Raw genomic sequence first — 441409 nt, forward strand, 5'->3', positions numbered from 1 at the left:
AGCAACAAAATTTGTCAATTTTGGTGATGTAGTGAGTTGTGTCAATCAAATTAGCTTCATGTCATGGCCTCTTCACTTCTTGTAAGTGATTCTGATTGACTACAGCTGTTGACTTCTCATGAGCCCATTTAAATAGGGCTCATTTGACCCAGTGATTAGACTCAGCTACAAAAGCTACAATGGGAAAGTCAAAGGAACTCAGTGTGGATCTGAAAAAGCGAATTATTGACTTGAACAAGTCAGGGAAGTCACTTGGAGCCATTTCAAAGCAGCTACAGGTCCCAAGAGCAACTGTGCAGACAATTATAAGCAAGTATAAAGTGCATGGAACAGTTGTGTCACTGCCACGATCAGGAAGAAAACGCAAGCTATCACATGCTGCCGAGAGGAGATTGGTCAGGATGGTCAAGAGTCAACCAAGAATCACCAAGAAGCAGGTCTGCAAGGATTTGGAAGCTGATGGAACACAGGTGTCAGTCTCCACAGTCAAGCGTGTTTTACATCGCCATGGACTGAGAGGCTGCCGTGCAAGAAAGAAGCCCTTGCTCCAGAAAAGGCACCTTAAGACTCGGCTGAAGTTTGCTGCTGATCACATGGACAAAGATAAAACCTTCTGGAGGAAAGTTCTCTGGTCAGACGAAACAAAAATTGAGCTGTTTGGCCACAACACCCAGCAATATGTTTGGAGGAGAAAAGGTGAGGCCTTTAATCCCAGGAACACCATGCCTACTGTCAAGCATGGTGGTGGTAGTATTATGCTCTGGGGATGTTTTGCTGCCAGTGGAACTGGTTCTTTGCAGAAAGTAAATGGGATAATGAAGAAGGAGGATTACCTCAAAATTCTGCAGGAAAACTTAAAACCATCAGCCCGAAGGTTGGGTCTTGGGCGCAGTTGGGTGTTCCAACAAGACAATGACCCAAAACACACATCAAAAGTGGTAAAGGAATGGCTAAACCAGGCTAGAATTAAGGTTTTAGAATGGCCTTCCCAAAGTCCTGACTTAAACCCCATTGAGAACATGTGGACAGTGCTAAAGAAACGGGTTCATGCAAGAAAACCATCACATTTAGCTGAACTGCACCAATTCTGTCAAGAAGAGTGGTCAAACATTCGACCTGAAGCTTGCCAGGAGCTTGTGGATGGCTACCAAAAGCGCCTAGTTGCCGTGAAAATGGCCAAGGGACATGTAATCAAATACTAATGTTGCTGTATGTATATTTTTGACCCAGCAGATTTGGTGACATTTTCAGCAGACCCATAATAAATTTATGAAAGAACCAAATTTTATGACTGTTTTTTGTGACAAACATGTATGTGTTCCGATCACTCTATCACAGAAAAATAAGAGTTGTAGAACTTATTGAAAACTCAAGACAGCCATAACATTATGTTTTTTTACAAGTGTATGTAAACTTTTGACCACAACTGTATATATATATATATATATATATATATATATATATATATATATATATATATATATATATATATATATATATATATATATATATTTTTTTTTTTTTTTTTTAATATTGACACTTTGGCCTCATATGGAGACAATGCCCACACATCTAGTATCACATGAAATCATTGCATTTAGTTTATTGAAAACAAGTTAGCAGGAATCCCTATGAAAAGTTTCTACAGCCAGTCCAGTAAGAAACATGGGCCAGGTAAAAATTCTCATTGAATTTTGTGTTTAAAACTAGTTTTTTTTATTTACTGTAGAAAGCTCATTTTTACATTTTTAAAAGGATCATTTTTAAATGTTAAAATAAACAGCTGTTACTGTATGAAAGCATTGTTTTTTGCAAATATGAATCTTATTCTTTTAGATTCGTTAGGTCTTACTAATCCCAAATAGCTAGGAGCAATCAAAAATGCAAACCAAGCATAAGTCAGGGTCTCAAGAGATTAAGCTTAGATTGATTGTGGTTTGAAGTGAAAAGTAATAAAAAAAAAAAAAGATGTCTTTTTGAAGTCATCAATCCAGCTGTTTTGAAAGAATATTTTGAAAAGGTTCCAGAAAGATTAGCTTTCAGGTTTGAATCACAATGTCATAAGAACATTTCTCACGTAATGTTACCAGCTATACAAATACTAATATTATAGACACATTATCATTCACGTAACATTCCAAAAACTGACAATTAAAATATTGGCAGTGATGTTGCAGAGGAATTGCCAGAACATTTAAAACATTAAAATAAATAACGTTCTAAGAACATCCAGAAAACTTGACAGATTAAATATTATAATAACATCAATTGTAGTGTTCAAATATTGTTCTATTAAACAAAAATTGTTAGCTGGAAAAGAGTTATAGACCTGTTTTCAACCACATTCACAAGACGTCTCTTCTACTTTGACTTTTTTATCCCAATCTATACATTGAAAAAATGTCCTTACATAAACATGCAGGTCTTGTGCTGGCAGTCACAGCAGTACTGCTGGGGTTTTTAAACACTCTGTTAGACACTTCTACCTAGCTTCTTTAACTTTTAGATGTATTGTTAGAGACAGAAGCTCTCCCTTCAGGCACGTAACAGTATTAGATGTTACCCTGACGTAAAAGTTTTGTCATTTGATGTCATGACTAATATTCCATTGGTGGCCAGCTGGGCTGAATCTGTTGCTGCACAGTTTGTGTTGGTCATCCCTTTTGTTCTGCAATAGTGCCCACATGATGCTGTTGTCTGGGTATTTAGGTTGGTAGACTATTCTCAGGAGAAACACTAAAGTGTTTAAAAACTCCAGCAGCACTGCTGTGCCTGATTTTCATATACCTATTTAACACAAATTAGCACACTACCACCATAGAATAACCCACCACCCAAATAATAAAAACTAATTGTCACACTTTTCAATCAACACATTCTACAGGACTGGATAAAAAATGTGTGTCCCTTTTAATATCTACTTTTGTGCATATTCTCACAAAACTGTTTTTAGGTAAATATCCAAGCTATAATATGACCATTATCCACTGAATATTTGGCAACCAAAATGTCTGATAATGGCAAAAAAACACATTTAAACAAGTATTTTTTTAAGCAGCAGCCAAATATTAAGACAACATGCAGCACTGAAGTACATTCGTGATAAAGTACATTCATGATTAACATGGCACTCCTGAAATATTAATAATTAGCTAAAATAGCACTGCTGACGTAAATGTATTGTGCTGTGTTGGTGTGTCAGCTGGGATATAAAAAATGTAAGCTATATAAATTATATAATGGTAAAAAAAAGTGGCAGCATGAATGTAAATCTTTGAAAAAACGTGTACAATATTTGTTTTTTGGCCAAAACATGTACTGGTCAATCTCAAACAGCTTTACTTAATTTTTTACAAGGTTTCTGAGCCAAAGATGGATTTTGTTTCAGTTGTGTTACCAAAACTCATGTGACATTTAAAAAGCATGTTTAAAAGCAAGTCCACTAATTCCTTTGATTTTCTCTCAATAAAGTCTTTATCTTAAAGGAATGGTTGAGTGCATGTTAATAATTTATATTTTTGACAAAAAGATGCAAAGGTATTTTTATCTTATTAATAAAACCCTAGCCTAAAATGTATCAAATTTATCATCATGCAATTCATTAAACAAATGGATAAATGATGAAACAAACAGAATTGTAAAAAAAAGTGGTTTACACAAACTAATATTGACATTAATAAAACAATAAACCAGGGGGACAATACTCATCCTTGTCACCCCTGGCTCTCAGTCCTTTTACTGGCCCTCAATCCCGTTAGTGGAACTCTCTCCTGTTACTGGCCCCCACTCCTGTTACTGGCATTCATTCCTGTTACTTTTTATGCATTGAGTAACATGAATGAAAGTAACAGTAATTAGTTTTTATCATAGAATTGGCAAAAAGAAATAGCTAAATGCTCATAGCATAAGGGCACTGAACACATTCTAGTGATTTTCTTAAAATTTGTATTTTAAAAATAAACAAACAATATCTAATAATTAATTTACATAATAGGAATGAGTGTTGAGATTGAGCTCCTCAGTCATAGTTACAATAAGATCAAATATCCGCAAAAAACAAATGAGGGAACATAGTTTTGCTCTTGCCATGTTCTTCAGAAGAACCAACTGATGTCACTTCCTGTTGTAGATTTGACTGTTGTAGAATGTTCCAGATTTTTTCAGATAAGGTAATGTTTTACAGTAACAGTAATGATTAAAACCCAGGGACACAACTAAAATGTGTATTTTAACTTAAATATTATGGATTTATTATAAAAAAAATAATAATTATTTTAATTTTAATAATTATATTTCATAGTAAAGTTTATAGTTAGAGAGTAGGGACAGGTAGTTTTTATTAATGTTTTTTAATTACATATCTTATTTTTGTCCAGTTCAGTTAGGTCAATGTAGAAGACACTACGCTTAATAATAAACTATATTTTAAAGTTATTTTGTGTGCTCATTTATACATGTAATTCTCTGGGGATGGAAATGGCACTGATTTTGTGGAATAAGCACTATGCATTCTACAGAACTGAAGAAAAAAAGTTAGTGTTCCTTTTCATTTCCACCGTTGTGTATGTTTCTCACAATAGTGTTTTTAGGTAATTAACCAAGATATAAGACCAGAAAGAACAGGAAGAAACATTTTCACAATTTTCAAACAGGGATCCACTGAATATTTGGCAACCAAAATGTCTGATAATGGCAAATGGTAAATTCATGATAAAGTACATTCATGATTAACATTGCACAGCTGAAATATTAATGAATAGCTAAAATAGCACTGCTGAAGTAAATGTATTGTGCTGTGTTGGTGTGTCAGCTGGGATATAAAAATGTAAGTGTTTGATAAATATTTTAATACGTAGTTTTGTAACTGCTTTTCTTAGAAATACATCTAAGCTACCCTTATATAAATTATATAATGGTAAAAAATTAAAAGTGGCAGCACAAATGAAAATCTTCACATTATTTGGTTTTTGGTTTGGTTTATTTTTTTTCCTATTTAACAATGAAACAGTGAGAATGATACTTAATACTCAAAAGCAAAATGTGCTGACCTTTTAAATTATGACACGCCCATTTGTGGCAGCTTTCACTTCACTATTCATTGTTTCACTTCCTTGCTATCTACATCTCTGGAAAAAATGAAAAGACCACTTCAGTTTCTGAATCAGTTTCTCTGATTTTGCTATTTATAGGTATATGTTTGAGTAAAATGAACATTGTTGTTTTATTCTATAAACTACAGACAACATTTTTTCCCAAATTCCAAATAAAAACGTTGTCATTTAGAGCATTTATTTGCAGAAAATGAGAAATGGCTAAAATAAAAAATAAAAAGATGCAGAGCTTTCAGTCCTCAAATAATGCAAAGAAAACAATTTCATATTCATAAAGTTTTAAGAGATCTGAAATCAATATTTGGTGGAATAATCCTGGTTTTAATCACAGTTTTCATGCATCTTGGCATGTTCTCCTCCACCAGTTTTACACACTGCTTTTAGATAATTTATGTCACTCCTGGTGCAAAAAAGTCAAGCAGTTCAGCTTGGTTTGATGACTTATGTCTATCCATATTCCTCTTAAATACATTCAGAGTTTTTTTAATTTGGTAAAATTAAAGAAACTCATTATTGTTAAGTGGTCTCTTGTTTTTTTACAGAGCTGTATACCACTGAAAATGGATGTGCTAATGGTGAATGTCCAGCAGATTTTTTTTTTATTTTTTTTACTGCAGAATTATGTGAAAACTGCTATTTCTCGATCCTACAGTCAAAATGTGGAATTTGTGCTTTGAGCCACCACTAAAGGACACACTTTACACATGCATTTCTGGATGAACTAAGATATTAGTCTATGTATTAAGGTAGTACAGCAGTTATGTTACTGCACAGGAGTATAAACCAAGTTACACAGCATAACAAAGTTCTTGCGAGTACCTCCTGTCTTTGTAACTTCACAAAAGTTACAGTGTGCAGTTAGCAGTATTCTAAAGCTGAAGTAGCAGAGATACAATGCTGTTCTCTTTATTACAGGTCCTTTGGTCTGGGACTTATGTTTGTTTCTTTTGAGTCCTTTAGGGATGTGTTTGCTCTTGTGCTTCTGCTGGTGTGATCCACTAATTGTGGACTCCTGTGTTAGCTTTGCAGCAGTTATAATAGGACCCTTGCCTTTGAAAATGTTCAATTTGTGACTCAGCAGTCCCTAGAACATTATTCCAAAAGGCTTGGGGGGGTCATTAAAGTATTTTGAGACAAGTGTGTGAGGTGTGAGATGTTCCTCTTGGTTTGCAGTGATTTTCACCTTGTAACTCTTCTTTGCAGACACCATTTTTTTTGCACTGTTATTTTTCTAATGGTGAAAATCTGAATGGAGACCTTATGTGACTTTTGTAGTTGAAGTTTGTAGCTCTTGCAAAAAGATGCATTTATTTTAAAACCTAACTTTCTAATTTCTTTCTCAATTTTTTTACATTTAGATTTTTGCATGTTTTTGTATTTTCATTTGGGTCTCAACTCCCCCTATAAACACTTTATCCAAAAATCTGTACATCTATTTTCTATAAATCATCTTAAAAAAACTGGTCTAAAGAATCATATCGTGCTTCTATGAGCCATTTGGATGTTTCCTTAGTGTGACATCACAATACGGATACCTGCATAGAACCACATTGGCCACACCCCTCACCCATCAACCCCCACCAGAGCTCCACCCACTATATTAGTTGAAGATCTGGCATTTTGATCAGGTGGTTTTAGGAGCAGCGTGCTTCGTCTGATGGAGGGATCTGTAGCCTACCTACTGTTCATGCAAGTACAATAAAATATTTTTTATCAAAGTATACCCTAGTAAAAAAGAAGATTAAAGTATACTAAGCATTGTTATGCTTTAGTGCACTAAAGTGTTCTTGTAGCCACATTATTAATCAGTATAAACAACTTTTTTTGTACTTATTATACGTTAATTGTATAAAAATAGATCAAAAGTCCTACTTAAATTGTGCTAAGTGTACTTATCTGTACTAAAACGCAACATTTTTAAATATACTTAAGTAAAATTTAAACATACTACTTTATGTAGGTAACCCCATATTTTAAATATGCTTACAGTAATTATAAAATTATAATACATTTAATGAGTATTACAACTGTATCACTAATATACACCCCGGGTATATTAGAAATGTACTAAGAATTGATGGTAAATATATTTACATTACAGTACAAATATGCTTCTTGTTCCTGTCTTTTGTAAGTAGCACACTTCTAGTATAAAACACAATTTTTAGCATGTTACAAATTTGCTGTATTTTTTTTTGTTATTAAACACTGTATCCTATAATATACTCAATATATATATTTATATATTTTTTTTCCTAATTATAATTACAGAGCATTGAAATACATTTTAACTGTTATATTATTGTAATACCTAAATATATATATTTTTTAACATTTTACCAATGTAGTAATATAATTATAATATCATTTGCTTTCTAAAAAGTAATGCATGGTGATGCACAAGTGATACATTTGTACTTTAAGTGAAATACTGTAACCGTTGTTTTTAACACACTTTGCTAAAATGTACAAAAGTATATTTGGAAATAAGTATTTTAGAAGTAGAATGAATTACATTGAACTAAAAGTGTACTTCATAGTAGTATATTTATTTAAAATACAATATATTGTACTTTTTAAAAATGAATGATTAAAGTTTACTTTCAAACATTTAATAAAAGCATAATATTAATATACTTTTATTATATTTTAGGTAAGTACATAAATCTGTTATTATATTTACGGCATACTAAGACATTTCTCAATTTGTTTTAAGTGCAATTAAGTACTTTTTTTTTCACCAGGTTAAACTATTTTTTTTTTTTTACAATTAGCACAAGCTAACACCACTGTGTGCTTAAAGCTCAGTGTGAACATGGAATGGGTGGAGTGTGGCCAGCAAATCGTTGCTGTCCAATGAAAAACACTTATCCCCAAAACAGCTACTTTACAGGAGAGAGTAAAACCTTGTAAACGTTCAATGGAAGTCAATGTAAAAAGAGTTAATTTCATGTCGTTTTGAAGAGCTTCTATTGGTCCATTTATCAAGAAATTTTGGCACAGTGTAAGGAACAGTTTGTCTGTTTAAATTATGTAATAAACTAAAAATTGACAAAAATGGAGATAAGTGTTTTTAATAGGACATGAGTCCAATGGCTCATTCTGAAAGAGACTGAAACGGGCAAGAATAGAGCGGGTGAGATCTCTTTATGTTAGAGTGACTTTGTGTAAAAAAAAAACTTAATGAGCATGTTTTGTATAACCCATTGACCTAGAACTAGATTCTAACTTATGTAAAAAGAGGTATAATATGTCCCAATGGGACCAATGCTTCTGAACACGAAGATAGTGAGCTATCTGAGTGAGGTGATAGGAATCTCTCCTCAGTACAGTAAAACACAGTCCAGAAGACCTTTTTCCATCCACTCGTTTCTTCTCTTTCAGCTTTAGGACATCTAAGGATTGTTTGATACACAAGCACTGTTTGCTGTGTTCATGAAGAACAACACCATGATAAGAACTTGCTGCCCAGACTTGCATAAAGGTTGCTGCTTGGATGAAGTCTTTGTTGGGTTAGGGGAGGAGACACCCAAGGCTACTTACTACTCATCCAGCTTCATGTCTCTCTCTCCCTTTCTTTCTTTTTCTCTTTATTTTCTTTTTCTTTGGGTTCTGAATGTGTTGACCTATCGATGAGATATAATTAAAATGATTTGTAGACCTGTTGATGTACTTTCACTCTTTTCTAATGTATCCCTTATTTGTTTTGTTTTTTTTTTGTATATACAGCTCTGGAAAAAAATAAGACACTTAAAAATAATGAGTTTCTTTGATTTTACCAAATTGAAAACCTCTGGAATATAATCAAGAGGAATGGATGATCACATCAAACCAAGACCTAAACTGCTTAAATTATTGCAGCATGAAGTGTCATAAAGTTATCCAAAAGCAGTGTGTAAGACTGGTGGAGGAGAACATGCCAAGATGCATGAAAACTGTGATTAAAAACCAGTGTTAAAACTTTATCAATATGAACTTGTATGATTATGAATTGGTCTGAAAGCTCTGCATCTTCTTTGTTATTTCAGTCATTTCTCATTTTCTGCGAATACATGCTCTAAATGAGAATATGTTTATTTGGAATTTGGGAGAACCGTTGTCCGTAGTTTATAGAATAAAACAACAATGTTCATTTTACTCAAACATTTACCTATAAATAGCAAAATCAGAGAAACTGATTCAGAAACTAAAGTGATTAGTTTTTTTTCCAGAGCTGTATATCTGTAATGCGGAAACTATTTTTCCAAGTAAACTTTAAACATTTTAAATTCTAAAGTTTTAGTCAGTGTTTTTTTTTTTTTTTTCATGTTCTAAGACGGACCAATTCTCTGTCCAACGTTTTTCTCCAAAACATCATGTGGTAAATTACCCTACAATATCAAAAAGACACACAGGGACTAAACACAGCAAAGAGAAAATTATGAGCCCACTCAAATAGAAAAAAAAAACAAAAACAAAACATCATGTCCTCAGCAACCTGAATTAAAGAGAGCACGAGGCTTTTGTGCATCAGTGCTTATTAATGTTCAAACTATTGCAGAAACGCTGCTTTTAGTAAGCCTTGCATTTTTCATGCAGGTTGGTAAATGGCCTCTACGCTGCTATTATTGTGTACGGAGAAGAAGCGCAGGTAGAAGCCATCATGCTCTTTAGATAAGCTTTATTTATTTATTTTCCTCTTTTTTTTTCCATTTCTGTTTGGACAGAGCAACACTCATGATGTGGTCTGTTAAATCATGCTTTTAGAGGACCATTGACAATGACCTGGGCAGATCTTCAAATGAAAAATAAATAAGCTGTGGGCAAGCCATCCCTAGGAGGCAGGCGGCGGGCTCGCGGCACTAAATCACGCTCCTGCAAACTCAGGATGAATGAATTAGCTGGAGATCATGGTGAGGTCACGCGGCACAGCCGTGAAAAGACAAAGCTGCTCTGACAAGTAAAAAGATCCTGCGCATAGATTCTCAGGGCAAAGTTGGGAACAGATGTGGAGCTGTAGACCTTTGCATAAATGTAGAACGGCAGCGCGGCGAAAACCGGGAGAACCAGATTATAGCTTACAGTCTCCCACAGCGGTGCGCGCAACTACAAAGCCGCCCCCCTGAGAGGTACAGACTTCTAAAATAGTAGACGGCACACTGTGGTCACTGCTGCTACTGAAAATGCAGCTCCTAATACAGCAGCGGCTCTCATTGAATTTTTAGCGAGACTGCAAACAGAGCTAATCAATTCAGCTATTGCACTGCAACCACTGGCTATTATGATGGAAATTGTAAGGAATCTCAAAGGAACACATTACAGTCTTAATTTCAAATGTGCGCAATGAGGCCAGAAAACCCAAATTCATTCCAGACGTTTACTCCAAATTTGGCTCATAAGCTGGAGTCTAATCATTGGCATTTCCCCCACTAAAAATAAAATACGTCCACAATGTTTTTCCAATTAATGCTGAGCTGAGAGTTGATGTTACATCACATTATGTAGTAACACTGAATCCAACCCGTTTTCACCCAGAGGATGCTCGCTTAGGCTGTGTTTAGGCTGCAGAGAATTGGTTTTGTTTCTCAAATCAGATCTGTTGAGATGAGATGACTGTCCACACTGTTATTTACTATATTTTAATTTAATTATTATTTACTCTGGTGTAAAATTGACTTTGGGTGTAGTAAACATGATAAAAAGTACTTACTTTTGTCGAATAGCACACCTCCGCTCTCCTACAGCTTTCTGAGATGCAGTAATTTTGTGCTTTTTGCCCAGCACTCAATGTACAACCCTTAGTAGAATCCGGAGAGCCCTGACATTTAAACTGAGGCATTAATAACTTAAAAAAAAAGCTTATTAAAAAACACTTTTTACATCCCATAATGCTAGCTTCAGCTCCGGGAGCCCCCATTACTGACTGATAATGACAGACATATGTACACAGATCCCGCATAGCCTGCCTTCTGCTGTACGGCTGCTACGGCAGGAGACAGGCTATGCTGAGTCTATGTATATATGTCTATGTCATTATCAGTACAATTATGGCGGGGCCCAGAGCTACACAGAAGCACTATGGGATGTAAACAGTGTTTTTTATTAAGCTTCTTGTGCACTTTTTAAGTTCTTAATGCCTTCATTTATATGTCAGAGGTGTGGAGCTACTTTGAACCTGGATAACGGTGTAAAAAGTGATTTATCGAGGCAAAATATGCCTCGATACGGCCGTTGTAAAGAGTGCTGGGCAAAAAGCACAAAATGACTGTATCTCAGAAAGCTGTAGGAGAGCAGAGGTGTGCTGTTCAACAAATGTAAGTACTTTTTATCATGTTTTACTACACCCAATGTCAGTTTTACACTGGAGTTCTTCTTTAAGTGATCAGATCAGACTTGCATGTCTGGACACTGCTCAAATGCACAATATGTGGATAGGTTGCTATGGCTAACCATCAGGTACTAACCTATGCTACGGCACACTTCTTCTTCTTCTTCTTCTTCTTTTTTTATACACATGCTTAAATCTGGTTCCTCTTACTGAGTTTTGGTTCCTACTAAAGTTTCTTTCTCTCAGTGTGAGGGACTTTTTCCTTGCCACTGTTGCCACTATGAGCGTGATGCTACCTTATTAAAAGGCTTGTTTGTTGCAACATACACCATATAAATAAAAATGTATTGAACTGAATTGAATTGAATATCAAACCACCTCCAATTGTGGTTTAGAACCAATTAGCAAAAATCTGATTTCTTGTGTGTTCTGGATATTTAGACCATAAAAAATCAATCTGGATTTTATCTAGCTATGCCCCAAATCAGATAAATACAAATAATACTTAAATAAATAAATAAATAAATACAAATAATACTTTTTTTAAATTCATTTCGCAAACCACAATTCACAGTTCCATCACCAACTTCCATTTATTAGTATCAAACCACTGCTACAAAATTACATCAAACATGATGAAAATGAACTTGCATACGTGCTATTCACAATGTAAGCTTTAAAGTAATTAAAGTATATGATTCTTTTTTTTGTTGTTGTTCTCGACAAATATCAATATATATCAATGCCACTTAAAGCCATATATGTCATTCCAGTGATCTAGAGCCTATAAATATACAACTATATCCCTGGTGGCTAAAGTACCTCCATACACATTTAAGTAAAGATGACCATTTCAGATTTCTCATCACAGAATTTTTCAGCATCATGATTTTGAGGAAAATTTGAAGCAAAAACAGAAACTGATATACTAATAATAATAATAAAAAAAACAACAAGAAAAAAAAATCATAAATAAAGTAATAATAATTAAAACACATAGTAGGCCCCCGGATATGTTTACGCTGTTCACTTCACATGGTCACCACCCTGAAAGAAAAAAAAATAATAATAATAATGATAATTTATTTAAATGGACATATTATCTACAGGAAGATATAAGAGGAAGAGCAAATAAGAGAAAGACCCTGCTCTTGGTTGGGGGTTTGAAAACAGAGAGGGGGGAGGCTTTTTTTTTTTTTTAAAGGTGAATCAATCAAATCAAACAATGGCACTGGCTGATTCATCCCTCTTTTAAAATATAATACCAGACAGTGGTGATTGGTTAAGATATGAATGTTAGATGCAGCTGTGCAAGTTTCCCCTGCCATTCCTACACCATAAGCTGATGGCAAAACAGACCAACTGACACTTGATGGGACTCAACAGACAGACAGAGAGAGAGAGAGAGAAAAGAAAAGAAAGAAAGAAATAACCTCTGTAGTCACTGCCAGTTCTATTGAGCGTTCACTATTCTTAAAATCTATGAAATGCCAACAGCCACACCTTCCACACATCACATAAAACGCTGGCGGTGATGAAACGACCTCATCTGTGTCACACAGCGCTCTGGATTAGATAGCTCAGTTAAGAACGTATAGCTTTAAAGCTTTATCAGGAACGCCGCATCGCTGCCTGACTAACTTATTTTCCAGTTCACTGACAGTAATGAGGGATGGGGTGACAAAACACACGGAAGAAAACACTGTTAGAAGCCACACGCTCTCATTTGGCAGCTACTTTATTATGTACACACGAATAGAATACCGCTGAAGTCGTCTCAAGACTTAAATACATTCACGCCATTGTTCCAGCCAGCCACCACAATGTTCTGTACTGTGAAAGTATAGAAGTTGTAAACCAGTTGAGTTGGGTTTTGGGATCTGAGATCCGGTGAAGGTTAACAGATTTTTGTTCTTCGTGTGGCTCCAAAAATGAACTTACACTGCAAAAAAAAAAAAAAAAAAAAGCATCTTGTAAAGTAAAATCATCCATTATCACTTATTTTAATACTCTTATTTTCTTTAGGGTCAATTTGACTAGATTAAGTGTTTCTTGTGTCTTAAAAATGGATTGACATTCATATATATATATTTGGTAACTTTTCCTAAATTTAATGAGGCTAAATATATATTATACATATACATATATATGTATATGTGTGTGTGTGTGTGTGTGTATTGTATGTGCTTTTTGAGCTGTTTCAGCTGTACAAATCATAATAAATATCAATATATTACACATGTCTGTGTTAGATAATATTATATATTACAGATATATTAAAAACTATGTAAACTAATAATATAATACTAATGCAACAATAATGCAAGTATGACTGATAAAAGCATAAAGAAACATAAATGATCTAATATGATTCATTTTTATCATTTTCCGGAGGTCAATTTTGCTGGGGTATTCTGCACTGACCCCAATGATATAGGTTGCTAGTAAATTAGAAAAGAACAAATAGAGTAACATCAATGTAAATGAGAATTTACAGTGAATTGTAAATGTTTTATCATCTGCTTTGATAGAATGTTACAGAATGTTTGCCAGTGGACAATATACTGATAACATTGGCCAATACTGGTGATTCATGATTTTTTTTTCTATTATTATCATCTTATATATAATTTTTATGTCTTGGTATTATAGAAATTAACACTTGTGATTTTACAGTGATAATCACAATTATCACAGTGACACCTTCTTCTTCTTAGTGTCAGACATTTCAGTATCTGTGCACTGTTTTTTATTGTCTTAACAAAACATGTGCTGCTAAATGACAATGTTAAACTATTAAAGTGACAAACTTCATGTTAAATCAAGGAGATAAATCTTTGACATTAGGATAATACTCTTTGAGCAATCTCTGTAATACTAGTCATCACAGCTAACACAGGTAGTGACTGATAAACGTATAGGCGCTTATTACAAATGACGAAACTTGATTTGATGATTTTTTAAATATTTTTAGGTCTATAAATTCACTGTTAAGAGACTAAATATTTATTTTCCCGCTCTGGCCAAATTCTGCAGCTTTTTTTTTTTTTACCAAATATAATTTGTAGAGTACTTGGGGAGCACAATTAGACGATAAGCCTTTCTGAAAAATAGATCATAGAGGTGTGCTTAGTCTTCATTGGAGAGAATCAGCAGTAGAATAAGAAAGTAAGATACTGATGAATCCTGACTAATACATTTACAATTATTTTAAATATTTATTTAAATCAGAATCTGTCAGGTCCTCTTGAAATAGGTCAAACAATCTTATAAAACTGTCTCTCGGCTGTTTTTAGTACGTTAATAAAAGTCGTTTTTAATATTTCGTCCAGATTTAAGATGATTTCACTCAAAGATTTTTTTGCTTTTCTTTTTTTTTTGTTACTTTTTTTGCAGTGTATTGGTGGATGGATTGTTGGGGGGGAAAAAAGGCCAGAAGTTTAACCTGCCAGACTGGCACGGTAATAACATTTTTTTTTTCTTCTTCTTCTTCTGATATGGTGGAATGTGTTGGAGTGCTGCTGGGAGAGCGAGGGGCTTGCGGCCGGTTAAGGCAGCACCCTCCGGCACTCCACAAAATCCTCCACCAAAAAAAAAACTTACAAAGGCACAGGAAGGACTTTATTAACCGCCGGGTCAGAAGAATCTCCCCTCCTGACCACACACAAAGCCCTCGCAGAAACTGACTCGCAGAAAGATGCCTGGCCCGGAGAGGCGAGACCCAGATGGAGCTGACAGCACTTTTTAATTCTGTCCTGCCAGCAACAGCTCAGCTCACTGTAAGACATGATGCATCTAAAAAGGTCTGCATTTCCTTTTTCCTTTTTTTTCTTCTTAAAAAGAGAGGCCAGCCAATAGTGTGCAGCGGCCAACAGCAGTCCAAACAGTCTTTATTACTGTGAGTCTTTATGTGTTTATGTACGATATGTAGAGGGTACTGTACACTTATATACAGGGGTTGAACAATGAAACTGACAATGAAACACCTGTCATTTTAGTGTGGGAGGTTTCATGGCTAAATTGGAGCAGCCTGGTGGCCAATCTTCATTAATTGCACATTATTACACCAGTAAGAGCAGAGTGTGAAGGTTCAATGAGCAGGGTAAGTTTTGCTCAGTTTTGCTCGAAATATTGCAATGCACACAACATTATAGGTGACGCACAGGAGAAATTGTTGGTGCACGTCTTGCTGGTGCATCCGTGACCAAGACAGCAAGTCTTTGTGATGTATCAAGAGCCACGGTATCCAGGGTAATGTCAGCATACCACCAAGAAGGACCAACCACATCCAACAGAATTAACTGTGGATGCTGTAAGAGGAAGCTGTCTGAAAGGGATGTTCGGGTGCTAACCCGGATTGTATCCAAAAAACATAAAACCACGGCTGCTCAAATCACAGCAGAATTCAATGTGCACCTCAACTTTCCTGTTTCCACCAGAACTGTCCGTCAGGACAATGAATTATTGTGGTCTAAAACCAGGTGTTTCAGTTTCATTGTCCAACCCCTGTATGTACACAGATCACACATCCATCCAAAGAGAAACAGCACTCATTCACTCATTCATCTATATGTAATGTACGCACAATATCATGAAGGATGAAGGCAGTGGGGGTGATGATGCATTAAACACAAATAAATAACAGTGTTTTTTTTGAGTTTTCCGTTTTTCAGTGCACTAAACTGCTTCAAAAATAGCAACAGCTCGTGAGGATTTTATGACTACTTTTTTATGAAATGATAAAGCAGAGGGAGGCCGCAGATCTTGTGTCTCGTGTCTCTGAAGCAGAGTGGATTCTGGGTTAACAAGAGAAAATTGTGAGCGCTTAGACAATGCAAGTAAATAAATAATAAAAAAAAAATAAATAAAGTCTTTGAATATTAATGCACGACCGAAATGTAATTATCAAGTCATTAGATGTTCTGAATGTAAATGCGCGGCACACGTTTACCTGTTATTTACATACTCTATTGTGGAGCCGCAACTTTGCGAGTAATTATGCATGCATGAGTACCTTCTGGCTGTTTCGCTGTCCTGTTTTTTTTTTTTAAACTTGATATCCACTTAGGCGATGTTAATGAAGCCTTCATTGATTTTTCTCACTCTGATTATACTTATCGAAAAAGAATTTGTTTGCTAAAATACTTTGTGAGATATTTATTACAGCAAAAAAAAAAAAAAAAAAAAGTCTCGGTTCATCACATACATACTGTGTGTGTGTATATATATATATATATATATATTTATATTTATACACATATATGTAATTATGTAGACTGCATACATTGTAGATGGAAAAGCAGGTACTAAAGCAAGTAGTCATCATTATGATCATCATTATCGTCGTTACTGCACAACACTGTTACTCTGTCTGTTCATGACCCTACTGTACCGATATAGTGTGTGTTAAAACATGAGGCTTTTCTGTGGTATTCAACAGATCGCGTAATACTACTTTAAAAGGCACATTTTATACAGTACTTATTCCCCGAAGTGACTCGTTCTCCAGTGTTAGTTAATGAACTGCAACCTATTCATTATTTTACCACTCTATTATGATTCCACACTATTAGTCTATAGGCCTGAACTGTTAAGGGTTTCATCACAGGCATCACAAGCCAAAACAATTCCTCAGCTTGAAAAACGTAGCAATAATAATAATGTGTGATAAAACGTAACATAATGCAACTTAACGCAGCACAATGTAATGTAAGCTGTTGTGACGTGTGGAGTCAGTGACGTATCAAGGTTATAGAACTACATACAGTACATACAGTGCGTACGCTTGCTACTATGCTAATGTGTGTTAATGCTTGTAAATGTTTGTAATGTCCTTGAACTCCTGAAGCCGCCTTCATGTGGGTCTACAGTTTAGTGCGTACTTTTTTGATGTCAACTAACTAATAATACTGCGATTGCAAAAAAAAAAAAAAAAAGCTCACGAGAAAGAGCCAGCCAGGTCGCGTCCGTACCGCAATCGCTTCCACTTTGAAGTGCTCTTTTATCTGATGTTTGAGGCTTTAATAAAGTCTGCAGTGGAAAAATAAAAAATAAATTTAAAAAAATAAGCGCACAAGCTAGTCACCTCACTGTACATGGGAAATAACTGCGAGATTGCGAGAGTGTTGAGGTTTCCTTGAACTGGCACAAAAAAAAAGTGTGACACCATTCCTTTTAAGAGTAGTTCAAGAGGAGGTCACTAGTAGATTTTTTTTTTATTTATTTTTTAGTAAAACTACAAAATTAAAAAGTCCTCAAGTCTCTGTTATTGTGCTGTAAGTAAAAAAAAAAATAATAATAATAATAACCTGATGTTTCAAATGTTTATTGTTATTTATGGTAACTAACGTTTTTTTTTTTCCTACCTGAATTAATAATACAACAATATCGCTACACATTGAATCCAAAATATGTGAAATTAAAGCGGAAATGTGTCGAAATGTGAAAAGTGTAGCATTTGAATGTGTGTAAAAATACATCGTAGTACATTTTTCTATCAGGTTTCAGTAGAAATCCCATGTACAGTATAGTAAGTAAATCCGTGTTGGGAGATTCGATGGTCATTTCAGACTGTTGTGCCAAAGGTGTTTCATCGTCAAAAGAAGCTTTTGAACATGGAGGATTCGTATGTTGACGCTGTACGACTTGTACTTGTTCATTCCAGTGAGAGAAAACGAGTCAAAACAGTCTTGAAACTGGTTTTGTACTCAAACAGTACTGATTTATGGTCATTGGCCACCTTTAAACGTACATATTCATTTGACATGCAGCACAATCATAATTTCTGCACATCATAATACACAACGTGTGTGAGAACTAGGGTAGAGGTTAAACTAAACCTAGACACAGGCTCTACCAATAATATAAAAAATTAATTCTACTTTCTCCAAATACACACACGACTTATCTTCTATATCGTATAACTGCTTCACACCCTCTGAGTTAAAAAGTAGATTATTTGATTATAAACGTGTACTTTTTTTCTTTCTTTCTTTTTTTTTTTTCTTAAATTGAATCTATTTGTTTTTGACAAGAACCAACGACAGATATGGCATCTAAACTCAAAGACAACATTGTAAACTATGCCATACTGCATACTTCTTTCAGATCATATTCATTGACATATTGAAACCCACACTTCATACTGTCCTCACGAGGGAAGCGAACATAAGCTTTTTTCTGCTTCCCTATTCGAACAAGTTTCACACGGACTAAAGCAAAGCAGGGGGTACATGTGATGCATTAATACATTAATACAAAAAATCCTGTACAAATTATAGCCATAATAAAACAGAACTTAATATCAAGAAAAAAAAAGGAAAAAAAAAAAGAAATGTTAGACCAAACACATGAAACCAATTAAACAAATCAAAAAAAAATAAAATAATAAGTGGTAGCTATAGTGAAACACAAAATTAGGCGATCAGACAAAAGTTCTGTTGGAAATACAGTAAGTAGTTTAGTTCATCCACTGCCCACAGGCACAGGCTAAGCTGCGTAGGACACGGTGTGAACTTGCTTTATTTTTACTAATGTGGACGTTAAAAATTAAACCCATAATTTCAATAAATGTAAGAGAAGGTTTAAAATCCATCATCGTAATTAGGATTAGTAATCAACTGGCGGTCATTTTTGCATACTGTCAATTTGTAAACATCAGGAAAATTGAACACAGTGCATAAAAACTCATCAGATTCTCTGTAATATCTTTATACATACATCATATTCACATTAATTAAATACATCTTATATTGAGTAGTTTCGTTCACAGCACACACTGTAGCATCCGTGGTTTGTGGCTCTTTTTTTTCCCGCACAGATGCAAAAACACGGCTGTTTTACGGCCAAATCTGGCGTATGGCATATATTCAGTGCTTGGAACTGGTTCGGGTTCATCTCCTAATCATATACTATGTGGTCTAGTATATATATATCGAGAAGTCTACAAAATATCAAATATTGTTATGTATTTGGGAAATACTCTCAATACTTCTCTCTTGAAATCTCTGCTGTCAAGATATTGTTGATATTGTTATGGCAGACAAGGCATGCTGATTATAGTGAATAAGCGACGAGACTGTGCTACTTCCTTCAGTGCGGTCTTCTCTCTTATTGTGTAGAGCGAATGAGCCTCCGTAGCATAATGCGCTAAATCATTGAATTATGGCTGTAATTTTGGTCCACAACACGTTGCAATTCTTACTCAGTGATGAAACGCTCTACCCCGCGAATCTGTGTCAGCACATTCGGCTCGTCATCCGCCGTACAATTATCATCGTTTCAGCATCTCAGAATGTTCCTTTTTCAAAGCTTTGTTTGGATTGTTTCCGTAACATAACTGGATTGAAATCCGCTAGTCGAACCCCCGAGACCTAAAACGCTGCGTTTCCATGCCTGACTATATGGAAGCGCGGCGCAGCGGCACTCTGACAGAGGCGGCACGCTAGGGCACCCTCTGAGCCGCTTCCAACAACAAAGCCTCTAATGTCGCCCCTTTCCCACCCCTCCCTCCCTCTAAATACGGCTAATTTTGAAGCTTTCCGAAAGAGGACAATGTGAGCTGATTCACAGAGTGGGCAATCAAGAAAATAAAATAAGAGAGAGGAAAAAAAAAAAAAAGCCTAAATTGTATGTATTTACATGATGAGAAATTTCACAGGACAAAAAAAGAGAAAAAAATAAAATAAAAAAAGGAAAAAAAAAATAAAAACACCATCCCAAACATAAGTACTGCTGATTAAAATCCCTCGCTGCTTCCCAAACAAACAGTACCAGATTGGATCCAGTCATCAGCGATGTCAAAGGATTTGCAAATGCTCGAAAGGGTTCTTTACAGTCATTGTGTATGGCTGTCCGCAGGGCTAGTAAATGTAGAGTAGGGAGGAGAGCGCCAGCAGCAGGAACGGGCAGGCCAGCAGGACCTCGGCTCCTCCTGTACTTCCATACGGAGCCGTGTTGGGGGCTGTGAACAAGACAGACAGAGAGAAAAAGAGAAAGAGAGAGAGAGAGAGAGAGAGAGAGAGAGAGAGAGAGAGAGAGAGAGAGAGAGAGAGAGAGAAGAGACACACATTGATTACTGAATTCTCCCACTCTTGGCAGCCACAGTAGTCATGCTCTCTCTCACACAGGACTTCTTTGCTTTTCATTGCTTCCAACTTTTTTTTTTCTTTCTTATTTGCTTATTTAATTATTTCACCTGAGCTCACATTGCTGGTTTTGTCACATGACTTTCAGATATACAAGATATACAGATATACAACATTTAACACCGTACTGGTAGGAGTGTATGGAAAATATTGATATATTAGTAGTAATATATTGAGATATTTCGTTTCGCAATACTGTATCGATTTTCAAAAACACAGTAATATATTTTTTTTATTACCAGTTTACAGGTAAAGATTGGTGGCAGACAGTGTTTCATGTTGTGTTTTGTTGTATTTAAACCCTGAACTCTGGATAGCAGTGGTGTCATTTGTCGTCAGATCCCACTTTTATTTTATTCATATTTTTTTTCTAAATATGATAGTGTTTTTGTACTATGACAGTTGTTCTAAAATTCGATTGAACTGCAATATTTCACCAATACAGAGAGTAGTTAGAGCAAGCAGGGTCAACACCAGTAAACAGCAGTAGCGGGGGTTAATACAGCAAAGGCAATATCAGAGGCAAGGCAAGAATCAGGGTCAAAAATGCAAAACAAGGTCGTTAAACGAGAGAGAGAGAGAGAACACAGGCAAAAGTAACACTTTTTTAACACGTAAAAACATCGATAAACCAGGCAATACTCGGGAAGGTGTGTGTGGATTTAAGGTGTATTTATACTAAGAGGAACAGTTGAAATCAATACTATGGTGATTGGCTTCCGAGTAGTGCCGTGTGCAGTGTCATGTGGTTGCATGAAGGGGTGAGGGGGGGGGGGGGGTCAGTGAGAGGTGCATTCTGGGTATAGTAGTCCGGAGGCTGGAGATCTCAGTTAGAGTGTGGGAGAGACAGTTGTGCTCTTGGCACCAGGCGTGACAACCATGTGTAAAATATTGCAATATACTGTGATACATTGACTCATATATTGACTGTATCGTAATAAGTATTGTATCAATATTCTTGCCAATACACAGCCTTTCAAATTGAGCAAACTAGGCAATTAGGTTTGAACCTATTCAATATTTGTGTATTAAAAGTGTCTAAAAATGGGTCAGTTTTTAGAGCATTCAAGATAAAATACACAATAAAACAGGATATGAGCAAAAATATTTTTTTCCTAATTTAATGCACCACTGTAACATGCTAGCTACAAGCTAACATGGTAAAAAAAAAAACAACAACATAGTAATAAACATAATACAGTGCAGCACTGGAGGGTTTCAACTGTTGACCAACCTGAGATGCAGAACAAAATAATTTTGAGTTAAGAAAACTAAAGAAAGAACATAGCTAAATTGAACTCAATGATGCAATGAAATAAGTTACCATATACAGCTCTGGAGTAAAAATAAGAGACCACTTAAAAAATGAAATGATGAGTTTCTTTGATTTTACCAAATTGGAAACCTCTGGAATAGGAAGATGGATGATCACAAGCCTTCAAACCAAGCTAATTTTTAAAAAACTTTTTGCTCCAGGAGTGGCATAAAGTTATCCAAAAGCAGTGTGTAAGACTGGTGGAGGAGAACATGCCAACATGCATAGTTAAAACTGTGATTAAAACCAGGATTATTCCACCAAATATTAATTTCTAAACTTTTAAAACTTGAATGAATATGAACTTGTTTTCTTTGCATCATTTGAGGTCTGAAAGCTCTGCATCTTTTTTGTTATTTCAGCCATTTCTCATTTTCTGCAAACAAATGCTCTACATGACAATTTTTTTTTTTTTGGAATTTGGGAGAAATGTCTGTAGTTCATATAATAAAACAACAATGTTCACTTTACTCAGACATTTACCTATAAATAGCAAAATCAGAGAAACTGAGTTTCAGAAACTGAAATGGTCTCTTAATTTTTTTCTAAAGCTGTTTATTATTTTTTTTTACGTTGCTCTGCCTTTTGCATGTCGGCAGTGCAGTGAACTAGCTTTATTCCAGATATACAGGGATATACATGTGTTGTCCAAAAGGCTACACTTCAAACTGCTCTTTCCAAAGAACACTCTCCCAGAAGGCTTAGGGGATGTCCAGGCGCTTTTCAGCGAATGTGAAAAGAGCATTGATGACGTTCCTCCTGGTTATCTGTGTTTCGTGGCTTGCTGCTCTCCCACGAGTGCCACTTTTGCCCCATTCTTTTCTTTTTGCAGAAAACGATCACTGACCTCGGCGACCTGCAGTTCCTTCAATACTCTCCTACAGCGTTTGGAACCAGAAGGGGTTAAATACTTTTTTATGGTGCTGCATCACACAATGCAGCATCCCTCAGATAAAGCACATACCATCCACATTTGTATTGGACTCCTTCACAGACACTCCAGATCACAGCGTACGAACAGCACTGCGCTGTGTCCAGTATATTCACATTTTCTCAGCGAGTTGACGCAGATCTCAGCTGAAGAACTCATCAGGTCCGTCCCCAGAGCAACACTACTTGAGTGTAGTGCTCAAGAGAGGTGCTTCAGAGCAGGTGTAAGAGTCTACAGGCATTCATCTTCACAAAGGTTTACACAGCTCTGTTAATAACACACACACACACACACACACTGCCCTACCTAAGGAGATTAGTGCTACACACACATACTGTATACACCCATTCACAAACACACACACAGGAGTACGCAACCTAGCCATACTGCATATACTGATGAAATGAAAATCTCAATAAACAAAAGTTTGTGTCTTTTTATGTTAATAGATATTACTGTGTTTGATGTAGGGCTGAGATATATTATAAAAACAAATTTATCTTAAAGCTCCACTAGGTAGGATTGAGATTTTGTGCTCATGGGCTCCCCCTACAGTTGTAGAGTGTAATAAATGTTTCAGGCGGATTAGTTTCTCTTTCTCGTTTTCTGGCTTTCACAGACATATTCGGTCACTTTCCAGCTTCTGCCAGAGTGTCTGTATGTTAGTTTGTAAAGAATGAACCAGTAGTCCTTGTAGAACTGTTAGAACTAAAGGTCGGAAAGCAGGTCGCAGTTCTCGCGGGCGTTGGTCGTGGCCGCCTCGGAAAACTTACAGAGTCTGGTTTGAGCTCAGAGGAGCCCGGCACAGACACGAGAGCACCACTATTCCTCCAAATACACCTCAATGCAGCGCTGCAGTGAGTTTCAAGCTGTAATTTTACTTCTTTAAAAAGATCAAAAATCAAGGAAATCCTACTTAGTGGGGCTTTAATATTGTTCTTAGTTCTTAAAGAATTGAAAAAGATGTCAAATTCAGGTTTGTTCATTTGTAGATATGCAAAAACAGTATAATTCTGAGCTATCCAATATGCAAACTTATGTTCCTTTTACATGTATTGTCAAGAGACCAAACCACACAAGCATAATAAAGCAAGTTTAAAGTGGCAGTTATATTATGTTTTATATTATTATTGTTCTACACTGAAAGCAGAAGCATTTCTAAGTGGAAAAGGGATCAAATATTGTGTTTAATGGTACCAGTGTGCTGAAACGACCATGCCTGATAAGCCTAATATACTCATTCTAATAACTGGGGTATCACGTCGCTTTTAGTAGGGGTTCTTCTGGCTACTACTATCTACTTAACCAGACTATCTACTTAATTTCCTTAAGCAAGTTCTTTAGGTAAAGATGTACAATCTCAATTCCACCAAACAGCAAATAATTTTAAACATTAATTCAAATTAATGACCTAATGTTAGCTTAAATTTACAGTAACTTTAAGACAATTTAAGACTTTAATTACCCAGATTTTTATTTAAGACATTTTAAGACTTTTTTTAAAGACCTGCGGGAACCCTGTACGAATACAAAGTAAGCACTGTTTTTTATATAATATATTTTATAAATATTTTTTTCAAACATTTATTATGAACGTGTATGCGTATTTGGCACACCCCTAATATATACACACACACACACACACACACACCTACCATCCAAAAGCATACCTGACCAGCTCTGAAAAGGCAAGGTTCTCATGCACTGGTTAAACTGGTTGAAAAAGAAAGTTTTGTATTGAATTACCTAAATTACACCATCCCAGCACTGAGATGAAAAGCACATCCGCTTTTCACCACTTCTGCTTCTGCTTTTTATGGCTCTTAAAAGATAAAGATCGGAGCAGATTACACCTGTTCTTTACTCCCTTAAAATACACAGCATTACACAGGGCTGAGCACACTACACTGCCCAGAATGGGGATATGGGGTTTGGTGGAGGTTGGGGCGGGGGACGGGGGGAATGGGGATGGGGTGAAATGAGCAGGGGGCTGGAAAAATGGAGCAAATTGGGATGATGTGTGTAAGATGCATGGGCAAGCTTGGAGAGAGCGCGAGCGAGAGAGCAGAGAGAGCGGGAGAGAGCAGAGAGAGCGGGAGAGAGCACAGAGAGAGCGAGAGAGGAAACGGCCCTGCAGACTCTGCGCCTCGTTCGGCCTCTATCCACAGCACCGGATAATGACACAGTTTTTGCTAGGCAGCGGGAGTAGGGCCTGTAACCATGGCAACAGAGCTCACATCCTGCACTGGCCCCTTTGCCAGAGTGGGAAAGTGTGCGCGGAGCTCGCAATGGAAGGAAATCATTCGGCCCATAAGCACCTGCTGCAACACTCAACTCAATAATCATTGTCCAGCATAAACAGTGCAAAAACCATCACAACAAAAGTGAAGCATATGGCTATTAAAAAAACATTAGTGTTTGTTTTTTTCATGTCTCATCATGTCTACTACGACGCAGAACTAAAATAACTCAGTTAGAAAAAATTGTGACTAAAACAAAGTTGATTTAACTCAAAAATGCTCTGCAATCAGCTATCACTTTTATTTTAAGTTGGTCTACCTTTACAGTATTTCTTTTTTTTTACAGTGCAGTGAACTAGCTTTGTACCAGATATACAGGAACATAGGAACATGTGTTGACCAAAAGGCCTCATGTTGACTGGTCTGTCCATATAGGACATTGTCATTTATAAAAAACAAACAAACAAACAAATAAATAAATAAATAATTGTCCAAACGAAAAATGGAAAAAGAAGTAGGTTAATCATATGACTAGTGAATGTAAAAAAATAAATAAATAAAAAATACTGTATCAGTGTTCCAACCCTCAAATTACTTTATTTATGGTGAAATTGGAAAATTATCTCATCCTCAAGTACACAGCATTTTATATGGTGATTTTTCATTTAAAGTAAAATATTGTCTAAGACTAGGTTTAATCCCCGTCTGGGAATCTGCCCTACTGAGTTTAACCAATAAAAAAAAACATTAGTAAATGTTTTTTAATAAATGAGTAAATGCAGCTAAAACTTCCTAATTATTTTGTAAGATCTTGCCATGATCTCTTTAGTCTGCTATGCTGTAAACACAACCACAATTTGTTTAAACCCAAATATATGTTTTATGTAAAATTTCGTGGATATTTTCATACAGTACTCAACAACTTTAAATGGAATGTTTTAATCAACTTATAATCATTGAGTTCAGTCTACTTCACATTACTTGGATAGTCTGTTATACTATGGATGCCTTATAGATGCTCATTTAATGTTAACAAATATTATACAAATTAATATCTATTCATTGTTTCTATTCATACTTTGTTACATGGACACTCATGTTGTCCAGGTCACAACATTCAGGTCAGTCTATCAACAATCCCCCTGCGACATCCAACCATCTGCTTCTCACTGCTATAAGAGGCACATGGCTACTGCTGCTGTAGCCCAGCCAATCAGCTCTTCCTCCTATCCTGCTTCTAAACCCATACATCACCCAATGCCTCACCCAAACCACTACTCACATTTTTTTTATTTGAGCTGGGAGTGGAGTCAGGGGGTTTAGTGCACCTTTAAACATTAAGGTTAGGATGTAGGCTTAGCTATTCAATACAGAATCATTTACATTCAACAGAAATCAGTTTAGATTAAATGTTAATTACGTTTTTGCAAGGCATCAATATAGGACCATTTAAATATAGTGTTACTGCCGCATATTTTCTATTGGCTTACTAAACTGCAATGCAGAACTGAAGAAAGTGAGTTAGGAGAACTAAGTTGCGCCTAAGTTGAGTTAACTCAAAAAATGCATTTGAATCAGATATTAGTTTTCATTTACAGTTTGCCTGCCTTTTTTTACTGCATTTACAGTGCAGTAAAATTTACTCCAGATTTATTACAGAAATATGTGTTGGCCAAATAGCTACATTTCAGACTGGTCTGTCTACAGGACATTTTCCCCAACAGGCTCATTGTCCAGAAAATAGTAAAAAAAAAAAAAAAAAAGAAAGGGAAGCATATGGCTAGTGAAAATAACAATAATAAAAAAACAACAGGGTTTCATCCTTTTCATCACTTAGTTTTAGGGTCCCATTGGAATAATCTCGTCCTCTCTAATGCGAGTGTTGATTCAGGGTGGTGCCAGCGAAGAAATTTTGATCCCGTACTTGAAGTAATTACGGAAAGAACCAACATTACCTGCTCGGCTGCAGTGAAGAAGTTGGGGGCTTGTTTAATATCCCACTGGGTCTAAATCATTCCCTGTTGTTGTGACGGTGCAGGATGTTAGTGCACTTGCTGTTTTAATTAACTTCACCCCTCCCTACACACACACACACACACACACACACACCAGAGAGAATGCCTAGCTTCTGATTACTCCCTTTTCTGTACAACCTAATATGGGAGAAAGAGGGATATTGCAGTAGCTGCTGCAACACTCCTGGGTTACGGCTTCTATAGATTTTCCTGCATCGACTGACTGGAGCTCTCTGCTTAGTATCACAGGTCCTCAGTCATCCTACGGTTACTTCAGAATAAAAAAAAAAAGAAAAGAAAAACATTTTGACGAACACTCTTGCTGGTCACAGTTGTTAGACCACACCATTGGCTCAAACTCAAACTCAAAAGGGGTGCAAGGGAGTGCAGGGGGGGGGCAACCACCCCCCGGTGCCTCCATGGCACCTCTATGGCTGAAAAACTGTCACAAAATTGCCCTGTAGTGAGTCAAATAAAAAAACGGAAAAAAGACCCAAGCCTTTCACCCCTTGCCCCTAACACTTACAGTAGCTCTACCCCTCTGTTTTGCGTGTTCACACTAACCTATGGTTAGTAGGGTGTCCTGAAGCTTGTTGAAATAGAGGTGTAGGGTAAAGTGTTAGGGCTGCCTGGCCTCCAAAAAGATTTTTTTAGTTTTTCAGAGGCAGATTTCAAACGAAGAGTTATGAAAAATCACAGGCAAGATGGCTGCACAACCTACAAATATAGAAAATAACTATTTTTGTTAAAAATGATGATGACCATTGCATGATCTTAGATTAGGATCGCAGTTTTTGCACTTATAATTGTCATTTTGTCTATAACAAATATAAAAAATATAAATTACTTGAAGTTTGCTTGTTACATAAGTTATCCTGAAATAAACTAATGAATGGGTATTTGTTACATAGTATTATGTAAGGGTACTTTGAGTGCTTGTGTGTTAATTTGTATGTAGGCGGATGTATGTGGATGTCTGAAATATATATTCTACGGGTATTTTATTTATTTATTTATTTTACTCTTGATGGAGGGGTGTGTGCTGTGTTGTGTTGTTTATAGTGTTGTACTTGTGTGCCTATATGTACCTGTTTCTTTGAAAAAAAAACAATAAAAATATATTTACAAAAAAAAAAAAAGAAGTTTGCTTGTAGCAGCTTCTGCACGATTTAAGGTGGAACAGAAATATTTAAACAAGAATCTGAAACTGGCAAAATAGCTAACTTCAGCTAACTTCCTTTCACAGAGCAATTAGGGGTGGGCGATCACAAATAACAGTCATGCATTCAATAATTATTTATTTCTTATTATATAAGACATAACGAGTTCTTCAAGGGTTGTCCCATTTTTTAGAGGGAGGATTTTAACCACTTCCCCTAGGAACTGAGTTACACTTGAAAAGAGTAGGGTTAGGGGTATAGATGAGAAATGGGATTGGGCCCAATTGGGCCAATTGGTTGCACCTCTAATGGAACCCTGTTATCAAGCACCTTCAATGCAACCTCTACTGGAGACTGTCCTACTGGAGGGTGGCCTTACCAGTACAGAGACTGGGAGAAGAAGGTTTCTTTACAGGTGAGAAACCAAGTGCCAAAATCCCAAAGTGGATTCATTTAGAAATTATTTATGTTCATTAACATATTTGCTCATTGTTTAATTTTTTTTACATTTTATTTATTCACCCTGTTCTTCAAACGGTTAACAATGGTTTATTAAGTAAAGCCACAGAAAAAGCATTTTTAGTTCAGTTAAAAAAGTATTCTTTTTTCTATACATCAATATATAAATCTTCACTGTCCTATAAAAAACACTTATTTCCATTTTTGACGATTTTTAGTTCGCTACATAATTTGAATAGACAAACTGTCTCTTACACTGTGACAAAATGTCTTGATGAACGGACCAATAGAAACTCTTCAAAATGACCTGAAATAAACTCTTTTTACATTGACTTCCATTAAAAGGTTTTTTTTCTCTCCTGTAAAGTTGTTGTTTTGGAGATAAGTGGTTTTTTTTTTCATTAGACAGCGAGGAAATACACGTTTAGGATGTAAAAAAAAAATTTACATAAAGATTATTTCAATATCCAGTTTAAAGGTTCTTCACCCTTTTTCAGCTCTTTATGGAGCCAAAATGCTTCCATAATCTATTGTATGGCATCATCATCGATTATTTTTAGGAGTGCAGGTTCAGGAAGCAGCAAATTCTTCTTTATTTCGTCCACTTCCAAGACAGAGCAGTGATGTGTGTCTGAATCAGGGTCACCCACTGACCTGTATGTACTATGCAAATGGCCTCATTTCACACAATAACGCATCAGTTGTAATTATGCCTGATGAGCACTGAAGAAGTCAAGAAGCGGAGTAGAAATTCCTGTGAAGTGCCTCCCCCACACACACACACACAACATATCACAATAAGCATGCATTACGTTCCAATAAGAGCATGTATATGTACGAGGGTACTGGGGGTGTCCTACCCTGGCAAAAATACAGAATTAGCTTCTTACCACCACTGTATATTTGGTTTGCTTGATTTAGTCAGATCCTTAAATCTTTTTAGGCATGGTGGTCTTTGTGGAGCAGAGCTGGAGGAGAAAGCAGCGCTGGATGAAAGGAAGGGCTGACAGCCCCTCAATCAGCAGGGCTGTTTTAATCCCACCAGTCCTGTTGACTGGCACAAGACTTCTCGTTAAGCTGCTTAATGAATTCCACTACTCCATTCAACCTTTTCCTTCTCCATGCTAGTCAACCGACTCCTACCGTACCCTGCGGATAAACCCGCCGAGATACCGAGCAACTGGGCAAATGGATTCCGTTAAGCGCAGATTACTTGCAGTGTCAATACGCAATGCAAGCGTTAAATATGGCTGTTAACACTGAATCTGTTCACGGTTCACAGTAAATAATCAGTAGTAAATGAACTAGAGCTCATTTTTTGAGGTCTGATGGATGCACTGATAGTAATAGTGAAAATATATGTAGCGCTGGTTTTAAAATACCATTGTACATTTCATGATTTAGAGCACGCGTATCCTTAATCGGACATCTTCAGGCCAGAATGTCAGTTTTTCTTAGACATCAGTAGGGCTGTGTATTGGCAAGATCTTGGTTTTACAATTCAATGTATTGCAAATATATTGAGATCCAGTCAAATTTCAGAATAATGTCATTATGTTAAAAACAAAAAACTGAATTTTACTTCTTATGCAATCAGAACAGTGGAATCTAACAACAGGTTATAGCACTGTTATCTAATGAACCAAAATGAACCAATGTCTGACACCAATCTTTTCAATCTAAACTAATAATTTATACATAAACAGTTTTTTTTTTATTAAATACTGATACAGTATTGCCTAAAATATATCATGATACTTCCACATATCAATATGTTTTTTTACACCACTAGAAACAAAAAACATTTCAGGTCTCGAGAAAACTGGAATTATATCACAACCCTTCTCTATTCACATACTTCAAGCCATTTTAAAATGCCAGTTTCAATCAACCTCTGGTGAAGTGGCTCCAAAAAAAACTAAGCTATTTGACCTCACATCATTTCAGTTTGCGATATATCATTGATATGTGACGTAATTTTTTTTTAAAGAATGTATTTTTGTTTTAATGCATTTGTTTCTGTAAAATTATGTGTAGCATAATTGTGTTTTACCCAGACATTGTAACAGCATCAGAACTAATTTATTATGTTCTAATTTATGGATTTTTTTTGGCTATTGTACAACCTTGGAATAATGCCACACTTGGAAGAGTTGCAGACAGTGAATGTGTGTTAAAGAGACGTGTGTGTGTATGTGTGTGTGTGTGTGTGTGTGCTGAACTTTGCATTTTGTTGTGTGTTGTTTAATACTGGTAGCCAATACACCAAAAATACATAATTTATATTATTTGCTTATTTAGGATTATTTTGTCACTGTCCAATGAAAATCACATATCTCCAAAACAGCCACTTTACTGGAGAGAGAAAAAACTTTGTAAATTTTCAATGGAAGTCAATGTAAAAAGAGTTTATTTCAAGAAATTTTGGCGCAGTGTAAGGGACAATTTGTCTGTTCAAATTATGTAGTCAACTAAAAATCGACAAAAATGGAGATAAGTGTTTTTCATAGGAGAGCGACTTTTGCTTATATTATTATTATGAATTGTTAAACTGGTTTATTTAGCATACCTTGTAAAGTTCAATTTAGTTCCTTTGTAGGTACTATGAACGTGATCTTTCACACTGATGAGAACTACAGTAATACAGTTATGAGAGTCAAAATCTGAAGTGTGGGCTTACAATACATACATGGCAACTTTTTAGAAATTGATGTTATAGTAAATGTCCACATATGCAACCTTAAGATTGACTTGATGGATATTTTTTTTATTTAGAATTATTTTAGTTCTGTTTTGTAACTCTGTTTAGTTACATAATGTTATTATTTTTGTACTTTATATTTTTTTGCGTAATATTTGTTATTTTATTCCTCCTGTGGCTCTCCTGTGTCTACATTGTAAATGAAGGTCCCTGTCAATATAAACCTGAGTTTAATAAAAATGTTAAAATATGATAATCACAACAAGGCAGTCCTGTGAATAGTGCAGCTCTACAACCTACTCTAATGTGTACCATGAGGCTAGTTCCTCTCACAGGCACAGTCAACTGCAGAACAGAAGCCATAATGTGACCCAATGACTGCCGCTCTCAACACAGTAGTTTAATGTTGTGCCTGTATTTGCAGGTAATCTGGCCAGTCGATAGCCGCCTGCATCCCTTCCCCCATGAGGCAGGTGCTTCTGTGGCCTTGAGAGAAGAGTTCAATGTCCTTGACCATCAATCAGTGGCCTATTGTTTCCTGTGCTGCCCCCAGAGAAAAGCAAAAACAAAAAATAAGAAGAAGAAGAAGAAAGAAAAAAAAAAAAGACTAAACCTCGATCCAGTCCGAGGCGAACTGGAGTAAAACCTGCATCCACAGTACTCCATTCCATTTGACAGATGTACACCTTTTAAATCTTCTCTCCGGCATTCTGTACTCTGAGGAAGTGCACCAAGCATCTCTGGAGATCCAATCCTGAGCCTCATAATGGAACAAACATGGAGGAAAGCTGTTATTTCTTGGCTTTACTTTAACCTGAGCCCCGAGAAGGCCTCCATTATTGCTAAGTGCACTTCATAAAGCAAAAACACGTCAAAGGCACCTGCAATTTTTAGTTTTTTCCTTTTCTGCCTCTGTATTGTCAGTGTTGAGAATAGGTTTTATCAATGCAGCATCAACACGGCTACATATACCATTTACAAATCAGCTGAGTAAATGGGAAGTAAGGAAACATTCACACAGCAGGTGAAAGTGACCCAAATTCGATATTTATTGTTTGTTTACTTTAGGATGTTCACAAAATCTTTTTAATTTGACCCTTATCTCACAGTCTGAGCAGTTTGCGCTGTGTAACTGATGCGCATGTGTAAAAGAACAGCACTTCACATGATGTTTCGGTTTCATCTTTTGCCAGAGTCATATAAAACATGAAGTTCAGGCTCACAGCTGGTTTATTATTACTAAGAATCTGCTCAAGTTTGCTGTAAAAGGGGAACATTATGGCATAATGTGCCATAACTGGCACTTCTTTAGTTTGTGTTCTTTCTAGGTGTATCAACATTAAAGCATTAACGCACGCAATTAATTCTGAATCAGTCACACATTATTATTTTTTTAACGTAAATTAAGTACGCCACCAAGTTTGACCCCAACTTCAGCCGCAATCTGCCCCGCCCTGCGTTTGGGACCAGACCGGACAGAGAAATCAAGAACTCTGGAGCAGTTCGTCTGTGGTGAGAACATGAAAGTTTTTTTTGTTTGTTTGTTTTTTTGAAACACTGAGTGATTCTGATATGAGTCTTCTAATATTATTGGTACAGAGAGACATTACCTTCTTATAAAAGCAGAAAAATATCTGCTTTTTCCTCCATTTCCTTGATGTAAACATTTCAGAACTGGAATTGGAGCATTGCCACAAATTGGATATATTTTAGATTTAAATACTAAACACTGAAGAATTGAAAATGTCAGTTTCTAAGTGTTTTGAGCCATTAACACAGACACACAACTGACATATCAGTTTTTTTTCAATGCGTTTCCTTTATTTTCATGATTATTTACATTGTAGGCATCAAAACTATGAATGAACACATGTGAAGTTATGTACTTAACAAAAAAGGTAAAATAACTAAAAAAAAAAAATAATAATAATAAAAAAAATAATATATATATATATATATACACACATATATATTCTAGTTTCTCCAAAATAGCCACCCTTTGCTCTGATTACTGCTTTGCACACTCTTGGCATCATTCTCTCAATGAGCTTCAAGAGGTGGTCACCTGAAATGGTTTTCCAACAGTCTTGAAGGAAGGAGTTCCCAGAGGTGTTTAGCACTTGTTGGCCACTTTGCCTTCTTCACTCTGTGGTCCAGCTCACCCCAAACCATCTGGATTGGGTTCAGGTCCGGTGACTGTGGAGGCCAGGTGTTTTTTTGTTAAGTACATAAAACTCATTGATAGTTTTGATGCCTTCAGTGAGAATCTACAATGTAAATAATCATGAAAAGTAAAAAAAAAACGCATTGAATGAGAAGGTGTGTCCAAACTTTCGGCCTGTACTATGAAATAAAAAAAATCAGATCAGATCAGAATTGGGCCACTTTAACCTGCTGTGTGAATGTAGCCTAATAGATGGAAGCACATTCCCAGCACCACTGAATTCCCAGAAACTGACACTTGCCAGTAATGTTTTTGTGTATAGATTTTTTTTCATTCAATAGCTTCAACCAGCCTGTCTGTTACACAGTGTGTGTGTGTGTGTTTATGTGTTTGTGTGTGTGTGTGAACGTTTCTGTGCTTCGTGGAATGTTTTCTTCGGGTTCACTCAGTGGGAGACAGCCCAAGGCCACGTGGATTCAGCTGGCCAAAAGAATCTGATGCTTCATACAGTTGGTTTCACTGTGGCAGGGTTTAATCTGGCACGCTGGTTGTGCAGTCGACTCATTGGTATTTCTGACTGGCCTTGTTGTTCACTTTGTAGCTATCACAGCAGGGCTGCCCGAAGACAATTACACCAGCCAATGGAAATGCTGGAGGAAAGCAGCAGACACCTTTCACTTCAGCAGATGTCAACAAGCTTTTCAGTGGCATCGAGTGTTTGTTTTCCAGCTCCTCGAAAAACACAGCTAAACACTGTCGCAAGATAATGCCGGGATAAACAGAGGCATTACTTTCTCGTGTTACTCCTAATTTAATCCTGAGGGAAGAAACTTAACTAACAAACAAACAAACAAACCAGGAGAAAACATTGTGTTTGTTGTTTTCTGTAATCAAATCGACCCAATCAGGCATTGATTGATCATTACAGCAGTGTAATTCAGTAGTAACAGTCTGATGTATCATTCAGTATCATTTAGCTTTAGAAAATATATACTGGGAATGGTAATACTTAGCCCATAAGAGCCCAGACCCACTACTGAATATTGTTACCAAGTTCTAAATTCAGTGAGCAGCTCATTTTGTGTTTTTTCTTATTGAAGGCACATGACTGTACATATATTAAGGCTAAAATCTTGATGTAACACAAATGACACAACAATTTCATAACCAGTATTTTTTATTTGGTTGTAGAAATCATGGCAGAACTAGTTATAGGAAATGTAAAACCTTTTAAATTAAAGCATTTGAATTATTAACCATGTAGAAGATACAACACACTTTTAAAAGGAGCTGGTTTTATCTCAAGCACTAACCCAGCACGCCCATATTCTGTAAATAAGACCAGATAACCAAACACACATTCACACACTGTCCTGTAATGATGCTCTCAGGATGTTTCGCGTATGTCACTTAGGGACTTGATGAGTTAAAATGGTGGATAGAATTCTGTAGTGAACTTTATACATCTTTTAAAGGGTCTTTGAGACATATGGGTTAGAACACTGCTTTAATGCCAGAACTGCACGGTAATGGCACTCTGGCTGAAGCTCTTGTATATGTATTACTCCACAACAATTAGAGCACATTTCTGTTACCGCTGATTAATGTTAAATTTTAAGATGAAAATGGCAAAACAATTCAATGTACAAACAAATATTTATGGGCGTGGTAGTGGGGGAAAAAAGTGGACCTGACTACCCAGGGCCTGAGTAGGGAGAGGGGCCCATTAAAATACTTTTTTTTTTTTTCTTCACTCATGTTACTTGTATACTGGCATGGATAGGGGCCCACTGACACTGAGAGTGTACAGGGCCCAGAATCTGCTGCTACACCCCTGCAAATACTTGTTCCATTCCAGTCAATCAGTCACCCCACTGCCAACACATGATTAATCAAAGACCTGTTCATAATTTCCTAAACATTAGGGTTACAAGCAATGGACAAAATACAAGGAAATGTTTTGTATTTAAAAAAATAAATAACTTCATGACTACACAAACTGCCAAAGGTGTTATTAATATAATATTGGAACTTATTTTTGTATAAAGCTATATTTCTTTTCATATTCTCTTGCTCTGTATGATTTAAATGATCTGTTCTCCCCTAAACGGTGCAGGAAATCATGCTTCCTCTTTTTGGCTGCAACTAATGACTATTTTAGTGGATCTGTCAGTTATTTTTTTTAATAAGTCGATTAATTATTCTCTTACTTCTGCAATGCCCTCTATTTCTGTTTTCTGCAGGTACAGCTTCTATTCCTAGCTTTCTCTATTGCATCAAAACCATCAAGCCGCCGGCACTCAGAGGGAGCAAAATTGGCCCTGCTCCCTCCGGGTGGGTAGATGGCGCTCTCTCCCCACATTACTAAAGGGTGATGTCCACAGCACGGGGCGTCTGTGAGCTGATGTATCAGAACAGAGCCACTGCGCTTTCCTCCAAGCTCGAAAAGAAGCGGTGGATGACTTCACATGTATCGCAGGAAGCATGTGTTAGTCTACACCCTCCTGGTGTGTTGGGGCATCACTAGTGATAGGGGGAGTCCTAATGAGTGGGTTGGCTAATTGGCTGTGTAAATTGGGGAGAAAATGGGAAAAATTTGAAATAAAATTATAAAAAAACAAAAAACAGAAATAGCTGGGATTTAATTTCCTTTTGAATAATTAAAAGATATGTTTTTTTATTTTGACAGTGTTTATTTTAAAAAGTACTAAGTCATACCTGGTTTATCTTACTGCAGACATCCATCCATCCATCCATCCATCAATCCTTCAATCCATCCATCCATCCATCCGAACCGTGTATAATGCATCGAATTGTTATAACAGTGAATTTTGTGTACCATTACACCCCTACTTTCAGAAGACGAAGATCAATACACCAGCGCAAATACCATGTTATATCATGTTATAACCTTAGATGTATTATTGTAAATATACCACAGTTCATTTCAGTTATGGCTGTGTATTATTAGATTGTAAGATGAAGAGGACAGAAAGAATTATTAGTTTGTTTGTCTGTAATCGAATCGACCCAAACGAGTATTGATTGATCATTACAGCAGTGCTCTCAGCATCCCCTTTCCCAAGACATACTGCCTGCAGCCAAGTGCCTTGATTAAGCTGTAAAGGCCTAAAAAACATGATTATGCTCTCAAAAAAAAAAAAAGAGCCCAAATGAAAGACACACGGGCTGGGCCAAACGCAGTGAAGACTGATATCAGAAGCAGATTTTGTTTAGCTGCCTTTGTACTTCCTCTCTACATCCCTGGAGGCAGGTCAGCCGTGGGTGCGATGGAAAGCATCTCTACAGCGTGGTTAAAGTGACCTGCATCAGCCATCGCTGCCACATTCTGACTGTTGCCATCTCCTGCCCTCACCCGTATCTAAGCCTCGGCAGCTCCGTGTTCAGCTCTTACAGGATTTACATAACCATTACACGGATAGTCAACGGACAGCATCTGCTAAAGCTGAAAAGAAGAGAAAAAAACAAAACAAAAAACACAAGACTCGTGACTGTCTAAATACACAGCCATGAGATTTATCCCACGCTTATGCTAAGATGATAAAAGACCAAATGTAAAAGCATAGGGAAAATACTGTTTACAATACAGTCCTTCTGTATTTGCATTTAGTTATATCTTGTATTTTTTGTAATTTGTACCAATTATTTTGGTTTTTATTATTGGCTGTTATGTTTTATGATCAAGTTTCGCTCTGCAACCCTGCACTGATCAACATCAACACACCCAGAATCTGTTTTTATATTAGCCATGGCTCTATAGTATGTGCCCATGACATTTTTATATTCATAAATAAGTACCTATTAAACTAGCTATAGCTCACATTAATTCTCTGTCCTGTTTTTTTTTTTTGTTATCTGTTATTTGTTTGTTGTTTGTTATTTGATTGTACTGAGCGGGTCAACCCGAGTAGGATGGGTTCCTCGGACTGAGTCTTGGTTCCTTCCAAGGTTTCTTCCTCTTAAAGGGAGTTTTTCCTTAACACCGTATCACCATAAAATTGGCATCTCTGTGGTGCTGCTCATAAGAGGCGTGGACCTGTTTTTCTCTGTAAAGCTGCTTTGTGACAACCTTTGTTGTAAAAAGCACTATATAAAAAAAAAAATTAATTGAATTAAATTTAGTCCAAAAATGTGAAAGGTTTGACATGAAGGGGGCAGTCATTTACTATGCCAGAATGTAATGCATATGAAACAGCTGGCCATTTGTTAATAGACTGTAAAAGAACAGAAGAAATTTGTGAAGCTTTTAAAAATTATGGACTCGAAACAGGTAATATACAGCACTTTTTAATAATAACAAATTGCTGATGCCTATAATACTATTTTTATAGTTCTACCCTATTTTGCACTAGTAGTTCATTCACTAGTTCATTAATCTACTGTTTATGTATCTTTTGCACTGCTAAATTTAAATTATTATATAACTGTGTATTTGCACTTTCTGTATGGCTGACATCAGTTATCCTCACTTTATGCACATCAACTGGTGTTCACTGTCTATTGTTCAACTGCACTACCTCCATTCTACATTACACACACACAAAAGACTGTATTTTTACATTGTACATTCTATTTTTATTTGATTGTATTTATATGTATCTTTATCTTTATATATTTTATTTTGTAACTTTGTGTATTATACCTGCTGCTGGTTGTCTAGAATTTCCCCTCGGGGATCAATAAAGTATATATCTATCTCTCTATCTCTATCTAAATTATGTGATAAAAGAACTCCTTTTTGGTTATGCATTTCTATAATTTGTAAGATGTAAGATGACATCAGAAGGTGTGTTTATATCTAGTGTAAAAAGGGATTAAGCAGTTTATAGTTAAACTGAAGCAAAAACAAAAAATATGAAAGGAAAAAAAATATAAGGAAGACTAACATATCATGGGACTTTTTTTAAATTGTCTATGATGTTTTATGTGTTACGAACATGTATCTTGGTAAGTATCTTTTATGTATAATGATGTGTGAAATGTATTGTACAGTATTTTGATGCTTGTATGTCATATGCAATGTGCTAAATATCTCATTTAAAACTTGTTTACTATAGGTAATTTATGTGTTACTGTGATTAGGGAACATTTTGTTTTTCATAAAGAGTATAGTTGTCCTACAGATTTGTGTTATAGTCATTTATTTACATTTTACTATAGCCAAGTAAATAGATATAGCATTTCAGTATAGATGTGTCATTCACAAAATGTCAGCATGTATTGTTTTTGCCTATATTAAAACAAAAAAACAATAATATTTTACGTAACTAATTGGTATGAGAGCTAGGTTAGGAAAACAAAGAACGGTGGTAATTTTGGATGAAATATACAACTCTATCATGATTTATTGGGAATATGGCTTAACATATCTAGATAAACTTTATAATATTAGTTAATAATGGTTCTATTCTGATGTGGGAGGATTTTTGTTAGGTGAACACACATTTCATGTTGATTAAAAAAAGTGTTTGCTCTGTGTGATCCCAGTTTTCATACATCTAGGCATTGTTTCCTCCACCAGTTTTACATAATGATTTTGGATAACTTTATGCCAACAATTCAAGCAGTTCAGCTTAGTTTGTGGTGGCTTGTGATTATCCATCTTCCTCTTGATTATATTCCAGAGGTTTTCAATTATTTTAAAGTGGTCTCTTTTTTTTCCAGAGCTGTATATGGATCCATGGATTTTGTTATACTGACATAAAATGAACTGGATTAATATAGACAGAAATATAAGTCGAACAATAGCTTGGTTCCCTTTTGGAGTGGTAATATAAGCAGTAAAGTCTATTTAAGGTAATATTCCCTCACCAATCACTACTATCTCACCCCCAGTGCCGGAGGTCAACACTACTAAGTTTTGAAATATCTGTCTATTATACAGAGACGTAACCCAGGGCTCTGAATTCTGTCTGGTTTTGCGGGAACTAAGCTGTTGTGTTGAGCAAAGCAAAGGCATATAGTATCTCAGTATCCTGCAGTAAAGCCATGTTTATTCAGCACTTGCTTATTCCACGCTTTGCTCCGAGGCTAATGTTCACCCGCAGAATACTAAAAATCTATTCAATATGTGTACAAGGGCTCTATAGTCGCCACCTTAGCCAGGAATGATTTTATAAACAATTCTTAACAGTGCAAGGCCAAGGAGTGGTGCTTTAGCACTGTGGTCACGAAGCCCCGGCTGTGAGTTATTAAAAGCTGTCCCCGCCATTGCTTTGAATTCCTCATCAGTTATTAGATCATTAAAGGCGCTGGATTGGCACTAAAGAGCTCGAATCTGTTGTAATATACCAAAGAGGATGCGATCGCACGCGTCTGAGGACAGACTGTTATTTTAATAGTGCTCTTTTTTAGACTTTTCTGCACGCCAGTGACACTATTTATCCTGCTGGTATTTTCACATCAAGCCAAATCTAGCCAAGTTCACAGACTGCGGTGGGCGGCGAGGCTGTTAAATGCAGACAGTCTTACGGAAATGGAATTCGCTTTCTGTGACCGCCCTCGACCAGAAGTTTCAGAGGAAAAACACACACTCACACACACACACTCACACCAAAAAAAAAGAAGAAGAAAAAAAAAAAACAGCCTTTCAAATGTTATCACCATCAAAATCCACTCTATCCTTTCTTCCCCTGCTCTATCCTTTCAGCCACTTTGACACTATCTGTGGGACTTACACAACTGCATAAATACCAAATCCCCGCCAGTGACACGTGCACTTTAGCATGATATGGATGCTGTCAAGCTCCCGCTGCTTGAGGCCAGGAAGTGTTTTATACCTTTGTGTTCCTGCTGTTCTACGTGAGGCTCAAAAAAATTATCGATCGGCCTTACTTGATGATTCCTGACAAATTAGGCCGGGATATTGACCCCTTATACGACCCCCCTCCGGCAGCCGTGACGCAAATTACACCGCCGCTCTGACTGAAATCCATCCAGCTCAAGGAAAAACATTAGGACCGAGCGCTGAGCCACTGGTCTGTGCAGCGGCTTATATATTGGGTTCGAGCTTTCCTCGCCCGGCCAGGCCGAAAGCGCCTCGTTCAAGCTGTCAACCTGCTGCTTCATAATGAATTGAGTTACAGGGGACGCTAGTTTTGCTGATTAGATTAAATTTTTTTGTTTAGAAATCAGCTCTCTGCCCTGCCGAAAGTGACATTTCCTTCTATTGCATTTCACTCATTGCTTTTACACCGCTGCCCTGCCGCTGCACAATGTGTTACTCAATAAGCAGCTTTCACCTGACTGATACCGCACACGTCTGCTATATACAAATCAGCCTCAGACCTGCCAGTGGAAGCTTTGCTGTGTGCGGCTGAGAACATCCGGATCAATCACAGACGCTCTGTGGGTCTGAACATGAGTGAAAGCTTTCATGTGATCCAACAAACAATTCATTCTGATAGATAAATAAATAAACTAAGTTTGATTACACGTTACTTTATTAGTAACATTCACTAGCTGCCGAGAAAATGAACATCCAGTTTTGACAAAACTCACTTTATTGTAAGCTTCATTTCGTTTCACTTGGAGAAACTTGCTCTGTAAGTTTGACTGGTCCCGTGTTGTGACTCTAAGCGTTTCTTCAAATTTGACGTAGTGTTCTTGAAGCACTTTGTCGGAGTGTGCAATGAATCTTAATACTGTCATTTTTAGCTAATAAAAACTAAATAATAGTGCCTGTATTTCTAGCTAGAAAATGCTAATCTCTCTCCTCCCTCCATTGTTTATGTTTGTGTCGCTGTGTGGTGTTACACATGAGTTGTCCTCATGCTGAAAATGTGACTTAATTGTTGCGTAGGCCAGATGTCAATACCCAGAAGAAATATATATATATATATATATATATATATATTACTAAGGAAAATGACAATAAGCAAATGTTTGCTAAGTCATGACTCATCAAATACGAGATTTCAACCTGTTAAACCTGAGTCCCTGCTAAAATTAGACTTATCTGCTCTGAAAGAGGATCACACCACAATGCATGTTTTAAAAGTACTTTTCTGCAGCCCAGCGCAAACACACATTCTCACCAGAGAGGTCTCTAAATCCCAAAACATTACAGACTGACACTGACAAGAAATGGTGTGAACATATTGTTAGAAATGTTTCTCCCTTGCTGCAATAAAGATATAGGAAAATAACTATATGTCCACTGTTGAAAATCTGCCTTTCAAGTAAAACAAAAGATTAAATGTCCAGAAGGGTTTATAAAAAATGGATTCTTTGTTTTATTGAAAATCAATTTTTAACAGCAATTAACAGACTTTTATGAATCCCATATTACACTATAGGCTGAATGCATTGAACGCATTGAAAAATGTTACTTTAATCCTTCCTTAATGTAAAAACAATACCAACACAAAGACTACAGCAGAAGATTGACATTTAGTGCAGCTTAGCTTTTAACACTGTTTAGCTGTCTGTTACTGTCTTGGATGATTTGGCCGCGTTTTAGGAGCCCAAGATAATTTCCTCTCATTTTATGGTCATGTAGAACCATGTTAATCATAAATTGAAATGTAATTACATTTCTTATGTTTTTTTTTCTTCTTTTTCTTCTTCTTCTTCTGGGGAGCAGCCTAATGTTTACTGGAAATTGCCAATACCCTTGTGGATTCAATTCATTTCGTATTCATGCTCAATTTATTCAATATATCAAATGTATTCTAGATATTAAAAAAAAAAAACACACAGAAAGCTATCAGCGATCAACAAACACTCAGTACCCTGTACTTCTTCCCTCTGCTTATTATAGTCCGATCATCCTCATTAGCGCAGTCCTCACTAGCATTTCCAGCATCTAGGTACATCAAATAGCAACTAATTAACATGTCAAAACACAATAAATCTTCCCTCTGATGCATCATTTAGGCTACGTCCTCTCAAGCTGCTCGCGCAAACAACTTCAAATACGCGAAGACAAGAGCAAACAAAACATGAAACATGAAAATAAGAAGTCAAATGGAATCTGGGTGAGCGGTACAAATGGGAACGCTCTAACATTCGCAAAAAACTGCTTCTTCCTCATTTCTGACATTAACCACTCGTACTCTCCATTTGGTGTGAGACTGGTGGCAAATATGCACATTTAGATATAATGAGATCATTAAGCCTGTAAGAGCACATTAACACACTTCCAGCAGATTACTTTGCTTTTACTATTAATACACTCATTTGATGTTTCAGTGCTGCCAATTCTCCGTTTCTTTGGATGCAAAGTTAATAAATCGACACAAACTCGTAGTTATTTTAAACCATGCAGTTTTTTTTTTTTACAGATTCTCTGTAACACATTAGACTGAATGTTAGATACAGTATGTGGGTGGGAAATGAAGCAGCTATAGAAATAAAAATATATATAGAGAGATATTTTGAAATGTACAGTACAGGCCAAAAGTTTGGACACACCATCTTATTCAATGCATTTTCTTTATTTTCATGACTATTTACAATGTAGATTCTCACTGAAGGCATTAAAACTATAATTGAATACATGTGGAGTTTTATTTACTTAACAAAAAATGACCTGGCCTCCACAGTCACTGGACCTGAACCCAATCCAGATGGTTTGGGGTGAGCTGGACCACAGAGTGAAGGCAAAGAGGCAGCAAGTGCTAAACAACTCTGGGAACTCCTTCCTTCAAGAATGTTGGAAAACCATTTCAGGTGGCCACCTCTTGAAGCTCATTGAGAGAATGATGCCAGAGTGTGCAAAGCAGTAATCAGAGTAAAGAGTGGCTATTTTAAAGAAACTAGAATATAAAACATGTTTTCAGCTATTTTACCTTTTTTTGATAAGTACATAACTCTGCATGTGTTCATTCATAGTTTTGATGCCTTCAGTGAGAATCTACAATATAAATTATCATGAAAAAAGGAGAAGGTGCATCCAAACTTTTGGCCTGTACTGTATATAGTAAATAAATTTAAATTTAAATTTAAATAAATAAATAAAGAAACACAAGATGAAACTAAAAAACTAAATGTTTTTTATTGATGAAATTTTAAGACTGCAGGTATACCAGTTTAACACCCAGACTCTTTTCCTGTGATGCCATGCTCTTGTGATGGATGCAGGAATTGGTTCAGCATTGTCTTGCTGAAATGAACGAGAATGAGATATACATTGGATGGAAGCATAAGTACTTTATTCTAAAATAATATTGTAATATACAGCCGACGTGAGGAATCTCATTCTCATACTGTCACCATGGGAGGCTACCATAGTTTTATTGGATCTTGTTGGAACAAACAAACAACGAGCTTGATTGTGGCGCTTCATTAAGAACAGAAAGTTAGTCTTGCACATAACAGTTTTGGGGTTTTGGCCCATTTAACTGCCTTCTTTTTATTTATGCAGCATTTTTCATTTTCATTTGACTAAAGAGACAACAGTGTTTGAGCTTCAAGGTTTGTCATTTTCATTTACGAAACTTTTCTTGATCAACTAAAGGAAAATACATTTTTTTAAATTTTTTATGATTCCTTAAAGCACAGATTATGGGCCCTATTATACACCCTGTGCAAGGCACATCATGATGCTCTTTGCTATCTTACACTCCATGAATAGTCAATTTTCCCACCTTGCACCCGTGCCATTAAAACAGCATCTAAGTTTAGGAAAAAATCCACACAGATGGGTGTGGTGGTCTGGAAGTGAGGTGTGTTTAAGTAAATTTCTGGTGTGTTGCTATTTTGGTGGCAGAAAACACAGGATATTGCGCCACTGACTGAAATGAACCTGGACAACAGTCAGTCAACAGAGTCCATTTCTATAGGTGCTCCATATGTGTTGGAGAGAGCAAACTCAACTTTTAACTCAACAATAAACAGAGTAAAGAATAAATTATATCATTGCTGTTCCCTTAAATGAGCTGCTGGCGTAGCTTCACAGTGTGAAGGCAACGCATAGACTGTGTATAGCTGGACAGAGCATCATCTCTCAAAAGTAAAGCCGCCACAGGTCGGGCGCCCCCTGCTGTTCGGTTGCAGAAAGCTGTGCAACCCCACCCATCCCCATAGGTTTCAATGGCAAAACAGACAACTTTCAATCACATTTTTTTTTTATATACTGTAATTTTACCTCCATTATTTAAATGTAACAGCTAGTGTAACCTCCTCTTATTTTGTCACATTTTTATATCCCCACAGAATTCATGTGGTTAAAAAGGTGTGGTTATTGTAAAAGAGCTGGGGTGGGACCAATGACTGTATGGGTGGGACCATAGACTGCGTGAGCTCTGTGGAGGCAGCCCTCAGGGGCGGGGTTATTTAAATGAGTAGGCTGTCTCTCAACAGTCTTTCTCCCTCCTCTGGTCTCTACTGCGCAGACTCGGGTTTCAGGATCGCCAACATGGCGAAAGATTTTGGCTTCATTTTCATTAAATGAATGGGAACGGCGACACGGCGTCCATCTTTTTTACAGTCTCTGAGGCAACGGCTCAGTATTCTCTGCTGAGACACACAAAGCACTGCACTGTTAAGATAACAATGCGACAAAGTCAGAGCGCAGCTGCCTCTCAAAGTTAATGGCACGTGACACACTGATTATTTCACGCATTTCGAGCTGCACAAGCCGTATTTTTCGGACTCACGATACAAAAAACACACCAACACGCCCTAAATCCAGCTGTGCAATCCGCAATTGACCGGTGCGCTATAGATCGCTAAAATAGGGACCTAAACGTTAAAAAGGCAAATGGTATGTAGACTTGAGACACACATACACTAGATTACCAATCAGCCTAAATGCCATGGCTCTTGTTTCATTGGATTGCGATTGCACTCGGCCTCCACTCCCCGAAACAGAAAGTCTCTGAGCTGAGCAGTTTCTCTTCTATTTTAGCCAGAGTCACGGAAATGACACTTTCATCTCAGTTCTCAGTGAGACCTGCTATTCATCTGCAGAATAAACCCACATCAATCACCCAAATGTCAACAAACAAAAGCAAAGGACAGACTATCAAAAACTAATCTCATGGAAGACATGTACAAGCGATAGAAATAAAGAACCCAGGGAGTAAATATATCTCTGTAAAGAAAGGTGGGGGAAAAAAAAAGAAAAAGAAAAAAAGAAAATAAATGCTTGGCAGCCGGCACTGCGAGCGCGCTCTGACAGGAGAAGTCAAGGTTTTAATATTCCTGCGTTTCACTCTGGGGGAAGCCGTGTGAACGTAGGGCGCCGAGGTAACGCGGTAACGCTCAGAAGGTTCCGCGACAGTACAACATTATAAAAATGAGAGCAAAGCAAACACACTAATCCTCTTTTCTCAAAGCAGCTCAGACAAAAGTGCCTGCCAGTCTTCCGCATACAAATTGGCATCCTCAGCGCGTTCGGGATGTAAGATGGGACTTATTAAACTGGATTGATTGTTTTATTGTCTTAATTCTAATGGGACTCTAAACTGTGTGTTTAGGAGTTTGCGGCAGGTTTGGCCTTGGGGTGCACGCCCTCAGATCACGAGCCACAGGCACTGCGCTGACCTCCTTAATCTTTCCCACACACAGAGAGAGAGAGAGAGAGAGAGAGAGAGAGAAAGCAAATGGAAGCTCAGAGAAGCTTTGTGAAGGTCTATACATCATCTACCCAACATCAGAGGCATTTACGCGTCGGAAAAATGTTCGGCCTCTGGGACGGTCCCCCCTGGGCATGCTTCTTAATTTGAAGTCAAAAATACATTTACAGCATGAGAGGAGGTAAGACCTGGGATGTGTGATTAAAGAGATGATTAGAGATTCTATCCATCCTAGGGAAAGAGGGAGAGAGAGAGAGAGAGAGAGAGAGAGAGAGGGAGAGGGAGGGAGAGATAGAGATAGATAGAAAGTGAAAAAGAGATGACTACTGGCTGCGTATCTGAGGGGTAAGAGGAAAAGATCAATAAATCTGATGGTAGAGCTGGAAAATCTGTAAATAACTGCAGGAAAGTACACCAAAACGGGGATCACTCGAAAATACTCCACACAGCACTCCAGCGTTCTGGGCCGCACAGGTCTGTAAGCTGTTAGCAGATACGTAATTTTTCTTGCGTAGCTTTGATGGGAAATTCCACTGATTGTTTGAGTATTGTTACCCCTTTTTTCTGTTGCCCAACTCAAACCATGCTGTGAACTTATTAAATCATGACTTTTCTGTAGCATTTCGTGCCTAATATTCACCCACTTAAATAGGGTGGTCTGGAGTAAAGAATACCAATTTTTGGCATAGCATCATGCTCGAATTGGCTTGAATTGGTAATCCACCTTTACATCGCTGCAGTTTTGACCCCTCCCCTTTTCATAGAATATATACACTTTCCAAGCAAAAAATTACATAACTGGCATAAGAAGCAGCATTGCCAAATAGCATCACAGTGTGCTCGGAGGAAAGTGCAGCGACTCAGGGCTCCAGCAGCTGATGGCAAGCTGCATGACCAGGATTCGAATCAGCAAATCTCTCAAATATAGTTGCAGTGCTTTAGACTGCTGGGCCACTCTGCAACCCTACGATACACATCTCTAAGTATGTGGTGGATTTTCATTACAGAACGTGCAGCACATTTGAAATAAAAACAATGTAGTATTTTTTTGTAATTTTTAAGAATCTGCCACTTCTAATGCATTTTGTCTATATGTGAAAATATGATGTTACATATTTGGAAAATAACATTTCTTTGAATATTGTGATACAATAAATTTACCATATTGCCCATCTCTATTTCCAGGTGGATCTTGAGCTTGTGAAGTCTTCATTCACCGTGTGAACACTTCATGCCCAGCTTATTGTGCATTCAATCATGTTGATGAGTGTTTTGATGGGAATCTCTGATAGACTTCTGCATTTGATAGAGACATAAAGCATTTCAAGCTTCTAAAAGCTACCTCACACAAAGCAGTTCCATGAAACAATGACAAACACGTTGCCTGATGACTGGCACACTGATTTATGATAGTCCTGTGATAAGTCTTTAGTCTAAAATAAGTTCATATCAGATTGGATTGTACTGATCCTGCAGGTTCATCATATTCACTGCCTTCTCTCCCCATTAATCACTATCTCTATATATATATATTTATTCCTCTCGATATATATATATATATATATATATATATATATATATATATATATATATATATATATATATATATATATATATATTATATATATATACAGCATTTATCCTTCAATAACTGTTCATTGTTCATGTCAGTGTGTTCAGTAACATTTGGTAAAATTGAATTTAATCCTTGTCCAATGAAAAACAAGTATTTACATTTTTGCTGATTTTCAGTTTATGACAAAATTAAAGTTTATGATTAAACAAGCTGTCCTTTAGACTGTGTCAAAATTTCTTGATAAATGGATCAAAAGAATTTCTCCAACATGACCTAAAATTAACTCCATTGATTACATTGACTTTCATTAAAAGTTAAGAACGTTTTTTTCCCTTTTTTCCTTCCAGGTTTTTTTTAAATACTTTAAAAAAAAAACATTTTGTTTCTCATTGGTTATCTTCAATTTATTGTTCTCTCCTAATATTCTTTAGATTCTGCATTATTTTAGTTATGTAGCTTATTTTTTCATACCTGCACTTATTATACATTCCTTAGTTATAGATGCACATATAGATGCTGGTTAAAGGACTCAGAGTGGTCCAGCCAACTAAGGCGCTGCCACTAAGATTGGGAGATCATTGGTTCGAATCCCGTTCATTTAGCTTGCCATCAGCTGCCGAAGCCCCGAGAGAGCACAATTGGCCTTGATCTCTCTGGGTGGGTTGATGGCGCTCTCTCCCCTTATCACTTCTATTGGTGATGTCGATCACTACAAGGCGTCTGTGAGCTGATGTATCAGAACTGAGTCGCTGCGCCTTCCTTCGAGTGCGCTGTGATGCTACTCGGCAATGCTGCATCAGCAGCAGTTCGGCTGACTTCACATACTATATCGAAGGAGGCATGTGCTAGTCTTCACCCTCCTGGTTTTGGGGCATCACCAGTGATAGGGAAAATCCTAATTAGTGGGTTGGGTAGTTGGCCGTGTAAATTGGGGAGAAAATGGGATATAAATTAAATAAATAAATAAATATAGCAGCATCAATTTATTGTTCTCTTCATATTTAAATTCTGCATTATTTTATTTGTGTAGCTTATTGTTCCATACCTGCACTTATTATATGTCCCATACTTTGCACATACAGATGCTGGTTAGATGCTAACTGCTTTTCATTGGCTTGTACTTCTAAATCCAATCTAAAGTCTATTTAAAAGTTTTTTTTTTTTTATGAGTGCACTGTAATGCTGTGCTGAATTTGACAGATCTAAGCACTATATTTCATGCATGAACAGTAGACACTGTATTAATCTTGTATTAGACACTTGTTGGTCCACTGGCGGTCTGGGTCGTAAATACAATGGCTACATTTGTGCCGTGTCACGACCCCTGATTTCCGTTCTGTACAATGAAGCCCTTTCACATATAATCACTGTCAATGGCCGCTAACATCTGAGTTATGCATGGATTTGGAGAAATAGGTGGGATTCCCCTTTAAGAACATGCTAAAAAGACCCCGGTGCTCCACTGGCCCCGAAAAACAGTGACATTTGTGAATGTCATGACCTTTAGTAACCACGTTTTAAAAATTCCAAAGCTTTCATTTGACAGTACAAACAGCAAAACCCCGTCCTGATTGAATAATATTAACAGATGCCTTAATACGGCCTATTATGGGCCGGAGAGAGCGAATGGGATTTGAGCCGCGAGACAGTGAGTGACTGCGAGAGAGAGTGAAGGCAACAGATGAGTGATGGAGGCTAGGACATGTCCAGAGGAGAGCACAGCTTCCCTCCATGGGCGTGAGGGATAATTGGGTGCCGGAATAAGAAACAGGCGAGCCATGCTCTATCGCTAGCGAGTTTATTCCACTCCACAGTTCAGGCTAATGACAGGAAGTCCACCAAACCTAAAGGTAGAGTGCAACAAAATATTTTATTAGCTGTGAGCCGAGAACAATTTGAAGCCTTTTTATACAGAAAAATGCAGCACATTTGACACGTAAATGGGGTACAGGCTCAGGTTGTATATCAGCAGGCAGTAGACTGAGGGCATAATGCCTGGATTTGCATTTGCAGTGGTTGTGAAGCTGAAGCAGTGTAAAACGGAACAGTACATTTGGAGATGTGGTGGATTCGTGTGCTTTATGAAAACAGCTGGGAATATATGGCACACATGCGTCAAAAATCAAGGATGTATGTGTGCTGTTTAAGTAGAATAGTATTATAAAGTAGATACAATAGAGATGCTCTTCTCTCCCTGTTATAAATCCATGCACAAGGTAAACATGCTACATAATAATGCTTTATATATGATTTTTTTTAAATACAGTTTTAGATTGTGATTCTTTAATTTGATCCTTTAAATTTAAAAGTTACTGAAACATCATGAATTTAAAGCAGTATGAAATGGAACAGTGAATCTAGATTATAATTCCAGATTATATTAATACTAAAAGGAAAAAAAAAAAAAAGCCTCGAACCTTTGGTGATTTGGTGTTTGCCTTCGGTGAACAGTCGGGAACATACGGCACACAAGCATTTTCCAAGCTAAAAGTTACAGAATTTATATTAAAAGTCAAAAAATCTTGAGCAATGTTTCAATAGAATAATACAACAGGGTTTTACCAAAGTTACACAGTGCAGTGAGCAGCATGCTGAGCCTCACGTAGCAGAAATAGAGATGCTTTTCTCTCTACTCTCTCTCTACAAATCAGTGTACTGATATAAAAATATACATAAAAATGTGGGAAAATGCTTTAAATGGTTAATATTAAGGATGTAATGCTACTGAAAATTAAAATAAAAATTCAGTTCACACCTTTACTGTAACAAATCTATTTGCACTTGTAGTGGTGTTTTAAAAGCAGTATAAAATGGAACAGTGAACAAAAACATACAAAAATGCCTTGGACTTTTAAATATTTAACATGTGATTTCTGAGAATTGTTGGGAACATGCATTTTCCAAACTAAAAGTAACAGAAATGGCATTAAACGTCATACATGCCTGTGTACAGGGTTTTGCCAAAGTTACAGAGGGCAGTAAACAGCATTCTGAGCCTGAAGTAGACATAAGAGAGATGATATTCTCTCTCCTTATTACAAATCAATGCACAAGGAGCACAATGCTACATGTGGTGCTACAGTAATTCACCCTTACCATAACACCTCTATTTGCATTTGTAGTGGTGGCTATGAAGCTAAAACAGTATGAAATAGATCAGTGAACCACCTAGAACAGGGGTCGGCAATAGGCGGCCCGTGGGCCAGATGTAGCCCGCAAGCATGAAACATCCTGCCGTGAGGTTGCTTTAATTATAATGAACAATAATAAAAAAATAATAATAAAATGCTTCTCTGGCGAGCTTTTGTTTACATCCCTACCCTGTCTCTCTGTTGCGCTCGGCGTGAGTTTAGTTTATTTATTTATTTTTTACTTTTTTTGGGTTTACCTGCTTTGAGATCAACTGTTCTGCAATTGGGTTCAACAACCCTCTGGGCTGGAGAGCTACTAGTCTCTAGCACTCCGTCCCATTACACTTCATTTTCCAAAATAGCTTTTTTTTTGTGGCTTGCCACGTAATGGCTTGAAAAATAAATAACCTAACTAGAATATAAATAACTTAACTGGAATATAAATAACTTAATTGCCGACCCCTGATCTAGAACCTCAATTTTAAAATATATGTATTGATGACAAATTCAATATTTGATACAAAAAAAGAACTTTTAGTGATTTGGCATTGTGCTTTCTTAGGCTGTAACATACAAAATTGACATTAAAAGTCAAGGATATATGTGTAAAGTTTTTCTAAAAAGTTTTTGTAGTACAAAATTACAGGGTTTTACCAAAGTTACACAGTGCAGTGAGCAGCATGTTCACCCTGAAGTGGCAACATTAGAGATGCTCTTCTCTCTCCTCATTACAGATCAATGCACAAGGTTGCAAAAAATGCTGCACAATACTGCCTTTAATGTAATGTTACCAAAAAAGTCATAATTCAGCTCACACATTTACAGTCATTATGCCTTTATTTGCATTTGCAGTCGTGGTTTTAAAGCAGTATGACACAGAACTGTGTGAAACACCTAGAATTTTACATTAGATTTACTAATAGAATTAATCATTTTTGACAAAAAAGAAAAAAGCCTTGAACCTTTGGTGAATTAACGTGTGCTTTCCGAGGACAGCCGGGAACAAAAGTAACAACAGGGTAATATACAACCATAAAAGTCCCTCGTACTGAAGCGCGGCGACTCCCGATCCTCTGAAGATGTAAATTGGTAGATAAAAGATTCTCTTGTAAGTAAAAGCCCTGAGGTTGGGAGGCCATTAGGGACACACAGAGACAACAAGGACCTTGTTGGCATGACAACCCAACCCCAAAGTCTGAATGTGAGTCTAATCTCTTAGCTGCCAGTTGTCTGTCTAAGAGAGCCTTATGAACACAAGGAGAGGCTTCATTCAAAAGGTTTAGAGGAGCAGCCAGTCACCCTTCTCGCAACCAAATCGTCCCAATTAAAACGTCAATTAATAGATCCACCATCGATCCACAAAGCTTCTATCAGTAAGTACGAGGCAGGCTTATACTCCCAGGCTAAAAGCCTCAGATAAGTGATTCTTGGAAAAGGCAGGAAAAACATAAAGGGGGGCTCGCCAGCTGCTGTTACTTGGCCGGCATGACAGCAGTATTCATGAATCTGCAGATGCCATTAAATAGCATATAAAGCATTATTACAGAGCACTCGATGTCCTCTGTCAGGTCATATCAACCACGCAATACGTTATCTCCCTATTCTCACCTACGTCTGAGCGGAGCAGGCTGGAAATTATGAATTCTACTTCGTAGCTCTTTGAAAGATAGCAACTGCCCTCCCAGCCATTAGTTTGCCTCTCCAGTTTGAGCTGAAAGTACATCATTTCCTCTTTTAACTCATCCATATGAAACAGCTCTGCAAACCAACTTACTAATGATATTCCCTCTTTTCACAAACCATTTAAAGACAATCTCATTTGCATTTGAAATTCGTTGGCTATCATTTCGCACATTTGCATTCTCGTACTGTATCGCCTTGTATCGTGTGGAGAGTGTGAAGAAGGAATAAAAAAAAAAAAAAAAAAAAAAAAAAAAAAGGAAAACCTCTGCCGCCACGCAACGGCACCGAGACCAGTCGCTTTGATCATGTAGTCAAGTAATATAAATAATTACGTATATTTATATAGACAGAGTGTGAGAGAGGTAATGCTGGAGATGGGATTTGAAATGGGACTGACAAGATAAAAGTGTTGCCGAGATCAAGAGCTGAGATGAGAGGAGGGAGGAGGGAATTAGCAGATAAGAGAAGCAAGAGACAGGATCCTGTCAAAACAAAGAGCGATCCGCGCAACTTCGCCGCAGCCGCCTGCAAGAGGCGCGCGCCGGTGTCGCTAACGTTCAGCTCTGTTGACATCAAGCTATGGCAGGTAACACGGGAGAGAAAGGACAATATTTGGACCACCTTCTATACCGAGATTTATGATGCAGGTGCAGCCAGAGCTGGGTATGAATCAAACGGATCTGTAGCGCAGAGTAAACAGCTCTGAACTCGCAGAGAATCAAAAAAACCTGTTCGATTCAATTATTTCATTCGCTGAACTGTCAGTGAACAAAAGAAACTGCTACAAAATCTACAAAACCTGATCTGATTTTTTGAATATAACATGTTATAAGTGCACACACCCTTATAAAAAAAATGTATTGGCAAAAAAACGAAACAATATATATGTAAATTGAGAGCTAAATGCATATATTATGCAAAAAAATAAATAAAAAGGGTCAATGGGTTAAGCAAATTTTTCTTAGTAAAATCATAGACTGTGTATAGCTGGACAGAGCATTGTCTCTCAAAAGTGAAGCCACCACAGGTCGGGCGCCCCCTGCTGTTCGGTTTCAGAGAGCTGTATAACCCCACCCATCCCCATAGGTTTCATTGGCAAAACAGACAACTTTCAATCACGTTTTTTTTCATATACTGTAATTCTACCTCCTTTATTTAAACGCTACAGCTACTGTAACCTCTGCTTATATTGTCAATGTTTTATATCCCCACAGAATCCATTTTTAAACGTTATTCAGCTCTATTCAAAACAGGTGTGGTTATTGTAAAAGGGCTGGTTCTGTGTGGGACCAATAACAGACCGTCAGCTCCGCTCCGCTCCGCAGCCTGTGACCTCGAGGCAGCCCTCAGGGGCGGGGTTATTCAAATGAGTAGCTGTTTCTCCACAGTCTTTCTCCCTCCTCTGGTCTCTACTGCGCAGACTCTGGTTTCAGGATTGCCAACATGGCGGAAGACTTTGGCTTCATTTTCATTGAATGAATCTTTTTTACAGTCTCTGAGTAAAACAAACAGTAAAAAAAAGATGTTTTGGATTAAATTTGACTGGGGACTTTCACGCTTATTTTGAGTTCCAATTTCTTAAGACAAGGTAGAGCTGGGCGATTAAACGATTTTATTGATTCATTTAAATTTACAGTTAAGGACGATGTGTTTTTATGAAAATTGTTTTTAATCGAGTTTTAATTTCCACCGCCGACGCTCCCCTGTGGGCTCCCATAGTTCAGAGTGAGCTTAGCCCCGCCCTTCTCTCCCGTGCGTTGTTTTCTCTTTTGTCACTTTTATCAAAAAGGGCACCATTTTATTCATTTCTATTTGTTTATTGTTTATTATTATTTTATTTTTTTTTATTTGAGGGTGAATTGTATGAGTAACTAAACTGTTAGAGAAAGCTTTCTAAAAGTTACTGGATGTTCTCACTGTTTACAATAGTTTGTTTGCTTGTTTCTGGTTGCACTTTAACCACAAAGGGTAAATTTAAGTAAAAACAAAAAAAAAATAAACTTGTTTTTATGCATTTCTTTGTCATCTGTAGTTTTAGTATGGAAAAAAATAAAATTAATTTATAAAATTAATTTATAAATTAATAAAATCGAAACTCTGATTTTTAACAAATTAATTGAAGATTTTTTTTTTTGGGCCATATCGCCCAGCTCTAAGACAAGGTGAAAATTCTAAGTACACCAGATTAAGATCATTATTTCTAAAATAGGCTAACTAATTTGCCTACAATGCTTAATAAGAAACAAATTTATTGTCTTGATTTTTCTTGAATTAGGTCATTTCACTTGCTGAGATTTAGTTTTTTATTCATTGCAATGTATCTCCATTCACTTCTTTTTCAATATTGCAATTTGTATACATAATATCCATAATCAGCATTCCAGTACGTATTTAAGTGTGTAGCTTTTCTCAAGTGTGCAAATTATGGCACGCAACAGCACACTAATTACATGCTTACACTAATTACACACTTACACATATACTATATGTGACTATATCACATCCAAGCTGCATTAGACCAAGCACTGTATACTGTACACCAATCAGTACGCCCATTTGCTCGTAGTTTTGGTTTCATATTGCAATATGGTGAGCACACTAAAGAACATCTATTTGTCATGAACTACGTGGGCTAAAGCTCATTATACTTGACACTGATTGGTTTGCAGAAGGCGTGCATCTGACACTGGTGTGTTGCTAATTTAGCTGAATGCTTTTCCTGGAAATATAAATGAGCAGATTAATTTTGTTTTTTTAATAAACTGCTAATGTTATGGCATTACTACCAACAGCACTAACTTCAAGCACAGTACTTCAGACGGTTAGCTCTTGTAGTGCCACAGAAATACCATTTATAAGAGTTACATATGTTGTGGAAACAAGCCCACGTGCTACAAGAGCTTACTTTTACTACTTTTCCTGTTTTTTTTTTTTTTAATCTTTTGTTGTTTAATGCGTGACAATAACCTGGCTCAATGCCCTGTAATAGGTTCGGAATTTTCACAATATATGCAGACCAAATTTTGTTCTAATGCACTGAAACAAACTAAAAAGATCTCTTAAGATCTGGACCAAACAAAGAAAGTGTGAAAGCACCCTTAATGAGCTTTTAATGATTTTGAGGTGCAATAGCAATGCTTCTGTTGTTGAATGCAACTGAATGCAGCCACGCCCTCCGGCGAAAAAGTTCAGCACAGCTCAACTTTATTTCAATTAATCTGGCTGCTGCACTGCGTCCAGCCAATCAGGGAACAGCAGGCTGCGACTTTACACACATACGAGCCTCAAACACACTAACCTCTGAAAATGGTGGAATAGGTTTTTTTTTAACTATTACTAGATTACAATGAGGTTGATTATAAATGAAAAATATTAAACTTATGACTGCCTGCTTCTGTTGCTTCGTTTGAATTCAAAAACGTCACAGACACGCCCACTCACAGCGAGCCAAGAAGCCGGCATGTGGAATGCGTTGAAGAAAAGTGCGAGTAGACATGTACAATAGAGCAATGCCACACCATTTCCTGCCAGCACAGACCTGATAGGTTGGATACAGATTTGTTTTTTTCCATTTGCTATGTTGCTTAATCAGGAGCAGTTAATGCAACGGGTCTCATCAGAAGCTGATTTGTTGGATGTGTTTGAATCGGTCTGATCCAACACCGCTAAAGTAGAGTTAGCATGCTGGCAATTAGGCTTATCCAGCGTCGCAGCGTTGCAGTGTTAGTGTATCAGCGACCGGGATTTATACTTCTGCATTAAATCAATGTGTTGTCTATGGCATAGTCTGTGTGATGATTCTACACTGTCATGCTTATATGTTTATACACTTGTGTCTGGGTCATTTTGCATGTTAAACTGAAAAGAAAGGAATGTGTGGGCGGGAACACAAGACTTTGTGGACCAATCATAGCTGCTGATGTCTGCATTGCACAACATGTACAGTAGTTACATTTATGTGAAAGTGCACATCAGGGGACACAGTGCTACACAAAGGATACACATAGGCTTCATACATTGATCTTTACATGACATTACCATGCTGGTTACAGGGCACACCCAATAGGCATATCCCTCAGTTTTAAAGCCCTTCCACTGAACAATTACATTACATTACATTACATTACATTCGGCAGACACTTTTGTCCAAAGCAACTTACAATATTGATGTACATAGAGTAATAGAAGTTTGACGTAAAAAAAAAAAACATCTTTAGATAGGGTCTAAAGAAGGTCAGAGGGAAATAATAGGATAGAGGAGTGAAGGAGGGGAAGAAGGAAATGAGGTTAGAAGTAGTTAGTGTGTTAGAGGTGTTAGGAGAGTAAGTACTCTTTGAAGAGCTCTGTCTTCAGGAGTTTCTTAAAGATAGCGAGAGATTCTCCTGATCTGGTAGTGGAAGGTAGTTTGTTCCACCATTGGGGAACTCTGTATGAGAACAGTCTGGATTGTTCTTTGTGTGAATGTTTGTTTGGTAAAGTGAGGCGACGTTCATTGGAGGAGCGCAGCGGCCGGGAGGTAGCGTCTACTCTTCAGGAGTGAATGCAGGTAGGAAGGAGCTGTTCTGTCATCACCTTTTAGGTGATTGTAAGAGATTTGAATCTGATACAAGCAGCAACTGGTAGCCAATGGAGCTCAATGACCAGTGGCGTGACATGTGTCCGTTTTGGCTTAATTATGTGGTGGGCACAAGTATGGTTAGCTAAATGTTTTGAGAAACTGCAACCAATCAATGAGCAGGTATCCCAATACTATTGTCCATATAGTGTATGTTTGATTGTATTAGCCTTTTAATGGACATTTAATAGAGTCCTGTAGTATCTATCTGACACCAGGACATCTGTAAGTTCTGAGTTAAATTCCTGCAGACCTCTCATATACACTCCTGTCCACATGATGTAAAAGAAAACAGGATTTGTTGGAGAAGACAAACTTCAGTTTTTAAATAATAATTTAATTTATTAAGGGGAAAAAACTATTCAAACTAACCTGGCCCTATGTGAACAAAAATCTCTGTGGAGATGTGTAATTTTGGCCCACTCTTCTTTGCAAAATTGTTTTTAATTCAGCCACATTGGAGGGTTTTCAAGCATAAACTGCCTCTTTAAGGTCATGCAACAGCATCTCATTTAGACTTTAACTAGGCCACTTTAAACCTGTATTATGTTTTTTATTTGTTTGTTTTTTATGAGCCTTTCAGAGGTGGAACTGCTGGTGTGCTTATGATCATTGTCCTGCTGCAGAACCCAAGTACACCTGAGCTTAAGGTCATGAACGGAAGGGCAGACGTTCTACTTTAGGATTTTCTGGTAGAGAGAAAAATGTATGGTTCCATCAATGACAACACTACCTCCATTAAACAGACAATAAAGATTCTACTTTAATACTTTATTGTATTTTTATCTGTATTATTATATCTTATCCTTTTTCTGTAACTTTTAAAGTAAAATCCATCCATCCATGCATCCATCGAGATGGCTATTTATACTTCTACGTCAATTCAATACACAGTCCATGGTGTAGCCTAAAGCAAGTGGCCTATGTCATTCTGAGTGTTTATACTTGTGCGCTGGTGTGTTCGTGTTGCTCTATTGTTACACCACAATGCTCAGACAACCAATCATAGTTGCTGCAGTCTGCCTCGATGTGAAGCTCAGTTATGTTTCTAGGGAGGTGAGAGTCAGGCTATGGTGTAGGCAATGGCATAAGGTACGTTTAGGCTACAGTGTAGAGTTAATTTCGCCTTGAGACTAAAAAAAAATTAAAAAGCTCCTTGTCTGAGCAGTAATCTTTTTTTTATCTAAAAAACACTATTAATATTAATATAAATACAAGTATGAGTAATATGAAATATAAAATACGAAAGCACATCTGTTTTTTTGCTGTCTTTTTATATATATTTTTGTGCTAAAATTCCAAATCTTTCCTCATGAAAGTCTTGTATTACATTTTACATTTACCCACATATTAACAACTGGCTTGGAAACCCAGTGCTTAATCATGTGATATCCTGCAAACTGGTGATGGAGAATTCTGGTGATGGGGCAGACACAAGACATCACAAGATATCAAATTCTTTCTTTAGGATTTTTCATTTTCCTCTATCTGTTCTAATGTGATCTGGAGTTTGTAGAAGCAAAACTTCTTATTTCTGAGGTAACATGGTTTTAAATAATGTGCTTGGGTGCCTAAATCCTTTAGACAATACTCTTTAGTATCTCCTAGACCTTGGAATGCATAATTTGTATGAGAAAACTAAATGTGATTCACTTCATTCATCCAGAGTGTTATTATATATATATATATATATATATATATATATATATATATATTTTTTTTTTTTTTGTTTTGTTTGTTTTATTGTTGTATCTGTTGTATTATTGAGTGTTACATTTGTGAAGATGGGTTTTCGTCAAGGATATGTTATAATCGCTCTCTTGGCTTGTACATAATATTTTGTATTATGTTGTACAGTTTTGTGCAAATGTTTTAGGCATCTGTGAGAATTTCAGTAAAGAAAAAGCTTCTTATCTGTGAAGTAAGTGTTTATTAGCTCAGTAAAACACTAGCATTACAATAAATAAATACAATAAAGCAATTTTACAAAAAAAAAACAGAGCTTTTACAGCCCTGTTTTCCATAAAACATCTCCTTATCTCTCCTCATCTGAGTTTAATAGAAGTATTTCTAGTTCTCATCATATCAACAACTGGTTTAGTAAAATGGTAAATTTGGTAAATCAGGTGTGCTGCTGACGGAACTAAACATAATATACACATGCTGGCTGAGGAGCATCCAGGAGAAATGTGGAACTACACTCTGTTCTTCAGCTTGACTCACAGGATATAATATACTTTAAAGTTAAACATGATGTATGCTTATTTGCATCTGTTCAAATCATATGTGGTGCTTTTTTTCAGGTAAAAAACACTCATTAAAAACAGAGGTTGGACAATGAAACTAAAACACCCGGTTTTAGACCACAATTATTTATTGTCCCGACGGACAGTTCTGGTGGAGAGTTAAGGTGCCGTGATTTGGGTAGCCATGGTTTTATGTGTTTCGGATACAATCTGGGTTAGTACCCGAACATCCCTTTCAGACAGCTTCCTCTTACAGCATCCACAGTTAATCCTGTTGGATGTTTTTCGTCCTTCTTGGTGGTATGCTGACATTACCCTGGATACCGCGGCTCTTGATACGTCACAAAGACTTGCTGTCTTGGTCATGAATGCGCCAGCAAGACGTTCACCAACAATTTGTCCTTTTTTGAACTCTGGTATGTCACCCATAATGTTGTGTGCATTGCGATATTTTGAGCAAAACTGTGCTCTTACCCTGGTAGTTGAACCTGTGCACTCTGCTCTTACTGGTGCAATGCGCAATTAATGAAGGTTGACCACCAGGCTGGTATAATTTAGCCATGAAACCTCCCACACTAAAATGACAGGTGTTTCAGTTTCATTGCTGAACCCATGTAAATTAGTGTCATTTCCTACAGTACTGTATATGTACAGTATACTATTTCTATTTTCTATAACAGTTATATACGAAAAACATTCAAAATTGGAAAGAACCAAAGGTGTCGATATTAAATTATCGCTTCTGGTAAGACTATAATTGCATCCAGTCCAAAGTGCAGCATCTGAGATGTTTCCATTTCTGCTCTAGCAGAGACACATCGTGAAATCCTCCACTGCCAAACAAAGCAGCGATGACTGCGATGCATGCCCTAGCCCTCCAGTGCCCGCTGTCTCAGTGGGCTGCTCTGAGCTCTGAGCTGAGGAGTGTGCTGGTGTGGGAGGGAGAGGGAAAGATGTGGATGGTGTTTAATGGACAGCCCAGAGAAGGAGCCCCAGAGTGGGAGAGATAATCAGAGCGAGAGTGCATGTAGGAGAAGCAACTGATAATAGAGCGTAGGAGAGGGGAAAAGAGCGAGAGAGGAAGGAGGGGGATAGCGAGAGAGAGAGAGAGAGAGAGAGACAAAAAGAGAGAGAGAGAGAGAGAGAGAGAGAGAGAGACAAAAAGAGAGAGAGAGAGAGAGAGAGAGAGCACTGGGAGAATGAACCAGGCCTGAATGATCCTTTGCTATTGCCCATTTGTAGCTGTACATGACATCTCAGAGAATGCCAAGAGCCCAAGGCTAAAGATTAATCTGCAGCCCAGGCAGAGGTCAGAGGATTTGAGGTGTGCTTTTGAGCCCATGAAAAATGCATGCAGGTTCTGTTTGCGTATTTGTAACAGGTATAAAAATGGCACAGCTAGAAGCATCAGAAATCTTTAGGAAGTTTTGGGAGGGAGCATTGTTCCGAACTGAATTAATGGGGCTGACACTCTGGGCAACAAAGCCGGTGGGCGGTTATGAAGTGGTAAACTATGACAAATAAATCAGAGGAACAGAAATAACATTAATGCTAATGGTTTGATAAAGCCACACTCGTTAGGACTGCATGATATTGGAAAACTGAAAGACATTGTGATAGTTCTGTTCTTCTGTAATATACAGCTCTGGAAAAAAAGAGACCACTTAAAAATTATTTTACCAAATTGAAATCTTCTGGAATGTAATCAAGAGGAAGATAGATGATCACAAGCCATCAAACCAAGCTAAAGTGCTTGAACTTTTGTACCAGGAGTGGAATAAAGTTATCCAAAAGCAGTGTGTAAGACTAGTGGAGGAGAACATGCCAAGATGCACGAAAATTGTGATTAAAAACCAGGATTATTCCACCAAATATTGATTGATTGATTGATTTCTGAACTCTTAAAAGTTTACGAATATGAACTTGTTTTCTTTGCATTATTTGAGGTCTGAAAGCTCTGCATCTTTTTTTATTATTCAGCCATTTCTCATTTTCTGCAAATAAATGTTCTATATGACAATATTTTATTTGGAATTAGGGAGAAATATTGTCTGTAGTTTATAGAATAAAAACACAATGTTCATTTTACTCAAACATATACCTATAAACAGCATATTCAGAGAAATTGATTCAGAAACTGAAGCGGTCTCTTCATTTTTTTCCAGAGCTGTATATACTGCATATAGGGACGAATTTTTTTAAATCACAGTTAGTGCTTTTAATGTGAAAGATTTTCCATTAATTATTTAACTTACATTTAAATATCTACTAATAAATGCTTAGGACTTGAAGGGGACATATAACACATAACATAAGTTAGGTCAAATAGGTTTATGGGCTATTCAAAACATGTTCTTAAAGTTCTTTGTACAAAATCATTCTCACATAAAGAGATATTTTCAGCTCTATTCCTGACAGTTTCAATCCCCTTTAGAGAAAGAGCCGTTTAAGGGCTCTGTCATTTTTATGCAAATGTGCTAAATGGCAAAACAAGCTAGTTCATGCTTAACTGTGATTGAAGCACAAAACTCACTATTTGAAAGTACTTACTTATTTGGTTCTTAACCAAAGTCTCCAAAAATGCTAGTGGGTGGGGCTCTGGTGGAGCTTGACAGGTGAGTGGTGGTGCCAGGCTGGTTCTAAGCTGGTTTCCTTTTTGTGATGGCACAAAACGGTATGGATGGATGGACAGATGGATGGATGGATGGATGGAGAACCCACCCAAGATGGCGGCGCGTTAACACGCAGCGGCCGCTCCGGGTCCGTTAAATGGTGCTTTTGTGTTACTATTTGTCGTTTTTTCCGTTTATTTCCTGCAAATATGTGCATCGGAACACCCGTGCACATGTTCTACCACCGCCAGACCCTGCTACAGTGGAGAAATCAGCCAGAAAACACGCTACCGGACGAGGTTCTGCAGACGCTACTTGAGCTTAGCCTGCTAAGAGACCCAGGCCGCAGCCCGCGGTGTTTCCTGACGCCGGAGCCCAGCGGAAGTGCCATCGCAAGCGGTGCGAGCGTAAGCGGAAGCACGGAAAGAGAGCCGGGATCCGCGCGAGGCTAAAGGCTAGTCCTAGCCGGCCGGCTATACCATCGCTCTTTCTGGCAAACGTCTGTTCCCTTGACAATAAACTGGACTACATCCGACTCCAGCGAACAACCCAGCGTGAGTTCAGAGACTGCTGTGCTTTGGTTTTTGTGGAATCTTGGCTGAACGACAACATTCCGGACAGCGCCATTCAGCTAGCCGGGCTTACCGCGTTCAGAGCGGATAGGAGCGCGGCTCTATCCGGGAAGACCCGCGGTGGAGGCGTGTGTGTTTACATCAACACAGAATGGTGTAACAATGGTTTGACTGTCGCCAAACACTGCTGTCCGCTGGTGGAGTTCCTGATAGTCAAGTGCAGACCTTTTTATTTAGTACGGGAGTTCTCCGCCGTGCTAATAGCTGCTGTCTACATCCCACCCAGCGCTAGCATTGGTGCTAATGCTAAAGAGGCGTGAGAGTGTGAGAGAGTGTGAACTCTATCGGTCTATCAGCGATCTGCAGAACAAACACCCAGACGGACTGTTTATTATCGCCGGAGATTTCAACCACGCAAATCTCAAGTCAGTGCTCCCTAAATTCCATCAACATGTGGACTTTAAAATGAGAGGAGCGAGCGCGCTGGATCTTGTTTACACAAACATCCCCAGCGCGTACCGGGCGGAGCCCCGCCCCACCTCGCTTTCTCGGACCACATGTGTGTTTGGCTGACTCCAACATACACACCACTCATCAGACGCTCCAGACCAGTTCAGAAGCAGGTGAAAACCTGTCCGGCAGGCTCCATCTCTGCCCTTCAGGACTGTTTTGAGTGCACTGCATGGGACATGTTTAGGGAGGCTGCTACTGAAGGCGATTCTGTTGATTTGGAGGAGTATGCAGCATCAGTCACTGGCTACATCAGCAAGTGTATTGATGATGTCACTGTCTCCAAGACCATCACTACACCTTGAAGCCTTGGATGACTGCTGAGGTACGTGCGCTGCTGAGGACCCGCGACTCCGCCTTCAGAGTGGGTGACAAGGTGGCCCTGAGGAAAGCGAGAGCTGACCTGTCAAGAGCCATCAGAGAGGCAAAGCGCGCACACGCCCAGAGAATCCACAGCCACTTCAAGGACACGGGTGATGCGCGGCGTATGTGGCAGGGCATCCAGGCAATCACCAACTACAGGACAATGCCACCGTCCTGTGAACGTGATGCCTCCCTCCCTGATGCCCCGAACAACTTTTATGCACGGTTTGAGGCACAAAACAACATGATGGTGAGAAAGACCATGCCCAAGCCGGACGAGCAGGTGCTGTGCCTGACTGCAGTGGATGTGAGGAACACTCTGCGCAGACTCAACCCACGAAAAGCTGCAGGACCAGACAACATCCCCGGCAGAGTGCTCAGGGAGTGCGCAGACCAGCTGACAGATGTTCTCACGGACATCTTCAACATCTCCCTGTGCAGCGCCACTGTCCCAACGTGCCTCAAGTCCACCACCATCGTTCCCGTGCCGAAGAAGTCCACAGTGTCCTGCCTCAATGACTACCGTCCCGTTGCACTTACACCCATCATCATGAAGTGCTTCGAGAGGCTAGTCATGAGGAACATCAAGACACGACTGCCCTCTTCACTGGACCCCCTGCAGTTTGCGTATCGTCCCAATCGCTCCACGGACGATGCCATCACCACCACCCTTCATCTCTCCCTCACCCACCTGGAGAAGAAGGACACGTCAGAATGCTGTTTATAGACTTCAGTTCAGCATTCAACACCATCATCCCACAGAACCTCATCAGGAAGCTAAGCTCGCTCGGCCTCAACACCCCCCTCTGCAACTGGATCCTGGACTTTCTGACGGGGAGACCCCAGTCAGTCCGGTTTGGGGGCAGCACCTCCAGCACCATCACACTGGGGCCCCCCAGGGCAGTGTCCTGAGTCCTCTGCTGTTCACCCTGCTGACTCATGACTGTGCTGCAAAACACAGTTCTAACCGCTTTATCAAGTTCGCCGATGATACAACCGTGCTGGGTCTCATCACCAAAGGCGACGAGTCAGCATACAGAGAGGAGGTGCAGCGGCTGACAGACTGGTGTACAGTCAACAACCTTCACCTGAATGTGGACAAGACAAAGGAAATGGTTGTTGACTTCAGGAGAGCACAACACACCCACTCTCCACTCAACATCGACGGGTCCTCTGTGGAGATTGTTAAGAGCACCAAGTTCCTTGGTGTCCACTTAGCAGATAACCTCACCTGGACCCTGAACACCAGCTCTACAGCCAAGAAAGCCCAGCAGCGTCTCTACTTCCTCCGGAAGCTGAGAAAGGCCCGTCTCCCTCCACCCATCCTCACACTCTTCTATAGAGGGACCATTGAGAGCATCCTGAGCAGCTGCATCACTGCCTGGTTTGGGACCTGCACCGTCTCTGACCGCAAGACCCTCCAGCGTATTGTGAGGACAGCTGAGAGGATCATCGGCGTCTCTCTCCCCTCCATCACGGACATTTACACCACTCGCAGCATCCGCAAAGCAACCAGCATTGTGAATGACCCCACTCATCCCTCACACGAACTGTTCTCCCTCCTGTCTTCGAGAAGAAGGTACCGCAGCATCCGGTCCAGCACGACCAGATTCTGCAACAGCTTCTACCCCCAAGCCATCAGACTCCTTAACTGCAGAGACTGAACTGATGGTTTTTCTGTACATGCACACACACTCTTACCCCACTTACCCCAGAAAATGGAAAGCACTAAAAACCCTACTACCTCACTGGACTCTATTGCACACTGTGTAATAGAGGTAATTACTACCTGACTGGTCTTTTTTGCACACTTTTTGCACACTGCAAAATTTGCACACTGTCTTGTTATTTATTATTCTTTGTCTGTATTGTGTTGTATTGTCTGTCTGCACTTTTGTACTGTTGCACTATTGTTCTGTTTACACTGTGTTTATGTGCACCATGGTCCCTGGAGGAACGGTGTTTCGTTTCACTGTGTACTCTGTATATAGCTGAAATGACAATAAAAACCACTTTGACTTTGACTTTGGATGGACAGATCTTTATTGACATACAAATGACTCATAGAAGCACAATATGATTCCTGACACTTTTTAAACTCTTTCAACTGACTGGATTTTTCACTCTTTGAGTGTTTATAGGGGCAGTTGAGACCCAAGCAGAACTACAAAAGCATGAATATGTCCCTTTTAGTAAGTAAAACAGATGAAATTAATCAGTATTGTATTGTTCTGATTAATCTGTTTTAATCTTTAATATGTTTCCAATCAATTGAACAACAAGAACGACAGGAAAAACTGCAATATTTGGAAAAACCCTACAATGAGGGTCAGTCATTTACAGAAGCCATAATAAGGTATACTAAAATATAGGAAAAAAAATAAGCTTTATTTATTGCAAAATACTGTTTATTAATAATAAATTATTGTCTAGCCCTAATTATGATATTTAAAAATACAGCAATTTTCACCACAAATCTATTCACTAGAAATCCATAATTCAGCATGCTAATAATAATTCCATCTGCATATTAAAGATCATAATTAATATCTTAAATATCTTAATACCTTAAATGAGAATATTCCACCTGCCTACACAATGTGATGACGATGCCGAAACAATATACTGTGCAGCCGTCCAGCAGTGACACTGAAATGTTTAAAAACTCCAGCAGCACTGCTGTTTTGGATCCACGAATACCAGTACAGGCTGAGAATGAGCCACCACTCAAATATTAGCTGCTCTGTGGTAATGTGGTGGTCTCTCCTGTGAGGTCCTGACCAATGAAAAACAGGCTGAAAGGAGGCTGATGATAAAGTATCTGCTGAATGCTCAGTAAAACTGAAAAAACAGATAAGTAGTGTAGAAACAAAGAGGTGGTCATAAAGTTATGCTTATGATCAGTGTGCTTGGACAGTTTCTTCTAATGGAAATATATGAAATCTAACTTGGTGAAAGAAGATGTAGTTTCACATAAGCACTAAGCATGTGCTTTAATAAGGTATATACTGTATATACCATAGACTGTATATAAAGATGGACGCCGTGTCGCCGTTCCCATTCATTCAATGAAAATGAAGCCAAAATCTTCCGCCACTTTGGCGATTCAGAGACCAGAGTCTGCGCAGTAGAGACCAGAGGAGGGAGAAAGGCTGTGGAGAGACCGCCTACTCATTTAAATAGCCCCGCCGGAGCGGAGCTGACGGTCTGTTATTGGTCCCGCCCATTTGAATAGAGCTGAATAACGTTTTAAAAACCGAATTCTGTGGGGATATAAAAATTTGACAATATAAGCAGAGGTTACACTAGCTGCTGCATTTAAATAATGGAGGTAGAATTACAGTATATTAGAAAAAAACGTGATTGAAAGTTGTCTGTTTTGCCATTGAAACCTGTGGGGATGGGTGGGGTTACACAGCTTTCTGCAGCCGAACAGCAGGGGGCGCCCGACCTGTGGTGGCTTCACTTTTAAGAAACGATGCTCTGTCCAGCAATATACAGTCTATGGTATATACCTTGGAGGAACGTGCTAAAACCAGGCAAACTGTTCATTAATGCACGACCCCGTGGAACAGTAGCGTGCTTTCGAACCTGGGATCTATAGCAAACAAATCAGTATGCAGAGCAGGGTGCGCTATTGATTTTTGAGCTATTCCGGGGCTCATGTAAACACAGGATCATTTAGATTGTGGATGTCTTCAACAAAAGCCCACAGCAGCCTCCAGTTGACCAGGATGAATGTAAGCACCAGAGCTCTACCCCATGCCTGTTCTGAATCTAGAGGTCAAGTATGATATACGACATACCATCTGCTTATCAACCAGGCGCAGAGGCTTCTTTTTTTTTTCTTTCTCTCCTGCCAGCGTGCGGCAGAATGAAGGTCGGCTAGTCCGTACAGGGGGATCTCTTCTCTTGATCCTACTCTCCCTGATATGTGATAAATCTGATAAGCGCACCTGAGAGAATTGCTAAACAGGATTACGGTCCGATAGGCCACCGTGCCCCATGTGGCCCACTCTGAGACAGAGAGAATTCTGAGGAGGTTCAGGAAAGGCCACGGAGCTGAGGTTATTCCAAAATGTAAAAAAAATAAAAAAATAAAAAAATAAATAAATAAATAAAAAAATGAGAACATGAATAAAGACGTAGGAAAGGTGCATGTTAGAGATGTTAAACTGTCACGGATCTGGAGCATTAAACAGCTTAAAGCAGCTATTAAATACAAAGAAACCTAAAATGATTCATTAGTCATCACTGTCATGGTTTAATGGTGCAGGTTACAACAAAAAAAGGTGTTCATTTTGCTGGTGAGAAAAAAAAAAAAAAAAGCTGTGAAAGGAACAGGCTGGTCCACCTGTCAGATGATTTGTATGTGTGGATGTTTTTACTTTTCATTATAGAGAAAAGCTTCCCACTGCTATACATATTCAGCTGTTATGTAACAGCAATGCTCCAGCACTACTAGCAGTAGCAGTGACAGCAATAGTAGTAACAGAAGTACTAGCAGTAATAGTAAGGGTACTTGTAGGGGTAGTAACTATAGTAAAAACAACAGAAATAGTAGCAGAATAATAATACAAATAGGAATAGTAGCAGTGGTAATAATAGCAATAGTAAAATAAGAGTTATACTAGACTTAACAGAAGTTTTGTTAGTAGTAGCAGTGGGAATTGTTGTAGTAATGGTAGTAATAGTAGTAAAAAGTAACAGTAGTGGAGTTAAAAGTAGTAAGAACAGTATTAGTAGCAGTAGTTGTTTTAATAGCAGAAGCAGTAGCATTGATAGAAGTAGTAGTAATAGTATTAATAGTAAAACAACAGTAATAGTAATCGTAAAAGTAGTAAGAACAGTTTTAATAGCAGCTGTTTTAAGAGTAGTAGCAGTAGCATTAATAGATGTAGTAGTAATAATATTAATAGTAAAATAATAGTAGTAGTAGTCGTAAAAGTAGTAAGAACAACTTTAATAGCAGTTGCTTAATAGTAGTAGCAACAGCATGCATAGAAGTATGCAGCAGCACGTCTGGTCTTCAACCAGCTAAAACGGGCTCATGTCACCGCGCTGCTCATTGAGCTCCATTGGCTACCAGTGATGGTAAAGTTACTTTGAAAAAGTAATCCGATTACTGATTACTGATTACTCCTTTAAAAAGTAACTTAGTTACTTTATGGATTACTTGATTTAAAAGTAACTAAGTTACTTTACAAGTTACTTTATTAGTTACTTTCAGCAGCTGCAGACACCACCTCCCGCCGCCTTAACATTATAAACATTATAACCAGTTTTGCCAATACTCCCTTTATTGGAAAATGCATTTTTAACAGCAACAATGTATCTCTATTAGGTTGAACTATTTCCTAAAAAAATAAGGTTTTTTTTATAAAAATAAAAAAATTAACTTAACATAAATATTTTTTTTTAATAAAAAATAAAATATGGTCTTTCATGATTTTACTAAACATAAATACTTGTTTTTATAAAAAAATATATAAAATAAAGAAAGTCTTTCTTGACCTGATATATGTAACACTGTAAAACTGAACATTGAACCTGTTGTTCTCTGCAGGGCAGCAAGGAGTGGTTTTATAAAACAGAACCGTGTATATGGTCTAGGCCAGGGATCACATATATGCGGACTGCGGTCCGGGTCCGGACCCAGACGTTGTCCAACTACTGAGAAGGATTTAATTCTGACAGTGTTCATTTAAAGCACCGGAACTTTTCTTGTCTTTACGGTATGTGCGCTCTGCGCCACAGTGAACTTCCAATCACGTGTGGTGTAAAATCTTTAAATGCTCTCCTCTGCCAATCAAATTAGTGGCAGACCGCTGCCCTGGCTACTGAATTGGGACGCGGCCGCAAAAAAAACGCCTTTATAAAGAGATAGGGAGCCCGAGAACTGGCGGAAAACGAAAACGGGCGGAAACTAAAGACACGCCGAGCGCGAGAGAGAGAGACAGGGGAGAAAGCGAGATGCGTGTGATTGGGGAAGAGCGGAGGGTGAATGGGTACTAAGTAACGCGTTACTGACATCACTGTTGGCTACCAGTTGATGCTCGCATCAAATTCAAGGCTCTTACAATCGCCTACAAGGTGATGACAGAACAGCTCCTTCCTACCTGCATTCACTCCTGAAGGCTTACGCAACCTCCCGGCCGCTGCACTCCTCCAATGAACGTCGCCTCGCTTTACCAAACAAACATTCACACAAAGAACAATCCAGACTGTTCTCATACAGAGTTCCCCAATGGTGGAACAAACTACCTTCCACTACCAGATCAGGAGAATCTCTCGCTATCTTTAAGAAACTCCTGAAGACAGAGCTCTTCAAAGAGCACTTACTCTCCTAACACCTCTAACACACTAACTACTTCTAACCCCATTTCCTTCTTCCCCTCCTTCACTCCTCTATCCCCTTACTTCCCTTCAACCTCCTTTAAGCCCTATCTAAACAATGTTTTACTTTTAACTTCTATTACTTTTGTACTTGACTATTGTAAGTCGCTTTGGACAAAAGCATCTGCCAAATGTAATGTAATGTAATGTAAAAAGTAGTAGTAATAATATTAAAATAGTAAAATAACAGTAGTAGTCGTAAAAGTAGTATGAACAGTTTTAATAACAGCTGTTTTAAGAGTAGTAGTAGTAGCATTGATAGAAGTAGTAGTTATAATTTTAATAGTAAAATCACAGTAGTAGTAGTAGTAAAAATAGTAAGAACAGTTTTAATAGCAGTTGCTTAATAGTAGTAGCAACAGCATAAAAAGAAGTAGTAAAAGTATTAATATTAAAATAACAGTAGTAGTGGTAAAAGTAAAACTTGCAGTATTAGCAGCCATAGTTTTAATAGTAGTAGAAGTAGCAGTAGTATTGTTGAAACTATGAACAGTAGCAATAGTACTAATAGTACAAGTAGTAGCAATAGTGCTAATAAAACACTGTAAATATTTTTTTTTTTGTAAAAATTACAGTATATTAGTAAATAATAGCTCTCACTGTGGTCTGCTGAAATTCCAAAGCCTTAGAAATGACTTTGTAACTTTTTTCAGACCGTCAGATGATCATTGCCTTTTTGTTTTTTACATCTGTTTTTGAATTTCTTCAGATCGTGGCATAGTTTGTTACTTTTTGAGATCTTTTAGCTGCTTTATGTTGTCAGACAGGTTCTATTTAAGTGATATTTTGATTATTCTACAGGTCTGGTAGTAATCAGGCCTGGTTGTGGTTAGTAGTGAAATTGAACTCCCAAAAAAAAGTGTGATTAAATCACTTTTATTTTTTTACAAAGGGCTAAACCAGGGATTGTCCAAACTTTTTTTGTTGGGGGCCAGAAGGAGAAATATATTTGAAGTCACGGGCCACAGACTCTTTAATAAAACAAATAATGAAATATACCTCTTTAAATAATACATTTTCAAAATTACATTTACACACTTTGACGTTGTTGTGTAAACTAAGATTTTTCAAATTGATGTTTAATTTCATGATGTCTCTTAATATTAAACTCCTTAATTACGGCAACTTTTAGACTCTTTGGCCCGTTTTCTGCGCTACAACTGAACACTCTCCGCTTTTAGACTCTTTGGCCCGTTTTTCTGCGCTAAAACTGCGCACCCTCTCCGCTTTTAGACTCTTTGGCCCGTTTTTCTGCTTCAACTTCACTCTCGCTGCTTTTAGACACTTTGGCCCGTTTCTGACACCTAGCGTTCAAACTTTGAATCTCACATTATAAAAACCTGCTTAACAGCGGGCCAATTTTCATTCTATTTCTAAAATACCTCGCGGGCCGCTCCAAAAAAGGAAACGGGCCGCAAATGGCACGCGGGCCGTAGTTTGGACACCCCTGGGCTAAACAGTAATTTATGTATGAATTTTTTTATTTTATTTTATCTTTAATCTACTTGTTGATACAAATGATTTTGGTTGCATTAAAACAGGTTAAACCAATGCAGCGTCAAAGCAATGATTCACTATTTCATGCTTTTGATTCAGCATATATAACAAAATGGTTTAATAATTGATTCCTCTCCTCATCTGTCTTCCAGGTCAGGCTCGGGGTGAGTCCAGAGCCAACCCAGAGTCAGAGAGTGCTGAGTGTAAGGCAGGAATAACAAATATATAACAACAATATTTTATATATTTTTTCATTGTCTGAGAGCTTTGAAAGAGAAACAGGGGGGGGTCAGGTGTGCACAGAGTAAAGTACTGAGATTTAAACATCAGTAGTTTCTCCACATGTTCAGATGAGTCTGGGAGGGCCACGGATGTGGGGCAGACGTGTTCAAAAGGCATCACAGATAGTAATAGTAGGGGTGGGAATCGTTTACTATCTCACGATTCGATTCGATTCCGATTTTGGGGGCCACGATTCGATTCAAAATCGATTTTTGATTCAAAACGATTTGAATTATAAAAATTTCTGCTTCTGGCTTATGAATCTTATTGAAAAAAAACCCTCCATAATATACACTGGTCCTGGAGCAGGTAATGTGTTACAAAAACAATAAAATGTGCAGGAATGTGGGTCCTCAGTGACAGAGGAATCACTGGGATATCACAATGACGTTAATGAACAATAAATAAATAATAAATAACACTGCTTTATTACCAGGCTACTAGCGGTGGTGTGTAGGTGACGCTGCTGGGCTGATGTGATGATAGCAGTGGAGCGCTAAAGTTCAGGAGCAGCTGCTGATTAACTAGTTAATTTAAGGTCGTTGTATTTCTTCAGAAAGGGGGCAGGAGGTGGAGAAATTAATTCATATGGTCCATTCCTTAATTCCTCTGTGATGAGGAGCTGAAATTAGCTCTGATTAGCTTATTGTATTTTTCCGTTCCGCCTTAAATGCTGCAGCCCGCTGCCACCTGTAGCGTTATTTAAGGTGGAACTGGAAAGTTAGCTAGTTAGCTAGCTAACAGTTACTGAAACTAACTACTAGCGATCTTTTTTATGCTTGTTATGAAGCATTCTGCCATAAAACATTGAAACTACACGTTAATCTAAGGTAATATAATGCTTGTTCTGCCATCTTACCGGTGATTCTCAAACACCTACGCTCTGTGTGTGTCTGGAAGATCTCCGTTTGAAAGGACAAGCGCTATCCCCAGGGTTGCCAGGTCCAACAAAAATACCCAGCCCAAAATCAGTCTAAAACCCGCCCCTCAGAATCGATTTTGGGACATTTTAAATCGATTCTGAATCGTAGTAAATGAGAATCAAGATTCTTATGTGAATCGATTTTTTGGCACACCTCTAAGTAATAGCACATCAGTTTCACTGCCTACAGTCTACTTTGATCCTCTGACATCCTTTGACAGATGAAAGATAATCATTATCCCCTCATAACCACTACTAAACACTTGCTTATTGCAATTCTAAAGCAAGTGTTTAAAAAAAGCACTGTGTTTAAGCTCCTGCTGATATCTGGGCTTGTGTGTTTTATTCTATGAACGTGAGTTATTTGTGCATCAGTATGTTAATGGCGAAGCTGATAACCATAGTTAGTTGAAGTGCTTAGCCTCCAACCCATGCCACGAGAGCCATCAAAGTCAAGGTTAAAAAGCAGATTAAACAAACTGTTATATACTACCTGTCCTCTTGTAGAGGGCGTAGTAGGTAAACAACATAATTATGATCGCATTTCCATTCCAAACAAGCACATGTCCGTGGGCAATAGCTCTCTTTTGCGACGGCACTCTGGTTTGGTTTAAAAGGCTCCAGTATTTGCAATAATAATCAGTATTCATGCACCACGCATGCTTGGCATATGCTCCACCATATGCTTGGAATCTACTGCTAGAGTTTTTTGTACGTGGTGTTCTGAGGCCCGTTCGCCCGGCCGTTTTGAACTCAGAAATACGAGGATTTCTTTCATTATGTTTATCGAAAATGGGATTTTATTTTATTTATTTATTTTTTTTGCAAGCTAATGCACTGGCATCCGTGTAATCATCTGCTTTGGTAGTCGGGACAACATAAGTGGCTTGTGTCTCTGAGGAAAACGCAATGTCAAGTTAATGACATCCAGCTAATAGCTCATAGAGATGGTGAATAAGACACAGTTGGATGGAATATCAAAGGCAAAGCGTTGCACTTAAACGTGATTAAGCCCTGTAACTAAGCTCATTTGGAAGTATGAAGAATAGGATGAAAAGGACACAATTGGATGTGGACAAAAATGCCATCCAGCTGTTTGCACAAAGCCCAATATGCAAAACAGAACGATTTCAGGACGTGTATTTATCAGCCTCATACATTTCGAACTAAGTGAAACACAAGCAAGCAAGCATGGTTCTGGAATGAAGAAGCACTGATTGCAACAAAGAAGGAAAATGAATTTCACACTGACACACATTCAGCTGTGAACAGGAATGTTAAATACTGGAACTGAAATACTGCACTTCTCCATCATTACTAGAGTTATTAGTATATATTAGTAGTAGCAATAGTAGTTGTAGTAGTAGTAAAAGGGGTAGCAAAAATAGTAGCAGAAGCAGCCAAAGGAATTGTAGGATTACAATACTGGGTGGCCCGCTGGCTTAGTGGTTAGCACAATTGCCTCCCAGCATGTTCCCTGAGGTCTTGGGTTCAAGTCCCTATCTGGGTGGAGTTTCCATGTTCTCCTTGTGTCTGTGTGGGTTCCTTTTGGGGACTCCGATTTCCTCCCACAGTCCAAAAACATGGAGATCAGGTGAATTGGATATTCTAAATTGCCCAGAAAATTGGATGCGTCTGTGACTCTATGCCCAAATATGGACTGGTACTCTGGGTGCTGGGTCAACTCCTCAGTGCCCGATGCAGTTATCCAGGTGGGCGGTCGTTCCAGTTGAGAGTATGCTGTGCGTGTGTGGAATGTAATTGTAATTGTAATTGTGTCTTGAGTGGCAGAAATGTGCTATAAGTATAACTGTAAATAAATACTGCTGATAATAATTGTAGTAATTGCAACAGTAGCAGTGGCAGTGGCGCTAGTTCTAGTAATGATATAATAATAGCATTAATTAAAGTAATATTATTGGAACTATAAATAGTAAGAGTACTTATATTAATATCACAGCTAAAAATTAGTAATAGCAGCAGTAATAGCGATAGTACCAGTAGTAATAGTAATATTAGTAGTACTACAAACAATAATATTAACAGCAGTAGTAATGGTATTAGTAGTACTAAAAGTAGTAATAGTGGTGTCAGTAGTAACAGTATTAGTAGTAGTACTAGAAAGAGTAATATTGATAGTTATAGTAGTAATAGTAATCTTAGTAGTACTAAAAGTAATAATAGTGGTATCCACAGTAACAGCATTAGAAGTAACAGTAATATTAGAAGCACTAGAAATAGTAATAGTAGCAGTATTAGTAGTAACAGTAATAGTAGTACTAAAAGCAGTGGCGTGCAGTTAATATAGTGGGTGCCCTTTCTGCAAGACCCCTCCCCAGTCCAACCTAACCTTTGATTGGTTAGAACTGCTGTCAGTCAGATAAGAGTCCTGTAACAGTAATATTAGTAGCACTAGAAATAGTAATAGTATCAGTATTAGAAGTAACAGTAATAGTAGTACTAAAAGTAGTAATAGTGGTATCAGTAGTAACAGTATTAGAAGTAACAGTACTATTAGTAGCACTAGAAATAGTAATAGTAGCAGTATTAGAAGTAACAGTAATAGTAGTACTAAAAGTAGTAATAGTGGGCTCAGCAGTAACAATATTAGAAGTAACAGTAATAGTAGTACTAAAAGTAGTAATAGTGGTATCAGTAGTAACAGTATTAGTAGTAACAGTAATATTAGTAGCACTAGAAATAGTAATAGTAGCAGTATTAGAAGTAACAGTAAAAGTAGTACTAAAAGTAGTAATAGTGGTATCAGTAGTAACAGTATTAGAAGTAACAGTAATAGTAGTACTAAAAGTAGTAATAGTGGTATCAGTAGTAACAGTATTAGAAGTAACAGTAATAGTAGTACTAAAAGTAGTAATAGTGGTATCCGTAGTAACAGAATTAGTAGTAACAGTGATATTATTAGCACTAGAAATAGTAATAGTAGCAGTATTAGAAGTAACAGTAAAATTAAAAGTAGTTATAACAGTCAAAAAAATATTCTCCCAAAGAAAATCAATGATTTAAGAATGCTTAAGTTTAACACAATCACACACGTTCTGGAGTAAATTAACCCCTGATCCCAACAAAGAAGACCAAAAAAAACCTCTGAAATATCAAATCAGTGCATAATTAATCGTACAGTAAATGCTACCTGATGAATATGTAGCCAACAACAACAACACAAAACCCTTCAGATGTTTAGATGTGTAGGCGGATGTGGCACACTGGTGATCTCGAGCAGATGTAGATCTAATCAGTAAATTATTAAATGAAAGACTCTGAAATAAGATGAAAAACAGCTGATGTGCTCTCTATAATTAAACCATCATAATTACTCACAAAGCGCTGATCACTCTAAAAAATTTACGCCAATGCACAGTTATTCCTCCGCTTGGACAGAGTGGAACATACAGTAGCGTCCACAGCAGCTGCAGTAAGACAGCGAGCGTCTGTTTCTGTTCAATCACACCACAGTCAGCTATTAAATAAACAACACAGAGAAAGAGCTCGACGCTACGCTGTGTGTCCTTCACACCTGCAGTTAGGCCGGTCTAAACTGTGTTCTACAAGCGTCTGTGCTCTTTATTAGGAGGGTTTTTTATATAAAGAGACTGGCAGGTCAGGTTTTTGAGGAATGCTGCAGAATGTGAATTTATCTGTCATCCCACTCAGCGTGTGGAGCGCTGTGGATGCCAGTGTTTTGGTGGGAATGTGGGGGGAAAGTCGTGGAGTGTGTGAGGCTCGCAGATTGATTTTCACAGTTATTAAACCAATTTCTTTGTGTGTAGTTTTTCAGAGGAATGCAGAGAAAGCCTAACCGTTTCTCCTATCCTGTCGATCAATGATTCAAAAATAGCTAATAGCTATATAGAGCTGACAGATATCTGTTCACAGCTCAAGAGTTCATAAAGCCTCTGTTTCTGCTTTTAGATCTAGACGCTTCGCATCGAGAAGCTGGTCAAACTGGTAATTTAATATAGTTTAGTAGAAAGTGTGAGAAGTGGGGATCTAGTCATATCTGAACAAATATTTGGGTACTGGCTTTTTTTTAAAGCTTAATTCAGGTCTGATCCTTTGTTTTTACTGCTGTTTAGAAGCAAAAAAAACAAAAAAAACAATTGGGAACCATTATGTATAGCCCCCACAGTGTGGTATATAAAAAGTGTACATTTCTATCTATTCAGTGTTGAGCCACAAGTACATGATTTTTTTCGCCTGCTGCCTCCAGACTGGCTATCTACACATCCATGTACACATTCTGACAGGGAATAAAGCCTTGTTTTCCAGTAGTGTAGCAGTAGGGAACAGTTGCCTGCACTGGACACTGTGTCAGAAATGGTCTCTCAAAGCAAGGTAGATCCACAGGATTGTTCAAAATCAGCTTCTCTACATGCCACAACAAAACAGTGGGCTGTGTTTGGTTGTTTTTGCCAGACAAAAGGCTTATTTCTGTCAAAACAAGAGGGTCTGGTCATGTATACTTAGGGGTAAAAGAAAATATTAATATACATATAAGTATTGTAATGCTATGCTTTGCAAAACTGTAGCAATTCTTATAAACACTGTGTCGATTTTTTATTGATAGCTTACTGTATTTGTTGCACTATAAGGCGCACATGATTATAAGGTGTATTATGTGACACTAGTAAGGAACAGGGGTGTCTCTCTCTATGTTTTCCTTTTAATTCAGCAGGTCTCACAGCTAGGGGGTGGTGGGAAGAGTAACTAAGTTAAGTAAAGCTAAGCTAAGTAAACAAAACTGGATGTTAATCTACACAGATTCTTCTCCTGAAAACTGTATATTTGGGTGAGTAAAGTGCTTCTCTTTATTAACATTTAATAATCTTAGGTTTGCAGATTTCCGCTAAGGCTGAGTACAGCAGAATTAGCATTAGCGTTTAAATGATCGGGTAAATGCCCTCCGACAGCGCTAAAATGAGGCACTCTGAGTGTTCTGGTAAGCCAGGATAATATTAGCCAGCAGTTCATCACAGGTAGCTTTTAATGTTTTAACACAGTAAACATGCAGGCTATAGTCCAGTATACTCACCTCTGAATGGAGAAAGAGCTAGCTAGCGCTTAGCGAGGTTAGCGGCTAATACTAAGGCTGCCCCACAGTGCTAGCCGGGGTTAGCAACAGGCTACAGGTCGATAAAACTCACCTCTGAATGGCAAAGCAGAGCTAGCACTTAGCACGGTTAGCGGCTAATGCTAATACTGCTCCAGCCTCGGTGCCTCGGGCTAAACTGAAGTTCCTGTATATAATGCTGTACCTCAGCAGAGTGGCTTTACTGCTCCTTGCAACCTAACCCCTGTATACTAATCACTGGCTTCTTTTCAATACACAGCCCTAGGTACCTGGTGAAAAAAAATAGAACGAATCATGTCTGACCACCTGAAAATATTTTTTTATATTGTATATTGTACAATTTGTATATTTCATATATTGTATATCAATACTGTGAGGCATCAAAAAGGTCCAGGGATCAGCAGACAATGAGCATATTAAATGAACGTGTGCATTTATAGGTATTTAGTAAGGTGGCTATTGATATATTTCACAATGTATTAAATCATAACCCATGTTGTTATTAAGAGGTGAAAAGAACTGGACTGGATATGGACGAGTTATATCAGACCAGTCCCTGTACTGTACTGTTTAGTCAGAGGACAGTACTGATATAGTACTGTATATATAGTACTGTATATCAGAAATATACACTTTGTTTCCTTTATAAATATATCTACTTGGAAATCTGACCAATACAAGCCCATTTCCCCTGCACTGCTCGCCCTTCTTCCCCCATAAATCCTCCCGGCCTGCGGTACAGTGATGTCAGAAGATAATCAAGCACCTTGTAATTGATTTCCATACTAGCAGTACCTGTTGCCAGAAATGTAAATCCTCCCCCCCTCTGCTCCCTCCCCACCTCTGGCAAGCCGCTCGTCTAAGACAGTGCAAAATTAACTATAAATACAATTTGGAACTTGGAACAAAACAAGAACAGTAGGACGTCGAGCCAGTTTATCTCGCCGATTGATACTGCCACCGCTGCACTGGACCATGAAATTGTCATTTGTTCTGCAAGCCTTACGTCAAATCAAAGTTAAGGGGCTGCGCGTTGGCAGAGGGACTGATTCCTGCTAGCAGGGACAGAATCCCATGGCTAATTATATCCATTTCAAACAAACAGATAAAGAAGTGGTGGAGAGTACCTGCTAATGCCTAGTAGCATATCTGTAAAATGGAGCATGAAAATGTGTACGGATCTGCCACGTCGAAACGATAACCTCGCAGCGGTCGCACCAGCAAACACACACGCACACACGCACATATATACACACATACAAGGATGTTGGTTTTGCTATCCTTGTAAGGACCTTCCATTTACATAATACTGTTATAACTGTAACTAATTTCTACTACACATACACTTTTCCCTAACCCACACCCTAACCTTAACCCTCCTGTTATGTTACGGGACAAATTAACCCGTCTTAAAGTGAAAAGTTTATTTTTTCCACTATGAAACTTCTGCTTGTCTTAATTAGTGTAAACAACATATAATATGAAAATGGTTCATCTCACATATTTGCAACCACTCCCTGCAAAAACTAAAACTAAAACAAAAATTGCAATGTTATATTTTAATGTTATGTAAAACTATTGTTTTATATGTTGGTCTTTCAAAAGTTATAAAGTAGTAAAACATTAAAAAAAAGTTTGAACATGAATTTTTCATGAAAAACGAGTGAATTATCCTAATTGAACCCTTATCTGTTATAGGTGAGGAACACCACTGCACTAAATATTGACTTTATTGATAATAATTAGTACTGGAGTTAGTAATTAAATATTTACACTGCTTGTTAGAATTTTTTCAGACATCTTTTGGATAATTAAACATGCACCAGGTCAAATTGACCCAGGAACATCATTGCTGTTCCTGACAAATGAACATAACTGGAGGGTTAAAGGAAAACTCTGATGTAAAATTGACTTTGGGTGTAATAAAACATAATAAAAAGTACTTCCCTTTGTTGAAAAGCACACCTCCACTCTCCTACAGCTTTCTGAGATCCAGTAATTTTGTGCTTTTTGCCCAGCACTCAATGTACAATGGCCGGCTAACGCCAGGAGGCAGGCTATGTGTAGTCTATGTACAATATCTATATGTCTGTCATTATCAGTACAGTGATGGCGGTGCCCGGAGCTACAAAGAAGCGCTATGGGATAAAAAAACAGTGTTTTTTAATAAGCTTCCTCTGACCTTTTTAAGTTATAAATGCCTCGATTTAAATGTCAGAGGTGTGGAACTACTTTGAGCCTGGTTAACAGTGTAAAAAGCGATTTATCTGGGCAAAATATGCCACGATACAGTCGTTGTACAGAGTGCTGGGCAAAAAGCACAAATTTACTCTATCTCAGAAAGCTGTAGGAGAGCGAAGGTGGGCTATTCAACAAAGGTACTTTTTATCATCTTTTACTACACCCAAAGTCAATTTTACACCAGAGTTCTCCTTTAAGCCCAGCGACCAAAATAAATCATTTAATTTTCTTCAGATTGCAGCCTAATCTAGATCTCAGTTATGACCTGCCCTCACTGCTGTCAAGTGAAGCCAGTGAAGACTGGGCAGGTGCTTCTGGTAGGAGAGGCAGACAAACTTTCAAATTCCTTCTTTGGTCACTGAGATTTTTAGAGACATGCCAAGGCTTTTTAGACTGTGTAGCTGCTAGGGTTTCAGCTTGAACCAGCCTGCTTACTAGCTTCCATGCTGCAGCACCGCTCGCTCGCTGTTGTGCCTTCCATTCACATAATAACAACTGTAACTGTAACTGTAATTTTTGTAAAAAAAAAAAAAAAAAAAAGTCTTAAGAGCATACAATAGGAAATGAGAGCAATTTCCAAACACCAAAGACAGTTTTCAGCCCCACCCACACCTTCCAAGGCACAAAGCTCACTCAGGTTGCCAAGTTGAGGAGGCTGAATCTACACAATCCAGTGCAAGACGAGTTCAGTAAAGACTGGGCAGGTGTCGCTGGCTGAAGAGGCAGTGAGAGTCACTGAGCTTTTTCGAGACATGCCGAGGCTTTTTAGACTGTGTAGCTGCTAGTGTTTCAGGTTAAACCAGCCTGCTTACTAGCTTCCATGCTGCAGCACCACTCGCTCCCTGTTGTGTATTGGCATCCTTGGGGGTGGAGTTAACGTTGGGGAATGAGCAGTAGGCGGAGTCAGAGGACAAGACCCCTTACCGTAGCCTCATCTACTAAAAGTAAAGCATTTCACTCTTTTAGATTTTCTAGTTAAAGCATCAATTCTGAAAAAAGCCTTCAATTTATGACATACCACTATGAATGAAGGCACCATAACCTTCATTCACACACATGCACATACACACACACACACAAGGCCCTGGCACCACCTACACACTCTTACACACTCAGCAGGGGGTCTGCGTGCACGTTTTTTTTTTTTTTTTCAGTGCGTGTGCTGATGCTGAATGAGCTGAAGAGGAAGCATTACAGTGCAGTAATGTAACCCATTTCAGAGATTACATTTTGTTGGTGTTCTTTCTTTTTTTGGGGGGAAAACAAGCTTTCAGAGAATATCCCACATCCTCATCCACACACACACACACATTCACACTGACACAAATATTCACACTCACACACACACCCCACCCACCCACACACTCACTCACTCCACCGCACCCCATCCTAAAAATAAGATCACAATGAGCTGTGATTTTCAAAGGAGCACAACACTGAAAACACAGCAACGCCATAAAGAACAAAGTGAGAGAGAAAGAGAGATAGAGAGAGAGAGAGAGAAAGAGATAGAGCGGGCTAGCGAGAGCGAGTGAGAGAGTAAGAGAAAGAGAGAGTGAAGAGAAGAGTTTGGAGGCAGTGCAAGTCAGCCTGCAGTCTGCTTAGTTGGAAATAAAATGGCTGTGCAGACAACAAATAAAAAGAGAGAGAGAGAAAGAGCAAGAGAACGAGATAAAGAGAGAGAGAGAGAAAGAGAGAGAGGTAGAAGAGGCGTATTATCAATATCCTGCCCTTCATGCAGACTGCACTGAAGCAGAGGATGGGGAGAAGCCAAGAGAAAGAAGCGGTCAGCCAGTCGGCCCCAGCGCCACACAAGACAGTAACCATTAGGCCACAGCGCTCAGCGCCAGAGGAGGGGTCAGTGCTCCACTGTGCAAATGGCCACAAGTCATAAGAAACAGACGCCAAAAAACAACCAACAACAACCAAAAACAACCAAAAAAAAAAAAAACAACAAATGAGAGGAAATCAAAGTTGCCATAAAAAAGACAGAACACAGAAAGCTGTACGCCAGCAGGCATCCCAGCCAATCGGAAAAGAAAAAAAAAGAAAAAAAAAGGAAAAAGAAAAAGGGAGAGATTTGCGATGAGGAAGAGGTTGTTATTATTAATATATATATATTTTTTGGTTAGTGTAGCGTTGGTGGAGGAGGAACCCTTTACTGAGCTGAGTACAGCACGGTGACATATACTGACCTGGACTTGAGACAGTCGAGCTAGTTGTGGTGGGTTCAATAATCACTACAGGGGGAAAAAGAAGGAGAGAAGGAAAAAAGAGGACATTCATATATTGTTAGGAAAAAAAAAGATCATCACAGGAAACAAAAAAGTGTAACAAAAGCCAAAAAAAGAGAAGGAGAAAGAGAAAGAGAGAGAGAAAAAAAAGGAAAAAGACAAACAACATGCACGGTGGACAGGAAGGAGGTATGGGATATGAATTTGCTGTAATGGCTGTGTGTTTTGTGTGCATTTTTATATATATTTTATATATATTTTATATATATATTTATATACAGGGGTTGGACAATGAAACTGAAACACACAGTAATTTATTGTCTTGACGGACAGTTCTGGTGGAAACAGGAGAGTTCAGGTGCACATTGAATTCTGCTGTGATTTGAGCAGCCGTGGTTTTAAGTTTTTTGGATACAATCCAGGATAGCACCCGAACATCCCTTTCAGACAGCTTCCTCTTACAGCGTCCACAGTTAATCCTGTTGGATGTGGTTCGCAATGCTCGATGATATGCTGACATTACCCTGGATACCGTGGCTCTTGATACATCACAAAGACTTGCTGTCTTGGTCACAGATGTGCTAGCAAGATGTGCACCAACAATTTGTCCTCTTTTGAACTCTGGTATGTCACTCATAATGCTGTGTGCATTGCAATATTTTAAACAAAACTGTGCTCTTACCCTGCTAATTGAACCTTCACACTCTGCTCTTACTGGTGCAATGTGCAATTAATGAAGATTGGCCACCAGGCTGCTCCAGTTGAGCCATGAAACCTCCCACACTAAAATGACAGGTGTTTCAGTTTCATTGTCCAACCCCTGTATATAAGTGTACTTGAATTTCTGTATTTAATATTGCCTATTTACTGTATATATAAGGAACAAACAACCTAAAACAGATCTCTCATACATGCTGCTAATGTAGCCAGAGCAGGGCTCTAACTAACACTGGGTAAAGATACTGCAACACCCCATTAAAATGTGTGCTTTTTTCCTATCACACATTTTTTTCGGAAATTCTCAGCAACATTTTTATTTGTATCAGTGTCTGTAATACAGTGAGTGTAAACTGACAAGGCTAAATCAAAGTTCCGTTTGGCAACTTTAATTTAATTTAATTGTTTTATTTAGGAGAGAGGGACAATAAACAGTGTCTCCACAAGCAGAGCTCTTATCCACCCTTCAACCCAACACCAGGAAAGTGAAAATTACGCTTCAGCAGTAAAACTGCCACAATTGAAAAACAAAAAACAAACAAAAAAAAACACATTTGAAGAGCCATAAACATCCCAACCTTACCAAAACAGCAACACTACCCAACTCATAGTGAGAGTCAGCCATGCTACAGTGCAGCCTCTGCATGGTGGGGTTGGTTTTAATACAGCATCTGCATTTTAATGACTACATGCTACAGCTCTGGTTTAGTAGTTCTAATAAACTACTAAATTAAGTCAAATGTATGCTAGCAGGATTAGCATTTGCTATGATAGATAATACAGTAAAAACCTTATGTACTACAACAAACTACTCACTGTACATGCAGATCTAGAAAAAAGTAAGAGACCATTTAAAAATCATAAGTTTCTTTGATTTTACCAAATTGCAAACCTCTAGAGTATAATCAGAAGGAAGATGGATGATCACAATCCATCAAACCAAGCTGAACTGCTTGAATTTCTGCACCAGGAGTGGCATAAAGATATAAAAAAAGCAGTGTGTAAGACTGGTGGATGCTTAAAACCTTTGCATTATTGGAGGTCTGAAAGCTCTGCATATTTTATGTTATTTCAGCCATTTTGCATTTTCTTAAAAAAAAAATGCTCAAAATGACAATATTTGTATTTGGAATTTGGGAGAAATGTTGGCCGTAGTTTACAGAATAAAACAACAATGTATTCAAACCACATTTTATTCAAATATATACCTATAAATAGCAAAATCAGAGAAACTGATTCAGAAACTGAAGTGGTCTCTTCATTTGTTCCAGAGCAGTATACTATATCTGATGGAGGCATAGATGAATGCTAAAAAATACCTTAAAAATAACAGTTTAACACACATTTTACAACTTTTCTATGGTAATAAAACATGATTTCAAGTATGTGAAAAACAAATTTTTAAAATGAATTTCACAATTTGCACATAGAATCGTGGGTAACCAAGGAACTAGTACGATACATTAATTACAGTATCGTGATCATTCTGATTTCTAGGTTGTGTATTAAAGAATCTTCACTTTGGAACAGCATTTTAAGACATAGTGGCTGAAAAATGCAGGCAACCTCAGCTGCAGACTGGAATGCAAAAGAAAATCTAAATAATTTAATATAAAATAAGAAAAAACAACTGTTTGGAGGGTTTTTATCCAAAGATTTTCAGAAATACACTATTTTAATTCTAATAAAATGTAATTTTCACCATCAAAGAGATTTGTCTTTGTTTCTTTTTAATTCTGTAAGTCTTCTTTAAGCGAATCTATTGATAATTCAATAATGAAAACCTGTTTCTTAAATTAAGCTGTGCCCTGCTTGTCCTAAAAATAGATTTTAGTTTTTTTTTCAGCTTCTGAAACTTGCCAGCAGTGGCCATACTCTCCTCTCCTCTGGTTATTCAGGGCTATCAGGCAATCCTTTCTCCCCAAAACCAGACGTACCCCCGCTGTGATCTAATACACTCTATCCCAGCTCCATATTAAAATGGCTTTGATGAGTTTTTTATATATATATATATATATATATTCAGAATTTGATTGATTGAGTCCATTTCAAATCACGTTATGATTGCTGATGTTTGATACTCTGACCATCACTTAATCCAGTCCAGAGTCTGGAATAAAGCTCAACCCAGTTAACACATAGAATTAAATTTGCACCAAGCAGAGACAACCATTTAATCATGACTATGTAATATCCCCCGCCCCCCCACCTCCCCCCTCTTCATTTTTATTAATAGATATCACACTCACTCAACTGACCCGGCCCCACTTTTGGGACACGCTGAAACCAGAGCTTAAATATCAATCTGGATTTTGATCGCTTGTGCTCTCTATAATCAATTTTGGCACTGATTAAATTTCATGTGTCTCAATCTAGAAAAGGCTATTGCATCCTATTCCCAGACCTACTGGGTTGAGAAGCTCTTAAAATGTTCTTCAGTTCACAGATTCCCAACCTTTTCCACCTCACGACCCACCTGTTAATAACCAGCAAGCATCACCGCCCACCAGAAAAAAAGATGATGTTTATTTTTTAAACGCTATTTGTCTGAATCAGGTGTCTGTTTCTGAGATATTTAAACTGATACTGTTTTTTTTAGACACACTGCATTTCCATTATGTCTATACAGTGTTTAAAATTTTAACATGATTTAACTTTTTTACTTAAACTATTTTTCCACTTATACTTTTATGCCTTTAACTGTTTTCACTTTGAATGCAACAAAAACTGAGGTTTTATCATTAAAATTAGCATATATTGGACAAAACATGGTAACACTTTACTTGGATGGTCCATTTTATGGCCTTGTTGATGCTCAACTGACATTCAACTAACACTGAATTGAATGTTCATTAAATTTAACTTTACCCTATGTTGAATGTAAATGACTCAAAATAGAACCTAAACCTACACCTGACCCTAACCTTAACCATGAATTAACTCTAAAATCAAACCCTACACCTAACCCTTACCCTAACCTTAACCTAAGCTTAAAATCTAACCCTAAACCCAATCCTAAAATATTAAGATAAGCGTTTGGATTAGAGCTGAATGTAGGGTTTTATTCAATAGAGAATCATTTACTTTCACCTTTTAGTTCATTTGCATTTAATAGACATGTACCCACCCGGAGGGAGCATGGCCAATTTTGCTCCCGCTGAGCGCCGGCAGCTTGATGGCAAAGCTGCATGAGCGGGGATTCGAACCTACTTGCACTATTTGAAATAAAAATTGAAATTGAAATAAAATTATATATATATATATAAAAAAAATGCTACCTTTGTTTAAAATACTGTACATAATAAAGTAAGAACCAATAAGACCTATTAACTGCAAAATGTGTTCTTTTTTAAATTGTTTGTGAACAGTCACGTGAAATATATTCTTGCCTCTTCCTATAGTTCTTCTCCTATTGGTTGTTGACACTGTTCGAGTCACTATTTGAGTATAAAGACTAGCGATAGTATAAAACACAGTTAAATTTATTGGAGCACCAGAAAATCGAACCCGACTGACTAAAACTTCAGTCGTAAACACCTTACACTGAATGATTCAAATGACGCGGCCACGACTCGACTGCAGCTCGACTCTAGTCAGACTGATTTTATCCCGACTCTGGAAATTTGTCTGCGACTGAGAAATCACTTGAAAATCGTTAGGTGTAAGGCCGGCATTAGTAGAGTCTTCTGTTTTGTGCATTACAGACAGAAACACACATTCTTACTTTTTTTTTTCAATCACTGGAGATAATTCAGGTCTGAAAGGGTTAAGTCTTAGTTGTTGTAGTTATTCTGATTAAATATTTGAATCGATTGACACTAATTGTTATACCACTAATTGCTGTACCTTCATAATGTTATACCACTGCAACCCTACTACTAACTGACTGCCAACTGACTGGTCTAAATCCCAGCAGTCATAACAAAATTCATACATTCTTTCCAACTGTCATTGTTATCTTATCACTTGAGAATGCTCCAGGCTTCACTGTTGGAGTTAAAAGACGGTGAATCTGTATGTGTGAGCCGACGTTAAATGTACTTCTTTTTGGGATGAGCTGTTCTCTTCAGTCTGAAGATCCTTCTCCTAAGTTCCGTAATCACTGCAACAGAAGATTTTCTCCAGTAAGCCCCTTTCATAAATTGTGATCACAGGATTTACTTTCAAATTGCAGCCGTGAGGAATAGCCTGAAGGCCTGAGAAGAAACACAAACCGTGTGTGTAGAGTTATGTAACACAGGCCTTAACCGCTTGTAAGAAAAAAAAAAGTACTGCACACGTTTAGCACACAAGCATGCAACTAGAATTTAGTCTGGAGTCTGAAAGAGAGAAACACTGCTGCAGTCAAAATCAGACATCAGGAAGTAGAAGAACACTGCAGAAAGTTCCAGAGATTGCCCCACATGTTCAACTTCCCTGAGTCATCATAAGAACCCATTTGAGATAAGAACAATTTTTCCCCTGTCTATCTACTGCACAGTGGGGACACCAGTCCAGGACAACCTGCAGTTCATTGCTTCCTTACTCTATGTAATACGAGCCACTTCATTGAGCCGTTCTATTTTTATGTGCATTACTCTACATCGCCTACAAGGTGATGACAGTACAGGCTCCTTCCTACCTGCACTCGCTCCTGAAGGCTTACGCTACCTCCCGGCCGCTGCGCTCCTCCAATGAACGTCGCCTCGCTTTGCCAAACACTCACACAAAGCAATCCAGACTGTTCTCATACAGAGTTCCCCAATGGTGGAACAAACTACCTTCCACTACCAGATCAGGAGAATCTCTTGCTATCTTTAATAAACTCCTGAAGACAGAGCTCTTCAAAGAGCACTTACTCTCCTAACACCTCTAACAAACTAACTAATTCTAACCTCATCTCCTTCTTCCTCTTCTCTACTCCTCTATCCCATTATTTCCCTCTGACCTCCTTAAGGCCCTATCTATAGATGCTTTATTTTTAACTTCTATTATTTTTGTACTTAACCTCTTCTATTATTTGCACTTCAATATTGTAAGTCGCTTTGGACAAAAGCGTCTGCCAAATGTAATGTAATGTAATGTACTCTGTTCAGTAATGCTGCTGAACTTAAAATATACAGCTCAGGAAAAAAATAAGAGACCACTTAAAAATGATGAGTTTCTTTGATTTTACCAAATTGAAAACCTCTGGAATATAATCAAGAGGAAGATGGATGATCACAATCCATCAAATCAAGCTGAACTGCTTAAACATTTGCACCAGGAGTGGCATAAAGCTATCCAAAAGCAGTGTGTAAGACTGGTGGAGGAGAACATGCCAAGATGCAGGAAAACTGTGATTAAAAACCACCAAATATTGATTTCTGGATTCTTAAAACTTTATTAATATATACTTGTTTTCTTTGCATTATTTGAGGTCTGAAAGCTCTGCATCTTTTTGTTATGAGTTATTTCTCATGTTCTGCAAATAAATGCTCTAAATGACTGTAGTTTATAGAATAAAAAAACAATATTCATTTACTCAAACATAAACCTATAAATAGCAAAATCAGAAAAACTGATTTAGAAACTGAAGTTGTCTCTTGTTTTTTTTTCCGATGTATTGGCTTACTGTCATATAAAAGTTAAGTTTAGTTGGTTATAAGATGCTGGTTATAGTTTATTGTTAATCATCGTTAGAACATTTAAACTCCACTCTGATGAGCTTAAGGAGTTCCAGTCACATACACAGTGTAGCATCACACTTATGGCGACCCACTAGGGTCTATTTCAGGAACCCTTTAGGGGTCGCGACCCTCAGATTAAGAACCCCTGTTTTTGTAGCTGATGTATTTTCATATTGTGGCTTGATGTGTTAAAAAAAAAATAAAAAAATAAAAAAATAAATAAATATAAAAAAACAGCACCGTCTGCCACTGAATAAGCTTTCAGGAAAGATATTTCTGTTGCTGTTTCTGTATTTAGGTTATGTTTACTCGTATCCTTTTTGAGCCATATGGTGTTTTAACAAGGCTAAAAATCCCAGGCTGTTTCCAGTGCAGATGCATGTATCTTGTTTATGTTTTTAGCTGAATGACATGCAGGCGGATATCTGTTAAAACTGGCTAAAAATTAATTCCTTTTACACTGTAGTGTTCTCTCTCTCTCTCTCTCTCTGCACTGAGGTTCAATCTTTTGACACGCAATCTTCTGGAGGCCTAGAAGCGGGGCAATGGAGCAGGCAATGCTGCATTCCATAACAGTGGATCGGCGTGGATGCTAGACGACCTCTGTTCTCCCTTGCAAGACAAAACACATTATGGAGCAAGGAATTGCATTTCATTCTGTAATAACATCACGTTTTTCCCTCGCCGAGCGCCGGCCGCAGAAAATGTGCAACTTCCACACTATTCATGGGCGGCATAAATTGCAGCAGATAGGAGAGGAGTGCTGCGTGCCGGCCGCTGTCAGATTCTCTTAGGAATATCGCATTAGCATGTGACAATGAGCAGTGGACATGTGGATTCATTCGTGCTACGCCTGCCGCTTCACGTTGGCTATGAAAACGTGAAGGTCATGTGACGCCTCATGTTAATGGGGTTAATTCGCTCTCGGCCTTGCCGTACATTCACACTACAGAGAAATGTAGAATTTCTGGGAGAAAAATAGTGGCGCAAACAAGGCGAAACAGGCAACCAAACTTGGGTCAGTGATTTTTCCAAAACTTTATGCAAATGAGTTGCGCATTTTACTTGGCAATAGCCAATCAGAGCCACGCAGAAAGAGCTTCGTCACCACACAAACCACACGTTGAACACGTGACGTTATTAACGACGAGACCAACCGAGTTCTTGTATCAATCAGCTCGGTGTCGATTCAAGAATAAAGTCCCGCCCTTAAACAAAAACAGCCAATCAGCTTAACTTCCTCGAAAAGGAGATCTGCGCAAGTGCAGCAGCCATACCAAGCTGAAAAATCGTGTTTTATTTTTGCATTATGGAGCCAAAAATTAAAAAATAATTGCGAAGTTTTTTTTCTGATTTTTATCAAAGATTTTAAATATGTTGTCGAATTACTAACTACGCCTTCAGTTTAAATTATTTTTTTCTCTTCTCCTTTAAAGACAGAGAAGTCTGTTCATGAATGTGTGTATATATCCGCCTGCTTGTATTGCAAAGATGGATATAAACTGACAACTTGACCTGCCTGCTAAAGCTTAGCTAATTTAGACTATGATAAACTACGAACAACATGTTATTAAATAAAAACAAGCTGGAGGTGTTCATATCATTTTAAAATGATAAAAAACATTGGCTGAAGGCAGCAGAAACCCTACACAGAGATAACAAAGCGTTCTTTTTTTAAGTGACACGCCCCCAAAGCATCAAGTGGATGGCAGAGGAGGCGGTTGGTTTTGCTGGTGCTTTGCTGTAGTGCAAATGTACCATTAGAAACACAGCATAAGGCAGTGCCTGCATGGATTATCACTCGTAATAGGGGTAGCCGAGCTGTAAGGAAGGGCTGCTTGTCTCGTTAAGGCAGATGCTTCTAAACCTTATTTAAAGTAATATTTAAAAAAATATATATATATATATATATATATATATATATATATATATATATATATATATATATATATATATATATATATATAACAAGAGATGAATGGCTATTGCGACAAACAAACCCTGGACATTCTCAAATTTTAGGGCGTTAGGCTCAGAGTGGTCCAGTGGGCTAAATGCTGCCACTATGATCATGAGATTGTCGGTTGGAATCCTGTTCATGTAGCTTGCCATCGGTTACCGGAGCCCTGAGAGAGCACAATTGGCCCTGCTCTCTCCAAAGGGTGATGTCTGCAGCACAAAGCATCTGTGAGCTGATGTATCGGAACAGAGTCGCCGCGCTTTCCTCCAAGCGTGCTGGTTACTAAGTAATGCTGCATCAGCAGTAGAGGCGGTGGCTGACTTTTCATGTATCGAAGGAGGCATGCGCTAGTCTTCTAATAAATGGGTTCAGTAATTTTTTCAGTAAATTAGGGAGAAAAAGGTGAAAAAATTTAAGAAAAAAAAAAATGTAAATCTTAGGGCATTTTTCCACCTGAAAGTCTGAACTAGAGTCTGAACTGAGGTTCATGTGTGTTAAATCTCTCTCAGTCTTTGAAAAACACAACATAAGGCAGTGAACGCGGATGAGGGGCGCATCCTGACTATACTGTCAACCCCCCTGGTTTATCCTGCTTGCAGCCATGGCTAGCGCTCGCTATAGGGCTAGACAATTCCTCCCAGCTGTTAGGGTTGCTTGCCTCGTTAATGATGTGATGGCAGGTGTTTTATATCCGAAGCAGGCTACAAACCATCTTTGCTTCACGTATTGCATTTTCTGGCGAGCCGGTCCCCTGCGAGCACTAGCGTCTCCGCCGTAGTTTCCGTCAGCTGAAAAGCAGCGGAAGCGTATCCTTTAAAGTGCCATCGCATCAAACCGATGTGCTGGAATATGAGACACGAATCAATGAGAAAGATGAATGCCACCCCTCCTGCTGTTCACTCATCTTTTTGTGTGCGGCTGTGGATTTTTATTAAGGCTCCAAACCCACAACAAATGAAGATACAAAGCACAACAAAACTCCTTCCCAGAAAAAACAGCGTGGAGATATTGAAGCAAGTGTTTGAAAACGGCAAACAATAATAAAAGGTATAATAATAGAAAAAAAGGAACGTAATGCCGTCGATGTCGCAAAGCACAAGGCGCAGCACACGCTCGAGAACGTGTACAGCTTTTTAAAAAAAAATGCAACCATCTCCAAACGTGAAAAGCTCTGAAAGCGACTGATAGAAGCAGTGTGTGATCAGCGTTTGGCAGTTCTCTGTGGAGAATCCCGGGATGCTTAGAGGGAAAAGGCAGCTGAGTGCAGCTGTAGTTCTGTCAGGCCCAATCTGATGGGGTGATTGATGTGGGGAACAGGAATAGAAGCAGGCGAGTGCAGCACACATGCAAAGATGGATGCAACATGCCAAGGACTTGTTCAGAGAACAAGCGAGTGGCCGTTCTCCAGCCTGGAGGAAAAAGAAAATGAAGAAGAAGAACAAGAACGCCCCATTCATACGAATGCATTCACATCATGCCTACTCCATTTCACTTTCCAATTCATCCCTTCTTTCACGTCCCTGGCCTGTGACTCAGGCGCGGTCACACTATGGTAACCACGACAACAATATCCCCACACGGCCGAGGCCGCGGGCAGCGGCGAGGTAACCAGGACGACAACAGACACGGGGACATGCAAAGATGACACTGAGGGTGTGATTGATTAGCGTGGTGAACCCAACGAGCGCCTCCATTAGCTGGAGTCTGCTGAGGGGACAGAGGAGGCTTCACCAGCGGAGCTGCCCGCCGTTCTCTATTTCGGGTTCAGCCTACTGGGAGGTGGGAGGAGGCTGGACGTGGCAGGAGAAAAAGTGGGTGGGGACTGACCTGAACTAAACAGAGCTCCTCATTAACTGAACCTGGCTCATTATTGCGGGAAGGTTAAAGCTTCATGGAATGGGGCCGTCTGATAGAACTACCAAATATACAGTAGAATACAGTAGTAATATTAGCAATAATAGAAATATCATTCACAAAAGAGATCTAAAATACAGCAGGAGAACACAGGTCAGGATGTCACCAGTTCACTCACAGATACGCTACTCTGTATCAGGTCAAAGTCAGATGCTTGACGTTAATGAAATGAGTGTATCTGAAATTCTAATTGTCTTTCAAATGAAGCAAAGCAAATCTGATACATAAAGAGAAATGATACACAAAACCGGTACCACTTTAAAATAAGACTACCTTTATAAAGGGTTTATAAATGGTTTACAATTAGTTTATTAATGGCTACTAATTAGGTTGTAAATGCCTTAAAAATCATTAATAATCAGTTATAAGACATACATAGAAAGGGCAACAATGACCTGTTGTTTGCCAAATAGTGAACCCACAGCCATCTATGCTGTTGCCCTTCTTACGTATGAGTTATAACTGATTATTAATGATTTTTAAGCCATTTACAACCTAATTAGTAACCATTAATAAACTAATTGTAAACCATTTATAAACCCTTCATAAAGGTAATCTTATTTTAAAGTGGAACCACAAAATCTAATACTTAGTTACAATACAGACAGAATCGGATACCTACACCTGATACCCATAAACAACATGTAGAATCTGATACCTAGATATAAACAATACACAAAAATCTGATACCGACATTAAAACTATGCAAAAATCTGATTCATACACTAAACAATGCAAAACAAAACTTAATAATAATAAGATAAAAACAATACTAAACATTTAAAATCTAAATATAAACAATACACAGAATTTGAAATAAATACATAAAAACAAAAAAAAAAAGGCAATATGTATATTTCCTCATTTTGGTTGACGTGATATAATTCTGATATTGATATAAACAGTAAAGACACCACCCTTAGTGTATGCTGATAGAGCTGGGCAATATGGTAAAGCAATATTATATCACTGTATTTGAAGATATTTTCGTTTATTTTTTAAATACAAACAGTGTTTATTGTGTTTTGACATGCAATGCATCAGTAGTAGATTCCTTTTTCTGCTATCCAAATACTCATAGCAGCAACATATGCATAGTGCAGTGATTTTCATTCAATTTCTGCTGCACATCATCTCATTAAACAGTTTTTTTACACTCTCTATAAATAATGTAAAAATCATAGTGGCTTAATGTTTAGCACGTTCACATCCCAGCTTTGGGGTCTTGGGTTCAAGTCCCTATCTGAGTGGAGTTATATGTTTTCCTTGTATCTGTGTGGGTTTCCTTTTTCCTTTCTCATGTCCTATTGAAAGCATGCTTTGCTTCTCACTGGTGTATGTGTGGATGAGTGCTGAGTGTAAATAGTTGTGTGTAAAACATGATTGTAAAGCACCCTGGGGTGTCTAGAAATGTGATATACAGTACAAGTATAACTTCATATATTCATATATAAACATTCAGTTAATTCATATCTTCGATACAATTAGAAAATGTATCACAATACAATAAAATATCGATATATTGCCCAGCTCTATAAACAACACACAGAATCTGTTACCTAGATAGAAACAATACACAGAATCTGATACTTTTCTCTCTTGAAGGAGGCAGGTTTCTATTTTTTCTGTTTAAAGATATCGAGGGACACCCAGGGGAACTACATCCCGCCCCAGGGAAGTTCACTGAAGGCTGGAGAGGGAGGGTCAAGCTGAGGCCGATGCCTGAAATGTGAAGGGCTCTAGGTATGAATGGCCACTGCTATCAGGTAGGAAGGGTTTGGTCCGTTTTTTGCTTTGTAACAAAGGAGTTCACCTATTCCATTGTTGGCGCTTTCTATGACAGCTCAGTAGCCATCTATTTTCTGAAAGTACTATATTCTAACATCTATACCAATATTTTTAAAAGATAGGATAGGTAGAAAGAAACTCAGTGCACCAGAATACTGCTTAGCAATACTTTCATTCAAGCGCCGTTAAGCATGGTCTTCTATTCGGATGGGATTACACGGGGAGGCGGTGGGATAATGTCATTTTACCACAGTAAGTCTGTAATATTTGTAAAATCTCAGTCTAAATTGCAGAGATGACTCAATTAGCTCAAACATATTCACTCTAAAAAGGTTCCACATGCAACACAAGACAAATATACTTCCAAACATATATTTGCATGCAGGGGCGTCGCTTAAGAATCCCTAAAATAAGTCCCTCTAAGCACCCATAAGAGTAAAAGCTAAAAGCACTGTTTTGTTGTTTTTTAACTAAAAGTTTTTCTCTCTGATAAGCTAAAAAAAAATAGTATGATCTTTTTGCACACACGCGTGGTCACCATCATACCGCACTGGTATGAGACCACTGTTCACTGTTTAAACTGGAGTCAGAGAGGCTTCCATTGGTAAAGTCTGTTTTGTTTATATTAAAGCAAGAGTGCTAGACTAGTACTGTCTGTATGCATATCAGATGTACAATCTCAAACTTTAACTTTTTAAAAATTAACTCGAACATTTTCAATCTAAACTATATGCAACACAAGACTAATATAATGTACCTCCAAACATATACTTGCATGCAGGGGCATCACTAGTTCTTTTATAGGAGGTTGAAGAACCCCTAAAATAAGTCCTTCTACCCACCCAAAACAGTTAAAAGCAAAACGTTATTAGTCATGAATTGTTTATATTAAAACCAGAGTGCTAGACTAGTACTGTCTGTATGTGTACCAGATAAAGCTCCTACAGCTAATGTGGGATAAAAATATGTAAAAATGTATCTTCTTATTCAATAAAAAAGATGTTTAAAATAAAAGTAACACACCGGTCTCCTTAAAAGTAATAGTTTCTGTGTCTGATTTGAATCTAAATAATTCCATTTTTTCTGATATTACCCATTCTTCCCTCTTCTGAATTCTCTTCGAATTTATTTACAGTTCATGGTTGGTTTTAAAGAGAGGGTGCTGTGGCTGAGTTTATTGGCTGCTCAGCACCTCTAAACCTCTGATCCTATATCCCTCCCTGCTTGCATTGTAACTGTATATTTAAAACATCTAATACCGTATTTTTCAGACTATAAGGCTCATTTAAAATCCTTTAATTTTCTTAAAAATCGTCAGTGCGCCTTTTGATCCAGTGCACCTTATGTATGTGTTTTACCAGTCAGGTTGTAAGGAGCAGTAACGCCACTCCACTGAAAAACAGCGTACAGAACAGTATTAGCCGCTACCTGAGTATATTGGACTGTAGTCTGTGTGTTTGGTGTGTTTAAACAAGCAACGTGCAACGAAACACTAGCTGATAGCGCCCTGGATACCAGAACACTCGGTGTTCCTCATTCCAGTGCTATCGGGCAGCATTTACATCCCACTTTCGCTGCAGTTAGCCTCTAATGCTAATGCTGCTGCACCCAGCCTTAGTGAAAACTCAGCCTCAGACAAAAAACTGGAAATTTAAGCTTACTATAAATAAACAGAAGTGCTTCACTTACTCAAATAAACAGCTTTTAGGAGAGAAATCTGTGTAGATTAACATTCAACACTTTTTGGACTTTTTTGAAAGAAGATACGAATTTGAGTTAGTAGCTCATTTCGAAGTAGGTATCCTTACTAGTGTCGCTTAATATGCATTATAAATGAAAATAGACCAGAAACACTCCAAAATTGTCTGAAAAATATGGTACACCCTCCAGCATTATCATTATATATTTCACAGTAATCAGACAACACTGCTTTGTTAATTTTTTCATTTTTCTAATTTTCTAGTTCTAGTTTAGACATAATGCTGCATTTGATGCAGGACAATAAATGTCGACTTGATCTGGCCCTCTTAAAGTGAAAGTGCCTCTTCTTTAAGTGTCTCCATGATTAAAAAACTAAGAACATAGCGGAATATTTACCAACAAGACTATCTGAAAAGATTAATATAACAGGGCTGTTTTTATGATGTGTTTTATAGTAGGTAAAAGCTGCTGGAATCTTTAGTGCTATTCAGCCTGGATTTGTTTATTATGGGAAGGTAGAGAAAAGCAATTTCACCACACATCTGCAGTGTTTATGACCGATTTGCAAGGGAACACAAATCTCAGTATAAATCGCTAAAAGATTTCTCAGAGCAGCTACCTGAATTAGGAGCTCCACGCAGAAACAATCCGCAATCCAGAGTTTTAGTAGCGTTTATTTCAGGAAGCTTAGGGGCTTGGATTTTGGCTTCAATTTTACACTCACTTGACTGTAATCCTACACACAATGCAAACTGATTATGGAACTGTTACTATAACCTGCTTGCAGGACTAATAACTCGAGGTTTAGAAATGAGTGGGATACATGTTCATAACACGCCACGCTGCACAAGAACTCGCCAGAAGCGCCGCTCCTCAGAGAGGTCCTTTACAGGTTATAACTATACTCACAGACACATTAGCTTACATTAAAGATGAGAAAATTACCCAGAAACACTGGTAATAATGACTGAAAATGTATAGTAACTCGTTCCATAATTAACACTTTGGACACTCTGCATCTTCACGATTACAAATGATAATTTACTGAAAAACAAACACATATAAAACTAATGGCATTATTTAAGCTAAAACTGAAAGATCGACTCCAGTTATGGAGAACGTTAGGATATCCCATTTCAAGACACTGAGTGATCAAATTAAAATATTAAAGTAAATTAATTGATTTTAAATAACTAATCATTTTAGCATAATCTTATAACATCCACATCCATCTCACCCCACCCACATCATCTCACTCCATATCACCCCCATCATCTCACCCCACCCACATCATCTCACCCCACATCACCCACATCCATCTCACTTCACTCCACCCCACATCATCTCACTCCACCCACATACATTTCACCCAACCCACATCATCTCACTCCACCCACATCATCTCACTCCACTCCACCCCACATCCATCTCACCCCACCCACATCATCTTACCCCACCCACATCATCTCACCCCACTCACATCATCTCACTCCATATCACCCACACCATCTCACCCCACCCACATCATCTCACTCCACATCACCCACATCCATCTCACTCCACATCACCCACATCCATCTCACTCCACATCACCCACATCCATCTCACCCCACCCACATACATCTCACCCTACCCCACCCACACCATCTCACCCAAACCACATCATCTCACCCAAACCAACCCACATCCATCTCACCCCACATCACCCACATACATCTCACCCTACCCACATCTGACTGACTGCATCTGGGCTACACAGTAAATCTTATTAGTTAAAATTAAAATTAAAATTTCACCAAACTAGTTCTTCAACCAAAGACAGAATGACCTGAAAATAAAAATAGCAATAATATAATAATAATATGGTCAAAAAAAGCTTATTAAGGATTCATTTGCCTGCCTGCTACAAATAAACCAGCAGGTAGTTTTGTGATGATTATTACTTTATGCTTAGAACATCTTAAACTTGACACCACTTAAGGGGTTTAAACTGTATCAGTTTTAAGCTGTTCTAGGTGTAAATATAAATAATCATGATATATTTACTGTAGTAATAATAATAATGCGGTATAACACATGTATGGTACCAGTTCTAAGCTGTTCTGTGTGTATAATAATCACTGAACAAATATATCCTTTATTATTAACCCTGATAACCCTGATACCATGCATGCATATAGTATATAACCTAACAGCTATGAACCAGCATTAATCAAGGTAGAAATACTGGAGCCCTCACAGACGTAACTCCTCCCACTGAGGAGAACATGCGTTCAGCACTAGCAGCACTGGCAGAACTACCACACAGCACTTTGATTCACACTCCAAACCTTGTGTCTAGGTCAAGGCTCTCCATTAAATATTAATGCGTCCCTGGGTCCACCTTTGCTTCATCAATACCTATTGACTGATATTGTAATGGCAATTTAGGCAGTGGTAATGATGGCTGCCTCTTGGATTCGTAATTTGCGGAAACGTGGATGTGTGTGTTGTGCAGGAATTGCTTGCCATTTCTCATTAGGAGGACAGTACAATGGGTTCCCTTTTCATTAACGTTCATGATAAAGAGCAGCAGAGGAGCTCGAGAAAGAGGAGAGAGAGAGAAAGAGAGAATGAGTGTAAAAAAGTGTGTGAGAGAGAGCGATAAGAGGAAGAAAGCAGACAGTGCAGATAGAAAAGAGAGGAGAGGAGAGAGAGAGAGAGAGAGAGAGAGAGAGGTGTGAAGAAGGAGAAGAAACCTGTTGGCCGGTTCTCGCTTTTTCCTGCATCACAGTCTCTGAGTCTTCAGCAGAACGTGAACGATTTCTCCGGCTCCCTCATTTCTTTGATGTGCTTCATTTAAAACTAGGGGGACTCAAGTGGCCCTTCCCATCTGCCAGCTTTAAGGCCACTTTCTCTCTCTCTCTCTCTGTCTTTTTTTTCTGTTTCTTTTTTTTGATTATTTTTCTTCCATTGGTCTGGGCTGATTTGTTTACCTTGTTAGCAGCCCTGCCTTCATTATTGACTCTGAAACCTTGGAAATCAAAGCGATGACTAAGGATGTCAAAAAAAAATGGGCGCACAAAGAAAGCGCTGCGCTGCGTTTCAAGAAAAGCCATTCATCTGAAACGCCTCGAAAATCAGACACGAGAGGCACATTTTACCATATACAAACGACACAAAAACAAACACCACATTATTTCCCTTCCCTAGCTGAAAAAAAAATGGCGGTTTAAACCACACAGGCAGTGGTGGAGGTGGAACAGCAGCCAAACCGTCTGCAAAAAAAACACAGAAGCAAGTCTGAGCTTAGCAAGAGCCGACCGGCAGGAAGTAATGCCTGTTACTTACGAGTCAGAGACACGCTGGCATTGGCTGTTCCCAACCTGTTGGTGGCCACACAGGTGTAGTTGCCGTAATGATCCTCCGTAATGTTGGAGACTGTGAGGACTGATCTGGAGCTGAGGTTCTTGATTTCGATGCCAGGTTTCCTGCTAAGCCTGGAAATACACCAAACAGAGACTCCACATTAGTACAATAGTATTGTAATACAGTATATTAATAGTAATACATATTACTAGGATAGTCTGATTTGTTGGTGGTATAATGCACAACCAGTTAAAATTATACACAGCGCATTATACACAACTTCTGAGGTGGACATTTTTGAGAAAATATGTGACAGATAAGTGTTAGATGATTTTAGACTTTACTCTATAAATTAGACTACAACTCAAAAACAGTGGTGTTGTACAGCTCTGGAAAAAGAAAAAGAGAGACCAATTCAGTTTCAGAATCAGTTTCTCAGATTTTGCTATTTATAGATATATGTTTGAGTGTAATGAACATTGTCGTTTTATTCTATAAACTACAGACACCATTTCTCCCAAATTCCAAATAAAAATATTGTTATTTAGAGCATTTATTTGCAGAAAATGAGCTTTCAGACCTCAAATAATGCAAATAAAACAAGTTCATATTCAGAAAGTTTTAAGAGTTCAGAAAGCAACAATTGGTGGAATAACCCTGTTTTTGTATTAGCATGTTCTCCTCCACCAGTCTTGCACACTGCTTTTGGATAACTTTATGCCACACCAGGTGCAAAAATTCGAACAGTTCAGTTTGGTTTGATGGCTTGTGATCATACACCTTCCTCTTGATTATATTCCAGAGGTTTCCAACTTTTCTCTCCAGAGCTGTATTTCAAAGTTTATTCACTAGGTGTTGAGGAACATAATTCAGCTCTTCTGGAATTGTTGATTCACCTTTACTGCTTTGTGGCAATTGAAGCAATACTATGCACTATGCTTAAGTAGAATTCACCCCATGTTATGAGTGAATATTACCTTAATTAAACAGTTTAGACACATTAAAATATAAGGTAATATCTACCTAACATTCTGTGTGGCCACAGTGCTGTAGGTCATAAGAGCAAGCAACCATTCACTGTACGTTTTATTACCAAACTAAAAAGAAAGTCTAAAGGTCTGGACCAAACAAAACCAATGTGAAAGCACTCTCAGGCGCAATCCTATTTCACCGCTTGGCCATACCATTAAGCCCTAGCGCTCTGTTATTTTGCGTGTGCACGACTAGGGGTAGGGTGTCCCGATTCTTGTTAGGAGTTCAAAGAATTTTTCAGAGGCACACTCAAAACTGAGGCCTATAAATATCACTGGCAAGATGGCGGCACAAGTGACCACAAATGTAAGTGCTTACCTTAATAAAAATTACGGTAACTACTATATTACTCTAGTTTTATGAGTAGTTTTTATATTTTATGGTCATTTTCTTCATCATAAGCATAAAAAGACCCTAGTTAATCCCAGTAGCTAGCTAGCTAACCTTCCACCTCAAATGGTGCAGCAGTCAGCTGAAGCTGCATGCAGCATTTAAGATGGCTCTTAAACATAAAATAAAACAAAAGCTGATTTTTATCTCCCCATCACAGAGGAATTAAGAAATAGGCAATAATGATTAACTGCTGCACCACCTGCCTTTTTTTCTGAAGACATTCGATGCCCTAAAGTTAACTAGTTAACCAGCAGATAGGTTGCTGAACTTTAGCGCTCCATTGTAATAATAAAGCAGCGTTATTTACTTACTGTTCATTGACAAATGGAAAACCATGGCAAAACCTTATATTAAAAGGTTGTCCCAATTCTTAGGGGGAGGATTTCACCCCTAACTCTGTTACACTAGAAACGAAGGGGGAGGGATACAAAAGAAATGGGACTGAGCCATAGTTTCAGTTTTACCAAGCTGTCTTTCATCAGATGGTGGGTTTCAATTTAACAATTCTGTTATAATTACATCCCTTGATCTTCTTCTCTCCTCAGTCCCTCTATTCTGTAGTAAGTGGTGTCACATTCTGACATTCTGCACTGTTTTTTTTTTTTTTTTGCTGTATCAAATCTTATTTTATGGTTATCCTCAAAAAAAAAAAAAAAAAAGTACACCCCGATCTGTTCAAATACACCAAAAACAGATGCTAAACATCATTAGAGCCATCTTCTCTATAGCCCGCATGCTAATGCTTACGATGATACTAATATGCAGCCGGGATGCTCGGCATGCAGACTCAATAATGAAGAACAACGAGGTCGTCTGTAGACAACGTACATGTCAGATGTTTTTATTGAATATTAGAATGTACCAATATCAGCAAGAAGCATTTGCATATTCCCATTTTCTTTTAAATATACTCCATTTAGTTAGAGGATCAAATTAGTCATCTGCAGCTGCCAGTCCTTTTTGGGGGTGGGCATAAGGCACACCTACTCAGAAGCAAGAGTAAAAAAAAACAACACGGATAAGAATGCCAATCACTCAGCTATTGGACACGGCTGTGAAAATGTCCTGATTGAAAGCGTACACTGCTCTGAACTAGACAACTAGTAATCCTTTCAGCAAGTCCAGCCAGTTCCCACCAGTGGAAATCAATCGAGTTTCCTAAAGTGTCACAGCCAATCAAGAATCACGGCATTTTGGCTCTTGGTACTTGAGCTGCGTGTTGGAAAGAACCAGTCGATACGATATGAGATGTGACACAGAGGATATGATTTGAAATATTAAAATATTTATATAACAATATTCTTTTAAATAATATATATATATATAATTCAATACGATAAGAATATATACGAATGTAAAAATTATGAGTTCCTCTGATTTTATACCAAATTGAAAACATCTAGAACATAATCAAGACGAAGATGGATGATCACAAGCCATTAAACCAAGCTGAACTGCTTGATTTTGTTTGCACCAGGAGTAAAGGCATAAAGTTATCCAAAAGCAGTGTGTAAGCCTGGTGGAGGAAAGCATGTCAAGATGCATGAAGACTGATTAAAAATCTGGTTATTACACCAAATATTGATTTCTGAGCTCTTAAAACTTTATTTGAGGTCTAAAAGAGTTTTGAGTCATTTCTCATTTTCTGCAAATAAATGCTCTAAATTAAATGCTCTAAATAACAATATTTTTATTTCAAATTTGGGAGAAATGTTGTCTGTAGTTTATAGAATAAAAGAACAAGGTTAATTGTACTCAAACATATACCTATAAATAGCAAAATCAGAGTAACTATTCAACTGTATATCCCCTATTACTAGGGATGCCACAACACAAAAAGGGTGAAGACTAGCACATGTTCATATTACAATTAATATGTAATATGAACAGCACTTCAATATAATTTTACTCTGTGACGGTAAGAACAGTCATTCAAAATCAGAAGGGGTGCACCAGCATTTTTATTTGGATTTTCATTACACTCATTTCAGATGATATTTATTTGATTTTTCTTCTCCAGGCTTCTCAAAGGTAATAACATTGCTGGAGCGTCTGCTTCTTTGCAGGCTAAATGAATGTCCTGATATGAAACACACAGGCTGAGGGGGGTGGGGTTAGCCCTGACGTGCACAGATGTGAACGCTCAGCATTCTAATGCTGTGCACGTGGCCTTCACCGCCTATAAAAAGCCATAAAATTGCTGTATAGATCAGGCAAAATGAAAATCAGTAGGTCGATTGCAGATCCCGGGTTACGAGGGAATCTCAGCTGACCTCAGTCCTGACTGATCCCATGCCTGCAACCCTGCTAACAGGTAAACAAGGAGCACAGATATGACCCAGTCTGTAATGATGTGAACATATACTCATATAGTATGCCACTGTATGCTGCAGTTGAAGAGTTCATCTATTTTTTTGTTTTCTTTTTTTGTTTTTATTTCTTTATTTAATGTATTTTCTGGAATTACGTAGTAACAACAAAAAAAAAAAGGCGTGTGTATGTCCTCCACAATGCCCTGATCTAAATCCAACTGTGATTTTAGGGTGACTTAGGATGAGCTGGAGCTTCACAGTGTCCAAGACAGCAAGTCATTGTGATGTATCAAGAGTATCCACGGTATCCAGGGTAATGTCAGCATACCACCAAGAAGGACCAACCACATACAACAGGATTAACTGTGGACGCTGTAAGAGGAAGCTGTCTGAAAGGGACGTTCGGGTGCTAACCCGGATTGTATTCAAAAAACATAAAACAACGGCTGCCCAAATCACGGCAGAATTCAATGTGCACCTCAGCTCTCCTGTTTCCACCATAACTGTCCATCGGGACAATAAATTACTGTGGCCTAAAACCAGGTGTTTCAGTTTCATTGTCCAACCCCTGTAGTCTTCAATATTACATTTACAATGTTAAAAATCATAAAAAAGAAGGAAAACACACAGAATGAGAAGATGAGAGATGTGCCCAAATGTTTGACTGATACTGTATATCATCCAAATTCGTAATCTCCAGTAACCAATCTCTTCAGGAGGTGGGGGCGAAAAGCACAACTACTCTATTGCACAAAAAGAACATGGATATATGAATGTCAATCACTCAGCTATTGGACATGGCTGTGAAAATGCTCTGATTGAAAGCGCACACTGCTCTGAACTAGACAGCGAGTAATCCTTCCAGACAGTCTTGCCTCAGTGGGAATCAACTGGGTTTCCCAGAGACTCTCAGCCAATAAAGAATCAGAGCTTTTTGACTGCTGTTACTCAGCCTGTGGATTTGTGCAAGGATCTGGTCATACTGTATTGTATTGTGGTAGACTAAGCTTCTGATAGTGGGTATTTAAATGTGAATAATCAAAAGAATCAGTGTTAGAAACACTTGGATTAGTTTTATTGGTGCCAATTCCAGTCCAATTTTTAAAGTGCTGGTGTTTAACTGTATTTTTAGGAAAGGGACAATAGTAATAATGGTGTAGTGTGATTTGGACCTGGCAGACTATGACAGATCTTTTTTTATTGTTGTTATAATATATCAGGGTAGTTTTGATGTTTTTTAAACTAGAATATTGTAATGTGCTAAATGACTGAGTTTAACTGAGAGTTTTAGTAGTGGAGGATACAAATGCTGTTTAGCTCCATATTCCACACTAAACAGCTTAAAAGGAGGCATCTACTTTCAGAACTCATCAGTAAGCGTTGTTTTGTTACATGATTAATTTGTGTTGTAAATGTTGACAGCACTATTAGAAACAGATGAAAAAGGCATTTGCCATATTTTACGAACCAAAAATTATTTAATTTATTTTCCCAAAAAATCGACAGGGCACCTTTTAATCCAGTGCGTTTTATGTATGAATTTTACCAGTCAGGTGTTAAGGAGCAGTAAAGCCACTCTTCTGAAGTACAGCTTTATACAGGAGTTTTAGTTTGGTTCTCCGGTAACCGCTATTTCCCCGTTCAGAGGGGAATATTGTCAGCCTGTAGGCTGCTCCTAACCCTGGTTAGCACTGCTGGAGCAGCATTAGCATTACTCACAAACTGCATTAGCTCTTTCGCCGTTTAGAGAGGAGTAGTCCCCGGCTGGTGGTGCGGTTAGCCGCTAATGCTAATGCTCAAGCCTAAGTGCTGGAGAAATTTGGTAATCTAAGCTTACTGTGAATAAATGGAAGCTCTTTAATCACCCAAATAAACAGTTTTCAGGAGAAAAATTTTGTGTAGATTAACATCAAGCGCTCGTTTGACTTTAAAATAAAGTTTTTTTTTATTACAGTTAACTTAGTTATCTACTCCACCACCATCACCCAGCGGCGAGACTTGCTGAATTAGAAGTTCCTTATAGTGTCTCTTAAAATGAGCCTTATAATCCAGTGCACTTTATGTATGAAAATAGACCAGAAAATAGACCAGAAAATAGACGTTCATTGATAGTGCGCCTTTTAATACAGTGCGCCTTATAGTGCTAAAAAATACAGTAAGTGGACAGTTTTCATGTCCATGTTTTTGTGCATGACTTTTTTTATATGTGTGTCATTCAGACATTTAAGACCTGGTATTAGTATGAAATATCCTTTGATGTTATATTGCTTATGCTTGTAGTGTGTGCCAGGCCTAAAACAGAATAGAAAAGGGTAGAAAGACCAGAATAAATAAGATATTTTGATACCTGTTCAAATTGATCGAAAATTAAGATTTTTTTCTATTTTTCTCCCCAATTTATAAGGCCACTGACCCAACCCAGTAATTAGGACTCCCCCTATCCTGACATAATGAAGCTAAAGGCCAACACAGCCTCCTCTGACACATGCAAACCAGCCTTGGGAGTGATGTGGGGAAAGAGCACTATCTACTCCATCAAACACCTACCCAACCACCCACCCAGTGAAAGCATTATCAATTGTACTCTCTCAGACTCCGGCTGCTGATGGCAAGCAGCATGACCGAGATTCGAACCGATGATCCTTGGCACAAACTGGCAGTGCCTTACTTCACTGGACCACTCAGATCCCCCCTTGTAATCATTTTTTCAGTGCACACACACACACACACATTTGAACGCTCAGCACTCTTAATGCAGTGCACGTGGCCTTGGCCGGCCGTAAAAAGCCGTAAAATTGCTGTATAGATCAGACAAAATGAAAATCAGTGGGTCGATTGCAGAGCCTGGGTTACGAGGGAATCTCAGCTGACCTCAGTCCTGACTGATCCCAGGCATGCATCCCTGCTAACAAGTTAAAATTCACGAGTACGCTTTAAATATGACCCAGTCTGCGGTGTCTGAAGTGTCTGAAGTCTGAATACATGGGTATATTATGCCGTGGTTGTGAGAACAGACCTCTCGAAAGCGCAGTTGTTGTGTTGTCATCGGCTTTGTACAAGGGTTACACGTCTGAAGCTAAGGTGAAACGTGCAGAGGGTGGAACTCCCCTGCCCTCGCAGCGCAGCAACTCCCTAAACACATTTGAATTGATGGACTATGTGTGTTCCTCTCCGAGCTGAGGAGATGCGCCTGACCTTATGTCCAGCAAATCTCTAAGCAGCTGTTGTTTGCTCTCCTACTGAGATTTGCTCAAATGTTAGCAAAAGGTTTTGCCGGGACGATCACGGCGAGAGGGAGTGGGATGCTTCTGGTCTTTAGCAACAAAACAACCACCCTAACACTAAAAAAAAGCACAGTGGCATTTGCAAAACAGAGGGTTATAACACAGAGCAGAACACTGCACTCCCATGTTAGTGCCTTTTAATTCCACACGACTTCAATATCACATTATTTTTTGTTGCTTAAATAAAAAAAAAATGGACTGAATGGCAAATATAGTGCCCATTTGGAACCAGTAAAAAAATGGAATTAAACAATCACAAATGGCAAATTTGTATATATTGAAAGTGCTTCAATTACATATAGCAATATCAGAAAAATTCACATTTTTATGCATATTGCATGGTTTAATCCTCAATACTATAATTTTGTCCATGTTCCCTGCATAATCTAAATCATAAGGCCATACATATCATAAAACAGAACATATTTTTGCAGGTTTAAATTTATTTTGCTATTTTTCCTCACCATTGTAAAAAATACCATAACATTTTTGAACTATAAGGCGCACTTAAAATCCTTTAATTTACCCAAAAATCATCAGTGCACCTTATGTATGAATTCTACCAGTCAGGTTGTAAAAAGCAGTAAAGCCACTCCTCTGAAGTACAGCGTTATACAGAAGTTTCAGTTTAGTTTCTCCAGCAGTATTAGCATTAGTCTCTAACCGTGCTAAGCCCGGCCTGTAGGCTGCTGCTAACCCTGGCTAGCACTACTGGATCAGTATAAGCATTAGCCATCAGAGGTGAGTATATTGGACTGTAGCCTGCACGTTTACCGTGTTAAAACAAGCTACGAGGGACGATAGCTTACCAGAATAAGTGTAGGGATCATAAGTGTAGCACTATCGGGCGACATTAGCTGCTAACTGCATCCAGACCTAGTGGTTGGCTGCTAATGCTGCTGCACCTATCCTTACTAGAAATTGAAAATCTAAGCTTACTCTAATAAGTGGAAGCGCTTTACTCACACAAATAAACTGTTTTCAGGAGATAAATCTGTGTAGATTAACATCTAGCGCTTGTTTGAGTTTAAAAGAATGAAAGAATTACAGTTTTGTTTATTGAAATTAGCTTAGCAAGACCTGCAAAATTAGAAGAAAAACATGGCGACAACCCTGGTAGCATAATGTGCCTTAGAATCTGGTGCACCTTATAGTGCGAAAAATACAGTAATTTAAGTATTTTTGTCAAAGAAAAAGCAATAACAAAACAATACTTTAAAATCCCAACAGACATACCAACAAAGCACAATATGACTTAAAGGACATTTAAACTTTAAATCTGCTGACATTCAGTGAATAAATGTGTAATGTGTTGTGTTCGGGCACTTTGAGACACAGAGACTGTGAGTACACTCTAAACAGGCTCTGAATCAACTTTGAACTGAATCTTCAGCCACTAAAACTAGTGGTTTGTTTGATTACAGTTTTTAATCAAATGACAACGTCAACTTTTATCAGAATTATTTCTGCAAGAATATATTGTCCAAAAAACGGATATAGTAAAAAACCTACTTTAAATCCTGTATGTTGTGTGTTGGGACCTCCATGAATCTCATATGTGCAAATAAGCGCCCATGGCATGGTCACCATTTCAACGTTTGGTACGACTGATTACTGAAAACCAGTCACCACCAACAAGATCTGCCAGATGTTTTGAAGATGCTCTTATCAAGTCACTCAGCCATGAAAATCTGGCTCCAGTTAAATCACTCCGATCCATATGCTTGCCCACTTTTAGCCTGTCCTGCCTTCAGCACATCAATTTTAAGAACTGACAGTCCACTTGCTGCCTAACACTGCATGTACAGTATATCCCATTTCTCCCGTTTCTGTAACAATCCTTTCTACTGTCAGTGTTTTTAATGTTATGACTGTCTGAACGGTGTGTTTTTTTTATACACTGCAGATTAAACACGACACTATTCATTACCATGCACATACTTAATGTGGTAGACTGCAAACTGAATGTGTGGGTAATCACGCAGAGGCTGTAATGATCCCATAGATATGGATTATATGTTCTGAAAGCAGGAAGGAGGGGGGGGAAAAATCCTGATGGTTTATGAAGAAAAACAAATGTAAAGTCTTAAATTAGGCAAACCCTAGAACCAATGCCAATGCCTCCTTAGCAATTTGAATGAATCGAGTGAAGCCTATAATTACAATTAGCACAGTGTGAACTGCTGATTCAGATCGTACTCAGAAAGAGTGGGTAAATGATGGGTAATGGGGTAATTTGGTTTTTAAATTCAAGAACCACCACTTGAGTCGACACTGATTGATGCAGGAACTGGAAATGCTCTTTACTGGTGGTGAGGTTATGCAAACATTTAATTAAAATGCAAGGTTAAGCCTTATAGTGTAAGATTTCTCAACAGCAGCTTTGTCCGATTCATAGCGTGACTCCTGCTTTCGGCTGAATGAAGGAAGCTATAAATAACGCTCGCTGAATTTCAGATGTGCGGGACGCAGAGAACATATAGAATGCACGTGCTCCCGACACTGAGAGCATGAAAACGGAATATGAATATTCATCCCAAAAGAAAAAAAAGTGCCTCGCTGCCATGCTCTCCCGCGGCAGTAAAGCAAGGCATGAAATGATCTGGATTCCCTGCTCACCCAGTCATGTGGCCTGAATATTTACAGGAATTTAGATTGTATCTCTGGCCCACTATCCTCAAAGGCGCACTTTACTCAACAGAGGAAGAGGCTGACATAAATCTTCATTGCAGCATGCAGCTCGAATCAAGGATGAGCAGACTTATAATGCATGATAATATACGATGAGTAAAAATATATCAAGTCCGTGCAGAAACAAAAAAAAAAAAAAAAGTGATAAAAGCCAGGCTTTTTATCATCCTGCCTTTGAGTCCTACCTCTTCTCTCCCTTGTACCACTCAAAGCTTGGATAGGGGATAGCAGACGCCTCGCACCTCAGCAGTGCTGGTAAACCAGGCCGGACCCCATGACTCTTCATCTCCTGAATGTGTGGAGGATCTGCAGAGAAACACAAACACAAAGCAGATTATCAGACTAACCAACAGATACAACAAGTGCTAAAATATCAGTATTATTTGTAAAAAAATGGTTGAAACTGAAATCGAACAAAACAAAACATTTAGATGAAAGCCAAATACTAAACCCTGAGCAGCTTTTATCTCAGTATTTTATTTAATTTTGCCACTTTTTACCCACATTTATTAAAAGAAAAGCATGTATTTGCCTTGTAGGCATACTGTATATTTACAGGGGTTGGACAATGGTGGAAACAGGAGAGTTGAGGTGCACACTGAATTCTGCCGTGATTTGGGCAGCTGTGGTTTTATGTTTTTTGGATACAATCCGGATTAGCACACGAACATCCCTTTCAGACAGCTTCCTCTTACAACGTCCACAGTTAATCCTGTTGGATGTGGTTCGTCCTTCTTGGTGGTATGCTGACATTACCCTGGATACCGTGGCTCTTGATACATCACGAAGACTTGCTGTCTTGGTCACAGATGCGCCAGCAAGACGTGCACTGACAATTTGTCCTCTTTTGAACTCTGGTATGTCACCCATAATGTTGTGTGCATTGCAATATTTTGAGCAAAACTGTGCTCTTACACTGCTTATTGAACCTTCACACTCTGCTCTTACTGGTGCAATGTGCAATTAATCAAGACTGGCCACCAGGCTGCTTTAATTTAGTCATGAAACATCCTACATTAAAATGACAGGTGTTTCAGTTAGATTGTCCAACCCCTGTATATACTCCTGTATATACTAGTGCATTTTAATAAAGATTAGGACAGAATATCATTGAAAAGTTACTTTATTTCAGTAATTCAGTTCAAAATGTGAAACTCATATATTATATAGATGTATCACACAGAGAGTGACCTATTTTAAGCATTTATTTATTTTATTGTTGATAATTATGGCTTACAGCCAATGAAAACTCAATGAAAGGCAGTTTCTCAGAAAATTAGAACATTAAAAAAGACCTTTTTAGCAGTGTGAGCAGTGTGCCAAGTCCTGCTGGAAAATGAAATCTGCATCTCCATAAAAGTTGTCAGCAGAGGGAAGCATGAAGTGCAGTAAGATTTTCTGGGAAAACACTGCACTGACTTTAGACTTGATAAATCACAGTGGATCAACACCAGCAGATGACATGTCTCTCCAAACCATCACTGATTGTGGAAACTTCACACTAGACCTCAAGCAGCTTGAACTGTGCGTCTCTCCACTCTTCCTCCAGACTCTGCTCCCTTGATTTACAAATAAAATGTAAAATTTACTGATGATCAGTGATGGTTTGGAGAGACATGTCATCTGCTGGTGTTGATCCACTGTGTCATATCAAGTCCAAAGTTCAAACTTCACGCTTCCCTTTGCTTTACAACTTTTATAGGGATGTGGATTTCATTTTCCAGCAGGACTTGGCACACTGCCCACACTGGCAAAAGTACCAAATATATACTGTCATATACTGTATAATATTCAAGTTTTCTGAGACACTGAATTTTGGGTTTTCATTGACTGTAAGCTCCATAATCATCAACAATAAAAGAAAAAAGGCTTAAAATAGATTTAACTTTGTGTGAAATACATCTATATAATTTCGGAGCTTCACATTTGGAACTGAATTACTGCAATAAAGTAACTTTTCAATGATACTTTAATTTTTAACAAAACCCCCCAAAAATTGTCGTGCATAAAGCCCATTATTGTTAAAAGCTCAAGAATCAGAATTTGTGGTTTACTAATTGAAGACATTTAAAAACGTTAATGTGTCGCTCTCATCTACTGAAAAAAAGAGTCGAAAAAGTTACAGGTTAAGAACAGTAACATTCAAAGTACTTGAGTGGTCAATGCACGGGGAAAAACTGTTACTAGCGCAGAGCTGAGAAATACTATTCATCCCGAGGGTTGGAGAAATGAAATGAATTGGAGAGTGATAAACTGCTTAATGGAAGTTCAAAGGCTGAATAGCAGAGGCAGGTTCTGTGAATATGAAATGAGGGTTCTTTCATGTTCTCAAACATTGTGCGAGTCTCTTTGCGAGTGTCAGAGAGCCAGCCGTAACTAGGGGCCATTTTATTCCAGGCTGCCATGAAAAAAAAGGGAAAAACAGAGGTTTTCAAGTACACATGAAATGATTCTTTAGTAAGTCAGTTTCGACTCATTCAACAGAACATAAACAGACCCATTTCAATGCATTAATTACACAAATCTTTTGTTGGGTATTAAACTTGTGCAGCATGAATGAACAGAAAACATCAACTTTAAACACCGCATTCTGTCCTCAGAATGGCGTTCGGCAGAGCGATAATGGTCCTCGGAGAAAAGGAAATTATTTGAGAGCAGCGCCGTATTTCCGAGGCGCACGAATACGGCGCACGACAGAACGATGAACAAAAAAAAATAGAAGAGCAAAAAAATAACTGGCACGATTCAACTTCCTTCAGGAGGGTGATCCACTTATGTCTTTCCGGCTAGCGTTAAATTGCTTGCTATGTCTGAATTTGAGCGAGGGTGCATTTATATTCCACACAACCCAGTGTTTGAAATCACCTGCAAGACATGGAGGTGCAAGGTTGTGTTCACAAGGGTTCTTTCCAATCTCAGCTTCTGAAATCTCTCTCTGTAACTTCACAGCTGAAAGTGGAGAAACCAAGTTAAACACCACTGCTGCGCCAACTTAACACCTGAGACTCGGAAAAAAGAGAACCTCCCAGGGCCTCCTCGCACATGCTGAACAAACATCTTGTTAAACCCGTGTTCCTGCTGGGCCTGTGTTTCTCTCACATAGCGAAACAAGTAGGAGTTTATGCAAAAAATAAATAAATAAATAAATAAAATAAAATAAAATGCGGCACATTTGTGTCGGCTTTTTCCATTCCACAAACCACATACTATATGTTTGGGGTCATTGTCCTGTTGGAAAACCCAACTGTGTCCAGGTCCAGGTCATCTAACTGAAGGTTTGAGGTTATGCTGAATATGGTGCTTCCACCACCATGCTTAACAGTTACAGTGTTCGTAGGGTTGAATGTCTTATTTGTTTGGGCACTCCTACAAACATACTTCCTCCTACTGTAATAAAACAACTCTTTGTCTTTGTTTGAACTTTGTTGGCATCTTTAGCAGTTTTTCTATGGCATTTCTATTGTTATATATATTTTTTTTCCTATTTGAGGATTTGCAATTTCTCTGCATACTTTTTTTTCAGCTATAAACTGGAGAGACCAAGCTAAACACCACTGCTGTGGCAACTTAACACTTGAGCCTCTAAAAAAAAAAAAGAACCTCCCGTAGCGAAACAAGTATGAATTTATGCAAAAAAAAAAAAAAAAAAAAGAAATGCGGCACATCCTCCATCTCAGAATTGTGTCGTTTTTTTTGTCCATGCCAAAAAAACATATATGATATGTTTGGGGTCATTGTCCTGTTGAAAAACCCAACTGTGTCCAGGTCCAGGCCATCTTACCGATGGTTTAAGTTATGCTGAGGGAAAATGTCCCAAGACCATGATGCTTTCACCACCATGTTTAACAGTTACAGTGTTCTTAGGGTAGAATTTCTTACTTGTTTATGTACTCCTACAAACAATACTTTGGTCACTGTGATCAAGTAACTTCTATAAATTAAATTTTTGGGTCTTCTAGCAATACAACTTCTATCTATAAGACTTTTTCTATGTGGACCATGCTCAACAGTTACAGTGTTCTTAGAGTTAAATGTCTTACTCGTTTTTAACTCCTCCTACTGTGACAAGCTAACCAAAAATGTTTGTTTTATCAAACTAAGAAACTTCTATATCTATCATATTTTCTATATACAACACATTTCCGATATTTCAATCTCAATTATTTACACAATCTACCACTGATTAACGTTGATTAATCATCTAGCTGATGGTTTAAGTATATGCTAAAAAAAAAAAAGAAACATTTCCAGGGCATGATACTTCCACCACCATGCTTAACAGCTACAATGTTCTTAAGGTTACATGGCTTCTCTATATATCTCCTGTATAAACAACTCTGGCTATTAAAAAATAAAAATAAAAAATCCACCATCTCTGAATTTCACAAAACACATTTAAAATGTTTGGTGTCATTGTGTCCTTTTGGAACAGCAAACTGTGTCCAGGTCCAGGTCATCTAACGAATGGTTTGAGGTTATTTGCTGAAGAAAACTCCCCCAGGGCATGATGCTTCCACCACCATGCTTAACAGTTACAATGTTGTTATAGTTGAATACCTTATTTGTTTGTGTACTCATACAAACATACCTCCACCTCTTGTAACAAAATAACTTTTTGTCTTTGTTTGTCTCCATTTTAAATTAATTTTTTAGACCTTTGTAGGCACACACATTCATTGTTGGCGTTCTTAGCAGTTTCTATGGCGTATATTTTAGATATATGTTTTTCCTATTTAAGGAATTGCAATTTCTCTCCATACTTTTACAGCTAAAACTGAATAAACCAAGCTAAAATCCACTGCTGTGCCAAAAAAACTGTCCAGGGTCTCCCCACACATGCTGGTCAAACATCTGGTTAGTCTCGTATTATAGAAGTTCCTACTGGTCCAGCTTTGCTCTCATATAGAGAAATGACTAAGATAAAAAAAAGCTCAGTTTACGGCACACCATCTATTTGCAGTGTTTTTTTTTTTTTTTTTTTGGGAGAATAAACATTCAACTCCACGACTCTGCTGTGCCACTCACCGTTCGCCACTTTAAGCACCATGCCATTTTTACATGGAAAGTGTTTAAATGTCTCCCTCGCTTCTCTCGCTCTGCTCAAGCCTTCATCTGAGACTGAAGGCCTGGTTTAAACTGATTATTTTTATTATTCCTCCACTGCAGCTCTCCAGGGAAAGCTTGGAAATAGCTGTACGACAGATGAACACAGCGTGAATGCAGAGTTTTGCCATATGTATACGGAGTTTCTGCGCTTTTGAAAAAGCGCCAATTGATGCTTGCGGCCTGTGAGACGTAAAGTACAGTCAGCAGCCCGTTTAAAAGCCCATGAAGCCTTACATAATCTCAACCGGGCTTAACAGGGCAGAGCGGGAGAAAACTGTTCATGTAGGAGAGATTTATGGATAAGATAACAGATTAAAGGGACATTTTAACATTTCTGTAATCGTTCATGTGACCATAACCTACATCCGAAAGTGAAGAACATCCTGCACATTTGGAGCATTCCGCTGATATCTCTGTGACAGGTGTTGCAGTTTGCACAGTACAAGTAAGGTGGGCAAGAGAAGAATGCAATCCAGTGCAAGAGTAATGCAATGTGAAGAAATCCTAAGTGCTACTTTTTGACATTTAAAAAGCTTTCCCAAAAGACAAAAAAAAAAAATATATATATATATATAAAAGTGTCGTTCTTTGTTGCTCGGCACTATAATCTACACAAAGAGCATAAAGAATTGTATAATGAGCCGTTCTCATAAAACAGGACAGTATTTAGTAGGTAAGTTCCCTAATTAATATAATTAGGATAATTAGAATATTTCCTGCCCATTAGCACATATTCAATAAACAATCTAATGTCCTAAATTACAGGTGCTTTTCTGTGGGCAATAGAAAAGAGACACTTTGGGTTTCAGAAAGAACCATGTTTGTTAATAGAAAAGAATATTAGGTCTAGGTCTGTCACAATAAATATTTTTCTGTTGACAATATATATTCTCGTGAAATAATTGCAATAAACGTTATTATTGTTGAAGTTTCAAACCTAAAATAATAAGTTAATGATATATGTTAATAAAAACATCAACAACAATAATAATAATAATAATAATAGTTATAATAATAATAATAATAATAATAATAATAATAATAATAATAATAATAATAATAATAATAATAATAATAATAATAATAATCTTTTTTTTATTATCCAAAAAAAAATCTAAAATAAATAAAATTAATTTGCTGCTTCTAAACAAAGTTAACATTTTGGTAATTCATCTTAAAGAGCCACTAAACCCTAAACCATATTTTTTCTATTAATAGCTGAATTGTACAGAGCCCCTAAGGTGACATAAAAAAAAAAATAATAATAATAATGCATGGCCACGCCTTATTAAGGCGTGGAAACAAGATCATTTAGGTGTGGGAACAAGATAAGTTAGGTGTGGGAACAAGATAATTAAGGTAATTAATTCCATTTTCTTACAAAAGATTATTCTTGGATTGGAGCTTTGATGTATAATTCAGTTTCTTAATGAGCATAAATTTACAGAAAAGCAAGATTAAATATTCTCCAGATAGATTTAAATAACTAATTCCCACATCTTAATAAGTTGTGGCTACACCTTAATAATCTCGTTCTCAAGATTTTATTTTCTTGTTCCCATGCATTAGGACCTTGTTCCAACACCTTAATAAGGGGTGGCCACACATTTTTTTATGACATCCACCGCTAACAGAGGCACACAGCTGCTGCTGCAGCTCAGCCAATCAGCTCTCACTCCTGCCCTGCCTCTAAACCCATACATCATCACCCAGTGCCCCTCCCAAACTATCCCACACATTATTTTTCAATTTTGAGTGTGGAGTGAGCAAAAATCAGGTGGTTCAGTGCCCCTTAATGTGAACATTATGGCCAATATTACAGACAGCAAAAATGATGTCAAGTCTGTATATTGCACAAACAGTCAACAATATAATTAGCATGATGGGCCTATATGGTATTCTATATAAATACAATAATCAAATAAAATAAAACCTACGTTTTCAAACACAGTCGATCGATCTAGTTATGCACATAAACATTAATGCAACCTTTTTTAACCTAATTAAATAAACTGTGCAACCTTGATGTGCAAATTTCACACCTCTCCCATTGCACCAGTAGATCCTTTAAAATTAACCTGGTGTATATGTCTATGTGGGTGTGTGAATATGTGTATGACTGTACATGCAAAGAGAACTGGATACATAGGGCTGTAAGGATACATTAGATATAATTCTGAGAAAAAAACAAACAAGAAAAAAACATTTGGCTGTATAGTAAGGGTGGTTCACTTTGGATCAGTCTTCTATATGTGTCATTTTTAATTGAATTAATCCAAGTAATTACAGCTCCCACTAATAACAACTATAATTTTGCAGTGAATAAAATAATTAGATCCTCCACTCAAATTGCAATGTTTGTTTTGATGGGTTGCCAAGTGATCATTTACCTTTGGTCAAACCATTTTGATGAGGTGATTAAAGCACATGATTGTCTTTGGGAACTAAAAGTTCAAGTGATATTTTTAGGGCTCTGTACTGGAAAAAGTTCTACCAGGAGACTTCAATGCACGTCACTCTTGTCTCGACCAATCACCAGCCTCTATGAGTCTCTACATCACCGTTCCTTTCTTACACACCTTTCTGCTGCTTTGAGACGATGTCTGGTTTGGAACTGCCCCCTGCCTTTCAGATTATTTTCAGATATATTATGCCTTTCAATGATATTGATATAGATTTACAAATGTCTCAAACTATACATGTTTTTAAAAGGAGATTAAGGAGACGACTACTGTTGAAATATGCTTAAACATGAATTAATATTGAATTTTTCTACATATTGTAATTTACTCTACTAGATTGTACTGTTGGAAAATGCTCAAATATGAATATGAATTAACACTGTATTTCTCTGTATTTGTATTAGACTGTATGACTGGAAAGTGAAAGACTATGGACTTTATTAGGAGGGTTGTTTTTGGGGTATTTCTTTTGTTGTTGTTGTAGTGTGCTGACATTGTTGTATTTTGTTGTTGCTGTCATTATTATTATTGTTATTATTACTATTATTATTATTATTATTATTATTATTATTATTATTATTATTATTATTGTTATTATTATTAATAGCCTATTGCTATTATAGGTCATTGTATTTTGTATTTGGATGTCGATTGAATAGTGGGGGGTAGTGGGGGGTGTGGGGATTGGGGGGGTTACATGTATCTCTGTGCTTGGGCCCCATTCAAAAGCTCCCGAGCTTCCTAGGGTGTCCCTTTTCACATGATATAAATGTTAAAAATTTATACATATATTGTTTTAAACATATATGTGTGAATAAAATGATGATGATTATACAGACCTGGGCCTATAACAGGGCCTTCACTAAAGGTAGATTTATTGTAATTGTTATCTATTCGTATTCTGATTGCTTTGCCTCTGGGCCTACCTAGTAAAATTTGCCAATACAACATGTATCCTGATACAGGGGTTACAATTCAGTACATCACAATATATTGTGCATTTATAATATAGTGCATTTGTTTACATAAAATGTAAGAAAACTGTAACAGAATAACAGGGTTCTTGCACAATTTAATGCCTTTAAAGAACACTTTACAGATTTAGTTTTTTACCCCAGGTAGCGGTGAGGCCCCAGTGCCACTTACAATGCACAAAGGGGGTCTCTCCAACTGAAACATTTGGAAATCGCATTTGTAAAATGCAGCCTAAAGTTATTTGTTATTTATTATATTCTTAGTCATATTCTTTTTTGGTCCTTCCAGTTAGCTAGTGTGACCCTAATGATAGCCGGCTTGCTTCTAACAACAGTATGTTAGCTGGCTCTCTGTTAATATTAGTTCTCCCCCACTAATGTTAGCTAACTCTCTGCTAACCTCTGCTAGTCCTCTCACCGGTAACATATTCTAGCTCTCCACTAACTGTAGTTCTCTCTCAGGTAACGTAGCTAACTCGCCACTAACGTTAGTATGTTAGCTAGCTCTCTGCTAACCTTAGTCCTCTCCCCAGTAACATTAGCTAGCTCTCCCCTAAACGTAGTTCTCTCCCCGGTAACGTAGCTAACTCGCCACTAACGTTAGTATGTTAGCTAGCTCTCTTCTAACCATAGTCCTCTCCCCAGTAACATTAGCTAGCTCTCCCCTAAACGTAGTTCTCTCCCCGGTAACGTAGCTAACTTGCCGCTAGCCTTAGTATGTTAGCTAGCTCGTAGCTAACCTTAGTTCTCTCCCCTAGATGTTTACGGTGGGCCACTGTGCTCTCCCACCGGCATTAAACGTAACACTGCTATGTTTTTTTTTTTTTACACTGTAAATTTAATATTAAAGACTATATTAAAGCTATACAGAAACTCATGCAGAATTCTTTTGTAAAAAAAGAAAAAAGTAAGCCTCTAAGTAGCCACATTAGCTTTAAAGACAGATCTGCTCACTCTTGGTATTTTGATCTCAGTGTCTTCATGAGGGAGAGTCACCTGGAATAGTTTTCTCTGCATCTTGAAAGAGTTCCTGGAGGTGCTGAACAATAGCTGCTGCTTTTCCTTCACACTGTGCTATGTAATTCCACGCCGTACTATGTAATTCCATACATGTCTCTTAATTGTTTTGATGTCTTTAATATTTATCTACGACGTAGGAAATACATTAAATATAGAAATATAGAAAAACATTGAACGAGAAGGTGTTTTTAAACTTTTTGACTGGTACTCTGAATCAGTACTGCGCAAACTCACCCAGCAGCAATCAAAAATCATACACATGCTTGTCAGGCCTTTCTCTGTGAAAAACTAAACGAGGCTTGCTGTCTGCTGTGCTTTAGGTAAAACAGGGTGAGTTAAATAGCACTGAGTGTGTGCTTATTTTTCAAGAGGCAGCAGCACTTTTTTTTTTTGCTGGCATTCAGTATTGGATGTGCCATGCCCCCTCTAGACATGCACACACACTTCTGTACACCTCTATATTCCTGCACAAGGGTGTCAAGTTTTTGGAATGGTGTGTTGCTGAAAGCCTCTCTCTTCAGTGGGGAAGTGGAAAAAAAGAGGAAAATGCCTTGTTTACATCAAACATTTGGAACATTAGATGACATTTTGGCTATGGGGGAGGCAAAATATTTAACATTTCTCCTGGCATACTAATAAGCGTACGTTTATTTTCCTTCGATTTGGACACATTTATTTATTTTTTTTTCCGGGAAGGGAATCGAAGGATTTTCCGCGAGAACGCCGAGCGAGTGCAGAAGCACAGCGACATGCGTGTGCATCTGCGCAGGCAGTAAATCGAAGTTTAAAACCCCTCTGAATGGCCTGAAATAGTCCTCCACGTTGCAGAAATGTATGCTAATCTCTCATCTGTTTGCGCACTCTGGGCTCGCGTGCGGCTCTGAGGCGGGGGTGAAATCCGTGAGGCGTGAGGGATGGCGATAGGCTTCTTTAGGTCATTCATCACCGAGATTGTTGGCTATTGGCAGGTCCTGGCAGAAGCCTTAAAAGCACAGCGCTAGCTGGCTGTGACAGATTTCCACACAGCTAACTCCCAATCTCGAATCAAACCAGTGTATCTGTCGGCGCTAAGGGATGATCCCCTTAATTACTAACCGCATTAGCAACAACAATGCGGGGAGAAAGCGAAAAAAAAAAAAAAAAGCTATTGTGACAACTGCCACAACAGCACTTCAAAGAAATAAAAAGCGGCGGAGGCGAGAGCCTGTAGTTTCGCCGGGCTTTGAGGGAATGGAAATGGGGGGATTTAAAACAGTCTGAGGCAAACACTTCCAATTAGGAGAAAACGGGACAAATGAGTCTATATTGGGACAAATCTGACAGCTTAAACCTGGCAACGTGTTCAGAAGCCAGCGACTATAGTGAGCTCTAATTTCAATGTGCGTCAGATTTTTTTTTTATTTAAAGCGCTAACAAGGTAAAAAAGAAAAAAACAATGCACTTTTAAAGAAAGTAGAATCTCCGTTCACACAGAACATTTGACTGCTGTAAACCCATACTTAGTGCTGGACAATATTTATCGATATATGCTATTTTCGCATCACGAAAATTTTCTTATCGCATCAACAATAAGCATATTGTGACAATAAGGATATCATCACGGTACATTTCATTACAGAGAGTGCAAAAAAATCCAGTTTACAGCAAAAATGTAGGAGAAACCTCGAACTAAATTTGTTCTTCAGCTTGGCTCACAGGATATAACATACTTAGTTAAACATGAGAATTCTTTGTTACGCTTTACTGTATGTTTATTTGCATCTATTTAAATCATATGTGGTCCTTTTTCAGGTAAAAACACTCATATTGCTGAGATAAATGGATTAGTGTCATTTGCTTTGGTGCCTAAAACTCTTTCATCAATAAAGGGAATTATTTCGTATTGACAGAAATATATTGTGAAACAGATATCCAGCACTACACATACTACAGTATCTCCTAATTACATACTTGGGCTGTGTATTGGCAAGAACATGCTGATGCAATATGTAGTATGATACAAAGGGTATTGCAAGCAAGGGAATATATTGCAATTGTTTAAAATCAAATATTTGGAAAAAAAAAGTGTCATAGTACATAAAAAAAAAAACATTCTAAAAGTATTTATTCGCCTAGCCTCACATGGGTTTGAAGTGATAAGTGTCAAGCTTAATTTTTAATCCATAGAACTTGATGTAATGTCAGCTCAAGATCTACAAATCGAACCACTTAAGCTTTTTTGGGGAAGCTTTCCACAAGGTTTAAGATTGTGTTTATGTTTTTTTTTTTTTTTTTTTTGATTTTTTGATTCTTTCAGGTTTGACATATACATTTTTGATACATTTTTTTTAGGTTTGACATACTGATGTTGGATGAAAAGGCCTGGCTCACAGTCTCCGCTCCACTAATTAATTGCAAAGGAGTTCTGTTGGATTAAGGTCAGGGTTCTGTGCAGGCCAGTCAAGTTCTTCCACTCCAACCTTGCTCATCCATCTTTACGTCTTTATGGACGTTGCTTTGTTTGTACAAAATTGTCTAAATTGAAATTGTCTTAAATCTCTTGGGATGCTGAAGCACTTTGGAAAAACGTACCCCACACCATAATCCCCCCTCTACCAGACTTTACACTTGGCACAATGCAGTCAGACATGTACCGTTCTACTGGCAACTTACAAACCCAGACTTATAGAGTCCAGTCAGTGACAGTCCAGTGACAATGTGTTTTACAGCACTTCTTTATGAACTACTTACAGCTCTTATATACGGGAAGACTTTTTAAAGTCCCAATCATTAAATATAATAATGAATTATTAAATGTCTTTCACAACCAATACAATCGCTAAAATCTAGAAATTTTCTTATACCCCCAATACACACTGAACGTGGGATGGGGTGGTCATTTGAAATAAATAAATAAATAAAGCGTGTAGAAGACACTGAGCTGTTGCACTGAGCAGAGACACACAGCATCATAAAGAGCATGGTTAACAGAGATTACGCAGCATCAAAAAAGGATTACATGTTTGTGTACAATTCAGCAGTCTCCTCAGAAGAGAATACAAGCCCCTTTCAACGAATCCCAGCTATGAACGAGAGGAGCAAGTCAGTGTTAAATGCAAATTCATTACACAAGTTCTCTGATTCAATTACATCGGGTCCTCCAAGGCGTCATCACTGCTGGCAGGCAGCGCGGTCCAGCATTGGCTAATGCAAAGTAGCAGTGTAAAAAATCATGAAAGCCCAATAATCCCAGCAATTTACAGGCTCCATAACAGAAGAGTGCAATTGTAAATCATCTGCGAGTTCCAAAGCCCCCCACCAGATGGGAGGATCTGGAAATAGCACAGTTGCTGTGAAAAATGTGTGCTGCAGGGCTTACTGTTTGACAAATTCGCCAGTTGCAGCTTGATCACAAATGCAAATTAAACTGACAAGCCCCCCTAAAAAAAGAAAAACGAACGCCGCCTGAAAAGACCTGAAAATACACACACACACACACACACACAGACTTCCAGAGTGTTGAACACAGGGGTTTCCGGTGCAGGGAAATTAGAAGCACGAGCATGAGCTTAAACATCCTCTGAAGTAGAGGGTGGGCAATATGGACCTAAAATAAATAATATCACAATATGTCAGTTTCTTTTTTATCTTAGAGATAATACAATGTACAATAGTAACTTTAAGAATATACTACTGCGACAAAAAATAAAATTAAAATTTACCAAAGTCAATCTAATCCTGACAGGATTAGTTTCCCAGGGGGAAGTCTGTGAAAAATAATTCACACTTCTATTTCTAGTGATAAAATCCAGACTGAAACTGAATAAAGAGGAGGACCAGCTAGGATTTTTTTAAAAAGGCTTTCTCAGTCTCATGACGTTCAGTTCGTTCAGTAGCTCCTTCATTTGCACTCGCTGTTGTGTTTTTACAGGGATCTCCGTGGAAACGTGTACCCAAAGTGTAATTACGGTGCGTGGCAGTGAACAAATAGCTATTTTATTTAATGTGAGGTGACGTGAGATGTGCATCTGGATGGGAATACAATTACCGTACACCCACGAAGTTCAGCGACGGGATAAAAATCACAGAAGACCACCTCAGGACCCCCTGAGAAACTAATCTTCTCTGGATAGGGCTTATAACTGAGAACATACTGAATCAGTAGTGTAGTCACATGGTAGAAAATGATTTGTTGTATTGGAAATCAACACTTTACGTAGCTAACTCGCCGCTAACGTTACTATGTTATCTAGCTCCACGCTAATCTAGCTCGCCGTTAACCTTAGTTCTCTCCCCGCTAACGTAGCTAACTCGCCAGTAATGTTATTATGTTAGCATGCTAGCTAGCTTACAGCTAATGTTACTATGTTAGCTAGCTCTCCACTAACCTTAGTTCTTTCCACAGTAATCTAGCTACACAACTCGCTGCTAATGTTACTATGTTAGCTAGCTCACCGCTAACCTTAGTTCTCTCCCGAGTGATTTGGCTAGATAACTCAATGCTAACGTTTCCCGCTAAAGTTAGCTAGGTCTCCGCTAAGCTTAGTTCCCTTTCTGGTAACGTTAGCAAACTCACCACTAAAGTTAGCATGTGCTTTCCCACCGGCACTGAACGCACAGTCTGAAAATGTAATACCTACAACGAATTTACAGTAAATTTAAGACCTTAATTAATTTAAGACATTTAAGACTTTTTAAAGACCTGCAGGAACCCTGTGAAACATGAAGCTTCACAAAAATAGCAAAACCAATGCAAAAAAATCTTGAAAAAACTTTCAAGTTCACACAATATAACCTGATGTCAATATAAACGATATAAGCCACCAGCAGTAATGTATGTAATCACACAGATCTCATCAGCCCTATTCCTGCCAGTTTCAGTCTTTTTCAGAATGAGCCATTTAAGGGCTCTGTCACTTTTAAGCAAATAAAAATAATAAATGTTGCTGGACACGCCCCATGAGCGTTTACCAGACGTTAGGCTAGATGTTAGATTGCGATAAATAGCTTGTGCTATTCTGACGTCACAATAAGGTCACAGCTCATAGAAGCTTATGATTTATGGCACCAAACTCTTTCTACTGATTCCCAAACAACAGATTAATGGATTTTTTTTTATTTGCATGGAGTGTTTATAGGGGCAGTCGAAAGTACGTAAAAAGTGAGATTTGCATAATATTTCCCCTTTTAATGCATCTTTATTTGGCTACAAAATTAGAAATCAATTGTAGTAAACAGTTAAACATGCCAGACATTATTTTCAAGAGATTCCAGGCTGCTTCTACATGTCTTCTACTTTTGATTGAAGGGGCCGTTTCTGTGGTTTGATTTGATATGTGTATCATGTCAGTAGGTGACTCAAGTCCTTAGTTATTGATCCTGGAGTATTGGCATGTGGATATAGGCTCAATGTTGGACTCAGACAGGTTTAACCTGTGATCCTGAGCGGCCGGTGGTCTTGTCTCGACAGTGTTGGGGCAGTTTAGCCAGGGGGCTGCAAAAATTGACAATTGGCTTTATAATCTGGTGTGCCTTATGTATGAATGTTACCAGTCAGGTTGGAAGAAGCAGTAAAGCCACTCCAGTAAAGTACAGCATTATACAGGAGTTTCAGTGAAGTTTCTCCAGCACCAAGGCTGGAGCAGTATTAGCATTACATTACACACGCAGCGCTAGCTTTTTTGGCATTTAGAGGTGAGTATATCAGACTGTAATCTGCGTGTTTACAGCGTTAAAACAAGCTATGTGGGAAGAACCACTAGCTGATAGCACCCTGGATTACCGAAACACTCAGGGTTCCACAGCGTAGCGCTGTTGGGCTACTTTTACTAGCGCTGCTGCTAACCGTGCTGTTAAAAATATTGGAAATCTAAGCTCACTGTAAATAAACGGAAGTGTTTTACTCACCCAAATAAACAGTTTACAGGAGAGAAGTCTGAGTAGATTAACATCTAATGCTCGTTTGACTGTTTTCTTTACTTAGATGCCCCCAGCGGCACCAGAGACCTGCTAAATTAGAAGGGAAACATGGCGATACCCCTGTTCCTTACTAGTGTAGCTTAAAATGCACCTTAAAATCCAGTGCTCCTAATGTATGAAAATAGATCAGAAAATAGACCCCATGTAATACAGCGCTCCTTATAGTCCGAAAAATATGGTAATTGATACTTCATTCCTATCTTTTGATCTTATTGTAACTTTGATTGTGGAGGTCAATCTCAATGCTCTGTCCTGTTACATAACTTAATTCTTAGATGTTTTTGTTCATTTTTTAAAATACAAATTTTGGGAAAATCAGTAAAATCAGAATGTGTTCAGTGTCCTCATGCTATTAGCATAGCCGCCATTTAGCTATTTTTCATGTTTTTTGCTAATTCATGCTAAATTAGAAGGGAAACATGGCGACACCCCTGTTCCTTACTAGTGTGGCTTAAAATGCGCCTTAAAATCCAGTGCACCTAATGTATAAAAACAGACCAGAAAACAGACGTTCATTAATAGTGTGCCTTGTAATACTGCGCGCCTTACAGTCCAAAAAATACGCTAATTCATACTTCATTCTGCATAAATGATATCTTGATCACTCGAGGACACACTTGAGGCACATGGCGCGATCCATTACTGCATAGCAAAGGTCACTGGTTAAATAGAATTCATCTACTAATCCGGTTCCCTTTGTTTGGGCCTTTAAATGTCAGTCTGATAGCTCTGGTACTTTGGAGCGCATTGACACCAACCATTCATTCGGCTTTGCATTCGTGCTGTGCATTCCCCGAGCTGACGTATTAAATGATTAATTGGTATAACTCATGGCCAAATATATATATATATATATATATATATATATATATATATATATATATATATATATATTACATTAAATAAATAATAAAGAATTATTTTGCCATTTCGCAGTATTATTTCACCAACGGAGTGCGGGATGCATTTTTTATTTTTTTTATTTAAAAGATCAATTAATAATCCACCTCTTCAGCCCCAGCCTAGAATGAGTTTTCTTCACAATTAAGAAATGGACTCATCAGTCCGTGACTTATCAGCTTACAAACAGAAAGACTGCTTCAACCGCCGTCTCCACCTCATTGTCCCGTTCTGTCCGCCAGCGCCGGGGTTTAGCAGCCAAGATTTATTAATTCATTAAGATTTCCATTTACATTTCAAGAATAACATCATGTTCTTTCTCTAATACAGCCAATCCTTATAAATAACAGTCATGCTAGGAGGAAACACAGGCTGTGCGCAGCCCATAGAGAATAGTGTGTAAGGGAGAAATGTATTCCGCTGAATGAAATCATTAACCGCAGAGTCACAAATCTTTGTAAATAGACAAATTAGCTCCTGGCGTATCAAATTGAAGAATAGATTCCATTTTGCACACTGCAGTAAAGATGGACAATCAAGACAATCTGTTACTTGTCTGTTGGGCCTCGTAATGTCAATATGCCATAATTAGGGAGGTCTTTATGAAAATGTATAAGCCCCTTTGTGGACGGTTACGTCAGAGGTTCATAGTAACCACGCCCCCCCAAACCCCCCACCCCCCCCGACTTGCTCTCTCATTTATTTGACACCAGGAAGTGATGCTGTTAAGCAGGTAATTAGTGGCTGCCGGGATTATTAACCAAGATAGCTGCACTGTAAAGCTGCATTTTATTTCTAGTATAAATAGAGATCCAAGAAGAGGTAGACAATATAATGTATGATGATATTTTATCTTATCATTATTAATTTTCTTATTGTATTAACCATATACTTTCTAAGCATACAGAGTGCTAAAAGAACACTGACCCATTTGCAAATTCCACACATTTATTACTAAGAGTGTAAAAAATCTAATTTAATTAGATGCTTGAGCTATACATGACTGAGATATTTTTTTGCATGTTGTTGTGTGACTCCAAATCCTGTCTATGCTCTAAAAAAATATATATTTTTTCATAATAAATGCATAGTATTTAAGTTAAAAAACACATTTTCGTTAGTTGTGTCCCTGGGTTTCACTCATTCCTGTTACCGTAACAAGTTTACCCCATCTGAAACATCTGAACATACTACACCAAGTCATATCTACAACAGGAAGTGACATCAGTTGGTTCTTGTGAAGATCATGGGATAACCAAAATGAAGTTCCCTTATTTGTTTTTCTGTATTTATCTGATCTTATTGTAACTATTTGAATAAAGAAGGTCAATATCAACAATCTGTCCTGTTACCAAAATTAATTCTTAGATATTATTAGTTTATTTTTTAAATAATTTTTTTTTGCAAAATCACTAAGATAAGAATGTGCTCAGTGTCCTCGTGCTATTAGCATAGCCTCCATTTAGCTATTTTTCATGTTTTTTACTAATTCTATGCTTAAAAAAAAAATCCTGTTACTTTCGTTCCAGTTACTCGAAACATAAAAAGTAACAGGAATGAGTTCCAGTAACAGGAGTGATTTTTTTCATCATAAATATCAATTATTTGAACATGCAGTCAAAAAATAAAGAGAAAATAAAAGGAATTAGTGGAATTTTTTGTAAACATGCTTTTTAAATTTCACATGAGTTTTGTTACCTCCTTCGAATTAGAAACCTTGTATAAAAGTAATTAAAGCTGCCTGAGTTTGACCAGTACATGTTTTGAATAGTTTCTGCTTTGTGAAAACACCAGTTGTAAAAAGCGCTATACAAATAAATTTGATTTGATTTGATAAATACATGTGTTATTATCAAGTTGAAAAAAGATAAAAATAAAAAAATAAATTCAGTGGAATGGCCCAAATATATATATTTTTTTTAATCAGGAAAATGTCTTATCTCTTGCATGCTTGATACATGATCATGATGCATGATCATACAAACTAGTGTTTAGAGTAGATATTAAACAATATTCAAGACAAATCACACTGCAACGTATTTTCTCCCACAATATATATTGCAGTATTAAAATGGCAGGGTTTGTCACCAGATCTCACCAGCATGTCAGGTACCAATATGTTATTAAAATATATTAATACTATGATCTGTATATTAAATGTTGTCATAATAACAAGAATGTCGGACAAATATAATCATTCTCAGTTAGATATGTCATGGAAAAAATAGATTCAGTCAATTTTAGCAACTACTGTTAAGGGTAATTACCTGTTTTATCTTATTTATGGTGGAATTTGTTATTGATTTGCTAGACTTATTTTGCATTGTTAAGCTTCTCCCCAGTAAAAGTTGTGTTCAGACTCTGTACAGTTGTGTGTGATAATGAATTATGAAACAAAGCACAAAGATCTTTGTTATGAAAATGTGCTACATGTTTGTAGAGGCTTCTCATTGCATCTGAAAGCTACCAGCTTCTTCACTGACTGTTTTATCTTGTTGTACGCTTGATATCAAACTTTGTCAAGCATTAACTTCCTTCTGCTAGGCTAGTGCAGTGTTTAGAGTCATGTTTGCTTCTTGGGTAGGCAAAGAGATTTTGAGAAATGCTGCAGGATACAGGAAACAAATCTACATGATTAAAAAATACAAGGTTCCATGTAAATCACAATATATTTCTTCATTTTGGCTGATATGATATAATTCCAATATCGCTATGAACAGTATGTCATCACACACTGACACTGCCAGGCTACTGCAGTCTATAGTGTTCTGCCCCTTTTTGTTTTGCCATTTTAATCTCAGCTTGAATGCAGTGAAATGACATAAGCTCCTTGTAATAAACATCTGTAAATACTGTTTATCTATTTTTTTGATAATTTGACATTTGCTTATTTGCCTAAAAATGAAAAAAATAATAATTAAAATTGTAAGATTGTAAGACATGAACTCATGCCAGATGTCATTTTCAGGAGATCCTATACATTTTGTTTGTTACATTAATAGCTGAAAATAATAATATCATAGGCAAATATTATCAGAATTTAGATATTTGACCATACGTTGGAAACCTAATGTCTACTAGTGCATTAAAAAAAAAAATTGAAAATCATTAAAAAAAATTGCTTTATTTCAGTAATTCAGTTCAAAATGTGAAACTCACTACACACAGAGTGACCTATTTTAAGCATTTATTTATTTTATTGTTGATGATTATGGCTTACAGCCAATGAAAACCCAAAAGTCAATGTCTCAGAAAACTAAAATATAGTATATTATATAAGACCAATTGGTATTTTTGGCAGTGTGCCAAGTCCTGCTGGAAAACGAAATCCGCATCTCCATTAAATTGTCAGCAGAGGGCTTTGAACTTGATATAACACAGCAGAAAGTGATACCAATTGGTCTTATATAGTATTCAAATTAAAACACTTAAAAAAGATCACTCTGTGTCTAATACATCTACGAAGGTTGGACAATGAAACTCAAACTGAAAACTATTGTGGTTTTAGACCACAATAATTTATTGTACCGACGGACAGTTCTGTTTTTTGTTCCTCTTACAGCGTCCACAGTTAATCCTGTTGGATGTGGTTGCTCCTTCTTGGTGGTATGCTGACATTACCCTGGATACCGTGGCTCTTGATACATCACAAACACTTGCTGTCTTGGTCACAGATGCACCAGCAAGAAGTGCACCAAAAATCCGTCCTCTTTTGAACTTTGGTACGTCACCCATAATGTTGTGTGCATTGCTATATTTTGAGCAAAACTGTGCTCTCACCCTGCTAATTGAACCTTCACACTCTGCTCTTACTGGTGCAATGTGCAATTAATGAAGTTTGGCCACCAGGCTGCTCCAATTTAGCCATGAAACCTCCCACACTAAAATGACAGGTGTTTCAGTTTCAGTTTCATTGTCCAACCCCTGTATGTAATATATGAGTTTTACATTTTGAACTAAATTGCTAAATAAAAAAAAAAACTTTTCAATGATATTTAAATAGTTTGAGATGCACTAGTATATGCCATAAGGCCAAGAGGTCTTTATGAAAATCTATAAGGGGCTTTGTGAGCAGTTACGTCAAAGCTAGCACATAGCATAGTGCACCATTCATTCCCCCACCCTCGCCTTGCCCTCAACTTTCTTCTTTGACACTGTGACACACTGGCATAAGCAGCCCAGTCAATAAAGGCCTTTCACGGCTTCCGGTGGTTTGATGTCATTTGAAGTCTATGACAGCCTATGATTGCCCGCTGGATGCTTCCCACACCAATTAAGCGGAAGCTATGAACAGCAATGTAATAGCACTGATGATAAGCAGTGATTTTCTCTGTGTTTAAGATCTTTAATAATGTGTTGAGTGAATTACAGTGGATTTGCTACATCTAAAAGCTCAGATTTACTGTTATTTCAAACAAGTGTGACGGACTTCTCGAAGAAGAACTTTCCAACAAAGCTTCCATATAAAGTTCCGCATAATTATCATCTAAAACTCAGTGAATTACTGCAGCTGCCTGTCAGTCTAATCACTCACATTCCATGTACAGCCTGAGAAGTTTTCTCCGAACCTACATTATTGCCCTCCATCTGGGAAAGCCGCCAAAATATCAGAGCTGCAGTTCAAGTCAAATGGAAATAAAGGGTCACCGGGTGACTGTGGCCAGAAACAGAGCACTTTTGTTTATATCTGATAAATTACAGTGACCCGTATGGATGGAGGCCAGTGCTCAACACGCATATCCAACATGAGTCAGAAGGGCAGCGTATGTAAGATAGAGCAGAAAATTGATCCAATAAAACAACTACCGCAGTATAAATTGTATATAAAACCAAACACACACACACACACTGCATAAATGGTAAAAATGTATTTGTTTTTACTGTCCTTATAAGACGTTCTGTGAATTAAAAAAAGCAAATAAAAAATAGCTTTAATGGGCAGCGCTCTATACAGACTACAGTATAGTCAAATGCACTGTGCACATTATTAGCATTAACCTCTTAAACTTAGACTTAGCCCAAAACATCTTTACTTTCATAACTGTACTACAGTCCTAATTGACCTCAATTTCATAGGTCCTAAAATAGAACTCAGTGGGACGCCAACAGATCCAACAGAACAGCAGAATCATCACAATAGTTATTGCATAATGGCATTTGCTCAAACTGCTTAGAAGTGGTTTAACAAGTATAGTTATAACCCTCTTATTTTGTCTCATTTTGAACAAGCAATTTTCTCTTTTTGGGATACTTAGCAAAAAAAAAAAGGCAAAGTAGAGAATGGCTCTTATTACTGGATATCAAGTGTTGCCGACCTTTCAATGTGTCCAATGTTTCAAGTGCATTGTAATGTGGTTCATAAAAGGGTTATGTAATGTGGTTCATAAAAATGTTATAACTTTACTGTAAAGCATATATATATATACAGCTCTAGAAAAACCAAGTTGAACTGCTTGATTTTTTGCACCAGGAGTGGCATAAGGTTATCCAAAAGCAGTGTGTAAGACTAGTGGAGGAGAACATGTCAAGATGCATGAGAACTGTGATTAAAAACCAGGGTTATTCCACCAAATATTGATTTCTGAACTCTTAAAACTTTATGAATATGAACTTGATTTTTTTGCATTATTTGAGGTCTGAAAGCTCTGTATCTTGATTCATTATTATTATTTCAGCCATTTTTTTATTTTCTGCAAATAAATGCTCTAAATGACAATATTTTTATTTGGAATGTGGGAGAAATGGTGTCTGTAGTTTATAGAATAAAACGACAATGTTCATTTTACTCAAACATATACATATAAATAGCAAAATCAGAGAAACTGATTCAGAAACTGAAGTGATCTAAATTTTTTCCAGAGCTGTATATACTTTTTATATACTTCGGCCAGTTATGGATATTGTGTCAATTAGGGCTGGGGCGACGCGTCGACATAATCGACGTCATCGATTACGAAAATACATCGATTTGCATAACGTGCGTCGGCGCGTCGTAAACATGGCGGCGCCTGTGGAGAGCATGGACTCCGGAGTCTCCAGCTATAAAAAAACGCCAGCGGGCATCTAAAGTTTGGCAGCATTTTACTCAAAAGGGCAACAATGTGGTCCTCTGCCATTTGTGCAAAATGGAGATGGCTTATCACAGCAGCACAACTGCTATGCAGGAGCACTTGAAGCGAAAACATCCAGGAGCCCTATGTCAACATGGGAGCAAGACAACACAGTAAGTACCGTTTACATCAGGGTCTCCGCGGGTGTCCTTAAAAAGACTTAAGGCTGTCGACCAAAGGTTTTAAACCTGCCACAGGCAGAAATTATACATTTTTGGTTTATATTTGTGCATGGCATTTCGCAATTTCCAGAAACAGTAGCATTATTCATAAGTTCAGGTGTTTAGCTAGGCTAGCTGCCTTAAGTTATTTTAGCTAGCGCCGTCGGCGCTGCGGTGTTACACCGTTTTCTGTCACCGTCGGAATTTAGTGACCAGTGCTCACGGTTATGAGCGTTCATTGGCTCACCTTACCCTCAGCCCCTAAGCTTAACTGTTTTGGCCAGTCGAAGTAAACATTAGAAACGAAGACGTTTCGAATCGGCCAGTGCACCGGTCTGCTGAGAACTATTGCCCGTGGTCACAAAATCTAGCGGTCACAGAAAACAGTGTAAAACACGTTTGTGGTGTTTGGGAGCTTATCCATTTTTAGATCTGAACAACGTGCTGTACATGTAGTGATTATAAGTGTGGGGTTTGGTTTAGTAGGCTTGTATTGTTGTTATTATTATTATTATTATTATTATTATTATTATTATAAATATAACAATTTATCGTTTTGTGTAGATAAGCCATATAGTGAAATGTGTAATTGCTGGCTAAAATTAGTCTAATCATCTGGCTGGTTTATGTGTATTTTATTATTGTGAAAGTTGTCTCTAATACCACTTAGAGACAAATTTAAGTCTTAAAAAATAGATTCCTTTTTAGGTTAAATGTTTTTCTCATAAGAAATCTCATTGTTATTCTAACATGCTTTATGTTTCTCTTTGTGATGATCAGGCAAAGCAGTGTGGAGCACTATTTCCACAAAATGAGCCAAAATTCTTGCACACCTAAGATGGCAGCTGAGCTTTCTGAAAGCATCCTACAGATGATTATCAAGGATATGAGACCCCTTGCTATTGTGGAGGGTCAAGGCTTTCGTGAAATGATCAACACTTTTCACTCAGGGTACACACTTCCCTCCAGACGCTACTTTACAGATTTAATGGAGAAGAAATATGAGGCAACTCTTGATAGTGTAAAAGACAAACTCAAAAATGTTGCATCAAAAATCACACTCACCACAGACGCCTGGACAAGTATTGCAAATGAAGCATACTTGGGAGTTACCTGCCACTTTATTAATAAAGATTGGGAGCTCACATCATACAATCTAACTACAATGCCGCTTGAGGAGCGTCACACAGCAGAAAATATCGCTGAGTGGGTTGAAAAAGCAGCAGAGAAGTTTGGATTCTCTCTCAGTGATGTACTGGCTGTTGTACATGATAATGCTGCAAATATTGTGGCAGCTCTTCGGATCTTGGAAGAGAAGTATGGAGTTGCTTCACAGAGATGTGCTGGCCATACTCTTCAGTTAGTAGTCAACCATGCCTTGAAAAAGGATCCCCAAGTAAATAAGACCCTTGGTGCTGCAAGGTCCCTTGTAGAGCATTTTAGGAGGAGTGAACTGGCCAGCAGCAAGCTTAAACAAAAACAAAAGCAATGGGGCACAGCTGAGCATAAACTAATCCAGGATGTTCCTGTAAGATGGAACAGTTCTTATTACATGGTGAGTCGGCTCTTGGAGCAGAGGTGGCCAGTGACTGCAACCCTTTCAGATCCAGAGGTCACACCACGAGGAAAGCACTACTTGGATCTAAAAGCTGAGCAGTGGACCCTTCTGGAGGAACTGGAACAGGTTCTCAAGCCCTTTGAGCAAGCCACTGTCTTCCTGAGTGGAGAGGCTTATGTCACATCCTCAGCTTTACCTCCACTCGTAAAAGGTCTCCAGAAATCCACACAAAAAATTTCCTTTGAGTCAGCTCCTGTCAACTCTTTTCAAACATCTGCAGGACACGAGATGGTTTCAAGGTGGGAGGGTGAGATCAAATTCAAAGAAGTTGGTAAAAATGTGTGTTTAATTGCTGCAGCCCTTGATCCAAGATTCCGCAATTATTTAAGGGCCGTATCAAAACCAGCAATGCCTGACAAAAAAAAAATAAGAAGACCATAATAAGGTTTCTTTAATTTAATTCAAGCCACATTGGTCCAGTAATGAATGTTCATGGACGTCTGTGGTCAGTATACTCTCCCAAAAGTCCACACAATGAGAACACACTAAAAATCTGGTATTTATTTCCCCTTATTTAAATCTGGACGCAAATAACTCAACGTTTTTTAAAGAAAAGAATTTTCCACTGAAGCTCATGTTCAGGTCACCCTCAGCTGGATATGATCTATTAATCAGAGGCTTTTGCACCGTCTTAGAGTCCCTGCAGCTTGAGTGCACATACACTGACATTAAAAGGGTCAAATACTAAAACTGACAAATTCTGAAAATCATGTTAAAATTTCAGGGAATCTACTTCACTGTTGAACTTGTTACACTGATGCTATATTTAGCCTGCCAAAAAAAGCGGCAGGTAAATGCGGCCAGATAGCGATAGACTGAGGAACCCTGAGTGTTGTGGTAACCCAGGGCGCTATCAGCTAGTGGTTCGTCCCATGTAAGTTGGTTTAACACAGCAAACACGCAGGCTACAGTCCGATATACTCACCTCTGAACAGCAAAAGAGCTAGCACTGTGCTTAGCAACTTATGCTAATGCTGCTGCACCTAGCCCTAGTGCTGGAGAAACTTCACTAAAAACTCACCCTTATAACGCTGTAGTTTAACGGATTAAAAGGCACACTGTCGATTTTTGGGAACATTAAAAGATTTTAAGTGTGCCTTATAGTCCGAAAAATAAGGCTTGAGAAATCAAGGCAAGATGGTGGTATGATCTTGGTATTGGTAGCTAGTAAGCTAACAAGCTAAAGTTCTCATTTCATCTCAAATGAGTGAGCAAAGCTAACTTCATCTCCCCGTGAGAAATGTGAACTGAGAAATTAGGAGTGGACGATAATACATAATTGTTGCATGACCCCTGTGTCCACAAGGGGAAGGGGACACTCAAAAACAAGCAATAAGGGTACAAGTGAGAAATGATATCGGACCTAATTGTTTGTAAAAGAACGAACAGTACACAGAGTGCAGTGGACAGAAACCCAAAGGGGAAGTGTTAGGAACTGCTCATTAACACAGTACACACAAATATATACATTTGATTAAGCTATTAAGCCTAAGTTTTATATTTAAGTTTCATTGTGCACTGTAAAAGGTGTTACGCACAAAGGATGCATTGACTGAAGAGTGGTCGATTAATCTGAAAAATAATCTTCAGATGAGTCTACTAACAAACCATCGCTTAGCTGCAGCCTGTAATCATCCCCTTTGCTGGTCAAGCGATAAGCTGCTCACCTAGCTACACCAGTTTAAGGTGGCCACAATTTTTCTTTCTTTCAGTAGTATGAACTAAAGCAAACATGAATAATTTTCTAAATTGAAAATTTAAATTTTCCTTGACTGCCTTGAGGCCTTGACTGAGCTACAGCAGTTTAGCTGTGATGCTAGCTAAATGTTTTGCTGAGCTGGATTACTCTCTGATAATTTATGGACAGACCAAACAAACACGCATACTGCTTTGTGGCTATATGGAGCCCTCCTGTTTGGGTTCAGCTAACATAGACATCCTATTGGCTCTATTTTGCCTCTTGGAAAAGAGTAAAGTGCCTTTAATGCTAGAAAACTAAATGTAAAATATTCTAAAGCAGCCTAAAATACAGGAGTCAAAGTTTGCTATAAATTACTCAGCTTTTTAAATATCAGTTGCCAAATACTCAGCACATCCCTACTCAATATATTTCGAAAGATAAAAATGTTCCCTTTTAAACCCTTTAAACGTTATTTTCAGCTATGGGATCTGTGGGAAAAGGTTACTTCCAAACACCTTGAGGTTCTCTAGTAATTATCCCAAAACAACAGAAATGCCAGATGCTGCCCTGCACTCCTGACAATTTGTTTTCAAGAACCAGGTTTGCTCTCGATGCCAACAACATACCATCATCCAGCAGTGAAGTGAAGAAGACCACATGCTTTATGCATTACTGCATTAAGGTCCATTAAAACCCAATCTCTATATAATGGGGGTTCTAATATACCATCCGTAAATCAGCCGTTCCCAAGGCCTCGCCAGCACACACAGACTGAGGAAGAGAGAAGATGTTTAGCACAGATGCAAAGTGTTCACGGCTCTCCCTAACTAAGCCAAGTTGGTTGTTACGGCGCGCATTAAGCCAGAATGCATTCTGACAGGATGACATATGAAGCCAAAAGCACTGTGTTGCCTCTAGAAAGCTGGAGCAGTTGTGTTTTGCATCAACATTCTAACCATCTGCAGAGCTACATGACATCACCTAATCCGTCATGTTTATATATTTATTTCTGCTGATGTGTGTGGAGGCAGCGCTCGAGTGGGGCAGGGATGAAACGAAGGAAGACAAAGCTAAACATCTGGTGCTACTTGCAACGGCAATGCGACAAAGCTTTTGTAAATACAAGCATCTCATGAGAGACAAACAGAGCTTCGCTGTGTTCCTCTGAAAAATCTAAACACTTATTAACGTACAGTATACAGCGGGAAAGAAATAACAAGACAAAAAACAAACAAACAAACAAAAAAAAACGAAATAAAAAGTTGTGGGAGAAGCTTAGGGCTTTGGGATTGATTTAAATGTTATTAAAACACTTTAGTAACTTTGTGAAATGAAATATATTATATAAAACATGCATAACAAAATAATCTGTTTTTCCAAGCTGGATTACTCGCTGATACATGTAGACAGACCAAGGTTATTGTGCTTGTTAGACAGGCTCAGTACTATCTACCAGGTTAAAACTGCAATGCTAACAGCCAGGCTTAGCTGGGTTAAAGACACTCCACTTGTTAGATAGGATAAATCTTGGTGTTTGCTAGGACATGTGTATTGTGTAAGAGTTATAAAACCTAGCTAGCTTTGCTGCTAACAGCTGGGCTCAACAAAGCCAGCCTTGGCAGTTTTGGAGTGGTTAGCTGTGATGTTGACATTTTTTCGGCACTGGACTACTCACTGGTAGATAGGGACAGGCCAAGGACACTGCACTTGTTAGATAGGGTGAAATCTTGCTGTTTGCAGGATTATCATGTCAAAGTTATAAAACCTAGATTGGATTTGGTGCTAACAGCTGGGCTCAGCCAGAACAGACACAACAGCCAGCCTCAGGAGGTTTGGAAGTGGGTTAGCTATGGTGCTGAGAGTTTTTCTGAGCTGGATTACTCAGTCAGAGTTGAGGACAGGCCAATGACACTGCAGTTGCTAGATAGGGCAAGTCTTGCCATTTGCTATGATGATATATGCATCACGTCATAGTTATAAAACAAAGACTACCTTGTTAGATGCGGTACTAATTGCCAGGCTCAGCCAGGCCAGACACACCAGCCAGCCTTGGCAGGTTTGGAGTGGTTAGCTGTGATGTTTTTGAGCTGCATTACTTACTGATAATTGACAACAGGTTTGGAGGGGTGCTGCTTGGATATGGTAGGTTAAGTATATATGTAGGGGCGGCGCAGTGGGTAGCACTTCCGTCTCACAGCAAGACGGTTCTATTCCCGGCTGGGGCCGACCCAGGTCTTTCTGTGTGGAGTTTGCACGTTCTCCCCGTGTCTGTGTGGGTTTCTGCCAGGTGCTCCAGTTTCCTCCCACAGTCCAAAGACGACACGTTCAGGCTAATTGGAACTTGATTGAAATTGCCTAGGTGTGAGTGTGTGAGTGAATGTGTCTGTGTGTCTGTCTGTATCTGTCTGCCCTGCGATTGAAATTGGCGGCCAGTCCAGGGTGTATCCTGCCTTCCGCCCGATGTTGGCTGGGATAGGCTCCAGCCACCTCCCACGCGTGACCCGGATAACGGATAAAGCGGTTGACGATGGGTGAGTGAGTGATATATGTAGATTTCTCTGATCCAGAGTGGGTACTGAGTTCCGTACTTATCTAATTTCATCAATATCCTAATATTGGATTGGTGCATCCCTAAAAAAAAAAAAAAAAAAGCAGCAAATGTACAGTATCTGGACCGGTCATGACAAGGTGACAAGGTTGGCGCATGATGCCTGTTCTATTTTGGTTCAGCTCAGGCTTTTTAACAGAAATTAAATGTTTAGAAAGAAGAATCACAAAGCTCTGGCTTTTCAGTAATTGGTTAGTTTACTGAATCTGCCTGAGCCAAGTATTGTTGGAACAGTGCGTTATCTTCACAACACAATCTGCAACTGCAGGCTGACAGTGGGCCGTTTGCGTAGGGTGAAGGTTATATTCATTTATATAAAGGCTGGGCTAAATATTACAGTTTATTTACTGTAGTTACATGAGGGGAGTGCAAATGTTGCCACAGTGCCACAGCGGCTCACAGCATGATCTACATGACATTCTAAATACGCTGACTGTAGGCATTCTGAGACCCCTCTTAGGATCACTACTGTAGAGTGCTGTCTGTAATCTCAAAGTGGAAGTGATTGGATGTTTGTCAAGTGTAAATCTAGGGTGCTTTTTATTGCAGACTGTTAGGCTGGCGTTTAATATGCTTATGGTTTCAGTCAGTCTCCTCTATTCATATACTGTATATATATATGTGCTCCCCACAAGGCTGCTGAGCAGTGGCTGATCTTTTTCAAGGGTACCATTCCGGCACTCCAGGAGAAATTTAATGCCAGCTATAAGATGTTGTTTTTTTAAATCCTGCCTCTTTTTTAACAACATATGATTTTTTTACAATATACTTTTTTTTTACACAATAATATATATTGAGTGGGAAAAAAACTGTTTTTCTCAGGAAAAATGACTCAAACAAGTGGGAAAATGCATGGACATGGTAAATTGGACCAAATTTTGCTCAGATATGCAACGAAATGCACTTTTCTATTTTTCACCAAAATCGCCAAGATACGTAAGTACCCATGTCATTTTGGTTTAAAATTTGACCATTCATGAAACCCCATTTTTTCCATGAAAAATGACTCAAACGAGTGGGAAAATGCATGGACATGGTAAATTGGACCACATTTTGATCAGATATGCCATAAAACGCACTTTTCATTTTTAAACAAAATCGCCAAAATACGTAAGGACGCGGTATGTCGTTTTGGTGAAAATTTTGACCGTTGATGAAACCCCGTTTTTTTCCATGAAAAATGACTCAAAGGAGTGGGAAAATGTACTGGGCAATGTAAATTGGACCAAATTTTGCTCAGTTTTCCATTTTACACAGAAATCAGAAAAATACAAAATACATACATAAAATAATAACAAATATGTTTTTAGTTTTTGGTTAATTTTCTTTCCTTATAGACCCTGGCACTGATTTCTGCAAAATTGTTTACACTGGATTTTGTACCATATTTGTTTTATAACTGGACCTGAAGAGCCTAAATGGCAAAAATAAAGGAAGAAATGAATATCATTTCCTAAATGAACAAACTCTGTAAATTGAAGCTGAAAGTCCATCTAATGATTCATTTATTTTCTTCCATCTTCTCATCCACAGAGATTCACAGATTATATCTGTCCAGTAGCATTTATTTTACTGATATTTTGAGTGCATTATTAGAATGAATTTTAATATGCTTATGGTTTCAGTCAGCTGCCTCTATTCATATATTGTATATATATATGTGCTCCCCACAAGACTGCTGAACAGTGGCTGATCTTTTTCAAGGGTACTATTCCGGCACCCCAGGAGAAATTTCCAGTGCAAGTGTCTTGCCCAAGGGCATAGCAGCAGCAGCGGCGGTTGGGGGGGGGGGGGAGGCTGAAACAGCAGAACTCCGAGCCCTCTGGTGCTCAACATCTACTGCTGTTCGTAAAATTTACGGCGATTCCTGTACATTTTACTGTTTTCATCACCGGCGAATTAATTAAGACAAAGGAGGAGGCCATGAAACTGCTGTGAAAGAAGAAGACTTTAATATATCGAACGTTATCGCAAAACTTTATTAAACACGTGGAAGCACACATGAACATAATTTGTTTTCAACTAATAAATTTGCTTATTTCAATTAGCACTCATAATCTGCAATTAGCCCAGAGGTCAGTGCGGCTCTTACCTAAAAGCTGCAATTATTTTCTAAGGGGAAATGAGATTATTTTGCTGTGTATTTAATTACACTGATTACCCTTGAAATGTCAGAGTCCAGTCACATTATCTGTAGTCATGTTAGGCTAATGTAATGTTAAGTGCGAAGCGACACGCTTTGCCCGTCCTGCTAAACACAATAAACCCCGTCGACGCATCCTGCAAATTACCTTCCAAGGTAGACCTGTTCCACGTAGACAGAGTTCCCAATCAGTTTTAACAACGCAATTAACTGAGAATCTATAACTCAATAATCCACGATGAGGAAGTATCACGCAGCTTCTGAGCGGCTCGTTTGCTGCGGCGTCAGCAGTGCTCCTGTGACAGTTACTGAAGGTTTTCATTTCACTTCATGGTGTGATTTAGAAAACACATTCTTTTTTTTTTTCTTTTTTCATTTCCCCCAAACACATTTTTAAAGCACATCTCAGCTTTTTCTCCTCCACAGCACTTCACTCACAGAGTGGCTGGAGAATAGCCTTCAGTGTACTGCCTCAGATCATTCCAATCACTTCCAATTGCTGGATTTACTCAAACTCAAATTTTCCTTTAATTTAAGCATTAATAAAATTTAATCAAGAAAATATGATCAAAATCACACAGCACCAAAATGGGTTACCAGAGAAAGAGTTCTTAAAGTGGGCTCTGGGGACCTTCAATGCTTTGTAATGTTTAGCCAAAAAAAACCCTTAGTGATTTAAAAATGCAGTTATTAAAATGAATTAAAATGTTATTAAAAAAGAGATTCACGAGTCTGCTTTTTAAATTGATATTTTATTTTTATTGTTTAAATCCATTTACAAAGTTTATTTACTGCAAAGTATATTTCTAGTGATATTTACAAGCTATAATATGTTATTTGCTAAAATGCCCCCTCTTTGTTCAACAATATATGATTTTTTTTTTCTTTTTTTTTTTTTTTTCGTTTTACACAATATATTTTTTTTTTTTTCAGATTTTGGTTCATTTGTTTTTCTTAAAGGCCCTGGCACTGATTACCGCAAAATAGTTTACAATGGATTTTGTACCATTTCCGCAAAAATAAAGGAAGAAATGGATATGACTTCCTAAATAAACAAATTCTTTACATAAAAACTGAAAGTCCATCTAATGATTTATTTATTGTCTTTCATCTTCTTATCCACAGAGACAGATTATATCTGTCAAGTATTACTTCCTGTATGACTTCTGTTACAAATCTGATAGGAAAAAAAAAAAAAAAAAACCCAAAATCTCAGTTAGGGGTGTGCCATATCATATCGTCTGCAGTAATAAAATTTAATTTTTATTTTATTTCTGTAGTGTATTCTTAAAATATATATTTTTTTATTCATTGTTTTGTCATATTGCCAAGAATATCGTTATCACAAAAATACCATGAAATATTGCCATATCGCCCACCCCTAATCTCGATGAATATCGATATCAAATCATTTTCCAGCCCTATTGTACTGTGAGATGCCCTGTTTTTCTCACCATTACAGCACACAGATGCATCCAGTACGTAATATGTGTACTAATCCTTATTCCCAATATTTTTATATCACATTTTGCACACCCAAAAAAAAAGTATAAAGATCTTATGATTGTGTGAACAATTTTAATCCTACTCAGTGAGGAAGTGGATGAGGATGTGGATGTGGATCGGCAGTCCTTCAGCTTCTCTCACTTTTTTTTTTTTCAAACATGGCGAGGTAACACCTCTTCTAATTCCAGCGTTGGCACCTGTTTTCCAGTCTATTTTTTTCTCACAGCCTGAAGCGAGCTGCACTGATGGACCGATGTTGCACCAATGATAGATTGTGATTACAACCAAGCTCCTCTCTATTTTCTCCTCACTACTTTCCACAGAAACGTTTCAAAGGCAGAAAGGACTGGGGGTACTGTTCGTGTCATCTGCGGCAGTAAATCATGTCCACGTTTCTGCACTCTTCACGCTGCTTTCTAAAGCTCTGCCAGTCTACCCACACACACTGGGGGAAAGAGAAAACAGGACTGCAGAAACCTACTGGAAAGCAAAGGTTCGGCGTAAAGGAATACCGAGAGCTGTGTTCACGTCACGGGGCCGACGTCGAGAGCTCGGCACCAGGCGGCTGATCTTTTCCGCTTTGTATCTCATTAGAACGTGTCAATAGAATCGACTGGGTGGAGCCGGGATGTGAGTTATGACTCGGGAGCCGTCACCGGCCTGCCCTCGGTGATGTGCTGACATTTCCATGTGGCTATCCGGCCATTAGTCTTTGTTGGGCTGATAGTAAAGGGAGGCGGCGGCGGGCGGAGCTTGACGGTCCTGAGCGGCACGTTTTTTCGGCTACAGGAAGCGGCGTATCTGATTTATGCGCTCCTGCTCTGCTGTGATTCAGCATATGGTATCAACTGAGACAAAGAGACTAATGATCCCTGTGACCGCAAATGAGACGAAACGTCTTAAAAGAGAAAAGAAGGGGAAGAAAAATCGTCAAGTGTCTTTCCCCTTCATTCTGGGGGAGCCAGATCCTCGCTATAAGCGCGATGAGTAAAGTCAGTATAATTCATTAATGCGTGGAGTGCTCATTACTGTCTTTTCACACTTTTTGAGAGACTCATTACCTGCATAATAGAAGAGTCCTTATAACATTGAGACCATTCCTCACTGGAAATTAATCATCGCAGCCCAGACAAAAAAGGGGATTCTCTTGTTAAATATTAAAAAACTTCCACACAATGAATTCTTTTCTAATTCCCAGCCCCAGTCAGCCCAGTTGTTGCTACTTGAAAGTAAGGCAGTATCTCCAGCAAGAGGAGGAGAAAAAAGGAGGAGGAGAAGAAAAGAAAAGAAGAAGACGTCATTGTGCATGTGCAGCATCAGCCCGCAGAAAGATGAGCACAAAAGGCAGAGAGAGATATACTCACAATTGACTACGACTTTCACAGTCCTGGTGTCAGGAGAGGCAATGTCGTTCCCGGCGCCGCATTCGTACTCCCCCGCTGCATCTCGAGTTATAGCCGTTATGTTCATGTTCTCTCCAGTCCAGGTATGCTTGGCTGCGAAAAGAAGAGAGAGAGAGAAATAAACACATGTAAAGACATTACTAAAAAAAAGGGGTGGGCGATATGGCCCTAAAATAACATCACGAAATTTCAGGGTATTTTTGTGATAACACACAATATAAAAAACTGAAGAAAAAATTAATATATATATATATATATATATATATATATATATATATATATATATATATATATATATATAATTTCAAGAATATTATACTGCAGCAATAATAAATGTTTTAAAAAGTTTTATTCATGTAGTATAAATACAACTAGAGATAGAGGGGTGAATCAGTGTGTTTGGGCTGATCACAGATCAGATCACCTTTCAACTCAGCTGCCAATACCTGCTGCGAGGGCGGAGCCGAATGTCTCTCACGATTAACCTCTCTGGGCAAATTTGGTCATTTTTGCCTAATTTTGGCCAACCTAAACAAACACTGGAAATTTAGGCTGTCTATAAATGAATGGAAGAGTTTTATCATTTACCTAATAAATGATTTTAGCAGATATATAAGAGTAGAGTAATGTTCAAGACTAGTTTGTTTTGTTTAAAGGAAATGTTTCTTTTTTAGAATCACGATTTTGTTTCCTTAGATCCCTTAGACTTTACTTTATTTTACTTTCTTTTTATAATCAACCACATTAAAAACACTGTGAAACTGAGGTGAGAGCTGAGAGAGTCTGTTAATCCCTGTAAATACAACACTGTGGGGTATAAAGTAGAAACACAAGCGAAAAGAGCTGCTTATCCACCACTAAAACCCCCTTATGCTAAACATTTGATGTATGTTAAAGCTAGCAGTGCTGGTTTTCAGCTCCTTTAACAGCTCCGTTCAGAGTGGTATTATCCGATTAGTGGGGTTAAGATTAGTGCTGGGTGATTATGGCCTAAAAAAATGATCTTTGATTCTTTCCACGAAAACAATCAGATTTTCGATTATAATCGATTATTTCCCGCCCTACTAAAAATCAAACTACAGATGACAAAGAAATGGTTAAAAACTAGGTTTTGGTGTTTGGTCGTTTTGAGTTGAGTCGACTCATTGAATCATTGAGTAAATCAATGATTCAAAACATTGTTTACAAACCCATGTGTTCCTTTCACGCACTAGCCTCATGTACACACACCGCGGATAAACTCACACACTGACAGACACTGGAGTTATACTTCAGAACGCGGGTTTGTGACTAAAAATTAAGAAATAACGCACTAAATCACAGAAGTCACAGAAGAAACTTTGAAGCAGCCATTATTTTTTTAATATAATTAATCACAGATCTACACTGGAGAGCGATGACGCTGCAGTTTTTAGATGAGGGGTTTATTTCTAGCTAAATATATGCATTATCCCACTGGGTGTTTGAGCTTATACCGAAAAAAAATTCCAGCACTGTTCCAGCACTTTCGACACAGTGCTCGAAGGAATGGTTAGAAAACATGCTCGCATTAGTCTGTGGGAGGCGCTGATAACCAGGGTAAGGCGGATAAACACTTCAGAAATGAGTAGCGTTTTTGGATATTTTTATGACTGTAAAATTAAAACTGTCATTCAAATTATTATTAAAATTAATCGTGAAAATCGCCCAGCATTAGTTAAAATTCTTCATTCTCTTTCCTCCATGAGTTTTACACATTGCACAAATACGAACGAAGGGAACTCCAGACTGACCGAGTCAGATACATCTAGCAGTTGAACAAGGAACTGTGGGCAGTGAGGCACACTCCCGAATATGAACTGATGAGTCTTAAGATCGGCTAATTTTAAAAATATCGGCTGATCGCTTATCACACGTATTTTGGCTGAAAATTGTCCGATACCGATATTGAAACACCGCTGATTGATCTTTACATCACTTGATACAATAGTTTCAAACATTCATACGTTAAAACCTTGTCTATTTTGTAAACATTTTGTATAAAAATAATAAAATGGAGCAAAAAGGAATCTACCAAAATATTTAGGGCTTGGACATGAACTGCAACCATAAACAACTGCACAAATAATACAGCTGTTATCATGATACAGATTCATATCATCACAATATTACTGTGTCACCATATATTGTGTACAATACAATATGACACATGCCCACTAGATTCTCTATCCATCTCAAAATATTGTGTGTTAATGTATGGCTCAGCCCTTCTAGGCCAGGATATTGTTCCATCACAGCAATCTGAGGAAGCAGCTCTCTTTAACTGTGTTATTTTCAGCCCCCCCCCCCCCGTACCCACGCAACAGAAATGAGCTCTCTGTGTTTTGACGTTTGGAATGTTGGGGAGCATTAATAAAAAGAGGCAATAATGACAAAACAGATGAGCACGCTAATTCTTTAAACTATGCATAATGCAATTTAGCCTTCTAAATGGCAAATAATCACTTTGTAGGCCAGAAATCCAGAGGGAAGTATTCCTTCCTTTGAGGCACAATTTGCACACAGAGAGATTACTGGCATCAAATACCATGAGCAAATCAGAGCAGTGCCAATATGGCAGATATGACTGGAGGTCCTGGAGTAATGAACGGCAATATAACACAACAACAGGAGGCTGCCACGCCGCTACCAGTCAACTGAACGAAAAAAAAGAAGAAGAAGAAAAAAAATCTCTCTGGAGTTTCCCTGGACTGGGAGGCATCTTTATGGTACTGCTGTTCAATGAAATCTATTTATACCCTACTTTACGCAGCAGAGAATCTGTCTTATAGCTAAGCGAGGTAAACTCTGACATACAGATGAGGAAGCTCTGAGTCAGCGAAAGCCCAGCTGAATGAAAAACAGGAGACAAAGCAAAAAAAGAAAAAAAAAAAAAGGGGAAAAAATAGAGGTTCTACTAGAGGGTGGGCCTCCGTTTGCTTTGGTCCTAACGGCGTCCCACCCAGCGCTGTGGGGAAAGGTGTCTCGCTAAGGTGTCAAACACCTAAATGAAAGAATAAGAAGGAAACAATTGCAGGCCTGTCAGAAAGTTTTATCTTTGTCGACGCTAAGCAGCACTGACAGTGAATTACAAACCCTCCCGAGAGGAAGAAAGTCCGCGGCGGTCCCGAATAGTAGCTATGACACTGTGATAAAATCACCACAGCTGAATTATTCCTCCAGCTCTGCAATTTGCATACATATTCGTACGTTCCTCAGAAACAATGGCCTCCGCATATACGAGGAAACAACACAACAATTTACGGCACTTCTGAGCTATTAAGGGACCGGCTTAGACGCTTATCTTGGCTGACAAGGTGCTATTTTACTTCCAGTGCTTTGCAAATGAATCAAACCAAATACTATTTCGCCGAGAATTATTCGTGCAATGTATTCATTTAAACGCATTCACGCAACACGGCCCAGGGTGGACTAGCTTATGAAGACAAAATTTAAGGGGACTGTTCCTACAGTATCATTTGCGACGGTTAGAGTTAACGTTAAAACGTGATCTACAGAAAAATTAGAACAAGAATCTTTTAAGCAAATCTGATACAGCAAATCTGATTAAGCATATAGGAGTAGTTCTTGCAGTTGTTTAATTACAGGCTGAATCAGACACAGCAGTGCTGCTGAAGTTTTTAAACACTTCAGTGTCTCACTGCTGGATTGAGAATATATCTACTAGGCAGCGTCCTGTGGGCACTGATGAAGGACTAGAGGATGACCAATACATATATAATATATATTTATACTTATACTTTTTCATATTTATTTACATAAACTAAATAATATATATATATATATATATATATATATATATATATATATATATATATATATATATATATATATATATATATATATGTATTAATGTACTATTTAGTTTATTTATAAGTATTGTTTAGTTTATATATATAAAGTATTTATATATCTATAAACTACCTAATACTATAAATATAAGCTAAATAATACTTCCAACTTCATTTCAAACGCCCTTTTTTGTTTTTGTTCAGTTCCACCTGTTCACATTTAAAATATTTAATTAACTGTACAGTTAATTAACCTGGACTTAATTAATTTGGTATTTTGTGGTCTGAAGCAAAACTAAAATCGAAATCTCTGGCTCATTTCTTAGCTCTGACTTTGGTTCTGGCGGGTAGAATCTCAAACAGGAAACAGGAAATACTCCGTAGGGTAGACTGTCCCATTTCAGTACTGCCATCGCAGCCTACGCATCCTTTGAAGGACAAATTTTCGTAGAACGCGTCCTTCGAAGGATGCAGCCCCTGAATTGGGACACATTGAGTGTTTAAAAACTCCAGCAGCATTGCTGTCTCTCATCAGCTCAGCAGTGCAGAGAATGAGCCACCACCCAAATAATACCTGCTCTGTGGTGACCCTGTGGGGTCCTGACCATTGAAAAACAGAGGTAAAGAAGGATAAGAATAAAGTATGCAGTATTTATGGAACTATAAAGTGCTCCAATATGGTCAGCTGAAAAAAAAAAGGTTGGACTGTTTTCTTTTTTTAGTTTGATGGGTGTATATAAGCACATAACCAAGCAATATCCTGATTAAAATGCATTCACACTTAGGACCTTTACAATCTTTTCTCTCGTGAGAAAACCATACTTAGAAATTTACAGTGGTATGAAAAAGTTTGAACACCCCTGATCATTTGCATGATTTATTAATTAATCATTGTTTTTTTCGGATCAGCAATTTCAGTTAAATATATTACATAGCAGAGGGGCACAGTGATATTTAGGTAGTGAAATTAAGTTTATAGGATTTGCAGAGAGTGTGCAATAATTATTTAATCATAATTAGGCAGGTGCATACATTTGGCCACCCTTGTCATTTTATTGATTTAAATACCTTTAACGCTAACTATTGGAACAAAAAAATTGTTTGTTAAGCTCACTGACAACCAGTGATTTAAAAAGGAAAATCATGAAAATTATAAAGGGGAGCCCAAACTTTTTCATACCAATTTAGACATTGGCTCAGTCTTGTACCTGTTTAGATGTGTGTCAGGAACAATGTGCTTTCTGGACTTATTACATCTTGAGTTTACTTCTTTTCTTTCTTGTCACTTTCTGTTAAAATGACATGTGTATGTGATTGATTATCTGTGGCAAGATCTACAATACCTTCTTTATACATCTTGTGCTCTGCTCTTGGGTTGAACTTGACAGAACGGCCAGTCCTATTCATTTGTTCAGTCATAATTCTTTGCAAAGAATGGCTGATTTCTGTTTTTTTTTTTAACATTTATAATATTAGAATCATTTGTACTCTTTTGGCCTCAGAGAGCTCTTTAAATCTGACCCTTTGGAAGACAACTCACTTTAACTAAATGAAGTTTAAAAAAGACAGGCTCCTCCAAAAACCTCTGTAACCATGTTTTTACACATCTGCACCTGATGTGCTGCATCTAATTCAAACTTTAAACTTTTAACGCTGTAAAAAATGTATGGGTTTAAAACTTTTTCCTCATTCCAAAACAGCATTGCTGTTCATTATATTTTACAATTGTTTAATGAAACACATTTCTTCAGCTTTATTGGTTTATATATAATTTAATCATTTTATCTCTGACAGTTCTACTTGGAAGAAGAGGTGGAGATGTTAATAATAAAATTTTAAAAAGGGAAGCTTTTTTGATTCATACTTTGGGTACTATGTCACTACTACTATGGGAGCAACTTAATCTTACTAGTTTTTAAAATTGATCATGTCTTGTAAATATTTGTACTTAATTTTCTTTGATGTTTTTGGTGTGATATTGTCAGACGGGGTTTGGAGGATCATGTGAGGGTCATGTGACGAGTCATGTAAGTATTTGAGATCATGGCCGTTTCTCAATACACAAGTGCACAAGTCTGTACTTCCGGACTTGGGAAGTTCAGATTGCGAGTGCGGACTGCCAAGAGCGGGAGGGAGTGGACGGTTGTTGTGTAATTGGAACAGCTGAGTACTTAATGACGTCACCCTCTTAGAGGAGCAGAAAGCGTTGTTCCGAAATCGTAGGAGCACATTTTCACCTAGCCGCTTTCTTAACAAATAACAAATAAACCACATATGCAAGTCTAAACCCCTACATTCTCGCCTACAAATAACTTAAAACATTATTTTACCACACAGCAGTACTGTTTTGAAAGCGTACAGGTGCTTACAGTTATGTACCTTCTTATCCTGCATTGCGCTGATACTGCTGCGAGGTGCATTCTGGGTTATCGGGCTGTAAGAAGTTCACACAAGTCACCTTCCATGCATCCTTGATAAAGTGGGAGGAGCAAGAACACATCCGGGTATTAGTTGTGTACTTGGCAAACTGCGATCTTCTGAATTGGAACAGTACTTGGGCTGCGACTGATGACGTTTCAAGAGTCCACAAGAACACAAGTACAGACAAGAACGCAGATTGAGAAACGGCCCATGTGATTGTACTGAATGTCCGCCTTAGAATAAAGAGATTTAAGCAGCAAAACTCTTGCTTCTCACTGAGTGCGGGCTTCCGTGTCCCATGAAGAGTTTTAAAATAAAGATATCCACATATTTATATGTTTCAACAATTTTTTTTCATAGCAGGTTTTTTTTTGTGTATTTTCTATGCACTTCAAAGGGCGCCTCCAATTTTGAAGGCTCATCAAGAGGACCTTCTCCTCGAAAGCAATCGGCGGCTATACTGATCTTTATGCAGGGCTGGAGGAACTCATTTTTATGTCTTAATTAGTATTGACTTGTAGCCTTTTCTTCTTAGGCCTCAACTAGTAGGATCTTTATCTGCGATTAACTCACTGTATAATTTCCTTAGCTCATTGAGGTACTTTCTGCGGGTTTTCTGGAGGAACTATTACTTATCATTGTCATTAGAGCAGAAGAGGAAATTAGCACGGCTTTTTCTGGCATGTCTAATAACGACAACAACATAAAAAAAAACGACTAAAGTAGGAGGCCGGATGCGTGACCTCGGTATCAGCGGGAGGAGCGTTTGAAGCACAATGCTGGCAAAAAGCCGCAAATAGGCCGAGACACCTTAAAAGTAAGGCATCGGCAGTAAGGGAACATCGATTATTTGCGGAAAATGTATTCAAACACAAGCTTGCTTCTTATCATAAGCCATCTTAAATGGCCCTGGAATTGTACTGGGGAAATGTATGTTGAGAGTTATTTTGAAAAGCTCAAGTGCAGCTCGTCATAGCTCCGGGGACATGCCGCTCCAACCAAATTAGGCAAATCAGAGCAAGGTTAATCTACGATTCCACATTGCTCTGTGTTAAGTGCAGTCACAGTAAGCAATTTCCCACATTGTGTGGAGAGCACACAGTACATTTCCTTGAGGTCTGCCTGCTGCTGATAGGATGAGTGCTGGTAGAGAATACATTATGGAGCGAGGCAATGGCTCTCTATGCATTTCTACAGTTAACCCCTGAGAGAATACAGCGCCAGTCTAAATGTTGTATGAGTGGCTTCCCCCCGGGCATTCATTGAGCTGTCAGCCATGAATCATCCCCCCCCTCAATCCTCCCCAACACCCCCCACCCCTCCAAATCCCACACACACACGCCCACGCCCACACACAGACGCCGCCGCTTCTCTTCCTCTCTTACTACTGTACCTCCCCGGAACCCCAGTGGCTCTCGTTTCATTTCGCTCCTAGTTTCCAACCAGCAATCGCCAAAAGCTCTGTCTTTGCACCTTTTTAGGAAGCGACGACACCGTGTTTGGATGGAAGAGCGCGGCGCTATTGTCGGAGGCACAATGGCGCGCGATTGAAGACAATTTAGCGCGGCCGAGGCTCGAAACAAAGCATCGACACGGGACGAGTAAACGCTCCAGCACACCTCTATCATTTGAAAAAATCAAATTCGCCAGGATTCTTTTTTCGTCAGCTCTTTTCAAAGGTCACAGCTACGTGTACGCCAAGGCTCCCAAACACAATAGAAAGAGCTTATGAAAGCATGTTTGGGATCAGTAATGCTTGGACAGCCGATCCACATCCAGAGAGAGCATAGGCTGGACCATACACACTTCCTCTGACCTCACACTGCACCCATTACAGAAAGCCCCTGGTCATCAAGAGCGCCGGAGAACGTACCTTTAAATAAAAATGATGAATGTCTCCCGTTTTAAAAGTACTTTGCCATGCAGTCTGGCTGATTGCAGCGAAAACGTCGGCACAGTTCGGACTGATTGTTTTCGGCTGCCATGACGACGATGATGATGATGCCAATTTTAAGGGTAATTTCCTCTGGCCAGGTATTGAAGACACATTCAATGAGTACGTATTCAATGTAAGACTAAGTATTAAGCATAAGCATAACCTTATGATCACTATGTTCAGATTTCAACAGCCATTATCTGTTTTTCAAATCCATTGATCAAATAGACAATGTCATAGTTTTATAATTACAGACAGTAGTCCTGTATCTGTTTCTCAGCATATTTCATTGTTTTTTTGTTTCACCTTGTTCTTTGATTTTCAGGCCCCCAAAGAACCAACAGAGAGCAGGTAGTATTGATTATTTATAGCTTTTTTGTGTTTTTTTTTGTGTTTTACACTGCAGTGACTGCCCTGACATGGTGCTGTTGTGTTAGTAGTGTATATTGCACTGGTGCCAAGAGTGGATGAGACACAGCAGTGCTGCTGGAGTTTTTAAACACTGTGTTCACTCACTGCCCACTTTGTCAGACACTCCTTCCAAAGCTGCTCCACCTTGTTGTTACAAAGTTTGTGTTGGTCATCATCTATCTCTCTGTCTACAGTTCATCAGGGATCACAGGATGCTGTCTACAGGACTCTGGCACCCATTATCAGGCCTCGCTCAAACTCCAATAATTTATGTAGTCTGGCTTTTGATTTCTCTCAAGATCAAACCTCACAAGTTATACAGGTATGGGCAATCCCAAGCCGCCCCCTGATATAACAATTTACATAATTCTATCCCATGACTTATGTTGATAATTAACACATACAAAGGCTTTAAAATGCTGATCATGAGGCAGATATGGTAATATATTAGATATGGTAATAGGATCATGCCATCAAAATGCAAAAAGCAAAAATCGGAATTTGAATCTATATTAAAGCTAATAAAATTGAATTATGAACTGAAACATAGTTTACAGAACTTAATTGTCTGTTAAAAAGTCAAATGTAATTAAAATTGTTTTGCAATCAATCATAAAATCTGTCAAATTCAGTTTCTGAAGTAGGGCTAGGCAAAATTGTAAAAAAAAAAAATAATAATAATAATCTTGACGTTCCTCAAATATGTGAGCAATTTTTTATCACAATTTGGAGTTCTAACATAACGAATTTAACCAATTAAAAGATACATAAGCTATTGTTTCCTTTACATTTAATTTAAACATTTTTTTCTGCATCAGTAGTAAGCATCCTCACTGCAACGTAAGAGAGATGTTTTCAGGTTTCTAACAGAAGTAAAGTAAATAGATCTACTAAAATTCCCTCTGGAAGCTTCTATATGTAAAGATCTCGATTTAATCTCAATTATCACATTTAAAAAATCACATTAAAACAGTAATTTGATTATTAAATTAATTTGATTAACCTCCCAATCCTATGTTTAAGCATTCTATTTTTCTTTAAATGCTGCAATTCAGATTCGCTTTTTAAAATTACATCTGGGGGTCCAGCAGGCAAAACCAGTGGAACACACAATATTGCCACATTGTAAGATAAATCAACATTTGTTTTTTTGTTTTTTTTTAACATGAACATGTTGATCTACTAATTATGAGCTATAAACCCAAACCTGTGAACTCAGTTTTAAAAAAAGACATTTATAAAACTGACTGTTTTTGCCATCCAAGCATGAGGGAGCGAGTGGACACTGGTTTTACTCTGCTTGGGGTCATGGGTGACCATGGTAACACATGACCTTTTATAGTAAATTGCTTTAACAGTGGTCTTCAGCCCTCCTCCAGGAGAACTACCTTCCTGCAGGTCTCAACTCCAGCTCACACCTGACACTCTCCATTGAGCCAATCAGTGACCTCTGAAGGCAGTAATTTTAACAGCTGGATCAGATGGATGGTAGGGTTGTAACTGCTGATAACTGCAGATCTGTGTTTGACTACTTCAATACAAATCTGAATTAAATCAGACAATTAATCACAACCATTCTTCTACGAACCTGTCAGTCCATGGTCTATTGCAACATCTCTGTATTTATAGCTTTTATATTAATATTTGTATATTTTAACACTTCAATAATGTACATACAGTGTAAAATCACTCACTTCTATATAAAGGTATGTACATGTTTTTTGTTTTTTTTTACACTCCTGTATACCTGTTTTATGTAAATCCAGTTATTAACTGCACTATGTCTATGCCCTGCAAAACTGATTAAAGCACTTCCCCAAGTCAATGCAGAAGCCAGTTTTACAGCTTTTGTTCAGCCACTATCTTCCAGTTTGATTGATGACGGTGTTTAGCTGTGAACTGGGAGATAACTTTGTGAACCTCTGGGTCATCTTATCACTAAATACATTATTCATGCCACTAGTAAAGATGAGTGATCCAGCTTAAGAAGCAGCCATCCACACTGAAATCACTACACTACCTCCACCATGTTTAAAGGAGGAACACTGTGGAATGCCAGATGGTTATAATTTCTTTATATTTTCATTGTTACACTACTCTGCTAAAAATTGTCCATGAATGTAAATAAATAAATTATATATAAATAAATAAATAAACAATCTCATAGAGCCATATTTCATTCAAAATAGAACAAAGAATACATATCAGACGTTGAAAACAGGGATACACCTATATCCTATAATGCACATGAGAGACTAGACATGCTGGTATAACTTTAAAAACAAATGTAACATTTATATATAATGCATTTTAGCTTTTAAACTACTGTATGCAATCAAAAACGCTGAGTCTTCACATTTTTTGGTTTCACATTTATTTTACTGATTCTTATATAGACTGGTCACAGCTTTAAATTAAAATCCTCTGTTTTACAGGAACAGGTTAGATAAAATAATATATCTATTGAAACTATGGGTGGGTGATATTGCCTTCAAATAATATCACAATTTATTTATTCATTATTTTTTGCACTAACGATACTCTTGGTAATATGACAAAACACTGAATGAAAAAAATATATATATTTTAAGAATATAGCTTGATTTTTTTTTTCTTATAATTGCATATAATATAAGAACAGAAGTCAATGATCCAGAATGCCATGGTACTAATAATGCACTTCAAATATGTACTTATATATCCAGGATTCAAGTAAAATAAATGATACTGGACAGATATAATCTCTCTCTAGTAGATATATCATGGGAAATAAGAACAAAGTGAACTTGTTGAGAGATTGCCGGTTCAAGTTCCGTTCAGAGATTGATGTCGATCGGCACAAGGCTGCGTCTGTGAGCTGATGTATCGAAACAGAGTCGCTGAGCTTTTCTCCGAGCGCACTGTGATGGTACTCTGGCATCACTAGTGATAGGGGGAGTCCTAATGAGTGGGTTGGGTGATTGGATAAAAATTTAAAATAAAATCTGGAGATATTACTCTGCACAAGGGACAAGGCAGAGTTCAATATTGGATGCTGGTGATCTTCAGGCCCTCAGACGACACTGTATTAAAACAGCATTGTTTCACAGAAGAAAAAAAGTCAAGAGTACTGAACCTGTCAACAATAGGAACAAACAAATTGTTTGCTTTGATTTTCACAGACAGACTAATCTAACTGACTTCAAAAAGCCGGAAAACAAAGAGAATTTCAAAACTCCATGCTGTGCATTTACAGTGAGGTTAAAAGAGAATGTGACAGGACAATGGCATTTTTGATGAATACTTATGCCTGCTGAAAGCAACCAGCAGAAAGCAGGAAATCGCTCTAAAATATACCATCATCGGTTTTAAAAATAGAATAGAAACACGAACATTCAGAAACTGAAAGTGTTCTTTTATATTATAGGTTTAGAGATGTATTGTGTTTCATCTTGAGTCCAAAATGCCTAAATGTTTAGCATTTTTGATAAATGCCACCAGTATAACATTCTGGCACATATATGACACATTCTGCCCACATTAAGCCCATGTGTACCTTGTGTATGGGAATAAACACACAATGTATGTGTCATGCACTTAGAAAATAAATGTATATGATGCCATGAACACCTACTCATTCATGCTGTTATCTAATCAGGCTATTGTTTGTAGGCTGCAAACAACAAGTGCACAAAAAATCACGCAGATATGAGCAGCAGCTTTAGGAAAAGTTGACATCAACCATCAGTATATATAGAACTGCTGATCTCATGAGACTTTCAGCGCAACAGTCTCTAGAGTTTATTCAGAATGTTGAGAAAAAGAAAAAACATCCAGGTGAGCTGCATTTCTGCAGACCTCCACCCAGCCATCATGCTCGTGTAGAGCTCATGTGTGTGGAATGTGGGCTAAGTGGGTCTCATCTGGGTGCCATGTGTTGTGTACAATTCAGGTGGGTACAAACCCCACATGAGCATGTTATCAAAGTTGTTGATGAGAGAAGTAGGTATGAATGATGATATCGGAATTATATCGCATCGGCCAATAATTGCTTTCGACAGCTAATCAACTGATTTCACCAAATATTTCGGTATTTGCTGACGGATTTGTTGTATGTTGGAAAAGGACCAGGCAATGCTGGTCACACTACTACAACTGTCAGACAGTGACCATGCTACTTTAAAGTTCATTAATTTAACCTAATGTGTATTTATATTTATTAGTTCCAATAAACTTATTGTTTCATTTAACCGGTATTATACAACAGTTAGTTCTGACCCTGCAATGTGATTGGCTGCGAGGCGTTCTATGAGTGACATTATCAGCCGGGAATGCACTGTAACCGAAGTCTTCATGTATTACTCCGCCACATACAGGTAACTTAGCAATGATGCAGAACTTACAATCCAAACAGCACAGTTACACACTGTTTATAACCAAACAGATCATATTTTCTCATCCTCTTTAACTCCAAATCTTTCAATAAACAGCGATAATGGATCTGTGGTAAATTCGCAATAATACACTCGAGGTTCGAGCTATAATGTGTAATATTGGCACTGCTGTACTGATCTACAGTACTGGCCTGCGGCCTCATGACTACAACCACACCACAGCAGTGCCAATATTACACGTTATAGCACTCCCTTTCGTGGATTACTGCTTAAATTTAAAACAGATGGCTTATTTGTATGGCAAACAAATGATACATTTCTTTCTAAAGTTCTACTCCCTATAAATCTATTAGTAAGTAAATCTGTATATTGGCATCAGCAGATAAATACATGTGTAATATCTAGGGCTAAGGTCTAAAAAATTTGGTGCCTGTTTTGGATACTTTGCATGAAACGCACATAAACGGGTTAAACCTCTCAGGCGCTCGCTCGTACTGTATCTCTCTTTCTCTCTCTCTCTCTCTCTCTCTCGCTCTCTCTCACACACTCGCGCAGTCCTCCTCTCTTTCTCTCTACCATGAGATATTATAATACAGTAAAAAAGGTCTGCCAGACCTAAACCACATCACACTATTATTACTGAATCCTCACAATAATACAAGGAAATACCAGCATTTAACAAAATTAATCATGATTTCATTTTTAAGTGATTGACACCACTAATATAAATCCAAATTAATTTTGCCAGTCGAATGGTAATAAAAAAAAGTCTTAAAAAATAAAATGCATCCAGTAATATGCTTCAGGAAAAATACTTGTAGTTTTTAGCAGTTAAAAGTAATGCTGTTGTTTTTGTTCTTAATGAAGCACCACAAACATGCTCTTTTTTTGTTCCAACAAGATCCAGAAAAATGGAGACTGAGATTACTCATGTTGGCTGTTAAATTAATACATTGTGTGAGAGTAATTTTGTTTTTTGTATTTTTTGGTTGCAATTTAGAAAAAGGTATCGGAAAAAAAGTTATCGAACTTTTAAAAAGTTATCGAATTATTGAAGATATCGAATTTAAGGTACCTTACCGGTACCTATTTAATTTTTTTTTTTTTTATGATACCCCTAGCCATAGTAATATTGAATACTGGCATCGACACAGAATTTCCACATGGGTGCATCCTTAGAAAGAAGTCAACAAACAATGATTGACTAAAGCTGAAAGAAATATAACAACAATTACAATGACAAAGAATTACAAAGAAGAAAACACCTCAGAATACTCAACTTCTCAAACTTTTGAGGGCTACAACAGCAAAATAACACACCAGGTTTCGCTTCTGTCTGCCAAGAACAGAAAGCTGAGGATGCAGTAGGCACTGGTTCACCAAAGCTTGACAGTTTTTTTTTTTTCTGCCACACTTTGGGCCCATTAAAGCAAATATCATCTCAACTGATTTTATGACCATAACAAATAATTCAGTGATCTTCTGATGCAAAAGAACACTTTTAAACTATGGCAGAATGGGAGATTCACATCATGATGATCAGGGAGGTTACCCTACCAGCGCCAGAGAAAACATAACAAAAAAAAAAAACTTGCACACACACCAAAGGATAACGAAACTTTAATTTTATATGAATTAATTTTACTTTTATAACGAAACTTTACTTTTATATTGATAAAATGAATTTTAGCTTTTTTCTTTTTGGAAGGCCCTGCCTCTGCTTTCCTTTTTCTTTTTTTTTTTTTGGAAAAAAAGCCTTTATTTGACAAAAATAAAGAGAAAAAAAAGTCTGTGGCCTGTGTGCGCGTTTGGGGCACTCGTTCTGAATTCCGGGAGATTATATGTGACTCGCGGGCATCAGGGAGCCACTGCAGAAATGCGGGAGACTCCCACAGCTTCAGGGAGACTTGGTTTGTCTGACATCAACATGGACCAGAATTTCAAGGGAATTTTACAATACCTTGGGAATCCACACTACAGAGAATGGAGTACATTTTGACAGCCCTACAATGTATTAGTATAGTGTGCCTAATGAACTACATGGTAGTATTGCAATACATGCAAAAGGATCACATATAAGAAAAACGCTGAAGATACTAAATCCATAGAGGACACATTCTGCTCAGTTTAATATTGCATGGGCAACAAGCAGTAGTCAGATTTCTTTAAATGGAATTTCCTCCTAAAAAACAAGAATAAATTAGCGTTAACGTCTCAAAGGCACCTTACTGGGAGACATCCTTTGATAACAGCAGCAGTCAAGTATTAAAAATTTTAACTCTCAGGATCAGAAATCTGCACAGGAGAAAGAACTTATGCCTCCGTGCTGCAATATGGGCTCCCAATCTGTATCACTGTCCTCCAAACTAGATTTTACAGAATAATTTGTTTGCAAAAAAAAGAAAATTATTAATTAAAACTGGTTTCCATTCATCAAATTATTTTCCTTCCTTGACGTGAACTGGATGATGGCTCCACCATTCCGCTGTGCTTGTTAAAATCTGCAACTCAACAGCGTTGCGCAGCTAGAAGCTACCTCCTGAGCAGCAGCTGTTCACTAAGGTGTCTATCTAACATTTACTGTAAGCATATGTTTAAAGTTACACAATTAAAAAATAAAGATGCTTTAGAAGAATTTAGAAGGGGAAAAAAAACATTTTTGGTCCTGTAAACTCATTAAGAACTTGATGGCAGCAAAAAATCTCAAAAAAGTTGAGGCAATTTATAACTGATTGGTTATAATAAAAGTATTTTATGCGTATATGTTTTGGTTTTATATGATATAGATTTAACTTGCATTTGTGGAAGACACAGTGTACTTTGTTCACAGATTTCCAGTACAGAATCATGTCTGTTTTAATGCAGTGCCACCTGAGGGCCCAAAGATCACCAGCATCTTATATTGATAGCCAACCTCGTCACTTGCGCACAGGGATTTTCTACTGAGGATATTATGTAATGTAAATGGTGGGATACCTAAAGTCTTCAAAAAATGATTTTTTTTTTATATATATCTTTTTTGCTCTTTTTTATACCCAGCTAAGTGTATACTCCAGCATTTTTTTTAGTACCACCAACTTTTTGAGATGTGTGGCTGCCATCAAGTTTTACAAGTGAATGCTTTTAATGAAAAGGTCAATTTGACTTTTTTTTTTTTTTTGAAAACACTTTACTTGGATGGTCCATTTGATGGCCCTGTTGATGCTCAACTGACATTCAACTAACATTCAACTGTATGTCTGTTAACTGCAACTTAACCATATGTTGAATGTAAATTATTCAAAATAGAACATAACCCAACACCTAACCCTAACCTTAACCCTTAATCAACCCTAAAATCTAACCCTACACTTAACCCTAACCTTAACCCTAACCTAAATTTTAAATCTAACTCTAAACCCAATGCTAAAATGTTAAGATTAGAGTTTGGGTTAGAGTTGGATGTTGGGTTACATTCAACAGAGAATCATTTACTTTTACCTTTCAGTTCAATTGCATTTAATACACATTCAGTTGAATGTCAGTTGAGCATCATCAAGTGGACCATCCAAGTAAAGTGTTATCTTTTTTTTTATTTGGGCTTGTATTTGGTATGTACGATTTACAAGGACAATGGGACCCATCAATACAATAGCGCACTGTGTATAAGCTGATTTTTTGAAGCCAATACAGAACACTGTTCTGCCTAATCAGTCAATTGCTGATTCAGATTGAGAATAGGGCTGGAAACCACAATAACCTTCCAGGCACATTTTAGTGATGCATCATCATGCAAGGCTTCTGTAATGTTTCTCCATCATTTCATAAAATGAAATACACTTAACTGTTTTGAGTCAACCACATGTAAGTACCAAGAGGGTGAGAGGGCTGCTTATCTAGCATTTAAAACTACATCACTTTGGAAATTATTTCTTTAGCTTCCTGACTGTTGCTGCTGTGACCAAACAAGGTCATAGTTAAATGTGGTCTGCATGGTTTGTTGCTTTGTGTAGTTCGTGGCGTTTCCTAGCTCTGCTGTGTTCTGTGTTCTGTGTACAGTTCTTCCTGTACTGGGTTAAGTGATGTACTCTCTCTAGAGGGTTATCTGGTTAGTGGGGCTAGGAGTCTTTTATCTGCTTCTTCAACAAGACAGTTTAGCTTTACATATACAACACATTATAAAAGTTTCAGACAGAAACGTTTTTTTTTTTTTGCAGTTATGTAGTTCCATCAAGTGATTGAACAAGGATCTACAGCATCCTGTGAGACTGAGAACCCTCACATAGAGCAACTGGTACTGATACGTGGCCAATGAACATTTTTAAACATTTCAGAAGTTTAAAAATGCATCCGATGATAAAAAATGATCCCTTTTTTTAAGAGCTTTTCTCAAGAAGAAATTTAAGAAAGAATTTGGTGAATGATGCCCCATACTTGTAAGACAGATGTGTTTAAAGAACTCTTTATAGTGCCTAAATGTTTAACTCTTTGAGGCATGGTGGTCACTGTAAGAAACCTTTTTATCATTTCTTACTTTGCAGTTGTGTTTGAAGAGGAAATTAAATTAAATACATACTCTGGACACATAGATTTTTTCCTAGTTACAAACAGGTAAAAATGTATCAAACGGAGCAATCAACAGAAATGCTGTAGTGTTTCTGCAATGGTGGGTTTGGCCTTGCTAAATAAAGTTTTGCAGCACAGTGGACAGGGACAATTTAGCTGCTTATTTGATGAAGATATTTTTTGAGCACAGTAACAGTAGAAAAATAGCAGCTCGCCCACTTCCATAGCTGCAGCACACTGTTTGCAAACTGCAGTCTATACCCGGCAACCCTGAGTGTGGAAATGGGCCTGGGGAAATGGGCCTGACAGTGGGCAGATTTTAAGAGCTGCCAATGTGTAAACTTAATACCTGATGTGTAACCTTAATATCTGATGATTCATCCTGATCATGTTATGAGGTATCCAAACAAAACCTGGATTTGTAACTGAAATAACCCAAAATTAATCAAATCGGAAACTGAATCGAATTTAAACCTTGTGAATCAGAATGAAATCAGCTGTGAAAATCAGTGGTGATAATACCCAGCCCCACTGCATGCATATATGCAAAAAAGTCAATTGTACACATAGAACAGAATAAAACTGCTTTTCTGTGTAGCATAAAAATGTTCAGCTGTGTTTTGCCTTTTGCTGATTTTAGGCATCTGCAGTCTGGAGCACGTCCACAAAGATCAATATTCCAAAACTAAAGAAAAACATGCCTTTTTAAAGCACACAGGCTTAGGAGCTTTCCTAGCACATTTTATTGATAGCGTATCAGATTTTCACTTTAGTAAATGCTACTAATGCACCTATTCTTTCTATAGATCTCGTTCTTGCCTCCGTTCTCCCAAAAGCTGAAGGTAAATGTATTCTCCACAAAACTCTGCCTATAGTAAAGACTGCTTTTATGACTCTCTGAAGCTTTTAGAACTGAAAGAGGAATTGGATAGCTGAAACGCGCTAGAGGAGGAATATGACAGCCCCGAGATAAGTGAAGCTGTCTCTACTTATTAGATAAGTGCAACATGCATCTTCATAAAATAGAGGAGCGCTCAAAATTGCTGCTCTGCCAGACAAGCCAGTGAATTTCCACGCTGCTCTGGTAATGTACATACATCTTCTTTTGAAAGGCTGAATGAGACAGAAAAGGCGAGATGAGCTTAATGTGCATTCTCTCGACGTGCTTCTTTTCTCTCTTGTTGGAGCGCAGTGATACATGTGAAATGTCACATTCTCAAATCAGTCACAGCAGGACACAGAGGCAGCCAGTGATCAAAAACCTGACTCGGCTCTTCTGTTATTATATTCGCTTGAAACACAAACAACTTTAATAACAGGAAACTCATGAAAAGGAAAAGATGTAGTCTATTGTAGGCGTGTGCATTAGAAAATATATGAGTTTAGTGACCCTGACGACACGGGTTTGATCCTGCGTGAGGAGCAGTGTGATTATTTATTTTTTTGTCCTTTTTTCTTGGTTTTACCTGCTTTGGGATCAACTGTTCTGCAATTGGGTTCAACAACCCTTTGGGCTGGAGAGCTACTAGTCTGTAGCACTCCATCACATTATCTTCATCCTTCACATCTTCATTTTCCAAAACCGCCAGATAATGGTGACCCCTGCCCTAAACCATACTTTTTCCCCCATTAATAGTTAAAATGTTTTCCTGTGACGTTGTGAAAAATACCAGTCATGTTTTTTTACATTTTATGAACCTTTCTTAACCTTTTATTATTTTAAAATGCTTTTATTGCGTTTTTTTCACCTCTGCTGTGCCCTCACAGGTTCAACTCTGCTATAGGCGAGCATGAGATGCCTGTGTACTTTGGTACGCGGACACTCACAACATGCAAATCAGTCAATCAATACCCCCCCAGGTGATGTACAACCATCTGCAATGCATGCCTCACTGCTATTAGAGGCACAATGTTCTGCCCAATTAGCTGTCCCTTCTCCCCCACCCCTAAACCCATACATCACCCAGTGCCCCTTCCAGACTAATACTCACATTTTTCACTCAGAACATTTTTTAAATTTGAGCTGAGAGTGGAGTCAGCTAAATTCAGGGGGTTTAGTCACCCTTAATTGGTAAACAGTATTTTAATGATGCACAATATGCCACAAAACACTGTATATTATCACAGTTGGTCACAGTTTGGGTTCGATACCAGGGTTCATTAAGATGCCAATGTTGGGCCCTTAAGCAAGACCCTTAACCAAGACCCTTAACCTCTATTGTGCCAGGGTGGTTATATCATGATTAGTCCCTGGAAATCAAATCACGCTGTAGTCAATAGTCACAGTAAACAATTCGTTAGACTATGTATCGGTATTGGCTACTGTTCAGCCAAAATAAGCAACTAACAATTGACTGATATTTTCCTAATTAGCCAATTATAAAAGGATTAAAGCATTTAACCATTAAATAGAACTACAGAGTTTGTAAACATAACTGCTGACTGTGTGCATATGGTGTAAAACTAAAGAGTCTCTGGGGGGAAGCACTGTAAGACTGTTAACACTGCTAACTGGATACCCCTCTCAAAAGATAAAGAATCACATTCTTTTTTTTTTTTTTTGGTTTGTGTTTACCTTCACTACCAGTTTTGCCGGAAAAAGGTTAATGTAGCTTAATCAGTATCAAGGATTGTCCGTTCATACTGAATCAGGAAAAGGTATCGACCTTAAAAACAACAATTTGTTCTTAATCACAAAATCTTCCACAATCACAATTTTTGTTGCTGTTAGAAACGTTTCACTTCGCTGGATGCATTATTTAACAGCCATACCACCATAAAGGAAGTACACAAGTACGGATACAACTGTCTGACACAGACCTATTCGTATTTTTATTTTTATTTTACATAAAGGGAGTATTTAATTTAAGTATTGCACTCTTTCTTTACAGTGAAAAATTATTTATTAGTTATTGGTCAGTGTTGTTACATAATCCATGCATCTCTGATACTATATTTTTATATTATAATATATTATTATAATTGATGACCTCTGCTTACCTTTGAAAAATAAAAAATAATAAAAAATGTGAAGCTCTTGAGCTGAAAGTGTTCTTCCTGTTGCCATAGATGCAATTACCAACATTTAGCATTAATATTAACAAAACAAACAAACAAAAAAAAAACACTTACATGATGGAGAGATGTGTTTCCAGGTGATCGTAGGCTCCGGTTTGCCACTGGCTAAACAGAAGAGTGAAATATTGCCGCCTTCGTTTACCGTGACGTCCGATGAAATGTCATATATTTTGGGAGGAACTGGGGAGAAAGAAAGCAAAACAGCAAAAATACAGTAAATACTGAGCAGTTAAAAACAATAATGTTCAGTAAACTTCTTATATGTAATTTTTAATAATGATTATTATGATTATTATTCAGTTTGCTTATAAAGCAACTTTCTAGAACACAATAATGCTTTCAATCATCACTCCACACAATCAATCATTTACACTCAGAACTTTACCAATACACACACATACACACACATCAGTAAGAAGATCTCACACAGGATAGTAGAATGTGGACAGTAACAGTTACAGTAAAATTACTGAATACAAGCATTGCCCTAAATGCTTCATCAGTGTTGCATAGTGTAGTTTGTAATTTTCTGGAATGAATGAATGAATTAATTAATTAATTTATATATTTATACTTACATAGCACCTTTCTATAAACCTTATAGGACTCATTAAAATCAACATTTTACAGTCTCGGCACTTAACCAACCAACACACACTAGCAATAAGCGGTAGCCAATCACGCACAGCATACTCTCAACCAGAAACGCCTACTCACCAAGATACACACACATTTTAATTCACATTCATTCACAATTCACAGGATCTCCATGTTTTTAGACTGTAATATAAAACCAAATCCCCTGGTGGGAACCCACGCAGTCATGTGGTGAACATGAACACTTCACCCATATAGGGATTTGAACCAGAGTCCCCTCAGTTCTGACAAGGTGAACATGCTAACCACCAAGCCACACTGCTGCCAAAACCATTCCAAAAGTCCAAATGACTCACTACTGACCCAGAACATTTTGAACATTTTTTTTTTTTATGTGAGATGGAATAATAGATTTTCACGTCTTCCACGCAGCCCAGCGCTGTCAAGTGATGCACAGCGGCTCTAGCCGTAAAAACAACAGAAAAACTGCTGCATTTTGTCTCGCTGCTCCTCCACCCGCTCGCTTCCCTCCTTCAGAAGTCTTTCACGTCAAAGCAAACTCATCCCCTGATCTTGCTCTCCAACATAAAGCAGGCTGTAAACTGTCATAAGACAGCAAAATCAACAAATCCCCTCGCGCCTTCTGGAGACGAAGCTCTAAACCCACACCATTTGTTCACTGCGGTCTGAAACGCATCCAATTCCGCAAGGCCAGGCTTCGCTCCTCGTCTTATCCCGATCCAGTATTCTAAACAGCACAAATGTTCTGGGTGAAGAGCAGAGGGCACTTTCTTTTTCAAGAGCTTACTTTCTTTCTATCATTCGTTTTTTTTTTTTTGTTGTCGCTGGCCAATGACTTGAGATGTAATTATCTTTTTTCTTCTGCTGGAAATTCCAATTAATAGTTTTCATGACTTGCGCAGACAGATCTCTCACTGTGTGCGAGAATAATCAGCAGCACAGCATGTTGTTTTGTGAATATTATCATACATCTTTTTTTTATTATTATTATTTTGAAATAACTAACTATAATGGCTTGGGGAAAACAATGGAATGGAACTAGAGGAAAAATTAACTCTCTATCTCAAAACAAACAAACAAAAAAAAACAATTGTATCTCCTTTGAATTATAATAACCCCACAAGTGTATTGATCCAGTTGTGTTGTGCATCAGTATCCACAGTATCCTGTATGCAAGATAGTGTTATTGTAGACACTATACTGTTGGAACTTATTGTGGGGAATACTGTCACTGCATTGCAGTCTAGACAACAGTAGTCATGGTTTCAGCAGATGTATATTTGTTGAGACTCTGAGCAACTCTGGTTTCACAAGCTCCTCGTACGCTGTCACATTCAGATCCGATGCTTTTCTGATCCAGTTGTTTTTCAGCTGTGTTTACTGGTCAGAGAAGATTCCCACTTTAAAGCAAAGGCTGCAGTGCTGTCCTCTATACTATACCTGATGTGGTGACAAGGTGGGAACCAATTAAAATCTCACCACAAAACAGTTGTGTGTCTATACACACACAACTAGAGTCTCAGGCCTTATATTATTTTGATAGGTGTAACATTATTGCAGTATCATTTTAATGCATGATAAAAAAATAACTTGCAGCAAAGCCACCGAGCATAAAACACAGCTTCCACTCCACAGCTATAGTGTTTCAACTAATTATCCCAATTAAAGCAATAAAAGTAGTCCGTATCCACCCACATCCTTTCAGAACAGTTCATTTACTGAATGTTTTTCATGCGGAGATTAATCAGAAACGTAATCTAGCTGTCATTTAAGTACGAATGGCATTATAAAAAAGGTTATTAGTCTCATATTAGACCTTTACTGCTTTGTGATAAAAAATAAAACAATCATGTCATCAAGTGAATAAGAAACCTTGAGATGAACGCAGAATCAGAGTCAGTTTAGCAATTTTGTTTTCTTTTTAAGGTGTTTCTGCCTTTCTGTCAGAATTCTACTCTCTATCACAGGCACATGTGTCACAACGCAAAATGAGCGTAACAGTAGGGCTGGGCGATATGGCCCAAAAAATAAACCTTCGATTTTTTTTTTTTAATCCGATTTTCGATTTGAATCGATTTTTTCCCCCTACTAAAATCTCCTAAAAGTTGCTAGAAGTCACTAAATGACGTCATCGTCTAATTTGCATAATACATGTTTTTGAAGCTGTAAAGGATTAACATTGTGTGAGAGAAAAAAGTGAGTAAAAAACACTCTAAATATGTTAGAAATAAAACAAATGAATTCCAACAAATGAACAACTTCTGTTGCTTTTTAAATAGGCAGTCACGTCTCAAAATAACTTTATTTTTACGTAAATTACATAAATTAGTTTTTTGCCATGTTGTTAAATGTTTTTATAAGAGCAGGGGGAGGGCGGGGGGCGTGGTAGGTACCCTCGTATTCCTTTTATTTCTGTTCATAAATGAGGTTTAATCTACAGTTACAGTAGATACAGAATCACCACTGTAACCGTTGCTGCGTAATACATCTTCAAGTGAAGAGTAGTCAGTTTTTGACACAACACAACTTTGTTTTTTTCTTCAGTATTATTTAAAATCTGATGATAGTCTGCCTTAACTTCCTGTTATTGGTTCATGAGTTCGAACCATCTAAAAAAAAGTTCACCCTCACACTGCAAACAAATTGACTATGCTGTTTTCTGACTATTTGGTCAGAAAACAATTCTATTCCTTGGCCCAGATCATGATTCGCTAACAATTTTGCATCTGCTTGTCAGGCCCGTCCAGCCAAGCCAAGCACCCTATGCCCAAATAAGGACTTCCCCTAATTAGAACACACACACACATACACATACACACACACACACACACACACACACTCTGAGAGGCACTCCATGCCAATATATGGACTTCCTCTAATCAGGGCACGCTCATGCAGTCATCCAGCCCTGATTAGAGATCAGCTTCACCTGGGCAGAGTTGCTTATAAGCACGCTGCTCCTCTCTGCTGTTGCCGAGTATTGGTCGCTCTCATGGTCTGTGGTTCCTTGTGGTTCCAGCCTGTTTGCTACTCTACAAAGCGTTCTATCTCCCAAGCCTGTCTTCCCTAGTTCCTGTTTTTTCCTTGGACTCCTCCTGGCCTAAGTATCCCTGTTTTATTTCTTGTTTTGTTTGTTTGCCCTGTTTACTTTCTTAGTCTAGCCATTTTCCTAAGCTCTGCTTAGTAGTTTTCTGTTTGCTATTTTGTAGTCTAGTGCTCCCTTTGTTTTTCCCCATTCCCCTTACTACTTCCTGGTTTTATTGTTTTGGCCGTTCCACTTATTCCTTAGTCCCTGTTTCTTTTGGCCCAGTCCCGTTTACTTTGTCAGTGTTTATATTTGTTTTCAGTTTTGCCCGACTTTAGTGTGTTGCTCTAGTCCTCTTTTATATTGTTTATTTTGTTGTTTATTTCAATAAATTTTACTGCTTCGTTCTACATCCCAGCAGTGTCTCTTATTTTCTCTCTGCCTGTTTACAGTCAGGCATGACACTGCTGCTGTGAGGAGGTGGTCTTGGTTCTGTCATAAGCATAATCTGGTGAGGTCATAGACTGTGTATAGCTGGACAGAGCATTGTCTCTCAAAAGTGAAGCCACCACAGGTCGGGCGCCCCCTGCTGTTCAGTTTTAGAAAGCTGTGTAACCCCACCCATTCCCATAGGTTTTAATGGCAAAACAGACAACTTTCAATCACGTTTTTTTCTAATATACTGTAATTCTACCTCCATTATTTAAATACAACAGCCAGTGTAACCTCTGCTTATATTGTCAATTTTTTATATCCCCACAGAATTAGTTTTTTAAAATGTTATTCAGCTCTATTCAAAAAGGTGTGGTTATTGTAAAAGGGCTGGTTATGGGCGGGACAATAACAGACTGTCAGCTCCGCTCTGCAGCCTGTGACCTCGAGGCAGCCCTCAGGGGCAGGGTTATTTTAATGAGTAGGCTGCTCTCCACAGTCTTTCTCCCTCCTCTGGTCTCTACTGTGCAGACTCGGTTTCAGGATCGCCAACATGGAGGAAGATTTTGGCTTCATTTTCATTAAATGAATGGGAACAGCGACACAGCGTCCATCTTTTTTACAGTGTCTGGGTGAGGTTAGTTTGTTGTAAGAATGTGATCCAATCTTGATTAGCAAAAACAACATTCTCATGTGGTTTGTTGGGACATGTTTTATTGCACTTGCTGTTTTCCTTGTGTAAAACCCAACCACACCAAACCAAAGCAAGAGGGAAACGGTCCAACTTAATGAATCAGATGTAAAAAAAAAACACTCTAAATAGTAGTCTACCTTGCTGTGCCTCACTTTGCCTCCAGTCTAGTTGTGTCATGTGAGCATAGCCTGCATCGTGAAGAGCTCCCTCTGTTGCCGTGCGCTGGTAATGCATTTTGAGTTTGCTACTCATGTTCTCAATGTGTTTATCTTGGACAAAATAATAATTTCATGATATCAATACACAGACACACAATTTATACAGCCCTAGTAAAAATAGTATTCATATAATTTGAATACTGTTAAAATTCTTTCTGGAAAAAAGAAAGAAAAATATTTTTTTTTCGAACCTCAACTAGGAAAAGTTCTTCCACATTCTTCCACATTCAGCAGAGTGGGATCTGATAAATTCAGCTGACCGCACTGGGCTCATTCTACATTCTTAATGTATCCGTATCCTGATGACACTGCAGATCTAAATCCAATTTACTGTCATAAAGTACTTGAACCCTTCCTGAAAGTCTGAAAGCCACAGATTCGTTATTGCCCGCAAGTTTACACAGACATATTATTGACACATGCCCACAGTGAGTGATAGCGCAAATGGAAAATGTTGCATTTGTCTACTGATCATACCAGCATTAACAGGATCAAGACCTCTATCAGTTCATGCCAAAGAGTGAATCGTGATTCTATGGCTTAAGGGAAATAGTTTTTGGGAATGGGTGGAAGGCTTTGAAGCCTTTATCTGCGTATCCTAAGCAGTCCGCTAAGTAATTAATCATGACCCAGTTTCTCAAAGTCATTGCAGTGATAAAAAATCATCTCTGCTGGAAGAGGGAGTGGTCAAAGTAAGACTTGCTTCACCACCTTCTGCTGCGCCCAGAGCGCGCCCAGAACGCAGAGGCGCAGATAAATACTGAATGAATTTTCACTGCACTTTACGTTCATGAGGCCAGAGATTGCCTGCCCTGAGGCACGAGGGCCATTTTGCTGGGTTTTATTGCTTTCTAAAAACCAAAGCAGTGTAACTATTAAAAAAACAAAAACACATCCAAATCCAGGCAAAACATTAGAACCACCTCCATTCTTTTAGCTCCACTAAGCAAATAGGAGCATTTTGGTAAAGCCAATCCAGTATAATTACAGTCTGCAGTCATTTATTAGTTTTTCTTCATTATTTATTTTATCCTCCTCCTTTCTGCCTCTTCTTCAATAGTCAGAACCAGTGATGGCATAATTACTTATTGTATTGATTACCCCTTTAAAAAGTAACTTACTTACTTTATGGATTACTTGATTTTAAAAGTAACTAAGTAAGATTACTAATTACATTATTAGTTACGACCTGCAGATGAACTGACTATTCTGTTTTCTGACTATTTTGTCAGAAAATAATTTTACTCCTTGGTCGGGATAATGATTCGCTTACAATTTTACACCTGCTATGAGGAGGTGGTCTCGGTTCTGTCAAAAAACACACTTTGTTGAGGTTAATTTGTTGTAAGAATTTGATCCGACCTCGATCCGAGCCAACTATCAAATGTATTCCTTCTATTTCCACTAAATAGCTGTTCAGTTGCAGTTTACCCTGATTTATTATGCAGATCATTACTGCAGCTATGAACTAAAGGTATATTTGCCGCTGGTTCATTTGAAATTGTACTAAAATACACAGTAATCCAGAACACAGGACCTTCTTCCTGTTTTACTGTACTTTCTTGCTCCACCCCAGACAGCTCTGACCAATCAGCAAAAACAACATTCTTATGTGTTTTTTTGGAACATATTTTGTTGCACTTGTATTATTTTTTTGTGTAATACCAAACCAAACCAAGGGCAAACAGTCCAAGTTAATGAATCACACCACCACCATGTCAGTGAATGGAAGCTTGATGTTTCAGGGTGTTCTCTTGTCTATGCTACCTTCTGGCCCTCTTCTTTTAGTTAAGTTAGTCTTTGAGTTAATGACCGTCCAAATGTCTGGTCTAACACTAATAAGGACTAACCGTTGGGTTCTTTTGTTCCACGCTTTAGACCAGATGCCCACCCTCCAGGTACTGCTTTCTGCGTTGGACTAGTTGCCTGCACTGCATTATCTACATTGAAGTTAACGTAGGAACTTTTGCTACTAATTGCCACAATTATTACTACCATTATTACTCGACCTGAACTAAGTGATGGTACAATGGCAATTTATCAATAATGTATAAACAGTTCTGACCAAAGGAGGATGGGTACTTCTTGTGAGTCTTGAATCCTTGATTTGTGAGTTTGAGAATTTTTTCTTTTGTCTTTGTTTTCTGTGATTTGCTTACCAGAGGGTTTAAGTTTTATCGGTTTCTTGCGTTGGTTAGCATGGTCGGCTGTTAACTGAAAGGTTGGTGGTCTGAGCACGCCTAAGGATACTGTTTTTTATGGGGAAGAGGTGGATCAGCTGTTAGAACACCAGGCCATAAATTACAAGGTTGGACGTTTTGATACCCAGGTTTGGTGGACCACCACTGTTGGGCTCTTGACCAAGTCTCTTAAACCTGTTTGTGGGCTCTGAGTGTCACTCTTTGCCCACATCACCCCAAAGGGTGATGTCAATCAGCACAAGGCGTCTGTGAGCTGATGTATAGGAACCAAGTCACTGCACTTTCCTCCGAGTGCTGCGCTGTGATGCTACTCGGCAATGCTACATCAGCAGCAGTTCTAAAAGAGGCGGTGGCTGACTTTACATGTTTCGGAGGAGGCGTGTGCTAGTCTTCATCCTCCTGGTGTTGGCATCACTAGTGATAGGGGGAGTCCTAATGAGTGGGTTGGGAAATTAGGGTGGAAACGGGGTCAAAATTTTATTTGCATGTTCACTAAATGAATGGGATACAGGTGGATAAAGGCTAAAATCCATCTGTGCCCAGCACAAGTATATGGTTAATACAGTACGATCTTGTTCTTTATCTCTTGTTCTTGTCTTATTACTGTATTTCTGTAAAACTAATTTAACTTATTTTGATTTAATGATGCATTAAATAAGGTTATAAGGTTGCAGTTAAAGCCGTTCTCCTTTCATCTGTTTAGAAGCAAGGAGAAACATACCTATATCTTAAACAGAAAGCTCAAATAATGTTCAATATGGTAGATTACAGTTTTTAGAATTTGTAGTTATAGTGTGTGTTGTGACCGTCCTGAAAAAGCCTTGGCAGGATCTGTGGAATCGAAGCCCATGCTTTGAAGAAGCTGTGCAAGAGGCTGAGGGAGCCACTGTGCCGCCACAAAGAGCTGCACATGTCAACAAGCCGGCAACCCGAGCTTTTTTACCTTCCTCTGAGTACATAATTAAAGTAAATGTTACTTAATCTCTAAATGAAGGAGTATCATTATTCTGTCTCCTCTATACCTCCTCAAACTCTTTGAATCTTCACCAGCTCCCAACTTCAAAGCCTCCTGGCTGCAGTTATTTTTATCTTGTTTATTTCCAGTCTGTCTGCCCTGGTCATAGCATGCCATACAGCCGGGATAATAAAGGTATCAGCGGGGAAAAATAAAGATAGAGCATTAGAGGCATTTCCTGGGTCTCATCAACATGTCAAATCCACATGTTTCCGTCGTCTTCCTATCCATTCGGAATTCTTTAAGTACTGAGCGATTGTCATGTTCCCCCACCCGCCCCCCTGCAGCCCCTGCAGGAGGTGCTGAGATGGAGCTGCCACTGTTGATGGGGAAGGCGTTATCTGCTTACCAGCTCCAGAGTGAATAAATAAGCTTCTAATGATGGCACTTTGAAATTCAGGAACGCTTACAGCTGCACTATTAAAATGCAGGGTTTTCCTCGGCACAAAGGCGAGAAGAGCCAGGCTTACCTTTCCATGGATTCTGACAGGTCCTCTAGAGCTGACTGCTGCCACCAAATCCAAGACCCCATTACTTCACACCTACTGCCAGCCCATATTCCAATTACGCAGTCCAGGGCAAAGTGGGCTCCCGTCGTAATGCAGACTAGCGAGCGTGTGAGGGCTCGAGAGGAGACGAGGCAAATTCTGATATCGACTCATTTGTTTACATCTCATTTGTCGTCTGGCGTCTCCACAGGGGAAATCTGAGGCGCCAGCTAAACCACATATCCTCCAAACCAAACCAACACCCAGTTATTCTTACAGCTACAGCTTTAAGCTGTGCTCTTAATGCTAATTAACCATAAATACCATGTCATGCAGCTTAATATGTAGCAAGTTTCTATTGTTCGTTAGTTATAGGATGGGTCAGAAAGGGCAGATACATAGAACCTGATAAAATATAATCAACAAAGTCAATTTTAAAAAATGAGCTAAGCCTAAATTTCAGTTTTTCTAATTGTTCATTTGTAGCAGCATTACGCTACACAAAGTGATGGGGACAGAAAAGCAATGTGAGCTGGGTAACAGGCTTATTTACACAGCTTACACCTGATCAGTGTCTCCAAAAGTGCCCAAACACAACAGATATACATATTTACATATTTACTCCCTAAATCTCAGTTCTTTCCACATTTAAACACATCCTTTGCGCATTTAAAGGCTTTCTTTCATTTAAAGGTTTCTTTCATTTTACAGTGATGGATGGCATGAAATATTAATGAAATAATCGAAAAAATATAATCATCCAGATTAGTCAACTAACAAAATTATAATTAATTGCAGGCCTACTGTCACAACTGCTTCCGCGTAGCTTAACATATATTTTCTAAAATGAAATGCTAGATGTTGGCGAAATTTAAGGCTAGAGATATACATGCAGTTTGGCCATGTACCTGTGCAGATGACCGGCTGCTTTGTAACTACAATAGTTTAAACACTTGTTTATTGTTCTTGCCAGATAACCCCTTCTAACAAGAACCAGCTGGTTCAGACACAGCTTCTTCCCGCAGGTCGTCAGGCTGCTGAACAGGTACTTGCAGTGTTCAGTCCACAAAAACTCTTTTTTTTTTCTGTCTCACTACAAAAATATCACATCTTGTCTTCTTACAAACTCACTCTGCACTTTACTCCTACTTACTCATTCTTTAGATTTTTTTTTATTCACATATTTCTATACTTTCTATTTGTACTTACAGTGTACATGATTTCTGCTGTAATATTTAATTTGGGGGGTTGCACGTTATTGGAGGCTTCCACAAGAGGCCTTCAATTGCAAAAGCAGCAAATACACATAATTTGGATGTGAGAATCCACAAAAATCAATTGCTATGTGAAAACTGCATCTAATAACAAAACAAAAATCTTAAAAACTGTGGGAAGATATTTGTGGCGACAATCCTGTCGAAAAATAAGAATAAACTTTAAAATAATATAAATTAATTATTTTTGCACTCATGCTGATATTATTTGACACTAATATACAGTACTGGTATCAGTTTTTATAACTCTACATTTTTTTTTAATGTTAATTTAAATAACTAGTTAAAGCTGTTCTTTCAAGTCTATTAAATGTTATTTGTGATACATTAGCCTGACCGCATTTACCAAATAAAACTATAAAAATGAACAGAAATATCACGATTTTTGTATCTGTACTCAGCATCGGCAGATTCTTGAACATCTGGTATTGGTATTGGTATCAGAATGAAAAATGTGGTATTGGTGCATCACTCAACTAAAAAAATAAAGTAGTTGCTTTGCAAATAATAAATTAGGGCTGGACGATATGGCCACAAATGTCTATCACAATGTACTTCTTTAATTTGGTTGATTTACAATATAATTCTAATAAAAATATGAACAATATAAAATCCACTATGGTACAATTTCTTTACACTTTTTTTTACCATTTTGCTGCGCATCATCCAATTAAACAGCCATTTTACACTCCCTGTAATGAAATGTACAGTTAGGTCAGTGTTCTTTAGGCACTGATGATTTCCTCGATATGCTAAAATATATATTATATTGCCCAGCTCTAGCACGACCATAATAAACAAGACAAAGTAGTTATGTAGTTATTGCTATGTTTCCAAAAAACAGGGAAAATAAGTGCTGCAACAAGAGCAGTCCTCAGCAAATGACTCACAGAACCGGTGAAAAAGTAAAAAAGATGCATCCCATCACACAGGAGTGTGCCCTCTATTAACCTTAATAGGCGTGCACACCCCGCCAACAGAGACTATCCTAAATTATTTTTTCTCCAGTGGAAAAACAGGCGGTAATTTAAGCCGCTCGATTAAATGAGTGAACTCCCATCACTATCGCGCCATTCTTCAGCGCTGGAAAAAAAGTGCTCCCTGGGAAAAAGACATTCATAAATTACTCATCTGAAGTCATTATAATCTAAATAGCCTGTAGACACACGCAGTCCGAGTTCAAAGCCCCGTCTTCTTACAAACATCACTATTTCCAAGCAGAAGTAGCACTTCATAAACGCAGGAGAGATTAAGAATTAATATTATAATCTGGATTGGTAAAGTGCAGCGCTTGTGAATTCGGTCACGGTGTGCCAGAGAACGCTCTGGCTGTTCAGAATTTCCACAGCCTTGCCAGAACGCTCGCTCCCTCACTCGGAGAGGCAGAGGACTGTGTTCTGTAAGCGGCTAAAAGGCTGAGGCGGCTGCAGCGCTATTCAAAGCAGTTAGCCATTTCATACAGTGGCCATGGTAACAGGAACCGAGCGAGGCAGTAAACATCTACTTTTATTGGCAACATTTTGTTATTCTGATAGCCTGATATCAACATGAACATTTTTTTCTTCATTTATTTTTTCGGTCAGTGCAAGAGTGCATATATAGTACATACTAATGGTAATATGCATTTATTCTGTAAGTTTCTCTATAAAAATATATATACATGTACACTGTCCAGTCAGTATACAGTACTATATCCAGCTCTGGAAAAAATTAAAAGACCACATCAGTTTCTGAATCAGTTTCTCTGATTTTGCTATTTATAGGTATATGTTTGAGTAAAATGAACCTTGTTGTTTTATTCTATAAACTACAGACAACATTTCTCCTAAATTCCAAATAAAATATTTTCATTTAGAGCATTTATTTGCAGAAAATAAGTAATGGCTGAAATAACAAAAAATATTTCAGACCTCAGATAAAGAAAACAAGTTCATATTCATAACGTTCAGTTAAATTGAGTTCAGAAATCAATATTTGGTGGAATAGCTCTGGTTTTTAATCACAGTTTTCATGCATCTTAGTATGTTCTCCTTCACCAGTCTTACACACTGCTTTTGGATACCTTTACGCCACTCCTGGTGCAAATGTTTAAGCAGTCCAGCTTGGTTTGATGGCTTGTGATCATCCATCTTCCTCTTGATTATATTCTAGAGGTTTTTAATTTGGTAAAATCAAAGGAACCCATCATTTTTAAGTGTTCTCTTTTTTTTTCCAGAGCTGTATATTGGTGTGACATCCTCACCACTGCAGTGACATGTGATAGTGACCTGCATGTTAGTGGCGGTGTGTTAGGAGTGTGTGTGTGTGTTGTGCTGTTGATATGAGTGGATCAGAAACTTGACTTCTGTACAATCTGGTGAAAATCTCAATTAGGGGTGTGCCATATATAATATCATATGAAATATTATCACAAATTAACATTTAATATTAATTTTGTTGCAGCAGTGTATTCTTGATATATATAGTTTTAATTCAATGATTTGTCATATTGCCAAGAATATTATTATATTAATTAAAAGCCTCCTGTTTAAATCAGTCAGGATCATAAAAAGCAAAGCAAAATGTGTGAATGCTAGGGGTGTGGCGAGACACTCATCTCACGAGATGAGATGAGACAATGAGAGACACAATGCTGGGTTAACGGGACGACAAGATTATTATCCTATATATAATAATATATATATATATATATTTATTAATAAGTTTTTTTACATTTCAAAGTTTAAATATATGATTGAAAATTTTATATGACTGAAACTCACAAAATGAAAAAGTGCAGGTGAATTTATAAATATTTTGTAAATAATCATCTTGTAATGGATATCAATTTAGTTTTACGTATGATTTATCACATGCAGTAAAAGACAGAACTGTATGGAATTACTGCAGCTGGTTTTAATTTAAAACCCAATATCTTTTCTCCTGTATGATCTCACATGAGTCACTTCAGATCCGGAAACTATTATCGGAATTCCCCAGTGAGGGTTCTGTATTCAACTGGCAACCACACTAAGGTTTCTATACAGAGCTGGCAACCTATAACGGAAACTGCAATTCTGCGCTGCTCCTCAGTTTAAAACCGTAAAGGCGGGAATGTGTGGTGTGTAAACACGAGACTCTGTGGACCATGTGATTAATGGAACATGGAACAAAGTGTTAAAAGTCAGCAGACACACAGAGGCAGAAAATTCCTTTTGGATACCCATGCATAAATTTTGCGAGACACATTTAACATTTGACAAGAAATGTTGTGCAGTGAATGCAGTGAAAAGCAGTGAGACTGGTGTGCTAAGCACGTCAGGCCTCAAGATTATCAGGGTTGACAGTCACTAAAGACATTTGCCGCCACCACAGTGGTGAAACTGCTGTAGATTTTACCTGCGAACGCCATTGGAATAAACACACTTCCTCCAGAATGCAAACCAGTGGTTAGCAAATTGCACTTTCTGCGCTAAGACAGAGTCTCCACTCGTTCTTACAGGATTCCAATTCCCCATACAAGCTGCAGGCTGTAAAAACAAACCAACTTAAATCCCTTAATTAGGTGTCAGACACAGGAAGAAAACACAAACACGGACAGCCCGCATTACCCAATGGGATTTCTACAGTTTGCAATGCCACAAAGCGCTGCGTGGTAAAGCACACAACCTTAAGTGGATGTCACACCGTGCAACGTGATAAAAGTGGCTGATTTTAGTTTTATAAATCTAGGCAGGAAATTTGGCAACAGACTGTTTTAGTGCCATCAGTGCAAAAAAAGGATCGGCATGAAAGAGAGAAAACAAACCTGAGAGAAGGTAAAACTCTTTCCTCTCAGAACAGAGAAGGGTCGCCACAATAACACAGCAATGGTAAGACTGTTGCAAAATAAATAATTATAAATAATAAATAATTATAATAATAATAATAATTAATTAAATAACATATAAAAGAAAAAGCTCTCATACCTGCCTGAACACCATATGTTAACTGGACTGAATACAACAAAAAAATCTGCTGTTTAATTAATTTTTTTGCTCTCTTTTTTAATCAATAGAAAACTCTTCAAATAAGGGCGAAATAAACTGTCAACTTGGTGCCAAATCATTTTAATAAAGTACTCAGAGTACTAGAGAACTGGCAAAAAAGAACTCCGTGTTCAGCCAAATAAATGAAGAGACCCCACAATTTATATTTATAATTAAACTGAATAATGATGGTTTTGACTGCATGTCATCCGGTTAAAATGATTCATAGTTCAATATCATTTTTTATAAGTGAACTTTTGTAATTGCTTCATTTTTAAAAAGCAAGACAGAGTAGAGTCTACTGAGTAAAGTATCAAACTTCTGAACGTAAACATTCTGAATATCGTATTCCATCCTTTCATGCTTCTGTTTAATCTAAGTAAATCAAAATTTGCTTAGTTATTCAGCGCACATTACGTAATTATAGTTTGGACACATTAAATTCAGTGATTTTTTATTATTTGTTCTGCACTGTAAAATGTATTAAACAAACCAGAATATATTTTTTTTATTATTTATTTAAGATTCTTCAAAGTAGCATCTCTTGCTTAGATGACTTTAGTTTTGCACATCTTGCCTGGATTTTCTTAGTCAGTTTTATGAGGTTGAGTCAACTGGAACGGCTTTCAGTTAACAGCTGTGCTTAATGTGTTTGAGAGCACCGGTTTTAAAGTTGTTCGAATTGGTATACAGTGAATAGCTCTATTTGAGTAATGTTCTAATCCATATTATGGCAAGAATTACTTAACTAAGTAAAGAAACAAATTATTTAAAGAAGGTCAGTCAATCTGAAACAACTCTCAGAAACTCTCAGAAATTTGAGAGTATCCTCAAGTGTAGTCGCAAAACAGACCATCAATAATGTTATGATAAAACTGGCTCTCATCAGGACCCCCCTAAGGAAAGAAGGAGCTAGATTTACCTCTGTTGTTACCAGCCTCAGAAACTGCAAGTTATTTGCAACCTAGATAAGAACTACCTAAATACTTCACAGAGTATTTTGGTTTGTTTAACACTATTAAGTGACTACATGATTCCTTATGTGTGCCTTCATAGTCTGGATGACTTCAGTATGAATTTAAAATTACAAACGTTTGAGTGGTACTTTATACTCAAATACTTGCCTTTGTAACCAAAGTCTAGTGATGTCCCAATCATCATGTTTTGATGCTCCCCAATCTGATCCAAATACCTTACTGCTAACTGACCCTGCAATGTAATTAGCTGAGAGTCGTTCTATGCATGCCATTATCAGCTGGTAATGCACTGTAACCAAAGCTGTCCATGTATTACTCCGCCACATACACGTAACCTAGCAACGATGCAGCGCTTACAAGCCAAACAGTGCAGCTACAAACAGAGAAGTAATGGAACTATTTAACAGAGTTCGCACACCATTTTAAAATTCAAATTTAATGCTTTTTAAGACCTTTTTAAGACCTCAATAAGTATAATTTAAGATCCGGTTACATTAGCTAACTTTCCGCTGACGTTAGTATGTTAGCTATCTCACTGCTAGTGTTAGGTAGCTCTCCTAGCGCTAACCTCAGTTCTATCCCTGGTAACATTAGCTATCTCATTTAAGCTAGCTAAAGTTAGTATGTTAGCTAGCTTGCTGCTAATGTTAGTACGTTAGCTAACTCACCACTAACCTCAGTTCTATCTATGGTAATGTTAGCTAGCTCGCTTTAGCTAGCTAAAGTTAGTATATTAGCTAGCTCGCCGCTTTAGTTAATATGTTAGCTAACTCACTGCTAACGTTAGCTAGTTCCCTGCTAATCTTAGTCCTCTCCCCGGATTGGATGTTTATGATGGGCCACTGTGTTTTCCCACCAGCATTAAATGCACCATCTGAAAATGTAATACCTACAGCAAATTTACAGTAAATTTAAGACAATTTAATTTACCTTAAATACCCAGATTTCAATTCAAGACATTTTAAGATTTTTTAAAGACGTGCGGGAACCCTGTTTTAACTCACTGAGTTTTTATAACCAAACAGATCATATTTTTCTCGTTCCCTCGTGTATTATTGCTGAAATAAGATGCATCTATTATGAATATTTCAGTACACTACCAATGTTATCAATGATATCAATTTAATAATTCAAATGAACTGCAGCTTTCCCAGATGTTTAATCTAATAATATTCTCAGTATGCTCAATATTTCCTGCCAGATTATTCTGCTGCTGGGCTGGTGTATGTAAAAAAAAAAAAAAAAAAAAAAAAACAAATGCAGCAAATACAATCAGAAGTAGGGAAGTGCTTGTAAGCCAGTATATGCATAAAAATATCAGTATTTAGCTGAATTATTGCAAATATATTCTCATGCATTTTAATGACAATGTATTCAAATATATGCATTAATCTGACATTTAAAACAAAGAGGGAAATTGGTTTTGACAGCCTTCATTTATGTAACGCTCTTAAGCATGTCAACAATCTGCGCTCGGAACGATGGAGGTAAATGAATACAGTATGAGGTACTGTAACGCGAATATGCCTTTCACAAGCAGAAAAATGTGAACTGCTTCAAACTGCTAATCTGCCTCCTCTACCAGTGACTCACTGTGACAAAGTGTCTGGCAGGCCTTAGATTTAAGTGGCGGCAGGAATGGGTGATTATTCTCAGAAGAATGTGTGTGGGCTGCTCCTGTTCGATCCCTTCAGAACAAGCGCACTTATTCTCTGATGCTGTCCAGTATTGACCAGCTGCTCAAAAGGAGTGACCCAGCAAAAGGTTGACTTTCAGCAATTTCAGAGGGGTCTGAAGATTAACAGAAAATATAAAAAAAAGAAAACTATTAAACAATAAATTATAATGATGTATAATGTGTTTGCATGAAACTTAGGGCTGCAACGATTAGTCGACTACAAATTTCATTGTCAACTAATCGTTAATTTGTAACAGCACCGCATTACACAAAGTGCCGGGGACAGAAGAAACTTGGTCTGTGTCTCCAAAAGTGTCCAAACACAACAGATTACATAATTAATCACTAAATATCAGTACTCTCCATGTTTAAACAACATGTGGACATTTAAATGCCTTTTAAATCTCATGTTTAGCTGTTTTTTTTTTTTTGTTTTTAGAGATGGAGGACATGGCAGAAATAATCGTTGACTAATCGAAAAAATGATCAGATTAGTCGACTACCAAATTAATCATTAGTTGCAGCCCTACTGAAACTAAAACCACTGGAAAAAAAATTATCAAATTCCTTTTGTCTTTTTATACTCCCTGAACACTTAACCAATGAAACGCAATATTTACCATACCATTTACCTCAGCAGTGCTATCCTAGCCACACATTTAGCACAACTCTCTACCTCAACAGTGAATATTTAGTCATACATTTCCCTCAGATGTGCTATCAATGCATATTTAGTCATTATTCTACCTCAGAAGTGCTATTCTAGTCACACATTTAGCGAGCTAGCTACCTAAACAATATACATTTAGTCAAAACTTTACCTCAGTAGTTCTATTCTAGTCACACATTTAGCCAGCTAACTCAACAGTGTACATTTACTCATAAATGTACCTCATAAGTGGTATTCTAGTCAAAAATTTAACTAGCTAGTGAGCTACCTCAACAGTGTACATTCAATCATAACTTTACCTTAGTAGTTCTATTCTAGTCACACATTTAGCTAACTAACTCAACAGTGTACATTTAGTCATGCATTTACCTCAGAAGTACTATTCTAGTCGAACATTTAACTAGCTTATGAGCTACCTCAACAGTTTACATTAAATCATAACTTTACCTCAGTAGTTCTATTCTAGTAACACATTTAGCTAGCTAACTTTAGTTACCTCAGAAGTGCTACTCAAGGTCAGATTGGTTAGCAACCCGGCTAAAGCTAATTAAGGCCAAGTTACCTCAGCTAACATTACTATCTTAGCTAGGTCTTTGTCTTACAGCTGGAACACAGCTGGAGTTTTCTTCATGAGTCTGAGAAGTGATGCAAAATGTTTTATTTTGTTTCATTTACGCAGGTAAAGTAAATGATTCTGTCTTTTCACTAATTCGCCTGAACGCCATTTTCGGTTGCCAAATACTCAGTCCATCCCTAATTATGCTTCCTACAGGTTTCTCAACAACCATATTCATGCTGTGCTTTATTTCTGAAGCAGCCGTGCACTCTGCAAACAGCTCACGATTAACTAGCACAAAGTCTTTATTCAATCACTGTCGTATCCCCTCCGTTGTCTTCACTATCGCAACACCATGCACACACTCCCTAAGTGTGCTTATCAATTACGCTGTTCATTTCCAGATAAATAATGAATTCTATTAAAGACAAGAGATACATCATAATCAAGAGACCGCCCTTAGCTTTAAAAAAAAGGAGAGAATATTAATTCTGGTGATTATAATTACATGAGAAAATCACTCAGTGATGGGATATAGTTCCTCTATAAGTACATACTTTGAAGAGCCGTGATCTAAGAATGCCTGTTTGCCCCTGTCAGATATGCCTCAAAGGGCAGGGAGTGCTTTCCGTAATGTCTCTTTGGCTAATTAAAGACTGTGGGTTTGCGCTCTGTGCTGAAGTGGAGCTCATATCTTAGCATATTTACTGCTGCTCACACCCACCACGGGGCAATCTATAGGAACACACTGCAGCAAAACACACAATATAAGCCCACTGTAGACAGAAGAGCTGCTGCTGTGTGAGCTAAGGCTTGCGATGGATCAAACTGTTCAATAGTAATAGAATGAGAGAATCACAATAGGATTTGACTGGTTAAAAGATTAAAAAATCCAGAGCAAATTTCTTAGGAATTAACAAAACACTTCAAACAGAATCTACAGGGGTTGGACAATTAAACTGAAAAACTTGGTTTTAGACCACAATAGTTTATATATTTATTGTCGTGACGGACAGTTCTGGTGGAAACAGGAGAGTTGAGGTGCACATTGAATTCTGCCGTGATTTGAGCAGCCGTGCTTTTATGTTTTTTGGATACAATCCGGGTTAGCACCCGAACATCCCTTTCAGACAGCTTCCTCTTACAGCGTCCACAGTTAATCCTGTTGGATGTGGTTCGTCCTTCTTGGTGGTATGCTGACATTACCCTGGATACCGTGGCTCTTGATACATTACAAAGACTTGATGTCTTGGTCACAGATGCGCCAGCAAGACATGCACCAACAACTTGCCCTCTTTTGAACTCTGGTATGTCATCTATAATGTTGTGTGCATTGCAATATTTTGAGCAAAACTGTGCTCTTACCCTGCTAATTGAACTTTCACACTCTGCTCTTACTGGTGCAATGTGCAATTAATGAAGATTGGCAACCAGGCTGGACCAATTTAGAGATGAAACAGTAGTGCTACTCAGGGTCGGACTGGTAGCTAAACAAACCGGAGTGTAAATTATTCTTAGTCTAGTCTTTTTTTTTTTACTAATTCACCTAAACACCATTAAGCTAATGATTTTAATTAAGCGCACTTATGAACACAAAACACATTCGAACAATTGATAAATTAGTTATCAGGTGCCCATTGTACTCATTTTAAATAACAAGTATTTCTTCACTGAGATAGTGTACAGGTACACTACCTGTTATCACCTGTTATCGCCTTTTTTCCAACCAGCATCCTTGTGAATACCTTTCCTGAAAGGACTACCTTTAGCCACTTACAATTTATCTTCTACACTCATCCCCAGAAAAGGACACCCAAACAGAAACTCTGACCTTTGGTGTCACTTACTTTAATTAGGCAGAGCTGATAGTGGTTATTTCCTGAAGCAGTTCCTTTTAATGAGGCTGGGAAAGAAAAAAAAACTGCAGCTCGCAAACAGATGCATAAATACAGCTCCCTATTATGAGCCTGCATTAGCATAGCACAGAACACCCGTATGACAATGACATGGCCATATTTTCAGGACTTAAAAAGGTTTGCTGAGTATTCTTATCTGATATTTCTTATCCTGAAAAGAACAGAGTTAGCCTCTGTACTGTTTATATGTAAAATAAGTAAAAATATATACAAATAAGAAATGGATAAAGTGCTTTATCCGCTATTCTGGTTTTTGCTTCCTAATGGGGAGAGTAGAATGCTGGACTATTTGATGATTTATTCACAAGCAGACCATCCAATATGCAGCTGGAAGCCTGACTGGAGAGAGAAGCTGCAGATAAATGAAGTGTGCAAACAAGCAGAGGTGTGTGCTATGGGTCATACTGAATCTGAGCCCAAGGGGAGCTGGGGGGATTGCATGTGGATGGGTAACCAGGCTTGCATGCTGGTGCTGCAAGGTCACCCAGTAAACCGCTGGGAGATTTAGCACCTTAACAGCAGCACCCATAATTTTCTGTCCAATAAACTACATCTCAGATTTACTATTAAGCTTCTTACCACTTAATGTAATGGCCAGCTAACGGCAGAATATACATTTAGGCAGCCACTGCTAATCAGAGGTACAAGTTGCCTAAACTCATTTGAGCTGTACTAAGCATACTGTAGCCATACTGTAACTGAATGGAATCATAGTTACAGTGGATTCCAAGCCCAAAGAATTGTTGTGCTGTTGCCATGGGGCTGTAATAGTAGTCCAGGGGGCTTTCATAGTTTCATCCAGCTGTTGCTATGTGTTTTAAGTGGTTGCAATGGTGTTGATCGGTGGTTGCTATAGTGTATAGTGCTGCTAAATACTGTAGTTGCTAAATTGTTGCTATGGTTTTCCAGCACAGTGGCTTAATAGTTATCATCTTTGCCTCCCAGCACTGGGGTCTTGGGTTCAAGTCCCTATCTGGGTGAAGTTTCTGTATGTAAGTTTGAGTGTGTATAAACACACTGTCCTGGATAAATGCTATAGTGCCCGATGCAGTCTTCCAGGTAGACAGTTGTTTCCGGTTGAGAGTATGCTGTGCGCTATTGGCTGCCGCTTCTCACCCGAGTGTGGATGAGCGTCTATTATAAATGGTTGTGTGTAATAAAAGTAAATTATAAAGCGTTCATTGGTTTCTATAAAGGCGCTTTTTTAAGTGTAACTTCATTTATTTATTTATTTCCAAGTGGTTGCCCAAGTGGTTTCTATGGTGTTACTAGAATTTTGATATAATGCATCATAGTGCCTCCAAAGGTATCACAGTTGGATGCTAAGGTGTTGCTCAGTAGTTTATATGGTCATGGATGTCGTTTGACCTGTTTTAGGGGGGGGCATAGCAGTTCTGTATATCTATATTCTGCAGTTTTTAGCTTCTTTTCCGTTTTTAAAAGGCACCTGATCTGTGTGTGATGTGCTCTTCTCTGATTGGCTGGGTGCAGTGCAGCAGCTGGATTCATTTGAATAAAGTTGAGCTCTGCTGAACTTTTCACCAGAGGGCGGGACCGCGCTCAACACGCTCTCCATTGAAATTACCATTATGGGGGTCATGGGAGTTATTCTGGTGTAGTTTAATAAGTGCCGAATAATTTGCGTTATGTAAAAGGAAAACAAAACTTTAATTTCTTTTCTCTAGGATTAAGAAAACGTGTCCTCTTTTACAACAAACCCACGATAGCAGTGCTATATGATTAATGATATATATGCTAAACAAAAAGAAGACCTGTTATCTTCAAGAAGTTCTTTATAAAAGCAACCATAAAGCACTGCGAAGGTGAAAAAGCATCCAGGCAGTCCTTCAAATTAGTGATTTAAGCTAGTGTACTTTAAAGCCAAGGGTACACTACATACAGTACCTATAAAGTCATATAAGCCATTGCACACTATGAACGGACAAAAAAAAATCTCTTATATTTAAATGACAATAATTTATAGCAATTATATCTGGGACAATATATTATCCAAATGAAAATAGTTACTGTCACAAGCCTATTTCTCCCCATTCAACTAGATACCGGTGGCAAAGACAGTCGCTAAGGGACTTAGATGTTTGGATGTAGACTTTAACTTCATCCAAACACTACTGGAATGTGCTGGGGTGGCATCTTTATTCCAAACATCACCAGTAAATGACCTCTTGAACTCATGCTCTTCTAAAAGCAACGTTCCAACACATCTTGTTCTCAGTCCTTCAAGAAGAAAAGAGGTGTTTACTGAAAAACACACTTAATGTCAAAAGAAACGTTGGATGATCACATGTCTACAAATCGTTCTGCAGCAGATCCAGATGTTTGTGGTCCACTTATGGTGGAAAATGTGAAGTAAAATAATCATGCGATGCTCCCTCACTTCAAAGGCTAGATCACTCAGACATGCTATGAATAATAAGAATGTTGCAAGGTAAACAACTTACCCAGGTACTTGTCTGCAGTACTAAATGGACCCAGGCACTGCAGGCAATCGAACATGGAACAGCATGTGGTCTGGCCAAGGTGTAGGCCTGCTTATTTTGGTCAGTAAATAGGTCAAAATAAACTGAATTGCTCATCTTTTTTTCAGCTTATGACATTTTCAAATTGCCTCAAGCAGTTACACTGCACATCATGTCTGTACCTGGCTTCCAGACTTTCTGTAGAAAACACACTATAAATATAGTTTTTATTTTTGTTAAAATGGCAAAATGGTCGTGTGAGTGCATGCTATGTTGTATGGAGGGCTGTACAATAATTTAATATGAATATTTATCACAATAGAAAATATTTAAATAACGATGATTTGATTTTTAAACACATTTTTTGATATTTCAGTATCATCCAGAACCCACCCTTGGTCCACACAGAGCCATCTCAAAAAATATCATTTTAAAAACTTCCACTATGTTTCTAACCAGCGCAGAACCATCAACAAGTTATCAACTATCAGCAAGTAATCCAGCTCAGAAAAACAGTTAGCATCACAGCTAACCTGGGTGAGTCCAGCTGGTAGCATTGTGGTTAATCCACTATTCTAGGTTTGATTAGAAGATTTTTGAGACCTTAGGCTTAACCGTATTCATTCTCATTCAACCTTTTCTTTTTTATTTCTTTATTTCCTGAATTGTAGGTTAATATTGAAGTTATGAAAACAATTAAGGGACACATATGGAATATAGTCGTAAATAAAAAAAAAAAGTGTTTGTCATCCAACTGAGATGGTGGTTTGGGATAAGCTGGAGCTTCACAGCATGAAGGAAAAGCAGCAACTATTGTTCAGCACCTCCAGAAACTCCTTCAAGATGCTGAGAAAATTATTCCAAGTGACTCTACCTCAATGAAGACACTGAGATTAAAATACCAAGCACAGAGTATCAGAACTATATTGTATTAACAAAAATAAATATATATTGTGATACAAATTGCAGCCATATTTTCCAGCCCTACCTGTTGTTATCCGATAAAAGTGCAGAATCATAGTTAATACAGAAGGCTTCAAAATAATGTTGCTTTTCCTTTCGTCCTTTATTTCCATCATGTTATGTTTAGTGTCCAATTATCTACTTCAGGATAAGAGGTACTCAGTATTCTCATTATTTAACTGCAATTATAATAACAGCTAAAATAACAAGGCCATAGCCCTAGAAGTCCAACATAAGTAAATCCATTAGCATGGCTATCGAGTACCTTTGAGCTTTCCAAATAACTGAAAGGTGAGTTTGACCAAATTATTTCTTTAGAGACAATCTTTTAGAAGAATTTTTAGACGAGTGTGGTGTTCCAGTTATACTTTATATATTTCTGTGTTTAAGAAATTAGCTTTTGTCATATTCTTTGGTAGTAATGAGATGAGATGAAGTGTGCACTCCAGCTGGCTGAATATTCATAACACTTCACATGACCACCACACCACATTCTTGGACTCCCGTGCTTTTAACATTACAGATGTCAAAACTACCAATTTTTTAAGTCTATTTAACAGCCTTTTCCACCACAAATTAACTCTCATACTATGATTGAAATCAAAAGGCCAGATTAATAAAACTCAGCAGTAACCGCACTACGCTGTTTTAAAAATGTGTGGCACAGTCCTATTCATAAAGTCATCAAGGCAGAGATCAGTTCACCGGCTGCTCCTTACCACTTTAGTGAGTATTTTTATATTCAGCCTTCATAAAAAACAACATGATATTCAGATACTATGCAGTGAACACCAGACACTACGTAGAAGATCAGGTACTAGTGGCGAGCACCAGATAGCAAGTGGTGAGCACCAGATACTAAGTGGTGAACACCAGATACCACGTGGTGAACACCAGACACTTTGTAGAGCATCAGATACTAAGTGGTGAACACCAGATACTAGGTAGTGAACAACAGATACTATATGGTGAATACTGAATACTAAGGGAGGAGAACCAGATACTATGTAGTGAACACCAGACACTATGTAGAACTTTAGATACAATGTAGTGGACACCAGACACACAGATACTAAAAGGTGCTATGTGATAAGCACCAGATACTAAGTTGTGAATACCAGATACAAAGTGTTGAAAACCAAATACTAAGTGATGAGCACCAGATACTAAGTGGTGAACACCAAATACTAAGGGATGAATACTATGATACTAATGGATAAATACCAGATACTATGTAGTGGACATCAGACACCGCATACAATATCAGATACTAAGTGGTGAGCACCTGATGATAAGTGGTGGACACCAGATACTAAGTGGTGAACACCAAATACTAAAGGATTAGGACTATGATACTAATGGATAAATACCAGATACTATGCAGTGAACACCAGACACTATGCAAAACATTAGGCACTAGGTGATGAGCGTCAGATACTAAGTGGTGAACACCAGATACTAAGTAGTGAACACAAAATACTAAGGGATGAGTACAAGATACTAAGTAGTGAACACCAGACACTATGTAGAACTCCTGATACCATGAAGTGGACACCAGACACTGCGTACAATATCAGATACTAAGTGGTGAGCACTTGATGATAAGTGGTGAACACCAGAAACTAAGTGGTGAACACCAGAAACTAAGTGGTGAACACCAGATACTAAGTAGTGAACACAGAATACTAAGGGACGAGTACAAGATACTATGTAGTGAACACCAGACACTATGTAAAACATCAGGTACTATGTGATGAGCACCAGATACTAAGTTGTGAACACCAGATACTAAATGTTGAGCACTAAATACTAATCTGAGCATCAGATACTAAGTGGTTACCACCAGAAACATTGTAGTGAACACCAGATACTATGTACTATACATTAGATACTATGTGGTAAGCACCAAAAAGTGTTGAGCACCAGATTCTGTTTTAAGCACCAGATATTAAGTGGTCACCACATTGTAGTTGTTGGTCACCACATTTTATCTGGTGCTTACTTAATAGTACGTAATGGTCACTACATAGTATCAGATGTTCACTATTAGGTACATGTTGTTCACTACATAGTATCTGAAGCTCATTACATAGTAACTAGGGTTCACTACATATAGCATCTGGTGCTCCACACATAGTATCTGGTGCACATTACATAGTAGCTAATGTTCAGTACATAGTATGTACTGTTCACTATATATATATACACATAAACTTCAGATACTAAGAGGTGAACATCAGACACTGCGTAGAACATCAGATACTAATATGTAGTGAATACCAGATAATATTTGTAGTGAACACCATATATTATATGTAGTGAGCACCAGATACAATGTGGTGACCACATATAAAAATTGGTTTTCACCACATATAAAATCTGGTGTTCACCACTTTTAATTTCTGGTGCTTTTAATTTCCCCATATACTTAAATATATATATATATATATATATATATATATATATATATATATATATATATATATATATATATATATATATATATATATATATATATTCAGGAGGTCTGTACAAGCTATATCACCACATTCTGGAAAATAAAATGAAAAAAGAAACGTAGTCCTCAGAAAAAATGTTGTGACAAGACGAGAAGAAGTGCAAGAAAAGGCGTTGAGATACCACAGACAGTGCCAGAGCTAAACAGAGCAGTAGAACTGTGGGGGTTTCGCATTTCCAAGAACATGAAGAACAGACCTGTGTTTATGAGGAAAACAAGCCACCTTGCACGAACAAACTCACAAGAACACAAGAGCGGAGGACACCTACTGAGGTGTGCCAGGTACCTGCTGTTTTCTGCAAATAAAAAATATTCAGATTCACAAAAATTACAATAATTACAAGTCAGTCAGTATTATCCAAAGCTAACTTAGCTTAGCTACGGCCACTAAATAGGGCATATGAGCATCACAACAAAATAATAATCAAAATAAACAATCACTGTTTGTTTCAAATTAGCTATCAAAATATTTGACTATTTTACAACCTGTTTCTGTTTTCTTTTTTTATCCATTTCTATTTTTACCCTATTTACACCCAAATTAAAAGGACAATTACCCAATCCCTGTTCATATAACCTCACCTGTGCTGACCTATATCACACTAGGAGTTCAGTGTGGAGATAAAATGGAAAATTTTGCCATTAGGAGAGTGAAAGATGACATCAGGGAAGAGCACAAGGATACACTCAAATATTTTTTTTTTCATTAATAGCTGTAATGTGTTCCTTTCTTTGACATAATAAAACATATCAGTCCTTTTTATTTTTATTTTTATAAACATTACCTAACCTTTAAAACAATGCTTTTACTGCGGTTATTCCCGTCTCTGCAGAGCCCTAACAGGTTCAGCAGCGCTATAGGTGTGAATAATGAGTCTGTTCACTTTGGTGAACAGACACATCACAATATGCAGATCAGCCAATAAATATTAATACTTCCCCTCTGGTGACGTCCAACCATCAATGTTTCACCGCTATTAGAGGCACACTGCTGCTGCTGCAGCTCAGCCAATCAGCTCGAGCTCTCCCTCTTACCTTGCCTCTAAACCCATACATCACCCAGTGCCCCTCCCAAAACTACCACTCCATATTTTTAAGCCCTTTTCAAATTTAAGGGTTTGAGAGGGTGGAGTTTAGTGCTCCTTTAAGAATCTGCCTGTATCTCATGCCCACATAAAGTCACCCATCACTTTATTATCAACAGCTGTATACTTATAAATTTTTGCAGTTATCTAATCAGCAGCAGTGCAATACATAAATCATGCAGGTACAGAACTTTCTCTGCACTGATAAAATTATCCAAAGAAAAGTAAAGAACAGTTTGGTTTTAGTTGAGTTTTCTTTGGTTCTAAAAGGAACAGTGCATTCAGAACAGCATGGGGGAGGATAAAGCTCACACGCTATAAAAAAGCAAACCACAGCTCATTCAGTCTTGGCGAGAGCTCACTTGTAAAAGAGATTTTTAATCTCAGTGTGGCTACTCTATTTAAATAAACACACATACACACACACACACCCCACACACACACTTTTAAAGGAAATGGAAGCCGAGCTGTCAGCGAAGAGAGTTAAGCTGGACTATAAGATATTAAACACTCTATAAAGTTTAAAGCAGTCATTTAAAAAGCTGCCAAGCTAATTAAATCACTTTACAATATCCCCTTATATATTCCATTCACTAAACATACAGTGACTTTACTAGTATTTACTACAGTTTCACAGGTGTTTATTCATGTAGCCAAGTTTTTCACCACTGAATAAATTAAATGGCAATTTTAATTTTTTCTAGCTTTTTTTCAAAGAAAAAAAACTACAATTTGAAAACAATTAACCATTTTATAATATCCCAGCAAACAAACCAACAAATCACAATACGTTTACCCCTGCAGTGCTATTTCAATCATGAATTTACCTCAGCAGTGCTACTTAAGTCACATGCGAGTGAAATCTGCAGAGAGAGAGAGAGAGAGGCAGCCAGCCTTTTGGTAAATCAGCAAATGCTATGGCTAAGTTAGCTCAGCGAGTGCTAATGTTTCTAACTTAGCTATACCAGTATAGCTCATCTCTTTAAGCTGTAAAACAGCCAGTTAAAGGAAAAGATAGTAAATGACTAGTAAATGAGATTGATTAAATGCTTACAGATAAAACTAAACTTTCGTTTATCTGCTTTTTGCCATATCTGATCATGAAAACTCCCTCAGAATCTTGGAAACCAGGGAAGACACCAGACAAACAAACTGACAGCCCAGGCAAGCAGAGCACTAATTAGAGAAGCAGAGAAGAGCCCATGGTCACTTTGGAGGAGATGCAGAGATCCACAGCTTAGATAGGAGAATCAAGTATTAGTCTTATATTCTACAAATCTGGCCTTTATGGAAGAGTGTGACAAGAAGAAAGCCATTTTTGAAAGCAAGTCATTGCAGTGGACAGAGCAACACATGGATGAAGATGCTCTAGATGTGCAAAGATAGCGGATAGAGACATACCCTGAAAGACTTGCATCTAAAATCGCAGCGAAAATGGTCCAAGAATCTGTTGACCCCGGAGGACTGAATAATAATGCAAGCTACACTTTCCAGATTTTTATTAATTATTATTTTGAAATATGTAGCATTGTATTTTCACTATCACATAAAACTCAATAAAATAATTTTAGGTTTGTGGGTGTAATGTAATAAATATGTATAAGTTTTAGGGGCATGTATATATATATATATATTTTTTTTTAATACACTGTATGCCCAAAAGCTCAAGAAAGAATGTTAAGCTTCATGCAGAGCTTTATATGCGGAGGCCTTTTTGCTCCCCTGCTTTAAAAAGGCCCCAGAAGGCTAAAGCTGCCCCAGGGCATATTTTACAAATTTGGAAAAATAATAAATTAATTAATCAAAAATGAACCCCCTGCAGTAATCCAACACAGAGTTTGCGAATGTATTTACACAATAAAAAAAACTAACTTGTGAGAAAGCAGGATCTACTGTTTTCTTTTTATTGATCGTCTGAATCATAAAGTCAAACTGTATCAGCTCTGGACCTCACCCACGCACAGCTGATGATCGCAGAGTTCACGGAGACCAGCAAAGTACGTCTGAATAAAAAGGTGTCTTGCCGTTTGCTAAAAAAGAAGTGACAGAGCTACACAGTCATAATAATATTATCATCATACGTTTTGGCCTTGCCAATTTCTGAAAGGCTGTGATTAATGGACTCTCTAGTACACCTTCTTATAAACGGAGCTCCTCAACAGCGTAACAACACATAATCACACAAATCAAGAACCTAAAATTTCAATTTGGCCTTCTCCACCATCCCCTCAACACACTAATCTATCCCATCAGCCGCTGCCACCTAAACAAAGATAAATTAACGGTGATTGACACGTCAAATTCAACGTGGCCAAGCACTCGTCACTAAGTTTCTATGCGGAGGGAGAAATAAGAGCGAAGCATTGCCTGTTAATCTGTATGGGCCAGTTTCCCAGACACGGATTAAAGCCCAGTCTTGGACTAAATTGCAATGCCGATGGTGATTCACCGTTGAAAATCCTTTTCAGTCCAGGCTTAGGATTAATCTGGGAAACTGGCCCTATGAGTGAATATGACTTCCACCGAGCTAGAGAGTGTATAGCCGAGTAGAACATGGAAAAGTCCACTGCCTGTAGCTTCAAATTAGATTTTGATTTGTCAGAACCAGCAAATTCAAATTCACCCTGCAGTCGCTATAGGCTTTACATAATTGTAAGAGTGTACAGGACAGAACACGGTCATGGTGATTTCTATAGATCACAATGCTGAGGAAGTCCAGAACATGCAGCATGTTTAACTTAAGGGCTCTGCTGGCTACCTGCCAGAAAATCTCCTTTTTTGGTAATTAACCCTCCTGTTATGTGCATTTGTCAGGAACAGCAATAGTGTTCCAGGGTAATTTTAAACCAAAAATCCTAACAAGCAGTGTAAATATATTTTTTATTAACTCCATTATTAATTATTTTATCAATATTTAGTGCAGTCTTGTTCCTTACCTCTAACAGATAATGGTTCAGTTAGGATAATTCACTCGCTTTTATTAGTTTTTGATTTTGCAGGGGGTGGTTGCAAAAATCTGAGATTAACCATTTTCATATTAAATGTTGATTATACTAATTAAGGCAAGCAGAAGAAGTTTCATACTAAAAAAAATACTTTTAACTATTTTTCCTAGATCTTCAAACTTTAAAATGGGTCAAATTGACCCAGAACATTACAGGAGGGTTAAATGCCTCAACTGCTGTAAAAAAATGTTTTTTCCTGCTGTGTATGCATTGGTTATTTCTGTATTTTGTATATTTGCTGAGTTTTGTTTTATTATCTGGTATCAAATACAAAAAAAAGGTGTCAAAAAAAAAAAAAAAACCTTTGTTACCTTCAGTTGAAATTTTGCTTATCTATACTTTACTGCAGTTATTTTTTTCTTACATTTTCACTCAATTATCTGTACTTTCTTCGCCTTCAATTTTCACTGAAATATGTGTACTTTTTACTCCTTACATTTTCACTCAATTACAAATACACATACAAATTTACCAACTGGTACACTTTTGGCAGTGTGGGCAGGTGCCAAGTCCTGCTGGAAAATAAAAGCTGCATCTCCATGAAGCTTATCAGCAGAGAAAATCATGAAGTGCTGTAAAATCTCCTCATAGATGCTGCACTGACTTTGGACTTATATATAACACAGTGGACCAAATACCAGCAGATGACATGGCTCCTCAAACTTTGGTAAATTTTGGTTTGAAGGTTTAAATTACTGGGGTCAAAGTGACTTCAAGAAGTAACAACTGAAAGATCTGGTGTCACAGTGTGGGGTGCAATTTTAAACAGTTCCAGATCTCCTTTATTTAGTCTTTATTAGATACAATTTGACAGCCCAAAAATATTACCCATATTAGCTTTACTTTTAATCATGTATTGCTTCTAGTAAAAGATTATAATAAAAAAAATAATAATAATGTGGGTGATGTCCAATTTCTCTACTGATTGATTTGTTTGCTGCAAATTCAGCAGGAGAACAGTGTTTTTAATGAATTAAATTTTTAATTAGAATAATCCCAAATACTAATCAACTAATTAAAAAGCTTTTTAAAAATATATATTAATAATAATAAAAAATCCTATATATCAGAACTCAGTGACCTCTAGTTTGGCAACGAAAACAGCAACAGCCTGTCAAAAGGAGAAAGTTTTACACTCTAGAAAGTTCTTTATATTGGAGGTCAAAGTGTTTTGCGTGGGTGTAGCTTCTTAAACGTTTTGCTTAACAAGAACGCAAACAAGCGACATGAATTTATCACCATGGCTAACCTGCTCTCAAAGGGTAAAGTGTTCCATATGTGTTTCATAACACGTCGTTTTTAGTATCAACCTAGAAGACACACAGTGCTCCTTCAGGCTTTCTTCATAATGCAGAGGGCACAACATTATTCCACTCAAGATGACATCTGCTAACATCTGCTAACATCTACCATGAATATATATATATAGCCTTAAATGAAAGTGCCGAATAAAAAAAGTAGCGTATTTGCCTGACACTGCACTGCTTCAGAGAACCACCTCCACATGCGAGTGCTCCATTACTGTCAGATAATGTAAATTCTTTTTTTTTCATAATCAGGATGGCTTGGCTTTTAGTTAAGAAATATGTAAGGCGAGGAGGAGACGAATTACCTGCCTTATATAACCTGCCAACCGACTACGTCCTGCCTCGATATGCTGGTGACAGAATGCAAATCTAAGCTGCGCCGGGCTCTAGTGCCCTGCATCTGTACCCTTGCGAGATAAGGGCTGTCCAAGTTGGAACCATGCCAATCTGGGAATAGAAGCCATTCATGGTGTTGGTATTCTCGCAGTGTAGTGCGCCTTCACATGCCGGCCTTCACGCAGCAGAACAAGGTTTGAGTCTTTGAATGAGAGCATGTTATACCTGGGGAAGGACTGATGTGGGAGGTATGGGCTGATGTCGATATCCAGGGCATGCAAAAGTGTGGCATGCAAAATTTGTTTCTATGAGTGGTTAAGTGAGAAAAAGATGAAACGAGGAACTCCAAAATGCATTAAAACCATTGCTTCATAACATTTTATGCAAAAATGTGCATGCTTTACTTTTTTGTTTTGTCCAATTAAAGATTAAATTAAACAGAACACCATTAGGAACCTCTACAACTCCATGCTGAAATGTCTGTGTGGTTCAAAAATGATCACCCATATCAGTCCTAAGTTTAATAATTTATTCCTATGAGCAGTTAAATGAGAGAAAGATGAAACGATGAACTCCAAAATGCATTAAAACCATTGCTAAAAACATTCTTCTTAACCTTTATGCAAGAATATATATGCTTTATTTTTTTTGTCCAATTTTAGATTAAATTAAACAGGACACCATTAGGAACCTCTACAACTCCATGCTGAAATGTCTGGCTCAAAAATATGAACCTGTATCAGTCTTAATTTTAATCATTTATTTCTATGAGCAGTTAAATGAGAGAAACATGAAACGAGGAATTCCAAAATGCATTAAAACCATTGCTAAAAACATTCTTCTTAACATTCTATCATTTTATGCAAGAATATTTATGCTTTATTTTTTGTTTTGTCCAATTTAAGATTAAATTAAACAGGACACCATTAGGAACCTCTACAACTCCATGCTATAATGTCTGGTATGTTACACATGAGCTACCTGTGTTACATGTGTTACATAAAACTTCTGTATGTGTGGCTCAAAAATATCAACCGTATCAGTCTTAATTTTAATCATATAATATTCCTATGAGCAGTGAAGTGAAAGAAAGCTAGAATTATGAACTTTAAAATGCAGTAATATAATTTCTAAAATATTCTTAACATTTTATCCTTTTATGCTTTTTTTGTTGTGTCTAAATAAAGATTAAATTAAACAGGACACCTTTAGGATCCTCTACAACTCCCTGCTATAATGTCTAGCATGTTGTCTTATACATAAGCTATATGTGTTACATATGTTACATAGTACTTCTGCATGTGTGACTCAAAAAATATTACCCATATCAGTCTTAATTTTAATAATTTCTTCCTATAAGCAGTTAAGTGAAAAAGATGAAACGATGAACTTCAAAATGCAGTAAAATCATTTCAAAAATATTCTTATTATCATTTTATTTAAGAATATTTATGCTTTGTTTTTTGTTGTGTCTAATTAAAGATTAAATTAAACAGGACACCTTTAGGAACCTCTACAACTCCATGCTATAGAGTCTAGTATGTTGTGTTATACATAAGCTACCTGTGTTACATGTGTTACATAGTACTTCTGCATGTGTGGCTTAAAATACATTACTCATATCAGTCTTAATTTTAATTATTCATTCCTATTAGCAGTTTAATGAGAGAGAAAAATATGAAACGATGAACTTTTCTTAACATTTTATGCAAGATGGTAGAGGTATGCTTTATTGTTTGTTTTATCCAATTAAAAATTAAATTATATGGGACACCATTAGGAACCTCTATCATGCTGAAATGTGCGGCTCAAGTGAGAGAGGTGAGAGAAAGATGAAACCATGAACTCCACAATGCTGAAACATTCTTCTTAACATTTTATGCAATAATATTTATGCTTTATTTTTTTGTTTTGTCCAATTTAAGATGATTTTTTTTTTTATGTAAGCTCTCAGATAACTTTGTCCAAAGTCTCAGACCTTCAGAACCGAATCTTAATTAGCTTATGACTGCTATGGGCTGTTTTATACTACTTATTAGGCAAGACTTGGTAAATAATTTACTAAACCTTGTTCCAGCAATCTGTGGCCAAACCTAGTAGCCAGAAATCAGTAGCAAGATTTTTTTTGTTTTGTTTTTAAATCATGAACCATACAGATTGTTTTGTCTTAAAAAACAATTTCCTCACACTGAACATTTGCCTAGAACATATAAGGCATAATTTGAATGAGGTGTGTTAATATCAGTAAGCCCCTACCCCTTTACTTCCTACTAAAAGACCACCAGAAAAGCATAAACTTAGGTAATATATATGTCTATTTCCAGTGTGTATTTACACTTGCAATACATTTTCCCCTTGTCTGGGCTGAGCACGAATTTTTAGGGTGTTTTCACACTATTCTCATTTTTTTTTTTTTTTCAGACCCAAGTGCGCTTTCTCCGCTTGGTCAAGTGTGAAAACTGCATTCAAAACTCCAGGAGTGGTCCAGAGTACCAATCACAGGTTCCCATGGTTGCTTGTTTGAGGAAGCTCCTGTGAAATAGAATGTTGTGCACCTCAAAAGCACTGTTTCTTGTGTATTTTTATCACGATGAAAATACTAACAAGCGGGCACCAGCCGAACTGTTTATGAAACTACACGGAGAAAAGTGCGGTGCAGGACTGTGCGATCGACCCACAGTTCATAAAAAGTTTGTATATGTGGGAAAACAAATCAGCGATAAGGAGCTCTTCCCCTTAAACTCGGCTCTGGATGCAGAGATGCACTCACTAATTAATTGCTACATTTGAAATATTTGAAATCGGCAGGTCCTCTTGGCTCCACACAATAACTACTGTAGCTGCCGGGATTTCATTTTCAGCTGATACTTTAATTTGAAGGCAACAGTGACCCTGTGCCAATGCGCAACCCTAAAAAAAAATCTTGTGACATCACGTCCTGTTTTTGGTTTATTTGGATGCCTTTGGTTTGTACTGTGTTCTCTCATATGAACAGCAGCAGACAGACTTCCACTCCACCTGCTCAGGCAGTCTGTGTTAGATACACACCACAATACCAAAGGCACACACTGCACTGAAAGAGAAACTGCATCAGAGTGGATTTATATCAAACCAAAGCAGACAAGTAAAAGCACACCCTCAGGCCATTTTCACACCTGTATTAGTTTGCTCTGGTCAGAATCAGTTATCGAGTTTGTAAACTTGTAACATTTTCCCTTGGTTTGGTTTGGTTTCACACTAGGCAATATGCAAGCACAGCAAAACGCGACACAAGGGATGCATAAATACCAGCTTTTTGTTAAGAGAGTGAGAAGCTTTTTCAAGCAAGCTTTACTTTAGACTCATATACTGCATGTGGAAACTTTGCATTTTGCCTTAGCATTAACAGCGGCTGGACTGGGTGCTTTTGTTGCGATTTGTTGCACTAAGGACGAATTGCTAAGCTGACTGCTAAGCTCTCTCTGTCTCTCTCTCTGTCTCTTTCTGTCTTTCTCGGTCTCTCTCACTCTCTCTCTCTCTCTCTCTCTCTCTCATGCTGTGGATCTAGGCATGAGGGCTGCAACTAATGACTACTTTAATAGTCAACTAACCTGCTGAGTTTTTGTTCGATTAGTTGATTAGTCGTGATTATTTTTTGTCATGCCATCCATTTGTACTTCCTACCGGTAAGGACAGCTAAACATTTACTTTATTCTTCAATGCGCTGCAAGTCCCACCCACACTGAAACCTTATTGGCCAACTTAAGCATAAGGAGAGGACAATCAGGATGCTCACACTCTCACTATGTTTGTGTGTCTTTCTCTTTTGCCCTTTTTTTCCTCTCGCGTGCACTTTCTCTCTCTCTGTCTCTCTCTTGCTCAATCACACATTAACAACGCGAAATTTTTTTATAGTCAACGTTGTTGATTACACAGACTTATCCAGGGTTCTTGCATCATTTTAAAAGTCAAATTTAATGGTTTTTAAGACCTATTTCAGATCACAGTAAATATTATTTGAGACCCCAAAATGTAGCCGTAATTTCTTTGGGAGAAAATAATTTATTGTATTGGAAATAAAAACTTAATGTTTCCCATTTGTTTTGTTTTGTTTTTTTTTTCAATTTTGTTCCATTGTGATACAGAACAGAGCCAACATAACAAATGTACGTTGCATGAGTATGGCGTCATTTTACTGCCAAAAGTTGAGAGTGAAGTTTTTGAATGCAAGAGCCTATTTCATGCAATGCTCACAGATTTTATATGCTTACGTGTAAAATATAGGTGTGCTCACACAAATTTACCATGCTCTCTCTCAGATTAACTCTCCGCTTGTACAAATCTGCGCGCGCGCTCTCGGATATATCATCCTCGTGTGCTATCTGGCTGTTCTTAATGTTTCGAGAGCGTGCGCTCGCGCTCAACTTCCCCCTGTGTGCTCGCGGAGCAGTTCCTGCTCGAGCTCGGTGCTTTTCACTGCAACAAAGCTGCCAAAAGTCTCCAGCCAATCAGACGTGGCAACAGGATTTGACCATTCCCATTGGTTGAAAAAAACGCGATGAAAATCCCCCCCGCCATCCTAGCCCCTGTAACTTTGGAATATATATATATATATATATATATATATATATATATATATATATATATATATATATATATATATTATGGAATTCCGAAATTCATTCCAGCTCTATTGGGACTGCCTATCTGTTATCTAGCTCTGAGCTGATAATGTAATAGTAAAAACAATACAAAAAAACTTTTTTTTTTTTTTTTTTTTTTGGAATTTATTAAGTAAACGTTGATTTTTAAATATTTTTAAGCAAGGATATTAATAATAGTTTGTATTTTTATTATTATTTTTAGGAGATCTTAGACTGCACATAATATGTCTTAAATATAAACTACAAGACATTTTACATTAATAGCTGAAATATGTTGCTCTGAAATAATACATTATAATATCCTTGCTTAAAATTATTTAAAAATCAACGTTACAGTAGAAGTTACAGGGGGCAGGATGGCGGGGGATTTCATTGCAGTTTTTTCGACCAATGGGAATGCAGAGCAAGCGGCATTAGGAATTTAATTGGTCAAATCCTGTTGCCACATCTGATTGGCTGGAGACTTTTGGCAGCTTTGTTGCAGTGAAAAGCACCGAGCTCGAGCAGGGAACGATCCGCGAGCACACAGGGGGAAGTTGAGTGCGAGCGCACGCTCTCGAAACATTATAACAGCTAGATAGCACACGAGGATGATATATCCGAGAGCGCGCGCACAGATTCGTACAAGCGGAGAGTTAATCTGAGAGAGAGCATGGTAAATCTGTGTGAGCACACCTATATTTTACACGTGAGCAAATAAAATCCGTGAGCGTGGCATGAAATAGGCTCTTGCATTCAAAAACTTCGCTCCCGACTTTTGGCAGTAAAATGACGCCATACATGAGCTCTTTTGTAGCTTCCTGCACATATGGAAAAAAGAGGAAATTTTCAATTAAATTGTAGTGATGTTTATAATACTAATACTACTATTAATGCCATTGCTACTTCTAATACAACTACTACTGAAGGTTATTATGTTAGCTAGCTCTCTGCTAGCCTTAGTTCTCTCCTCAGTAACGTAGCTACCTCACCGCTAATGTAGCTAGCTCTCCGCTAGCCATAGTTCTCTTCTCGGTAACGTTGTTATATCACTGCTAATGTTAGCTAGCTCTCCTCTAGCCTTAGTTCTTTCCTCAGTAACGTAGCTATGTCTCCGCTAATGTAGCTAGCTCTCTGCTAGCCTAAGTTCTCTCCTCGTTAATGCTGTTAGCTCGCCGCTAATGTTAGCTAGCACTCTGTTAACGTTAGTTCTCTCCCTGGATTAGATGTTTACGGTGGGCCACCATGTTTTCCTACTGGCATTAAATGCATCGTCTGAAAATTTAATACCTATAGCAAATTTCCAGTAAATTTAAGACAAATTAAGACCCTAATTACCAGGGTTAATTTAAGACATTTTAAGACTTTTGAAGGACCCGTGGAAACCCTGTAATCGTTGCAGCACTACTAGGCATTGGATGTTTGTATTGGAGTCTCGTCTGCGATTACGAGTATGAGTAAATGAGCGTGGTATTGGACCAATACCCTATTCCAGTATTGGTATTCATGCTTCTCTAATAAAAAGTGAGAATGTAAATGAATGTGGTATTGGACCAATACCAGATACCAGTATCAGTATTCATGCATCTCTAATAAAAAGGGAGAACGTAAATAGTTGTGGTATTAGACCAATACCCAATTCCAGTATCGGTATTCATGTATCTCTAATAAAAAGGTAAGATCTATCTCCATACAGGAAGCAGTGAATATTATCTGGCCAATGTAGCAGGTGAATTGAGTTCAGACCACATTGTCACCACATGATTATCACTCTATAGTTTGTTTATGACCCGAGTGACCCTGTGTGAGCCACTAGTCTTTTCCTAGAGATTTTCTCAACTTCATGCAAATTAAAGATGACACAGTACAGCGACATTCTACACTGATTGGCCAAACAAATTCTTTGCACACATTTGAGACACCTTCACCAGCTTCTGCTCTCAGAACTTTTGCTTTCCACGTCATTTTCTTCCTATTTTTGACAGTGTGGTTCTGAAAAAAACGCAGTTTCATCTTTTCCAGTTTATCATGATATTTATAGCATATTTGCATATAAACTGGGACAATTTATAGACGAAAGAAGTGTGGAAGAAAATAATCGATAGTTTGAAAGCTATACATGCCCACACATGACAGCATATGAGGTGCCAAAAACGCACCCCAGGAGAAGGACTAGGGGCAACATGAACAACTTGTCATCTGCCAGTGTGAATGCAGGGTGACACCACCTCCTTCCCTCAAGCGTCTTTGTGCGATTGCTTTGATTTGCATCCAAAGTGCGATTACTGTATTCACACCTGCCCGAAGGAATCACACCAAGCCTGAAAAAGAACCTTAAGAATCTATTTTAACCAGACTAAAAACTGCAGGTGTGAATCCCCCATAGATAGATACACTGCTTCAAATATTTTCACACTATATTGAAATGATGATCTAGATTGGTCATTTTCTCAAACATCTTGCAGCAACAGATGCATATTTATAACATTAATAGTAACCGTGAGACGTAAACATGTAGTAATGGTATTTTTCAGTTACTACACAGAGGACAAAGCAAAAAAAAGCGGTTGAATTATTCTTGAGGAATGCTGGAACAGCTGGAGGGATGCAAGGCTAGAAATGCCAGTGGTTCTGTAGAGCTTAAGAGCTTTATGTATAGACGTTTGCACATCAGTCACAATACGTGCCTCAGTGCCGGCGGTTATAAAAAGTCATACAATAAAGTGCACAAATGTGGGTGAAAGAAAAAGAAAAGAAAGAAAAAAAAGAAACTTCTAATCCTGGATTCCTCCAAGCACTGAGCCCTATTATGGTTTTACTGCGTTAATTAGTGCAACCTTACAACCAGCATTAGATGACTAAAGGCACCTTGTCCTAACTTTTATTAGCATACACTAGCCGTATAATCTGGGAACTGGGAACAGTGTTCATAAATCTCATGCTACAAAATCAGTTTAGTTTCTCTGGGTCAAGCTAATGACTTTGTGCACTAAAAAAAAACTGCTTGGCAATTCTAATTCTCCTCTTCAAAACACTTTTTTTTTCTCCACTGTGTGTGCACAATAAAAGAACCAATATCCAATGATTAAAAAGATTATTTATACTATGGGAAATTGACTTGATCTGTTGGATTCTCTCATAAAATTTTAATTTTAGCATTTGCCCTCTTGTTTCCACGGGAGAGGATTCAGTCATAATCCTCCAGAGGGCATTTCAAAGGCTTACAGCTGAAGACAAGCATACTAAACCAATAACCTCCTGGGTTCTAATTTCAGAGGTGTGATTTGGCCTGAATTTAAAAACTTTACAATATAATAATAATAAAAAAAAAACTTTTCAGGCTATATGGAGTTTTATGATCTGATCTTGATGGACAGAAACAAAACAACATGCTTTTTGTGTCCACAGCATAATTGTTTGAATTTTATACAAACTTGGACTGCAACGATAATGTCAATTATAAATAAAGTTGTCAAGTTCAAATTTCAGTGATGAGTAAGGGTGAGTAAAGCGCTTCCATTTGTTTATAGAAAGCTTAAATTGCCAATATTTTGTCTAAGGGTGAATTTTCAGTTAAGTTTCTCCAGCACTAAGGCTGGATTCAGCAGCAATAGCATTAGCCGCTAACCGCAGTGCTAGCGTAAAAGCGCTAGATAGAGCTAAACTGAGGAACCTTGAGTGTTTTGATGATCCAGGGTGCTATATAAGCTAACGGTTGATCCCACGTGGCTTGTTATAAGATGGCAAACACAGATTACAGTCCAGCATACTCGCTCCTGAACGGCAAAGAAGATAGCACTGCGGTTAGCGGCTAATGCTAATAATGCTGGCACCAGATTATAAGGCTTACTGTTGATTTTTTGGGAAAATTTAAGGATTTTAAGTGCGCCTTATAGTCCGAAAAATAATTAATTTGGAACTACAATGCACTACACAAAATGCATGCTTTTTGAAATGTTTTTTTAAATGTGTATTTGATGTAAATTATGTGATCAATTAACTTTGAATTATTGTTGATGGTTTTTGTATAGCTGTTATTGTATTGAATGTGTACTGATCCTTAATAAAGTTTGTTTTAAAAAGGAAAGAAACACAATGGGGGAGGGGTTAAGGTGTGTTCACTTACTCAGTACACACATTTAGCAGGATACGTTGCCCACAATAACAATGGTAACATGATACTGTGATTCTGCAATACTCGATATATCACAAGACAATTCTCTCAGCATCTGTGTTACTGAAGAGGATAAAATAGTTCTAAATAATAAGCAAATAACAGGAATTATACTAGGATTTATTGGTGTTTCACAAAATTTGCTAACCAATATCCTTGACCACCAGTTTACCCGAATAAACTTTAGTTAAGTTAAACTCTGCGTGAGTCTTAGGGAACTGAGCACCCGTGTTTTAATAAAATATAGATATTTGATGCCTCCTATCAATAATGTAGTGCAAATTAAAATCTTAGATTATATCGCAATTTCAATATTTAGTTTCACCCCTAATAAAGCACCCTTAATAATGTGCTCAAATAGGAGAAAAAAGAACAATAGCAAGTAAGCACAGGCAAACTGTTTCACCTTTCTGTTGAATATGTAACCACCTGTGGTCCTGTGCGCCACAGCCTTCAGTTAAAACAGAAGAGAAGATCTCAGACAGGAAGCCAAAAAAAAACACTTGCCTTTGATCTTTCGCTCATTAATATTTTCATAATAACAGTAATCAAAGCTATATCTAAAAGCATCTGATGTTTTCACATTTTGCCTGAAGACAAAGCACACTTCCTATCCATGTGAGTGCAGCTCAGTGCTGAACCACCACATTTACCAAGATATCAAACACATTATTGATCTGATCCGTCCATTTGGTAGAAATATGAGATTTTGGGACTGGGTGTGAGAGGAAGGGCACGTCTCATTTCATGAGTCAACTTGTACAATACACACTGTATCACCAGAGCTTTTTGGACAGCTGCTCCTCCAATGTTTCTTCTTTTTTATCTGCAGTAACTTTCAATCCTTCAGGAAAGAAAGGGCTTTCTACACGATCTGAAACATTGCTTTGAGGATTTAACTGGTGAAGTAAAGGAATTTAATGTCATTTATAAATAAAATTGTCATGTTCAAATTTCAGTGATGAGTGGGTGAGTAAAGCGCTTCCATTTGTTTATGGGGAGCTTAGATATCCAATATTTTGTCTAAGGGTGAGTTTTCAGTTAAGTTTCTCCAGCACAAAGGCTGAGTTCAGCACCATTAGCATCAGCCTCTAACCGCAGCGCTAGCGTAAAAGCGCTCGGAAGAGCTAAACTGAGGAACCCTGAGTGTTTCGATGATCCAGGGTGCTTTATAAGCTAGCGGTTGATCCCACGTAGCTTGGTATAAGATGGAAAACGCAGACTACAGTCCAACATAATTGCTCCTGAACGGTGAAAAAGGTAGCACTGCGGTTAGCAGCTAATGCTAATAATGCTGGCACCAGATTTTAAGGCTCACTGTTGATTTTTGGGGAAAATTTAAGGTTTTTTAGTGTGCCTTATAGTCCGAAAAATAATTAGCTGCTCCTCCAATGTTTCCTCTTCTTTTCTGCAGTAACTTTCAATCCTTCAGGAAAGAAAGGGCTTTCTACACCATCTGAAACATTGCTGTGAGGATTTAATTGGTGAAGTAAAGGAATTTATGTTCAATGAGACAAATTCTTCTCCAGTTCATTCTAAAATCACCAGAACCTCCGAACCATATATGATCAGTCGTTTAGTTTTATAATTACAGACTGTATCAGTGTATCTGTTTCTCTGCATAATTGTATTGTATGTTCTGGGGCTGTTGGGCCATTCTCAGCACTGTGGTAAATGCACATGGTGACATGGTGATAGTGTATTAGTAGTGAGTGTTATGCTGTTTCTATGAGCAAATCAGGCACAGCAGGGATGCTGGAGTTCTTAAACACTGTGTTTATTTACTCTACACTCTATTAAAATGAGTAGATCTGGGTGTTGGTTGTCCTCTAGTCCTTCATTAGTGGTCAACTATTGCTAAATTATTCTCAGTCCAGCAGTGACAGTGACTGAGGTGTTTAAAAACTCCAGCAGCACTGCTGTGTCTGACTCACTGCGGTACCAGAACAACACACACTACTAACACACCACCACCATGTTAGTGCAGTCATTACCTGCTCTGTGGTGATCCTGTGAGATCCTGGCTATTGAAGAACTTGGGGGAGGAATAGAATGAAGTATGCAGAGAAACAAATGAGATACACAAAGTGATAGGATAAGATGAAATATTAGTGTAGAAATAAGGAGTGGGTTCTTATATTGTGACTTGACTGTGCTCTATTTGAACTCGACTTTTTCAAATATTAAATAAATATTAAATATTAACTGGAAGGCCCTCACAAGTCGAAAATCCAAGATGGCTGCACTGCATATCAACAGTAGTAACAGAGTCAAAAGTTGCAGGAAACTCTTTAATTTCAGAATAAAATACGCCTTTAAGATGGCCATGTTCTGGACTCAGCCTAAAAGTTAGGCCCCAACACCTATTACCATATTTCTCGCACTATAAGGCGCACTTAAAATCCTTACATTTTCCCAAAAATCGTCAGTGCGCCTTATAATCCGGCGCGGCTTATGTATGAATTTTACCAGTCAGGTTGTAAGTACACATAAGAGTTTCAGTTTAGTTCTGGCCTAGGGCCCGCTGCTACACCCGACTAGCACTACTGAAGCAGCTTTAGCATTAGCCGTTAACTGCGCTAAGTGCTAGCTCTTTCGCCGTTCAGAGCTGAGTATATTGGCCTGTAGCCTGAAGCTAACCCCAGCTAGCACTGCTGGAGAAGCATTAGCATCAGCCGTTAACTACGCTATACTAGTTTTTTTTGCCGTTCAGAGGTGAGTATATCGGACTGTATCCTGTGTGTTTACTGTGTTGAAACAAGTTATGTGGAACAAACTGCTAGCTTATATCACCCTGGCTTACTGGAACACTACTGGTTCCTTAGTGTAACGCTGTCGGCCAGCATTAGCTGTTAACTGCGGCAAGCGCTAGCGGTTAGCTGCTATTGCCTAAGTGGAAATCTAATGGAAATATTCTAAGCTTACTGTAAATAAACGGAAGCAATTTACTTTCCTAAATAAACAGTTTTCAGGAAAGAAATTTGGGGTTGCTGTCTATCTGTATTCAGATAGATGTTTTTCTCTTGTATATATTTATATATATATATATTTCCCCTTTTGTTTAATTTCTCTTGCATTTCTCAAATTAAAGCATGTCCTGCGACTTTAGATTTTTGTAATTATGTCATAAAGACAGTACTGTCCAACTTAAACATGTTTTCATGATGTTTAGATATGCAATCTGACTTGTAAACTTTAGATTCTTTAACTAAATGTTTTTGGATTTGTTTTGAAATAGTGAACACATATCTGAACATCTCACTAAAAGGCTGTCAGCTAGGTTGTGATGTTATTCCCAGATCTGACCTGAATACAGTTAAATCTATTAATAAGAAGGTGTTTTGAACTAATTAATTTGCTGAGAACGTGAGCATGTTAACACATTGCTCCTATTAGACAGGCAAACAAAAATAGACCAAAATGAGTAAAGGAGTATTTGCAACTAATTGCACAGAACTGACAAATCACGTTAAACAAGAAACTGTAGGAAACTGTGGACACTTACCTTTTACAATTAACTGAATGAGCTTTGGCCGTGGATTGCGTTCACTTTGTATCGAGCAGGTATACAAGCCTTCGTCCGTTACATCCACTTTCTGTATTTGTAGACTGTATTCATGTTTATCCCCCAGATTTGAAACGATGGATACACGAGGATCCACTGACCATTTGTCATTCCCTGCGAATATTATACTGGAACGGTTCAACCATGCTCCTTTTGAGATCCCATCCAACAAGTAGCATCTGAAAATAGACCCAAAAAAAAAAAAAAAACAGCAGACCATTAAAATGCTGGAACATTTTAGAACATCTTTTTGTAAAGAATAAATAAAACAAAAGACTGTTACAACCTTCTTTCCTATTATATTATTAAAAATATTAAAATAATTAAATAATAATAAAATAAATAATTAAAATTGCCTTTTTAAGACGTTTTTGTTTTTGCCACCAATATAAAAGTAAGGTAAAAGTAAGGTGAGCCTCTTTGATGCTCAACTGACATTCAACTAACATTCAACTGCATGTCTATTAAATGCAAATGAACTAAAAGCTGAAAGTAAATGATTCTCTATTGAATAAAACCCTACATTCAACTCTAATCCAAACGCTTATCTTAACATTTTAGGATTGGGTTTAGGGTTAGATTTTAAGATTAGGTTAAGGTTAGGGTAAGGGTTAGGTGTAGGGTTAGATTTTATAGTTGATTAAGGGTTAAGGTTAGGGTTAGGTGTACTGTTAGGTTCTATTTTGAATCATTTACATTCAACATTGGCTTAAGTTAAATTTAATGAACATTCAATTCAGTGTTAGTTGAATGTTAGTTGAGCATCAACAAGGCCATAAAATGGACCATCCAAGTAAAGTGTTACCAAAAGTAATTATAGTAAAATAAAAAGGAATTGACAAAATACTTATTTTTAAAATAAAACCATTTAACCTTTTTATTCTTATTTTATTCTTGTTTTTAAACAAAGTCGACAAACTAGCTCATTCACATCAATAGGCTCATCTCACCAAATAAACACAATGGGCATCTCTGAGGTCAGTAAAAATGATGAAGGTTATGTCCATATATTGTATGATAAATCAATAAAGTAATTATTGTGGAAAGTCTAATTGGACCCTGGGCACTTGAACTCTCATTACACTGGTATGTAATTACACTCTCTATTTAGGATTCAGAATCTGCATCTTTTAAGTAGCCAAAAAAAAAAAGCCAATTAGGCAACTCTTGTTAACTCTTTCCTAGTCTAATTCAATTGATCAGAAAAGGGCTCTAGATAACTAGTTGTAATTATTCAAAAAAGTAAATAAATTATTGATGTTTTAATGCATGGAGATGTTTAAATATGTGTTTTATTATACATTGGAGCTTAAAAACTCCAAAGCTACAGCTAAAGGAGTCAAGCAATGCACCAGTAATGGACTGCTTTAACTTCTCAAACAATAAGAAAATGCTAAGAACAAAACTTGTGACAAGAGGATGATATACATGGACATACTGCAAATCTGATAAATCCTAAATAAATTAATTAAATAAAACAAAATGCTTTATACTAGGCGATTCATCGTCTGACAGAAAATATTATAATATGGTCAAGACTAACTTTGTGGAACTGTAAGCTATGACACTCCCTACAGTAATAAAGTGTAAACATGACCAGGTTTAATGGGTTTCCAACAAACACACATACACACACCTCCATTCCCCAACCCACACACAGTCGCCCAAATTTAAAACCACACAAACTATTGACTTCATGAGTTAAATTAAGATGTAAAATTAGAATATCATGAAAATATTCTTTTTAAAATTAACTAAAACTATAAGTGTTAAAGGAAAAAGAAAAATATAAACAAGTGTATAGGTCTCTCTCTCTCTCTACACACACAACAGTAAGAGAGAGCCCAGAGAAAGAATGGAGTGTGCATGGGGGACAAACAAGACTACAGTTACCATAGCAGGACTCCTAAACCACTACAGTTCCCATAATACCATGCAAATCCAACAGCTTACAACTTAAGTTTTCTGATTACATGTGGGTGCTTGAAAAATTGTGTATTATCTGCAAGACTGTGTGCACTTAACCACATACATGTACTGTTACACCACTAGTATTATTGCCACTTATTGGACACAAAAATATACCTAAAATTGCATTCATGGTGAAACATTTTTATTATTTAAGTTACTAAAGTGGACATATTATACCTCTTTTTGTAAAATACACAACATATTCATAAAGCTCTTTTGCACAAAATCACTTTCACATAAAGAGATCTCACCAGTTCTTTTCTTGCCAGCTTAAGTCTCTTTCAGAATGAGCTGTTTAAGGGCTCTGTCACTTTTATGCAAATAAGCTGTTGCTGGCCAAGTGTTAGCTTGTGCTAATTTCCAAAACACAAACAAGCTAGTAAGCTAGTTCATGCTTAGCTGCAATAGAAGCACCAAACTCCTTATTTGAAAGTACTTACATATCCCTCATCTGCTGACTTGCCACAGATTCCTCCTTCAGACGAAGTCTACTGGATAATCCTGCTGCGTACTGTCTGGGGTTCTCATCCAACAGACTGAAATGGTGTTTCTCTTTAACTGATCTAGTGGATGTTGCAATAAGGGAGCTATTCAAACGACTCATGAAAGAATATGCTTCCTGACACCAAACTGATAAATCAAAACTGATTTACAGAAAACGGATGGACAGATATTGTTCACGCTTGGAGTGTTTATATGGTCAGTCGAGACCCAAGTAGAAATACAAAAAAACGTATTAAACGTATTAATAGCCTCTAATTGTGTATGTTTTCACTAGACTGGGAAACATTGACCTTCACAAAATCACATTTCTATTTATATAAGCGCAGAATGTCATGGTTGTTCACATCAATACTGGGTGATCTATACAGGAATCCCGGCTTGCTTTTATGCAGAGCATGCCTCTGTTCTTTGTCAGTTCCTTTTAGTTATTGGTTGCAAATCCTTTTCAATTAATGACAGCCTGAAGCCTGTGAACCCGAGGCATCAGCAGACGCTGGGTATCTTCGCTGGTCATGCTCCGGCAGGCCTGTAATGCAGCCATTTCCAGTTCCTGCTTGTTTTCTGGGCTTGTTGCCTTCAGTTTTGTCTTTAGAACTGCGTGCTCAATAGGATTCAGGTCACTGATTGACTTGGCTTGTGAAGAACATTCCACTTTTTGGCGGCGAAAAAACTCCAAGTTGAGATGCTCCTGCTGTTGTCGGCATTCACATCAATAAAGACAAATGAGCCGCTTTTACTGGCAGCCATTCCCGCCCATATCACCAGGCTTCACAGCTGAGCTGGTGTGCTTAAATGAGCGGATCTTCTATTTCCAACACTTTTCTCATTCTGTCAGGCTGGTGTAGCTTAATCTTCATCTCATCTAGACATAAGACTTAATCCAGGAACTCTGGAGTCTGACCTTTCTGCTCTAAAAGCCTGACAGGGATTTGCGACTAGTGTTAAACCCTCGGGGGTCGCGCTGTTGAACTCTCTTCTCTATGATAGTACTCGTTCGCATCCAACTCTGCACCTAGATAGTGGCTGTGATCTTCTGAACAATTTTTTGAAGATGAAAGTATTCTTTAGCCATCCACTACCAGGGCTTTCCACTAGCGCTGCACAATATAATATACAGCTCTGAAAAAAATCAAGAGGAACATGGATGATCACAAGCCATCAAACCAAGCTAAAACCATGCTTGAATTTTTGCACCAGGAGTGGCGTAAAGTTATCCAAAAGCAGTGTGTAAGACTGGTGGAGGAGAGCATGCCACGATGCATGGAAATTGTGAATAAAAACCAGGGTTATTCCCCCAAATATTGATTTCTGAACTCTTAAAACTTTATGAATATGAACTTGATTTCTTTGCATTATTTAAAGTCTGAAAGCTCTGCATCTTTTTGGTGACAAAAAAAAAGACATCCCTAACCATGCATGCACATACAGTAAAAGAAGGTCAAATAACCAAGAGGCAGAATAGAGTCATCTGTATGTTTAATTGATGTTACTGTGCCACCTATCTCCTGTTGCAAACGTTATTTTATTTATCTGGAAGAGGCTAATTATCTGGCACCTGGACAGCATACAACATCATTGGAAGGACATGTAGACGTAAGATGACGTAAAATTGCTTCCCCTATTTCGCTGCCCTATGAAAAGGCTCTCAGATTCTACTTTAGGGTAGTAAACCTCTTGGTGAAAGATCATTGATGCATTCAAACACAACATTCTGCCCAGTTTACAGACTTTCAGACCAATATTGAACTTTAACGTTGAAATGACTTAAAATATCAGTCCCTACCACACTAGTGGTGCTGATAAATTACCCAGCTTTGCTTAGCAAACTTTATTAAAGCTTATTTATTAGCTGTTCAAGAGGAAAAAAGTAGTCAGCTTGCCAGTTTGTGCTTTATAACAGTCAAACTGCTCAGCGATTTAAACCCACACAGATTAAAGTGATGCATCACACAGTTCAAATAGGAACATACACACTGCTGTCAAGAGCTGCTAGTGGACTCAACACTTAAACTTAACATGTTTCATTAATATCTGATAAAATCTGTGTGCGCAACATCTACATCTACAGACCCAGCTGCAATATATTTGGGCAAATGTACTGCAGGATAAAAATATGAAACCTGTATACCTCCCATGCCCAACCATATCTCATCTTTATCCAGGTTAGAGGTGCCCCAAAAGGATACTAGAGCCCCCCTTCAATTGATTTCCACAGTAAACTTAAATATTTGGCTCTAAAACTGTAATAAAGTTTGATTCCATTCTAACAACTCCTGCTTGGTGTGGAATTTTTTTCATCAAATATACAGTTTTCCTATACATACCTTTGAAACTGCACCAAAGGTTTATAGTCATTGTTTTATTTTACTACCAAATCAACACAATGATGCTCAAGAACTAATGGACTGCAACTGAATAAAACTGCTTGAAGTTCCTCCTCACAGATGACCTGGAATTTGGCAGTCTTAAGAATTACGTACTTCTGCCAGTTGGCAGATTTAACACACATTGGCTCATGTTTATCAACCTTCTACAGTACATTTACTGCTCTGAGATCAGTTCCAGTATTTAACACTGCACTGAATATGATTACTCAGAGGGATAAGGCCTGGTTCCAGATCAGTGTTCAGCTCAAATCTTCAGAAATATGGACCACTGTGTGCAACAGATGGGGGGGCTAGTGTGAGTTAGTAGTTTAAATATGTACACTCTGAATCTGGCTCTGGTGGCATTGTTATCCACTGCTGACAAACTCCAATGGCTTCCTCCAAGGGTTTCCAGAAATGGGAGCCATATTAGGTGGAATACATCTAGTACATCACTCTCTATTGGCTCTTCAGACTTATCCAATCAAATTTATCCAATCAAAATACAACTTTTTTATCTGACCTGTTTTTAGATTAGCAAAGATGTCCAGAGATTTTTTTTTCCTAGAGGAGTAAATGGGGTGCAAAGGTTTTGGCACAATTCAAATGTATTGATTGAAACAAACACGCTCAAAACCTCTAACCAACCACACTTGGCAACATGTGAGCAACTACCTGGCAACCCACAGCAACTGTCTCCTAGAAACACCTTAGCATCAACTCGCCAACATCATGTCAGCTGCCTCAAATAATATATAAAATGTCTTGCCATTCATCAGCACCCATCAAGCATCAACTTAGCAACACCATAGCAACCACCTACCAACTACTAAGCAACACAATAGCAATCTCTTAGCAAACAATATATCAATTACTACAAAGAAACCAATTAACACCACCACATTATATCAACAGCATCCTAAGAACATATCAACCACACCATAGGAACTACCTGAGAAACCACAGCAAACAACTTGCCTTCACTTTAAACAGTATGGCAACCACCTGGGATACCATAGCAACTACACAGAAACCACTTAGCAACACCACAGCATCCACATAGAATATCTCAGGGACCACGTAGCAAGACCATTGCAAATATCTGCCATAATAAACCTGTAGCAACACCATAGCTTCATCCTAAAAACACTTAGCAACCACCGAACAGCTACTTAGCAAGACCACAGTTTCCACAACACAACCACTTAGCAACACCATAGCAACCACCTATCAACTACTCAACAACACAATAGCAAGCACTTAGCAATCAATATAGCAATTATCTTGATACAAGCACATTGATACCACATACAAACCATAGCAACCACCTAACAACCACTTAGCAAGATCATAACTTTCAAAAAACAACATTAAGCAACACCATAGCAACCACCTAACAACCACTTAGCAAGACCATAACTTTTACAAAACAACATTTAGCAACACCATAGGTTCCACCTAACAACCACTTAGCAACACCATAGCAACCACCTAACAACCACTTAGCAAGACCATAGCAACCACCTAACAGCCACTTAGCAAGACTAACTCACAAAACAACATTAAGCAACACCATAGGTTCCACCTAACAACCACTTAGCAACACCATAGCAACCACCTAACAACCACTTAGCAAGACCATAGCAACCTCTTAACAACCACTTAGCAAGACCATAACTTTCACAAAACAACATTAAGCAACACCATAGCAACCACCTAACAACCACTTAGCAAGACCATAACTTTCACAAAACAACATTAAGCAACACCATAGCAACCTCTTAACAACCACTTAGCAAGACCATAACTTTCACAAAACAACAATAAGCAACACCATAGCAACCACCTAACAACCACTTAGCAAGACCATAACTTTCACAAAACAACATTAAGCAACACCATAGCAACCACCTTACAACCACTTAGCAAGACCATAACTTGCACAAAACAACATTAAGCAACACCACAGAAACCACCTTACAACCACTTAGCAAGACCATAACTTTCACAAAACATCAAGCAACACCATAGCAACCACCTAACAACCACTTAGCAAGACCATAACTTTCACAAAACAACATTAAGCAACACCATAGCAACCTCTTAACAACCACTTAGCAAGACCATAACTTTCACAAAACAACATTAAGCAACACCATAGCAACCTCTTAACAACCACTTAGCAAGACCATAACTTTCACAAAACAACATTAAGCAACACCACAGCAACCACCTTACAACCACTTAGCAAGACCATAACTTTCACAAAACAACATCAAGCAACACCATAAATTTCACAAAACAACATTTAGCAACACCATAGCAACCACCTAACAACCACTTAGCAAGGCCATAACTTTTACAAAACAACATTTAGCAACACCATAGGTTCCACCTAACAACCACTTAGCAACACCATAGCAACCACCTAACAACCACTTAGCAAGACCATAACTTTTACAAAACAACATTAAGCAACACCATAGCAACCACCTAACAACCACTTAGCAAGGCCATAACTTTCACAAAACAACATTTAGCAACACCATAGCTTCTACCTATTAACCATTTAGCAACACCATAGCAAACCACCTTATAAACACTTGGCACCACTATAGCAATCCCCTAGTATGGATTAACCACAGAGCAACCACACCAGAGCAACCACCTGGGATACCATAGCAACCATATATTACCAGTCTGCTGACTGATTTAAAAACTACAGCAAAAGTCAAGCAACTGCCTGGCAGTGGGAAGCACTGAATTTGCACAGCCATTCAGGAAATGCAGTTTTCTCATTTTCCTAATCATTCATCTTTGCCAGAAATTTAATATACAATATATTACAACGTCCAAGCAATATTGCAGTAAATGTATTAATATACATAAGCTATTTCCCCCTCTATAAAAGTGTTATGATTGGTGTGAGAGCAGTTTGAAGGAGGCCATGACAGATGATCTTTTGAAAGGCTCTTACAAACGATAAGAATCTTAAATTGTGCTCTAATTTGACTAACCCTGATATTGCAGAACTTTTTCTGTAGTGAAAACAACTTCCCTGGCACAGATCAAACAAAGCTTGAAACAGATTATAGTCATCTCTCATATGGATGAGCAAACAAAGCAGTGTCTAATGTTGCCAGCGCAGAGCTGCCAGCTCAGCCAGTACAGTCACATGGACTGGAAATCTGATTTGGCTCATAAAACTTTACCCCACACTTCAAGCCAAATTTCTTCCTCTGACAACAAGCCCAGTAGCTTAGTGATTAAAAGGCTGAGATGCACAATAGGCACGACAAAAGAAAACTCCAGCAACAAAGCAGAACGGCATAGAATACCCCAGAATATATAGCACACTTCTGGACGGGAAAATAGTGTTTTTATAATAATACATGCGACATTTTTTTTATTATTATAAGGAAAAACATGCTGTAAAAAGCGTTGGCAAAACTTGTAATACTGTTATTCCAGTTATTAGAAATGGCTAATAAAACTACACAGATCAAGCATTATACTCTTATAATATTAGAGACTGTAGTTCTGCGTCTGTTTTTCTGCATACTTTATATAATTAGTGTATCTTTCTAGTTCTAATATCTAGTTATTCTTCTTCTTATAATTGTTTTATTTTATATAAATTTTTATTTTTTTTATCCTAATGTTTTATATATTCTTATTTTGATTCTTATGTTCTTAGTTCATTATTAGTCATTTTATCAATTTACTTTTACTATTATCTTTTTCTTTGTTTTATATTTTATAAATTCTTTACTTTTTATGTGTCCATTTTTTTAATGGTCTTTTAATATTTTCTATTTTACATATACATTTTATTTATTGTTTATGTTGATTTAAATTGAGTATTTCTTTTTTTTATATTTGATACCATATTATTTCTAATTTCTTATTAAATGTTTTCAATCACTTTGATGTTTGTTTGTTTGAGTAGGTTTTTAACGCCATGCCGACACACTAGGGTAATTTTTACGGCGGTACTTAAGTCAGTTCTTCAAACTGCGTCATTTAAAAAAAAAAATTATACAAAAACAATTATAAAAGATGTTTTATATTTAAAAAAGTAAAAAAATATATAATTTTTCCAGGTGCTGCAGTTTTAAGCACATTTGGCATCTCACTTTCATTAAAAACCTCAGTCTATCTGAGTGCAGTGGTTCCCTTTGATGCTGTAAATGCTCGGCAACATTGTAATTGAGGGTCACCCTCAATGTTTTTCCCCAAGTAAAAGGTTGATTGATTGATTGATTGATTGATCCTCCTTTCACCCTGTTCTTCGAATGGTAAGGATCCCACAACAGGACCACCATAGAGAAGGTAATATTATTTGGGTGGTGGGTCATTCTCAGCACTACAGTGACTGCACTGTGTTGTGTTGTTATGAGTAGATCAGACACAGCAGTGCTGCTGGAGTTTTTAACCACCTCAGTGTCACTGCTGGATTAAGAATAGTAGATCTGCGTCCTGTGACCAATATTGAAGGAATAGAGGATGACCAACATGTGCAGCAACAGATTCAGAGCTTCTGTCTCTGATTTCACTTTATCTACAAAGTGGGGTATCTAGATAGGAGTGTTTAATGAGTGAAAAAAGTAGATGTTTAAAAACTCTCATCCATTTGTAACCACCATCATGATCCTGCAGATCTGAGAATGACTGGATGGTGGTGGTCCTGTGGGGTCTCAACTATTGAAGAACAGGGTAAAAGGAGGATAGTAATAAAGAATACAGAAAAAAGAGCCGGAGCTCTGTTTTTTTTTTTCAAAATTGTCGAAACTGCAACACTGTGCTGAAGACTCTCCCTCACTCACTCACTCACTTACTCACTGCTCTATTACACAGTATATATTTTGCATAACACTTTATATATATACAACGATCAAACCCATAAAAACTCATTAAAACCAGCTCTGTATATACATTATAATGGTCAGCCATAACATTATAATCCCCTTATTGTTTCTGCTTACCTTGTAGCTAGTTCTAATATTGAGGCTTGCACTTAATTCTAGATTTCTGTATGAATCTTTTGAAGATACATTAAGATTCCCACCACTAATAACGTTACTGTTACTGTGTGCTTGATCTGTGTATAACAGAAATGCAAATCAGTGGCAGAACCATACAACACTCTCTTTATTCTCCAAACTGTCTAAGAAGAAGATGATGATAATGATGACGCGTCCGCATTCCAGAGAGAGCATGTGACGCACAAGAGGTTAAAATCTATTCTGTTTAATTTGATAGAAACTAAACAGTCTCTCTTAATTATGTGGACGGTCACTGACTTCATTAGTCATTTGCTCTTTACAGACAAATCTCTTTAAAGAGCTGAAAAGGAAAAAAAAAATCCACAAAATGTGTTTAATTGCCCAAAGGTAAACGGAATGAATTGGTAAACAAGCGAGGTCCAAGGATACACCAAACTACAGTTTGAACCGCGTGCGCGCCGCACTGTGGGGTTTGCAGCCTGAACCACACAGAGAAATCACAGCAATCAAGGCAAGCCTGATACTGCTTTGAATTTCCCTTAATCATCTTTATTCATCGCCTCAGAGCTTTGCCCTCAGAACCTCATCAAGGCAAGCCTCTCCATATCCTGGGTGGGCTTTTTCATCTGCATTCCCTTTAGATACCCAGTAGGTGGGGAGCTTCCCATGGCGTAACAGGAGGTTAAATTAATTGTTTCGCTGACCCTGGGGAACATATTTAGACGCTTCTTTTGCAAATTAAACACAGTCATTAAATAGGGATTTAGCTATTTATCTAACACAAGATGAACGCTTTAAAAAAACAACAGATTTACAGTTATTATAGCTTGGATTTCATAAATAAATAAAACCCAAAAGGAACCCTTTTGTTTACACCTGCCAAGAACATGCATCCTGGGTGATTCAAGCATAAGTGGCTAGAACAGAAGAAGTGAAAAACAAGTGTGAATGGGATACAATGAAATGAATGAAGTTATACATATATAGCGCCTTTCTAGAAACCCAAGGGTGCTTTACAATTTACACATTTTACACACAACCATTCATACTTAGCACTCATCCACACAACAGTTAGAAGGGGCAGCCAATAGCATACAGCGTACTCTTAACCAGAAATGACCGTCTACCTGGAGGACTGCATCGGGCACTACAGCATTTACACAGGACAAAGTGCCAACAGTTGATAATATCTGGGTACGGTCATACATAATTCTTTTTTTATATACACACAATCCTATACAATACACATACACAAATTAATGTATAGTGTTAAATTTTTCTGGGCAATTTAGAATATCCAATTTACCTGGAGGAAACCCACACAGACACATAAGAACATGGGAGACTATGGAAACTCCACCCAGATCGGGACTTGAACCCAAGACCTCAGTGCTAGGAGGCGAACGTGCTAACCAATAAGACACCATGCCGCCAACTTTGACTGAGGACGCATCATAATCTGATCACTCTAATCACATTCTGAGATGGACACAGACACACATAACCACATTTTTATTAGTGTAGTGTGAAGACCAAAAGTGAGTCTAAATGATCTGATCATTGCAAATGGAAGGTGTGAACAGTATTGGTGTGTTAAAACACTGATCTCATGAGACGAGACACGATACTGAGTCCACCAGACAAGACAAAATTTACTTCAAAGTTGAATTATAAGATTTAAACTGTTTTATTTGTAAAACAAATTATAAACTGCAGGTGAATTTTCAAATATTTAGTTAGTAATCACCTTGGTCAACAAATTCTCTCCTTATGATCTCACACAAGTCTCTTCAGATCCAGAATCCCCTCAATGAGGGTTCTGTGTTCAACTGCCAATCCCCCTTTGAGGGTACTACACAGACCTGGCAACCTATAACTGAATCTCAACACATTGCTTCCATGTGTGTCTGTGATTCCACATTGCTTTAACCTTTTAACATGCCTTGTCCTGTATACAGGCTACAGGTGTGGGTGATAAAAAAAAAAAAACATTTTTTTGCAGAAAAGTCTTATTTACTTTACTTATTCACATTCTGAAAAATTTGAACGCTTTGAAATCTCCTACAGGACACTTGGAGCAGCTGCCTTCTTTACTCCACTTAATAATTCCAGATCAGTAACAGGAATCAACCAAAATTCTGCAAAAACTAGACAAACATAACGAAACTAAAGGTTTGGAGGACATGAAATATTTTATTTGTATTCAGGAAAATACTGATTTTAAAATAAAGTTTAAGAAAGTCCAATTTTATTATTTTTACAAATATAATTAGAATTTGTAGTAATGTTTATTATCAAACATAAGCTTTTTATGTAATGCTTAAATATAAAACTTTAAGATTTAAGTGTGTAATATCAGGCAGAATATAGTCAAAAATCCTGGCCTGTTTTTAAACCTCCAAGGCAGGAATGTATGGGTGGGAACAAGAGGCTCAGTGGACCACTTTATTAACATAACACAAAATAAATGTGTTAAAGTCAGGAGACACAGAGAGGCACGTGAGTGTGTGTGTGTGTGTGTGTGTGTGTGTACGTGCACAGTGGCTCATTCAAGCAGAAAAGCGGTGCTGTTTTTTGTCAAAAATGACCAAACATTTGTTTTGGTTACCTGTGGATAAGTCTTGCTAAGGCATTTTACACATAAGAAGAAATATGATGCTCGTGGAACAAAATCTCGTCACACCCCTAATGAACAGTTATGCATTTGCTCAATCATTTGTGATCAGATCACAATAAACCAAACAACAAAAATCAATAAAATCTGCTTTCGAAAAATAGCTGAATAATTAACCTAAGGATATGCTGTAGTTCACTACACAGCTGTTTCCCTCAGTCTCACAATTTATTAGAAGATACTGTTTTGACCAGAAATAAGTTGACATCCTTCTTTGCTAGCTTGCAGATTGCAGCAGTAGGTGACTTTCACACAATCTGTGATTAGCAAGTGGCAAAAGAGATGGCATGTATGAAGTGTGATGTGGCTACATTTAGCCTACAGTGTAAACAGTGTAAAGCAAGTGAATGTGTGATCATGGGTTTTGATCATGAGTTAAAAAACACTGGTCTATCATACCCATCACTTATTCTTTCTGTGAGACAGTTGAACTCTTTTTAACGTACAGTAAAAAGCGGTGCGCATGCAAGGCTTGTCAGGATTGGAAAATGCTTAAAGCTAATTACAGTATGGCACCAAAGAGATCCAGATTGTGTTTTCGTTATGCAGACTCATTTCTGCGTTTGGTGGTGAGCCATAATTATTATAGCTAGAAGGACATCACTTTGTCTGACCTAGATAATTTTTTCAGCTGAATGATTCACTAAAAACTAAATATGTTCCCTGGCAACGATGTTCACCGAGCACAGTTCAGAATACTTGGCCTGTACTGAACAGATGGTGGTCAGTGGCTAAAGAGATTTTCTTATGAAGCAGACAGTACAAGAATGCTAACATAAGGAAGCAGGAGCACATGCTTCCAATGGTTTGGGTTTATGAAAACACAAGGGCTATACTGGGAAATACTGTAAATAATTATATATATATTTTTAAAGATGTCAAAATATACTGTACCATTCAATCTCTGGCACACGGTCTACAGTATACAAAAGATAACTAGAAAAGGGGATGCAAAACTAACCGGATGTGTGATGTTTTGTGATGGTTTAACAAGGCTCTTCAGCCTAGAGTAGTGTTGCCACGCCCATTACATGGCAGCCATTTTGAACAGATGTTATCAATATAAACACCACCTGCCTGCCTTGGTAATGTTAAGTTTGGTAATGTACAGCTCTGGAAAAAATTAGGAGACCACTTCAGTTTCTGAATCATTTTTTTCAGATTTTGTTAATTATAGGTATATGTTTGAATAAAATGAACACTGTTGTTTTTTTTCTTTTTATATTATTTTATATTATATTGTTTTATTATTATAAACTATGGACAAAATTTCTCCCAAATTCCAAATAAAAATATTGTCATTTAGAGTGTTTATTTGCAGAAAATGAGAAATGGCTGAAATTACAAAAAAGATGCAGAGCTTTCAGTCCTCAAATAATGCAAAGAAAACAAGTTCATAGTCATAAAGTTTTAAGAGTTCAGAAATCAGTATTTGATGGAATAAGCCTGGTTTTTAATCACAGATGTTCAGTCTTACACACTGATTTTGGATAACTTTACGCCACTCCTGGTGCAAAAGTTCAAGCAGTTCAGCTTGGCCCGATGGCTTGTGATCACCCACCTACCTCTTGATTATATTACAGAGGTTTCAATTTAGTAATATAAAAAAAAACTCATATTTTTTTTTCTCTTATTTTCTTCCAGAGCTGTAAGGCTTGCATGGATCTGCTCGGACATAGAAACCATTCCATGAATATTTCTACGCTCTACAGTTCTTGAGCTAATCTGAAGGCCACTTGTAGTTTGGAGTACTATAGTGATTGTGTTATAATAGCACTGATAGTTGGCTGTGGAATATTTAGTAGTGAGGGAATTTTAGGAATTTACTTGTTGCACAGGTGTTGCATCTCATCAAGGTTTGTCTGTAATTTAAATTCCGTTTTGTATCTGATATATAGATTTTGGTCCAGGGCTTGGAATCGGATTTTAAGGTCCAAAAAATCAGGAAAACAAAGAGTGCAATAATGAAATAAAGCACATATCAAGAATACATGTCAACATTTCAGCATGCGATCTGTGAACTGTGAAATGCTGTGGACTGCAAATTAAGCACAAGCACAAGCATGCTGTTAATGGATCTATTTTAATACAGAATGGCACTCTCTCCAGTTTCACACAGCCTGACTTGTAAGAGCGTATGTGACGATGCGTCACAGCTAGGCTCTAAGCCATTTTAAACTCAGTTTACTCAAGTTTACTCAAACATAACTGTGTTTGGTAATGTGCTGTGTTGGGGTTCGGTGACACATGGCCCATTACTATTCATTGCTAATAGAAATCCAAAGTGAAGAAACTATTTTAAGAAACAGATAACAAATAGAAAGCTATTAATGTTCCATTGTCTGATTTAGGGGAAAAAGTTAATCTCATCTAAAGTATATATAAGATATTAGATGTAAAATATGATGATATTGTAATATCACACCTTCCAGACAAGTTACCATTGTGTTACCAAAGTTACCAAAATGCACAGGCTGTTTGTGTGAAAATTGTTCGGTTTCTGGAGGGATCAAACTCTTGCAGTGTTGTGCAAATTGGTTTGTAGAAACATTCCAATTTATATGAGGAGGAATAATCTATGGAGAATGATGCCATTTAAAGCATATAAAGCATTTTTTTTCTCAAACTGTACACTCTAAGATATTTATTCTCTTGCACAGTTGTGCATTGGGGCCTCCCACTTCTTTTTCTGTTAGAGACAGTTTGTGCCACTCTTCGAAGGGAGTAGTTAACAGCATGATAAGATATTTTCAGTTTCTTGGCAATAACTCGTAGTGCCTTCCTTCCTTAACACAACAATGGACAGAAGGATCTCAGCCATTTTGAGCCTGTAAGCAAGCCAACAACTGCTGATGCTTCAGATACTAAACTAACCTAGAATGTTTTGCTCCATTTTATGCTCACTTATTAGAATAAAGTTTTTCAGCTGTGCATCACAACTGAGCACGGGTGTTCTAACAAATAATTAGCACAATAACATTGTTAACTTGGATTAGCAGCAATACCAGGAGATTTAGGCCAAAGACTGAGAATTGCTGATAATAGGACTATATGCAAAATAAGCCTCTATACAAAAATAAGCTTTAATAATACAAACATTTTTACTCTTTAAAAATATTCACTTAAATTAATTGGGAAATGTACAATATTGTTTGTGAATTGCTTAAAAATGTGTTTTTTCAAAAAGTGATCTAAACTTCTGAGCAGTAATGTATATAAAAGAGCCAATCAGTTTGCTGGTTACACCACAACTGGAGAATATTTACAATACTACAAACTATTTATGAGATTTTACCAGCTTTTACAGATTAAAACTATGATTTGACCTTGAGTTTCTATTATTTTGAACTCTCCCCATTCATAGAGATCAGAGCCTGACTGTTCTTGTGCGACTGGTGCTTGCTATGGTGTCTCTAGTAGTTGCCAAGGCTAGGGTGTCGCCAAGGGCCTTCCCCAAAGTGTTTTTTTAACAAAGCTAGAAGCATAAAAATACTGTATATAATTGTCCAAAATGCCCTGGTGTGCTGAGACATTGTGATTTTCCTTCACTAGAAAAAAGAGGCCTAGGCCAACCCCATTCATTACTAAAAAAAAAAAAAAAAAAAACATGAAAATCTGTTGCTACATGAAAATCTAACGTCATACTAGTGCTGGGTTTTGGTATGTTTTGGTATGGCCAAAAATGCATATTATTTTATATGTATTTTTCAAGATTCTGACGGTTTCACAGCATCTCAAAGTATTTTTATTATTATTTTTTGCATGACTGGGCTTTAATATAGGTTTGTGAGTTACTGTACTGTGTGAAGTACATATAATACAAAACACTAAAGCTTTAAATTAAGGCTTTGATTAGTATTGGGTTTACTGTGTCCCACAAAATTAAACAATATATGAAGAAATCACACATCATTAACAGAAAAAAACAGCTGGAGAATATAAAAAATAACACAACATCCTTTACAAAATATAAAAAATATTTTTATATATTTTAATAAACACTATACATAGACATAAAATACTCAATGTTTAAGTATTCAAAGAGACTCAAAAGCTCTATTGCACAAGTAAGAACACAAGCTTAATAAAAATGTACTATATGTTATTCCTGAAGCCATTGGAGGCAAAAATACCAAATGAAAAATGATAGTTAAGTATTAGTTATTGGTAATTATGTTCCAATTAAATTCAAGTAAGACAACTGGAGTAAAGTTTCTTTATGTGACATACAACACTGAAAATATTTGTTCTTTTTTTCCCCTATTTAGCTGTGAGTCTCTGGGGAATGCAATTGGACATGTTCTCACTGGGGAGCAGCTGGATCTTCTTGTTCCTTTACCCTCCTTTGTGGAAGAACATACTGATTCCGTCAGGTGTACATGCAGCCAAGTGATGCTGCCAAGTTTTCTCTCAATTAGCTGTAAAAGATGGACTTCCATTCTTCCAGCAGTTGTTAGAGTAATGGGAGGTGGCTCCAGCACCGAGCCCCACATCGAGCAGCTCCTCTTCGGGGGTCTGTCCTCTGTCTAAAGCCCCCTCAGGCACATAGGGAGCCTGATATGAATAAACTGTCAAAGATGTTACAACAACTGACAAGCCAGGGGATCACATACACTTTCAACAATGCTGAGAATACAAACAAATCTAGGTTCCAGGGTTGTGCGGGCGCCGCATAGCTTTGTCACCGTATCTTATCTGTGGCTGGAAATCCCAGCTGGGCTGTCTTCTGCTGCGAGTCCTCGGGGAGCGCAATTGGATGTGTTCTCATCGGGGAACGGTTGGATGTTATTGTTTCTTCTCCCTCCGTTTTGGAGCGGCACGCTGATTCACTGAGGCATCCGTACAGGCTGATAAACAGCCCACTTCAATCACAACTCTCTGTAGATCACGCCACACGTCTGGGTAAGGTTTGGCATACTGTGCGTGGATGCAGGCATGACGTGAACTGAGGCAAATGTAATCCAGTTTTTTTTTTTTTTTTTTTATTTTCATTTTCATATCACTGAACACCCCTCTGTGGTTTATCTGTTATATAACACAGCTTCACTTGAGCAGTGCTATGAAAGAAGAAATAGTTTGGAATTTTGACAAACGGTCGATAGCACCTAGCTGTTTTCAAATCTGCCCAGCAGTTCTAAAAGCTCTTTCAAAAGTGCTGCAGCCATCATTGTCTGATACAATACCTTATATAAATATTCACTCTCTATCTCATTTTTACAAGCTGTGGGATTAGGGTTGTGGGAGCAATCCTAATATTTTTATTTATTTATCTTTATTTATTGATATATTATATTTTCTCCTCAATTTGGACGGCCAATTATCATCCTATTAGATTAGGACTACCACTGGCACTGCCTCTTTTCCAGCTGCCGCTGATGTAGCATTACTAGGGGTTGGAGGAAAGCGTCAGATCCACAGCTCCAATACATCAGCTAACAGCCTGTGGCAGACAGGCTAACAATGGGAGTGATGTGGGGAAAGAGTGCCATCTACTTAGTCAGATAGACCAAATCAACTATGCTCTCTCGGACTCTGGCTGCTGATGCCAATCTTTGAATCATATTACCAGTGCCTTAGTCTGCTGCACCACTTTGCACTTACCTGTAGTTAATTTACCTGGTCTGGATCAGTTGAAAAGTTTGTGTACATTTTCCTCTCGGCTTGGTTTGTTTTCACACATGCCCAAACCTAAATGCATCAAAATGCGCCCCAGCAAACCAAGCAAGCGTGCTGCCTCCTCTGATTGGTCAGATCTGTCTGGTGCTGGAGCAAGTAAATAAATATAGCAAGAAAAAAGTTCTTTGTTCCACAGTGTTTTCAATGGGATGTCCACCCAGTAAGCGGATTTGTGCAGGTGTAAGCAGTGAACACTGCACATACTGTGATCAGTGTGAAAACAGCTTAGCATGGAGCAGCAGAGACAGAGAGTTTTGGTCATAGCTATGGTAATTATCTGGGTAATAAATCAGGTTGAACTGTACCTGAACAGCCGTTTAGTTCAAACCTGAAGAGTATATTTGGTAGTTGAGTCAGATCGAGACGGAATAACGTTCTCACCACAAACAAAAACTAAACGCTCTAGAGTTAGTTTAAAAAAAGGACTGGTCTCAGTACAGTTGTTTTAGTCCGCACCCAAGTGCAATTACTGTTTTGACACTTGTTTAAATGACTGCATTAAATGAGACCAAACAGTGCCGGTGTGAAGACGCCCTTAGTCCGCTGGACCACTCAGCCCCGAAGCAATCCTGTTTTACCATTTTTACCATTTCTTCTAGAGGAGCAACACTGCCCTTTTCCTCAACACTGAGCACAGGCCACGGTTCTCTATAGTTTCTCTGGGTGATCCCATGGCAGTGGCAGTAATTAAAGCAGGGATGTCCACCTCCAGTCCGAGATGGCCTCAGGCCAGCATAGTCTGCTGATTTTCATGCTCAAAACACTCCTGATACAACTCAGCAGTAAGCCCTGTTACCACCTCGCTGAAAAATCCTGCTTAGACCATCTGAAAGCAGCTGGTAGTGGGGTTCAGACAGTCTAAGCTGCTCTGAATCCCACAGAAGTCAATGATCCAGAATATCTCAATACTAATAATGCTCTCCAAATATCTCCATATATCCAAGATTAAAGTAAAATAAATGATACTGTATAGATATAATCTGTCTCTAGTAGATATATAAGGAAAAATGAGAACAGTGTTATTTTTTTTGTACCCTCATGGGTTAATTAGGGGTGGGTGATGTGGCACAATATTTCAGGGTCTAATATTGTTGATATGATATGGCACACCCTTATATCACAATATTTCAATATACAAGACTGTTTTTTGCTAAGGGTGCACCGATACTACTACTTCTCTTCTGGTAGAGATACCAAGAACAGATTTTGAGGCATCTGCCAATACAGAATACCATTATCAACTTTTAGAGACTTTTTAGTGTCCTATTTTTTATAGGTTTTATTTTGATAAAGACAGTGTTCTGTATTTTTTAATCATTTTAAATAGGCTGGTTAAGTAACTGCACATTTAAGAGTTTTAGAGTTATGGAAAAATAAAGATTCCCACAATATAATCACACATGCATGTTGAAAAGCACTGATACCAGCAGTGTGTGTGGTATCGGTACAGATATTGACACCAATACTTGTACAGAATCTGTATTTAGTTTTTACAAGAATAATACTGCAACTAAATAAACTGTTTTATTACAAATGTTCAGCACAAATAAAAACAGTAAACGTTAATTCATAAAGAACTTTGCAACACTTAATTTTATACAAGGAGAAAGGAGAAATCCAAATTGCTAAAGGATTGTTTCCATATGTTGTCTAGAAATCAAAAACAATAAAATAAAACGAATAACTTTCTTGAGAACAGTGTCCTATAATGTCGCTGCTAGTAGGGATATAAGATGATTTTGATTCTGTTCAAAGTCTTTTGCCTCTTCACCTTTACTAAAACCCTTCATCCTTCGGGTAAATTTGACTGAATTTGAATAAAATTAAAGCATTTTTAGAGATGTCAATATTATCCACCACAAACATGTGTAAAATATTGATATTTCTTAGGCTTTATCCTGCTAAAATGGTCTAGGGTTAAGTCGACCTATCAGAGAAGAAAACAAAACATGTACAGGACATTAAAAATAAATGATCATAGTAAATGTTATGTTTACTTGGCTTTTCTTTTGATTAAATTAGGAAAAGTCATTAAATATGAAGCACAAAAATGATGTCAATTATGTAATTTGTTCAGAGATGTTAAACAGTGAATGGGGCAAATTGACCCTTAAGATAATAGGAGGATTAACTGAAGATTGAGAGATGTAGCAGTAGTGAAATAAACCCACGTTTTTTTAGAGACGTGCCAAAAGCAGCAAAAAATAAACCGCCATGAAACAACCATGCCAATGGATTTTACAAGCCTTTATCTGAAGAACAAGGGTCTCATACACAGTCAAAACACTAGAGGTTTTCATGTTCCAGTGTAAAATAGTTCCATACTGCAGACTCTAAACCGCTTTGTTGGGCTTTCTTCCAGGAAGCCTATTCAGTGCTACAGATATCGATTGGTGTCCATTGATGGAGTCTAGAGGACGCCAGAGGCCGCTGTGTTAGTACAGCACGAAGCAGCAGTAAAAACCCAAGATCAAATCTGGATCAGGCATTAAACCCATTACAATATCCCTGGATCAGATCCCAAGCCCACCTCTTATGCATTTTATGTATCGATATCAGAAATCGAATCGTTCCCATATCAGAGCATCCCTGAAAAACACTCAATTATTTGTCAAAATAATTGGTAGATTACTCAATTACTAACATAATCAAAGTTGACAGCTCTAAATTAGTCAGAACTATCTTTGATCTGCTCGGGCTCTGGGGAGGTATACACAGCCACACTGCAGAACCGGCACTGGCAGACTGGAACCCAATGAGCAACTGCCGTGTTGAATCAATGTTGGAAACACATCAGTGTTGAAATCACAACATACATGGGCTCATTAAACAACCAAATCACTGGGATAAGATGTTGAGGTGCAGTTGTCTCCTGCTAGAATTGGTACTTCTTGTAAATAAGTATCATGTAGATTTGGGAAGTTTCGGTAGCTTGCACTTTGAGATACTATTAAACGACATGCTTTACACATGCATTTCTGGACAAGCTGAGACATCAGAAACATCATTGAAAGTGAAAAAAGTACATGGACTGATGCTGCAGAATAATATCACATAGGGCTGCACGATACTGAAAAAAAAATGACATTGCAATGTTTTCTATTTTTTCGAAAATATATATCGTCAATATTTAACAATGCAGGATCCGTGACATCACCAGCCCCGCCCCCACCTATGCGCTGTCTCGTGCCAGAGATTTGGACCGACCAAGATCTGAGTCAGCGCTTTAGAGTCAGTCGATCACTTAAAACCCGAGGAAAACAGCAAAACAACAATTATCGGCCCTTAAATCAGATTTAAATCAGGATTTGAATGGCCTTTTAAAAGGTGTTTCTTTAATTAAAAGCATAGTTTCGGTGGTAACAGGAAATCTGTGCAAAACTGTGTCGAACTGATTTGCACAGCTTTCGACACCTGCGTTTACAAACACGTGCACAGCTATGTGAAGGCCACACAGTTACCTCGTGATTGTGCTCACTCCCGCTGCCCATCTTACCTGCGCTTCTGAGGTAGCAGCAGCCTGTTACTCACACAGACACACAGACAGCACTGTGTATCTACTTCTTGTATCAAGAATCAAAACATTGCAACATGACGTGTTTGATTTAATAGCCTTAAGTGACATGGCACGTCCTTCAATGTGATTACTGCGCATGCGCACATCGTGATGACAATGCTTAAGCGATATATTATATCATGCAGGCCTACTATCACAGCATAATAGACAAATATGTCTTTAGGGCTGTGTAACTTGCTAACAGGATACGTATCACAATTCAAGTATTGAAATGATTTAATATATCACAATATATTGTGACAATATATGCAAAGTGGATGTAACACAATTGTTTAAATCAGATTTTAGTAAACACTCTCATAGTATAAAACACTGTATTAACACTTATTGTATGTATATATATATATATATATATATATATATATATATATATATATATATATAAAATCAGAGTAAATGAAAGTTTAATCTTTATGCAATCTTAACAGTGAGACCTGATGATATTGTTATACAACACTAAATGAATAACTGCTTGGCACCAATTTTTACATGTAAAATAATACTAAAAACATTTAATTCAATACAATATAATACAATAAAACAAAATATTGTAACACTGCTGATGATATAGCAATATTTTCTTACAACCCATCACATATATATGCTTATTTAACAACATAATCATTGTGATAAGACACTAAGGTGCAGCTGTGTCTTTTTATATCAGCATTATGAGAGAACTGGTATTTCTTATTTGTGGGCTTTCCTAAAATTTTCGCTTTGAGACACCACTAAAGAACAAGCTTTACACATGCTTTTCTGGACAAGCTGAGAGATACAGACCCAGTACTGAACATACATGAAAGAATTGCATGCAGTACACTAATATTAAAGGATTTTACACAAATGTTACACAGTTCTTATAAGTGTTATCCTGACTTCTTCTTCTCCTCCAAAGTTGAATAGTGTATTTTCTGGCATGCCAAGCTCAGAGTAGCAACGGTGGAAATGGAGATTACTCCTATTACAGGTTATTGGAGCATCATAATGTTTTAAAGTGGTTATTTTAAGGTAAAAAAAATATTGCATATTCTTTTCATTTGTAAAAACTCGGCCCTGTTGGAGTAAAACTGGCCAAAGTCTTAGCAGCGCAGCTGTGAATCACACTTATATCAGCTGTTTACTACCCAAATCAGCATGTTAAGTGATACGCCAGCTGGTGATCTCAGTAGGCCTGTATCCTGTAGTCAGAAGCGATAGCTCATGCAGGCTGCACTGTGAGATTACTGTGCCTTTAGTCTCTGCTCTTAGTTATACATGGAGAGTTCTGCTTCTGCCCGCTCAAGTGGAGCATGAGGCATGGCCTTGTTTTAAATGCAACTCACTCCTTAATCTCAGCTTCTGTCTGATATCAGGTCAGACTTGCGGAAAGTAACATGGGCAAGTAGCATCAGATATGTGCACCCGTGGAGAATTCCAATAATACAAGCTAGGGCTTTACAATACTGGACAAATACTGGCAAGATATTACACCTGCAACTGCAATACACAAAAGTGCGCTGGTGGTGAATCAATAATGTTATTAAAGACTGGCCAGCATTATTTGGACCAATAAAGCCACCTTTACTCCTGCTGGACTACACACAAACACCTCAGCCTGGATGCAGGAATGTCGGCATAGCATTAACAATACTAGACGTGACTCATACTGTATATGCAATACACGTTGCACCAGTAAGAGCAGAGTGTGAAGGTTCAGTTAACAGTTTTGTTCAAAATATTGTTACGCACACAACATTTTGGGTGACATACCAGAGTTCTAAAGAGGACAAACTGTTGGTGCACGTCCTGCTGGTGCCTCTGTGACCAAGACAGCAAGTCTTTGTGATGCATCAACAGCCACGGTATCCAGGGTAATGTCAGCATACCACCAAGAAGGACAAACCACATCCAACAGGATTAACTGTGGACGCTGTAAGAGGAAGCTGTCTGAAAGGAATGTTCGGGTGCTAACCCGGATTGAAGAGTTCATCAAGGTTACCAGCCTTAGAAACTGCAAGTTAACACCACCCCAGATAAGAGCACCTAAATGCTTCACAGAGTATGGTTTGGTTTGTTAAACACTTAAGTTACTACATGATTCCTTATGTGTTTCTTCATATTCTGGATGACTTCAGTGCTAACTTACAATGTAGGAAAAATACACAAAAAATAAAAGCATTAAATAGGAAGGTGTGTCCAAACTTGATCTACACAATGATCTAAGAATGCTAAACTGATGCAGTTAGCTAATTCATTTTTCACATAAAAAACTTCTGATGCCAATTCAATCAATTTAATTCAATCATCTTAATATTTAATGGGAAATAAATATTTGCCTGCATTAAAAATCTGGCGTTTGTTAAATACATTAAATACTGGTTTAAAACATGAGTCAAAACTAAACATCTGCCCGATATCTTTTTAAACATCTGTTCCAATGCTGATGAATGCATTACCTGCAGATAAAGATATGATTCTGGTATCATTCTGAATCCCTAGTGCTAATAAATCAGCAAACATTCTGTTGTGCAGCCCTCATAGCAGCTATGCTGAGAACCCGAGTCGATCTTCTGTTACTCTGTGCAACAGCCAGACCTGCTGAGGCATAACACTCAAACTTAGACGCAATATCCTCGAAGTAATAGTTTTATGCTCATTAGCATATTGCCGCAACCATCTTATGAGCTCAAGCTGGGTGATTCCGAAGCGTATCTTTCTAACGTAATGTGCTTTCCCTAAAGCTATCATTCAAACAACAGGTACTCCCCTCCACTCCAGAAGAACCTAAAGTTTAGAAGTGTGCACTCGTTCACCCTGCCTAACAGAGATAGGCAAATCCTGCCCAACTTTAATGCTATCTCCCCTTTACAAATATTGGCATAATTATGCGTAGGAAGGCCCACCGGGACCCAGCCATATTTCTGCGTGCCCCTGTTTCTGTTTGCTGACTTTCTGAATGCAGCTCATTTCCCGGAGCCCAACACACCCCTCGCCACCTAATGCAGTGGAAGAAGTAGGTTATGGGGAAAATCTGTTGGCTGACACGCTCGCTTTACCGTGCACTTTATGTACAGTCCAATGAAGGAGGTAAAACCCACTTACTCACATAGTCTCAGAAAATAAATCCAAATTTTCTCCTTGTTTTTTGGCCAAATATTCTAAAATAAAGTCATTTTCCCATGTTTCTTTAGGACAAATTAGGTGTTAAAATATATATCATCCCCAAAAGTAGATTTAACGTGTTAAAAATAGTTTTTTTTTTTCACAGTCTAACTCAAAATCCCAAAATTATTGGATGGAGCACCATTACTCCAGACAACACAGTTCCAGTTCTCCACAGCTCAAAGCCAGGGATTTATACCCCTATTAGGTATAAATCCCAAGAGGCCAATAGGTTTATCTGCTCCAAAGTCCAGAGTTCTATTATTTTGGCAGTACTTCTCTACAGAGACTAGACAAGCTGTGTTTGTATATTTGCACATCTGTGTTTCAGCAATGGGAGTCGCTTCGTCTTAGTAGACAAACCAACAAAGCACAATATGACTTTAAATAAATGAGTCACTGTTTGTTATAAATTATTTGGTAATTTGAAGATCGATGTTATGCTAATACTAGGCAAATGAGGCATGCATCAAATATTTGGCAACAAAGATTGTTCAGCTGAAAACAGGTGGAAAAAAAAAACAAAAAAAAAACACTTTCAGTGTTTGGCCAAAGAACTTGGTTGCCTAATATCCAGCGCATCCCTAATTCATAGTGTTAGCACAGCATCTTCCATTCAAAACTACTGAAGTAACTCTCAGTTATCAAATATGGCTAATTTTATTATGTTTATTTTTTATTTAGGCCAAGTGCTAAATCTAAATTATTAAATGTGTCAACTATACCTTAAAACAAATCTTTGAAAGCATATTTAGGATGTGCATTTCTACATAAACTGAGAGATACAGAACCATCACTGAAAATGAAAACAAACAAACAAACAAACAAACTAAATCATGTGGACTGAGACAGTAGAGTAATAGGGTTACAGGGTATTTAGTCCTTGTGAGCATTTGACCATCTTACTTCCTGCTTCACCAGAGATACAGAGTACAGTTTCTGGCATACTGAGTCTGAGCTGATATTTATAGTAAAAATACTGCATACATAATGTGTAGCCAAACTCTGGTTAGTGTTTGGTTTAGACCTGCAAACGAGCAGTCAAGCAGCTGGCTCATGGTGGGAATTTCCTAAAAAAATCAAAAGTTAATTTGTCATCAGATTTCATGAATATTTAAATCTGAAACTTGATTTGACTAGAGATGGCCTGAAAATGTTGGTCTAAAACCAGAAATTAACTAAATAAAACATTTAATTGAAACCTGAATACTCAATAACAAACATTTCTTTTGTTGCAGGTTTTCATTCTTTTTGACAGTTTTTTCACCAGTGAATTACCTATTACCAATTACCTAAATATAGTGTTTTGCAACTACAAAAGTATAAAAGTACTATTAAAAAGGTATTTACTGAACACTAAACCTTTTTTGTCCAAACTGGTTGAGATTTGATTGCCCCATTAAAAATGTAATTGTTCAGTATATTAATTAATCGGCCAAATAATTTCCACTGCCAGAATATTCTGTGCATCTCCAATGCTGACAGCATTACCTCCAAGTAATATAGCACCCTGGTAACACTTTATTTTAAGGAACACAAATTAGGCGCTTATTAATGTCTTATTATTTGCTTAACAAAGCCAAAATTAGACATTTATAAATTATTTATTCACTACTTATTTGGCTTCATTCTGTGTAAGTGTTATTGGTGCTTAATTAGTGGTCTGTTATGTAGAAATGATTAATAATGGCTGTATTAGTTCTTAATTAGTTCAGAATAAACGGCTTGTACTCTTGGGAATAATTTGATATATCTTAATAATTATATATATTTAGGAATAATTTAGAATATTTGGGAATAATTTGATATATTTGGAACAATTTAGTATATTTAGGAATTATTTGGTATATTTGTTTACTTTCTGGTGCTATGTAACTAATATCCCTTATGAAACATAATAAATGGCTATATATTGGAAAATATAGTGCAATATATTAAATAATAAGTTTTCATATATGGAAAAAAGGACATCTATTGTTTAATATATGATAATTTATGCATGGACCATTTATGTCTATATATTGGTAAATATAAAAACATACCACAATAAAGACAAAATCTCTAAACTGCTAAACTGCAATATTTTTTTAGACCAAATGCTTTTTTTGTATTTATTAGTGTCTTTCTTAGTTAAGCATTTCACAAAAGAGACAAAAGCGTAGCATGGTTTAAAATACATCCTGAATGTGCCAATAAAGGTCCACAGTTACAAACCCAATAAACAAAATACATTTACATTTACATCATCTACAATTACTTAAATAAAGCGGTCATATTCATGTTTGCATATAAAAAATTTTAATGTAACAAAGATTGACAAGTTATTACATTTTTTTTTGCCCAAATGCTACATACATTACACAGCCCTAGCCCAAAATCGTATATTTAGGTGTATTACACTTATACAGTCTATTAATTTTACTTTGTGATTTATCATTAATTTTGTGTATAAGGGCATACGAATATTATTATATTATATTATATTATATTATATTATATTATATTATATTATATTATATTTGATTTTTATTATATTGCTAATAATGTATTAAATTTTTTAAATCATTTTAAATAATTGCAAGAAAAAAAAAGCATTAGCTATGGTCAGTGTGAGTGAATCACCACATACAACAGTTCCTGTAAATGTGCTGTGTCTCAGTTGTAACCTGCTGAAAATATCCTCCCTCTCCTTAAATCATAATTGTTACATTTTCAGTTTGAAGAGTGAGCAAAAATGTACCCGTGGATTTCAGACAAGCCAAATTTGGCAGGATAACCGCGAACCTGGCAACTCTGGGGAAAAGCGTTCTGTGTTTGGACTGCAAGAGCAGAAGATTTAGACAAACAAGTATCAGCAGTTACAGCGCGATAGGGCGGGACTATGCTTTGGATGATGTTCGGAGAAAAGACGCTAAAATTGGCTCTCAGATTGAATGAACTGAATGAAATATACAGGTTATGGTTTGCCCTCGTTTCTTGGATGGAGGGACCAATGCAGTGAGCACTGTGTCAACCAGCTGGATAACTGACTCTGACCCAACAGAAACCTTCCCGCAGTCCTTCTAAAGTTATCTGGCAAGGTGAGTCCTTAATTTAAACAGTAGCTCATCATAACACAGTTTAAAGAATCCACATGCTGATAATAAGGCTAAGTTTTTTTAAGCAGTTTAAAAATTATAGTGAGGTGTACATTCTTGCTAAACTGCTTAGTCAACACAATTTAAATTATGAGTTATAACTAGCTAACCTAGCTTTAAGTTAACTAGCTACTTTATCTTTAGTTTAACTAGCCAACCTAGCTACCAGCTAACCTAGCTTAAAGTTAACTAGTTACCTTTGCTTTAATGTAACTAGCCAGCTTAGCTTTAATGTAACTAGCTAGCTTAGCTTTAAGTTAACTAGCTACCTATGCTTTAATTTAACTAGCCAGCCTAGCTTTAATGTAACTAGCTAGCTTAGCTTTATTTTAACTAGCCAGCCTAGCTTTAATGCAACTAGCTAGCTTAGCTTTATTTTAACTAACCAGTCTAACTTTAATTGAACTAGCTATCTTAGCTTTATTTAAACTAGCTAAACTAACTTTAACTTAACTAGCTAACCTAGCTTTAATTTAACTAGCTAAGCAAGCTTTAATTAAACTAGCTAACCTAGCTTTAATTTAACTATCTAGTCTAGCTTTAATTTAACTAACTAACCTAACTTTAATTTAACTAGCTAACCTAACTTTAATTTAACTAGCTAACCTACCTTTAATTTAACTAGCTAACCTAACTTTAATTTAACTAGCTAACCTAACTTTAATTTAACTAGCTACCTTTGCTTTAATTGAACTTGTTAACATAGTTTTAAGTTATAATTTATAGCTAGCTAACCTAGCATTCATTTATAAGAATTCATTTATAGCTAACCTATCTTTAATTTATGTTATAACTAGTTAACCTATCTTTAATTTTGGATTTATTACTAGCTAACCAAGCTTTAATTTAACTAACTAACATAGCTTTAATTTAACTAGCTAACCTAACTTTAATTTAACTAGCTAACCTAGCTTTAATTTAACTATCTAGTCTAGCTTTAATTTAACTAACTAAACCTAACTTTAATTTAACTAGCTAACCTAGCTTTAATTTAACTAGCTAACCTAACTTTAATTTAACTAGCTAACCTAACTTTAAGTTAACTAGCTAACCTAACTTTAAGTTAACTAGCTACCTTTGCTTTAATTGAACTAGATAACCTAGCTTTAAGTTATAATTTATAGCTAGCTAACTAGCATTCATTTTTAAGTTATAATTAGCTAACCTATCTTTAATTTATGTTATAACTAGTTAACCTATCTTTAATTTTGGATTTATTACTAGCTAACCTAGCTTTAATTTATAAGTTATAACTAGCTAACTTAGCTTTAAGTTAACTAGTTAGCTAGCTAAATAAGCTTTGAGATATGTTTTAATTAGCTAATCTAGCTATCTCACTTTATCCCATGAAATAGCTATGCTAATTTATTTTGTATTAAGAATTTAGCTGTACATTATTAAACTATCACAGTTTACCTTTAAATTAGGCTTGTTAGCGGTGGGTTCCAAATACTGAAACTTGTTTTTAATCTAAAAGTATTCGGACCCACTTGTAACTAAGTAGCATTGTGTTGCTGGTGGTCATTGTTTGTTTATTTCTCATTTTCTTCCTTTGTTTTAAGGTGAAACTGGGGAAGGAAGGCACCATCACTGTCTCAGCCCATTGTTGGAAGACTGCAAAAGCACAAGCTACAGCCAGTGGGACTGCACGAGTGCTACTGATGGAACTCTTTAATGTTGATGTTTTTCTGAACTTTAAGCATACCTTTATCTGTTTTTGTATTATACATATAGTAGTATATGGTAGTATATATTCTTGAATTTATAGTGAAGTGTATTGTTAAATATATAATAAAATAAATTGTGATGTGTGGTAATAGATGGTATGTGTATTATTGATAGTAATATATTAAAATATATTCTTGAATACATAGTGAAATGTATTGTTCAAAATATAAAGTACAATATATAGTACACTGCAAAATATGTGGTAATAAATGGTACATAATAATTGATAAGTCATGTTCATATGTTGCCATTGCTGTTACAGTTACCATTTCAGCTATATTGGTATCTGCACATTCGACCAGTCAGTCAGTCAATCTACATTTTAAATTTAACAGTTGAGAGTCTTAAAACAATAGAAAATAAAACTGCTTGAATTCAAAAGAGAATAAATGTGCTAAAATGTGTTTTCTGTTGTTTCATTAGGACAACTGCATTTTTGACATTCAACTTATGTAAATGGGAAGTCAAACACACAGTTCTTTTTAGTGTCTAATTAGTGATGAACAGAACCTCACTTTAGAATATGGTACACTTCTGGGTGTATAAGTGACTTATTAAGCACTTATTAGCTAAACTGTGATGGAGATTGACTTATTAAATGTTTATTTTGTGCTTTTTAGTGTGTAATTAGTGATGAACAGAACCTTACTTTAGAATATGGTACACTTCTTGGTCTATTAGTGACTTATTAAACCCTTATTAAGTACATCGTGAGGGGGATTGATTGATAAAATATTTATTCAGTTCTTTTTAGTGTCTAATTAGTGATGAACAAAACCTCACTTTAGAATATGGTACACTTCTTGCTCTATTAGTGACTAATTAAACCCTTATTAAGTACATTGTGAGGGGGATTGGTTGATGAAATATTTAGTCAGTTCTTTTTAGGGTGTAATTAGTGATGAACAGAACCTCACTTTAGAATATGGTACACTTCTTGGTCTATTAGTGACTTATTAAACCCTGATTAACTCAGTAAACTCCAGCACAGCTATAACCGTACCAAACTCACATAGATCAGATTGCGACCAATTATACACTAATAACGTGTATGATTTGGCTAATAGTTAATGCTTAATAACCTGCTTAACTGGGTGCTAACATAACTGTTTATAGGGCACTATAAGAACTAATACAGCCATTATTAATCATTTCTACATAACAGACCACTAATTAAGCACCAATAACCCTTACACAGAATAAAGACTAATAAGTAGTGAATAAATCATTTATAAATGTCTAATTAAGGCTTTATTAAGCAAATAATAAGACATTAATAAGTGCCTAATTTGTGTTCCTTAAAATAAAGTGTTACCAGCACCCTTGTCAGCAGTATGTGTGTGTGTGTCAAAATAAAGAACGAATGCAAGAGAACAGATGAATGGAGAAGAGAATAGATGATTGAAGAAAATTGCAAAATACAATATTATGGCAATTTTAAGACATTTTACTGCTAATAATTGTTCATATATATATGAATATTTGGCAACCAAAAATATTTAAGGTTGCCAAATATTTTGTGCATGCCCAGTCAATATGCTATTATTATATCAGTGGTATTAAATGGTTGGTTTTCTGTTGCTGCATATTCAGTCCATTCCTAACTTCAACAGCCTTCCTTCCAAGTGAAAGTTCAGACTGTTTGGTGGCCAAGTTTACAGATGGACCATGACATAGCAAACTATAAAACCTGCACAGGTTTGCCATTTATAATAAGGGAAGATGTATTGCGTTCCATCTGTGATAGCACCCTTGTCAGCAGTGTGTGTGTGTGTAAGAGAGGGAGGGAGTGAGTCAAAATAGAGAGAGGAGAGAGAACACCAGAGAACAGATGAATGGAGAGAATTCCGTGAATGCTTGTCCTTTTAAAATTCAGCTTCTTTTTTGGACAGCTGAAACTCCTAGGTTAAGCTCTCAATGAGACCATTTGCCAGGGATTATGGCCCTCTTAACATCTGTCCCACAAAGGTCTCCGATTCATACAAGTGATTTGAGAGCACAATAGCGTCCACAGACCAGATACTGTATTGGGCCGTGCTTTAATCAGGAGTGAGCGCAGATCAGGGGGATTAGTAACACTAAAATGTAATCAATGTGATTAAAAAAATGAAGATTCACATGCAGAGCGACATGACAGTGACCCAGCAGTGCTGCAGGCTTTTGAAAGGGCTGAATTTGAAATGCAGTGCTGTGCTGAGAGCTTAAGCCCATTCATGATCTGCTAGAATAGGCCAGAAAAGAGCACCCTGCTGTACACTGGATAGACACACAGCCACCACAGACATCAAAAAGTACTGCAACCAGCCAGAGTAGCCACGGCAACACTCGCCTCGGTGCTGCATTAAGGAGGAGAGGAGAGGACTTTAAGTCTGTTCAGATAAATATATATTTTGTATTATTTTATTATTATTTTCTCATTCCAAAATAACAGCAATAAATGATATTATTGTGATTTTAGGAATATTTAATGATATTTTTATATCATAATAATTAGGAAGGCATTGAATATTTGACAGCTGAAAATCTTCGGCCATAAAAAAAGTGAAAAGAATAATTTATACAGAACAATGACTCATTTATTTTAGGCCATACTGCAGTGTTTCCTCTTCAGGATTTCTTTCAGCAGCAGCAGAACAGAGCTGTCACAAAGACATCAGAGTTAGCTTAAAGCTATCAACAAACATGAGGGCTCCCTGTAGTGATAGGGCACTGTGAAGACTGAGCTCACACACAGACTACAGTCTGTAATCAACTCAGTGAGTAATCCAGCTCAGAACAACAGTCAGATAGCATCACACCTAAACTGCTTAAGCCCAACCGAGCAGAGACAAATGTTGTTTCTGTTAGCATCACAGCTGTTAGCTATCCTAGCTGTTAGCAATCATGGCTAAACCGGCCCAGCCCAGCTTAAGTCGGCTCCAGTGTCCACAGTCCTCGCTTACAATTTAAAGTCCTCTGCAGGGTTTGTAATTGCGTGGGCCACCACTGCAAATTACAAAAAAATGCAGTAAAGTTTTGTTGGTTGGTTGGTTTTCAGTGCTCAAAAATATTTATTTAATTACAATCGGGCTATTTAATTTATGCAATCATGCAACAAAAAAAAAAGAGCAAATATGCTTCTATTGTTTTGTTCAATTTCAGTCACAAATTTCATTTTGGTCTATTACTAATAATAATGCAGTTACATCCTATCAATTTTATGAATTCTCAGACACTGGAATGGAAAATACAAATGAAACATTGATAAAATAAGTGTTTTTGAACAAAGCCAACACATATGCTCATTTTTGCTAATGGCATCTTCTCGCTAAATTAATATTGCCTTCATGTCCATATATTGTACAAAGAATTATTGTGATAGGCCTTGTAATGCTGCTGTTGCCTGGGCACAGACCCAAACACACTTTTACACATTTCACACCAGCTTCATAAACCCAGTCTGTAAATATACTCAATTCTCCTTTGCTCTGAGAGAGTTTGGCCATTGCCATTAGACGCCATTACACACATTAATTGCTGTGCACAATCCAATCAGACTAGAGCTGCGGATTTTGTTGGATCTGCATTAGACTAATTAATTAACAGATTCATTAGACTGATCAGCATGTCTCATTAATAAACAGATTCATTAGTCAGACAAATAAACAAATAAACTAATAAAAATAATCTCTCTCTGATAATCGTTTTAATGCTATTATAATGTTAGTCCATTATTAGTGTTAGTCCATTCTCAAAAATTGTTCACTAATATAAACCATTTAATATAAACTTTTAACTAGAACAAAGTGGTTCTTGTTGGCTCAGCTGTTGTTTGTTACATTTGTGCTTTGTTTAGGCTCTAGTTGTTCTACTGTTTTGTTACTGTCAGCCAGTGTCAATATTCAATCTTAAAATATATATTTGTTTAAAGAAATAGTAAAATATGTTCTCAGGACAACTTGGACACCTTTTAAAAAACCTCTTGCAGAAACCTATAAAGAAAGTATTAAGGACCTACTGGATGCTTCTTTAAAGAATAGATGCTTCTATAAGAATAAATACAATTATTTCCTCAGTAATACTTAATACTTGGATACACATTTTTTTAATTAACCTATAGGAACCTATACAATTATTTATGATCTAGATGCATCTTTAAAACATTTATTTAAAATAATGCCCTCAGGACCCCTTGGATACATCTTTAAAGAATGTATTTAAAAATATAAATTACCTATAGAAAGGATACCTTAACAATCATTTCCTCAGGATAACTTAGGTCCATTTTTAAATAAATTCTTTACAGTAGCATGAAAAATCGAAACACATTTTTTCCTTAGGACAGTTTGAGTGCATCTTTTTAGAACCTTTTAAATGAACCTATAAGAATCTATAAAATGATGTCCTCAGGATCACTTGATTGCACCAGACTGTCTACAAAAAAAAGCAAGATATCTGACTGGAGACCTGATCCTTTCTTTGAACAGGCACCCTAAATAGCTTGAACTAGAATAGTTTATTATCTATTTGCAGAATTTTTTTCTTTAACAGATTTCATCGTAAACTTCTGAACTTCATGACTCCAGACTCATGAATGGTAGTGTATAAGACTGCTTTAACTGATGTGAAATGGATGAGGCTTCAGTCCCCCCAAGGACAATAAATAAACGATGTGTTTACTGTGTGAAAGTGTGTAAACAATGATAATGCACTTCCACTGACACCGGTTTATTAAAATTGAACAAAGACATTTTAAGTGGCTGACGCCCGCTATTATATGTTGGTGTTTTGTTTTGTCTGTGATGGTACCTGCAGGTTCATACACCAATTACAGAACCACCTGGACAATAACTGAGTCCAAACTGCTCCACGTTTGCTGCATTAGGTAAATAACAGTATTTTTTGGCCAGGCTAAACCTGCACGCATCCAAAAATGACTTAAAAAAAGCTGTCCTAAATATCCTCTCCACTGATATTCGGTGGTGTTGGCGTGTCATTCCCAAGCTGATCAGGCCTCCATTCTGCCAAGAAAGCAGAGGTAAAGCTGTGGAGATGATTGATGACACGCCTCCACTGGCTCCCTCTTCCCTGCTGACACACACTCACAGCCCAACACTTTTCACTGCTAATTGGACAACCTTGCAAATTCCTTCTCTGAGACCGTGGTCCACTAAATTAGCCACTGATAACTGCCCAGAATTTAAATTACGCAAATTATGCCATAGAAACTTCGCAATTAAAGGTGCAGCATATTGAGATATGAGTTTGCAACAGTAATTCTGAAATAGTTTCTCTGATTTTGCGATTTATAGGTATATGTTTAAGTAAAATGAACATTGTCGTTTGATTCTATAAACTACAGACAACATTTCTCCCAAATTCCAAATAAAAATATTGTTATTTAGAGCATTTATTTGCAGAAAATGAGAAGTGACTAAAATAACAAAAAAGATGCAGAGCTTTCAGACCTCAAACAATGCAAAGAAAACAAGTTCATCTTCATAAAAGTTTTAAGAATTTAAAAATCAACATGTGGTGAAATATCCCTGGTTTTTAATCACAGTTTTCATGCATCTTGGCATGTTCTCCTCCACCAGTCTTACACACTGCTTTTGGATAACTTTATTCCACTCCTGGTTCAGCTTGGTTTGATGGCTGTAATCATTCATCTTCCTCTTAATTACATTCCAGAGATTTTCAATTTGATAAAATCAAAGGAACTCATCATTCTCTCTTTTTTTTTCTAGAGTTGTATGTACAGTGCATGAACTCAATGATTGCTGATGAGCTTAGTATAAATATAAGCCTTTACTTAGTAAAAGGAGCATATTACGTACATGAGCTATTACAAACAGTAGCAGTTTTACTTTATTTGATTTTATTTTATGTAAGATATAAGATATAAGATATTTAATGCATTATTATGTTCCTGAATTAAGTATTCTTATATCATTTAGGTTTTAAAATGACATACTGTGAAAAAATTGGTTATCATGACAGTTCTCTTCAGGCTGATCATCATCGTCATCATGTATATGATGTATGTAGAGTGACTATATTGTAAGAGTTTCAATGAATTTACAAGTTGGAGAACTCGATAATAGACAATTCCATACACCCCCAGGCCCGTGATTAACACAGAATCTGGATATCATTAATAATTAACCTGAGTATTCTGACATTCAAATATCAAATTGCAGTTCTAATAGAGGGTCACGGGAGTCAAGCTATCATCAGTGCAAAAGCCAGTAAATTAATTTAGCTGCTCTATCATCTGAATCAGATAAGTGATTCATTTGATCCAATTGATTCATAGTTCACAGGCATGAGTGTCAGGATGCCACAAAATCACAAAAAGGCTCAGTGAAGTTCCACAACAGCAGCAACCATACATGACTCTATATACACATACATACCACTCCTGCAGTCGATATGAATGTAACAGGAATCCAATTAAATTGAGTGAACGCACTGAAATTTCATCACCTAAATAGAGGCATACAACAAAATGTCAATACCAATTTAAGAGGCTGTTTTACTGCTGATTGCACACACTCATGAGGATAATTAGCCTCCGATATTTAAAAGCTTTGCCAGTAAGTCACAGCGTGACAATGCACAATTACAAACACACCAACAACAGATCCGTATTTCTTATTTTATTAAGATCTTAAAGGATCTTTATGTCTTTTCGATAGACTGTGCAATTATACTGCAGGCATTGTGCCCTCCGGTCATGTGACTTTTTCCAGGCTCATTAAATGGAAGTTTCACACAGGCATGTGCACAAGAATGAACAGAAATGCCTTTAGCTCCTGAGTTTCCGAGGGGTGATGTAGAGATTGAAACATTACCATTGCCAGCTACAGGAATTGCATCCAAGTTTCATCATGCTTTAAAGTTCAACTGAATCAGATCTGGGCAAACACTCATTGCATTGTTTGTCTACGGATGTCAGAACGTTCATCAGTAAAATAAACACTCTTCCAGGCATTTTCTGGGGCTCATGACGTTACAAAAACAAAACAACTAGAAGACGTCTAAACCATATTCCCCTCGACTTCAATGGAACAAAGGCAACTTACTTAGGAAGGCTACTTCTATCCTATTTCTGAACCTGCTGGAAATAAATGGCGGTACATTTGCTTCATTTCTCAGATACAGATTTCTCAATACAGTATTAGTGCTGTGAGGCAGCCGTCAAAGACCCCACCGCCGAGATCTGCTGGAGGGACAAAATACTGGGTGACTTATCATTCATGACACTGCTCTGCCCTCATTCCCTGGTCTCCTGGGTACTTTCTTTCATCTACTTCATTCAAATTTTATTAATATATGTGATCCATGCCTGTAAGATGCCTTTGATTTCTCTCTTTTCTTCAACTGCAGTTAGTATACAAAGGCCCGTCTGATCTTTCAAGTGGACTTTTTTTCACCACCGTGTAATGATCCTGCAGTGTGGGCGAGCAGAACTCTGCTCCAGGCCTGCTCCTGGTGTTGTTTCTACGGACATGGTATAGAGTTAACACTAGGGCTGAGTATTGGCAAGAACCTGGAGACAGGAAATGTATTATGATTAAAGTCACGCGATATTAAAACATTTTAATGGTAGCTACAAACGTCGAAAATGTTGTGACGTGGGTGACGTGTCTGACATGCCAGATTTCTGCTCTGCGTCTCGCTAATAAAAGGAAAATAGCTAATAAAATAGCTTTTTCGTTGCTGGAAATAGGTCTAACATAGTTGTAAGTTTAGGCATAGAAGACTGCAATCACTCAGATCAATCACTTAACTGTGTTTGCGTATTTAGAGTTTTATCTTCTACACATGTGTGATCTGAGCCTTATTTAGCTGAAACACTGTCTGTACGGTGTAATGGTGTCTAGCTAACTAACTAAGACTTTACTCTCTTGGATACATGTTTTTGTCATCAGTACATCAGTACTCAGTTTTTTTAGTCAAAAAGTAGGTGTACTGAGCTGTCTGATAATCTGTGTATCTGTACTAAGGGCTAGTTTCTGCCCAATTTCTGCATTCTGTCCATCCAGTCGCTCTATCATTCCTTTCCATAAGTGGAGTTTCAGTCACACAAACTTAGTCGGTAAAAAAAAAAAAAAAACTATAATTTACTGGTATTGTAGCCAGGTAAACACAGGACCTGCATTGTTTATTTACAGCAAGCTTAGATTTTCCAGATTTCCAGCATTAGCATTAGCGGCTAACAGTAAATGCTGCCAAACAGCACCACGCTGAGGAACCCTGATTTTAGCTAGCGGTTCGTCCCACGTAGCTTGTTTTAACATGGTAAACATGCAGGCCACAGTCTGACAATACTCACCTCTGAACGGCAAAAGAGTTAGCGTTTAGCACGGTTAGCGGCTAATGCTGCTCCAGCAGTGCTAGCCAGGGTTAGCAGCAGGCTACAGGCCAATAATACTCACATCTGAATGGCAAAAAAAGGCAAATTATAAGATGCGATAACGATAACGATTTTCGAGAAAAAGAAAAATAATAAGTGAGCCTTATAATTATACTGTCAGTTAAAAATGAAAGAGCTATACTATATATTTACCACAGTGTTCACTACAGCTAGAATAATTACACCAGTAATTTCCTCACTGATAATGACTGAAACATAAACCTCTGCAGTAAAACAGACTAAAAAGATTAAAGGTCAATAAATATGTTTATATTCCAAGTACTAATAAGAGCAATAATACTGATGAAAGCACTGAAACATACTATGTTCTGCAACATACAAAAGCAGTACAAATAACGATGTCCTTTCATGACTATAAATTAAGTGTTTTACAATAGATCAGCTGTGATTCATGCACTGATTCTAAAGAATAAGTGATTCAAATGTAAACCTGCCTGTATTTCCAATAAACAAAAGTATAAATAGGATAGAGATTGTAAGGCTTTCATTGAAGCATTTTATCGTAAAACGCTTTGGAACATATAATTATGAATCTAATTGTAAACTTTGCTGTACATTAATGAAAACACCTGGGCATCTACTATGAGGGGTTAAGATGTTATATTACACAAAATAAAAATCAACATCAGGTTTATACATAACTGCAGACTGCCAACAACACTGTTTGTTAGCATAACAGGGAAACCTGGGTTAGCTAGCATTAGGGGTGGGAATCGTTTACTATCTCACGATTCGATTCGATTCCGATTTTGGGGGCCACGATTCGATTCAAAATCGATTTTTGATTCAAAACGATTTGAATTATAAAAATTTCTGCTTCTGGCTTATGAATCTTATTGAAAAAAAACCCTCCATAATATACACTGGTCCTGGAGCAGGTAATGTGTTACAAAAACAATAAAATGTGCAGGAATGTGGGTCCTCAGTGACAGAGGAATCACTGGGATATCACAATGACGTTAATGAACAATAAATAAATAATAAATAACACTGCTTTATTACCAGGCTACTAGCGGTGGTGTGTAGGTGACGCTGCTGGGCTGATGTGATGATAGCAGTGGAGCGCTAAAGTTCAGGAGCAGCTGCTGATTAACTAGTTAATTTAAGGTGGTTGTATTTCTTCAGAAAGGGGGCAGGAGGTGGAGAAATTAATTCATATGGTCCATTCCTTAATTCCTCTGTGATGAGGAGCTGAAATTAGCTCTGATTAGCTTATTGTATTTTTCCGTTCCGCCTTAAATGCTGCAGCCCGCTGCCACCTGTAGCGTTATTTAAGGTGGAACTGGAAAGTTAGCTAGTTAGCTAGCTAACAGTTACTGAAACTAACTACTAGCGATCTTTTTTATGCTTGTTATGAAGCATTCTGCCATAAAACATTGAAACTACACGTTAATCTAATGTAATATAGTGCTTGTTCTGCCATCTTACCGGTGATTCTCAAACACCTACGCTCTGTGTGTGTCTGGAAGATCTCCGTTTGAAAGGACAAGCGCTATCCCCAGGGTTGCCAGGTCCAACAAAAATACCCAGCCCAAAATCAGTCTAAAACCCGCCCCTCAGAATCGATTTTGGGACATTTTAAATCGATTCTGAATCGTAGTAAATGAGAATCAAGATTCTTATGTGAATCGATTTTTTGGCACACCTCTAGCTAGCATTGTTGCTAACACACTATTCTAGATTAAAATTGATTCAGCAGCTACATGTCAAGGTTCTGGGCTTCAATACTGAGAACTGATGGTTAGCATCCTCGGCTCAGTCATTTAAAAATGGATAAGCCAGATTGTATTAATCCAAAAAATATATATATACGAACAAAATGAAACAGATAAAACAGAATATCCAGACAATGCCAATATATAAAAAAAATGAGTGTTGATTTACTTTTTGTCACTGCACCACACTACAGAAACTACAGTTAAGTTATTAAGCCCACGTTTTATACCAGAGCATAATCTATCCTTAATTAATTTACTTTGGGAGCTTATGTTACGTAAGGGCAGAGACTGGACAAAAGGAAGACTAGAACAGTAGGCAGTGATTTGAGTACATGGCAAAAATAGCCAATCAATACTCAACAAATAATAATAAAAAAATAATAATAATAATAGTCAGATTTGTCACTTATAAAAATAATCATTAGTTGCCACCTTGTGTGTTGTGTTTTGTTTAAACTATCAGCTACACTGCCCTCATGATTTCCAGTGGTACTGCTCCACCAGCATATATATCTTTATCTGTATCCATACTCAACATTGAGCATAAATGTGAATTTAAATGTAAATGTAGAAAGGAAAAAATGGTTATATCTACAGAATACAATGTCTACAACACTGCAAAACTGTGCATTTCAGTGACCCCAAAAACATGTTTTTCTGTTCAATCTTTTTTTATGGTATTGCAACATACTGTATGACTCTTCCGTTTAAATCCTCACTGGGTTTTTGCAACCTACGAAGTTTTAGTTGGGAACCGGTTTCCCACAATTCTCTCCCCCAACCCCTAGTTTTTGCTGATAAGAGACTTTGCTGTCCTATAAGCATGTGTGTGTGTGTGTGTGCACAAATAATAAACTAAAGCATTACTCTGCAGACTGACTCCTGCGTCTTTTCGTCAGACAGCTCTGAGCTAGTTCGTCTGGGGGACAAATGGGACACCCGAGAGAAAATCGATTCTATACAAACTAATCAATGAGTTTCTCCTTGATTCTGAGTTTGTCTAACATGAATCAAAACCACAATCTGGACGGCATATGGTGGATAACGTCAGTACTTTTAAAATACTGACCAACTAACTATAAGGGACTGACCTCAGGCCTCCTCACTGAAAGTTTGTGATAGGGAAGAGGAAAGAAATAGGGCAATTTTTTATTATTATCTTGGCATGCTCTCCTCCACCAGTCTTACACACTGCTTTTAGATAACTTTATGCTACTCCTGGTGCGAATTTTCAAGCAGTTCAGCTTGGTTTGTTGGCTTGTGATCATCCATCTTCCTCTTGATTATATTCCAGAGGTTTTCAATTTGGTAAAATCAAAGAAACTCATAATTTTTAGGTGGTCTCTTATTTTTTTCCAGAGCTGTATAAATGTACCCCTCCTAATCAGCTGTATCTGAGCTGCTACAGAGCTTCAACCAAGCTTGAAGAAAAGATATCCCGGCAAAATTACACTAAAGAATTGCTAAATGATGAAGAGGCTTGTACATAAGCCGAAAGAATTTATTACTGCAATAAAATTAGGCCCAGGTCTTAATAAGTGTTTCAATTTAAAGCCTAAGCAGCAGGCGATAAACTACCGCCCCTTGTATTAGAATAAATTACCTTTGGATGGCAAGAGTAAAATTTATGTTATTAATTACAGCGCAAAATTATTCTAATCCAAAATAATGCTGCTCACATTCCAGCTTATTTCCTGTCTTAAACAAAGAACATTATCTAGCATATTAGAGTTCCTCCAAATAATGCAGAAATGCTAAATCACACAGAGGAAAAGACAAGCTTGCCTCCACTAGAGTGTTTAGATGCACATCATGAATGTCAACACACTTAAGGGTCAATGACTAGCAACTACAGCTGAGCAATAATGCACACCACAGTTATAATATCTGCAGTACTGGTGCTGTAAAACCTGGAAATTCCTGGAATAGAGATAAGTGTAAAGGTTTAAAGCATCTTCACTCGACATAAAGGTTCTTTATAATCTCATATCTCTGTTATTATTAACGTCCTTGGGTTTCTTGGAAAACAACAATATATATGAGCAACTTCATGCATTCATTTATTAATTCATTTATAATATAAACTGTGTTCTGCATGCAACCAAACATGGTTTGTATGTAGCATTGCAAAGAACCCTTTGAAGCACCTTTATCATAGAATATAGAATTATAACATACAGGGCTGATTTATTAATCTTATTACATACGAATCATTTGGTAAAAACAATTACCAAATAATTAGTATCTGCTTTTAAATTTAGCTTGAGGTTGGTAAAAATAAGGACAATGAAAATAAACAGCTTATGAAAACTTTTTTACATGAAATACAAATAAAACTTCAATATAGTTTTCCCCTCAGAAAAATTGCAGAGTCGCAGCAAAATAAAAAAAAATACTAAATAATTTTTCCTCTATTCAGTTTTTCTTACAATTAGGCTAATTATTATTAATTTTATATTTAAATTTGAAAGTGATTTGCATCACTCCTACACTGTATTAGTGACTTTTATTTTGACAGGTTAGACTGTTCATTGTAATTATTGACCTTTATGTTAACAATGCCTGTGTATTTGGTGACTTATTTTGACAGGTTTTTTTTTTAGTTAGTATTACTGATGTGATGTGTGTGATTGGTTGATTGCCTTTCACGCATGCTTTCACATTGCTGTTGTTTTTTAGTTTTAGAGTTTCTTTTTTACACACTAAAAGTTATAACTGAAGTACATATTTCTGGGGTTCACTTATGAAAATAAAATATATATAGACCATAAAGCTCTGTTCATGTGACAGACAGCTGCTCAGTGTGTATCTTTTCACTGCAGCTCTGTGTAAAAAAAGGAACAGCATCAGTAAAACTGGATTCCATATTGATTAAATATAATAAACGATAATTAGTCAACCTAATCACAAACGATACTTTTGGCGATATGACAAAACACTGAATTATTTTTTTTTCCAAGAATACACTACTGCATTGCATACATATGATATGGCACACCCCTAACTGAGATATAAAAAATACAAGAATTTTATCAGATTTGTAGCTGTAAATGATCCAGAATGTCATGATACTAATAACGATTATATATATATATATATATATATATATATATATATATATATATATATATATATATATATCTCCATATATCCAGGGTTAAAGTAAAATGAATGATACTGGACAGATATTATATATATATATTAATAGATATATATATATAATATATATTAGGAAATGAGAACAGTGTTATTTTTTCTTTCTTTTTTTTCTAAAAACAGCAAAAAAGTAATACCCTGATAAGATAAGCAAGGGTGGGTGATATGGTACGATATTCCAGGGTATAATATACATCTTGATATTAAAAAATGTTGGCGATACGATATGGCACGATATGATACGATATGGCACACCCCTAGTTATGATGTTGCCAACTAACAGACTGTTAAATTAGTTACCGCTCTGAGCACCCTGGCCAATCACAGACATTTTTGATAATGTACTGTGTATACGCTGATAATTTCAAGCATTTACAAATTATTATTTCATTAAAATTGCTAAATATATATATTCCATGTCAATCTAAAACCATCAAACAAAATTATTCACTGATGTGATTTTAATATACAGTACTAAAAGGTAAGCGCAATCAGAAATTGCAGCAATGTAATGTAGCAACATATACTCTCCATATTCTGCAATCCTAGTAACAGCTCATTTTCGTGAAGATGACTCACTACAGCGTCAATTGCTATAATTTACCTGTTTATATGGAATATCATTTTTTCGTGAGCGATACCGGTAACCTATCAGACGATCACAATAAAGAGATCTTGTAGCGTGGACTCTCGGAGGAGGAAAGAGAGAGGCTCGCTGCTATTGATTTGCTTTACTGCTTTGTATTCCATTCACCAATAATTACCACTGCTGCCCCTCCAATTACTCAGCTCTTTTACTTTTACAGCCATGTGCAATCCACACACATTGATTCATTATGCAAATAACAGGCACTAATTCAAAGCTTACTTATGGGACTCCATTTAGAGGCTTGTACACACGGCAAAGCACAGTCGAAGTAAATTGAGACGCCGTTTATTTGCGGCCGAGCAGACGCGAGATTTGTTAAACTTATATAAAGTGACGGCGGGCGGCTAACATCTGACAGGACTGCATTGAATTTCTTTTCTTTTGTGCACTCAGGAGAACAGAGATGTTTTTTTTTTTTTTTGTTTTTTGTTCAGGAGAAATCACACACAGTCAGTTAATTTCAGTGAATACTGGATTGAAAGGTATTAAAGAAGTGGATAGAGAGAGAGATTGGCCTGTGCAGGCCAGACTGTGTTATTACCACTGTGAGAGAAATAGTGGGTGGCTGACTGGAAGCACAGGGTAAAAGCAGAGAGGCTTATCTGGTATTTAGTGGGTCGTTTCATCATAAGCCACCAAAAACAGTGACAGGCTGAGCAGAGGTGAGCTTCTAACTACTTGAAAAGAGAAGACTCTATACTGCTGCAGGTTAAACAGTGGAACATTTCTAGAAAAAAAAAAAACAGCAGAACTGGTTCAATATTAGGATTTAAATGCTATTTAAAGCCAGTGGGATGAGGCAATAATTAAACAGCTCCATTGTATCTTTTACTTTAAACATTTGCTTAAATATAAATGACTGCTATAAGCCTCAGCAGACCATGGAAATGCTAATAAGCACTGGGCCAGGATTTTCACATTTGTGCATACTCACTGAATCGCTCTGAAGATTAGGTCTACTATTTTCTGGTTGCTGAGACTATTATTCTCCATATTTCATCTTGACTTATGACCTCTTTCTAAAACAGGCAAAGGGGTCTACTTTAGGAGTTTCCATTAAAATTCTGCAGTTGTGCTGCAGAGCCCAGCTGGGTGCCAGTAAAGGCTCAATTTCAGCAAAATTATCCATTATAACAGTCATTAGTCAGAAATAGTTCTGCTAACCATTGAAAAGTATTTTGATTAGATGATTGAGATGATTTCAATAATATTAATGCACCATCAGAAATGTGCAGTTTTTTTTTAGAATGAGAAATTTAACCACCAGAGGAAAGTCAATTTAGAATCCAAATTGTCTTTCTGTACTGTTAGTTTATGTCCTTGGTCTTTTAAATAGGATTCTGTAAAATCGGCTTTATATATTTTTATGCATATTTTTTAATATGCATAAAAACACACACACACACACACACACACACACACACACACACACACATATATATATATATTTTTTTTTTTGCATTTGCATTTGTAGTACTTTCCAATAATAACTAAAATAAGTAACGATGTTCACATAGTTGCATCATGATATATGTGCACAAATACAAACGCATGTCTGCTTATGTAGGAATCTCAAGACCATCCCCCAATACAATATTATTACCATTTGTTGGCCACGATACTCTACCCGTGTTCTCCAGAAATCATTGGGTCCTTTCTAAAATGTGGAAGCCACTGTGGTATATCAAAATATATGAGCTTAAATATTAGCCAATAATATCATATTGATTTTCTCCTACAACTATCCCCACACATCACTGAGTGAAAGCACTTATGATGAGCACTTCCAACAAATAACCATGTATCAGCTATCACTTTTTTGTCACAAATCATACATAAATGTAAATTGAACAGAAATTACATTAAAGCAGCAGTTCTTAATATTGTTTCTTTCAAATTAACTCCAGGAGCACTCCTGAGTGGGAGGAAGGAAATATTCTATAATTCTGGCATCATTGTGTTTCTGCTACCATCCTTGCAAAGCCAAATAGAGTATCTTCATTTTTAAAAAACAGGCTGTCTGGTAGCTCCCAAGACCTTATGCTGGCTGTACTCCAGCAGCTTTTGCTAGGTAACTGGGAACCGCGGTGCTGCCAATGATGCTGATACAAGACCTACTGCGAACATGGAGATATCAGAACAACAAACTCATTCTCTTCCATCTCCATATTCATGCATGGTTAAACCAAAGAAACACAGAATCAGAGATAAAAAATGTGAAAAAGAGAACAACAGATTCCTAGCATAAATCACCAGATTCATTCACTCTGAAAAAAGAGACTGCATCACAACACCTGTTTTAAACTTTTTAGCATGCTCAGTGCAATTACACATTCACACCAAAAACCTACTATGTCATTTTAAAAATGTAAATAATTGAAACAAATATTATAGTAAAAAAAAAGGAGAAATGGTTGATATATGCATAATAATAAAATATATACACTAACCCCTAACCTGAATACTACACCCCCTCGTCCTCTTCAGCTTTATATTGTCGCTGTCCAACGAAAAACAAGTATCTCCATTTTTTGGCAATTTTTTTAGTTTAATACAATATTTGAACAGACAAACTGTCCCTTACACTGTGCCAAGATTTCTTGATGAACGAACCAAAAGAAATACTTCAAAATGACCTGAAATAGACGTTGACTTCCATTAAAAGATTAGAAGTTTTTTTTCTCTCCTGTAAAGTTGCTGTTTTGGCCAGTGGCATGCAGTGAATATAGTGGGTACCCCTTCTGCAACCACCCACCCACACATTGAAGGACAGCCTTTAAAAAGGCTTTTTAATATAATATGACACAATATCTCTTATTTACAGTCGCAATTCAATGATAGTTCTCTAACTATTGAACAAATCTGACATGAGAGCTGTTTATGACTAAGCAACGTGTAACACCTTCAACACAGCGCTGAGAAGGGGTTAGACAGCCATGGTCCCACCCCCGGAGTGAAAATCATGAATTTGATTGGTTAGATTGTCTTGCGACTTTGCTAATAGACTGATTACTACACCCTCCTCAAAATCAGAAGAAGGGGCATGCAGACACGTGGGGCAGAAGCCATTTTAAAAAGCTTCAATTGGTTAAAACCGTCAGATCAGATAAGAGTCCTGTAGCAACTAAAAAAACACAGACTAATGCTTTGAATTAGTTGCTGTTTTTTATTTTAGTTAATTTATAAAATAAATTCTTACACTTACAATAGCTATGATATATATTTCCTGATTAAAAATTATGTAATCATTTACTTGCATTTATTATCACCTCTTCTCTGAAGGGTTAGAAGGGCCTTACTGCACACCACTGGTTTTGGCGATATATGTTTTTTATTGGACAGCGACAATATGCTTCCAGACCTTCCTCCTCCTCCTTCAGTGCAGATGCTGGAACTGCTAATGAAGGCAAGTATGTCTCCTCGATCGTTTGAGGACAAGGCTACAGGCCTGACTTTATATTCATCTCTTGTGAGTCACTTTTTACAATCCATTCAAATTCAAAGAGAAATGCATTCAAGAGAAATGCACTGTGATTTCTGATTCACGCTGACTTCAGAAGACAAATGTTTCCCACAGCTCCGCCGCTGGATTGGCAGCGTTTTAATCTGACTCAGTGACAGAGACAGCTGTCTGCTGGAGCTTTACTGCAGGTGGAGAACGAATCAGTCTATCACAGATTTTACTCTCGTGTGTGTTGGTAAAGTTTAGACTTCAAACATGTCAGACAGTAGATGTCAGATAGATGTCAGCAAATGAAAAGGTCCATCATACTGACAATGCTGGCAACCGGGCCCTACACTTCAGAGAGCACTGCGAGATCCCTGCTGCCCAGGGCTTTACCCAAGTATCATGTCCACTGAGCTGGCTTTAAAAGCTACTGTGCAACTCAAATTTGCCTTTACTGGTGTCCTAGAATGTAAAAACAGTATTTTACCTTGGTATAAGTCGAAAACTGACTTTTAGTCTTCTGTTAAAAAAGTGAAAAAAAAAAACAATAATTCATACCCAACTAGTGCAGAGAGATTAATAAAATTAAAAACTGGTTTAATGCAATTTTTAAATGGTATAATTGAGATTGTACATATTTTCCTGAATCTCAGTACATAGGCTTTTTTTTTTTTTTTCTTCAAAAAACCTGTAAAGAACTTTTCAAATTATAGACTTTCCATTAACTCTCGGTTAAAATGTGACTTTTGTTTTTAGATTTATTTTACACAAGTTTTATTGTGCTTGCACAGTTCTGACGCCCTTAAAAATAAAGAAAATGAAACAATAATAGCTTTAAATAGTGCTGTTTTTTGCTGTTATGTAAAAACAAAAACAAAAAATCTAAATTCACAATCAAGAATTGCTCATATTTTTAAGGAATATGAAGTTTTAGTCCTATACACAACAATAATTTATTTTAATTAAATGATCAAATCTGTACTAGCCTAGAGTAAGGCGCACTTTATAAATATATATATATTTTTTAATGCAGATATTTATTTTAAAAAGTGGCAAAATGACAAAACTGTGAAAGCCAGGTTCGGCATATGGTATTCGGATAAATCCCTGATTTTGCTTTGTTCAGTTTATTAAAAAAGTAATTTTCATTGCATCACTACTTGGCACAGCTGTATAATAAGAGTTCAGTACATGGTATTGGCATATCATCTACTGGAGGTGAGAACAGATCCAGATCAGTGCAGGCAAGTCTTAAGTCAAGTCCCAAGTTTTAAACATTAAGTCCTATTCAAGCCCCACTGTAGACTAAACTCTTTGAAATCACTTTAAAACCCATTTAATCTGTATATAAACCAACAATTTCTGATCATAGATCCTCTAAAAGGCTGTTTTGGCACAACATGGCTCACACACATATCATTCTTGCGCTGAGCCCATTCAAAATGCATGAGTGTTTTTTATCAGTCAATTTAGTTCCAGTCCACCCCTCCAAACTAGCAGGACCCCAGGTTTGCTAACACTTGACTATAACTAGCGTTTTAAGGTCATTAACACAAGGGTTCTTATCTTTTTTTCACTAACATTATGATGTTTTTTTTGGCTGTTTTTAATGAAAAAAGCTGCAGAGACAGGGGCAGGTGCCAAGCGTGTGACCTACCTTAGAATTCTGGGAATACCGTAAGTATATTACAGTCCAGATGCCTGTTATTTAGAAGGCAGATGGAAGCCAGCAGGACCAACTTCAGACCTTGAATTCAACATCCGGTCAATGAATCAATATTAACAATCAGTGGTAGTTAACTGAATGGTTGATGTAACTTATTTAGAGCTCAATCAATAAAGTCAGCCATTACCGCTGACCGGAGGTCAGTATCGACAAAAATGTTGTCAATAATGTGATGATAATTACTGCCTTTTTTGGCCATAACATCACCAGCATTTAAACTGGGAATCTCCTGAGTACAGAGAGAGAAAGATATTGTTAGATTCAATGTGAGTCACTGCCTGATTAACCCTTTATACTGTGTTTGTAAGCCCACACTTTGTCACACATTTCAAGTCTGTCATAATATCATCATTTTCACAGGCCCAAAAACTGAACCCGGTGGGACTATATGATAGGCTTAATGGCTACAGCAGTCCAATTTCCAAACACTGAATAGAGTTTTCTGCCCAACCTGCTCCTCACATAACACAAGGCTCACGTGGGTTGCCAGATTAACACAGTCGCAAGAAGTGATGAGTCTTACTCTGTGAATATATACGTTTAAATGTCCAAAATGCCTGCCTCTGCCTGCAGCGTTACTGGTACTTGTAAATTACCCAGCTTATTGTTAGCAACCTTACTGAAGCTCTGGGATTACTTGTTCAGGAGAAAAAATAGCCAGTTCACCTGTTTCCGTGGCTGCAGCACACTGTTTGCATGTTGTTGTCTATACCTGGCAACCCTGAGAGCAGAAATGGGACTGGGGGAATGGTGATGGGCAGAATTGAATTATAAACTCAGCATATTACATAATATCTGATGATACATCTTGATCATTTTATGAGTTACAGCAGAAAATATGATCCTAAATGGTTCTTTAATGCTAAGTATCAAACAAAAATGATTTGGTCCCACCCCTAAGTTTGTTTAAATAAAGAATAAAGAATTCTTAATAAAGAAACACAGTTTAAGATCAGATGTGTTAGGTTCTGGGAAAGTTTCAGAGATTGCAGCACCCAGGCCTGGAGTTAAAACCCTCTGTTCTAGGACATAAATGAACTATAAATGATAACACAATCTAGGACAATAAATTGGATTCAAGGTCTGAAGCCGAAAAGCCCCCTGCTCACAGTGCACACTGTGAAGGTACGGCACAAGCCCACAGCTCTCTGCTCTAAAGCGGGGCTGTAGCAACCCTGTCGTCTGCTATCTCTGCTTCCTACCAGCTGTCAAGAAAGCTTTCCAGAATCATCAAATATTTAAGGCAGTATTGCATTATTTTTCATCCTCAAGTTTTATAGTAGAGGTTTTAAAATAAAAAACATTTGTACTTTTCATTCCCCCCAGAGTCTCCCCAAACCTCTGTGGAACTATGTGTATAGTGATGATGATGCGCAGTACACTGATAGCAGTAAATATTGCATTACCTTTGGACATTTTACTAAATCCACAGCCAAAATAGTTTAAGATATGATGTAATACAGTCATCAGCTTGCTTACAAAGGCTTGTTTGTAGACAATGATCATTAGAACAAGCAATTAAACTCAAAACGTTTCAATAATAAAGCAAGCAACAGTTCTGCTGAGCTTTTTTTTGTTGGAAGACCTGTTTTCTTTTTGCTGGAAGCATCAGTGTGTAAGTTTTGAAACTTTAGGATTTAGAGATGTGAAAGAATACTTTTGAAGCAGGCTAATGTGTGAGAATTATTTTATTCATTTACACCTAATAGACCTACCAGACCACTTTGTTTTTGAATGAATGACTATATTAGGCATTGCAGGGATAGTTGTGCAAGGACATTGATATCATTCATTAAAATACTTTTTCCCCTACCAACTCATGAATATCAATGCTTTTATTTAAATTAGAAGACTGCTGCTTTAAGAACTACTAGAGCTGAGGATGTTGTACATAATGGGTGGATGATGCTTGTTATCTGCTTTCATTGCCCGTGTTTAACTTCTGCCACCGTTTCAAAACTAGACAATCAGATCAAAATACTAAGTAAACTCAAAATCGACTCTCCAACAAAAGGCCCAGTTGTCCCCCCAAACAAGCTAGCTCAGAAAGATATCTTGTGAACAGATGCAGGAGTCAGTTTGTCAGTATATAGAGAAGTATAGAATATATAAGTCTCTTATCAGCATGAACTAAGGACAGAAAAAAAGAATATACCCAAAGCTCAATATGATAAAAAAGTCCAGTGATGTTGCAAATCAAGAGAGGAATACACTGTATTGCAATAACAAAATGGCTAATATTAATTACCACACTTTTGCACAAATAAGCACTGTTGCAGTTCCAAGCCAAATACAAAGAGTTACTGTACATTATTAAAGAAGGTACTCAACTTAATTCAACCTCATTGTATCTGCCCTTCCAATTGGCAGAGATAAGTAGAGATAATAAAATTCACCAGAGGGTCAGTAAAATGCCTTTTCAATTCTCATACATAGTTTCAGAGGTATTAAATACTGATGAGTTATAAACATTTTAGCACCAACATTTTGTTACTATTATTTTGTATTTATGATTTATGTTCATCACAAATTTGTCATGGGAACTTGGTAATATTTAATCATGTAAAACAACTGAAAAGGCTGGCTTGTATTTGAATGTGAATTCTTTAGCTTTCTGATAGCTTGTGCTGTGCTTTTGATAGTGATTAAATGTGGTCTGCAACATTTGCTGTGGGTAGTGAGGTTTGTTTGTGGTTCAGCAAGAAACTGCAGCTTCCATTCTTCCTTCAAAACAAGCTTCACACAGAGCTTATCGCATATTTTGGTAAAATAGTCAAATACTAATACATAGTTGACTGCTCAATCCATCTCTAATAATTTAGTTCTGAATATACTGATATTTACCAAAATAAACAGTATTGTCTAGCCCAAATTCATAGGAGACTTTAGGTCAGTAAACTGGCCTATTATGTTCTATCGCTGCTTTTATTTTTCACAGGTTGCAGAATTGCAGGTTTGCAGCTAATGAGGCGACACTTAAGCGCGGCGGAAGCCTCTAGTCAAAACAAAAAGAGCTCCTCCTGGAGAAGAGAAGTCCAAGCCAAAACGAAAAGCATGTTCAAATATTTAAAGCTGTGGAAAGTTTCTGAGCTGGATACAGTTGTAACCGGAGGGTGTCTCGACATTTTAAGCAGCGTGATTTTACTAAAGTGAACAGAGCTTCGGCTGTGTATGACTACACACACCTGAAACGTGGCCAATGAAAAGATGGACGAAGGTTTGCGTATCATTCTATTGTAAAATGCATAATTAATTACCTGCCTGAAGGCTTTATCAGTCTTTATCAGAGTGTTCTTATCCGAGCACATCACTTGGGATCTCATCCAAGTTGTTTTCCACACTAAGGGCTGAAATTGCTCTCTTGAATGCTGACTGCTGCTGCAGCATGCTCGGTGTTACACACTCAGGGAGCATGAAAACATATTCCCACAAAGGCCTGAAACTTTAACTACAGCGCCACTTTAATAAGACCAGGCCAGAATCTCCCTGTGCTTTCAAATGTATCTTTATTCACCCAGGAATATTAGCAGCTGTGCAGATAACTGATCCGTTAAACAAGAGCTCTTTACGGAAAGTGCTGGAGAACTGCATGCAGCACTGCACAGGTTGCCATTTCCCCTTCTCTCCTACACCGCCCGCATTTGTTTTGATCAGCGCCGTCTCCAAATCAGATTAAGCCTCGGCAGTCAAGTCACAAACACGAAAAATAAGAAAAATAAAACCCTGCAATATTCCATATGCATTTTTATTAAATTGAGGCACTATCAATCACCATGCCCATGAACTGCCCTGAGGGAAGATCACAATACATCTCATAATGTATTCTCACCCACAGCAGCACTACCGGCTGAGAAAGCACCCTTTAAAAGGAGACCGATTTAAAAGGAATATGAGAAAGTCTGCACATACACAATACAAAAAAGGTTGCAAAAAGGTTCCAGTATTGGGTCAAAATGTGTTTTGTATACAGCAATGTGTGGTATAAATGGGTGATAATGAATAAATTAACAATTTGTCTAGCATTCTATATCTTGCAGTGATGACCTCTGCCTTGCTTTGGTGAACAATGTGATGCAGTTGTGGAGAAAACAAACAACTGCGAATACTGAATGGAGGCTTCGCTCATCGTGTCATGCAGATTGCAGCTCAAAATAAATAAATAAATAACCTTGTTAGACCAGCCAAATTCATCCTGATATTGTATCATCACGATTTTCTGGTACAGCAGAGGCTTTGAACAGCACTCCCACACTTAACTCACTGTCAGTGTGTAGTCATTTCCTCCAGCCTTCCTTCTAAGGTAAACAGTTTTTTCTTGTGTAATGGCCTTAGTGGTAGGCTGCAAGAGGAATTTATCTTTTTCTGTTTTGTGACATACATCAGTGTTTAATCTTGCAATGACACCAATTAATAATTATAGTTAATCAATTATTTTTTTATTTATCTGAAATACATTGTTTGATCAATCAAAAATTATGATTTATCAAAAAAATAATACACAAAGTAATAATTTGCTGGCTTTTTTTTTTTGTATTTTAGCCTAACATGATGTTTCTAACAGCCAAAAATAAAATTAGCAACTAGACAAAGCACCCATGCAGTAAACAAACACTAAAAAATTATTTAGTGCATTGTAATGTATAGTTTTACCAGCCTACCAACTTGGGATGCAAATACCTCGATCTAAACCAAACCATATTTTTTGTGCACTTATACCTGCTACTCTATATGCATAAACAAACTCAGCTGAACTCTACTTGCTCATGTGTCCAAATAATTCACAGAAACATCCGTTCCTGTCTGCTTTCCTTGCTTCTCTCTGATCTGTATCCCATTGCCTCATACACGCACGGGCAGAGATAACACATTTATGGATCCACATGATTATTAGATCAGCCAGAATCGTGAATAGGATGTTTCAGTAAAGTACTTGGACACCAGCTGCTGCCTATCAGTGGTTTGCTGCAGTAGCCTGACCGGTCCTTTTTTTGTATGTGTATGTTGAAAATGGCACTAGAAACACAATTAGTCAGCATGTAAGCTTCGTAAAGTTATGGAGTCAAAATTAGGTGCTTAGACGTTTAGCAGGTGTATTGGATGAGAAGCACTTAACAATAGGTTAACAATATGTTGCACAACATATTGTTTCAGCATTGCCATTCCAACATGTGTGATTATATATATATATATATCTCAAGAAGTTTGCTAAACATTCCACAACCAATATTCCTCAATGCACGTTAACCCTATTCATTTGATTAGCGCCACCTTGTGGAGTAATGAAGCAGTAACTTTATTAAGTCAAATCAAGAGGAAAATATAAGGGAGTTTAGAGTGCCTATGTTTTAAAGAATGTTAATATTTGACACCATGTATCAATAATGTATCACAAACGATAAGTGCATTGTGATAACAATATTTTGTCCCAGCCCTAATACACAGATAGCATTATTAACATCAGCAGACATTAGTTTACTATTTCCTACTATCTCTTACTATGTGCAATAAAACTTTGCTTAGTTCTTCTCTAGTGCTCTATTTTGTACATTACCTAAATTCACCATGTGTAGAATAATCTGTTTACCATTATTTACTATTTATTTACTATTAATTACTGTTATATTTAATAACAATCTCTGCTTACCAAGACATATGTACCTGTAATCTTTTTTTTTTTTTTAGATCTGTATTTTTTGTAGATATAATTTTTTATCTTGTATTGTTGTATATTCCTGACACTCCTGCAAATTTACGCACTGTGCGATTAATAAACGCTTATCCTATCGTAACACTTTGGATGACTGACATCTGGTAAAATCTGGTGAAAATTCCAGTATTCTTTAATAATGCAATAAACATCACAGAACAAAATATCTCAATGTCCATTTGTAGGGATGAGTGTAGATATTGGTACAAATTATGGGAAATGGCTTCATGCAAAAAATTGAAAGCTGATGGCAGATGTGAGCACTTAACTACAGATCCCATACTGCATTGGGTTAACTACTCTGAGGCGTGATTTTGGCTGTGTCTGAGATGCAAGAAATGCTGCCTTGATACCTGTTATAGACAAACTTGGAAGGCAGTCTAGTGATAAAGGTCTCTGTATGTGAATCAAAGGAGAATCATACTGTATATCCTGTCATTGCAAAGGTATGGACAGCTCACTGCTAGAAAATAATGGTTTTAGCTGTATTTAATGTTTTTTAAATTATCTGTTAGCACCCAATTTTCACCCAAAAACACTTCAATTTAGACATGACTGGGTACCTTCTTGCCTCTGAATCCTACCTATACACCCATAGTGTTGTACTCTGTTTGCAAACGTATAGTTTATTTTATAAAGGAAACAGTTCAATTTGAAGACAAAATTGAAGCTTATGAAAGGTGGTAGTTAAGATATGCAGATTTGGTGGCTGAGGTGAGAAAGTGTGGGTGGCAGGCATGTATTAGACCAGTGGAGAAAGGTGTTAGGGGAGGTGTAGTGAAGTCTGCTGTGTCTTTGCTGTTTGGATTTGAATTCAGAAGCTGTGTGCTGAGGGCATCCATGAAAGAACTGTCAGATGTAGCTGAAAGATAGAGTCAATAGTTGTGGATAAGAAGAGCTGAGGTTGGAAAGGAAAGGGCAGTGTGGGAATGACTGAATGTGCAGGGGTTTGGAATGTACTGGACTGTACTGGAATTTGGAACAGTGGAAACATGTTCATCAGGCTGCCAGATAGAGAAACATTATTCATCACTCCATAGAACAAGTCTTGGTTTGGTAAATTCCATGAGAAGATTACCTGCATGATGGCATTTTGCCATTTTGGGATAATGCTATGATGTTATATTTCTGAAGTTGGACTAGGCCTCTTACTTAGTTAGTACTAGTGAAAGAAAATATCAAGGCTTCAGCATACCAAAGTAAACCAACATTTCAAACAATTGTATATTTCTATGCTTCTAAAAAATGTTTGGGAAATGCCCTTTTCTGTTGCAGCATGGCTGTGTCCCAATGCACAAGCAAGAGCCATAAAGAAATGGTTCGGTGAGTTTGGTATAAAGGAACTGTACATACCTGCACAAAGCCTAGACCACAAACCTACTAAACACTTAGGCCCAATCCCTTTTGCCCTACCACTTACCCCTACCACTCTCTTTTGCCAGTACATGCCAAGGGGAAGGGGTGTCCCGATTCTTGTTAGGCTGAAGGGGTAGGGGGAAGGGATAGGGCTTGTTAGCCCTTAAAATTGAGATTTTTCAGACGCACACTTCAAACCGAGGGGTAAGACAATCCTTGTTAAAAGTGACGCTTAGCACTATATTACCATAGATTCATGTGTAGTTTTAATGTTTTATGGCTAAATTCTTCAAAACAAGCATTAAAAGATTGCTCGTAGTTTGTCTCAGTAGCTAGATAGCTGGCTAACTAGCTAACTTTCCTGTACCACCTTAAATGGTGCAACAGGCACAATAGGGGCTGCAGCATTTAAGGCGGAACTGAAAAATACAATAAAATAAAAGCTCATTTCAGCCCCCCTTCACAAAGGATTTAAAGAATGGACAACAATTAATAATTAATTTCTGCACCACCTGCCTCCTTTCTGAAGAAACCCTAAAGTTAACCAGCAGCTAGCTAAACTTCAGCAATCCTGATGACACATCGGGTGCTTGAAGGGTTGTCCCAATTCTTAGAGTGGAGGATTTCAGGCGTAGGGGTGAGTGGTAGGGCCAAGGGGTGAAATGGGATTGGGCCTTTATGGCCAAACCACCTGCCTAATCCTGTGTAGGTCTGCCTTGTGCAGCCAAAACTACCAGCTATTGCTACCACAGTATAATATCAAAGCACTGGAGAGAGATGATATAACATTGGTATAAAAACACAGTTTTGGAGTTCAGCAGTTTAGCAGTGCTAAAATTCAATAGTTTCAATACTTTCATTCAAATAAAGTTAGCTTCAGGTCTACATTACATGGTGCCAACATTTGAAAAGTCTATTTTCTTCTTTAAAGCGCCCACAAATCGGGGTTGGTCAATATGCATGTGAAGTAACTGAACAAAGCTCATGCCTTCAGGAATCTGCATCATGCTGCTACGTGTGAACTGTGCATCATTGACGTTTTTGCTGAATGTTATTGTGGCAGCGTCTGTCTCCGAGGACAGAAAATCCTCGCTCTCACAAAAGAGTTCGCAAAATCCATATTCACACCTACTGGTCAAACAATGCGAGACCTTGGGTACATCCACCCCTCTGCCAAGCTAGCATTACCATAGCCCATCCCGCTGCTGGCCTACTTCCACCACTAAAATACATTTTACATGCAGGAGAGAGAATGCAGGTTTAAGCTGCAGAGCTCTGGTTCTAGTGCTCAGCGGCTGTGCCCTCACCACGATCCCAATCATCCGTATGTACTTTCAATCCTCGTGTTAATCACTAGAGCCTTCACATTTCCCCCCCAATGGTGTCATTCCTGCTAGGGATTAGAAAACGCTTCGCCACATGAAAATGACACTAAAATGAGACACTGTCAAACAGAACAAATATGTTTCACACTGAAAATATTATTCTGAAAGTACATTAACTGTTCTATAATGTTCTTATTTTCCTCCAAAAGCCCTTTATTCTTCTGGCAGACAGTAAATGGGATATGAAAGGTTGTTGATTGCTGCCAGTTCTTACATAATCATTCTCTGTTCATCAAAGACTGTTTTTGAACAGTATGGTAGTGATATACAGTACCAGTCAAATGTTTGGGTACACATCTTCTCATTTTTCTTTATATGTTATTCTTTTCTACATTGCAGATTAACACTGAAGACATTAGCACTATGATGGAACACATTTGTATTTATGAAGTCAACAAGCAAAAACATGTTTTTACACTTCAGAATCTTCAAAGTAGCACCTAAAGGAGTTCCTAGAGGTGCTGAACACTTTAACTGCTTTTCCTTTATTGTGCAGTCCAACTCTCCCCAAACCACCTGGGTTGGGTTTTAATGTCAGGTTATGTTTGTGAAGTCCAAACACTTTATTTATCTACTACCAAACTGCACATGTTTTCATTCATAGTTTTTAAGAATTTAATATTAATCTACAATGTAGTAAATAATACAAATAAATAACAAATATGAGAATAAAATGAGAAAGTGTGTACAAACTTTGGACTGGTACTATACATTACACTGTACAGTACTGTACCAACTGTATGCTGATCTATATCTATATATTACTTAGAGCTGGTTATATAGTCAAACGTGCCATTATGGGCATGTTCACAACTTTAGTTTGGTCTGATCTGAATCAAAAACTTGGGGCATTTTCCATTGGTCTGATTTGTTTCCATACAGCAAAAAAAATCTAAAGCGCACTGAGATTCAATACAGTAAACCATGTGAAGAGGTTCTCTATGTTCACTGGTCAGATCTGTCTCGAACAGAAGAAGGAAATTTGATTAATATATTGGGTTACACTGCACCATTAGAGTCAATGAACTTAAACTTCCAGAAGTGTGGTAAGATCTAGGGCATATCATCTTCATATCACCACAAAAGACCTACTCCAGAGTGTGCATGGGACAACTTTTTCTCAAATGTTACTAAAGGGTTCTTAAATGTAATTAAAGACAGCAGTTCCTGCAGAAACTGTAAATGTGACTGTAGCTCGGCAGTGTTTGGACCCATCAGTCAGCTGATGTACGGTGCCCAAACGTTTGACCAAAAGCTGCTAGGTCCAACAGCTCTTCCATGCCAAAGCAATGGAGAGAAAGGATGCTATGTGTGTTTTTACCTGGGTTGTGGGATGGAATGTTGGGTCCCACATTCATTCCTATTGGACAACCGTACATCAGATTCAGGTTCATAAGGCATAAGAAAATTTGAAACTGTGTGATTAGATCTATGGCACCGACAAATGACTTTGTAGCTCAAAAAATGTAACCTCTGGAACTGTTTGAAAATTTGGCCATATACTTTTCAGTGCTTTTGTTTGGATGCTTTCTCTCCAACTATTTTGCACTTATCCAAAAGCTGTATACAAGCCAGTGTTGTGCCAATATGATGCACATTTGTATTGCTGGAACAGAGTAGATATCTTTAAAATTGCAGTCCAAGCTTACTAAGTAAAAATGGATGAAATAAGAAGAAAAAGAAGAAGATGAATTAAAGAAGAAAGCTGGTGTTCAATGGACTAGCTGATGCTCCCGGCGGATAATGCTAGCATTAAGGTATGCTGACTTAAGCAGGAGAAGGAGAATGGCATCTCAATCATTGTCACTCATGTAACTTGCGCTATGTAACTTTGGTAGAGCTGCATGAGACCACCCATGAGAACTGCATTGGTTCAAGCACTGTAATGAGCAGGCCTAAGGAGCTATTGGCTATTAAGCTGAAAAAACTATGTAAAGAAGATGTGATCTTGTGACACAGCACATATTTGCAGCTTAGTCTCCATATACATTGACTGCAACAAATGGGGAGTGAACTGTATAACTTACAAATGAGGTTAATGTATTCCATCTGTGCTCTTTACATCATTTATGACACACATAATGTACGCGAAATGTATCTATTTATAACTTCTTGTTATAGCACGCACAAGTATTTATTTTTGCCCAACAAAGCTTCAAGTTAGAGCTGGATCACCCAAGAAGACAAGTGAGCTAAAAACAAGGCTAACGAATGGAACAGCATTTAAAGCTTGTACTTCACTTAAATTTATAGCCTTTCTAAACATTAAGAGAGTAGGCTGAGCACTGGTGATTCATTAGTGTGAACAGGCGATGACAATATAAGCTTAACACATGAAAGCTTTCCTGTCACAAGCTGTTCTGTAGCCACATTTTGGCAGAGAAAGTCTACAAAGAGATCTACCTTCAGACAATCGCTGTCACAGTGGGGTTTGCTTTGTAAACAGACGTGGGATAAGATTAGGTTCCTCCCTGTATGCACGGTTATTAATTAAACGACAGACACATTGTTTCTTTCTCTCGCATTATTATATAAAGGAAGGCAGTTTAGGTTTTGTCTATGGAAATCTTCTATGCAGGTATAGCAATTGAAGAAAAAACCAACACGCAGATCAATACAGCAAGCAATTAGAAATATCTGTCTACCTGATTAAGCTTTAGAATTAAGATTAAACTCTAAGCAAACCTTTGTTGTGTTTTTATGGTGACTGCAGCACCTTTCAAAGAGGATGACAGGGTCACTTATGTGCAGCATTCCTCAGTGCTGTTCTTGGTCATTTGTACATACAGTTCTAAGAAAAATATATATATTTTTTTTGCTTACTATACCACAGTTAGTTCCGACCCTGGTTTGATTGGCTAAGAGGCATTTTATGAGTGCCATTATCAGCCGGTAATTCACTGTAACCGAAGCTCTCCATGTATTACTCTGCCACACACAGGTAACCTAGCACCAATGCAGCACTTACCATCCAAATAGCGGAGCTACAAACAGAGCAGCAATGGAACTATTTTAACTGCTATAATGTGTAATATTGGCACTGCTGTGCTGGTCTATGGCACGGGGCCACAGACCGCAGCACAGCAGTGCCAATATTACACGTTATAGCACTCCCTCACATGTATTATTGCTTAACAGTTAGTTCCAACCCTGCAATGTGTTTGTCTGAGAGGCGTTCTATGCGTGCCATTATCAGCGGGTAACGCCCTGTAATCGAAGCTCATTGACACCAGAGGCAGAGCCAGACCCACTTTCTCATTTGGTATACCCGACTTGCCTTGCTTGAGTTGGAATTACTAACATTATTACCAAATCCAGCACATTAAACTATTCTAAAGCTAACTGGCCTAACTGGCTAACAACTAATAAAATCACATTGGCACTTTCACACTAACATCCGACTTAACAAATAAAAAATAAAAGTTAAGTAGCTAGTTTCTGATCTCAACTACAACTCAGCTATTCAACATAATGAACAGAAAGGTCCTGCAGACAACGATTTGTTGTATCCAATCCGGTCAGTCAGGATTGTGCGTACAGTATAGCTAAATAACTATAAAAAAATATTTCTGGGAGGCAAAGAAAATGTGTCAATATTAAAACCATTGAAAATTAACTGTTGGCTGTTTATTGTTATTGTTATTAAAACATATGGGGATAGGCAGAGCCATACATACTATAACCAGCCAGCAGAGGCGCTAGAAATGTGGTAGCTTCACTTTTGACAGATGTAGCGCTGATTAAACCTTTTCTAACAATTAAATGCAATATGAATGATTCACTATAATTCACTACAGAATCTATCTTCATGTAAGGCCTACAAGTGTAATTCAAAGCTTTGTCATTACAAATATACTGAATTTCTTGGAAATTTTACACTACTTTCTGGAAATGGTGGTACTGTTATGTGATAACGTGTGATATACATGTAAGGATCTTTTTTTTTTTTCGAAGGTAGAATTTTAGAAAAGAAATGCTTTTTGAGAAATAACCTGCAGTCAAAATATCACAGATACTGCAATCACATAGAACACAAGATAATTCTACTGTGGATTGGAACTGCATGATGTCTTGGAGTCTCCAGTGATTCCCACTGTATACACAGCAGAGGGTTTATTCTCCCACTTTCATTATTTAAGCATCAGCTTTGTTTTTTTTTTCAATGCAATGCAAGGTTTGATTTGCAATGCAATCTGGGGTATACTAGATGTGTAAAGGCACACATCGGTACCCTACATTTTGAGGGGCACTGAGGGATTTCATTGGGGATGAATGTTCCAGTGCCCTAGAAACATTTCCAAGCCCATTTCAAAGTCATGCCTTTAGCCCCATCCATCTTGCCATTTCCCATCACAAAAGTACCACTTTCACAACCTGCACCCCCTTCATACATTTGTTTAGGTGCTTTTTAATTAATGTAACATGCACATATAAACAAGGAAATCTTCTAATATTCCTGAAACAACAGACAGGTGGGCAAAGCAAGGATCCCGGCTGTCTCAAATCTTTTGCTGCCAAGACCCTCTTTTCATTTCTGGAACTGAAACACAAAAAGCATGTCAGCTAGAGTACAGAAAGGAAGTCTACTGTAGGGGAACACCTTGGAAAACTAGAGATTTCTGCTATTTTAATTCGGAGACACGCCCAAGTATTACTAGGGATGAACTGATCTGGGAATTTTGATACAATGCCAATATGAGATTCTGTTTTTACCTTGTCTCTTTATGTGCCTGGTACATGGATTTAAAACGATTCCAGCCACATGCATTTACACTTATCAACTTAACACAGATCAATGTGTCATTTTTATTCAAAGCATTCAGCATCACTTAAGCTTGGTATCGGTCTTCTACCTCTTCATAAACTGATGAAAGATACAATCTGAAAGATACAATCTGTACAGAGCTAGTAACATTAACTGTTGACTGACTGAGTTTTCCTGTGTCAATTTCCCTCACATATTACTACTAAGGTACATTTATGATTAGAACAGTACTGCTGAGAAACTAATATCATTAGAATAGCATTGCTGAAGTAAAACAATTATTAGAATAGCACTGCTGATGTAAATCTATTCATAGGACAGCAGTGCTGAGGTACATTTATAACTAAACTTGTAATGCTGAGGTAAATGTGAGACTGAAGAACTGTTAAGGTAAACTTATGATTAGAACAGCTATTTTTGATGCTTGTTCCTGTTACTGCCAATAATATGTACAAAATGCATAAAATATACACTTTTATGTACTCTTATATTATACTTATATACACAATATTAATTAATGTATTTATTTAACACACAAAACACATAAAATAAAGTAATATACTTTTTAAAAACTATAAAATTAAAAAGGCTATACAAGTATTAGTACAAATGATATTTATACATGCCGTACACTTCCCTGCACTAACTCTAATAACACAGCATTAATCATGCTCCCTCTGTGTTGGTCAGTGTTATAGAAGTGCTAAGTATATTCACAATATGCTCAGAAAAGCATAGTGTCATGTAATTAATTAAAATAATAATAAATACTGTAAATATGGCTCGGGTTGACTGGAGAAAATGGGACTGTAGAAAAGCATCACAGAGAAATGTAGCACACGTTACAGTAAATCCTAATGCAATACAACAAAGAAATAATATTAATATAATAAAGAAAATAGTAATATTACTTGTTTTTCCAGAATACATTATGGTATCAAATATCAGTTTGACACATTTGCCAAAACTAATCGGCTGCTGCTGAAATTTTTTTTTAACATTTAACTGCAGGCATTGATATGACTGTGATATCTCTATTCACCTCTAATAATTACATTCAATTGATCACTACAGGCACAACTGCAGGAACTGTGACTGATTGTAAGTCTACTGTGAAACTGAATCTCTTTAATACAGAACAAGAAAAAGGTTCAATATTTTGAGCCTACTGTGTATTTTTTCATTTTAATCACCATAATTATACTCACTTACATTGATTGGTAAGACTGCATTTACTAATTTTATAAAACAACTTGCTCCTTTTGAATAATAAATGTATTACAGCTCTCCACAGTATTACAGAAAAGAATAACAACCTGCTACATGCATACCAGATCCACCTCTGCCAACCTACTTTTACTTTTTACTGCTCTTTAAAACCCCATTGGGAAGAGATTTGTTTTACACAATGAGACAGAGTAATCTCCATTAAAATATGACTGGTTTGCAATCTCGGATTATATGACTGAGATGGGAGTGGCTACTTGATTTACACACTGCGGTCACCTGTAAACATGATTATAATCAACACTTTAACACAGAAATAATGTTTTTCTGTTGTTAAAATAAATAGCACAGGCTATAGGCTACACTAAACAATAAACAACTAAATATGCCAGGGTGTTGTGCTACATATTCCACAGAATATGACAAGAAATAGGAATAAACACCTAAACATAAATTTAATAGTATGACTGGTGGTTATTTTTACAACGTCATACTGATGGAAATAGGCACCTGAAATCTTTACTGACATAAACTACTATTACCTACTGCCATGTCCATAAAGATTTGCGACACCTTTTACCTTCTGTAAAACAATAAATAAAAAGTATTAAAAAAGTATAAAAATCATTTGCAAATTTACACATTTAAATATTCTTTCAAATACTACAAAGAGGATTATGTGGCTTTTCTCAAGTACGGAGGCGCTCAAGGAGACATTTAATTTCTAAATTTCTAAATTGCACAGATACCTCAGGTCACCAGATATGTGGCAAACTTCAGGTGTTAAATGACATTTAATAGTATAAATCAAGAGGCCAATCCAATCACAGTCATATTTACAAACATTTCTTATCCTGTGTGAATTGTTTGCATCACATATTTTAAATACATTCTAAATGTAGTAAAGTTACATTACTAAACCTACCCAGGTACATCTAATGCTGTCCGAATACAGCTACCTTTTGCCAGGTACCAATCAAACTCATACATTGAAAATTAAATCACTATGAATCAGTCTTAATCTGAAAGTTCTTATTGTATGCTTACTAAATTAAATTAACAGCTAGCAAAACCATTGTTCTTTAAAACAAATACTTATCTCATTTTAGCATAACTATTTACACACACACACATCAATTAATCAGCAATGACAGAGCGACAGGTGGCATAAGGTGAGAGGAGGAGTCACCACCCACATTCAGATGAAGTGTCGAAGTGGGCCCAGTGTGAGCCACAGGCCAAAGTGCATCACACCCTCGGAGACCACCTCCTGATATCAGCTGGGCAAGTGGGACGGTCGTGACTGGCCTGTTGACGGCATGCATCACACCCACACTCATTCACTCCTCTGACGGCCAATATGCACACTTCTGAATGCAAAAATGCATTGCCCTTTCTGACGACAGCATTTTCAAAATGCCACGCTGGCCTATGTGTGAATGGGTTACATTTTTCAGGAAGGGCCCCCACCCCAAAGCACGGAGGCATGGCTGAGAATTGATATGTAGCTCAGGTCTACAAAGCATGACCTATGGTACAGGTGTGATTCTTCCACTAATTAAGCAAATAACATTCAGGAATAGGGCCATAAGAATGCTGCTCAGGTCTGGTGCTCTTTCTCATTATGGCCAGCGTGACTGCAGGAGAGGACCTTCGTGACCATGAAAGACAAAGGATATTTGGGAGCTTGAGTAACTCAGCCTGCCCTTTCACAAGGAATACTCAGGAGTCTGTATAAATGGAGACACTTTCAGAGAAGAGCAATAGTGGATGGGCAGACTGCAGTCCTCCTGCCTGATACAGAAAGCGAAACTAATTTAGAATAACAAAAAACAGACTGGTAGAGTGGTTGCACAGCTGAATTGGATCCCACTTCTTTGCAGTTGCTACATGGTTGATAAAGTATCCAAGGTGGTTGAAAAAAAATGCTTTCCCTGAGCTACCACACCCTGCCAGTCCAGGGGATTGAACCAATGACCTAGTAGCAATGCCTAGTGACGCTGGACGAAGCAGGTGGCCGGCACATTAACAAAGCAATAAATGCATTAGTGTCTGAGCCCAGAGGCAGACATGATGCTAATGTTGCTGTTCTTGATATGATTTACGCATATATACGGCAGAACAAGCTTGCCCAAATAGTTCACTGTAACTGCAGGGCTGTTTGAGGTGGAATGGCTTACTTCCATTCCATTAGCAAGAAAGCAGAAGGCCTCTAAAAGCTTCTTTTTTGGAACAAGACAGCTGAGCTTGACAAACACATTCATAAGAGTTCTATCTTCACATTGCTTCCCCTCACGATAATATTTTAAGCAAAGATACAAAATACACATGAAACAACACAACATTAGCCTAACTAATGATAACCTGTCAGGCAAGCTTTGTGGAAAAAACAAGCCAGTCAGTTTGTCAGTCACTCAGGCAGTAAGTAACCGAAATTACCACTTGACCGAGTGATCCCACAAAATAATACCAGGCACTGGCATCAGCAGCATCCATAATACACTGCAAATCCCACAGTTTAGTGCCCTGATGACATTGGGACACATTGTTTAGAACATACTCGGGTAGAAAGTTACTACTGCAAGAACATAGGCAGCTGTTTACTCTTGATGAAGTAGGAATTATGTCAGATTAGCGTACACTTAAGCAAAATTATGAACTATATAGAATTATGTGTGGACACTGCTCTAGGATACTGTTAAATCCAGGAATACATTAGCCTTATGATTGGTGGGGTCAAAGCCTACACAAGCATTACCTAACGGCCGCCCAATTAACATAGGAGGTGGGAAAAATTCTGCTGAAGTACATGTAGACATTCGTCATATGGCCTACTTTGCATATGCATATTTTGTGCCCACAAGCTTAATATTAACCTAATTAGAAAGCAATCAAAAATGTAGATTCCCTAGAGCTTTAAGCTCTGGTTCTGAAAACTAAGTCATAGTAGTATTAATGCCACCAGGCCTTTTATTCACTATAAGGACAAAAGTATTGAGACATCTGCTAATTAATTTTATCCTGACATTAATAGTATAAAAAGAGATTTTATCCAGTTTTTTGGGGGGTAACTGTCCCCATCTCAAGCTAAAAGTAATGGATGGAGGACCATCATTCCAGAGAACACAGTTCACAGTTAGAGTCAAGCATTTAGACTTAGTGGTCTCCTGCAAGCATGCGGAGTTGTTTAACAAGGTTACAATGTCTGGAAATACATTTTAAAAAATATGGTGGCAACCCATCTTTCCAATACAGTGTTTTGTTATTTCTCCACTCCAACCCCCACTCAGCATCACACAATGCCACCAGTGATGGGAGGGTGAAGGCCAGCATAGCCTTGAAGTCCAACTGCTTTTAACGCAACATCAATGAATACCTGTTACAGTTCAGTTACATCAGCCTACAGCCACCCACACTGGCTAGCACTGAGTGGTAGGGAAGAGCGAGGGCCATCCAACCCACCCAAAGAGAGCAAGGCCAACTGCGCTCTATGTGACCCTCTGTCAAGGATGGCTGTTGCATCACGGGGGTTGGGGGTGGGGTCAATCAAGTCATCTCCCAATGATAGAGACCATGTGTTTTTATTATATTTGTATAAATGCACAAATCTGAAAAAATAAGCAAACCCTTATTGTTTATGAATGTGAGGGAAATATTATTTTTGCAACAATTCCACTTATAATTTGAAATAACAAATTGTCTCAATCTCTACAAAAGCTATTCGATAAAATAAACAGAACCATGGAAGGTTTGAAACCACCCTATTTTTGCTAATATTTATTCTTTTTTTATTTACACATTTGTTCATTCAGTATAAACACAGCATCAACACACATCTCACATTTTGTACTACGACCGTGCAAATTGGAATCAAGCCCTGTAGAGTGAGAGCAGCTTTCAGACACGGGTCAGTCAACTAGCAAGTCAAATAACCACAGAGGCGTGAGGACGACTCACTGCCATCAATCAAGCACAGGAGATTTCACAGGAAATGCATCATATCAAATTCACTATGCTCTGTTATTCCCATAATTTCTGCTACATTTGCGTGAATATAGAAAGGATATGGAAAATCTGTTAAGATAATCATGTAGCCACAGAAACCTTATTTTTAAGAGAAATGCAACCTTTGATTTTTGCACTGAAGACATTAAAATTATCTCGCTTTATAAGCAGCAGAGAAGATGGTGCCCTGTGCCTATAGAAGACTCACTTTTGGGTGTGGGCATTCTGAGGAACTGTGTCTATGAGTAAGAAATAATTAGCTAATCAAATTCATATAGCATATAGCAGGTAGCTAGCATATCCTCAAACAAGCCTGTTCTGTTTGGTCCTTATTTAGCTAGCTAACTAAGAGAACTACTTAGGGCAGGAGTGAGGAAGGCAAAGTTGTAATATAGTAAAGAAAAAAAAATGATTTAGGCACACACATCCATTTCCCCCCTGTATATGACTGGAAACAGAAGGTGTTTTGTTGTCTTGGGGGAATTTCAGGCTATTTTACACAAACGAGAGAGAGAGAGACGCACACAAACACACAACCCTGCTCTCTCTCTATTTTCTGTATCATTTAAGAGAACTGGACCCTTCAGAGCTTCAGAGTGGTGGAGCTTCAGTGAGCAGAGTTTCAGTTTTATTACAGGATACTTAATTAGACCCCTTATCGCCCTATCGTGATAGTGGTGGTGGTGTGTGCTGAGAGTGAAATAGGCTGATTTTCTGATGCCTGCAGGCAGCTTTCATACAGCCTAATCCCCGCTAAGAAATAAAGCTTTAAGGGTTAATATTCAATTACATCCCCTGTCTCCTGGGCTCATCTGCTCTGGGCTTTTTTACAAGAGCAGCTCGCTTTTCAGGCAGTTCAGTGGGGATCATGAATGACTTCATTGTAGCCGGACTGGACAAACATTCCCTCTCTTGGCGGGGTTTACAAAAAACCCTCTCTCAGCCTCGTTACACAAGCACTGAAACTCTCAACTCAACTCTGGATGGGAAATAATTAGGATTTCGTTGTTTTAAAATGGGAAAAATTCACACTAATCTCGGAGATAGCTAGCTAGAGTAAACTAGTTAACGCTAGCTAGCTTGTTGGTTGACTAATGTTAGTTAGTTAGCTAAGCTAGTTAGCTAACGCTAACTACCATCAAAACATCAAGGCACCCACCAAGCTCTAAGCAAGGCAGCTGAGTGGTGGAGTGTGGAGAGTCGTAGCATGGATAACTAACTATATAAGGCACTTTATAAAGCACGTTCAGGCTACCTAGCTAGGTAGGTAGGTAACATCCAGGTAGGTTAAGCGAGTGGCTAGCTAGGTTAATAGGTCCACCGTTACGGGCTGTTGGCTGTTTGTAGCTATGTATGATGACCCAGTTATTTAGCTAGCTAACCTAGCACTGATGGACGGAGAGCACCAGCCAGCCAACAAACAAACGCTCCTCTCCTTCTTCGCATCCTGATGCTGCTGCAGCTGCTTCTTCTGCACAGTCTGTCTCTCTGTCTGTATGTCTGTTCCCAAGCGCCCACCCTGAGCTGAAGGCACCATCCACCAAGTTCAGCCAGTTTCTAGTAAGTAAACATTTAGTTAAGTAAGTTGGTTACAGATAGTTAGCTCGTGCCACTTTCTCCTACCTCAAAAGTGCCGTGTCCCCTTGTCTGCTGACCACGTTCTCAGTCGAAGCATAGTCCACAGTTTGGCCAGCGGGCAAGCACGAAGGCAAAAAGCAGCAGAGACTGAGAATGATCGCTGTGAGCCACTGACCGGAGACACACGCATCCTGCACCGCACTCATAATGTCCATCACCGCCGGCTCGAGGCTTATTCGCGCCGTTATTTAAAAAGCAAAATAAAAAATAAACAAACGGAAAAAAGAAGCGTGAGTTTAATAAGAAATAGGTGAACTCCGCTCTTCCCTTCGTATAAACCCGTCTGAACGGCGGCGCTCCGCGTACTTTCCCAGGTTTGTTTTGGTCTGAGAGAGTGTGAGCGCGGGGAAGGCTGGGGCTCTGCTCTCCAGCGGCTCTCACACCATCTAGTGAGGAAATGAAGAATGGGAGCAGATCAGGCAGCGCGCGCACTCACCAACACACTCACACACTCTTACACACACACATCCCCCTCACCCCCCGGGCTCTGATCCTGTTGCCAGGCGGCCGTTTCCCAGGCAACCTGCTCCCTGTAGCTCGCGATGGAGCGCTTAACCCTTTGAGGAGCGGAGCGCGTGAACACTGCCGACTCCTGCCGCGCGCCCTGTTAATAAAAGCACTTATCCAGCTATATACATATAGTAACTATTGCTCATACATACTGTATTACTGCGCATGCACACTGAGATGTAGCTCCATAAGCAAGAAGGCTAGCTAGCTGTAGCTATCCAACTTATTCTCTCATGCCCATCTTCAAGAGTTCACTTCCTCTGCATTTGGGTTAATATATCCAGTCAGTTCTTTGTAAATGCAGCCTAAAGTAGGTAATGCAATGAACACCAAATATACATAGCTAGTTAACTAGCTAACATACTTTAATGGGTAAAAAAAAACGTGGAGGAGCTAGCATTAAAAAATACACTGGTTCCAGGCTTCTCTCAAGGCACACACACAGGACACACTTCGTACATGGTAGAAGATGTGTTTAATGAGGCAAAGTAACCCACACATATCACCGTTACTGTCCAGATAACTAGGATAGACACATCAGACTGGAGGCCATGCTACAGTTAGCTAAAATTTTGAGGGTAATGATTCTTTCTTAAACTTTTCCAAAGTTTATCATTTAAACTAGATTTGGATCTTTTGAGAAAACATTGACCTTTACAAAATGAATCAACAGGATCTGCATGCCTGACAACCTAGTCATCACAAAATGTTGCATTTAACGTATTTCAACACACAAACTTCAAGATCTGACTTTTTACCTGCTGCCTTATACATCCCATCCCGTTTTCACTTTAGCTGTAAAACGTTTGTAAAAAAAAAAAAAAAAAAAAAAAAGCCTTCCATTTGCCAGAGAAAACACCAAAGAAAAAGACTAGGACTGTGCACTAAATAGATAAATTCGGATACAACTCTTGTGCCATGATATGTTTTTTGTTTGTTTGACACTGAGGATTTCCTCCATGCAAACTTGCCATGAAAATCAATCTCGTTTGGTCTCTTTCTGTTGGTGAAAGGGTGTACCTTGACATCAACCGTTGAATGAGTTAGCTTTAGATCCAAGAAGATATTTTAGAATTGTTGGTGAATTCTCTACACATCTTGCGGTCTGTTCTTGAGCTGAATTTGCTAGGACAGGCTGAGCTGGCCATGTTGGTAGTTGTTATATTTGTAAATTCTTTTGCGGTCAGTGGAAAGACTGGTTGCAATTTCTGATTGTTCTGAGATCTTTTAAAAGCCCCTGCCAGACTTATATACATCTACAACCTTTTCTCTTTGGATCTTACTATGGTGATACCACATGGTGATCCTCTATAACAGTGGGCTGATGTGATGTAGTAATAAATGTTGGGGTTGTTAAATAGTTTTCATTACAAGGCTACTGCATTTTATTACTTTTATGTGCTAAGCAATATTACCAACTGTTTTCCAAGATTTTGTTAAATGTTACCTCAAAAGATCACAAGCTCAAAAAATTTCAGTGGGTGCCCTAATTTTATTCATATAAAATTAGACTGTATTAGACTGTATACATATAAAACAAATAAGCCATTATTAGTTTATGTAGCTGACTGTAATGGGCAGTAACATTATCCTTAATCACATACATTATATTTTAAATAACATGCATAGCCTACTTAGATAATACTCCAAAATGTTTAGATTAGTGTGTCTTAAACCACAATATTCATCCAAAAGTGGGTAGACTAACAGTACCCAACTACTGTGCTACATCCAAGCAAAATCGCTGGAAGCTGTTCAATCCCATAATTCCAGTAGAACAGATGGGCTTCTGAGACGGTCAGTCCACTCTGAGAGCATGGCAAATATTCCTAATAACACAACATATGTGATTGTGTTTTGTTGATAATCATACCAAAACAGAATAAAACATATTTGTTTTTATATTATGTAATAAAAATTAAGAAGCTCGGATAGTGGTCATCATGATAACCCTATAAAGTGTTCAAGTCCACTATGCCAGATTATGTAAGCAGGAAAAATAAATACAGTGCAGTATATTAGACTGAATGCAGCTCCATTCTGGAGACCACCACCAGCACACTTTGCTGTTTTTTTTCTGTACTCTAACACACCTGATTTAACATGAGATGGACTTGATCATTAGACACTGATGTGACCCAGGTGCAGAATCACAACAAGAAGCAGTGCGGTGCAGGTGAGCCTCCAGGGGTGCAATTGAAAAACGCTGGCCTGGGCTCAAAAATATAGTGCACTGTTGTCAGCTCAGATGAACAATAAAAGCATACTCCTATTAATATTTGGACAGGAAAAGAGGTGTGTTAGTATATAAGAGACAAATGACTAAGAATGGAAATGGAGCACATCAGATATATCGATCCTAGTTTGCTCCCTTTATTTCATGCTAGTGTTTCCCACTCATGGTACTGGAGAACACCTGCACTGTACATTTCAGAGCATTCCCCTGCTCCAACACCCCTGACTTCACTGATCAGCTCATTAGTCCTGGATCTGCACTGGGAAATAGCATTACAGCACAATTGCCCCAAAATAGCAGCTTTGCCACGCTTGTAACTACTCATTACTTTAATAACTTTGACTAGAAAGACCTGGTTACACTTTATGGTCTACAACTTTTGGGCAGCAGGACTACAGTCATTATAAGTTTGTTAGGTGACGTGACACACATGGGAAAAGTGCTCAGCTTCACGGTAAGTGCATGTGACTTATTAACATGGATATTAGAGCTTTCCCATAAGGAACCTAAAGATCTTTGTAAAATCTCCATTAAAAGAAAGTCAGACACTAATGCTGTGTTCCATTTGAACTAGTATGTTGGAATTTCTGAGTTTTAAGCGGGAAATCTCAACAGGAATGCTCCCATAAATTAGATTACCTGCATGGACAGCATCTTACCAGCTCTGAGTTAATAATCCAAGGTGGCTGCACTGCATATCAATATGGGAAAATGGGAAAGAGCTTCATGGTAAGTGCATACGACTTATTAGAATAGGTATTATCTTTTTCACATAAAGAATCTGAAGATCTGTGTAAAAGATCTGCGCTAAGAGAGCACTATCACTAATACTGCATTCCATTTAAACTTGGATGATGAAAGTATTTCAACTGAAACAATCCCACAAGACGTAATTGCTTTTTGAAATACCAGTGACCCTATGCTCTGCATATCAACATAGTAAAAGGGAAAATTGCTTTGTGTCACTTATTAACACAGATATTAGCACTTTCCCATAAAGAATCTGAAGATCTGTGTAAACTCTATCTGCAAAATCAATGCTCCATTCTATGTGAACTTAGATGTTGAAATTGCTGAATTCCAAGTAAGAACCGAGCTAACAATTTGTTGTAAAACTTTTTTTTTTAAGATCAGCTAATGTTCTTAGAATGTTCAATCAATCAAGTTTCCTGTATGTTCTTTGAATGTTTTATGTCTTTTTTATGGTTTTAATGAGACAGTAGGAACATGATATAGAAAAGGTGTTTACGGCTCCTTCCCGTTCATATAGTGCAATATTGTTTGGACTACCTCTTCTTCTGTTTTTTTTTTTATCAGGGAGTTAGTTAGTAGTTTTGTTTGTTATTTGGCTACATTTTCTCATTTCTTATCAATAAAATTATCCTGGATTATACATCTACACAGAGGGCCCACTCTCACTTTCTGTTAGGACCTGACCCTAGACCGGGTCATAACAATAAAACATAAAAAAGTCAGCCTGTTTTTCACATCAGCCTATATCTCATATCTCGCCTATATATGAGAGCCACATACAAGTTATCATTCTATAAACCATAGCCTTCAGTGATGAATCAGCATTGAGTATTAACAAGTGAAAGCAATTTTCTGCACCAATGATTTCACTTTTTTTTTTGCATGGTAAGCAAAATCCTCAATTCCAGCACAATGTACTTATAAATTACACAGTTATATAGCACCGGTCGCTCTTGTTTGTTTGCCTAAAGTCTTTTTGACACTGATGCCACTCACAGTGGATGGTCTTTTCAGAGGACGGTGAGCATTGAGAGCCTAATGTGGAGTAAAATTCTGATATGTATTGTTTTATATTCATCTCTCTCTTTGTGCCTGTATTATAGCTTTATGCATAATCAGTACTAGTACTGTTAGTAGTTAACTAATGCAAGGTGGGATAAGTCACAGATTTAAAGAAAACACAAACTTGTTGGGCAACTTTAGCAACATGGTTGCTTAAATAAAACAGTGGTTACTGTGGCGTTGTTGTGCAGTTACTGTAATAATTAGGTGGTTAATGGGTTCCAGATGTTTGCAAAGTGTAACTTCAATAGTGCTATTGTGTTGCCAAGATGTTCTAGTTTTTCCAGTAAAAGTAATTTTTCGACAGTGATAATGCAGTTCATCCATTTTATTATGAATCATTATGAATCAGCTTCATAAGGTAGAACCTGTAATGGTTCTCCAACTGTCCTAGAATGGAAAGACAGTTTAGATGAGAAAATAAAATGAAGCAAAATTCATTTTGTTATCAAGGAAACATATGGCAATGTGCAGAGCTACAGATTGTATCACAAACAGCCAGCAGAGCTAGCAGCTAGTGCTAGACTTGTAGTGGCTCCACCTTTAAAAGACGAGGCACTTTCCTTGCTTTTCTAGCATAATTAATTGGGTTTTACTAATGTATTGGTTTCAACATGACAAATGTTTGCACTCCATTCCTGTGGGAACAGAATCCAATCTGTTGCTCTGCAAAACATGAAAATTCAATCAAACAACTGTACTCAATCCCAAAACCACACAATCTGGAGTCTGAACCAATATCTACAATACCTTGAAGACGAATTAGCAGACACAATTTTGGCCCCTCAAAAAAAGATGTAGTTAAATGTATACATTATAGAGTAAACTACAACATTTGCTCTTTTACTGCTTTTAGCTAAATTACACACGTTTAATTCAACTGCAGTGGACCTGCACCCTGTGCAGGGGGTATCTGCCTCACGCCCAATAATTCCAGATTGGCTCTTGACCCACTGTGACCTTGTCCAGGGGATAAGAAGATGAATGAATTAATTAATGACTTTTAATTTAATTTTAATTTTAAAGTGCTTTACACTGGATGATGAGCAAAGCCTTGGGAGGCTAAAATATTATAGTAAAGATTATATCAGATTATATATGAACCATAGGCCTTATAGTCTAAGCATATGGTAACCTGAACAAATATGTTTTTAATTTGGATTTAAAAACATGTATCAAGTTAGTATTTCTAATATTCCCCTGCGCACTATTCCAGAATCCTTATGGAGCTGCAATTTGCATACCTCTAGTGTAGTCAGGCTGTATTATGCCTGCTTTTTTTTCTCCACATGCTCATTATCTCATTGTGTTGAATTCATTTCGCTCGACTTTTGGCTCTTATTTTGGTGAAGCGCTCTGTCATCTCTGTTGCCTCACCATTATTCTTTTTTTTTCATTTTCTTACTTTCCATTATTCATGTTTAGCATCTTTGTGTTTTAACTCAGTGCAGTATATGTCTGTGTTTGTGTGACAGGATTGAAAATGGAACATTTTCATGATTTTCTTCAAGAAAATCTGCAAATGATCAGCGATTACCTTTAAACTAACCACATTTATTTGCTACACTCTCTACTAAAGTGATATGTAATTTTATGTATCTGAGCAAGTAAGACGTGATTTGTTAAACCATGTGTGTTAGCTTTAGTTTTTTAAAACTGCTACCCAAGCAAGGCCAGTATTTACAGTTGCCATATAATACTGGGTTTTTCAAATCAATTCTTCATTAAAGTAAAGTAAATCAGGTGAGCTGCTGGTAGAACTGTACAAATCCATACAGTGGCTGGAGTTCACAGAGAGGTCAGCAACCAAACCTGTGTTTATCCCATGCTGTTAACAGCTTTTTCCAGGCAGGGAAAATACAGAATGCAATATTCTTGCTAAATGTACAAATTGTGGACATTAAACATGTTAATAAAAACCAAAAATCTAAAGCTGTCTTTATTCATTTATATTTCAACACAGTAAGTTACATCCCAATTAGGCCATAGATTGCATAGTTGCACAAATCAACATAACCCCCCCTAAATAATCCCAACAAAAAAGTGGTGTCAGTCAAGCATGATGGAGCTCCCCTGTGAGCTCCTAAGCCCTCCTGACTTGACGCCACCACATCATGTTAATACCAACAGTTTGGTCTGATAGTTTTTGCTTAATTAAGAGCAACAGATCTGAGTTCTCAAAGGATTAAACATACGCACTTTAGTTCTGTGAACAAAAATGCTTTTGTGACATTTAGAAAGCTGTATCTCACCTTGGATTGATGGAGTAAACCTTGGACAGCTGCCTTCCAAGTAGGACATTTTTCAAGTAGGAAATCTGACCTGTAGTTCAACTTGGAACTAGGAAATTTCAACATCCAAATTCAAATGGATTATACTGTAGGATATTGAAATGGTTAGTTATAAGTTGGCACCGCGTCTGGTCTCTACCTGATTCTTATTTCTGTAGAACTGAGGGGAATGGAACCACAGCGATTATGTTTTCTACAGTCTGTGGTAAAGATTAAATGTGTAGAGCTGTTAACTGAATAGGTGGATGTATGCAATGTCACTACTCTGATGCACAAAATCATTCGTTTCCATATATGAACTTCAGTATAGATTGGTGAGCGCATGCATTGAAATGTAGTTTTCCTTAACACAGGCCCTCAAATTTTGTGCATTAGTCTGCTTTTGTCTTTTTTTAAAGTGGAACAGTCGTACATCTGTTACTGATTGTGTGCCTGGGTGAGTATGTTACTGAAAATCTCTGTTAAAAGTGTGCCGGACTGGCTCTTGTTGAGTGTCTCTCTCGTAATTGGAAAGGACTAAGTTTGGTTGTAATAGTTTGATAGTCATTAGCCTTAATTGCTGCCAGTGTCCCCTCTCTCCATACTATATTTAAATTGGAGTTACATAGTCAGCCTTTGCTGTTCAATTACTGTGCCAACAGCTAGTCATTAGAGTGCCGCCCCATTTATTCAGCTCAGAGTTAAATAAATAATAAATTAGTACTGTGGGCTTATAAAGACGCACTGCACAAAGCCAATCTAACAAGTCTGCGTCTCCCTGAAAGAGTAACAGCAAAGCCTTTGGAGTAAACGATTGCAGTCTGAGTAAAAAGGGAATTTGCAGCTTTACGGTTTTGAGCTTGCACTGCCGGTCGTGGTTTTGTAGGCTGCACTAATGTTTTGGTCAGTGAAGTGGACTTTCAATAGCCCTAACGCTACACGGCTGCAAAGACAAGACACTGGCTGTAATTACACACTGTTACCGTCTGTTCTTAACACAGCCCTGTAAAATTGTGAGGCTTTTGTATTTAAAAGAGCATGTCTATAGAAAAATACCCAAAGGGCAGAATAATACAGTAGGACAGTTTAGTTTTCTCTGTGTGTGTGTGAATATGTGTGTCTATTGCTGTAACTAGGATTCATTCACAGCTGGGGGATAATACTACACCTTTTTTAATGCAGGCCTGGCTGGTTTTTCTTGACAAAATTACCAATTTTCTGAAAACAAAGACTTTAGCTCTGTTCTAAGGCCAATCCCATTTCGCCTCTGCCAGAAACACTTAGCTCTGCCTCTCTGTTTTGCATTGACGTCTATGGGTAGGGTGTCCTGATTCGTGTCGTGATAGAGTGGTAGGGTGGAGTGTTATGGTAGAGATATACTGTACTTGCCGTTACCTAAGCGCTCCTTTTCGCATGGTGGCTGCTCTGTGTATCCTGCATCCGTTTGGAGCATTGGTTTTGGGCGTCTTTAGAAATTAATGTGAATGTACTCTAGGGGACATGCAGTACTCACCAGCATCATCAAACTGGCAAAGAGTTTTGAGGAACACCTGTATGACCAAGTCTGTAACTAACTGGATCTGTATGGTGTGTTCTTGCCACTGCACAGCAAAAAGTATGCTTGGTAAGCATTGTTTTAAAGTCATTATGGAAATGTGTATATTGAAATAAAAAAAAAATCAGAGACCGCTACATCTGGGCATGGTGGAAAATGCTTGAGAAAAGGAGTAGGAATAGAGCCAACACGGTTTTAAGTCCAGCAGTCATCAGATGCCTGAGCTGCCCTCTAGTGGAAGCCTCCAGTAACATGCTAAGCACCTTGGCAAGTATGTGAACAGTTACGTTCACAATACAGCCTGTAGAGTTACAGCATATCTCTAGAACAGGAGCTACTTGACCCTCCAAATGAAGATTTTTTTAGGGGCATACTACTTACAGAGGGTTATGAAATATAACTATAAAGTTGGCTGTACAAGCAACCAAAGAAATCCACAAATTATTAGTAGCATTTTGGCGAGCGGCACTACAACTTGCACTGTTCAGGTCTGCTGATGTAGAAGGTGATCACGGTGTTCAGTGCTGAATTTCCTCAGCAGTGGGAAAGAGTTTGTTTTCATCGTGGAATATAAGACCATTATGAAGGAACAGGTTTTCACCACAGGGTGCACTCATCCTGTAAAATGGTCTCATATTATATGGCCATGCAGAGCAATCTTCAGGTTTAATGACTCCTGAGAGATAGCTGTCCATGCAATAATGGATCCACCACCATGTTTAACAGTTAGCCACAAACATTGTGTGTTACTTTTTCACAAACACACCCAAATATATTAGGAATGTTAAAAGATGATGTAATAAACTGTACTATCCTGCTAAAACATCCAGTAAAAAAAAAATCCAATATTCTGGTTAAGAGCTAGTTAACAAGCTAGCCAACCAGCGTGTCTTAATTTAGCAGGGTATGATTTTTTAAAGAAATTTTATAGACCAGCTGGTTTTGAGCTGGATTTTTAGCAGGGTACTCTTCCCCACACTTAAGGAACAGGGTGTATGATCTTTATAATAGGATGTGTGTACTTCTGCACTGAATTCAGGTGTAGCACAAGGGCTACTTAACCCTCCAAATGGAGATTTTTCAGGGGCACACTACTAACAGAGGGTTATGAAATGTAACAGTAAAGTTGGCTGTACAGGGAACCAAAGAAATCCACAAATGTAGTATTTTGGCGACTGGCACTACAACCTGTAATAAAATGGGAAAAAAAATCAAACAGAAGATAACACATAGCTAACTTCCTAAAACTCCCTATAAGCTAGTGGAATTAGGGATGGCCATTAATAAATAATTGTTGTATAACCCTGTTTTTTGAAGAGAGACTCCAGCAGTGTGGTTACTGCACTTTACCACTCCTCTGCTGTCAAATCAGACTGGCCGAGTTGCCTAAAGAGCACTGCTTGTAGCTAATAATGTTGGCGTATCAGGTTCATGAAGGGTTGTACCATTTATTAAGGCTGGGGGATTTCAACCCCTTCCTCTTTTTAGATCAGTTTGAAGGGTAAGGTTGACACTGGAAAACAAAGGTAGGGGTACAAATGAGAAATAGGAATGGGCATTTGTCTAGTCTTAGGGTGTACTCACACTAGTCAATCCGAAGCGTGCCCGGGCACGGTTACCTCCCAAAGCACGGTTCGTTTGGCTAGTGTGATCGCTCCGAACCGTGCCCGGGCACGGTACGCTGAACCGTGCCCGGGCCCGCTTGGAGAGGTGGGCCCGAGCACGGTTCACTTGGACCCGGGCACGGTACAGATGCAGTGTGAGCGCAAACCGTGGCACGGATCAAGATGACGTCAGTGATGCGATGCTACTGTAAACGGAGGACGTTTTATACACAATTCTGCATATAATATTTTTGAAAAGGGTTCTAAAGAGCACCATAATGGTTAGTGTTACCCATAATAAATTAGGACTACTATCTACAAGTCCTAAACAACAAACACATTTTATTATTACTTGAGTTTTATGTTTCGCTCCTTTGGTCACTATTTATGTATATAGCAAGTACGTCTCTTACCTTACTGATGAACGTGAATTGTAGTCCACGAGTAAAGCTGCAAATTTCTCCCTGGACGTCTGCTGCTTGTGTAAAAACCTTCTTACACGTGCAGCACGATTAGCAGTAAATCGCTGTGTTGCACAATCAATGAATCTCTGGTTCAGTTGCGTATTTGCAAGCCCAAAACAACTCCAGAGAAACAAAAACAACAGTACAATCCTGAACTCCATTGTTTTGCGCACGCAGACTGTTCTTCAAAACAAAAGTCACCTGTTGATGACGAAAGCATGCTCGGGCACGGATCGTTTAGCGCAGTGTGAGTGCAGGCCTGCGGGGGAGTGGGGAGGGGGCCGAACCGTGCTCCGGCACGATTCAACCCAACCGGGCCTAGTGTGAGTACACCCTTAGTCTAGTGTTTATAGACTTACTGTTGACTGACACCAGCTTGATTGTTCACAGCTTGAAATTCTTTAAGCTTGACTTTCCCCAGCAATCAAGCAGATATTTCCTAAGATTCATTATTTTTCCCATATTTTGGGGGGAAAATAGTAACCATGACAACTGACAATCAAGACACAATAACAACTGCAATGTTTCTTACAGTGCCATCATACAGCCCCTGAATAGTGTTTAGTGAAATGTTGCTATAAAACAATATGTTTATTGAGGACTGAATGAGGACATTGCACTGTTCAGGTCTGCTGATGTAGAAGGTGATCATGGTGTTCAGTGCTGAATTTCCTAAGCAGTGGGAACGAGTTTGTTTTCATCGTGGAATATGAGACCATTATAAAGGAACAGGTTTTCACCACAGGGTGCACTCATCCTGTAAAATGGTCTCATATTATATGGCCATTATATGGCCATGCAGAGGAATCTTCAGGTTTAATGACTCCTGAGAGATAGCTGTCCATGAAATAATGGATCCACCACCATGTTTAACAGTTAGCCACAAACAAACGTGTGTTTCAAAGGTATTTGAAGGTATTTCAAAGTTGTTGTTTTTTTAAACAAATAAAATAGAAAAATAAAAATGCAGACTTTTCCTATAATGTATTATTAGGGTTCAAGCACCGAAGGTGCGTAGAACCCTATTCTTTTTGCTAAGATTTTTCTTCTTCTTATTATTATTATTCTTTTCCCTCTGAAAAAGCAGTTGTGCAGCCTAAACCGTCATAGAGTCATAGAGATATGAAACTGGGTAGGTAGATGTAGGATCAGTGCATCTCGGTGGACAACAAAAATGGCACCGATTGGTCAAGTGGTGGCGCTATAAACAAGGAAATTCATTTTTCACATTTTTCTCAATAACTCCAGAACCATAAGACCATGGTTACATTCAAAATTCTTTTTTTGCTGGATTCCTTGGGTCAATACCTACAACTTCCGTCTATATAGATTTTTTGCTAATTTGCATAATATGCAAAACATACTTTTGCAAACTAGTCCTAGGAATTTTGACCAATCCTGGCATGTTTGGTATCAAAATACTCGGGAGAGCATGGCCTTCAATATTCATCAAAAATGTTGAAATTTGTAAACAATATGGCCGCCATATGCAAATTTTCCTTCCGGATATATGCCCCATTCACTCCAACAGTTAAATTTGGAACACTGTTTCTCAGCAACCATGCAACCTAGCAAGCTGAAACTTTGCATGCAGAATCTATTATACAACCTCTAAAGGATGTTCAAAGGGCAACTGACTCAATCAACATGGCTGAACACCATCAGCCAATCAGCATTCAGCAGACATTTTGTCAGGCTGAACGTTGCCCAATCTACATGACAGTTGGCAGTTATGTTCAGGTGGAGACACTGTAGTGACCTGCAAAGTGCTGAAACAATCCGACCACTGGGCAGTGCTGTACCAAAAAATCTAGTATGTGTCATTCATACTGTACTATTTTGACATCTAATTGTTTTTGCCATATTAAGTACAGTGCCTCTGACAAATCTGTCAATACAACTATGTTTAAAAAGTGCTTTGTTTATTCATAATTGCTAATTGTTTGAAAATAGATATATTGAAACTAGTCTCTGGATATTTGGCCTATCACCTCCATTTCGGTCTTGTTGCACACTGTAGAGTCTCTAGGTAAATATTCATTAAAAATATTTATGAAAATTTCACATACAATAGTGTCCAGGCATCAAGCAATCTGTGCGTCCTTGGAATTTCTAACCTAAATTGCTGTAACTCTGCAGTATTTGCTGTAATCTCACAATGTTAAAGACCTCTCTGTACAATATCACTCTGATGAAGCGCCATTTAATTCAGAACTAGATTTAGAATAACTTTGTAATTACATGTCATATCAGAACATGCACTCCTTTGTGCCTCTGCTCAACATTAATAACAGGTAAAAGACTTTTGATCATTTCTAAATGTGACAGAGTGTCTCCAATTATGTTAGACCTTCTTACACATCATCATCCTATGCTCTAGTAGGCACCATTGTGCTAGTTGGTGCTTGATGAAGTGCCATTTAATTCAGAACTATATTTAGAATAACTTTGTAATTACACGCATATCAGACAATGCACTCCTTTGTGTTAATGTAAACTTGTTTGGTCAAACATTTCAGCTTGTTCTGCAAAAGTCAAAAGGTCAATCTGAACACCACTTTGTGAACATTCTGGTTGAAGCCACCTGATTAATACCAATAACATGTAGATGCCTTTTGACTAGTTCTAACTCACTTGATGAATATCCTACAAACTTCAATAGATTTGCATGTGAATTTAAGCACTGATCATGTTGAAAGGCCTCTGCTCAACATTAATAACAGGTGAAAAACTTGATAATTTCTAAATGTGACAGGGCATCTCCAATCATATTAGACCTTCTTACACATCACCATTCAATGCTCCAGTAGGCACCATTGTGCCAGTTGGTGCTTGAACCCGCTGATTGCCGCTTGCGGCTATATTTGCAATTTATTTTTTCATTCAATTGCAGGCAGCATGAACCCAAGACATGTTATGTTGTGTCTGCTCACATTTATTCATTTTGTTAACAAACATCCATTCCTGCAACACATTCCAAGAAATGTTGTGATAGTGGCAATTTAAGGCTAGAAATAATGATAAAAAAAATTTAATAATGATTTAATTTTAAACAGATGATGTAAACAGATGATGATAATCATGATTTAGTATAAATTATAAATAGGTATAAAAGCAGTATTCATGAAAGTCTTTGGTGAGCAAAGATGGGCAGTAAGGCTATGTTCACATTACCAGGCTGAAGTGGCTCAAATCTGTGTGGCTCAGATCTAAATTTTTCATGGTAGTGTGAACGTGCCAAATCCGATTTTTTCAAATCAGATTTGAGTCACTTTCATATGTGGTCCTAAATCTGATATGTATCCGATCCATGGACATGCGACATGAATGTGAACATTCAAATCTGAATTTATGTGTCTTTTTTCTTTTACACATACTTCTCTCTCGTATCCACACATCTCTTGGTGCAGCTGTGAAGATATAGCTGCAAAAACAGCAAAAGCAAACCGCCTGGTCTTTTTTCACCTCCTCGACCTGAGCATGTACTTCAGACCAGCTGTTTACTCTCCACTCCAGCAAAAGATCCTCCACATATGAGCTGCTAACACATCCATTTCCTTTTATAAAGCGACGAGTAGTCTCTCTAATATGACGTTTTTTGTTGTTGGTGACGATTATACACTGTGTATCAATGTGCGCATGTGAGGCGTTTCAGAGACAGATTAATTTACATTACACACACATACAGATATAGGTCACTTACATTTGTGAATGTGAACCGTCAAAATAGCCAAATCCGATCTGAGACAAAATCAAATTTGAGCAATATGGCTTGTGATGTGAACGTAGCCTAAATCTTCAGTTTGTCAACAAATGCATGTGAAAATTATTGAAATGTAAAGAAGGAAAATGTTCCTTAAAAAAAGAGGGTAAGGAAATTGAACATATCTTCCTCTACAGTATATAATATCATTAAAGAGTGCGTAAAGGGCAAGAGCACAAGCTTCACTGGAACACCTGTGATCTCCTCAGACTACACTGCATCAAGAACCATCATTCAACAATAACTAAAAGAGCCACATGGGCAAAGGATAATTTATTCACATTTCCCAGACAGAGTTTAAACCTAATCTTACATTATATTTTCCTTTCAATGGAAAATCTCCATTTGAAATGCTGTTTAGTCCAAGTCTCGGCTTAATCACTGTCTGAGAAACTGCACCTAAATGCAGCAGTTGGATATAAACGAGTTAAATGTGAGTTAAGTGAAGTTTCACTCCACTTCTTTTCAAAGTAAAACATTTTCACTCCTGACTCCGCTTCATCCGTGTGACATCTTTTGCTCCTCATTACATGTGAAGTGTGAAAAGGCTACAATATGGGGAAAAAGCGGCTTCAAATTAAAATCCACCAATCAGAGGACAGTGTCTGTTTTAATTGGCTGATTTGCTTTGACCTGTTGCTCCTGCAGCCATTAGGTATATTTCAGGAAGAGTAGCCAGAGCCCAGGCGAAATTGGCAGAAATATATGACAGACTTTCTTGCCAATGCATGTCTAAGACCCAGTACTTTTTTTTTAAGTGACTCAACAAAAGAAGGAATTGTTAATTGCTCTACCGGCGTTTAAATAAGGTCATTTATGTCATATCTACTGCCACCAGAAATACTACAAAATAATGCTTGTACGTATTTTTGTATGTGCTATACCTGAGACAGCATGCTAAATATTTTACTAGAATATATAAAAATATATATTCACAATTAGAGTAGCCTTGAGTTTTTTTCCTGATGGAATATTCAAATATTTAAAAAACATTTTTAAACTGAAGTTTTATAACTGCTGTTTATGAAAAACAAGAAACAAGCCTTCTGCCAAAAATGTTCATTTTGTGCATCCCTAAATAATATTCAAATGAAAATCACTTTGGATAAGAGTATATGCACAGTGCCATAAATATAATAGACATATAATTTTTGGCTATTGACTATTTTAAGGTTTTTTTTATTAATTCACATTAACACATGAACATGATGCTAACATCAGAAATAACCCACAAATGTCAAAAGTTTTTAACATCAGCATCCTTATGTGGTGTTCTGGTACAAATGAATTTATGTAATGACACTATAAATAAACTATATGAAGTTTTATATGATTATATGATTATTTATGTTCATTTTTTGAGAGAGAGAGGCTGGGGGATGAGTTGGGCACAGGAACATTGACATAACCATTTCCCCTTATCCCTGATTCCACAGAGCAGCTACCAAAAGCAAAATGGATTAAAACTAGATTTTTATTTATTATTATTTAATAAAGTTTGTCTAGTTAAGCTAGTTTTGATCATGAAATGTAATTACTTTTGGAAGAACGCTGATATTTACACAGAAGGAGAAGATAAATACTTTTTTTGCTTTTAAATACTTGATTTATATCTTCAATTAATCTCACGTTTCAACAATGACCTTTAAGATATTTCAAACGGTGACAAATAGGGTCATTAGAGGAACCTTTCTCTTAAACACTGAATGCTGAGAGTGAAGGGCTTGATGTGGGTTCTGCTGGAATGCACCTTTGAAGTGCGTCTCTACGAGATTAGCTCTGAAGCTGACATGATATTCATCCTCCACGGAGTAAAAAGATATCGGCTGCAGCTGGTAATCAGTTTAAAAGTCATATGTCATTAAAGCTGCACTGCTTTAGTGTACATTACTGCAGTCTGCTGCAACGTGATGCAACTGAGAAGAGCCTGATAAGTGAATGTAGTGTGTGTGCACGTAACAGGCTTTTTGGAGCCAAATATCTGTTTATTATATTGGTGTCAAATGTCTGTTGAGTTTTGTTGCATTACTTAGGCTCATTTGCTGATTTAGTCTGGACTAAGTGAAGATTCAACGATTTCAGGTATCATAGAATGCATTAATACAGCAATTTTCATTGTTATTTTTTGTTTTGATAGAAAAATATATATAAAATATAGCCGCAAGCGGCGATTTACGGGGTTCGAGCGTCACAGGCAAAGAGGCCCCTGGAGGCCAGTTAGGCTTAAAACCTGTTGCTGGTTGACCGTCATCACCAAACTGGATAACCAAGCTGGGTAACCAGCGTGACCATAAAGACTAAAATGACAATGCTAGATGAGTGGTGTGAGTAAACTAGTTGAAAAGCATTGATAAATTGAGCTGTAGTGTTCATCAGGTTTTATGTGGTGTCTTGCTGCACTCTAGTGGGCATTTGGTGAAACAACTTCAGTTCTTAAATTCAAAAAACACAAGGCATAAAAAGGGCATATAAATAACCCATATATAGTGTATAAGTTTTGACCTGATAAATATTCTGCCTGTCAAAAGCTTGCTGGAATGTGATTGGCTAATAGTGACCACAAAAGTGTCCATATCAAATTTTCATTTGGTGTACCATTAGTGCATGGGCCATAGATGATAATTTGCAAGGATGACCTTGATAGCTTGTATGGTTGTAGAGAAACAGCTATTGAGCATTGGCTCTGCCCCCTGGGGGTGTATGTCTACTTAAACTCACAGGGTATCTGAGAATCATGTAATGATCAAAGGACTGAAGTGGTATTAATGTCAGGTTAAGCATTCAAAAGTTATAAGTGTTAGAAGACATTTTACTGCACCATGGTAAAACTAATTTGCATATGGCGGCCATATTGTTTATAAATGTAAAGATTTTTTTTAATAATTATTGAGGAGTAAGCTCTGCTGAACTGTTTGACACCAAACATGTCATGATTGGTCAAGGAGGCAAAGACAAGATCTCAAAAGTAGGTTTTGCATATTATGCAAATTAAAAAAAAATTAAGTGGGTGGAGCATAAATAAGAATGACCCAGGTGGCTGAGCAGCATGACCAAGAAGGATAAATATGTTCAATTAAGCAAGACAAAAAAGATTAAATAAGTTCAGCAGAGCTTTAATTTAGAATAATTCACCTGTAGCTGTTTCACCAAATGACCACCAGAGCGCAGCAAGAGACCACATATAACCTGCTGGAAATCTATCACTCTATAAGAAAGACAGAACATTCCCTATCAGTGTGTTTCTATTTATTAAAAAGAGAAGAAAAGTCCGATTGAGCTCCAAATTGGTACTCATGATCAAGTGGTCTGTATATACATGTATGTGAATTTGTGTGTTGATAGGGTCAAAGGTTCCTGACTTCTGTCCATTTAGGCTTGAAAAAAGCAATAATACAGGCTTATGGCCTACAAAATGGCTGTTGCTCTTTGGCCATATTAGAGGCAAAAAATATCTGATTTGGCTCAAAATTTGCAATCAAGATCACAATATCAGTCTATATATGTATGTCAATTTCTGTGTCGATAGGTTCAAAGGTTCCTGACTTCTGTCCATTTAGATTTGAAAAAAGCGATAATACAGGCTTGAGGCCTACAAAATCGCTGTAGTTTTCCAGCCGTTGTAGAGGCAAAACATGTCCGATTTGGCTGAAAATTTGCAATCAAGATCAGATTATCAGTCTATATATGTGTATAAATTTGTGTGTTGATAGGGTGAAAGGTTCCTGTCTTCTGTCCATTTAGGTTGGAAAATAGCGATAAATAGAATAAATTGAAAATAGTTATTTTTTCACTGTAGAGCCTACTGAAGACTTATTTGGCTCATACTTGGCAAATGTGCTTCAAATGTCATTGTTAATTAGTAGCTTCAACAGTTTTGGCATGCTTTAAACTTTGACAGAGTTTTGGCCAAATAACTCTGAAAAGGCTTTCACGTACATGTTTGATCAAGGTTTATGGGCCTCAAATAGTTAAAATGTCAAGATTTTTTTGATAATTATTTACCTACAGGGTCTCAGGATTGCATCAAGACCAAATTTGTTTTGATTGATTAAGGACTTAAAGACAAGTTCGAAAAGAGCAATTTTTACTCTTTTGGCCACTGATGAAAATCTTTGCATTTTTGGTAAACACATGTAATTACAAAGTTGTAAAGGCTACAGCAAAGTATACAACTAAAAAAGAATACCAAGCCTAGGCCACTTGTACCTTTAGATATAACTGATTTTCTGCTATAGCGCCCCCTTGAGGCCAATCAACGCCATATTTTAATGCATGATAGAAGGCCCTGAGATACATGTAGGGTATAAGTATCGTCCTGATTGGTCATTGTTTAGCATGTCAAAAGCTTGCTGGAAACTGATTGGCTAATAACGATCGCAAAAATTTGCATATCAAATTTTCCTTCTGTAAAACATTAGGACATAGGCCATAGATGATACATGCCAAAGGAGAGCTTCATAGCTTGTACGGTTCCTGAGAAACAGATTTTTAGCTTTGGCTCCGCCCCCTGGGGGCGTATGTCTACACAGATTGACATGCTACCTCAGAATCATGTTGGCATCATAGGTCTAAAGTGGCATTAGTGTCGGTTTAAGCATTCAAAAGTTACAGCTGTTAAAGTAAATTTGGGTGTGCCACGGTAAGATTAATTTGCATATGGCGGCCATATTTTTTGCAAATTTCAAGATTTTTTTAATAATTATTGAGGGTGGGACTCTGCTGAGTTGTTTGACACCAAACATGTCAGGATTGGTCAATGAGTTTAGGACAAGTTCTCAAAAGTAGGTTTTGCATAATATGCTAAATAGCAAAAAATCTAAGTGGGCGGAGCTTAGTGGTTCTATTGACCTTTTTGATTTGCCATTAACCAAGGAATCATATAATGCAAGAATTTTTGCTCTAGCAATCAGGGCGTAGGAGTTACGGGGCCAAACGCGTTGACCTTCGCCATAGCGCCCCCTTGAGGCCGATCGGGCTCATCTTTTGAATCTGAGTAGCGGTGAGAAGTACTACCATATGACCAAGTCTCAGCCCTGTAGGCCTTACGGTTTCTTCTGCCCGATCACTTCTATGGCAGAAAAAGAATAAGAATAATAATAATAATAATAATAATAAATATAGCCGCAAGCGGCGATTTACGGGGTTCGAGCGTTACAGGCAAAGAGACCCCTGGAGGCCAGTTAGGCTTAAAACATGTTGCCGGTTGACCGGCATCGCCAAACTGGATGAGGATGACCAGCATGACCGTGAAGACCAAGCTAGATTACCAGCATGACTAATCTGGATGACAAACTTGTTGACCATATTGACCAAGCTGGAAGACCATAATGACCAAACTGGATGACCAGCATGGCAAAGGTGGTTGGCCAGTATGACCAAGCTGGAAGACCACCATTACTATGAGGACAAAGCTGAATGACCAGCAGGACCATAATGACCAATGTGAATGGCCAGCATGACCAAGCTGGATGGCCAGCATAACCAAGCTGGGTGACCAGCGTGACCATAAAGACCATAATGGCAATGCTAGATGAGTGGTGTGAGTAAACTAGTTGAAAAGCTTTGATAAATTGAGCTGTAGTGTTCATCAGGTTTTATGTGGTGTCTTACTGCACTCTAGTGCGCATTTGGTGAAACAAATTCAGTTCTTAAACTGAAAAAACACAAGGCATAAAAAGGGCATATAAATAACCCGTATATAGTATATAAGTTTTGACCTGATTAACATTCCGCCTGTTAAAAGCTTGCTGGAATGTGATTGGCTAATAGTGACCACAAAAGTGTCCATATCAAATTTTCATTTGGTGTACCATTAGTGCATGGGCCATAGATGATAATTGGCTAGGATGACCTTGATAGCTTGTATGGTTCTAGAGAAACAGCTATCGAGCATTGGCCCCGCCCCCTGGGAGTGTATGTCTACTTAAACTGACAGGGTATCTGAGAATCATGTAATGATCAAAGGACTGAAGTGGTATTAGTGTCAGGTTAAGCATTCAAAAGTTATAAGTGTTAAAGACATTTTACTGCACCATGGTAGAACTCATTTGCATATGGCGGCCATATTGTTTATAAATGTAAAGGTTTTTTTAATAATTATTGAGGAGTAAGCTCTGCTGAACTGTTTGACACCAAACATGTCATGATTGGTCAAGGATCCAAGGACAAGATCTCAAAAGTAGGTTTTGCATATTGTGCAAATTAAAAAAAAAATTAAGTGTGTGGAGCATAAACAAGAATGACCCAGGTGGCTGACCATCATGAACAATAAGGATAAATATGTTCAATTAAGCAAGACAAGCAAGATTGAATAAGTTCAGCAGAGCTTTAATTTAGAAAAATTCACCTGTAGCTGTTTCAGCAAATGACCACCAGAGCGCAGCAAGAGACCACATATAACCTGCTGGAAATCTATCACTCTATAAGTAAGACAGAACATTCCCTATCAGTGTGTTTCTATTTATTAAAAAGAGAAGAAAAGTCTGATTGGGCTCCAAATTGGTACTCATGATTAAGTGGTCTGCATATATATGTGTGTAAATTTGTGTGTTGATAGGGTCAAAGGTTCCTGACTTCTGTCCATTTAGGTTTGAAAAAAGCGATAATACAGGCTTATGGCCTACAAAATGGCTGTTGCTCTTTGGCCATATTAGAGGCAAAAAATATCTGTTTTGGCTCAAAATTTGCAATCAAGATCACAATATCAGTCTATATATGTATGTCAATTTCTGTGTCGATAGGGTCAAAGGTTCCTGACTTATGTCCATTTAGGTTTGAAAAAAGCGATAATACAGGCTTGAGGCCTACAAAATCGCTGTAGTTTTCCAGCCGTTGTAGAGGCAAAACATGTCCGATTTGGCTGAAAATTTGCAATCAAGATCAGATTATCAGTCTATATATGTGTATAAATTTGTGTGTTGATAGGGTGAAAGGTTCCTGTCTTCTGTCCATTTAGGTTGGAAAATAGCGATAAATAGAATAAATTGAAAATAGTTATTTTTTCACTGTAGAGCCTACTGAAGACTTATTTGGCTCATACTTGGCAAATGTGCTTCAAATGTCATTGTTAATTAGTAGCTTCAACAGTTTTGGCATGTTTTAAACTTTGACAGAGTTTTGGCCAAATAACTCTGAAAAGGCTTTCACGTACATGTTTGATCAAGGTTTATGGGCCTCAAATAGTTAAAATGTCAAGATTTTTTTGATAATTATTTACCTACAGGGTCTCAAGATTGCATCAAGACCAAATTTGTTTTGATTGATTAAGGACTTAAAGACAAGTTCGAAAAGAGCAATTTTTACTCTTTTGGCCACTGATGAAAATCTTTCCATTTTTGGTAAATACATGTAATTACAAAGTTGTAAAGGCTACAGCAAAGTATACAACTAAAAAAGAATAACAAGCCTAGGCCACTTGTACCTTTAGATATAACTGATTTTCTGCTATAGCGCCCCCTTGAGGCCAATCAACGCCATATTTTAATGGATGATAGAAGGCCCTGAGATACATGTAGGGTATAAGTATCGTCCTGATTGGTCATTGTTTAGCATGTCAAAAGCTTGCTGGAAACTGATTGGCTAATAACGATCGCAAAAATTTGCATATCAAATTTTCCTTCTGTAAAACATTAGGACATAGGCCATAGATGATACATGCCAAAGGAGAGCTTCATAGCTTGTACGGTTCCTGAGAAACAGATTTTTAGCTTTGGCTCCGCCCCCTGGGGGCGTATGTCTACACAGATTGACGGGCTACCTCAGAATCATGTTGGCATCAAAGTTGTAAAGTGGCATTAGTGTAGGTTTAAGCATTCAAAAGTTACAGCTGTTAGAGTAAATTTGGGTGTGCCACGGTAAGATTAATTTGCATATGGCGGCCATATTGTTTACAAATTTCACAATTTTTTTGATAATTATTGAGGTTGGGACTCTGCTGAGTTGTTTGACACCAAATATGACAGGATTGGTCAATGACCCTAGGACAAGTTCTCAAAAGTAGGTTTTGCATATTATGCTAAATAGCAAAAAATCTAAGTGGGCGGAGCTTAGTGGTTCTATTGACCTTTTTGATTTGCCATTAACCAAGGAATCATATAATGCAAGAATTTTTGCTCTAGCTATCAGGGCGTGGCAGTTACGAGGCCTAACGCGTTGACCTTCGCCATAGCGCCCCCTTGAGGCCGATCGGGCTCATCTTTTGAATCTGAGTAGCGGTGAGAAGTACTACCATATGACCAAGTCTCAGCCCTGTAGGCCTTACGGTTTCTTCTGCCCGATCACTTCTATGGCAGAAAAAGAATAAGAATAATAATAATAATAATAATAATAATAATAATAATAATAATAATAATAATCAGAACAATTACAATAGGGTTTCTAGCACTACGTGCTCGAACCCCTAATAATCAGAACAATTACAATAGGGTTTCTAGCACTACGTGCTCGAACCCCTAATAATAAATATAGCCGCAAGCGGCGATTTACGGGGTTCGAGCGTTACAGGCAAAGAGACCCCTGGAGGCCAGTTAGGCTTAAAACATGTTGCCGGTTGACCGGCATCGCCAAACTGGATGAGGATGACCAGCATGACCGTGAAGACCAAGCTAGATTACCAGCATGACTAATCTGGATGACAAACTTGTTGACCATATTGACCAAGCTGGAAGACCATAATGACCAAACTGGATGACCAGCATGGCAAAGGTGGTTGGCCAGTATGACCAAGCTGGAAGACCACCATTACTATGAGGACAAAGCTGAATGACCAGCAGGACCATAATGACCAATGTGAATGGCCAGCATGACCAAGCTGGATGGCCAGCATAACCAAGCTGGGTGACCAGCGTGACCATAAAGACCATAATGGCAATGCTAGATGAGTGGTGTGAGTAAACTAGTGGAAAAGCATTGATAAATTGAGCTGTAGTGTTCATCAGGTTTTATGTGGTGTCTTACTGCACTCTAGTGGGCATTTGGTGAAACAAATTCAGTTCTTAAATTGAAAAAACACAAGGCATAAAAAGGGCATATAAATAACCCGTATATAGTATATAAGTTTTGACCTGATTAACATTCCACCTGTCAAAAGCTTGCTGGAATGTGATTGGCTAATAGTGACCACAAAAGTGTCCATATCAAATTTTCATTTGGTGTACATTAGTGCATGGGCCATAGATGATAATTGGCTAGGATGACCTTGATAGCTTGTATGGTTCTAGAGAAACAGCTATCGAGCATTGGCCCCGCCCCCTGGGGGGGTGTATGTCTACTTAAACTGACAGAGTATCTGAGAATCATGTAATGATCAAAGGACTGAAGTGGTATTAGTGTCAGGTTAAGCATTCAAAAGTTATAAGTGTTAAAGACATTTTACTGCACCATGGTAGAACTCATTTGCATATGGCGGCCATATTGTTTATAAATGTAAATATTTTTTTAATAATTATTGAGGAGTAAGCTCTGCTGAACTGTTTGACACCAAACATGTCATGATTGGTCAAGGATCCAAGGACATGATTTCAAAAGTAGGTTTTGCATATTATGCAAATTTAAAAAAAAATTAAGTGGGTGGAGCATAAACAAGAATGACCCAGGCGGCTGACCAGCATGAACAAGAAGGATAAATATGTTCAATTAAGCAAGACAAGCAATATTAAATAAGTTCAGCAGAGCTTTAATTTAGAATAATTCACCTGTAGCTGTTTCACCAAATGACCACCAGAGCGCAGCAAGAGACCACATATAACCTGCTGGAAATCTATCACTCTATCAGAAAGACAGAACATTCCCTATCAGTGTGTTTCTATTTATTAAAAAGAGAAGAAAAGTCCGATTGGGCTCCAAATTGGTACTCATGATCAAGTGGTCTGTATATACATGTATGTAAATTTGTGTGTTGATAGGGTCAAAGGTTCCTGACTTCTGACCATTTAGGTTTGAAAAAAGCGATAATACAGGCTTATGGCCTACAAAATGGCTGTTGCTCTTTGGCCATATTAGAGGCAAAAAATATCTGATTTGGCTCAAAATTTGCAATCAGGATCACAATATCAGTCTATATATGTATGTCAATTTCTGTGTCAATAGGGTAAAAGGTTCCTGACTTCTGTCCATTTAGATTTGAAAAAAGCGATAATACAGGCTTGAGGCCTACAAAATCGCTGTAGTTTCCCAGCCGTTGTAGAGGCAAAACATGTCCGATTTGGCTGAAAATTTGCAATCAAGATCAGATTATCAGTCTATATATGTGTATAAATTTGTGTGTTGATAGGGTGAAAGGTTCCTGTCTTCTGTCCATTTAGGTTGGAAAATAGCGATAAATAGAATAAATTGAAAATAGTTATTTTTTCACTGTAGAGCCTACTGAAGACTTATTTGGCTCATACTTGGCACATGTACTTCAAATGTCATTGTTAATTAGTAGCTTCAACAGTTTTGGCATGTTTTAAACTTTGACAGAGTTTTGGCCAAATAACTCTGAAAAGGCTTTCACGTACATGTTTGATCAAGGTTTATGGGCCTCAAATAGTTAAAATGTCAAGATTTTTTTGATAATTATTTACCTACAGGGTCTCAAGATTGCATCAAGACCAAATTTGTTTTGATTGATTAAGGACTTAAAGACAAGTTCGAAAAGAGCAATTTTTACTCTTTTGGCCACTGATGAAAATCTTTGCATTTTTGGTAAACATATGTAATTACAAAGTTGTAAAGGCTACAGCAAAGTATACAACTAAAAAAGAATAACAAGCCTAGGCCACTTGTACCTTTAGATATAACTTATTTTCTGCTATAGCGCCCCCTTGAGGCCAATCAACACCAGATTTTAATGGATGATAGAAGGCCCTGAGATACATGTAGGGTATAAGTATCATCCTGATTGGTCATTGTTTAGCCTGTCAAAAGCTTGCTGGAATCTGATTGGCTAATAACGATTGCAAAAATTTGCATATCAAATTTTCCTTCTGTAAAACATTAGGACATAGGTCATAGATGATACATGCCAAAGGAGAGCTTCATAGCTTGTACGGTTCCTGAGAAACAGATTTTTAGCTTTGGCTCCGCCCCCTGGGGGCGTATGTCTACACAGATTGACTAGCTACCTCAGAATCATGTTGGCATCAAAGTTGTAAAGTGGCATTAGTGTATGTTTAAGCATTCAAAAGTTACAGCTGTTAGAGTAAATTTGGGTGTGCCACGGTAAGATTAATTTGCATATGGTGGCCATATTGTTTAAAAATTTCTCAATTTTTTCGATAATTATTGAGGTTGGGACTCTGCTGAGTTGTTTGACACCAAATATGACAGGATTGGTCAATGACCCAAGGACAAGTTCTCAAAAGTAGGTTTTGCATATTATGCTAAATAGCAAAAAATCTAAGTGGGCGGAGCTTAGTGGTTCTATTGACCTTTTTGATTTGCCATTAACCAAGGAATCATATAATGCAAGAATTTTTGCTCTAGCTATCAGGGCGTAGGAGTTACGAGGCCAAACGCGTTGACCTTCGCCATAGCGCCCCCTTGAGGCCGATCGGGCTCATCTTTTGAATCTGAGTAGCGGTGAGAAGTACTACCATATGACCAAGTCTCAGCCCTGTAGGCCTTACGGTTTCTTCTGCCCAATCACTTCTATGGCAGAAAAAGAATAAGAACTATAAATATAGCCGCAAGCGGCGATTTACGGGGTTCGAGCGTTACAGGCAAAGAGACCCCTGGAGGCCAGTTAGGCTTAAAACATGTTGCCGGTTGACCGGCATCGCCAAACTGGATGAGGATAACCAGCATGACCGTGAAGACCAAGCTAGATTACCAGCATGACTAATCTGGATGACAAACTTGTTGACCATATTGACCAAGCTGGAAGACCATAATGACCAAACTGGATGACCAGCATGGCAAAGGTGGTTGGCCAGTATGACCAAGCTGGAAGACCACCATTACTATGAGGACAAAGCTGAATGACCAGCAGGACCATAATGACCAATGTGAATGGCCAGCATGACCAAGCTGGATGGCCAGCATAACCAAGCTGGGTGACCAGCGTGACCATAAAGACCATAATGGCAATGCTAGATGAGTGGTGTGAGTAAACTAGTTGAAAAGCATTGATAAATTGAGCTGTAGTGTTTATCAGGTTTTATGTGGTGTCTTACTGCACTCTAGTGCGCATTTGGTGAAACAAATTCAGTTCTTAAATTGAAAAAACACAAGGCATAAAAAGGGCATATAAATAACCCGTATATAGTATATAAGTTTTGACCTGATTAACATTCCGCCTGTTAAAAGCTTGCTGGAATGTGTTTGGCTAATAGTGACCACAAAAGTGTCCATATCAAATTTTCATTTGGTGTACCATTAGTGCATGGGCCATAGATGATAATTGGCTAGGATGACCTTGATAGCTTGTATGGTTCTAGAGAAACAGCTATCGAGCATTGGCCCCGCCCCCTGAGGGGGTGTATGTCTACTTAAACTGACAGGGTATCTGAGAATCATGTAATGATCAAAGGACTGAAGTGGTATTAGTGTCAGGTTAAGCATTCAAAAGTTATAAGTGTTAAAGACATTTTACTGCACCATGGTAGAACTCATTTGCATATGGCGGCCATATTGTTTATAAATGTAAAGATTTTTTAAATAATTATTGAGGAGTAAGCTCTGCTGAACTGTTTGACACCAAACATGTCATGATTGGTCAAGGAGCCAAGGACAAGATCTCAAAAGTAAGTTTTGCATATTATGCAAATAAAAAAAAAATTAAGTGGGTGGAACATAAACAAGAATGACCCAGGTGGCTAAGTAGCATGACCAAGAAGGATAAAGATCTTCAATTAAGCAAGACAAGCAAGATTAAATAAGTTCAGCAGAGCTTTAATTTAGAATAATTCACCTGTAGCTGTTTCACCAAATGACCACCAGAGCGCAGCAAGAGACCACATATAACCTGCTGGAAATCTATCACTCTATAAGTAAGACAGAACATTCCCTATCAGTGTGTTTCTATTTATTACAAAGAGAGGAAAAGTCCGATTGGGCTCCAAATTGGTACTCATGATCAAGTGGTCTGTATATATATGTGTGTAAATTTGTGTGTTGATAGGGTCAAAGGTTCCTGACTTCTGTTCATTTAGGCTTGAAAAAAGCGATAATACAGGCTTATGGCCTACAAAATGGCTGTTGCTCTTTGGCCATATTAGAGGCAAAAAATATCTGATTTGGCTCAAAATTCGCAATCAAGATCACAATATCAGTCTATATATGTATGTAAATTTCTGTGTTGATAGGGTCAAAGGTTCCTGACTTCTGTCCATTTAGGTTTGAAAAAAGCGATAATACAGGCTTGAGGCCTACAAAATCGCTGTAGTTTTCCAGCCGTTGTAGAGGGAAAACATGTCCGATGTGGCTGAAAATTTGCAATCAAGATCAGATTATCAGTCTATATATGTGTATAAATTTGTGTGTTGATAGGGTCAAAGGTTCCTGTCTTCTGTCCATTTAGGTTGGAAAATAGCGATAATTAGAATAAATTGAAAATAGTTAATTTGTCACTGTAGAGCCTACTGAAGACTTATTTGGCTCATACTTGGCACATGTACTTCAAATGTCATTGTTAATTAGTAGCTTCAACAGTTTTGACCTGTTTAAAACTTTGACAGAGTTTTGGCCAAATAACTCTGAAAAGGCTTTCACGTACATGTTTCTTCAAGGTTTATGGGCCTCAAGTTGTTAAAATGTCAAGATTTTTTTGATAATTATTTACCTACAGGGTCTCAAGATTGCATCAAGACCAAATTTGTTTTGATTGATTAAGGACTTAAAGACAAGTTCGAAAAGAGCCATTTTTACTCTTTTGGCCACTGATGAAAATCTTTGCATTTTTGGTAAACACATGTAATTACAAAGTTGTAAAGGCTACAGCAAAGTATACAAATAAAAAAGAATAACAAGCCTAGGCCACTTGTATCTTTAGATATAACTGATTTTCTGCTATAGCGCCCCCTTGAGGCCAATCAACGCCATATTTTAATGGATGATAGAAGGCCCTGAGATACATGTAGGGTATAAGTATCGTCCTGATTGGTCATTGTTTAGCATGTCAAAAGCTTGCTGGAATCTGATTGGATAATAACGATCGCAAAAATTTGCATATCACATTTTCCTTCTGTAAAACATTAGGACATAGGCCATAGATGATACATGTCAAAGGAGAGCTTCATAGCTTGTACGGTTCCTGAGAAACAGATTTTTAGCTTTGGCTCCGCCCCCTGGGGGCGTATGTCTACACAGATTGACGGGCTACCTCAGAATCATGTTGGCATCAAAGTTGTAAAGTGGCATTAGTGTAGGTTTAAGCATTCAAAAGTTACAGCTGTTAGAGTAAATTTGGGTGTGCCACGGTAAGATTAATTTGCATATGGCGGCCATATTGTTTACAAATTTCACAATTTTTTCGATAATTATTGAGGTTGGGACTCTGCTGAGTTGTTTGACACCAAATATGACAGGATTGGTCAATGACCCTAGGACAAGTTCTCAAAAGTAGGTTTTGCATATTATGCTAAATAGCAAAAAATCTAAGTGGGCGGAGCTTAGTGGTTCTATTGACCTTTTTGATTTGCCATTAACCAAGGAATCATATAATGCAAGAATTTTTGCTCTAGCTATCAGGGCGTAGGAGTTACGAGGCCAAACGCGTTGACCTTTGCCATAGCGCCCCCTTGAGGCCGATCGGGCTCATGTTTTGAATCTGAGTAGCGGTGAGAAGTACTACCATATGACCAAGTCTCAGCCCTGTAGGCCTTACGGTTTCTTCTGCCCAATCACTTCTATGGCAGAAAAAGAATAATAATAATAATAAATATAGCCGCAAGCGGCGATTTACGGGGTTCGAGCGTTACAGACAAAGAGGCCCCTGGAGGCCAGTTAGGCTTAAAACATGTTGCTGGTTGACTGGCATCACCAAACTGGATGACCAGCATGGCAAAGGTGTTTGGCCAGTATGACCAAGCTGGATGACCAGCATTGCTATGATGACAAAGCTGAATGACCAGCAGGACCATAATGACCAATGTGAATGACCAGAATGACCTAGCTGGATGGGCAGCATAACCAAGCTAGGTGACCAGCGTGACCATGAAGACCATAATGACAATGCTAGATGAGTGGTGTGAGTAAACTAGTTGAAATGCATTGATAAATTGAGCTGTGGTCTTCAGCAGGTTTTATGTGGTCTCTTGCTGCACTCTAGTGGGCATTCGGAGAGCCTAGCAGTGAGGCATGACAAGGGCACATATTAATAACCAATAATATCAATAATAGTACATAAGTTTTGACCTGATTGACATTCAGCCTGTCAAAAGCTTCCTGGAATGTGTTTGGCTAATAGTGACCACAAAAGTGTCCATATCAAATTTTCATTTGGTGTACCATTAGTGCATGGGCCATAGATGATAATTGGCAAGGATGACCTTGATAGCTTGTATGGTTGTAGAGAAACAGCTATCGAGCATTGGCCCCGCCCCCTGGGGGGGTGTATGTCTACTTAAACTCACAGGGTATCTGAGAATCATGTAATGATCAAAGGTCTGAAGTGGTATTAGTGTCAGGTTAAGCATTCAAAAGTTATAAGTGTTAAAGACATTTTACTGCACCATGGTAAAACTAATTTGCATATGGCGGCCATATTGTTTATAAATGTAAAGATTTTTTTTTTATAATTATTGAGGAGTAAGCTCTGCTGAACTGTTTGACACCAAACATGTCATGATTGGTCAAGGAGGCAAAGACAAGATCTCAAAAGTAGGTTTTGCATATTATGCAAATTAAAAAAAAATTAAGTGGGTGGAGCATAAATAAGAATGACCCAGGTGGCTGACTAGCATGACCAAGAAGGATAAATATGTTCAATTAAGCAAGACAAAAATGATTAAATAAGTTCAGCAGAGCTTTAATTTAGAATAATTCAAATGTAGCTGTTTCACCAAATGACCACCAGAGCGCAGCAAGAGACCACATATAACCTGCTGGAAATCTATCACTCTATAAGTAAGACAGAACATTCCCTATCAGTGTGTTTCTATTTATTAAAAAGAGAAGAAAAGTCCGATTGGGCTCCAAATTGGTACTCATGATTAAGTGGTCTGCATATATATGTGTGTAAATTTGTGTGTTGATAGGGTCAAAGGTTCCTGACTTCTGTCCATTTAGGTTTGAAAAAAGCGATAATACAGGCTTATGGCCTACAAAATGGCTGTTGCTCTTTGGCCATATTAGAGGCAAAAAATATCTGTTTTGGCTCAAAATTTGCAATCAAGATCACAATATCAGTCTATATATGTATGTCAATTTCTGTGTCGATAGGGTCAAAGGTTCCTGACTTATGTCCATTTAGGTTTGAAAAAAGCGATAATACAGGCTTGAGGCCTACAAAATCGCTGTAGTTTTCCAGCCGTTGTAGAGGCAAAACATGTCCGATTTGGCTGAAAATTTGCAATCAAGATCAGATTATCAGTCTATATATGTGTATAAATTTGTGTGTTGATAGGGTGAAAGGTTCCTGTCTTCTGTCCATTTAGGTTGGAAAATAGCGATAAATAGAATAAATTGAAAATAGTTATTTTTTCACTGTAGAGCCTACTGAAGACTTATTTGGCTCATACTTGGCAAATGTGCTTCAAATGTCATTGTTAATTAGTAGCTTCAACAGTTTTGGCATGTTTTAAACTTTGACAGAGTTTTGGCCAAATAACTCTGAAAAGGCTTTCACGTACATGTTTGATCAAGGTTTATGGGCCTCAAATAGTTAAAATGTCAAGATTTTTTTGATAATTATTTACCTACAGGGTCTCAAGATTGCATCAAGACCAAATTTGTTTTGATTGATTAAGGACTTAAAGACAAGTTCGAAAAGAGCAATTTTTACTCTTTTGGCCACTGATGAAAATCTTTCCATTTTTGGTAAATACATGTAATTACAAAGTTGTAAAGGCTACAGCAAAGTATACAACTAAAAAAGAATAACAAGCCTAGGCCACTTGTACCTTTAGATATAACTGATTTTCTGCTATAGCGCCCCCTTGAGGCCAATCAACGCCATATTTTAATGGATGATAGAAGGCCCTGAGATACATGTAGGGTATAAGTATCGTCCTGATTGGTCATTGTTTAGCATGTCAAAAGCTTGCTGGAAACTGATTGGCTAATAACGATCGCAAAAAATTGCATATCAAATTTTCCTTTTGTAAAACATTAGGACATAGGCCATAGATGATACATGCCAAAGGAGAGCTTCATAGCTTGTACGGTTCCTGAGAAACAGATTTTTAGCTTTGGCTCCGCCCCCTGGGGGCGTATGTCTACACAGATTGACGGGCTACCTCAGAATCATGTTGGCATCAAAGTTGTAAAGTGGCATTAGTGTAGGTTTAAGCATTCAAAAGTTACAGCTGTTAGAGTAAATTTGGGTGTGCCACGGTAAGATTAATTTGCATATGGCGGCCATATTGTTTACAAATTTCACAATTTTTTTGATAATTATTGAGGTTGGGACTCTGCTGAGTTGTTTGACACCAAATATGACAGGATTGGTCAATGACCCTAGGACAAGTTCTCAAAAGTAGGTTTTGCATATTATGCTAAATAGCAAAAAATCTAAGTGGGCGGAGCTTAGTGGTTCTATTGACCTTTTTGATTTGCCATTAACCAAGGAATCATATAATGCAAGAATTTTTGCTCTAGCTATCAGGGCGTGGCAGTTACGAGGCCTAACGCGTTGACCTTCGCCATAGCGCCCCCTTGAGGCCGATCGGGCTCATCTTTTGAATCTGAGTAGCGGTGAGAAGTACTACCATATGACCAAGTCTCAGCCCTGTAGGCCTTACGGTTTCTTCTGCCCGATCACTTCTATGGCAGAAAAAGAATAAGAATAATAATAAATATAGCCGCAAGCGGCGATTTACGGGGTTCGAGCGTTACAGACAAAGAGGCCCCTGGAGGCCAGTTAGGCTTAAAACATGTTGCTGGTTGACTGGCATCACCAAACTGGATGACCAGCATGGCAAAGGTGTTTGGCCAGTATGACCAAGCTGGATGACCAGCATTGCTATGATGACAAAGCTGAATGACCAGCAGGACCATAATGACCAATGTGAATGACCAGAATGACCTAGCTGGATGGGCAGCATAACCAAGCTAGGTGACCAGCGTGACCATAAAGACCATAATGACAATGCTAGATGAGTGGTGTGAGTAAACTAGTTGAAATGCATTGATAAATTGAGCTGTAGTGTTCAGCAGGTTTTATGTGGTCTCTTGCTGCACTCTAGTGGGCATTCGGAGAGCCTATTAGTGAGGCATGACAAGGGCACATATTAATAACCAATAATATCAATAATAGTACATAAGTTTTGACCTGATTGACATTCAGCCTGTCAAAATCTTGCTGGAATGTGATTGGCTAATAGTGACCACAAAAGTGTCCATATCAAATTTTTATTTGGTGTACCATTAGTGCATGGGCCATAGATGATAATTGGCAAGGACGACCTTGATAGCTTGTATGGTTCTAGAGAAACAGCTATCGAGCATTGGCTCCGCCCCCTGGGGGGGTGTATGTCTACTTAAACTGACAGGGTATCTGAGAATCATGTAATGATCAAAGGACTGAAGTGGTATTAGTGTCAGGTTAAGCATTCAAAAGTTATAAGTGTTAAAGAGATTTTACTGCACCATGGTAGAACTCATTTGCATATGGCGGCCATATTGTTTATAAATGTAAAGATTTTTTTAATAATTATTGAGGAGTAAGCTCTGCTGAACTGTTTGATACCAAACATGTCATGATTGGTCAAGGAGCCAAGGACAAGATCTCAAAAGTAAGTTTTGCATATTATGCAAATAAAAAAAAATTAAGTGGGTGGAGCATAAACAAGAATGACCCAGGCGGCTGACCAGCATGAACAAGAAGGATAAATATGTTCAATTAAGCAAGACAAGCAAGATTGAATAAGTTCAGCAGAGCTTTAATTTAGAATAATTCAAATGTAACTGTTTCACCAAATGACCACCAGAGCGCAGCAAGAGACCACATATAACCTGCTGGAAATCTACCACTCTATAAGTAAGACAGAACATTCCCTATCAGTGTGTTTCTATTTATTAAAAAGAGAAGAAAAGTCCGATTGGGCTCCAAATTGGTACTCATGATCAAGTGGTCTGTATATACATGTATGTAAATTTGTGTGTTGATAGGGTGAAAGGTTCCTGACTTCTGACCATTTAGGTTTGAAAAAAGTGATAATACAGGCTTATGGCCTACAAAATGGCTGTTGCTCTTTGGCCATATTAGAGGCAAAAAATATCTGATTTGGCTCAAAATTTGCAATCAAGATCACAATATCAGTCTATATATGTATGTCAATTTCTGTGTCAATAGGGTCAAAGGTTCCTGACTTCTGTCCATTTAGATTTGAAAAAAGCGATAATACACGCTTGAGGCCTACAAAATCGCTGTAGTTTTCCAGCCGTTGTAGAGGCAAAACATGTCCGATTTAGCTGAAAATTTGCAATCAAGATCAGATTATCAGTCTATATATGTGTATAAATTTGTGTGTTGATAGGGTGAAAGGTTCCTGTCTTCTGTCCATTTAGGTTGGAAAATAGCGATAAATAGAATAAATTGAAAATAGTTATTTTTTCACTGTAGAGCCTACTGAAGACTTATTTGGCTCATACTTGGCACATGTACTTCAAATGTCATTGTTAATTAGTAGCTTCAACAGTTTTGGCACGTTTTAAACTTTGACAGAGTTTTGGCCAAATAACTCTGAAAAGGCTTTCACGTAAATGTTTGATCAAGGTTTATGGGCCTCAAGTAGTTAAAATGTCAAGATTTTTTTGATAATTATTTACCTACAGGGTCTCAAGATTGCATCAAGACCAAATTTGTTTTGATTGATTAAGGACTTAAAGACAAGTTCGAAAAGAGCAATTTTTACTCTTTTGGCCACTGATGAAAGTCTTTGCATTTTTGGTAAACACATGTAATTACAAAGTTGTAAAGGCTACAGCAAAGTATACAACTAAAAAAGAATAACAAGCCTAGGCCACTTGTACCTTTAGATATAACTGATTTTCTGCTATAGCGCCCCCTTGAGGCCAATCAACGCCATATTTTAATGGATGATAGAAGGCCCTGAGATACATGTAGTGTATAAGTATCGTCCTGATTGGTCATTGTTTAGCATGTCAAAAGCTTGCTGGAATCTGATTGGCTAATAACGATCGCAAAAATTTGCATATCAAATTTTCCTTCTGTAAAACATTAGGACATAGGCCATAGATGATATATGTCAAAGGAGAGCTTCATAGCTTGTACGATTCCTGAGAAACAGATTTTTAGCTTTGGCTCCGCCCCCTGGGGGCGTATGTCTACATAGATTGACGGGCTACCTCAGAATCATGTTGGTATCAAAGTTGTAAAGTGGCATTAGTGTAAGTTTAAGCATTCAAAAGTTACAGCTGTTAGAGTAAATTTGGGTGTGCCACGGTAAGATTAATTTGCATATGGCGGCCATATTGTTTACAAATTTCACAATTTTTTCGATAATTATTGAGGTTGGGACTCTGCTGAGTTGTTTGACACCAAATGTGACAGGATTGGTCAATGACCCTAGGACAAGTTCTCAAAAGTAGGTTTTGCATATTATGCTAAATAGCAAAAAATCTAAGTGGGCGGAGCTTAGTGGTTCTATTGACCTTTTTGATTTGCCATTAACCAAGGAATCATATAATGCAAGAATTTTTGCTCTAGTTATCAGGGCGTAGGAGTTACGAGGCCAAACGCGTTGACCTTCGCCATAGCGCCCCCTTGAGGCCGATCGGGCTCATCTTTTGAATCTGAGTAGCGGTGAGAAGTACTACCATATGACCAAGTCTCAGCCCTGTAGGCCTTACGGTTTCTTCTGCCCAATCACTTCTATGGCAGAAAAAGAATAAGAACTATAATAATAATAATAATAATAATAATCAGAACAATTACAATAGGGTTTCTAGCACTACGTGCTCGAACCCCTAATAATAATAATAATAATAATAATAATAATAATAATAATAATCAGAACAATTACAATAGGGTTTCTAGCACTACGTGCTCGAACCCCTAATAATAATCAGAACAATTACAATAGGGTTTCTAGCACTACGTGCTCGAACCCCTAATAAATATAGCCGCAAGCGGCGATTTACGGGGTTCGAGCGTTACAGACAAAGAGGCCCCTGGAGGCCAGTTAGGCTTAAAACATGTTGCTGGTTGACTGGCATCACCAAACTGGATGACCAGCATGGCAAAGGTGTTTGGCCAGTATGACCAAGCTGGATGACCAGCATTGCTATGATGACAAAGCTGAATGACCAGCAGGACCATAATGACCAATGTGAATGACCAGAATGACCTAGCTGGATGGGCAGCATAACCAAGCTAGGTGACCAGCGTGACCATAAAGACCATAATGACAATGCTAGATGAGTGGTGTGAGTAAATTATGTAAATTAAAAAACAATTAAGTGAGTGAAGCATAAACAAGAATGACCCAGGTGGCTGAGCAGCATGACCAAGAAGGATAAAGATGTTCAATTAAGCAAGACAAGCAAGATTAAATAAGTTCAGCAGAGCTTTAATTTAGAATAATTCACCTGTAGCTGTTTCACCAAATGACCACCAGAGCGCAGCAAGAGACCACATAACCTGCTGGAAATCTATCACTCTATAAGTAAGACAGAACATTCCCTATCAGTCTGTTTCTATTTATTAAAAAGAGAAGAAAAGTCTGATTGGGCTCCAAATTGGTACTCATGATCAAGTGGTCTGTATATATATGTGTGTAAAATTGTGTGTTGATATGGTCAAAGGTTCCTGACTTCTGTCCATTTAGGCTTGAAAAAAGCGATAATACAGGCTTATGGCCTACAAAATGGCTGTTGCTCTTTGGCCATATTAGAGGCAAAAAATATCTGATTTGGCTCAAAATTTGCAATCAAGTTCACAATATCAGTCTATATATGTATGTAAATTTCTGTGTCGATAGGGTCAAAGGTTCCTGACTTCTGTCCATTTAGGCTTGTAAAAAGCGATAATACAGGCTTGAGGCCTACAAAATTGCTGTAGTTTTCCAGCCGTTGTAGAGGCAAAACATGTCCGATTTGGCTGAAAATTTGCAGTCAAGATCAGATTATCAGTCTATATATGTGTATAAATTTGTGTGTTGATAGGGTGAAAGGTTCCTGTCTTCTGTCCATTTAGGTTGGAAAATAGCGATAAATAGAATAAATTGAAAATAGTTATTTTTTCACTGTAGAGCCTACTGAAGACTTATTTGGCTCATACTTGGCACATGTGCTTCAAATGTCATTGTTAATTAGTAGCTTCAACGGTTTTGGCATGTTTTAAACTTTGACAGAGTTTTGGCCAAATAACTCTGAAAAGGCTTTCACGTACATGTTTGATCAAGGTTTATGGGCCTCAAATAGTTAAAATGTCAAGATTTTTTTGATAATTATTTACCTACAGGGTCTCAAGATTGCATCAAGACCAAATTTGTTTTGATTGATTAAGGACTTAAAGACAAGTTCGAAAAGAGCAATTTTTACTCTTTTGGCCACTGATGAAAATCTTTGCATTTTTGGTAAACATATGTAATTACAAAGTTGTAAAGGCTACAGCAAAGTATACAACTAAAAAAGAATACCAAGCCTAGGCCACTTGTACCTTTAGATATAACTGATTTTCTGCTATAGCGCCCCCTTGAGGCCAATAAACGCCATATTTTAATGGATGATAGAAGGCCCTGAGATACATGTAAGGTATAAGTATCGTCCTGATTGGTCATTGTTTAGCATGTCAAAAGCTTGCTGGAATCTGATTGGCTAATAACGATCGCAAAAATTTGCATATCAAATTTTCCTTCTGTAAAACATTAGGACATAGGCCATAGATGATACATGCCAAAGGAGAAATTCATAGCTTGTAGGCTTCCTGAGAAACAGATTTTTAGCTTTGGCTCCGCCCCCTGGGGGCGTATGTCTACACAGATTGACGGGCTACCTCAGAATCATGTTGGCATCAAAGTTGTAAAGTGGCATTAGTGTAGGTTTAAGCATTCAAAAGTTACAGCTGTTTGAGTAAATTTGGGTGTGCCACGGTAAGATTAATTTGCATATGGCGGCCATATTGTTTACAAATTTCACAATTTTTTCGATAATTATTAAGGTTGGGACTCTGCTGAGTTGTTTGACACCAAATATGACAGGATTGGTCAATGACCCTAGGACAAGTTCTCAAAAGTAGGTTTTGCATATTATGCTAAATAGCAAAAAATCTAAGTGGGCGGAGCTTAGTGGTTCTATTGACCTTTTTGATTTGCCATTAACCAAGGAATCATATAATGCAAGAATTTTTGCTCTAGCTATCAGGGCGTAGGAGTTACGAGGCCAAACGCGTTGACCTTTGCCATAGCGCCCCCTTGAGGCCGATCGGGCTCATCTTTTGAATCTGAGTAGCGGTGAGAAGTACTACCATATGACCAAGTCTCAGCCCTGTAGGCCTTACGGTTTCTTCTGCCCAATCACTTCTATGGCAGAAAAAGAATAAGAACTATAATAAATATAGCCGCAAGCGGCGATTTACGGGGTTCGAGCGTCACAGGCAAAGAGGCCCCTGGAGGCCAGTTAGGCTTAAAACCTGTTGCTGGTTGACCGTCATCACCAAACTGGATAACCAAGCTGGGTAACCAGCGTGACCATAAAGACCAAAATGACAATGCTAGATGAGTGGTGTGAGTAAACTAGTTGAAAAGCATTGATAAATTGAGCTGTAGTGTTCATCAGGTTTTATGTGGTGTCTTGCTGCACTCTAGTGGGCATTTGGTGAAACAACTTCAGTTCTTAAATTCAAAAAACACAAGGCATAAAAAGGGCATATAAATAACCCATATATAGTGTATAAGTTTTGACCTGATAAACATTCTGCCTGTCAAAAGCTTGCTGGAATGTGATTGGCTAATAGTGACCACAAAAGTGTCCATATCAAATTTTCATTTGGTGTACCATTAGTGCATGGGCCATAGATGATAATTGGCAAGGATGACCTTGATAGCTTGTATGGTTGTAGAGAAACAGCTATCGAGCATTGGCCCCGCCCCCTGGGGGGGTGTATGTGTACTTAAACTCACAGGGTATCTGAGAATCATGTAATGATCAAAGGACTGAAGTGGTATTAGTGTCAGGTTAAGCATTCAAAAGTTATAAGTGTTAAAGACATTTTACTGCACCATGGTAAAACTAATTTGCATATGGCGGCCATATTGTTTATAAATGTAAAGATTTTTTTTTATAATTATTGAGGAGTAAGCTCTGCTGAACTGTTTGACACCAAACATGTCATGATTGGTCAAGGAGGCAAAGACAAGATCTCAAAAGTAGGTTTTGCATATTATGCAAATTAAAAAAAATTAAGTGGGTGGAGCATAAATAAGAATGACCCAGGTGGCTGACTAGCATGACCAAGAAGGATAAAGATGTTCAATTAAGCAAGACAAAAATGATTAAATAAGTTCAGCAGAGCTTTAATTTAGAATAATTCAAATGTAGCTGTTTCACCAAATGACCACCAGAGCGCAGCAAGAGACCACATATAACCTGCTGGAAATCTATCACTCTATAAGTAAGACAGAACATTCCCTATCAGTGTGTTTCTATTTATTAAAAAGAGAAGAAAAGTCCGATTGGGCTCCAAATTGGTACTCATGATTAAGTGGTCTGCATATATATGTGTGTAAATTTGTGTGTTGATAGGGTCAAAGGTTCCTGACTTCTGTCCATTTAGGTTTGAAAAAAGCGATAATACAGGCTTATGGCCTACAAAATGGCTGTTGCTCTTTGGCCATATTAGAGGCAAAAAATATCTGTTTTGGCTCAAAATTTGCAATCAAGATCACAATATCAGTCTATATATGTATGTCAATTTCTGTGTCGATAGGGTCAAAGGTTCCTGACTTATGTCCATTTAGGTTTGAAAAAAGCGATAATACAGGCTTGAGGCCTACAAAATCGCTGTAGTTTTCCAGCCGTTGTAGAGGGAAAACATGTCCGATTTGGCTGAAAATTTGCAATCAAGATCAGATTATCAGTCTATATATGTGTATAAATTTGTGTGTTGATAGGGTGAAAGGTTCCTGTCTTCTGTCCATTTAGGTTGGAAAATAGCGATAAATAGAATAAATTGAAAATAGTTATTTTTTCACTGTAGAGCCTACTGAAGACTTATTTGGCTCATACTTGGCAAATGTGCTTCAAATGTCATTGTTAATTAGTAGCTTCAACAGTTTTGGCATGTTTTAAACTTTGACAGAGTTTTGGCCAAATAACTCTGAAAAGGCTTTCACGTACATGTTTGATCAAGGTTTATGGGCCTCAAATAGTTAAAATGTCAAGATTTTTTTGATAATTATTTACCTACAGGGTCTCAAGATTGCATCAAGACCAAAGTTATTTTGATTGATTAAGGACTTAAAGACAAGTTCGAAAAGAGCAATTTTTACTCTTTTGGCCACTGATGAAAATCTTTCCATTTTTGGTAAATACATGTAATTACAAAGTTGTAAAGGCTACAGCAAAGTATACAACTAAAAAAGAATAACAAGCCTAGGCCACTTGTACCTTTAGATATAACTGATTTTCTGCTATAGCGCCCCCTTGAGGCCAATCAACGCCATATTTTAATGGATGATAGAAGGCCCTGAGATACATGTAGGGTATAAGTATCGTCCTGATTGGTCATTGTTTAGCATGTCAAAAGCTTGCTGGAATCTGATTGGCTAATAACGATCGCAAAAATTTGCATATCAAATTTTCCTTCTGTTAAACATTAGGACATAGGCCATAGATGATACATGTCAAAGGAGAGCTTCATAGCTTGTACGGTTCCTGAGAAACAGATTTTTAGCTTTGGCTCCGCCCCCTGGAGGCGTATGTCTACACAGATTGACGGGCTACCTCAGAATCATGTTGGCATCAAAGTTGTAAAGTGGCATTAGTGTAGGTTTAAGCATTCAAAAGTTACAGCTGTTAGAGTAAATTTGGGTGTGCCACGGTAAGATTAATTTGTATATGGCGGCCATATTGTTTACAAATTTCACAATTTTTTCGATAATTATTGAGGTTGGGACTCTGCTGAGTTGTTTGACACCAAATATGACAGGATTGGTCAATGACCCTAGGACAAGTTCTCAAAAGTAGGTTTTGCATATTATGCTAAATAGCAAAAAATCTAAGTGGGCGGAGCTTAGTGGTTCTATTGACCTTTTTGATTTGCCATTAACCAAGGAATCATATAATGCAAGAATTTTTGCTCTAGCTATCAGAGCATAGGAGTTACGAGGCCAAACGCGTTGACCTTCGCCATAGCGCCCCCTTGAGGCCGATCGGGCTCATGTTTTGAATCTGAGTAGCGGTGAGAAGTACTACCATATGACCAAGTCTCAGCCCTGTAGGCCTTACGGTTTCTTCTGGCCAATCACTTCTATGGCAGAAAAAGAATAAGAATAATAATAATAATAATAAATATAGCCGCAAGCGGCGATTTACGGGGTTCGAGCGTTACAGGCAAAGAGACCCCTGGAGGCCAGTTAGGCTTAAAACATGTTGCCGGTTGACCGGCATCGCCAAAGTGGATGAGGATGACCAGCATGACCGTGAAGACCAAGCTAGATTACCAGCATGACTAATCTGGATGACAAACTTGTTGACCATATTGACCAAGCTGGAGGACCATAATGACCAAACTGGATGACCAGCATGGCAAAGGTGGTTGGCCAGTATGACCAAGCTGGAAGACCACCATTACTATGAGGACAAAGCTGAATGACCAGCAGGACCATAATGACCAATGTGAATGGCCAGCATGACCAAGCTGGATGGCCAGCATAACCAAGCTGGGTGACCAGCGTGACCAAAAAGACCATAATGGCAATGCTAGATGAGTGGTGTGAGTAAACTAGTTGAAAAGCATTGATAAATTGAGCTGTAGTGTTCATCAGGTTTTATGTGGTGTCTTACTGCACTCTAGTGGGCATTTGGTGAAACAAATTCAGTTCTTAAATTGAAAAAACACAAGGCATAAAAAGGGCATATAAATAACCCGTATATAGTATATAAGTTTTGACCTGATTAACATTCCGCCTGTTAAAAGCTTGCTGGAATGTGATTGGCTAATAGTGACCACAAAAGTGTCCATATCAAATTTTCATTTGGTGTACCATTAGTGCATGGGCCATAGATGATAATTGGCTAGGATGACCTTGATAGCTTGTATGGTTCTAGAGAAACAGCTATCGAGCATTGGCCCCGCCCCCTGGGGGGGTGTATGTCTACTTGAACTGACAGGGTATCTGAGAATCATGTAATGATCAAAGGACTGAAGTGGTATTAGTGTCAGGTTAAGCATTCAAAAGTTATAAGTGTTAAAGACATTTTACTGCACCATGGTAGAACTCATTTGCATATGGCGGCCATATTGTTTATAAATGTAAAGATTTTTTTAATAATTATTGAGGAGTAAGCTCTGCTGAACTGTTTGACACCAAACATGTCATGATTGGTCAAGGATCCAAGGACAAGATCTCAAAAGTATTTTTTGCATATTATGCAAATTTATAAAAAAAAAATAAGTGGGTGGAGCATAAACAAGAATGACCCAGGCGGCTGACCAGCATGAACAAGAAGGATAAATATGTTCAATTAAGCAAGACAAGCAAGATTGAATAAGTTCAGCAGAGCTTTAATTTAGAATAATTCACCTGTAGCTGTTTCACCAAATGACCACCAGAGCGTAGCAAGAGCCCACATATAACCTGCTGGAAATCTATCACTCTATAAGTAAGACAGAACATTCCCTATCAGTGTGTTTCTATTTATTAAAAAGAGAAGAAAAGTCCGATTGGGCTCCAAATTGGTACTCATGATCAAGTGGTCTGTATATACATGTATGTAAATTTGTGTGTTGATAGGGTCAAAGGTTCCTGACTTCTGACCATTTAGGTTTGAAAAAAGTGATAATACAGGCTTATGGCCTACAAAATGGCTGTTGCTCTTTGGCCATATTAGAGGCAAAAAATATCTGATTTGGCTCAAAATTTGCAATCAAGATCACAATATCAGTCTATATATGTATGTCAATTTCTGTGTCGATAGGGTCAAAGGTTCCTGACTTCTGTCCATTTAGATTTGAAAAAAGCGATACTACAGGCTTGAGGCCTACAAAATCGCCGTAGTTTTCCAGCCGTTGTAGAGGCAAAACATGTCCGATTTGGCTGGAAATTTGCAATCAAGATCAGATTATCAGTCTATATATGTGTATAAATTTGTGTGTTGATAGGGTGAAAGGTTCCTGTCTTCTGTCCATTTAGGTTGGAAAATAGCGATAAATAGAATAAATTGAAAATAGTTATTTTTTCACTGTAGAGCCTACTGAAGACTTATTTGGCTCATACTTGGCACATGTGCTTCAAATGTCATTGTTAATTAGTAGCTTCAACAGTTTTGGCATGTTTTAAACTTTGACAGAGTTTTGGCCAAATAACTCTGAAAAGGCTTTCACGTACATGTTTGATCAAGGTTAATGTGCCTCAAATAGTTAAAATGTCAAGATTTTTTTGATAATTATTTACCTACAGGGTCTCAAGATTGCATCAAGACCAAATTTGTTTTGATTGATTAAGGACTTAAAGACAAGTTCGAAAAGTGCAATTTTTACTCTTTTGGCCACTGATGAAAATCTTTGCATTTTTGGTAAATACATGTAATTACAAAGTTGTAAAGGCTACAGGAAAGTATACAAATAAAAAAGAATAACAAGCCTAGGCCACTAGTACCTTTAGATATAACTGATTTTCTGCTATAGCGCCCCCTTGAGGCCAATCAACGCCATATTTTAATGGTTGATAGAAGGCCCTGAGATACATGTAGGGTATAAGTATCGTCCTGATTGGTCATTGTTTAGCATGTCAAAAGCTTGCTGGAATCTGATTGGCTAATAACGATCGCAAAAATTTGCATATCAAATTTTCCTTCTGTAAAACATTAGGACATAGGCCATAGATGATACATGCCAAAGGAGAGCTTCATAGCTTGTACGGTTCCTGAGAAACAGATTTTTAGCTTTGGCTCCGCCCCCTGGGGGCGTATGTCTACACAGATTGACGGGCTACCTCAGAATCATGTTGGCATCAAAGTTGTAAAGTGGCATTAGTGTAGGTTTAAGCATTCAAAAGTTACAGCTGTTAGAGTAAATTTGGGTGTGCCACGGTAAGATTAATTTGCATATGGCGGCCATATTGTTCACAAATTTCACAATTTTTTCGATAATTATTGAGTTTGGGACTCTGCTGAGTTGTTTGACACCAAATATGACAGGATTGGTCAATGACCCTAGGACAAGTTCTCAAAAGTAGGTTTTGCATATTATGCTAAATAGCAAAAAATCTAAGTGGGCGGAGCTTAGTGGTTCTATTGACCTTTTTGATTTGCCATTAACCAGGGAATCATATAATGCAAGAATTTTTGCTCTAGCTATCAGGGCGTATGAGTTACGAGGCCAAACGCGTTGACCTTCGCCATAGCGCCCCCTTGAGGCCGATCGGGCTCATCTTTTGAATCTGAGTAGCGGTGAGAAGTACTACCATATGACCAAGTCTCAGCCCTGTAGGCCTTACGGTTTCTTCTGCCCAATCACTTCTATGGCAGAAAAAGAATAAGAACTATAATAATAATAATAATAATCAGAACAATTACAATAGGGTTTCTAGCACTACGTGCTCGAACCCCTAATAATAATCAGAACAATTACAATAGGGTTTCTAGCACTACGTGCTCGAACCCCTAAATATAGCCGCAAGCGGCGATTTACGGGGTTCGAGCGTCACAGGCAAAGAGGCCCCTGGAGGCCAGTTAGGCTTAAAACCTGTTGCTGGTTGACCGTCATCACCAAACTGGATAACCAAGCTGGGTAACCAGCGTGACCATAAAGACCATAATGACAATGCTAGATGAGTGGTGTGAGTAAACTAGTTGAAAAGCATTGATAAATTGAGCTGTAGTGTTCATCAGGTTTTATGTGGTGTCTTGCTGCACTCTAGTGGGCATTTGGTGAAACAACTTCAGTTCTTAAATTCAAAAAACACAAGGCATAAAAAGGGCATATAAATAACCCATATATAGTGTATAAGTTTTGACCTGATAAACATTCTGCCTGTCAAAAGCTTGCTGGAATGTGATTGGCTAATAGTGACCACAAAAGTGTCCATATCAAATTTTCATTTGGTGTACCATTAGTGCATGGGCCATAGATGATAATTGGCAAGGATGACCTTGATAGCTTGTATGGTTGTAGAGAAACAGCTATCGAGCATTGGCTCTGCCCCCTGGGGGTGTATGTCTACTTAAACTCACAGGGTATCTGAGAATCATGTAATGATCAAAGGACTGAAGTGGTATTAATGTCAGGTTAAGCATTCAAAAGTTATAAGTGTTAGAAGACATTTTACTGCACCATGGTAAAACTAATTTGCATATGGCGGCCATATTGTTTATAAATGTAAAGATTTTTTTAAATAATTATTGAGGAGTAAGCTCTGCTGAACTGTTTGACACCAAACATGTCATGATTGGTCAAGGAGGCAAAGACAAGATCTCAAAAGTAGGTTTTGCATATTATGCAAATTAAAAAAAAATTAAGTGTGTGGAGCATAAATAAGAATGACCCAGGTGGCTGAGCAGCATGACCAAGAAGGATAAATATGTTAAATTAAGCAAGACAAAAAAGATTAAATAAGTTCAGCAGAGCTTTAATTTAGAATAATTCAAATGTAGCTGTTTCACCAAATGACCACCAGAGCGCAGCAAGAGACCACATATAACCTGCTGGAAATCTAACACTCTATAAGTAAGACAGAACATTCCCTATCAGTGTGTTTCTATTTATTAAAAAGAGAAGAAAAGTCCGATTGGGCTCCAAATTGGTACTCATGATCAAGTGGTCTGCATATATATGTGTGTAAATTTGTGTGTTGATAGGGTCAAAGGTTCCTGACTTCTGTCCATTTAGGTTTGAAAAAAGCGATAATACAGGCTTATGGCCTACAAAATGGCTGTTGCTCTTTGGCCATATTAGAGGCAAAAAATTTCTGATTTGGCTGAAAATTTGCAATCAAGATCAGATTATCAGTCTATATATGTGTATAAATTTGTGTGTTGATCGGGTGAAAGGTTCCTGTCTTCTGTCCATTTAGGTTGGAAAATAGCGATAAATAGAATAAATTGAAAATAGTTATTTTTTCACTGTAGAGCCTACTGAAGACTTATTTGGCTCATACTTGGCACATGTACTTCAAATGTCATTGTTAATTAGTAGCTTCAACAGTTTTGGCATGTTTTAAACTTTGACAGAGTTTTGGCCAAATAACTCTGAAAAGGCTTTCACGTACATGTTTGATCAAGGTTTATGGGCCTCAAATAGTTAAAATGTCAAGATTTTTTGATAATTATTTACCTACAGGGTCTCAAGATTGCATCAAGACCAAATTTGTTTTGATTGATTAAGGACTTAAAGACAAGTTCGAAAAGAGCAATTTTTACTCTTTTGGCCACTGATGAAAATCTTTGCATTTTTGGTAAACATATGTAATTACAAAGTTGTAAAGGCTACAGCAAAGTATACAACTAAAAAAGAATAACAAGCCTAGGCCACTTGTACCTTTAGATATAACTGAATTTCTGCTATAGCGCCCCCTTGAGGCCAATCAACGCCATATTTTAATGGATGATAGAAGGCCCTGAGATACATGTAGGGTATAAGTATCGTCCTGATCGGTCATTGTTTAGCATGTCAAAAGCTTGCTGGAATCTGATTGGCTAATAACGATTGCAAAAATTTGCATATCAAATTTTCCTTCTGTAAAACATTAGGACATAGGCCATAGATGATACATGCCAAAGGAGAGCTTCATAGCTTGTACGGTTCCTGAGAAACAGATTTTTAGCTTTGGCTCCGCCCCCTGGAGGCGTATGTCTACACAGATTGACGGGCTACCTCAGAATCATGTTGTCATCAAAGGTCTAAAGTGGCATTAGTGTAGGTTTAAGCATTCAAAAGTTACAGCTGTTAGAGTAAATTTGGGTGTGCCACGGTAAGATTAATTTGCATATGGCAGCCATATTGTTTATAAATTTCACAATTTTTTTGATAATTATTGAGGTTGGCACTCTGCTGAGTTGTTTGACACCAAATATGACAGGATTGGTCAATGACCCTAGGACAAGTTCTCAAAAGTAGGTTTTGCATATTATGCTAAATAGCAAAAAATCTAAGTGGGCGGAGCTTAGTGGTTCTATTGACCTTTTTGATTTGCCATTAACCAAGGAATCATATAATGCAAGAATTTTTGCTCTAGCTATCAGGGCGTGGCAGTTACGAGGCCTAACGCGTTGACCTTTGCCATAGCGCCCCCTTGAGGCCGATCGGGCTCATCTTTTGAATCTGAGTAGCGGTGAGAAGTACTACCATATGACCAAGTCTCAGCCCTGTAGGCCTTACGGTTTCTTCTGCCCGATCACTTCTATGGCAGAAAAAGAATAAGAATAATAATAATAATAATAATAAATATAGCCGCAAGCGGCGATTTACGGGGTTCGAGCGTCACAGGCAAAGAGACCCCTGGAGGCCAGTTAGGCTTAAAACATGTTGCCGGTTGACCGGCATCGCCAAACTGGATGAGGATGACCAGCATGACCGTGAAGACCAAGCTAGATTACCAGCATGACTAATCTGGATGACAAACTTGTTGACCATATTGACCAAGCTGGAAGACCATAATGACCAAACTGGATGACCAGCATGGCAAAGGTGGTTGGCCAGAATGACCAAGCTGGAAGACCACCATTACTATGAGGACAAAGCTGAATGACCAGCAGGACCATAATGACCAATGTGAATGACCAGCATGACCAAGCTGGATGGCCAGCATAACCAAGCTGGGTGACCAGCGTGACCATAAAGACCATAATGGCAATGCTAGATGAGTGGTGTGAGTAAACTAGTTGAAAAGCATTGATAAATTGAGCTGTAGTGTTCATCAGGTTTTATGTGGTGTCTGACTGCACTCTAGTGGGCATTTGGTAAAACAACTTCAGTTCTTAAATTAAAAAAACACAAGGCATAAAAAGGGCATATAAATAACCCATATATAGTGTATAAGTTTTGACCTGATAAACATTCTGCCTGTCAAAAGCTTGCTGGAATGTGATTGGCTAATAGTGACCACAAAAGTGTCCATATCAAATTTTCATTTGGTGTACCATTAGTGCATGGGCCATAGATGATAATTGGCAAGGATGACCTTGATAGCTTGTATGGTTGTAGAGAAACAGCTATCGAGCATTGGCCCCGCCCCCTGGGGGGGTGTATGTCTACTTAAACTCACAGGGTATCTGAGAATCATGTAATGATCAAAGGACTGAAGTGGTATTAGTGTCAGGTTAAGCATTCAAAAGTTATAAGTGTTAAAGACATTTTACTGCACCATGGTAAAACTAATTTGCATATGGTGGCCATATTGTTTATAAATGTAAAGATTTTTTTTAATAATTATTGAGGAGTAAGCTCTGCAGAACTGTTTGACACCAAACATGTCATGATTGGTCAAGGAGGCAAAGACAAGATCTCAAAAGTAGGTTTTGCATATAATGCAAATTAAAAAAAAATTAAGTGGGTGGAGCATAAATAAGAATGACCCAGGTGGCTGACTAGCATGACCAAGAAGGATAAATATGTTCAATTAAGCAAGACAAAAATGATTAAATAAGTTCAGCAGAGCTTTAATTTAGAATAATTCAAATGTAGCTGTTTCACCAAATGACCACCAGAGCGCAGCAAGAGACCACATATAACCTGCTGGAAATCTATCACTCTATAAGTAAGACAGAACATTCCCTATCAGTGTGTTTCTATTTATTAAAAAGAGAAGAAAAGTCCGATTGGGCTCCAAATTGGTACTCATGATCAAGTGGTCAGCATATATATGTGTGTAAATTTGTGTGTTGATAGGGTCAAAGGTTCCTGACTTCTGTCCATTTAGGTTTGAAAAAAGCGATAATACAGGCTTATGGCCTACAAAATGGCTGTTGCTCTTTGGCCATATTAGAGGCAAAAAATATCTGATTTGGCTCAAAATTTGCAATCAAGATCAGAATATCAGTCTATATATGTATGTCAATTTCTGTGTCGATAGGGTCAAAGGTTCCTGACTTATGTCCATTTAGGTTTGAAAAAAGCGATAATACAGGCTTGAGGCCTACAAAATCGCTGTAGTTTTCCAGCCGTTGTAGAGGGAAAACATGTCCGATTTGGCTGAAAATTTGCAATCAAGATCAGATTATCAGTCTATATATGTGTATAAATTTGTGTGTTGATAGGGTGAAAGGTTCCTGTCTTCTGTCCATTTAGGTTGGAAAATAGCGATAAATAGAATAAATTGAAAATAGTTATTTTTTCACTGTAGAGCCTACTGAAGACTTATTTGGCTCATACTTGGCAAATGTGCTTCAAATGTCATTGTTAATTAGTAGCTTCAACAGTTTTGGCATGTTTTAAACTTTGACAGAGTTTTGGCCAAATAACTCTGAAAAGGCTTTCACGTACATGTTTGATCAAGGTTTATGGGCCTCAAATAGTTAAAATGTCAAGATTTTTTTGATAATTATTTACCTACAGGGTCTCAAGATTGCATCAAGACCAAAGTTATTTTGATTGATTATGGACTTAAAGAAAAGTTCGAAAAGAGCAATTTTTACTCTTTTGGCCACTGATGAAAATCTTTCCATTTTTGGTAAATACATGTAATTACAAAGTTGTAAAGGCTACAGCAAAGTATACAACTAAAAAAGAATAACAAGCTTAGGCCACTTGTACCTTTAGATATAACTGATTTTCTGCTATAGCGCCCCCTTGAGGCCAATCAACGCCATATTTTAATGGATGATAGAAGGCCCTGAGATACATGTAGGGTATAAGTATCGTCCTGATTGGTCATTGTTTAGCATGTCAAAAGCTTGCTGGAAACTGATTGGCTAATAACGATCGCAAAAATTTGCATATCAAATTTTCCTTCTGTAAAACATTAGGACATAGGCCAAAGATGATACATGCCAAAAGAGAGCTTCATAGCTTGTACGGTTCCTGAGAAACAGATTTTTAGCTTTGGCTCCGCCCCCTGGGGGCGTATGTCTACACAGATTGACGGGCTACCTCAGAATCATGTTGTCATCAACGGTCTAAAGTGGCATTAGTGTAGGTTTAAGCATTCAAAAGTTACAGCTGTTAGAGTAAATTTGGGTGTGCCACGGTAAGATTAATTTGCATATGGCGGCCATATTGTTTACAAATTTCACAATTTTTTTGATAATTATTGAGGTTGGGACTCTGCTGAGTTGTTTGACACCAAATATGACCGGATTGGTCAATGACCCTAGGACAAGTTCTCAAAAGTAGGTTTTGCATATTATGCTAAATAGCAAAAAATCTAAGTGGGCGGAGCTTAGTGGTTCTATTGACCTTTTTGATTTGCCATTAACCAAGGAATCATATAATGCAAGAATTTTTGCTCTAGCTATCAGGGCGTGGCAGTTACGAGGCCTAACGCGTTGACCTTCGCCATAGCGCCCCCTTGAGGCCGATCGGGCTCATCTTTTGAATCTGAGTAGCGGTGAGAAGTACTACCATATGACCAAGTCTCAGCCCTGTAGGCCTTACGGTTTCTTCTGCCCGATCACTTCTATGGCAGAAAAAGAATAAGAATAATAATAATAATAATAATAATAATAATAATAATAATAATAATAATCAGAACAATTACAATAGGGTTTCTAGCACTACGTGCTCGAACCCCTAATAATAATAATCAGAACAATTACAATAGGGTTTCTAGCACTACGTGCTCGAACCCCTAATAATCAGAACAATTACAATAGGGTTTCTAGCACTACGTGCTCGAACCCCTAATAATAATAAATATAGCCGCAAGCGGCGATTTACCGGGTTCGAGCGTTACAGACAAAGAGGCCCCTGGAGGCCAGTTAGGCTTAAAACATGTTGCTGGTTGACTGGCATCACCAAACTGGCTGACCAGCATGGCAAAGGTGTTTGGCCAGTATGACCAAGCTGGTCATTGCTATGATGACAAAGCTGAATGACCAGCAGGACCATAATGACCACTGTGAATGACCAGAATGACCTAGCTGGATGGGCAGCATAACCAAGCTAGGTGACCAGCGTGACCATAATGACAATGCTAGATGAGTGGTGTGAGTAAACTAGTTGAAATGCATTGATAAATTGAGCTGTAGTGTTCAGCAGGTTTTATGTGGTCTCTTGCTGCACTCTATTGGGCATTCGGAGAGCCTAGCAGTGAGGCATGACAAGGGCACATATTAATAACCAATAATATCAATAATAGTACATAAGTTTTGACCTGATTGACATTCAGCCTGTCAAAAGCTTGCTGGAAAGTGATTGGCTAATAGTGACCACAAAAGTGTCCATATCAAATTTTCATTTGGTGTACCATTAGTGCATAGGCCATAGATGATAATTGGCAAGGACGACCTTGATAGCTTGTATGGTTCTAGAGCAACAGCTATCGAGCATTGGCTCCGCCCCCTGGGGGGGGTGTATGTCTACTTAAACTGACAGGGTGTCTGAGAATCATGTAATGATCAAAGGACTGAAGTGGTATTAGTGTCAGGTTAAGCATTCAAAAGTTATAAGTGTTAAAGACATTTTACTGCACCATGGTAGAACTCATTTGCATATGGCGGCCATATTGTTTATAAATGTAAAGATTTTTTAAATAATTATTGAGGAGTAAGCTCTGCTGAACTGTTTGATACCAAACATGTCATGATTGGTCAAGGAGCCAAGGACAAGATCTCAAAAGTAAGTTTTGCATATTATGCAAATAAAAAAAAAATTAAGTGGGTGGAACATAAACAAGAATGACCCAGGTGGCTGAGTAGCATGACCAAGAAGGATAAAGATCTTCAATTAAGCAAGACAAGCAAGATTAAATAAGTTCAGCAGAGCTTTAATTTAGAATAATTCACCTGTAGCTGTTTCACCAAATGACCACCAGAGCGCAGCAAGAGACCACAAATAACCTGCTGGAAATCTATCACTCTATAAGTAAGACAGAACATTCCCTATCAGTGTGTTTCTATTTATTACAAAGAGAAGAAAAGTCTGATTGGGCTCCAAATTGGTACTCATGATCAAGTGGTCTGTATATACATGTATGTAAATTTGTGTGTTGATAGGGTCAAAGGTTCCTGACTTCTGACCATTTAGGTTTGAAAAAAGTGATAATACAGGCTTATGGCCTACAAAATGGCTGTTGCTCTTTGGCCATATTAGAGGCAAAACATGTCCGATTTGGCTGAAAATTTGCAATCAAGATCAGATTATCAGTCTATATATGTGTATAAATTTGTGTGTTGATAGGGTGAAAGGTTCCTGTCTTCTGTCCATTTAGGTTGGAAAATAGCGATAAATAGAATAAATTGAAAATAGTTATTTTTTCACTGTAGAGCCTACTGAAGACTTATTTGGCTCATACTTGGCACATGTACTTAAAATGTCATTGTTAATTAGTAGCTTCAACAGTTTTGGCATGTTTTAAACTTTGACAGAGTTTTGGCCAAATAACTCTGAAAAGGCTTTCACGTACATGTTTGATCAAGGTTTATGGGCCTCAAATAGTTAAAATGTCAAGATTTTTTTGATAATTATTTACCTACAGGGTCTCAAGATTGCATCAAGACCAAATTTGTTTTGATTGATTGAGGATTTAAAGACAAGTTCGAAAAGAGACATTTTTACGCTTTTGGCCATTGATGAAAATCTTTGCATTTTTGGTAAACATATGTAATTACAAAGTTGTAAAGGCTTCAGCAAAGTATACAAATCAAAAAGAATAACAAGCCTAGGCCACTTGTACCTTTAGATATAACTGATTTTCTGCTATAGCGCCCCCTTGAGGCCAATCAACGCCATATTTTAATGGATGATAGAAGGCCCTGAGATACATGTAAGGTATAAGTATCGTCCGGATTGGTCATTGTTTAGCATGTCAAAAGCTTGCTGGAAACTGATTGGCTAATAACGATCGCAAAAATTTGCATATCAAATTTTCCTTTTGAAAAACATTAGGACATAGGCCATAGATGATACATGCCAAAGGAGAGCTTCATAGCTTGTACGGTTCCTGAGAAACAGATTTTTAGCTTTGGCTCCGCCCCCTGGGGGCGTATGTCTACACAGATTGACGGGCTACCTCAGAATCATGTTGGCATCAAAGTTGTAAAGTGGCATTAGTGTAGGTTTAAGCATTCAAAAGTTACAGCTGTTAGAGTAAATGTGGGTGTGCCACGGTAAGATTAATTTGCATATGGCGGCCATATTGTTTACAAATTTCACAATTTTTTCGATAATTATTGAGGATGGGACTCTGCTGAGTTGTTTGACACCAAATATGACAGGATTGGTCAATAACCCTAGGACAAGTTCTCAAAAGTAGGTTTTGCATATTATGCTAAATAGCAAAAAATCTAATTGGGCGGAGCTTAGTGGTTCTATTGACCTTTTTGATTTGCCATTAACCATGGAATCATATAATGCAAGAATTTTTGCTCTAGCTATCAGGGCGTGGGAGTTATGAGGCCAAACGCGTTGACCTTTGCTATAGCGCCCCCTTGAGGCCGATCGGGCTCATCTTTTGAATCTGAGTAGCGGTGAGAAGTACTACCATATGACCAAGTCTCAGCCCTGTAGGCCTTACGGTTTCTTCTGCCCAATCACTTCTATGGCAGAAAAAGAATAAGAACTATAATAATAATCAGAACAATTACAATAGGGTTTCTAGCACTACGTGCTCGAACCCCTAATAATAAATATAGCCGCAAGCGGCGATTTACGGGGTTCGAGCGTTACAGGCAAAGAGACCCCTGGAGGCCAGTTAGGCTTAAAACATGTTGCCGGTTGACCGGCATTGCCAAACTGGATGAGGATGACCAGCATGACCGTGAAGACCAAGCTAGATTACCAGCATGACTAATCTGGATGACAAACTTGTTGACCATATGGACCAAGCTGGAAGACCATAATGACCAAACTGGATGACCAGCATGGCAAAGGTGGTTGGCCAGTATGACCAAGCTGGAAGACCACCATTACTATGAGGACAAAGCTGAATGACCAGCAGGACCATAATGACCAATGTGAATGGCCAGCATGACCAAGCTGGATGGCCAGCATAACCAAGCTGGGTGACCAGCGTGACCATAAAGACCATAATGGCAATGCTAGATGAGTGGTGTGAGTAAACTAGTTGAAAAGCATTGATAAATTGAGCTGTAGTGTTCATCAGGTTTTATGTGGTGTCTTACTGCACTCTAGTGGGCATTTGGTGAAACAAATTCAGTTCTTAAATTGAAAAAACACAAGGCATAAAAAGGGCATATGAATAACCCGTATATAGTATATAAGTTTTGACCTGATTAACATTCCGCCTGTTAAAAGCTTGCTGGAATGTGATTGGCTAATAGTGACCACAAAAGTGTCCATATCAAATTTTCATTTGGTGTACCATTAGTGCATGGGCCATAGATGATAATTGGCTAGGATGACCTTGATAGCTTGTATGGTTCTAGAGAAACAGCTATCGAGCATTGGCCCCGCCCCCTGGGGGTGTATGTCTACTTAAACTGACAGGGTATCTGAGAATCATGTAATGATCAAAGGACTGAAGTGGTATTAGTGTCAGGTTAAGCATTCAAAAGTTATAAGTGTTAAAGACATTTTACTGCACCATGGTAGAACTCATTTGCATATGGCGGCCATATTGTTTATAAATGTAAAGATTTTTTAAATAATTATTGAGGAGTAAGCTCTGCTGAACTGTTTGACACCAAACATGTCATGATTGGTCAAGGATCCAAGGACAAGATCTCAAAAGTAGGTTTTGCACATTATGCAAATTAAAAAAAAAATGAAGTGGGTGAAGCATAAACAAGAATGACCCAGGCGGCTGACCATCATGAACAAGAAGGATAAATATGTTCAATTAAGCAAGACAAGCAAGATTGAATAAGTTCAGCAGAGCTTTAATTTAGAATAATTCACCTGTAGCTGTTTCACCAAATGACCACCAGAGCGCAGCAAGAGACCACATATAACCTGCTGGAAATCTATCACTCTATCAGAAAGACAGAACATTCCCTATCAGTGTGTTTCTATTTATTAAAAAGAGAAGAAAAGTCCGATTGGGCTCCAAATTGGTATTCATGATCAAGTGGTCTGTATATACATGTATGTAAATTTGTGTGTTGATAGGGTCAAAGGTTCCTGACTTCTGTCCATTTAGGTTTGAAAAAAGCGATAATAGAGGCTTGAGGCCTACAAAATCGCTGTTGCTTTTCGGCCATATTAGAGGCAAATTATATCCGATTTGGCTCAAAATTTGCAATCAAGATCACAATATCAGTCTATATATGTATGTAAATTTCTGTGTTGATAGGGTCAAAGGTTCCTGTCTTCAGTCCATTTAGGTTTGAAAAAAGCGATAATACAGGCTTGAGGCCTGCAAAATCGCTGTAGTTTTCCAGCCGTTGTAGAGGGAAAACATGTCCGATTTGGCTGATAATTTGCAATCAAGATCAGATTGTCAGTCTATATATGTGTATAAATTTGTGTGTTGATAGGGTGAAAGGTTCCTGTCTTCTGTCCATTTAGGTTGGAAAATAGCGATAAATAGAATAAATTGAAAATAGTTAATTTGTCACTGTAGAGCCTACTGATGACTTATTTGATGACTCATTCTTAGCACATGAGCTTATAATGTCATTATTAATGAGTATCTGTAATATTTTTGACATACCGCAAACATTTACAGAGTTTTGGCCAAATAACTCTGAAAAGGCTTTCACGTACATGTTTGATCAAGGTGTTGGGGCCATAAAAAGTTAAAATTCCAACATTTTTTTGATAATTATTTACCTACACGGTCTCAAGATTGTGAAAAGACCAAAGTTGATTTAATTGGTTGAATATCCAGGGACTAGTTCGAAAAGTGCAATTTTTACTCTACTGGCCACTGATGCAAAACAATATATTTTTGGTAAAGACATGTAATTACAAAGTTGTAAAGGCTACAGCAAAGCATAAAACTCAAAAAGAATAACAAGTCTAGGCCACTTGTACCTTTAGATATAACTGATTTTCTGCTTTAGCGCCCCCTAGAGGCCAATCAACGCCATATTTTAATGGATGATAGAAGGCCCTCATATACATGTGCAATATAAGTATCGTCCTGATTGGTGATTGTTTAGCCTGTCAAAAGCTTGCTGTAGACTGATTGGCTAATAGCGACCACAAAAATTCACACATCAAAATATCCTTCAGTAGACCATTAGGACATAGGCCACAGAGGATACATGCCAAACGAGAGCTTGATAGCTTGTACGGTTCCTGAGAAACAGATTTTTAGCTTTGGCTCCGCCCCCTGGGGGCGTATGTCTACACAGATTGACAGGCTACCTCAGAATCATGTAAGTACCAAAGGTCTAAAGCGGCATTAGTGTCAGTTTAAGCATTCAAAAGTTACAGCTGTTAGAGTGAATTTTGGTGTGCCACGGTAAGATTAATTTGCAAATGGCGGCCATATTGTTTACAAATTTCAAGATTTTTTCAATAATTATTGAGGGTGGGACTCTGTTGAGTTGTTTGACACCAAATTTGTCAGGATTGGTCAAAAATCCACAGACTAGTTCGCAAAAGTAAGTTTTGCATTTTATGCTAAATAGCAAAAAATCTAAGTGGGCGGAGCTTAGTGGTTCTATTGACCTTTTTGATTTGCCATTAACCAAGGAATCATATAATGCAAGAATTTTTGCTCTAGCTATCAGGGCGTAGGAGTTACGGGGCCAAACGCGTTGACCTTCGCCATAGCGCCCCCTTTAGGCCGATCGGGCTCATCTTTTCAATCTGAGTAGCGGTGAGAAGTACTACCATATGACCAAGTCTCAGCCCTGTAGGCCTTACGGTTTCTTCTGCCCAATCACTTCTATGGCAGAAAAAGAATAAGAACTATAATAATAATAATAATAATCAGAACAATTACAATAGGGTTTCTAGCACTACGTGCTCGAACCCCTAATAATAATAATAATAATCAGAACAATTACAATAGGGTTTCTAGCACTACGTGCTCGAACCCCTAATAATAATCAGAACAATTACAATAGGGTTTCTAGCACTACGTGCTCGAACCCCTAAATATAGCCGCAAGCGGCGATTTACGGGGTTCGAGCGTTACAGGCAAATAGACCCCTGGAGGCCAGTTAGGCTTAAAACATGTTGCCGGTTGACCAGCATGACCGTGAAGACCAAGCTAGATTACCAGCATGACTAATCTGGATGACAAACTTGTTGACCATATTGACCAAGCTGGAAGACCATAATGACCAAACTGGATGACCAGCATGGCAAAGGTGGTTGGCCAGTATGACCAAGCTGGAAGACCACCATTACTATGAGGACAAAGCTGAATGACCAGCAGGACCATAATGACCAATGTGAATGGCCAGCATGACCAAGCTGGATGGCCAGCATAACCAAGCTGGGTGACCAGCGTGACCATAAAGACCATAATGGCAATGCTAGATGAGTGGTGTGAGTAAACTAGTTGAAAAGCATTGATAAATTGAGCTGTAGTGTTCATCAGGTTTTATGTGGTGTCTTGCTGCACTCTAGTGCGCATTTGGTGAAACAAATTCAGTTCTTAAATTGAAAAAACACAAGGCATAAAAAGGGCATATAAATAACCCGTATATAGTATATAAGTTTTGACCTGATTAACATTCCGCCTGTTAAAAGCTTGCTGGAATGTGATTGGCTAATAGTGACCACAAAAGTGTCCATATCAAATTTTCATTTGGTGTACCATTAGTGCATGGGCCATAGATGATAATTGGCTAGGATGACCTTGATAGCTTGTATGGTTCTAGAGAAACAGCTATCGAGCATTGGCCCCGCCCCCTGGGGGGGTGTATGTCTACTTAAACTGACAGGGTATCTGAGAATCATGTAATGATCAAAGGACTGAAGTGGTATTAATGTCAGGTTAAGCATTCAAAAGTTATAAGTGTTAAAGACATTTTACTGCACCATGGTAGAACTCATTTGCATATGGCGGCCATATTGTTTATAAATGTAAAGATTTTTTAAATAATTATTGAGGAGTAAGCTCTGCTGAACTGTTTGACACCAAACATGTCATGATTGGTCAAGGATCCAAGGACAAGATCTCAAAAGTAAGTTTTGCATATTATGCAAATAAAAAAAAAATTAAGTGGGTAGAACATAAACAAGAATGACCCAGGTGGCTGAGTAGCATGACCAAGAAGGATAAATATGTTCAATTAAGCAAGACAAGCAAGATTAAATAAGTTCAGCAGAGCTTTAATTTAGAATAATTCACCTGTAGCTGTTTCACCAAATGACCACCAGAGCGCAGCAAGAGACCACATATAACCTCCTGGAAATCTATCACTCTATAAGTAAGACAGAACATTCCCTATCAGTGTGTTTCTATTTATTACAAAGAGAGGAAAAGTCCGATTGGGCTCAAAATTGGTACTCATGATCAAGTGGTCTGTGTATACATGTATGTAAATTTGTGTGTTGATAGGGTCAAAGGTTCCTGACTTCTGACCATTTAGGTTTGAAAAAAGTGATAATACAGGCTTATGGCCTACAAAATGGCTGTTGCTCTTTGGCCATATTAGAGGCAAAAAATATCTGATTTGGCTCAAAATTTGCAATCAGGATCACAATATCAGTCTATATATGTATGTCAATTTCTGTGTCAATAGGGTCAAACGTTCCTGACTTCTGTCCATTTAGATTTGAAAAAAGCGATAATACAGGCTTGAGGCCTACAAAATCGCTGTAGTTTTCCAGCCGTTGTAGAGGGAAAACATGTCCGATTTGGCTGAAAATTTGCAATCAAGATCAGATTATCAGTCTATATATGTGTATAAATTTGTGTGTTGATAGGGTGAAAGGTTCCTGTCTTCTGTCCATTTGGGTTGGAAAATAGCGATAAATAGAATAAATTGAAAATAGTTATTTTTTCACTGTAGAGCCTACTGACGACTTATTTGGCTCATACTTGGCACATGTACTTCAAATGTCATTGTTAATTAGTAGCTTCAACAGTTTTGGCATGTTTTAAACTTTGACAGAGTTTTGGCCAAATAACTCTGAAAAGGCTTTCACGTACATGTTTGATCAAGGTTTATGGGCCTCAAGTAGTTAAAATGTCAAGATTTTTTTGATAATTATTTACCTACAGGGTCTCAAGATTGCATCAAGACCAAATTTGTTTTGATTGATTAAGGATTTAAAGACAAGTTCGAAAAGAGCAATTTTTACTCTTTTGGCCACTGATGAAAATCTTTGCATTTTTGGTAAACACATGTAATTATAAAGTTGTAAAGGCTACAGCAAAGTAACCAACTAAAACAGAATAACAAGCCTAGGCCACTTGTACCTTTAGATATAACTGATTTTCTACTATAGCGCCCCCTTGTGGCCAATCAACGCCATATTTTAATGGATGATAGAAGGCCCTGAGATACATGTAGGGTATAAGTATCGTCCTGATTGGTCATTGTTTAGCATGTCAAAAGCTTGCTGGAATCTGATTGGCTAATAACGATCGCAAAAATTTGCATATCAAATTTTCCTTCTGTAAAATATTAGGACATAGGCCATAGATGATACATGTCAAAGGAGAGCTTTATAGCTTGTACGGTTCCTGAGAAACAGATTTTTAGCTTTGGCTCCGCCCCCTGGGGGCGTATGTCTACACAGATTGACGGGCTACCTCAGAATCATGTTGGCATCAAAGTTGTAAAGTGGCATTAGTGTAGGTTTAAACTTTCAAAAGTTACAGCTGTTAGAGTAAATTTGGGTGGGCCACGGTAAGATTAATTTGCATATGGCGGCCATATTGTTTACAAATTTCACAATTTTTTCGATAATTATTGAGGGTAGGACTCTGCTGAGTTGTTTGACACCAAATATGACAGGATTGGTCAATGACCCTAGGACAAGTTCTCAAAAGTAGGTTTTGCATATTATGCTAAATAGCAAAAAATCTAAGTGGGCGGAGCTTAGTGGTTCTATTGACCTTTTTGATTTGCCATTAACCAAGGAATCATATAATGCAAGAATTTTAGCTCTAGCTATCAGGGCGTAGGAGTTACGAGGCCAAACGCGTTGACCTTCGCCATAGCGCCCCCTTGAGGCCGATTTGGCTCATCTTTTGAATCTGAGTAGCGGTGAGAAGTACTACCATATGACCAAGTCTCAGCCCTGTAGGCCTTACGGTTTCTTCTGCCCGATCACTTCTATGGCAGAAAAAGAATAAGAATAATAATAATAATAAATATAGCCGCAAGCGGCGATTTACGGGGTTCGAGCGTTACAGGCAAAGAGACCCCTGGAGGCCAGTTAGGCTTAACACATGTTGCCGGTTGACCGGCATCGCCAAACTGGATGAGGATGACCAGCATGACCGTGAAGACCAAGCTAGATTACCAGCATGACTAATCTGGATGACAAACTTGTTGACCATATTGACCAAGCTGGAAGACCATAATGACCAAACTGGATGACCAGCATGGCAAAGGTGGTTGGCCAGTATGACCAAGCTGGAAGACCACCATTACTATGAGGACAAAGCTGAATGACCAGCAGGACCATAATGACCAATGTGAATGGCCAGCATGACCAAGATGGGTGACCAGCGTGACCATAAAGACCATAATGGCAATGCTAGATGAGTGGTGTGAGTAAACTAGTTGAAAAGCATTGATAAATTGAGCTGTAGTGTTCATCAGGTTTTATGTGGTGTCTTACTGCACTCTAGTGCGCATTTGGTGAAACAAATTCAGTTCTTAAATTGAAAAAACACAAGGCATAAAAAGGGCATATAAATAACCCGTATATAGTATATAAGTTTTGACCTGATTAACATTCCACCTGTTAAAAGCTTGCTGGAATGTGATTGGCTAATAGTGACCACAAAAGTGTCCATATCAAATTTTCATTTGGTGTACCATTAGTGCATGGGCCATAGATGATAATTGGCTAGGATGACCTTGATAGCTTGTATGGTTCTAGAGAAACAGCTATCGAGCATTGGCCCCGCCCCCTGGGGGGGTGTATGTCTACTTAAACTGACAGAGTATCTGAGAATCATGTAATGATCAAAGGACTGAAGTGGTATTAGTGTCAGGATAAGCATTCAAAAGTTATAAGTGTTAAAGACATGTTACTGCACCATGGTAGAACTCATTTGCACATGGCGGCCATATTGTTTATAAATGTAAAGATTTTTTTAATAATTATTGAGGAGTAAGCTCTGCTGAACTGTTTGACACCAAACACATCATGATTGGTCAAGGATCCAAGGACAAGATCTCAAAAGTAGGTTTTGCATATTATGCAAATTAAAAAAAAAATTAAGTGGGTGGAGCATAAACAAGAATGACCCAGGCGGCTGACCAGCATGAACAAGAAGGATAAATATGTTCAATTAAGCAAGACAAGCAAGATTGAATAAGTTCAGCAGAGCTTTAATTTAGAATAATTCACCTGTAGCTGTTTCACCAAATGACCACCAGAGCGCAGCAAGAGACCACATATAACCTGCTGGAAATCTATCACTCTATCAGAAAGACAGAACATTCCCTATCAGTGTGTTTCTATTTATTAAAAAGAGAAGAAAAGTCCGATTGGGCTCCAAATTGGTACTCATGATCAAGTGGTCTGTATATACATGTATGTAAATTTGTGTGTTGATAGGGTCAAAGGTTCCTGACTTCTGACCATTTAGGTTTGAAAAAAGTGATAATACAGGCTTATGGCCTACAAAATGGCTGTTGCTCTTTGGCCATATTAGAGGCAAAAAATATCTGATTTGGCTCAAAATTTGCAATCAGGATCACAATATCAGTCTATATATGTATGTCAATTTCTGTGTCAATAGGGTCAAAGGTTCCTGACTTCTGTCCATTTAGATTGGAAAAAAGCGATAATACAGGCTTGAGGCCTACAAAATCGCTGTAGTTTTCCAGCCGTTGTAGAGGCAAAACATGTCCGATTTGTCTGAAAATTTGCAATCAAGATCAGATTATCAGTCTATATATGTGTATAAATTTGTGTGTTGATAGGGTGAAAGGTTCCTGTCTTCTGTCCATTTAGGTTGGAAAATAGCGATAAATAGAATAAATTGAAAATAGTTATTTTTTCACTGTAGAGCCTACTGAAGACTTATTTGGCTCATACTTGGCACATGTACTTCAAATGTCATTGTTAATTAGTAGCTTCAACAGTTTTGGCATGTTTTAAACTTTGACAGAGTTTTGGCCAAATAACTCTGAAAAGGCTTTCACGTACATGTTTGATCAAGGTTTATGGGCCTCAAATAGTTAAAATGTCAAGATTTTTTTGATAATTATTTACCTACAGGGTCTCAAGATTGCATCAAGACCAAATTTGTTTTGATTGATTAAGGACTTAAAGACAAGTTCGAAAAGAGCAATTTTTACTCTTTTGGCCACTGATGAAAATCTTTGCATTTTTGGTAAACATATGTAATTACAAAGTTGTAAAGGCTACAGCAAAGTATACAACTAAAAAAGAATAACAAGCCTAGGCCACTTGTACCTTTAGATATAACTGATTTTCTGCTATAGCGCCCCCTTGAGGCCAATCAACGCCATATTTTAATGGATGATAGAAGGCCCTGAGATACATGTAGGGTATAAGTATCGTCCTGATTGGTCATTGTTTAGCCTGTCAAAAGCTTGCTGGAATCTGATTGGCTAATAACGATCGCAAAAATTTGCATATCAAATTTTCCTTCTGTAAAACATTAGGACATAGGCCATAGACGATAAATGCCAAAGGAGAGCTTCATAGCTTGTACGGTTCTTGAGAAACAGATTTTTAGCTTTGGCTCCGCCCCCTGGGGGCGTATGTCTACACAGATTGACGGGCTACCTCAGAATCATGTTGGCATCAAAGTTCTAAAGTGGCATTAGTGTAGGTTTAAGCATTCAAAAGTTACAGCTGTTAGAGTAAATTTGGGTGTGCCACGGTAAGATTAATTTGCATATGGCGGCCATATTGTTTACAAATTTCACAATTTTTTCGATAATTATTGAGGTTGGGACTCTGCTGAGTTGTTTGACACCAAATGTGACAGGATTGGTCAATGACCCTAGGACAAGTTCTCAAAAGTAGGTTTTGCATATTATGCTAAATAGCAAAAAATCTAAGTGGGCGGAGCTTAGTGGTTCTATTGACCTTTTTGATTTGCCATTAACCAAGGAATCATATAATGCAAGAATTTTTGCTCTAGTTATCAGGGCGTAGGAGTTACGAGGCCAAACGCGTTGACCTTCGCCATAGCGCCCCCTTGAGGCCGATCGGGCTCATCTTTTGAATCTGAGTAGCGGTGAGAAGTACTACCATATGACCAAGTCTCAGCCCTGTAGGCCTTACGGTTTCTTCTGCCCAATCACTTCTATGGCAGAAAAAGAATAAGAACTATAATAATAATAATAATAATAATCAGAACAATTACAATAGGGTTTCTAGCACTACGTGCTCGAACCCCTAAATATAGCCGCAAGCGGCGATTTACGGGGTTCGAGCGTTACAGACAAAGAGGCCCCTGGAGGCCAGTTAGGCTTAAAACATGTTGCCTGTTGACCGGCATCACCAAACTGGATGACCAGCATGGCAAAGGTGTTTGGCCAGTATGACCAAGCTGGATGACCAGCATTGCTATGATGACAAAGCTGAATGACCAGCAGGACCATAATGACCAATGTGAATGACCACAATGACCTAGCTGGATGGGCAGCATAACCAAGCTAGGTGACCAGCGTGACCATAAAGACCATAATGACAATGCTAGATGAGTGGTGTGAGTAAACTAGTTGAAATGCATTGATAAATTGAGCTGTAGTGTTCAGCAGGTTTTATGTGGTCTCTTGCTGCACTCTAGTGGGCATTCGGAGAGCCTAGCAGTGAGGCATGACAAGGGCACATATTAATAACCAATAATATCAATAATAGTACATAAGTTTTGACCTGATTAACATTCAGCCTGTCAAAAGCTTGCTGGAATGTGATTGGCTAATAGTGACCACAAAAGTGTCCATATCAAATTTTCATTTGGTGTACCATTAGTGCATGGGCCATAGATGATAATTGGCAAGGACGACCTTGATAGCTTGTATGGTTCTAGAGAAACAGCTATCGAGCATTGGCTCCGCCCCCTGGGGGGTTGTATGTCTACTTAAACTGACAGGGTATCTGAGAATCATGTAATGATCAAAAGACTGAAGTGGTATTAGTGTCAGGTTAAGCATTCAAAAGTTATAAGTGTTAAAGAGATTTTACTGCACCATGGTAGAACTCATTTGCATATGGCGGCCATATTGTTTATAAATGTAAAGATTTTTTTTAATAATTATTGAGGAGTAAGCTCTGCTGAACTGTTTGACACCAAACATGTCATGATTGGTCAAGGATCCAAGGACAAGATCTCAAAAGTAGGTTTTGCATATTATGCAAATTAAAAAAAAAATTAAGTGGGTGGAGCATAAACAAGAATGACCCAGGCGGCTGACTAGCATGAACAAGAAGGATAAATATGTTCAATTAAGCAAGACAAGCAAGATTGAATAAGTTCAGCAGAGCTTTAATTTAGAATAATTCACCTGTAGCTGTTTCACCAAATGACCACCAGAGCGCAGCAAGAGACCACATATAACCTGCTGGAAATCTATCACTCTATCAGAAAGACAGAACATTCCCTATCAGTGTGTTTCTATTTATTAAAAAGAGAAGAAAAGTCCGATTGGGCTCCAAATTGGTATTCATGATCAAGTGGTCTGTATATACATGTATGTAAATTTGTGTGTTGATAGGCTCAAAGGTTCCTGACTTCTGACCATTTAGGTTTGAAAAAAGTGATAATACAGGCTTATGGCCTACAAAATGACTGTTGCTCTTTGGCCATATTAGAGGCAAAAAATATCTGATTTGGCTCAAAATTTGCAATCAAGATCACAATATCAGTCTATATATGTATGTAAATTTCTGTGTCGATAGGGTCAAAGGTTCCTGGCTTCTGTCCATTTAGATTTGAAAAAAGCGATAATACAGGCTTGAGGCCTACAAAATCGCTGTAGTTTTCCAGCCGTTGTAGAGGCAAAACATGTCCGATTTGGCTGAAAATTTGCAATCAAGATCAGATTATCAGTCTATATATGTGTATAAATTTGTGTGTTGATAGGGTGAAAGGTTCCTGTCTTCTGTCCATTTAGGTTGGAAAATAGCGATAAATAGAATAAATTGAAAATAGTTATTTTTTCACTGTAGAGCCTACTGAAGACTTATTTGGCTCATACTTGGCACATGTGCTTGAAATGTCATTGTTAATTAGTAGCTTCAACAGTTTTGGCATGTTTTAAACTTTGACAGAGTTTTGGCCAAATAACTCTGAAAAGGCTTTCACGTACATGTTTGATCAAGGTTTATGGGCCTCAAATAGTTAAAATGTCAAGATTTTTTTGATAATTATTTACCTACAGGGTTTCAAGATTGCATCAAGACCAAATTTGTTTTGATTGATTAAGGACTTAAAGACAAGTTCGAAAAGAGCAATTTTTACTCTTTTGGCCACTGATGAAAATCTTTCCATTTTTGGTAAATACATGTAATTACAAAGTTGTAAAGGCTACAGCAAAGTATACAACTAAAAAAGAATAACAAGCCTAGGCCACTTGTACCTTTAGATATAACTGATTTTCTGCTATAGCGCCCCCTTGAGGCCAATCAACGCCATATTTTAATGGATGATAGAAGGCCCTGAGATACATGTAGGGTATAAGTATCGTCCTGATTGGTCATTATTTAGCATGTCAAAAGCTTGCTGGAAACTGATTGGCTAATAACGATCGCAAAAATTTGCATATCAAATTTTCCTTCTGTAAAACATTAGGACATAGGCCATAGATGATACATGCCAAAGGAGAGCTTCATAGCTTGTACGGTTCCTGAGAAACAGATTTTTAGCTTTGGCTCCGCCCCCTGGGGGCGTATGTCTACACAGATTGACGGGCTACCTCAGAATCATGTTGGCATCAACGGTCTACAGTGGCATTAGTGTAGGTTTAAGCATTCAAAAGTTACAGCTGTTAGAGTAAATTTGGGTGTGCCACGGTAAGATTAATTTGCATATGGCGGCCATATTGTTTACAAATTTCACAATTTTTTTGATAATTATTGAGGTTGGGACTCTGCTGAGTTGTTTGACACCAAATATGACAGGATTGGTCAATGACCCTAGGACAAGTTCTCAAAAGTAGGTTTTGCATATTATGCTAAATAGCAAAAAATCTAAGTGGGCGGAGCTTAGTGGTTCTATTGACCTTTTTGATTTGCCATTAACCAAGGAATCATATAATGCAAGAATTTTTGCTCTAGCTATCAGGGCGTGGCAGTTACGAGGCCTAACGCGTTGACCTTCGCCATAGCGCCCCCTTGAGGCCGATCGGGCTCATCTTTTGAATCTGAGTAGCGGTGAGAAGTACTACCATATGACCAAGTCTCAGCCCTGTAGGCCTTACGGTTTCTTCTGCCCGATCACTTCTATGGCAGAAAAAGAATAAGAATAATAATAATAAATATAGCCGCAAGCGGCGATTTACGGGGTTCGAGCGTCACAGGCAAAGAGGCCCCTGGAGGCCAGTTAGGCTTAAAACCTGTTGCTGGTTGACCGTCATCACCAAACTGGATAACCAAGCTGGGTAACCAGCGTGACCATAAAGACCAAAATGACAATGCTAGATGAGTGGTGTGAGTAAACTAGTTGAAAAGCATTGATAAATTGAGCTGTAGTGTTCATCAGGTTTTATGTGGTGTCTTGCTGCAGTCTAGTGGGCATTTGGTGAAACAACTTCAGTTCTTAAATTCAAAAAACACAAGGCATAAAAAGGGCATATAAATAACCCATATATAGTGTATAAGTTTTGACCTGATAAACATTCTGCCTGTCAAAAGCTTGCTGGAATGTGATTGGCTAATAGTGACCACAAAAGTGTCCATATCAAATTTTCATTTGGTGTACCATTAGTGCATGGGCCATAGATGATAATTGGCAAGGATGACCTTGATAGCTTGTATGGTTGTAGAGAAACAGCTATCGAGCATTGGCCCCGCCCCCTGGGGGGGTGTATGTCTACTTAAACTCACAGGGTATCTGAGAATCATGTAATGATCAAAGGTCTGAAGTGGTATTAGTGTCAGGTTAAGCATTCAAAAGTTATAAGTGTTAAAGACATTTTACTGCACCATGGTAAAACTAATTTGCATATGGCGGCCACATTGTTTATAAATGTAAAGATTTTTTTTTATAATTATTGAGGAGTAAGCTCTGCTGAACTGTTTGACACCAAACATGTCATGATTGGTCAAGGAGGCAAAGACAAGATCTCAAAAGTAGGTTTTGCATATTATGCAAATTAAAAAAAAATTAAGTGGGTGGAGCATAAATAAGAATGACCCAGGTGGCTGACTAGCATGACCAAGAAGGATAAATATGTTCAATTAAGCAAGACAAAAATGATTAAATAAGTTCAGCAGAGCTTTAATTTAGAATAATTCAAATGTAGCTGTTTCACCAAATGACCACCAGAGCGCAGCAAGAGACCACATATAACCTGCTGGAAATCTATCACTCTATAAGTAAGACAGAACATTCCCTATCAGTGTGTTTCTATTTATTAAAAAGAGAAGAAAAGTCCGATTGGGCTCCAAATTGGTACTCATGATTAAGTGGTCTGCATATATATGTGTGTAAATTTGTGTGTTGATAGGGTCAAAGGTTCCTGACTTCTGTCCATTTAGGTTTGAAAAAAGCGATAATACAGGCTTATGGCCTACAAAATGGCTGTTGCTCTTTGGCCATATTAGAGGCAAAAAATATCTGTTTTGGCTCAAAATTTGCAATCAAGATCACAATATCAGTCTATATATGTATGTCAATTTCTGTGTCGATAGGGTCAAAGGTTCCTGACTTATGTCCATTTAGGTTTGAAAAAAGCGATAATACAGGCTTGAGGCCTACAAAATCGCTGTAGTTTTCCAGCCGTTGTAGAGGGAAAACATGTCCGATTTGGCTGAAAATTTGCAATCAAGATCAGATTATCAGTCTATATATGTGTATAAATTTGTGTGTTGATAGGGTGAAAGGTTCCTGTCTTCTGTCCATTTAGGTTGGAAAATAGCGATAAATAGAATAAATTGAAAATAGTTATTTTTTCACTGTAGAGCCTACTGAAGACTTATTTGGCTCATACTTGGCAAATGTGCTTCAAATGTCATTGTTAATTAGTAGCTTTAACAGTTTTGGCATGTTTTAAACTTTGACAGAGTTTTGGCCAAATAACTCTGAAAAGGCTTTCACGTACATGTTTGATCAAGGTTTATGGGCCTCAAATAGTTAAAATGTCAAGATTTTTTTGATAATTATTTACCTACAGGGTCTCAAGATTGCATCAAGACCAAAGTTATTTTGATTGATTAAGGACTTAAAGACAAGTTCGAAAAGAGCAATTTTTACTCTTTTGGCCACTGATGAAAATCTTTCCATTTTTGGTAAATACATGTAATTACAAAGTTGTAAAGGCTACAGCAAAGTATACAACTAAAAAAGAATAACAAGCCTAGGCCACTTGTACCTTTAGATATAACTGATTTTCTGCTATAGCGCCCCCTTGAGGCCAATCAACGCCATATTTTAATGGATGATAGAAGGCCCTGAGATACATGTAGGGTATAAGTATCGTCCTGATTGGTCATTGTTTAGCATGTCAAAAGCTTGCTGGAAACTGATTGGCTAATAACGATCGCAAAAATTTGCATATCAAATTTTCCTTCTGTAAAACATTAGGACATAGGCCATAGATGATACATGCCAAAGGAGAGCTTCATAGCTTGTACGGTTCCTGAGAAACAGATTTTTAGCTTTGGCTCCGCCCCCTGGGGGCGTATGTCTACACAGATTGACGGGCTACCTCAGAATCATGTTGGCATCAACGGTCTAAAGTGGCATTAGTGTAGGTTTAAGCATTCAAAAGTTACAGCTGTTAGAGTAAATTTGGGTGTGCCACGGTAAGATTAATTTGCATATGGCGGCCATATTGTTTACAAATTTCACAATTTTTTTGATAATTATTGAGGTTGGGACTCTGCTGAGTTGTTTGACACCAAATATGACAGGATTGGTCAATGACCCTAGGACAAGTTCTCAAAAGTAGGTTTTGCATATTATGCTAAATAGCAAAAAATCTAAGTGGGCGGAGCTTAGTGGTTCTATTGACCTTTTTGATTTGCCATTAACCAAGGAATCATATAGTGCAAGAATTTTTGCTCTAGCTATCAGGGCGTGGCAGTTACGAGGCCTAACGCGTTGACCTTCGCCATAGCGCCCCCTTGAGGCCGATCGGGCTCATCTTTTGAATCTGAGTAGCGGTGAGAAGTACTACCATATGACCAAGTCTCAGCCCTGTAGGCCTTACGGTTTCTTCTGCCCGATCACTTCTATGGCAGAAAAAGAATAAGAATAATAATAATAATAATAATAATAATAATAATAATAATAATAATAATCAGAACAATTACAATAGGGTTTCTAGCACTACGTGCTCGAACCCCTAAATATAGCCGCAAGCGGCGATTTACGGGGTTCGAGCGTCACAGGCAAAGAGGCCCCTGGAGGCCAATTAGGTTTAAAACCTGTTGCTGGTTGACCGTCATCACCAAACTGGATAACCAAGCTCGGTAACCAGCGTGACCATAAAGACCATAATGACAATGCTAGATGAGTGGTGTGAGTAAACTAGTTGAAAAGCATTGGTAAATTGAGCTGTAGTGTTCATCAGGTTTTATGTGGTGTCTTACTGCACTCTAGTGGGCATTTGGTGAAACAAATTCAGTTCTTAAATTGAAAAAACACAAGGCATAAAAAGGGCATATAAATAACCCGTATATAGTATATAAGTTTTGACCTGATTAACATTCCGCCTGTTAAAAGTTTGCTGGAATGTGATTGGCTAATAGTGACCACAAAAGTGTCCATATCAAATTTTCATTTGGTGTACCATTAGTGCATGGGCCATAGATGATAATTGGCTAGGATGACCTTGATAGCTTGTATGGTTCTAGAGAAACAGCTATCGAGCATTGGCCCCGCCCCCTGGGGGGGTGTATGTCTACTTAAACTGACAGGGTATCTGAGAATCATGTAATGATCAAAGGACTGAAGTGGTATTAGTGTCAGGTTAAGCATTCAAAAGTTATAAGTGTTAAAGACATTTTACTGCACCATGGTAGAACTCATTTGCATATGGCGGCCATATTGTTTATAAATGTAAAGATTTTTTTAATAATTATTGAGGAGTAAGCTCTGCTGAACTGTTTGACACCAAACATGTCATGATTGGTCAAGGATCCAAGGACAAGATCTCAAAAGTAGGTTTTGCATATTATGCAAATTTTAAAAAAAATTAAGTGGGTGGAGCATAAACAAGAATGACCCAGGCGGCTGACCAGCATGAACAAGAAGGATAAATATGTTCAATTAAGCAAGACAAGCAAGATTGAATAAGTTCAGCAGAGCTTTAATTTAGAATAATTCACCTGTAGCTGTTTCACCAAATGACCACCAGAGCGCAGCAAGAGACCACATATAACCTGCTGGAAATCTATCACTCTATCAGAAAGACAGAACATTCCCTATCAGTGTGTTTCTATTTATCAAAAAGAGAAGAAACGTCCGATTGGGCTCCAAATTGGTACTCATGATCAAGTGGTCTGTATATACATGAATGTAAATTTGTGTGTTGATAGGGTCAAAGGTTCCTGACTTCTGACCATTTAGGTTTGAAAAAAGTGATAATACAGGCTTATGGCCTACAAAATGGCTGTTGCTCTTTGGCCATATTAGAGGCAAAAAAATATCTGATTTGGCTCAAAATTTGCAATCAAGATCACAATATCAATCTATATATGTATGTCAATTTCTGTGTCAATAGGGTCAAAGGTTCCTGTCTTCTGTCCATTTAGATTTGAAAAAAGCGATAATACAGGCTTGAGGCCTACAAAATCGCTGTAGTTTTCCAGCCGTTGTAGAGGCAAAACATGTCCGATTTGGCTTAAAATTTGCAATCAAGATCAGATTATCAGTCTATATATGTGTATAAATTTGTGTGTTGATAGGGTGAAAGGTTCCTGTCTTCTGTCCATTTAGGTTGGAAAAAAGCGATAAATAGAATAAATTGAAAATAGTTATTTTTTCACTGTAGAGCCTACTGAAGACTTATTTGGCTCATAATTGGCACATGTACTTCAAATGTCATTGTTAATTAGTAGCTTCAACAGTTTTGGCATGTTTTAAACTTTGACAGAGTTTTGGCCAAATAACTCTGAAAAGGCTTTCACGTACATGTTTGATCAAGGTGTTGGGGCCATAAAAAGTTAAAATTCCAACATTTTTTTGATAATTATTTACCTACACGGTCTCAAGATTGTGAAAAGACCAAAGTTGATTTAATTGGTTGAATATCCAGGGACTAGTTCGAAAAGTGCAATTTTTACTCTACTGGCCACTGATGCAAAACAATACATTTTTGGTAAAGACATGTAATTACAAAGTTGTAAAGGTTACAGCAAAGCATACAACTCAAAAAGAATAACAAGCCTAGGTCACTTGTACCTTTAGATATAACTGATTTTCTGCTATAGCGCCCCCTAGAGGCCAATCAACGCCATATTTTAATGGATGATAAAAGGCCCTCATATACATGTACAATATAAGTATCGTCCTGATTGGTGATTGTTTAGCCTGTCAAAAGCTTGCTGTAATCTGATTGGCTAATAGCGACCACAAAAATTCACACATCAAAATATCCTTCGGTAGACCATTAGGACATAGGCCACAGAGGATACATGCCAAACGAGAGCTTGATAGCTTGTACGGTTCCTGAGAAACAGATTTTTAGCTTTGGCTCCGCCCCCTGGGGGCGTACGTCTACACAGATTGACAGGCTACCTCAGAATCATGTTATTACCAAAGGTCTAAAGCGGCATTAGTGTCAGTTTAAGCATTCAAAAGTTACAGCTGTTAGAGTGAATTTTGGTGTGCCACGGTAAGATTAATTTGCATATGGCGGCCATATTGTTTACAAGTTTCAAGATTTTTTCGATAATTATTGAGGTTGGGACTCTGCTGAGTTGTTTGACACCAAACTTGTCAGGATTGGTCAAAAATCCACAGACTAGTTCGCAAAAGTAGGTTTTGCATTTTATGCTAAATAGCAAAAAATCTAAGTGGGCGGAGCTTAGTGGTTCTATTGACCTTTTTGATTTGCCATTAACCAAGGAATCATATAATGCAAGAATTTTTGCTCTAGCTATCAGGGCGTGGGAGTTACGAGGCCAAACGCGTTGACCTTCGCCATAGCGCCCCCTTGAGGCCGATCGGGCTCATCTTTTGAATCTGAGTAGCGGTGAGAAGTACTACCATATGACCAAGTCTCAGCCCTGTAGGCCTTACGGTTTCTTCTGCCCAATCACTTCTATGGCAGAAAAAGAATAAGAACTATAATAATAATAATAATCAGAACAATTACAATAGGGTTTCTAGCACTACGTGCTCGAACCCCTAATAATAATAATAATAATAATAATAATCAGAACAATTACAATAGGGTTTCTAGCACTACGTGCTCGAACCCCTAATAATAATAATAATAATAATAATAATAATAATCAGAACAATTACAATAGGGTTTCTAGCACTACGTGCTCGAACCCCTAATAAATATAGCCGCAAGCGGCGATTTACGGGGTTCGAGCGTTACAGGCAAAGAGACCCCTGGAGGCCAGTTAGGCTTAAAACATGTTGCCGGTTGACCGGCATCGCCAAACTGGATGAGGATGACCAGCATGACCGTGAAGACCAAGCTAGATTACCAGCATGACTAATCTGGATGACAAACTTGTTGACCATATTTACCAAGCTGGAAGACCATAATGACCAAACTGGATGACCAGCATGGCAAAGGTGGTTGGCCAGTATGACCAAGCTGGAAGACCACCATTACTATGAGGACAAAGCTGAATGACCAGCAGGACCATAATGACCAATGTGAATGTCCAGCATGACCAAGCTGGATGGCCAGCATAACCAAGCTGGGTGACCAGCGTGACCATAAAGACCATAATGGCAATGCTAGATGAGTGGTGTGAGTAAACTAGTTGAAAAGCATTGATAAATTGAGCTGTAGTGTTCATCAGGTTTTATGTGGTGTCTTACTGCACTCTAGTGGGCATTTGGTGAAACAAATTCAGTTCTTAAATTGAAAAAACACAAGGCATAAAAAGGGCATATAAAAAACCCGTATATAGTATATAAGTTTTGACCTGATTAACATTCCGCCTGTTAAAAGCTTGCTGGAATGTGATTGGCTAATAGTGACCACAAAAGTGTCCATATCAAATTTTCATTTGGTGTACCATTAGTGCATGGGCCATAGATGATAATTGGCTAGGATGACCTTGATAGCTTGTATGGTTCTAGAGAAACAGCTATCGAGCATTTGCCCCGCCCCCTGGGGGGGTGTATGTCTACTTAAACTGACAAGGTATCTGAGAATCATGTAATGATCAAAGGACTGAAGTGGTATTAGTGTCAGGTTAAGCATTCAAAAGTTATAAGTGTTAAAGACATTTTACTGCACCATGGTAGAACTCATTTGCATATGGCGGCCATATTGTTTATAAATGTAAAGATTTTTTTAATAATTATTGAGGAGTAAGCTCTGCTGAACTGTTTGACACCAAATATGTCATGATTGGTCAAGGATCCAAGGACAAGATCTCAAAAGTAGGTTTTGCATGTTATGCAAATTTAAAAAAAAATTAAGTGGGTGGAGCATAAACAAGAATGACCCAGGCGGCTGACCAGCATGAACAAGGAGGATAAATATGTTCAATTTAGCAAGACAAGCAAGATTGAATAAGTTCAGCAGAGCTTTAATTAAGAATAATTCACCTGTAGCTGTTTCACCAAATGACCACCAGAGCGCAGCAAGAGACCACATATAACCTGCTGGAACTCTATCACTCTATCAGAAAGACAGAACATTCCCCATCAGTGTGTTTCTATTTATTAAAAAGAGAAGAAAAGTCCTATTGGGCTCCAAATTGGTACTCATGATCAAGTGGTCTGTATATACATGTATGTAAATTTGTGTGTTGATAGGGTCAAAGGTTCCTGACTTCTGACCATTTAGGTTTGAAAAAAGTGATAATACAGGCTTATGGCCTACAAAATGGCTGTTGCTCTTTGGCCATATTAGAGGCAAAAAATATCTGATTTGGCTCAAAATTTGCAATCAGGATCACAATAGCAGTCTATATATGTATGTCAATTTCTGTGTCAATAGGGTCAAAGGTTCCTGACTTCTGTCCATTTAGATTTGAAAAAAGTGATAATACAGGCTCATGGCCTACAAAATGGCTGTTGCTCTTTGGCCATATTAGAGGCAAAAAATATCTGATTTGGCTCAGAATTTGCAATCAGGATCACAATAGCAGTCTATATATGTATGTCAATTTCTGTGTCAATAGGGTCAAAGGTTCCTGACTTCTGTCCATTTAGATTTGAAAAAAGCGATAATACAGGCTTGAGGCCTACAAAATCGCTGTAGTTTTCCAGCCGTTGTAGAGGCAAACCATGTCCGATTTGGCTGAAAATTTGCAATCAAGATCAGAGTATCAGTCTATATATGTGTATAAATGTGTGTGTTGATAGGGTGAAAGGTTCCTGTCTTCTGTCCATTTAGGTTGGAAAATAGCGATAAATAGAATAAATTGAAAATAGTTATTTTTTCACTGTAGAGCCTACTGAAGACTTATTTGGCTCATACTTGGCACATGTACTTCAAATGTCATTGTTAATTAGTAGCTTCGACAGTTTTGGCATGTTTTAAACTTTGACAGAGTTTTGGCCAAATAACTCTGAAAAGGCTTTCACGTACATGTTTGATCAAGGTTTATGGGCCTCAAATAGTTAAAATGTCAAGATTTTTTTGATAATTATTTACCTACAGGGTCTCAAGATTGCATCAAGACCAAATTTGTTTTGATTGATTAAGGACTTAAAGACAAGTTCGAAAAGAGCAATTTTTACTCTTTTGGCCACTGATGAAAATCTTTGCATTTTTGGTAAACATATGTAATTACAAAGTTGTAAAGGCTACAGCAAAGTATACAACTAAAAAAGAATAACAAGCCTAGGCCACTTGTACCTTTAGATATAACTGATTTTCTGCTATAGTGCCCCCTTGAGGCCAATCAACGCCATATTTTAATGGATGATAGAAGGCCCTGAGATACATGTAGGGTATAAGTATCGTCCTGATTGGTCATTGTTTAGCATGTCAAAAGCTTGCTGGAATCTGATTGGCTAATAACGATCGCAAAAATTTGCATATCAAATTTTCCTTTTGTAAAACATTAGGACATAGGCCATAGATGATACATGTCAAAGGAGAGCTTCATAGCTTGTACGGTTCCTGAGAAACAGATTTTTAGCTTTGGCTCCGCCCCCTGGGGGCGTATGTCTACACAGATTGACGGGCTACCTCAGAATCATGTTGGCATCAACGGTCTAAAGTGGCATTAGTGTAGGCTTAAGCATTCAAAAGTTACAGCTGTTAGAGTAAATTTGGGTGTGCCACGGTAAGATTAATTTGCATATGGCGGCCATATTGTTTACAAATTTCCCAATTTTTTTGATAATTATTGAGGTTGGGACTCTGCTGAGTTGTTTGACACCAAATATGACAGGATTGGTCAATGACCCTAGGACAAGTTCTCAAAAGTAGGTTTTGCATATTAAGCTAAATAGCAAAAAATCTAAGTGGGCGGAGCTTAGTGGTTCTATTGACCTTTTTGATTTGCCATTAACCAAGGAATCATATAATGCAAGAATTTTTGCTCTAGCTATCAGGGCGTGGCAGTTACGAGGCCTAACGCGTTGACCTTCGCCATAGCGCCCCCTTGAGGCCGATCAGGCTCATCTTTTGAATCTGAGTAGCTGTGAGAAGTACTACCATATGACCAAGTCTCAGCCCTGTAGGCCTTACGGTTTCTTCTGCCCGATCACTTCTATGGCAGAAAAAGAATAAGAATAATAATAATAAATATAGCCGCAAGCGGCGATTTACGGGGTTCGAGCGTTACAGGCAAAGAGGCCCCTGGAGGCCAGTTAGGCTTAAAACATGTTGCTTATTGACCGGCATCACCAAACTGGATGAGGATGACCAGCATGACCATAAAGACCAAGCTAGATTACCAGCATGACTAATCTGGATGACAAATTTGTTGACCATATTGACCAAGCTGGAAGACCATTATGACCAAACTGGATGACCAGCATGGCAAAGGTGGTTGGCCAGTATGACCAAGCTGAATGACCAACATTGCTATGAATACAAAGCTGAATGACCAGCAGGACCATAATGACCAATGTGAATGAACAGAATGACCTAGCTGGATGAGCAGCATAACCAAGCTAGGTGGCCAGCCTGACCACAAAGACAGTAATGACAATGCCAGATGAGTGGTGTGAGTAAACTAGTTGAAAAGCATTGATAAATTGAGCTGTAGTGTTCATCGGGTTTAATGTGGTCTCTTGCTGCACTCTAGTGGACATTTGGTGAAACAACTTCAGTTCTTATATTGAAAAACACAAGCCACATTTATCCTGTTGAGAGCCAAGCAGTGAGGCATAAAAGGGCACATATCAATAACCAATCATATCAATAATATTGTATAAGTTTTGACCTGATTAACATTCATCCTGTCAAAAGCTTACTGGAATGCGATTGGCTTATAGTGACCACAAAAGTGTCCATATCAAATTTTCATTTGGTGTACCATTAGTGCATGGGACGTAGATGATAATTGCCAAGGATGACCTTGATAGCTTGTATGGTTCTAGAGAAACAGCTATCGAGCATTGGCTCCGCCCCCTGGGGGTGTATGTCTACTTAAACTGACGGGGTATCTGAGAGTCATGTAATGATCAAAGGACTGAAGTGGTATTAGTGTCAGGTTAAGCATTCAAAAGTTATAAGTGTTAAAGACATTTAACTGCACCATGGTAAAACTAATTTGCATATGGCGGCCATATTGTTTACAAATGTAAAGATTTTTAAAATAATTAATGAGGAGTAAGCTCCGCTGAACTATTTGACACCAAACATGTCATGATTGGTCAAGGATCCAAGGACAAGATCTCAAAAGTAAGTTTTGCATATTATGCAAATTAAAAAAAAAATTAAGTGGGTGGAGCATAAACAAGAATGACCCAGGCGGCTGACCAGCATGAACAAGAAGGATAAATATGTTCAATTAAGCAAGACAAGCAAGATTGAATAAGTTCAGCAGAGCTTTAATTTAGAATAATTCAAATGTAACTGTTTCACCAAATGACCACCAGAGCGCAGCAAGAGACCACATATAACCTGCTGGAAATCTATCACTCTATAAGTAAGACAGAACATTCCCTATCAGTGTGTTTCTATTTATTAAAAAGAGAAGAAAAGTCCGATTGGGCTCCAAATTGGTACTCATGATCAAGTGGTCTGTATATACATGTATGTAAATTTGTGTGTTGATAGGGTCAAAGGTTCCTGACTTCTGACCATTTAGGTTTGAAAAAAGCGATAATACAGGCTTATGGCCTACAAAATGGCTGTTGCTCTTTGGCCATATTAGAGGCAAAAAATATCTGATTTGGCTCAAAATTTGCAATCAAGATCACAATATCAGTCTATATATGTATGTCAATTTCTGTGTCAATAGGGTTAAAGGTTCCTGACTTCTGTCCATTTAGATTTGAAAAAAGCGATAATACAGGCTTGAGGCCTACAAAATCGCTGTAGTTTTCCAGCCGTTGTAGAGGCAAAACATGTCCGATTTGGCTGAAAATTTGCAATCAAGATCAGATTATCAGTCTATATATGTGTATAAATTTGTGTGTTGATAGGGTGAAAGGTTCCTGTCTTCTGTCCATTTAGGTTGGAAAATAGCGATAAATAGAATAAATTGAAAATAGTTATTTTTTCACTGTAGAGCCTACTGAAGACTTATTTGGCTCATACTTGGCACATGTACTTCAAATGTCATTGTTAATTAGTAGCTTCAACAGTTTTGGCACGTTTTAAACTTTAACAGAGTTTTGGCCAAATAACTCTGAAAAGGCTTTCACGTACATGTTTGATCAAGGTTTATGGGCCTCAAGTAGTTAAAATGTCAAGATTTTTTTGATAATTATTTACCTACAGGGTCTCAAGATTGCATCAAGACCAAATTTGTTTTGATTGATTAAGGACTTAAAGACAAGTTCGAAAAGAGCAATTTTTACTCTTTTGGCCACTGATGAAAATCTTTGCATTTTTGGTAAACACATGTAATTACAAAGTTGTAAAGGCTACAGCAAAGTATACAACTAAAAAAGAATAACAAGCCTAGGCCACTTGTACCTTTAGATATAACTGATTTTCTGCTATAGCGCCCCCTTGAGGCCAATCAACGCCATATTTTAATGGATGATAGAAGGCCCTGAGATACATGTAGTGTATAAGTATCGTCCTGATTGGTCATTGTTTAGCATGTCAAAAGCTTGCTGGAATCTGATTGGCTAATAACGATCGCAAAAATTTGCATATCAAATTTTCCTTCTGTAAAACATTAGGACATAGGCCATAGATGATATATGTCAAAGGAGAGCTTCATAGCTTGTACGATTCCTGAGAAACAGATTTTTAGCTTTGGCTCCGCCCCCTGGGGGCGTATGTCTACATAGATTGACGGGCTACCTCAGAATCATGTTGGCATCAAAGTTGTAAAGTGGCATTAGTGTAAGTTTAAGCATTCAAAAGTTACAGCTGTTAGAGTAAATTTGGGTGTGCCACGGTAAGATTAATTTGCATATGGCGGCCATATTGTTTACAAATTTCACAATTTTTTCGATAATTATTGAGGTTGGGACTCTGCTGAGTTGTTTGACACCAAATGTGACAGGATTGGTCAATGACCCTAGGACAAGTTCTCAAAAGTAGGTTTTGCATATTATGCTAAATAGCAAAAAATCTAAGTGGGCGGAGCTTAGTGGTTCTATTGACCTTTTTGATTTGCCATTAACCAAGGAATCATATAATGCAAGAATTTTTGCTCTAGTTATCAGGGCGTAGGAGTTACGAGGCCAAACGCGTTGACCTTCGCCATAGCGCCCCCTTGAGGCCGATCGGGCTCATCTTTTGAATCTGAGTAGCGGTGAGAAGTACTACCATATGACCAAGTCTCAGCCCTGTAGGCCTTACGGTTTCTTCTGCCCAATCACTTCTATGGCAGAAAAAGAATAAGAACTATAATAATAATAATAATAATAATCAGAACAATTACAATAGGGTTTCTAGCACTACGTGCTCGAACCCCTAAATATAGCCGCAAGCGGCGATTTACGGGGTTCGAGCGTTACAGGCAAAGAGACCTCTGGAGGCCAGTTAGGCTTAAAACATGTTGCCGGTTGACCGGCATCGCCAAACTGGATGAGGATGACCAGCATGACCGTGAAGACCAAGCTAGATTACCAGCATGACTAATCTGGATGACAAACTTGTTGACCATATTGACCAAGCTGGAAGACCATAATGACCAAACTGGATGACCAGCATGGCAAAGGTGGTTGGCCAGTATGACCAAGCTGGAAGACCACCATTACTATGAGGACAAAGCTGAATGACCAGCAGGACCATAATGACCAATGTGAATGGCCAGCATGACCAAGCTGGATGGCCAGCATAACCAAGCTGGGTGACCAGCGTGACCATAAAGGCAATGCTAGATGAGTGGTGTGAGTAAACTAGTTGAAAAGCATTGATAAATTGAGCTGTAGTGTTCATCAGGTTTTATGTGGTGTCTTACTGCACTCTAGTGCGCATTTGGTGAAACAAATTCAGTTCTTAAATTGAAAAAACACAAGGCATAAAAAGGGCATATAAATAACCCGTATATAGTATATAAGTTTTGACCTGACTAACATTCCGCCTGTTAAAAGCTTGCTGGAATGTGATTGGCTAATTGTGACCACAAAAGTGTCCATATCAAATTTTCATTTGGTGTACCATTAGTGCATGGGCCTTAGATGATAATTGGCTAGGATGACCTTGATAGCTTGTATGGTTCTAGAGAAACAGCTATCGAGCATTGGCCCCGCCCCCTGGGGGGGTGTATGTCTACTTAAACTGACAGGGTATCTGAGAATCATGTAATGATCAAAGGACTGAAGTGGTATTAGTGTCAGGTTAAGCATTCAAAAGTTATAAGTGTTAAAGACATTTTACTGCACCATGGTAGAACTCATTTGCATATGGCGGCCATATTGTTTATAAATGTAAAGATTTTTTAAATAATTATTGAGGAGTAAGCTCTGCTGAACTGTTTGACACCAAACATGTCATGATTGGTCAAGGATCCAAGGACAAGATCTCAAAAGTAGGTTTTGCATATTATGCAAATTTAAAAAAAAATTAAGTGGGTGGAGCATAAACAAGAATGACCCAGGCGGCTGACCAGCATGAACAAGAAGGATAAATATGTTCAATTAAGCAAGACAAGCAAGATTGAATAAGTTCAGCAGAGCTTTAATTTAGAATAATTCACCTGTAGCTGTTTCACCAAATGACCACCAGAGCGCAGCAAGAGACCACATATAACCTGCTGGAAATCTATCACTCTATAAGTAAGACAGAACAATCCCTATCAGTGTGTTTCTATTTATTAAAAAGAGAAGAAAAGTCCGATTGGGCTCCAAATTGGTATTCATGATCAAGTGGTCTGTATATACATGTGTGTAAATTTGTGTGCTGATAGGGTCAAAGGTTCCTGACTTCTGACCATTTAGGTTTGAAAAAAGTGATAATACAGGCTTATGGCCTACAAAATGGCTGTTGCTCTTTGGCCATATTAGAGGCAAAAAATATCTGATTTGGCTCAAAATTTGCAATCAAGATCACAATTTCAGTTTATATATGTATGTCAATTTCTGTGTCGATAGGGTCAAAGGTTCCTGACTTCTGTCCATTTAGATTTGAAAAAAGCGATAATACAGGCTTGAGGCCTACAAAATCGCTGTAGTTTTCCAGCCGTTGTAGAGGCAAAACATGTCCGATTTGGCTGAAAATTTGCAATCAAGATCAGATTATCAGTCTATATATGTGTATAAATTTGTGTGTTGATAGGGTGAAAGGTTCCTGTCTTATGTCCATTTAGGTTGGAAAATAGCGATAAATAGAATAAATTGAAAATAGTTTTTTTTTCACTGTAGAGCCTACTGAAGACTTATTTGGCTCATACTTGGCAAATGTGCTTGAAATGTCATTGTTAATTAGTAGCTTCAACAGTTTTGGCATGTTTTAAACTTTGACAGAGTTTTGGCCAAATAACTCTGAAAAGGCTTTCACGTACATGTTTGATCAAGGTTTATGGGCCTCAAATAGTTAAAATGTCAAGATTTTTTTGATAATTATTTACCTACAGGGTCTCAAGATTGCATCAAGACCAAATTTGTTTTGATTGATTAAGGACTTAAAGAGAAGTTCGAAAAGAGCCATTTTTACTCTTTTGGCCACTGATGAAAATCTTTGCATTTTTGGTAAACACATGTAATTACAAAGTTGTAAAGGCTACAGCAAAGTATACAAATAAAAAAGAATAACAAGCCTAGGCCACTTGTACCTTCAGATAAAACTGATTTTCTGCTATAGCGCCCCCTTGAGGCCAATCAACGCCATATTTTAATGGATGATAGAAGGCCCTGAGATACATGTAGGGTATAAGTATCGTCCTGATTCGTCATTGTTTAGCATGTCAAAAGCTTGCTGGAATCTGATTGGCTAATAACGATCGCAAAAATTTGCATATCAAATTTTCCTTTTGTAAAACATTAGGACATAGGCCATAGATGATACATGCCAAAGGAGAGCTTCATAGCTTGTACGGTTCCTGAGAAACAGATTTTTAGCTTTGGCTCCGCCCCCTGTGGGCTTATGTCTACACAGATTGACGGGCTACCTCAGAATCATGTTGGCATCAAGGTTTTAAAGTGGCATTAGTGTAGGTTTAAGCATTCAAAAGTTACAGCTGTTAGAGTAAATTTAGGTGTGCCACGGTAAGATTAATTTGCATATGGCGGCCATATTGTTTACAAATTTCACAATTTTTTCGATAATTATTGAGGTTGGGACTCTGCTGAGTTGTTTGACACCAAATATGACAGGATTGGTCAATGACCCTAGGACAAGTTCTCAAAAGTAGGTTTTGCATATTATGCTAAATAGCAAAAAATCTAAGTGGGCGGAGCTTAGTGGTTCTATTGACCTTTTTGATTTGCCATTAACCAAGGAATCATATAATGCAAGAATTTTTGCTCTAGCTATCAGGGCGTAGGAGTTACGAGGCCAAACGCGTTGACCTTCGCCATAGCGCCCCCTTGAGGCCGATCGGGCTCATCTTTTGAATCTGAGTAGCGGTGAGAAGTACTACCATATGACCAAGTCTCAGCCCTGTAGGCCTTACGGTTTCTTCTGCCCAATCACTTCTATGGCAGAAAAAGAATAAGAATAATAATAATAATAATAATAATAATCAGAACAATTACAATAGGGTTTCTAGCACTACGTGCTCGAACCCCTAAATATAGCCGCAAGCGGCCATTTACGGGGTTCGAGCGTTACAGGCAAAGAGACCCCTGGAGGCCAGTTAGACTTAAAACATGTTGCCGGTTGACCGGCATCGCCAAACTGGATGAGGATGACCAGCATGACCGTAAAGACCAAGCTAGATTACCAGCATGACTAATCTGGATGACAAACTTGTTGACCATATTGACCAAGCTGGAAGACCATAATGACCAAACTGGATGACCAGCATGGCAAAGGTGGTTGGCCAGTATGACCAAGCTGGAAGACCACCATTACTATGAGGACAAAGCTGAATGACCAGCAGGACCATAATGACCAATGTGAATGGCCAGCATGACCAAGCTGGATGGCCAGCATAACCAAGCTGGGTGACCAGCGTGACCATAAAGACCATAATGGCAATGCTAGATGAGTGGTGTGAGTAAAGTAGTTGAAAAGCATTGATAAATTGAGCTGTAGTGTTCATCAGGTTTTATGTGGTGTCTTACTGCACTCTAGTGCGCATTTGGTGAAACAAATTCAGTTCTTAAATTGAAAAAACACAAGGCATAAAAAGGGCATATAAAGAACCCGTATATAGTATATAGGTTTTGACCTGATTAACATTCCGCCTGTTAAAAGCTTGCTGGAATGTGATTGGCTAATAGTGACCACAAAAGTGTCCATATCAAATTTTCATTTGGTGTACCATTAGTGCATGGGCCATAGATGATAATTGGCTAGGATGACCTTGATAGCTTGTATGGTTCTAGAGAAACAGCTATCGAGCATTGGCCCCGCCCCCTGGGGGTGTATGTCTACTTAAACTGACAGGGTATCTGAGAATCATGTAATGATCAAAGGACTGAAGTGGTATTAGTGTCAGGTTAAGCATTCAAAAGTTATAAGTGTTAAAGACATTTTACTGCACCATGGTAGAACTCATTTGCATATGGGGCCATATTGTTTATAAATGTAAAGATTTTTTTAATAATTATTGAGTAAGCTCTGCTGAACTGTTTCACACCAAACATGTCATGATTGGTCAAGGATCCAAGGACAAGATCTCAAAAGTAGGTTTTGCATATTATGCAAATTTAAAAAAAAATTAAGTGGGTGGAGCATAAACAAGAATGACCCAGGCGGCTGACCAGCATGAACAAGAAGGAAAAATATGTTCAATTAAGCAAGACAAGCAAGATTGAATAAGTTCAGCAGAGCTTTAATTTAGAATAATTCACCTGTAGCTGTTTCACCAAATGACCACCAGAGCGCAGCAAGAGACCACATATAACCTGCTGGAAATCTATCACTCTATCAGAAAGACAGAACATTCCCTATCAGTGTGTTTCTATTTATTAAAAAGAGAAGAAAAGTCCGATTGGGCTCCAAATTGGTACTCATGATCAAGTGGTCTGTATATACATGTATGTAAATTTGTGTGTTGATAGGGTCAAAGGTTCCTGACTTCTGTCCATTTAGGTTTGAAAAAAGCGATAATACAGGCTTATGGCCTACAAAATGGCTGTTGCTCTTTGGCCATATTAGAGGCAAAAAATATCTGATTTGGCTCAAAATTTGCAATCAGGATCACAATATCAGTCTATATATGTATGTCAATTTCTGTGTCAATAGGGTCAAAGGTTCCTGACTTCTGTCCATTTAGATTTGAAAAAAGCGATAATACAGGCTTGAGGCCTACAAAATCGCTGTAGTTTTCCAGCCGTTGTAGAGGTAAAACATGTCCGATTTGGCTGAAAATGTGCAATCAAGATCAGATTATCAGTCTATATATGTGTATAAATTTGTGTGTTGATAGGGTGAAAGGTTCCTGTCTTCTGTCCATTTAGGTTGGAAAATAGCGATAAATAGAATAAATTGAAAATAGTTATTTTTTCACTGTAGAGCCTACTGAAGACTTATTTGGCTCATACTTGGCACATGTACTTCAAATGTCATTGTTAATTAGTAGCTTCAACAGTTTTGGCATGTTTTAAACTTTGACAGAGTTTTGGCCAAATAACTCTGAAAAGGCTTTCACGTACATGTTTGATCAAGGTTTATGGGCCTCAAATAGTTAAAATGTCAAGATTTTTTTGATAATTATTTACCTACAGGGTCTCAAGATTGCATCAAGACCAAATTTGTTTTGATTGATTAAGGACTTAAAGACAAGTTCGAAAAGAGCAATTTTTACTCTTTTGGCCACTGATGAAAATCTTTGCATTTTTGGTAAACATATGTAATTACAAAGTTGTAAAGGCTACAGCAAAGTATACAACTAAAAAAGAATAACAAGCCTAGGCCACTTGTACCTTTAGATATAACTGATTTTCTGCTATAGCGCCCCCTTGAGGCCAATCAACGCCATATTTTAATGGATGATAGAAGGCCCTGAGATACATGTAGGATATAAGTATCGTCCTGATTGGTCATTGTTTAGCATGTCAAAAGCTTGCTGGAATCTGATTGGCTAATAACGATCGCAAAAATTTGCATATCAAATTTTCCTTCTGTAAAACATTAGGACATAGGCCATAGATGATACATGCCAAAGGAGAGCTTCATAGCTTGTACGGTTCCTGAGAAACAGATTTTTAGCTTTGGCTCCGCCCCCTGGGGGCGTACATCTACACAGATCGACTTGCTACCTCAGAATCATGTTGCCATCAAAGGTCTAAAGTGGCATTAGTGTAGGTTTAAGCATTCAAAAGTTACAGCTGTTAGAGTAAATTTGGGTGTGCTACGGTAAGATTAATTTGCATATGTTGGCCATATTGTTTACAAATTTCACAATTTTTTTGATAATTATTGAGGATGGGACTCTGCTGAGTTGTTTGACACCAAATATGACAGGATTGGTCAATGACCCTAGGACAAGTTCTCAAAAGTAGGTTTTGCATATTATGCTAAATAGCAAAAAATCTAAGTGGGCGGAGCTTAGTGGTTCTATTGACCTTTTTGATTTGCCATTAACCAAGGAATCATATAATGCAAGAATTTTTGCTCTAGCTATCAGGGCGTGGGAGTTACAGGGCAAAAGGCGTTTTGCTTTGCCATAGCGCCCCCTTGAGGCCGATAGGGCTCATCTTTTGAAACTGAGTAGCGGTGAGAAGTACTACCATATGACAAAGTCTCAGCCCTGTAGGCCTTACGGTTTCTTCTGCCCAATCACTTCTATGGCAGAAAAAGAATAAGAACTATAATAATCGGAACAATTACAATAGGGTTTCTAGCACTACGTGCTCGAACCCCTAATAATCAGAACAATTACAATAGGGTTTCTAGCACTACGTGCTCGAACCCCTAATAATAATAATAATAATCAGAACAATTACAATAGGGTTTCTAGCACTACGTGCTCGAACCCCTAATAATAAATATAGCCGCAAGCGGCGATTTACGGGGTTCGAGCGTTACAGGCAAAGAGACCCCTGGAGGCCAGTTAGGCTTAAAACATGTTGCCGGTTGACCGGCATCGCCAAACTGGATGAGGATGACCAGCATGACCGTGAAGACCAAGCTAGATTACCAGCATGACTAATCTGGATGACAAACTTGTTGACCATATTGACCAAGCTGGAAGACCATAATGACCAAACTGGATGACCAGCATGGCAAAGGTGGTTGGCCAGTATGAACAGGCTGGAAGACCACCATTACTATGAGGACAAAGCTGAATGACCAGCAGGACCATAATGACCAATGTGAATGGCCAGCATGACCAAGCTGGATGGCCAGCATAACCAAGCTGGGTGACCAGCGTGACCATAAAGACCATAATGGCAATGCTAGATGAGTGGTGTGAGTAAACTAGTTGAAAAGCATTGATAAATTGAGCTGTAGTGTTCATCAGGTTTTATGTGGTGTCTTACTGCACTCTAGTGGGCATTTGGTGAAACAAATTCAGTTCTTAAATTGAAAAAAACACAAGGCATAAAAAGGGCATATAAATAACCTGTATATAGTATATAAGTTTTGACCTGATTAACATTCCGCCTGTTAAAAGCTTGCTGGAATGTGATTGGCTAATAGTGACCACAAAAGTGTCCATATCAAATTTTCATTTGGTGTACCATTAGTGCATGGGCCATAGATGATAATTGGCTAGGATGACCTTGATAGCTTGTATGGTTCTAGAGAAACAGCTATCGAGCATTGGCCCTGCCCCCTGGGGGGGTGTATGTCTAGTTATACTGACAGGGTATCTGAGAATCATGTAATGATCAAAGGACTGAAGTGGTATTAGTGTCAGGTTAAGCATTCAAAAGTTATAAGTGTTAAAGACATTTTACTGCACCATGGTAGAACTCATTTGCATATGGCGGCCATATCGTTTATAAATGTAAAGATTTTTTTAATAATTATTGAGGAGTAAGCTCTGCTGAACTGTTTGACACCAAACATGTCATGATTGGTCAAGGATCCAAGGACAAGATCTCAAAAGTAGGTTTTGCATATTATGCAAATTTAAAAAAAAATTAAGTGGGTGGAGCATAAACAAGAATGACCCAGGCGGCTGACCAGCATGAACAAGAAGGATAAATATGTTCAATTAAGCAAGACAAGCAAGATTGAATAAGTTCAGCAGAGCTTTAATTTAGAATAATTCACCTGTAGCTGTTTCACCAAATGACCACCAGAGCGCAGCAAGAGACCACATATAACCTGCTGGAAATCTATCACTCTATCAGAAAGACAGAACATTCCCTATCAGTGTGTTTCTATTTATTACAAAGAGAGGAAAAGTCCGATTGGGCTCAAAATTGGTACTCATGATCAAGTGGTCTGTGTATACATGTATGTAAATTTGTGTGTTGATAGGGTCAAAGGTTCCTGACTTCTGACCATTTAGGTTTGAAAAAAGTGATAATACAGGCTTATGGCCTACAAAATGGCTGTTGCTCTTTGGCCATATTAGAGGCAAAAAATATCTGATTTGGCTCAAAATTTGCAATCAGGATCACAATATCAGTCTATATATGTATGTCAATTTCTGTGTCAATAGGGTCAAACGTTCCTGACTTCTGTCCATTTAGATTTGAAAAAAGCGATAATACAGGCTTGAGGCCTACAAAATCGCTGTAGTTTTCCAGCCGTTGTAGAGGGAAAACATGTCCGATTTGGCTGAAAATTTGCAATCAAGATCAGATTATCAGTCTATATATGTGTATAAATTTGTGTGTTGATAGGGTGAAAGGTTCCTGTCTTCTGTCCATTTGGGTTGGAAAATAGCGATAAATAGAATAAATTGAAAATAGTTATTTTTTCACTGTAGAGCCTACTGACGACTTATTTGGCTCATACTTGGCACATGTACTTCAAATGTCATTGTTAATTAGTAGCTTCAACAGTTTTGGCATGTTTTAAACTTTGACAGAGTTTTGGCCAAATAACTCTGAAAAGGCTTTCACGTACATGTTTGATCAAGGTTTATGGGCCTCAAGTAGTTAAAATGTCAAGATTTTTTTGATAATTATTTACCTACAGGGTCTCAAGATTGCATCAAGACCAAATTTGTTTTGATTGATTAAGGATTTAAAGACAAGTTCGAAAAGAGCAATTTTTACTCTTTTGGCCACTGATGAAAATCTTTGCATTTTTGGTAAACACATGTAATTATAAAGTTGTAAAGGCTACAGCAAAGTAACCAACTAAAACAGAATAACAAGCCTAGGCCACTTGTACCTTTAGATATAACTGATTTTCTACTATAGCGCCCCCTTGTGGCCAATCAACGCCATATTTTAATGGATGATAGAAGGCCCTGAGATACATGTAGGGTATAAGTATCGTCCTGATTGGTCATTGTTTAGCATGTCAAAAGCTTGCTGGAATCTGATTGGCTAATAACGATCGCAAAAATTTGCATATCAAATTTTCCTTCTGTAAAATATTAGGACATAGGCCATAGATGATACATGTCAAAGGAGAGCTTTATAGCTTGTACGGTTCCTGAGAAACAGATTTTTAGCTTTGGCTCCGCCCCCTGGGGGCGTATGTCTACACAGATTGACGGGCTACCTCAGAATCATGTTGGCATCAAAGTTGTAAAGTGGCATTAGTGTAGGTTTAAACTTTCAAAAGTTACAGCTGTTAGAGTAAATTTGGGTGGGCCACGGTAAGATTAATTTGCATATGGCGGCCATATTGTTTACAAATTTCACAATTTTTTCGATAATTATTGAGGGTAGGACTCTGCTGAGTTGTTTGACACCAAATATGACAGGATTGGTCAATGACCCTAGGACAAGTTCTCAAAAGTAGGTTTTGCATATTATGCTAAATAGCAAAAAATCTAAGTGGGCGGAGCTTAGTGGTTCTATTGACCTTTTTGATTTGCCATTAACCAAGGAATCATATAATGCAAGAATTTTAGCTCTAGCTATCAGGGCGTAGGAGTTACGAGGCCAAACGCGTTGACCTTCGCCATAGCGCCCCCTTGAGGCCGATTTGGCTCATCTTTTGAATCTGAGTAGCGGTGAGAAGTACTACCATATGACCAAGTCTCAGCCCTGTAGGCCTTACGGTTTCTTCTGCCCGATCACTTCTATGGCAGAAAAAGAATAAGAATAATAATAATAATAAATATAGCCGCAAGCGGCGATTTACGGGGTTCGAGCGTCACAGGCAAAGAGGCCCCTGGAGGCCAGTTAGGCTTAAAACCTGTTGCTGGTTGACCATCATCACCAAACTGGATAACCAAGCTGGGTAACCAGCGTGACCATAAAGACCAAAATGACAATGCTAGATGAGTGGTGTGAGTAAACTAGTTGAAAAGCATTGATAAAATGAGCTGTAGTGTTCATCAGGTTTTATGTGGTGTCTTGCTGCACTCTAGTGGGCATTTGGTGAAACAAATTCAGATCTTAAATTCAAAAAACACAAGGCATAAAAAGGGCATATAAATAACCCGTATATAGTATATAAGTTTTGACCTGATAAACATTCTGCCTGTCAAAAGCTTGCTGTAATGTGATTGGCTAATAGTGACCACAAAAGTGTCCATATCAAATTTTCATTTGGTGTACCATTAGTGCATGGGCCATAGATGATAATTGGCAAGGACGACCTTGATAGCTTGTATGGTTCTAGAGAAACAGCTATCGAGCATTGGCTCCGCCCCCTGGGGGGGGTGTATGTCTACTTAAACTGACAGGGTATCTGAGAATCATGTAATGATCAAAGGACTGAAGTGGTATTAGTGTCAGGTTAAGCATTCAAAAGTTATAAGTGTTAAAGAGATTTTACTGCACCATGGTAGAACTCATTTGCATATGGCGGCCATATTGTTTATAAATGTAAAGATTTTTTTAATAATTATTGAGGAGTAAGCTCTGCTGAACTGTTTGACACCAAACATGTCATGATTGGTCAAGGAGGCAAAGACAAGATCTCAAAAGTAGGTTTTGCATATTATGCAAATTAAAAAAAAAATTATTGGGTGGAGCATAAACAAGAATGACCCAGGTGGCTGAGCAGCATGACCAAGAAGGATAAAGATGTTCAATTAAGCCAGACAAGCAAGATTAAATAAGTTCAGCAGAGCTTTAATTTAAAATAATTCACCTGTAGCTGTTTCACCAAATGACCACCAGAGCGCAGCAAGAGACCACATATAACCTGCTGGAAATCTATCATTCTATCAGAAAGACAGAACATTCCCTATCAGTGTGTTTCTATTTATTAAAAAGAGAAGAAAAGTCCGATTGGGCTCCAAATTGGTACTCATGATCAAGTGGTCTGTATATTTATGTGTGTAAATTTGTGTGTTGATAGGGTCAAAGGTTCCTGACTTCTGTCCATTCAGGCTTGAAAAAAGCGATAATACAGGCTTATGGCCTACAAAATGGCTGTTGCTCTTTGGCCATATTAGAGGCAAAAAATATCTGATTTGGCTCAAAATTTGCAATCAAGATCACAATATCAGTCTATATATGTTTGTCAATTTCTGTGTCAATAGGGTCAAAGGTTCCTGACTTCTGTCCATTTAGATTTGAAAAAAGCGATAATACAGGCTTGAGGCCTACAAAATCGCTGTCGTTTTCCAGCCGTTGTAGAGGCAAAACATGTCCGATTTGGCTGAAAATTTGCAATCAAGATCAGATTATCAGTCTATATATGTGTATAAATTTGTGTGTTGATAGGGTGAAAGGTTCCTGTCTTCTGTCCATTTAGGTTGGAAAATAGCGATAAATAGAATAAATTGAAAATAGTTATTTTTTCACTGTAGAGCCTACTGAAGACTTATTTGGCTCATACTTGGCACATGTACTTCAAATGTCATTGTTAATTAGTAGCTTCAACAGTTTTGGCATGTTTTAAACTTTGACAGAGTTTTGGCCAAATAACTCTGAAAAGGCTTTCACGTACATGTTTGATCAAGGTTTATGGGCCTCGAATAGTAAAAATGTCAAGATTTTTTTGATAATTATTTACCTACAGTGTCTCAAGATTGCACCAAGACCAAATTTGTTTTGATTGATTAAGGACTTAAAGACAAGTTCGAAAAGAGGAATTTTTACTCTTTTGGCCACTGATGAAAATCTTTGCATTTTTGTTAAACATATGTAATTACAAAGTTGTAAAGGCTACAGCAACGTATACAACTAAAAAAGAATAACAAGCCTAGGCCACTTGTACCTTTAGATATAACTGATTTTCTGCTATAGCGCCCCCTTGAGGCCAATCAACGCCATATTTTAATGGATGATAGAAGGCCCTGAGATACATGTAGGGTATATGTATTGTCCTGATTGGTCATTGTTTAGCCTGTCAAAAGCTTGCTGGAATCTGATTGGCTAATAACGATCGCAAAAATTTGCATATCAACTTTTCCTTCTGTAAAACATTAGGACATAGGCCATAGATGATACATGCCAAAGGAGAGCTTCATAGCTTGTACGGTTCCTGAGAAACAGATTTTTAGCTTTGGCTCCGCCCCCTGGGGGCGTATGTCTACACAGATTGACGGGCTACCTCAGAATCATGTTGGCATCAAAGATGTAAAGTGGCATTAGTGTAGGTTTAAGCATTCAAAAGTTACAGCTGTTAGAGTAAATTTGGGTGTGCCACGGTAAGATTAATTTGCATATGGCGGCCATATTGTTTAAAAATTTCTCAATTTTTTCGATAATTATTGAGGATGGGACTCTGCTGAGTTGTTTGACACCAAATATGACAGGATTGGTCAATGACCCTAGGACAAGTTCTCAAAAGTAGGTTTTGCATATTATGCTAAATAGCAAAAAATCTAAGTGGGCGGAGCTTAGTGGTTCTATTGACCTTTTTGATTTGCCATTAACCAAGGAATCATATAATGCAAGAATTTTTGCTCTAGCTATCAGGGCGTAGGAGTTACGAGGCCAAACGCGTTGACCTTCGCCATAGCGCCCCCTTGAGGCCGATCGGGCTCATCTTTTGAATCTGAGTAGCGGTGAGAAGTACTACCATATGACCAAGTCTCAGCCCTGTAGGCCTTACGGTTTCTTCTGCCCAATCACTTCTATGGCAGAAAAAGAATAAGAACTATAATAATAATAATAATAATCAGAACAATTACAATAGGGTTTCTAGCACTACGTGCTCGAACCCCTAAATATAGCCGCAAGCGGCGATTTACGGGGTTCGAGCGTTACAGGCAAAGAGACCCCTGGAGGCCAGTTAGGCTTAACACATGTTGCCGGTTGACCGGCATCGCCAAACTGGATGAGGATGACCAGCATGACCGTGAAGACCAAGCTAGATTACCAGCATGACTAATCTGGATGACAAACTTGTTGACCATATTGACCAAGCTGGAAGACCATAATGACCAAACTGGATGACCAGCATGGCAAAGGTGGTTGGCCAGTATGACCAAGCTGGAAGACCACCATTACTATGAGGACAAAGCTGAATGACCAGCAGGACCATAATGACCAATGTGAATGGCCAGCATGACCAAGATGGGTGACCAGCGTGACCATAAAGACCATAATGGCAATGCTAGATGAGTGGTGTGAGTAAACTAGTTGAAAAGCATTGATAAATTGAGCTGTAGTGTTCATCAGGTTTTATGTGGTGTCTTACTGCACTCTAGTGCGCATTTGGTGAAACAAATTCAGTTCTTAAATTGAAAAAACACAAGGCATAAAAAGGGCATATAAATAACCCGTATATAGTATATAAGTTTTGACCTGATTAACATTCCACCTGTTAAAAGCTTGCTGGAATGTGATTGGCTAATAGTGACCACAAAAGTGTCCATATCAAATTTTCATTTGGTGTACCATTAGTGCATGGGCCATAGATGATAATTGGCTAGGATGACCTTGATAGCTTGTATGGTTCTAGAGAAACAGCTATCGAGCATTGGCCCCGCCCCCTGGGGGGGTGTATGTCTACTTAAACTGACAGAGTATCTGAGAATCATGTAATGATCAAAGGACTGAAGTGGTATTAGTGTCAGGATAAGCATTCAAAAGTTATAAGTGTTAAAGACATGTTACTGCACCATGGTAGAACTCATTTGCACATGGCGGCCATATTGTTTATAAATGTAAAGATTTTTTTAATAATTATTGAGGAGTAAGCTCTGCTGAACTGTTTGACACCAAACACATCATGATTGGTCAAGGATCCAAGGACAAGATCTCAAAAGTAGGTTTTGCATATTATGCAAATTAAAAAAAAAATTAAGTGGGTGGAGCATAAACAAGAATGACCCAGGCGGCTGACCAGCATGAACAAGAAGGATAAATATGTTCAATTAAGCAAGACAAGCAAGATTGAATAAGTTCAGCAGAGCTTTAATTTAGAATAATTCACCTGTAGCTGTTTCACCAAATGACCACCAGAGCGCAGCAAGAGACCACATATAACCTGCTGGAAATCTATCACTCTATCAGAAAGACAGAACATTCCCTATCAGTGTGTTTCTATTTATTAAAAAGAGAAGAAAAGTCCGATTGGGCTCCAAATTGGTACTCATGATCAAGTGGTCTGTATATACATGTATGTAAATTTGTGTGTTGATAGGGTCAAAGGTTCCTGACTTCTGACCATTTAGGTTTGAAAAAAGTGATAATACAGGCTTATGGCCTACAAAATGGCTGTTGCTCTTTGGCCATATTAGAGGCAAAAAATATCTGATTTGGCTCAAAATTTGCAATCAGGATCACAATATCAGTCTATATATGTATGTCAATTTCTGTGTCAATAGGGTCAAAGGTTCCTGACTTCTGTCCATTTAGATTGGAAAAAAGCGATAATACAGGCTTGAGGCCTACAAAATCGCTGTAGTTTTCCAGCCGTTGTAGAGGCAAAACATGTCCGATTTGTCTGAAAATTTGCAATCAAGATCAGATTATCAGTCTATATATGTGTATAAATTTGTGTGTTGATAGGGTGAAAGGTTCCTGTCTTCTGTCCATTTAGGTTGGAAAATAGCGATAAATAGAATAAATTGAAAATAGTTATTTTTTCACTGTAGAGCCTACTGAAGACTTATTTGGCTCATACTTGGCACATGTACTTCAAATGTCATTGTTAATTAGTAGCTTCAACAGTTTTGGCATGTTTTAAACTTTGACAGAGTTTTGGCCAAATAACTCTGAAAAGGCTTTCACGTACATGTTTGATCAAGGTTTATGGGCCTCAAATAGTTAAAATGTCAAGATTTTTTTGATAATTATTTACCTACAGGGTCTCAAGATTGCATCAAGACCAAATTTGTTTTGATTGATTAAGGACTTAAAGACAAGTTCGAAAAGAGCAATTTTTACTCTTTTGGCCACTGATGAAAATCTTTGCATTTTTGGTAAACATATGTAATTACAAAGTTGTAAAGGCTACAGCAAAGTATACAACTAAAAAAGAATAACAAGCCTAGGCCACTTGTACCTTTAGATATAACTGATTTTCTGCTATAGCGCCCCCTTGAGGCCAATCAACGCCATATTTTAATGGATGATAGAAGGCCCTGAGATACATGTAGGGTATAAGTATCGTCCTGATTGGTCATTGTTTAGCCTGTCAAAAGCTTGCTGGAATCTGATTGGCTAATAACGATCGCAAAAATTTGCATATCAAATTTTCCTTCTGTAAAACATTAGGACATAGGCCATAGACGATAAATGCCAAAGGAGAGCTTCATAGCTTGTACGGTTCTTGAGAAACAGATTTTTAGCTTTGGCTCCGCCCCCTGGGGGCGTATGTCTACACAGATTGACGGGCTACCTCAGAATCATGTTGGCATCAAAGTTCTAAAGTGGCATTAGTGTAGGTTTAAGCATTCAAAAGTTACAGCTGTTAGAGTAAATTTGGGTGTGCCACGGTAAGATTAATTTGCATATGGCGGCCATATTGTTTACAAATTTCACAATTTTTTCGATAATTATTGAGGTTGGGACTCTGCTGAGTTGTTTGACACCAAATGTGACAGGATTGGTCAATGACCCTAGGACAAGTTCTCAAAAGTAGGTTTTGCATATTATGCTAAATAGCAAAAAATCTAAGTGGGCGGAGCTTAGTGGTTCTATTGACCTTTTTGATTTGCCATTAACCAAGGAATCATATAATGCAAGAATTTTTGCTCTAGTTATCAGGGCGTAGGAGTTACGAGGCCAAACGCGTTGACCTTCGCCATAGCGCCCCCTTGAGGCCGATCGGGCTCATCTTTTGAATCTGAGTAGCGGTGAGAAGTACTACCATATGACCAAGTCTCAGCCCTGTAGGCCTTACGGTTTCTTCTGCCCAATCACTTCTATGGCAGAAAAAGAATAAGAACTATAATAATAATAATAATAATAATCAGAACAATTACAATAGGGTTTCTAGCACTACGTGCTCGAACCCCTAAATATAGCCGCAAGCGGCGATTTACGGGGTTCGAGCGTTACAGACAAAGAGGCCCCTGGAGGCCAGTTAGGCTTAAAACATGTTGCCTGTTGACCGGCATCACCAAACTGGATGACCAGCATGGCAAAGGTGTTTGGCCAGTATGACCAAGCTGGATGACCAGCATTGCTATGATGACAAAGCTGAATGACCAGCAGGACCATAATGACCAATGTGAATGACCACAATGACCTAGCTGGATGGGCAGCATAACCAAGCTAGGTGACCAGCGTGACCATAAAGACCATAATGACAATGCTAGATGAGTGGTGTGAGTAAACTAGTTGAAATGCATTGATAAATTGAGCTGTAGTGTTCAGCAGGTTTTATGTGGTCTCTTGCTGCACTCTAGTGGGCATTCGGAGAGCCTAGCAGTGAGGCATGACAAGGGCACATATTAATAACCAATAATATCAATAATAGTACATAAGTTTTGACCTGATTAACATTCAGCCTGTCAAAAGCTTGCTGGAATGTGATTGGCTAATAGTGACCACAAAAGTGTCCATATCAAATTTTCATTTGGTGTACCATTAGTGCATGGGCCATAGATGATAATTGGCAAGGACGACCTTGATAGCTTGTATGGTTCTAGAGAAACAGCTATCGAGCATTGGCTCCGCCCCCTGGGGGGTTGTATGTCTACTTAAACTGACAGGGTATCTGAGAATCATGTAATGATCAAAAGACTGAAGTGGTATTAGTGTCAGGTTAAGCATTCAAAAGTTATAAGTGTTAAAGAGATTTTACTGCACCATGGTAGAACTCATTTGCATATGGCGGCCATATTGTTTATAAATGTAAAGATTTTTTTTAATAATTATTGAGGAGTAAGCTCTGCTGAACTGTTTGACACCAAACATGTCATGATTGGTCAAGGATCCAAGGACAAGATCTCAAAAGTAGGTTTTGCATATTATGCAAATTAAAAAAAAAATTAAGTGGGTGGAGCATAAACAAGAATGACCCAGGCGGCTGACTAGCATGAACAAGAAGGATAAATATGTTCAATTAAGCAAGACAAGCAAGATTGAATAAGTTCAGCAGAGCTTTAATTTAGAATAATTCACCTGTAGCTGTTTCACCAAATGACCACCAGAGCGCAGCAAGAGACCACATATAACCTGCTGGAAATCTATCACTCTATCAGAAAGACAGAACATTCCCTATCAGTGTGTTTCTATTTATTAAAAAGAGAAGAAAAGTCCGATTGGGCTCCAAATTGGTATTCATGATCAAGTGGTCTGTATATACATGTATGTAAATTTGTGTGTTGATAGGCTCAAAGGTTCCTGACTTCTGACCATTTAGGTTTGAAAAAAGTGATAATACAGGCTTATGGCCTACAAAATGACTGTTGCTCTTTGGCCATATTAGAGGCAAAAAATATCTGATTTGGCTCAAAATTTGCAATCAAGATCACAATATCAGTCTATATATGTATGTAAATTTCTGTGTCGATAGGGTCAAAGGTTCCTGGCTTCTGTCCATTTAGATTTGAAAAAAGCGATAATACAGGCTTGAGGCCTACAAAATCGCTGTAGTTTTCCAGCCGTTGTAGAGGCAAAACATGTCCGATTTGGCTGAAAATTTGCAATCAAGATCAGATTATCAGTCTATATATGTGTATAAATTTGTGTGTTGATAGGGTGAAAGGTTCCTGTCTTCTGTCCATTTAGGTTGGAAAATAGCGATAAATAGAATAAATTGAAAATAGTTATTTTTTCACTGTAGAGCCTACTGAAGACTTATTTGGCTCATACTTGGCACATGTGCTTGAAATGTCATTGTTAATTAGTAGCTTCAACAGTTTTGGCATGTTTTAAACTTTGACAGAGTTTTGGCCAAATAACTCTGAAAAGGCTTTCACGTACATGTTTGATCAAGGTTTATGGGCCTCAAATAGTTAAAATGTCAAGATTTTTTTGATAATTATTTACCTACAGGGTTTCAAGATTGCATCAAGACCAAATTTGTTTTGATTGATTAAGGACTTAAAGACAAGTTCGAAAAGAGCAATTTTTACTCTTTTGGCCACTGATGAAAATCTTTCCATTTTTGGTAAATACATGTAATTACAAAGTTGTAAAGGCTACAGCAAAGTATACAACTAAAAAAGAATAACAAGCCTAGGCCACTTGTACCTTTAGATATAACTGATTTTCTGCTATAGCGCCCCCTTGAGGCCAATCAACGCCATATTTTAATGGATGATAGAAGGCCCTGAGATACATGTAGGGTATAAGTATCGTCCTGATTGGTCATTATTTAGCATGTCAAAAGCTTGCTGGAAACTGATTGGCTAATAACGATCGCAAAAATTTGCATATCAAATTTTCCTTCTGTAAAACATTAGGACATAGGCCATAGATGATACATGCCAAAGGAGAGCTTCATAGCTTGTACGGTTCCTGAGAAACAGATTTTTAGCTTTGGCTCCGCCCCCTGGGGGCGTATGTCTACACAGATTGACGGGCTACCTCAGAATCATGTTGGCATCAACGGTCTACAGTGGCATTAGTGTAGGTTTAAGCATTCAAAAGTTACAGCTGTTAGAGTAAATTTGGGTGTGCCACGGTAAGATTAATTTGCATATGGCGGCCATATTGTTTACAAATTTCACAATTTTTTTGATAATTATTGAGGTTGGGACTCTGCTGAGTTGTTTGACACCAAATATGACAGGATTGGTCAATGACCCTAGGACAAGTTCTCAAAAGTAGGTTTTGCATATTATGCTAAATAGCAAAAAATCTAAGTGGGCGGAGCTTAGTGGTTCTATTGACCTTTTTGATTTGCCATTAACCAAGGAATCATATAATGCAAGAATTTTTGCTCTAGCTATCAGGGCGTGGCAGTTACGAGGCCTAACGCGTTGACCTTCGCCATAGCGCCCCCTTGAGGCCGATCGGGCTCATCTTTTGAATCTGAGTAGCGGTGAGAAGTACTACCATATGACCAAGTCTCAGCCCTGTAGGCCTTACGGTTTCTTCTGCCCGATCACTTCTATGGCAGAAAAAGAATAAGAATAATAAATATAGCCGCAAGCGGCGATTTACGGGGTTCGAGCGTTACAGACAAAGAGGCCCCTGGAGGCCAGTTAGGCTTAAAACATGTTGCTGGTTGACTGGCATCACCAAACTGGATGACCAGCATGGCAAAGGTGTTTGGCCAGTATGACCAAGCTGGATGACCAGCATTGCTATGATGACAAAGCTGAATGACCAGCAGGACCATAATGACCAATGTGAATGACCAGAATGACCTAGCTGGATGGGCAGCATAACCAAGCTAGGTGACCAGCGTGACCATAAAGACCATAATGACAATGCTAGATGAGTGGTGTGAGTAATCTAGTTGAAATGCATTGATAAATTGAGCTGTAGTGTTCAGCAGGTTTTATGTGGTCTCTTGCTGCACTCTAGTGGGCATTCGGAGAGCCTAGCAGTGAGGCATGACAAGGGCACATATTAATAACCAATAATATCAATAATAGTACATAGGTTTTGACCTGATTGACATTCAGCCTGTCAAAAGCTTGCTGGAATGTGATTGGCTAATAGTGACCACAAAAGTGTCCATATCAAATTTTCATTTGGTGTACCATTAGTGCATGGGCCATAGATGATAATTGGCAAGGACGACCTTGATAGCTTGTATGGTTCTAGAGAAACAGCTATCGAGCATTGGCTCCGCCCCCTGGGGGGGTGTATGTCTACTTAAACTGACAGGGTATCTGAGAATCATGTAATGATCAAAGGACTGAAGTGGTATTAGTGTCAGGTTAAGCATTCAAAAGTTATAAGTGTTAAAGAGATTTTATTGCACCATGGTAGAACTCATTTGCATATGGCGGCCATATTGTTTATAAATGTAAAGATTTTTTAAATAATTATTGAGGAGTAAGCTCTGCTGAACTGTTTGATACCAAATATGTCATGATTGGTCAAGGAGCCAAGGACAAGATCTCAAAAGTAAGTTTTACATATTATGCAAATAAAAAAAAAATTAAGTGGGTGCAACATAAACAAGAATGACCCAGGTGGCTGACTAGCATGACTAAGAAGGATAAAGATCTTCAATTAAGCAAGACAAGCTAGATTAAATAAGTTCAGCAGAGCTTTAATTTAGAATAATTCACCTGTAGCTGTTTCACCAAATGACCACCAGAGTGCAGCAAGAGACCACATATAACCTGCTGAAAATCTATCACTCTATAAGTAAGACAGAACATTCCCTATCAGTGTGTTTCTATTTATTAAAAAGAGAAGAAAAGTCCGATTGGGCTCCAAATTGGTACTCATGATCAAGTGGTCTGTATATACATGTATGTAAATTTGTGTGTTGATAGGGTCAAAGGTTCCTGACTTCTGACCATTTAGGTTTGAAAAAAGTGATAATACAGGCTTATGGCCTACAAAATGGCTGTTGCTCTTTGTCCATATTAGAGGCAAAAAATATGTGATTTGGCTCAAAATTTGCAATCAGGATCACAATATCAGTCTATATATGTATGTCAATTTCTGTGTCAATAGGGTAAAAGGTTCCTGACTTCTGTCCATTTAGATTTGAAAAAAGCGATAATACAGGCTTGAGGCCTACAAAATCGCTGTAGTTTCCCAGCCGTTGTAGAGGCAAAACATGTCCGATTTGGCTGAAAATTTGCAATCAAGATCAGATTATCAGTCTATATATGTGTATAAATTTGTGTGTTGATAGGGTGAAAGGTTCCTGTCTTCTGTCCATTTAGGTTGGAAAATAGCGATAAATAGAATAAATTGAAAATAGTTATTTTTTCACTGTAGAGCCTACTGAAGACTTATTTGGCTCATACTTGGCACATGTACTTCAAATGTCATTGTTAATTAGTAACTTCAACAGTGTTGGCATGTTTTAAACTTTGACAGAGTTTTGGCCAAATAACTCTGAAAAGGCTTTCACGTACATGTTTGATCAAGGTTTATGGGCCTCAAATAGTTAAAATGTCAAGATTTTTTTGATAATTATTTACCTACAGGGTCTCAAGATTGCATCAAGACCAAATTTGTTTTGATTGATTAAGGACTTAAAGACAAGTTCGAAAAGAGCAATTTTTACTCTTTTGGCCACTGATGAAAATCTTTGCATTTTTGGTAAACATATGTAATTACAAAGTTGTAAAGGCTACAGCAAAGTATACAACTAAAAAAGAATAACAAGCCTAGGCCACTTGTACCTTTAGATATAACTTATTTTCTGCTATAGCGCCCCCTTGAGGCCAATCAACACCATATTTTAATGGATGATAGAAGGCCCTGAGATACATGTAGGGTATAAGTATCATCCTGATTGGTCATTGTTTAGCCTGTCAAAAGCTTGCTGGAATCTGATTGGCTAATAACGATTGCAAAAATTTGCATATCAAATTTTCCTTCTGTAAAACATTAGGACATAGGCCATAGATGATACATGCCAAAGGAGAGCTTCATAGCTTGTACGGTTCCTGAGAAACAGATTTTTAGCTTTGGCTCCGCCCCCTGGGGGTGTATGTCTACACAGATTGACTGGCTACCTCAGAATCATGTTGGCATCAAAGTTGTAAAGTGGCATTAGTGTATGTTTAAGCATTCAAAAGTTACAGCTGTTAGAGTAAATTTGGGTGTGCCACGGTAAGATTAATTTGCATATGGTGGCCATATTGTTTAAAAATTTCTCAATTTTTTCGATAATTATTGAGGTTGGCACTCTGCTGAGTTGTTTGACACCAAATATGACAGGATTGGTCAATGACCCTAGGACAAGTTCTCAAAAGTAGGTTTTGCATATTATGCTAAATAGCAAAAAATCTAAGTGGGCGGAGCTTAGTGGTTCTATTGACCTTTTTGATTTGCCATTAACCAAGGAATCATATAATGCAAGAATTTTTGCTCTAGCTATCAGGGCGTAGGAGTTACGAGGCCAAACGCGTTGACCTTCGCCATAGCGCCCCGTTGAGGCCGATCGGGCTCATCTTTTGAATCTGAGTAGCGGTGAGAAGTACTACCATATGACCAAGTCTCAGCCCTGTAGGCCTTACGGTTTCTTCTGCCCAATCACTTCTATGGCAGAAAAAGAATAAGAACTATAATAATAATCAGAACAATTACAATAGGGTTTCTAGCACTACGTGCTCGAACCCCTAATAATAAATATAGCCGCAAGCGGCGATTTACGGGGTTCGAGCGTCACAGGCAAAGAGGCCCCTGGAGGCCAATTAGGTTTAAAACCTGTTGCTGGTTGACCGTCATCACCAAACTGGATAACCAAGCTCGGTAACCAGCGTGACCATAAAGACCATAATGACAATGCTAGATGAGTGGTGTGAGTAAACTAGTTGAAAAGCATTGGTAAATTGAGCTGTAGTGTTCATCAGGTTTTATGTGGTGTCTTACTGCACTCTAGTGGGCATTTGGTGAAACAAATTCAGTTCTTAAATTGAAAAAACACAAGGCATAAAAAGGGCATATAAATAACCCGTATATAGTATATAAGTTTTGACCTGATTAACATTCCGCCTGTTAAAAGTTTGCTGGAATGTGATTGGCTAATAGTGACCACAAAAGTGTCCATATCAAATTTTCATTTGGTGTACCATTAGTGCATGGGCCATAGATGATAATTGGCTAGGATGACCTTGATAGCTTGTATGGTTCTAGAGAAACAGCTATCGAGCATTGGCCCCGCCCCCTGGGGGGGTGTATGTCTACTTAAACTGACAGGGTATCTGAGAATCATGTAATGATCAAAGGACTGAAGTGGTATTAGTGTCAGGTTAAGCATTCAAAAGTTATAAGTGTTAAAGACATTTTACTGCACCATGGTAGAACTCATTTGCATATGGCGGCCATATTGTTTATAAATGTAAAGATTTTTTTAATAATTATTGAGGAGTAAGCTCTGCTGAACTGTTTGACACCAAACATGTCATGATTGGTCAAGGATCCAAGGACAAGATCTCAAAAGTAGGTTTTGCATATTATGCAAATTTTAAAAAAAATTAAGTGGGTGGAGCATAAACAAGAATGACCCAGGCGGCTGACCAGCATGAACAAGAAGGATAAATATGTTCAATTAAGCAAGACAAGCAAGATTGAATAAGTTCAGCAGAGCTTTAATTTAGAATAATTCACCTGTAGCTGTTTCACCAAATGACCACCAGAGCGCAGCAAGAGACCACATATAACCTGCTGGAAATCTATCACTCTATCAGAAAGACAGAACATTCCCTATCAGTGTGTTTCTATTTATCAAAAAGAGAAGAAACGTCCGATTGGGCTCCAAATTGGTACTCATGATCAAGTGGTCTGTATATACATGAATGTAAATTTGTGTGTTGATAGGGTCAAAGGTTCCTGACTTCTGACCATTTAGGTTTGAAAAAAGTGATAATACAGGCTTATGGCCTACAAAATGGCTGTTGCTCTTTGGCCATATTAGAGGCAAAAAAATATCTGATTTGGCTCAAAATTTGCAATCAAGATCACAATATCAATCTATATATGTATGTCAATTTCTGTGTCAATAGGGTCAAAGGTTCCTGTCTTCTGTCCATTTAGATTTGAAAAAAGCGATAATACAGGCTTGAGGCCTACAAAATCGCTGTAGTTTTCCAGCCGTTGTAGAGGCAAAACATGTCCGATTTGGCTTAAAATTTGCAATCAAGATCAGATTATCAGTCTATATATGTGTATAAATTTGTGTGTTGATAGGGTGAAAGGTTCCTGTCTTCTGTCCATTTAGGTTGGAAAAAAGCGATAAATAGAATAAATTGAAAATAGTTATTTTTTCACTGTAGAGCCTACTGAAGACTTATTTGGCTCATAATTGGCACATGTACTTCAAATGTCATTGTTAATTAGTAGCTTCAACAGTTTTGGCATGTTTTAAACTTTGACAGAGTTTTGGCCAAATAACTCTGAAAAGGCTTTCACGTACATGTTTGATCAAGGTGTTGGGGCCATAAAAAGTTAAAATTCCAACATTTTTTTGATAATTATTTACCTACACGGTCTCAAGATTGTGAAAAGACCAAAGTTGATTTAATTGGTTGAATATCCAGGGACTAGTTCGAAAAGTGCAATTTTTACTCTACTGGCCACTGATGCAAAACAATACATTTTTGGTAAAGACATGTAATTACAAAGTTGTAAAGGTTACAGCAAAGCATACAACTCAAAAAGAATAACAAGCCTAGGTCACTTGTACCTTTAGATATAACTGATTTTCTGCTATAGCGCCCCCTAGAGGCCAATCAACGCCATATTTTAATGGATGATAAAAGGCCCTCATATACATGTACAATATAAGTATCGTCCTGATTGGTGATTGTTTAGCCTGTCAAAAGCTTGCTGTAATCTGATTGGCTAATAGCGACCACAAAAATTCACACATCAAAATATCCTTCGGTAGACCATTAGGACATAGGCCACAGAGGATACATGCCAAACGAGAGCTTGATAGCTTGTACGGTTCCTGAGAAACAGATTTTTAGCTTTGGCTCCGCCCCCTGGGGGCGTACGTCTACACAGATTGACAGGCTACCTCAGAATCATGTTATTACCAAAGGTCTAAAGCGGCATTAGTGTCAGTTTAAGCATTCAAAAGTTACAGCTGTTAGAGTGAATTTTGGTGTGCCACGGTAAGATTAATTTGCATATGGCGGCCATATTGTTTACAAGTTTCAAGATTTTTTCGATAATTATTGAGGTTGGGACTCTGCTGAGTTGTTTGACACCAAACTTGTCAGGATTGGTCAAAAATCCACAGACTAGTTCGCAAAAGTAGGTTTTGCATTTTATGCTAAATAGCAAAAAATCTAAGTGGGCGGAGCTTAGTGGTTCTATTGACCTTTTTGATTTGCCATTAACCAAGGAATCATATAATGCAAGAATTTTTGCTCTAGCTATCAGGGCGTGGGAGTTACGAGGCCAAACGCGTTGACCTTCGCCATAGCGCCCCCTTGAGGCCGATCGGGCTCATCTTTTGAATCTGAGTAGCGGTGAGAAGTACTACCATATGACCAAGTCTCAGCCCTGTAGGCCTTACGGTTTCTTCTGCCCAATCACTTCTATGGCAGAAAAAGAATAAGAACTATAATAATAATAATAATCAGAACAATTACAATAGGGTTTCTAGCACTACGTGCTCGAACCCCTAATAATAATAATAATAATAATAATAATCAGAACAATTACAATAGGGTTTCTAGCACTACGTGCTCGAACCCCTAATAATAATAATAATAATAATAATAATAATAATCAGAACAATTACAATAGGGTTTCTAGCACTACGTGCTCGAACCCCTAATAAATATAGCCGCAAGCGGCGATTTACGGGGTTCGAGCGTTACAGGCAAAGAGACCCCTGGAGGCCAGTTAGGCTTAAAACATGTTGCCGGTTGACCGGCATCGCCAAACTGGATGAGGATGACCAGCATGACCGTGAAGACCAAGCTAGATTACCAGCATGACTAATCTGGATGACAAACTTGTTGACCATATTTACCAAGCTGGAAGACCATAATGACCAAACTGGATGACCAGCATGGCAAAGGTGGTTGGCCAGTATGACCAAGCTGGAAGACCACCATTACTATGAGGACAAAGCTGAATGACCAGCAGGACCATAATGACCAATGTGAATGTCCAGCATGACCAAGCTGGATGGCCAGCATAACCAAGCTGGGTGACCAGCGTGACCATAAAGACCATAATGGCAATGCTAGATGAGTGGTGTGAGTAAACTAGTTGAAAAGCATTGATAAATTGAGCTGTAGTGTTCATCAGGTTTTATGTGGTGTCTTACTGCACTCTAGTGGGCATTTGGTGAAACAAATTCAGTTCTTAAATTGAAAAAACACAAGGCATAAAAAGGGCATATAAAAAACCCGTATATAGTATATAAGTTTTGACCTGATTAACATTCCGCCTGTTAAAAGCTTGCTGGAATGTGATTGGCTAATAGTGACCACAAAAGTGTCCATATCAAATTTTCATTTGGTGTACCATTAGTGCATGGGCCATAGATGATAATTGGCTAGGATGACCTTGATAGCTTGTATGGTTCTAGAGAAACAGCTATCGAGCATTTGCCCCGCCCCCTGGGGGGGTGTATGTCTACTTAAACTGACAAGGTATCTGAGAATCATGTAATGATCAAAGGACTGAAGTGGTATTAGTGTCAGGTTAAGCATTCAAAAGTTATAAGTGTTAAAGACATTTTACTGCACCATGGTAGAACTCATTTGCATATGGCGGCCATATTGTTTATAAATGTAAAGATTTTTTTAATAATTATTGAGGAGTAAGCTCTGCTGAACTGTTTGACACCAAATATGTCATGATTGGTCAAGGATCCAAGGACAAGATCTCAAAAGTAGGTTTTGCATGTTATGCAAATTTAAAAAAAAATTAAGTGGGTGGAGCATAAACAAGAATGACCCAGGCGGCTGACCAGCATGAACAAGGAGGATAAATATGTTCAATTTAGCAAGACAAGCAAGATTGAATAAGTTCAGCAGAGCTTTAATTAAGAATAATTCACCTGTAGCTGTTTCACCAAATGACCACCAGAGCGCAGCAAGAGACCACATATAACCTGCTGGAACTCTATCACTCTATCAGAAAGACAGAACATTCCCCATCAGTGTGTTTCTATTTATTAAAAAGAGAAGAAAAGTCCTATTGGGCTCCAAATTGGTACTCATGATCAAGTGGTCTGTATATACATGTATGTAAATTTGTGTGTTGATAGGGTCAAAGGTTCCTGACTTCTGACCATTTAGGTTTGAAAAAAGTGATAATACAGGCTTATGGCCTACAAAATGGCTGTTGCTCTTTGGCCATATTAGAGGCAAAAAATATCTGATTTGGCTCAAAATTTGCAATCAGGATCACAATAGCAGTCTATATATGTATGTCAATTTCTGTGTCAATAGGGTCAAAGGTTCCTGACTTCTGTCCATTTAGATTTGAAAAAAGTGATAATACAGGCTCATGGCCTACAAAATGGCTGTTGCTCTTTGGCCATATTAGAGGCAAAAAATATCTGATTTGGCTCAGAATTTGCAATCAGGATCACAATAGCAGTCTATATATGTATGTCAATTTCTGTGTCAATAGGGTCAAAGGTTCCTGACTTCTGTCCATTTAGATTTGAAAAAAGCGATAATACAGGCTTGAGGCCTACAAAATCGCTGTAGTTTTCCAGCCGTTGTAGAGGCAAACCATGTCCGATTTGGCTGAAAATTTGCAATCAAGATCAGAGTATCAGTCTATATATGTGTATAAATGTGTGTGTTGATAGGGTGAAAGGTTCCTGTCTTCTGTCCATTTAGGTTGGAAAATAGCGATAAATAGAATAAATTGAAAATAGTTATTTTTTCACTGTAGAGCCTACTGAAGACTTATTTGGCTCATACTTGGCACATGTACTTCAAATGTCATTGTTAATTAGTAGCTTCGACAGTTTTGGCATGTTTTAAACTTTGACAGAGTTTTGGCCAAATAACTCTGAAAAGGCTTTCACGTACATGTTTGATCAAGGTTTATGGGCCTCAAATAGTTAAAATGTCAAGATTTTTTTGATAATTATTTACCTACAGGGTCTCAAGATTGCATCAAGACCAAATTTGTTTTGATTGATTAAGGACTTAAAGACAAGTTCGAAAAGAGCAATTTTTACTCTTTTGGCCACTGATGAAAATCTTTGCATTTTTGGTAAACATATGTAATTACAAAGTTGTAAAGGCTACAGCAAAGTATACAACTAAAAAAGAATAACAAGCCTAGGCCACTTGTACCTTTAGATATAACTGATTTTCTGCTATAGTGCCCCCTTGAGGCCAATCAACGCCATATTTTAATGGATGATAGAAGGCCCTGAGATACATGTAGGGTATAAGTATCGTCCTGATTGGTCATTGTTTAGCATGTCAAAAGCTTGCTGGAATCTGATTGGCTAATAACGATCGCAAAAATTTGCATATCAAATTTTCCTTTTGTAAAACATTAGGACATAGGCCATAGATGATACATGTCAAAGGAGAGCTTCATAGCTTGTACGGTTCCTGAGAAACAGATTTTTAGCTTTGGCTCCGCCCCCTGGGGGCGTATGTCTACACAGATTGACGGGCTACCTCAGAATCATGTTGGCATCAACGGTCTAAAGTGGCATTAGTGTAGGCTTAAGCATTCAAAAGTTACAGCTGTTAGAGTAAATTTGGGTGTGCCACGGTAAGATTAATTTGCATATGGCGGCCATATTGTTTACAAATTTCCCAATTTTTTTGATAATTATTGAGGTTGGGACTCTGCTGAGTTGTTTGACACCAAATATGACAGGATTGGTCAATGACCCTAGGACAAGTTCTCAAAAGTAGGTTTTGCATATTAAGCTAAATAGCAAAAAATCTAAGTGGGCGGAGCTTAGTGGTTCTATTGACCTTTTTGATTTGCCATTAACCAAGGAATCATATAATGCAAGAATTTTTGCTCTAGCTATCAGGGCGTGGCAGTTACGAGGCCTAACGCGTTGACCTTCGCCATAGCGCCCCCTTGAGGCCGATCAGGCTCATCTTTTGAATCTGAGTAGCTGTGAGAAGTACTACCATATGACCAAGTCTCAGCCCTGTAGGCCTTACGGTTTCTTCTGCCCGATCACTTCTATGGCAGAAAAAGAATAAGAATAATAATAATAAATATAGCCGCAAGCGGCCATTTACGGGGTTCGAGCGTTACAGGCAAAGAGACCCCTGGAGGCCAGTTAGACTTAAAACATGTTGCCGGTTGACCGGCATCGCCAAACTGGATGAGGATGACCAGCATGACCGTAAAGACCAAGCTAGATTACCAGCATGACTAATCTGGATGACAAACTTGTTGACCATATTGACCAAGCTGGAAGACCATAATGACCAAACTGGATGACCAGCATGGCAAAGGTGGTTGGCCAGTATGACCAAGCTGGAAGACCACCATTACTATGAGGACAAAGCTGAATGACCAGCAGGACCATAATGACCAATGTGAATGGCCAGCATGACCAAGCTGGATGGCCAGCATAACCAAGCTGGGTGACCAGCGTGACCATAAAGACCATAATGGCAATGCTAGATGAGTGGTGTGAGTAAAGTAGTTGAAAAGCATTGATAAATTGAGCTGTAGTGTTCATCAGGTTTTATGTGGTGTCTTACTGCACTCTAGTGCGCATTTGGTGAAACAAATTCAGTTCTTAAATTGAAAAAACACAAGGCATAAAAAGGGCATATAAAGAACCCGTATATAGTATATAGGTTTTGACCTGATTAACATTCCGCCTGTTAAAAGCTTGCTGGAATGTGATTGGCTAATAGTGACCACAAAAGTGTCCATATCAAATTTTCATTTGGTGTACCATTAGTGCATGGGCCATAGATGATAATTGGCTAGGATGACCTTGATAGCTTGTATGGTTCTAGAGAAACAGCTATCGAGCATTGGCCCCGCCCCCTGGGGGTGTATGTCTACTTAAACTGACAGGGTATCTGAGAATCATGTAATGATCAAAGGACTGAAGTGGTATTAGTGTCAGGTTAAGCATTCAAAAGTTATAAGTGTTAAAGACATTTTACTGCACCATGGTAGAACTCATTTGCATATGGGGCCATATTGTTTATAAATGTAAAGATTTTTTTAATAATTATTGAGTAAGCTCTGCTGAACTGTTTCACACCAAACATGTCATGATTGGTCAAGGATCCAAGGACAAGATCTCAAAAGTAGGTTTTGCATATTATGCAAATTTAAAAAAAAATTAAGTGGGTGGAGCATAAACAAGAATGACCCAGGCGGCTGACCAGCATGAACAAGAAGGAAAAATATGTTCAATTAAGCAAGACAAGCAAGATTGAATAAGTTCAGCAGAGCTTTAATTTAGAATAATTCACCTGTAGCTGTTTCACCAAATGACCACCAGAGCGCAGCAAGAGACCACATATAACCTGCTGGAAATCTATCACTCTATCAGAAAGACAGAACATTCCCTATCAGTGTGTTTCTATTTATTAAAAAGAGAAGAAAAGTCCGATTGGGCTCCAAATTGGTACTCATGATCAAGTGGTCTGTATATACATGTATGTAAATTTGTGTGTTGATAGGGTCAAAGGTTCCTGACTTCTGTCCATTTAGGTTTGAAAAAAGCGATAATACAGGCTTATGGCCTACAAAATGGCTGTTGCTCTTTGGCCATATTAGAGGCAAAAAATATCTGATTTGGCTCAAAATTTGCAATCAGGATCACAATATCAGTCTATATATGTATGTCAATTTCTGTGTCAATAGGGTCAAAGGTTCCTGACTTCTGTCCATTTAGATTTGAAAAAAGCGATAATACAGGCTTGAGGCCTACAAAATCGCTGTAGTTTTCCAGCCGTTGTAGAGGTAAAACATGTCCGATTTGGCTGAAAATGTGCAATCAAGATCAGATTATCAGTCTATATATGTGTATAAATTTGTGTGTTGATAGGGTGAAAGGTTCCTGTCTTCTGTCCATTTAGGTTGGAAAATAGCGATAAATAGAATAAATTGAAAATAGTTATTTTTTCACTGTAGAGCCTACTGAAGACTTATTTGGCTCATACTTGGCACATGTACTTCAAATGTCATTGTTAATTAGTAGCTTCAACAGTTTTGGCATGTTTTAAACTTTGACAGAGTTTTGGCCAAATAACTCTGAAAAGGCTTTCACGTACATGTTTGATCAAGGTTTATGGGCCTCAAATAGTTAAAATGTCAAGATTTTTTTGATAATTATTTACCTACAGGGTCTCAAGATTGCATCAAGACCAAATTTGTTTTGATTGATTAAGGACTTAAAGACAAGTTCGAAAAGAGCAATTTTTACTCTTTTGGCCACTGATGAAAATCTTTGCATTTTTGGTAAACATATGTAATTACAAAGTTGTAAAGGCTACAGCAAAGTATACAACTAAAAAAGAATAACAAGCCTAGGCCACTTGTACCTTTAGATATAACTGATTTTCTGCTATAGCGCCCCCTTGAGGCCAATCAACGCCATATTTTAATGGATGATAGAAGGCCCTGAGATACATGTAGGATATAAGTATCGTCCTGATTGGTCATTGTTTAGCATGTCAAAAGCTTGCTGGAATCTGATTGGCTAATAACGATCGCAAAAATTTGCATATCAAATTTTCCTTCTGTAAAACATTAGGACATAGGCCATAGATGATACATGCCAAAGGAGAGCTTCATAGCTTGTACGGTTCCTGAGAAACAGATTTTTAGCTTTGGCTCCGCCCCCTGGGGGCGTACATCTACACAGATCGACTTGCTACCTCAGAATCATGTTGCCATCAAAGGTCTAAAGTGGCATTAGTGTAGGTTTAAGCATTCAAAAGTTACAGCTGTTAGAGTAAATTTGGGTGTGCTACGGTAAGATTAATTTGCATATGTTGGCCATATTGTTTACAAATTTCACAATTTTTTTGATAATTATTGAGGATGGGACTCTGCTGAGTTGTTTGACACCAAATATGACAGGATTGGTCAATGACCCTAGGACAAGTTCTCAAAAGTAGGTTTTGCATATTATGCTAAATAGCAAAAAATCTAAGTGGGCGGAGCTTAGTGGTTCTATTGACCTTTTTGATTTGCCATTAACCAAGGAATCATATAATGCAAGAATTTTTGCTCTAGCTATCAGGGCGTGGGAGTTACAGGGCAAAAGGCGTTTTGCTTTGCCATAGCGCCCCCTTGAGGCCGATAGGGCTCATCTTTTGAAACTGAGTAGCGGTGAGAAGTACTACCATATGACAAAGTCTCAGCCCTGTAGGCCTTACGGTTTCTTCTGCCCAATCACTTCTATGGCAGAAAAAGAATAAGAACTATAATAATCGGAACAATTACAATAGGGTTTCTAGCACTACGTGCTCGAACCCCTAATAATCAGAACAATTACAATAGGGTTTCTAGCACTACGTGCTCGAACCCCTAATAATAATAATAATAATCAGAACAATTACAATAGGGTTTCTAGCACTACGTGCTCGAACCCCTAATAATAAATATAGCCGCAAGCGGCGATTTACGGGGTTCGAGCGTTACAGGCAAAGAGACCCCTGGAGGCCAGTTAGGCTTAAAACATGTTGCCGGTTGACCGGCATCGCCAAACTGGATGAGGATGACCAGCATGACCGTGAAGACCAAGCTAGATTACCAGCATGACTAATCTGGATGACAAACTTGTTGACCATATTGACCAAGCTGGAAGACCATAATGACCAAACTGGATGACCAGCATGGCAAAGGTGGTTGGCCAGTATGAACAGGCTGGAAGACCACCATTACTATGAGGACAAAGCTGAATGACCAGCAGGACCATAATGACCAATGTGAATGGCCAGCATGACCAAGCTGGATGGCCAGCATAACCAAGCTGGGTGACCAGCGTGACCATAAAGACCATAATGGCAATGCTAGATGAGTGGTGTGAGTAAACTAGTTGAAAAGCATTGATAAATTGAGCTGTAGTGTTCATCAGGTTTTATGTGGTGTCTTACTGCACTCTAGTGGGCATTTGGTGAAACAAATTCAGTTCTTAAATTGAAAAAAACACAAGGCATAAAAAGGGCATATAAATAACCTGTATATAGTATATAAGTTTTGACCTGATTAACATTCCGCCTGTTAAAAGCTTGCTGGAATGTGATTGGCTAATAGTGACCACAAAAGTGTCCATATCAAATTTTCATTTGGTGTACCATTAGTGCATGGGCCATAGATGATAATTGGCTAGGATGACCTTGATAGCTTGTATGGTTCTAGAGAAACAGCTATCGAGCATTGGCCCTGCCCCCTGGGGGGGTGTATGTCTAGTTATACTGACAGGGTATCTGAGAATCATGTAATGATCAAAGGACTGAAGTGGTATTAGTGTCAGGTTAAGCATTCAAAAGTTATAAGTGTTAAAGACATTTTACTGCACCATGGTAGAACTCATTTGCATATGGCGGCCATATCGTTTATAAATGTAAAGATTTTTTTAATAATTATTGAGGAGTAAGCTCTGCTGAACTGTTTGACACCAAACATGTCATGATTGGTCAAGGATCCAAGGACAAGATCTCAAAAGTAGGTTTTGCATATTATGCAAATTTAAAAAAAAATTAAGTGGGTGGAGCATAAACAAGAATGACCCAGGCGGCTGACCAGCATGAACAAGAAGGATAAATATGTTCAATTAAGCAAGACAAGCAAGATTGAATAAGTTCAGCAGAGCTTTAATTTAGAATAATTCACCTGTAGCTGTTTCACCAAATGACCACCAGAGCGCAGCAAGAGACCACATATAACCTGCTGGAAATCTATCACTCTATCAGAAAGACAGAACATTCCCTATCAGTGTGTTTCTATTTATTAAAAAGAGAAGAAAAGTCCGATTGGGCTCCAAATTGGTACTCATGATCAAGTGGACTGTATATACATGTATGTAAATTTGTGTGTTGATAGAGTCAAAGGTTCCTGACTTCTGACCATTTAGGTTTGAAAAAAGTGATAATACAGGCTTATGGTCTACAAAATGGCTGTTGCTCTTTGGCCATATTAGAGGCAAAAAATATCTGATTTGGCTCAGAATTTGCAATCAAGATCACAATATCAGTCTATATATGTATGTCAATTTCTGTGTCAATAGGGTCAAAGGTTCCTGACTTCTGTCCATTTAGATTTGAAAAAAGCGATAATACAGGCTTGAGGCCTACAAAATCGCTGTAGTTTTCCAGCCGTTGTAGAGGCAAAACATGTCCGATTTGGCTGAAAATTTGCAATCAAGATCAGAGTATCAGTCTATATATGTGTATAAATTTGTGTGTTGATAGGGTGAAAGGTTCCTGTCTTCTGTCCATTTAGGTTGGAAAATAGCGATAAATAGAATAAATTGAAAATAGTTATTTTTTCACTGTAGAGCCTACTGAAGACTTATTTGGCTCATACTTGGCACATGTACTTCAAATGTCATTGTTAATTAGTAGCTTCAACAGTTTTGGCATGTTTTAAACTTTGACAGAGTTTTGGCCAAATAACTCTGAAAAGGCTTTCACGTACATGTTTGATCAAGGTTTATGGGCCTCAAATAGTTAAAATGTCAAGATTTTTTTGATAATTATTTACCTACAGGGTCTCAAGATTGCATCAAGACCAAATTTGTTTTGATTGATTAAGGACTTAAAGACAAGTTCGAAAAGAGCAATTTTTACTCTTTTGGCCACTGATGAAAATCTTTGCATTTTTGGTAAACATATGTAATTACAAAGTTGTAAAGGCTACAGCAAAGTATACAACTAAAAAAGAATAACAAGCCTAGGCCACTTGTACCTTTAGATATAAATGATTTTCTGCTATAGCGCCCCCTTGAGGCCAATCAACGCCATATTTTAATGGATGATAGAAGGCCCTGAGATACATGTAGGGTATAAGTATCGTCCTCATTGGTCATTGTTTAGCCTGTCAAAAGCTTGCTGGAATCTGATTGGCTAATAACGATCGCAAAAATTTGCATATCAAATTTTCCTTTTGTAAAACATTAGGACATAGGCCATAGATGATACATGCCAAAGGAGAGCTTCATAGCTTGTACGGTTCCTGAGAAACAGATTTTTAGCTTTGGCTCCGCCCCCTCGGGGCGTATGTCTACACAGATTGACGGGCTACCTCAGAATCATGTTGGCATCATAGGTCTAAAGTGGCATTAGTGTAGGTTTAAGCATTCAAAAGTTACAGCTGTTAGAGTAAATTTGGGTGTGCCACGGTAAGATTAATTTGCATATGGCGGCCATATTGTTTACAAATTTCCCAATTTTTTCGATAATTATTGAGGTTGGGACTCTGCTGAGTTGTTTGACACCAAACATGACAGGATTGGTCAATGACCCTAGGACAAGTTCTCAAAAGTAGGTTTTGCATATTAAGCTAAATAGCAAAAAATCTAAGTGGGCGGAGCTTAGTGGTTCTATTGACCTTTTTGAATTTCCATTAACCAAGGAATCATATAATGCAAGAATTTTTGCTCTAGCTATCAGGGCGTGGGAGTTACGAGGCCAAACGCGTTGACCTTCGCCATAGCGCCCCCTTGAGGCCGATCGGGCTCATCTTTTGAATCTGAGTAGCGGTGAGAAGTACTACCATATGACCAAGTCTCAGCCCTGTAGGCCTTACGGTTTCTTCTGCCCAATCACTTCTATGGCAGAAAAAGAATAAGAACTATAAATATAGCCGCAAGCGGCGATTTACGGGGTTCGAGCGTTACAGGCAAAGAGACCCCTGGAGGCCAGTTAGGCTTAAAACATGTTGCCGGTTGACCGGCATCGCCAAACTGGATGAGGATGACCAGCATGACCGTGAAGACCAAGCTAGATTACCAGCATGACTAATCTGGATGACAAACTTGTTGACCATATTGACCAAGCTGGAAGACCATAATGACCAAACTGGATGACCAGCATGGCAAAGGTGGTTGGCCAGTATGACCAAGCTGGAAGACCACCATTACTATGAGGACAAAGCTGAATGACCAGCAGGACCATAATGACCAATGTGAATGGCCAGCATGACCAAGCTGGATGGCCAGCATAACCAAGCTGGGTGACCAGCGTGACCATAAAGACCATAATGGCAATGCTAGATGAGTGGTGTGAGTAAACTAGTTGAAAAGCTTTGATAAATTGAGCTGTAGTGTTCATCAGGTTTTATGTGGTGTCTTACTGCACTCTAGTGCGCATTTGGTGAAACAAATTCAGTTCTTAAACTGAAAAAACACAAGGCATAAAAAGGGCATATAAATAACCCGTATATAGTATATAAGTTTTGACCTGATTAACATTCCGCCTGTTAAAAGCTTGCTGGAATGTGATTGGCTAATAGTGACCACAAAAGTGTCCATATCAAATTTTCATTTGGTGTACCATTAGTGCATGGGCCATAGATGATAATTGGCTAGGATGACCTTGATAGCTTGTATGGTTCTAGAGAAACAGCTATCGAGCATTGGCCCCGCCCCCTGGGAGTGTATGTCTACTTAAACTGACAGGGTATCTGAGAATCATGTAATGATCAAAGGACTGAAGTGGTATTAGTGTCAGGTTAAGCATTCAAAAGTTATAAGTGTTAAAGACATTTTACTGCACCATGGTAGAACTCATTTGCATATGGCGGCCATATTGTTTATAAATGTAAAGGTTTTTTTAATAATTATTGAGGAGTAAGCTCTGCTGAACTGTTTGACACCAAACATGTCATGATTGGTCAAGGATCCAAGGACAAGATCTCAAAAGTAGGTTTTGCATATTATGCAAATTAAAAAAAAAATTAAGTGTGTGGAGCATAAACAAGAATGACCCAGGTGGCTGACCATCATGAACAATAAGGATAAATATGTTCAATTAAGCAAGACAAGCAAGATTGAATAAGTTCAGCAGAGCTTTAATTTAGAATAATTCAAATGTAACTGTTTCACCAAATGACCACCAGAGCGCAGCAAGAGACCACATATAACCTGCTGGAAATCTATCACTCTATAAGTAAGACAGAACATTCCCTATCAGTGTGTTTCTATTTATTAAAAAGAGAAGAAAAGTCCGATTGGGCTCCAAATTGGTACTCATGATCAACTGGTCTGTATATACATGTATGTAAATTTGTGTGTTGATAGGGTCAAATGTTCCTTACTTCTGACAATTTAGGTTTGAAAAAAGTGATAATACAGGCTTATGGCCTACAAAATGGCTGTTGCTCTTTGGCCATATTAGAGGCAAAAAATATCTGATTTGGCTCAAAATTTGCAATCATGATCACAATATCAGTCTATATATGTATGTCAATTTCTGTGTCAATAGGGTCAAAGGTTCCTGACTTCTGTCAATTTAGATTTGAAAAAAGCGATAATACAGGCTTGAGGCCTACAAAATCGCTGTAGTTTTCCAGCCGTTGTAGAGGCAAAACATGTCCGATTTGGCTGAAAATTTGCAATCAAGATCAGATTATCAGTCTATATATGTGTATAAATTTGTGTGTTGATAGGGTGAAAGGTTCATGTCTTCTGTCCATTTAGGTTGGAAAATAGCGATAAATGGAATAAATTGAAAATAGTTATTTTTTCACTGTAGAGCCTACTGAAGACTTATTTGGCTCATACATGGCACATGTGCTTCAAATGTCATTGTTAATTAGTAGCTTCAACAGTTTTAGCATGTTTTAAACTTTGACAGAGTTTTGGCCAAATAACTCTGAAAAGGCTTTCACGTACATGTTTGATCAAGGTGTTGGGGCCATAAAAAGTTAAAATTCTAACATTTTTTTGATAATTATTTACCTACACGGTCTCAAGATTGTGAAAAGACCAAAGTTGATTTAATTGGTTGAATATCCAGGGACTAGTTCAAAAAGTGCAATTTTTACTCTACTGGCCACTGATGCAAAACAATACATTTTTGGTAAAGACATGTAATTACAAAGTTGTAAAGGTTACAGCAAAGCATAAAACTCAAAAAGAATAACAAGCCTAGGCCACTTGTACCTTTAGATATAACTGATTTTCTGCTATAGCGCCCCCTAGATGCCAATCAACGCCATATTTTAATGGATGATAGAAGGCCCTCATATACATGTACAATATAAGTATCGTCCTGATTGGTGATTGTTTAGCCTGTCAAAAGCTTGCTGTAACCTGATTGGCTAATAGCGACCACAAAAATTCACACATCAAAATATCCTTCAGTAGTCCATTAGGACATAGGCCACAGAGGATACATGCCAAACGAGAGCTTGATAGCTTGTACGGTTCCTGAGAAACAGATTTTTAGCTTTGGCTCCGCCCCCTGGGGGCGTATGTCTACACAGATTGACGGGCTACCTCAGAATCATGTTGGCATCAAAGTTGTAAAGTGGCATTAGTGTAGGTTTAAGCATTCAAAAGTTACAGCTGTTAGAGTAAATTTGGGTGTGCCACGGTAAGATTAATTTGCATATGGCGGCCATATTGTTTACAAATTTCACAATTTTTTCGATAATTATTGAGGTTGGGACTCTGCTGAGTTGTTTGACACCAAATATGACAGGATTGGTCAATGACCCTAGGACAAGTTCTCAAAAGTAGGTTTTGCATATTATGCTAAATAGCAAAAAATCTAAGTGGGCGGAGCTTAGTGGTTCTATTGACCTTTTTGATTTGCCATTAACCAAGGAATCATATAATGCAAGAATATTTGCTCTAGCTATCAGGGCGTAGGAGTTACGGGGCCAAACGCGTTGACCTTCGCCATAGCGCCCCCTTGAGGCCGATCGGGCTCATCTTTTGAATCTGAGTAGCGGTGAGAAGTACTACCATATGACCAAGTCTCAGCCCTGTAGGCCTTACGGTTTCTTCTGCCCAATCACTTCTATGGCAGAAAAAGAATAAGAACTATAATAATAATAATAATAATAATCAGAACAATTACAATAGGGTTTCTAGCACTACGTGCTCGAACCCCTAATAATAATAAATATAGCCGCAAGCGGCGATTTACGGGGTTCGAGCGTTTCAGGCAAAGAGACCCCTGGAGGCCAGTTAGGCTTAAAACATGTTGCCGGTTGACCGGCATCGCCAAACTGGATGAGGATGACCAGCATGACCGTGAAGACCAAGCTAGATTACCAGCATGACTAATCTGGATGACAAACTTGTTGACCATATTGACCAAGCTGGAAGACCATAATGACCAAACTGGATGACCAGCATGGCAAAGGTGGTTGGCCAGTATGACCAAGCTGGAAGACCACCATTACTATGAGGACAAAGCTGAATGACCAGCAGAACCATAATGACCAATGTGAATGGCCAGCATGACCAAGCTGGATGGCCAGCATAACCAAGCTGGGTGACCAGCGTGACCATAAAGACCAAAATGGCAATGCTAGATGAGTGGTGTGAGTAAACTAGTTGAAAAGCATTGATAAATTGAGCTGTAGTGTTCATCAGGTTTTATGTGGTGTCTTACTGCACTCTAGTGCGCATTTGGTGAAACAAATTCAGTTCTTATATTGAAAAAACACAAGGCATAAAAAGGGCAAATAAATAACCCGTATATAGTATATAAGTTTTGACCTGATTAACATTCCGCCTGTTAAAAGCTTGCTGGAATGTGATTGGCTAATAGTGACCACAAAAGTGTCCATATCAAATTTTCATTTGGTGTACCATTAGTGCATGGGCCATAGATGATAATTGGCTAGGATGACCTTGATAGCTTGTATGGTTCTAGAGAAACAGCTATCGAGCATCGGCCCCGCCCCCTGGGGGGGTGTATGTCTACTTAAACTGACAGGGTATCTGAGAATCATGTAATGATCAAAGGACTGAAGTGGTATTAGTGTCAGGTTAAGCATTCAAAAGTTATAAGTGTTAAAGACATTTTACTGCACCATGGTAGAACTCATTTGCATATGGCGGCCATATTGTTTATAAATGTAAAGATTTTTTTAATAATTATTGAGGAGTAAGCTCTGCTGAACTGTTTGACACCAAACATGTCATGATTGGTCAAGGATCCAAGGACAAGATCTCAAAAGTAGGTTTTGCATATTATGCAAATTAAAAAAAAAATTAAGTGGGTTGAGCATAAACAAGAATGACCCAGGCGGCTGAGCAGCATGACCAAGAAGGATAAATATGTTCAATTAAGCAAGACAAGCAAGATTGAATAAGTTCAGCAGAGCTTTAATTTAGAATAATTCACCTGTAGCTGTTTCACCAAATGACCACCAGAGCGCAGCAAGAGACCACATATAACCTGCTGGAAATCTATCACTCTATCAGAAAGACAGAACATTCCCTATCAGTGTGTTTCTATTTATTAAAAAGAGAAGAAAAGTCCGATTGGGCTCCAAATTGGTACTCATGATCAAGTGGTCTGTATATACATGTATGTAAATTTGTGTGTTGATAGGGTCAAAGGTTCCTGACTTCTGACCATTTAGGTTTGAAAAAAGTGATAATACAGGCTTATGGCCTACAAAATGGCTGTTGCTCTTTGGCCATATTAGAGGCAAAAAATATCTGATTTGGCTCAAAATGTGCAATCAGGATCACAATATCAGTCTATATATGTATGTCAATTTCTGTGTCAATAGGGTCAAAGGTTCCTGACTTCTGTCCATTTAGATTTGAAAAAAGCGATAATACAGGCTTGAGGCCTACAAAATCGCTGTAGTTTTCCAGCCGTTGTAGAGGCAAAACATGTCCGATTTGGCTGAAAATTTGCAATCCAGATCAAACTATCAGTCTATATATGTGTATAAATTTGTGTGTTGATAGGGTGAAAGGTTCCTGTCTTCTGTCCATTTAGGTTGGAAAATAGCGATAAATAGAATAAATTGAAAATAGTTATTTTTTCACTGTAGAGCCTACTGAAGACTTATTTGGCTCATACTTGGCACATGTGCTTCAAATGTCATTGTTAATTAGTAGCTTCAACAGTTTTGGCATGTTTTAAACTTTGACAGAGTTTTGGCCAAATAACTCTGAAAAGGCTTTCACGTACATGTTTGATCAAGGTTTATGGGCCTCAAATAGTTAAAATGTCAAGATTTTTTTGATAATTATTTACCTTCAGGGTCTCAAGATTGCATCAAGACCAAATTTGTTTTGATTGATTAAGGACTTAAAGACAAGTTCGAAAAGAGCCATTTTTACTCTTTTGGCCACTGATGAAAATCTTTGCATTTTTGGTAAACACATGTAATTAGAAAGTTGTAAAGGCTACAGCAAAGTATACAACTAAAAAAGAATAACAAGCCTAGGCCACTTATACCTTTAGATATAACTGATTTTCTGCTATAGCGCCCCCTTGAGGCCAATCAACGCCATATTTTAATGGATGATAGAAGGCCCTAAAATACATGTAGGGTATAAGTATCGTCCTGATTGGTCATTGTTTAGCATGTCAAAAGCTTGCTGGAATCTGATTGGCTAATAACGATCGCAAAAATTTGCATATCACATTTTCCTTCTGTAAAACATTAGGACATAGGCCATAGATGATACATGCCAAAGGAGAGCTTCATAGCTTGTACGGTTCCTGAGAAACAGATTTTTAGCTTTGGCTCCGCCCCCTGGGGGCGTATGTCTACACAGATTGAATGGCTACCTCAGAATCATATTGGCATCAAAGTTTTAAAGTGGCATTAGTGTCGGTTTAAGCATTCAAAAGTTACAGCTGTTAGAGTAAATTTGGGTGTGCCACGGTAAGATTAATTTGCATATGGCGGCCATATTGTTTACAAATTTCACAATTTTTTTGATAATTATTGAGGTTGGGACTCTGCTGAGTTGTTTGACACCAAATATGACAGGATTGGTCAATGACCCTAGGACAAGTTCTCAAAAGTAGGTTTTGCATATTATGCTAAATAGCAAAAAATCTAAGTGGGCGGAGCTTAGTGGTTCTATAGACCTTTTTGATTTGCCATTAACCAAGGAATCATATAATGCAAGAATTTTTGCTCTAGCTATCAGGGCGTGGGAGTTACGAGGCCTAACGCATTGACCTGCGCCATAGCGCCCCCTTGAGGCCGATCGGGCTCATCTTTTGAATCTGAGTAGCGGTGAGAAGTACTACCATATGACCAAGTCTCAGCCCTGTAGGCCTTACGGTTTCTTCTGCCCAATCACTTCTATGGCAGAAAAAGAATAAGAATAATAATAAATATAGCCGCAAGCGGCGATTTACGGGGTTCGAGCGTTACAGACAAAGAGGCCCCTGGAGGCCAGTTAGGCTTAAAACATGTTGCTGGTTGACCGTCATCACCAAACTGGATAACCAAGGTGGGTGACCATTATGACCATAAAGACCCAGGTGTTAGACCAGCATGACCATAAAGACCCAGCTGGTAGACCAGCATGACCATAAAGACCCAGCTGATTGACCAGCATGAACATAAAGACCCACCTGGTTGACCAGCATGACCAAAATACCCAGCTAGTTGACCAGAATGAAAATAAGGACCAAGCTGGTTGACTAGCATGACCATAATAACCATGCTAGATGAGTGATGTGAGTAAACTAGTTGTAAAAAGCATTGATAAATTGAGCTGTAGTGTTCAGCAGGTTTTATGTGGTGTCTTTCTGCACTCTAGTGGGCATTTGGTGAAACAACATCAGTTCTTAAATTGAAAAATACAAACCACATTAATCCTGATGGGAGCCTAGTGGTGAGGCATAAAAAGGCCACATATAATTAACTCACATATGGTGTATACGTTTTTACCTGATTAACATTCAGCCTGTCAAAAGCTTGCTGGAAAGTGATTGGCTAATAGTGACCACAAAAATGTATCACCATTTCCTTTGGTGTACCATTAGTGCATGGGCCATAGATGATAATTGGCAAGGATGACCTTGATAGCTTGTATGGTTCTAGAGAAACAGCTATCGAGCATTGGCTCCGCCCCCTGGGGGTGTATGTCTACTTACACTGACAGGGTATCTGAGAGTCATGTAATGATCAAAGGACTGAAGTGGTATTAGTGTCAGGTTAAGCATTCAAAAGTTATAAGTGTTAAAGACATTTTACTGCACCATGGAAAAACTAATTTGCATATGGCGGCCATATTGTTTATAAATGTAAAGATTTTGTTTAATAATTATTGAGGAGTAAGCTCTGCTGAACTGTTTGACACCAAACATGTCATGATTGGACAAGGAGGCAAAGACAAGTTCTCAAAAGTAGGTTTTGCATATTATGCAAATTAAAAAAAAATTAAGTGGGTGGAGCATAAATAAGAATGACCCAGGCGGCTGAACATCATGAACAAGAAGGATAAATATGTTCAATTAAGCAAGACAAGCAAGATTGAATAAGTTCAGCAGAGCTTTAATTTAGAATAATTCACCTGTAGCTGTTTCACCAAATGACCACCAGAGCGCAGCAACAGACCACATATAACCTGCTGGAAATCTATCACTCTATAAGTAAGACAGAACATTCCCTATCAGTGTGTTTCTATTTATTAAAAAGAGAAGAAAAGGCCGATTGGGCTCCAAATTGGTACTCATGATCAAGTGGTCTGCATATATATGTGTGTAAATTTGTGTGTTGATAGGGTCAAAGGTTCCTGACTTCTGTCCATTTAGGTTTGAAAAAAGCGATAATACAGGCTTGAGGCCTACAAAATCGCTGTAGTTTTCCAGCCGTTGTAGAGGCAAAACATGTCCGATTTGGCTGAAAATTTGCAATCAAGATCAGATTATCAGTCTATATATGTGTATGAATTTGTGTGTTGATAGGGTGAAAGGTTCCTGTCTTCTGTCCATTTAGGTTGGAAAATAGCGATAAATAGAATAAATTGAAAATAGTTATTTTTTCACTGTAGAGCCTACTGAAGACTTATTTGGCTCATACTTGGCACATGTACTTCAAATGTCATTGTTAATTAGTAGCTTCAACAGTTTTGGCATGTTTTAAACTTTGACAGAGTTTTGGCCAAATAACTCTGAAAAGGCTTTCACGTACATGTTTGATCAAGGTTTATGGGCCTCAAATAGTTAAAATGTCAAGATTTTTTTGATAATTATTTACCTACAGGGTCTCAAGATTGCATCAAGACCAAATTTGTTTTGATTGATTAAGGACTTACAGACAAGTTCGAAAAGAGCAAATTTTACTCTTTTGGCCACTGATGAAAATCTTTGCATTTTTGGTAAACATATGTAATTACAAAGTTGTAAAGGCTACAGCAAAGTATACAACTAAAAAAGAATAATAAGCCTAGGCCACTTGTACCTTTAGATATAACTGATTTTCTGCTATAGCGCCCCCTTGAGGCCAATCAATGCCATATTTTAATGCATGATAGAAGGCCCTGAGATACATGTAGGGTATAAGTATCGTCCTGATTGGTCATTGTTTGGCCTGTCAAAAGCTTGCTGGAATCTGATTGGCTAATAACGATCGCAAAAATTTGCATATCAAATTTTCCTTCTGTAAAACATTAGGACATAGGCCATAGATGATACATGCCAAAGGAGAGCTTCATAGCTTGTACGCTTCCTGAGAAACAGATTTTTAGCTTTGGCTCCGCCCCCTGGGAGCGTATGTCTACACAGATTGACATGCTACCTCAGAATCATGTTGGCATCATAGGTCTAAAGTGGCATTAGTGTCGGTTTAAGCATTCAAAAGTTACAGCTGTTAAAGTAAATTTGGGTGTGCCACGGTAAGATTAATTTGCATATGGCGGCCATATTTTTTGCAAATTTCAAGATTTTTTTAATAATTATTGAGGATGGGACTCTGCTGAGTTGTTTGACACCAAACATGTCAGGATTGGTCAATGAGTTTAGGACAAGTTCTCAAAAGTAGGTTTTGCATATTATGCTAAATAGCAAAAAATCTAAGTGGGCGGAGCTTAGTGGTTCTATTGACCTTTTTGATTTGCCATTAACCAAGGAATCATATAATGCAAGAATTTTTGCTCTAGCTATCAGGGCGTAGGAGTTACGGGGCCAAACGCGTAGACCTTCGCCATAGCGCCCCCTTGAGGCCGATCGGGCTCATCTTTTGAATCTGAGTAGCGGTGAGAAGTACTACCATATGACCAAGTCTCAGCCCTGTAGGCCTTACGGTTTCTTCTGCCCAATCACTTCTATGGCAGAAAAAGAATAAGAATAATAAATATAGCCGCAAGCGGCGATTTACGGGGTTCGAGCGTTACAGGCAAAGAGACCCCTGGAGGCCAGTTAGGCTTAAAACATGTTGCCGGTTGACCGGCATCGCCAAACTGGATGAGGATGACCAGCATGACCGTGAAGACCAAGCTAGATTACCAGCATGACTAATCTGGATGACAAACTTGTTGACCATATTGACCAAGCTGGAAGACCATAATGACCAAACTGGATGACCAGCATGGCAAAGGTGGTTGGCCAGTATGACCAAGCTGGAAGACCACCATTACTATGAGGACAAAGCTGAATGACCAGCAGGACCATAATGACCAATGTGAATGGCCAGCATGACCAAGCTGGATGGCCAGCATAACCAAGCTGGGTGACCAGCATGACCATAAAGACCATAATGGCAATGCTAGATGAGTGGTGTGAGTAAACTAGTTGAAAAGCATTGATAAATTGAGCTGTAGTGTTCATCAGGTTTTATGTGGTGTCTTACTGCACTCTAGTGCGCATTTGGTGAAACAAATTCAGTTCTTAAATTGAAAAAACACAAGGCATAAAAAGGGTATATAAATAACCCGTATATAGTATATAAGTTTTGACCTGATTAACATTCCGCCTGTTTAAAGCTTGCTGGAATGTGATTGGCTAATAGTGACCACAAAAGTGTCCATATCAAATTTTCATTTGGTGTACCATTAGTGCATGGGCCATAGATGATAATTGGCTAGGATGACCTTGATAGCTTGTATGGTTCTAGAGAAACAGCTATCGAGCATTGGCCCCGCCCCCTGGGGGGGTGTATGTCTACTTATACTGACAGGGTATCTGAGAATCATGTAATGATCAAAGGACTGAAGTGGTATTAGTGTCAGGTTAAGCATTCAAAAGTTATAAGTGTTAAAGACATTTTACTGCACCATGGTAGAACTCATTTGCATATGGCGGCCATATTGTTTATAAATGTAAAGTTTTTTTAAATAATTATTGAGGAGTAAGCTCTGCTGAACTGTTTGACACCAAACATGTCATGATTTGTCAAGGATCCAAGGACAAGATCTCAAAAGTAGGTTTTGCATATTATGTGGAGCATAAACAAGAATGACCCAGGCGGCTGACCAGCATGAACAAGAAGGAAAAATATGTTCAATTAAGCAAGACAAGCAAGATTAAATAAGTTCAGCAGAGCTTTAATTTAGAATAATTCACCTGTAGCTGTTTCACCAAATGACCACCAGAGCGCAGCAAGAGACCACATATAACCTGCTGGAAATCTATCACTCTATTAGAAAGACAGAACATTCCCTATCAGTGTGTTTCTATTTATTAAAAAGAGAAGAAAAGTCCGATTGGGCTCCAAATTGGTACTCATGATCAAGTGGTCTGTATATACATGTATGTAAATTTGTGTGTTGATAGGGGCAAAGGTTCCTGACTTCTGACCATTTAGGTTTGAAAAAAGTGATAATACAGGCTTATGGCCTACAAAATGGCTGTTGCTCTTTGGCCATATTAGAGGCAAAAAATATCTGATTTGGCTCAAAATTTGCAATCAGGATCTCAATATCAGTCTATATATGTATGTCAATTTCTGTGTCAATAGGGTCAAAGGTTCCTGACTTCTGTCCATATAGATTTGAAAAAAGCGATAATACAGGCTTGAGGCCTACAAAATCGCTGTAGTTTTCCAGCCGTTGTAGAGGCAAAACATGTCCGATTTGGCTGAAAATTTGCAATCAAGATCAGATTATCAGTCTATATATGTGTATAAATTTGTGTGTTGATAGGGTGAAAGGTTCCAGTCTTCTGTCCATTTAGGTTGGAAAATAGCGATAAATAGAATAAATTGAAAATAGTTATTTTTTCACTGTAGAGCCTACTGAAGACTTATTTGGCTCATACTTGGCACATGTACTTCAAATGTCATTGTTAATTAGTAGCTTCAACAGTTTTGGCATGTTTTAAACTTTGACAGAGTTTTGGCCAAATAACTCTGAAAAGGCTTTCACGTACATGTTTGATCCAGGTTTATGGGCCTCAAATAGTTAAAATGTCAAGATTTTTTTGATAATTATTTACCTACAGGGTCTCAAGATTGCATCAAGACCAAATTTGTTTTGATTGACTAAGGACTTAAAGACAAGTTCGAAAAGAGCAATTTTTACTCTTTTGGCCACTGATGAAAATCTTTGCATTTTTGGTAAACATATGTAATTACAAAGTTGTAAAGGCTACAGCAAAGTATACAACTAAAAAAGAATAACAAGCCTAGGCCACTTGTACCTTTAGATATAACTGATTTTCTGCTATAGCGCCCCCTTGAGGCCAATCAACGCCATATTTTAATGGATGATAGAAGGCCCTGAGATACATGTAGGGTATAAGTATCGTCCTGATTGGTCATTGTTTAGCATGTCAAAAGCTTGCTGGAAACTGATTGGCTAATAACGATCGCAAAAATTTGCATATCAAATTTTCCTTCTGTAAAACATTAGGACATAGGCCATAGATGATACATGTCAAAGGAGAGCTTCATAGCTTGTACGGTTCCTGAGAAACAGATTTTTAGCTTTGGCTCCGCCCCCTGGGGGCGTATGTCTACACAGATTGACGGGCTACCTCAGAATCATGTTGGCATCAAAGTTGTAAAGTGGCATTAGTGTAGGTTTAAGCATTCAAAAGTTACAGCTGTTAGAGTAAATTTGGGTGTGCCACGGTAAGATTAATGTGCATATGGCGGCCATATTGTTTACAAATTTCACAATTTTTTCGATAATTATTGAGGTTGGGACTCTGCTGAGTTGTTTGACACCAAAAATGACAGGATTGGTCAATGACCCAAGGACAAGTTCTCAAAAGTAGGTTTTGCATATTATGCTAAATAGCAAAAAATCTAAGTGGGCGGAGCTTAGTGGTTCTATTGACCTTTTTGATTTGCCATTAACCAAGGAATCATACAATGCAAGAATTTTTGCTCTAGCTATCAGGGTGTAGGAGTTACGAGGCCAAACGCGTTGACCTTCGCCATAGCGCCCCCTTGAGGCCGATCGGGCTCATGTTTTGAATCTGAGTAGCGGTGAGAAGTACTACCATATGACCAAGTCTCAGCCCTGTAGGCCTTACGGTTTCTTCTGCCCAATCACTTCTATGGCAGAAAAAGAATAAGAACTATAATAATAATAATAATAATAATAATAATAATAATCAGAACAATTACAATAGGGTTTCTAGCACTACGTGCTCGAACCCCTAATAATAATAATAATCAGAACAATTACAATAGGGTTTCTAGCACTACGTGCTCGAACCCCTAATAATAATAATAATAATAAATATAGCCGCAAGCGGCAATCATCGGGTTCAAGCACCAACTTGCACAATGGTGCCTACTGGAGCATTGAATGGTGATGTGTAAGAAGGTCTAATATGATTGGAGATGCCCTGTCACATTTAGAAATTATCAAGTTTTTCACCTGTTATTAATGTTGAGCAGAGGCCTTTCAACCTGATCAGTGCTTAAATTCACATGTAAATCTAGTGAACTTTGTAGGATATTCATTAAGTGAGTTAGAACTAGTCAAAAGGTGTCTACATGTTATTGGTATTGATCAGGTGGCTTCAACCAGAATGTTCACAAAGTGGTATTCAGATTGACCTTTGAACCTTTGCAGAACAAGCTGAAATGTTTGACCAAACAAGTTTAAATTAACACAAAGGAGTGAATGTTCTGATATGACATGTAATTACGAAGTTATTATAAATCTAGTTCTGAATTAAATGGCGCTTCATCAAGCACCAACTAGCACAATGGTGCCTACTAGAGCATAGGATGGTGATGTGTAAGAAGGTCTAACACAATTGGAGACATTCTGTCACATTTAGAAATGATCAAAAGTCTTTCACCTGTTATTAATGTTGAGAAGAGGCACAAAGGAGTGAATGTTCTGATATGACATGTAATGTCAAGTTATTCTTAATCTAGTTCTGTATTAAATGGCGCTTCATCAGAGTGATATTGTACAGAGGTCTTTAACATTGTGAGATTACAGCAAATACTGCAGAGTTACAGCAATTTAGGTTAGAAATTCCAAGGACGCACAGATTGCTTGATGCCTGGAGAGTATTGTATGTGAAATTTTCACAAATGTTTTTAATGAACATTTACCTAGAGACTCTACAGTGTGCAGCAAGACTGAAATGGAGGTGATAGGCCAAATATCCAGAGAGTAGTTTCAATATAGCTATTTTCAAACAATTAGCAATTATGAATGAACAAAGCACTTTTTAAACATAGTTGTTTTGAGAAATTTGTCAGAGCTACTGTACTCAATATGGCAAAAACAATTAGATGTCAAAATAGTACAGCATGATTGACATATACTCGTTTTTTTGGAACAGCGCCCCCCAGTGGGCGGATTGTTTCAGCACTTTGCAGGTCACTACAGTGTCTCCACCTGAACATAACTGCCAAATATCATCCAGATTGGGCAACATTCAGCCTGCCAAAATGTCTGCTGAATGCTGATTGGCTGATGGTGTTCAGCCATGTTGATTGATTAAGTTGCCCTTTGAACATCCTTTAGAGGCTGTATGATAGATTCTGCATGCAAAGTTTCAACTTGCTAGGTTGCACGGTTGCTGAGAAACAGTGCTCCAAATTTACCTCTTGAAGTGAATGGGGCATATATCCGGAAGGACTAATTTGCATATGGCGGCCATATTGTTTACATATTTCAACTTTTTCTTAATGAATATTGAAGCGCATGCTCTCACGAGTGTTTTGATACCAAACATGCCAGGATTGGTCAAAATTCCTAGGACTAGTTTGCAAAAGTATGTTTTGCATATTATGCAAATTAGCAAAAAATCTATATAGACGGAAGTGCATGGTCCAAATTGGAAAGTTGTTGGTATTGACCCAAGGAATCCATCAAAAAAAGAATTTTGAATGTAGGTCTTATGGTTTTTGAGTTATTGAGAAAATTGTGAAAAATTAATTTCCTTGTTTATAGCGCCACCACTTGACCAATCGGTGCCATTTTTGTTGTCCACCGAGATGCACTGATCCTACATCTACCTACCAAGTTTCATTTCTCTATGACTTACGGTTTAGGCTGCACAACTGTTTTTACAGGAGAAAAAGAATAATAATAATAATAAGAAAAATCTTAGCAAAAACAATAGGGTTCTACGCACCTTCGGTGCTTGAACCCTAATAATCAGAACAATTACAATAGGGTTTCTAGCACTACGTGCTCGAACCCCTAAATATATAGCCACAAAAATGCTGTGATTACAGCTTGTAAACATCACTTCAGGGGCTCACAGGAGCCACGTAGCCTGATCTAGCATAGCCTAGCATTTAACACTGTACCAGAAACTATAATTCTACCACAATGATGGCAGCAACAAAAATACCAGAATTTTTTTTTATGTTAAGTTCAAATATAATGATAAGATATATGACCACACCTGAATGAAATGTGAGGAAGAAGGGGAAAAGAAATGTTAGCATCTGAAAGCAGTAACAAGAGGGAGTAAGCTGGTGCTTGACCGGAAATTAAGTGACATAGCAGTCTCCTGGTCTAAAAAATTAAAGTCTGCTATATACTATATTACAGTTTTGGGGTTTTGGATATAGAGCGTTTTATAGCTATGTTTTATTGGTTATGCAGGATTAAAATTGTCAGTGTTTGAGATTTGAGATTCATAGTATGTTATGATGACTTAAGAGAAGTCTGGACACTGTGGTTTCCTTCTTTTCTACAAAAATGTTATCAATTTTACAGCCAAAGTCTGCACAGTGTGACCTGAGGTAGAGTTAGACTTTAGACCTTCCCCATTTTCCCAGAACAAGTGAGTCTTAGACTGCCTTTATTGAGTTTACAACCCAACCTAATCAGAACTAAAGCAGATTATCTCACTGGATCCCCAGTTTGTCCGGTATGTGGAATGTTTTTTTTTTATTTATAATTTTATTTCAAATTTTTCCCATTTTCTACCCAATTTACACGGCCAATAAGCCGTGTGATGCCTCAACACACCAGGAGGGTGAAGACTAACACATGCTTCCTCTGATACATCAGCTCACAGATGCCCTGTGCTGCAGATATCACCCTAGGAGTGATGAGGGGAGAGAGCACCATCTACCCACCCGGAAGGAAGCAGGACCAATTGTGCTCCCTCTGAGCGCCGGCAGCTTGATAGGACCTCCCGCTTATAGTGGCAGCGCTTTAGACTGCTGGACCTCTCGGCGCCTGGTGTAATGTTTTAACAGAAAAAGTTAAAAGATGCAAAAACATTATTTTAAACAGTATTTGAACTTAGTCTAGTCTAGAAAATAGAATTGGTGAAATTGCTGGCCAAGAACGAGCACATCTAACTATACTAGTCTCTAATGTCAGACTTTTCAGGACAAACTTTCAGGACAAATAACTTTTTATTCCAAAATGTAAAAATAGTGGCTTTTTCTAATACAGGAGAATAAAAAAAAAGAAAATATGTCAGTATTAGCACAGGGAAAGCCAGCTGTTGGAATTGGACACTGAAGAAACAGAGCCACACATTATGTTGCAAGCAGCCAGCTGAGGCGCTAGACCTGTGGTAGCTTAAATTTTAGGAGATGTTGCGCTGTCCTCGCTTTTCTACAAATACTGATATGTCCTTTCCATATACCAGCTGTCATGGCTGAACTGAATTCAGACACGCGCTTTATTAAATAAGGTATTGGGCAGGTGAGTATTAAAAAAACAGCATGGTCAACACTGGTAGACAACAGCAAAAAAAGGGAAAACATACCATACACAAACAACAGTCCAGGGGTCATACATGAGCAAGGCAATATCGATCGAAGCAATCAAAAATCAAGGTTCCCAAACACAAAATCCGGGTCAGCAACAAGAGAGAGTAAACACAGGCAAGGAGAAACGCATTCATCAATACTCAGCAAGGAGTGAGATGTGCGTGAGGCTTATGTAGCCTCAAGACATATGCAGTCAATATTCAGGTGATTGGCTTCCAGGTAGTGCCGGGTGCACTGTCATATGATCAGGAACAGGAGGGATTTGATTGTGTGTTGCATTCTGGGCATTGTAGTCTGGAGACTGGAGATCGCAGGCAGAGCTGAATGTAGGAGAGACAGGAGCATTTTTAGTGCCAGGCGTAACACCAGCTCTTATTATTTAACAATAATATATACAGTACAGTTATTTGTTATTCATTTTGGACAGCTTTACTTTTAAAGATTTAAAACCTGTAAATTCCACAGAACACAACCACAAGCTTCTACACATTTATTAACATTTTACAAGAGCAATATTATATACATAATTACCAAAAGAGTATTTACCAGTAGTCTGCTGTAGATTTGAATTAGACTTCATAGTTCATATTGAAATACTGGCAGCAGAGTTCACGGACTTATCCTGTTTACTTTCTACAATCTGATGGGCAATTTCAACTATTTACAGCTTTTAAAAGCCATTATTATTATTATATTCCAGCAATGTTAAAATGCTTGGCAAGCATGCCATACACAATATTTTTATTATTTGACTGATACAGTGTTTGTGCTGGAACCTTTTAACAGTTATTTCTGAAATTTACCAGCCTGAAAATTACACGTCATGACCTGCTGTTCTCTGCAAAGGACGATAACATTTCGAAAAATGTTGTCCTGTGTGAAGGTTTGTTATGATTCCATTAATACAGACTTTTTATACCTCATATACCAAATTAAACGATGAGTAAAATGTTCCAAATATGATATTAAACAGTTTAAATGAGCCTTTTTCTCTTTGGCTGGAGAAATGTTAGAGAGGTGGTGTGTATCATGCCCTGTTTCAATTAGCTATTTTTTTCTCAGCAGCAGTGAGGGGCTCTGCCGCTGTTTGATGGCCTGTTAAACATTTATTTTTATGGACAGCAGGTCTCAAGTGGTGTGTGTTGCAAAACAAAAACCGAAGATGATGCAGTTCAGTGTCAGGATGGTATAATACAGCTGCCTAATGCAGGCACTGTAATTTGCAGTACAACACTGAAAATGGGGTTCCTAGGTTGGTAGAGATACCATACACATAATATAATTATCTATGGTGGGACAAGCTATTGGATGAATCACCATTCTGAAATCATAAAAACATGTAAAATCCCATTAAACCGAATCTTTAAGATCCAATATACTGGTGCGCTGCAATACAGAGCAACTCTGTATTGCATGGGAAAAATGAATCCATTATTATTATAAATTAATACAAAGCATCACACAAATAGTACTACATTATATGTATTTTATTGAATGCACTGAGAAAACATGAACAGTGCAGGCTAGAAAAAGTATGTGATTGTTTTTTTTGTTTGTTTATTGTTATTAATGACATCATGACTTGAAGAGCTAATTGGTGAAAGGTCTTTCAGTTTGGTTTTTGGTCTTTGGTTTCACATCTGCACTGACCAAATCTGATCTGATCAATGATAATCATGACCTAGGGCCCTATCTTTCCCCCTATGCAAGGCGCGTTGCCATGCTCATTTCTGTCTTACACCCTGCCAACAGTCTAATTTCACGCTGTGCACTTGCTTTATTTAAATAGCATAAATTAAAGGTGCTTGTGAATATATTTTCCCCAATGGGTGTGGTGTTCTCGAAATGAGGTGTGTTCAGGTACATTTTTGGTGTATTGCTATCTTAGCAGTGAAAAAACACAGCTGTGCCACTAACTGAAGTTAATCTAGGCAGACAGCCTACAGCAATCAGACGTTCATTGCTATCTTGGCAGGAAATTGTCAACAGGTGCAATCCTTAAAACCATGCACCTCTACTTGTTACGCACACATGGACAGACAGAATGAACAAGTGTGAACAGGCAGGTAAGTTTCCTCTGCTGAGACATGCTGGACACGTAGAGGTAGCTGCGCCCCTGAAATAGCAATCTGCCAAAGTCAGAGCACATCTCGCAAATCGCAAGTGATACCCATGATTAAATAAGATAATTAGTACATGTCTTTTGCACATTTCAAGCAGGGCAAAGTGTACTTTACCTGTGATTATGATAGCAAAGACACGCTGACACACCCTAAATCAAGCTGTGCTGTGTGTGGTTGACAGATCGCCTCTAGACTGTTGCTACTCTTCAAAGGAAAGGGTGTATAGTTGACTCCTTGATCTTCTCCTCCATGTCCCCCCCACACCCAGGTCCAAGAAACATAGGATGTTTGATTGTATAAAATGTGTAAAGTTATGACACTGGTAATAAGTGTGATATGTTGATGCAGATGGGTCAGTGTAAGCAGCTGACAGCTATATTTTGCACAATCTGCAGTTTATTTAAAGTGCATTTGGATCTTTAACAGCCCAGTCAGACTGTACACCACCACAGACTCATTCACCCCACTCTCTATAAGTGCCTTTATGTAAACAGAATTGTGTAACGGTATATTTCAAAACCTTTTATTAATAGCGTGCATATTTAAATAGTCCATGGTATGGTATGCATAATGGTATGCATAATGTATGTCAATGTGTATACATTTGGTATACACACATGATAGATTGATGCTGAAGGAAATTAAGGCATCCAGTAGCTTGAAACACACTTACTGTAGATAAGTACACTCAGATAAGTGAACACACGGAAAGAATATAAAAGCTATATAAAGGGTAGAAAAAAGTTATAGATAGATTTGTAGTTAATAGTAGATAATTTACAAAGCAAAAGTACAACATGCACACTGAAACACTGGATACAAGACAAAGTGACTAAGTGTGTTAATATATATGTATATATACAGTATGTGTACATATCGTTGCTGTAAAATGCAAAAACTTTACTTTAAATATCTCCAAAACAGCTACTTTACAGGAGCGAGATAAAACCTTCTTAACTTTTAATAGAGTTCAATGTAATAAAAGGTTATTTCAGGTGTTTTGGGATATTTTCTATGGGTCCATTTATCAATATTTTTTAATAAAGTGTACAGGACAGTTCATGTGTACAAATGATGTAGAAAACTAAAAATTTACAAAAATGGAAATGCTTGTTTTTTTGTTTTTTTAGATAGTGACAATATGCATGCACACATGGGTGCATACCTCTTCAAATGTGTGGATGGGTGGATTAAATTCAGTGTATAAAGGAGTTCCTTCTATGATGGGATGAATTAAAACATCTGATGGCTCTGGGGACAAAGGATCTCCTTAGCCTGACCGGTGAGCACCTTTGTGACAGAAGCCTGCCACTGAACACACTTCTCTCCTTCATGATAAGGGTATACAGTGGAAAACTATCCCTTTTTCTTCCATGGTAGAAAGAAATATGTCCAAAGTCCTCCTTTCTGCTACTGTACCAGAGAATCCAGCACCACTTCAACCACTGACCCGGCCAGTATGACCAGTTCGTGCATAGTCGCATCTCTTCTCCTTATGTTGCCTCCCCAGCACACCACAGCATAAAAAAGAAAGCTTACTACCACAGCCTCCTCAGGAAATAAACCCAATTTTGTCATCCCAGCTTGTCATCCAGGACTGATCCCAAGGTGCTTGTAGGTCCTAACCATCTCCACATCAACACCATCAATGAATGGAGACTGGCCATGGGGGTATAGCCCATACCCGTGGAAGTCCACCACCACCTCCTTGGTCTTAGATATATTCAGCTGCAGTTTGATCAGTTGGCACATACAGATTTTTATATTGTATGATAGTTTTTTTTTGTACTCATTTCTCCATTTGTGTTCTTGTGACATGACAATACACCTGGTTTGATAATGAACGACCACATTGCATTAGTAATAAATGCAGAAATGTAATGCCTCAGTCTGTTCTGTTGATGTCTGTTGAAGTGCTACATAAAAACTGAAAAATCTGCCTCCAAGGGCAAATTCTGCTCCTCCGCCAACCTGTATGTTTACAAACATTTTGATTTGGTCTATATTCAGACAGGCTACACAAGACTGCACAAATTAACCAACCCTTTCCAAAAAGACTCCGCAAATAATAGCCCTACTTATTGCAAATCTGACAGTTTAATTTCTTTGACAAGAAGCGAGGGGCTGTATCTGCCAGAACACACAATTTCTACAGCAGTCGTTGTGTTTTCAGAGTTCAATAGATTAGCACATGAATTCCTTCATAAATATATACAGCATTGATTAAAAAATATTGTGTCTGGAGCAATGCTAAAAGGGTGCATATTAAGAAATGTTTTTCTATTTTGGTTTGTTTTTAGAGATTCTTTAATTCTTTAATCATGATCTTAAAATTGGTGTACAGTATACAGGTGTATAGTTTACAGTGTTTATATGTTCAAACCTTCTGCTCTGATTTTATAGAGATAAGATGAAAATCTGAACCAGAGTCTGCGTCAAGGTTTGTGTGTTTGTAAGATTGTATACATTTGGTCAGTTAGTTTAGTTTTGGTTTACACTGCAGTTTAGTGAGCAGAACAAGAGCTTTTCTACATCTTGTCATCCTCATCTACATGGGTTGCATCTTGTTGGGTAGAATGTTGTCAGTTCGGTGAAATGCCTTTCTGGGTGTTGTGGTGAAATCTACCTCTCTGCCAGAATCTGACTCGGTTTGAGTGCACACAGCAGCATGAGCGTAACAGATTACCCTTGGCCTCATTAATCTACAGTTACAGTAGATACAGGAGTCATGAGCACAGCACCATTTTTCTTCTGTATTATTTAAAGGATGATGACAGTCTGCTGCAGCTTCCTGTAAATCCATGGTCCAAACGTCTGAAGCATTTTGAAAAGTTCTTTCACACTGGAAACAAATCAAACCCTGAATTATTTAATCCAAGCTGACATTACATTATTTGGTTTAACCAAATTTTGGTCCTTTAGTCTGGACTGTGTTTCTGGACTGGCATCTTTCACACTTGTTATTTTGGTTTGGACCCGACTAAAAGTCCAGAAGTCTGGACCAAACAAGGTAGGTGTGAAAGCACCCTCAATCTTGGCTGAACGGTGCTATTATCGTACAGGTCACTTTTTTTTACTCTTTTTTTTTGACATTTGTGGCCTTAACTGAAGGCTTAGGTGTAATAGTCACGGTTCAGCACTGACATGTTGTATTCACCGGTCTGGCAGGTGCTGTCAGTGATCCACAACAGGCTGGAAAAAGCCTTGCTTGCATCATCTTTACCTGGCACAGTCACAAAGAGGGAGACAGAGAGAGAGAGAGAGACGCCACCATGGATGCCTACTTGAAATGCAAAGCCATAATCAGGTTTTCCCTTTGATTTCTACATTTGTCGCTTCATAACACTTTAATTTACCAGCACAGATATTATACTTTCGCTATACAGTCACTTTGTCTGCCTCAAGAGGCCAAGCTAACTCTATTTTCCCGCCTGAAAAAAAAAGAGAAGAAAGATTTCTTATTTGAGATTCTTACAAAACTCCAGCGTTTCCTCCGAGTAACATCCATCATTGTATTTATTACATGTGGACGAAACGGAAACTTTTACATTAGCTCGGTTCTTCCTCTTCCTTGCATCATTGGCCCGCGGGGAAGCTTTTGAGTGAAAATAGACAATGTTCCAGTGAAAGAAGCACTAGAAGAGTCTGACCTTCACATGCCAGACTGGAAGTTAATTTTACATCTCATTTAAAGCCAGCTATCAGTGAGGCAGCCGTTTCCCCTGCAGATACTTCTACTGAAGAGTGGGATTTTTCAAAGCAGGGTTTAATCTATCTGACCCTTCTCACTCAGAGAGTCAGACTACCCACAGTGCTTTTAGAGTCGTGTCACCCAGAGCAGCACTGGCGCGGTGCTTAGCGAAGTTTGCAACGCACACCTGCAGATGTATGGGCTAATACAGTACTCGCTCGCTTTCACTAGCCGCTAATGCTGGTTAGGGTCAGGAAAACAACTCTATAATACAATAGCGGAGCAGACGACGCTTTTCAGTATTAGAATTTCATGGCTATTGTGTGCTGAGCGCTTTGTCGCTGTGCCTGCCATTAAACCTATAAACCCAGATCACATTCATGGCTCGATATGCACTAGCTTTTCTAGGTTTCTGCTATGTTTCATTTGAAATCAGATGGCGGAATTGTTCTAATTCCCATTAGAAATTTCTACAGTAGGAAATTCTACAGCAAATTCCTACAGGACAGATTTACGTCTAGGAAAAAGGTCCATACTAGGGGAGCTCAGAATCCAAGATAACAACAGAAGAAAAGATTCAATATTGAATAATTACGCCATGGCTAATCATGTTTTAGCTGGCAACCCTAGCTGATGCAGTGAGTAGCTTCTCATTTGTTAAACAAGCATGTGAAAAGACACATCCTGTGGCTGTGGAAAAGATGTTAATCTCTTTTAGAAGTTTAAGTATTGAAAACATCTAACTAGATTGCTAAAACAACTGTCCAACACATTATTAAAAAAATGGAAGGACAATGGGGAAACATCTTCATCATCTTCAAGCAAAGAATAATGTGGTTGGAAAAAAATCGGGGACGATCGTGATCAGCAATCACTTAAACGCTTGGTGAAATAATATAGGAGAAAGAATACAGCACTACAACTCATGGAACTCATTAATAGTGAAAGTAAGAACATGTCCACACCTACATTGCAAAGAAAACTCAATGGACTGGGAATATTTGCACACGATTATCTGTACTTTCTACTGCTTACATTTGAAAAATAGCCTTGTTACTCCTATTTATTTTAAGCTTGTTTTCATTCCGGCTTCTCATCGTTCAAAAAACCCTATCCAGATAAGTCTCCCTATCCAGATAGAGTGAATCTGATTGTGGTTGGATGAGAAATACAAATATATACCATTCTGACACCCTGTTTGTTCATACGTGTCATCATACGTGTTTGTTCACACCTGCACACGTCACGCCCCCACTCAAGCGAGAACATTTTATTATAACATTATAGTCCTTATAGAAAAATATGTTTTGGGGAGGGGGGGTAGAGCACTATAGGACCCTGTGGTGTGGCCTAAGCTTTTGTCCTTAATGGCATTTCTTTCACTTACATTACTCTTACTTTTATACTTTGAGTAGTACTTTTAAGCAGTACTTTTATACTTTTACTTGAGTGAAAAGCTTGAGTTGATTCTTCAACTTCTACACAAGTATTTTGAATCCTAATATCTGTACTTCTACCTGAGCAATAAGGGGAATACTTAACACCTCTGTAACAATAATAGCTGATATCTAAGTTCACCTGAAATACAGACATTTTAAGTGTGAAGTTATCTGAAGCAAATATAATGCAGCATCATCTCTTTTTTTTATGAAAAGTTATAAAATCAATGTGTCATCATGATGACCTTCACACTTTAAGACACTTTAAAAAACAATAACAAATTTCCCCCCCGGGCTGCTTGTTTTAAATACAAATTCAAGATGCAGACATTGTCAGAAAGCTCCTTCAGATCGATAGCCTACTGTCCAGGAAAGACGTGAAATTTTAATAAAAATCTCCACATTGATTCCAGAAGTCACACCTGACCCCGGTTCACACAACGTCTAGAAATAGCTCTGAGAAATGAAGGAGCTTGCTTGAGATGCTTGTTGTTTGTCTTTAAATAAATGATAATCTCAGAATGAGTTCATCTACTCGCCCGAGCGATACTTCTCATATCAGTACAGTGTGCATTAACAGCACTAGCACCAAAGCAGGGCCTCCTACTGAGCGAATTTTTATCAGCATCTGTCGGGGGGCTCATTAAAACTGGATGCGGCGTACATCTGAGGTCCGCAAAGTAGTTCAGGAAATGACCAGCAATATTCGGCCTCTTCCCTGCTCGCCGGTGTGACGGATAAATAAACCCTGGGAGAGAGAGAGTGGGAAGCAACTTATTCAGGGCAAAATTGGCTAGATTGTGATATTCAGAGGTAGATAATGAGAAGTGATGGGCCGAGGCGGACAGGCCAGATAAAAGGCCTCCAGGCATGCTGAACGCTGTTTAAAGGTGGGCCACTTTTAAGATTTATACCTCACTTTCGAGAGGACTCTTTACCCACAGCCTTTTTTTTTTTTCCTTCTGTTTTCACTGCCACATAAGCGTGACCTCTGCTTTTCATTTGTAGCTGCTGACAATTCCAGCAAGCCACCAAGGAACGGAGGCAATGGAGGTGAACATGTCTGTGTGGAGAGACATGCGTGTCAATACCAAGGTTTTTGGTGCTCCTGTAAAAATCCCCCGTATCTGAAGTGAGTTGTAGAATAATTCCATTCCATTTGTTTTCAAGGATTTTAAAAGGTTCTTGGCTCAGATATATACTGAATATATATATATATATATATATATATATATATATATATATATATATATATATATATATATATATATATATATATATATATATGCTTCTGGGGGAAGCGCTAATTGGTATATGATCTGTACGTTATGTAACAGTTCTTTGGACTTTAAAAAAAGGTCATTCACACTGACATCTCATTTACAAAAAAAGTGTGAAGAAGAGGAAGCTGCCTTTCAGCTTGATTATCCATGTGTGCAAGTGTTCGTATTTCTGGTATAGGAAGAACTATATGAAAATAGCTATCAAAAGAGTTTTTAAATGGTCTTTAGTATAAAAACAGAAGTAATCGAGGAGGTAACCAATCAAAAGTTTGCACACACCTAAAATTCACTTTTTTTTTTACTATTTTAAACTGTTCTGCATTGTATATTAATACTAAAGTCATTAAAACTATGATGAAAAAGTGGGAGTTATTTAATAAACAAAGACATGTAAAAAAAAAAGATTATGTTTTTTAGATTCTTTAAAGTAAGCTTCATGAGGTGCAGCCTCAAGTGCAGTTTCAAATATTATCAAACAGTATGATGAAACTGGCACTCATCAGGGCCTCTGTTGCACAGGATAAGTTAATTAAGCAATAGAACACGAGAGGGAGTGTGTTATCACGAATAACATCACGGCTGTGATTCGGTCGTAGGCACGAGCCGAAGGCGATCCTCACAACCGTGATGTTATTCATGATAACACACAACCTTGAATGTTCTATTGTTTTTTTTACAACAGTTTTTTTTTACAAAATGAATAAAGAAAATAAACCAAAGTACTTTAAGAAATTCGGTTTGAATATGCTTTAATATGGACTGTGCCTTCCGCCAAAAAGTAGTTCCACCACAACTGTAACCGAACTGAAACTTAACTACAAAACGGTGTATGGTTCATACAGACTAACACCACGAAAGTTAGCTTGAAATAAAAATTAGGAATAAGCGAAGATGGTAACGTTAGGACCGTGAAATAACTCTAATACTCTCCTGCTCTGTGGAGTCGTCTTTAGGTGAACGCTGCGCATTTTTGAGCATTTCTGCCTGTTTTGCTGGGTGGTGTTGGTTTTAGCTAGCCGGCTGGACTGTGGTTAGGTTAGCGTAGCTTGCTTTAGCTCAGCCTAGCCTGGCTGGTTAGCGTTCTGGCTGTCAGACGGCAGTAACCGAGCGGTTTTCTTTCCCTTTTTTCCACAATAGACGAGCCTGTGCTGCGGGCGAGCGTGCCGCAGCTGAGCGCTAGTCTGTGTAAAGCTAACGCTGCTGTGGGTGTCCTGTGTGTATATGCCATTACACGGCAACGCGTCGGCGGAGTGATACAGGTTTAGTGTGAGAAGGCCGTGATGTTATCACATATATCAGCCCGGCTAGAACACTTCTCAACCAATCAGTTTGTAAGGTCGAAACTAACTGTTGTATAATGAGAGTTAGCAGCCTAAAAAAAAATGTTAAGCACCTAAATGCTTCACAGATTATTTTGGTTTGTTTAACATTTTTTATTTGATACATGATTTCTTATGTATTCATTCATAGTCTGGATGACTTCAGTACTAATTTACAATGTAGAAAAAAATTAAACCATTACATGGGACGGTACTTCCAAACCTTTAACTGGTACCAAAAAAGAAATTCTCAAACAAATAGACCCAAGCACTTTACTTGTCACTCCAAGCCACCAAGTTAAGGAAGCCAACCATATGCATCTTTTTAATGCAGCAGCATTGGACAGCTGAACACGCTCCAGTTTGATCATTAGTGATGGGGAACTCCCGGATGCCTTGTTTAAGTGCTTACATACACTCTGTCTGAATAGCTTTTTATTTATTGTAAAAGGAACAAATATTAATATTTAAATGTAATATAAACCTTTTATACTGAATATACTAATATAACAGATCCAAAATTCCTCTGAATAAAATCTCTTAAATCAAAAAGTAATATAATTATGAATTATTATCAAGTAACACATTTTCAATAGATTCTTTGAATAACAATGACTGGTCTTGAGTCTTTATTTTCTTTGTCTCAACCTTGCTTAATAATGTTCCTAAAAGGACTTGTTTCTGTCTTGACCATCAGCCTTAGCCTTACCAAACTTTTGTTTTCTAGCTAGAAGACTAGTTTTTGTTTATTTAAATGATATTTTGTTGATTTTTAGATCAATGTGCCTTGACTCAAATTCAACCAACTCTAAAAACAGGAGAGCTGTTTCTACCAGAAATTTTTAAAATATCAAGGCACTGGCTGGATCTCTAACAGCACTCAATCTTGACTAATCATAGTCTTGGGCTTGTCTTGGACTTGGAAAAATGAGTCCGGAAGGAAGATTTTAGTAATAGATTAGCTTATGTAAAATTGATAGCAATCTCTAAAATGCTTCTCTAGAGATTGGAAATGGGTCAAACCTCACATTTCTTGAGATTCTTCTTACTTAAGAGAAAAATAAAGCAGAAAGGAAGACAGTGGGTGGTGAAGCACATTCACTAAACCAATTGAAGTTAGCATGATTTAGAATAATATCTCCATTCTCTTAGCCCTGAATGTGTGTAAGGGAGATGAAGCTGCCTTTCAGCTTGATTATTCATGTGTGCAAATGTTCTTATTTCTGTTCCTCACAATCAGAGGTCCTCATTGTGCCGGCACACACTCCACCATCAGTCGAGCAAAAACAGACAAAATGGCAAGGATAATTCGAAAGGACGGACTGAAAATAACTTAATTTAAACTGAATTATTTTATAACAACCATTTATAGAGTTGTCAAGTGTACATTCGGAGCTGCCTTCAAAATGTACATGATATGCACTGTTCACTGATCATGTGTCATAAATATATAAATATATATATATATATATATATATATATATATCCTTTTTTTAAAGGGTATATTCTGAAAATAATATGTTGTAGAATACTATAACACACTACACAGTCACATCACAAGATTAGAACCACCTTTCAAATTAAATTCAAATCAAATTCAAAGAAAAAGTAACCTTTTGACTGTCATTCAGACCACATACAGTAGCAAAGAGTTAACACCACACAGTAATATGAGGAGAATTCATACTTAGCACTTAAATCAATTGGTACTTTTTTACTAATTGATTTAATATATACATATATATTTCATAAATTGTATATTTTTCTGACTTTCCTGTTAATTATACATTCAGTTCAACAAACATTTACAAGGATTATTCCTGGATACCACCCTTTGGGCCTTCCTAGTGTGACGGGTTGAATTTTTTTAGCTAATGGTAGTTGTAATTCCATATTTAGCTAAAACAGTTTTTTTTTTTTTATATATATTTTTTTTTTGCAGTCTGTCCTTCAAAAGGTGTGCACGTGGTGTCATTTACTCAATGATGGTGTCACAGGAACTGATTATTAATTTTATAGGGGTAAACTGAATGATGTGAAGGGGCTGAAAAAACATTTGGGTTGAAAACTCATGGTTACATTATTAGCACAGATTTTGCATTAAATGCTAATTTCATTTGTCTGATGTTCATTAAAAGGGTAATGATGATCAGTGCGGACAAGCAAATATGTACTAAATACTACTGGACAACATGTATAAAAAAAATCATATATATTTTTTAGAAATTATATTTTACATTATAATTTAAAGACACATGCATTTTGTGATTTTCACTAATTGAACATTTTTTAAGAAAGTTTAATGGGATCCAAATTAACACTAAATAGTCAACTACATGCGTCTCTATTAAATAAAGTAGCACTAGAACTGCAGCTGTAGAAATTTGTGTGCTCTGCCGGACGCTAGCACGGATAGCAGCCAGTTCCCTCTTCACAGAATCATGAGAAGTGTGTGAAAGTGACAACAACTGACACACAGTTTGTAGAAATGGTGTGAGGGAAGAACGTGCACTGAAAGTGAGATACTTTCCAGGCTACTATCAAGATGTTTCTTTGTTTGATGTATGATAGCGGCTCTCTTAAAAAATGAAGAACGAAACCGACTGTGGCCGGGATGATCGATATAGCAGAGCGAAGACAACCTCCCTGAACCTGCAGCGTACCTGCCACCCCCCTCGCTCCCGAATCAAACCACGTCACAGGTGAGCCATCCTTTGATTTGCGCACTGTTGAGGGAGGAAGATGAGTGGAACAGATGGAGGGAACAGCGGGGGGTGGGTGGTGGTTGGGTGGACCTGACTTCTTATAGAGGAGCCCCTGGACCGACAATGGAAAGTGACCGTGCGAGTTAATCCATCTTCTTCTTCTTTCTTCTTTCACCCTCAAAAGCAGCCTGGCTCTCTGGAGCGAGGTCACCGCAGGGCATGAAGTGTGTGAGCGTGTGTGTGTGAGCTGGTGTGTGCGTGTGCGTTTGTGCGTGAGTGATTTTAAGAGGATAAAGAGAAGACTGTACATGATGGAGATTATGGAGCACAGTAATTAAACATGCAGCATGCATTTATAATGGATGAAGATTATTCATGTTTATTATTAAACCTTCATGTCAGCCTATTGGACAAAGGCCCTGAGCTTAATAACAGGGGAAAATAACCAGAGCAAAAATCCAGTGATGTAAAAAAGCCCCCTCTACAGATTTCTGTTGTTTTTGCTTTTTTATCACAATGACATTTTTCAGATTAACAAACACATTTTAATATCAGACAAGGATAATCTGACTAAATATAAAAAGCAATTTATAAATGATAAATGAATTTAATAAGGAAAAACATATATTCAAACCAACCTCACCCTACGTGAAAAAAACATGTTTGCCCCTAAACCAAATAACTTAGTTAATCAGAGGTTTGCGATGACTGGCAATCAGTCTTTCACATCTTTGTGGAGGAATTTTGTTCCACTCTTCTTTACAGAATTGTTTAAATTCAGCCACACTGGAGGGTTTTCAAGCCTAAACGGCCTGTTTAAAATCATAAAATCATGCCATAACACCTTAAGCTGACTTTGCTGCTCCAAAACTTCATTTAGTTTTTTTTAGCCATTCCAAGGTGGACTTGCTTGTGTTCTTTGTGTCATTAACCTGCTGTAGAAGCCAAGTATACATGAGCTTGAGGTCATGAACAGATGGCTAGAAATTCTTCTTCAAGATTTTGTGGTAGAGAGCAGAATTCATGGTTTCTTTAATAACAGCAAGTTGTCCAGGTCAAAGCAAAGGCTAAAGCAGCAAAGCAAGCCACATCACACTACCACCACCATGTTTGACTTTCAGAATGATGTCCTTTTCTGAAAGAATGTGTTTGTTTTACGCCAACTGTAACTGGACACAAACCTTGCAAAATATTCCACTTTTGTCTCAGTTCTGTGTCAGTTCAAAGAATATTTTCCTAGGGGATACCAGGTTATCATCAAGGGCCTTTGTGTTCTTTTTGGTAAGCAGTGGTTCTTGCCTGAAAACCCTCCAATGCATACCATTTTTGTCCATTCTTTTTCTTTCCTATTATTAAATCACAAACACTGACCTTACTTAAGGGGTTGGGAGATCTGCAGTTCTTTAGATGTTGTTCTGAGTTCCTTTGTGACCTCCTGGATGAGTTGTCCATGCCCTTTTGAGTAATTTTGGTAGGCCAGGGAAGGTTCACCAGTGTTCCATGGTGTTTTTTTGATTTGTGAATAATACGTCTCACTGTGGTCTGCTGGAGTCTCAGTCTCAGTCTCAGTCTTAGAAATGGCTTTGTAACCTTTTCCAGATAGATAGATGATCAATGATTTGTTTTCTCACCTATTCTTAAATTTCCTCAGATCGGGGCATCAGGTGTTGCTTTTTGAGATCTTTTAGCTGCTTCATGTTGTCAGACAGAGTCTATGTAAGTGATTTCTTGATTCTACAGGTCTGTAATCAGTAGCAGTAATCAGGCCTGGTTGTGGTTAGTAGTGAAATAGAAATCAGCCTTCCAACAAATTTAGTTAATCACAGCTAATGTGATGGGGTGCATTTACTTTTTGGGGTGCATTTACTGTTTCAATTAGGGCCAGGATTGTTTGGATTTTGATAATCTGAAAAATGAAAAATGTAAGTACGACAAAAAAGCAAAAACAAAAGAACCCTGTAAGAGGGCAAATACTTTTCCATAGAATTGTATATCATACTAAAAGAGGTGCCTCACTGCTGCATAGAGAATACAGGCTGTTCTAACACACAGGAAACAACCGCTCAGCAAACCCAAAGCATGATATATATATATAATATATACACTCTGACCATTCAAGGACAAGTGCACAATGTATTATCACACGGCATTAACAGAATGCATAAAACGCGGTACACGCTTGAAGGCACTAGAACACATTCTTATGCATTAAATAACATCCCTTTACTGTTTTTTTCTCCTACACGTGGTCTTCCATCATATCTACCCTCAATAAATGATCTTTGACCTCACTTTTATTGACCCACTTTTTTTTCCAGACAAACACATTCATAATGTGTGGAATCTTGGCTACAGGACAGAACAGAAGCAACAGTAATGCTGCATTGGCATCAACATATAATATAAGAAAAAAAAAATCTGTATTTTGAATTCAGCAGACGTCAAGAGAAATGCACATGAGAGATTGATTAATGAGGCTGCGGCCTCCAGAGCCCGCCACTGCTGCTGACAATATTAGACTACCCATTTTTTATGCCATTCGTACTAGGCTTTCTAGTTCCAGCATGCTTTATAACCCCACCCAGGTCTTCTACAGAAAATGTCTGTGATTTTGCAAGGGTGGTAAATTTTTTCAGTAAAAAAAAAAAGAAAAGGAAAAAAAGAAGCTTTAAGAAGCATATAGTATAACACTCATTATATGCAAAGCAAAAGTACAGATGGTTCCGCAAGGCCAGATCCCTGAAAAGCATGTTGTTACGATTCACTGAAGCAGTCACTGAAGTTCAGACGTAATTGCGCTTAGATTGCATGCACACACATTTACTTTCCAATAAAAAAAAAATCTGAGCTGTTTACTTACAGCGCAAGATACCTTCACTACAATTAGCTCAACTGTCCGTATGCAGCACTTTAGGGTTTAACATTTCTATTCATTACCGCTATTCTTCTGCAAGTGCTCTAAAAGGCCACGAGTGCTTCCAATAGCTCTGAGCATGCTCTGTGGAAGGATGTGTAACGTAGTTCAGTTCCATTCTATTTGTTGTGGCTCACTCTAATGTCTCCGTGAAGAGCAGAGCTGAGAAGATGACTACTTCGATTTTGGTCTCATTTAAGAGTTCATTGTGTCCTACAGTGCGGGAAATAGAGGTCGTTCCCAAAAGGCTGGTGCCGGACACCGAGTTATTTTCTTGAAAAAGTCCCTTGGAAGAAGCATTGAACAAAACAATGAGTGCATTGTCTGGCCATGCTGATACTAATCAGAAAAAAAGAAAAGATAAAACGACAGAAGACTGAACGTCTGACCCAGCCATCAGATGCTTCCCATTCTTCCCAAATGAAGAACAGAACTGTAAATAACTTAAAAAAAATAACTTTATTTTAGTTGTGTCATTTAGATTGTAAGTAGAGTTAAACTTTAGAGACTTTTAATACTTTGCATTTGTATTTTCTAAAATATCTTAAAAAATCCTCCTTTTTAAGTGAGAGTGTAAGCGTTTTAATAAGCTATTATAGTTCTCAATTATCATACATTATTTTTGTTAATGATAGCTGCACTGGTGGAGTATACAATTTAACAATTTAAATCACCCTTTACACATTTACAGTGCCTGAAAAAAAAAATCACCCCTTGACGCATGTTTCCCTTCCCATGTTTATTGCTTTATATTTGAAATGCAATATAATTTACCTTTTTGACAAAAAATACAAAAAAATGTTTTATGTCAATTAAAAAAAAAAAAGAGAAAGTACCAGTCTAACATTTAGAAACACATATAGTGTATATATGTATAAATACATTTCCTATATTGTAAATGAATACTAATATCATACAAACTATGAAGGAACACATAAGGGATCATGTAGTAACTTAAAAGTGTTAAACAATATAAAATATTCTGTGAAGAAGCATTTAGGTGTTCTTATCTGGGGAGCTGTTAACTTGCAGTTTTTAAGGCTGGTAATGAACTGTGCAAAAGATGTTAATTATGGGGCCCTATTTTAGCAATATATAGTGCGGCAGTCAATTGTGAACTATGCTGGATTAGAGCATGTCGGTGTGTCTTTGATATGGTGAGGGTACTAAATATATACCGTGTTCAACTTAAAACAAGCAAAAGGCATGCACTCATTCTCTAAATTAATCATGGGTGTGTATTGGGCGTAACGGGAAATAAACCAATCAGTGTGCCAGGGTACGCCAGCAGCTCATTTAAGGGAACAGCAATGATATTTTATTCTTTATTCTGTTTATTGTTGAGTTAAAAGTCAGGTTTGCACTATGCAATGTTTATGTCTATATTTAACAAATGGGGATGTGCGCATGCTGGGTGCATACAGAGCACATGGTGCACCTATAGGAATGAACTCTGATGATTGACTGTTGTCTTGGTTCATTTCAGTCAGTGGCGCATCTGTGTTTTCAGCCCCTAAAATAGCAATATGCTATGGCATTACAAAAGGACAGAAAAATACTGTTGATGGGGTGTAAGGTAGGTTGGTCTTCCTTCCCTGAGGCGGTCCTGATGAATGCCAGTTTCTTCATAATGTTTGATGGTCTTGAGTAGTTCTTGCCATAATATGGATTAGAATTTTTTTCAAATAAGTATTCACTGTATACCAACTCTACCTCTTAACAACTTTACAACTGATGTTCTTTAAAAAAAAAGGCAAGAAATTCAAATAATTACCTAATTATTAACTCCAACTGAAAACCTCATAAAGCTGACTGAGAAAATGCAAAGCTGTCATCTAAACAAAGGTGCCACTTTAAATAATCTAAAACATAAAACATATTCTGGTTTCTTTAGCACTTTTTTGTTTACTAAATAATTCCATGTGTTTTTTTATCATAGTTTGAATAACTTTAATAATTAATCTACAATTCAGGACATTTTTAAAGAAGCATGAAACACTGAGTGACCACATTCAGCAGAGATGGAAACAATTGGTGCTAGAACAATTATTGAATTTAAGATCAGCTAAGTGCACTGAATGTGTCTTGAATTACTGAAGTATAAAGACAGAAGTTAACCAGTATTTCTGGCTACAAATTTACCGTAAAGTCTCTAAGAGCTGGCATATGGATTTTTTAAAATGTTTATTTATGGATTGCACAGTGAACAGGCAGTGTTCCTTAGTCAGTGAATTTCAGCAACAAATCATACCTGGTTTTAGTGCAGTGCAGCCTAAGGGCCAAAAAGTTCACCGGAATCCAGTACTGGCAGTCAGTCTTGTCGTTTGCGCTCAGGAATTTCTCCAGATTCTCTGAATCTGTTGATGATATTATCAGTAATATTTTTTCAGCCACAGTTTTTCACAGCTTAGAGAACCTTTGCTCATCTCTGCTCTCATCCATTTTGCACAATTTATAAATCCCAGCCGGACACATATTTCACACCCCAGAAATAGGACATGTCTGGGAGATAGAGGACATATGGTCACCCTATATTAGTATTACAGTGTCATGCTATCATTACCGGTAACTGCATAACAGATGCTACACATGCTAATTTACAGTCATGGCATCATACAGTGTACAATCTGTCATGACAGTTACTGGTAATAATAACACCACTGTATTATAATACTGAACATATTCTGTAATGAATGCTCATGATAGACTATGATATCCGCCTGGACATGTTTATGGCACGGTTATGTCAGGTTTAGCCTCTTTAAAAAAGGGGTTCTTTAAGAGTTCTTCAATACGACATTGGTTCTACATAGAACTAGTGCTGGAGGATATGGCCAAACTTTTTATAATGATATATATATTTAAAAATTTTGGCCAATATGATATAATTTTGAGATTGATGTAAACTAAATAAAATAAAAACCACCACCTGTGAGGTACGTCACCCTGCACTGGCACTGCCAGCCTATGGAAACCTATAGTGTTCTGCTGTTTCTGCTCGATTTTAATGCAGTGAACTGACGGCAGCATCCTGTAATGAACATCAGTCAGTGAACAGATACTATAAATGCCGATATCTCTTACAACAGTAGAACCGTTTTTTTTTTTTTTCGTTTGATGAAATTTTATTTGCCTTTATAGAAGAGTCACACATCCCAGAGTTTATTTTCAGATGATCATAAGCTAATCAAATATGTCTAAGGAGTAAATATGTTGCTCTGTAATAATAACATAAATAGCATATACTAGCCCTGCTTGAAATGCATAAAAATGCGATTTTAAGAAAATTCAGATCTAATAAAGTCCCAATAAAATAAAATAGTCGGATTAAAAATGTCAAAATTTGATGTTCTTCATGGTTCTTGGTATATAAGTGTAAGTATAGGGGCTGCTGGAGGACTTTTAGTATAAAACTTACTATGGTAGGTTATCCAAAATGGCTAACAGCTGACTGGCGATGCTAACTGTGTCACGCCGCCGTGTTCTCCTTCCACACTACCGGACTCCATTTCCCAAAATCTCATGAACAATGACGTCAACAACACCCGCTCACCTTCACCCAATCACATTACGCTCCGACGCTCAGACTCGCCTGTGTTCTGAGTTAGTTCCGGTTCATTCCCCTCTAGCTTCCTGTATTTAAGGCGGCCGTTTGTAAACAGGTCGACTTATGTTGCATACTAAGTGTTATTTTCCTGTGTACTGTTTTTGCCTTCTCGTTACGACCCTGTTTTTGGATTACCGGTTTATGTCTTTTGTTTTGCCCTTTCTGGATTTGATGTATGGTTGGACTGTTTCTCGGTTACAAACTCGGACTGTGTATTTGACTACGTCTTCTGTCATTGGTGAGATCTTTGTTTGCCTGGCTATTCTGTTAGCAGTGTCTGTTAGCCTACCTGCTAATAAACCTGTTTGTACTTTTAACTCGGCTCGCGTCACTCCTCACTACCTGGCGTTACAAACTGTAATTTTAATCACTGTTTTTAATAACCAATCAATGTCTTTGTGCTGGTTAGATAAGTATGTCTTGTGATTTGATATAACATGTGGCTTATGACTATAGTTTACTTGAGTACTTAGTTATTACCCTCCCAATACCAGACTGCAGCTTTTCTCAATGCTAACCGACTGCTGGTGCCAATGGAGATTGATAACGGCTAACGCCCACACCTGTACAAATCTGTGGTTTTGATCTGATTTGGAAAAATCTTATTTCATGTGGTTTTATGGTTTTCCAAACTATCAAGCATTCATTTGGATACAATTATACAAAAACACTTGACTCAGATCTGATAAAAAAAAAATGGGGTTGATATGTCCACACAGCCTTGATATAATCAGATCTGTTTCATTTTAGGCTAAAAATGGATTTCAGTTAAGTCGTGTTTTCACACCAGCCTTGCTCTATGAGTTTGGTATGTTTGCTTAGGTGAAAAAGCTGCTTAAGATCCCAGGAGCTGTCCAGTGTACTGATCTCTGGTCTTCCTGAAATCGGTAGTCTATGGTTTGCTTAAAATTGACTCTGGGCAGTCTGAAGGTGTGGCAGGTGTCCTCTCCAGGTGTTATCTGCTCCTGGGTCTGCATGTGGGTTATGTGATTGATTCATTTTGTAACATGACTGTTTCAACACTGTTCCTGTAATGAAGAAATGTCAACAAAAAAGGATTACATGTCATTTGGTGGCCTATTAAGAAAAAGTAATTCCCATTCTTAAACTTGCATCTACCGTATTTTTTGCACTAAAAGGTGCACTATTTTATCAGGCACACTATCAATGAACGTCTATTTTCTGGTCTATATTTATACATAAGGCGCACTGGATTATAAGGCGCATTGTATTAGACAGTGTAAGGAACTTCTAATTCAGCAGGTCTCGTCCCTGGGTGGTGGTGGGAGACAGCTAAGTAAGTTAAGTAAAGCTAAGCTAAATAAACAAAACTGTACTGAAAAAAGGCTTTCTTTTAAAGTATAATGAGCACTGAAAGTTAATCTACACAGATTTCTCTCCTGAAAACTGTTTATTTGGGTGAGTAAAACACTTCTGTTTATTTACAGCAAGCTTGCTAACGCTGCCCGACAGCACTATACTGAGGAACCCTTAGTTTTCCGGTAAGCCAGGGTGATATTAGATAGCAGTTTGTCCCACATAGTTTTTTTTTTAAATACGGTAAACATGCAGGCTACAGTCTGATATACTCCCCTCTGAACATTGAAAGAGCTAGCTCAGTTAGAGGGTAATGCTAATGCTGCTCCAGCAGTGCTAGCTGGGGTTAGCAGCAGGCTACAGTCCAATAATAATTACCTCTGAATAGGGAAATAATGGTTAGATAATGGCTAAAGCTAATGCTATCCAGCCCCGGTGCTGGAGAACTAAACTGACACTTCTTTATAAGTGGCTTTACTGTCCCTTAAAACCTGACTGGTAAAATTCATACATAATGCACACTAACAATTATGTGGAAAATGTAAGGATTTAAAGTGCCCCTTATAGTGCAAAAAAATAGTATTCCATTCATTTATGTTTTCAGTTTCAGCCACACCCTTTTTATTTTTTTAGTCTGCCACTGCTTAGGAACGCCTTTTAGTATATACTATATATGTTAGCCATATTAAATGATGAATATACTGTAATATCAACAGCAGAATAAAACAATCTGCCATGTTGATTAAAGTGTACAAAATGAAGATGTTAATAATAAAGAAATCATTTGAAAGTGGAAGGGAAGATCACGCTGCTGTACAGTGATATTGTCACCGCTGTTTTTCATTAAGGAACGGCTGAGTGAAAGGAGACTTTGCGTGCAGTATTAGATCATCAGAGTAATTACTTGCATGTGCGGTCTGTACTCTGTGAAGGGTTGTGTCAGCGTGCGACTTCGACTCAGACTTTGACTCCTTTTATTGTTCCGTACCTTGATGAACTGACGTTTCTATGGCAACAGCACTTCACAAGTCGGAGGATCACCCCGTGCCGGAGCGAGGCGGCAGCAGAAATTTCATGCACAGGATTACTCCCCTGATACTCACTAAAGTCACTCCTGTAAAACACTGCCACAGCCACGCAGCGACATCCACCGCAGAGCCACCGCCTCCCGCCTCATCCCAATCCGGACCCGGGAAACTCCTCTCCCCTTTCCCTGGAGCGCTGTTTTACCACTGTGCTTCTGTTCACAGAGCACAATGCCCTGTCCTATTACACTACAAACACTGCTTCTCATTACTGCATGCCTGGATGTAGCGGAGTATCAAACTAAAAAACCTGCCTGAAAATCCCTATCCCACATAAACAAGTGACCGTACAACTGCAATTTCAAACCAGCAAGGTTGCCACTCAGTAAAACACTCGCTAAGTGTTTTAATGGGATGTCTTCACAGTAATTGGAGTTGTGCGGGTGTGAGCGGCAAACGCTGCACATACTGCGTTCAGATTAAAAACAGATCAGCATGGAGCAGAGACAGCATTTGTTTAAAGCTGTAGTAAATATCTGGGTCATTAATCAGGTTAAACTGCACCTGAACAGCTGTTTAGCTCAAACCTAAATAGGACCGAAACCACTTCTTCTGAGGGTCTCTGTATGGTTGTTTTGGTCCACATCTAAATGCGAGTACACATGAAACAAACTTCGTTTTAAACGGACCAAATAGTGCTAATATCAAAAATCTTTAATTTAAACAACACCTTAACTTTTAACTTTGTGGTAATGCAATTAAAGATTGTACAAACAGAATTTACTCCATAGCTATATAACCCAAACATATGAGCCAAAGAGGAACAAGATATTCCTTCTCTTTCTGTTGACCCTAGAGAGGACTCATCCTGCTTTAGCACACTACTGGCAATTTCCATAGCTAGCATACACGTGAGTGACAAACACAGTGTAGAACATACCACGTTCATTGTGGTAAGTGGCTTTTAAAGTTTTGCTATTGCAAAACCTTTCTTTTCCCAATCCAGGTAACTTGGTGGCTTGGTAACAAGGCTTGGTGTCATGGATTTCCCAGCAGTGTTGTAAGATTGGTAAGAAAAGGAAAGAATGCAAATCAGAAGCATTTTCACTTAATCAATAAAATTCAATTAAAACATATTTGTGTAATGCTATTTAAAATAGTTATTGTCAATTTCTCAATAAACCTTAAAAGGAAACAAATCCTCCTTTTGTTGCTGGATTGCACAACAGATAACTAAACGCATTCATAAAACTAGTGACCTCAAGTAGATTGGGAATCATGGGGCATCTCACAATATGATATCACGATACATCGCCCATGATAATGATGATATCATGATACTGTGATTTTGCGATACTCGGTTTATCACAAAGTGTCTCTAAGAAACTTTAAAGCATCCATGTTACTGAAGAGGATAAAATACTCATAAGTATCGATATTTTATGGCCTCCGAATCTGCCCACTGCCATTCCTCTAGGCCCATTTCCACACCCCGAGTAGCCAGGTATAGAACACAACAGCACGCGAACAGTGTGTAGCAGCCATGAAAACGAGTGAGCTGGGTATATTTCTGCTGAACAGATAATCACTGAGCTTCTGTGAGGTTCACTTACCATAGCTTGTAGATAATTTACTACTACCATAAGCTAGGTAATCTACCACCACCACCTCTATTGTTCAGAAATTGGACTCATGTGGCCATTCCACACACTTGTTTGCTTAATTGTTTACTTCTTGTTGCTATAGTTCAGATGTTTTTCAAATTTATGCTGTTTTTTCTGGAACAAGTTAAGTTTTGAATCTGTGTGTTGAGGTTGTATTGAGAACACATTATGAACATCTTTGAACCCGTTTCCACTTTGTCAGTAGAAAATGGGCTTCAGCTTTGCACTGTATATAGGTCTGTTTTAGCCGTTTCATGATGAATTTGACATTGTATCTTTTGAAGTATTATTTCATTTTACTGGGCTTGCATGCTTATGCAAGTGCTTTAGGCACATTTGTATAGAATGAGAGATTTTAGGCATTTTTAAAAATAGTTGGATACAGACTTCTAGACCTCACTGTATGTAACAGAAATGTTAACATAGTGCATGTAACACAAACATGACTTATAAACGTGACACTAGGGGGCTAATTAGGGTATTTCTCTGAATCATGGTACGATGTTACATGGCAACATTACTTGATTTTGGCTATCGTATACTTTGTGTCAAGAAACGTGTTTTATTGTAGTCATATTCAGTCTGTATGCACAGCCAGCATGCAACACTTCCATTTTTTGGCAGCAGTAGTATATTATCATCATCATAAGAGTATCAACAGAACACTACACCTAGTGGCCTTTCCCAGAGTGAACAGACTACTTTCAGCACAAGTGGTTCACTGCGGAGGCACTTGATTTGAGACAGAGTTACCATTGATATTCTCATTCTCATACAGCTCATACGAAATTGGAACTTAATCATGAAATACAGTGTCACTGATCTAGAGAGCGCTCAGCGTTATTGCAGCGCGCCATTACAGTGTGCACTCTAGGAAATGTGTTGCGACAGCATCATTCCCATTATCTGAATCAAACTGAACATCGGTGAATGAGAGAGGAGGCATTATAGATTATACATCACTGTCAATTTCTGACCCAGCGTATACTATTCATAGCGAGGACGCTTTTTTCTACAGTGTATCAGTTTCTAGACTTCAGATCGGGGGATCAAGTGATGCAACCGCACTGTCACAGTGCTGGAGGGGAGGAAATGTCACTGATCATATATGGCTCTGTGGTGAATTATTCAGAGGAGTAAAAATAGAAAGTGTGAAACCTCCAATTCTGGGTGTGATGATAGTGGTGGCAAAAGAAGCTTGGAGTGGCAGTGCCCCCTAGTGGATCGCTGGGTTAATACAGTGTGGTAACTTGACTTTATGCTTGAGTCAGGCTGACAAGCAACTTTATCTGTCTTTTTAAGAGTTTAAAGAGCAAGTGTTTTGATTATTATATATTTAAAACGTTAAAATAATTATGATTTGCCACATACATTCGAAAGTCTGTACTAGTATTAGTAAAGCTAGCATTTGACAAACATTCCCAAACAGTCATATTTTCTTTGTCCAATAAAAAAAACAAGTATTTTCAAAACAGTAGCTTTACAGGAGAAAGAAAAAATCTTCTTAACTTTCAATAAAAGTCAAGGTAAAAAACTGTTCATATAGACTTTAATAGAAGACTTTCTATTGGTTCATTCATCAAGAAACTGATTTGTGTTCTAATTGTGTTGTAAACTAGAAAATCATCAAAAATTGAGATTTTAATTGGACAGCGACGATATACTTTCATATAAAAAAAAATATTCAAACTGTAAGGATCTAATTAGCTGAACGAACTGGGTCACAGCATCTCTAAAATTGCTGGTCTTGTGGGATTTTACTGGTATATAATGTTTAGTACCTACAAAAAGTATCCAGGAAAGGGCATCAAGCGCACCTGCAAAAAGCCTATGGCTTTGCATGTACAGGACTTCCAGGTAAAAATGAACCAAGACAAACAAGATTAAACACTGAAAAAGCTTAAATGTAGCCTATACTTTGTTTGGCATTTAAACAAAAGCAATAGCAGGAATCTAATTTACAAATATTTATTAAACACTTAAAATGTTTAATATCCTAGCCACAACCCCTACAAAACACAACACATGTACCACTGCAGTGGTACTCTAATTCCACATTTAACAAAGTTATAAATGCAGTGCAATTTTAGGTATACATGTAGTAATAATTAGGCATTTACTTTAGCAATGCTGTTCTGGTTACACATTTAGCTAGCTACCTCAGCAGTGCCTTCCTAATCATAAATGTACCTCAGCAAAGTAGTTTTAATCATAAATGTAGCACAGTAGTGCTGTTCTAATCAGAAATTCATCTTAGTTCCATAATAATCATGAATTTACTTCAGTCATCCTGTTTTAGTTACACGTTTAGCTAGCTAGCTACATAGGCAGTGCCATTCTAATCATAAACGTACCTCAGAAAGCAGTTTTAATCATAAATGTAGCACAGTAGAGCTATTCTAATCATACATTTAACTTACTACTGCCATTATAATCCCACTATAATCCATTATACTGCCACATTTAGCCACCACTGCTGCTGCTTAAAAGTCCCAACTTTCCAGAAAGTTTTGCAACATTACTTAAACTAAATAAGTAATTGTTCAGTATCTAATATTCTGTCTTTTTACTTCTTCATCTCAACAACGAAAGTGACATTTTTGGACTTATATTTTTGGTTGCCAAATATTCAGTGCATCCCTACTTTAGGATTTACTTTTGTCTACATCTTGGTGCTAGATTCCTCAGGACACCTTCAGAAGTCAATGCCATTTGCATTACAATAAAATATTAGGTAAGAAATTAATCTTATAAGAATTCTAGCTGTAATTTCATATTTTGAAAGGGGGATATCTATCACAGAGAGTCCGAGGTGTGTGTGTGTGTGTGTGTGTGTGTGTGTGTGTGTGTATGAATGATGGATGGGACATTACTAGAACTATCCTGTCTTACACAGAGGACACATCTGTTTAATCAGCTCTAAGTGAGATTAAGCCTGAGACCAAGTTCTGATATCAACCTCTGTCAAACCTCCAAGCAATCTATTATTCAACACGTAGCATCGCATTAGCACAGCAGCACATCCGCGGAACTCGACGCCGCCATTTTTTTGGCGTATGTTATTGCTTCTCATTTAGCCAGTCACCTTTATGACTATGTTACACTTCATTTATTATAATTCACTCCTAATAATCCCGACAATGAGCGCTTATAGTTTGATTAGAGGCATCAAATCAACCTTCAGCTGCACCTTGAAGTAACTCAGAGTAACTCGGCTGCATTGATCTGTATGTGACAAGTGTCTCATATCACATTATCTTTACCTTCATCTCTGTACTGTACCTTTAAAGTGGAGGCTCAGCCTGTAATCTAATTGACACAGTCTCTCTTCTCATTACCCATATAGCTGATCTTTGTTTTGCATCTTCAGTTTTGCAGCTATGAGGCTAATGTAGCAAGTAATGGAAAGTTATACCAATTAGCACTGTGCCAAGTGCCTGCCTACATCATCACACACTCGCTTCAAGCCATGGGAAATTGTGAAGTAATCTCAAGTAGACTTTTTAGAGTGGTTCCAGGCAGTGTGTGACATAGTGTTGTTCCTAAAGAAGAACAGAATACAGGCAGAATTACTGTAATATTGTAGCTGCTAATACTGTGTTTTGCTTAGCGACAAATAGTTTTACAGATTACAGCACTACCATAGTCTCAAAAACCATGTAAACAATACAGCTCTAGTATATAGATTGCACTTTTTCTAGCAACATTTAGGGTTGCCACCTATGTCTGACAAAAAACTTGGACACTGTCATACCAGAGACTGTAAAAAAGATGGACGCCGTGTCGCCTTTCCCATTCATTCAGTGAAAATGAAGCCAAAATCTTTCGCCATGTTGCTGATCCTGAAACCCGAGTCTGCGCAGTAGAGAGCAGAGGAGGGAGAAAGACTGTGGATAGCAACCTACTCATTTAAATAACATGCGAAGCGGAGCTGACGGTCTGTTATTGGTCCCGCCCATAACCAGGCCTTTTACAATAACCACACCTTTTTTTAATAGAGCTGAATAACGTTTTAAAAAATGAATTCTGTGGGGATATAAAAATTTGACAATATAAGCAGAGGTTACACTAGCTGTTGCATTTAAATAATGAAGGTAGAATTACAGTATATTGGAAAAAAACGTGATTCAATTGTCTGTTTTGCCATTGAACATATGAGGATGGATGGGGCTACACAGCTTTGTGCAACTGAACAGCAGGGGGCGCCCGACCTGTGGTGGCTTCACTTTTGAGAGAGGATGCTCTGTCCAGCTATACAGTCTATGTATCATACTAACGACTAATGTAACATTTTCACCCACCAACATACAGGTCCATAAGTTGAACATAACATAATCAAAGCAGGATTGGTAAAGTAGGGTTGTACATAGCAATGCATATGTTAAGGGGTTTTGCCACCCATATTAACGTGTATCGTATTGCTCCTCAAATAATGCTAGAGCAGAGCCACTGGCAGTTCTAGGGGCTCGGTCACAGGGGGAATGGTCGAAGCTGAAGTCTAATTGGCCCCAAAAGTGCCCCCGTCCTGTCACTCATTTAGTCCAGTAAGGAGGTAAGGAGATTTATATGGAATACATTTTTTGTCAAAGTTTTACACAACAAATCTAAATCAAATCATATTAGCAGTTTCTACACATATAGAAGCAAAAAACAACAAGCAGAAGCAAATCAGAGATTTCAGAAGCAAAAGACTTCAGCAGCAAAAATCACAGCAACACAGAAATTAAAGAAAAAATTACTCATTTAAATGACTGCAAAAAATAATAAAGTAATCAAGTATATTTGAAAAAAATATATATTTGATATATTATTTTACGTTTTGAATTTGCAACATACTCTTTTTTTTCTTTGATTCTTACATTTTTGATTGTGTTAAACTTCTGGCAAAAAAATGAACTCATAGGTTTTACAGTATGAGCTTTTTTTAAAATCACATTCAAGTGTTTGAACATGGTGTGACTGGTGAAATAATATGCAGCCCCTTCATGAATATCATGGCCTCTTGAGAACATCTCACTCAGAAAAAGTTACTGATTCCCTGCCTATATATTTTTGCCTGTAGCAGCCACCAGGGCTGATGGGGTTGTCAAGTCAAATGATTGTGCAGTACCAATGAGAAACAGTGGTGCAATCAGTGTGAAAAAGACACAAGAGCATACAGATTAAATCGAAATAGTCAATTTAACAGACACAGTAAAGACAATGAACTTACCTACAGAAAACCAGGAAATGTAGAGGTAATAAGGTTTCAAGGACTGGCTTTTAAAAAAAGACAATCCAGGTGGCAACCAAAGCTACATTAGTTTTGTACTTCCAGTGTAAAAATAATGAAGTTAACATTAGATGAATAGGTGTATGTGTGATACAGCATCTACTGGATAATAAGCCTTAAACTAGTCAGAGAATGGAACTGATGAATCATGAACCTTAAACTAAATAAAAAGGAAACAGAAAAATAGACAGTTTCAAAACCACAAGACTGTTATGACTCGTTATATTTACCTCCCAAACATTAGTTACATACAGTCCACTAAAGAAAACTGGTAAAATGATCCTCGGACATGACAATGATTTTAAGAGAATATTGTGTTGTTGATACTAGAGAGCAGCACATCACCACAAGACTTCATGACCATGGCTTTTTCCTGTCCCAGTGCAAACAGAAGCGAAATTCAACCTCGGCATAGAATGAAAAAGCAAACACAAAAGTCAAGGAAGCAAAGACTAGGCTAAAAGCTAAAGCTAGCTGAATGGATTTTACCAAAAAACTAGACAACCTCAGCTGACTAAGAAACTGGAGCTAAGCTATTAGATGGGAAAGCACCTTTCTTTTCTTATCAGTCTGACTCGAGGAAGTGTCTCTGCACACTAGACAATGCAAGAATGAGGTGATAGACATTCCATTTGCATATACGCATGCAGATCTTCTCCATCTGAAAGATGTGTATTTGTCTGGAGCAGAGGCAGCGTTTCCATAGTTTGACATGTAGCAGGAAACCTGATGGTGACATCTATTTGCAGAGCCAAGCAGACAACATCCATAAAGGCAAAGATGCTGAGACGTCCAGTTGAGGGTTTATGCCACTGTACCGATTTACTTGTCCTTTATCTTGGATTGTCATCTGTCATCTGCCTGTGCACACTTATCCTTGTTTCCACTGGGTGACATGCTTTCACCTCAGAATCTGTTGCAGCAAAAGTTAAAGCGGTTGAACTTTTTCGAAACTTGATAGGCCATTAGTCTCTAAGCTGGTTGGCACCCCAAGGCAAACCTGGGGAAGTGCTGAGAAGACGGAGGAATGACCAGTGTTGGGCACGTTACTTTGAAAAAGTAAGTAGTTATAGTTACTAGTTACTTCTCCAAAAAAGTAACTGAGTTTGTACCGGTGTTACTTCACTATAAAAGTAACTAGTTACCAGTAAAAGTAACTATTGCGTTACTTCGCCCCTTAAAAAAAAATGAACAAAAGAAAATAAATGATGTAATTACTATTATTATTAGAAAAATAACAAACGAAAATAAACCAAAAATGTTGACAAAAATATAATCTAACGAATAAAAAAATAAATAAAAAACAAAAAACTCCACAGGACCAAAGAAAATTACTAAGACTTGTAATACTGAGAAAAAAAAAGGAAAAACCAAATGCGCGTCTGGGGATGAAAATTAAACAAACCAAACCACACTCAAAGGAAAAATGTATATTTAAACAAAACAAAAGAATGGACAAAAACAACAATCAATTAAAAACTCATTTAAAACAATCACAGGCTTTTTGCGCAGAATAATAAAAGTTTAGGTGAGTTTCAGTTAATGAAAACATTATTTGATTAACTTGCAGGTCCTTACTTATTTTTATTTAACTGAACTGAGTTTTATAATATTTGTAGCCTCGTGCTGAATTCAGCTCCGCGCTGCGAAAGAGAGAGAGAAAGAGAGAGAGAGAGAGAGGTGCAGCGCATTTTGCCTGATTTCTCTTGATTAATTATCAGTAGATTTGTTGGTTTTAGTGAATTTAATAACATGAATTTAACAACACTTGTCTGACCTTATTTATTAAAACGTTTTTTTTTTTTTTAGAAGACAGAGGTTATTCTGCGTGCAATGCAGCACGCTGCACCAAGCACCACTTTGCGTGCCTGCGACATTTTAGAGCGCTGGACGAGATTTCAATTAATGGTTTATTTTTCTGTGATGGTATGGGGTATTTTGGAGCGCAGGGTGATCAATCGCGCAAGGCTTTTTTCCGCCGCCAAGATAGAAACACGGCAGAAATTTACCTGAACACACATCATTTCCAGACCACTACGCCCATAGGCGTTAATATATTCCAAAAGTCCAACGCTATTTTAAGGACGCCTGCAAGACTGTTGACGTGGTGTACAATGGCAACGTCCCACGCTACACGCCTTGCGCGGGGTGTACGATAGGGCCCTTTGTCTGTATGCGCGAAGTAAAAAAAAAAAGTTCATTCAGCTGCTAAAGTAACGTGCAGTAACGGGGTGTCGGAAATGGTAACGGCGTTATAGTTACAGTCAGAGTAATTAGTTAGATTACTCGTTACTGAAAAAAGTAACAGTGTTAGTAATGTACTCCCAAAACTGGGAATGACACTCGTATATTGTGCTGAGAGGACACAGAAATTACAGCAATACTATTTGGTAATATTTGGGAATATTACAGTATTTTTGTTACAATGTTAAAACTGCATATATAATATAATATGCAGGTTCTGTAAGCTTTGTCAGAACCAGCCAATACAAACAAAACTTGTTTATTTAAGTGTGTTTCATTCTGAGGCTAAATAACAGGGTAATTAAATACATAACATCTTAGCATTTTTGTGCCCCGACCAATGCCATCAATTTGTGATTAATTAATTAAACATTAAAGCAACAGTCTGGTGAGAATATATAATTGCGCCTGAGCATGAGCAGAAACAGGCATTTTGGTGTGGTCTCCTTTTAGAGCAGGTGAATCTGGAGATTTTAGCAAGAACCAGCCTAAAAAAACCTACCACACCACTCTGTTTTTAGAATTAATATATATTTGGCTTTGCAGAGATGGTTGCAGAAGCACATTTACGCCATTTTCTTAAAATATCTTGTCTCTGTGGCGCAGAGTGGTCCAGCGGTCTAAAGCGCAGCCGCTATGAGCAGGAGGTCGCAGGTTCGAACCCCCGCTCATGCAGCTTTGCTATCAAGCTGCCAGCGCTCAGAGGGAGCACAATTGGCCCTGCTCCTTCTGGGTGGGTAGATGGCGCTCTCTCCCCACATCACTCCAAGGGTGATGTCTGCAGCACAGGGCATCTGTGAGCTGATGTACCGGAACCCAGCCGCAAGCTTTCCTCCGAGCACGCTGGCTGTTTGGCAGTGCTGCATCAGCAGCAGCTTGAAAAGAAGCGGTGGCTGGCTTCACATGTATCGGAGGAAGCATGTGTAAGTCTTCACCCTCCTGGTGTGTTGGGGCATTACTAGTGATAGGGGGGTCCTAATGAGTGGGTTGGGAAATTGGCTGTGTAAATTGGGGAGAAAATGGGAAAAATTAGACATAAAATTATATAAAAAAAAGTATATCTTTTTTACTCAGAAATACTACTGGTTTCAATTTAAAATAAAAACCGTAAGAACTGATGCTTTAATAAATGCATTCTTTAGCACAATTAAAACAAGAGCAAACCATCCAACTGTGCTTTCTTTGTGATTTGGTAAACAAACGTTTGCTAGAAAAATAAAATAAAAATCTGCTCCATTAATAACCTGAATATTTTTCAATGACCAAAACCTATATTATTATCTATATTCTTTCACTGGAAACTGATAGGTCCAAAATTTGAAGGTACAAAAACACTGCTGGATTGACCAGTTCAACCGTGAGCTTCAGAGAGCAGCAGTAAAGTCACTGAGCTTCACTGTATGCAGAGGTGATGTACGATTTTCCAGCAGTCTGCACAAGAACAACACGCCACCAGTTTAACCACCTGCGGCAGGAAGGAACCCTGACGAAACTTGTTAGATTTCCTTCCAAGCTGCATAACTCAAAGTAAATTGCCCTGCTGTCAAACACAGTATGATAAACCACACCCACACGCGGAAAAACCCTCTCTAACACACAAACACACCTGTTTACCCTCCCACTTAACAGACACAGTCAGTGTCTATTACGTTACCACACATACAAACATACCCAACAGTGTGAACTGCTGAGCATGACAACTTTACAGTTCCACTGTCAATAGTGGGGAAACTCACTTTCTACTGAGGCCCCCAGTAGCAAAGCTAATGACACCCAATCACAGCATTAGTCATTTACATATACAAAGATCAAACATAATATTATGACCACCGTCTCGTCTTTACACCAGCTATCGATTATTTCTGATATATTCCCAGTATCTGTTTCTCTGCATACTTTATTATTTTGTGTGTGTTGTGCCAGTAAGAGTGAATCAGACACTGCTGCAGTGCAAAGTCAATGACAGAAGCTATTTATCAGTATTCACAGGATGCTGCCCACAAGACATCATGAGTGGACTATTCTCAGTCCAGTAGTTTTTCTAAGGTGTTTAAAAACTTGGGTCTAAAGTGCTGCCACTATTATTGGGAGATCTCTGGTTCGAATCCCGGTCATGTAGCTTGCCATCAGCTGCCAGAGCCCTGCGAGAGCACAACTATATGGCGTCACATCAAGGTCAAAAGTCGCAAAAATACAAGTCGGGGGCGCAAAAATAACAGGTGAAACAAATTAACCAACGTGTTTTAAAATTGTGAGTGTGTAAATTAACTTCTCGTGCGCACAAATGTGAAACTAGCGAGCACAAAAAAAGGGAATCGTGTGCACGCTGAAGAAAATGTTGCTCTCGAGCTTAATTTTTCTCCTCTCGGGTGCTTTTTTTTCTCCGCCTACCTCCACGAGCCGGAGAAGGACGGGGACAGAAGGAGAGCAGGAGAGTTAGCTAGCTGGCTATGCTAACATCAAAACAACCCGTTCTCCGGTGTAAACCCGGGCAGACAGACGCGGCCAGCCGATCGCTCCAAGCGAGAGACGGTCGCTACAAGCGAGAGACTGGGCAGACAGAGCGGGTCGCTTTGGGCACTTAACTTTGTTTGTGTGTTAGAGAGGGTTTTTCCACGTGTGGGTGTGGGTTATCATACTGTGTTTGACAGCAGGGCAATTTACTTTGAGTTATGCAGCTTGGAAGGAAATCTAACAAGTTTCGTCAGGGTTCCGTCCTGCCGCAGGTGGTTAAACTGGTGCCGTTCGCTGAAGGAGGTGACCCTGACTCCGCCCCCAAACTGTCAAAACCACCCCTTTCAAAACTTGAGCACAAACTTTTTTTTGCTCGCTAGTTTTACATTTGTGGTCACGAGAAGTTAATTTACACACTCACAATTTTAAAACACGCTGGTTAATTTTTTTTGTACCTGTTATTTTTGCGCCCTCGACTTTTGACATTGATGTGACGCCATACAGCTGGTCTTGCTCTCCCTGCGTGGGAAAATGGCGTTCCTTCCCCTGATCACTCCTGGAGTGATGTTCAGAACCGAGTCACTGCGCTTTCCTCCGAGCGTGCTGTGATGCTATTATATGCATATATGCATACAGGGTTATACAGCTGACTAGCAGCTGTATGAGTGGTACAACAATTCACCTAGCTAAACTGGGAGAAATAAAGTACTAAAATAATGAAGTATGCAGAGTAACAGATACAGGACTACAGTCTGTAATTATTGAACTAAAAAGTGCTCCTGTCTGCTCAGTAAAGCTGAAAAAAAACAAAATGGTTGCAGAAAGAAGCATGTGGTCATAATGTTAAGCTGTTAATCGTGAGTGATATAGTGATAGTGAGTCTATAGTGTTACAGTGATAGGTACAACACACACACACACACACTGCAGCTGCTCCTGGAGTCTGCCAGTGTGCTTCCTCCACAGCAACAGCACAGCCAGCACATTACTCTCATGCAGCATTCACTTAATACAACAAACTAAACCCCAGTCACAATTACTGGGAGTGATGAAAACAGCCATTCCATGTCAAATCACCTGAAGAGAGGACGTCTCATTTCCACCCACTACACACCTCAAACTCACAGCAGAAGCTGACATAAAGAGGGTTTACTGGGAGCTTTAAGCTGCTGTTTTGATTCCTCTGACATTTTCATGTGCTGAATACAAGGCTGCCTCACTTATCTTTTCCAAGCTAATAGCCCCCAATATTAGCATAAACCTAAGAAGCAGCTTTTGATTCCAGGCAAAGGATCTACTGTTAAGGATTACATATGACAGTTGGTGCTACTGAACAAAATGCATTTTGTTTAAAATCATTGGCCAGTTCTGTTTTCTTAACCCTTAAAGGACATCAAACAACATACACTATATTGCCAAAAGTATTCACTCAACTGTCCAAATCATTAAGCTTGGGTTCCAATCACTTTCATGGCCACAAAGGTGTATAAAACCAAGTGCCTAGGCATGCAGATTGCTTCTACTAACATAAGTGAAAGAATTGGTCGCTCTCGGGAGCTTAGTGAATTACAGCGTGGTAATGGAATAAGATGCAGCACCTCTGGACTCATGAAGTTTTACTACTCACTACTAAATATTCCACAGTCAACTGTCAGTAATCGTATAACTATAAGTGGAAGCAACTGGGAAGCAACTCACTTTGTCAACATAAAATGACACTGCAAGGTCGGCAGATGCTGAGAAACATAATGCACAGAGGTCACTACAGACCTTCCA

General features: G+C 38.0%; 1 protein-coding gene and 1 long non-coding RNA gene across 4 annotated transcripts; one reads left to right on the forward strand and one right to left on the reverse strand.

The window, feature by feature from the left end:
* Positions 1 to 11985: 11985 nt before the first annotated feature.
* negr1 (neuronal growth regulator 1) lies at positions 11986 to 276332 on the reverse strand. 3 transcript variants are annotated; one of them, XM_015605766.3, is made up of 8 exons: positions 275884 to 276332; positions 206857 to 207095; positions 163147 to 163272; positions 142460 to 142591; positions 109034 to 109154; positions 99119 to 99267; positions 82022 to 82066; positions 18113 to 20380 (listed from the first exon to the last, which is right to left on the reverse strand). In XM_015605766.3, exons 1-8 carry the CDS (start codon positions 276051 to 276053, stop codon positions 20280 to 20282), a joined length of 1083 nt encoding a protein of 360 aa, XP_015461252.3. In that variant the 5' UTR covers positions 276054 to 276332; the 3' UTR covers positions 18113 to 20279. The 3 variants fall into 3 exon arrangements, with proteins under 3 accessions (XP_049335055.1, XP_015461252.3, XP_007249141.3); XM_049479098.1 differs by lacking the exons at positions 18113 to 20380; positions 82022 to 82066 and adding an exon at positions 11986 to 12465 and having other exon boundaries at positions 275884 to 276326; XM_007249079.4 differs by lacking the exon at positions 82022 to 82066 and having other exon boundaries at positions 275884 to 276324.
* On the forward strand, positions 234354 to 236838 carry LOC125802148 (uncharacterized). Its single transcript, XR_007439087.1, has 2 exons — positions 234354 to 234914; positions 236534 to 236838. It is a non-coding gene; the product is annotated as an uncharacterized LOC125802148 (long non-coding RNA).
* Positions 276333 to 441409: the final 165077 nt, after the last annotated feature.

This window comes from Astyanax mexicanus, chromosome 5 (assembly GCF_023375975.1).
Source record: "Astyanax mexicanus isolate ESR-SI-001 chromosome 5, AstMex3_surface, whole genome shotgun sequence".
Taxonomy (NCBI): Eukaryota; Metazoa; Chordata; class Actinopteri; order Characiformes; family Acestrorhamphidae; genus Astyanax; species Astyanax mexicanus.

Excerpts from the sequence above, each read along its gene's own strand:
- negr1 (XM_015605766.3), bottom strand. The coding sequence starts at position 276,053 with ATGGACATTATGAGTGCGGTGCAGGATGCGTGTGTCTCCGGTCAGTGG. Across the intron at positions 109,155-142,459 it reads TGTGAAAGTCGTAGTCAATT|ATCCTCCACACATTCAGGAG; the intron begins GTGAGTATATCT and ends GTTTCTCTGCAG. Across the intron at positions 82,067-99,118 it reads TGCCAGCGTGTCTCTGACTC|TGATTATTGAACCCACCACA; the intron begins GTAAGTAACAGG and ends TTCCCCCTGTAG.